The 576,716-nt window shown below is 36.7% G+C and overlaps 4 protein-coding genes and 13 pseudogenes across 18 annotated transcripts, besides 9 other annotated features; 8 read left to right on the top strand and 9 right to left on the bottom strand.

Annotated features, from left to right (window-relative positions):
• Positions 211–3,432, top strand: CDONP2 (CDON pseudogene 2; annotated as a pseudogene).
• Positions 22,173–30,222, top strand: TRIM64B (tripartite motif containing 64B). 2 transcript variants are annotated; one of them, NM_001164397.3, is made up of 7 exons: positions 22,173–22,288; positions 24,639–25,050; positions 25,587–25,682; positions 26,381–26,611; positions 27,370–27,392; positions 28,348–28,445; positions 29,546–30,222. In NM_001164397.3, the coding sequence occupies exons 2-7, from the start codon at positions 24,643–24,645 to the stop codon at positions 30,037–30,039; spliced, it is 1,350 nt and encodes a 449-aa protein (NP_001157869.1). In that variant the 5' UTR covers positions 22,173–22,288; positions 24,639–24,642; the 3' UTR covers positions 30,040–30,222. The 2 variants fall into 2 exon arrangements, with proteins under 2 accessions (NP_001157869.1, XP_011541257.1); XM_011542955.3 differs by lacking the exons at positions 22,173–22,288; positions 24,639–25,050 and adding an exon at positions 25,261–25,336.
• On the top strand, positions 34,932–36,811 carry ANKRD33BP8 (ANKRD33B pseudogene 8; annotated as a pseudogene).
• On the bottom strand, positions 37,589–47,820 carry TRIM51BP (tripartite motif-containing 51B, pseudogene; annotated as a pseudogene).
• Positions 38,994–39,989: an enhancer, noted in NCBI's record as "NANOG-H3K27ac-H3K4me1 hESC enhancer chr11:89593839-89594834 (GRCh37/hg19 assembly coordinates)". NCBI's record gives its function as "activates a minimal SCP1, AML or CMV promoter by ChIP-STARR-seq in primed H9 embryonic stem cells {active_cell/tissue: H9 hESC(primed)}" and the evidence as "EXISTENCE:reporter gene assay evidence [ECO:0000049][PMID:30033119]".
• Positions 39,990–40,985: an enhancer, noted in NCBI's record as "H3K27ac-H3K4me1 hESC enhancer chr11:89592843-89593838 (GRCh37/hg19 assembly coordinates)". NCBI's record gives its function as "activates a minimal SCP1, AML or CMV promoter by ChIP-STARR-seq in primed H9 embryonic stem cells {active_cell/tissue: H9 hESC(primed)}" and the evidence as "EXISTENCE:reporter gene assay evidence [ECO:0000049][PMID:30033119]".
• On the bottom strand, positions 49,396–58,667 carry TRIM53BP (tripartite motif containing 53B, pseudogene; annotated as a pseudogene).
• On the bottom strand, positions 74,161–80,335 carry TRIM64GP (tripartite motif containing 64G, pseudogene; annotated as a pseudogene). Its single transcript, NR_169306.1, has 6 exons — positions 80,168–80,335; positions 79,634–79,729; positions 78,718–78,858; positions 77,998–78,020; positions 75,327–75,424; positions 74,161–74,219 (listed from the first exon to the last, which is right to left on the bottom strand). The product of NR_169306.1 is annotated as a tripartite motif containing 64G, pseudogene (transcript).
• An 11,749-nt stretch (positions 80,336–92,084) lies between these two features.
• Positions 92,085–134,209, top strand: TRIM49 (tripartite motif containing 49). Of its 3 annotated transcripts, NM_020358.2 has the most exons (8): positions 92,085–92,223; positions 93,376–93,561; positions 96,187–96,601; positions 96,867–96,962; positions 98,728–98,958; positions 99,672–99,694; positions 100,847–100,944; positions 102,031–103,005. In NM_020358.2, the coding sequence occupies exons 3-8, from the start codon at positions 96,191–96,193 to the stop codon at positions 102,528–102,530; spliced, it is 1,359 nt and encodes a 452-aa protein (NP_065091.1). In that variant the 5' UTR covers positions 92,085–92,223; positions 93,376–93,561; positions 96,187–96,190; the 3' UTR covers positions 102,531–103,005. The 3 variants fall into 3 exon arrangements, with proteins under 3 accessions (NP_065091.1, XP_016873516.1, XP_024304385.1); XM_024448617.2 differs by lacking the exons at positions 92,085–92,223; positions 93,376–93,561; positions 99,672–99,694; positions 100,847–100,944; positions 102,031–103,005 and adding exons at positions 131,824–131,846; positions 132,374–132,471; positions 133,587–134,209 and having other exon boundaries at positions 96,191–96,601; XM_017018027.3 differs by lacking the exons at positions 92,085–92,223; positions 93,376–93,561; positions 98,728–98,958.
• ANKRD33BP7 (ANKRD33B pseudogene 7) lies at positions 113,290–113,812 on the bottom strand (annotated as a pseudogene).
• On the bottom strand, positions 118,249–123,679 carry TRIM64DP (tripartite motif containing 64D, pseudogene; annotated as a pseudogene).
• On the top strand, positions 146,680–147,648 carry UBTFL2 (UBTF like 2 (pseudogene); annotated as a pseudogene).
• Positions 156,263–156,818: an enhancer, noted in NCBI's record as "H3K27ac-H3K4me1 hESC enhancer chr11:89477010-89477565 (GRCh37/hg19 assembly coordinates)". NCBI's record gives its function as "activates a minimal SCP1, AML or CMV promoter by ChIP-STARR-seq in primed H9 embryonic stem cells {active_cell/tissue: H9 hESC(primed)}" and the evidence as "EXISTENCE:reporter gene assay evidence [ECO:0000049][PMID:30033119]".
• On the bottom strand, positions 165,677–169,707 carry CDONP1 (CDON pseudogene 1; annotated as a pseudogene).
• Positions 182,788–190,361, bottom strand: TRIM77 (tripartite motif containing 77). 2 transcript variants are annotated; one of them, NM_001146162.1, is made up of 6 exons: positions 189,951–190,361; positions 189,155–189,250; positions 186,238–186,468; positions 185,480–185,502; positions 184,673–184,770; positions 182,788–183,281 (listed from the first exon to the last, which is right to left on the bottom strand). In NM_001146162.1, exons 1-6 carry the CDS (start codon positions 190,359–190,361, stop codon positions 182,788–182,790), a joined length of 1,353 nt encoding a protein of 450 aa, NP_001139634.1. The 2 variants fall into 2 exon arrangements, with proteins under 2 accessions (NP_001139634.1, NP_001258871.1); NM_001271942.1 differs by lacking the exon at positions 186,238–186,468.
• On the bottom strand, positions 199,335–199,896 carry UBTFL10 (UBTF like 10 (pseudogene); annotated as a pseudogene).
• On the bottom strand, positions 201,942–241,392 carry FOLH1B (folate hydrolase 1B (pseudogene); annotated as a pseudogene). Its single transcript, NR_175944.1, has 14 exons — positions 240,936–241,392; positions 238,417–238,510; positions 231,157–231,255; positions 230,185–230,270; positions 228,654–228,773; positions 226,491–226,573; positions 224,492–224,555; positions 219,984–220,051; positions 213,222–213,313; positions 211,986–212,076; positions 209,514–209,778; positions 209,132–209,213; positions 203,935–204,027; positions 201,942–202,250 (listed from the first exon to the last, which is right to left on the bottom strand). The product of NR_175944.1 is annotated as a folate hydrolase 1B (pseudogene) (transcript).
• Positions 241,393–276,551: 35,159 nt separating this feature from the next.
• Positions 276,552–276,693, top strand: LOC124902843 (uncharacterized; annotated as a pseudogene).
• Positions 285,825–286,119: a silencer, noted in NCBI's record as "tiled region #15382; HepG2 Repressive non-DNase unmatched - State 13:Ctcf". NCBI's record gives its function as "represses a minimal TATA promoter and a strong SV40 promoter by Sharpr-MPRA in HepG2 cells {active_cell/tissue: HepG2}" and the evidence as "EXISTENCE:reporter gene assay evidence [ECO:0000049][PMID:27701403]".
• NOX4 (NADPH oxidase 4) lies at positions 311,103–576,307 on the top strand. Of its 9 annotated transcripts, NM_001143837.2 has the most exons (21): positions 311,103–311,220; positions 353,965–354,023; positions 402,473–402,663; positions 408,441–408,539; positions 410,107–410,202; positions 448,765–448,875; positions 451,136–451,220; positions 456,428–456,525; positions 459,945–459,972; positions 467,804–467,876; positions 478,678–478,758; positions 498,118–498,334; positions 500,281–500,445; positions 500,581–500,643; positions 527,168–527,228; positions 545,617–545,698; positions 558,467–558,586; positions 560,489–560,597; positions 563,145–563,213; positions 564,715–564,815; positions 573,784–576,307. In NM_001143837.2, the coding sequence occupies exons 5-21, from the start codon at positions 410,122–410,124 to the stop codon at positions 573,902–573,904; spliced, it is 1,665 nt and encodes a 554-aa protein (NP_001137309.2). In that variant the 5' UTR covers positions 311,103–311,220; positions 353,965–354,023; positions 402,473–402,663; positions 408,441–408,539; positions 410,107–410,121; the 3' UTR covers positions 573,905–576,307.
• Positions 328,824–329,642: an enhancer, noted in NCBI's record as "OCT4-NANOG-H3K27ac-H3K4me1 hESC enhancer chr11:89304186-89305004 (GRCh37/hg19 assembly coordinates)". NCBI's record gives its function as "activates a minimal SCP1, AML or CMV promoter by ChIP-STARR-seq in naive H9 embryonic stem cells {active_cell/tissue: H9 hESC(naive)}" and the evidence as "EXISTENCE:reporter gene assay evidence [ECO:0000049][PMID:30033119]".
• On the top strand, positions 401,462–401,912 carry H3P34 (H3 histone pseudogene 34; annotated as a pseudogene).
• Positions 408,327–409,033: an enhancer, noted in NCBI's record as "H3K27ac-H3K4me1 hESC enhancer chr11:89224795-89225501 (GRCh37/hg19 assembly coordinates)". NCBI's record gives its function as "activates a minimal SCP1, AML or CMV promoter by ChIP-STARR-seq in naive H9 embryonic stem cells {active_cell/tissue: H9 hESC(naive)}" and the evidence as "EXISTENCE:reporter gene assay evidence [ECO:0000049][PMID:30033119]".
• Positions 409,034–409,740: an enhancer, noted in NCBI's record as "H3K27ac-H3K4me1 hESC enhancer chr11:89224088-89224794 (GRCh37/hg19 assembly coordinates)". NCBI's record gives its function as "activates a minimal SCP1, AML or CMV promoter by ChIP-STARR-seq in naive H9 embryonic stem cells {active_cell/tissue: H9 hESC(naive)}" and the evidence as "EXISTENCE:reporter gene assay evidence [ECO:0000049][PMID:30033119]".
• Positions 443,407–443,907: an enhancer, noted in NCBI's record as "H3K27ac hESC enhancer chr11:89189921-89190421 (GRCh37/hg19 assembly coordinates)". NCBI's record gives its function as "activates a minimal SCP1, AML or CMV promoter by ChIP-STARR-seq in naive H9 embryonic stem cells {active_cell/tissue: H9 hESC(naive)}" and the evidence as "EXISTENCE:reporter gene assay evidence [ECO:0000049][PMID:30033119]".
• Positions 457,505–457,799: a silencer, noted in NCBI's record as "tiled region #6977; HepG2 Repressive non-DNase unmatched - State 24:Quies". NCBI's record gives its function as "represses a minimal TATA promoter and a strong SV40 promoter by Sharpr-MPRA in HepG2 cells {active_cell/tissue: HepG2}" and the evidence as "EXISTENCE:reporter gene assay evidence [ECO:0000049][PMID:27701403]".
• Positions 576,308–576,716: the final 409 nt, after the last annotated feature.

Raw genomic sequence — 576,716 nt, 5'->3', positions numbered from 1 at the left:
GATGTAAGTCAGCTGTTACTCTCATTTTGGGAGACATCCTGTGGACAGCATGAAGACCGTCCCTGATCAAAGTCTTTAGTAAGCAGGAAGGAGTCAAGGTCAAAGAATGTGTTTGCTTACTCTGGACTACAGTATTTTGGAAAACGAACCAAGGCTTGGGTTTTGCTCTGGAAGCCTGTCCTGCCTGCTTCTGTAATCTGGCGCTCTCACCATCCAGATCTTGGCCCGTTATGGACACCACCGTCTGTTACTCTTACGATTCTCTGCTCTTTTGGGAGTTCAGACATGGCACCTTATTTCACTTTTGAGCTACCCTCTGCCGTCCAGAAACTTAGTGGACCTGTAGAACTATATTGTTCTGCTAAACCTGTGACCACTCACATCTCAAGGTCGCATAATGGAAAAAATAGAATAGAAACATGGAATATATTAAGATTCATCAGGGGACTTTGACAATTTTTTTCTCTTAACTCCTCCCTTTTGGGTTACTACCAGTGCATTCTCAACAATAGGTCGGTGTTGTTGTAAGTGGCCCTGTAACAGTATCCACAGCAGTTCTTGGTGATTTTGATTCATCCACAAAGCATTTTATTACAGCAAAATAATAAAGGTGCTGGTTTCATTGGCTGCAGGGTACCAGAGAGTAACCCCAAAGCTGAGGTGTGCGCTAAAATCCAGGGGAAGTGGCTGAAGCATTCCACAAAGAATTACTTAATCCCTCCACAAGAACATCTTTAGATTTTGAATGTATCCTCAGAGGACAAGGGATCACACAAATGTGCAGCTTATAATCCGGCCACACATGAATTAAGAGTTGAACCCATTGGCCAAAAGCTCCTTGTGAGTCACCTTTCTTCAGATGATTTTGGCATTCTTCCCCTGCTCGTTCACAGGTATTAGCTGTTCATTCACATAGCCCTGTAACTTTGGAGTGTGTGTTTAGTGGGGTCCTGGCTCCTCAAGTGTGTTGGCTGAAGAACAGGCAGGATATTGCCCTGGGAAGCAACTGGAGAAGGTTGTGTTCTCATCTTGCCATAGATAGCATTGACCCAGTGGACTCTGGAAACAATTCCAGCATGGTGGGAAACAACTCTGGAGATGTAAAATATGTGGCATACATGGTTAATGTACTTGAACACGCTCCTACTCTAAGGGACTACAGGATCAGATAGTGTCTCTATTTTCCACAGTACACTTTATCTCTGATGTTTGTAGGAACCCAGCTGCCAACCATAACTGGTTTCATAATTCACAGCCTAATCATCCTTCCTCAAGACATCGAACTGCAGGAAATTGACTGAAATTCAGTGGGGTTATTATGCAAGATACTAGGCTACATCAGTGTTTAGCAGATAACGAGGCTGGATTTATGCAGTCTACTGGAAGACTTGAAATAGAAAAAGGCAATGGATTCAAGCGAGTTATAATTATGGCACCAGCAAGCATAAAAGTGGTAGATGGAGACTTTGTTTACTCTGTCCTACAATGCTACCAGGCTGCTGGGTCCGGTCATTTGTTGGTATGACATCCACGGATTGATAACCAGCCATCTGTCTTAAGTCCTTAGATCTAAATCCCAAAAGTCACACTTATCAAGACCTGGAATCTTGGACCTAGACCCTGCCTATTTCATCATGTCCCAAGCTGGCTTGAGCTCTCTCCATACTCAGGCTGTGATGCAGGAGCATGTGGAGAAATACATCTGCGAAGCTACAAAAGAACATGGTACCATGCAGGCAGAACCACCTCTCATGGTTGTTCCTTTTGAAACAAACAAAAGCAGAAACAGTCGCACTTTTTGATGTTACTCAGAATAATGAAAAAAATAAGAGATGGTTCAGAAAGTGGATTATTCAGCTCATTTCCAGAGAAAGTACACCTCAGTGCAGTGGAATCACCATCAGAGAAAAATGCTGGTGGCATCTCTGTTCCTGAGGTCCCCATCAAATTGAAACCCTACAGACCCCCATAGCAGATACATACAACCTTGTGTGGAGGGCAGGCAAGGAAAGTGGACTGCCCATCAATGCCTATTTTGTGAAGTATCAAAATCTGGAGTATGAAGTTGGTGTGGTGGGAAGTTGGCACAGGGTTTGAATCCCAGGAGGTGAAAGTGAGCTTCATTTAGCTGAAATAGAGCCATCTAGTCTTTATGAACTCTTGATGGTAGCAAGAAGTGCTGCAGGTGAAAACCCACCTGCCATGCTTACCTTCTGAACCAGCAAAGAAAAAACAACATCATCAAAAAACACCCAGGCATCCTCTCAACCCACAAGCACCCCCGAGTATCCTGTTGTTTCAGAAGCTTCAAACAACAATTTTGGAGTGGTGCTTACAGATTCATCTAGGCACAGTGGTGCTCCAGAGGCACCAGATCACCTGATTATCTCCACTGCATCAGAGAGGTTGGTCTATGTCACTTGAATTCCTTGGGCAGATGGGAATTCTTCAATCCCTGCCTTCGAGGTCAAATATAAATGGATGAGGACCAGTGACTGGCTGGTGGCAGCTGAAGATATCCTTCCTTCCAAAATTTCTGTGGAAGTTTGTAGTATAGAACCAGGTTCAACATACAAATTTAGGGTCGTTGCTATCAACCATTATGAAGAGAGTTTTCAGAGTTCAGCGTCTCATCCTTACCTGGTGACTGGGTTCCCCAAACTTTTTTCCAACTGTCCAATAATGGACCTCACATTGTGTACACGGAGGCTGTCAGCATTACTCAGATTGTGCTAAAGTGGACATACATTCCGTGAAATAATAACGCTTCCATTCTTTTATATCTATTACCGACCCACAGATAATGACAATGACAATGTTTATAAGAGGGATGTTACAGAAGGTTCAAAGGAGTGGCACATGATTGGCCATCTGCTGTCAGAAACTTCCTATGGCATTAAAATGCAATGCTTCAGTGAAGGAGAAGAAAGTGAGTTTAGCAGTATGATGATCTGCGAGACTAAAGTAAAATGCGTTCCTGGAGCTTCTGAGTATCCGAAAGACTTGAGTACCCGTCTGAATTCCTCAGGAAGTGAAGGAAATGTGAGGCCAGCAACCAGCCCTGACAGAAGCAGTGACCTGTTCTATCTGATCCTTGGCTGTATGCTGGGTGTCTTGGGCCTCATTCTTATGGTTTTCATTGAAATGTGCCTGCGGAGGAATCGCCAGCAGAATATCATACAGAAATATGACCCTCCAGGATACCTCTATCAAGGATCAGATATTAATGGGCAGATGATGTAATACACCACTCTCTCAGGAGCAAATGAGATAAATGGAAGTGTTCATGGAGGTTTACTGAGCCATGTCGGTCTCAGCAGTGGCTGTTCCCACCTTCACCATAAGGTTCTCAATGGAGTCAGTGTAATTGTGAATGGGAGCTTAAATGAAGGACTTTACTCTGGGCACACCAACTCTCTTACAGCAATGGGAATGGAGCTGGAGGTTGTAATCCTAAGCAAATTAATGCAGGATCAGAAAATTAAATGCTGTTATGTTCTCACTTATAATTGGGAGCTAAGCATTGAACACACAGAGACATCAGTATGGGCAAAATAGACTCTGTGGTCTACTTGTGAGTGGAGGGAGAGGGATGGGTTTAAAAAACTACTTATGGGAGGCGGCCTCTACAGCTGGCCTCGCTTGTCTCTCACAGGATCCCTCCTCTTGCTCCTGGCATGCTCCGGGCAGCCCTGAACCCGCCCAGTTACATGTCCACTCCCCTCCGCCTGGAGGAGCGCTGCCGCGGGGGCGCGCCCCAGGTCCCCTATCCAGAGCCCTGATGCCCGGATCCAGAGTCAAGGTGCCAGAAGAACCAGGACCCAGCGCCCGCCTGACCTACCCAGCGCCTGCGTCCTGGCCTGCAAGACACCGCGCGCCCTCCTCTGCCCTGCGTAGTGCATGGAGGGGCCCCTTCGGATCGCAGCCGCTGCCACCATAGCCGCTTCCATAGTAGCCACCGTGGCGTCGGAGGGAAGGACCTGAGGGTGGCTTTCCCAGCCGGCTGCCCCACAGGAACTCCGGATGCTTAGCCTGCTCGGCCGAGAGACCTAAAATCAAGGCATGACTTAACAGCTTATCTTGTAGGAGAACAGCTCAACCCAAAGGCAGATTGCTAGTCTGGACTTTATTACAAGCAGGGCTGCGGTGACGTTTATAGCACTGAAGTGAACTCCGTTGTAAGTACAGAAAGTGGCTTCTCTGCTTTCCCCCCGAAGCACAATCATATACACCTTGCAGACTTGAATCACTGAAGATGTAAGCCAACTGTTACTCTGAGTTTTGGAGACTCCCTATGGACAGCATGAAGACTGATCAAAGTCTTTAGTAAGCAGGAAGGAGTCAATGTTAAGGAATGCGTCTGATTACCCTGAATTGTAGTACCTTGGAAAGTGAACCAAGGCCTGGGTTTTGCTCTGGAAGCCTGCCTTGCCTGCTTCTGTAATCTGGCACTCTGCATGTGAATCTTGGACCCATATGGACACTGCTGTATGTTACTGTCATGATTCTCTGCTCTTCCATGAGTTCAGACTTGGCGCCTTATTTTACTTCTGAGCCACTCTCTACCGTCCAGAAACATGGTGGACCTGCAGAACTACATTGTTCTGCCAAACCTGTGACCACTCATAGCTCATGGTTGCATAATGTAAAAAAGTAGGATAGAAACATGGAACATATACAGATTCATCAGGGGACTTTGACAATTCTTTCTCTTAACTCCTCTCTTTTGGGTTTCTACCAATCCCTTGCCAACAATAGCGTTGGTATTATTTTGAGTGGCCCTGTAACAGTATCCGTGGCAGTTTTTGGTGATCTTGGTTCATCCACAAAGTGTGTTATTACAGAGGAGGAAAAAAGTGCTGTCAGGATAATAGAAACGATGTCAGCTGTGATCGCACAGAAAATCCAGAAGAGTTCAGCAGAGGAGACAGCTGTGTCTATTCAGAAACAGACAGCAACAATTTACATTGGAATCCTCTTATTTTGCCACCTATCTCAGAGGACGGTGCTGAAAAGACAACATGGCCTCCGCCTGGTGTTCCTTTGGACAGCCCCTCAGGGGTCCTCCAGCAGCCCCAGGAAACTGGAGGATGTGCAAACAACCAGTCATCTTCTGACTTCAAGCCTGTAACCAACTGCACAAAACAGGCCTGGGAGTGAACTGTGTGAAGGATCTTAACTCAAATCAGAGAAAATCATTCTTTATTTTTTTTGCAGTATAATGTCATGTGAATGTATCCTAAAAATGTGTGCCCTTTTGTATTATTTATGCCTTAAAAGTTTTCTTACCCATTGCTTCCTTGCGCTCAGTAAGAAACAACCTTGTTTTGCATAGCTTTCAATCACCTGGAGGGCAGAGGGATCATTCCATATTTTCTAACAACTGTAGTGGCAGTAAGAACTCCTCATGCAAACGATTCCATCTCTTGGCTGCTTCAGCTCAGAGGAAATGCAGGGGCCAATTGAAGGTTGACAGCAGTCAGGTTTTCAGATGGAAAACTGTCTTTTAATAGTGTATTATCAAACTTTCTGAGAACACTTTGAAGTCAACCACGGTTTTGACCCAGTGTTTATAATAGCAGACCTGGCTGATGAATTTTAAAAGAGTGCCTTCCACTAAAGTGGTAATGTGACCAGACAACATTCTCCCTATCTGCACGCAGGCACAAATGATGTTCAGTCTTCTAGTCACTAGTCATAAGCAGTGTCGTGGACATGGTAGAGTGTAAGATGTAGTTGAATGGTTGCAGTATGCAGAAAAGGAACCAAGGCCGGAGAGACAAATAATGCTTTACTATCCCTCTGCATTAAAATTACATTGATTCATAAAATGGCCGGTACGGTATGGGGCTCTTTTTGACTGTTTCTAAGAGTAGGAACAAAATAAGACTTTAAGTCGTGGCTTGAAAAGAAAGACACACATTTTCAGAAGAAAAAAGGGGAGGGCTGCAGGGAGCCTCTCTTGGAGGGAGCTCTTCCGTCTGCTCCATTAGCCTAGGAGCATGCTCATGGTGTCACACTGCCAGAAACTAGTCATTCTCTCACTTCCAACAGGGGCAACAGCCTGAAGGTGTGAGTGTCAGAAAATACTTATTCTGGAAGAAAAGGTGTTTGTTGTTCTTGTTGTTTATTTTATGAAGTTTCCTGACTTTTTTCTCCAGAATGTCTTCCTTTTAAACAGGCACCAAAAGCATTGGTCAGCAGAGCTCCTGACCACTGCTGCCTCTGTGTGACAAGGACATTGGAGCTGTCTTTGGAAGGATCTCCTCCACATTAATAAATGATTATGATATATTTTTTAAAAACTACCTATTGGGTACTATGCTGACTACTAAGGTGACAGGATCCGTATTCCAAAGACAAGGGTAATGGAAACATAACAATTCTATAGTCATTTATATTTCAATAGCATTATACTCTTTTAACCATCCTCATCTTGTATATAATCTCATTGTATATTAGAATACAGCTATTAGAGCAATAACGAAGAATGGATAAATACAGTCAGCTTTTTGTTTTTGTTTTGTTTAGTTTTGTTTTTGAGACAGGCTCTCACTCTGTCGCCCAGGTTGGAGTGCAGTGGTAAGATCACGCCTCACTGCAGGGTCGACCTCCCCAGATCAAACAGTCCTCCAACCTCAGCCTCCCAAATAGCTGGATAGAGGCTGAACTGCCATGCCTGAGTAATTTTGTTGTTGCTGTTGTTGGAGAGAGAGGGTCTCACCCTATTGCCCAGGCTTCTCTCCAACTCCTGGCTCAAGTGATCGTCCCACCTCAGCCTCTAAAAGTGCTAGGACTATATATATATATATATATATATATATATGAAAAATAGTGCTTGGAAAATTAGCTTACTGATTGAAAAATATACATATGAATGACTGCTTTGAAATATATATGTATATTATATATATGCACACACATATATACGTATATATATATGCAACCTTCATCTGAGGGTAGGTATGCTTTTGGCTTCTGAGATGAACATATTCATGATGATAAATGTTTACCATGAATTCAGCTAAACATGAAACTCAGCAATCTTTGTATCTATTTATCTCTATTTCTACCCAAATCTGTATTTCGAAAGTTGTGGCTAAGCCTTCCTAGTTAGTTAGATTTTTATCCTTTACCATTCAATGTGTGTGTGGCGTGGAGACTGTTTTCACAGATCAAGAAGTTGACAATTATGTCCCACATTCAGTGGACTAACAGCTCAGAGATCCTCTCTCTGGTTACTGCTATGACAGTGCATGGTCAATCTTCCAGATCACCGGAGATGATTGTGATTTTATTTTTAAGTCTAGCTTCTAGGAATCACTCCCTGGAACAGAATAATTTATTGTTCACCCAGTGTTCACTCAGAATTTGTGCTTTAGCTCTTCAGCCAGTAGGGCTAAAGGCTCTTTATTGATGAATCAGTGGTTAGCTTGGGGAGCGCTTACAAATTTGTCCGCATTCCGCCTTGATGCTCTTGAGTGGGTGCAGTCTAGCACAGATACACAGCCTTCCAGATTTCCAGAAATTAGAGATCCTAAGACACTTTTTCTTGGCTTTCTCTTTGCCTGGTTTTCTCTGGTAAACTTCTGGCTGGCTGTCAGAAGTTTATTTCTTGCTACAAAGCATGCTAAAGATTCCAAGCTCCTCTTTAATGTTCCCAACCAAGGTCTCCATTGTTTTTGACAACGCCCTTGGGAATGTACCTCTTCATGACCGATTCAAAATCAATCATTACTGTGAGGCATTGAGCAAAGCTCTCAGTTTTTACAGCCTGTCAGTCCTCCTAGATGAATCTCTGCATCACTGCAAAGGAGTTGACAGGGGCTTCTCCAGCACTCACACACGCTCTACAAGTCTGTGCTGGGGTAGGTAGGGGGATGGTGTCTCCCGGTGTTTTGTCTTATCCCTTGAGGGATGGAAGATACAGCCAGTGGGAAACTTGGGCATAGCAACCCTAGACCTGCTGTTCCGGGGTGGAGATTCTACCCTATCAGTGGAGGTTGTATGTGCATTATCTCATCCAGTCCTCACAATTAGAAGAGAAACATATTTCTCTCAAAAACTTATAAGAACAGCCAATTAAACTGAAGTTTACATTATTGGCCATATTTATGCCAGGCATGGTGGCTCATGCCTATAATTCCCAGTACTTTGAGAGGCTGAGGTTGGAGGATCACTTTCTCTTACAATTGTAGGACAGAATAAGATAATTCACTTAAAATTTGATTATCCACTTCCTGTATCTAGTATTCCTTCTATTAATTCAAGTCATTCTCTATGAAGGAATTTTCATATTTTTGTGAATTATTCTTAAACATTAAGAACTATTCTTATGAAGGGGCAATCATAAAGTAATTCACGTTCAAGAACACATTTTAAGACACAGATTATTCTTATAATGAAAGAGAGTGAAACACAAATAATTTAAACTTCAGTTGAATTGGCTGTATTTAGGCCTGGCATAGTGGCTTATGCCTATAGTCCCAGCACTGTTAGAGGCTGAGGTGGGAGGATGACTTGAGCTAGGAGCTTGAGAGAAGCCTGGGCAACAGGGTGAGACCCTGTCTCTCCAACAACAGCAACAACAAAATTACTTGGGCATGACAGTTCAGCCTGTAGTCCAGCTATTTGGGAGGCTGAGGTTGGAGGATTGCTTGATCTGGGGAGGTCGAGGCTGCAGTGAGCCGTGATCTCACCAGTGCACTACAACCTGGGTGACAGAGTGAGAGCCTGTCTCAAAAACAAAACAAAACAAAAGCAAAAAGCTGACCGTATTTATCCATTCTTCTTTACTGCTCTAATAGTAGTATTCTAATATACAATGAGATTATATGCAAGATGAGGATGGTTAAAACAGTATAATGCTATTAAAATATAAATGACTACAGAACTGTATGTTTGCATTACTCCTATCATTGAAATAACCCATTATGCAACCCATCTGTCATTAAACTTTTGGATCAGAGTTAATCCTTATAAATGGAGTCAGCCTTTTTTAGACTTTGTTCTCAGCAACCCTCATTAAAGGAGGCATTCCCTGATTGCTTTAAATAAATTCAAAAAACACATATCAGAAACTTTTGATATGTTTGTGGTGTGCCATATTGCCAGTAATTAAATTAAATACTAGAAAATACACCATTAAATATGATATTTGATATACAGTTGGACCTCCATATAAATGGGTTCTGCACCCATGGATTCAACTCATCATGGATTAAAAAATTTCAGGAAAAAAAATTGAATGATTACATTTTCACTGAACATGTGCAGACTTTTTTTGCTTGTCGTTATTCCCTAAATAATACAGTGTAACAACTACTTACACTTAATGCATTTACATTGCATTAAGTATTTTAAGTAATCTAGAGATAATTAAAGTACATGGGAGGATGTGCTTAGACTACATGTAAATACTTCCCCATCTTATGTAAGGACATCTGAGGATTATTAGCATCTAAGGATTTTAGTATCTGCGGGGAGTCCTGGAACCAATTTCCAGTCGATACTTAAGGAAAGGCTTCATACAAAATTAACATGATCAAAATATAGGTATTTCTGATAATAAGGATATTTTACTGCACATGTATTTTAAAAACTTCAAAGACCTAAATAAATTTGGAGTTTTATTAAAATGTAATGAGGCTTCTGAGTATTCTGTATTTTCTGAAGCAAAAAGTGAGTCTTACTTTCTATTCTGGTAATGACATGTTCCCAGGTAACTGTCTGCAGGATGCCATCGGTGAAATTACTAAAGTCTTACAGGTTTTCAGTCTTTTTATCTGTATCATTTTCACTCTCTTAAGATCTGTGTCCATCGATAGTTTGTTCTTGAGCTAAAGAAAATTGACTGAACCTATCAATTTGATAAGCAGTCCAATTTATAACTTTATTAAATAATATTTCTCAGTATCCCTGTTGATTTTGGTTACATTCAGTTGCCAAAATCAATAGGAATACAGGGGTAAATTTGGTAGCCTTTTAAACAGTTGCATCATATGTTTTTATCAATTATTTTGTGCATTTATTCTTTTATTCAAACAGACAATTAATGAATATCAGTTATATTTTAAGCATTGTGTACTTTCGTGGAATATACCTGTGTGTAGTACAAACACAATCCTTTTCTTGTAATTTGAGAAGCAGAAAAGATGCCTACTATTACACCGTGAGTTTTACAAAGAAAAGTATAAGGCTTTCTGAGTCTTTAAAACAAATAGCCTAATCTAGTCCAGGAGCTAAAGAAAGAATTCCCTGAAGAAATGTTGGAACTTACACTTGATGAAATGGGACTTAGCAGATGTGGAACAGAGAAAAGAAAATTCCAGTTCAGGGGGAAGAAACCTGTGCTCTTGCATTAACCCATCAGTTTGGATAAACACACTCAGGTATTCATATACCTGGGCTGGCTTGGAAATCAAGGGAAAGAAAAGATACAGCATATAAGAGAAGACATGCGCAGTATTCTAAGAGAGAGTAGTAGTTTAATGAAAATCAAAACAAATGTATACCTCCACACTTTTAAAAATGGTACAAAGTTTCATAGAAAAAGATAAAGAATGTCAAGTAGTCAGTAGTTAGCATTCTCAGAAGTTGGTGTTTCTGATACCTTTAGTCACGTTACTGACCTCTCTCTGATTCTGTGAGTGCAAAGCAAAGCAAAACAAAGCAAAGTTGTAAGAGGGTAAGGGAAAGAACCAGAGAGGCTACAGATGAGAAAACTGTTGGCCACATTAACAAAGCTTACCATGCCACATTCATAATCTAGAAACACCCCCATCTGGCCTAGAGGCCTTTCTGTATACTGAGATAATAGTGGGGAAGAGGTCTTGAGATGACACCAGTAGCCTTCTTGACACAAAAAAGTAGAAAAAATTTCTTGGAGTTAACCAGCATGTCATTTCTCATTGTCCAAGAATCATTGCAAAATCCAACAGCCCAGTTCCAGCACTGCCCAACGTCCACCTCTCAGTAATATCTTCCAAAAGTGAATGGCAGGGCTCGCCATCAAGAAAACACTTAGATTTTGTTGGAGTTGGGGCAATGTTGAGATAATCAGAACCAAAGAGTAGCTGTCTCAGAACTTCAAACAAGGGGAATGTACCAAGTGGTTATTTTATTATCCCAGGAAATATGCACTGCAGGAACAAGAAAACAGTCACACGAAAACATAGTGTTATAAACTTCTAATGGATGTGGGCTTTACATAGTGTCTACGTATGCCAGGTTATCCCTGGAAATATGGGTCAGGACAGCAGGCACATAAAAGAAGAAATATATCCTTAGATTTAACCATTGTGCTATTCTTCCTTATCCAGGAGTCCTTACAGACTCCCAGAGCCCAGTCCCAAGAGTTCTCCACATCCAGCTCCCAGTAGTGTTTGCCAGAGGAGAAGACCCAGTCTCCCCATGCAGCAAAATAGTCAGATCTGTCAGAACGCAAAGATTCACGTCTCAACATCAAACTTCTCGCATCCTCAAACAGCCTGATATTGTAATTGGTTACTTCCCAAGTGAAGGAAATTTCCACTGTAGAAAAAAGAGAATGATCCATTGAAAAGCAGTTTATAAATTCTTATGTTCAGATAAGAAAGAGATTCTCACTAGAAAACACAGGTCAAGATTAGAAAGAAACTTCTGTCTGGAAAAATGTTGGAATCAAAGGGTGTTAGGATATCTGCACAAGTAAATGGCTCAACTTCAATGATCACAATTTCCATAAACTCAAAAATTATAAAGGGGAGGAAGGTCATGTCTATGTCTAGTTAGTGACCTTTCATAACAACTGAAAAACTGGCACCTCTTGCACTGCAGCCAAGTCCACAGCAATAAAATTAACCTTCATTGTCTCTTCTCTGTCAGGGCAGAGCAGGAGGCTGCGGACAGGAGATGAGGTGGGGAGCCATCCTTAGACCCAAATAAAAAAGTTATCACTTTGCCAGAAATATTATAATCTGCCACTTAAACTAGTCATTTCATACTTAAAGAGAAAATCTGAATCTGCCTTCTGAAAAGTGCAGCTTCCTTGCAAGAATTATCTGACTTTCATGCCAGATTCAGGCACAGACTTCTTTTATCTGCTGGATTTATCATGATCTATCCTGGAGTTCTATCTAAGGCCTCATCAACCACCAAATCACGTTCCTATTTTTCACAGATTCTCAGTGTTTGCATTGTTATATAAGTTACTCGTGTATGCTTTAGTTGATTAAAATGCACATGATTAAAATTATAAATGCTGTGAAACTTCACCTGAAATGTATTTAAAAAAACACTGTCACTCAAATCAGTCATTAACTGCACTGAATTTGAAATTGAAATGTCCTGGATTAATTCAGTTCTGTATACTTCATGTAATAATTGTATACATGAAATTGTATCACGGTTGAAGCATACATGAATGGTTCTACATCCTAAAGAGCCCTTCTGCATGTTTTACTTTTCTAATACATTTGCTATATGGCTGATTCCACCATCTTTTATTTAGTTTTGTCTGTTTGATGATAGTGAAACTATAAATATAAATACCTATTCACAGACTATTCTCTTCTTCTAGATGAAAGATCGTTACACTGGGAAGGCTGCCCATAGAAAACCATAATTGAAGGCATTGCATGTTGATCCCACCAAGAGGGCCACACTCACCTTGGAAGTGGTTGAGCCTGTCCACCGGTCCTGTGATGCGCCCTGTAGTGAGCTCTGGATTCACAGGCTGGGGCATGTGCAGCAGCACGGACTCACTCCTGCAAGGAAGTAGGTTGAGTTGGTTAAGTTTCTGATGTCTGTGTTTAAGAAATAGATTCCAACAGAAAATGTTTCATTCAAACCCACTTCTGATATTGTAATGTACCTCCACAATCCTAGGATGGGTTTGTGGCTCTTAGGGAATCTTTCTAACTATTCACTCCGTTTCTAACCTACTGCCACTGAAAGATAAATGCCTCTCTCCCTATCTGCCACCAAATAGTTGATCTCTAATTATGATTCTGAATCCTAAAAAGAGGCAATTGTATTCTAGCAACTTGTGCATTGAACTCTTCAAAACATAACCCCCTGAGTCACTTGGAAAAGTAAGAAAAGGTTAATGTCTGATAAAAGGCATAGGTAACATTCAACATAAAACACAAACACATGAGTACACACACAATCACACTGACACATTATGGTGTTAGTAACTTATGTTTTCACTTTGTTGGAAGCAGCTTGATGTTTTTCATAGCATGCCTTGTGCTCCAGCTTGCACTGATGGCCGATAACATACCTTGCCACCATGTCTCCCAAATCCTGTAGCGAGAGAGAGAGAAAAAATTGACTTCTTTAGAAAGTTGTTATTCTTGTTGGGTGAGGTGGCTCACACCTGTAATCCCACCACTTTGGGAGGCCAAGGTGGGTGGATCACCTGAGGTCAGGAGTTCCAGACTAGCCTGGACAACATGGCAAAGAAATTCCATGTCTTAAGAAAACATAATAAAATACATTACTGAAGGAAAGAACCCCATGTATATAGAGGGCCAACTTTTTATTTTTAAAGATGGTAAACTTTATTTTGCCAAACTATTTTTTTCAAACTTATCTTTTTAAATATTAGTATTGCATACAGAAAATGATTTTGTTAAAAATATCACAAAGTAGGAAGGACGTAAATCCAGAAAAAAGGCTTTTAAGTGAGTAAATTTATTTCTATGGAACAAACCTCAACAATTATTTTTCCTTTAGCTTTGATATGTTAGAACTTTTTTCACAGAATGATACTCATTACATGAGCTTGACTCTGAGCACCTCAGATGTGGCCAATAAAGAACTAATGAAAAATGTAAAGTAAGAAAATTATTAATGTTTTTCCAGAAAACAAAACAAAATAAAGCAAAACTGTTACATCCCACTGGGACTCTTAGCCATGTTTTTCAGAAATATTTTGTTTTCTATTATTGCCTACTTCATTGTCTTAACAATATGAAGACCAGGATGTCAAAGGGCATTAAGCATGTGGTGAGTTATATTATGGCCAGTTAACCCAAGGGAGGTCAGATGTGGCTTCAGATTCCACGTAGGCAGCTACCTTTCCTCACCGAGGCAGAGCAAGGTAATCCAGAAAGTCTTTTCAGACTCTGAGAATGCTGTACTTACATTATGAGGAAAATCACTTGAAAAGATGAAATATTAAATAATTTCTACTAAAATCTGGATTATTATTCTGATAAATCAATTTGATTTGTTTAGTGGTTTTTTCCACATTCAGCTTGTTAATTCCACAGAAGAGGGGTCCTGCTTTTCATGTATACGTGTCTTTTCTGCAGGACTTGAGTGTGCACAAATTTTGATATCTATCAGTGTCCTGGAACCAGTCCCCAGAGCTGACTGATTAAGTTCAGTTTTGTTCTGAAATTTTTGTTTTGTGTATAGAAATACATTTTCATGAAGTTATAACTATATTCATTTTATTTCTCATTCCAGTATTATTGAGAATCATGAATAATCAACCAATGTTTCTGTAATGAGCATTTATTGATCCTTAGGGTTACCAGATAGATGTTTTTATAGGTAGGAAAAGAAAAAATGATTCCCTGTTATAATATCACTTTTTCCTTTTTTTTTTTTTTTGTACTGTGGAAAAATATCATAGTTGATTTCTTGCAAGCCAATAGAAAATTTCAAGATATATGTAGTAAATGATAAATGTAATATTCTCTCATACGATGTAATATAATTTTTGCATATCTTTATTTTCAGTATCTTTTTGTTTCTTATTTTAAAATAATGTTTATTTTAGAAACTGTAAAGATCAAGAAAGCCATGGCAGAAAATAAACATCTGCCTAATTCCATCAGAAAAATATAAAATCATGGTTATATTCTTGTGTGTGTAATTCTAGCCCCTTTCCTATTTTAAATGTATTTTTGTTTACATATACACAAAACCCAGTAAATCTCTCTATATGTAAGGTATATAATAAACACATACTTATTTGTTCTTTTTCATATTTTTGATATTTAGAGGTTTTTTAATTCCTAAATCTTGACTATTGCCAAACATTGACTATCCCCAGGTTGATCTTATATGTATTGAAAGGGGTTAGGTCATTGGACAGCCAGAAATGGCTCCATCTTTCTGTCCAGCGATTATCAAATTGTCTGGCTTGGGAGTAAGAGCATGTTTTAAACAGCTCGATTTGTTGGCCAATGGCAGCATATTTTTAACTTACCCATCGCCCCAGCTTATTTTGTTGTTGTTCTTAAGAGACGGGTTCTCACACTGTCTCCCAAGCTGGAGTTCAGTGTGCAGTCTTAGCTCACTGCAGCCTCAAACTCCTGGGCTTGATCAATCTTTCCACCTCAGCCTCTGAAATAGCTAGGACTACAGTTACGTGCCACAATGCCCAGCTCATATTTGTACTTTTATTTGTTGAGACAGGGTGTAACCTATGTTGCCTAGGATGGTCTCAAACTCCTGGCCTCAAGCAATTCTCCCACTTAAGCCTCCCAAATTTATGGAATTACAGTAATGAGCCACCGCTCCTGGCCTTATTTATCACTTCAGAGTTTGTCCTTCCTTTCTAGGTCTATGACATGAAATGTCTTTGCCCGTTCTATAAAACATTCATCTGTCGTGGTCATATGAAGCATTACAAAATTGTTTTTGATATTTCTTCATGTTTTATGTTAAGTACTCCAACATGGTAGTGTGGCTTTTTTAAAAAGGACAAAAAAAAAAAAAAAACACAACAGATGGTTGACTAATCACAAACAGGACTTTAACGATCACAGTAGTGCTATCATTTATTATGATATATTAAAAAATCAGCACTTACTTGTAATGTGCCTTGAGACAAATCATTTAGCAACTTGATTTCTCAGACCTCAGTTTCCTCCTCTGGGAAATACTAATATCAATTGCGTGTAGTCTATCTTGAAGAATTAGAAAAATTGTAAGTAAATACTTTATTACCAAGCATGATTGCTGTGGTTACTTAATCGTTGTTACTGTTGTAGCATCGAACCACTTACCTCTTAGGTTATTTGTTCGAAGTCAAATATTATTAATTAATACATATTTCATAAACTAGTCTTTTCCATTTTATTTATTTATTTATTTTTTAAAGGATGGAGCCTTGCTTTGTATCCCAGCCTGGATTGCAGGGCGTGGCACGATCTCAGCTCACTGTGACCTCTGCCTGCCGGGTTCAAGCAATTCTCCTGCCTCAGCCTCCTGAGCACCTGGGACAACAGACACGTGCCACCATGCCCGGCTAATTTTTTGTATTTTTAGTAGAGACGGGGTTTAACCATGCTTTCCAGGCTAGTCTCGAACTCCTAACCTCGTGATCCGCCAACCTTGGCCTCCCAAAATGCTGGGGTTACAGGCTTGAGCCACTGCGCCTGGCCATACTAGTCTTTAGAGTTGATTGAATGTGGAAGTTTAGTTGACAAGTGGCTGGTTCAAATTGTTAAATTAGAAATATTCAATGTTAGAATTGTAGAGTGCCCTTGTGTTTCTCTTCCATATCATTTGGGCAACTAGTAAACAGTATACTGTTTTATCAACAGGTATGTCATTTATGCTCCAAGCAGCCACAGCAAGTATTCAGGGGAGTCATTTCCAGGAGTTTCTAACGCTCTGTTTGATATTGAAAGGAAAGTGGACCCATGCGAGGCTAAGGGAGAAGTGAAGAGAAAGCTTTGTTGCAACCTTCACTGTGCAGGCAGCTTCAGAGGCTTTGAAACAAGAAGCCTAAGAGGATTCCTTAGAGAACCTATATTGAATTTGTGTGGTATGTCACTCAGAAAGAGTCATGATGGGTATATTGATGTATTTTAAAATTAGTATATTAGAAATAAAGATGGATAGTATATACAGTTATGTGAGTGTTCATATATTTGTCTGTGTATATATTTTTTCTTTTATTTTCTCGTTGTGGATTAAAAATAAAAAATCAAAATTTATAATTATACAAGGTTATTCTGAAGTGGAAGAATCAAAGTCAGTATTAAATCCAAGGGGAATGGACAAATATCGTAAAACTCTCATCTGGCATTTTCGGGGAATCAAGTCTAATGTGTTCATGTCGCTTCACACATGGGAAATCATCAGTTTGTCATAGAGCACACTGCAGAATATGCGCAACTGCTCCAAGCCAGAGGTCTCACGCCCTACCTGGCCTTCCAAGGCTGAGAGGATCACTATCTCAGCGCACTAGTTGGGACACTGATTAAATTACACTTTTAGTATATGTAATCACTCTATAGTATAAGAAATCATTATTTTTTATTAAAATATTTTATTTATGTAAAAGACTATAATATAACACACAAGTATAGAGAAAAATAGTAATGAAATGAACATTTGTGAACCTACTAGCCATGTTAAGAAAATAACATTTCCAATATCATTGGGTTCCCCATGCACTAATGACAGTTGTGCTTTTTCACTTTCTTGAATTTTGTGTTTATCTTTATTTCCTCTGTTACTCTTTATAATTTTATCACACATGGCTATATTATTTACATGTTTTATGGTTTGGCTTTAGGTAGTTTTGAACTTTTTTAAGTAAAATCATACCATGTGTAGTTTTATGGTACTTGATTTTTTTCCACTGGTCCTTAAGTGTTCAGATAGATAGATAGGTAAGTAGATAGATAGATAGATGGATAGCATTTATTCAAATGAAAGGAAGATTCAGGGTCCGTCAAGACAGAGAAAACATATAATAATGTGAATAGGGAAAGTTAATATAAAGAATGATTAATTATAACAACATTTGAGCAAGGAAATATTGTCTAGTAGAATGTAAGGAGAAGTCTAAATAATACGTGATGAGCACATAAAAGGAATTGCCATTGTTTCCAGGGTGAAGTTGGAGTCGCCAGTGAAGAGTCCCCTCACCCCTTGGCCTCACTAAATGTTAAGAAGTTGTTGTGCTGTTGCGCTTGAAAAACTTGCTTTAAATCCACACTTTAGAGCTCCCCAGAAACTTGGCTTCTGGGCCACTTGTAAAGCTGTTTACGAAGAAATGTCACGCCAGACAGGCTCCACTGCAAATTTGGCAAAGGGCAGTGATCAGGAGAAGCTCGTGGCTGCTGAGTTCTCCTGGCCACCATGAACTTCAGGAAGTGGGTGCTATAGCAGCTGCCTGAACTACACAATCTGGGCTTTGGTGTATCCCTGTATGCCCTCCGGGCCAGACACTGGAGGTGTCATTTCCAAAGCAAATTGGAAGCGCTTTTTTGGAATTTCTCTCCAATGCTTTCTACTCACAAAGACTGACATCTTAACACGTGGCAAAGAAAAAAATATTTAAAGGGTCCAGATCTATTTATGTAAACAATCAAGAGTGAGTTTGTAGTGGAAAACCCAAAGTTGGATAAATGGTGCATAATAAAATATATTTGTTCATTTTCTGCTGTTGTACATTTGGAATGATTTTTGTATTTTGATTTTGTGAACATGTCTCCTAATGTAAATAGCCAATAGATTCTCTTTTCGGACAGTATCTTCTGACAGCTGGAATGTCTGGGTTATAAAATTTGTGATCGTCAATTCTACTGGGCACTGCCACAGTGCTTCAAAGTAATTTTATTTATTTATATTTCCACTGACAAGGTAATCATGTTATACAAAATGGTAGAAGTATGGATGATTGTGGCAAGTTAAAGAAATACAAGGAACTCACCCTTACTAGAAACCAAGGCATTTGTGGGAAGAACAATTCATACATTGAGCATCAAATACATCAAGTACGTTTTGGAAGACATCGAGAGGAGTGTAACTACTTTCTTGTAGTTTATCAAAATCCCATAATAAGGTAAAGCAGGTAGGGATATAGGCACATTTCCATTTCAGAAAGCATTCTGGTCTAGATAGAATAGAAGGATATCAACCCAGGAAGAGAACAGAACTAATATTTTGTGTGTGTGTGTGTGTGTGAGACAGGGTCTCACTCTGTCACCCAGACTAGAGTCAGTGGCACAATCCCTGCTCAATGCAAACTCTGCCTCCTGGGCTGAGGCAATCGTCCAGCCTAAGACTTAGCTGAGATTACAGGTGTGCACCCTCATGCCTGTCTAATTTTTGTATTTTTTGTGGAGATGGAGTTTCACCATGTTGCCTAGCCTGGTGTCGAACTTCTCAGCTTGACCGGTCAAGCCACCTAGGCCTCCCAAAGTGCTGGGATTACAGGCATGAGCCACCATGCCAGGCCCCAAAATCTTTTCTCATGACAACTGCTGTCACTTAGACTTTACTATCAGAAAAGATAAGACTACCCGCATCCTTTGGGTTTCAGCTTAGGTGTCATTTCTCTTAGGAAGACTTTTAGGATGACTGTCCCTTCCTTTGTATCAACTGCTAGACCATGAGCTCCTTAAGGACTTAGTCTTGGTTTTTTTTACACTTTTTTTAAACATTTTACTTTAATTTTTGGGATACATGTGCAGAACGTGCAGGTTTGTTACAATTTTGGCTCCAATCTCTACCAGTAAGGAGAGTCCATAGCAGACACTTGTTTTGTGAGTGATCAGAGTAGCGCACATAAGAGACCCTCTGAGACATTCTGTGCTTTGAAAAGAAGAGCTGCGCTGCACACTAGGATTTCCACCAATGCCTTTGTTATGGGGTTTGGCTGAGCATGCTCACAGGCTTTTTGTGATGTCATTGATAGAGAGTTGGACAGTATGGTAGATGTAGGACAGTGTACATATTACTATTCAAAAAAGTGGACCAAAACCTGCACAATACTTGAAAGCTTTGTCAACGTTCAATCAATTCGGCCAGCATGCAAGAAGCATCCCCCCAAAATATTGTATGTAATTTGGTGGCTTAGGAACATACTTTGGCAACATATTTAACGTCACTGAAAGGAAGACAGTTTTCAGAGACAGACTGCCTGGTTTCAAACCCTAGTTCTCCTACTTAATTAGAGTATGCCTATGGGCAAATTATTAAAGCTTCCTGTTCTTACGTTTCTTAATCTTTAAATGAGTATAAAATATTATTTATCTTATGGGGTTGCTGTAACAATTAAGTAAGCTAGAACATGTGAAGCACTTAGAACAGTTTTTAGCATAGAATTGGTAATCAATAAATGTCTGATATTTTCACTTGAATGACAGAGTATTTTTTAGTTAGGTAAGGAAATACTACTTTTTCTCTCTTACCTATCCTGCATGATAACACAGTTGTAGTAAAATAGATAATAACTTTTTCAGCTTCCAGCACTAAAATTTGCAACTATTTTTTATTCTTTTATATGCATCTCATAAGTTGCTTATTGTTTGTTTCTGTCTAATACGGGGCAGTCTACAAAATGTAGAATTGAATTTTTACTGAGAAGTGAGAATACCAGAAAGTCTTTCTTCTCTACACTTAGTAGATAATATGCAACATTTTAAGAAGTGTTTGAATCTGTTTTCAAAGAATAACGTTTGTGGAAAAGTCTGCATATATATATATATCTATGATTACCTTTTCTTATCTTTATTGGATATATTTTTTGAAGCATAATGCTGATCAAATGACACTTCAGAAAACATACTAATTTGCAATGCCATGGACTGATTAAAAAGACAGCCACTTCATCTTTTTCTAGGATATGCTGGCTTTTATGAATTTTATAATTTTTTAAATGTCTATTAATCTGCAAATGGTGACTTTATATAGATTTTTACTTTTTCAACTTCTAGCAAGGTTTGTTAATTTTAAGTTTACAGAAATGACCTAACTCCCCAAACATTAGATAATTTATGAATACAACTATGTATAAACATTGGTGATTTATTAAATCATGGTAAACGACAACAAAATCGGTTAGTATGGCAACCATGTTAAAAATAACTTTCAGGCACCATTAAAGATAATTATGCACATAATTATTGTATAAATAGCAGCCAGGTGCCATGGCTCATGCCTGTAATCCCAGCACTTTGGGAGGCCAAGATGGGCGGATCACCTGAGGTCAGGAGTTCGAGACCAGCCTGGCCAACTTGGTGAAACATTATCTCTACTAAAAATACCAAAATCAGCCGGTCACGGTGGCAGACACCTGTAATCCCAGCTACTCGGGAGGCTGAGGCAGGAGAATCACTTGAACCTGGGAGGCAGAGGTTGCAGTGAGCCGAGATCGTGCCATTGCACTCCAGCCTGGGTGACAGAGGGAGACTGCATGTCAAAAAAAAAGTAACAATAATTATTATTATTGTGTAAATAATTATTATATAATTTTAAAAATATGAATACGTAACATTGTTATAGATAGTTATGTACATATATATGTAAAGTTTCAGTTTTAAAATTATTGAAAAGGGTGGATAAATAAAAAACAGATTTTATTTTCATATAAATCCATCATTAGGAAATAGTCATAAAATAGTAAAAATAAGTTAAACAGGCCGATACAGCTAATTATATCAACCATTATATATACAATTTTGTGAAACACAATTGAGTTCCTTGTTATACTTTTTTAAACAAGAGAGTGACACAGCACAGATATGTTGGTAATCCCAGTTAATGTTTTATCTTTGAACATATTCAGACAAATAACGGCTAGGCACTTAAGCAATTATAATTTTAAAACAGAGTGAGAAACAAAATTTTAAAGTTAGCATGTGGCCCGGTGCAGTGGCTCACGCTTGTAATCCCAGCACTTTGGGAGGCCGAGGTGGGCAGATTACCTGACATCAGGAGTTTGAGACCAGCCTGAGCAACATGGTGAAACCCCGTCTCTACTAAAAATACAAAAATTAGTTGGGGGTAGTGGCGGGCGACTGTAATCCCAGCTACTTGGGAGGCTGAGGCAGGAGAATCGCTTGAACTCCAGAGGCAGAGGTTGCAGTGAGCTGAGACCGAGCCATTGCACTCCAGCCTTGGCGACAGAGCGAGATACCGTCTCAAAAAAAAAAAAAAAAAAAAAAAAAAAAAAATAGCATGTGATAATATGTAGTGAAATAATTGTTATACTTAAAATATTTCTTTGAATAAACAGTGTTAAGTCAACTTTCTTGCATCTCATTCCAAACTTGTCTGTTGAGCTTTGAGCCCTCAAGTCTGGTTTTCAATACTTTATAAACCTAATCAGCCAATTTACCCCTTTCTACGCAATCTAATCAACCTCAGGAAGTGGGTGTGGTCTTTCGTGGGCCCATACACTTTAAAAGGATGCTTGTCCAGAGATTTCTCTCTCCTTCAGTGAGGACCCACTGGATTTGTGGCTGCTGGGCTTTGAAGAGCCAGGAGTGACTTCTAATCTGGATATCTACAGAGTTTCTAGACTGAGACCATTCATAGTAGCCTTGTGAGTATACAGTGTGCAGCAAAACCATCATGCTCACTTTTACTCTTAAACATGCTTTAAATTTACCTGGCAGCATGCTTGGGTCTTTTCTAAGCAAACAAATGACTGTCTTAGTGATTTTACAGAAAATCAATATAAAGTATCTTCAATTTGTAAGATATGGTTTGTGTTCCCTTGCTATTTGACTATGCGACTGTTTTCTGTATTGTTAGATTTTTCTTAAGTGTGAAAAGATATATTTCCATAGTTTCATGCAATGATAGAACCCATAAAATACCTAAAATGTTCACCAGAATGTGGGCATGTAGTAGTGGTTATAACGTAAGCCAAAGCGAACGTTAAAAATGTTGAATTACTTTGAAAATTCTTGTTGCAAAGGTCTTATTTGCTGTCTCTTCAAAATTTGCAATTTGCAGACTAGATCTGAAAGCTGTTGAAAATAGATTTAATCGGCTGGGCATGATGGCTCATGTTTGCAGCCTAGCACTTTGAGAGGCCAAGGCAGGCAGATCGCTTGAGGTCTAGAGTTAGACACCAGCCTGGCCAACATGGTGAAACCTGGTCCCTACTAAAAATCCAAAAAAATCATCCTGGCGTGGTGGTGGGCACCTGTAATACCAGCTACTCAGGAGGCTGCGGCAGGAGAATTGTTTGAACCTGGGAGGTGGAGCTTGCAGTAAGCTGAGATCGTGCCACTGCACTCCAGCCTGCGTAACAGAGTGAGACTGCATCTCAACAACAGCAACAAAAAAAAAAAAAAAAGAAAAAGAAAAAGAAAGAAAGAAAATAGATCAATAGATCTAACCAACTGGCAAGGGCTCCCAAGAAGCTGCAACTTCCAAGTCACTAAGCGAAAGGTGAATTGGCGGCCATGCTTCCATTAACTGCATTTCTGGATTTTCTAGTGTAGAGTGGAAAACCTAATACATATCTTCACTTTTTTTTTGTTATTTTAGAAGATAATTAGTTGTTGATTAATTCTTGTTAATTATAGTTGAAATATTGGCTATTTCAGAATGTGAAAGTGTTCTCTCTAATCATCAGAATTGACAATGGGAAAAAACTTTCCTAATTAAAAATAATAGATATTATTTACATTTAATGTATTGAAAGGAAGAGTTTTGATATTAAAGTTAAAAGGACAAATTTAATGGTTGATAATTTTAGGAGTTGACAGTCCACTGTGATTACTCAATCTTAGATAAAAGCTACTTTATTTATAATTGTCTGAGCAAACTTCATAGGTGAGTTTGGAGGCAGGGAGTATAGAATAATACCATAGATACTAAGTGTCTTTCATATATTATCATCATGGAATTATTGAGAGAGATAGAATGACAGAAACAGGATGACATTCAGAATGTGCTTCTTCGTTAATTAGCTTACATAAGTGACTCAGAAATCATCCCAGCTTTTACCCTCCACCCAGGCTTTAAGCTTGTCTAGGTAACTGGGAATGACTGAGAGCACGGCTTGTTTAACAAAAATGCCATGAGGACTGTTGTCTCATTTTCTCATTTGCATCACGGTTGTTCGTTGTTCATATTCGTAAGTTTCATACCCGTGGATTCAACTAATCTCAGATAAAAAATATTTACAGGGAGAAAAAAGCAGCTGTACTGAATATGTACTTTTTTTTTTTTTTTTTTTGAGACAGAGTCTCACTCCATTACCCATGCTGGAGTGCAGTGGTGCGATCTCGGCTCACTGCAACCTCCGCCTCCTGGGTTCAAGCGATTCTCCTGCCTCAGCCTCCCGAATAGCTGGGACTACAGGCACGTACCACCACGCCCTGCTAATTTTTTGTATTTTTAGTAGAAACGGGGTTTCACCGTGTTAGTCAGGATGGTCTCGATCTCCTGACCTCGTGATCCGCCCGCCTCGGCCTCCCGAAGTGCTGGGATTACAGGCATGAGTACCGCGCCCTGCCAAACATGTACATATTTTTAATCTTCTTGCTGTTCCTAAACAGTATGGCATTACAAGTATTTATACAGCATTTACATTGTATTAGGCATTCAAAGTAATCTAGACATAAAGTATTCAGGAGGATAGGTTTAGGTTACATACAAATTCACACCATTTACTAATAAGAGACTTGAACATCTTAGGATCTTGGTTCTCAGGGAGTCCTTGACCGAATCTTCGATGGCTATTGAGGGAAAACTTTATAAATCCAGCATGTATGAATTTACTATGTCTCAGTTTGTGCTGGAGCTAACTTATTAGACATGCTGGACAGAGCTCAAGTAGACAAGGAAAATTGTCCACCGGCCTTTCTTTCCTTTTCATCGGGGTAAATAAAAATAAGAGAAAGAAATTCTCACTTTTTTTTTTTTTTAATTTCCAGAAACATGGATTCAGACGACCTGCAAGTCTTCCAGAATGAGCTCATTTGCTGCATTTGCGTGAACTACTTCATAGATCCGGTCACCATTGACTGTGGGCACAGCTTTTGCAGGCCCTGCCTCTGCCTCTGCTCAGAAGAAGGCAGAGCACCAATGCGCTGCCCTTCGTGCAGAAAAACCTCAGAGAAGCCCAACTTCAACACCAATCTGGTACTCAAAAAGCTGTCTTCCCTAGCCAGACAGACCAGACCTCAGAACATCAACAGCTCAGACAATATCTGTGTGCTCCATGAGGAGACTAAGGAGCTCTTCTGTGAGGCTGACAAGAGATTGCTCTGTGGGCCCTGCTCTGAGTCACCAGAGCACATGGCTCACAGCCACAGCCCAATAGGATGGGCTGCTGAGGAATGCAGGGTACGTGATGCCTCTAAGGCAGTTTGAATTATACAGAATCCCAAATAAGAATGATGAGGGCCTGTGATAATGATGGTGATGAGAATGCAGATGGTGGAGGTGGTGATTATTCCATGTCAATCATAACACATGAATGTGTCCTTTCAATGTTGCTGGCTAATTTGGCACTCTAATCATAGCTGTGTTGAGACTTCACTAAAGGAGGTCTCCTTAGAAACATTGTTCAAACGTGTAGAATGGAGCTGTGGAGCTGGTGGCCAGCACCAAGAACACTTTTCAAAGTCAGGTTATCTGAAAGCCAGTTTCTCAGAATATTGATGATATTATCTGAAGGGTCCCTTAAAACTCTCTATTATGTTTCTATCACTTTTCACATCCAAATTATTAGAACCAAATGTGTTTAACTTGGAAAAATCTGACCACTTCACTCCAACTTAATTTATGTTTCTTTCAATTACAGCCTTTTTTTTTAAGATAAGGGTATGAAATCTACTATACTGTCTTCATTATTGCTAAGCTTCTTGCTTCTTTTGCAGGAGAAACTTATAAAGGAAATGGACTATTTATGGGAAATCAATCAAGAGACAAGAAACAATCTAAATCAGGAAACTAGCACATTTCATTCGTTAAAGGTAAGAATGAAAATGTTTTCTTTGTTTTTATGCAAATAAACACAATGTTAGCTTATACTTTTTAGCTAAATTCAAACTACCCGTTGCAAGATAGTGATTTCATCCCAAGAAAATGTAGTGATTTCAATTGATGTAATAGGAGTTGCAAACAGAGAAGCCCACACAAGCTAGCCAAATGAATTCTAGTATATTGGATAAACGGCATGATGTGTATTCTAGTTCAAATTTGAAGGTTGGTATAAACCTTTTCAGACACTGCAGATGAGACAACATTTCACTAAGTTTGGGTGTGAGGAAGACGAAAGAAATAGAATAGTATATAGAGTAAAAATATGGTAAAAGTAAAAAAAAACTGCATAATATGGTGTATGGCTAAATGTTTTTTAGCATGCAGGCAAAGCAGACATGGAAAAATCCTAAAAGAGAGATTAGTAGAGGAAACAATTGACTCAGTAACAACTGTGAAGAAGCATCACAGTGACAGAAACCAGGAGTCTTTATATAGGTTTGATTTAAAGAGGGAGAGAGAATAGGAACATTGAAAAAGATGGACAGAAGAAGATAGCAAATATTCAAGACTCCTTGCAAGAGTGAGGCAGAAAGTTTATAAGTTGCTTGATTACACCCAGCATATAATTATTTGAAGTTTTCTATTGAGAGTGAGAACATGTAATCCTTTTAACCAAACATCTCTGCAGGACTATGTGTCAGTAAGGAAGAGGATAATCACTATTCAATATCAAAAGATGCCTATATTTCTCGATGAGGAGGAGCAACGGCATCTGCAGGCACTGGAAAGAGAAGCAGAAGAGCTTTTCCAACAACTACAAGACAGTCAAGTGAGAATGACCCAACATTTAGAAAGGATGAAAGACATGTACAGAGAGCTGTGGGAGACATGCCACATGCCTGACGTGGTGCTGCTCCAGGTGAGGAGGGAGGGTCCATCCTCAGAGACAGGAAGCCTTTGCTGGACAGTGCTGCCAGGACATGCAAATATCACCTGCGTATGTCACTGCTCTAAGCTAAGTGACACATGCTGTCTGACTTCCACCATTACACTTCTCCATTCACGTATTACTGCATACTTTGGTAATCTTTGGGAAATTTTTGCCATTTTAGCAGATAACATATAACAAAGTTCTCTTCAATATAATTTGGAGTACTATCCACACAGAGAGATCATCTAAAATCGTTAGAACTCTAGGCCAGGGGAAGGTTAGTAATACTCCATTTATATGCCCCAGTTCCTCCTCTCTCTGATGTCCCACACAGCAGTGATTTGCTGAAGACATTGAGGGGTTTCCCCTTGCCTGGGCAAGGTTTGTCAAAGCTGCTCATCAATGTCCATGTACTCTGTTTCTCATATGGTTCTCTGTTTTGTTTTAATCGTTGTCATGTGTGGTCAGACCTTTCCTTGGAAGTAAGATTAGGAAATTAATGACACTGGAAACCTAGATATCTTTGCTTTACTCCACTGTCTCTTGCTGAGCTCCTTTCTTCTTAATGCCCACTGATGAAGCTTTTTATTGTTTAGTTGAGGTTCTATTATTAATGTAGTCTTGAATGATTCCTTAGCAGGAAATAAAAAGATATACATTATTAAAACAGAAAGAAACAAGAGTATGAGAAAAGATGCAGAAGGAAAAATCTCTCATAATTAACATTATCTTTCATTTTTTTGCAGGATGTGAGAAATGTATCAGCAAGGTGAGTTTACACTAAAAAAATGCTATTTCTGAAAAGTTTGTTCTCTTGCGAATGAAGGGGATGTATCATTTTGAGTACTAACATCGTTGTCGGTGGCTATTTCCAATTTTGTTTCAAAAGAGGGCCTGAGGTCTTCTTCTCTTTGGTCTGGAAAGTTTTCATCTTAAAATTTGTATGAATTAAAACATACATAAAAACAATTTGCCATTCGGAAGTTTGTTCTTCCCAGTCCATCCGTCCTGACCAACCATACCCCACAGATCTTAATGCAAAATTACTCTGAGGAATCATAGAGGCATCTTCTACTCTAGAGGGGTGGGAGGTTAAAAAAAAAAAAAAAAAAAAGACAGAGGGAGGAGAGAGATTCCCTAAGGATGGGCTGAGGAGGGATGTTTTGCTCCTAAAAGCATCAATGACCCGGGCCTGCTCCATCACCATACACCCAGTTCTAGGAAAGACCTCAGGGAAATGGTTGCCTCGGGCCCCTCAGCAGCAGGGTTCTCAGGCTGGAATTAGACTCCTTTGTTTTGCACAAAAGATTAAAGCCTTTTGCCTCAGTGAACATTCTCTGTTAGACACTGACTAGCATTAGTGACAACTGCAGGCTGAGGTCCCAAAGGTTTTTGTCTGAGTTTTCTGCTCTCTGAAATATTTCCAGGATTTCTGCATACCCTCAAGGGGTGTGATGGGCAGAGGGAGGCAATGACTTTTAATGACTTTAGAAGTTGTATAATGTCTGAGAATAACGTATCTGGGGAAATTGGGTTTTTATGGAAGCAAAGTTTAGAAAAAGTAACATCCTTATTGCCCCTAGAGTGTGGAATAAAATGTACACCCAGTTAACCAAAACTGGCAGAATTGTGAGGAAACATCTTATATGAAAATGTGATATCTTTGTATGACTGTGTGATTAGCTCTGGGCCTGGAAATATAACTGAGGCCATTTTTTTTGCAGGACTGATTTGGCACAGATGCAAAAGCCCCAGCCAGTGAACCCAGAGCTCACTTCATGGTGCATAACTGGAGTCCTAGACATGCTCAACAACTTCAGAGGTAAGAGCCAGCTGCTTGGCATTCCAGCCTCAAATTATTTCCTTATTGGGTCCCTTGGTTGAGGATTTTCCCATTTAAGTTTTATTAGTTTTGACATGTAGGTAATACATAGTTTTCCGAAACATGTGCATCTTCCCTACCTGCATAGTAATATTACAATGATCAAAACTCAATTTCCTGACTTACAGTTTGACGAAAATGTAAAGCAAGATACATACTTTATCTGCAGAATAAGAGGACAAAATATTCAGATCATGTAGTTATGAAGACTCTAGTTCTCATGGCGGCATCAGTATTTCATGTTTATTCAATTTAATTCAATTTTGAAGGCTTAGATTTGGCATAATGGTTTTTAATTGTTTCTATTCTATGTGCATTTACATGCATTCTACAAGTAACCTTTATTATTTACAAAATCAGAACATTTTGATCAACAAAGAAAATGACTAAAATATCCATAATCAGGACAATTCTAATGCCATCAGATACATCTAGTAACAAGTGAAAGGTGAGGGATCTGTGAACACGGCTTAACCATGTTAGGCCCATTCTAGAGAGCAGGTCTGGGTAGCAGAGGGCAGGAACCCAGAGTAGATTGAATCAGGAGCTAAACAGATAATGTAAAGCCAGAATATTCTTTTCAGAAACTTATAAATTTTACATGTGTTAATTTCTACCAAATTTTTGATGTTTGAGACTATAACAGGCATAACTTACATTCCAATAAATACTCACATCACAGCAAATTGATGTCTACCTGTTGATGATCTTAAAAACAAATAATACAAGGAGAGTTTTCTATTGAAGAAAAAAAAACATTTTGCATATGCCCTGAAACCAACTATGCAGATGTAGACATTAAATCATTATTTCCCCTGTGGTATGGTCACGTTTTTTCTCTATTACTTAAGGAATAATACATAATTGTATGTGCTGTAGAGGTGTAATAACATTTCATCTTCATGGATGCATGGGGCTGACCCCTCTTGGCTTCCTTTTTTCTGTATTTTCTTGGAAGAAGAGCAAATGAAGTGAATAATTGGGCCACAGAGCCTCTGTCCCTCATAACACTCACTAATATAATATTTTTTTCTTGTCAGTGGATAGTGCTCTGAGCACGGAAATGATTCCTTGCTATATAAGCCTTTCTGAGGATGTGAGATATGTGATATTTGGAGATGACCATCTCAGTGCTCCCACGGATCCCCAGGGAGTGGACAGCTTTGCTGTGTGGGGAGCGCAAGCATTCACCTCCGGCAAGCATTACTGGGAGGTGGATGTGACCCTCTCCTCCAACTGGATTCTGGGAGTCTGTCGAGATTCCAGGACTGCAGATGCCAATTTCGTTATTGATTCTGATGAAAGATTTTTTTTAATTTCCTCAAAGAGGAGCAATCACTATAGTCTCTCCACCAACTCTCCACCTTTAATTCAGTATGTGCAAAGGCCTCTGGGTCGAGTTGGGGTGTTTCTGGATTATGATAATGGATCTGTGAGTTTTTTTGATGTTTCTAAAGGTTCTCTTATCTATGGTTTTCCTCCTTCCTCCTTCTCTTCCCCTCTGAGGCCTTTCTTTTGCTTTGGTTGTACATGAAAAGTTGGTTTCACGATGATTTATTGTGACCTCCCACATATGAGGCAAATACTGTCCTAAGACACTATGTGCGAGAGCCTGTGAGCTCATTGTAACTTCATGGAATGTAATTACTATGTGGTTATGAATGGGATAACCACCTTGAATGTGTACTTTTGTTAATTAAATTATTTTAATTAATAAGTTATTGTGGAATCTTTACTAGAACATCAATAATGGTTTTTTTGTACTAGTTTTGTTGAGATTCATTCATTTACTGTAAAAGTCATGTTCTAATGTATTTAATTCAGATATTGTTAGTATATCACACTTGAGCAGCCATCAGAGCTCTCTACTACCTGTGAACTTTTATCACTTCCAGAAGAATCCCAATACACATTAACATTAATTCTCCTTTTACCCTCCCCCATTCCTTGACAGCACTTAATCTACTTTTTATGTTTTTGCATTCAGGTAAATAAAATCATACAATGTAAGTTCTTTTTTTAATCTGATTTCTTTTTCAGAGAGTATGTTTTCAGTTTGTACACACTGTAAACCATTTGTCTTAGTCGTATATTTCAACCAGGCTGGGGTAGAATAATGAAGTGGTGGATATCTCATCTTACAAAGAATAAAAAGAGTGCTTTTTTTCTTTTTAAGTCTGAGCAAGTTAGGTTGACCTCACAGACTTTATTATGTCTCAACAACCTAGTTATTAATCACATTTCAGCTCATACAACAGTTTTTCAGTGCTGGGTTGCTCTGCTATTACATCTTCTCTGAATATATTATATCAGGTTATAATATTAAGAAAACTCTTATACTTATTACTACCAGATTGAAAAGTCCAAGGGGGCAATGGCAGTATTTGTCTTCTTTGCTAATATATTACAATTATTCAATGCAATTTTTAGAATAGATTACACAGTAAATAAGATGAGTAAATGGATAAGTAGAGGAGTTAACATGTATAAATACTATTCTAACATTAAGAAACTTTTCCAAAATATAAGTAACAAAATAGGACAGAACATACTAATGAATATCTATCAAAAGATAAGAAATAAATTGATTTTCAGATTCATATCAAAGATAACACTATTATGTTGGGGTTTAAAATAATTGTAGCATAATTTTTACAGGGTTGATTTCAATTGTCTTAGGTTTTTTCATATAAACTATGGAAAGAGGAAGGTTCCTATATAAGATGATGGGGAACAGGAACAGGACTTAGAATAATGGAGGCTGTCCTTATTTAAACTGACATATAATTACTTGCTAAGCATAAAGTGGTATAAACCTTCTTATGCAGTAGAAAGAACAAACTTTGGTTACATTTCAAATAAGAATCCAGATGATAGAGAATGGAAAATTCTATAATAGAATGTAATAGCTACATCTCCTAGCGCACCGGCTTATGTGCTCTAACAAAGACCACGAATTTGAAATGATTCAGAAGGTGCATTTCTCTCACATGTTTGTACCAACATAGGAGTTGGTCAAGAAGAAGACTGACATCTTCAGCAAGTGAATTTTATCTCTGTGTGCAGGAAACTCCCATTTATTGCCATGTCCCATGCAGCAGGAAAGCCGGAAGAAAAGTAGGAGGGACAAGAGTATTTGGCTTTAAGGAAAGCACCTGGTGTTCCTCACAATGCTTTTGTTCCCGTCCTATAGCTACAAAATTAGGCAGATGGGACACCAAGTTGTAATGTATCTGGGAATGCTGTTTACACTCTAAACCATATTTATTCTTATCATTTGATTCAGAAAACAAATTAAATGACTGGCACAACTGAAAATAACCCAAGAGATTTGTTCAATGAAACAAAGCTGAACCTCAACCAAATAGATAAGCTGCTGCCTAAGGTTAGCACCAGTTCTTAGTTATTCAAGAGTGAGTAAACCCTGCTTTTTACCACTGTCGGGGTGTCCAGTGTTGTCCTTTTTAGAGCCTGGCTAGCTGAGGGTTATGTGGCAAGAAACATCTTATTTGTATTTTAGTCCCTTAAATGAATGATTTGGATAGGAATGATTCTCCAAATTTTGAAAATACTTATCAGAAATATTCTCTTATTCCTTCACTCTATACCATGTAGACTATAATAAACTGTCTCTCTTCTGCCTCCACATATTTCATGCAGAACATTAGGGGTTAGCAGAGAGAAAGCTTATCCCCAGCTTCTTTTGGACTCGCTGCTTTTTTCCAAGTGATCTGAGATGATAAAATTACTCACCTTAGGGCTCCAACCCAGCACTCCTTTTGGATTTTCACCTATGTTTTGTGAGCTTTTCTGTTGATGCTAAAACTCTATGCAACAGTCAAAGCCTCATAATTTAATTACATTATTTGTTGCTAGATTTCGAGGAAAAATTATTCCTGACATTCTTCTAATTTAGCTCAGATTCACTTTGGCAGAAAGACAGAATTAGCTACTTTACGATCACTTAGTATTTGACTCTGATTTTGGAAGATGAAACAGTTTTTGTGTCTATTTACCATATTTTCTTAGCCATTTAACCAAGATAATCTTATTGTATTGATTCTCCTAGAGATACTTACTTTATTTATTCTCTTCACCTGTCAGAATTTATGTTAGAATATCACCAAGAATTACTTACAATTGAAATAAATCAAAGAGAGACCACTAAGAACATCGTCAATCATTAATACATAAATCTTGAACTTCCTGAGATTTTTATCCCTAAAGGAAGTTATTTATCAATAGCCTGGTTACAGTTTCTTTAATACAAGAATTTTCACTCTTCTATAATACAAAAAGTAAAAATTGATAAAGAGGATAACTTGGAAAAAAATTAATCTAACAAAACGGAGACACATTCTTGACTAGCACTTTATTTCTGTACTAAATTTAGGAGACATGTAAATGGTAGGTTTCCTAAGTGAAATAAGACAGACACACAGAGAAAAATACTTCATGGTCCCACTCATATTTGAAATCTATTTTTATAAGTTTAATACATTAAAAAAGGTGGTTACATTGGTGGGAAGAAAATAGGTAAATGAAGGGCAAAAGTTGTAAAGGTGCAGTAATGTAGAATAAATGAATCTGATGTACAACCTGTAGGTATAATAGATAATCTTGTATTGTTTTTGGGAAATATTCTGAGGGACTAGATTTTTGATGTTCTTATCATAAAAAAGAAGCAGAGCTAAGTGATATGATCGATTTGTTAATTTTCTTCATTATAGTAATCATTTCCTTATGCACATGTATCTCAAAACAACATATTGTGCACCTTGAAAATATAAAATAAAACAAATTAAAAAATAAAGGTAATTTTGTTCCTGCATGTAAGCTGAAAATAAGTGAAGACTGGGTCAGTAATAACATTGCTTTGCTGGATTAAGAGAATTCTAATAACATATTTTTAATTGGGAAGGTATCTGTATTAAATAAAATTGATCTAAAGCTGGTTACAGTGGCCATACTTATAATCCCAGTGCTTTGGCAAGCCAAGGCAGAAAAATACTGGAGGCCAGGAGTTTGGGATCAGCCTGGGCAATATAGTAAGACCTTATCTCTACCAAAAAATAAACAGAAAATTAGCCTTGAGTGGTGGTGTGCACCTGTTGTCCCAGCTTCTCAGGGGCTGAGTTGGGAGGATTGCTTGAGTCCAGGACTATAAAACTGCAGTGAGTTCTGATTGTGCCATTGCACTCCAGCATGGGTGACAGAGTGAGAACTTGTCTCAAAAACAGCAACTAATTATTTTTTGTAGCCATTTTACCTGAAAGGTATAATTCTTTCTTCTACAATTAATGAATCTGCGTATGTCTAGGCCAGCTAGATCAGGTAGAGCTTGTCCTCTAGTGCTTATATCTATAAAACAAGTAAGACAATTATAAGGAGGCTCTAAGCAAAACAATTTTTTCTCATTCTGGACTTTGAGGTCTTAATTCTTTAGACTAATTTTCTGTCTCAATAGTGGATATCACCCTGAAACTTAATTTGTCCAAGCACCTCACATAACCTGAGATTTTACAAAACATACAGTTCATAGGATCAGTACGTTCTTAAGCCTTAAAAGTCTCCAGGCATTCAAGGATACCACTATGTGGAAACTCAGGCCTTCTACTGCATTATTGAAGGAGCACATTTGAGACTCACAGCTCTGGTTCCAGGAGTCTGTTAACAGGTCTGGACAATGAGTAATGTCAGTCCAGATAATTCTGAGGAAGGCTTTCTGCCTTGTTATGAGGAGGATAATCAGTGGAGACTCTAGACAAGTTCCCAGTCATCATTCCAGCATTTAGTTGCTGTTTTTGTAATCCCAGCATTTTGGGAGGCCGAGGCAGGTGGCTCACTTGAGGTCAAGAGTTCAAGACTGGCCTGTTCAACATGGTAAAACTTTGTCTTTACTTAAAATACACAATTAGCAGGGGGCGGGGGGTGGGGAATATGCATTAGAAGGGAAGGAGAACATACTTAACATGCCATTGGAAGGTGAAATTCCTAATACTTGAGAATATTTTTGAGAACTATGTTTAATTCTCACTATAGAAAGATGTACCCTTTGAATGACATTAAAAATTCGCTAGAAGAGTGAAGAATAATAGTTAAAATGTCACATAAGTAACAAGAGTCTCAAAACATAAAGTGTTCTAAAAGGTTAAAGTACGTATTTGAGATAGAGAGAATAAATAATAGTTAATTACTTAGACTTTATTATGTGAAAAGACTTTCCTAAAATTCTTCCCTAATAATTGAAGATATAAATTACAATAATTAAAATACACAAAAAATAAAAGTATTAAAATAGTGACAAATTTTTAAAAGGGTAAACTTGAAAATTATTTAATTTTTAATCTCAAAAATCTGAAAGTGATTTTATCAATGTCCTAAAAAATTGAAATAAAAACAAACTTAATAATGTAAAAGAAGGGAGGTTTCCACCGGGCTGGGGGCGGGAGCTAGGGCTTCCCTGGGGACGCAGAAGCAAGAAGCAGGGACCTTGGCGCGCACCAGGCTTTCCGGGACAGAGCCTCGGCCTCCCGCCCACGCCTCCGGCCGCCGGCGTGGTGCTGCTGGCTGGGACCCAGCCGCAGGGTGGCGGGGCGCGCTGCATGACCCCGCCACCGCCGTCCCCACTCCTAGGCACACAGGTCGAGGAGGACCGCGCTGACTACAAAGAGTTCCAGGACTTCTCCAGTCTGCCCGACACCCGCAGCATCGCCTGGGACGACTCTTTCTACCCTTTCCAGGAGGAGGAGGAGCACGGCGTCGAGGGCGTGGAGAGCGTCCTGGAGGAGGGCGTCCTGGAGGAGGGCGTCCTGGAGGCGTGGGGCTGCTGCAGACGTTGGTGCGGCGGGGGGTGAGCGTTGAGAAGGCTCAGGAGACTGACCACAATGGCCAGAGCGGCCTTAATGTCGCCTGCTACCACGGCTTTGTGGATATACCGTGGTGGCCTTAGCTGAGTGCCCCCACATTGAAGTCAACTGGCAGGACAGGGAGGGGAACGCAACCCTAATCATAGCTGCACAGGCAGGAGCTGCCCCTGGCCCCATGGGCACAGTTGCCTTAGACGCTGGCTCTCAGCCTTGCGCTTCCTGCGTCAGCATCACCTGGGCTGGTTCATTTGAGCTTTAACACAGATCTGGTGGAAACACAGGCTGCCAAGCCCTGCCCTGGAGTCTTTCTTTGAATAGGCCTGGGGTGGGGCCCAAGAATGAGCAGAAGAACAGGTTTCCTGGTGAGGCTGATGCCGCTGGCCCAGGGATCCCACGTTGAGGAAGGAGGGCTTTGAGGTTTTCATGCCTGATGATGGCCAGGAACCCTTCTCAGTAGGCATTGAAGACCAGCAGAGTCCCAGACCCCAGGAGAGATGTCGTCAGACGGACACAGAGGCATCACGGAATTAAAGTGAAAATGAAGAAAGGAGCTGAGCATCTGTTTCATGACTTTCCTGCGCTGTTTTACTAAAGAGGCTGTTCTGGCCCAGTCAGGGCACGCTATCATCACCAACTGCTTGCTGAACTATGTCCTGGGTCTTGACCTTGAAGGATGGACGCGTTCGGGTTGAAAGCCGCCATGCAGGGTCGAACCGATCGCATCCGAGCCCTGAGCTAGCAGGGGCGGGTGTCCACGCGAGGGCCCCCGCCGTGGGAGGTCGCCAGAGGAGTGGCCACTTACACGTCCGTCTCATGCAGAGGCTCCTGGAGCGCCCCTGCCAGGAGCGGCTGGGGAAAAAGTACCAGCTTGAGCTGCCTCCGCTCCACGAGAGGGTGCGGAAGCCCGAGGGCTCGAAGAACTGCCTGCAGAGGGTCAGGGACTGCGAGCTGTCCACGCTGACGCCGCGCTCCGTGCGTGGCCCGGAGGACCGGGGCGCCCTGGACCACATGGTCAGGATGACCACCAGCCTCTAACAGCCCCGCCGTGGCCCTCGCGTGCCAGACCGTGTGCCCCCAGAGCTCCCTGTGCGTGGGGAAGAGGCGGCTGGCGGTGCAGGAAATCCTGGCGGCTCAGGAAATTCTGGCGGCGCGGCTGGGGGTGGGGAGGCAGGCGCAGGAGGCGGGCGAAGCGGAGAGCGCAGAGCAGCACAAGCCGCCCTGCCCAGAGGCCGCGGGCTCCCGGGAGGGCTCCCTAAGAGCCGGCCTCCCACCTGCCCCGCTGCCAGGGTCCTGGGGCTCTGGCGACCCCGCCCCGCGGAAGGCCAGCCTCCTGCCCCTGCAGCGCCTGCAGCGGAGCAGCTTGCGGCCCGGCGTGGTGGTGCCCCGGGTCCGCCTCAGCAAGGCGCCCGTGCCCACCTTCCAGCCCCAGAGGCCGGCTGTTCAAATATTTTCCCAAGTTTATATTGGGTTCATTTTCTTTTGTTTATTACATTCATTAATCACATGTATTGTATTTTATTGCATATATGTTGGGATAAATATGTTTCTCCACTCTTGGTTTGCATTTTAATTCTTGGATGGTGTATTTTGAAACACAGAAGTCATCATTTTTGATACAAACTAACTAAATTTTTCTTCTTAATTGTTACTTTTTTGTCCTGGTTAGGAAATCTTTCTGTGTGAGAATATTTTATTGTGTTCCCTTCACCTTCAGAACATGAATCCATGTGGAAATGCACTGTGTATGGTTTGAGGTAGGGGTCAGTATTCAGTTATGTCCATTTGAATATTTAATTGATCCAGCATTGTCCTGATCCCCTTGTAAATTTCACTGTAGAACAGCACTCTAATAATGCATGAGCATTTTGTATGTAAGATGAGATTTACAAAGATAAGCACAGCATAGGAGGTCAAATAAGATTACCTCAAAGTATAGGTTCATAAATAAAACACATGGATAAGTATAATATTGTTAGATGAAGAGAAAGAAAATATTTCCAGGTTACCATTGAGTCTTTTTACTCCAAGTTTTTTCATGAAGCCCAAGATCTCTACTTTCTTCCATTGATTTTAACTTCATTTAGACAACTCTGTCATCTATTATTTCACTTTGTGACATTCAGAAATAATTAAAAACCAGAGAATATATTCTATGCCATACATCATGGGTAATGATTTTCCAAAAATGATTTAAAAAGGAACCAATACACATGGTTTTAGTGTTTTCACCATATTTAATAGAAACACTATAAATGAGTTTTGATGACATTAGAATGCAACTAAAGACATTAAATGTAACTTATTTGTCCCGTTTGATGAGGTGCGAAAAAGAGGGCTTTCTGGGATAAACAGGTTCCCAGAGCATATAGACACATTTCTGACTTTTCTCTGGTCAGAAGTGACTACAGCAAAAGATAGGCCTGAGAGGAGGTGAGAAGGAGCAATTAGGGATGGTGTATATCAGGGAACTTTGATCAACACCAACAAAGCTCATGGTTCTACCTTCACAATCCAGGAATAATCCTACTGTGCTGGTAGGTCTTGGAACATATTGCACCACAAGTGGGGAGGTGGTAAAGAGACTGCAGTGAGTGTCCTCCTTAACACATCCAAGAAGAAAGAGTCCCTCCTCTCCATCTATCTTGTCATTCTGTCTCTTCTCTTTCCGATAATTGTTACAGACACCAAAAGCCCAATTCCAAGAGTCCCCCACGTGAACCTCCCAATAATATTTGCCAGATGTGAAAGCCGGAGCCCCCCATACAAGAAAACATTCAGATTTTGCAGTGATATCGGGATCATCTTGAGGGTCACATCCAACATTCATGCTTCTCAAATCTCCATACAGGAAGATATGACTATTGGTTCTTTCAGGCTGCAGAGTAAAATCAACTGCAAAAATAATTTTTAAAAAATATAGATACATGTAATTAATAGAAATTAGAATTCTTGAGGGAAAAGTTGTTCTACCAAGAGTTTACTTTACCAAGAAATTTGAAGTTACAAGGACAGGAGAATTGTGACTACAACATTTAATAAAGTATAAGGATGATTAATATTCTCTATAGGAAGAACAAAACCCTAAAAACAGACATTGAAAATTTATTGAAAACTTAAAAATTGAGAGTCGAATATGAGACCAGCCTGTTTTAATCCAGTCTCCAATGTAAAAGTGAAATATTTTATGCCCTGAATGCCCTTTAGCTATCAAGGTCATTATTATTAAAATATTTCTTGTTCTTAAATACTAGTGATATAATTTTGGCAAGAATGGGAAGATTTTAGCTTCCTCAAGCACCGCTCTAGATAACTGGATAAAAGTCCATATATTCAAATTATAAGTGGTAATTTAAGGCAGATTTTTGCAAAATCTTTTACCAGTCACTTTGTGGACATCCCTGCCAGCTCTAGACTGAAACCGAATTTTAGATTTTACACGTAGCTCTTCATGTTGTAACTAAACTGAAATTATCATTTCCATTTTTACTTCCTATTTACGTAATAATTCTTCTTTCTTTTTACATGTTAAATCAAAATTTTACATTATATCAATAATATATATTTATTGTAAGAAAGTACAAATACTCCAACAAACTGCAGTGAACTCTATTCTCTAATGAAATGTGTTTAACAATTCAAATGAAATACAGTAAAGAAATGTAAAATTTTTTTTTTATTGATTTATTGATTTATTGATCATTCTTGGGTGTTTCTCGCAGAGGGGGATTTGGCAGGGTCATAGGACAATAGTGGAGGGAAGGTCAGCAGATAAACAAGTGAACAAAGGTCTCTGGTTTTCCTAGGCAGAGGACCCTGCGACCTTCCGCAGTGTTTGTGTCCCTGGGTACTTAAGATTAGGGAGTGGTGATGACTCTTAACGAGCATGCTGCCTTCAAGCATCTGTTTAACAAAGCACATCTTGCACCGCCCTTAATCCATTTAACCCTGAGTGGACACAGCACATGTTTCAGAGAGCACAGGGTGGGGGGTAAGGTCACAGATCAACAGGATCCCAAGGCAGAATAATTTTTCTTAGTACAGAACAAAACGAAAAGTCTCCCATGTCTACTTCTTTCTACACAGACACAGCAACCATCCGATTTCTCAATCTTTTCCCCACCTTCCCCCCTCTCTATTCCACAAAACCGCCATTGTCATCATGGCCCGTTCTCAATGAGCTGTTGGGTACACCTCCCAGACGGGGTGGTGGCCGGGCAGAGGGGCTCCTCACTTCCCAGTAGGGGCGGCCGGGCAGAGGCGCCCCTCACCTCCGGGACGGGGCGGCTGGCCGGGCGGGGGGCTGACCCCCCCACCTCCCTCCCGGGCGGGGCGGCTGGCCTGGCGGGGGCTGACCCCCACCTCCCTCCCGGATGGGGTGGCTGCCGGGCGGAGACGCTCCTCACTTCCCAGACAGGGTGGCTGCCGGACGGCGGGGCTCCTCACTTCTCAGACGGGGCGGCTGCCGGGCGGAGGGACTCCTGACTTCTCAGACGGGGCGGTTGCCAGGCAGAGGGTCTCCTCACTTCTCAGATGGGGCGGCCGGGCAGAGACGCTCCTCACCTCCCAGACTGGGTCGCGGCTGGGCAGAGACGCTCCTCACATCCCAGACGGGGCGGCGGGGCAGAGGCGCTCCCCACATCTCAGAGGATGGGCGGCCGGGCAGAGACGCTCCTCACTTCCTAGATGGGATGGCGGCGGGGAAGAGGCGCTCCTCACTTCCTAGATGGGATGGCGGCCGGGCAGAGACGCTCCTCACTTTCCAGACTGGGCAGCCAGGCAGAGGGGCTCCTCACATCCCAGATGATGGGCGGCCAGGCAGAGACACTCCTCACTTCCCAGATGGGGTGGCGGCCTGGCAGAGACTGCAATCTCGGCTCTTTGGGAGGCCAAGGCAGGCGGCTGGGAGGTGGTTGTAGCGAGCCGAGATCACGCCACTGCACTCCAGCCTGGGCACCATTGAGCACTGAGTGAACGAGGCTCCTTCTGCAATCCCGGCACCTCGGGAGGCCGAGGCTGGCGGATCACTCGCGGTTAGGAGCTGGAGACCAGCCCGGCCAACACAGCGAAACCCCGTCTCCACCAAAAAAATACGAAAACCAGTCAGGCGTGGCGGCGCGCGCCTGCAATCGCAGGCACTCGGCAGGCTGAGGCAGGAAAATCAGGCAGGGGGGTTGCAGTGAGCCGAGATGGCAGCAGTACAGTCCAGCTTCGGCTAGGGATCAGAGGGAGACCGTGGAAAGAGAGGGAGAGGGAGACCGTGGGGAGAGGGAGAGGGAGAGGGAGAGGGAGAGCTGTAAAATATTTAAAGAAATTTATTCTGAGCCAAATATGAGTGACCATGGTCTGTGACACAGCCCTCAGGAGATCCTGAGAACATGTGCCAAAATTTTTATGTAACCTTGGATTATTACGCTTCCTTCTGAGCATTGTTCCATTTATTCAATTTTTTATTTCTTATGTCATTCCATTTACCCAATATATAACTCTATACATGTGATCCCAGAACATATTTGTTTTTCACTATGTTTTACTCTTCATGTTATAAATTGGTCTATAAATAGAAACACAGATATAAAAGGGTTGCATAGTCATATGGTTCACTTCCTGCTGAAATGAAATAAAGATTTGATGAAGGGTAAAATATTACCCCCATGATTCTAACAAGAAGTAATACACTGTGGGAATTCTGCCAATGGGCTGACGCTCACCTCTGAATCCACTGAGCCTGTCCAGCAGTCCAGTGATGGGCCCTGCACTGAGCTCTGGATTCACAGGCTCAGACACTTGCAGCAGCGGGGACTCATACCTGCAAGGAGAAAGATACAGTTACCACATCTACATCCAAAAAAAATACATAAAAATCACCACTTTTATTTAAAAGACATTTCATGAGAATCCCTTTAACCCACACATTTGCTAATTCCAAAATTATCATTTTATTTTTCAAATCCATTCTTATTCACAGTTCCTGATTTTCAAGCACGATGGAAAAGTCTATCTGACTGAGAATTCATTCGGATCTTTCTTCGTATTGCTCCAAATTAGTAAGGATCATTAGTCTTAAGACTGGGAGAATATTGAAAAATGAAATTCTGGGTTCCAGACCTCACCAGAAATTCCTGAAATCACTGTCTGGAAAAGTGGGGTTATTTTTAAGACTGCTGCATCTGTTGCTTCCTTCTCAAGGCCAGGGTGTTGAAACTTGCTCCAGGCAGGGAGATCTGCCTTTTATAGTTGAGGTTCTCTGGAGGCCTACACGGTTCAAACATTCCAAATAGTTTGTTTCATCCATTTTTCAGAATTATATATTTAAATATAAACTAGAAATCATCAACACTTTTCACTGCTAAGATACTTTCCCCTCTTCTCTCTGGCTTCCCCTGGTTGACTTTGTAGCCATGTAGTAAATGTAATATTTTCTCTTTCAAATATGAAGGCTTTTGAGCAATAAAAAGGAAATTAGGAATAGAGATGCTCACTTCCTTGATTTTTCTTTCATTTATTTATTTTTTGTTTTATTTATTTATTTATTTATTTATTTATTTGGTTTTGCAGAACTTTCATTGAGCTGCTTAATAAAGTCACTGAGTATGGCAACAAAATAGATGACTACATGGGGGTGGGGGATGGAGAAAGTACAACCAGCACAAGGCAGTGTCACTATCTGAATCCATTATACCTTCAATATCAAAGTTCCTGCTTGATATTTGTGGAAACTGAAAGCATCTGCTAAAATCTTGGTATGCACTCCCCTGTGTAATATGTCTCCAAAAGCCTGTAAAAAAAAAAAAAATAGAAAGGCTTAGTGCTTTCCACAAGACGCATCTTCCACTAAGTTCAGTGTGAGATTTGGAGACAGTTTCTGAAGATATTTTCCTACAATGTTCCCTCCTGGAAAGCATTCTCTGTTTCTTTTCTCATGAAAATCCCAGTCTATCATATGTCATGAATTAATGTCCTGATAAAGTCTAAGTCTTGAAGACATTCTCTTTACAAGTGAAGGGAGAGGAGGGAGGCCCACAGAGTCTATGCTCTGTGGTAACCATAAAGAAGCTACTCAGTCATCTTCCCTAAGCCCTGTTACCAAAATGAGTGGACCCCAAAATAATATTAGTGTGATCCTAGATTCCCCAACTTCTCCATCATGCCATGTCTCCAAATTAGCCTAAATGCCAATGAATCACTTCTCATTTTATCCACTTTCAAAAATCCTAAATAAATCACTGACTTTTGATGGGAAATATTTCTTGGGGCTGTCTGTTACCTTAGCCATTCTACAAAGTTTTGTTGCTGGTGGATAAGGTAGGAGGGACCTTCGGTCTAGTAGAATCACTAGGAGAGGCTATACCTTCCCAACCAAGTAGCATTAGTTATCGAATCATGTTTTTGGAAACAAATAATGGAAGTGAAGGGGGAGACGGATTTCAGGAGAGAGGAAAAACACCCATGTATGTGAATGTTCAACATCATGATACCCCATGGTCAGTCCGTACCAGGAGTAGCTCCACATCTGCTTTATGGTACATTTGCTTCAGATCCTCATACATTCCTCTTAAAAGCTCCCTGGGATGTTCCATTCTGGCTTGGCTTTCATTGAGTTGCTGAAAAATGTCCTCGCCCTCCTTTCGCAGCCTCTCCAAGTGATGTTGCTCTTCTTCATGGAGAAATGCAGGCATCTTCTGATATTCAGCTCTGATTGCTTCTGTCCTTAAACTCACATAATCCTGCAGTGACAATTAGTCAAAATAGAAATGTTTTATCCATCTTCTCTTGAATTTCACTGATTCCTCTTAGCATTCTGAACACCCAATATTTTAATCCTCAATCTTGTCAAGTCTCAGATTCCACAAAATTTTATTCCTTTCCTTTTTTTTCTGTACTAATATCAACATAGTTGTTTCTGCCCAGTTACATTTACTTGATTAATGATAAAATGCTTTCTAAGATAGTTATATAAAAATGGATTTCTCTCTTCCACACCACATTTATAGAAAGAAAACACAGTTCTTGCTTAAGAATCAAACTATCGAGTTATATTGACTAGGTAAGAAACCATTATTTCTATTTTGGAGAATTGGGGCAAGTTATGTAAAACCATTATACGACAAATGATGACATGACCCAGACTAGCATTGTCAACTCAATGCATTTCACCCAGCATAACATATTCTAATAAGGTTTCATTTATTCTCTTCCAAACTCACACTAATCAGCAACATGGACTTTTTTGTGGTTCCTCAAACCCCCAAATAAATGCAAATTAAATATTACTGCACATGCTGTTTTCTATACCTAGAATTATTTTCATATATACATATATATATATATTTCTCATATATGTACTCATATATATATTTCTCAAATATAGGTATATATGGATATATGAGGAATATATACGTGTATCTGTGTGTGTGTATATATATATTCCTCAAATATATCCATATATATATATATATATACCAACACCCAGATACACATACATATTCATATATTTATGAAGAAGAGGAAGGCAAACAGGAGGATATGTATATTTCCTCCTGATCAAGATTTTGTTTCAGTGTGAATTTTTCCATGAGCCTTTTTTCTGACCACCCTATTTAAAACTCAAACCCTCAGCCCCAGTCCCTGGCCTCTGTGCTCCTTTTCTACTTTCCTGCTTGATTATTCTCCAAAGACACTACTACACTCTAACACATCATGTACTTCACATATCTGCATGGTGACCATTTGCTTTTCTCATTTCCATTGCAAGATTTGTGTGTTTTCTTTCTTCTTTAATCCTTAATTTTCTAAGTTGATATTTGACATAGACTAGGTACTCATAAAATATCTTTCAATGAATTAATATTAGAATAAATTAATGAATTAATATTAGATATCATACCCTCAATATAAACATCCACAAAGAGAAAATCATTTCTAGAATTCTTCTCAAGTCCTTAGAGTTCTCCTTATATTAAATACTAGTTCCCATATTTCTCACATATTTATGTCTTCATCAAGACACAAGTCTACATTTCTCACCACTTTTCCCATTATGTGTTATGACTTACTCAATATTAATTAGCGCTGATATTTAATTTCATGCTTTCCCTAAGGTTGTGCTCTTGCTCCTTCTGCCTGAAATTTAGCTCACATTTCAATATAGGTGCCCACCAGGATTCAAATTCATACTGACTCAGCCTTAGAAGGGTCACCTGAAATTTCCATGACTGACAAATAACACTTGTATCCAGAATTTATCCAGGCAGCCCATTGGGAACAGTGTGAAATGGCCCAGTTTCTTGTATTTGTTGGGGGTATTGCTATAGGTTTGTATGGAAACAGATGAGCATGCTTGGGTAACATCTGTGGTCTGATTAGACATCCTACCAAAGAGTCACACTAACTTATATAAAAAATTAGGGTGTTTTTTTCTCAAGTGTTTTTTCCTTGTTTATTGAATTCCAGAAACATTATGGGTTGAGATCAAGTTCCTGTTTTAAGAGTCACCCATTTGTTCACTATAAGTTCCTGCAGAAGGTAGAGTAATACGGTACTAACCTTCCAGCATCTGGTTCTGGTGGTTTCTGTGTTCAGGTTTCTGAGATTTTCACAAGCTTTTTGCCATAAAGACTGCATTTTTTTTAGGAGCTCCTCCTGCAAAAGAGCCATGAATTGAAGCACAAGTGAGGACAATAAAGTATCACTCACACTCTGATATACGAAGGACCCAAAATGAGAGACAAATTAGCCCACAGAAAATAGAGTTTGCTTTGTTTCTCCTCATGTTTGTCAAATCTGAGAGGTGTGAAGTCAAGGAAGCTCATAACAGACATGCTTAAGGGGACACAGAGATGGCATCATCCAATCTCCAAGGAAATAGACTTACAAGAATTTCATGTGTCCTGTATAGAAATAGATCTTCAGAGGCATCACTTACCCGGCGTTCCTCAGCAGCCCACTCAATGGGACAGTGTCTGTGATTCCGGTGCTCCTGAGAGTTGGAGCACAGCCAACAGAGCCGGCTCTTGTTCACTTCACAGAACATCTTCTTTGTCTCTCTGTGCATCCCACATATTTGCTCCTCAGAGCTAAGGAATTGCCAGAGGCTGGCTTTTCTGGCAGTGGAAGCCATGTTCTTCAAACAAATGTCAGTTTTGAGGTTTCTCTGCTGTATTGTCTTCTTGCATTTAGAGCACTGAGCAAGAACTGCCATGTCTCGCCAGTTGAGGTAGAAACAGGGCCGGCAAAAGTTGTGCCCACAGTCTATGGTGACTGGGTCTATGAAGTAGTTCATGCAGATGGGACAGGTGAGTGCCCTCTGGAAGACTTGCAAGATTCCAGAATTCATGTTTCTGATGAAGAAGAGAGAGCAGCATGTCATTTTGGGGTCTGGGTTGGTGAAAATCTGTGAACATGTGGTGATATGTGGTAGCTATATTTTCTTCTTGACAGTGCTCATTAAAGCGGAACAAACTATTTCCTCTGTAACAAAAATGAAAAATTCATACACAAAGAGAGTCCTTAGGCTTTTTAGCAGGCACTACTGACTAGATGACTCGCAACCTCTTCTACTCGTAGTTCCTGCCCGCAACATAATGCAAATCTGTTCAAAAACCTATTCCCTGGATGTCGATATGAAACTCGGGTTTTAATCTTAAGTGGTCTAGAATAAAACATGCTTGTCCCTATTTCTCTTTCAAATAACTACTGAATGACTATGGGAGAGCAGTAGAAAACCTACATTGGGTAACAAAACATGAGAAGATGGTCAGAGGGCGCTATGACATATTTTTAGAGAGAGGGACCCAGAAGCCGGCTCTTTAAAACAAAAACAACCCCAGAACAAACCAACCGACCAGATAAACAAAAACACAGCAATTAAACCAGTCTAGGATCACTAGGAGATAAAATAAATAATGAAAAATATTGGGTTTATTTTTCTTATGGCTTAAATTAACTTCTTCTTTGGGCTACTCCAACTATGAACTGACATATAGTCAGTTTTTTAAAAACTGAAATATATATAATTATGTTACTATGGTATTATGGTTAATTTTAGGTGTTGACTTGACTAGATCAAATAATACATGGAGAATTGGTAAAGCATTATTTCTGGGTGAGTCTGTGAAGGTGTTTCCAGAGAGACATGTAAGTTGGTGAGCTGAGTGGGGAACAGCAGCCCTCAATGTGGGTGGACACTATCCAATCAGCTGGTAGCTCAGACTGAAGATAAAGGGCAGAGAGAAGGCAGTTTCCTCTCTTTCTCCTGAAGCTTATTCTAACTCAGCCAGGATATTGGTATCTCCAGGATACTACCTTAATGACAGCCTATGTTCAACTTCTCAGACTCCATAATCAAGGGAACAAATTTCCCTAGTGGACTTCCTCTCCTGTACAGTGTCATGTGTAGAGTGAGGACAGATATATGATCTGAGGGACGCATTAGACAGTCTCCTTATTGTTTGAACATCATAGGGTACACTTACACAAACCTAGATGGTATAGCCTACTACACACCTATGGTATACAGTATAGCATATTGTTCCTAGGCTACAAACCTGTATGGTATACGATAGGCAATTGTACCACAATTGTAAGTATTTTTGGTATATATATATAGTTATGTACACATCCTATGGTTCTGTCTCTCTGGAGAACCCTGACCAATACAAACTGTAATCTTTGCCTTGGCCGTTTGAAGTCCTTTACCTTACTCTCTTTTACTAAACACTGTTGAATTTAAGTGCCAACAGTGAAAATTTAAGACTTGCAAATATTTTTCAGAGGTCTTCTGAGCCATTTCAAGGAATTTTTCATAGTTTCATCTGAGGTAAGCCTCAATTAAAATGACAACTAGTATCAAGTATCAAATCATTCCTTATACAGTTATCTGCTAAACAATTGTGTTTTGATTTCTAAGCTAGGGCATTTTGGAGAGCATTCTTATTTCCTTTAGTATCACCATTTTTAACTCACCATTGCCTCAGTAACTTAAAATCATGTCTAAAAGCTTAAGGTTATGAAAGCACAACATTTACAGTATTCAATAATTATCCTTTTTTACTTAATTAAGTGTACCAATATTAGTACATGCAGTACACATATATATGTTTTAATGTGAATTCCATATATTCATGATGCATACAAATCTATTGCAGCAAACACTAGATATCTAAAATTTTTCAAAAATATATTAAACACTTTTGGAACACACAAAATGACAACAATTAATAACCTCATGTCATAAAATGAATAGCAATACTATGAGTTACAAATAAGATCATTAAGTAAGTTTAGTCAGATATTTTTATCACTGTAATTTACTATTTTAAAGGAAGAGAGAAATAATTTTCTCCATATAAGTTGCACTCACCCCAAGGTTCTATGAATGTTTCCTGCAGTAATTCTTCCAAGAAAAAGTTCTTTTAAGTACTCCCCAAGATCAGGAGCTCATTCCTTGCAGAGTTGACTTTCAGAGGTCACCTGAATGCAACTAACTCGAAGTGCTGTCCTCCTCTGGAGAAATATGAGCTTGTCTCTTCTACTTCCTTTTATGTGAATCTTTGAAGACCACACCCACCTCTTTAGTGATATTTAGGGTATTAAGAAAGGTGGAGACAGCAGAGATGATTAGGTTTATGCAATATTTAGTACACGCCTTTTCATCACTGATTAAATTAGCATCACACTATCATTGTAAAAACCACTGCCTGAATGAGGCATATCTATCATCAATCTTATCAGAGTAAATATGCTAGAAATTAACTAAAATTGATTAATACTGTTTCCTGAGTTTCTTCCCAAGGCACAAGCATTCCTCTAAGTGCACATTTATTTATTTATACCAAAGAAAGTTTCACCCTCTGGAATGCAGTGGCACAATCTTAGCTCACCACAGCCTTGAATTCCAGGGCTCAAGTAATCCTCCCACTTCAGCTTTCAAAGTAAAAAAGACTAGAGGTTTATGCCATTGCACCTAGCTAATTTTTCATTTATTCATCAAAAATATTTTTAAAATTATTAGGTGATTACATGTGTTACAGTGACCAGCTGGATTAGAATTAGATTAGGTTTAAAGCGATGGAAAGAATCTGGGAGAGGGGGCAGAGTGTTGGTTGTTAATTAGCACATGGATCAAAGGAGATTACTGATGTGTTTAGAAGCCACAACATTGACAGGATAAAAGCCGGAACTAACAATCCAATTGTAAATCTCTTCACTGTGGTATTTTCTGCCATTTCTGCTCCATAAGACACACCTTAACCACTTTGTCATGGTATCTGCAGTATTCTATTTTAGTCTAAATAGCATTTTCTCTCAAATGCATTCTGTTTCTCTCTCCTTCATCTTCCCTCCCTTCTTCCTTCCAGCTGTATTTTTTCACTAGAGAACACTAGTAGAATGTTCTTCCAAATTTCAGATTTCAGATACGCATCTGTAAAATAATCTTATGGAGACACATTTTAGTTGCTACTGAATAATTGGTTGTTTTCATAGGTTCACAGCATTACTACTGTCCTCCAAAAAACGGTTTCCCATTTCCACAGCTAATCTCATCATTGACTCTGCCATCCAAGTTTATTCTATGCCACTCTGGAAGAATCTGGAAAAATACTTAAAATACATTTTAAGTATTCATCATGCACATGTATTGTATTTCATTTTATATAGTTCGGGTGAATCTCTTTCTCCACTAATTGTTTGCATCTCAATTCTTGTATCATGTTTTTTGAAACACAGAAGTCGTTATTAATATAAACCGACTAATTTTTTTAATTGTTAATTTTTGTCCTGGTTAAGAAATCCTTATGAGAATATTGTATCAGGACTTGAATCTTCAGGACTTGAATCTATTTGGAAATGACTGTGTGTGTTTTGAGGTAGGAGTCAATATTTAGTTGTTTTTTAAAATTCAATTAATCCAGCATTGTTCTGACCACCTTGTGTATTTCAATGTAGAAGAGCACACTAATGCAGGATTGTTTATCTATGTGGTGAGAATTCCGAAATGAAGCCCAGCATGGAAGATCAAATAATATTAACTCAAAGGATAGATTAGTAAAATGAAATGTGATGGATAAGTGCAATATAGTTAGGTAAAGAGAAAGAAAAACATTTCCCAGCTATCAAGACTTCACTCCAAGCTTTTGCATGAAGCAAAAGATCCCGACTCTCTTCCATTGATTTTAACTCCATTCAGACATGTCTGTCATCTATTATTTCACTCAGTGGCAGTCAGAAATAAAGAAAAAAAAAAAAACAGAATATACTGTATGCCATGATCACGAATAATGATTTCTCAAAAATTAATAAAGAACCAATACATATACTTTTAGTGTTTTTACCATTTTTAATAGTAACACAATAAATGAGTTTTAATAACATTAGGAGGCAATTCAAGACATAAAACAGAACCTATTTGTCCTGTTTGATAAGGCACAAGGAAGAGGGCTTCCTGGAATAAAGGGATTCTCACAGCAGATGAACACATTTCTGATTTATCTCTGGTCAGAGGTGAATACACCGAAAGATAGGCCTGAGAGGAGGTGAGAAGGAGCAATTAGGGATGGTGTATATAAGGCAGCTTTGGTTAACATCAACGAAGCTCAGTTCTAGCTTCACAATCCAGGAATAATCCTATGTGGCTGGTAGTTCTTGGGATATATTGCAGTGTAAGTGGGGAGGTGGTAAAGAGACTGCACTGAATGTCATTCTTGACACATCCAAGACTAAAGAGTCCCTCCCCTCCATATATATTGTCATTCTGATTCTTCCCTTTCCAATACTTATTACAGACACCAAAGGCCCAATTCCAAGAGTCCCCCACATGGACCTCCCAGTAATATTTGCCAGAGGTGAAAGTCTGAGCACCCCATGCAAGAAAACTTGTAGGTGTTGCAGTGATATGGGGCACATTTTGACGGTCACATCCAATACACATGCTTCTCAAATCTCCACATCGGAAGATATGACTGTTGGCTTCATTATGAGGCAGAGTAATATCCACTGCAAAATAAATAAATAAATAAATAAAAGAGAAAGAAACAAAACATGCATAGACATGTGTCAATAAGCAAAAATTGTTCTATCAAGAAGTTAATTTACCAGGAAATGTAGAGTCACAAGGACACTTTTGCTTCTAACTTCTAATAAAGCATAGAGATGATTAACTACAAGACAAACAAAACACTAACCACAGGTATTAAAAATGTTTTGAAAACTTACTTATTGAGAGCCAAATGTAAGACCAACTTCTTTCAATCCAATTTTCAAAGCAAAATTTGCACATTATATGCCCTAAATGCTATGCTATTATCAAGATCATTATTTAGAAATGTTTCTTATTCTTAAAAACTAGTGCTATCATTTTGGAAAGAATGTGAAGATTTTCAGTTACTCAAGAACTGCTCTTGATGACTGGATAAAAATCCGTAAGTACATGTCGTAAGTGACAATTTAAAGCAGATTTCTGTAAAATCTTTTACCAGTCTCTCTGTGGTCCTCCATGCTAGCTTGGGGCTGAAGCTGGATTTTAAACTTATCATGTAGCTCTTCATATTGCAATTAAACTGAAGTTCTTCTTGTTTGTAATTTTACTTGTATTCACAAAATGGTTTCTTCTTTTTATGTTTACCCATTAACTATTTTTTTTTGCAATACATGATACATATCCATTTAAAAAATTAAAAACCCTCAGCAATCCCCAGTAAACCATAATCCCAAAAAAAGTTCTTAGCTGTTCAAATGAATACACTAAGGAAATGTAAAATTTTGTATTTAACATTAAATAACTCACCTTCATTCTGAGCATTGTTCCATTTGCTCCTTTTTTAAATTTGCTACACTACTCTTTTTTCCCATTACATTACTCAGTACATATGAGGCCAAAATGTATTTGTTTTTCACTATCTTTCAAACTTAATGCTATAAATCTGACTATACAGACACAGATACAAAAGGGTTGCATGATTATGTTGTTCACTTATGTCTATAAAGAAGTAAAATATTTGATAAATGGTGAAGTATTACCCATGTGGTCCTAACAATAATAATATTTAGATAGTGGGAGTGCTGCCTGTGGGTGGAGACTTACCTCAGAATTGGATGAGCCTGTCCCTCAGTCCAGTGATGGGCCCTGCACTGAGCTCTAGATTCAGAGGCTGGGGCATGTGCAGCAGCACGGACTCACTCCTGGAAGGAAAAACCTGCAGTTACAACATCTACAGCCATAAAATAAACAAAAACCACTATTTCTATTTAAAAGACAGTTCATGAGAATCCTTTGAATCCACAAATTTGATTACTCAAAAATTATTCCTTCCTTTTTGGAATTAATTTCTATTTACAGTTTCCAAATTTTAAAGCATAGTGGGAGAGTCTGAGTCAGAATTCAGTCTGATCCTTCTTTTTTTTCTGCCCCACATGTGTAAGGTTCCTTAGCCTTATGGCCTTGAGAATATTTGGAAATGAAATTCTGAGTTCCACTTCTTGGCAGACTCCCCTGACATCTTTGTCTGAAATAGCGGGGTTCTGGGGAGACTGCTGCATCTGCTGCTTCCTTTTCAAGATAAAGAATGTGAAACTTGTTCTAGGCAGCTAGATCTGCCTTTTAGAAACAAGCCTCCCTAGAGACTTATACAGTTCTAATACTCCACAGTTTTTTCAACCTATTTTTCAGGACTGTTAACTGATATGTATGTAGGTATGAACAACAAATCATCAACTTTTTCACTGCTGAAATACTTCCCCCACTTCTCTCCTGCTTCCTCTGGTGACTTTCTCACCATCCACAAAACAAAACTTTATCTTTCACCTATGCAGGCTTTTAAGCAATAAAACAAAATCAGGAATAAACATTTTTTTTTATTTCACTATTTATTTATTTATTTATTTAGTGTTCTTGTCTTTTCTGGTGTGAGAGTGAAAGCAGATGCAAAAAAAAGGTAGAATCAATATCTTAATCATTTATGCCATGACTTTGGTAGAGCCTGCTTTGATATTCATGGAAACTGAAAGAATATATACTAAAATCTAGGTAAACACTCACCTGTGTAATATGTCTCCGAAACCCTGTAAAAAAAAATAGAAATATGTAGGACATTTCACAAGATGCACCTTTCACTAAGTTCAGTGTGAAATTTCGAGTCAGTATCTAAAGATATTATTTCCCTACCATCTGGAAAGCATTTTCTGTTTCTTCTGTAATGAAAATCCCAGTTAGTCGTTTTGTCATTAATTAATGTCCTGGTAAAGTCTGAGTCTTGAAGACATTCTCTCCAGAAGTGAAGGGAGAAGAGGCCCAGAGAGTCTATGCTCTGTGATAACTTCAAATAACCTACCCAGTCATCTTTCCCAGAACCTATTACCCAAATGAGTGGACCTCAAAATAATATTGATGTGAGCCTAGATTCCCAAAACTTCTGATCTTGCCATGTCCTCAAATTAACCTAAATGTAAATGAATCACTCACTATTTTATACATGTTAAACAACCCAAAATATATTATTGACTTAGATGGGGAATAGTTATTGGGGCTGTCAGCTTGACCATTCCACAAAGTTTTGTGGCTGGTGGATAAAGTAGGAGGGACCTTTGGCCTGGTAGAATCCCTTGGCGGGGCTATACTCTCCCAACAAAGTAGCATTAGTTATGCGAATGTGTTTTTGGAAACACATCATGGAAATAAAGGTAGGGAGATGGATTTCAGCCATGAGGAATATACTTACACATGTGAATATTCAAAAACCTGAAACCACATTGTGAGTTTGTACCTGAAGTAGCTCCACATCTGGTTTATGGCACATTTCCTTCAGCTCCTCATACATTCCTCTTAAAATCTCCCTCCTATGAGCCATTTTGGCTTTACTTAAATGAAGTTGATGAAAAATATCTTTCCCCTTCTTTTTCAGCATCTCCAAATTATGTTTTTCTTCTTCATGGTGAAATGCAGCCATCTTCTGATACTCAGCTCTCATAGCTTCTAGCCTTAAATTCACATAATCCTGCAGTGATAATGGGTTAGTCAAAAGAGAAATGTATATATCCATCTCCTACTAAATCTCACTGATTCTGTTTGTCACTCGAACATCCAATAATTTAAACCTCAGTCTTGCTGGTTCTTAGAATCCACAAAATTTTGTTCATTTCCTTTCTTTCTGTATAAAAATCAACATAGATGTATCTGACCAATTACATTAAATTTATTCAAGATAATGTGTTTTCTCAGATAGTTGGAAATAAAAAAACACAATTTGAATTTCGCTATTCCAGCCAATATTTATGGAAAAGTAAGAACAGTTCATGCTTAAGAGTTGGAGTATAGAGCTATAGTTACTAGAAAGGAAATAATTATTTCTATTTCTGAGATACGTAACAAGTTGCTTAAACTCATTATATGTGAAATGACCTTAGACTAGCATGTCCAGCTAAATGCATTTCACCCAGCAAAACCTATCTTAATAAGGCTGCATTTATGATTTGGCCATCTTTGTCTCTCTGAATTCATTTCCTTCCATTCTTTTTCTAAGTTATCCCATTCTGAAACATAGACTTCTTTGTGGTTCCTCAGGCCTCCAAATATACACAAACTCAAAATTACTGCATATGCTGTTCTCTCCAACTAGAATTTCACACACACACACACACACACACACACACACACACATATACATATATACACGTTCATGGTCCACATATATGTATATACATACACACATTCGTGTTCCCTCTCCTCTTCAAAATTTCGTTCAAATTGAATTTTTCAGTGAGTCTTTTTTCTGACCACCCTATTTAAAAATCAGACACTAATCTCCAGTTTCTGGCCTCTATTGTCCTTTTCTACTTCCCTGCTTGATTATTCTCCAACAAAGAACCTACCACACTCGAACACATCATGTATTGCACATATTTGCATGTTGACCATTTTTGCCTCTCTCATTTGGATTGTACGATTTGTGAGGACAAAGATGCTTTCTTTCTTCTATACTGTCAAATTTTCTAATTTAATATTCAACATAGACTAGGTTCTTATGAAATACTTTTCAAAACACTAATATTAGCTATCATACCCTCAAAGTATACATCCACAAAGAGAAAATCATTTTTAATATTTCTCTGAAGTCCTTAGAGTTTTCCTTATATTTAGATACTAGTTCCCATATTTTGAGCATGTTTGCGTGTCTCCCTCAAGACACAAATCCATATTTCTCACCACTTTTCTCATCATATGTTATGTAGTATTCAATATTAATTAGTTGAGATTCTTAATTTCATGGTTGCCCTAGATTTCCCCTGTCACTCTTTCTGCCTCAAATTTTCCATACAATTCCAAATACTACTTGTCCACCAGCATTCAGATTAATGCTGACCCAGGCTCAGAAGGTTCACTTGAGCTTTCCATGACTGCCAAATGAATCTTGTGCCCAGCATTTATCCAACCAGCACATATAGAATGCTGTGAGATGGCCCAGTTTCTGGTATCTGTTGGTGTATAGCTACAGGTTTGTATGAAAACAAACCAGCATGCTTTGGGTGACTTCAGTAGTTTTCTTAGAAATCCTTTCTAACAGTCATACTATTCTATATAAGAAATGAGGTCACTTTTTCTCAGTGTTTTCTTTTTTTTTTTTTATTGACTCCCAGAAACATTAGAGTTTGATAACAAGTTCCTATTTTAAGAGTCACCCATTTGCCCACCATAAGTTCCTGGAGAAGGTAGAAGGTAGAGTAGTACAGAACTAACCTTCCAGTGGCTGATTCTGGTGGTTTCCACATTCAGGTTTCTCTGATTTTCACAAGCTTTTTCCCATAAAGACTGCATTTTCTTTAAAAGCTTCTCCTGCAAAAGAGCCATAAATTGAATCACCAGTGAAAACAATAAAGTAACATGCAGACCGTTTCATAGGGAGCGGGCTGAGAATGAGAGACAAGTAAGTCCCTAGGAAATGGCATTTCTTCTATTTCCCTTCTTCTTCGTCAAATCTCAGAGGTTTGAAGCTAAGAAAGCCCAAAAGTGAGCTGCTTAAAGGGACTCAGGTTTGGCTTTACCCAATCTCCAGGAAAATAGACCCACAGGAATTTCATGTGTCATTTATAGAAATAGATCTTCAGAGGCATCACTTACCCGGTGTTCCTCAGCAGCCCACTCAATGGGACGGTGTCTGTGATACCGGTGCTCCTGAGAGCTGGAGCACAGCAAACAGAGCAGGCTCCTGTCCACTTCACAGAATATCTTCTTTGTCTCCCTGTGAGTGCCACACATTTGCTCCTCAGAGCTCAGGAATAGCCAGAGACTGGCTTTTCTGGCAAGGGAAGCCATCTGCTTCAAATGAATGTTAGTTTTCAGGTTTCTCTGCCATGTTGTCTTCATGCATTCAAAGCACTGAGTAAGAATTGGGATGTCTTGCCAGTTGAAGTAGAAACAGGGCCTGCAAAAGCTGTGCCCACAGTCTATGGTGACTGGGTCTATGAAGTAATTCATGCAGATGGGGCAGGTAATTTCCATCTGGAAGTCTTGCGAGATTCCAGAATTCATGTTTCTGAGGAAGAAAGAGCAACATGTCATTTTGGGGTCTGGGTCGATGAAAAGTTTCGGAACATGTGGAGATACCTGATAGCCCTATTTTCTTCTCTTGACAGTATTCATTAAAACACAGCACACTATTTATTCTGTAACAAAAATAAAAATCTCACACAGAGAGAGTCTCTCGGCTTTACAGTAGATATTACTGACTAGATGACTCACAACCCTTTATACTTTTATTTCCTGTCTGTAACACAATACCAATCTATTCAATTTCCCGTTTTCTGAATGTTGATCTGGAAATTGGGTTTGATTCTAAGTGGCCTAGAATAAATTGTAGTTGTTCCTATTCTTCTTTCATGTAACTGCTGAGTATGAAAGACTGGGAAAAACTGCCTTGGCCAAGGAAATATGAGAAGATGGCTAGAGGGTCCTATGGCATATTTTTAGAGACACAACAGTGGGGCAGCAAACCACCATGGCACATGTTTACCTGTGTAACAAGCCTGCATGTCCTGCACATTTATCTTAGGACTTAAAATAATATGAAATTAAAGTAAAATAAAAAACCAAACCAAAACAAAATAGAAAAACCAATCAACCAACCAAATAAACAAAAAAACAGCAATTAAACCAATTTTGGTTTAATAGAAGAGAAAAACATAATTAAAGATATGGGGCCTTTTTATTTTCTCGTGGATTATATTAACTTCTCCTAGGGATACCCAAACTCTGAACTAACATATAGTAGGATTTTTGTTAAACTCAGAGAGGTGTAATTACATCTCTATGGTGTGATGGCGAATTTTAGGTATCAGTGTGACTGGATTAACCAATACCTAGGGAACTGGTGCAGCATTGTTTCTGGGTGAGTCTGTGAAGGTGTTTCCAGAGGAGAGAGACATGTGAGTTGGTGAGCTGAGTGGGACCATCATCCCTCAATGTGAGTGGGCACCATTCAATCAGCTGGTAGCTCAGATAGAAGGAAAAAGCCAGAGAAAAGGCAATTTCCTCTTTCTTTCTCCTGAAGCTGGTTCTGAGGCTTTCAGCCTTGAGCTCAGTCAAGATACCGGTATCCTCAGGACATCAGCTTAAAGACAGCCTATATTAGAACTGCTCAGACTCTATAATCAAGCAAACGAATTTTCCTGATGAATTCCCTCTCAGGTAGAGTCATGTGTAGCTTGATGACAGATATATGTTCTGAGAAATGTGTAAGGAGGTTTTATTTATTTACTTTTTGAGATGGAGTCTCACTCTATCATCCAGGCTGGAGTGCAGTGGTGCAATCTCGGCTCACTGCAATCTCCGCCTCCAGGGTCAAAGCGAGTCTCCTGCCTTAGCCCCCTGAGTACCTGGGATTACCGGAACACCTCACTACACCTGGTAAATTTTTTCATTTTTTTTTCCTTTTTTTAGTAGAGATGAGGTTTCATCATATTGCCCAGGCTGGACCTGAACACCCGGCCTCAAGTGATGTGCCTGCCACAGCCTCCCAAAGTGCTGGGATTACAGGCATGAGCCACTGTGCCCAGCCAGGCGGTTTTATTGTTTTGACATTATAGACTATACTTACACAAACCTAGATGGTATAGCCTGCTACACACCTATGGTATACAGTACAGCCTGTTGCTCCTAGGCTACAAAACTGTACAGCATGTTCTGTACGGTATACTGTAGGCAATTGTAACACAGTGGTAATTATTTAGTATGTAAACATATTTAAATACAGAAAAGGTACAGTAAACACACTGGTATTATAATCTTATGTGACCACCATGTGTGGTTTATGGTTGACTGAATTGGCTCATGAATGTATCTCTACATGTATACATATACATCCTATCATTCTGTCTGTCTGGAGAGCCCTGACTAATATATAAACTATGGTCTTTGGCAATTTTAAGTCCTTTTCTTTACTCTCCTTTATTTGATAACACTGCTGAATTTTAGTGAAAGAAATGAAAAATCTTAGAATTGTAAATATTCTCCAGAGGTCATCTAAGTCATTTTAAGGAATTTTTCATAGTTTAATAAGATTAAGACTCAAGTGAGATGGCAACCACCATCACGTATCAAATTATATCTTATAAATTTATTTGGTCAAAAAACTGTTTTGATTTCCAAACCAGGATGTTTTGGGGAGCTTTCTCATTTTTTTCAGTTTCACTGTTTTGCATCTCTCATCATTACCTTGCTAATTTAAAGTTATGTCTAAAAGCTGAATGAATGAATTAACATTCATTAATGTCTTCTCAATTCAATTGTTTAATATTAATGCACTCATTACACATATATTTACACACACTTATGTGCACATATATGTATTAATATCAACTCCATATGTTCATTATGCATACATATCTGTTGCAGCAAACACTAGATATTTCCATTTTTTCAAAACTATATTGAAGATAGAAAATGCAAAATAACAACAATTAGTATCCTCATAATTCATAAAATCTATAGTAAGAATATGAATTACAATGGTATCATTGTGTAGATTTAAGATAATGAGATATTTTTAACACTCTAATTTATTATTTTATAAAGGAAAGAAGATATAATTTTATCAATATAAGTTTCACTCACCGCTGGGTTCTTTGAATGGTTCCCACAGTGATTCTTCCAGAAATAATTCTGTTAAGTACTCCTCAAGTTCTGGAGCTCATTCACCGCAGTACTGACTTTTAGAGGTCACCAAAATACAGCTCCCTCTAAGTGTGCTCCTTCTCCTTTGGAGAAAACTGAGCTTGTCTCTTCTATGTCCTTTTATAAGAATCTGTGAAGACCACACCCACCTCTTTAACAGGGTGGAGTATTGAGAAAGGTAGAGGATAAGACGATTAGGTTTATGCAGTATTTAGAACACACCTTTGCACCGCTGATTAAATTATCATCACTCCTTCATTCCAAAAAACCGTGACTGAAGTGAATCATATGTAACATAAATCCTATGAGATTACACATACACTAGAAATTAACTAAGATGCATTTTATACTGTTTATTGAGTTTCATCCAAGATGCAGGCATTCCTCTAAGGGCATATTTATTTATTCTAGAGAAACTGTCTCCTTGTGGAGTGCAGTGGTACAATCATAGCTCACTGCAGCCTTGAATTCCAAGGCTCAGGGGATCCTCTTGCTTCAGCCTCCCAAGTAGCTAGGACTACAGTCTCACACCATCCCACTTGGCTAATGTTTTTTAAAACTTTTCATAGAGTCAGGGTATGGCTCTGTAGCCCAGGCTGTTCTCCAATTCCTGTCTTCAAATGATCCTCTGGTCTTGGACTTCCAAAGTGCTTGGGAGTACAGGCATAAACCACCTCTTCCAACCCTAAATGCTGCTTTAGTACATTTATAGGCTATTCCCAGAGAAGTCCAACAGGAAGATAAAACTTTTTTTATTTTCCACCACTCTAAGAGAAATCACTGATTAACCAAATAACCCCACTAATTTGAGGTCTCTTATTGAATTTACAAAACTTTGCCAATCTCATGGGTGAAATATAAATTATTATTTTAATGCTTTTCTCCACATAGTGCATGATGTTGTATGATGACTAGAAATGCAATGTAATAATTTGGGGATTATAAACAACTTTTAGGACGTAGGCTAATTCACAAATACAGAATCCAAATGATAGGGATGGATTATATTTTTCTTTCTATAACAAATATTTTTGTTGTCATGTGACAATTAAAAAAAGAAGAGATTTCAGAAGCGGCTACTCAAACATTTTCTGACAGAGGAATTCTTTGCCAATAGCCCCCACAAGACTTATAGTCAAGAGTGCTTATGTATTTTCTCAGCTTATTTTATGTTTAACCACATACAAATCATGGAGAAAATGTATCTATGGTTATGTGCAATAGTCCCCCTTATCCACATTTTTTCTTTTTTCTTTTATATATATAATATATAAAATATTATATATAATATATAAAATATTATATATAATATATTATATATAATATATAAAATATTATATATAATATATTATATATAATATATAAAATATTATATATAATATATTATATATAATATATAAAATATTATATATAAAATATAAAATATTATATATAATATATTATATATAATATATAAAATATTATATATAAAATATTATATATAATATATAAAATATTATATATAAAATATAAAATATTATATATAAAATATAAAAAAAAATATATATATATAATTGTACTTAAAGTTCTAGGGTGCATGTGCAATGAGAACACAGTTTTTCTTTCTGAGGTTTGAGTTACCAGGGATCAAAACCTGGCCAAAAAATATTAAATTAAAAAAATCTACAAATAAACAGTTTCTAAGTTTTAAGTTCCCTGCTGTTCTGAATATCATGATGAAATCTTTTTCAGTCCTACTTTGTCCCACCTAGGACATGATTTATACCAGCACAATCATCAGTAACCTCTCAGATATCAATTTATTCAACTGCTATGGTATGGCAGTGCTTGTGTTGAAGTAATTCATTTCTTACTCAATAATGTCCCCAAATCACACAAGTAGTGATGCTGGTCATTCAAATATGCTAAAGAGAAGCCATAATAAAGTGCTTCTTTTAAATGAAAAGGTAAAAGTTTTCTACTCAAAAAGAAATGAAAAAAAATATGCTGAGGTTGTGGGTTGAATCTTTTACTCATAAAATTGTGAAGGAAGAAAAACAAATCCAAACAAGTTTTGCATTGCATTTCAAACAGCAGACGTTACAGCCGCAGTGTATAATAAGTGCTTATTTAAGATTATAAAAACGGTCGTTAAATGTATGTAGAAAGCATGAACAAGAAATGTGTTCCAATGGATGGCAACATGTTTCCCCAGAAAGCATTGAACCTATATGAAGATTTTAGCAAAAGATCCCCTAAAACAAGTGACACTAAGCCATTTACTGCAAGTAAGGACAGTAACACAGATTCATGAAAACAGAAGGTCAATAGTAGCCTAAAGCTCATGTCAGTGCCTACATCATTCACCTCATTTCAATTCATCATGTAGTTAACGTATCATCTCACATCATCATCAGCTGTATATTCCATAATCATTTACATTCAACATGTTGCGTTTTATCTCTTCATTTATTCCATATCTCAAAACCTGAGGAACAAGGTCATCTGTCTGGGATTTAAGTTACAGTATAGGAGATCACCTTAAATAATTATTTATTCTTGTCTATAAGAAAATATTTCCATAATCATGTTTTTCTTGATTTACAAATCTTTCATGATTTTTTTTGACTATTACTTTATTTTTATTTTCTATGCTCTCATCTGGATTTCTACAATAGGTATCTAAATGTCTTTCTGCCTTCAGAATAGCGTCTTTCCAACAAGCACTCTAACATTCTCAGTCCCATGGGGAGACCACGAGGTCACATTCCTTTGATCCAATTTTACCCAGTTTCTGGCAATTCCTCCAATGCACTTCATGTTCTATCCTTTCTCATCAATTGGACCTGTGAGTCTTTGCCTGAAAAGCTCCCCCCGTCTGGGCTCAATAGAGTGTCTTTTAAGTATAACCCATGGAATGTCTGCCTTGGGGCCCGTGATTGACCTAGCAGCACTTCCTCTGGGCTTCTCTAGTCCCTGTGTATTAACAATTTATTTTCTTGGCTAGTTATAGAAAAGTTTACTTGAACCATTCCTATGATACTTGAATTGGACCCTCATTGTAGTTTATGAGTGGCAAAGAAGGGTCTGAGTATTCCAGCAAAGAAGTATGTAAGGAACAAATTATGAGAAAACATTTAGGAATAGGGAAAAAGGGCTAGGTGCGCTGGCTCACGCCTGTAATCCCAGCACTTTGGGAGGTCCAGGGAGGCGGATCTTCTAAGGTCAGGAGTTCGAGACTAGCCTGGCCAACATGGTGAAACCCCTCTCTGCTAAAAATACAAAAAATTAGCTGGGCATGGTGGCGGGCGCCTGTAACTCCAGCTACTCAGGAGGCTGAGGCAGGAGAAGTGCTTGAACCTGGGAGGCGGAGGTTGCAGTGAGCCGAGATTGTACCATTCCACTCCAGCCTGGGTGACAGAGCAAGATTCCATCTCAGTAAATAAATAAATAAATAAATAAATAAATAGGAATATGGAAAAGAGGCAGATGAAGATTCATAAACCAGGAGCATACTGAAACTGTTCTGATGTATTTGCATATGCTGGAATGATGATTGTGAGCTTGTCTAGAGACTTCAATGATTACTCTCCTTATAACAAAGCAGAAAGCCTTCCTTAGAATTATCTGGGCTGACATCATTCCTTGTCCAGACCTGTTAACAGACGTCTGCAACCCAGTGCTGTGAGTCTCAGTCCCAACAATGCAGAAGGCCTGAGATCCTACAGAAATTATCCCTGAATTTCTGAAGACTTTTAAGGCACAATAATTCATGGATCCTATGAATTTCATGTTTTTTAAAATATCAGATTATGTGAGGTTTTTGAACAAATTAACTTCCAGGATGATATCCACCACCGAGACAGAAAATCAGTCTAAAGAATTATAATCTCAAAGTCCAGAATGATGAAAAAAAATGTTTTTCTTAGAGCTTCCTTCTAAGTGTCTTCCATTTTTCTTGAGATATAAGTAGTAGAGAACAATCTCTGTCTGATACATCTGGCCTAGTCATATGTAAATTTATTAATTGTAGAAGAAAGAATTATACTTCTAAAATAAAACGGCTACTTAAAGCTTTTTGTTGTTTTTGAGGCAAAGTCTCACTCCGTCACCCAAGCTGAAGAGCAGCATTGCAATTGTAGCCCATTGCAGTCTCAAACTCCTGGAATAAAGTGATTCTTCCACCTTAGCCTCCAAAGTAGCTAGGACAACAGGGGTACATCACCAGGCATGGCTAATTTTCTTTTTCTTTTTTGTAGAGATGGTGTTTTACTATGTCTCCCAGGCTGGTCTCGAACTCCTGGCATAAAGGGATTCTTTACACCTGTTGTTTACGTTAGCATACAACGTGAACTGCAATTCTGAATTTACTTTTATAGCAGGTACTAACATAGCTTATACCATACTATAGTTGAATAATCTTTCCCCATCAATTTTTGCTGTATTCTTTGTTACTAATACTTGCTTATATATCACTGAACCTATTTCTGGGTCATCTACTCTTATCTTTCTATGTATCCTTACATCAGCTCCCAGGATTTGATATTTATATAATGATATTCTATTTAATACACAGATGTTTACCCTCAAAATTCTACTTTAAAGAAATTACCTTAGTATTCTCACCAAGTATTTTTTTTCCTTCCATCTTAAAATGTTGTTCAAATTGTGTTCTACTTTTTTGATTTTACACAGAATTAAGCATAAATTAATCACAAATGTTTAACATTTTCAAAATTAATGGCCTCATAATATTGTTATTCTGGATAAACAGAGTTTTGCCAGATGAAAGTGGAAATAAGGAACTCTATGTAAAGGTAATGACAATACAAAGGTAGAAAGAAATCAGACTTTGAAAATTCAGTTGTTTGGCTGAATATGATACATAGATACTAAAAACAACATGAAATAAAACTAGAAAAAGCCAGGGTCACAGAGTGGAGGGCTTTCAGTGTTAAGCAGAGTATGTTGTAATTAATCAGTTGGTAGTAGGGATGCACTGACATTTCTGAGCAGCACAAATCCAACTTATTATGTCAAAAATAGGTCTTTTGAGATAGGGCAGCCCTGCATAGGATGCACTAGAATGGAGAGGCAGATGTCAGAGTTCAGAGACTGATCACAGCAAGAACTTCCCAAGTCTCTTTCAGCAACACTGATGTGAGTTAACATTTCTTTTTAATTATATCTATTATAGGTATATGAAGAAAACATTTTTCAGATAATTTGAATGTAAATTTTGTCCTTAATAATATAAATTATTTGTACTGTTTAAATAAATAATCCCAGATTACTGAGATATTTATTTTCCCTTCCTTGCTTGTGAGGATACAACCAATGCTGAAAAGATGCTTTTTTTACTGGAGTACCAAAAATATTTGTTAACTATATGATATTCAGAAAAAGCATAAAGACAAGATGATGAGGGCACAGAATTATCAGAATTACTTTTCACTATTCTCTCTATTACAAGTTGAGCATTCGTCATTTAAAAATCCAAAACGTGTATTAAAACATCTCATGCACCCCACAAATGTATACACCTACTATGTGCCCACAAAAATAAAAAATTAAGAAATTTTTTACAAAAGGGTCAAAATCTAAAAGTTTTTGAGCAGCAACGTGACATTAAAAGAAAATGTTAATTGGAGCATTAATTTAAGCAAATAATTCTAGCATATCCTAAAAGACGGGATATTTTGGGATATGTATTAGGATATGTACTAGGGATGTTAAACCAATAAGTATACTGCAAATATTCCAAAATTTGAAAAAATCAAAAATCCAAAACTTTTCCAGTCTCAAGCATTTTATATAAGTGATAATCAACCTTATAATCTGTTGAATTGTATCATATGTATAGATTACATATTCTAAAGAGACATCATGTTTTGATGTCTTGCAGATTTAATTTTGAGACACACAGTAGTATTTTATTTATGAACCCAAGTAATGCTTTTCCTTTATCAGCTTTTAGAGCATTTTGAAAGTTAATCTTTAACATAATGGTTGAAAGACGATGCTCTTTTATTTTCAAAACAATCCCACATTGAATTCAGTGGGGAATTGTATTTGATTCTTTACCTAGACATGCCAGTGAACTCCGGGGAAGGACTTTTTTTTAGTTAAGTTTTCATAAGGAGATTTACCTTCAAAGCTTTCACTGGGGCTTTGCAGCTACACAATTTAAAAGGAAAAAGAGAACACATAGAAATCAGATATATTAAATGTCCATTAAACAGAAGTAAATAACTAAACCATAATTTGGCAAAAACAAGGAATGATATCTGCACATTAGTAACTGTTAAGAATTATAATAATGAGTTTCTGACAATATGGAAAAATACTGATGTTGTTATGTATAGGTGCAACTATATTATTAAAATAAATGCATAAACCACGTAGAATAAAAAGTCTGCAACTAAATAGTACCAAGACATTGTCTTTAGATGAATGGTTCTATCATATTATTTTTTGGTCCATTTTGCTAAATTGAAAGGGACAGCTCTCAAAAATATTTACCTTTCTCTTACAAAAAAAGAAAATAAAAAGTAGCAAACTAGTTAAGGTAAAGAAGAAGAGAGAAGAAAGAGAAGGAGCCTGAGCTTCTAGGATGCCTCGCTTTGTACATAGGTAATCTGGATGATTCCACCAAAACGTATCTATTTGTTTGCTGGACTTCATTGAAATCTGGGAGTTTTCCAGAATTAATCCATTCAGAGATAAGACAGAAGGCAGAGACTAAAAACAAACAATCTCTGTAATATCCAAGTGATCATGTACCTGGATGCATAAGCATAGTGGAGGCAGAGGGATAAATAATCTTTTGGAGTCCTCAAGTCGCAGAAATCTCCTAATTCTTCAACACCAGTAGATAGAGCCATCCAAAAGCAGGTGAAGAAGCCAAGTAAAATCTGGAAGAAGGAATGTTAGAGAGTAGAAGTTGCAAGGACAAGCTTTTACTGCTCACTGGACAGAGCAAACTCTTAGCTTCAGAAAGAAGGAGTGAAGGTAGACAGAGTGGCCCTTGCTCTGGGACCAACACAATAGAGCACTTCCTAATGGCCCTTCCAAAATTGCCCAATCTAACCCTGCTGGAGGAGAAGGCTGTGAGGTTTTCTGGCTCCTAGAGTTCCTCTTGGAATTCTAAATCCCAAATTCCCTGTCTGAACGAGGAGCTTCTTACCTTTTTCTTCCCAGTTTTTCCAGAGCAGATGAGCCAATATTGCTCCATGCTGAGGTCTTGAAACCATCCTTTTAAACGCCATAAAATTAATCAGGGAAGAAGAGATTGGGGGAAATAAAAATAAACCAAGCTTGCAACATTTTTAGAATAAATTATTAGGTGAGCTAGATCTCTGAACTGCTTTCTCCTAGTCATTTATTGCCTATTTCCTAGAATCAGGTAGACCCCAGTTTATAGTTCTCTGCGACTGTTCTATCCTGCATCCCAATTAAACTACAGACTCTGTGGTGCTGACAGTCCCCAGAAGCAACTGACTCACCAAATAATGCAGTGTCCACATCCTGATAATTTCATACCCCCTTGCAGCGACCAATCAAGCAGAATTTTCCAGCCCCTCACCTTCCACAATCCCCTTAAAAATTCCAGCCCAGAACTCCTTGGAAAGATGGATTTGAGGGTCTCCTCCAATGTTCTCACTCAGAACACTGTGATCATTAAAGTTATTATCTGCTGCAAATCTCCTGTCTTAGTGTGGTTGGCATGTTACTGCACAGTAGGCTGTTACTGTACAACCTGTTGGTCCTACAACAATCTGGCAGTTCTAAACTCCAGCACAGCCTTCTGTGTTATGAGGAAGTCATATACTGTTTTTTAAAGAAAAAGGATGCAAAATATTTATTGACAGATTGTTAGCTACAGTTATACATTTTAAACATTTGGACATTTGTATGTGGGCCTCTATTTATTTCCTGGTAGTGGTTTACAAGTATGAGAAGATGTCTGCAAAAAAGTTATTACCAAAAGTTTAACAGTCAAAAGGATGAGCTGTGTGGAAAGAATACTGGTAATTAAGTGAAGCCATGTTTTGACATGCACATTTTTCTAGGCCGTTGACTCTTCCCAAGTCATCTACTTTGATTATTGCTTATTTCCTCATTTTAATATTTAGTTTACAAAATTTTGTAAATAGTATTCAAACAAAAAAGGCAAAAACGTGGGAAAATAATAAAGAGTAATTTTAAATGAAAAACTCACTTCCCAACTCTACCAAAACTGAATAATGAAATCTGGATGCCTTCCTATTCTGAAGTGTTTCTTACCTAGAAACAGCTCTAGCCATGAAGAGTTTTTGGAAGAAATGCCTTTCTAAGCTTTCCACAATATGAGTGTATATATTCCAGGTAGACCCTATTAAGGTGCTGTTAATTTTTTACCACTGTGCTTTTTAAAAACGAGCTTAGATTCTAAAACGCAACTAATCTCTCCTGTGGCAAATGATTTCAAAAACATTAACAAGATTTCTTTTATCAGTTTTTAGCAGCATAGTATCCTCAGTAAAGTGCATAAATGTGTGCTTATTAATAATACACATTACCCAAAATTATTTATAACTATTCTCTAGGATGATGGGTAGAGTAGGCAGAAAATACTTGGCACAGCAGTAGGAAATAAATGTGTCCAGATAGATCCTTTTTCAACCTTGTTCCAGACTAGGCTAACAAACTCTCAAAGAGAGATCCAAAAGGATCAAATTATTTCCAAAAAACTCAACAGTGCTCACAAATAGCACTCAAAAATATTTTTAAAAATACATTTGCAGTAAAAAAATTCACTATGTCTGTAATACAGTAAAAAATTACCAACAGAGTAAAGAAGTACAAAAAAATGCCCATAAAGAGAAAAAAATAATCAATACAAATTAAAACAGGATTGACAGAGATGCTAGAATTAGCAGATCAGGACATTACAACATTTGAAATAACTATATTTTTTATATTCAAATAAAGTATGTAGAGATATGGTAGATGTAAAAAGAGAAATTTGTGTAAGAGACATACAATCTACAACTTCTTAAATGAGAACAACATTGACAGGGATTACAGGCTGATTAGATTTGCATCGTATTAGATTACAAAGTGTGAAGAAAAGGAAGGGGAAAAAAGTTAAACTAGAGCTATAGCAATATTCATCATAATCTATTAGGTTGGTGCAAAAAGTAATTGCGGTTTTGCCATTACTTTTTTTTTTCTTTTTTTTCTTTTTTTTTTGAGACAGAGTCTCACTCTCTCGCCCAGGCTGGTGTGCAGTGGCGTGATCTCCACTCACCGCAACCTTCACCTCCTGGGTTCAAGCGATTTTTCCTGCCACAGCCTCCCAAGTAGCTGGGACTGCAGGCACCCACCACCATGCCCGGCTAATTTTTGTATTTTTAGTAGAGATGGGTTTTTGCGGTATCAGCCAATCTGGTCTCGAACTCCTGACCTTAGGTAGTCCACCTGCTTCAGCCTCCCGAAGTGCTTGAATTAGAGGCGTGAGCCACCGTGCATGGCCTGCCTTTACTTTCAACGGTAAAAACCACAATTACTTATGCCCCACTCTAATAATTGCTTAAAATCAGTGACAAAAAATGAAAGAATAAAATAAAGGAAGGAAAAAGGAAGAAAGGGACCGAGGGAGGGAGGGTGGGAGGTAAAGGAAAACAGACATAATGTTCAGAAAAAAAGAAAAAAATGTCAATTAATTTTTTGTCAGGTATAGTGCAAGTGACTAGGAATGGAAAACATCCTTGAAGTAACAATAAAGAAAAATATTGTCAATCTGAGTTCTATACCGAAGGAAAATCTTTCCAAAACAATACATTTATTCAAAGAAAAATAAAGTCCTTATTCAGACGCAAAAAAGCTGAAAAAAATCAGACTCACATTGCAATACATACACACGAACACACAAGCACACACACACACACACACACACACACTGAAGAGCACCAGAAATTGTAATTGCATAGATAAATATGTAAGATTTTTAATTCACGCAACACTTTTTAAAACTAAGCCTTAGTTTCTAAGTCTTTGATTACCATTCATAGCATCCAAACTGCCCATAAAGTTCTGTGAACCTTTATCCTCTTCCTACTAGTAAGTGTAAAGAATAAAGTTTGTTTCTATTTGTGTCTATGTGCAACACTTCTTCCATTGCACAATATCAAAGATAAATAATATTAATATCCTGTGTCACTGCAAGTAGATTATGCAGATATACAAATAAGTAAGTATAACAATATAAGTTTTCTGTCTTAATATAGAAATATCCAAGACATTTCTGAGGGAGGTTATCTGGAGGAAGTCACTGAAACCCGGATCTTTTATATTGTCACTGTTTTGCTGGAAAAGGTCACTTGAATTGGTTACTATGGGATGCAATTAAATAACTAACTTTTGACAATCTAATGCATATTTACGGTAATGTACTCTTTGATTTTCCATCTTCTGAAATACTAATCAATTTAAGCATTTTCTCCAACGTTTAATGGTTCTCTTTACTTCCTCTTTAATAGAATAAATAGAATAAATAATCTGTTCATTCCTTGGACCATTTAAAATAGAATAATTTACATTTATGTTACTGAGGGGCAGGATTATTGAATGCATAGTTTTTGTATTTTATATAATAACATTATACAAAACACACATTTTGGCAATGCCTTCAAAAATATTTTCTGAAATAGAGGGGGTCTTGTGCCATGAGATTTAAAAAATATTCTTTCCTTACACTAGAGATGAATGCATCAGGTCACGTACCATTTTATAAATACAGAACCGATTGATTTGATTCCTTCTAATTGATTTGTTATAGAGACATTCCTGGAGAGAAAATGCATCTGATAATTATTCCATGATTAATTATATCTTTCAATTATCAACTATGTAGTATTGCTAATTTTAAAATGACATTGTGGACACAAATTTCCAACTCTGAACCTGACTCATATATTTTTACATTTATTCTTATGTTATCTTGCAGGTCAAACCATTTTTTGTGTTTGATTACCCATTAAAAGAATATTAGAAAAATAAGCTATCACTGTACAGAGGATATCAAGGAATCAGTACTTAAAATTTTATTTTTAATAGACACATAATTTTACATATTTGTAGGGTAGATAGTGATGTTTTGATACATATGATGCATAGTAATCAGATCAGAGTATTTAGCACATTGTCTCAAACATTTACCATTTCTTTTTTTTTAGGGAACCTGCAATATCCTCATTCTAGCTATTTGAAAGTATATATTACTGTTAATTATAATCATCTTGCAATGCTATAGACCGTTACAACTTATACCTCCCATCTACCTATAATTTTGTATTTTTAAATTGTATTTATTTTCTCTTTTAGTATTCATTATATTTAATTATATTTAATTTTGTACCTCTCCCTATACCCTCTGCCTTCTACCGTTCCTAGCCACTAGTATCCTCTGTTTTACTTTTTAATTCCATGAGATCACTTTTTTTTAGTTAAGCAAGTGGCTGGTTATGAGTATATGCAGATGTTGTTCATATTTATAGAGAGTACAATAGATTACGCAGTGTTTTGTTGAACTATATTCTCTCCCTTGTTATATTGAAAATATTGCCACAATATACGTAATATATATATATCCTTGTGCATTTTTATGGAAATTTCCATACTAATGATATTATAGGTTTAAAATATATGTACACTTAAAAATTGATAAGTACCTCTAAATGTTCCTCTCAAATAGTTTCTTTCTAAGGATAACTAATAGTCACTAACTGGCCAACAAATATCTTTGAAATTCTGAGATGATTGCATTAATTAGAATGAGTATCTGAATTAGGATTAGGTGGGATCTTAATGATAAAAATGTGGGAGTGTCTGTTATTAATTAGCACACGGATTTATTGAGGGATGTTGTTATTCACACCTTCAGAAGTCACATCCTTGACATATTGAAAGCAAGACCCACCAATTTCTTCAAACTCCAAAGTTAATGTCGCTTTACGATAATTTTCCCCTGCATTTTCCCCCCTACATATCAAATACCTAAGCCAATTTGTCTTGGAATCTGTAGGGTTTTTGTTTGCTTCTTTGCTTGTGTTTTACTTTTTTTTTTTTTTAATTATACTTTAAGTTCTGGGATACATGTGCAGAAAGTGCAGGTTTGTTGCATAGGTATACATGTGCCTTGGTGGTTTGCTGCACCCATCAACCTGTCATCTACATTAGGTATTTCACCTAACGCTATTCCTCCCCTATCCCCCAACCCCCAGATAGGCCCTGGTGTGTGATGTTCCCCTCCCTGTGACCATGTGTTCTCGTTGTTCAACCCCCACTTATGAGTGAGAACATGCGATGTTTGTTTTCCTGTTCTTGTGTTAGTTTGCTGAGAATGATGGTTTCAAGCTTCATCCATGTCTCTGCAAAGGACATGAACTCATCCTTTTTTTTTTTTTTTTTTTTTTGAAGGAGTCTGACTCTGTCGCCCAGGCTAGAGTGCAGTGGTGCAATCTTGGCTCACTGAAAACCCCGCCCCCGGGTTCACGACATTCTCCTGCCTCAGCCTCCCAAGTAGCTGGGACTACAGGTGACAGCCACCATGCCCAGCTAATTTTTTATTTTTTTGTATTTTTAGTAGAGACAGGGTTTCACCGTGTTAGCCAGGATGGTTTCCATTTCCTGACCTCGTGATCCACCTGCCTCGGCCTCCCAAAGTGCTGGGATTACAGGCGTGAGCCTGGCACCCAGCCAAACTCATCCTTTTTCATGGCTGCATAGTATTCCATGGTGTATATGTGCCACATTTTCCTTATCCAGCCTATCATTGATGGACATTTTGGTTGGTTCCAAGTCTTTGCTATGGTGAACAGTGCTGCAATAAACCTAAGTGTGCATGTGTCTTTATAGTAGAATGATTTATTGTCCTTTGAGTATATACCCAGTAGTGGGATTGCTGGGTCAAATGGTATTTCTGGTTCTAGATCCTTGAGGAATTGCCACAATTGTTTCCTGACTTTTTCATGATTGCCATCCTAACTGGCATGAGATGGTATCTCATTGTGGCTTTGATTTGCATCTACTGATCAATGATTATGACCTTTTTTTCATATGTTTGATGGCTGCATAAATGTCTTCCTTTGAGAAATGTATGGAATCTGTAATTTTTGCTTTTGTTTTCATTATTTTTTAATCTGTCTGGCATGCCAGTTCACATTCTCTGCTCCCTTCATCCCTCCTTCCTTCCCTCACTATGGCCTCTATTTCTTTCCTAATACCACCAACAGGTCATTCTTCAAAGTTTCACTTTTCAGGGAGAGTCCTGTAAAATAGTCTATTTACAAACTTTTAACCTGGGATGTATGACCTTGGTTCAATATTGTCTTTTGGAAATTCACAACAAATACCACTATTCTCCAAGTACAAGTTTCTGTATCCACAGCTAATTTCAACACCTACCACTCTATCCCAGCTTGCTCTGTCCAAACCTGGTAAAGTTCTTAATTTTCTGACCCCTCTTTTCTATCCAAATGAAAACAGATTCCGAAACTTTTGTAATAGGGGACTGAGGGATCTGGAGACTGCAAGACTGAAGGACCACAGATGTGCTGGAATCACCGCTGGCGTCGGGCTTCAAGAGAAGCACAAGGCTCATGCCTAGTCTCCAGAGGTTTTTATGTTTTCTGCCTGGCTTTCTTCTGAGCCTCCTGTCTCCTATGCTGCTGTGACCCTTCAATTTGGCTGTAGCCTTTACCACCACCTCTGGCTTTGGTTCCATCTTTTTTTCTAAAATTACGTTGATGCAAGAAGTTTTAAAGGATGGTTTTCACAGACTTTTTAAGAAAAGGGAAATTCGTTGAAAGCATTAAAGATTTACCTGCCTGCAGACTCTTAACAACACTTAGGAGTACACTATTTCTAGAGCCATATGAGTTAGCTTCCCAATAAGAGGGAAATATCCCAGAGGCAAGGATGGCTTCAGACAATTTAAACACAGCGTCTCTACTTATTTGCTTACGGAATCTGAAGGTTTCATTAACTCCAGATCTGACTCACAAGCTGTTTATCCTTTGCAAAGAATGGCACATAGTCAGGATGGACCAAATTTATCATGAAAGACAATGCACAATTACTGATCTTTTATTACCAAGACTCCCAATTTGAAGTTAACATTGAAGAAAACATAGATGATAATAAAATGACTTTGATAAACCAGTGGTTTTTCTGAATCCAGCATTTATGAGAATATTGAAGATAAGAATCAGCCGCGTTTGGTGGCTCACATTTGTCATGCCAGCACTTTGGGAGGCCGAGGCGGGCATATCACTTGAGATCAGGAGTTTGGGACCAGCCTGGCCAACATGGTGAAATCCTGTGGTCTCGATTAAAAATACAAAAATTAGCCAGGGGTTGCTGTAATCCCAGCAACTCAGGAGGCTGAGAATCGCTTGAACCCGGGAGGCGGAGGTTGCAGTGAGCCCATGTCAGGCATCTGTATTTCCAGCCTGGGGGATAGAGGGAGTCACCGTCTCAAAAAAATAAAATAAAATAAATAAATAAATAATCTATGCTAGAAGCAAAAAAAAAAAAAGAAGAAGAATTTGTTCAGCTAAAAATTATTTGCATCAAAACAAACTTCTTCAAAGCTTTTCCAGTCTAAGTTTACATTTTATGATGCTACTTTGGAAAGCATGCAAGGGCCATTGAAACGAAGAACTATAATTAAGCATATATGTCAGTAAGACAGTACAGTTTACTCTTATAACTAATATATTTTGCACATTTACAAAAATCTGCAATTTTTAGTAACTGATGATCCAGACCATATTTTGTATTATTTGCTTTGCATAAAGTGTCTACAATACACAAATCCACAAAGATCTAAAGTACAAAAGGGATTGTGAGTCGAGTGGGTGGGGAAGGCGCAATGAATAGAGAGTAATGATAAAGAGTTTTGGGTTTCATTTTGGGGTATATAAAATGTCCAGGAATCAGACAGTTATGGTTTTTCACAACTCTTTATTAAAGTAAAATTTAGGAAACAGATGTATAATGTCAATGTGGTTATCCCATTTCATACCCAGATAATAATTTTGTTTCCTCAAGTTACAGTGAGCTCAAAGATGCTCACACATTGTCCTATTGTCTCACATGAGAAGGTCTCGAGATTAGAAGATTTTTCAGGCAAGAGAGCTCACTAGGAAATCATAATGAAACCTGACTTTCATGGGGAACCAAAACAAAAGAAAGGTGTCAAAAGGGAAGACAAAGAGGAAGGGAAAAAGCTGTATATGAGGGAACCTTTTGAAACATCATAAAAGCTCACAACTGTGTTGTCATAATCCAGAAACATCCCAACCCGACCCAAAGGTCTTTGCACATAGTGAGTTAAGGGAAGAAAGATGTTGGAGAGGCTATAAAGGCTGTTTCTCTTTGAAGAAAATTGAAAAAATGCTTCCTCAAAAGCAGGAACATGATTTGTGTTTGCTGTCCTGGAATCTTTACAGACTCCTAGAATCCAGCTGGAGGACTGGGTTACATCCACTTCCCAGTAATGCCTGCCAGAGGAGAAGGCCTGAGCTCCCCATGCTGCAAAGTTCTCTGCTCTCTGGGACTCCCCGGGTGCACCATCATGGTCATCTCCAAATACCACATTTCTCACATCCTCAGAAAGGCTCATATAGTGACTCGTCTTTTCCTTACTCAGAGGATCATCCACTGCAAGAAGAACAAAAATCAGATCAAGGAGTTACGTGGGGGTCAGATGTTATCTGCCCAGGTACTGGCTTTATTTGTACCTCCTGTAAGTGACAGACAGAATACATGGAGCAAAAAGACTTTGGAGACTGTCATCTACGAAGATCAAGGGTTATTATGACTTCTACAGCACAGGAGAATCCTTAAAATCACACAGAAAAACAAATAAACAAACATATCATTAATTGTGTGAATCAATGATTTAATGTCTGGCTTTGCACGATTCGTTTCAAGAGATATGTAACATTCTTTATTTATTTAGTAGAAAATGCCACTTGCATTGTTTGTATTCAATATAATTAACAAATAGACTTCACTCTGCTATGATGCTCTTGTCTAGTGGGATATAAAATGTGCCTGTTACTTTTGTTTTGTTTTGTTTTGAGACAGAGTCTCACTCTGCTGCCCAGGCTGGAGTGCAGTGGTGCGATCTCGGCTCACTGCAGCCTCCTGGGTTCAAGCGATTCTGCTTCCTCAGCCTCCCGAGTAGCTGGGATTACAGGCATGTGCCACCATGCCCAGATCATTTTTGTATTTTTAGTATAGATGGGGTTTTGCCATGTTGGCCAGGCTGGTTTCCAGCCGTTGACCTCAGGTGATATGCCCGCCTCAGCCTTGGAGGATTACAGGCATGAGCCACTGTGCCCGGCCTCACCTCCTCCATGTTTAAACATCAGAATTTGATGGACTTCCATACATGTGCAGTTTAGAAGTTTCTGAAAATAATGATCATGTTCTGCTTTTACGTGACCTGGTCAGCCACTGCTTCATTCAGTCTAATCCCGGTTTTAGCCCTCTGTTGTCTAATGGCTGCCTTACATGTTTGGGCCATTTTCACAGAACCCTCAGCTTCCAGTTGTTGTGAAATGTATCTTACAGCAGTAAAGTTGTTCTGTTTATGGAAGTTTTAGTTATTTGGTTGGTCAACGCTTTCTAATTTTTATGATAAATATTATTTCTACAATATATGATAAATTCACAGAAATTAAAACTAAAATGGGAAACGGCTCAACCAAGGAATCCACTAAACAGAAGTTGAGGCTGTACTGCCAAGCAGCTGGCTCTTACCTCTGAATTTGTTGAGCATATCTAGCACTCCGGTGATGTGCCAGGAAGTGAGTTCTGGGTTCACTGGCTGGGGCTTTTCCATTTGCACCAAATCTGTCCTGCAAAGAACAACCTCAGTTACACTTTTAGGCCCAGGGATAATCACACAGTCATACAAATGTTTCAGATTTTCATCCAAGATATTTCTGGAGAAATCTCCCTTTTTTGTTAAATTCAGTATACATTTTATTCAACTGTATTGAGGATATAGCAATGTTACTTTTATCTAAATTTAACATGTTAAAGTCCAATTTCTCTATTCTCTCATACATGATCCTAATTTAAAATTACTGAGTGTCATTTCCTCCCTCTCCCCCTCCGGCCTCTTCAAAGTATACAGATATCCTGGGATTCTTGCTGAGAGAAGAAAACTCAGCCAAAGCCTTTGGGACCTCAGTCGGTAGTTGTCACCAGTGATGCAGTCAGGGTCTTACAGGGAATGCCCACTGACACTAAAGGTTTTGAACTTTTGTTCAAACCAAAGGAGTCTATTTTCAGCCTGTCAGCTCTGGCGCTGAGGATCCTGAGGCAGCCATTCCCCTCTTAGATTCTACCTACAACAGGGCAGTGCAGAGATGGAGCAGGGCCTGGCTATTGATATCCCTGGGAACAAATCCTCCCTCCCTTTCCTGTCCTTAGGGCATTTCCCTCTCTTTTTCACCTCTCGCCTCTGCCTCTCCAGAATAGGAGACTCCTTTGTGATAACTCAGAGTAATCTTCTTAAGATTTGCTGGGTTGAACTAGTTTACAGTCCTACCAACAGTGTAAAAGTGTTCCTGTTTCTCCACATCCTCTCCAGCACCTGTTGTTTCCTGACTTTTTAATGATTGCCATTCCAACTGGTGTGAGATGGTATCTCATTGTGGTTTTGATTTGCATTTCTCTGATGGCCAGTGATGATGAGCATTTTTTCATGTGTTTTTTGGCTGCATAAATGTCTTCTTTTGAGAAGTGTCTGTTCATGTCCTTTGCCCACTTTTTGATGGGGTTGTTTGTTTTTTTCTTGTAAATTTGTTTGAGTTCATTGTAGATTCTGGATATTAGCCCTTTGTCAGATGAGTAGGTTGCAAAAATTTTCTCCCATTTTGTAGGTTGCCTGTTCACTCTGATGGTAGTTTCTTTTGCTGTGCAGAAGCTCTTTAGTTTAATTAGATCCCATTTGTCAATTTTGGCTTTTGTTGCCATTGCTTTTGGTGGTTTAGACATGAAGTCCTTGCCCATGCCTATGTCCTGAATGGTAATGCCTAGGTTTTCTTCTAGGGTTTTTATGGTTTTAGGTCTAACGTTTAAGTCTTTAGTCCATCTTGAATTGATTTTTGTATAAGATGTAAGGAAGGGATCCAGTTTCAGCTTTCTACATATGGCTAGCCAGTTTTCCCAGCACCATTTATTAAACAGGGAATCCTTTCCCCATTGCTTGTTTTTCTCAGGTTTGTCAAAGATCAGATAGTTGTAGACATGCGGCGATATTTCTGAGGGCTCTGTTCTGTTCCATTGATCTATATCTCTGTTTTGGTACCAGTACCATGCTGCTTTGGTTACTGTAGCCTTGTAGTATAGTTTGAAGTCAGGTAGTGTGATGCCTCCAAAAACCAAACACCGCATATTCTCACTCATAGGTGGGAATTGAACAATGAGATCACATGGACACAGGAAGGGGAATATCACACTCTGGGGACTGTGGTGGGGTGGGGGGAGGGGGGAGGGATAGCATTGGGAGATATACCTAATGCTAGATGACGAGTTAGTGGGTGCAGTGCACCAGCATGGCACATGTATACATATGTAACTAACCTGCACAATGTGCACATGTGCCCTAAAACTTAAAGTATAATAAAAAAAAATAGAAAAAAAAAAAAAAGATTTGCTGGGGCAGGGCTGGAGAAGATGGGGTGGGTGGGTAGAAGAAAATCCAGAATGGCACACTGTTTTTCGATACATATTCATTCAGCCAGATAAGAAGGAAACTTCTGAGACAAAGAAGCTTAAGTTCTCAGGTTCTCCTTTGAAACCAAAATGGAACATAGCCACAGATTAATGCTAAATACCTCAAAACATGTAGTTGACCCTTAAGCGACAAGGGTTTGAAATTTGGGGGTCCACTTATAAGTGGATTTTTTTCAATGAAAGTTTCACCTAGCTTGCCTGCCTCTCCTGCCTCCCACTCCATTTCTTTTATTTCTGCCTCTGCCACTGCTGAGACACTGTCTTCTCTTCCTCCTCCTCTTCAGCCTACTCAATGTGAAGACAATGAAGATGAAGACCCTTATGGTGATCAACTTCTTAATGAGTAATAAATTTATTTTCTCTTCCTTACAATTTTCTCAATTATATTTTTTCTCCAGCTTACTTTATTGTTAGGATACAGCATATAATACGTATAACATACAATATATGTTAATTGACTGTTTATGGTATCAACAGGCTTCCAGTCAATAAGAGGTCATTCGTAGTTTGGTTTTGGAAAAGTCAGAAGTTATACTTGGGTTTTCAACTATGTGGAATTGCATGAAGGTGGTTAGTGAACCTAATCCCCACCTTTTTCAATGGTACATTGACTTTCAAGGGTACATTGACTTTATCAATAAGGGAATGACTTTCTCAGCAATCAAAGTCCATTAGTGTAACTCACCATTCCAGTATGTTTTCCAAGTCCTGCAAAGAAAAACACAAGTACTTAATCATGAGAATTCTGTCCTACTTTCCCTAGTATTCTTTGTTGTTTTTCTGGGTTAACAAGGTAGGTTTATTGATACATCTCTAAGGCACCATCCAAGGCTGTGTTAATAACAGAACCTCAGCTGAACCATGGTGGTCTTCCTCAGTGGGCATTAGGAATGAAGGAGCTGAGAATAAGACTGTGGAGTGATGTACACAGCTATCTAGTTCTCAGTGTCACTCATCTCCCAGGCTTAATCCCAAGAAGTGAGGACGTACTAGGGAACTTAAATTGAGTTTTATTAACAAAGCTAATATTCTCCTGGCCTAGCATTTGGTTGATTTTGGATAACATTTCTTTGTGGCTAGTACTTCTGATTATACTGAAGAGGATTTTGTCCTATGTGATCTACCAAAATGGCAAAAATCTCCCAAAGATTACCAGAATATGCAAAAATAAGTCACTGGACAAACGTAATGACAGAGTCAAGGAGCATGTGTCACTTTCTAAGAGTAGTTACATTTGCAGGTAGCATATGAATGTCCTGGCAGCATTGCCCAACAAAGTCTTCCTGACTCTGGATGATGGACCCTCCCTCCTCATCTGGAGCAGCTTCACATCCGGCATGTGGCGCATCTCCCACAGCTCTCTGTACATGCCTTTCGTCTTTTTTATATGTTGGGTTATTCTTACTTCACCGTCTTGGAGTTGTCGAACAATCTCTTCTGCTTCTCTGTCCATTGTCTCCAGATGGCGTTGCTCCTCCTCCAGGAGAAATTGGCGCAACTTCTGATATTGTTATCTGATCATCCCTTTCCTGGGGGCCACATAGTCCTGCAGAGATACTCAGTTAAAAGAATTGCATCTCCTCACTCTCAACAAAACACTTAACACTTCAACTGTTATTCTCCTAGGATATGCAAGCAGTAAACTCCTAAGCTCTGTGTCTCATACTTGAAAAGGTTCTTGAAGATTTGCTAGTCTCCTCTACCCATCCTTTCTTCATGTTCCTCCTAGTCTCCCTTCCTGTATAAATCAGTACCTCAAAAGGACTCAAGATCCCTGCCTGTGATGCTTCTACAGGATTCTTACTTCATTAATTATTGTCTTTTTTACCTGGTTCTTCTTAATTTTCTCTTGTTCCTTTGCCTGATTCTTCTAAACATTTTTAAATATTTCAGTATACGCTCTACCACTGAGTTTTTAAAGAAATTACTTCAGGTTTTGTTTTCCCCACTAATTTCTCTATTTCTCTCCTCACCTTCACAGCAAAACTTTAAACTACTTGATGTGAATACAACGCTTTAAACAGTTCAATGCTATCCCATTCTCAGTGCCTTGGAAGTTTTATCTAAACCCTCAAGGTTACATCAGGAATAACTATCATGCCCTGTTTATTTCATATACATGTACATACTAGTATTTTTTGCACCAGCTCCTGTTGGCCTGTATAATGATAATTGCTGATATATCATTTGAAACCACTGTTTTGTTTTTTTCTGGGAAGAGGACACTACTATTTTTTAACTGGTAAGCAGAATTCAGCTAAGAAGTCTAAGTTAGCATTGTGCCAATCTACATTAAAAATATAAAACCTTTTTATCCCTACCGTTAATGAATGGATTTTGCTAATTTCCTGATTTAGATTGTTTTGCATTTCTTGAGTGCTCCTCCATAAATGATCCATTTTCTTCAGAAGTTTCTCCTGCAAAATAGACATGACCTTTAGTAGCAGATACGACGTTACTGGATATGTTATTCCCTTTTTATGAGAAAAGCCTGTTGTTGAGAGAATGGTAAATTTGAGTCCCCCTGAAGTGGTCAGAGTTTTTACAAGTTAACCTAATTTGATTTTAATATTTGGAATATAAGAGGTAACAGAAACATATAATAGAGAGTTTGAGGAGACCCAACAGCTAATCAATTTTTTAAGAAATTGGATTTCATATATCCTGGCTCTGGGGAAGTCAAGCTTGCAGCAAAAACAAACCGTGTTCCTAGGACACATTTATATCTAGAGATTTATATTGAAAATTCAGAACCTCACCATCTCCATTCTCTCCACCTTTATTATCATAAGCTCTCATTTTCTCTCTCATTTAGGATCATGTGGATTCCCGGTTGCATTGGAGGTGTCACTTACCCTGCACTCCTCAGCAGCCCATCCTATTGGGCTGTGGCCATAAGCCTCATGCTCTTGTGACTCAGAGCAGGGCCCACAGAGGAGTCTCTCCTCTGCCTCACAGAAGAGCCCCTTTTCCTCTTCATGTAGCACACAGATCTGCTTCTCTGAGCTGTTGATGTTGTGAGGTCTGCGCTGCCTTGCAAGAGAAGCCAACTTCTTGAGAACAATATTGGTGTTGAAGTCAGTCTTCTGGGGGATTTTCCCACACACAGGACAGCCCTTTGGAGCTTGGCCTTCCTCCCAGCGCAGACAAAGGCAGGGCCTGCAAAAGCTATGCCCACAGTCAATGGTGACTGTGTCCGTTAAGTAGTTCCTGCAGATAAAGCAACAGAGCTCCCTCTGGAAGGTTTGCAGTGTGTCTGAATCCATGTTTCTGGAAATTTAAAACAGAAAAATTTAAGTGAGAAAATTATTTTTTGACCACATGGAGGGGGAAGGGCCTGTAGCTAGTTCTTCTTGTCTGCTTCAGCTCTGTTCAATCTACCCGTTAACTTAAGCCCAGTACAGACCTAGATGTGGTAAATACAGGCAAGCTAGGTTTATACTATAACACAAGTGGAAAAATGAGACAAGCATCATTTTAGTTTAAAACAAACAATGTTCTCAATTATAAGTTATTTGGGCAAGCTTAATATTGGGGTAGAGGGGAACAATTAGGATAACTTCACAGTTACTTCTATTAGCTGATTGTTCCAGAAACCCATATAAACCCATCTCTCTCTCTCTCTCTTTCTTTTCCTCCATGACCCCTTGAGTGGAACTTATACAGGGATACTTAGTCTCACTCTCTGGCACCCAAGTAGCAGATGTACTTTTCTAAAGACAATTAAAATTTGGTTAAGTTTAATCTAAGTGTCTTTAGTTTAATCATTGTGGGCTTCAACACTCAACTCCTGTAACTATAAACAGCTGAACTTATGCTTCTAATTTTAATCCCAAAATTCAACCTTTACATAAATACAACGAAAAATTGTTATTTCTTATTCAAGACAATGTTTTTGCTCAGAATGAGTTCAGACCATCAGAGTATCTTCATATTTTGAAATGGTGACTACGCAAGCTATGAAAGTACTCAGCAACAATTAATCAATTTTTACTTAAACCAAAAAAGAAAGTAAACACTCGAATTTTTTCTTTAAAGAATCCAGAGATGTAGTTAATGGAAGCATGACCACCAATTTATCTTTATTCCCTGTGTTTCTCCACAGTGATCAAAGTCCCTACTTCCTGGGAGTCTTTACCAGTTGATGGGATCTATTTGAACACTTTTCAAATCCAGTCTGCTCATTGAAGATTTGAAAAGGACTACAAACATGACCTTTACAACAAGGGTTTTCCAATTAATCCTACACATTTAACACTTACACTGATGACATGTAGTATACTACAAAGCTACAGTAAGCAAAGCAGCATGGTACTGGTGTCAAAATAGACAAGTAAACCAGCGGAACAGATCAGAGAACCCAGAAACTGTTACACCTCTCTACAGCCAACTGAATTTTGACAAAGGTAGCAACAGTATTTACCGGGGAAAGGACAGTCTTTTCAATCAACACTGCTGGCAAAACGGGATATTTACATGCAGGGAATAAAATTATACCCTCACCTCTCATCCTATGCCAAAATCAACTCAAAATAGATTGAAAACTTTAATGTAAAACCTGAAAGAACAAATCTACTGGAAGAAAACATAGGAGAAATGCTCCAGAACATTAATCAGAGAAAAAATTGTATGAATAAAATCACAAAAGCCTAGTCCACAAAACCAAAAATCAACAACTGGAATTATATTAAACTGCAAAGCTTCTGCACAGCAAAGGAAACAATCAATGGAGTGAAAAGACAACTGACAGAATGAGAAAAAATATTTACCAACTATTCACTGGACAGGAGATTGATACCCTGACTATACAAGGAAATCAAATAACTCAATAACAAATTAAAAAGAAAAAAAAACCCAAACAACCCAATTAAAAAATGGGCAAATGATCTGAACAGACAATTAACATATGCCAATTTACAAAATAAAATTGAAGTGGAAAAAGACTATTCCGTATATGTAACATATTGAAAATTGTAAGCTCTTTTTGGATTCCATAATTACACAAATAAGGTGGAAATATAGCTGCTAAGACATAACATGCCAAATAATGCATAAGGTAATATAATACAAAATGGGGGCTAGGCATAGCCTAGCCTCTAGGCTCTAATCCTGGCATTGAGGAGGCCAAGGTATGAGGATGGATTCAGGTCAGCAGTTCTAGACCAGCCTGCGCATCTTATTGACATCTTATCTCTACCAAAAATTCTTTTAAAAATAATGCTGGCGTGACGGCACATGCTTGTAGTCTCAGCTACTCAGGAGACTGTGGCGGCAGGATTGCTTGAGCCCAGGAGGTCCAAGATGCAGTGAGCCATGATAGTGCCATTTCAGTCCAGCCTAGGTGACAGAGTGAGACCCTATCACAAAAAAAAAAAAAAACCCAGTCAAATAACTTGATATAACACAAACCAGTATATTATAAATGCTCTAATTACAGATATTTTAAATAATGATGTTACTTCAAATAACTGGGTAAGCTACTTGTTTGCTTAGACAAGATGTAAATGTCCTGGCCGGTGAGTTTAAAGTATTTTTATCAGAAAAATTAAGCATGAAGGGCTTCACTACAAATGTCATACACACCAGAATCTGCGATGTATTGTCTCAAGTCTAGAAGATTCGTGGATATCCAGGTCAGCAGCAACACTGAGCTCACCAAAGCCCAGCCTCCACGAATTCAGTCTGACTTCTCTGGAGAAGTCTTCCCTGGACAACTCTGCTTTTTAAGTGATTAGACTCACCTAAGAACACTCTCACTTCCTGGGATTGGCTACTGTCTGGAGAAAGAAGTGGAAATGGAAGATTAGGTTACACAGAAGGGTGTAACATTGGGGAAGGGTGTAACATGGGGTGATCAGATTTATAAAGTACAGACAATCATGCCTAGGGGATTATAGCCCAACAGAAGGTAGAGGATTTTGGAGTGAGATGCAAGAATCTTAACCTGACATAGGTTGTTCACAGACATTACAACTGAAACAATTATTTCATTAAGTAATGTTTTGTTTCACAAACAATGCCCTCACAATTAAAAACAATTGCTTTATTATTTTAAACTGAAATGTATCATCTATATTTCCATTAAAGATTTTTTATTTATTCTTCAACAAGCATATACTAATGACAATAAACTAGGTATTAGAAATAAATTATATTAAACTATAATAGACAATTTCAGTCCTGCTAGAACATCCAGACTAGTGAATGAGATGTATCATAATTAAAGAATCACACAAGTAAATATACAATTAGAACTATAAGCTCAATAAATGAGCAGTACATGTTTTCAGGGTCAGTAGTAGGAGGGAGGTGCTGAATGCCAGCTTATGCCAGGCTTTTATGAAGATATGAAAGCATTGAGATTTGAGGAATAGGAATACATTAACTTGGCAAAGAGAGATAGAGAGAAACTTTCTTTGCAGTGACAGCAGCAGACGCAAAAGCTTCCTGGATGGAGGAAGCCTGGTACAGTTGAGCTCCAGGCCACTGGAGCTAGAGTGACAAGAATGAGAGTGGTCTGATGGGAGATGAGGCTGCAGAGGCAGGTACGGGCATCAGAACATGGAAAAGATGAGTTTGCTATCTAGAAATTATGGGAAGCCAGTGAAGTGTCAGTCTAGTTTTAAAATATATCATTGTTAAATAAGTCTCCAGTCATTATTTATCTGAATATGTACAACTCTAAAATATTAAATGAAATAACTAACCCATCTATGGAGCTCTCATAAAAAAGTGCACCTAGGCACTTAGTTGTATTTTAAATACTATGACTCTATATACAACAGTTGGTGAATTTACTTGTCTAATTTTTTTGTTGTCTTCCCTATTTTATGACTATTTTCAAAGGTGAATTTATGCAAAAATAAAATGTGTTTTTTTGATTTTACGCCATGGTGAATAATTTTAAATTAGATACTTTACATCAGTATATATGTATGGACATGTAGAAGATGTACAGCATGTATATTTATATCAAAATATGATGCAATGTCATAAATAATTATTTAAACAATAATTATGTGTATAATTATCTTTAACAAAGTACATACAGAAAACTAATTTTGAATAGAGTTCAGTGACTCCTGTCTGTAATTCCAGCTAGTTGGACAGCTGGGCAAAAGGGTCACTTGACTCTAGGAATTCCAGGTTTCCCCAGGCAACATAGGGTGACACCTGTCTCTAAAAATAAATGTTTTTACCCAGGCCTGGAAGCAAGCACATGTAGTTCCAGCTAATCAGGAGGACCAGGCAGGAGGATCACTTGAGCCTAGGTGTTTGAGGCTGCAATGAGCTATGATCATGCACTGCACTTTGGTCTGAGTGACAGAGGGAGAACTTGTCTAAATAAAGGAAAGAAAAAAATGAAAGAAAAACAAAGTTATAAGTTAGAAAGTGTTGCTTTTTCTTTGTTCTCTAGAAGAATTTGTCTAAAAGTGTGTTATTTCTTTCTAAAATGCTTTGAAAATTTCGCTGAAAGAGATCACTGGAGTTTTCTTTGTGAGTTTTGTTTTTTAAATAATACACGGAATTTTAAGAATCCAAATCATATCTTTCATTTTTCTATGTTCTCCTCCGTCTGTTTTAGTCAGCTGTGTTTTTCAAGAAATTTTCTCATGTCATCAAAATTGTCAGATGTATAGGTATAAATTGTTCCTAAAATATTCATGCTGGCTTATTGATATCTGGATGACCATGAGTTTGCCTGTTTATTCTTGATTTGAACTCCCCCTCTCCATTGTTTAAATGAATCTCATTGGGAATTTATTAATTTAATTTATCTATTTAAGGAGCCTACTTTTGAATTTGTTGATTTATCTTTTGCATGCTTTTTAATCAATTTTCTGCAATTTCTCTAATTTTTTTTTAGTTTTTTAATGGGAATTTGCTTTAATTTTCTGGCTGTTTGCGACAGACCTTTCTTTGTTAATAACAGATGCATTTAATGATATACATTGTTTTGTAAGCATTGTCTTAAATACATTTCAAAAGTTTTTTTGTTTTGTATTTTGAATATTATTTAATAAAACATACTTTCTTCGTTTTTCTTTAGTGCATGTATTTTCAGGGAAACTATAACGGAGAGGGGAGGGAATGCATTTTTCTAATGATATCTGAAACAATTAGAAACCATTGAAATTAATTTTAATAAAACATTATAACCCAATATATCCAAAATGTTTTCAACATAATAAACATTACAAATATTAGTGAGATATTTTATATATATTTTTTTTGAGACAGGGTCTGGCTTTGTCACCCAGGCTGGAGTGCAGTTGCTGGATCCTGTCTAGCTGCAGTGTCAACCCCCCTGGCTATAGCAATCTTCCCACCTCAGCTTCCCCAGTACCAGGGACTACAGGTTCATCCCACCATGCTCCGCTAATTTTAATTTTTTTGGAGAGACGAGTTTTCGCAATGTTGCCTAGGCTTTTCTCAAACTCCTTTCCTGTGTCCACCTCTCAATGTGATGCGATGACACGCTTGAACAACAATGTTCATACATTTTAGGAAGAAAGTCCTAAGCCTACTTAAGTTCTTTTAGAAAGGATGGATTGGAATTTACTTTCTCTAAACTCAATAGTTTCTAGAACTATAAATTAGAGTCAAGTATTAAAGGCCCCAGGAAGACAATTTTAGAAGAAAAGTTTTCAAAGTGAGCCAGGCTAGATGCTTTATAATTGAGCATTCACTGGATATGTCTTGGCATCCTAATGGCCAACGCTGAGGTTTTTTATTTTTTTTAATAATGTGGAAGACTGAACTTTGTTACATGTACATTGTGTAGAATTTCCAAAGTTAGAAACTTTTCTTAAAACACTTCACTACATTCCTTTTATTTACGTATTTTTTAAAAAATTTACACTATGCATGGATACATCCTTAATAGAAGATTAGGATTCTGCAGTTTCAAAGGCAAAACCTAATCCTTTCGATTGGCTCTATTTAATTGTATAATTGCTTTATCGATTAAAATTTTAAAAAAACTTCTACAAATACATTCCAATGTTAGATAACTAAATCAGTTGTCTGATGTCATTATACAATGTCACTCCCAGACGGGAGTGAAGTGGCAGGATCTCGGCTCACTGCAACCTCCACCCCAGGGGTTCAAGCAAATCTTCTGCTGGGATTACAGGTGCCTGCCACCATGCCCAGCTAATTTTTGTATTTTTAGTAGAGAGGGCTGGTCTCGAACTCCTGACCTCAGATAATCCACCCGCCTTGGCCTCCCAAAGTGCTGGGATTACAGGCATGAGCTGCCACAGCGGCCTGATGTTACCTTTTTAAGTCCACATAAAGTGACTTTATAATTATCTTTTAATGACTCCTTATTAAAACCTAAAATATATGAAGAACTATTTTGTTTTCTGCTTTTATCTACAATACTAGATTTTCCATGATTTTTAAAGAGTAGAAGACTTTATTTATTTATTTATTTATTTATTTATTTATTTTGAAATGTAGTCTCACTCTGTTGCCCAGGCTGAATCGCAGTGGCACTGTCTAAGTTCACTGCATCCTCTGCCTCCCTGGTTCGGGTGATTCTCCTGCCACAGCCTCCTGAGTAGCTGGGACTACAGGTCCGTGCAACTATGCCAGCCTAATTTTTGTATTTTTATTAGATATAGGGTTTTGCCATGTTGATCAGACTTGTCTTGAACTCCTGACCTCAAGGGATCCACCCACCTCGGCTTCCCAGAGTGTTGGGACTGAGCCACCACGCCCAGGCTGGATTGGTTTTTAAGAACTTGATTTATACATGTTTAGTTTTAAAGAATGGCTTTTTGTGTTTTTAAACTTTTTAAAGTTAAAAACATTTCACAAGAAACTGGTGAACTTAAATGACATTGAAGATAATTTACTATCACTTAACAGAGGGGTCACCTTTGGAGAATGGGTTATGTACGGGTATAAAATTGAAAAATAGATTTGTATCCTGAGATTAATATTCTGAAGCTCTATCTCTGGTGACTTAGAGAAATTCTCAAATCACCAAACACAATAAATAAACGAATATAAAATATAGTGGCTCTTTCACTTCTCTAAAGCATTTTCTAAACTCCCAGAATTATGAAAAACATGGAAGATTCAAATATTTTGCTGAAATGGGTCAGAATGGGAGGTATCCACTTAGCCTATAGGTGCTTTCAACTCTGACTCAGCAAATTATAGGTATTAACTTTCTCTGTGGCCTACTCCTCACACCCTCCTAACCCATTCTTGCTCAATATTCTTCTTAAATCTGCATCTAGGTTTGCTATCATATTACCATCCAAATAATAATTGATTTGGATGTATTTACATAATGCAAAGTTCTTTAAGTAACTAATAACATTTACTTAGCATTAATTGGTCCCTTTCTATGTATGAAGCAGTGTTCTACTTGCTGATACCTACAATATTTTTCATAGACTTTAAAATACATCGGCATACACAGTGTGAAATCATTTTTGTGTGTGCTTGTTATTTAGGTCACAATATAAAATACATACTGCTAGAATTCTAATAAAAACATACTGCACAGGAATGGTGAGGTAGCATTTAAATCGGGAAAGTTCAGCTTGACAGGGTCCTATTACCAGTGCATCCTGTTAGACTAACAACATTCAACATCATAAGTAACACATCAGTAACAAGCTCTTAACTGAGACAAGGTTAGAAATGTGTATTTTTATTTTATAAATAATCTCTGAAAAAGACAGCCTTCTTAAGCACAAATATCATTTATTATGGTATGTTCAGTCCTTTTCAATTTTTTACTTTCAAACAATATTCTCAAATATATTTAGAAAAAGGTTTTAAGGTATAGTATTTCATTAATGCTCATCGTTTGGAAAAAAAACCCAACTGGAATACAAGCACATGAATTTGTGTTTATTTTTTTAACTGTGGATTATCATGGTATTTAATCTACTTATTACAAACAATTTTTGAAAATAGTAATTGATATAACTTGAGACTTTTCATCAAAATTTGAAGACATCTAACAATATGCATAATGAATTTGAGTTGGAAAAAATGTGTAATACAAGTAAAAACAAAAATGCATTTTCCATTCCTACCTGGAGAAAAAAAAGATGAAATAACATACAGGTTGAGCACCACTAATCAAAATATCTAAAAATCCAAAATACTCCAAAATCTCAAATGTTTTGAGCTGTGAAATGTCACCAAAAGTGAAATATCCCACACGTGACCTCATATGAGAAGTTACAGTCAAAACATATTCTCAGTGAACAAAAGACTCTCCCAGCCCCTTCAGTTGCAATATATCTTTCTGTGTCCACCTAGATGCCCCCGAGCAAGAGCACTCACAAAGGGTAATAAAATGGCATGTGTACACAAACTTTGCTTCATGAATAAAGTTATTTAAAATATTGTCTAAAATTATCTTTAGCCTATCTGTATAAGGTGTATATGAAACATAAATTTTGTGTTTACACTTGGGTTGATACACAAGATATCTTATTATGTCTATGCAAATATTCTGTAATCCACAAATATCCAAAACCTGAAATTCTTCTGGCCCTAACATTGTGAATAACAAACAGTCAACTTGTATTACATGGTTTTATAATGGATTTATTTGAAAATGTGACTGAAATCTGTGGATGAAATTTTACAAACATCAGTTTAAGCCAAATAGTATTATTTTGTATAGCAGAAGGGGATACACTGGGTTTATTTCTCCACAGCATCCAAGTAGAATGTGACAGGGGTAAGGAGGAAAGATTTCTGTATGTAGTACTCATGATCCTTTGGGCTTAGGGGAGGTAAAAACACAAGATATGCTAACCTTACATTCTGCTCTGTTCCTTGGAAATTTTATAAACAACACTTACTGTTGTTTATAAACAAGAATGGATTCCAGTGAAGGGAAATGGCTAAGTCCATGAGCACCATTAGAACTGGCAGGGTTCAGGAAAGAATGTGAAAACTCTACTCCACAGTACTCGTTTTTCTATACTGTGCTAGGAAAGATGAATGGAAAACAAATTTGGCAATGTAATGTCTGCGAACAGGATACACAGCCAGATATGGGAAGAATAAAATATAAGAATCTTGTGTCTACTGAATCTAGAGAAGAAAATGTTCTGTTAACTCTTTGCTATGAAAATGCTTCGAGGCTGGGAACCGTGGCTCACGCCTGTAATCCCAGTGCCTTGGAAGGTCGAAGCAGGAGGATTGAGTCCAGGAGTTTGAGACCAGCCAGAACAGCATAAGAAGACCATATCTCCACAAACAATTTAAAAACTAACCTGAAGTGCGGGTGTCTGCCTGTAGTCAGAGCTACTCAGGAGGCCGAGGTTGAGGATCACTTGAGCCTAGGAGGTTGAAGCTGCAGTAGCTATGATCCAGCAACTGCTCTATAGTCTGGATGACAGAGTGAGACCCTGTCTCTAAGAAAAGAAAAAAGAATAGAAAAGGAAAAACATGATTGAAATCTAAAACCTAGAGTGCTGTTTGTAACTGTTGCCTCCATTATTTTCTCAAGGAAGGAAACCTATTTGATTCTGATTTTTACAGCCTAATGATAATGTAGCTATATTCAAGAACTCAATGTTTCATTCATCAGAGGAAGAAACTTCAGAATGTAGGCTGAACCTCACCTGAACACACAAGCACAGAAGGAATCATATGTGTTTCTGTGGCTCTAAGTGAGAAAATACGTTGAGAGATTTGAGGATTTATGGAGTTGACGACATGTAATTGATCCCTGAATCCATCCCATACAGGAAACAGGACCATAAAAAGATTGCTTACGACCGGGCGCGGTGGCTCACGTCTGTAATCCCAGCACTTTGGGAGGCTGAGGCGGGCGGATCACGAGGTCAGGAGATTGAGACCATCCTGGCTAACACAGTGTAATCCCGTCTCTACTAAAAGTACAAAAAAATTAGCCGGGCATGGTGGCGGGCGCCTGTAGTCCCAGCTACTCGGGAGGCTGAGGCAGGAGAATGGAGTGAACCCGGCAGGTGGAACTTGCAGTGAGCCAAGATCACGCCGCCACTGCACTCCAGCCTGGGCGACAGAGTGAGACTCGGACTCAACAACAACAACGAAAAGCTTACCTTTTATGTGCTCATATGTAAAGTTGGGACAATGCTACACATATTGCATGTTTTCTGTGGAGATTAGGAACAATGTGTGCATGGAGACAGCACAGTAACTGGTACATCATAGCCCATGTATCACATTGTCCCCTTCCTTTTTCTAACATATTTCTCTCCACTCAAATAGATAAGAGGTTTCAAGAGAAAATGACTGGGGTTTGTAGAAAAATAGACAATAAACGGGTAAAACAATTGAGAAGAAATGCCAAAAAAAAAAAAAGCGTTAAAGAAAAGATAGCCCTGGACATTCAGGATCCACAAAGCAAAATATAAATTTGTGGAAAATTAATAAATTTTGTTAGCATGGGAAAAAATATGCAGAATTCTCTCCATGTGCGCAAATAAAACAAACAAAATGTCAAAGTAGTTATAATACCTAGGTTTTAAATGGTATTTATCATAGAATGGCATTTTTATAAAAATTTAAAAATTTCCAGAATTAAATAAAGTCAGATTTCTACATATGTTAAGGAACGAGAAATAGATCACCAACTTTCATACAAAGATTTTCCAATGAGTTTTAGAACCCAGATGAACAAAAGAGTCTATTACCAGATTCTCAAAAATAGATGTGTAATTCAACAGAAAACTTTGTGGTAGAGGTAGGTTTCAGATGCTAGAATGGAAACAGTCTCATGTACAAAAAAGTATCTTTTTTATTAAAAGGAGAAGCACTGGGAAATAAGGAAATATTCCAAATTGGCTGGAGTGTCCTTTATCCACATCACGGATTGTTCTTGCCTATACCCACCTCTACTCTCTCTTCTGGATTGGGTAGGACTTTTGGAACCTACAAAATGCCAACTCTAAAGAGAATTACTTTCTTATATTTGTTTCATGGTCTGAGACTCAAGTAGGAAAATAGGTTGTTTCCTTGATAATGCCACAGTAGACAGAGGTAGGTCTGTAATTGAAAGCTCCTAATTTCCAGTGCTCTAGGCTTCAACTGCCTAAAGCTGAGTGTTTGAATAAGTGAATGATGTGGTGCAAAAAGTGGTTGAAATAAAATCAGAAGCTACCTACCTTCCTTTCTCTCCTTGCCCTAATTCCTTCCTGATACACAGCATCATCAGACCTTGTAATGGAGTACCAGGGCCCCGCCACGGAGCTCCAGAATTTAAGCAGAGAATGTCCACAGGATCAAGTCCATGACCCAGGGTTTCACAAGTTTCCCACTCTGGAGTCCAGGACTGAGCCAAGAGGGCCCCCACACACAACCAGCGCAGATCTTACTTCTGTGTGGACACTTTGGTTAATTACTTAGATTTATTGAGGTACAGAATGTGCATACAGGGTGGTCAGTCAGTTGGTGGTCTTGGATAGTAAACTGACAATAGAACAAGAAAATCTATTGTTCAATTCCTTGTATTTAATTAAATATAAACTCTGGATGATTTTATGATGTGTCAACTTGAGTACATGTATGTACAAAGAGGGAAATGAGGGCAGTAGCCATTTTGTGGCATAGACATACCTTATTATTCTTCAATGAAACACTTACTTAGGACCTGCTGGAAAGGCATTTTGCAGATGCGAGCAAAGGTCCTAATCCTGTAACTAGGAAGTGTACCCAAGTAAGCCTGACTTCATCAGTGAAAGTCCTTTAAAGAAACACATAGGCATTCCTTGAACAACATTTTAAATGGCAAATGGGACTCTAATCTTCCAGTTGCCCCCTATTGACTTTAAACCAAAGCTTTGATTCATGACCACTGGGATCCAGCCAGCGGGGGATTTCTTTTCCTGATGGACTGTACCCAGGATCTCACATTTGCTTAAGCAGCTCCCACAATTGGGTAAGTCAAGTCTTTGCACTTAATTCATATGTGAATCTCCCTAACTATACATATATCTTATGGGTTCTGCTTTTGTCTTTGAACCTGGACAGACCTGGGTCTGATAGATTTGTCTTCACTGTTTTGACAGTCTTGACCATAAGTCTTCTGGACCATTGGCAAAGAATTCCTCTATCAGAAGATATTTGAGTAGTCCCTTCTGAAATCTCTTTTTTAAAAAAAATAATTTTCATATAACAACAAAAAGACTTGGCATAGAAAGAAAAATATAGTCCATCTCTATCATTTGGATTCTGTATTTGTGAATTTGCCTATATGCTAAAAGTTATGTGTAATCCCCAAAATAATTCCCGTGGTGCACTCCTAGTCATTGTAGGACATCATGCACTATATGGAGAAAAACGTTAAAATCATAACTCATCTTTCACCCATGAGACTGGTGAAGTTTTGTAAATTCAATGAGAGACCCCAGGTTAGTGGGTTTATTTGGTTAATCAGTGATTTCTCTTAGAGTGGTAGAAAACAGAAAACAAAAAGGAAAGTTTTATCTTCCATTGGACTTCTCTGGAAATATCCTATAAATGTACTAAAGCAGCATTTAAGCTGGATGAGGTGGTTTATACCTGTACTCTTAGCACTTTGGAAGGCCGAGACCAGAGGACCACTTGAAGCCAGGAGTTGGAGAACAGCATGGGCTACAGAGTCATACACTGACTTTACCAAAAATTTCAACAAAAAAAATTAGCCAGGTGATATAGTGTGAGCCTAAAGTCGTAGCTACTTGGAAGGCTGAAGCAGGAGGATTACTTGGAATTCAAGGCTGCAGGGAGCTATGATTATGCTACTGCACTCCAGAAGGAGACCCTTTCTCTAGAATAAATAAATGTGCACTTAGAGGAATGCCTGTATCATGGAAGAAACTCAATAAACAGTATAAAATGCATCTTAGTTAATTTCTAGCCTATGTATGCTCTGACAGGATTTATGTTACATATGATTCATTCAGGCACTGGTGTTCAGAATGAAAGTGTGATGATAATTTAATCAGAGCTGCAAAGGTGTGTTCTAAATACTGCATAAACCTAATCATCTTTGTCTCCACCTTTCTGAATGCTCTAAATACCCATAAAGAGGTGGGTGTGGTCTTCACAGGTTCTTATAAAAGGACACGGAAGAGACAAGCTCAGTTTTCTCTGAAGGAGAAGGACTGCACTTAGAACTGCATTTTGGCGACCTCTGAAATTCAGTACTGCAGTGAATGAGCTTCTGATCTTGAGGTGAACTTAACAAAATTATTTTTGGAAAAATCGTTGTGGGAACCATTAAAAGAACTCCAGGGTGAGTGAAACATATTGATAAAATTATATCATCTTTCCTTTACACAATAATAAATTAGAGTGTTAAAAATATCTCATTATCTGAAATCTACACAATGATACCATTTGTAACTCATGTTCTTACTATAGATTTTATGAATTATAAGGATACTAATTGTTGTTATTTTGTGCTTTCTATGATTGTTTAATATAGTTCTGAAAAACTTAAAATATCTAGTGTTTGCTGCAACAGATATGTATTCATAATGAATATATGGAGTTGATACATATATGTACACATAGGTGTGTGTGTATATGTATGTAATGAGTGTATTAATATTGTCAAATTGAATTGAGAAGACATTAATGAATGATGAAGTTATTTGCTTTCATAACATTCAGGTTTTAGACATGACTTTAAATTAGTAAGGTAATGATGAGCGATGCAAAATAGTGAAACTAAAACAATGAGAAAGCTCCCCAAAATATCCTACTTTAGAAATCAAAACACAATTTTTCGAACAAGTAAATTTATAAGACCTAATATGGTATGTGATTGTGATTGTCATCTCACTTGAGTCTCAATCTTATTAAACTGTGAAAAATTTCTTAAAATGTCTTAGATGAGTTCTGGAAAATATTTGCAATTCTAAGATTTTTCACTGCTTTCACTTAAATTCAGAAGTGATATAAAACTAGCAGCTTTATGCTGCTTTATGCTAAAGGATTTAAAATTGCCAAAACAAAGATTATAGTTTTTATATTAGTCAGGGTTCTCCAGACAGAACCATAGGATGTATACATATATGTGTGCAGATACATTCATGGGCCATTTGAGTCAGCCACAAACCACATATGGGGGTCCCATAAGATTATAATACCAATATGTTTACTGTACCTTTTCTGTATTCAATTATGTTTAGATACACAAATAGTTATCATTGTGTTACAGTTGCCTACAGTATGCAGTACAGAACATACTGTACAGGTTTGTAGCCTATTGTAGGAACAATAGGCTATAGTGTATACCATAGGTGTAGTAGGCTATACCATCTAGATTTGTGTGGTATATTCTATCATATTAAAACAATGAAACCGCCGGGCTGGGCACTGTGGCGCGTGCCTAGAATCCCAGCACTTTGCAAAGCCAAGGCAGGCAGATCACTTGAGGCCAGAAGTTCAAGTGCAGCCTGGCCAAGATGGCAAAACCCCATCTCTACTAAAAAAATACAAAAATTAGCCAGGCCTAGTGTCACGTTCCTGTAATCCCAGGTACTTGGGAACCTGATGCAGGAGAATCGCTCTGAACCTGGAGGCGGAGGTTACAGTGAGCCGAGATCACGCCACTGCATTTCAGCCTGCGTGACAGAAGGATACTCTGTCTCAAAAAAAAAAAACAAAAAAAAACTAAAAACACCTGACACATTTCTCAGAACATACATCTGTCCACAAGCTATACATGATTCTACATGGGACAGAATTCATCAGGAAAATTAATTTGCTTGATTATGGAGTCTAGAGAGTTCCAATATAGGCTGTCTCTAAGCTGGTGTCCTGAGAATACCGGTATCCTGGCTAAGCTCAAGTCTGAAAGGTTCAGAACAAGTTTCAGGAGAGAGACGGAGGAAGTTGCCTTTTTTCTGCCTTTTTCTTTATATCTGAGGTGTCAGCTGATTGGATGGTGCCCACACACATTGAGAGATGAGGCTCCCACTCAGCTCACCAGCTCACATGTCTCTCTCCTCTAGAAACACCTTCACAGACTCACCCACAAACAATGCTTCACTAGTTCCCTAGGTGTTGGTTAATCCAGTCAGACTGATACCTAAAATTCACCATCACACTATGGAAATATAATTACACCTCTCTGAGTTTAACAAAAACCTCCTATATGTTAGTTCAGAGCTTGCACAGCCCTAGGGGAAGTTAATTTAATCCGCAAGAAAATAAAAAGACCCAATATCTTTAATAATTTTTCTTTTCCCTACTAGTGAAACTTGATTAGTTTAATTGCAGTCTTTTTCTTTGTTTATTTGGTTGGTTGGCTTTTTTTTAAATTTTGTTTTGATTTGGGTCTTTGTTTTTAATTTAATTTAATTTTAAGTCCTGGGATAACTGCAGGACTTGCAGGCTTGTTATGTAGGTAAACTTGTGCCATGGTGGTTTGCTGCCCGGCTTTTGTGACTCTCTATAAAAATATGTCATAGAACCATCTTCTCATATTTCTTTGGCCATCTTCTCATATTTCTTTGGCCCGGGTAGTTTTTTCCCTCCCACTCTTTCACAGTCATTCATCAGTTATTGAAAGAAGAATAGGGACAACTATGATTTATTCTGACCACTTAGAATCAAAACCCAATTTCCAGATCTATGTTCAGAAAATGGGTAGTTGAATAGGTTTGTATTATGCTACAGACAGGAACTAGGAGTAGAAGGGACTGTGAGTCCTCTGGTTAGTAATATCTGTTAGAAAGCCAGGAGACTCCCTCTAAGTGTAAATTTTTAAGTTTGTAACAGAAGAAATAGTTTGTTGTACTTTAATGAACACTGTCAAGAGAAGAAAATATAACTATCACATATCTCCACATGTTTAGAAGGTTTTCATCAACCCAGGCCCCAAAATGACATGTTTCTCTTTGTTCCTCAGAAACATGAATTCTGGAATCTTACAGGTCTTTCAGGGGGAACTCATCTGCCCCCTGTGCATGAACTACTTCATAGACCCGGTCACCATAGACTGTGGGCACAGCTTTTGCAGGCCTTGTTTCTACCTCAACTGGCAAGACATCCCATTTCTTGTCCAGTGCTCTGAATGCACAAAGTCAACCGAGCAGATAAACCTCAAAACCAACATTCATTTGAAGAAGATGGCTTCTCTTGCCAGAAAAGTCAGTCTCTGGCTATTCCTGAGCTCTGAGGAGCAAATGTGTGGCACTCACAGGGAGACAAAGAAGATATTCTGTGAAGTGGACAGGAGCCTGCTCTGTTTGCTGTGCTCCAGCTCTCAGGAGCACCGGTATCACAGACACCGTCCCATTGAGTGGGCTGCTGAGGAACACCGGGTAAGTGATGGCTCTGAAGATCGATTTCTGTAAAGGAAGCATAAAATTCCTGTGGGTCTATTTTCTTGGAGATTGGATAAAGCCAACTCTGAGTCCCTTTAAGCAGCTCTGTTTGGGCTTTCTTAGCTTCCAACCTCTGGGCTTTGACAAACATGAAGGGAAACAAAGGAAATGCCATTTACTAGGGGCTTATTTGTCTCTCATTCTGGGCCCCCTCCCTATGTCATGGTCTGCACTGGTGCTTCAATTTATGGCTCTTTTGCAGGAGAAGCTTTTACAGAAAATGCAGTCTTTGTGGGAAAAAGCTTGTGAAAATCACAGAAACCTGAATGTGGAAACCACCAGAACCAGATGCTGGAAGGTTAGTCCTGTACTACTCTACCTTCTCCAGGAACTTATGGTGGGCAAATGGGTGACTCTTAAAATAGGAACTTGATATCAAACTGTAATGTTTCTGGGATACAGTAAAAAAAAAAAGGCGAGAGAAAACACTGAGAAAAAGTGGCCTCATTTTTATATAGAATAGTATGCCTGTTAGGTAGGATTTCTAAGAAAACTACTGATGTCACCCAAAGCATGCTGGTTTGTTTCATACAAACCTATAGTTATACACCAACAGATCCAAGAAACTGGGCCATCTCAAAGCATTCTATATTTGCTGGTTGGATAAATGCTAGGCAAAAGGGTTATTTGGCAGTCATGGAATGCTCAACTGAAACTTCTGAGTGTCGGTCAGCATTAATCTGAATGCTAGTGTGCAAGTAGTATTTGGAATTGCATGGAAAATTTGAGGCAGAAAAAGTGACAGGGCAAATCTAGGGAAACCATGAAATTAAGAATCTCAACTAATTAATATTGAATAATACATAACATACGATGAGAAAAGCGGTGAGAAATACGGATTTGTGTCTTGAGGGAGACATGTAAACATGCCAGAAATATGGGAACTAGTATCTAAACATAAGGAGAACTCTGAGGACTTCAGAAAAACATTAAAATAATTTTCTCTTCGTGGATGTATATTTTGAGGGTATGATAGCTAAGATTAGTTTGTTGAAAAGTATTTCATGAGAACCTAGTCTATGTTGAATATTAAATTAGAAAATATACTAGTAAAGAAGAAAGGAAGCACCTTTGTCCTCACAAATCATACAATCCAAATAAGAGAGTCAAATTGTCAATACACAAATATATGCAATACATGATGTATTTGAGTGTGGTAGGTTTTTGTTGGAGAATAATCAAGCAGGGAAGTAGAAAAGGACAATAGAGGCCAGAAACTGGAGATTAGTGTTTGAGTTTTAAATAGGGTGGTCAGAAAAAAGACTCACTGAAAAATTCAAATTGAAACAAAGTTTTGAAGAGGAGGGGGAACACAAATGTGTGTGTGGATATATATGTGGACCATGAGTGTGTATATGTATGTATGTGTGTGTGGTTGTGTGTATATATGTATGTATGTATGTATGTATGTATGTGTGTGTGTTTGTATACATATATATGTAATTCTAGTTGGAGAGAACAGCATATGCAGTAATTTTGAGTTTGTGTATATTTGGAGGCCGGAAGAACCACAAAGAAGTCTATGTTTCAGACTGGGATGACTTAGAAAAAGAATAGAAGGAAATGAATTCAGGGAGACAAAGATGGCCAAATCATAAATGCAGCCTTATTAGGATAGGTTTTGCTGAGCGAAATGCACTTAGCTGGACATGCTAGTCTAAGGTCATTTTCATATAATGAGTTTAAGCAACTTGGTGCATATCTCAGAAATAGAAAGAATTGTTTCCTTTCTAGTAACTATAGCCCTATACTCCAACTCTCAAGCATGAACTGTTCTTACTTTGCCATAAATATGGGTTGGAATAGAGAAATTCAAATTGTGTTTTTTTGTTTTCAACTATCTTAGAAAACACATTATCTTGAATAAATTTAACGTAATTGGTCAGATACAGCTATGTTGATCTTTATGCAGAAAAAAGGAAAGGAACAAAATTTGTAGATTCTAAGAACTGGCAAGACAGAAGTTTGAACTATTGGACGTTCGAGAGACAAAAGGAATCAGTGAGATTTAATAGGAGATGGATATATACATTTCTCTTTTGACTAACCCATTATCACTGCAGGATTATGTGAATTTAAGGCTAGAAGCAATTAGAGCTGAGTATCAGAAGATGCCTGCATTTCATCATGAAGAAGAAAAACATAATTTGGAGATGCTGAAAAAGAAGGGGAAAGAAATTTTTCATCGACTTCATTTAAGTAAAGCCAAAATGGCTCATAGGATGGAGATTTTAAGAGGAATGTATGAGGAGCTGAACGAAATGTGCCATAAACCAGATGTGGAGCTACTTCAGGTAAAAACTCGCCATGTGGTTTCAGGTTTTTGAATATTCACATGTATAAGTATTTTCCTCATGGCTGAAATCCATCTCCCTACTTTTATTTCCATGATGTGTTTCCAAAAACACATTCACATAACTAATGCTACTTTGTTGGGAGAGTATAGCCCCACTAAGGGATTCTACCAGGCCAAAGGTCCCTCCTACTTTATCCACCAGCCACAAAACTTTGTGGAATGGTCAAGGTAACAGCCCCAAGAAATATTCCCCATCTAATTCAATAATATACTTTGGGTTGTTAAACATGTATAGAATAGTGAGTGATTCATTTACATTTAGGTTAATTTGTAAACATGGCAAGATCAGAAGTTTTGGGAATCTAGGTTTGCATTAACATTATTTTGGGGTCCACTCATTTGGGTAACAGGTTCAGTTAAAGATGACTGAGTAGGTTTTTCATGGTTACCACAGACCATAGACCTTCTGGGCCTCTTCTCCCTTCACTTCTTTAGAGAATGTCTTCAAGACTCAGACTTTCCCAGGACGTTAATTAATAACAATACAACTGACTGGGTTTTTCTTTACAGAAGAAACAGAAAATACTTTCCAGAAGAGAAGATGGTAGGGAAATAATATCTTCAGAAACTGAGTACAAATCTCACACTGAACTTAGTGAAAGATGCATCTTGTGAAATGCACTAAATCTTTCTTCTTTTTTTTTTTTTCAGGCTTTTGGAGACATATTACACAGGTGAGTGTGTACCTAGATTTTAGCATATGTTCTTTAAGATTCCACGACTATCAAAGCAGGCTCTATTAAAGTCATGGCATAAATAATTAAGATATTGATACCACTTTTTTTTGCATCTACTTTCGTTCCCACACCTTAAAAGACAAGGCCACGAAGTAAATAAATGAATAAAAGAAGAGTGAACTAAAACAAACAATTTGATTCCTGCTTTTGTTTTTTTTTTGAGACGGTGTCTGGCTCTGTCGCCCAGGCTGGAGTGCAATGGCGCCATCTCGGCTCACTGAAAGCTCCGCCTCCCGGGTTCACACCATTCCCCTGCCTCAGCCTCCCGAGTACCCGGGACTACAGGCGCCCGCCACCACACCCGGCTAATTTTTTGTATTTTTAGTAGAGACTGGGTTTCACCATGTTAGCCAGGATGGTCTCTATCTCCTGACCCCGTGATCCGCCCGCCTCGGCCTCCCAAAGTGCTGGGATTACAGGCGTGAACCACCGCGCCCGGCCCCTGATTTTGTTTTATTGCTTGAAAGCCTGCACAGGAGAAAGATAAGTTTTTTTTTGTGAATGGTGAGAAAGTCACCAGAGGAAGCAGGAGAGAAGAGGAGGAAGTATTTTAGCAGTGAAAAAGTGTTGATGTTTTGTTTTTTATACATATATACATATCAGTTAACAGTTCTGAAAAATAGATTGAAAAAAACTGTGGAGTGTTAGAACTGTGTAAGTCTCTAGGGAAGTTCTTTGCTAAAAGGGGAGAGAACAAGTTTCCATTCTTTATCTTGAGAAGGAAGCAGTGGATGCATCAGTCTCCCCAGAACCCCGCTATTTCAGACAAAGATGTCAGGGGAGTCTGCCAAGAAGTGGAACTCAGAATTTCGTTTCTAAATATTCTCAAGGCCATAAAGCTAAGGAACCTTACACATTTGGAGCAAAAAAAAAAAAAAGAAGGATCAGATTGGATTCTGGCTTAGATTCTTCCATCATGCTTTAAAATTTAGAAACTGTAAAGAATTAATTTGCAAAAGGAAGGATTAATTTTTGAATTATCAAATGTGTAGATTCAAAGGATTCTCTTGAAATGTCTTTTATATACAAATAGTGATTTTTATTTATTTTATGGCTGTAGATGTTGTAACTGCAGGTTTTTCCTTGCAGGAGTGAGTCCGTGCTGCTGCACATGCCCCAGCCTCTGAATCCAGAGCTCAGTGCAGGGCCCATCACTGGACTGAGGGACAGGCTCAACCAATTCCGAGGTAAGTCTCCACCCACAGGCAGCACTCCCACTATCTAAATATTATTATTGTTAGGATCACATAGGTAATATTTCATATTTTATCAAATATTTTACTTCTTTTAAGACATAAGTGAACAATATAACCATGCAACCCTTTGGTATCCGTGTCTGTATTTACAGTCAGATTTATAGCATTAAGTTTGAAAGATAGTGAAAAAGAAATACTTTCTGGCATAATATGTACTGAGTTATATAACGGGAAAAAGGAGTAGTGTAGAAAATTTTAAAAAGGAGCAAATGAAATAATGCTCAGAATGGTGAATTATTTAATGTTAAATACAAAATTGTGCATTTCTTTAGTGTATTCATTTGAACTGCTAAGAACTGTTCTTTAGGGGAATATAGTTTTCTGGAGATTCTTGGGGGTTTTGTATTTTTTTAATGTGTATATATTATTCATATATTGCAAACATTTGAATTAATAGGTAAAGCTAAAAGGAAGAAATCATTTTGTGGATATAAGTAAAATTACAAATGAAAATAAGTTCAGTTTAATTGCAATATGAAGAGCTACATGTTAAGTCTAAAATCCAGCTTCAGCCCAGAGCTAGCATGGAGGACCTCAGAGAGACTGGTCAAAGATTTTGCAGAGATCTGCTTTAAATTATCACTTATAACATGTACATATGGATTTTTATCCAGATATCTAGAGCAGTTCTTAAGTGAAAATCTTCACATTCACATTCTTTCCAAAATGATAGCACTAGTTTTTAAGAATAAGAAACATTTCTAAATAATGATCTTGATAACAGCATTGCATTTAGGGCATATAATGTGTAAATTTTACTTTGAAAATTGGATTGAAAGAAGTTGGTCTCACATTTGGCTCTCAATATGTAAGTTTTCAAAAAAAAAACATAATATCTGTGGTTAGGGTTTTGTTTGTCTTGTATATAATATTAACCATCTCTATACTTTACTAGAAGTTACAAGCAAAACATTTTATGACTTTACATTTGCTGGTAAAGTAACTTCTTGATAGAACAATTATTTTTTTCTTATTTACACATGTCTATGCATGTTTTCTTTTTTTTTTTTTTTGCAGTGCATATTACTCTGCATCATGAAGAAGCCAACAATGATATCTTTCTGTATGAAATTTTGAGAAGCATGTGTATTGGATGTGACCATCAAGATGTACCCTATTTCACTGCAACACCTAGAAGTTTTCTTGCATGGGGTGTTCAGACTTTCACCTCGGGCAAATATTACTGGGAGGTCCATGTAGGGGACTCCTGGAATTGGGCTTTTGGTGTCTGTAATATGTATCGGAAAGAGAAGAATCAGAATGAGAAGATAGATGGAAAGGCGGGACTCTTTCTTCTTGGGTGTGTTAAGAATGACATTCAATGCAGTCTCTTTACCACCTCCCCACTTATGCTGCAATATATCCCAAAACCTACCAGCCGAGTAGGATTATTCCTGGATTGTGAGGCTAAGACTGTGAGCTTTGTTGATGTTAATCAAAGCTCCCTAATATACACCATCCCTAATTGCTCTTTCTCACCTCCTCTCAGGCCTATCTTTTGCTGTATTCACTTCTGACCAGAGACAAATCAGAAATGTGTTCACATGCTGTGGGAACCCCTTTATCCCAGGAAGTCCTCTTCCTTGTGCCTTAACATACAGGACAAATAGGCTCTATTTTATGTCTTGAATTGCCTTCTAATGTTATCAAAACTCATTTATTGTGTTACTATTAAATATGCTGAAAACGCTAAAAGTATACGTATTGGTTCTTTATTAAATAATTTTTGAAAAATCATTATTCATGATCATGGCATACAGTATATTCTCTTTTTTTTCTTTATTTATGACTGTCACTGAGTGAAATAATAGATGACAGACATGTCTGAATGAAGTAAAAATCAATGGAAGACAGTCGGGATCTTTTGCTTCATGCAAAAAACTTGGAGTGAAGTCTCAATGATAACTGGGAAATGTTTTTCTTCCTCTTTATCTAACTATATTACACTTATCCATCAGGTTTCATTGTATTAATCTATCCTTTGAGGTAATACTATTTGACCTTCTATGCTGGGCTTTATTTTGCAATTCTCACCACAGATATAAATAATCCTTCATTATTAGTGTGCTCGTCTACATTGAAATACACAATGTGATCAGACCAATGCTGGATTAATTGAAATTTTTTTTAAAAAGTAACTAAATATTGACTCCTACCTCAAAACACACACAGTCATTTCCAGATAGATTGAAGTCCTGAAAGGAAGGGGAACCTGATACAATATTCTCATAAGGATTTCTTAACCAGGGCACAAATTAATAATTAAAACAATTAGTTCATTTATATTGATAATGATGACTTCTGTGTTTCAAAAAACATTATGCAAACTAGTAGTGGAGAAAGATATTCACCCCAACATACATAAAGTAAAATATAATACATGTATATGATGAATACTTAAATTGTAATAAATAAAAGACAGTGAACTCAACAGAAGATTGGCTAAAATATCTGAACAGACACTTTACAGAATTGGATACATAAATAACTAGCCAAATATAAAAAAGTGCTCACTTTCATTAGTCTTACAAAAGTAAGAATTAATCCACCAGTTGTACCACAGGCCCTCATAAAAAAATACCAAAATTTAAAGACACACAATATTGTGTGTTGTCAAAGATACAGAATAAATGAAATTTATTCATGGCTGGAGAGATGTAAATGGAAATCCCTTTTGGGAAACTGACTATTAGCATTTCTTATGGGCTAGATATTCTAATTCTAAAATATAGTCAACTGATTGCCTACATATACTTCAACATACACAATATTGTTCACTGCATCAATTTTTATAGTAGCTCCAAATTAGACCCAAAATATTCTTCAACCGTAGAATAGCTAAATAAATTTGGTGTATTTATGCAAAATAATCCTATAAAACAATAAATAACTCACTGAATGCAACAAAGCTGATGAATCTCAGAAACAAGTTAATAAACATATGCCAATTTAAACGATAAAATTGAAGTTAAGAAAAGACTTTTCCATGTATATAATATATTGGTAATTGTAAGCTCTTTATGGGTTCCATAATTACATGAACGCTGTGGAATTATAACTTTTAAGACCCAAAATGTCAAATAATGCATAAGGTAGTAGAATAAAATAGGAGCCCAGGCATGGTGGCACACACCTCCAATCCCACCACTTGGGGAGACCAAGGTGTGAGAACGTCTTGTGGCCAGGAGTTCCAGACCAGTGGAGGCAACATAGTCAGACCTCATGTCTACTAAACATTCCTTTAGAAATCAGCCTGGCATGATGGCACATGCTATAGTCCCAGCTACTCAGGGGGCTGATGCAGCACGATGGCTCGTGCCCAGAAGGTCCAGGCTGCAGTGAGCCATGGTGGTGCCCTGCAGTCCAGCCTGTGACAGAATGACAGTCTGTCTCATAATAAAACAAACTATAATTACTTGATATAACACAAACCAATATATTATAAATGCGCTAATTATAGGTATTTTAAATATTGATTTATTTAAAATAACTGAGAAAGCTGGGATAGCTACATGTTTGCTTAGACCAGACAAAAGTGCCTTGGGAAGTAAGTTTAAAGTATTTTTATTAGAGTAAGTGAGGATGAAGTGCTTTATTACCAATGTGATACACACCAGAATCTGCTATGAATAGTCTCATGTCTAGAGGATTTGCGGATATCTAGGTAAGCAGTAATTATTGGGTGCCTGAAGCCTAGCAGATGCATATTCAGTGTGTCTTCTCTGGAGATGTCTTCTCTGGAAAGTTTGATTTTTTTTTTCATTATACTTTAAGTTCTAGGGTACATGTGCACAACGTGCAGATTTGTTACATATGTATACATGTGCCATGTTGGTGTGCTGCACCCATTAACTCCTCATTTACATTAGGTATATCTCCCAATGCTATCCCTCCCCCTCCCCCCACCCCATAACAGGCCCCTATGTGTGATGTTCCCCTTCCTGTGTCCAAGTGATCTCACTGTTCAATTCCCACCTATGAGTGAGAATATGCACTGTTCGTTTTTTCGTCCTTGTGATAGTTTGCTGAGAATGATGGTTTCCAGCTTCATCCATGTCCCTACAAAGGACACGAGCTCATCCTTTTTTATAGCTGCATAGTATTCCATGTTGTATATGTGCCACATTTTCTTAATCCAGTCTCTTATTTTTGGACATTTCGGTTGGTTCCAAGTCTTTGCTATTGTGAATAGTGCCACAATAAACATACGTGTGCATGTGTTTTTATAGCAGCATGATTCATAATCCTTTGGGTATATACCCAGTAATGAGATGGCTGGATCAAATGGTATTTCTAGTTCTAGATCTTTGAGGAATCGCCACACTGTCTTCTACAATGGTTGAACTAGTTTACAGTCCCACCAACGTGTAAAAGTGTTCCTACTTCTCCACATCCTCTCCAGCACCTGTTGTTTCCTGACTTTTTAATGATCGCCAATCTAACTGGTGTGAGATGGTATCTCATTGTGGTTTTGATTTGCATTTCTCTGATGGCCAGTGTTGAAGAACATTTTTTCATGTGTCTGTTGGCTGCATAAATGTCATCTTTTGAGAAGTGTCTTTTCATCTCCTTCACCCACTTTTTGATGGGGTTGTTTGTTTTTTCTTGTAAATTTGTTCGAGTTCTTTGTAGATTCTGGATATTAGCCCTTTGTCAGATGAGTAGATTGCAAAAATTTTCTCCCATTCTGTAGGTTGCCTGTTCACTCTGATGATAGTTGCTTTTGCTGTGCAGGAGCTCTTTAGTTTAATTAGATCCCATTGGTCAATTTTGGTTTTTATTGCCATTGCTTTTGGTGTTTTAGACATGAAGTTCTTGCCCATGCCTATGTCCTCAATGGTATTGCCTAGGTTTAATTCTAGGGTTTTTATGGTTTTAGGTCTAACATTTAAGTCTTTGATCCATCTTGAATTAATTTTTGTATAAGATGTAAGGAAGGGATCCAGTTTCAGCTTTCTACATATGGCTAGCCAGTTTTCCCAGCACCATTTATTAAATAGGGAATCCTTTCCCCATTGCTTGTTTTTGTCAGATTTGTCAAAGATCAGATGGTTGTAGATATGTGGCATTATTTCTGAGGGCTCTGTTCTATTCCATTGGTCTATGTCTCTGTTTCGGCACGAGTCCGATGCTGTTTTGGTTACTGTAGCCTTGCAGTATAGTTTGAAGTCAAGTAGTGTGATGCCTCCAGCTTTGTTCTTTTGGCTTAGGATTGACTTGGCTGTGAGGGCTCTTTTTTGGTTCCACATGAACTTTAAAGTAGTTTTTTCCAATTCTGTGAAGAAAGTCATTGGTAGCTTGATGGGGATGGCATTGAATCTATAAATTACCTTGGGCAGTATAGCCATTTTCATGATATTGATTCTTCCTATCCCTGAGCATGGTGTGTTCTTCCATTTGTTTGTATCCTCTTTTATTTCATTGAGCAGTGGTTTGTAGTTCTCCTTGAAGAGGTCCTTCACGTCTCTTTAAGTTGGATTCCTAGGTATTTTATTCTCTTTGAAGCAATTGTGAATGGAAGTTCACTCATGATTTGGCTCTCTGTTTCTCTGTTACTGGTGTATAAGAATGCTTGTGATTTTTGCACATTGATTTTGTACCCTGTGACTTTGCTGAAGTTGCTTATCAGCTTAAGGAGATTTTGGGCTGAGACGATGGGGTTTTCTAAACATACAATCGTGTCATCTGCAAACAGGGACAATTTGACTTCCTCTTTTCCTAATTGAATACCCTTTATTTCTTTCTCTTGCCTGATTGCCCTGGCCAGAACTTCCAAAACTGTGTTGGATAGTAGAGGTGAGAAAGAGTATCCCTGTCTTGCACCACTTTTCTAAGGGCATGCTTCCAGTTTTTGCCCACTCAGTATGATATTTATTGGCTGTGGGATTGTCATAAATAGCTCTTATTATTTTGAGATACGTCCCATCAATACCCAATTTATTGAGAGGTTTTAGCATGAGGGGCTGTTGAATTTTGTCAAAGGCCTTTTCTGCATCTATTGAGATAATCATGTGGTTTTTGTCTTTGGTTCTGTTTATGTGCTGGATTACATTTATTGATTTGCGTATGTTGAACCAGCCTTGGATCCCAGGGATGAAGCCCACTTGCTCTTGGCGGATAAGCTTTTTGATGTGCTGCTGGATTCTGTTTGTCAGTATTTTATTGAGAATTTTTGCATCGATGTTCATCAGAGATATTGGTCTAAAATTCTCTTTTTTTGTTGTGTCTCTGCCTAGCTTTGGTATCAGGATGATGCTGGCCTCATAAAATGAGTTAGGGAGGATTCCCTCTTTTTCTATTGATTGGAATAGTTTCAGAAGGAATGGTACCAGCTCCTCCTTGTACCTCTAGTAGAAGTCAGCTGTGAATCCATCCGGACCCGGACTTTATTTGGTTTGTAGGCTCATAATTATTGCCTTAATTTCAGAGCCTGTTATTGATCTATTCAGGGATTCAACTTCTTCCTGGTTTAGTCTTGGGAGAGTGTATGTGTCCATTTCTTCTAGATTTTCTAGTTTATTTGCATAGAGGTGTTTATAGTATTCACTGATGGTAGTTTGTATTTCTGTGGGATCGGTGGTGATATCCCCTTTATCATTTTTTATTGCATCTATTTGATTCTTCTCTCTTTTCTTCTTTATTAGTCTTGCTAGCAGTCTATCAATTTTGTTGATCTTTTCAAAAAACCAGCTCCTGGATTCACTGATCTTTTGAAGGTTTCATTGTGTCTCTATCTCCTTCAGTTCTGCTCTGATCGTAGTTATTTCTTGCCTTCTGCTAGCTTTTGAATGTGTTTGCTCTTGCTTCTCTAGTTCTTTTAGTTGTGATGTTAGGGTGTCAATTTTGGATCTTTCCTGCTTTCTCTTGTGGGCATTTAGTGCTATAAATTTCCCTCCACACACTGCTTTAAATGTGTCCCAGAGATTCCAGTATGTTGTGTCTTTGTTCTCGTTGGTTTCAAAGAACATCTTTATTTCTGCCTTCATTTCGTTATGTACCCGGTAGTCATTCAGGAGCAGGTTGTTCAGTTTCCATGTAGTTGAGCGGTTTTGAGTGAGTTTCTTAATCCTGAGTTCTAGTTTGATTGCGCTGTGGTCTGAGAGACAGTTTGTTATAATTTCTGTTCTTTTACATTTGCTGAGGAGTGCTTTACTTCCAACTATGTGGTCAATTTTGGAATAAGTGCGATGTGGTGCTGAGAAGAATGTATATTCTGTTGATTTGGGGTGGAGAGTTCTGTAGATGTCTATTAGGTCTGCTTGGTGCAGAGCTGAGTTCAATTCCTGGATATCCTTGTTAATTTTCTGTCTCATTGATCAGTCTAATGTTAACAGTGGGTTGTTAAAGTCTCCCATTATTACTGTGTGGGAGTCTAAGTCTCTTTGTAGGTCACTCAGGACTTGCTTTATGAATCTGAGTGCTCCTGTATTGGGTGCATATATATTTAAGATAGTTAGCTCCTCTTGTTGAATTGATCCCTTTAGCATTACGTAATGGCCTTCTTTGTCTCTTTTGATCTTTGTTGGTTTAAAGTCTGTTTTATCAGAGACTAGGATTGCAACCCCTGCCTTTTTTTGTTTTCCATTTGCTTGATAGATCTTCCTCCATCCTTTTATTTTGAGCCTATGTGTGTCTCTGCACGTGAGATGGGTTTCCTGAATACAGCACACTGATGGGTCTTGACTCTTTATCCAATTTGCCAGTCTGTGTCTTTTAATTGGAGCATTTAGCCCATTTACATTTAAGGTTAATATTGTTATGTGTGAATTTGATCCTGTCATTATGATGTTAGCTGGTTATTTTGCTCATTAGTTGATGCAGTTTCTTCCTAGCATCGATGGTCTTTACAATTTGGCATGTTTTTGCAGTGGCTGGTGCTGGTTCTTCCTTTCCATGTTTAGTGCTTCCTTTAGGAGCTCTTTTAGGGCAGGCCTGGTGGTGACAAAATCTCTCAGCATTTGCTTGTCTATACAGGAGTTTATTTCTCCTTCACTTATGAAGCTTAGTTTGGCTGGATATGATATTCTGGGTTGAAAATTCTTCTCTGTAAGAATGTTGAATATTGGCCCCCACTCACTTCTGGCTTGTAGAGTTTCTGCCGAGAGCTCTGCTGTTAGTCTGATGGGCTTCCCTTTGTGGGTAACCTGACCTTTCTGTCTGGTTGCCTGTAACATTTTTTCCTTCATTTCAACTTTGGTGAATCTGACAATTATGTGTTTGGGAGTTGCTCTTCTTGAGGAGTATCTTTGTGGTATTCTCTATATTTCCTGAATTTGAATGTTGGCCTGCCTTGCTAGGTTGGGGAAGTTCTCCTGGATAATATCCTGCAGAGTGTTTTCCAACTCGTATCCATACTCCCCATCACTTTCATCACCAATCAGACACAGATTTGGTCTTTTCACATTGTCCCATATTTCTTGGAGGCTTTGTTCACTTCTTTTTACTCTTTTCTCTCTAAACTTCTCTTCTCACTTCATTTCATTCATTTGTTCTTCAATCACTGATACCCTTTCTTCCAGTTGATCGAATCAGCTACTGAAGATTGTGCATTCATCACGTAGTTCTCCTGCCATGGTTTTCACCTCCATCAGGTCATTTAAGGACTTCTCTACATTGGTTCTAGTTAGCCATTCATCTAATCTTTTTTCAAGGTTTTTAGCTTCTTTGCAATGGATTCGAACTTCCTCCTTTAGCTTGGAGAAGTTTGATCGTCTGAAGACTTCTTCTCTCAACTTGTCAAAATCATTCTCCATCCAGCTTCGTTCCATTGCTGGTGAGGATCTGCATTCCTTTGGAGGGGGAGAGGTGCTCTGATTTTTAGAATTTTCAGTTTTTCTGCTCTGTTTTTTCCCCATCTTTGTGGTTTTATCTACCTTTGGGCTTTGATGCTGGTGACGTACAGATGGGGTTTTGGTGTGGATGTCCTTTCTGTTTGTTAGTTTTCCTTCTAACAGTCAGGACCCTCAGCTGCAGGTCTGTTGGAGTTTTCTGGAGGTCCACTCCAGACACTGTTTGCCTGGGTATCAGCAGCAGAGGCTGCAGAACAGTGAATATTGCTGAACAGCAAATGTTGCTGCCTGATCGTTCCTCTAGAAGCTTCGTCTCAGAGGAGTAAGTGGCCGTGTGAGGTGTCAGTCTGCCCCTACTGGGGGGTGCCTCCTGGTTAGGCTACTCAGGGACCAACTTGAGGAGGCAGTCTGTCCGTTCTCAGATCTCAAACTCTGTGCTGGGAGAACCACTACTCTCTTCAAAGCTGTCAGACAGGGACATTTAAGTCTGCAGCGGTTTCTGCTGCCTTTTGTTCAGCTATGCCCTGCCCCCACAGGTGGAGTCTACAGAGGCAGGCAGGCCTCCTTGAGCTGCAGTGGGCTCCACCCAGTTTAAGCTTCCAGGCCACTTTGTTTACATACTCAAGCCTCAGAAATGGCAGGCGCCCCTCCCCCAGCCTCACTGCTGCCTTGCAGTTTGATCTCAGACTGCTGTGCTAGCAATGAGTGAGGCTCTGTTGGCGTGGGACCCTCTGAACCAGACGCAGGATATAATCTCCTGGTGTGCCGTTTGCTAAGACCATTGGAAAAATGCAGTATTAGGGTGGGAGTGACCCAATTTTCCAGGTGCCATCTTTCACAGCTTCCCTTGGCTAGGAAAGGGAATTCCCTGACCCCTCGAACTTCCTGGGTGAGGCGATGCCTCATCCTCCTTCAGCTCATGCTAGGTGGGCTGCACCCACTGTCCTGCACCCACTGTCTGACAAGCCCCAGTGAGATGAATCCAGTACCTCTGTTGGAAACGTAGTAATCACCCATCTTCTGCATCGCTCACGCTGGGAGCTGTAGACTGGAGCTGTTCCTATTCGGCCACCTTGGAACCCAAGTTTGATTTTTAAATGATTTTTAACTTCCCATGGCGGAAACAGGAAGGAATGCCTGGCAACCCAACAAGGGTCAGATGCCACATCAACCCGAGCAGAAGCTGCCTAACCCTGGCTATTCCAACGGCAATTAGACGTTCTTGGGAAGGTGGAGCCCTTTGTGGGAGCTCCACAAAGTGGCCACTTAAAGGTGACCGAGGCCTCTCAAAATCCCTGTGTTAGAGCTGCAGCTCTCCATGTGGGCTGCAGTGCAGTCACCAATGGAGCTTTAGGACAGGCCCAGAGCTCATCTCCCTGGACCAGTGCCTTGAGAATTTTCGCAGCAGGGATAGCCAGCTTGGAGAAGTGTGCCTGGGAGACCATGTGGCACTGCCTGGCTGGGTCCTCAGCTGACAGAGGTGAGGGTAGGGCTCATGGTGACTTGGTAACGCTGTGAATTAGGTACGTGTAGCAGGAAGGTGCCACAATGCCAAGGCCCCATGTTTTGGAAATTCCATGAGGTCCACATGAGGTTGAACTAAACACCAAGTGCAGTCCTCAAAGGAAAAATAAAATAAATACCCACATAAGGGACTCTTTGGAACTGAGTCTGGAAGAGAGGGCTGCCTGGTCCACTCCAGGAGAATTTGCCTAAAACAAGTTTGCTTCCCACTGCATTCTCTTTGCTTGTTGTAAACATCACCTCCTCCCCATTCCTTTATTTTGCATCATTCTGGGCTCCTTACTCTTGTTGCATCCTTTATTACATTTTAAGGATGCCTGGATTCGATTTACTTGAGTGCATATATGGCTTAATTTTGTATTTCTGTTAATCATTTATTATATTTCCCCCATTTTATCGAATGACACGTTTGTCTCATATCTTTTTTTAATATGTTAAAGATTTTGTATCCAGTTTATCTAAAACTCCTTGCTTAAAGTGAGTTTAATTCTAGCAATACCTACATGCTTATCTTTGCATTGTTTTATAATTTGACGATAAAAGTTTTTCCCCAATATACGACTGTATGGATAACACTTTTTAAAAAGATACAATAAAATCTGATCTCTCTGTCTCACTTGATCATGTGGCTGAACGAGTCAATCCCTCCAACAAATAGAAATATCCAGCATCACTTAATCTAATTAATAAAAACATCCAGTGTGCACGTGCACCCATGATGAGAAGAAAAGACAAAGCAAACAGCCCAAAAGGAGAGAATCCCATGATTTCTGTGTAAACTCCTACAGATATCATAAATATTTATTGCTAGGAACAGTATTTTAAATAAAAGGTCTTCAGGCAATTGTATTAAAACTGCCTTGGATACAAGAGGTCCTATAACTTGTAAAAATTGGCAAATTGGATAACGATTAAAAATACAAAATTACACAGAAAATACCCTTTAATAAATTGATTTTTTTAAATTGAGACAGAGTTTGGCTCTCGTTGCCCAGGCCGGAGTGCAATGGTGCGATCTTGGCTGCCTGCCACCTCTGCCTCCAGGGTTCAAGCGATTCTCCGGCCTCAGCCTCCCGAGTAGTTGTGCCACCATGCTCGGCTGATTTTGTATTTTTAGTAGAGACGGGGTTTCTCCATGTTGGTCACGCTAGTCTCAGACTCCCAACCTCAGGAGATCCGCCTGCCTTGGCCTCCCAAAGTGCTGGGATTACAGGCATGAGCCACCGCGCCCGGCCTAATAAATTGATCTTTAAAAACATCTTAACGGAGGTTCTCTAAAGGGAGCCTTTTAGGCAACATGCCCGCTAGGTGTACTGATTGCTAGGGTGGCTGGTGTCAGGCGAATCGATGTGGCTCCCCCAGCCCCTTCCTGGGAGCATCCTAGAGAGACAGCGCGGAAATACACGCGGCCCGGTGGTCCCGGGAGCTGCCACGGTGCCCAGCCCCGCGGCCTTGCCCTGCCCTCAAACCCCGTGTCAAGCACCCGCGGACTCTCACGTCCTCTTCTTCCAGGGCAGCGGGCGCTTCTCCTGCACCTTGGCCTGGCGCTTCTTCTCGGCCTCCTCCGCCTCGGGTTTCTCCTCCTTGGCCACCTTGTTATGCCACTTGGGTATCCGCAGGTGGCCGCTGTCCTTGGTGCTGCCCTTCCGCGCTGCCCTCTTGGGCTGGAAGGTGGGCGCGGGTGCCTTGCTGAGGCGGACCCGGGGCACCACCATGCCTGGCCACAAGCTGCTCCGCCGCAGGCGCTGCAGGGGCAGGAGGCTGGCCTTCCGCGGGGAGGGGTCGGCAGAGCCCCAGGACCCCGGCAGCGGGGCAGGTGGGAGGCCGGCTCTTGGGGATTCCTCACGGGAGCCCGCCGCCTCTAGGCCAGGCCGCTTGTGCTGCTCTGCGCCCTCCGTTTCGCCCGCCACCTGCGCCTGCCGCCCCCACCGACCCCACGCCGCGCCGCCAGAATTTCCTGAGTCGCCAGGATTTCCTGCACCGCCAGCCGCCTCTTCCCCACGCACAGGGTCCTCTCGGGGCACACGGTCTGGCACGCGAAGGCCACGGCGGGGCTGTTAGAGGCTCGTGGTCATCCTGACTATGTGGTCCAGGGCGCCCCGGTCCTCTGGGCCACGCACGGCGCCCGGCGTCAGCGCGGACAGCTCGCAGTCCCTGACCCTCTGCAGGCAGTTTTTGGAGCCCTCGGGCTTCTGCGCCCTCTCGTGGAGCGGAGGCAGCTCAAGCTGGTACTTTTCCCCCAACCGCTCCCGGCAGGGGCGCTCCAGGAGCCTCTGCATGAGGCGGACGTGTAAGTGGCCACTCCTCTGGCGACATCCCACGGCAGGGACCCTCGTGTGGACACCCGCCCCTACTAGCTCAGGGCTCCGATGTGATCGGTTCGACCCTGCATGGCGGCTTTCAACCCAAACGCATCCCTCCTTCAAGGTCAAGACCCAGGACATAGTTCACAAGTAGTTGGTGATGATAGCGTGCCCTGACTGGGCCTGAACAGCCTCTTTAGTAAAACAGCGCAGGAAAGTCATGAAACAGATGCTCAGCTCCTTTCTTCATTTTCACTTTAATTCCGTGATGCCTCTGTGTCCGTCTGACGACATCTCTCCTGGGGTCTGGGACTCTGCTGGTCTTCAATGCCTACTGAGAAGGGTTCCTGGCCATTATCAGGCATGAAAACCTCAAAGCCCTCCGTCCTCAACGTGGGATCCCTGGGCCAGCGGCATCAGCCTCACCAGGAAACCTGTTCTTCTGCTCATTCTTGGGCCCCACCCCAGGCCTATTCAAAGAAAGACTCCAGGGGCAGGGCCTGGCAGCCTGTTTCCACCAGATCTGTGTTAAAGCTCAAATGAACCAGCCCAGGTGATGCTGACGCAGGAAGGGCAAGGCTGAGAGCCAGTGTCTAAGGCAACAGTGCCCATGGGGCCAGGGGCAGTTCCTGCCTGTGCAGCTATGATTAGGGCTGCGTTCCCCTCCCTGTCCTGCCAGTTGACATCAATGTGGGGGTACTCAGCTAAGGCCACCACGGTATATCCACAAAGTCGTGGTATCAGGCGACATTAAGGCCGGTCCAGCCATTGTGGTCAGTCTCCCGCGCCTTCTTAAAGCTCACCCCACACCGCACCAGCGTCCGCCTCTGCCCCGCGCCTCCAGGACGCCCTCCTCCGGTACGCTCTCCACGCCCTCGACGCCGTGCTCCTCCTCGTCCTGGAAAGGGGTACAAAGAGTCGTCAGAGGCGACGCTGCGAGTGTCGGGCAGACTGGAGAAGTCCTGGAACTCTTTGAATTCAGTGCGGTCCTCCTCGACCTGTGCGCCTAGGAGTGGGGATGGCGGTGGCGGGATCATGCAGCGCGCCCCGCCACCCTGCGGCCGAGTCCCAGCCAGCAGCACCATGCCGGAGGCGTGGGCGGGGGATCGCGGCACCGTCCGGGAAAGCCTAGTGCCCGCCAAGGTCCCTGCCTCTCACTACTGAGACCCCAGAGAAGCCCTAGCTCCCGCCCCAAGCCCGGCGGAAACCTCCCTTCTTTTACATTATTAAGTTTGTTTTTATTTTAATTTTCTTAGGACATTGATAAAATCACTTTCGGATTATTGGGATTAAAAATTAAATAATTTTCAACTTTACTCTTTTTTAAAATTCTCACAATTTATTTTAATGCTTTTATTCTTTTGTAAATTTTAATTATTGTAATTTATATCTTCAATTATTATGGAAGAATTTTAGAAAAGTCTTTTCACATAATAAAGTCTAATTAATGAACTATTATTTATTCTCTCCTCTATCTCAAATACGGACTTTAAACTTTTAGAACACTTTATGTTTTGAGACTCTTGTTACTTATGTGACATTTTAACTATTATTCTTCACTCTTCTAGTGAATTTTTAATGTCATTCAAAGGGTACATCTTTCTATAGTGAGAATTAAACATAGTTCTCAAAAATATTCTCAGATATTTAGAATTTCATCTTCCACTGGCATGTTAAGTATGTTCTCCTTCCCTTCTAATGCATATTTTTCCCCCAAGTCCTGGTGTTATACTCCTTTTTCGCCCTCCATTCAAGAGGTGATTTTATTTATTTATTTATTTATTTATTTATTTATTTATTTATTCACTGAGGCAGAGTCTCACTCAGTCTGTCACCGAGGCTAGAGTGCAGTGGCATGATCTCCATTCATTGCTATCTTTGCCTCCTCGGTTCAAGTGATTATCCTGCCTCAGCCTCCATAAAAAATCTGTAACCAGGCTATTGATAAATAACTTCTTTTAGGGATAAAAACCTCAGAAAGTTCAAGATTTCTGGATTAATGATTGACAATGTTCTTAGTGATCTCTCTGATTTATTTCAATTGTAAGTAATTCTTGGTGATATTCTAACATAAATTCTGACAGATGAAGATAATAAATGAATTAAGTATCTCTAGGAGAATCAATACAATAAGATTATCTTGGTTAAATGGTTGAGAAAACATGGTAAATAGACACAAAAACTTTTTCATCTTCCAAAATCAGAGTCAAATACTAAATGATCATAAAGTAGCTAATACTGTCTTTCTGCAAAGTGAATCTGAGCTAAATTAAAAGAATGTCAGGAATAAATTTTTCCTTGAAAACTAGGAACAAATAATGTAATTACATTATGAGGCATTGACTGCTGCATAGAGTTCTAGCATCAACAGAAAAGCTCACAAAACATAGGAGAAAATCAAAAAAAGGAGTGCTGGGTTGGAGCCCTAAGGTGAATAATTTTATCATCTCAGATCGCTTGGAAAAAAGCAGCAAGTCCAAAAGAAGCTGGTGATAAGCTTTCTCTCTGCTAACCCCTAATGTTCTGCATGAAATGTGTGAAGGCAGAAGAGAGACAGTTTATTATAGTCTACATGGTATAGAGTGAAGGAATAAGAGAACATTTCTGATAAGTGTTTTCAAAATTTGGAGAATCATTCCTATCTAAATCATTCATTTAAGGGACTAAAATACAAGTATGATGTTTCTTGCCATCTAACCCTCAGCTAGCCAGGCTCTAAAAAGGACAACACTGGACACCTCGACAGTGGTAAAAAGCAGGGTTTACTCACTCTTGAATACTAAGAAATGGTGCTAACCTTAGGCAGCAGCTTATCTATTTGGTTGAGGTTCAGCTTTGTTTCATTGAACAAATCTCTTGGGTTATTTTCAGTTGTGCCAGTCATTTAATTTGTTTTCTGAATCAAATGTTAAGAATAAATATGGTTTTGAGTGTAAACAGCATTCCCAGATATATCTTACAACTTGGTGTGCCATCTGCCTAATTTTGAACCTATAGGATGGGAATAAATGCATTGTGAAAAACACCAGGTGATTTCCTTAAAGCCAAATACTCTTGTCCCTCCTACTTTTCTCCCGGCTTTCCTGCTGCATGGGACATGGCAATAAATGGGAGTTTCCTGCACACAGAGGTAAAATTCACTGGTTGAAGATGTCAGTTTTCTTCTTGACCAACTCCTATATTGGTACAAACATGTGAGAGAAATGCATCTTCTGAATCATTTCAAATTTGTGGTCTTTGTTAGAGCAGGTAAGCCGGTGCCCTAGGAGATGTAGCTATTACATTCTATTATAGAATTTTCCATTCTCTATCATCTGGATTCTTATTTAAAGTGTAAACTAATTTTGTTCTTTCTACTGCATAGGAAGGTTTATACCACTTTATGCTTAGCAAGTAATTAAATTTATATGTCAGTTTAAGGCCAGTCTCCACTATTCTAAGTCCTGCTCCTCTACCCCATCATCTTATATAGGAACCTTCATCTTTCAAAGGTTTATATTAAAAAACCTAAGACAATTGAAATCAACCCTATAAAAATTATGCTACAATTATTTTAAACCCTAACATAATAGTATTATCTTTGATATCAATCTGAAAATCAATTTATGTCTTATCTTTTGATAGATATTCATTAGTATGTTCTATCCTATTTTGTTACGTACATTTTGGAAAAGTTTCTCAATGTTAGAATAATATTTATACATACTAACTCCTCTACTTAATCCATTTATTCATCTTATTTATTGTATAATCTATTCTAAAAATCGCATTCGATAATGGTAATATATTAGCAAAGAAGACAAATACTGCCATTGCCCCCTTGGACTTTTCAATCTGGTAGTAATAAGTATAAGAGTTTTCTGAATGTTATAATCTGATATAATATACTTGAGAAGATGTAATAGCAGAGCAACCCAGCACTGAAAAACTTTTGTATGAGCTGAAATGCGATTAATAACTAGGATGTTGAGAAATAATAAAGTCTGTGAGGTCAACTTAACTTGGTCAGACTTAGAAAGAAAATAAGCACACTTCTTTATTCTTTGTAAGATGAGATATCCACCACTTCATTTTTCTACCCCAGCCTGGTTCAAATATACAAGTAAGACAAATGGTTTACAGTGTGCACAAACTGAAAACATACTCTCTGAAAAATAAATCAGATTAAAAAAAGAACTTATGTTGTATGATTTTATTTACCCGAATGCAAAAACATAAAAAGTAGATTAAGTGTTCTGAAGGAATGGGGGAGGGTGAATGCAGAATAAATGTTAAGGGGTATTGGGATTCTTCTGGAAGTGATAAAAGTGCCCAGGCAGAAGAGAGCTCTGATGGCTGCTCAAGTGTGATATACTAACAATCTCTGAATTAAATACATTAGAACATGACTTTCACAGTAAGTGAATGAATCTCAAAAAACTTGTACAAAAAAAGCCATTATTGATGTTCTAGTAAAGATTCCACAATAATTTATTAATTAAAATAACTTAATTAATGAATGTATACATTCAAGGTGGTTATCCCATTTATAACCATAAAGTAATTACATTCCATGAAGTTACAGTGCGCTCACAGGCTCTCACACATAGTGTCTTAGGACAGTATTTGCCTTATATATGGGAGGTCACAATAAATCATCATGAAACCAACTTTTCATGTACAACCAAAGCAAAAGAAAGGCCTCAGAGGGGACGAGAAGGAGGAAGGAGGAAAACCATAGATAAGAGAACCTTTAGAAACATCAAAAAAACTCACAGATCCATTATCATAATCCAGAAACACCCCAACCCGACCCAGAGGCCTTTGCACATACTGAATTAAAGGTGGAGAGTTGGTGGAGAGACTATAGTGATTGCTCCTCTTTGAGGAAATTAAAAAAAATCTTTCATCAGAATCAATAACGATATTGGTATCTGCTGTTCTGGAATCTCGACAGACTCCCAGAATCCAGTTGGAGGAGAGGGTCACATCCACCTCCCAGTAATGCTTGCCGGAGGTGAATGCTTGTGCTCCCCACACAGCAAAGCTGTCCACTCCCTGGGGATCCGTGGGAGCACTGAGATGGTCATCTCCAAATATCACATATCTCACATCCTCAGAAAGGCTTATATAGCAAGGAGTCATTTCCGTACTCAGAGCATTATCCACTGACAAGGAAAAAAATATTATATTAGTGAGTGTTATGAGGGACAGAGGCTCTGTGGCCCAATTATTCACTTCATTTGCTCTTCTTCCAAGAAAATACAGAAAAAAGGAAGCCAAGAGAGTTCAGCCCCATGCATCCATGAAGATGAAATGTTATTACACCTCTACAGCATATACAATTATGTATTATTCTTTTAATAATAGAGAAAAAATGTGACCATATCACTGGGCAAAGTAATGATTTAATGTCTATCTCTGCACAGTTTGTTTCAGAACATATCTAAAATGTATTTTTTTCTTCAATAGAAAAATCTTCTTGTATTATTTGTCTTTAAGATCATCAACAGGTAGACATCACTTTGCTGTGATGTGAGTATTTATTGGAATGTAAGTTATGCCTGCTATAGTCTCAAACATCAAAAATTTGGTAGAAATTAACACATGTAAAGTTTATAAGTTTCTGAAAAGAATATTCTGGCTTTACATTATCTGTTTAGCCCCTGATTCAATCTACTCTGGGTTCCTGCTCTCTGCTACCTAGATCTGCTCTCTAGAATGGGCCTAGCATGGTTAGGTCATGTTCACAGATCCCTCACCTTCTGCTTGTTACGAGATGTTTCTGATGGCATTAGAATTGTCTGGATTATGGATATTTTAGTCATTTTCTTTGTTGATCAAAATGTTCTGATTTTGTAAATAATAAAAATTACTTATAGAATGCATGTAAATGCACATAGAATAGAAATAATTAAAAACCATTATGCCAAATCTAAGCCTTCAAAATTGAATTAAATTGAATAAACACGAAATACCGATGCCGCCATGAGAACTAGTGTCTTCATAACTACATGACCTGAATATTCTTTGTCCTCTTATTCTGCAGATAAAGTATGTATCTTGCTTTACATTTTCGTCAAACTGTAAGTCAGGAAATTGAGTTTTGATCATTGTAATATTACTATGCAGGTAGGGAAGATGCACATGTTTCGGAAAACTATGTATTACCTACATGTCAAAACTAACAAAACTTAAATGGGAAAAGCCTCAACCAAGGGAACCAATAAGGAAATAATTTGAGGCTGGAATGCCAAGCAGCTGGCTCTTACCTCTGAAGTTGTTGAGCATGTCTAGGACTCCAGTTATGCACCATGAAGTGAGCTCTGGGTTCACTGGCTGGGGCTTTTGCATCTGTGCCAAATCAGTCCTGCAAAAAAAATGGCCTCAGTTATATTTCCAGGCCCAGAGCTAATCACACAGTCATACAAAGATATCACATTTTCATATAAGATGTTTCCTCAGAATTCTGCCAGTTTTGGTTAACTGGGTATACACTTTATTCCACACTCTAGGGGCAATAAGGATGTTACTTTTTCTAAATTTTACTTGCATAAAAACCCAGTTTCCCCAGATATGTTATTCTCAGACATTATACAACTTCTAAAGTCATTAAAAGTCATTGCCTCCCTCTGCCCATCACACCCCTTGAGGGTATGCAGAAATCCTGGAAATATTTCAGAGAGCAGAAAACTCAGACAAAAACCTTTGGGACCTCAGCCTGCAGTTGTCACTAATGCTAGTCAGTGTCTAACAGAGAATGTTCACTGAGGCAAAAGTCTTTAATCTTTTGTGCAAAACAAAGGAGTCTAATTCCAGCCTGAGAACCTTGCTGCTGAGGGGCCCGAGGTAACCATTTTCCTGAGGTCTTTCCTAGAACTGGGTGTATGGTGATGGAGGAGGCCCGGGTCATTGATGCTTTTAGGAGCAAAATATCCCTCCTCAGCCCTTCCTTAGGGAATCTCTCTCCTCCCTCTGTCTTTTTTTTTTTTTTTAACCTCCCACCCCTCTAGAGTAGAAGACACCTCTATGATTCCTCAGAGTAATTTTGTATTAAGATCTGTGGGGTATGGTTGGTCAGGATGGATGGATTGGGAAACCAAACTTCCGAATGGCAAATTGTTTCTATGTATATTTTAATTCATACAAATTGTAAGATGGAAACTTTCCAGACCAAAGAGAAGAAGACCTCAGGCCCTCTTTTGAAACAAAATCGGAAATAGGCACTGAGAATGATGTCAGTACCTCAAAATGTATACATCCCCTTCATTCACAAGAGAACAAATTTTTCAGAAATAGCATTTTTTTTTAGTGTAAACTCACCTTGCCGATACATTTCCCACATGCTGCAAAAAAATATATATATAATGTTAATTATGAGAGATTTTTCCTTCTGCATCTTTTCTCATACTCTTGTTTCTTTCTGTTTTAGTGTTTTAATAATGTATATCTTTTTATTTCCCTCTAAGGAATCATTCAAGGCTATGTTAATAACAGAACCTCAACTGAACAATGAAAAGCTTCATCAGTGGGCATTAAGAAGAAAGGAGCTCAGCAAGAGAAGATGGAGTAAAGCAAAGATATCTAGGTTTCCAGTGTCATTAATTTCCTAACCTTATTTCCAAGGAAAGCTCTGACCACACATGACAACTATTAAAACAGAGAACCATATGAGAAACAGAGTACATGGACATTGATGAGCAGCTTTGACAAACCTTGCCCAGGCAAGGGGAAACCCCTCAATGTCTTCAGCAAATCACTGCTGTGTGGGACATTAGAGAGTGAGGAGGAACTAGGGCATATACATGGATATTACTAACCTTCCCCTGGCCTAGAGTTCTAATGATCTTAGATGATCTCTCTTGTGGATAGTACTCCAAATTATATTGAAGAGAACTGTGTTATATGTTATCTACTAAATTGGCAAAAATTTCCCAAAGATTACTAAAGTATGCAGTAATAAATGACTGGAAAAATGTAATGGTGGAAGTCAGACAGCATGTGTCACTTAGCTTAGAGCAGTGACATACGCAGGTGATATTTGCATGTCCTGGCAGCGTTGTTCAGCAAAGGCTTCCTGTCTCTGAGGATGGACCCTCCCTCCTCACCTGGAGCAGCTCCACGTCAGGCATGTGGCATGTCTCCCACAGCTCTCTGTACATGTCTTTCATCCTTTCTAAATGTTGGGTCATTCTCACTTGACTGTCTTGTAGTTGTTGGAAAAGCTCTTTTGCTTCTCTTTCCAGTGCCTGCAGATGCAGTTGCTCCTCCTCATTGAGAAATAGATGCATCTTTTGATACTGAATAGTGATTATCCTCTTCCTTAATGACACATAGTCCTGCAGAGATGTTTGGTTAAAAGGATTACATATTCTCACTCTCAATAGAAAACTTCAAATAATTATATGCAGCGTGTAATTAAGCAATTTATAAACTTTCTGCCTCACTCTTGCAAAGAGTCTTGAATATTTGCTATCTTTTTCTGTCCATCTTTTTCAATGTTCCTATTCTCTCTCCCTTTTTAAATCAAACCTATATAAAGACTCCTGGTTTCCGTCACTGTGACGCTTCTTCACAGTTCTTACTGGGTCAATTGTTTCCTCTATTAATCTCTCTTTTAGGATTTTTCCATGTCTGCTTCGCCTACATGTTAAAAAACATTTAGCCATACACCATATTATGCAGTTTTTTTTTACTTTTACTATATTTTTACTCTATATACTATTCTATTTCTTTCATCTTCCTCACACCCAATCTTAGTGAAATGTTGTCTCATCTGCAGTGTCTGAAAAGGTTTATGCCAACCTTCAAATTTGAACTAGAATACACATCATGCCGTTTATCCAATACACTAGAATTAATTTGGCTAGCTTGTGTGGGCTTCTCTGTTTGCAATTCCTGTTATATCAATTGAAATCACTACATTTTCTTGAGATGAAATCACTATCTTTTAACTGGTAGTTTGAATTTAGCTAAAAAGTATAAGCCAACTTTGTGTTTATTTGCGTAAAAACAAAGGAAACATTTTCATTCTTACCACTAATGAACAAAATTTGCTAGTTTCCTGATTTAGATTGTTTCGTGTCTCTTGATTGATTTTCCATAAATAGTCCATTTCCTTTATAAGTTTCTCCTGCAAAAGAAGCAAGAAGCTTAGCAATGATGAAGACAGTAGATTTCATCCCCTTATCAATAAAAAAAAAGGCTGTAATTGAAAGAAACATAAATTAAGTTAGAGTGAAGCGGTCAGATTTTTCCAAGTTAAACGAATATGATTCTAATAATTTGGATGTGAAAAGTGATAGAAACATAATAGAGAGTTTTAAGGGACCCTTCAGATAATATCATCAATTTTCTGAGAAACTGGCTTTTACATAACCTGACTTTGAAAAGTGTTCTTGGTGCTGGCCACCAGCTCCACAGCTCCATTCTATATGTTTGAACAATGTTTTTAAGGAAACCTCCTTTAGCGAAGTCTCAACACAGCTATGATTAGAGTGCCAAATTAGCCAGCAACATTGAAAGGACACATTCATGTGTTATGATTGACATGGAATAATCACCACCTCCATCATCTGCATTCTCATCACCATCATTATCACAGGCCCTCATCATTCTTATTTGGGATTCTGTATAATTCAAACTGCCTTAGAGGCATCACGTACCCTGCATTCCTCAGCAGCCCATCCTATTGGGTGTGGCTGTGAGCCATGTGCTCTGGTGACTCAGAGCAGGGCCCACAGAGCAATCTCTTGTCAGCCTCACAGAAGAGCTCCTTAGTCTCCGCATGGAGCACACAGATATTGTCTGAGCTGTTGATGTTCTGAGGTCTGGTCTGTCTGGCTAGGGAAGACAGCTTTTTGAGTACCACATTGGTGTTGAAGTTGGGCTTCTCTGAGGTTTTTCTGCACGAAGGGCAGCGCATTGGTGCTCTGCCTTCTTCTGAGCAGAGGCAGAGGCAGGGCCTGCAAAAGCTGTGCCCACAGTCAATGGTGACCGGTCTATGAAGTAGTTCACGCAAATGCAGCAAATGAGCTCATTCTGGAAGACTCGCAGGGCATCAGAATCCATGTTTCTGAAAATTAAAAAAAAAAAAGTGAGAATTTCTTTCTCTTATTTTTATTTGCCCCGATGAAAAGGAAAAAAAGGCCGGTGGACAATTTTCTTTGTCTACTTGAGCTCTGTCCAACATGTCGAATAAGTTAGCTCCAGTACAAACTGAGACATAGTAAATGCAAACATGCTGGATTTATAAAGTTTTCGCTCAATAGCCATTGAAGATTTGGTTCAGGACTCCCTGACATACCAAGATCCTAAGATGTTCAAGTCTCTTATTAGTAAACGGTGTGGGATTTGCATGTAACGTAAACCTATCCTCCTGAATACTTTATCTCTAGATTACTTTGAATGCCTAATACAATGTAAATGTTGTATAAATACTTGTAATGCCACACTGTTTAGGAACAGCAAGAAGATTAAAAATATGTACAAGTTTGGCAGAGTGCGTTCACTCATGCCTGTAATTCCAGCACTTCGGGAGGCCGAGGCAGGCGGATCATGAGGTCAGGAGATCAAGATCATCCTGGCTAATACGGTGAAATCTCGTTTCTACTAAAAATACAAAAAATTAGCAGGGCGTGGTGGCACGTGCCTGTAGTCCCAGCTATTTGGGAGGCTGAGGCAGGATAATCACTTGAGCCCAGGAGGTGGAGGTTGCACTGAGCTGAGATCGTGCCACTGCACTCCAGCATGGGTAATAGAGTGAGACTCTGTCTCAAAAAAAAGTACATGTTCAGTATACCTGCTTTTTTCTTCCTGTAAATATTTTTTTATCTGAGATTAGTTGAATCCACGGGTATGAAACATGGATATGAACAACCATGATTCAAATGATAAAATGAGACGAGAGTCCTCATGGCATTTTTGTTAAACAAGCCGTGCTCTCAGTCATTCCCAGTTACCTAGACAAGCTTAAAGCCTGGGCGGAGGGTAAAAGCTGGGATGATTTCTGAGTCACTTATATAAGCTAATTGATGAAGAAGCACATTCTGAATGTCATCCTGTCTCTGTCATTCTATCTCTCTCAATAATTCCATGATGATAATATATGAAAGACACTTAGTATCTATGGTATTATTCTATACTCCCTGCCTCCAAACTCACCTGTGAAGTTTGCTCAGACAATTATAAATAAAGTAGCTTTTATCTAAGATTGAGTAATCAGAGTGGACCGTCAACTCCTAAAATTATCAACCATTAAATTTGTCCTTTTAACTTTAATATCAAAACTCTTCCTTTCAATACATTAAATGTAATTAATATCTATTATTTTTAATTTAGGAAAGTTTTTTCCCATTGCCAATTCAGATGATTAGAGAGAACACTTTCACATTCTGAAATAGCCAATATTTCAACTATAATAATTAACAAGAATTAATCAACTGTTAATTATCTTCTAAAATAACAACAAAAAAAGTGAAGATATGTATTAGGTTTTCCACTCTACACTAGAAAATCCAGAAATACAGTTAATGGAAGCATGGCCACCAATTCACCTTTCCCCTTAGTGACTTGGAAGTTGTAGCCTCTGGGAAGCCCTTGCCAGTTGGTTAGGTCTATTGATCTATTTTCTTTCTTTCTATCTTTTTTTTTTTTTTGGTTGTTGTTGTTGTTGAGATGCAGTCTTGCTCTGACTTCAGGCTGGAGTGCAGTGGCACGATTTCAGCTTACTGCAACCTCAGCCTCCCAGGTTCGAGCAACTCTCCTGCCGAGGCCTCCCAAGTAGCTGGTATTACAGGCACCCACCACCACGCCAGGATGATTTTTTTGTATTTTTAGTAGAGACCGGGTTTCACCATGTTGGCCAGGCTGGTGTCTAACTCTAGACCTCAAGCGATCTGCCTGCCTTGGCCTCTCAAAGTGCTAGGCTGCAAACATAAGCCATCATGCCCAGCCGATTAAATCTATTTTCAACAGCTTTCACATCTAGTCTGCAAACTGCAAATTTTGAAGAGACAGCAAATAAGACCTTTGCAACAAGAATTTTCAAAGTAATTCAACATTTTTAACATTTCCTTTGGCGTACGTTACAACCATTACTACATGCCCACATTCTAGTGAACATTTTAGGTATTTTATGGGTTCTATCATTGCATGAAACTATGGAAATATATCTTTTCACACTTAAGAAAAATCTAACAATACAGAAAACAGTCACATCAAAGGAATCAAATAGCAAGGGAACACAAACCATACCTTACAAATTGAAGATACTTTATATTGATTTTCTGTAAAATCACTAAGACAGTTACTTGTTTGCTTAGAAAAGACCCAAGCATGCTGCCAGGTAAATTTAAAGTATTTTGAAGAGAAAAAGTGAGCATGATGGGTTTACTGCAAATTTTATACTCACAAGGCTACTATGAATGGTCTCAGTCTAGAAGCTCTGTAGATATCCAGATTAGAAGTCACTCCTGGCTCTTCAAAGCCCAGCAGTCACAAATCCAGTGGGTCCTCACTGAAGGAGGGAGAAATCTCTGGACAAGCATCCTTTTAAAGTGTATGGGCCCACGGAAGACCACACCCACTTCCTGAGATGGATTGGATTGCATAGAAAGGGATAAATTGGCTGATTAGGTTTATAAAGTATTGAAAACCAGACTTGAGGGCTCAAAGCTCAACAGACAAGTTTGGAATGAGACGCAAGAAAGTTGACTTAACACAGTTTATTCAAAGCAATATTTTAAGTAGCTGGGCAAGGAAGGTGGCTCATGCCTGTAATCCCAGCACTGTGGGAGGCCCACGAGGGTGGATCACGAGGTCAGGAGTTCAAGACCAGCCTGGCCAAGATAGTGAAACTCCATCTGTACTAAAAATACAAAAAATTAGCCGAGTTCGGTGGCAGGCACTTGTAATCCTAGCTACTTGGGAGGCTGAGGCATGAGAATCACTTGAACCTGGGAGGCAGAGGTTACACTGAGCCGAGATAGCACCACTGCACTCCAGCCTGGGTGACAGAGCGAGACTCTGTCTCAAAAGAAAAAAAAAAAAGAAATATTTTAAATACAACAATTATTTCATTAAATATTATCACTTGCTAACTTTTTTTTTCTTTTGAGACGGTATCTTGCTCTGTCGCCCAGGCTGGAGTGCCAGGGCTTGGTCTTAGCTCACTGCAACCTCTGCATCTCCAGTTCAAGTGATTCTCCTGCCCCAGCTCCCAAGTAGCTGGGATTACAGGCACCTGCCACTAAGCCCAGCTAAGTTTGTATTTTTACTAGAGACAGGGTTTCACCATGTTGCTTAAGCTGGTCTCGAACTCCTCACTTCAGGTGATCTGCCCACCTCGGCCTCCCAAAGTGCTGGGATTACAAGCGTGAGCCACTGCACCGGGCCACATGCTAACTTTAAATTTTTGTTTCTCACTCTGTTTTAAAATTATAGTTGCTTATGTGCCTAGCCGTTATTTGTCTGAATATGTTCAAAGATAAAACATTAACTGGGATTACCAACACATCCGTGCTGTGTAACTCTGTTGTTTAAAAAAGTATAGCAAGGAACTCAATTGTGTTTCACATAATTGTATATATAATGGTTGATAGAATTAGTTGTATCAGCCTGATTTTCTTATAGTCTATTTTATGGCTATTTTATGTCTTATAGTCTATTTTATGACTATTTCCTAATGATTGTTTTGTATGAAACTAAAATCTATTTTTTATTCATCCACCTTTTTGAATAATTTTAAAAGTGATACTTTACATATATATGTACATAACTATAACAATGTTATGTATTCATATTTTAAAAATTATATAATAATTATTTACACAATAATAATAATTATTATTACTTTTTTTTTGAGACGCAGTCTCCCTCTGTCACCCAGGCTGGAGTGCAATGGCATGATCTCAGCTCACTGCAACCTCTGCCTCCGAGGTTCAAGTGATTCTCCTGCCTCAGCCTCCCGAGTAGCTGGGATTACAGGTGTCTGCCACCATGACTGGCTAATTTTGGTATTTTTAGTAGAGATAAGGTTTCACTGAGTTGGCCAGGCTGGACTCGAACTCCTGACCTCAGGTGATCTGCTATTATCATTTTAGACTTCAAGTCTTTTTCAAACCAGTTTTTCTGTTCCAAATTGGAGACTTTTTCTTAAGAAATAATTCAAGAAATGAAAATACTATGACAAAATATAGAACTTTGTGACAGTTCTTGGACACTTTAGCAATATATAGCTATTACTTTCAAAAAGATTAATAGAATTCACAATATTATCAGAAATCCATGGAGAGCGTATGCTTCAGTGTACCAGATAGAGCAATGGGCACAACCAAGGTGTCAATTGTTATGCTACTGTGAGCAGCAGAACAATAGCACAAGGGTTCCATCTAATCATTTCAACATGGAAGCAAACTTCTTATTAGGATTTCTTGCTAATATCAAAATATTCAGCTAAAAAAATTTTATTTCCTGGGAAATGATATAAAATATCAATAAGCATGGTAAAATACACTATCACTATGGAATGCCATAATTAGTGCATAAGATAAACACAGGGTTTCACAGAAAGATAAAGTCTTTGAATGTTCACAAAGAGATTCTCAGATTATTTGAATAATATTTAATAAACCTAGAGTTGACCCTTGAACACCATGGTGGTTGGGGTGTCAAGATCCCATGTAGTCAGAAATCAGCATATAATGTTTGTCTTCCTCAAAACTTAGCTATCAATAGCCTACTGTTGACTAGAAGCCTTAATGATAATATTCACAGTTGATTAACGCATATTTTATATGTTATGTGTATACAGTATTTTTACAATAAAGTTAGCTAAAGGAAAGAAAATATTAAGAAAATAAAAAGAAAATATATTTAATATTCATTAATGGAAAACTAAATATAATTAGTGGAAGTGGATCATTATAAGGGTTTTCATCCTCATCATTTTCATGTTGAGTAATCAGAGAAGGAGGAGAAAGAGGAGGGGTTGGTCTTGCTGTCCCAGGGGTGTCAGAAGCAGAAGAAACTCCAATTATAAGTGACTCACAGAGTTCCAACCAGTGTTATTCAAGGGTCAACAGTAAATATAGGTCAAAAGCTTTAAAACTATATTCTCCGATTTTCTAAATAAAATTAAACTACATTACATAAAAAAATTTAATAGGAAATTTCTTGGAATTTCAGGCAGGTAAATTGGGGCGGGGGTGCTGGAAACTATATACTAGATAAACCATTGTACTATTGGATTTCCACATAATTCACATATGTGATTAACACTTCCATAATGAGAGAGGCAGTGCTTAGAGATGTAGCAGAAAAGGTAGCATAGGGTAGTTCAAGATGGGACCTACATGCATGGCTGAAGAATCTGTATGGATCATTTACTGATTCAAACATAAAATGAATACTATGAAGAGAAGAGATGAAATGAAATTACATATACATTCTGAAAGAAGTAAAGATTTCCTGATGGAAAAGTAAAACAAATAATATTAAAGACACTCCTAAGCACTAAGAAAGAAATTGGCTCTGTGTGAAAGAAAGAGATATCATGAGCTTAATTATTGATAAGTCATTTTGATTCTTTAAAGGTGATATCCTTAAGGATAGTACTTACAATACTTTTTTCTTCAAAATATCAAGTGCCTACTGTGTCTTAAGAAACATTCTAAGCCAATGCAGAAATGAACAAATGAGACGGATTTTCTTGCACCTAAAGAGCTAATGAGGTTGCAGGGTGAGAAACACAAGACAACAAGTCAAAATACAACATTGAAAAAGTGAAGCTGGCACAGTGGCTGTGGCCTGTAATACCAGCACTTCAGGATTCTGAAGTAGGAGGATCACTTGTGCTTAGCAGTTCAAGACCAGCCTCACCAACAAAGTGAGAGCTCTTTTCTCTAAGAAAAGAAACAAAATTAGCTTGGGTTGTGGCATGTCCCTGTATTCTCAGACACTGGCTTAGGTGAGAGGATTGCTTGAACCTGGGAAGTCAAGGTTGCATTGAGCTGGTATTGCACCACGCTTAAGCCTGGATGACAGAACAAGACCCTGTTTCGAAAAGAAAAAAAAAATTGATAGAGTGACGCATTGTGATAAGTGCTTTAGAGAAAAATACAGCAGGAAAGGAAAATAAAGAATCATAGACAAAAATTGATTTTTGTTTTGTTTTGTTTTTGTTTTTGAGACAGAGTCTCGCTCTGTCACCCAGGCTGGAGTGCAGTGGCGCAATCTTGGCTCACTGCAAGCTCCGCCTCCCGGGTTCACGCCATTCTCCTGCCTCAGCCTCCCAAGTAGCTGGGACTACAGGCGCTCGCCACCACGCCCAGCTAATTTTTTTTTTTTTGTATTATTAGTAGAGACAGGGTTTCACCGTGTTAGCCAGGATGGTCTCAATCTCCTGACGTCGTGATCCGCCCACCTCGACCTCCCAAAGTGCTGGGATTACAGGCGTGAGCCACCGTGCCTGGCCCAAAATTGAATTTTTAATACTATGGTCAGAAAAGACATAGTATAGAATATATTTGGGCAGATACCTAAAGGAGGCTAGAAACGAAGGTGCGTGGCTATTTCATCTATTTCAGCTTTTTCCTAGCTTTTTAGGAAGTGATAACTACATTAAAAATATCTAAATATAAACTGATTATTTCTCCACACCATATTTGCCCCCATTGTCTATTATGAAGCTTCTGATATAAAGGAGAAAGAATGAGAATACAGAAAATTGAAGCCAGATCTCAAGGTTGAGAGTAACTTATTTATGATCAATAAAGTCTCACAATATGTACGGTAATTTAAGCATGGTAGGTGAGTGTTATTCCGTGTGAAATGAATCAAAATCTTACTCAGAATACTGAAGGTAAATATGTCAAGTGTATATGGAGACCAGAGACAAGTGCTCTGCTGCCTTTGGCACAGAGCACAAGCAACACTTTTAAGCTTCATTACTTGTTTCTCAGTATCAGAGGAGGGGAGAATGTCTGCCTATTGACCTCGACGGCATCCTCCTGCAACTAATCATCCCTCATTCTCCTTGTCCCTGAACTCCCTTGACCCACCCCTCCTTCATTTGATTGGCTCTGTGTACTTGTTAGAATCAGAAGATCTGGGGGAACTGTGGCTTCTAAACATGTACACTGGACTCTACCCATATCCAGCCCTGTGACCCTACAAACGTGCTCAACTGAATTTTCCTCCCATAGAGACACTCTTCCTGCTGAGTTTCTCTCCTGTGCTCCTAGAGCCAAATGGCATCTCGTGTCCTGTCCCTGGATGGCTTAACCCAGGAAAACTCCTGGATCCAAGAGGAGTCAGACAAAGGAATGGTGGCCTTGTGCGTGCTGATATTCTCACAGATGTAAAGGGGATATCCTGAAATCTAGGGTTTCTTCCTTCCCTTTTCCCTCCCTTACAGCTTCTGCTGCTCCTGGGACCTTTGCTCTATCTCTCATCCAGCTCAGACTGTTGCTGGGCCTGAGAGTCTTTGCATAGCCAAGGTGGTTCTCGAAGAACTCTTGTCTGCACGAGGTCTGAATTGCTTCTCCAGAATCTGTAGCATGGGTTTCCATAACTGCAGGAAGATCTAGAGCTACTGGTAACTAGGCAGAGAATGTTCTCATGTGTCTAACATGGCATGACACTCCTCTCCATGAACGGTAGAATAAATGCATTCAGATGAAGCCCTGCCATCATTACTTTGTCAGAAATAGATTCTGTCAATAGGTCTTACTGGTATAAGTGTAAGAGATGAGAATACATTTTAAAAGTGTTGCAGTGATAGTATGTGGTAATTCTAAAGTTTTCAAAACCTAAAGAGCAGATGCGCAGAATAACAACTTGTTGGTTTCTTTGATTCTTTGTTTGTTTGTTTTGAGACAGAGTCTTCTGTCAACCAGGCTGAAGTCCAGTGGCCCAATCTCAGCTCACTGCAACTTCTGCCTCCTTAGTTCAAGCTATTCTCCTGCCTCATCCTCCCTAGTAGCTGGGACTAAAAGCATGCACCACCACACCTGGCTAATTTTTTTGCATTTTTTAGTAGGGATGGGGATTTGCCATGTTGTCCAGGCTAGTCTGGAAATCCTGACCTCAGGTGATCCACCCACCTTGGCCTCCCAAAGTGGTGGGATTACAGGTGTGAGCCACCTCACCCAACAAGAATAACAACTTTCTAAAGGAGTCGTTTTCTCTCTCTCTCTCTCTCTCTCTCTCTCCAGGATTTGGGAGACATGGTGGCAAGGTATGTTAATGGCCATCAATGCAAGCTGGAGCACAAGGCGTGCTGTGAAAAACATCAAGTTGTTTCCAACAAAGGGAAAACATAATTTACTAACACCATAATGTGTCAATGTGATTGTGTGTGTAAGTGTGTGTACTTATGTGTTTGTGTGGTATGTTGAATGTTACCTATGCCTCTTATCAGACATTAAACTTTTCTTACTTTTCCAAGTGACTCAGGGGTTTCTGTTTTGAAGAGTTCAATGCAGAAGTTGCTAGAATACAATTGCCTCTTTTTAGGATTCAGAATCATAATTAGAGATCAACTATTTGGTGGCAAATAGGGAGAGAGGCATTTATCTTTCAGTGGCAGTAGGTTAGAAACGGAGTGAAGAGTTAGAAAGATTCCCTAAGGGCCACAAACCCATCCTAGGATTGTGGAGGTACATTACAATATCAGAAGTGGTTTGAATGAAGCATTTTCTGTTGGAATCTATTTCTTAAACACAAACATCAGAAACTTAACCAACTCAACCTACTTCCTTGCAGGAGTGAGTCCGTGCTGCTGCACATGCCCCAGCCTGTGAATCCAGAGTTCCCTACAGGGCCCATCACAGGACCGGTGGACAGGCTCAACCACTTCCGAGGTGAGTGTGGCCCTCTTGGTGGGATCAACATGCAATGCCTTCAGTTATGGTTTTCTATGGGCAGCCTTCCCAGTGTAACGATTTTTCATCTAGAACAAGAGAATAGTCTGTGAATAGGTATTTATATTTATAGTTTCACTATCCTCAAACAGACAAAACTAAATAAAAGATGGTGGAATCAGCCATATAACAAATTTCTTGGAAAAGTAAAACACGCAGAAGGGCTTTTTAGGACGTAGAACCATTCATGTATGGTTCAATCGTGATACAATTTCATGTATACAATTATTACATGAAGTATACAGAACTGAATTAATTCAGGACGTTTCAATTTCAAATTCAGTGCAGTTAATGACTGATTTGAGTGACAGTGTTTTTTTAAATACATTTCAGGTGAAGTTTCATAGCATTTATAATTTTAATCACGTGCATTTTAATCAACTAAAGCATACATGAGTAACTTATATAACAATGCAAACACTGAGAATCTGTGAACAATAAGAAAGTGATTTGGTGGTTGATGAGGCCTTAGATAGAACTCCAGGATAGATCATGATAAATCCAGCAGATAAAAGAAGTCTGTGCCTGAATCTGGCATGAAAGTCAGATAATTCTGGCAAGGAATCTGCACTTTTCAGAAGGCAGATTCAGATTTTCTCTTTAAGTATGAATTTTCTAGTTTAAGTGGCAGATTATAATATTTCTGGAAAGCGATAACTTTTTTATTTGGGTCTAAGAATGGCTCCCCACCTCATCTCCTGTCCCCAGCCTCCTGCTCTGCCCTGACAGAGAAGAGGCAATGGAGGTTAATTTTATTGCTATGGACTTGGCTGCAGTGCAAGAGGTTCCAGTTTTTCAGTTGTTATGAAAGGTCGCTAACTAGACATAGACATGACCTTCCTCCCCTTTATGCTTTTTGAGTTTATAGAAATTGCGATCATTGAAGTTGAGCCATTTACTTGTGCAGATATCCTAACACCCTTTGATTCCAACATTTTTCCAGGCAGAAGTTACTTTGTAATCTTGACCTGTGTTTTCTAGTGAGAATCTCTTTCTTATCTGAACATAAGAATTTATAAACTGCTTTTCACTGGAACGTTCTCTTTTTTCTACAGTGGAAATTTCCTTCACTTGGGAAGGAACCAATTACAATATCGGGCTGTTTGAGGATGTGAGAAGTTTGATGTTTAGACGTGGATCTTTGAATTCTGACAGATCTGACTATTTTGCTGCATGGGGAGCCTGGGTCTTCTCCTCTGGCAAACACTACTGGGAGCTGGATGTGGACAACTCTTGGGACTGGGCTCTGGGAGTCTGTAAGGACTCCTGGATAAGGAAGAATAGCACAATGTTTAAATCTAAGGACATATTTCTTCTTTTATGTGTGAAGGTGGATAATCATTTCAGTCTCTTGACCACCTCCCCAATGTTTCCTCACTATGTAGAGAAACCTCTGGGCCGAGTTGGTGTGTTTCTTGATTTTGAAAGTGGAAGTGTGAGTTTTTTGAATGTCACCAAGAATTCCCTCATATGGAATTACCCAGCTGGCTCCTTAAATTTTCCTGTCAGGTCTTTCTTTTACACTGGCCACAGATGACAAGGATTAAGAAACCTGACTGTTCGGGAACTCCATATACAGGGGAGCCAGCCCTTCACTGTTGATACAAAGAAATCATACTTTTCAGGCTTTTTTCTACTTTAGTGTCACTTCATTTTATTGCTATTAAGTAGAAGATATGTAAAATGCAAAACATTTTTGTACATTTTCTTACAATTAAAATAATCTCTTATGGCCCATTACCTAAAATATGTATTGTGATTTTCAAGTGTTTGTGAATTTATTGGATGGAATTCTGGAAATATGTGGGTGTGTGATTCCCACTTAATTATCCCATGCAGGAACAAAATTTGCACATCATGGACAGACAGGATTTTGTACAATGCACTTGTAAGTGTGAGTGCTCTCTCCTATTAATACGGTAAATTCTACACCTCATTGCTTTAGGTGGAAAAATTTATTTTACACAGAAGTTTTCACTGAATCTTTGGGCCAGAATAGGAATTTAACAGTCGTGCATCCTATGGCAACAAAAACACATTCTGAGAAATGCATTACTAGGCGATTTTATCATTGTGTGAACATTAGAACACACATAAAAACCTAGATAGAATATCCATCTACAGATATAAGCTAAATGGTACAGCCTATTGCTTCTCTGAGAAGTTGCTAGCAATGTCTCAGCAGGAACCAAAAGGGTTTAACCCACATTGAATTCTGTAGCTGTTTAATAAAGCAAACAGCATCATCCAGGGAAAAATAAACAGATGAGCAGACTGTCTACTTTAAAATGTGTTTATGCTTCCCATTCACACGGATTGTGAATTCTCATTGTTAACCTAGAGTCCCAGCTAGTCAGGAGGCTGAGGCAGGAGAAAAGTGTGAACCTGGGAGGCAGAGGCTGCAGTGAGCTGAGATCGTGCCACTGCACTCCAGTCTGGTGACACGATGAGACTCCATCTCAAAAAAAAAAAAAAAAAAAAAAAAAAAATTAACTTCAAATTCCAAAACACTTAATGTTGCACCCTCCTTGAACAATAACTAAAAAAACTCGTTTCCACTCTGTGAAAATACAATCTTTGAGCTTATAACTGGTATCAGCAGATCAATATAAAAAATACAGTACCAAGCTACACTGGTATATTTCCATTTTAAGAACTCCACAATATCCTCATTGCTGAGAGCATAGTCCTTGCATTAGTTTTCAGTATGCTATGAACAATTATCTGCTGCATGTAAACATGTCTAAATAACTATAGATAAAATACATCAATCATAAATTTCTGTAAAAGATAATAAAATATCTTCTTTAAAAAACAAAACAATAAGCTATTACTGCATTATTTCCAATTTTATGAAAATGGAACAAATATATGGTTGTTGCTAGTCTTGAGTTCATTGCAATAAAAATGGCCCTAGTTCCTGGTTAAAGTCAGCAATCAATCTATTTTCTTCAATAGATGTCTTCTAGTTGTGTAGGCAAGAATTTGTTTTACATGCTATTCTGTCAGTTTATAAAATTATACACCAGAAACTGACCAGTACCACAGTACTCTGTTGCAAACAGTTTTCCATCAGGAGTGGGATCTGAGAAAGCAATTTCTTCTTTACTCAAATATGAGATATATATAAAGTTACTCCTTAGGCATTCAATCATGCGAGAAGCAATTTTCTTCCAACACATCATGCTGAATACCCATATTCGACTGATCCCACAGATTGCAGGCTCTGGTAACGTTGAGCAGCAAGATTCCAATTTTAAATAAATGGGAGGCTATGTTTTTCTCACCTACTTATACAAATTGAGGAGGTAATCAAAACGAAGATTGACACTTTCATCAACTGGATTTCCTCTGTACGTGCAAGAAAGTGCAATCTGTTGCCATCTCCTGTTCAGTGAGAAAGCTGAAAAAACATCCTGAGCAAGAGGACCTGAATGTAAGGAAATGACCTGGTGTTTTCCTCAGTACTTCTGTTCCCATCCTATTGCTTCAAGTTTAGGTATACAGCACACTGAACTGCAAGATGTATCCGGAAGTGCTGAATACACACTAAAATGTTTATTTTTATTTCCTTTATTTTATTTTATTTTTATTTCTTTTGCTAGAGACAAGGTCTCGCTATATTGCCCATGGTGGTCTCGAACTCCTGACCTCAAGCAACTCTCCCGCCTGAACTGCCCAAAGCACTAGGATTAGAGGCATGTGCCACTGTGTCTGGTCTTTTCTTTTTTTGGTCTCAAACTCCTGACCTCAAGCAACCCACCCTCCTCAACTGCCCAAAGCACTGGGATTAGAGGCATGTGCCACCGGTGTCTGGCCTTTTCTTTCTTTTTCTTTTTTTCTTTGATTTAGAAGAGAAAGAAAATTAAATGACAGCACAGCAGAAGAAATGCCCAAGAGCTTGTGTTCAATGAAAATCAGGTGATCCTTTACTGAAGAGTTGCTTTTAGTTAGAACTGGGAATGGGTATTCAGGAATAAGTAAACTCTGCTTTTCACCACTGTCGAAGTGTCCAGTGTTTCCCCATTCAGCAACTGGCTAATTAAGGGTCATATGGCAAGAAGGATCTTATGTGTCTTTTAATCTCTTAAACTGATCACTAACTCAAGGTGATTATACAAATTATGAAAATGCTTATTAGCAATGCTTCCTTATTCTTTCTGTCTGTACTACCTACACTCCTTAGTTAACTTTCTCTCTTCTCCTCCCACACACTTATTTGCAGCACTTTCCTAGGTAACAGGAAAAGTCTATCACCTTCTGATGATTTGTGTCTCTCCAACTGATCTCAGATTATAGAATTTTGCCTTCTGGGCTTTCAACCCAATTCTCCTTTTTATTTCCACCTAAAGTTTCTGAGCTTTCTCTACTGACACTAAAAATTTCCATAAGCAACAGCTATTACACTCTCAATATTACCTTGTTACCAATTTTGTTTGTCACTTATTCAAAGAAAATTTTATAGCTAATCATATTTAGCTTAGATTTACTTGTACATACAGTTGGTATTAGCTACTGTAGACATTTAAGATATTACTTTAATTTTGGAAGAGGGGAAAGTGCGTATTAGTTTGGTAAATTTTCTTAGCCATTAAACCAAAAACTTGTTACATTCCTCTGTTTTGATAACTTCTATTAGAATTATTATCATCTGGGACATTCCTAAAATTGAGAAATAAAATTAAGGTGCAACTACTGGGAACCTTGCCACTTATATCAGAAATCTAGGACTCCTCACCTCCTGAAGAGGTTATTGATCCATTTGCCTTGTCGCATTTTGGGGGACACAAGTTAAATTCTTCACAGAAATAAAATTCAAAGTTAAAAACTGATGTGGAGACATAGTATGTGTGTAGTTCAAACCAGAGAGATGAGATGAAATTGTAAAAGGAAGAGTATACAAAATGAGAAGAGATCATGTTCTGTGATGAAATTGTGGGAAAGCAATAGCATAAAGGTATCACTGAGGAACTTGAGACCAGGAAGAAACTAAGATGTGTTTACCCATGTAGTTAAAAAAAGAAAATTACATGTTGGGAGGCTGAGGCGGGCAGATAACTTGAGGTCAGGAGTTTAAGACAAGCCTGGCCAACATGGTGAAAGCCTGTCTCTACCAAAATTACAAAAATTATCCAGACATGGTGATGGGCACCTGTAATCCCAGCTAGTTGAGACACTGAGGCAGGAGACTTGCTTGAACCCAGAAGGTGCAGGCTGCAGTGAGCTGAGATTGTGCTACTGCACTTCACCCTGGGTGACAGAGTGAGACTCCATCTCAAAAAAAAAAAGAGAGTGCCAGACATGGTCACTTATGCCTGTAATCCCAGCACTTTGGGAGGCCGAGGTGGGCGATTCATGAGGTCAGGAGTTTGAGACCAGCCTGACCAAGATGATGAAAGCCCGTCTCTACTAAAAATACAAAAATTAGCTGGGCATGGTGCATGCCTGTAATCCCAGCCACTCGGGAGGCTGAGGCAGGAGAATTGCTTGAACCCGGGAGGCAGAGGTTGCAGTGAGCTGAGATCGCGCCACTGCACTCCAGCCTGGGTGACAGAGCAAGAGTATGTCTCAAAAAAAAAAAAAAAAAAAAAAAAAAAAAAAAAAAAGAAAAGAAAAAGAAAGAAAGAAAAGAAAAAAATTGTGTGTGGCAAAATAAAGCTAGTAAGAGTTATTTGTTCTAAAGAAAAGCAGCAGGAGTATCTCAGATTAGTATTGAAAAGCAAGGATACCATAAGGAAGAGTTTAGACTATGATAGGAGCTTCACTCGAATGCTGAGTTATAAAAACTGGTCAGGTAGTGGTGTGCAAGATGTTCTATAGGCAGAAAGAGGCAACAGCTAAGAGATTAAAATAATTTCCATCGAAAGGAGCCTTGACTGTCAGTATAGGATACAAGTAACAGAGAGATAGAAGTAAAAACAGTATAAAGAACATCTCTAGCCAAATATTTCAGGTATTACCATCTAATCCCTCAAAAATACTTATCTAGGCCGGGCGTGGCAGCTCACGCCTGTAATCCCAGCACTTTGAGAGGTTGAGAGCAGTGGATCACCTGAGGTCAGCAGTAAGACCAGCCTGGCCAACATAGCGAAACCCCATCTCTACTAAAAACACAAACGTTAGCCTGTAATCCCAGCTACTCGGGAGGCTGAGGCAGGAGAATCACTTGAATCCGGGAGGCAGAGGTTGCAGTGAGCTGAGGTTGAGCCAGTGCACTCCAGCCTGGCAACAGAGTGAGACTCCACCTCAAAAAAAAAAAAAAAAATCTAATGTGTCTAATGTGTTCCCATTTTCTCTAAGCCACAGTTTTCTGAGGTGTGGAAAAAGAAACATGACTAAAATTCCACATGGAATTGTCTTCATTGAGTAAAATTCCTTGGCATATTTAGTTTTGAAGCTGTACATTTGAGTAGGTGACTATGAAGTAATGACAACAGTAACAACAAGTTGATAGTATTCCTACATACAGGAAGCAGCATTTTGCCTTTGTGGAAATAGAAGAAGAGGCATTTGCACAGAGAAGGGCCAAGCACCATCTGATGAGAGATGGGCACCAAGATTGGAAATGGTTAGGGGGAAAGATATGAATAGCAATAGATAATAATCACATTTAATTTAATTTATTTACCAACCCCACCCAATTCAGTGAGGTGTACTTGTATGCAAGATATTGTTTTGTGATTCTTATTGTTGAAATCAAAGAAAGTGAATGATTTTGTATGTGAATTTATGAGAACTGGAGCAGTTGCAGCTAACTTGAGTTTGTAAAAATATCCAGAAGCTGAACTGATTCTGCTAAAGCATGAGGTCATATTGGAGAGGTCCCTAGACTCTGTATACAATCTGGATGGATGCTTTTGAACCACATTTTGTATTTCTTGAAAAGCAGAGTTGCCTTAATTAACATCAGAGGATCTGAAGATATCTGTTCTGCTTTTTGTCCTGTGTGAGATACTGTGGAGTGAAGTGAAGCAAGGAACAGAGAAAGACCACAGCCATCAGCTACCATGATAAGTAGCAGACCTGAAAACAAAATTCTCATGTATACAGGGCACAGGGCTGGTACTCAACAATGAAATACTAGCTAATACTGAGTGCCTAATTTGCAAGAAGAAGATCAACACACAAAGAAAGAGCCTTTTTACTAAGCATTAGAAGTTATGACAGAAATAAAATATTTTTCTAGAAATGATGAGACAGAAGCTTATCACCAAAATTACTCATGCAGGGTATATTGCCATAATAACTAACTAATGCATCTTTTACCTGTTGGGAAGAGTTTTCTTAGGACTTCTTAATTTTCTTAGGACTAGCGCCAGAATAAAGCAAAAACATCTGGATGAGATTGAATAAAAATTCCTTTCAAGGCCAAGCATAGAGCCTTATGCCTTTAATCTCAGCACTTTGGGAGGCTGGGCGGGAGGAATGCTTGAATCCAGGAGTTCAAGATGAGCCTGGACAACATTGAGATAAGCTATTTCTTTTCTTTTCTTTTTCTTTTTTTTTTTTTTTTTTTTTGAGACGGAGTCTTGCTCTGTCGCACAGGCTGGAGTGCAGTGGCAAGATCTGGGCTCACTTCAACCTCTGCCTCCAGGGTTCAAGCAATTCTCATGCCTCAGCCTTTTGAGCAGCTGGAATTAAAGGCACGTGCTAAGATGCCCAGCTACTTTTTTTTTTTTCCATATTTTTAGTAGAGATGGTGTTTCACCATGTTGCCCAGGTTGGTCTCAAACTCCAGGCCTCAAGTGATCCACCTGCCTCAGCCTCCCAAAGTGCTGGGATTACAGGCATGAGCCACTGGGTCTGGCCCCAGATACTCTATTTCTATAAAACTAATTTTTCAAAAAATTAGCAGCATCATGGCACACGTCTATGGTTGCAGCTACTTGGGAGGCTGAGGTGGGATGATCACTTGAACCTTGGATTTTGAAGCTGCAGTGAGCCATGACTGTTCCACTGCATCCCATTCTGGGCAACAGAACTAGAGCTTTTCTCAAAACAAACAAACAAAAAGGTATTTTATTTCACCACAATGTTTTATTTGCATATATTTGCTTGTGCACATATATGTGTGTGTTGTGGTGTAGAGTAGAAGACGAGTTTAAAGTCACGACATGGGTGACAGTTTGAGCTTATATCCTCAAACTCTAGCATGTGTCAGAATTATCCACAGGGCTTATTATTATAGATATTCCTAAACCCCACCATATAAAACTAATTGTAACTACAATGTCTAAATAATTATTTATGTGAGTAATATAAGAGATACATGTCTGAGAGTATATTCTTACAGGAGTAAAGGTTTCTTTTTCAGTAGAAGTTTACTCTCATTAACAACCATAAAATATAAAGAAAAAGATGATAATTTTTAAAAATAATATCAGCAAGTTTTTACCATTAAAATCACCAAGGAGTTTAGTCCTTCTAATATTTTTCTATACTTGTTTTTGTCTATATCCATCTTTGTCTATAATTTTTAAAAATTTTTTCAAAATAAGTTATATTTATTGTATTTTAAAGCTAAAAATGTATTTAAACATTTTATTAATTTAGGCTTTTTCAAATAATATCTTGTTATTTGATACGTTCAGTTAATTACTAGTTGGTAACTTTAGATATAAAATGTTTGAAAGGCAGAAACCTGTTTTATAAATTATGAAGCCTCATATTGTCAAACCCTAATTTGATCAATGCACAATTTATACATGTATCAAAATACTATATTGTACCTTATAAAAATATGTGCAATTTTTATATATTGATTAAAAATAAAAATTTTAAAATTTGTTCAAATAAGTTGTCATTTAAATAAAGGTATCTTTTTGATTAGTTTGAATTTGATCAAAAACAAAATTATCTGAATTTTTTTGAGAGGCAGTACCTATTTCATTTCCCTAAATTTAAAATTAAATCAGCCAGAGATGCCAGACACCGAGCTTCTACTTCTCTTTTTCCAAAACCACCCACCATCATCATTAGCATTTTGATCTCCAAGTCTAAAGGCTGGTAGGAATTGATCAGTACTGAAGGGAATTACATGTCCAGGAGGAAGGTGAGATGGTAGCAGATCCCAGATTTCAGTGAAGAAAGGGCAGAAATTATCAAAGAATGGAATGGTGTATATTCAAATATCATATAAAAATACTGTCAGATGTGGGAACAGAAATGAAAGTAGACTCGTTGCCCCAGAAAAATCAGACATGAATTTTCCACCTGGGTGTTATTTAAAAATCAATGACAATATAAACCAGCACTAGAGGGTGTTTGTAGAGGGTTATTTACAGAGATTAGAAATGGAATTAATTTAATCAACGGTTGAAAGGTAAATCCTTTTATTGATACTTTGTACTGCAGACATCTAATCAGGGAGGGGCTTTAAGGATCCTATAACACACTGGCATCCAAAAAGCAAGTCTAATTATTTTAGAGGCATTTGGAATTTGCTAGACTGTGGAAACCTCAGAAAATAACATCTGTTGTCCAGAAAGCCCAGAGGACACAGAACTCCTGAGCCAAATGCATGAACTTTCCTGCAAGCACTGTTCAGACCAGTTATAGAATATTCAGGTGAGTATTTCCTTTAATTTTTTGTTCCTTGTTTATACAAATTGTGAACTTCTGGAGGGAAAGTCCTAGATATTATACAGTTTTATCTATAGCATGATATCTAGAATTTAATTGGAAACCTTTATTGTAGAATATGAAAAGTTCCATGTTGTCTTTAACTTCAGGTTGAATGCAGCCTTGGTCGTCTGCAAAGTTTTTAAGTGCTCAAAGGCACTTTTTTATTTTCCTAATATTCCACTGAAGTTTTTATTTCTGTAATGGTATTTTTATTTTACAAATCTATGTTGTTGTTTGAATCCTCTTTTTAAAGCCTCTTGTTATTTTTTGATATTTTTATTATATTTAATATAGTTTGATAATAAATATCATACATATGACTTTGTGAAGCTACTATATAAATGTTTATTTTATTTTATTTTATTTTTATTTTCCTTTTTTGAGATGCAGTCTCACTCTGTCACCAGGCTGGAATGCAGTGGCGTGATCTCGGCTCACTGCAACCTCTGCCTCCCAGGTTCAAGCGATTCTCCTGCCTCAGCCTCCCGAGTAGCTGGGACTACAGGGGTGCACCACCATGCCCAGCTAATTTTTGTATTTTTAGTAGAGATGGGGTTTCACCATGTCAGCCAGGATGGTCTTGATCTTTTGACCTCGTGATCTGCCTGCCTCAGCCTCCAAAGTGCTGGGATTACAGGCGTGAGGCTCTGCGCCTGGCCAAATATTTATCTTTTATGTTACAAAAATTTAAAAAATTAACAATTCATACAGCTTCATAAAGTCACAGGAGTTCATACATTTTGTTTAAGATCAAAACTTACTCTCAAATGGTTCAGGAATAAAATGTCTTAAACTTCTAAGTATTTCGTAAGTGATTGTGATAAAAAATGAAAAATAAAAATTAGATGGATTATGACACAGAAAAGGGAAAATCACACAACATTGACAAGGTCAATTTTTTTGAGACAGAGAGTCTCACTCTGTTGCCTAGTCTGAAGTGCAGTGATACAATCAAGGCTCACTGAAGTCTTGACCTCCTGTGCTCAAGCCATCCTCTCACCTCAGCCTCCAGAGTAGTTGGGACTACAGGCACTACAAGTGTGGGCCTGGCTAAATTTTTGTTTTTGTAGACATGGGGTCTCTCCATGTTGCCCAGGCTGGTCTGGAACTCCTGAACTCAAGCAATCTTCCTGCTTCAGCCTCCAAAAATGTTCAAATTACAGGCATGAGCCACTGTGCCTGGCCCTATATAAATTCTTAGTTTTCCCAGTTTCTTTTCTTTCTTTCTTTCTTTCTTTCTTTCTTTCTTTCTTTCTTTCTTTCTTTCTTTCTTTCTTTCTTCCTTCCTTCCTTCCTTCCTTCCTTCCTTCCTTCCTTCCTTCCTTTCTTTTTCTTTCTTTCTTTCTTTCTTTCTTTCTTTCTTTCTTTCTTTCTTTCTCTTTCATTCTTTTTCTTTCTTTCTTTATTTTTCTTTCTTTCTGTCTTTCTTTCTTGTTTTTGTTTTTTGTTTTTTTTTTGACAGGGGTCTCTCACTTTGTTGCCCAGGCTTGTCTCAAACTCCTGAGTTCAAACGACCCTCCTTTTGGATCTTAGGCTCCAAAAGTGCTGGGATTACAGGCATGAGTCACCATGCCTGGTCACAGTTTCATCATATATGTAACGGAACAGCAAGCATAAAATGAGCTCACAGAGTTTTAAGGAGAAAAATAAGATATTAATAATAAATGTAAAACATTTGCATATTAGGTTCCTGGGGCTGCTGTAATAAACTATCACAGATAAAACAATAATTTGCTCTCTCACATTTCTGAATGCCTAACATTTAAAATCAACATGTTGATAGAGTGGTTCCCTTTGGAAATTCTGAGGGGAAATCCACCTCCTGCCTCTCTGCTAGCTTCTGGTGGGTGATGGGAATCCTTGGCTTTCATTGGCTTGTGGCAGCATAGCTCTAGTGAGCTCTGTCTCTGCCTCTGTCTCCACGTGGCTGTCTATGTGTCTCAGATCTTCCTTTTATTTTTTCTCTAAGGATACCAGTCATTGGACTTAGGTCCCACCCTAAACCCAGACTAATCTTGTTGGGAGATTACCAAGGTAGTTACATCTGCAAAGATCCTATTTTCAAAAGTCCATATTCACAGGTTTCAGTGGTTAGGACTTAGACATATATTTCGGGGGGCCACTCTTTAACTGGCAATTTGAAAAAAATGCCTGGCTCAGAAAACAGCCCCATAACAACAAAAACACAACTGTATTTTTATTTCCACTGCTTTACGCACATCACCCTAACTTTTACAATTGGGAAGATGGTACTTCTTTTTTCCTAAATTCAGATTCTGAATATTTCACACCTCTTTTCTAATGTCAATTCTATGTTTTTTCCCTTTTTTCTGAGTTAGAATACATCTTGTATTTATTTATTTTTATTATTTATAATCACCACAATATATTTGGGAGTCTGACATTTTTTATTTCTGAACCATTTGAGACTATGTTCTGATCTTAAACACAAAGTATGGAATCCATTATTTTTTCTTTTTTTTAACTTTCATTTGTGAAAGTTACTTTTTTCTTAATTACTCTTTTTATTTGTTACATTACTAAGTTTGTTTTATTTTAATTTTCAAAGGACATTGATGAAATGACTTTTTTATGATTTTTGAGATGAAAAATTTAATAACTTTAAATTTTACATTCTTTTAAGTTTTTCACAGTTTATTTTAATGCTTTTTTTTGTAAATTTTAATTATAGTTATTTATATCTTCATTTATTATGGAACAACTTCCCAAAAGTCTTTTTCACATAATAAATTTAATATAATATATAAGCTATTATTTATTTTCTCTTCTGTCTCAAATATGGACTTTAATTATATTCCAATATTTCAGAACATTTTAATCTATGTTTTGAGACATTTGTGACTTACGTGATATTATGACTATTATTCTTTACACTTCTAGTGAATTTTTAATGTCATTCAAAGGCTACATCCTTCTATACTCTACTGAGAATTAAAAATAGTTCTCAAAAATATTATTCTCAGATATTCAGAACTCATTCTCAGAATTTCAACTTCCACCAGTATCTTAACTCTGTTCTCTTTCCCTTCTAATGCACATTTTCCCCCTCAAGGCCCATTGTTACACTCCTTATTCACCCTCCATTTAAGATTCGGTTTTATTTAATGTTGTATGTATTTGTACACAATTTTATTTATGTGAGGCTTAGTCTTAGAATAGAAGATTATCCTAAAAAGACTAGTGAAAGAGTTATGAGAATTTCAAGAGTGAATCCAGAAATCACGTACCAGAAGAATTACTTCAGGCAAGACAAAATTGCTAAAAAAAAAAAAAAAAAAGGAGTAGTCATCAGATCTGCCACATTTTCAAGTTCTGTAATGGAAAATGGTAGGTATTCTGGAGGGAGTTTCTGGAGGAAGCCAAACTTTCACTGAGGCTTAAATATGATGAACAATTAACCAAATAAAGTTGAAATGTTTTATAATTGTCATTAAATCCTTGATATTTAAAAGGAGAAGCAGTATGGTTCTTAGAAAGCATTCATTCCCGGCCCAGGAGTGGTGGCTCACGCCTGTAATCCTAGCGCTCTGGGAAGCCGAGGCAGGCGGATCACCTGAGGTTGGGAATTCGAGACCAGCCTGGCCAACATGGTGAAACCCCATCTCTACTAAAAAATACAGAAAAATTAGCCAGTCGTGGTGGCACATGCCTGTAATCTCAGCTGCTTGGGAGGCTGAGGCAGGAGAATCACTTGAAGCCGAAAAACAGAGGTTGCAGTGAGCCCAGATTGCCCCACTGCACTCTAACCCGGGCGACAAGAGTGAAACTCTGTCTCAATTAAAAAAAAAAAAAAAAAGAAATAAAAGAAAGAAAGCAAGAAAGCATTAATTCCCATGCACTGGTCCTGGAGAATCTATAATTCAGTCTTTTATCACAGGTTCACATTCCCTTATAAAAAGGTAACAGTTGGATGCATGTCTGGAGGAGCTCTTGGGCTTGTCCTATTGTATCTTTAACTTCTCATCTGCACCTTTAGCTATGGCTATTTGGGCTGTGCTTAGATAATGGCCATACTCAGGGCACTGTAGAATGAACAGTCCTTCCTGTTTAGGCATTTCTCCTTCCACTTTAACTTCTGACTCTGTCTTCAGGGCATATCTGTTATATTAAGCTTCTTAAGTGATGAGCGGTCTGGTGTTTGTGTTATGCAACTCAATTTAAGATAGGTTCATGTGAGATCTGGCAGAAAGCAGGCTGGGGTGGGGTGTGGAGATACTGAATATTGTGCATGTAGCATATGAAAGGCAAACATACATTTAATTCAGAAACAGGCAATGTTTATTTATAGTTAAGGGTCAAATGAATTATACAAGGGACATATGACAAATAGGATGTAATTTGCTTCATTAATCCAAATGAAGGAGAGTAACTTTCTTTCTCCTCAGAAATACAGAATCACATATACTGCAATACTTCCAGAAATAAATCATCCACTGAGTCTTAAAAGTAAAGAACTCTGTGTTCTTGCTCTGGTGTCTACATAACCGGGATCTTATAAGTAAGCCAAAGACATCTAAATGGCTTTGCCTAGAAGCCAAGGCCATTGGTCCAACAAAGACATCTTGAGGTTACTGGAATGCATGGAGAATAATCGCCCATCTGATGACAACAGCACGTTTAGCTCAACTCAGTCATACATGGACTGGGGAAAAGTAGCTTTTAAAAACTTTTCTGGTGAAATGTGCAGACTCAAATGGTTAGAGATTTCTTGCAACTTGAGAAAATTCGGCACTTTGAAAGAATTAGTCCTGGAAGCTAAGAAATGTGTTAAAAAGATGAACAAAAGCCAAAAATACAGGAACTGTCCAGACTTTCCAAAAAGGCCCCTTACTGCTTATAATCGCTTCTTCAAGGAGAGTTGGCCCCAGTACTCCCAAATGTACCCTGGGATGAGAAGCCAGGAACTGACCAAAATCCTGTCAAAGAAATACAGGGAACTCCCAGAGCAGATGAAACAGAAATATATTCAGGATTTCCAGAAGGAAAAGCAAGAATTTGAGGAAAAACTTGCTCGATTCAGGGAAGAACACCCTGATTTAGTCCAGAAGGCCAAGAAATCTAGTGTCTCCAAGAGGACTCAAAACAAAGTGCAAAAGAAGTTTCAGAAAAATATTGAAGAAGTGAGGTCTCTTCCAAAAACGGATCGATTTTTCAAGAAGGTAAAATTTCATGGAGAGCCTCAGAAACCCCCCATGAATGGATACCACAAGTTTCACCAAGATTCCTGGTCAAGTAAAGAGCTGCAACATTTGTCAGTGAGGGAGCGCATGGTAGAGATTGGCAGACGCTGGCAGCGCATCCCGCAGAGCCAGAAGGATCATTTTAAGAGCCAGGCTGAGGAACTGCAGAAGCAATACAAGGTGAAATTGGATCTCTGGCTCAAGACTTTGTCACCTGAAAATTATGCTGCATACAAAGAATCGACCTATGCTAAGGGTAAGAATATGGCCATGACAGGAGGCCCGGACCCCAGGTTGAAACAAGCAGATCCACAGTCCTCATCAGCAAAGGGTCTGCAAGAAGGGTTTGGGGAGGGGCAAGGGCTCCAGGCTGCAGGAACAGATTCATCACAGACTATTTGGGTAAACTGTCATGTCTCCATGGAACCAGAAGAGAACAGGAAGAAAGATAGAGAAAAGGAAGAAAGCAGTAACTCTTCAGACTGCAGCAGTGGAGAAGAAATAGAAGTTGATGTCTGAGGGCAGTGGCTCTAGTGCAGCTTCCTTGTTTTTTTTTTTTTGTTTGTTTGTTTTCTTTTCTTCCTTCCTCCCGCAAAGTAGGACAGGTTGGGAAGAAAGAAGCAACTTGGTGCAGCACTCTCCTACATCAAGATTATGAACCTGGGAGGAACTCTTTGGGAAGAATAAATATAAGTTTGAGCCACTACTGGCCTTATCCTTAAAAAAACAAACAAACAAATATCATCCCTTTCCCGAGGAACTTTATGCAATTAAGACTTCTGAAATGAAGAGATGATTACGTTGTGGGGTACACACTGTATTAGACTGAATATTTCTGAAGCAAGAAGCTTTGCTTTACTCATTTTTGTCCTGCCAAAGGTGGTAGGGGGATACCCATAAGCCTGGGACCCAAACTTCCCTTTGGAAATGTTTTTCAGGACTCCTGCACCAAATCTAAGGTCGGGGATATTTGATGAAAGGTGGGGTAGGTGTCTTAAGAGAATTGTCCCACTCTTGATATCTCTCTCCTCCCCTCCCTGAAGTAAGGAGTTGGCCATTCCCATGCCTGGGAGTAGGGAGTAATATTTCTACATGTATATCTGACTCAGTTCTCAATTAGACTTTTCTTGCTTATTTCAAAAAAAAATGAAAATACAAAATAAAAAGTTACTGATTTAATCTGAAAGAGCTCCTCCACAGAATCATTTGTGACACTGGGTGCAGCTTCTCTAAGTTATATCTTCATTTATTCTTGAAGCTCCAAATTTTTCCTGCTGCTTCAGATGCAAGTGAATCTCACCTTTAGCATTCAGGATTGATACAAAGATGTAGAGAAAGACAGATATAGATGAGTACACTATCCTGTTTCACTATCTGCTCTGTCTAAGAATTCATGCACCAGTGTCACATTGTTTTAATTTTTTGGTTTACTAATATGTTTGAAAATCTACCTAAAGTTAGTGCCTTCTCAGTATACCTTTATTCTATTAAACATTTCTGGCTATTTTCATACTTTGTTCTCATGAATATTAGCATCACAGAACTAGTTGTATTCTTTTTGTATAAAAACCATTGAATAATGAGTGTTTATTTTGTCCCTAGATATCTTAGGAAAATTTTACTTATAAGTTTTTTCTAAATAAATAATAAGTTTCAGAGAATAATGGCAATGTTTACCATTTTTATACCTCTAATTTCTAAATGTGTTGGATTAAAATATCCAGAAGAATGTTAAGTAACAACAATAATCTGTTCTTGGCTTGCTTCTGACTTTTAACCTAATGCTTACAGAATTTAAAATCATGAAAATTATGCTGATGTGTACATTTGAAATAAATTATTAAAAATAAGAAAATTGCTATTTACTTTTATTATTATTTGCTTTTAATTTTTAATGCATATCGATTTTTAACAAATTTATTTTATCATATATTTATGTAATTTTTTCTTACTGTATTAGTCATCATCCTGCAGAGAAACAGAACCACCAACATAGATAGAGAAACAAAGTGACAGAGAGAGTAATAGAATAGTAGAGAGGAGAGAGACAAAGAGACTAATTTTATTATGAAGAATTGGCTCACAAAATTGTGGAGGCAAAAAATATCATGATCTGCAATCTGCAAGCTGGACACTTAGGAAAGCCAGAGGTGTAATTCAATCTGAGTCTGAAGGCCTGGGAAGCAGGGCAGCCAATGGTGTAAACCCTAATTCAAGTGTAGGTGAAGATAAGATGAGATATACTAGTTAAGCAGTGAGACAGGACAGAAAGGGTCACACTCCTCTATCATCTGCCCTTTGTTCTATGCAGGCCTTAAATGGGTTGGAAAATGCACATCCCATATTGGGGAGGGAAGCCTACTTTACAGAGACCAGTTCAAGCTGACACATACAATTTACCATCATACTTTCATTTTCTTACAGATTCTGGAGATTTAGGTATTTTTATATGAATTCTAGATGGCTGATGGGTTGAATTTTTTTTTTTTTTTTGAGACAGAGTCTGGCTCTGTTGCCCAGGCTAGAGTGCAGTGGAGAGATCTCGGCTCACTGCAAGCTCCACCTCCCGGGTTCACGCCATTCTCCTGCCTCAGCCTCCCGAGTAGCTGGGACTACAGGCTCCCGCCACCATGCCTGACTAATTTTTTTTGTATTTTTATTAGAGACGGGGTTTCACCATTAGCCAGGATGGTCTCGATCTCCTGACCTTGTGATCCACCCGTCTTGGCGCTGGGATTACAGGCGTGAGCCACCGAGTCCAGCCAATGGGTTGAACTTATTTAGAAAATGTGTTTGCATATTATGTCCTTTGTTTCTCTTAACATCAAGTTTGCAAAATTAACTTTAAAGATCTGATTCTTTTTATTTCCAATTCAGGAGATAATGTAAGTCACATTTGCCACTAACTAGTAGTAAGGCCCATAGCCCAGGCTAGATGGTGAGATGTACAAATTCAATTGGGGCTTTAGTAGTGATTTTAAATGAAATGTTTTTAAGTTTATTCAGCACCTACTCTTTTTAAGACTTGCCCTCCTTGTGTGGGATACAGAGATTAAAGGTACAATTCTTTTTTGTTTGTTTGTTTTTTGTTTTTATTTAATTATACTTTAAGTTTTAGGGTACATGTGCACAATGTGCAGGTTAGTTACATATGTATACATGTGCCATGCTGGTGCACTGCACCCAGTAACTCGTCATCTAGCATTAGGTATATCTCCCAATGCTATCCCTCCCCCTCCCCCCACCCCACAACAGTCCCCAGAGTGTGATATTCCCCTTCCTGTGTCCATGTGATCTCATTGTTCAATTCCCACCTATGAGTGAGAATATGTGGTGTTTGGTTTTTTGTTCTTGCGATAGTTTACTGAGAATGATGTTTTCCAATTTCATCCATGTCCCTACAAAGGACATGAACTCATCATTTTTTATGGCTGCATAGTATTCCATGGTGTATATGTGCCACATTTTCTTAATCCAGTCTATCATTGTTGGACATTTGGCTTGGTTCCAAGTCTTTGCTATTGTGAATAATGCCGCAATAAACATACGTGTGCATGTATCTTTATAGCAGCATGATTTATAGTCCTTTGGGTATATACCCAGTAATGGGATGGCTGGGTCAAATGGTATTTCTAGTTCTAGATCCCTGAGGAATCGCCACACTGACTTCCACAATGGTTGAACTAGTTTACAGTCCCACCAACAGTGTAAAAGTGTTCCTATTTCTCCACATCCTCTCCAGCACCTGTTGTTTCCTGACTTTTTAATGATGGCCATTCTAACTGGTGTGAGATGGTATCTCATTGTGGTTTTGATTTGCATTTCTCTGATGGCCAGTGATGATGAGCATTTTTTCATGTGTTTTTTGGCTGCATAAATGTCTTCTTTTGAGAAGTGTCTGTTCATGTCCTTGGCCCACTTTTTGATAGGGTTGTTTGTTTTTTTCTTGTAAATTTGTTTGAGTTCATTGTAGATTCTGGATATTAGCCCTTTGTCAGATGAGTAGGTTGTGAAAATTTTCTCCCATTTTGTAGGTTGCCTGTTCACTCTGATGGTAGTTTCTTTTGCTGTGCAGAAGCTCTTTAGTTTAATTAGATCCCATTTGTCAATTTTGTCTTTTGTTGCCATTGCTTTTGGTGTTTTAGACATGAAGTCCTTGCCCATGCCTATGTCCTGAATGGTAATGCCTAGGTTTTCTTCCAGGGTTTTTATGGTTTTAGGTCTAACGTTTAAGTCTTTAGTCCATCTTGAATTGATTTTTGTATAAGGTGTAAGGAAGGGATCCAGTTTCAGCTTCCTACATATGGCTAGCCAGTTTTCCCAGCACCATTTATTAAATAGGGAATCCTTTCCCCATTGCTTGTTTTTCTCAGGTTTGTCAAAGATCAGATAGTTGTAGACATGCGGCGCTATTTCTGAGGGCTCTGTTCTGTTCCATTGATCTATATCTCTGTTTTGGTACCAGTACCATGCTGCTTTGGTTACTGTAGCCTTGTAGTATAGTTTGAAGTCAGGTAGTGTGAAGCCTCCAGCTTTGTTCTTTTGGCTTAGGATTGACTGGACGATGCGGGCTCTTTTTTGGTTCCATATGAACTTTAAAGTAGTTTTTTCCAATTCTGTGAAGAAAGGCATTGGTAGCTTGATGGGGATGGCAGTGAATCTGTAAATTACCTTGGGCAGTATGGCCATTTTCATGATATTGATTCTTCCTACCCATGAGCATGGAATGTTCTTCCATTTGTTTGTATCCTCTTTTATTTCCTTGAGCAGTGGTTTGTAGTTCTCCTTGAAGAGGTCCTTCACATCCCTTGTAAGTTGGATTCCTAGGTATTTTATTCTCTTTGAAGCAATTGTGAATGGGAGTTCACTCATGATTTGGCTCTCTGTTTGTCTGTCATTGGTGTATAAGAATGCTTGTGACTTTTGTACATTGATTTTGTATCCTGAGACTTTGCTGAAGTTGCTTATCAGCTTAAGGAGATTTTGGGCTGAGATGATGGGGTTTTCTAGATATACAATCATGTCGTCTGCAAACAGGGACAATTTGACTCCCTCTTTTCCTAATTGAATACCCTTTATTTCCTTCTCCTGCCTAATTGCCCTGGCCAGAACTTCCAACACTATGTTGAATAGGAGTGGTGAGAGAGGACATCCCTGTCTTGTGCCAGTTTTCAAAGGGAATGCTTCCAGTTTTTGCCCATTCAGTATGATATTGGCTGTGGGTTTGTCATAGATAGCTCTTATTATTTTGAAATATGTCCCATCAATACCTAATTTATTGAGAGTTTTTAGCATGAAGGGTTGTTGAATTTTGTCAAAGGCTTTTTCTGCATCTATTGAGATAATCATGTGGTTTTTGTCTTTGGCTCTGTTTATATGCTGGATTACATTTATTGATTTGCGTATATTGAACCAGCCTTGTATCCCAGGGATGAAGCCCACTTGATCATGGTGGATAAGCTTTTTGATGTGCTGCTGGATTCGTTTTGCCAGTATTTTATTGAGGATTTTTGCATCAATATTCATCAAGGATATTGGTCTAAAATTCTCTTTTTTGATTGTGTCTCTGCCTGGCTTTGGTATCAGAATGATGCTGGCCTCATAAAATGAGTTAGGGAGGAGTCCCTCTTTTTCTATTGATTGGAATACTTTCAGAAGGAATGGTACCAGTTCCTCCTTGTACCTCTGGTAGAATTCAGCTGTGAATCCATCTGGTCCTGGACTCTTTTTGGTTGGTAAGCTATTGATTATTGCCACAATTTCAGATCCTGTTATTGGTCTATTCAGAGATTCAACTTCTTCCTGGTTTAGTCTTGGGAGAGTGTATGTGTCGAGGAATTTATCCATTTCTTCTAGATTTTCTAGTTTATTTGCGTAGAGGTGTTTGTAGTATTCTCTGATGGTAGTTTGTATTTCTGTGGGATCGGTGGTGATATCCCCTTTATCATTTTTTATTTCATCTATTAGATTCTTGTCTCTTTTTTTCTTTATTAGTCTTGCTAGTGGTCTATCAATTTTGTTGACCCTTTCAAAAAACCAGCTCCTGGATTCATTAATTTTTTGAAGGGTTTTTTGTGTCTCTATTTCCTTCAATTCTGCTCTGATTTTAGTTATTTCTTGCCTTCTGCTAGCTTTTGAATGTGTTTGCTCTTGCTTTTCTAGTTCTTTTAATTGTGATGTTAGGGTGCCAATTTTGGATCTTTCCTGCTTTCTCTTGTGGGCATTTAGTGCTATAAATTTCCCTCCACACACTGCTTTGAATGCGTCCCAGAGATTCTGGTATGTTGTGTCTTTGTTCTCATTGGTTTCAAAGAACATCTTTATTTCTGCCTTCATTTCGTTATGTACCCAGTAGTCATTCAGGAGCAGGTTGTTCAGTTTCCATGAAGTTGAGCGGTTTTGAGTGAGATTCTTAATCCTGAGTTCTAGTTTGATTGCACTGTGGTCTGAGAGATGGTTTGTTATAATTTCTGTTCTTTTACATTTGCTGAGGAGAGCTTTATTTCCAAGTATGTGGTCAATTTTGGAATAGGTGTGGTGTGGTGCTGAAAAAAATGTATATTCTGTTGATTTGGGGTGGAGAGTTCTGTAGATGTCTATTAGGTCTGCTTGGTGAAGAGCTGAGTTCAATTCCTGGGTATCCTTGTTGACTTCCTGTCTCGTTGATCTGTCTAATGTTGACAGTGGGGTGTTAAAGTCTCCCATTATTAATGTGTGGGAGTCTAAGTCTCTTTGTAGGTTACTCAGGACTTGCTTTATGAATCTGAGTGCTCCTGTATTGGGTGCATATATATTTAGGATAGTTAGCTCTTCTTGTTGAATTGATCCCTTTACCATTATGTAATGGCCTTCTTTGTCTCTTTTGATCTTTGTTGGTTTAAAGTCTGTTTTATCAGAGACTAGGATTGCAACCCCAGCCATTTTTTGTTTTCCATTTGCTTGGTAGATCTTCCTCTATCCTTTTATTTTGAGCCTATGTGTGTCTCTGCATGTGAGATGGGTTTCCTGAATATAGCACACTGATGGGTCTTGACTCTTTATCCAATTTGCCAGTCTGTGTCTTTTAATTGGAGCATTTAGTCCATTTACATTTAAAGTTAATATTGTTATGTGTGAATTTGATCCTGTCATTATGATGTTAGCTGGTTATTTTGCTCGTTAGTTGATGCAGTTTCTTCCTAGTCTTGATGATCTTTACATTTTGGCATTTATTTTGCAGTGGCTGGTACCGGTTGTTCCTTTCCATGTTTAGCGCTTCCTTCAGGAGCTCTTTTAGGGCAGGCCTGGTGGTGACAAAATCTCTCAGCATTTGCTTGTCTGTAAAGGATTTTATTTCTCCTTCGCTTATGAAGCTTAGTTTGGCTGGATATGAAATTCTGGGTTGAAAATTCTTTTCTTTAAGAATGTTGAATATTGGCCCCCACTCTCTTCTGGCTTGTAGAGTTTCTGCCAAGAGATCCGCTGTTAGTCTGATGGGCTTCCCTTTGAGGGTAACCCGACCTTTCTCTCTGGCTGCCCTTAACATTTTTTCCTTCATTTCAACTTTGGTGAATCTGACAATTATGTGTCTTGGAGTTGCTCTTCTCGAGGATTATCTTTGTGGCGTTCTCTGTATTTCCTGAATCTGAATGTTGGCCTGCCTTGTTAGATTGGGGAAGTTCTCCTGGATAATATCCTGCAGAGTGTTTTCCAACTTGGTTCCATTCTCCCCATCACTTTCAGGTACACCAATCAGACGTAGATTTGGTCTTTTCACATAGTCCCATATTTCTTGGAGGCTTTGCTCATTTCTTTTTATTCTTTTTTCTCTAAACTTCCCTTCTCGCTTCATTTCATTCATTTCATCTTCCATCGCTGATACCCTTTCTTCTAGTTGATCGCATCGGCTCCTGAGGCTTCTGCATTCTTCACGTAGTTCTCGAGCCTTGGTTTTCAGCTCCATCAGCTCCTTTAAGCACTTCTCTGTATTGGTTATTCTAGTTATACATTCTTCTAAATTTTTTTCAAAGTTTTCAACTTCTTTGCCTTTGGTTTGAATGACCTCCCGTAGCTCAGAGTAATTTGATCGTCTGAAGCCTTCTTCTCTCAGCTCGTCAAAGTCATTCTCCATCCAGCTTTGTTCCGTTGCTGGTGAGGAACTGCGTTCCTTTGGAGGAGGAGAGGCGCTCTGCTTTTTAGAGTTTCCAGTTTTTCTGTTCTGTTTTTTCCCCATCTTTGTGGTTTTATCTACTTTTGGTCTTTGATGATGGTGATGTACAGATGGGTTTTTGGTGTGGATGTCCTTTCTGTTTGTTAGTTTTCCTTCTAACAGACAGGACCCTCAGCTGCAGGTCTGTTGGAATACCCTGCAGTTTGAGGTGTCAGTGTGCCCCTGCTGGGGGGTGCCTCCCAGTTAGGCTGCTCAGGGGTCAGGGGTCAGGGACCCACTTGAGGAGGCAGTCTGCCCGTTCTCAGATCTCCAGCTGCGTGCTGGGAGAACCACTGCTCTCTTCAAAGCTGTCAGACAGGGACATTTAAGTCTGCAGAGGTTACTGCTGTCTTTTTGTTTGTCTGTGCCCTGCCCCCAGAGGTGGAGCCTACAGAGGCAGGCAGGCCTCCTTGAGCTGCGGTGGGCTCCGCCCAGTTCGAGCTTCCCAGCTGCTTTGTTTACCTAATCAAGCCTGGGCAATGGCGGGCGCCCCTCCCCCAGCCTAACTGCTGCCTTGCAGTTTGATCTCAGACTGCTGTGCTAGCAATCAGGAGACTCCGTGGGCGTAGGACCCTCCAAGCCAGGTGCCGGATATAATCTCGCGGTGCGCCATTTTTTAAGCCCGTCGGAAAAGCGCAGTATTTGGGTGGGAGTGACCCGATTTTCCAGGTGCCATCCGTCACCCCTTTCTTTGACTCGGAAAGGGAACTCCGTGACCCCTTGCGCTTCCCAAGTGAGGCAATGCCTCGCCCTGCTTCGGCTCGCGCTCGGTGCGCGCACCCACTGACCTGCGCCCACTGTCTGGCACTACCTAGTGAGATGAACCCGGTACCTCAGATGGAAATGCAGAAATCACCGTCTTCTGCGTCGCTCATGCTGGGAGCTGTAGACCGGAGCTGTTTGTATTCGGCCATCTTGGCTCCTCCCCACAAAGGTACAATTCTTGACAGCATGACACTCAGAGTTAAAGATGGTATTATTTGGCTTAAAAACCACAAATACTGACAAATATAAACTAAACTTATGAGTTTGCTATTTTAGTAAAATATCATTGGTTAAAATACTGATCTCTTTGCTTCTCTGTTACCTCATCTATACATTCATGAACTGGAAATAAAATTATGGTTAGATTAGGCCAGGTGTGGTGCCTCATGCCTATAATCCCAGCATTTTGGGAGGCTGAGTAGGCCAGATCACTTGAGGTCAGGAGTTCAAGACCAGCCTGGCCAACATGGTGAAACCCCATCTCTACTAAAAATACAAAAATTATCCAGATGTAGTGGTACATGCCTGTAATCCCAGCTACTCAAGAGGCTGAGGCAGGATAATTGCTTGAACCTGGGAGGCAGAGGTTGCAGTGAGCCCTGATTATACCAGTGCACTCCAGCCTAAGTGACAGAGCAAGACTCCATCTCACAAAACAAAACAAAACAAAAAAATTACAATGAGATTAGATATAGGTAAATGTTAGACTTAATGCTTATAAAGTACCTAGCTCACAGTAGATTTATAGAAAATGTTAGGCTGCCACCTTTTTTTCTTCTTTGTTTCTTTCATCATCCATATTTCTCCTTTACTTAATTCCGATGAAAACCTTTAATGCATATTATGTAACAATATATATTACATTAAATAAATTAAAATGCAATTAATGATATTTATCTGCAATGCACATAAAGACCTACTACCTTGCTAGAATTTGGTCCCAAATTTGACCCAAGTATACCAGAAATGTTTTAAAATAGTGTTGTGGATTGTGTCTGTGTATGTGTGTATGTATGTGTGTGTGTGTTTGCGTGTATACATATATATATACACACTATATATTTGTACATAATAATGAGAGAGCGTTGAATGCAATGGCAATTGATAGAAAGTGCAGTACAATTTTTAAAATGTAAAAATGTTTCTGAAAGGAAATTAAATCAAAATTTGTCCTTGATATAACAAGTATTAATTCAAAAAGGAAGTATTGGAAGTGGAAGTGATGTCCAGACAGAGGAAACAGCATACCCAAACATTCAAAGTGAAGAAGGCCATGATGCTTGTGGAGAATCTACTTCTACATTTCTTTGTTCCAGTCTTCTGTTACACACAGCTCATGGAAACTGCTAAACACACTGAGATCCAGTTTAGAGGCATTTCTTGTTTACACATTTTTAAAAATTTCACCTTAAAATTCTGAAAATATAGAGAGGTACAGTGTGCTTTCAGACTATTTCCAAACTTCTAAAGAAAAACAGAGAAAAACTAGGTTAACAAAATTAAAATTCATGAACAATATTTACAACAACACAGGGTAACAATGTGCCCTACAAAAAATCCCCAGTGTAAATAGTGACAGACAAATCAGGAAGACCTGCAATATCCATGAGGAATCAGAATCCTTTCAAGATGAAGCAGAGGGTGAACACAATATATTATGGATTTGAGAACCCCCAAGTCAGCAACAAGGATTTATTAGAAAGTGGGCAAGGCAATTAAAAAACAGCTACGGAAACTAAGTAGGGTGGGAGTTTGCACACATCAATAAGCAAGAGTCCAGGATGAGATAAAAAAGAGGCTGGGACCATATGGCTTCTACAACTCTTAAAATAACCAGACCAAATTCTCTTCCAGGATCAAGTTCCGTATTGAGAAGAATTTACTGTAAGTAAACTACATATTAAACAAGGCTGACACAATAGGGCCAAAAAAAGAGAAGGCCTCTAAAAAGTAAGTGGGGACAGAAGCAGAACCAGGACAGAGCAAAAAGTGAAAGGTCTTATTATTGAATATCTTATAAAATCAACAGGAGAGCTCTAGATTCAGGATGCTAGGAAAGCTATCTTGACCGATCTTTACCTTATAAAAGTTCAAGTTTAATTCCATACAAATGGCATCAATACGGCATGCTTTTGTTGTTGTTTGTTTCTTATTTAAGGAGAGTGCAGAGGGAAGAAAGTGCCTTTCCCAAAATAGTATACCTTGATATGACTGTTCATGAAGTAACGTCTAGTGTTTTTAAAAGAACCTTAGTGCCAGGGCTACAGTGAGCTTATATTCTGCAGCTGCAACCTTGAGAGAAGTGCTTCTGGGCAGTCCTCTTTGTTTCCTTCCCAGCAGAACCTCAGCCCCACCTCACTGGATCCAGCTCCATCACTGTGCCTGGCCACCTCAAGTTATTCCTGAAGGTCAATTTCTGGAGTATGTCCTAATCCTCTCCTCCTCCAAGCACCCCTCTTGGTCCCTGCAATATCCCTCCCGAACCCCCACCTAAAAGCCTTTCTGCCTGCCCTTGTCCCATAATACCTCACCCAAGAATGTATTATAAGCCAGCGTGGTGGCTCACACCTACAATCCCAGCACTTTGGGTGGCCTAGGCAGACGGATTGCCTGAGGCAAGAAGTTCGAGACCAGCCTGGCCAACAAGATGAAACCCCCTCTCTACTAAAAATACAAAAATCAGCAGGGTGTGTTGACACATGCCTGTACTCTCAGCTAGTCAGGAGGCGGAGGCATGAGAATAGCTTGAACGTGGGAGGCAGAATTTGCAGTGATAGAGATAGCGGCACTGAACTTCAGCCTGAGCAACAGAGTGATGACACAGTGAGAAAAAAAATGAGAAATAGGAAGAGGCAGAGGTAGGTATCTATCTACATATCGATATATCTATGTATTTAGTTATGTATAATATATATGCATATTATACATGTACATGAATATATGCATTATATGTTGCTTAATATGTAGTTTACTTCCATTATTATATATATAGTACATTATACATGCATATATGAGAGAGAGATCTCAAATTGATAGAATCCCTAATAACAAGCAGCTACCACCCCCATTTTTCACAATGGCTAATTACTTTACTGCGTGATTTACTCTCAGATATGGTACTGAGGACCACGAGGTATATCCAGCAAATTATCTGCAAATTCAAGTGCAAGTTTTTGGCTTTAGAAAATGTTTCAAATCAGTCAGTTACACTTGGGAAATGAGGTTAGGAATATGCACCCAAAGGGTTGATCTTAACTATTCATTATCACTAGTGGGAAAATTCTGGAGATTAAGGGATGTTTGGGGTGGCTGTCTTGCTCTGAGAGGGGTATGGGTGGGGAATGGATTTATCCTCTTTTCCTTTTGTGTTAATAATGGTGGGAGATTTTGGTTACTGTGAATAGTACCTACATGAGCTGGATAAATCATGAGCACTAAAGGTTTTGGGAGGGTAAAGAGAGGGGCTGCAGGGACTGCAGGGAGGAGGGACCGGGGCTTTTTCAGAAAGTTTGCAGAGAGAAAGCAGTCAGCTTCTCTGTCCATCATCCACAGCTCCAGGATTAAAGAAAACTCTGCTTTCTCCCTGCACATTCTCTTTGTATCTGCAAGAGAAAGTAGATGGGTTAAAATTAGTGAACTGAAATTAGTATTTTCCAGAAAGACAATTGAATCACTACCAAGATATGTAAAGGCAACTGGGGCCTTGTGAGGCCACCCAAACCAGCCTCCATCCAGGGTAATGAAAGGGGATCCAGTTGTCCCCAAAGCTGGAGATTTCAGGTAATTAGGAAAGAGCCAAGGAGGCAGTGGAGGGGTCAGGTTAAAATAAAACGCCTTGTGTAATATCTGCATTAATGGGCCAGGCTAGGAAAGAAAAACTGGTAAATATAAGTTGATAGAAGAAAAATAGGAGAGAAAGTTTTATTTTATTTTTTAAAATAACTTTCTGAAACCAACTTTATTTATGTGAGTTTTATGGAAGAAAGGACTAGAATTAATAGGAATAAAAATATGTGTGTTTAGCAAAGGAAGTTGGTGGTCAGATAAAGAATGTAGTTGAAAAGATGGTGGTGGTGAGATGAAGAACATGGTTTCTGTAAACTGTTGGGAATGAAATATTTCACTGACTTCAAAAGAGATGGAAAGTTTCACAAATGAGTACAGAGAACATACTCATGTGGTGAATAAATATGCTTTGTAGCCTGTCAGGTTCTTTCCCTTACACTCTTACACCTTTCTTTTGCTTTGGACTCACGGAATCAGGGATAGGTCAGTAACCTGACTAAAGGTATCAGAAACACCAGCTTCTGAGAATGCTAACATACTGACTACTTGATTTTCTTTATCTATTTCTATGAAACATTTTCTGTACCATTTTTAAAAGTGTAGAGGTAACATTAGTTTTGATTTTCTTTAAATAAAAATATTCTCTCTTAGAATACTGTGCATGTCTTTCCTTTTATGCTATATCTTTTCTTTTCCCTTGATCTCTAAGCCAGTCCAGGTAAATAAATACCTGAGTGTGTTTATCCAAACTGATGGGCTAATGCAAGAGCACAGGTTTCTTCCCCCTGACCTGGAATTTTCCTTTCTCTGTTAGACACCTGCTAAGTCCCAATTCATCAAGTGTAAGTTTCAACATTTCTTCAGGGAATTATTTCTTTAGCTCCTGGACTAGATTAGGTTATTTGTTGTATAGACTCAGAAAATCTTATACCTTTCTTTGTAAAACTCACAATGTAATATTGGGCTTCTTTTCTGGTTTTCAAATTGCAGGAGAAGGATGGTGTTTGTACTACACACAGGTATATTCCAAGAAATTACACAACGCTTAATATATAACATATTCAATAATTGTTTGAATAAAAGAATAAATGCACAAAATAATTGATAAAAACATGTGATACAACTGTTTAAAAGGCAACCAAATTTACCCCTGTATTTCTGTTGATTTTGGCTACTGAATGTAACCAAAATCAATAGGGATACTGAGAAATACTATTTAATAAAGTTGTAAATTGGACTGCTTATCAAATTGATAGGCTCAGCAAATTTTCTTTAGCTCAGTCACAAACTATTGATGAACACAGATCTTAACAGAATGACAATGATACAAATAAAAAGACTGAAAATCTGTAAGATTTTAGTAATTTCACTGATGGCATCCTACACACACAGTTACCTGGGAACATGTCATTAGCAGAATAGAAAATAAGACTCAATTTTGCTTCAGAAAATACAGAATACTCAGAAGCCTCATTGCATTTTAATAAAATTCCAAATTTATTTAGTTCTTAGAAATTTTTAAAATACATGTGCATTAAAATATCCTTATTATCAGAAATACCTATATTTTGATCATGTTAATTTTGTATGAAGCCTTTCCTTAAGTATCGATTGGAAATTGGTTCCAGGACTCCCCAGGGATATCAAAATCCTTGGATGCTAATAATCCTCAGATGTCCTTACATAAGATGGCGAGGTATTTGCATGTAGCCTAAGCACATCCTCCAATGTACTTTAATTATCTCTAGATTACTTAAAATACTTAATGCAATGTAAATGCTATGTAAGTAGTTGTTACACTGAATTATTTAGGGAATAATGACAAGCAAAAAAAATCTGCACATGTTGAGTGCAAATGAAACCATCCGATATTTTTTTCCTGAATATTTTTAATCCATGGTGAGTTGAATACATGGGTGCAGAACCCTATCATATGGAGGTCCAACTGTATACCAAATATCATATATAATGGTGTATTTTCTGATATTTAATTTAATTACTGGCAATATGGCACACAACAAACATATCCAAAGTTTTTGATATGTAGTTTTTTAATTTATTTAAAGCAATCCAACAATGCCTCCTTTAATGAAGATTGCTGACAGCAAAGTCTAAAAAAGACTGACTCCATCTATAAGCAGCAGGCCTAATCCAAAAGTTTAATGACAGATGGGTTGCATAATGGGTTATTTCAATGATAGGAGTAATGCAAACATACAATTCTGTAGTCATTTATATTTTAATTGTATTATACTCTTTTAACCATCCTCATCTTGTGTATTATCTCATTGTGTATTAGAATACAACTATTAGAGCAATAAGGAAGAGTGGATGAATACGGCCAGTTTTTTGTTATTGTTTTGTTTTGTTTTTTTGAGATAGGCTCTCACTCTGTCTCCCAGGTTGGAGTGCAATGGTGAGATCACGGCTCACTGCAGCCTCAACCAACCCAGATCAAGCAATCCTCCAACCTCAGTCTCCCATATAGCTGGCTACAGGCTGCAACATCATGCCTGAGTAATTTTTTTTTTTTTTTTTTTTTTTTTTGAGAAACAGGGTCTCACTCTGTTGCCCAGGCTTGTCTCAAACTCCTGGGCTCAAGAGATCCTCCTACCTTAACCTCTAAAATTGCTGGGACTATAGGCACAAGCCACTATGCCAGGCCTAAATTCAGCCAATTAAACTGAAGTTTAAATTATTTGTGTTTCACTCTCTTTCATTATAAAAAAATCTGTGTCTTAAAATGTGTTCTTGAATATGAATTACTTTATGATTGCACCTTCATAAGACTAGTTCTTAAAGTTTAAGAATAATTCATGAAAATATGAAAATTCATTTATAAAAAATGACTAGCATTAATAGAAGGAATACTAGGTACAGGCAGTGGATAATAAAACTTTAAGTGCATTATATCATTCTGTCCTCACAATTATAAGAGAAAGTGGTCCTCCCACCTCAGCCTCTCAAAGTTCTGGAATTATAGGCATAAGCCACCATGCCTGGCCTAAATATGGCCAATAATTTAAGCTTCAGTTTAATTGGCAGTTCTTATAAGTTTATGAGAGAAATATGTTTTTCTTATAATTGTGAGGACTGGATTAGAAAATGCACATACAACCTCCACTGATAGGGTAGACTCTCCACTCCGGAACAGGAGGTCTAGTGTTGCTATGCCCAAGTTTCCCACTGGCTGTATCTTCCATCCCTCAAGGGATAAGACAAAACACCTGGGGACACCATCCCCCTACCTACCCCAGCGCAGACTTGTAGGGCGTGTGTGAGTGCTAGTGAAGCCACTGTCAACTCCTTTGCAGTGATGTAGAGATTCATCTAGGAGGACTGACAGGCCAGAAAAACTGAGAGCTTTGCTCAATGCCTCACATTAATGACTGATTTTGAATCAGTCATGAAAAGGTACATTCCCAAGGGCATTGTAAAAAACAATGGAGATCTTGGTTAGGAACATTAAAGAGGAGCTTGGAATCTTTAGCATGCTTTGTAGCTACAAATAAACTTCTGGCAGACAGCCTGAATTTTACCAAAGAAAACCAGGCAAGGAGAAAGCCAAGAAAAGGTGTCTTAGGATCACTAATTTCTGGAGATCTGGAAGGCTGTGTATCTGTGCTAGACTGCACCCTCTCAAGAGCAATCAAGGTGGAATGTGGACAAATTTGTAAGCACTCCCCAAACTAACCACTGATTCATCAGCAAAGAGCCTTTAGCCCTCCTGGCTAAAGAGCTAAAGCACAAATTCTGAGTGAACACTGGGTAAACAATAAATTATTCTATTCCAGGGAGTGGCTCCTAGAAGCCAGACTTAAAAACAAAACCACATTCATCTCTGGTGATCTGGAAGCCTGACAATACACTGTCTTAGCAGTAGCCGGAGAGAGGACTTCTGAGCTGTTAGTCCACTGAATGTGGGATGTAATTGTAAACTTCCTGACCAGTGAAAGCTGTCTCCAAGCCACACACATTGAATGATAAAGGATAAAAATCTAACTAGAAGGGTTAGACACAACTTTTGAAATACAGATTTAGGTAGAAATAGAGATAAATAGATATGGATATTGCTGAGTTTAATGTTTAACTGAATTTATGGTAAATATTTATCATCATGAATATGTTCACCTCAGAAGCCAAAAGCATAGCTACTCTCACATGAAGGTTATATATATATATGTGTGTGTGTGTGTGTGTATATGTGTGTGTGTGTATATATGTATATATATGTGTGTGTGTATATATGTGTATATATATGTGTGTGTGTATATATATATTTCAAAGTAGTCATTTATATATTTTTTAATTAGTAAGCTAATTTTGCAAGCACTATTACTTTATCCATGAAGTAAATATATATATATATATGTATTCTAGTGAAGTATAAACTAAGGTGCTTTCTGCATAAGTAACTTGCAGATAATTTTATACATTATATGTATTTTTTAATTTCAACTTTTATTTTAGATGCAGGGGGTACATGTGCATATTTGTTACATGGGAGTATTGCATGATGCTGACATTTGAATACAGATCCTGTCACCTTGGTAGTCAGCATAGTACCCAATAGGTAGTTTTTAAAAAACATATTATTGTTATTTATTAATGTGGAGAAGAGCCTTCCGAAGGCGGCTGCAAATGTCCTTGTCACGCAGAGGCAGCAGTGGTCAGGAGCTCTGCCGACCATTGCTTTAGGTGCCTATTTACAAGGATGACATTCTGAAAAAAATGGCAGGAAACTTCAGAAGAAAAAAAAAAAAACCCTTTTCTTCCAAAGTAGATATGTTCTGACACTCACACCTTCAGGCTGTTGCCCCTGTGGGAAGTGAAAGATGACTGGTTTCTGGCAGTGTGACACCAGGAGCATGCTCCTGGGCTCATGGAACAGACTGAAGAGCTCCCTCCAAGACAAGCTTCCCACAGCCCTTCCCTTTCTTTCCTCTGAAAATCTGTATATTTCTTTTCAAGCCACCACTTAAAATCTTATTTTGTTCCTACTCTTAGAAACAGTAAAAAAGAGCCCCATACTGGCCATTTTATAAATTAATGTAATTTTAAAGCAGTGGGACATTAAGGCATTATTTGTCTCTCTGGCCTTGGTTCCTTTTCTGCATACTGCAATCATTCAGCTACATCTTACACTCTACCATGTCCACGACACTGCTTATGACTAGTGACTAGAAGACTGAACATCACTTGTGCCCACGGGCAGATAGAGAGAAAGTCATCTGGTCACATTACCACTTTGGTGGAAGGCACTCTTATAAAATTCATCAGCCAGGTCTGCTATTATAAACACTGGGTCAAAACTGTAGTTGACTTCGAAGTGTTCTCAGAAAGTCTGATAATACACTATTAAAAGACAATTTTCCATCTGAAAACCTGACTGGTGGCAACCTTCAATTGGCCCCTGCATTTCCTCTGAGCTGAAGCAGCCAAGAGATGGAATCGTTTGCATGAGGAGTTCTTACTGCCACTAAGGTTGTTAGAAAACATGGAATGTTCCTTCTGCCCTCCGGGTGATTGAAAGCTATGCAAAACAAGGTTGTTTCTTTCTGAGAGGAAGGAAGGAATGGGTAAGAAAACTTTTAAGGCATAAATAATATAAAAGGGCACACATTTCAGGATGCATTCATATGACATTATACTACAAAGAAATAAATAATGATTTTCTTTGATTTGAATTAAAGTCCTTCACATAGTCCATTCACAGGCCTGTTTTGTGCAGTTGGTTACAGACTTCAAGTCAGAACATGACTGGTTGTTTGCACATCTTCCAGTTTCCTGGGGCTGCTGTAGGACCTCTGAGGGGCTGTCTAAAGGAACACCAGGCAGAGGCCATGTTGTCTTTTCAGCACAGTCCTCTGAGATAGGTGGCAAAAATAAAAGGATTCCAATGTAAAATGTTGCTGTCCATTTCTGAAGAGACACAGCTGTCTCCTCTGCTGAACTCTTCTGGATCTTCTGTGTGATTAGAGCTGACAATGTTTCTATTATCCTGACAGCAAGTATGCTGAGTAGAGATTGGTTCCACATTGTTCTTGATGCTCTCGTGAGGCAACTGGCCACAATCAGGGATGCAGAAGCCAGGCATACGGGCATCTTCATTTGACTGAGGGGCCTGATTCCCACACCATACTGAGGACAAAGTGCCACCCTAGAGACCACAGGAAAAGGGCTACTGCTGAAAGTGCTGTTGGTTTTGGTGAAACAGCTATTGTTGTTTCAACAATTTTGACAATTAACACATTCCAGAGGGTCAATCTGAGGCACTGCTATGTACATTCCACCACCGTTCACTAGATGATGAGGCTGTTCAAAATTCACATGTCCTGGTTAGAGAGTTAGTGTGCCCAGAGTAAAGTCCTCCATTTAAGCTCCCATTCACAGTTGCATTGACTCCATTGGAGACCTTATGGTGAAGGTGGGAACAGCCACTGCTGAGACCGCCTTGGCTCAGGAAGCCTTCATGAACATTTCCATTTATCTCATTTGCTCCTGAGAGAGTGGTGTGTTCCACCATCTGCCCATTAATATCTGATCCCTGGTAGAGATAACCCAGTGGGTCATATTTCTCTATGATATTCTGCTGGTGATTCTTCCACAGGCACATTGCAATAAAAAGCCACAAAAATAAGGACCATGACACCCAGCATACAGCCAAGGATCAGATATAACATGTCTGCTTCTGGCAGGGCTGGTTGCTGGCCTCACATTTCCTTCACTTTCTGAAGAATTCAGAGGGATACTCAAGCCTTTAGGATACTCAGAATCTCCAGGAACATGTTTTACTTTACTCTCGCAGATCACCACACTGATAAACCCACTTTCTTCTCCTTCACTGAAGCACTGCATTTTAATGCCATAGGAAGTTTCTGACAGGACATGGCCAATCATGTGCCACTCCTTTGAACCTTCTACTACATCCCTCTTGTAATCACTGTCATTGTCACTATCTGATGGTCAGTAATAGTTATAAAAGAATGGAAGTGTTATTGTTACTTCATGGAATGTATGTCCACTTTAGCACTATCTGGGCAACACTGACAGCCTCTGTGTAGGCAATGTGAGTTCCATTATTGGATGGCTGAAAAAATGACTGGGGAACCCAGCCACCTGATAAGGACAAGATTCTGGACTCTTAAAACTCCCTTCCTAATGATTGATAGCAATGACTCTCAATTATTTGTATGTTGAACCCAGTTCTAAACTATGAACTTCCATGGAAATTTTGGAAGCAAGGATATCTTCAGCTGCCACCAGCCAATCACTGGTCCTCATCCTTTCATATTCAACTTTGAAAGCAGTGATTACAGAAACCCAATTTTCCAGAAGAATCTGAGTGACGTAGACCAATGTCTCTGATGCTTTGGAGATAGTAGGGCCATTTGATGCCTCTGGAACTTTGCTGTGCCTTCAAGAATCTGTAAGTACCACTCCAAAATTGTTTGCAGCTTCTGAAACAACAGGATACTTATGGATGCCCATGGGTGGACAGGATGCCTGGGTGTTTTTTGTCAATGCTCTTTTTTCTTTGCTGGTTCAGAAGGTAAGCATGGCAGTTTGTCCTTCACCTGCTCCACTTCTTGCTACTATCAAGACTTTGTAAAGACTAGATGGCCCTAGTTCAGCTAAATGGAGCTCATTTTCACTACCTGGGACTCGAACCATATGCCAAATTCCTACCAAACCAACCCCATTGTTCATCTTCTGATATTTCATAAAATACACATTAATGGATAGCCCACCATTCCTGCCTGCCCTCCACACCAGGTTGTACGTATCTGGTGTGTGGGTCTGTTAGGAGATCAGTAGGATGGGGGCGTCAGGAACAGCGATGCCATTAACATTTTCCTCTGATGCTGATTGTGCACTGCACTGGAATGTACCTTAACTGGACATGAGCTCAATCCAGTTTCTGAACCATCTCTTTTATTTCTTTCATCATTCTGAGTAGCAGAAGAAAGTGTGACTGTTTCCACTTTTGTATTTGTTTCAAAAGGAACAACCATGAGAGATGCTTCTCCCTGCATGGTACTCTGTCCATCTGGAGCTTCCTATATGTGTTTCCCCACATGTTTCTGAGTCACATCCTGAATATGGAGAGAGCTAGAGCCAACTTGGGACATGATGAAGTAGACAGGCTTCAGGTCCAAGATTCCAGGTCTTGATAAGTGTGACTTTGGGGACTTAGATCTAAGGACTTAAGACAGATGGCTGGCTATTAATCCATAGCTGTCATAACCAAGGAATGACTGGAACTGACAGCCCAGTGGCATTGCAGGACACAGTGACAAAGTCTCCACATACCACCTTTGCACTTATTGGTGCCATGATTATAACTGGCTTGAATCCATTGTCTTTTTTCAATTTCAAGTCTTCCAGTAGACTGCATAAATCCAGTCCCATTATCTGTCAAACACTGATACAGCCCAGTATCTTCCATGATAACCCTACTGACTTTCAGTCAATTTCCTGCAGTTAGATGTCATGGGGAAGGATGAATAGGCTGTGCAATATAAAACCAAGTATGGTTGGCGGCTGGGTTTCCATGAATATGACAGGTAAAATGTACTGTGGCACCCAGAGACTGATCCTGTAGTCCTTTATAAATGGGAGCATATTCAAGCACATTAACCATGTATGTCACATATTTTACATCTCCAGTCTTATTTCCCACCATGCAGGAATAGTTTCCAGAGTCTGCTGGGTCAATGCTATCTGTCGCAACATGAGAATATAACCTTCTCCAGTTGCTTCCTGGAGCAATATTCCCTGTCCTTTAGCCAATACACTTGAGGATCCAGGACCCCACTAACCACACACTGCAAGGTTAGAGGAATATGTGAAAAAACAACTAATACCTGTGAACAAGCAGGATGAAGAATGTCAAAATCATCTGAAGAAAGGTGACTCATAAGGAGCTTTTGGCCAATGGGTTCAACTTTTAATTCATGTATGACAGGATTATAAGCCACATATTTGTATGATCCCTTGTCCTCTAAGGATACATGCAAAATGTAAAGATGTCCTGATGGAAGGATTAAGTAATTCTTTATGGAGTGTTTCAGCCACTTCCCATGGATTTTAGCGCACACCTCAGCTTTGGGGTTACTCTCTGGTACCCTGCAGCCAATGAAACCAGCACTTTTTTCTTCTGCTGTAATAACATGCTTTGTGGATGAACCAAAATCACCAAGAAGTGCTGTGGATACTGTTACAGGGCCACTTACAACAACATCAACCTACTGTTGGAAATGCATTGGTAGTAACCCAAAAGGGAGGCTTTAAGAGAAAAAAATTGTCAAAGTCCCCTGATGATTCTTAATATATCCATGTTTCTATCCTATTTTTTTCCATTATGTGACCATGAAATATGAGTGGTCACAGGTTTAGCAGAACAATATAGTTTTACAGGTCCACTGAGTTTCTGGACGGCAGAGTTGCTCAAAAATGAAATAAGGTGCCACGTCTGAACTCACAGAAAGGCAGAGAATCATCAGAGTAACATACAGTAGTGTCCATAAAGGGCCAAGATCTGGATGCAGAGCACCAGATTACAGAAGCAGGCAGGACAGACTTCCATATCCAAACCCAGGCCTTGGTTCATTTTCCATAGTAATGCAGACCAGGGTAATCAAACACATTCTTTAATCTTGACTCCTTAGTGCTCACTAAAGACTCTGATAAGGGACAGTCTTCATGCCGTCCACAGGGGTCTCCCAATATTAAGAGTAACAGCTGCCTTACATCTTCAGTGATTCAAGTCTGCAAGGTGTATAGACTTCTGCTGGGGAGGGAAAGCAGAGAAGCCACTTTCTGTACTTAGCCTGGAACTCACTTCAATGCTGTAAACATCATTGCAGTCCTGCTTGTAATAAAGTCCGGACTAGCAATCTGCCTTTGAGTTGAGCTTTTCTCTTACAAGGTAAATTGTTAAGTCATGCCTTGATTTTAGATCTCTCCACGGAGAGGGCTAAGCATCCAGAGCTCCTGCGTGGCAGCCAGCTGGGAAAGCCACCCCTATGTCATGCTCTCCCGCTGGCGGCAGCAGCTGTGGTGACGGCTGCGATCTGAAGGGGCCCCTCCAGGCCCCGCACAGGGCAGAGGAGGGTGTGGTGCCTCGCACGCCAGGGCAGAAGCACTGGGTAGGACCGGAGGGTGCGGGGTCCCAGGTCTCCTCGCACGGAGCGGCCTAAGCCGGGCACCCGGGCTCAGGGGAGGGTAGCTGGCGGGGCGGAGTGACAGGACGCGCCCCTGCAGCTGCGCTTCTCTGGGCGGAGGCTTGAGGGCAGGTAACCCGGTGGGCACAAGGCCTGCCAGGAGCAGGAGAGCAGCAGGAGGAGCGATTCGGAGAGAGACAGACGGGGCAGGCTGTAGAGATGGCCCTCAATAGGTAGTTTTTTAACCCATCCCTCTCCCTCCACCCTCAAGTAGTCCAGAGTCTATTTTTCCCATATTGATGCCTATATGTGTTCAGTGCTTAGCTCCTGCATATAAGTAAGAATATACAGCATTTGGTTTTCTGATGCTGCATTAATTGGCTTAGGATTACAGCCTCCAGCTCCATCCACATTTCTGTAAAGAACATGATTTCATTCTTTTTTATGGCTGTGTAGTATTCCATGGTGTATAAGTACCACATTTTACTTATACAGTGTGTAATTGATGGACACCTAGGTTGATTATGTCTTTGTTATTGTGAATAGTGCAGCCATGAACATAGGAGTGCATGTGTCGTTTTGGTAGAATAATTTATTTTCTTTTGAGTATATACTCAGTAATGGGATAATTGGATCAAATGGTGCCAGTTACATTTCTGCCTGCTCCAGTCTTTTTTTTATTTGTTTGTTTTCCCAAAACGACTGCCTTATTGATCTCCAACTTGCGTAGTCAGTCTCCATAGTAATATGTCATTATTTTCTTTATTCTCCCTCCTGCCCTCCTACTGGTTCTGCTTCTCCAGTTGAACCCTGACTGATACAAGACTAATAGATTTATTTTCACTATTAAGATAGCATTATATAATTTCTTCATTACTCTGCATATCATTCTTTGGCAGACTAAGCTAATCTTACTAATATAATCAATACCCACACATGGTTAGCTCATGCTTTATATTTGGGAGATTTAACTCTCATAAAGTTAATACATACTAAACATTCTGTTAGCTAAGAGAAAACCCTGGAGATTATAAGAAAGACATATTAGAAACTTTTCAATTAATTCAGGCCAACACTATTGTGAGTTTTCCACCTCAGCTGACTTTACATTTTATGAACTTATTTCAAAAGTCATTTTCTTTAGTCAACTCCAGAGAGTACAGAATAATATAACATAGAAAGTTATAGTCAACAAATTAAAATAAAAACAGGTTATTTTCACTTTACTAAATATTGTTTGAATTCCTTTTTTTTTTCTTATATATGTCCAGATTTTGAGGCAATTTATTCTTTGGACTTCCAAATCCTTATTTCTTGCTCTATTTTCTTTTCCGAGTTGAACATTCATAAAGCCACCTAGATATTACGCAGGCTCTTAATATAAATTACAGCCACTTCAAGTTCCTCACATCCAAAAAAACCCATCAGGTTTTGTTCTTGAAAAGTTATTCTCATCTTGTCTTCCTGGTTTCAGGAATCAGTATGACTACTTACCTCCTTATCCATACTGGAAAACTAAGATTTAGTTTAGATGATGTTTTCTTCCTCAACCTCTACATCCTATCAGGCCCTACACAGTGTTATTAAGTGATTAAACTTTAAATGTCTGTCAGATATATTTTGTCCTTCACATTTCTAATTTCTTCTTTCTTAATTCAAAGTTTCATTATCTCCTGCAAATTTCTTCTAATTTTTGGACTTACTTCCGCCATTAGATTTAGCCTCACTAATTGTTTCTGAAAAACCACTTTCCATGGGCACTAGGTGGCCACCCACTGGATTCTCCTTAGGTGCTTGTGCTTGTGCCTGACACTGAGGGACTTGTAGGTGAACCTGCCCAGTATGGCCCTGCCCATGTTGCCCCAGCTGACCCCAGAGCTGAGGAGGGAGCTGGGAACATTGTGTACTCCACGAATCAGCCCATTGCCTGGGGCTTCTTCTAGTAAACAAGGATCAAGTATAAACCCAGCCATGTTGGTCAAAACCAGCTCTAACACATAAGCACATTTACTGGCTTGTAGGTCGAACCAACCATGTTGGTCAAAACCAGCTCTAACACATAAGCACATTTACTGGCTTGCAGGTCGAACCGCACAGCCCAATAAAAAAAACCTGTAGACAGAAATGCCTAGGGCTGTATGAGAGAAGCTGAAAGACCAACCAAACCCAGCATTCTCTACATCAACTGACCTTTGACAAAGCAAACAAAAATATAAAGTGGGTAAAGGACACCCTATTCAACAAGGGGTCCTCAAACCCTTGGCCTGTTAGGAACCCGGTCGCACAGCAGTAGGTAAGCAGCAGGTGAGCGAGCATTACCGTCTGAGCTCCACCTCCTGTCAGATCAGCAGTGACATTAGATTCTCATAGGAGCTGGAACTCTATTGAGAACTGCGCATGCATTGGATCTAGGTGACGTTCTCCTTATGAGAATCTAACCCGTGATGATCTGAGGTGAAACACTTTCATCCCGAAACCATCCCCCTTCCCGCTTCCCAGGAAACCAGTCCCTGGTGCGAAAAAGGTTAAGGACCGCTGATCTACAGTCATACTAGGAAGGAGGAAAAAGAGAAACAGTGGGGTGGGGGACAGGTGGGGACACAAAAACAAACCAAAAGGAAACTCAATAACATTACAGGAAAATTTAAAAATATCCTATCGGCACAAAAGTAATTACAAAAATTAGAGATGTCTAATCTTGGAAATAGGAGTCCATAATGAACTCCAATCCAGCCAATTTAGATTCAAAACCCATCTCTTAAGGACCAGCTGTCCTACCTCTCCAAAAAGATGGGTTGTAAAGGAGGAATAAGCAATTATTTTTTTCTTCAATAAGCAATTATTTTTTTCTTCAATAAGCAATTATTTTTTTCTTCTTGGTGGCTCATTTAACATGCACTTCATCAAGAATTTATTAAGTAGGGTGGATAATAGCTTTTCTTGGTGCAGAGGAAAAAGGAAATAAGGTTTTATGGATTCTGACAATTGGCAAATAAGCCTGAAGTATAATGGATTTATCTGTGATAAAGCAAGGAAGTATCAGTAAGATTCAATAATAGATGGATAAATTGGTTTATATTCTGGCTAACCCAATACCACTGCAGAATTATATGAATGTAAGGAGAAAATCAGTGTTTAGTTTTAGAAGATGCCTCTATTTCTCCATGAGGACAGACAACATAATTTAGAAAGACTGAAAATAGAGGGCAAGAAGAATTTTTAGTAACTTCATATATATATACATATGAATATATATATGCACACACACATATATATGTGTGTGTATACATATGTGTATATGTGTATGTTTATGTATACACACACACACACACACACACACACACATAAGACCAGAATGTCTCATAACGGGGGATCTTAAAAAGGAAATGCGCCACAAGCCAGATATGGACTTGCTCAGGTGAGAAAGATTTAGGGTGTCAAAGTGCTGAACATTCACATGCATGGAAATTATTTCTCTCAGATGAAATCCACATTCCCTCCCACTTTCATTATTTGTTTCCAAAAACATACTTCTATAACTGTGGCTGGTTTATTGTATGCCCTCAAAAAATTCTCTAGAATTCGTGCAGCTTACTTATACTTTATCCATGAACAAATGAACTTTGCGAATTGGTGAATGTAGAAGACCGAAGGAAAACTGGCCATTTAAATGAATAAAAATTTATTTAGGTTTTTGTAAATCCATAAAATAATATTTAGGTTAATATTTTGGTCATAGAAATATGAGAAAAGCTTGAGATTCTAGCTAACTAACTGCCTTCCTCCTCTATTTTCTCTTTAACTGTTATCACTGGATTTGTATCATGGTCATCTTTGAGTCAGATATACCTAAGAATGAGGCCTTGGGAATTTTTGGACAACTCATTCATGTTTATAACAGAGCACATTGGCTTCCCAGATCTCCTTCCCCCCGACTCACTCTGAGAAGATCCTTAGAAATAAGACTTCTTCAGAGGTTTCCCCTCTGTCAATCTGCTCAATTGGGAGTCTCTATTTTAAAGAAAATAGGCAATGACTTCTCAAGTATGAGGAAACTGAGGAAAGACTATTTTTCAAAATTGTCTCAAGTTCTTAGACAGGACTTAGTGAAAGAGATGTCCTGTGAAGACCACTAAGCCTCCTGTTTTTGCCTTCACTGGCTTTTGAAGACATAATGCACAGTTGAGTCTGTCCCTGATTCCAGCAGATGCACTTTCAGAGTTTTCACAAGAGCTACTGAAATGAGCTCACACATTATTAAAATGTTAACTCAATTTTTTATGAATCTATTTTTCCCTTCCTCTGATACAGAGATGTTTCTGGTGTTCAGTAATTTTATTTGGCATGGTTTAAAAGTTGCAAAAGAAAAAAAAACAGGATCCTAATAATCTGTTCCAGGTTAATTTTTTAGTTCTAAAAATCCTATGCATATGTGAAAGTGCTAAGTTTTTTTAAGTGTAACAGAGGCAATTACTTTAGTGAATGCAGGAATGGTGGATGCCAGAATAGAAAAGGAGAGAAGGAGTCTCCCAGGAGTGAAAAAGCTAGTGAGTTACTCCTGTATGTTACAATTGACAGCTAGAATAGATGAAAGAGACCCTACACGTGTGAGAACAATGTGGTCCCAAGGGCAGCTCTATAAACCAATCTCACAGCCTCCACTTTGGCAAACAAACACACAAACTACTAGCCTTGAAAAAATTCCATTGTTCCACACAGGGAGCATTGCAATGGAGTCTGGTAAAAACTGTATACTAGCATTTTATTACTGAATATTCTCAAGACATAAGAGAGTCAGGGTCTTTAAAAATTACTAGTTATTAGAAGTAAAGAATAGACTTAATTCTGACTGAGAATTTTCATTTGATTTGAAAATTTAGGAGCCACAAATAAGAATTAATCTGGGAAAAACAAAGTGATGATATTGTAGTTTTAAAATTATGGAATAAAATAAGATTTTGTTGAAGCATCTTAAATACATAATACTAGTGATTTTTTTTTGTAGCTATATGAATGTTAACTGCAAATTTTTCCTTATAAAAGTGAGGCAGTATAGCTGCAAGTGCCCTAGGCTGTGAACTCAGAGCTCAGAGCAGGGTTGATTTATAGACTGATTAAAAAGCTTAACTGCTTTCTATGTAAGGGGCAGCCCATTAGCAATACGCTCATAATCTAGTATTTTTTGTGTGTGAAATCATATGGATAATCTTTTTACTTTAATTATTGAATTTATTTTCAGAAATTATTACATCATTTTGACCGTACAGACTTTTTATAATTGCATACATCCTTGTAATCATATTGGCAAGATGCAGAATGAATCAGTATGAAACTTAAATAGATCCAGGCTCACAATTGGTGACTTACATAATAGGCAAACAGAATGACAAAGGGAAAAAAGGAATAAATGGTGCAATGTTCAGAGTTCAGGTAAATTATTCAATGTTATATATAAAATTGTACATTTATTCAGTATATTTAATTTTTATTTGCTAAGAGTAGATTTTTGGGGTTGTCTGTTGTACTGGTGTGCTGTTCTTTATATTATTTTTACAATGGCATATATTATTCATATGATATAAAATTTGAATAAATATTAAAATTGTTTTTAAAAAACTAAAATAAAAACTAAGTAAGGAAGCAAAAAAAATTTAACTTACAGTATGAAGAGCTAATGTTAAATCAGAAAATTCAGGGCAGCCCAGTGTGAATGCAGAGAATCAGACAGACTAGAATTTTAAGAAAATTATTTATAAATAACACTTCTAAAATGTTTATATATATATATTCACTTCGAAAAATAACATGTGTAGACTTCCTTTTGTTTTCTAGGGAAGAACTTGAATAAATGGCAAATTCTCACATCCTTGGCAAATGATGTTGTTATTTAGAACTAAGAAATGTTTTCCTGGAAATTATTATTTAGAACTAACAAATGTTTCCAGCCATCTCTGATAGCTGAAAGGAGTTAATGACAGATAATTTATAGGGCATTTTGTTATGAAAGTTGAACTCAAATATATTAGTCTTATATTTGATTTTTATATATATTTGAATTTTCAGAAAATGGTTAATGTCTGTGGTTAGAGATTTGTTTGTTCTGCAGATGTATTAGTAATCCTCTACTTTATTAAACAGTTTAAACAGAATTGTCATTGGCCTCTTGACCTCATATTGCTCAGTTATATAATATCTTGGGGAGAAATACACTTTATACACTTTTCTGGGGAGATAAGATCCCATTATTCACGTATGTATACGTATGCATGTATCTTTTTTCTTTTTGCAATGAATATTACTCTGTATCCTGACAAAGCTAATAGCCATATCCTCCTACTTGGAGATTTGAGAAGCATGAGTGTTGGACGTGATCCTCAAGATCTACTATGTACAACTCCAAGATCTAAGTGTTTTCTTGAATGAGAACTCAGACTCTCACTTTTGGCAGACTTTACTTGGAGATGAGAGATTCTTGAAATTGGGCTTTTGGTGTCTGTAATATTACTGGAAAGGAAAGAATAGGGATAATGAGATAAATGACATGGAGAGATTCTCTCCTTAGATTGTTAAAGAGAACTTTCACTACAATCTATTTACCACTTCCTCGCTTTTATTTCAATATGTGCCATGGTCTTTCAGTCAAAAGAATTTCTAGTTAATGGAAAGGGAACTGTGAACTTTGTTAATATTGTTCAGTTCCCTTTTATATAGCACTCCTTCTCTTTATCAGGCTTGTCTTTTACTGTAGTCATTTCTGACCAGAAACAAATCAGGAAATTATCTATATATGGAGTAACAGAAGTACCTGAAGGAGCCCTTCTAGTGTGTGTGTCTTCTTAAATAAGATGCATGGGTTATATCTGATTAAGTTCCTTCTAATTTAATGAAAGCGCATTTACTATACTATTGGACATATTTGGACATCTTACATTTTTATTTTATTTTATTGAAACAGAGTCCTGCTCTGTTGGAGGCTGGAGTGCAGTTGCTCAATCTCAGCTCACTGGAACCTCTGCCTTCTGGATTCAAGTGATTATCAGGCCTCAGCCTCCCCAGTAGCTGGGATTACAGGTGAGCACCACCATGCCTGGCTAATTTCTTTTTGTATTTTTAGTAGAGACAGGGTTTCATCATGTTGGCCAGGCTGGTCTCGAACTACTGGCCTCAAGTGATCTGCCTGCCTCGGCCTCCCAAAGTGCTGGGATTACAGGTGTGAGCCACTGCACCTGGCCTATTTATACTTTTCAAAATGTGCTTTTATATATTATTTATTCATTTTATGAAAATCATCACGCATGATGCATAGCATAATGCTATTCTATGTGAAAAAGTGCTTATTAATCATTAGATTAAGGCAAATTAAAATCACAAGATGAACCACTAATTGCCCAGAAGAGCGACCAGAATTTACCGAGAGATTTATTACTATGTGTTGACAAAGATGCAGAACGAATGAAATTCCAGTCATACACGGGGGAACGTAAATTTATACAACCACTTTGAAAACATTTTGGGAAATCTACATAAAGTATTCCTTATGACCCACTAATCCACTCCTAAATATACATCCTACATAAATACATTCTCTTTTTTATTTGTAGAAATGGGGTTCCACTATGTTGCCCAAGCTGGTCTCAAATCCCTGGGCTCAAGCAATCTGCCCGCCTCGGCCTTCCAAAGTAGTGGAATTACAGGCTGCATTCATATATTAATTAAAATATGTATACAACAGTACAACATTCTTCATACCATTACTGTTCATAGTATACCAAAATTTAAGTTAAGAAGTTTATCTCCAGTAGAATGCCTAAATAAGTTGTGATATATTCATGCAAATAAATTTTATGAAGCAAAGAAAAATAATGAACTCTCACTACATGCAACAAAATGAAAGAATATCAAACATCACTTTAAGAAATGAATCTGGACAAAACTTATTCTTAAAGAATATTTAATATGGAATAATATTAAATATTAACAACAGACAAGTTCTATTCTATCTAAAGATTTTTCTTCTTTTACCCCACTTTTTTCTTTACCTCTTTCAATGTATCTAAAGATTATGTCACACACAAAGACCTGGACCTTCCCTGTCTCGTCTTCCCTATCTCCGCAATGTAACAGAAGTCTAAACCACTGCAGGAAGATTGAGAAACATAGCTTCCCTTAAGGTACTGGTAAAAATTTATTCCAGCTCATAGACAGGAACAAGAAATTAAAAGGTGGGAAATAGCATAAATACATGTTAGATTAAGACCTAGAACCGAAGGCAGAGCAAGATCACTGAGAAAGTCCCATTTACAAGTCCCAGAGATACAGTGTCTGCCTATAACAGAGGCTTAATCAGAACTGTTTCTTCTATCTGTGTATATGTTTGTGTAATTATTTAGCCTGATCATAGAAAATACAATTTTTTTAATAATATAGAATATTCTGTAAACCAAATAATCATAAATTAAATCAAAAGGAAAATAGTAGTAAATTCCACAGTGTTAAAATACACACAAGATCTATATTATGATCTTAAAGTCTTTTATATAATATATATGTGTGTTTATGTGTGTGTGTGTATATATATATGTATGTATATAAAGATTCCATATATATATATATGGCTTCCTCATCTATTTGATACTAAAAGTCCTATATAAATATTTTCTATATTGAGTATGTTTCTACCTAGGTTTTCTAGCATCTATTTTAACTTTTAACTTTACAATTTTGGTTCCTGTACATTTGGTACATAGCTATTTATAAGTTTTAATTTTTCATTGCAAATTTTGATAGCATTAAGTTGTCACATTGAAAGTTGTTGATTTAAATTATACTGACTTTCTTATCAGATTCTCAGATCCTTCTTTCTTAATGTCTCCATCTTTCTAGCATAATTTTGTCCTTCTCTTTACTTGCAGTCTTTCTGAATTATTTTGCTTTAGGTGTCTTTTTTTATATACAGGACATAGCTGGGAATTATATTTGAGCTTATAAAAATATTTTTTATCTTTTAATAGGTAAGTTAAGACCTTTCACATTTATTTTATAAATGGTGCATGAATTGAACTTCTCTAATATAACTAATAAGTACAAAAAAGATACTCAACATCATAGTCATTGAGATTATTTTAATTAAAACCACAATTACATGCCACTATAAGCTCAATACAGCAGCTACAATAAAAAACATAGACAATAGTATTTGTTGTTAAGGTTATGGAAAAATGGGAATTTTAATGCATTCTAGGTAAGCATGTAAAATAATACAGCCACTTTGAAAAATAGTTTGTTTTCTTAAAAATAAATAAATAAACATAAATGTACCAGAAAATCCAGGAATCCCTTTCCTAAGTATCTACCTAAAAGAAATAAAAATATTTTTATACAAAGACTTAAACTCATATATACATGATAGCATTATTTATAATAGCTAAAAAGGTAAAACAATCCAAATCTTGATCAACTCTTTAATGAATATCAAAATGTGAACTATTCATACATTGAAATGCTAATCAGAAAAATAATAAATAATGAAATACTGATTTATATTACAATATGGATAAATATTGGAAATATTATGCCAAGTTAAAAGACACACTAAAAACTACATATTGTATAATTCCATATATATGGAACATTCAGAGGCAGAACATTAGAGAGAGGTAATTGATTTCTTGGTACTAGGGTAGATGGTGAAATTAATTGTAAACCAGCACAAGGCATCCTTTTGGAGTAATGATAGTGTTCAAAAACTAAATTATGGTGACAGTTGAGGAACACAATAAATATACTAAAATTCATTGAAAGTTACAAATGGGAGAATGTTACATGGGAGAATTTTATGGTATACAGATTATGTCTCAATAAAGTTGTTGAAAGTACTGAGGAATATAAAAGTTATAAAATTGCCAAAGTACTTTTCAAAAAAGAATAAAATGAGATTTACATTATCTGTATCCAAATGTGCTATAAGTATGTAGGGATCAAGAAAGTATATTAGTGTATGGTGAGATAAATAAATATCTACAACAATGCAACAGAATGAGAGTCCAGAAGTAGATAACACATATATGGTCAATTGATTTTTGACAAAGGTGGTAAGATCATTCAAAAGATTCAAGGATAATCTTTTCCACAAATAGTGTTTAAATTTTTGGAATTTAGGGGCAAAAAATATGAACTTCAAACCCACATTACACTGTACATAAAAATTAACTCAAAATGGATTACTGACCTACCTAAATGTAAGCTGAAATTATAAAACTTCTAGAAGTAGTCATATAAAAAAATTTAATGACCTTGTGTTAGACAAGTATTTCTTAACACGTGGCATCAAAAAAAGAAACATTAAAAAATGACAAACTGGATTTATTAAAATTAAAAATGTTGTTCTTCCAAGGAGACAACAAAATTAAAATATAAGCCATAGACTGGCAGAAATTATATTTGCAAAACGTATATGTGATAAAGGATTTGTATCAAAAAGAACTCTTACAACTCATCAAGTAGACAGACTATCCAATGAAATCATTGTACAATGAGCAGATGATTCACTAAAGAAGATACTTGGCTGGAAACTAATGATAGTAAAAGATGCTCAAGGCCAGGTGCAGTGGCTCATGTCTATAAATACAGCACTTTGGGAGGCCAATACAGGAGGATAACTTGGGGTCAGTAGTTCAAGATCAGCCTGGGCAACATAGAGAGACCACATCTCCGCAGACAATTTTAAAAATTAGCTGGGCAGTGATGTGTGCCTGTAGTCCCAGCTACTTGGAAGGCTGAGGTGGGAGGATACCTTGAGCCCAGGAGTTTGAGGTTACAGTGAGCTATGGTCTTGCCACTGCACTCCAGCCTGGTTGACAGAGAGAGATCCTCCCTCAAAAAAAAAAAAAGTTCAACATCATTAATCACTAGTAATATATAAGCAAATTAACCCACAATAAGCTATTACTATACACTAAAAAATAGAAAAGCTTATGTAATAAAGGTTGAAAATACTAAATGTCAGTGAGGATGTAGAGGAATTAGAACTCTTACCAAGATGCTGGTGGCAATGTAAAATGGTACAGTCACTTTTTAAAGAAGTATTTTGACAGGTTCTTAAATGATTAAAATCCACTAAATAATTCAGTACTTTCACCCCAAGTAACTACCCACAATAAATGAAAGATATGTGGGTTAATTTGAACAGAAATATAAATCACAGTTGCTAAAATTGGGAACAATTAAGATACACATCATCTGGTGTTTGGATAAATAAAACGTGGTGTATACAAGGTATGAAAAACCACTCAGCTAAAAAAGAATGGAAGATGGCCAAACAGATGCAACCGGAAAGCTCCATTCCTGCTGAAAGAGACCAAAATATTGAGTAAACCATATAGCTAACAGACACTATAAAGCAACTATACAATCAACTCTACAAAACAACCAGCTGACAGCATGATGACAGGATCAAAATCTCACATATCAATACAAATCCTAAATGTAAATGATCTAAATTCCACAATTAAAAGGCACAGAGTGGCAAACCGAATAAGAAGACAAGACCCAAGTGTATTTGGTCTTGAGAGATCCATCTCACATATAATGACATCCACAGGCTCAAAGTAAAGGATGGAGAAAGATCTACCATGCAAATAAAAACAAAAAAATGCAGGAGCATCTATTCTTACATAAGATAAAAAAGACTTTAAACCAAAAACAATTAAGAAGAGCATTACAAAATGATAAAGTTTCAATTGAACAAGAAGGCTTAAGTACCATGGTACCATATCTATGTATCCTTTATGTAATGATATTTCTCAGCCTGTTCTGTCTTGCTAATTATGGCTATACTGTAGCATATTTTTGTTGGGTCTATAGCTTTTGATTTTAATAATTTTTACATGTTTATTCATTTAATTATTTACATATTTCTTGAATATCTCTCATATCATCAGACTGTTTCTTATTCCTATAATGAATGAGAAGAACTATCACTGGCATTCCCTTTTTGTAATTTACAAACTTGAAAAAAAGACCCAAGTTCTGTTAGGAGTTTTATAGAGGAAATGTATGAGCCATTCTTGACATCTGAGACCTCGTCTAGTTCAGAAAGGTGGGAACTGGTGAAGGGAAAGGTTTATCCAGATGAAGGCAGGGAATAGAGAATTTTAGGCTGACACTGAGTTTTAAATAAGGGCTATCTGGAAGGCAACTTGTCTGTGCTTTAATTTGACTCAGTTAGCTGGGTTTTCATGCTCATGTATTCTTTCACCTCTAGTACGCTTTGATAACAAGTTAAAAGAACATGCATCCTATACAATATAATAAGAGACGTTACATCTATTCAAATAAAATAGAAATGACAAATGTTCATTATCAACACTTTAAAAAATGATACGATAAATATATATCCAGGAGGTAAAATGAAGTAAAAGGTAATGAGATATGACTGATTTTCCCCATTAAGAAAGTAACCAGAATAGGAGCCTCCTCTGCTATTAGAATTCCCAAGGCCTTGGTCAGGTTTGTGACCTGTCCCTGATTATTTAGATCCGTGGCAAATGAAAGGTCTGAGAGGAAAATAGAAGATGCGTGAGAGGAAACTACAAATGAGGGAACTTTGGGCAACATTAACAAAGCTCACTATCCCACATTCATAATCCAGGAACACCCCTAGCCAGCCTTGGGGCCTTGGAATATAGTGAGGTAACAGTGGGGAGGTAGAGAAGAGACTGAAATGGTCATCCACTTTGAGACACAGGAGTAGAAAGATACCCTCAGAGTCAAGTCGCATGTCATTCCTCTTTGTCCAGGCTTCTCTGCAAAGTCCTATAACCCAATTACAAGAGTCTTTCACATCCACCTCCCAGTAATGTTTGCCAGAGCTGAGGATCTGAGCTCCCCATGAAGAAGTATACTGTGTACTTGTTGGATTACAGGACATGTCTGTATCATCAAGGCTGCACTGCAAATGCCTTAGGTCTTCGAACAGAAGCTTGTGATTACTGCATATCTTACGATCCAAGGTGATATACACTATGGCAAAAGAAAACAGTGAATGCAAAAAAACAGTTTAAAAGTTTGGAGGTACAGGTGCAGAGGCAGTCTGGCAAATGCTTAACAACCAATCCCTGAAAACAAACAAACAAAAGCAACTGGTTTTGTTTATTAGGAATATTTCCACCTCACTAAGGCCAGTTTCAAGCTACCAACAATTTAATAATCAGTCAAAAAATTTCAAAACATTTAACAATTTGCTCTCATGAGTCAGTACTAACTGGGTCCGGCATACCACTCTATCACGAGTGGCATACAGAGTATATCAGAGTAATTATGGAGACAGTTTAGCAACAGCTTCTTGTCCATTTGCAGGGCAAATGAATCTTTAATCAAGCAACTAAGATGAAAGAAAATTTAGAGAAAACAGAGATGTAGGATGTCAAGCTCTGATTTAATTTTTACTAGACTACTAAAAATTTGCCAGCTTATTCATAAGATGCCAAGAAAACATCAAAATGGGCCTTTATTTAAGCCTCCTTATTAACCAATTTTCGCAAAATAAAAAAACATACTAAAAATAATAAAAATATTATTAATTATACTTAAGCTATGACACTGTTATCATTATTAGTCCTAAACAATACCACTTTGCCTAAGATGGGAGGGCTTCACACTTGATCTTAGCCAAAAGGCCAAGAAGTAATGAGGGCTTCACAACTTAAGCAAGCAAAAGTGAAATAAACTGAAAATCTATATGTGCCTTTTTAAAAAGGTGGTTTCTCTCCCAGAATTTCTGGTTTGGACACCATTAAATCAGAATTCTCTTCATCTCATCCCATGGCTGCCTCTCTTCTATATGCCAGACTCACCCTCCATTTCCATTCGTCTGCATAGCCCTCTACACAGTGAAGGGATTTTCTTTCAGACTGCTTTGTGGTTGTACCTATTGTTTACAAACTTGTTTTTCTGCTTTTGAGAATCCTGTGGTTTTTCAAATGTATTCCTTAAAACTTCAATCTTTAGGTAAACATTCGAATAACAACATTAAGATATTTCTAAGAATTGGATCGTGTAAATATAACCAGAGTTGAAATGCTTTGAATGAATATGCAGTTTTATATGCTACACTGAAAAATGAATGCTTTATTTATAGCATTCCTCCAGGTCTTTTTTGAGTGTTTTTTTTTAATCACTTAAAATAATCATGTTACGCACTGTATTTCTTATTTATTTATTCCAGACTTCAGTTAGCTTTTCCTGAAAGTTTATTAACAGTTTTAAAATTGGTTATAAAGGTTTCCATATTTACCTGCTTGTTCACTGAAAATAATAATAGAGACAGAGAAGTGAATATAGACTAAACTGAATATAGGTCACCCATATAAAAATACTTACGTTGGAAACATTAGTGCAGTTCACACTCTTACCTCTGAAGAAGTTAAGCCTTTCTGACACCCCAGTGATGGTCCATGCACTGAGCTGTGGGTTCACAGGCTGAGGCATGGCCAGCCTCAGAAACTCATTCCTGCAAAGAAAAATACCTACTTTTAATTACCAGTCCCAAAGGAATCATTAGCAATCCACTAATAAGATGCTTGATCAGAATCCTCACAATTAGGTTGAAGAGTGTGACTTGAACTCAAGAACTAAGAAATATTGCAATTGTAACTGTATTTTACAATGTGCTCTGCTGCTTTTAATACCTCTATGACAGTAAAGTATGTTATCCCAGTCATAATTATATCAGTTCTCACCTTCACAGCTTCCCTAGGTGAGCCATGCAGAAATACTCATTTAATTTCTGAAATCTGATAGCTGTCAAATTTTTGGAACATGCCACCTGCTACATATGGAGCCTCAGCTCTATACTACATTCCTTCTTGGTGATGTTCCCTTTCTCTTATTTTCACCATCTTTCCATCAGCTGCCTCTCTGAGATTATTTGCCTTTCCCATTGACAACCTGGAATAACCTTCAAATAATTAGGATGTAGAAAATTAGAGGCAGGAAAAATAGTTGCCTTATTGAAACTTCTACATTAGGCCTTGCAATTAAAACTGCTTCCCATCCTTCACTTTCATCTGAAGTAGTCAATATATAAAGCCTGGATGACCTTTGATAAGAAAGGAATAAATACAGACAGAAATTCCTCACTAAAAGTGTGGGTCGATCCCAGCAGAAACAGCCTGATTATTGTCACAATTACCAGGACTTGGATAGAGGGGCAAACTTACCTTTTCATTACGTCTCCCAAATCCTATAAAGAGAGAGAGGATTGCTTAGTTTGCAGCACAACATGGTTCTCTCAATATATCCTAGACATGCAGTCTGAGGATATGGACTGAATTGGAAAACTTAACGTCTTCCACTTTCCTTCTTTGGATAAAGGCATTTTTCATTTTCTTTTTCTTTATAAATATGAAACCCAGTCTGACGTCTACATGTAGTCAATAAAATTATACTCTTGATGAAACATAGTCAGATGGACTGAGGTTGAACAAATGGGAAGAGGAAGGGAAGACATTCTACTGTACAAACATCTGCAACAAGATTGACAGAGGTCCCCACAAAGTTCTTATAAGGATGTGTGGGGCCCAAATTTAGGACTTCAAAACTAAAAGAGTAAATAAATTTCATAAATCTCACACTTTCACATATTGACACATCCTTATACAAAACTGAATCATGTATTCATGAGCTGCTCTGTTGCAACTACTAAGAATCAGTGGGTGTAGTAAGATAATTTTAGAAGAGAATTTTCCTGAATTTGTTACTAGAACTTTTCCAAATAGTTTTCCTTCTCCTCTATGGGACAAGAAAGAGTGAGACCGGGTCTACAGAGGAGTGAAACCTGCCACCATAAGGCCAGGAAAGGCAGAATCTGAATATTTGGAACCGGAAAAGTAATATAGATCAAAAAGGATATAGACTCTAGCAGATACGATTCCCAAGCAGGGTGGTGTTCAGCACCCTGATCTCCTTCAGTTTTTACCTGAGGCAGGTTCACATCTGCTTTACAGCTCATTTCCTTCAGTTTCTCATACATTTCTCTCAGGAGTATACCCATCTTAGCCATTCTAGTTTGACTTCTCTTGAGTTGCTGAAAAATTATCCTGCCTTCTCTTGCCAGGCTCTCTACGTGCTTTTGCTCTTCTTCACGGAGGTATTGACACACCTTAGGATATTCAGCACTGATCATCATGCTCCGCAAATTTATAAAAACCTGTAGTGATAGTTGATTAATTAAATCATGTGTCTAAGTGGTTTTATTCTTTCCTTATCAGCTATTCTGCTTTGTTTCATGTTTTGTGCTATTCTACTAAATATAGTTTAATGCTTTTCCACTTCAAATACAGTATAAATCTTCCTTTCTTCCTCCTTCCCTTCCTCTTCCGTTTCCCTGCATCACTCCATCTACTTTCCCTCAAACCTCCATATTTACATTTTAAAAATAAAGATAATAAAGATAAATTAAGATCAAATTTATGTTGTCTTATATAATGTTCTAACCTCTTCATCATTATACCTAAATTTTATTCCATTTTTCTCAATACTCCTACTCACAACAATTTACTTCCTCAGGAAAATAGAGAACATAAGACATTGCTGCATCTTTCTAAATTACTTCCATTTCCAAAACACTCGGTGCTTTTACCAGTGTTTGGCTATGCTTGCCTATTACCTAAGACTACACATCTCTATCCACCCCTTCTCTAGATTACTTTCTTACAATGTTCATTCTTTCCTTCTGCCTGCGTCTGTCTTCCTGTCTCTGTCCCTATTGTTTGCCTACTCTCTCTTTCTGGCTCCATTTCTCTGTCTCATTCTTTCCCTGGCTTGTCTTTGATTTTCTGTCTCTGTCTTTCTGTCACTGTGTCTTTATTTCCCCCATCTCTCTTTCACTCAATTATATTATTATTATTATTATTATTATTATTATTATTATTATTATTATTATTGAGACAAGGTCTCAGTTTGTCACCCAGGCTGGAGTATGGTGGTGCAATCATGGCTCACTGCAGCCTTGAATTCCTGGGCTCAGGAGATCCTTCCTCCTCAGCCTCTTGAGTAGCTGCGACTTCAGACACATGCCGCCATGCCAGGCTACTCAATTACTTTTTTTTTTTTTTTTTTTTTTTGAGACGGAGTCTCCCTCTGTCACCCAGGCTGGAGTGCAGTGGCATGATCTCAGCTCACTGCAACCTCTGCCTCCCGGGTTCAAGTGATTCTCCTGCCTCAGCCTGCGTCCTAAGTAGCTGGGACTACAGGCGCACACCACCATGCCCAGCTAATTTTTGTATTTTTAGTAGAGACAGGGTTTCACCACATTGGCCAAGATGGTCTCAATCTCTTGACCTCGTGATCCGCCCACCTCGGCCTCCCAAAGTCCTGGGATTACAGGCATGAGCCATCGCGCCGGACCTCAATTACTTTTTCACAGTTTTTCCCTTCTTTCCATACCACCTTTAAATACGTGCAAATTTTGCAAATTACTTTGGAAAAAAAATTAAAATATTCTTGTCCCAATTACTTCATCTAGCTTCTCTTGCTAAAACATTTCTATCCTTATTAAAGCTAAATTAATCAAATGTGATCAAACTTGCTGTGCTCATGTGTGTGATTAAAGACCCCTTTACCTCTATTCCCTACTCTTTCCTGAACCAAACATTACAACTTACCAAGAACTTTTTTCTAAATCCAAATATTATGCTTTAGTCCTAGAAGTCTTCACCTTCCTTCTGCATTTGACACCATTTTCTACTTATTCCTTTTAACCATACCTTGTTTTTCCTGCCACAGAAAAATACATTCTTACAAAGCCACTGATTCATTTCTTCTGCACTTTCTTATCCCTGAAAATGGGTTCTTCTTGGCCAGCATAGATTCTACAAACCTGGATTCTTTGTATCCATTCTCTGCTTTATTTTTCCCTGAAGCACTTCACGAACATTATTTATTATAAAGTTTACATTTTAATTTGTAGATTGAATTCCCCCACTAGATTATAGACTCCTAGGGTAAGCGATCTATTTCTTCTTTTGTTCACTTCTGTATCATTTTGTTGGGCTACAGCAGTAAGCAACACATGATAGGCCCTCACGAGAATGCAGGACTCCTCAGAAAATCCATCTGAAATGATCAACATGATTTTTTTGTTCCCCTTTGGCATTCTCACAGTATCACATATCAATTATTATTATTCTCTACTGGTCCCTGTTTATATGTCCCCTTCAGAAGTGCTTGAGATCTTTGAGAATAAAAATGTTGTTTAATTTACTTATTCAGTTTTAGGTACTTAATTCATATTTGTGAATGGATTATATAATCCTAAATTCTTACCTAAGCATTCACATTCTAGACCTGGCCATAAGTACATTTATAGCCATATCTCTCACCACTGCCTGACTCTTTTTCATGAATTAATCAAGAGGAGTTACTCACATGCCCAAATAATTTTACCGCTTTTCTAACTTTCAGCTTTCTTATTCCTAAAATCTTCCAACATTATCATCGGTAAATTTCTAAATTTTACTAACACATTAGCATCAGATTGATTTTCACCTAGAAGCTATTTTTTTTTAGCATTTCATGTCTGCTAACCTGCTGTAGAACCACATTTTTACCTTCATTCTAGTGATCTTACATGCCACTTTTAGCACATTTCTTGTCACTGCTGATGTATTATTGGTAGATACTGCTTTATTCAGAAAAATCAGGATATTTTTAGTTATATATTGGATTCAACATGAAATCTCACACTAAAGATTAAGTTATATTGTAGAGAAACACATGTAGGTCCTTTTTCTGATCATCCTATTCAGGGGACACATGGTTAACTCAAGTTCTTCTCCCACAAGTCACATTTTCTATTCCAAACTGGTTCTGAGAGAAATGAGCTTACTGCTTACTTCCCATGTTCCGATTATGTTGGTCTCTCTGTTTAGATTTCTTTGATTTTTCTGTTTTTTTTTCCAGATGGACTTCATTTGAATCAGGAGTTTCTTCTGAAAAACAAAACTATAAATCTGAGCACTAGAAAAGAAAATATAGTATATTTCAGATACTACCAAAAGAGGTACAGACATGGGACAAGTAAAGAGTGCAGAATGCAGACATGCAGGGGCTTTTCTTAAGGGCACTGATTGTCAAGTCCGAGAGGTCAATGAAACCAAAGGTAGAATTCCCAAATTTAGAAAACAAGACCCATTATCTTAGAAGTCTGGCACTGAAACTGATACAACCTTGTCAATTTTCAGAAGTAACTCTTATTTTATATTTAATTTTAAAATGCTAGCCCTCAACTTATCTACAGTACTATTGGAGCATACTGACCAGTATTTATTAGAATTTTCTATAATAGATTCATTGCAATCATGACTGTGTTAGCCAATGACTATCATGGAAACTAGTGATTAATATAGAGCTTCTTACACTGAAATACCAGAACCCTAATGCTCATCAACTTTATCATCATTCTTCTCCCTCAGCCCAAGAGAATTTAAATTTCAGGTGAGCAGGGATGTTTGGTTTCTTCAGTGCTTTATCTTAGTGTCTAGAACAGTGTCTAATTTATGGTCATAAGCAATTCTGTTTGTTTATTGCATAAAATTATTAATAACAATAATGATAAGTATATCTTTCCGTATTACCTGTAGGATTCAGGGTTCTTCACATTTCAAAGTGCAATCAGTAGCATTTACTTACCCTATAGTATTCATCAGCCTCCCTTGTCATATAGTGTTTGTGAGTAGCATGCCTTGGGGATTGAGAGCATAGAAAACACAGCAGGCTCCTATCAGTTTCACAGATGAGGTTCTTGATTTCCTGGTGTCTCCTACAGATCAGCATGGCAGAGCTTGATAACTGGCAGGGGACTGATTCTCTTGTAGGAATAACTTGTTTCTCAGCAAAAATAATGCGTTTGAAGTACATTTGCTGTGATATTTCCCTGCACACAGGGCAGCAATTAGGAGTTAGTGTATCTTCCCACAAGAGGCAGAGACAGGGACTACAAAATCTGTGCCCACAACAAATGGTGACAGGGTCTGTCAAATAGTCTGTGCAGATCGAGCAGGTGAGCTCACTGGTAGAACACTGCGTGATAGCAGAAGCCATGTTTCTGAGGAAATAAAAGGAAAGTGTCATTCTTTCCCCCATGGCATATGAAATGAGCTTAAGACCTTTTTTTACTAATTTGTGTATGCATTGTAGCATGACAGGCCATGTTTTCTGAAAGACTAAAATAGGATGGAGAGACACAAACAGTGCAACAGATTGATCACATGTCCTCTTTCTTGACAACCTTGGCCTATAGCACTATTTTCCAGTTCCCTAATAGAAATCCAATATTTTTCATATCTGTTATCTCTCCTACAAAAACATAAAAATTACAAGTCCTGGGCTCATCTGTAGCCACAGGCAGTGGATCATTATTTTGTCCAAAGCTATCAAGATTTCCCCCTTTTTTTCTCTCTCTCTTATTGGTCATCATAAGACACGTACTCCAATTCTGGCCAAGAGAACAAGAAAGTAGACTCGTAGAAGAATTCTGTAAAAGGTGTTCTTGCTACAGAAGAGACACATAGAAGAAACAATTGCTTTTTCTGCCTCTGGACATTATTTGGATGCAATATTTGTTTGTGTAACCACTTTGTGGACTCATAGTGAACTAATCTAAGACCAAAGCCAATACTCTAAGGAAAACAGAAAAGTGGAAAGAAACTGCATCCTTAATAATACAATAGAACACTACGTAATTCTGGAGAGGCCAACTAATGCAATAGAAGGAATGGTGGACAATCATCATTTTACTGATGCCATAAAAATAACTGAATCAGGCAAGAATCATTAATGGATAATAAAATAACTAAGTCATAGATTTTGTGAAAGAGCCTATTTACATATCATCAAAGTTCTACCCCACATGTCAGCTCTATCCACAGTGTTATTGAGGCATAATAGATAAGTGAAAGTGTATAATTTAATGTATACAAACAGAGGTAGATGACTAAGGACACAAAACACCTCTGTAGTATTTTTGCCAAAAACATTTTACCTGCATGTAACCATGGGAGGAAATTAGATAAATGCATTTGAAAAACACTATGCAAAAAATAAAACTGGCCTATTAAAATAATTTTAATTTCTAAGGAGAAAATGTCTGGAAACAGCTATATAGCAAAGATAACTAAAAGAAATAAAAAATCTAACTATGATGTAATTATAGTATCATTGATTTGTACCTGGTTTGAAAAAAGTAACAGCCGATTAGGACATTTTTAGAACGTTCAGGGATATCATAAAACCTAGTAGAGTCTTATGGTTGCAGCTCAGAAATGGAGAAGGTTGAAAATACTATTGCCACCTCCCTGCAAGAAAAAAAGTCCGAGAGAAACTAAAGATTAATGAGGTTTAGTTTGTTTGTTTGCTTTGTAAACCATTAGAGAACAGAGGTAACAAGACAACTCAATCAGTTCTGGATAGAGACAGGTACAGCACTGAGAAAAACAGGACCCATGCATATGTTTATCTGGGGCAGATTCTACCAAAGGCCATAAAAACAGAAAATAAACCAAATGATTTTAATTTACTGCTAAAAATCAAAGCTGGGCTAGAGTGAGTGTGCAAAGACCCTTAGGGTCACAGACATAGAAGAATCCTCACCCAAAGGGAGACTTTTCCAACAGAAATGCCAAGAGGCTCTCACAGGGAAAACCAGGAAGAATCAAGAGAAATTTTCCCTTCTTGTGGTACTGGCCGGAAGAGAAAAATGGCAGCAAACACATGAAATCAACTGAAATATCCATCAATGATAGACCAGGTCAAGAAAATGTGGTACATATACACCATGGAATACTATGCAGCCATGAAAAGGAACGAGACAATGTCCTTCACAGGGACATGGGTGGAGTTGAAAGCCATTATCCTCAGCAAACTGCAGGATACAGAAGACCAAACACCACATGTTCTCACTTATAAGTGGAAGCTGAGTGATGAAAACACATGAATACATGGTGGGGGACAACACACACTGGGGTCTGTCAAGGGTAGGGGTTGGAAGGAGGGAAAGCATCAGGAAGAATAGCTAATAAATGCTGGGCTTAATGCCTCGGTGATGGGATGATCTGTGCAGCAAACCACCATGGCACACGTTTACCTATGTAACAAACCTGCACATCCTGCACATGTACTCCTGAACTTAAACGCTGAAGAAGAAAAAATACATTTTAAAACATCTTTTAATTCCTAGAAGCTTTGCTCACCATGCATTTTCCCCAAGCACTATATTAAACTGAAAGTGATTTCACACCAGATCTCTTTCTTCCAGTCTCTGCCTTTCTCAATACACATAAAAGCACCCTCTGCAGTGAATCTGATGATATTTTGTTTAATTTTCTTAATGTTTCTCCCACTGAAACACAACATTTAAAATAATTTATACCAACTATGTTAACGAATATTAACATAATAGTGACAAAGACTAGTTATGTATCATGTATTAAAATAATTTAATGTAATTTATTTTTATGTTATTTTTCATTTTGAAAGTTTTTTACAAGTAGCAAAAATACATGTGCACAGTTGAATTGGGAGAATAAAAGTAGACAGGTATCTGTATAGTAACCATAGGCTTTTGAATTAACAGTAACAAAACTTTTTAACATAAAAAGTCCAGAACCTGTTAAGGCACTCAGGAGGGGGGTCTCCAGGTGCAGAGAGTGGTTCTCATTCCAGTTCTATTCCTTCAAAAGATTTCTGGATAACCACTGCCACCATCAAGGTGGCCACAAATGGGGCTTTTCCACATTAATATGCTTGCTGAACTCAGCTTCAATTTATTCTGAAACATAGGAAAGAGATGCGACTGGACCTTTGGTTAAAGGCTTTATTAAAGGCTCCGTAAAAACTACGGAGAAAGAAAAGCAAACAGTAACCAGAAGTCAGGTAGCCTAGTTCATGAAGCTCACTTTTCTCACCTTACAGTTGGTGCTTCTCCTCAAGGAACCTACTTTGTCTTATCCTGCCTGCCCCACCACACAGAACTGATGCTTTGTAGCTGCCCGCACTGTCCAGATCCAGGAAGAGGAGGAGACGGGAGAGGGCTAAAGTCTTCATTACCAGCTGTGCTTTGTTTGCTCTCTGAGAAGGGATCGTTCTCAGATTAACAGCGAGGCTAATGAGTTAGCCTAGCTGGTGCATCAGTATCACCTGAAAAGCTTCTGAGGCCACAGATTGCTGGGGATTACCCATGGCTACTCTTCATTCAGTAGGTCTGGGGTGGGGCCAGAGACTTTGAGTGTTAGGCAACTTATAAGAGATTGCTGCTGGTCCCTGAACCATACTTTGTGAACCTCTGATTTAGCCCAATGTTCATAAAAGATGATATGTTTATGTTGTACAAGGATGGACAATTTAAAAAAATCTATTTGGAAAGCACGAAAATAGAAGTCCAGGATGTAAACCTGCCACTGTAGCTTCTTAAGAATGGTAGGAAATGCATCCCCTTTTGCCCATACAACCACAGCACCGTGGGAAGGCTACTGTGCAGGACTCTTGCTTTTCAGGGTCTAGGAGCTCAAGGAACAAGATATAGACCCAATGTGCAGGGTCCCAGGCAGCCCTAGTTTTAGACAGTTCCTTTCCTTACCCCAACCTTACAACCAGTAGGTGATCAGGAAATGGGCCCTTACTACAGAGGTTCACAATGTGTGGCTGTGATTATTTTTAGGGTTCATAAAGTCAAAACTATTTTTATAATAATAATACTATTTAGACATTAATTGCCCTTTGAAATTTTATTATCCCATGAGTATACAGGAGATTTTCCCAGGGGCTACATGACATGAAATATCACAAAAGATTGAATAGAGAAGCAGATGTGAGAATCCAGATGACTTCTACTAAGCCAGACATTAAAGTGATTTGTAAATATGTAATCAAAGCCACTCTTTTATTTATTTTTATGGTTTTGGAAAGTATACTTATTTTTATAGAAATATTACATTACCAGTTATTGTTTTATAATTGTTAAATTATTAATAAATAGATATTTGTTTTTCAGCTTTAATTTCTAATACAGCATATCTTGACATTAAAAAACCCACATCAACAAAAGCTTGTGGAGACTCTTAATTTCATCAGCTTAACTGAGGTATAATTTACATACCATAAAATTTACTTAATGTATAGAGTTTAAAGACGTTAATAAATTGCTGTTAAATTCATTTTATGCATGATCACCATATCCACTTTTAGAACACTTTAATTCTTTCAAAAACATCTCTTCTCCCCCTGCTTTTTTTTTTATACTTAAGTTCTAGGGTACATGTGCACAACATGCAGGTTTGTTACATATGTATACATGTGCCATGTTGGTGTGCTGCACCCGTTAACTCGTCATTTACATTAGGTATATCTCCTAATGCTATCCCTCCCCACTCCCCCTACCCCAGGACAGGCCCTGGTGTGTGATGCTCCCCACCCTGTGACCAAGTGTTCTCATTGTTCACTTCCCACCTATGAGTGAGAACATGTAGTGTTTGGTTTTCTGTCCTTGCGATAGTTTGCTCAGAATGATGGTTTCCAGCTTCATCCATGTCCCTACAAAGGACATGAACTCATCCTTTTTTATGGCTGCATAGTATTCAATGGTGCACACATATGTTTATTGTGGCACTCTTCTCCCCTTTTATAGTCAATCTCTACTCACATCCCTGTCTTCAAGGAACTGCTGCTCTGTTTCTTGTCTGTAAGATTTTTGTTTTTGTTGTTGCTATTTTTGTTGTTGCTTTCTAAAGAAGAGTCTTGCTTTGTTGCCCATGCTGGCATGCAGTGGCACTATCACAGCTCACTGTAGCCTCAACCTCCTGGGCGCAAGCAGTTTTCCCTCATCTTTCTGCATAGTTTGTACTTCAAGCAAACACCACCACACCCAGCTAGTTTTTAATTTCTTGTAGAGACAGGCACTCTGTTTCCCAAGCTGGTCTCACACTCTTGGGCTTAAGTGATCCTCTTGCCTTGGCCTCCCAAACTGCTGGGATTACAGGTGTGAGGCACCCCACCTGACCTGTCTATAGCGTTTTGACTTTTAATAAATATTACACATGTAATCATTCAATATATAATCCTTTGTGTCATTTAATATGTTTTTGAGATTCATCATGATTTTATGTATCTATGATTTGTTCTTTTTTTAACTTTTATATTTTATAATTTCAACTTTTATTTCAGATTCAGGGAGTAAATGTGCACGTTCTTTACATGGGTATATTGTGTGATGCTGAGGTTTGGGGTACGAATGATTCCATCACACAGATAGTGATCAATTTATGTATGTCTGAATCAGTGCCTGGAACTTTAAATAGACTCTTATAAATGTCTGTGGATTATATTATTTAAAACGAGCAGCCGTTAAAAATTCACTTTTACTGAAAACATTTCATGAAATAGCCCCTTTGATAAAATATTTCTAAATTGACCCTTACATTTTCTTACCTTTCCTTCTACAACCAACTCTACAGCCTTCCATCATGTCTACTCCATTTAATTGTTTAAGTCACCATCCACTTCAACGTTGTTACGTACAATACCCTATCTCTAACCTCCTTTTAATCACTCTCTTTTCAATAATACTATTGGTTACTTATTTCTTCTTGATTTCATTTTATTCTTATAACTTCATATTCTGAAAACACTCATTTTTATTAGATTCTCAGACAAAATTTATATTCATCTGACTTCCAGCCTACCTCAGAGAACACCCTTTAGCAGACTTTTTGGAAGTCTCCTTCTTCTCTGTTTCATATCCAACTATTAGACTGTCCAAGTGCTCAGTTTTGCTACCTTTCCCTCCTTGATTATGCTCAAAATTAGTGTCATATGGTGTGATGCTTTAATTAATATCTGATAATGTTACCCAAAGTTATGCTTCACTGATGTATTCATCTATTCAATATTTACTCACTAAATGTGAGTGCAAGGCATTGTTCTAGATTCTAAACTGTTCAGTAAAAATTATAGGGGCCCTTGTTTTGGACCAAGCTCCTGTGCTAGGCCCCAACAGAGCAGGCTAAAAACCAAAATGAAGTTTCCCATACTGAAGTTCTACATCACCAAACCAAAACTAAGTGTTGGTTGTTGGGTTGATTTCTGACTGTCCTATTAATAGAAATCAGAAGATAGAGATTATGTAAATTCCCAAATAGGGTAGTTTCAGTCGGCATGATATTGGGGTTCTCTCTGTTTTAATGTTTACCCCAAAAAGTAACCTGAAGTATTCTGATATTAACCAATCAGTTATTTTTCTGTACTCTTTCTCCCTGTCCCTGCCTTACAAGGAACATAACTTTAACTTTGAGATGATCAGCCAGTTTTCCGTTCATTGTTTTTGCTTTCTTCAGCTCTGTATATAAAACCAAGCTTTTCTCAGCTTATAAGAATACTTACTCTATTTTATGAAATACAGTGTTGCCAACTTCTGGAATCACAGATAAAGCCAATTAGGATCTTTAAATTAATGGTTGTCACTTTGGTTTTTTAACAGAACCAAACAAATGTAATATATATTATGGAGTAGTAAACTATTTTTTTGTTTTGTTTTGTTTTGAGACAGAGTCTCGCTCTGTCGCCCAGGCTAGAGTGCAGTGGCACAAGCTCCGCTCACTGCAAGCTCCGCCTCCCGGGTTCACGCCATTCTCCTGCCTCAGCCTCCTGAGTAGCTGGGACTACAGGCGCCCGCCACCAAGCCTGGCTAATTTTTTGTATTTTTAGTAGAGACGGGATTTCACCACGTTAGCCAAGATGGTCTCGATCTCCTGACCTGGTGATCTGCCCACCTCGGCCTCCCAAAGTGCCAGGATTACAGGCGTGAGCCCCTGCGCTCGGCCATGGAGTAGTAAACTAATATTTGGGCTCCAGATTCTTATATGCACTGGGATAGGTAATGGGCATTTCAAAAATTAGAACTCCCAACTTCCCTGACAAAACCTGCTTACCTTTTTCTAAATGTCAAAATAACTAGGAATGATCTGGATTTCTCTTGTACTTTTACTTTCCATTTCAGGAAATTATCTTGCTTTTACCTCCAAAATATGTGCAAATTGTCCAGTTTCCTTACTTTTTGTGTATTAAGTACCATTACTGAGCACATGAAATAATTTGCTGCCAAGAGAACTTTCTTCTATCTGTCTTCATTTGTCTCCCGTTCTCCCATGAAAGAATCCAATAGAGCAAAAGGCAGAGGAAAGAGGAATTCAACCTTTTTATTTTTCCCTGCCTTACTGGTAAGCTAAGACGTGTCATACCATCTCTTGCCATTGCACTAGGATTTACATTATTAGCTGCCCTGGATTTCAGGCCTTCAGATTCAGACTAAATTACACCATTAGCTTTTTCCAGAGCTTCTTGTTTAGAGATGATAGGATTGTAGAGCCAATTTCTCATTATAAAATCACATTCTCTCTCACACATACACATGCTCACACACACACATGCTCATTCACACACACACACACACACACACAGTCCCCTATTGCTGCTGTTTCTCTGGAGAATTTTGACAAATACCTTAAGGAAAATTTACATTGATACATAATAAAAGAGATTTGACAAAAATGAATACACATTACGGAATAAAACTGATTAATCCAAATCGGCATTTTATTAATATGTTATGATTTCAAATATTAGCATAATTGTTACAGTTGTAAGTGGTGTAACAATTAGCTTAAAAATTAGAAGCAATACAAAAACATATAACTGCTATTATTTAATATTGCTCTGTATTTTCTAAAAGAACACATAAATAAAAAGGGATTTGAAGTATTAAAAATATAAATATTGCCATTATTTTCTGGTACAGTTTACCTAGAACATCACTTATAATTTGCTAAGAAATCTAGGAACAAAAACACTAAAATCAATGGATATAAAATGGATGCCACTTCTTCTATGATGCAAACGTTAATGAGAACATGAAAACAGAGGAAAGTATGAGAGGGCAGTAGCCTTCAACTGACTTTAAAAGATAGCAGTAAACCAAAATAATTAAAGCTATGTGGTACTGGTGAATTCACAGGTGGACCAGGAGAACAGTATAGTGTGCATATCTACTCCTGTATCTTTCTAGGTATCCATGTATATTTCTGTATCTCCTGAATGATAAAAGTGAGATGGACTTGCACCTGAGGCAGCAGGAAGAATCTGGAGCTTCCACCCAGCAGAATAAATACAACAGACACCACTTGGAGAAGCAGTGCCCTGCCCAGTCACAAAACATTGATTCTATGGAGAAGTTTATTCAAGTGAAATAGATAAATTTCCATGTTTAATTTCATGTTTTTGAAATCAGTAAGAAGTCTCTTTGGGAGCTGAATCAGATATACATGTAAAAATATTGCCCCCTACATCATTCTGCCCACACTCAAGCATGGGAATGGCCAAGTCCTTACTTCAGGGAGTGGGGAGAGTGATGGCAGGAGTCTGGCAACGTTCTTAAGGCACCTGCCCTAACTCCCACCAGCTACTCTTCACTCTACATTCAGCACAGGAGTCCTGAGGGACACTTCACAAAGAAGGTGGAGATTACAGACTCAGTGTCCCCCTACCACCTCTTGCTGGCAGAAAATAAGGAAAGAAAAACTTGTTACTTCTGGAATACTCAGTCTAATACCCCATAGCCCAATCATCTCATTGTTTATTCCAAAAACCTCAATTCCATGAACTCTCTCTCTCTGGCTAGTTGTGTATATGGGTGGGGAGGCAATACTGGCTAATACTAATATTTGTTCTCTATGGTTGGTCCCCACTTCCTGGGTTTATGAACCTAATATAGAGAGTAGTGCACTGCATCAAGTTCCTTGTTTATAACCTGTCCCACTTTGTACAGAGGAGGAGGGGGAGAAAGGAGGGAAGGGAAAAGTCAAGGAAGTAAAAAGGAGCAGGAGGAGGGTCCCCTCCCTTTGACATAGATAACACAGATGGACTTTTGGCTTGGAAGGACTGTCCAACCTTTTAGGGTATTAACCAGGCTCAGGTTGAGCCTGAGTCAGAAGTACCCTGAGGAAGCTGAGCTAGAGCTGCTGCCCTCAGACTAGCCATCTTCATCTTCACTCCCACTGCTAGAGTCGGAGTAGTTACTACTTTCATCCTCTTTCCATCTTCCTTCTTGTTTTCCTAATCCCTATGAGTAATTATACTTGACCCAAATGGTTTCTAATGAATTTGTTCCTGGAGCCAGCAGCCTCTGCTCCTCTTCAAATTCTTCTTTCAGACTCCATTCTGATGGGATGGCAGATCTTTCTATCAAACCTGGTGTTTGGGCCTCCTGTGATGCTCGTGTTCTTGTGCTAATTAGAAGTTGACTGTCTATGCAGCATAATTTTTTTGAGACAGACAATTGAGCCAGAGATTCAGGTCTATCTTGCAGTATTTCAGCAACTCCTCAGCCTGGCTCTTATGTTCCTTAAGGCTCTGCAGAATATACTGATGGTATCTGCCAATCTCTGTCATGGTCTTACTCAATGGCACCTGTTGCAGCTTCCTACTCAATCATGAATCTTGATGATACTTTTGGAATCCATTCATGAGGGGCTTCTTGGGCTCTCCATGGAATTGTATCTTTATGGAAGAGTCATAGTTTTCTGGTTGAGATCTCAATTGCACAAATTTCTGAGGCCTTATTGATGCCCTTCTAATCCATCTAGGCCAGAATGCTTTCTGAAATGCAAATATGCTCGTATCCCTATCCTGCTTAACCTTATTACGGGTTTTTGATAAACTACAGGAAAGTACTTACACTCCTCTGGATGTCTTCTACGCCCTATGTGATGTATTTCGTGCTCAATGTATGGATTGTTCTTCCCACAAATCCCTTGGATTCTAGAAACACTGAGTTCTTTGTATTTCTTTAACATGCCACAATCTTCTGTACTTGTTTTTTATCTTGAATAACATGATTACTTTGCCAGTGGGAATACAAATAAATAAAATCACTTTGAAACAGCTTGGCATTGTAAAATTGAAGATGCACAAACTTTACAACACAGACATTCAACCTATAGGTAGATACTGTCTGGAAGGAGAATCTCTTGAATATTTGCATTAGGATACATGTTCACAGAAGCAAAATATAGAAAACATTCCAAATATACACCAGCAGAAAATGAATAAATACATTTTATTATTCACCAGTTATCCAAATTTGGGTTATCCACTCCAAACTCCCACTTGATTGTCTACATAAATAGATCTGGGCCCATTAAATAGATCTTCTTTGTCACGTGTTAATGATGTTAAACTTTGTGAGTAGAAGGCATTGGAGAGATGTTTCAAGAAGGTGCTTTTCAATCTGCTTTCTGTGTGCACCCTTGGCAAACTCTGGCAATGCAAATGACATCTCCAGCATCTGACACGGAGGGCATACAGAGCTACACCAGTGCCCAGATTCTGTAGTTCAGGCTGCTGCTATGGCACCCACTTCCTGAAGTTCATGGTGGCCAGGAGAACCCAGCGGCCAAGAGCTTCTCCTGAAACTGTCCTTTGCCAAATTTGTAGTAGAGCCCCTCTGGCTTGACATTTCTTCATAAACAGCTTTACACAGTGGCCCAGAAGACAAGTTTCTGGGGAGTTCTGAAGTGTCAATTTGAAGCAGATTCTCCAAGGGTAACACTACAGCGACTTCTTAACATTGAGCGAGGCCACAATGTGAGGGGACTCTTCATTGGCTGCTCCAAATTCACCATGGAGACGAGCAATTCCTTATATCTGCTCATCACATATTCTTGAGACTTCTCTTTACATATTACTAGACAATATTTCATTGTTCCAATGCTGTAACAATTAATAATTCTTTATATTAACTTTCCCTATTCACATTACTGTATGTTTTCTCTGTCTTGATGGACCCTGAATCCTACCCTCATGTGAATGAATGCTCTATATCAGCAAAATATGGCAAACTACATCCACAGTGATAATATATTTGAACCCTTAAAAGTCAATGAAAAAAATCAAGTCCCTGAAAATTACACATGGTATGATTGTCTTTATAAAAATTCAAAAATACATAATGCCAAAACATGTAAAGGATACAGCCATGTGTGATAAAATTATAAATAATGACAGAGGAAAGATAAATAAACATAAAATTCAAGAAAATGCAAAAGCGTAACTGTCATTAGTACATGGGGCATCCAAAGATATTAGAAATGTTATTTTCTTCATATGGCTATTAGGTTCACAAATGTTCATTTAATTACTATACATATAAGTTATACGATAGCCTTTTATATAAATAAAAAGAAATTAATTATTTCTTATGCTATAGAGTGATAACATTTACTAAAAGTGTCATTTGATCCATTTCCCAAATAGTGTGCTGAGATAGTGATCCTCTCAGCCCAGGGTGGCCAGGCAGGCCATGAGGCCTCTGGCTTGGGATAATCTTGTGCATATTCCCCAGTGTGCTCTCTGACATACTGATGTTTTCTTCTGTGTGAAGTGACATGAATAGATTAGACTTGATTCGCTGATAATGCCAGATGAGAGTTTTACTATATTAGGCCATTCTCCTTAGATTTAATACTGAGTTAAATGTTTCCACTTCAGAATAACCTCTTATAATTATGAAATTTATTTTTAATCCATAGGGAGAAGATAAACAATATAAACACACACATATATAAACACTCACATAACTATATATAATATTCAACTTTATTTCAAATATACCAATTTTAAAATTTATCAATATACCCATTATTATTCTTTGAGTGACATACCACACAAATTCAATACAGAGTCTCTAAAGAATCCTCTTAGGCTACTTCACTCAAAGTCTCTGCAGCTGCCTGCACTGTGAAGGCTGCAACAGAAATCTGTCTCTTCACATCTCCCCAGGCCTTGGAAGGGTCCACTTTGCTTTCAATATCAAACAGAGCATCATAAATTCCTGGGAATGACTCCCCTGCATACTTGTTGTGGCTGCTTGGAGCATAGATGACATGCCTGTTGATAAAATCGTTTGCTGTTTATTAGGTGCCCAAATGATATACAAGAGAAACCAGAGCACTCTGCAATTCCTGGATTGCATATTCCTATAACAATTTGAACAAGCCACTTGTCAACTGAACTTCCAAGTTCAATCATCTCTGAAGACTATTATATGAAATCTATAGTAATTAATTATATTTTATTTCAAACAAATAAATTAAAGTGGTTCAGTACTACAAAACTAACAATGATGATAGTAACCACAGCAATCATTCTTGGTATTTAGTGTTTACTTACAATTTTTCTGATGTTTAGAAATAAACTCTACACAGTTGATATTAGTATTTCACAGAGGAAGAAACTGAGGTCTGAAAGATAAAGTAACTAAATGATTTGTCTCAAGGCACATGACAAGTAACTGCTGATTTTTTAGTATATCATGCTACCCCCTACATTACAGCACAATTATGATCGTTACAGTCTTGTTTGTGATCAGTAAACCCTCTATTGTATTTTTTTGTCTTTTTTTAAAAAGTCACACTACCATGTTAGAATACTTAATATAGAGTTTGAAGAATCATCAAAAACAATTTCGTAATGTTCCACGTGACCAAGGCAGAAAATGTTTTATAGAATGGGCTAAGACAGTTCATGTAATAGCCCACAGAAGAGAAAGACAAACTCCAAAGTAAAGATGTAAATAAGGCCAGAAGCAGTAGCTCATGCCTGTAATCCCATATATTAGGGAGGCCAAAGTGGGAGGATTGCTTGAGGCCAGGAGTTCTAGACGAGCCTGGGCAACATAGGGACACCCTGTTGCTACAAACGAAAATACAAATATTAGCTGGGCATGGTGGCATGTGACTGTAGTCCTAGCTTCTTGGGAGGCTGCCGCAGGAAGATTGGTTGAGCCCAAAAGTCTGAGGCTGCAGTGAGCTACAATTGCACAACTGAACTCCAGCCTGGGAGACAGAATAGGACCCTATCTCTTAGAAAAAAAAAGGGGGTGGGGGATGGATAAAAATATGCCGCCATTGGTGATCTGATCGAGTCAACCTATTTGGAAGATGTTCTTACTCCCAAGCCCAACCCTTTGATAATCCCTAGAAAGAAAGTTAGGGCCATTTCTGGCTGTCCAGTGATCTGTCACATTCTGCAATATTTAGAAGATCAACCTCGGGACAGTCAATGTTTGACAGAAAAAATCCAACTGTCAGGATTTAGGAGGAAATAAAATATCTAAATATCAACATTAGGGAAAAGAATAAATAAATATATATTTATTATATACATTATATATAGAGAGATGTTTGGGTTGTGTGTATACATAAGTAAAAATATATTTAAGATAGAAAAGGAGCTAAAATTATACACACAAGAATATAACAATGATTTTATATTTTTCTGATAAAATTGGGGAGATTTTTATTTTCTGTCGTGGCTTTCTGGATCTTCTATATTTTCTAAAATAAATTTATATTCTTTTATAATCAGAACAAAGATATTCAAAATAAAGATATGCAAAAATCATATTACATTATATGAAGAAACAATACAACTATCACTTACTACATATATTTTGAAATTTTCTATTTGCTTGCAAGAAGTCAACTTCAATATTTTTTCCACAGTGAAAAAAATAAAAATAATTAGCAGAAAAAGTGATATTACAGAAGGGAGTCATATTTCCTTTTCTTACCTATAAAAAGGTCTGTCTGGTAACCCTAATGGATCAATAAATGCTCTTTCCAGAAACATGAGTTGATCATTCATCATTCTTAACAATATTGGGCTGAGAAAGAAAATGAATACAATTATAACTTCATGAAAATGTTTCTACCCAGAAAATAAAAATGTCAGAACAAAACTGAATTTAGTTATCTCCGGGGATTGGTTCCAGGACCACCCTCTACACCAAAATTTGTGCATACTCAAGTCCTGCAAGGAGGACGCATGTATATGAAAAGTCGGCCCTCCTCCTCTGTGGAATTTTTTTTTATTGTTATACTTTAAGTTCGAGGGTACATGTGCACAACGTGCAGGTTTGTTACATATATATACATGTGCCATGTTGGTGTGCTGCACCCGTTATCTCACTCATAGGTGGGAACTGAACAATGAGAACACTTGGACACAGGGTGGGGAACATCGCACACCGGGGCCTGTCGTGGGGTGGGGTGAGGGGGGAGGGATAGCATTAGGAGATATACCTAATGTAAATGACGAGTCCTCTGTGGAATTAACAGGGTGAAAATGAACAAACTACCAAACAAATTAAATAGATCTCTCGGTATAATGATCTAGATTTAAGTCTAAAAGTTACCTAAAATTATATCATTTCAAGTGATTTTCAGAATGGTTAAAATACAGCATTCTTGGAGCCTGATATGACTTTCTGGATTAACTTGGTCTGCCTCAATGAGGAAATGTAGCTGTGTATGTGGCATCTGAAGCCACATCTGATCTCCCTTGGGTTAGCTGCCCCCAGTATAACTCTTACCACATGCTTAATCCCCCTTTCACATCTTAGTCTTCATATTGTTAAGACAATGAGATAGGCAATTATATAAAATAGAAAATGTTTATGGAACACATGGCTAGTAGTCCAAATGGAATGTAACAGGTTTTTTTTTTAAGTTTCTATAATTCTCTTATTTTATATTTTTCATTAGTTTCTCATTAGCTACATCTGAGGTTCTCAGATTCAAGCTTGTAGAGTGAGCATCATTCTGTGATAAATGTTCTAATATATCAAAGCTAAAAGAAAGATGTTTGTTGAGATGTTTTCCACATAAATGAATTTACTCACTTAAAATACTTTTGTTCTAGATTTATGTCCATCCTACTTTTAGATGTTTTTAATGAAATCATTTTCTGCATGCAATGCTAATATTTTCAAATGTAAGCTTGAAAATAAAAGATTTAATTTGGCAAAATAAAAAGTTTTCCATATTTAAAAATAACAAGAATAGTCGGCCCTCCATACATATGGGTTTTAGTCCTTCAATACTGTATTTTATTTTGTTTTCTTAAGAGATTTTCTTGCTCTGTTGCCCAGCCTGGAGTGCAGTGGCTTAATCATAGCTCAGTATAGCCTCAAACACCTGAGCTCAAGCAATCCCTCTGCCTCAGCTTCCTGAGTACCTGGGATTACAGTGAATAATACTGAATTTTCCATCTGCGTTTGCTTGCTAATATGAAATCTATGGATAGAGAGGGCTCACTGTATTAATTGAAAAAAATTCATATGTAAGTGGACCTGTGCAGTTCAAATCACTGTTGTTCAAATGTCAATTGTAAATTTTAACATTCTGTAATATGCAAATTAAGAACAATAACATACATAGCTATGACATCTTTAAAATCTTATAAAATACTATACTGCTCAGGCTTATAAAAGCACAGAAACAGTTGTATGTGCAAATGGAAAAAATAACAGTGATTTTTATTTACATTGGCATAATTAACTGATCAACCCAGATATACAAATATAGGCAAGATTTTCTTCACCTTAGGTATCCTAGCAATCTACTCACTGAAGTAATATCAATATTAAAATAAGATGACTTGCTAATGTTTAGTAAGATGCCTGGCAAATTATAAATATTTACCAAGCGATAACTAACAATATTCCTTTTATTTTTAAAGCTAAACCTATTATGAACACAAGAGATGGTGATTACTTAAGTCTTTCAACAATATTTGGATACCTCCTATTTATCAAACACTCCCTGCTTTTACAGAACTTACATTCTAAAAGGAGTGTTGGGGTTGTTATTATAATAAGAATGTTTCAATATAATTGAAAGTTTATCAGCAAGCTCTGAATACTTCAACAATGAGTTACTGAATTTAATATACCAATTATTTCACAATTTAATTAACTGAGAAAAATCATTACAATAAGAAAGCATGAATCATCTTATTCATTAATTTACTTCTTGCTTTTCATAATTTGGTTTTACTAAAAGTTAGCATTTAGTGATCATTTCCTATATGCCAATTACTGTTCTGAATGTTTATACAAAATGTGATTTTTAATTTTCAGAGCAATTCTGCAAGTTGGGTAGGGTAACAGCCTCATTTTGTAGATGAGATAACAAAGGATCATGAGTTAAATAACTTGCCTAAATTCACACTAGGAAGTTTTAGAGTGAAATAGGAGATTGATATTGTTCTTTCGACTGCACCTTGCCAACAAAAGGAAAATAGGAACAACTTAAACTCCCATAATTTGGATTTGAGCTATTTTTAACATTTATGTATTTGGCATCATGAATTCAGATTCTGTGATATTATAAAGGTAAATGAAACACAGACTACCTGTTAGCAACTCCGATAAACAGTTGAGACAATTGAATGAAGGATAATTTCAATAAGATGCTATGGGTTTTGGAATCAAATTCACAAAGCATTGCTACAAGTACAAAAACTCATGTGGCTACACACATGTAAATGTGTGCGCGCGCGCACACACACACACACACGCACTTCTCTTTCTCTGTATCCTGTGTTAACGTCTTATATTCTTTGATGAGGCAAGAAGTGATACAAGAAAAGCAGGATAAAGACATATCTCTTCCTTAGATTTCAAAGTTTTGGTTGAGAAATTCAACATTCAGTTTAATTTACTTAGTCAGAATTTACTATTATTATGGGCAAAGCACTACTCAGGTGTTTCAGAATTTGTAAATATCATATAGGGAACAGAGTGGATCTTTACTATCACTTAGAGAAAATAAAAGAAATATAGAAATACTAAAGGAAGGGGAAGCTGAGTGTGCTAAACAATAAGTGTCCTAAACAAACCACAATTCAAACCATGAGGTATTTTGTCAGAGGGAGAAAACATTTTTTCTTTTAAATACAAAAAGAAAACCAGTTTTATAGAATACATGGTGTTTGGGATCTCCTTAAAATGTATTTCTTATTGTTGACTTTTTTACCCATATATAAAAATTATAAAGAATTGAAAAGAATAGGAAAACAATTCTTCCAATATTCCCTGAGGATAGCACAATTATTATAATAATTCATTAATTCCCTTTAAGTTTTTCCTGTATTTGTTAAATAAAAATTAATCAAATTATATTTACAATTTTACAACCTTCTTGCTTACTACATATTTTATTCTAAGTATCTTCTATTATGTTGTATTTCTAATAATCCATTGTAAGGATTATAAAATGTTCAAATTGGTGAATATCAAATTTTTTAGTAATTTCTCTTCTCTTAGGCATTAGGTTATTTTGAATTACTTGCTATTATAATTTTATACTTCAAGTCTTTCTCCAGGCAGCCTTTCTTTTCCAAAATTGAGACTTTTTCCTAAGAAATAATCCAAGAAATGGAAATACTATGTCAAAGCACAGGACTCTGTGACAGCTCTTGAACACATTAGCAATATGTATCTATCTTTTTCAAAAAGGCTAAAATAATTCATAATGCTATCAGAAAAGCATGGAGAGCATATGCTTCAGTGTACCAGCTACAGCATGGGCACAACCAAGGTTTAAATTGTTATTAATGTGTTATAAAAATAACATCACATTACTTTCATTTGTATTTCTGAATTATGCATTAGTGAACTGCAATATTTTGCTATGTTTCCTTACAGGTGTATATTGTCTTGTTTCTTACCAATATTTTCAGCTGGTTCTTTTGGACTGTTTAAATTAATTTTCAAAAAATATTTTTAGAATGTATATATTACTCTCCATTTTTGCTAGAAAATAAGTTTTCAACTTTCTTAATTTTTCTTGTGAATATTAATTTTCGTATTCTGAACCATTTCAAATGGTCTCAAGTCTGATTGCATCATTTCCCCATTGCTTCTAAACTTGGCATCTTTCAAGAAATTTCCATTTTTACTAAATAATTCTTTACACCTGTTGTTTATGTTAGCATACAATGTGAAGTGCGATTCTGAATTTACTTTTATAGCAGGTACTAACATAGTTTATATATTATTATGGTTGAGTAATCTTTCCCCATTAATTTTTGCTGTATCGTTTATTACTAATACTTCCTTATAGATCACTGAGCCTATTTCTACATCATCTACTGTAATGTTTTTATGTGTCCTTACATCAGCTCCTGGGGATTTGATATTTATATCATGATACTATATTTAATACACAGATCTGTGCCCTCAAAATTATACTTTAAAAAAATTACCTTAGTATTCTCACCAAGTATTTTTCCTTCCATCTTAAAATTTTGTTCAAATTGTGTTGTACTTGTGTAATCTTACACAGAATTAATCCTAAATGTTTAACATTTCCAAAATTAATGGCTTCACAATATTTGCTATTCTGGATAAACAGAATTTTGCCAGATGGAAGTGGAAATAAGGAGCTCTATGTGGAGGTAATGACAAAAACAAAAGAGGTAGAAAGAAATCATGCTTTGAAAAATAAATAGTCTGGCTGAGTTATGATGTACAGATACTGAAAAAGCAAGAAATAAAACTGGAAACAGCTGGGGTCACACAGTAGAGGACCTTCAATGTTAAGCAGAGTATTTTGTAACTGATCAAATGGCAGGAGGGAGGGACTGACATTTCTGAGCAGCACAATTGCCACTCAGAATGTTGAAAGTAGGTCTTTTGAGATACGGCAGCCCTACATAGGATGTGCTAGAGTGGAAAGACAGAAAACAGCAGGAAACGACACTTGTATACCTATGTAACAAACCTGCACGTTCTGCCCATGCATCCCGGAACTTAAAGTAAAACAAATTTAAAAAAAAGAAAACAGCAAGAAATTCCCAAAGCTAGTTCAGCAACAGTGATGTTAGTTTACTTTTAAATATATATATATATATATATATATATATATATATATATATATACACACACACACATATACACATATGTACATATATGTAGAACATACTTGCTTTTGTCAAAGTCCTGGAGTCTCTCGCTGAACTTGGAAGCAATTTCTGTAAAATTTTTTACTGCAGAAAAAAGTGAATCTGAAATAGAAATTGGGATCATCAAATGCTTAAAGAACATAATTTCTAATGGCATTGCTCTATAGTTCAAGAAAAGGAACAATACAGAAGCTATCATCTTTTGTGTTTTATAAGGTATTTATATTTTTATATTATAAGATGTGAGCATTCATAAAATGGAAAATACATTTATAGACATAAACAGAATATTGGATCACTTGAAATAGCAATAAATAATAAATGACCTAAGATAGTCCATTATATTTAGGAGATTAATAGAACCATACAGATGAGGAATTTGAAAAAGGAAGGGTAACATACCAAATGATAAACTGTATGTCTTCATTTCCTGTGGATGTTTCATAGAAATATTGTAGATTTTGTCAGCATACTTTCTTAAAACTACAGCATAATCTCGACAATCAAAAGGGAGCACTATGGAATTGGCTAGCTCAAACACCATCCCTCCTCGAACCTGGGCCACAGTGAGGTGATATTTAAACATTGGATCATAAAACTTTTCCACCAACTCATATGTTTCATAGACACTGTGATACAGTGGATAGCCGCTGAATTTGTTTGTTTCCTACAGAAAAAATAACAAAACATATCTCTTATAGGATAGCTTACAAAAAAATGATTAGCACCATATTTACTATTAGTATTAGTAAGATTGGCCAGTGATGGATCAAGGAAAGTACTTAAGCATCTCAATAAGCTACATCCTAAACGGGTAATATTATGATACGTAAACACACTCCAGGCTTGTATCAATTAAAATATGTGTATATGATATAACAAATATTATTTAAAAATTATTTGAAAGGGACCAAACTGGCTTGCCTCTAAGAATGCAGAAGATTGCATTCTTAGATTCATGTTTTAAGAATCTGAAAAAAAAGACAAGACATCTTGCATTTGGATAAAAATAAGAAGATGAATTGTTAAAGGCAAGTACATAAGTATTACACAATATTATATAGGAGAAGACACTAAATTGTTTAATCACTAAAATTCCATGGGTAAATGATTGTCTGACAAGTAGTGTGCTGAAGGCTGGAGAGTCTGAGTGGTGAGGGGTGCAGTAGTGGATCCAAAATCTCGCTAAGGAGAGAGAAGGGAGGCCCAGACAGGTGTCAGGAAAACCAAAAGTATAGGTAGAAGGAAGGACTTTTCAAACTGTGAATTGCTGGTTTATCACTTTTGATCATCTTAAGATGCTTATTTTTTATTATTAATATAAAAGGACATTTTATGTACTGATGTGTTGAAGAGACTGGGATTCTGTAATTACCCTGCCAGGGTTTGAATCTAGGCTTCAGGACTTACTACCAAAAACTTTAGGTGGTCATTTGACTTTTCTTTGTTGTAATTTTTTCGTAGTAAAATGTAGACAATATTAATATTTATCCTCACTATCACCTCCTACATAACTCTGCCTAACTTCCTACCTCACAAACAGGAGATTGAAGATTTTCCGTCTGGGAAGAACAGCCCATGAGGAAAGGCTTACAGAAACTTAATGTCAACTCTAAATCACCAAATGTCTTTTCTGTATTTGGAGTTGAGCTCGATCTCTTATTATTGCAATATTCTTATTGGAATAGTTTTGAATGAACTCTTCCTTGCCATTTTTATAACTGTGAGAATGATTTTTCTTTGTAACATAAAATTTAAAATTGAAGAAGTATCAGGATTAAAATATTACTTATAAATATGGATGTATCATAAAAGTTGACAAAGGTTTCATCTGATGAACAGAAATCAGGGGTGGTATGAATATGAAATGGAAATAAGAAACAACTGTTTTTAATTATAAACCAGTGTTCTTATAAAACTACTTGACATTTTATAAACTATGTACCCAATTTACTTTGAAGAAAATGAAAACCATATATATATATATGTAATCAACAACAAAAGAAAGGGAATCATGACTTTTACACGTACACAGTGTATTATACTGATATGATTTGACTCTGTGTCCCCACCCAAATCTCACCTTGAATTATGATAATCCCCACGTGTCATGGGAGAGACCTTGTAGGAGGTAATTGAATCATGGGGGACGAGTTTTCCTGCACTGCTCTCGTGATAGTGAATAAGTCTCATGTGAGCTGATGGTTTTATAAAGGGAAGTTCCCCTGCATATGCTCTCTTGCCTGCTGCCATGCAAGATGTAACTTTGCTCCTCATTCACCTTCAGCCGTGATTGTGAGGCCTCCCCAGCCATAGGAAACTGTGAGTCAATTAAACATATTTCCTTTGTAAATGACCCAGTCTCGGGTATGTCTTTATTAGGAGCAGGAAAACAGACTAATATATATAACATTTTTCATTTGTTTAATGACTTGTTATTTGTTTAATAATTGGAGATACAGTAAGAGATGGAAATCCAAATACACTCATTAATTTTGAATGACAATGGGGAGATACTGACTAATTTTGAATAAGGAGGAGGGTGAAATCAAAGACAATTCCTACATTTCCAACTTAAATGACTGAGTGAATGCAATGCCACCAAATGAAACAGAAAATATGTTTAAAGGAGTACACGGAAGTTCACATTTGCAGACATGAGTATTGATACCAACTGACACTTGAATTTAGGGTTGGAATACCAGATACAGGAGTTATCCTACGTAGTAGTGATACTGTCAACCATTGAGACTTCTCCCTCTGCTTTCAAATTTCTCTATTCCTCTAATGCTTGAGTCACTTTTTGGAGTCAGAATTATTTGTTTAGTTAAAACATATTCATAAATAATCTTGGATAATTTGAGATTCACTTACCCAATTTTTAGTATACCGTGCTCTGCCTGAAGCAATTCCAAGTCGTTGGAAGAACACCTCAAAATCATTTCCAGATCCCAATTTGCTTATCCTTTTAGAGATAAAACAACAGAATTATTTCAAAGTAATTTGTTCATTAAGCACAGATTACATGTCCATTAAAATAAACCCCATTCTTACTATTATAAATGTAATTTTAAACATACAGCTTTAGACATGCAGCAAAAACATAAAAAGAATATTAATTTTGATCACAAAATATCTCCTTCTATGAGACTATTTCGTGTAGGAATGACTATTTTATGCCACATTTTGTTAAAGGTTTCTGAAGTTGGAAAACATTTTCCTTAAGATTATTTCATTCCATTTATCATCTGTATTTGTTGTACATAATAGAGTGAAAAGCAAATATTTTTCAGATAATTTGGACATAAATTTTGCCCTTAATAATATAAATAGTGCTGTTGACATCGATAAACTCAGAGCACTGAGATATTTATTCTTCTTCCCTTGCTTGTGAAGATACAACCAATGTTGAAATGATGCTTGCATTTTTATTGCAATAAGCAAAATATTTGTTAACTATATGATATTCAGAAAAAGGATAATTACAAGGTGATGAGGTGGCAGAAAAATGAGGAAAATTACTTTTCATCATTATCTCTATCATGGGTTGAGTATCCCTAATCCAAAAATCCAAAATCTGTATCAAAACATTTCATGCACCCCAAAAATAAATACACCTACTACGTACTCATAAAAATTAAAGATTAGAACATTTTTAAAAATGCTGCAAAATCCAAAAGTTTTTAAGCACCTACATGACACTGAAAGGAAATGCTAACTGAAGCATTTCAGATTATGAATTTTCAGATTAGGGATGTTCAACCAGTAAGTATAATGCAAATATTCCAAAATCTTAAAATAATCCAAAGTCCAAAACACTTCTCATCCCACGCATTTCATATAAGAAATGACCAATCTTTATAATCTGTTGAAATGTTCCATATGTATATATTATATATTCTAAAGAGAAATCACGTTTTGATATCCTGCAGATTTAACTACAAAACACACAGTAATATTTTATTTGTGAACCAAAGTAATGCTTTTCCTTTATCAGATTTTAGACCATTTTGAAACTTAATTTTTCACTTAATGATTGAAAGAAAATATGCTTTTATTTTCAAAACGATCCCACACTGAATTTAGTGGAAACTTCATTCATTTATTTACCTGGGCATGCCACTGAACTCTGGGGAAGGACTTTTTTTAGTCCAACTTTCATAAAGAGATTTGCCTTCAAAGCCTTCATCAGGGCTTTTCAGCTACACAAATTAAAAGAAAAAAAGAGAATACTTACAAATCAGATATATTAAAAACTAGATGTCCATTAACGAGAAGTGAGTAACTAAGCCACAATTCAGCAAAAACAAGGGATGCTATCCATACATTAGCAGTCATCAAGAATTATAAGTTTCTGACAAGTGGGAAAATACTCATGTGGTTATATATAGGTGAACTATATTATAAAAATAAATGTATGAAGTGCATAGCATAAACAGGCTACACCAAATTCATACCAAGCCATTGTCTTTAGATGAATGGCATAGTGTATGATCTTTTTGTCTATTTTTCTGAATTAAAAGATACTACAATCAAAACTATTTCTCTTCTCACAACAAAGAAAATAAAAAGAAGCAAACTGGTTAAGGGGAAGGATTCAATTTAATATTGTTTCTTGCCAGTAGGGTTACCAAAGTCATTCAATAACATACAATAAACTGCAATGTCTGTTCTTGTACCAGTATCATGCTGTTTTGGTTACTGTAGCCTCATAGTATAGTTTGATGTCTCCAGCTTTGTTCTTTTTGCTTAGGATTGCCTTGGTTATATGGGCTCTTTTATGGATCCATATGAATTTTAAAACAGATTTTTCAAATTCTGTGAAGAATGCCAATAATAGTTTAATAGGAATAGCACTGAATCTATAAATTACTTTGGGCAATATGGCCATTTTAATGATATTGATTCTTCCTATGAGCATGGAATGTTTTTCCATTTGAATATGTCATCTCTGATTTCTTAGGGCAGTGGTTTGTAGTTCTCCTTGTAGAGATCTTTCACCTCCTGAGTTAGCTGTATTCATAGGTATTTTATTCATTTTGTGGTAATTGTGAATGAGTGTTAATTTGTGACTTGGCTCTTGGCTTGTCTGTTGTTGGTGTATAGGAATGCTAGCAATTTTTGCACATTGATTTTGTATCCTGAGACTGATAAAGTTGCTTATCAGCTTAAGGAGCTTTTGGGCTTTGACAATGGAATTTCCTAGATATAGAATCATGTCATCTGCAAACAGGGATAGTTTGACCTCCTCTCTTTTTATTTGAATGAGCTTTATTTTTTTTGTCTTGCCTGATTACTCTGGCCAGCACTTCCAATACTATGTTGAATAGGAGTGATTAGAGAAGAATCCTTATTTTGTGTCGGTTTTGAAAAGGACTGGTTATAGCTTTGGCCCATTCAGTACAATGTTGGCTGTGGGTTTGTCATATATGGCTCTTATTATTTTGAGGTTTGCTCCTTCAATACCTAGTTTATTGATAGCTTTTAACATGAAGAGATATTCAATGTTATTGAAAGCTTTTTTCTGCATTTATTGAGATAATCATGTGGTTTTTGTTTCTAGTTCTGCCTATGTGATTAACTGCATTTATTGATTTGCATATGTTGAATCAAACTTGCATCCCTGGGATGAAGCCTACTTGATTGTGGTGGATAAACTTTCTAATGTGCTGCTGGATTCTGTTTGCCAGTATTTTATTGAGGATTTTTGCATCATTGTTCATCATAGATACTGGCCTGAATTTTTGTTGCTGTTGTATCTCTGCCAAGTTTTGGTATTGGGATGATGCTGGACTCATAGAATTAGTTAGGGAGGAGTCTCTCCTCCTAATTATTTGGAAATAGTTTCAATAGAAATAGTACCAGCCCTTCTTTGTACCTCTGGTAGAATTAAGCTGTGAATCCATTTGGTCCTCGGCTTTTTTTTGGTTGGTAAGCTATTTATTACTGCCTCAGTTTCAGAACTTATGATTGGCCTGTTCAGGGATTCAATTTCTTTCTGGTTCAGCCTTCGGAAGGTGTATGTTTCCAGGAATTTATCCTTTTTTCTCTTTTTCCTTTTCTTTTTTTTTTTTTCTGTTTTTGTTTTGTTTTTTGATGAAGTCTTGCACTGTCGCCTGGGCTAGAGGGCAATTGTGCCATCTCTGCTCACTGCAACCTCGTTCACGCAATTATCCTGCTTCAGCCTCCCGAGTAGCTGGGATTACAGGCACCTGCCACCACACCCAGCTAATTTCCATTTCTTCTAGATTCTTTAGTTTATGTGCATAGAGGTGTTTACAATGTTCTCTGATGTTTGTATTTCTGTGGGGTCAGTGGGAATATTCCCCCTTATCATTTCTGACAGTGTTTATTTGAATCTTATCACTTTTCTTCTTTATTAGTCTAGCTAGCACTCTATTTTTTTTTTTTTCCAAAAAATCAGCTCCTGGATTCATTAATATTTTGAAGGGTTTTTCATGTCTCCAACACCTTCAGTTCAGCTGTGGTCTTGGTTATTTTGTGTCTTCTGCTAGCTTTGGGGTTTGTTTACTTTTGTTCTCTAGTATATTTAGTTTTGACACTAGGTTGTTAACTTGAGATCTTTCTAACTTTTTTTTTTTTTTTTTGAGACGGAGTCTCTCTCTGTTGTCCAGGCTGGAGTGCCGTGACGTGATCTCAGCTCACTGCAACCTCCACCTCCTGGGTTCAAGCGATTCTCCTGCCTCAGCCTCCCGAGTAGCTGGGACTACAGGCACCCGCCACCACATCTGGCTAATTTTTTGTAATTTTAGTAGAGATGGGGTTTCACTGTGTTTGCCAGGATGGTCTCAATCTCCTGACCTTGTGATCTGCCCTCCTCGGCCTCCCAAAGTGCTGGGATTACAGGAGTGAGCCACCACACCTGGCCAGATATTTCTAACTTTTAATGTGGGCATTTAGTGCTATAAATTTCCCTTTTAATTCTGCCTTAGCTGTGTCCCAGAGATTCTGGTGTGTCATATCTTTGTTCTCATTAGTTTCAAAGAACTTCTTGATTCCTGCTTTTATCTCATTATATACCCACAAGTCATTCAGGAGCAGGTTATTCAATTTCCATGGAATTGAATAGTTTTGAGTGAATTTCTTTCTCTTGATTTTGAATTTGCATGGCAGTACAAGAGACGTTTTTAATTTCATTTCTCTTGCTTTTGCTGAGGAGTGTTTTACTTCCAATTATGTGATCAATTTTAGAGTAAGTGCCATGAGCTGATGACAAGAATGTCTATTCTGTTGTTTCTGGGTGGAGAATTTTGTAGATATCTATCAGGTCCATTTGATCCAGTACTCAGTTTAGGCCATGAATATCTTTGTTATTTTATGTCTTGAAAATTAATTAATATTTTCAATAGGCTGTTAAAGTCTACCATTATTATTGTGTGGGAGTCTAAGTCTCTTTGAAGGTCTCTGAGAACTTGCCTTATGAATCTGGGTGCTCCTGTGTTATGTGCATATATATTTAGGACAGTAAGCTCTTCTTGTTGAATTGAATCCTTTACTGTTATGTGATGCCCTTCTTTGTCTTTTTTTTAATCTTTGTTGGTTTAAAGTCTGTTTTGTCAGAAACTAGAATTGCAACTCCTGCATTTTTCTGTTTTCTATTTGCTTGATAGACTTTCCTTCATCTATTTATTTTGACTTATGTGTGTCATTGCATATGAGAAGGGTCTCTTGAAGACAGGATACCAATAGGTCCTGGTTCTTTATCCAGCTTGCCACTCTATGTATTTTAATTGGTGTATTTAGCCCATTTGCATATAAGATTAGAATTGAAATGTGTGGATTTGATCCTGTCATCATGATGTTAGCTGGTTATTCTGCAGACTTATGTGATTGCTTTATAGTATCACTGGTCTGTGTACTTCAGTGTGTTTTTGTTGTGGCTGGTGACAGTCTTTCCTGCCCATATTTAGTACTTCTGTCAATAACTCTTGTTAAGACAGGTCTGGTGGTAACAAATTCCCTCAGCATTTGCTTGTCTTGAAAGAATCTTATTTCTCCTTCACGTATAAAGCTCAATGTGGTCGGATATGAAATTCTGAATTGGAATTTCTTTTTTCTAAGAATGTTGAACATTGGCCCCTAATCTCTTCTGGCTTGCAGGGTTTCAGCTGAGAGGTCCACTGTTAGGCTGATGGGCTTCCCTTTGTAGGTAACCTGGCCTTTCCCTCTAGCTGCCTTTAACATTTTGTCTCTCATTTTGTCCTTGGAGAATCTGATGAGTATGTGTCTTGGGGATGATCTTCTCAAGTAGTATCTTACTGAGGTTCTCTGCATTTCCTGAATTTGAATGTTGGCCTATCTAGCTATGTTGGGAAAGTTCTCATGGATTATATCCTGGAATATGTTTTCCAAGCTGGTTCCATTCTTCCCATCTCTTTCAAGTACACCAATCAGTCATAGATTCAGTCTCTTTACATAATCACATATTTCTTGGAGGTTTTGTTCATTCCTTTTTCTCTATTCTTGTCTGCCTGTATTATTTCAGAAAGACAGTCTTCAAGCTCTAATATTCTTTCCTTCACTTGGTCTATACTGCTATTAATACTTGTGATTGCATTGTGAAGTTGCTGTAGTATTTTTCAACTCTATTCTTCTCTAAACTGGCTTATTTTACTGTCAGTTCCTGCAATGTTTTAACATGATTTTTAGCTTCCTAGAATTGGGTTACAACAAGCTCCTTTAGTTCAGTAAACTTTGTCCCTATCCATATTATGAATTCTACTTCTGTCATTTCAGGCATCTCAGCCTCAACCCGGTTCTGAACCCTTGCTGGAGAAGTGATGCAGTCATTTGGAGGAAAGAGGGCACTGTGGCATTTTGAGTTTTCAGTGTTCTTGTACTGATCCTTTCTCATCTTTGTGGGCTTATCTGCCTTCAGTCTTTGAGGTTGGTGACCTTTGAGTGGAGCTTGTTCTTTTCTTTTCTTTTCTTTTCTTTTTTTTAAACAGTCTAGCCACTTTTCTGCAGGGCTGCTGTGTTGTGCTGGGGGCTCGACTCCAATCACTAGTTGCCTCAGATTTTACAGTACCTGGAGGAATCATCGGTGATGGCTGTGAAACAGTAAAGAATGCAGCCTGCTTCTTACTGTGGGACCTCCATCCAAGGGAGTTATAGACATGTTGCCAGCCTGAACAGACCTGTAGGAGGTGGCTGGAGACCCCACTGGGAGGTCTTACCCAGACAGGAGGAAAAGGATCAGGGACCCAGTTTAAAAAGTAGTCTGGCCACGTTTTTGTAGAGCAACTGTGCTGTGGTGAGGGTCCACTTCAGCCCTTGGTTGTCTTGGACACTCCGAAGTCTGAAACCTGGGATGGCTAAGTCACCCAAACAGCAAAGATGGTGGTCTGCCCCTCCTCCTGGCAGCTCCATCCCAGGGTGTCCTAAAACCTCTGTTAGCCAGAGAACACCAGTGGGGGTAGCCAGAAACCCTAGTTGGGAGGCTCCACCCATTGATGAGGAACGCAGTTGGGGATCTGCTTTATAAGGAAGTCTGGCCACGTTTTTGTGGGGCCACTGTGCTGTGCTGGGGTGCTGCTTCCACCCCCCCCCCAAGTCATCTTGGGCTCTCCAAAGCCTAAAGGTGGGAATGGCTAAGCCACTCAAACAGCAAAGATGGCAGCCCACCCTTCCACCCCCACCTCCCTGCCCCCCACCACCCCCCAAGAGCTCTTTCCCAGATAGGCACAACACTGCTACCAGTGGCTGGCTGGAAATCCAAGCCAGTGGGTCTTATCCTGTGAGGTGCTGTGGAAGTGGGGCCTGCAGGCCATCACTGCTCAGGCCCTTGAATTCGGCCTCTTTTTTATGGGTATGTATGGGGGTCTAACCTCCTGCTGTGCTGGAGTTGCAGTTACTTTTGCCATGAAGCCTGGAAAGCTGGTGTATCTAAAGCTCCTGTGTCTCCATGCATGCCTGAGTGGCTGTTCTGCTAAGACTCCATGCAGCTGTGTATCAGACTGAAGGCCCTGGTGGAGTGGGTTCACGAGGGTATCTGCTGACCTAAGGGTTGCAAAGATCCATGGAAAAAGCATCGTTTCCTGGGGTTGCACATTCGCTCATCATTTTCCTGGGTGGGGGAAGTTCTCTTGACTCTGTGTCATTCCCAGGTGGGCCGTCGTCCTGCCTTGCTTTTCTCCATTCTCCTTGGGTTGGGTTGTTTCCTTGATTAGTCCCAATGTGAGTATCTGTTCATTTCAGTTGAAGGTGCTGTATTTACTTGCCCCTTCAATTTCTCTTTGTGAGAGCCACACACCATAGTTGCTTCTAGTCAGTCATCTTGGTCACTCCTCCATTCCATTCTTTTGCAACCAAAGCTTAATGGCATTTAAATTTTATTTATAATCCCTATCTGAAAAAATGTAATTGTGATCTCATCTAGCCTCTGTCCCTGGAAGCCAGCACCTGGTATTCTTATGAATATTCTTTCTCAGTCAATTGGATCATTTAATGATTCCTGTGTTCTGAATTAATTGGTATCACTATACTGAAGAGTATAAACAAGTTTTTTAATTAAGGAGTTGAGCCATAGGACCAAGTCTTGGTTCGGCTACCGTACAAGTTGTGTGTGACTTTGGTGGCCAATGTTCTTTGAGCTCAGTTTCACTGTTTTAAGAATGGAGATGGTAGACATGATGCTACTAACGGGCTACCTCACAGTGGTGTGGTGAGAAATGAGGCAATCTGTGTAAACAGTTTACTAGATGTGATGGTCTGTGAAGATGTGATGTCATATATGTTATATGAAAAGAAGACAAGAAGTTATAAAACAACACCAATGTTTAACATAATAATACCTCAAGAAAACGTCATTTGTAGAACTTGGGTTTTCCTAAATTATATGTAATTGTATACCTCTTTTGTTAGGTTGTATACCAAGCTGTACATCAGTGGTGTACAATCAACTCTCAGAGTGTAGTTTCCTGAAAAATAAGAAAAGAATAGATTTTAAAATTTAATTTCTTTCTGTTATTATTTTCTTCAAAGACCACTGCTAAATTCCTACCAGAATGATTGTTTTAAAACCTGATTTCAACTGTAACTCTCCAATGGCTTCCCAACTAACTCTGTAAAGTCCATCATCCTCACCATGGCCCACACTGCCATGTATGAAACCCCAGCTCACCTCTCAAAAATCTGCATTTTACATTCTGCCCAAGAATACTCCCTCAGCATCTTTGCACACACTGTCCTTCCAGCCTGGAACAGTATTCTGCATTATATCTGCATGACTTACTCCTCCTCCTCTGGTCTAATATCATGTTTTTCTGAGAGATTTCCCCTGATCACCCTACCTAAAATAGCACTCTCTTACCCCCTAATTTTAGCCACTCTCTCTTTTAACCTTGGCTCATGTTTCTCCATATTACTCATCTATTTAACATAAAACATATTAAGTACTTGTCTTTTTATTATTGGCCCTCCCACTAGAAGATAAGTCCCCTGGGGTAAGGTGCACTCTCTTGTTTGCTGCCATACCCCAGTGCTTAGAACAATCCTAGAATTTGGTATTTAACCAATCAATATTTGTTGTGACAATGAATTTGTGAACCAGATGCTCTTCTTAGAGTTTCAGTCCCCATTCCTCAGGAGGGGGCTGGTGGTTGCGACAATCAAGTGAAGCACCCAGGAGAGGTGTTCTTGGGAAGCCAAGACAGCACAGGGAGGGGCTGCTGACTCAGGAGGAGTTTTGGGGGAGGGAAGTCAAGACAACTTCACAAACTTGGAGAGGGGACTCTTGAACTGGGTTTTCTAGAATCAGGACGCAGTTGGGGGGAAAAATGGTATTTGCAGCTAAAGGCATAGACTGTGCAAATGCCCAGAAATGTAAAAGCACATGAAACACTCAGAGGATGGCAACTAGCTTTTATCCCAAAGCCCCAGATCCATGTTTGAGAACAGCAAAAGTTGAGGCTTTTAAAACAGTGACACCACAACAGAATTGTTTATGGAACTTAAAGATTTGATTTTAGATTCTAAAATTTATCTGGAAGAATAAATATGTACAAACAGCCAATGTAATTTTTAAAACAGAAGTGTTTATAGGAGTGGAAATTGGGGAGGGGAGTAGTTTGGCAGCATTTATTACAATTTAATTGCCCACATCCTAAGACCAAATAAATATACTTGTAGCTCTCTACCCTCTCCTCACATTATACCAAAAAAGCATGCAAATAAAATAATATTAACCACAACAAACTGAAGCAATCTGTCCAGCAGCTAGAAAATTGATACAGAATTTGTCCTATTGATTATAGTGTAGATTTTTGTTGTCTGGTGGTAGTGTTTGTTTTTTAAGTGAAACAGAGATATGTGCTGATATGGAAAGTTTTTCATAATGTGTTGCTGAATGAAAAAGGCAAGCTGTAGAACCATTTAGCTGTAATATGATACCAAATACCTGTTTAAGGTGGTGAGAGACAATAGAGTGTAGTGGTTAGAAGGGTAAAGTTGGAACAGACTAGTCTGATTTGAGTCTAAGCTCAACCCTTCACTAGCTGTGTGGCCTTGGGAAAGTTACTTAACCTCTCTGAGTGTCAGTTTCTTCTTTTATACAAAAGAGATAATAAAAATATTTACCTACTTATCTCAGAGGGTTATTGTGAGTACTGAATAATTTTTTTACGTGTAAAGCACCTGAGATAGCACCCACTATGCTTTTGGTGCTTTGTGAAGCTAAATTCTATATATTAATGCCAACATGATGGGAACACCCAAAACTGAGGACAGTAATACCTTTGGAGAGAGGACTAAGTTTGAGAGTAGTTTGCATTGAGGAGTTTTGCTTTATTTGTAAATTTTACATTTTAACATTAGAAATTTCAGAATCTATGATTATTTGTATTATTTGAGAAAGAAAAATTAATACAATGTAAAAATATAAAACAAGTGAGATGAATGGTGTCCCAATCATATAGTACCTCCTGTCCTTTGTTCTCGATTTTGAAAATTATAGAGACACAATGAAGCAATTTCAAGCCAGGGATGACATAAGTAGCAAAGCTTAATGAGTTTTTAAAATACATTAAAATATCAAATCTTAAAAAACTATGGCCAAGTATTGTGCCACACACCTGTTTTCCCAGCTACTTGGGAGGCTGACGGGGGAGGTTCAGTTGAGCTCAGGAGTTTGAAACTATCCTGGACAATACTACAAGATCTCATTTCAAAACAACAATAACAACAACAACAACAACAACAAAAAAAAACAGAAAAAAACTATCAATAAAGAGAACGTTATTCTACATTTCAAGAAAATATATTTGGAGTATTTATTCTGGGTGGGCATATAATATACATATATATATATACACATATATATATTTCACCTTATTATGTGTTTTAAGTAGGTGTAATGATCCTAATCAAAGTTAACTTTTTTTGACATTTACTCTGTGCAAGGCACAGGTCTGGGAGATTTGCAAATGTAACTTTTTTTGCCCTTACAGGAGCCTTTGAGATAGGGGCTCTTAGAAGTTATATTTAGATGTGAGAAAACTGAGGCACAGAAAGTAAATAGCTTGGGTCACACAAATGGGAAGTTGCAGGGCCAGGAATGAATCCAGGCATCTGACGCCAAAGGTCAAGCTCTTAGCCACTACCCTAAGAGAAGGAGAAAAGAATAACCAAATGCACTGTGTAAACTAACTTTCAGAACAGTGTAGCTCAGAGGCATTGACAAAGAAGAAAAGGAAGGTTGGGAGCTGTGGCTCAGACCCGTTATCCTAGCATTTTGGGAGAACAATGTGGATAGACAGCTTGAGCCCAGGAGTTTGAGACCAACCTGGGTAATATGGTCAAACGTCATCTCCACTAAAAATACAAAAATTAGCTGGACGTCTAGCGTTTGCCTGTAGTCCCAGCTACCAAGGAGTCTGAGGTTGGTGGATCACTTGAGCCTGGGAAATCAAGACTAGTGAGCCATGATCACTCCATGCACTCCAACCTGGGCTGCGGAGTGAGACCCTGACTCAAAACAAACAAGCAGACAAACAAAAGAAGAAGAACGGAAACAGAAAAAACAAACAAACAAACAAAAAACAGAAAAAGAACAGAAACAAAAAAAGACACAAAAAAAAAACAGAAAAAGAAAAAGAAAATGCCAACGTGACTCCATCAAGGTCTCATGTTCCGAGTGTTGACATGGCAAATTTACTAATACACTAAAGAAAATATTCTAAAAAATTCCCCCTTCATTCATTTAGTCCTTTTTTTTTTTTTTGCAACCGTACCACAGATATTTATTTAATAAGACATTAGGAATCTAGGAGTGAATAAGCAAGATACTGTCTGTTCCTTGTTAAAGAATACAGTCTATTACTTGTAAAACAAATAATTACTTAATAATGACAGTGATGAATGCCATGAAGACATGTCTTCCCTGAAAAAGTAACATTTCAACGGAGGGTCTAAGGATAAGGATTAAACACATAAAGAGGTGTTGAAGAGCAATCTGAGTGTAGAGAACAGGAGTGCAATGACTGGGATGTTGCATATGGTCAAGATATAGATATATTAGTGGAGCTGGATTGTAGTGACAATGGACTCTTTCATTTTCATGAAAATCAATCTGAGATTTCCTTTAGTTTGGTCCTTTGCTTATTAAACGTATTTCCATTCTTCAAAGTCAGCCTCAAATGCCTATCCCCTTTCTCAAGCCTTTCCTGAAGTTTCTATTATTCTTTCCTCTGAACTCCCAGAGTGGTTTTATCCTACCCTTTCTAAAGTACCTGCATACATTATAATTCAAGATTGATTTAGCATATTATCTATACTGAGTGCGCCACCACGCCCGGCTAATTTTTGCATTTGTAATAGCTATGGGGTTTCACCATGTTGGCCAGGCTGGTTTCGAAATCCTGACCTGAAGTGATCCACCCGCTTCAGCCTCCCAAAGTGCTGCGACTACAGGCGTGAGCCACCGCACCCCACAAATGATACTTTTTTTCTACACCATTCTAAATTATAGAACTCTTTAGGTCCCTGAGTTAATCATTCAACAGATACTTACTAAATTCCTGCTGTATATAAAAAGAAATCTGCCAGATGAAGCTAATCAAAGAATGCTGCTTTTCTGAATTAGTACTCTATGCTGCAAAGCAAAGAAAAAAAAAAAGTAAGAAAAGAAAGAAAAGAAAAGAGAAAAGAAAACAAAAGGAAAGGAAAGAAGAAAAGAAAAACCTGCTCACCTAGGGCTCACCCAACTCTCAACTAGGGTTCACACACTGCTTCCTGTCAGAGGTTGCAGTAGATTCCCTAACCACACGTTAATACATAGCCTTCCTTGTTAGTGCATAATTTATTAGCTAGACTGCTGCTCCTAGTTTAATCACATCTTTTCTTATGAGACCAACGATATTCACCTTCTATAGATGAGTCAGCATTAATATAAGCCACGCCACGCTCTTGAAGGAGTCTTGAATTATCCTACAATAAAAAGGAAAACTATAAATATAAAGTTATAACCCCCTCCCCCTCCCCCACAAAATGCACATCTACATTTAATGTATGTAGATTTCTAATTGAGCTGACCCATATTAATGACAAATTTGACATAAGAAATTCTCATAAAAGAGCTGCTTTGAAAGAATTTCAATAAAGATTACTGGTAGGAAACAACAAGCAAAACTTGTTAAAAGCTAATATTTAAGATGAAATTGTCCATATACTTATGGTAAGTGGAAAAAGAGTTAATTTCTTAACCATACTGTAGTTTATCCTTCAAAAAATTGTCTTAGCAAACATGAATGACCTAAGAGACTTTTCAGTGAAAATCTTCCTATAAACATCTCATTATTTAAGCAGAGAATCTTGTCTGATTCATATGGAATGAAGGTATTTTAAGTGTATGAAATTTCAAGTTAAATTTCATATTATGAAAAATAAGTGAACTTAAATCATCTCCTGACCATGAAGTCAGGCTCTCCTGTAGGATGGTACCATCTCCTGGTCAATATTGATAATTGCACACTTTTAGAACAAAGCGTAGCAAAGTTTTTTTGAGATATCAGTGTGAATTCTGAGTCTCTAAAATACGTAATTTCCTAAGCATTCTGACTATAAGATAAAAAATGAAAAAAATGCAACTGTAAGTGAAAAAAATAATTTGAAAGACACAAATTACATCATCAAAATATTAGGTTCTTCCAGATAGTGGCAAAATTCTTTCTTATAAAACTTTGACTAAGTCTACAGGAGCACCATTTTTTTTTCAAAGAAAATTAAAGTCCACAGGGTTTCACATAATATCTGGAGTATGAAAGGAGCCAATAAATATTTACAGCGTGACTGGAAATTAATGGAATAAACATTGACTTTGCATATATTTACTTTATAGCTAACATTTCTGTTATATAAAGCCAACAATACATGCAGGTAAAATTACTTTTCAAATGGCTTAGTAAATATTCTGTGGTGGAAATTTTTGCCTTACTTTTAGCATAATTTAACATAGAGCAGGTCATTATGAATTAAGAAAGATAAATGAAAAGTATACCTTACGGCCAGGCGTGGTGACGCACGCCTGTATTCCTAGCACTCCGGGAGGCCGAGGCAGGCATATCACTTAAGCTCAGGAGTTTGAGGCCAGCCTGGCCAACACAGCAAAACCCTGTCTCTATTAAATATAAAAAAATTAGCCAGGTGTGGTGGCACATGCCTGTAATCCCAGCTACTCAGGAGCCTAGGGCAGGAGAATTGCTTGAACCCGGGATGCTGACACTGCAATGCGCAGAAATCACGTCACTGTACTCCAGCCTGGGCAACAGAGCGAGACTCTGTATAGTTAGCTTTAGGAGATATTTTGGAAAGCGTAATAGAATCGTGATAGAAATCAAACATGATACAGGAAAATTTGGCTTCATGGTCAGGAAATAGAGACAATTTAACTTCATATTTTTCATAAATTTGAAATAGCTTAATTCCCTTTGAATCAGACAAGATTCTCCATTTAAATGACATGTTTATGGGAAGATATTCACTGAAAAGTCTGTTAGGTCGTTCATGTTTGCTAAGACAATATTTTGAAGAATAAACTACAATATGATTAAGAAACTAACTCCTTGTTTTGATGTTTGGTTTCTAGCATATCTACTTATTTACTCTCATACTCCCAGGAAATAAAGATCAATTAATTTTGACAATTGACATTAAGTGGCTCTAAAAGGTTCAAACAAAACTTAGTTCTTTAGCAACAGAGATTTTTATTGCTGATTTTTGAACAAGAATATGTTACTCAGATTTTGGGGAAAAAACTTTGAATACTTTCTCATTATATTCACTTCTTATTTTTACATGCTTGGCAAATAATTCCTGGCTACTTCATTTTATAAAAATTTATATTATAGCAAATTACCAACTAACCTCTGCCCACTCAGTAGAACCAAGAAGACCAAATTCTTCTGCATCCCAGCTTGCAAACAAAATTGTTCTTCTAGGTCTCCACCCTAAAATGTATGTGTATATATAAATGATAGAAAAAAAATTCATAATATACCCAGGACACTACCAAGCCCAGATTGGGGAAAAAAAAAAAAGTCATTGATGGTTTGGGAAGGGCAAATTGTAGTAAAAAATCTTTACTTACATAACTTTCTTTGGTAAGATTTTAAAGTTGTCAATACAAAATAGCACAATTACATAGAAAAGGGGGGAAATGTGACAGTAAAAATCTTGCAAGATCATAAAACATTCTAATAGGTTTATAATGATTCGCTATGCATAGGAAGTCATTGGTGGTCTGCAACTGCCTAGAACAAAGAAAGAAATTTCTAGATGCATTTGGTATTCTGAAAGCAGATATAACTGAAAGAAAATCCTTTAGAACTCTTTCCTGTTGTTCTGACATCAAATGAACAATTGTTCAATATCAGCTGGTCCGTATGATTTCACTCCATTCTCTGCCAGAATTAATCAACAAGGGCTCAGTTAGCAACAGCAATGTTTGCTGTTGCTGAAAACCACATAATTCAATAGAGGGGTGATGTGTCTCGGAGGTTATAAACACTGACCTTGGAATTAAGGCAAGATCTTGTTTCAAACCCTGGTTCTCTCACTAGCAGCATGACTGAGGGAAAGTTATTCAAACCTACTAAACTTCCATTTCTTCATCTGTATACAAGGAACAAGAGAGTAAAGATGAAGACACCACTTGATTGTGGGAGGATTAGATGGAATAATGTTTAGAAAGCACTGAGTAGATGCCCCCAAAATTGCGAGTAGTCACCATCTTAGTAAATACTCATGTGTGCTTAAGAATGTGTATAGTATAGCTGTTAACTCGAGTCTTTTGTTTTTGTCAATAGTATTATTCAAATTTCCTATTATTATTTATCAACATTCCACTTATTTGGCATATTCTATAATTGTCACAGTGATGTTTTGTATAGTTACCACAGGAATTTCCTAGAAAAATCATGAAACATTTTTGTAATAAAATTAAACACTACCTACTTCATGAATTATGTAAATTTAGGTCTCCATTGTTTGTTTTCTTCAAATATAAGATAGCTGTGTAGAAAAAAGAACTAAGTGCCTTTACATTTTATTTTAAATAGAGACATCATGGTTTTGAGGACTGGTAGTCAGAAATTTCAGTTTGAGCCCTGATTCTCTTATTCTGCCACATGCTAGCTACATAATCCTGGGGAAATTACTTGATTCTCTAAACCTTGGTTAACTTATCTGTAACATGAGAAGATAAGTAAATATGTCTTCTCCCTAGTTGCTATGACTTCAAAGAAGATAGGACATATAAAAACAGTTTCTCAAAAAAAAAGTAAATACTATGCAAACAACATACATTATTGTTTTTATTGTTGATAAAAATATATAGATTACATTTTACAGCCCCAGACACCTTGTTTGCAGGGTCAATAAAGAGAATGAACTTCCTGCTCTCAATGTGTAATTATTATTTTAAAAAGCAAACATTTGAACTAAATTTTACTTTGGCTTTCATATGAAGATTCTAAAATGGCTAAAGTGGTGATGTTACGAGTGTAAACCTAATTTTTGCGAGAGCACACCAGGGCTCAGGATGTGAGAACACAGATTCCAAACTTTTGACAGAATCCCATTAGACCTAAGACCAGTATTTCTCCGAATAGAGCATCTATCTCCTTAATTACTCTGCACACGTAATCTGAGGTCTGGGGTTAGAAGAGACGGAGGAACGTCTGCTTACAGTCTCTGACTAGGAAGCTTTGGCTTATAATCTAATTTCAGTGTGTTTTCTCTAGTGATGTAATAACCCATCTTCATCTTCTTAGTTGCCAAGAACAACCATTAACAGTATAATTCCTTTATTTCAGATTATCACTTAATACATAAATATCAATAATATATGTGTTATATAAATAAATGCAAAAATAAATAAACAATATAATTAACCAACCAACATTAAAAATTGTATTGGTATTTTTACCAAACACATGTAATGGTTGAGGTAGTATTTTTATACTCCCTTTACAGAAGACTAAACTGAGACTCAGATAGGTTGGTTTTTTTGCTGTTTGTTTGTATTACCTTCCTTTTTCAGTGTTCCAAAGCTCCTCACAGTTTCATGAACAACAGCTGCTCCACTCTGAGGGTCAATACCACCAAACACCCATGAGTCCCGGTGACCTCCCAGAATGACATATCTGTCTAGAAAGCATAGATACAAGATTATTTGTCATTTCAGGTCAATAAAAGAGAACATTGCAAACAACTCAGTAGCATCTAAATACAAAGCACTCATGACTCAAAAAAAAAAAAAAGGCTAGGTTCCCCAAGATTTGTGAAAATATGTTATTTCTGATTTTAATATGTATTTCTTCTATCTGAGAAAGCATACATGTGATAAAGCAAATATATATTGAAATGTATTACCATAATTATAAGTACTACATTAAGTAATTAAGAAAGTTTAACGTTATCCTTATTCACATTTTTTGTGTGAATAAGAGAATACTCCTCTCTTACCTAACTTACCACTTTCGAATATATTCAAAATAAGAGAACATAGTGGCCACATAGGAAGTTCTCCAATTCCTATTCTTTCTTTTCAGTTTTTAAGGTACAGCTCAAATATTTTCTCCCTCTATTCAGTTTTTAGGGTACAGCTCAAATATTTTCTCCCTCTATGCAGTTTTTAAGGTACAGCTCAAGTATTTTCTATAGAAGAGGGAATTTCTTTGCCTACCCAGCTATCAGGAGTGATAAAGCATTGATCACCCTTAAGCATATGGCTCCCTTCACAAACTGTCAGCTCTTTGCCTCGGGTCTGTGTCTTCTTTTATCTCCCCATTTCCAATGCTTATCACAGAGCTGGCACAAAATAGGTACTCAGTATTATTCAATAGTAGCCACTTATATATTGTTTAGTACTCTTTAGAATATGCAAACAACAAGGATATCAATATTCTTGATCTAAAATAAATCATTAGCTGCTTGTAAGAAACATGCAATTAATATGTTTAATATGCATTTAATAGTATCTGTTTTGGTAAGAAATACAGAACCAAATAGTTCATAAGAAACTGAGCCTTCACGAACTAAGACTATGCATAAAATGTATTAATCAGTAGATCATCTGAACTTCTATGGAAATCATATGTCCATATATTTTATCAGTGGCTTTAGTGGTAGAAAATAAAACTATGCAAAGGATTATCTTAATTTTCTAAGAGCGTGATATTTTATATAGACGTTCATAGTTATCATGAAGATATTTCTCTGTGCAAAAATATGGTAAAAAAAAATTCAGAAAACTCAGAAGAAAACAAATCTTTCCCTACTCTGCTTCCCTTCATCCTTTAATTGAGGCCTGCACAATTGATCATTCACCTTGGTCATTTGCCCAGCCTAGCACCAAATGTTCACTTCACCACCTGTACCACAATACAAAATTATTTCATATTTATTTCTTTTGTTTTTAGGTGAGTTCCACTGATTTTCTTCGTTTGTTTGTTTGTTTGTTTGTTTGTTTTGATTCACTTTGCACTCCCAGAGCTTGGTAGTATCCAGCACATAACAGTTACTTGATCAATATTTGCTAAGCAAACGATTCCTTTACCTGGTTCCACTGCTCCTCTGAGAGTACCTATCACATTGTAAATTCTCGTCACTTCATTGGTAGAGTGGATGTGCATCTTGACTTTTCTAATGCAAAAATAAAAGACATTCTTTGAAAAAAAACAAAACAAAACTGGTTAACAGATTAACACTATAAGGGTTAAGGGAATTTTCCCCTCTGCCTTTGAAGGTTCAAGTCTGGTAAAACAAACTGAAAATTGATTAACAGGGGAAAAGGCGTACAAACTTACTAACACACCAGTGTATACAGGAGCCAAACAAAATGTGAGACTCAAAGGCCAAATGGCTGAAGTTTAACTAGCACCCTCTTCATAGAGGAGGGAGAAGTGGGGGAGTGCAGGTGGTTTTGAGGGGTGGTAAATGGTTTTCAAGAGAGTTAAATGGGCCCAAAGAGCAGGCAATAGTTTATAAATAATTCTCTTTGGAACTTGAATGGAACTAGAGAACAGTCAACAGCTTGTGACAAAGCCTGTGCAGATAAAGTGATATGCCTCAGTCTTCCTTCCCACTATATGAGTTCAATCTTCCCTGGTTAATAAAATTTCAGGGAGGGGAAGGAAAGTCATTGTCTTCCTTCTGCAGGAGCTTCAGATAAGGGAACTTCAGAGACAAACTTACACTCTGCTCTTGTGGGGTGAAGTAAGAGGTCAGAATTATTGATTCTGAAGCTGCATCTAAGGACTTTTATCCTTTAGTTCAAAGTGCTCAGCATGCCAAAACACCATACTTTGGGTTATTCATTTTCTGAGTTCCAACAACACTCATAATATTTAAATCTTCAATCTTGTTTAAAGATTTCTAATTGTTCACAGGCAAAAATTACACTGGTTCTAACTTGCAGTTTTGTTTCCTGCTGGTATTACATAAATTTTACTTTTTCTGTCATCCTCTATAGTATTTTTTTCTTTAAGTCTCCCCCTTAAAAGAGTTAAAATTAAAATAGTCTCTTAACTGTGTAGAAAAGTTTCCAGTAAAGCCAGGTCCAACATTGTAGGACACTTTGAGACTTCCTCTCCAGCTGCTATCTGGTGGTGCTGAGCCACCCATTTTTCTGTTGGACACAAAACAACATTATTAGCCACAAAAAAACCTTGAAGTAACACATTAAAATGTTAATGGATTCACTTTATTGAGCATCTGCTCATAATATCTTTAATGAGTGCAAAGTGCTTTGAATATAATGCGTCATTTAAACCTTACCACAATTCTGAGGAATTGCTACCTCCACTTCACAGATGGGGCACAGGAGGCTTAGATAACATGCCCAAAGTCATGCAACTAGTAAATGGTATAATTAAGATTCAAATTATTGATAAGAATTTGACCTGCCTTACCAGTATCTAGTAGTAAATCTAAAAGTGCTTTCCAGACCATGTGCTGAAGAAAGAGCTTGATGTCTAACTCTCTGAAATTTTCCATTCTTATTTGTCTCACTGGTATATAGTTATTTTTTACAAAGTACTTTCATACACACCTACTAAGAAGACAGGAGGATCAAAAGAAAGGATTTCATTTCAGAAGCCCCTAAAAGCTTCATGCTATTTTTTAAAATTCAGAAATAAAGATTCAGGCAGACCACCCAGTATATGCCATGGTCCCTGGTTATCTTTCAGCAGGTGATTGAGAAAGAAAACATGGTAATGTTTATGAAATGGTGGGGTTCTTGTAGTTTCACTTCAACATATCTGCCTTTACTGCATTAAGATGATGGATTAACTTATTCTTGATATGGGCATGTAAAACAATATACTTTTACTAAACAGCTACAGAGAGACAAATGTGTTTCCAGACAAACTTAAGAGACTGAGTGTTCAAACTGAATAATCTCGACCTTAATTGTAACTATATTTTTATGAAAATCCAGCTGTAAGGCAAAAACAGACTTCTTTGGGTCTACCACAGGCATTTTGTTCCTGTTAAATGAATATTCCAAATCTTAAACCCAGCTCCACTTAAATAATGGCCTGGAAAAATAAATGTCATTATCTGATATTATACTGAGATGTTTAGTTATGAAATCAAAAGTGGAGAATTTCAATCTGTCCTGTAAGGCTTTCTCTGTGGTCGCGCACCCTCATGCACTCCAGGCTGTGCGGTGGAGCATGCTCTGTCGTGTCCTGTTTTCTTCTGTGCCTGTACACGGGTGCTTGTTCCCTGTCTACCTGTTTGAGGAAATATGAATAGCTCAACATAACCTAGAATCTACTGCACATGCAATAAGGAAACAGTCAGTAAGATCACTTTCTCATGGAAAATTCATTAGAATTAACATCTCGTTTTAAAATGCTCTATCAAAGTGTAAATAATTCCTCTCTTTTTTCCCTTTTTCACTAAGGAGTTTGCATATTAAACAGAATTTCAAGTAATGTATTATAAAATTTATTTAAACTATTTACAATAAAATGCCACGTATAAAGCATCAAGCAACATGAAGAGGCATTTTACATTGGTAGAAAGCATAATACATAGTCAAAACAGCAGAGTATTAAATAAACAGAAAATTTGCAAAAGGCAAGTAAAGAATATACATATACTTAATTATACATAAAATATTGATACAGGAGGTAGAAAGAAATTTAGTAAGCAGATAATGGGGGCAACAGAGTCCTCAGCAGAGCTTCCCTTCTAACAAAAAGCAGCCCAAGAAATTTTTTTTTTTTTCTAACAAAAAACAGCCTGAAAAATCGAGCTGCAAACATAGATTAGCAAGCTGAAAGTGCGGGGGAATGCTGGCAGCTGTGCCAATAGAAAAGGGCTACCTGGAGCCGGGCGCGGTGGCTCACGCCTGTAATCCCAGCACTTTGGGAGGGCGAGGCAAGCGGATCACCTGAGGTCGGGAGTTCGAGATCAGCCCGACCAACATGGAGAAACCCCGTCTCTACTAAAAAAAAAAAAAAACGCAAAAAATGAGCCGGGCATGGTGGCACATGCCTGTAATCCCAGCTATTTGGGAGGCTGAGGCAGGAGAATCACTTGAACCTGGGAGGTAGAGATTGCGGTGAGGCGAGATCACGTCATTGCACTCCAGCCTGGGCAAAAAGAGCAAAACTCAGTCTGAAAAAAAAAGCAAAAGAAAAAAAAAGGCTACCCGGGGGCCAGGCATGTACACATGGAGGGTCCATCTTCCCTGTTTTTGTTATCACATGCACAGTAACAGAGAAATGAGCAATATGGCGCAGCTCAGGCAGAGAACTCACCTGAATAATAAAAGATTAGGGTGGGGCCACTAGAAATTCACACCCTATGCAAAAGGCACACCTGGCCTAACCAGTTTGTCCATGACTTATATAAATCAGACACTACCTCTTCACCAGCTCATCTATAAAACCCTCTGCATTTTGCAGTGGACCAGCAACACACTTTTTCCAGGACCTCTCTCTGCAGCAGAGAACTATGCTAATACACTATAAACTAATAACGTCAGTTGCTTTGGGGTGTAAATGGATGAGAGGAAAACTTTACTATAAATCCCTTTAAACTTTGAACTTTGTAAATGTATTTCCTTTTCAGAATAAAAATTAATAGTCCATATTTCCATAAAACAATACAATATAAAGCCACGATTGTAGTGTCCCCACAAGGACAGGTGAACAAATGACTAGAAGAGAACATAATAATAGTTATATATAAGAATCTAATATACCAATGAAAAAAATAATGCACATACATGGAGAAGTTTCAGTTGAAAAATGTTACTGAGGTATAAATCTCTTTAGGTCATTTTCTCACTTTATAAATAAAAAATAAATTCCACAAATATTTAAAAGTTGAATATTAAAATTTAAAACCACAAAAATATTAGGAAGTACAAATAAATGTTGGAAAATGTCTCTGAACGTATTTGGTAGATGGTAGATGTACAGTAATTAATGTATAGACAGTATTGAGTTTATAATTCTGTATCTTGTAGCATATTAATTTTGATTTGACCATTTGGAGAAGATTTGTTGTCTACTATGTTTAAGGCACTGTGTTTTATTCACTAAAAAATATAAATATTTACAAGACTCAGTCTTTCCACCAAAGAGTTTATAAATCACTCAGAAGAAAATACATATAAAACCAATCATAATATAAAACAGAATATGACAGAGCAAAGGTAAAGTTCTAAAAAATTTGGACAAAAGAAAGCTTGAATCAGCTTGTGAGATCAGGAATTACTTTCTAAAGAAGGTTTCACTTGATCTGGATTTTAAAGATGAATAAGGGCCGGGCATGGAAAAATGAGGGCAAAGAGCCTTCCAGGCACAGAGGCAGGCAAGCATAGAGCAAGTGTAAGGCATGATGATTATTCTGGCTGGGATATAAAATGAATAAGATTCCTTGAGAAAGAAATTGAAAAATAGTGTAACTCAAGTGCACATGGAGCATTTTTCATAATAAATCATGTCTGTAAAACAAGTCTGGATAAATTTAAAAGGTTGAAATTATACAATCATTTTATTACTCATATACTTCTTTTACTAATCCAACCACAATAAAAGGAATTTAGCAATCAATAACAAAAGTAAATTTAGGAAATTCACAAATATATGGAAATTAAACAACTAACTCCTAAATAACCAACGGGTCAAAGAAGAACTTGCAAATACAATTTAAAAATGCTTTGAGATGAATGAAAATGAAGATGCAACATACCAATATTTATGAGATGCAGCAAAAGCAGTGCTTAAAGGAAAATACATAGCTGCAAACACCTATATAGAAAGAATCTCAAATCATTAAGCTAAGCTTTCACCTTAAGAAACTGGACAAAGAAAACTAAACTAAACTCATAAAGCATAAGAAAAGAAATTAAAAAGATTGAAAGAGAAATAATAAAATAAATAGAGAAAATCAGTGAAACCAAGGGTGATTCTTTAGAAAGATCAACAAAATCAGCAAACCATTAGTTAAACTGACCAAGTTTAAAAAGTAATTACTAAAATCAAGAATACAAGATAGGACGTTACTACTGACTTTACCTAATTCCTACTTCTACCACAGTGCCTGAAATATAAAAGTCATTCTATAAATGTTTCTTGAGTGAGTGGGCTGTGAGAAGCCATTAAAGGTCTCCCAAGCAGAGGCATAAGAATGAGACAACACCATAATCAATAGAGGTGGCTACTAAATGCTTGCGTCGTTGAGTAGAGAGTAAGTAGTGTTTACCAAAGTGTCTTTTGCATCAGACATGAATTTGGGCCCTGGCTCTCTCACTTACTCTCTGAACATTGGTTAAAATGAGTATCACAATACTAACTCATATTGTTGTTTTATAGGTTAATTGAGGAGATGTACGTAAAGCATTTAGCACAACAGTAATTGCTAAAGCGTAATTAGCACTCCATGCAGGATACATGCTATTACTGTTACTGTTGGCACTATAGTTATTGTCCTAGAAGTTACTGTAGAAGGCAAATTAAAACCACATAATCACACTGTGTTCAGTATACATGTAAAGAAAAATAGGAAACAATATATATGGTGTCCCCTTTCTCTCACACTCAAGTCAACATTGAAGTTTTTACCATCACTCACATTTCATCAACTTTTTATTTAAGTTCTCAGCATTCTTGGGCCATTATATGACTTTATATCTCTCCTCATTTACTCACACATTTATTAATAAACTTTTATTTCATGATATATTCCATTTGTAAAACACTGTCTTTTCTAATTAGTGCACAATGCTAAACTGCTAACCACTTGAGAGAACCTGAGAATTGAGTATCTTGGCACACTCCCAAGGTACCTGTGCCAAGAGAGTAAATTTTCACAGTGAAATTCATAAACAAACCATATGTTCTTTTAAACAATTTTTTGAAACTAAATGCCACTTATATGGACTGTTTCATTATGGCTTAGAAAGTATGGGTGGATAAATAGAAAGTGTCTATTTTTAATTATGAAATTTTGAATGTAGAATGCACTTTTCCATGAAAGTTATGTTATTAACGGTGATTGTATTTGTAAAATGGCTTACAGAGGCTGACACAGTAATGTCAGATGAATTGTGTTTGTTATTTTTCAGTCAATCAGATAATTCCATTACACAATCAGAGCACAGCTGATATTGACCTAGTAAACCAGACCAAATCTTAGACGTCTAAATAAATCTCACATCTAATTCCATGACATTACGCATCCCTCTTTTCTAATTACAAAGATAATACAGGTTCATGTTTTACATTTTTTTTTTTTTTTTTTTTGAGACGGAGTCTCACTCTGTCGCCCAGGCTGGAGTGCAGTGGCGCGATCTCGGCTCACTGCAACCTCTGCCTCCCTGGTTGAAGTAATTATCCTGCCTCAGCCTCCCACATAGCTGGGACTACAGGCATGTACCACCATGCCCCGCTAATTTTTGTATTTTTAGTACAGACGGGGTTTCACTCACCATGTTGGCCAGGATGGTCTCCATCTCTTGACCTCATGATCTGCTCACCTCGGCCTCCCAAAGTGCTGAGATTAGAAGCGTGAGCCACTGCGCCCAGCCCCATGTTTTAATTTTTTATATAACTGAGATAATACTATATATATATAGTTTTGAAATTTGCTTTTCTTCACTTAATAGTATATCATAAGCATTTTTCTACATTATTAATTATTCTGGTACAACATATAATATCTTTTAATCACTTCATTTACTATCATAGTCATTAATGTATTATTTGAGTACATATAAATTGTTCAACAATTTATTGTCTACAGTTTTCCACTATTACAAGTAATGCCAAAATCACTTTTATCTTTTAAATATCATGAATACTTAGTCTTTATTTATACATATTTTTAGGCAAATGCATAGTCTATGGTGCTATTAAAAGTTGTGCCCGGTCCTGAATCTTAGCCAATGCAGTAAATCTTATAGCCCCAAGGAAGAAAGACCAGGGTACTTTCTTAATCTGCCCTTAAACAGATGTGTCCTACTCCCCAGATGTCAGCCTCCTCACCTCTAAAAATGAGTGCCTTGCCCTTGGTCAAAAAGTGCTTCCTCATAGATACTGGAATAAAATGATTAAGAAAGGCTTGAACTTAAAGAAGAAAAGGGACTACCTGGCCAGACGCTTTGGTCTCTATCAATTTCACTTTTAGAAAAGCCAGTGTTCTCTCACCTCTAAAGAATAATGGTGGCTGGGCGCGGTGACACATGCCTGTAATCCCAGCACTTTGGGAGGCCAAGGCGGGCGGATCACCTGAGGTCAGGAGTTCGAGACCAGCCTGATCAGCATGGTGAAACCCCATCTCTACTAAAAATACAAAAATCAGCTGGGCATAGTGGTGGGCACCTGTAATCCCAGCTACTCAGGAGGCTGAGGCAGGAGAATCACTTGAACCCGGGAGGCGGGGTTTGCAGTGAGCCGAGATTACACCATTGCACTCCAGCCTGGGCAACAGAGTGAGACTCTGTCTCAAAAAAAAAAAAAAAAAAAAAGGACATGGCGATGGGAGAAAGCAGCACAGGGAAGAGGAAACAGTTCCAATGCCAGGTTAAGCAGAACAAATCTGGGAAAGTTTCAATAATGAAAGCAGAAAGTTTCAATAATGAAAGCAGAAGGGGAAGAAGAATAGAGATAAAAACAAAATGGAAGTTGCTCTCACAGTGTGTTATTCTGGGTCCTCCCAGACGTAGACAGTAAGAGGAATACATGAGTAAGAGATTTACTAGGGAAAAGCACGTGTGGAAAATGAGCAGAGAGCTAGGAAACCCTGAGAAAGTCCTTAGACTGCAAGGTGGGTCTAATATTGAATAAAGGAAAAAGGGAGAAGGAAAAGAAAGAGGAGTGTTGGGTGTAGCATCTATTTAAGCCAGGCTATCAGGGAGTCCCTGGGCCAAAGTTTTGCATCAGAGGAGTCCAGTGCCTTCCAGAAACAGGCTTGTAGTAGTATCCTTGCCACACTGAGTCATTGCCCGAGAACACCTACAGAAAGCATAGTCTTGACACAAATATAGTGGGGTTTCAAAGCACAGTGTCTGGAGCAATTGATCAATTAGGCTCCCTGCAGTTAAATATCTGAAAGGCTCATTTTCATGGCTGTCATACACTAGACACTCATGTATATACTAAATTCCAGAACAGAACCACTCTTCTATTTTATAGTGATAAAATTACAAGCAGCACCCATGTTGGAAAATTTAAGTACTAAAAAATGGAGATAAAAGCCTAACATTTGAAAACTGTCATTAATGAAAATTACCCAAATAGCCATCCATTGTTTCTTACAAACTTACTCTAGGAGCTTCTGTGCATCATAGTATCCAACTGGATGAACAGGAATACTTGGAAGACCAACAGCCTCTGCAATTCCATGCCTATAAGCGTATTCTGAAAAAAAAAAATTGCCATATTTCCAGTAAAAGCTCAGTTTCATTCAAACGGTTCTCTATAAATCACATTAAATAAATTCTAATTTCACATTTGCTAGAATTGTTAAAGTAAAACAGATTAACAATTCAAATGTTAGCGAGAATGTGGAGCAACTGAAATCCTCATACATTGCTTGTGAGAATCTAGTCTAAAATTATACAATCACTTAAGGTAACTCTTTGAAAAGCAATGTCAGGCAGAAATGTGCACTATGGCACAGCAATTCCACTCCTGGGTACTCTAGAAAGATGAGCACATGCCCACAAGAAGACGTGTACAAAATTGTTCATAACAGCCACATTTATATTAGCCAAATATTAGACAAAGTCCAGGTTTCTAACAACAGAAGAATGAATAAACAATCCATAGTATAATCCCACAATGGAATGCTACTCAATCATTGAAAGAAAAAAACTAATACATACAATATGATGGAAAATCTCAAATTAGTACATTGAAATAAGCAAGGCTTTAAAAAAAATCTACTGTTTGATTCCACTTACTTGAAGTTCAGACTCAGGCAAGTGAATACACGATGCTAGATATTAGAAAGTGATTGCTTCTAGGGGACACAGAGAAAATTGACCAGAAAGGGGTATAAAAGAACTTTCCAGAGTGATGGAAATGCCCTTACATTCTATTTTAAGTGACATAAACACATGCGATTTGCAAAATTTATTGAACTGAAATCTTGAGATCTATGTATTTTATTGCATGTAAGCTCTACCTCAAAATAAGCACACACATCCTATCATTTCTTCAGATTTAAGAAAAATCAGAGCTGTTTTTCCATTTTTTTTCTCTTTTTAAAACTATCTAATAAGAAACTTAGGTAACTTCAAATCCTTGTTTTTATGGGTAAAATGACATAATGACATGTTGTGTGGGATTTGTTTTCAAATTCTCTAGAATAATAGCAAAAAAAATTGGAGTGATAAACAAATAAAAAAAGATTGACAACATGTTGACAACTGTCTCTACTTTCGTATATGTTAGAATTATGCCATAATAAAAAGTAAAATTAGAAGGAAAATAAAAATGTATAGGGCACAAAAAATGATTCAATAAACATTAGCCCCATAGAAATAACATAATTTTCCCCCTAAAATACCATCATTCAAATTTGAAGAAAATCAACAGAAGCATTTCAGTTAATCTCATTTTATTTTCATTATTTTGACTTTGCATAACTAATAAAGCTTAGGCTAAGCCGCATTTTTTAAAACTTGGAAATAAAAAGGTGGAGCAAATAAAGTTCAGGTAGATTTATATAATTTTACTATAGGGTAATATGTATCATTTTTTAAAAAAGAAAAAAATTTCTGACAATGTATTATGTTCTAAGAAGATTTACAAAGCCAAAAAAAATTACATAATCTTTACAGGAGTCTACAATTTAAGAGTAAAACCAGATGAAGACATAAATGTCATAGATAACTTGGCAAATTATTTTATACAAGTTTTAAAAATTTAGTTAGCTTTAAACCACACAAACTTAATGATCACAGATTTTTGTAAACATCATCAAATAGTTGAGCACATTCAAAATAAATTAGCTCCCTTTGTTAATGTTTTACAGGGGAGCCTTTCAGCATAAGACTAGTATGTGGACTCTGTGAGCCAGACTGCCTGAATTTGAATCCAACTGCTCATTCAGAGGAGGGGTGATCTTGGGCTGACCTCTAGTCTCACTTTCCTCCCTGTCAAATAAGAGATAATAACACCCCCTAGCTTTAGGGTTGTTAATGCAAGTAAATTGCTGGCATTTAGGAAACACTCTTTGAAAGTTATCTCCATTATCTTACAGAAATGAAGCAATATGCATTTCCTGGGCTCTATATCCTAAATGGGCCATTTAAAAAGTTTATGGAACTTCTGCTCTCCTGTCCCTTACCCACACTGTGAAATCTGTAAATCTGGGGGGAATTTATTCAACAGCAAAACCTGATCTGACCTGAACTAATTTGAAAGCAAAATTTGACTTGAGTAGACATAAGTCTGTTTATATTCCTTATTCCCCGCCCCCCACTTACTATTTAGCGTAAGTATTCATACACTCTGCAGCAAAAATATTTATATGCTTTTTCCCCATATTCTGTCCCAGCCCCCTATGTCACTGTTATGCAAGTTATGGTATATGTGTAACACCATAATGTTTTTTAAATAGCTGAAAAGTCTAAATTTGAAAGCCCACCAGGCCCAAGTTTCAAAATAAGGGGGTAAGAGGCCTGAACCAATCACTTTAGAGTTCAAAATTCTTTCATTCTTAAATGCAAAGAGAATAAAAAAAGACATGCTTAGTCCATTGTGCCAAAGGAAATTCTTTAATAAAGTCTCTTTTAAATGTTAAGTTTCCTGTGATATTCAAGGATTGATCACTCACCATTTGCTGGGTAACCTGGTGTGAGAGGGTCTCCTGCACCATTCAGATTTAGGATATTTCCACGCTGGACACCACCTCCAGGAAGATTCCAACCGTCTGGATAGGACTTCACCCCAGGAGCAAAGTAGTCAGCAGGGTCTGAGTAGAGAATGACTCCTTTGGCCCCTGCCAGCTGGGCATTTTTAACCTAGAAAACACAGTGTCTTTCTTTCCTTATTTTAAATTGGTTGTTCCAGATTTGGTAATATCAATTTTCAATATTACACTTAAATGAGTACTAGAACTTTATCTTCAACCTTTTGTCATTAGGCCTACAAAAAAGGACATCTCAGAGAGAATTTCCCTTTTCTTTTTGCTACTATAAGCTCTAAAAATCCTCAGAACATCAGATTTGGAAATGTTCTTATTTGTGGTAGTGAGTATTTGCTATTTCCTTCCACTAGCTTAGAAATATAATAAGCAAGTAGACCCCACAGGCCAAATTCCTATTTGTTCTACAGTCTAAAGGGCATTTTTCAAAATTTAATTTCCCACTAAAGAGAAAAATATATTTATTAACAAATCAAATGACAGTAATTTTTAAATTGGCTATGTGTAAATTGTTTTCACTCATTATTTATAACAATTCATACTACAATTTAATTTAGTAAACATTTTTGTAGAAAATATTTAAAACAAAGATACTGAAAGTTAATAATAAACCCAGTGCATGCTTCTTTGTAGGCCACAGCCATAACCTGTAAGCACAGAAAAATTTGTTCTGTTCACTCTAAACATCTACACTGTCCAAATTCCAATGCTCAAATTTAACCCTGGGATATAACCTAGTAAATGTGTCCTCTCTGTAAGGTGGGCATGTCACAGAATACAAGAAAATAATGGTATTCATAAAGTTTTAAGAAAATGATTCTACACATGTAAAACCCACTATAACTTTTTATATTGGGGGAGAGAAAAAAAAGAGATAATTTTTACCTTACCTTATTTCCTCTGAAAACTTTCCTATATCTGGCAATTACAATTTTCCCAGAGCAATTGATTTTCATGTCCCGTTCCAATTTAAAGAAGTCTTCAGTTCGTGCATAGTTAACATGCACTAGATCACCCTGTTGAGATCAGGAATGACTTAATATGAATCAGATATAAAACAAGGAGGTTTTTCTGCATGGGGACTGTTGGGCATTTTTGAAAGAGGGAAGAGGTCAGAGCACACAGGAGGGTCAGAAATGCATGAGCTCCAAAGAAGAGATTCAAGGGAAAAATGAATTGAAATTGAGAATGGAATTAGTTGGGCTAGAAGCACATGAATAAAGTAATATTTGTTTGTATTTGTCCCATATTTAGTGGCTATGAAGCTGAAGCTACAGAAGCATCCCCCCACAGAAAAGCATATACATATACACATTGCTGCACGCAACTTGAAGGGGTCCAGATACCCTAGGCTAAGAAGCCCTTAATGAGACCTTTTCTCTCTTCAGTGTGTGTTCACAGGGAGTAGCTTAATGGTTCTTAACAACTACCAAGTAAAGAAAAAAGCACAGGTAACATCACTGCTTTACAGGTCTGATTTCAATCATTAATGTGATTATGTGCAAATCTTATAACATATTTGAGTCTCAATATTCTCATTGGCTCAATGATCTGCTAGATTAAATCAGTGATCTTCCAACCTTTTTTGCTCACCTATTCCCTAAATTAATTTTGACAATGTACCCCTTCATCTAAAATTTAAAATTTTTTATCATACCTTTAAGTAGCTGCAAAGCATGCAATATCTAGCTTACTATAAATATTAACATTTTTAGAAGAAATTGTATACAACTTTTATATTGATCCAAAGCAATTTAAATACTGTATTTATTTACTATTCAACATCATCAATTTTAAAAATTACATGAACATGCTCTTCTTTACAGTCAAAATTTTGTCATCTCTTTTTTTTTCTTGAACTTGTATATTGTCCATCTTCCCCCACAGAATTTTACTCTAAAGTAAAATGTATTTGTGCTGGGCACCAGATGAGCTGTCCAGATTCATGGTCAACGAAGGACTTTTTGCTCCAGCTGCAGGGGAGGCTCTCTGCAGACAATCTTCATCTGTCAGCCCCTTCAAGGATTGCCTCAGCTGTAGACAGCCCCCTTTCTCAAGGTCATGTCCCTTCCTAGAATGCTACACATTCAGTGACTGATTGATGTGAGGGTACAGAGACCTGGACATCTCAGTCTAACGTAGGAAAATTCTGAGAAACTATTCCAGACCTCCTTATAGGCTTAACCAAGGTTATCCTTCAGCTGGCATTGCAGGGTGACTTCTCCCTCTGCCCAATCCAGCTCTGCTTTTCACAGATGTTGATCCCAAGAGAGCACTCCATAATTATCAACTAGCATTCTAAATTTCAATTCAGAATCTATTACCTTAAATATGGGTATGCTTGAAAGTCTTTTATTAATCACTGTCAAATTTCCTTGAATCAGTATATCTATAGAAGTCAATTTTTTAAAAAAAATTATTTTTGTGACAGATTGTGTTAAGAAACAGCTTCAAGAGTAAGTTATAATTATAGGCCAGGCATGGTGGCTCATGCCTGTAATCCCAGCACTTTGGGAGGCTGGAGTGCGCGGATCACTTGAGGTTGGGAGTTCAAGACCAGCCTGGCCAACATAGTGAAAACCCATCTCTACTAAAAACACAAAAATCAGCTGGGCGTGGTGGCACCTGCCTGTAATCCCAGCTACTCGGGGGCTGAGGCACGAGAATTGCTTGAACACGGGAGGTGGAGGTTGCAGTGAGCCAAGATCATACCACTGCACTCCAGCCTGGGCGACAGAGTAAGACTTGGTCTCAAAAAAAAAAAAAAAGATAGATTAAGTTATAATTATAATTACTAGCAGTATCAAATTAAGTCTAACAACATCATTGCAATTCTTATAAATAATGTATAACCATAAAATTTGATTAGAAATATATCTTTTAATGCAATGAGTGGGACAGTGAAGTGTTATCTTAACACATTTGTTCAGTGGGTGAACAAATTATTGCTAGAATGAGACAGGGATCAGCAACAACAGTTCAATTTACATTTCTTGTTTTTACAGTAAGTTCTGAGAAAACTTGGATAGGAACGAAAGATTTGTTATGGAATTGTCACTAACTTATTTAAACTTCTTTCAAGTTATAATCTGAAAATCACAAATTAGTCTATCATACAAGTGTCTTTTAATGATATTAGCTGGAAACTCAATTGGGTTTACCCTTAATTTTGCTCAATTGTAAACTATTTGAATTGCTAAGAATTTGTTACCCAGCTATGAGAACCATTCACTATCTTAACGTTGAAAACAATATTTCTAATTGTCTCTTTTTTTGAAGCCCCAGAGATTTTTACAACACAGATATATGCTTCATATTGACTTAGAATGGGTAGGAGATGTTTTTCATTTATAAAATGAGATGAAAATGCTTGTAAATAGGGAGCAGGACCTCACGACAGGCTAGCTTTCAATACCATGAAAAAGTGCACAGGGTGATTGATGATCTGGAAACTGATCTCTTTAAAACCACGTCATGCTTGCCTTTGGAAAGTCTTTACACACCCTAGTTTGAAACCCCTGTCCCAGATGATTTCCAATATCCTATTATTTTATTTTGGTTATTGTTTTCCTTTTTGACTACATTTTTCATAGCATGTACATGACAAATATATATAAGATATTAAAATAGAATTGTTTCCAAGTTGATTCTAGGATTCATTTGACAAATTGGTGAAGATCCATTATGTGTTAAGCAGTGCCCTATGTTAATACAACAAATCTCTGCCCTTGAAGCAACTTACACTGCAGGTCCTCCTTCAGTCACAATGGGATTAAGTCTTATTAAACTCACCTAAGTTGAAAATAATTATACATCTAAAGTGTGTTTTTGACTTAGGATATTTTCAATTTATAATGGGTTTATCCAGACATAACCTCATGGTAAGTTGAGAAGTGTATTGAATGAGTATGGCTATTGCACCATCATAAAGTCAAAAAAATTTAAGTAGCCATCTTAGATTGGGGGTTTCCTGTAATGTCGATGGGGTAATACAATAATGAGCATTAAATTTAATAACTAAGCAAAGCATACATTATATTAAAAGGTGATAAGTAGTACAGAAAAAATTAAAAAGCATTTAAATAGAGTATACAAATGGTGAACTAGAGCTTAAGTGGGTGTAATATTAAAGAAAATGAGGAAAGTCTAATTGGGAAACTGACATTTGAATCTTTGCCTCTGTAAAAGGATTACATTTAGCTCTTGTATTTCTTCCTAAGACCAATGTAATATTAATGCACTATTAATCATAACACTATATGTCTGATTTATCATTGTTAGCCCTCTCTGGAGCACACTTATTCTATTTTAACTGTGGCTACAAAGTCATTAACCAATGTGATTTCAGCAAAATAATTTTTTTAGTTAAGTATCCTACTTTCTTTACCCTTAATATAAGTAACTTTGAGGAGATTGTACCTTTAAATGTCTCTAAATGTGGCTGTCTTTTGATATATCAGCAATCCTCACAAAACAAACTGTGAGGGAGAGAAAACTGAAAAACATATTAGCTTAAAAATGAGAGTAAACTTTGAAAATGAAAACAAGTGTGACAGATATTCCCTCTCAGCACTTCTAAAATACAAGTTGTCACTGTTAGTTAGAAAAGAGCTTTATTTTTAGACAAAGATCTTCTTATACAACTTACACTGTACCATCCATTGTTCTATGACTGTGAATAAATAGAATCTTGCACTCTTAGCCCGGAATTTTCTTTGTTTCCTTAAGCTTCCATCTCCCTAACTCTTATTTATAGAGATAGAATTGGGAGGCAAAACCAGTAATTCTCAAAGATGGTCCTTGAACCCTCAGAAACAATATCACGCTTGTTACAAATACAAACTCTCAGGCTCCACCCCATTAAACTTAGGAAGTGGAAACTAGAATCTGTGTTTTACAAGCCATCCAGATTATTGTGACAGACACAAAAGCTTGAGAACCACTAGATAGACTATATTTTATGAACATCGCAAATTGCTAATTTTAAATAGCATAAAGCAGAGTCCCATATTTCATATTCCACAGGATTCAGACGTAAATTCAAAGATTACTGATCGTGAATTTTTGTTTTGTTTTGTTTTTTGAGACGGAGTCTAGCTCTGTCGCCCAGGCTGAAGTGCATAAATTTAATTTAAAATAGCTAAAAAATATAAAATATACTTTAAAAATCTTAAATGAATGTGATCTATTGAAGAAGTTGAAGTGTGAAGTGTGAAATTGAAGAACACTGAAATGTATTGAGCAGTGAAAAGATTATGTATACAAAAACAGGTTGGCCGGGTGCGGAGGCAGGCAGATCACCTGAGGTCAGGAGGCACGATCTCGGCTCACTGCAAGCTCCAACTCCCCAGTTCATGCCATTCTCCTGCCTCAGCCTCCCGAGTAGCTGGGACTACAGGCGCCCGCCACCACTCCCGGCTAATTTTTTTGTATTTTTAGCGGAGACGGGGTTTCACCCTGTTAACCAGGATGGTCTCGATCTCCTGACCTCTTGATCCGCCCTCCTCGGCCTCCCAGAGTGCTGGGAATACAGGCGTGAGCCACCGCGCCTGGCCCGTGAAATGTTTTAAACACACATACGGACATACATAGTTTTGAAAGAATTAACACTCCCCTGGCTGGGTTACAGATGATCCAGTGAGGAACACCGATCAGCAAACTCACCTGATATTTAAACATAAACAGCAAACCCATACAACATGTGTGCTCTTTGTATTTAGCCATTGATCTGGAAGAGTTTAAGTCTATTTGAAGGAAATAAGAGACAACGCTCTTTAAAACTCTTTCTTACGATTAATAGTAATGTCAAAGTCCAAAAATTATTTGGAAGATTATAATTGGGCATGTAGTAAACCTACAAACTAATCTAGGTGTAATTTTCTCCTTATAATATGATGTCTTCTCATCCAGAAACATAAACGGTTTAACTGTTTTTTGTTTTGTTTTGTTTTAGTTTTCTGAGATGGAGTCTCGCTCTGTCACCTAGGCTGGAGGGCAGTGGCTCAATCTCAGCTCACTGCAAGCTCCACCTCCCGGGTTCACGCCATTCTCCTGCCTCAGCCTCCTGAATAGCTGGGACTACAGGTGTGTGTCACCGCATCTGGCTAATTATTTTGTATTTTTAATAGGGATGGGGTTTCCCCATGTTGGCCAGTCTGATCTCGAACTCCTGACCTCAGGTGATCTGCCTGCCTCCACAACCGGCCAACCTGTTTTTTTATACATAGTCTTTTCACTGCTCAACACATTTTAGTGTTCTTCAATTTCACACTTCACACTTCAACTTCTTCAGTAGATCACATTCATTTAAGATTTTTAAAGTATATTTTATACTGTTTAGCTATTTTAAATTAAATTTATTCATTATACTTTCTGCTATCATATACTATTTGGTCATTTATGTTTAGCTTCAATCTGATAATATTAATACTATTTTTAAAGAAAACTGTATTGTTAATTTTTGGTATACATAAGTCATGCAGTTATATCACTGTAAATAATAAAGAAGGAGAATATTAATAAAGAAGGCCCAAAGTGCAAAAACATAAGGAAAATAATTTGACAATATCAAAATTAAGAATCTCTTTTCAACAAAGGAAAACACAGAGTGAACAAAAAAGATGAAAAATTAGAATAGGCAAAACTAATTTATGGTGGCAAAAATGTCAAAGAAACATATCCTCTGGGGTATGTAGAGTTGATTAAGAAGAAGCATAAGGGAACTTTCAGAAGTGAAGGTAATATTCTGTACATTGATGGCATTTCGATCACCCGGATGTAGGCATTTGTCAAAAATCAATAAATGTGCATTCGGGATTTGTGCATCTCATTGCAGTAAATTGTATCTTTAAAAATACCATTAATAAAATATAATCAATATTCCTTCTTCTTACTAAGACATTCTCATTACTTAAATGTGGAAAAAATGAATTGGATTACATCAAAAGTCCCTTTATGACCCTTTAATTATTGGCTGAACATATGAAGAGAAGGAAGGCTTCTTTTTGTCATTTTTATTTGTTGCACTGTGTTTTTACCTCTGGCATTCCTTGAGGAGAGAAAGCACTGAAAGATGGTACAATATCCGAAACATTTTCATATCCTGGAGGAGGTGGTTCAAATAATGATGTGTTGAAAATCTAGAGAAACAAAATATTATAATCAAAATAAATCAGTTAAAGTTTGATTATTATAATCAAACACAAAAAAATGAATATTATATTTTATGTCAGTAGAGGGTGAATGAATCCTTCAGGATTTTGATGATAGTATCAGATACCCAGCACTATGCTAGAAGTTGTGAAGAATTCATGAGATGAATAAATCACAGATTCTGTCCTCAAAATGGTAAGATCTATTCAAGGAAACAAAGCTAAAAAACCCCACCAATAACTAAAAATCAACCAAACAAAAAACAACAACCATAAAATAAGTACTATAGAAAGAAAAGCTCAGAGGAGGTAAAAAGATACTCTTCCAAAAGGAATACTGTGTACTGTAAACTGTGTACTGATAGAAGGAAGAATTAGAAATTGATTTTTTTGTAAGTGGCATACATACTAAGCTAGTGTAAATAAAAGCCTAAATATGTAGTTGCTTCACAGAAGGTTAGAAGTAAATTAACCTCATGAATTTCTTGAGAGAACTTGTAAGGACTAGCTTTTGATTTTGGAGAAAGATTTTAATTACCAAATAAAAAGTACCTTTGTTTGGTAATCTCAATCATTATAATAGTGCTTAGATAATTACCTAGGAACAAATTAAATATTAAATTTACTTAAAAAAAAAGTATATGATTGGGGAATCCACAACTGACCATATCTAGATTCTCTGAACAACATATGCACTGAAAAGAATGAAAAACACTGAACCAAATATATGTCTTTTTAAGTTTATAATTAAATTGGAAAAAAATAGTAAGGAATGTTCAGAAGCAAAAAAATAAAATGAAAGCAAGAATCCTCAGAGGTAGCACGAAAGTTGGCTTTGCCTTAGATGGATCTATCAAAGCCTATGGCCCCATGAAAAGGATTCAGGAGTTGGTTTAAAGCTGGTTCACATAATGGAATCTAGCAGAAGACTGTGCATAAAGCTGGTCTAAGAACAACAATATCCTGGCCAGGCGCCGTGGCTCAAGCCTGTAATCCCAGCACTTTGGGAGCCCAAGGTGGGTGGATCACGCGGTCAGGAGTTTGAGACCAGCCTGACCAACATGGTGAAACCCCGTCTCTACTAAAAATACAAAAATTAGCTGGGCCCACGTGCTTATAATCCGTTACTCAGGAGGCTGAGACAGGAGAATCACTTGAACCCGGCAGGCAAGCTTGCAGTGAGTGGAGATCGTGCCACTGCATTCCAGCCTGGGTGACAAAAAAAAAAAGAACAACAATATCTTTCAGGGTTAAGGATAAATTCAAAATAAACTTGCTCCATGGAAAGTAATGGTTTAGCGTAAAGCAGGAAAAAAGGGTTCCAGATAATTCATAACCCTACAAATTTCCATTCACTGTTTATATAGTATGCCTCAAGCTAAAATATTTATTTTAAAGCAGTGCCAGGTTTGTAGTGCTCCCTGGCGCCTAAGAGAAATGATCAGGAGGAATCAGCCTTCAAATTAGCCTTAAAGAATTCCCAAATTCTTATTACTATCATATTAATAAACATATTTATCAAGTTTATGAAACAAGACTGAATTAAAATTATGCATATAAATTGGTAATATATAACAAAAGTGAAAGTGTTCTAAGGTTTCTGTATTGTAGAAATATTGATTGAATTATGACACCAAAGCTATAGGGGAAAAAAGGAAGAGTAAAATTCACACTAGAGGAAGGTAAAAGTGACCTAAATATTGTATATTAGAATTATAAAAAATGAAAATGGAAAAAAGAATAATTAAAAAGCGTAGCATGTCTAAATAAAATCAGCTGTGTACCAATTGACAAGCAGTGACATAAACCTACTGAAAAAGAAATACCAAACAAATATTAATTTAAAAAAAATTTTAGGACAAAGTCAAATAACATTATGACGAGATAAAAAAGGCTACTACATAAGTATAAGTCTGTCATTTCATCAACTATTCTAATTTTGTTTGTATATGTTAATAGGTCTCCAAATTATACATAACACAAATTTATGGAATTATAAATTTTATACATATAGTATGAAGCAGACATTACTATAGTGAGGTGAGATAATTTAACATTTATCTCTAATTAATAAAGGAAGCAGACAAAATGAGAGAGCACATTAAGGATAATGGAGATTTCAGCCAAATAATAAGCAAACTCAAACTAATGTACAAATATAAAATATTAAACCAAACAACCATCAAATACATGTTTTTCCCAAAGAAACACAGAACATTTATAAAAATTGAGCACATATTAGGTTCCAAAGGAAGCCTCAACAATTGTCAAAGGATTAGTGTCCTACAAACCACATTATCTGATCTCAATATGTTCAATTTAGAGATCAGATCAAACAAATAATAATAACAATCTTTACATTCAGGATTTTAAAAAATCTTGTAAACAGTTCCAGGATCAAAGAAGAAAATACAGAAATTAAAAAATATTTACATACTAATGATAATTAAACTACTCCTAATCCAAATTTGTGAGATGTAGTTGAAGTGGAAAGGGAAGTTAAAGGGGAAATTTATGGCTCTAAATGCTCATAGTAGAAATGAAGAAAGACTGAATGTCAATAAGTTAAGCATTCTACTGAGGATTTTACAAAGAACAGCAAAGTAAACACAAAGAAGATAAAAGAGGCAATTATAAAACAAGAACAGAATTAATAAAATATAAAGCAAAGATAGATGAGAAAAGATTGCCAAAGCCAAAGTTTATTCTTTGGATACACTAGTAAATTCGACATATACCTCTCAAGAGCAATAAGAAAAAAAATATAGCAAAAGCACAAATAAATAATATTAATTATCAAAAAGAGGCACATCTGCAGATGCTGAACAGATTTAAAAAGATAAGAAAATACTAGGAACAACTATACTATAAATTTGAAAGCTTACATGAAATGGAAAATGCATTTTAAATAAAACTTATGAAAACTGACATAAGAATACATTTTTTAAAAAATCGGCCACACACAATGGCTCACGCCTGTAATCCCAGCACTTTGGCAGGCCGAGGCGGGTGGATTACGAGTTCAGGAGTTCGAGACCAGCCTGGCCAACATAGTGGAACCAGGTCTCTACTAAAAATACAAAAATTAGCCGGGTGCGGTGGCACGTGCCTGTAGTCCCAGCTACTTGGGAGGCTGAGGCGGGAGAATTGCTTGAACCTGGGAGGCGGAGGTTGCAGTGAGCTGAGACCATGCCATTACACTCCAGCCTGGGTGACAGAGTAAGACTTGGTCAAAAACAACAAAAAAATCTAGTTGTATAGCCATATAACAATAAAGTCATATATCAAACAATAAAAATTGTTCTATGACATAAAATTATCATATGACAAACAATAAAGTCATTTAACAAACAATAAAAATTGTTATATGACATAAAATAGTCATATAACAACCAATAAAGAAATTAAACCAGTAGTTTAAAATTTTCCACAAACAGAGTCAAGGCCAACTGGTTTTCCTTGAGTTTGAAAGGTTAAAGGAAAAAATAATTTAATTACAACAAAACCAATTTCAGAAAATATTAAAAACCCAACTCATTTTAGAAGGCAAGTAGGATATTGAAATTATAACCCAACAAATAGATTTCAAAAATACAGACTAAACATGCTATGAGGATAAACATAATATATATCAATATATGAATTTAAAACCCTAATGCTAATATTACAAGTTCAAAAAATGTAAGATTATTCTAACATTAGAATATCACTGAATGTCATCTTCAGATCAAGAAAGAAAAATCTCCTGCTCATCTCAAAAGAAAAATGTGTTTAATATAAATCCATATAGCAAAAAATTTTAGTATATGTGGAAAGGATGTACTTTAAGATAACCAGAAAAAGAAAACAGTAAATATCATAATTAATGGTGAGAAAGAATTAAAGGTATTTCCTTCAAGACCAGAAGAAAGTTAAGGATATCTGCTATCAAAACTTCTTTTCAACATTATATTGTATAGGTCTTGGCCAGAGCAGTAATACAAATGGGAGGGATTTGGAGATGAGGAGGGTATCTGGGCAGATCTTACATTGTACTGACTAGAGCAGTAGTTATTTCCCTTTTCTGACACTGATAGAAGCTAAAATGAAACCAAATCAACTACGACTTGCCACATCCCCACATATTCCAAATTTCCCATATTTTTTTCTGTGATTCACATAAGAAATGAACTCATCTGAATCACTAGGTAAGATTAAAAGAAAAATTATGCTGAGGTGCAATAAAAATCAATAAAGGAAGAAAGTCATTATATAAGCATGTCTTTCAGGCAAGGGAATATTCAAACTTGTCTCACTTGATTTGCCTTTATGGTAATCAATTTCGCAGCACCACTATGCCACACTGAATTTTACAGCAAGTTTATGAGCTATTCTAACAAGTAAGAAAAGTTTTTAATGTCAAGGAAATGCCTTTTTCGTTGACTTTATCAAAGTTAGATTAAATTTCAGTCTTAGAGTATTTTTTACTTTCCAAAATATTAGTTTACAATTTCTGTTTACATTTTGTGACATAAAAAAGTCAATATATAGTTAAACCTTTATGGGATGTTATTTCTGCATAATCAAAGGTGAAACAATGTCTCTATATACATTAAAAATATTTCTCATAGGATCCACAAAATACTAATCATATTTGTTGCCTAAGGGATGGAGAACTTGTCTGTTTTGTGCAGGGGTATAAACGGAATCATAGTTTACCACATAGCTCAGCTGTGAACTGTTATTCATAACAATTAAATTGTACTGGGAGATGGGAGGTAGTAAGAAAAGATGGTGGTTGGGGCCAAGGGATGAACAGGGAGCTGACTTGTCACAATGTCAATAGATAATGCCTGCATCTGAAATAAAAGCCATATAAGCATGTAATTTATAGAAATAGATGTAAATACCAAAAGAATGAACTTATAGTTGAATCATGGTTGCCTCTGGAAAGAGGAAAATAGAGAAAAAGCAAGGCACTCAGGAGAATTATGTGATTATGTACATATATAACATGGATAAAAAGAAAAAAGAACTAATGATATAAATTTAAAAAATTAAGAAACTACGTATGTAACACTATTCAGGAAAATCTCCCAAGTGAAACTTTTACGTGATTCATTTTGTATTATGTAACAGGCTTTGGTAACATTATGAATGCTTGTAATACAAAAGTAAATAATGAAATAAAATAAGCAATGGTATAGTCAAAACTGGGAAGTGAGGAGGAAGGAAAAAAGAAGAAAAAACGACAACACAGCAAGACCCCATCTTAAAAAAAAACTAACCAGCACTTTGGGAGGCCGAGGCGGGTGGATCACGAGGTCAGGAGATCGAGACCATCCTGGCTAAAACGGTGAAACCCCGTCTCCACTAAAAATACAAAAAAATTAGCCTGGCGTCGTGGTGGGAGCCCGTAGTCCCAGCTACTCGGGAGGCTGAGACAGGAGAATGGTGTGAACCCGGGAGGCGGAGCTTGCAGTGAGCGGAGATCCCGCCACTGCACTCCAGCCTGGGCGACAAAGCGAGACTCCGTCTCAAAAAAAAAAAAAAAAAAAAAACAAGAAACTAAAATATATTATATGTCTGCTCTTTTCCACATTGTACCTAGACAATTCTCAAATTTGATAGATCAAAAGAGACGTTTAAGCATATGTATACATTTTAACATTGTCAATATTTTATTTCTTTAAATTTTCTGAACATGTTTTAAAGACCCCTTGGTATTTAACTGTATAGATATGCCACCACTTATTTAACAAACATTCTGAGACTATACGACGTGTAGTGGTATTGCCTTTTCAATATAATATATTTTAGGCTTTTTTAGTTTGTTTTTCTTTTTTTTTTTTCTTTTAAGGTGGAGTCTTGCTATGTTGTTCAAGCTGGTCTGCAACTCCTGGCTCCAGCAATCATCCTATCTCAGCCTCCCAAGTAGCTGAGATTAGGGGAACATGCCACCACGCCTGGCTTAATAATATTTTTTAAAGTTATATTGTTAACTACTATGATTGAGAACAGTAGTTAATATGAAAAGCTCCAATCACATTAGGAAATTTAGTATGGAATTATATCACTGACTGTAAAACATAACAACATATTAATCATTAAGAAGAGACTGATTCATTAGTCAATAAAAGGAGGTTATTGACCTACTATGAAAAAAATTATATATGTACTTAAATCACATGACATTTTCAGTTCACTGATCAAACTGGACATATTTCAAGCTACATGTAATTAAGAGTGCCCAGTAATAAAAGGACTAAAGGAACTTACCTAAATAGAAATGGACTCTTCTACATACGGTAGCTGTAAAACTGAGGTATGTTAAGTAAGGATGAATGTATGTTATATTTTGTGATCTTTCATATTGAACATACATCATAATAAATATATCAATTTATCTGGATTGTCTTCTCTTTCTCAAGTATATGCCCCAACTTGCAAACAAGATTGCAAATTCTTTAAATACCATGCTAAAGACCTTGCCTCCAAACTTGTCCTCTCCAAATGTCCACACACAAATTCTTCGCACAGAGCTCAACCTGATCAGTTGAGACATAATCATTAAGTACCAATAAAAACTTGCTGGGTCAAACTGCATACTGGATCCGTGCATTTCCCAGCAACTCCAAATCTGTGCAGTGTCTTTAAAAATTAAACCTATCAAAAATGTATCTCTTGGTCAGGCGCAGTGCCTCATGCATGTAATTCTACAACTTTGGGAGGCTGAGGTGGGTGGATCACCTGAGGTCAGGAGTTCGAGACTAGCCTGGCCAACATGGCGAAACCCGGTCTCTACTAAAAATACAAAAATTAGCTGGGTGTGATGGTGCACACCTGTAATCCCAGCTACTCAGGAGGCTGAGGAAGGAGAATCCCTTGAACATGGGAGGTGGAGGTTGCAGTGAGCCGAGATGGCACCACTGCACTCCAGCCTGCCTGACAGGAGTGAAACTCCATCTGGAAAAAAAAAAAAAAGAAAAAAAGAATCTCTTTTATAAAGTATCTCTTTTTATGCTTGGAGGTTTACAAGTATATCATATTTGATATTGGTGTGTAGTACTAAAAACTAAAAAATAGCAGCTGTTATCAAGCATTAATTTCTCAGAATCTTTCTAAAACACAGTAAACTCAAACATCATAGGAAAGTAGTTGACAGGAATAATGAGATATTAAAGGTATTCACAAGATCCAATAATACTGATTTCTATTAATATTTAGAGATGGGATAGAACATTATTTCATAGAAGGTATTTGAAAAAGAATAAATGGGGGGAATGTTTCTTTTATTTATTTATTTATTTTTTACCTCATTTCCATCTTCATTAATTATTGAGATGTAGTTGGGATGTGTCTTATTTGGGTAGGACAACAGGACATCATAATGAGCTAGCTCAGCAGAATCCAGGCCAAATTCTTTCCACTGGGATTGAATTTGCTTTGCAAGCTGAAAGTTTTGTTCTGTTCCTGCTAAATGTGGTATCTGTGTAAAATTACTGGTGAGCAAAAATTGAAAGTGGTTAGATATGAATGTTTAATCAACTTTTATTCCAAATCAACAAAGAAAAGCAGAGTTACACAAAAGTACTTTGAAGTGTGATACGTTAAAAAATTAAAGTGGTACTATTATTGCATGAAATAGATTTTCAAAGTCTGCTTTGAAATTTTTATGCTCTAATTTGTACTAAATCAAGAGAAAAATTGGAGAAACTGATTTTTGTACCATTATGTGTAATCCTATTACTATAACCTCGTATGGTAGATTATCATATTCTTTCTTAAGACCTGTACTTCTTGCAACTTACATGGAATTATCTGTTTATATCACTGTGTAAAATATTGAAACAGACGAAAATGTTTTATCCAAAAGACCAAGGTGTGACATGGCAAGAATTACTAATAATTACATTTATTTAAATACTGAGAGTTATAGACAAGTGATAAGCTTTTTGATTAGCAACCATTTATAAAGTATCTTCATCAAAGAATAATCTGAACATACCGATACAAGTTCAGAATGAATCTCTTGCACTCCATCTATCATACAGAGTAACACCCTTAAAATCAATGACAATAATTAGTCTGAAGAGGAATATCTTTAACAAAGAAATTATGTGGCCAAAATTTGGCTACCAGAAATATTTTCAGGAGAAGACTAATTTCTCATTTAATTTATTTAGATTCTGGGGCTTTTGATTGTTTTAAATTTCTCCCTTCTGGGAAATTTCTTGTTTCCCTGAAGAGCTCATTGGTAAGTATTTTTAACTTAAGCCCTTAAATATATGACAAGATATTATGTAGCATGAAAAGATAAATATATATATATATTTCATAAACTTTTGGAACTTCATACTTTCCTAGTTTTAAATATGTAGTTTTATAAAATCAACATAATTCCATCCTTATGGTGATTTAAAAAAAACTAATAACCAACGTGACTATGATAATTACAGTTTCAGGCTTCATTCTACCATGTATTTTAATTTTTTTTCATTTGGTGAATCAATAATGAATTAAAGTAACTCGATTTTTTAAAATTGGAATTTCCTGTAACTTGTTTACTTTAATAATTATATTAAAGTTATTTAAATTGTATTTATAAAAATAGTATTAAAATCCTCATTTGGTAAATGTTTAGGGGCAAAATATCTTACACAGAATTTCTAATATGGAAAATATTGTAACAAAAAGGGCACAAACATAAGAGGCAGCTAAGGAGTCTCTATCCTTTATCAGTGAGCACCTGCAGGGAAAACAGAAAAACAGCCAACATATCGCTATTTTCTTGAATATTACGAAGATCACAAACTGCTATGTAACTAATGTAGGATGCAGATATCCTGAAGTGCCAGCTATGCCTCTGTCCCTATAAGCAAAAGGAATTACTATGGGGAATCTTGAACCTACTCACAAAAAAGCGGGAGAAAATCATTATAAGGCTTTGCTACTATTAAGTGAATTTTCTTGTAATAGTCTTGTCACTACCAACTAGGAAACAACATTTTGCTATTATCAGGGTTGGGACTCACTCATTTGAACAAAACACATCCTGGAAAAGATTAGTAGGAGAAAAAAAGATCCATTGCAAATACTAAATAAATTAATTAGCATAAATCATGTATGTGGTATAATACAGGTGTTGTCATTAACTCAGTATGTAACCCTAGCTGTGTCTTGAGTTTCTCATCTGTATATGGGGAGAACATCACTGTCTCACTACTTCACAAAGACTTGAGGCTCAGTTAGATTGCGTATTAAATAGCACTTCTCAATGATTTTAATCATTTGAGATGTGTGTTACAAGTTGTTGAACCTACCAGAATATCAAATTTTGTAAAAAATAAATAAGAATAAAAATATGAATTTACAAATTTTCCCAAATAGCCAAATTCTGTTTATATATCACTGTAGGGATGCTTTAAATGTGTTTCTAGTATTGTCACATTATTTCTTTTTTTTTTTTTTTTATAAGAGACAGAGTCTCATTGTGTTGCCAGGCTGGAATACAGTGGTGCAATCATAGCTCACTAAAACCTGGAACTCCAGCCTCCTGAGTAGATAGGACTACAGGCACATGCCACCATGCCCAGATAATTTAAAAAAATATTTTGTAGAGACAGAGTCTCACTCAAGGCATCTGCCTGCCTTGTCCTCCCAAAGGGCTGGGATTACATGGGTGAGCCACTATGCCCGAATACATTATCTCAGTCCTTTAAGAGAGCTACTGTTATTTCTGTTTTAGTACATTTCATCTTGTTTGCAAATAATTTGGCAGTGTTTCCAAGACTTCAAGATGACGAAGGTATTCAGTAAAAGGTGGAATTAGTTGGGCACGGTGGCATGTGCCTGTAGTACTACCTACTGGAGAGGCTGGAGCTCCAAGCTGCAGTGAGCTATGATTGTGCCACTGCACTCCAGCCTGGCAGCAGAGTGAAACCCTGTCTAAAAATAATAATAATAATAATAATAATAATAATAATAATAATAATAATAATAATTATTGAGATAAAGTGACAAGACAATACTTGGAATATATTTAAACCAGTCTGACAGAGATCTATGAATGGATTTTTGCTATTCTGGAAAGTGTGTCAATTCTTATTCTTACCTTTTTTTTTAATAAAATTTGATATACTAGTATCAACAAATTACTTGTGACACACATCTCAAGTGATTAATAGATTAAGAAGTGTAGTTTAATATGTGATTTCATTGGGCCTATATATTCAAATACAGACCTATGTATTCAAATACAGACCAGTAAAATTCTGAGACCAAAAGTCTAAAACACCTTTTAAAACGATCTTATCCGGCAAAACAATGTGGAAAAGGAAGAATCCCTCTAGAGAGATGCAAAATGGTAAACAGATCTGTGAATTCAACTGGGTGTTTTCAAAGAAGAGAAAACACAGACAACCCTGTACCCCAAGGCAGAGTGAAAAAAAGCTGCTCCTAATTAATCTTCCCATTCACTACTGAGGCAGACATTTCAGAGGCAGTGGGGGCTTTTAAAAGCAGAACTAAAGATTTTAAAGGGGGACCAGATGGAAGGTCAGAGGTTTTAATAGTCCCTGACCCATGGGTATATTTCAATTGAAAGCTCTCTGATGGACAAATGGCAAATTGAAAATCTGGAGAGTTTAGGAGGCTTCTGGAGATTCTGTGGTCCTTGGAGGAGTGAGAGGGAATTCTTTCAATTTCTTTCTTTTGTGTGTTTATGCTGAATATCCCCCTGAGTTCTGGTTAGAGGAGCTTGGTTAGGGACATGGAGAATAAACAAGAAGCTGACTGCTTAATCTTGCTGAGGGTCCAAAAAGAGAAATAAAGAAAGGCATTTATTTTTCTTCTTTGTTGGTCAATCTATGTCACAAGTTAATGTTACAGGTAGTTAGACAGGAGCAAGGCAGGAGGGGGCTCTCCCGCCACCCTCTAGAATGTCAGGTGATGGTTCGGTTCAGCAATGATCGCATTGCCTCTCTAAAAATAATTTAGCAGTGCCAGGGAGAGGCCAGCTCTTGATGGTCCACACCTGTTAACACCAAAATGTTAACTGAATGCAGACTCCAGGGAGAAGCAACTTCCTGGGCCTGTGTGTTAGAGACAAAAATGGTATAGTATAATCTTCCAGGTACACTCCACCAGAAAAAGGAAGAGAGACTCAGATGGGCCTGTGTATACTTCCCTAAACACATTGCGGGTGCTCATTTCCGAAGGGTCAGGAGGGCTGGGCAGCCCACCCTAAGAGAAGAATCATGGGAAAGAGGCAAGCCTAAAAAAGTCCTACGATCACAGTTAAGTGGGGCACTTGGCCTTCTCTCACCTTCATGTGCCTGCTTGGCTCTCTTCCAAGCACACCTTCCTTTCTTTCCTTTTGAAATAAACTTCCATTCCTGCTCTGGAACTTGCCTTGGTCTCTTTTTCTGCTTTTGCCCCCAATTGAATTCTTTCTTCTGAAGAGGCAAGGACTGAAGTTGCTGCTGACCTTATGGATAGGCTGCTGATAACCTGGAGTAACTTGGATCTCTTCCACCACTAATATTGGGAAAGGAAGAAAGCTGGAACAGCAGCTCTGTCCAGGAGTAAAGACCATACCTTGCCAGACCTCCACTTCTATTATACCTACTATACATTATTATAGTGGAATAAGCACAACCGGCAGAGGAGGGGTTTCCACAAAGATAAAGAAGTTCGAGCTTCAGAGTCTCACATTTAAAACGGCCCTTCCAAAGACCTGAGAGGTATCCTATCAATTTTTACTTATACTTTTAATTCCGTTGTAATTAATACAAACATATATGTGTTTGTATGATTATATGTGTACACATCTATGCATACCTATGTGTGTGTGTGTGTGTGTAATGGTCTTTTAATTTAGAATTACAACCTTTATTCACCAGGGAATCCTGCAATCATTAGAGGGACTTCAAGTATTTTTGGACACATGAGCTAACTCAATTTGTAAAAATTCACAAAAGGATCTCACGCTTAAAAAAAAAAAGCAAGTATTCTGGGCTGGGTGTGGGGGCTTACACCGGTAATCCCAGTACTTTGGGAAGCCGAGGCGGCCAGATCACCTGAGGTCAGGAATTTGAGACCAGCTTGACCAACATGGAGAAACCCTGTCTCTATTAAAAATACAAAATTAGCTGGGTGTGGTGGTGCACGCCTGTAATCCCAGCTACTCAGGAGGCTGAGGCATGAGAATCGCTTGTACCCGGGAGGCAGAGGTTACAGTGAGCTGAGATCACGCCATTGCACTCCAACCTGGGCAACAAGAATGAAACTCCATCTCAAAAAAAAAAAAGAAAGAAAAGAAAAGAAAAAAAAAACAAGTATTCTAATCAATTATATATAGTAATTCTATATAAGTATTTTCTTTTTGGTTGCTTTTTAAATTTACTTATTTATCTCTTTTGTCCTACACTGGAAATAGCTATTTCAGGAAGTAGAGAGCTAGTTTTTAAAATATGCCAAGTATATGCTAAATATACGCTCTTGGACTTCATCCATATCATAATAAGATCATTATTCCCATTTTACAGATGTGGAAAAGAGAGCTCAGAAAGATTAAGTATTCATCCAAAGTATTAATAGGCAAAGATGGAATTCAAACTCAATTCTAACTCAAAGTCCATTTTTGTTTAACTAAAATGCAATATCTTTCTCTAAAGCATTAATCAGCAAACTAGGTTCCACTGGCCAAATCTGGACCACTAACTGTTTCTGTACAGTCCACAAGCTAAGAATGGTTTTTATATTTTAAATTGGTTTTAAAAATAATATTTTTGAACATCGATTATATGAAATCCAAATTTCAGTGCCCATAAGGAAAGTTTTATCAGAACTGACTGTTTATGTATTTTCTATGACTTCTTTTGTGCTGCAATAGCAGAGCTGACTAGATGTGACACAGATCAGCTGGCCTAAAAAGGCTGGTCCTTTTACAGAAAAAGTTTGCTGACTCCTGCTCTAAACCTCTGTAATGACAAAATTTAGCTGAAAGTATAGTCCTCCTCAGATGAAATGTGATCCAAGATCTTCAATAAATAAAATTTTAAGAAAAAAGGCCAGTTCCTATATATAAAATATTGGACCAAAACAGAATGATAAATTTTTCTAACAACTTGTCCATATAAACTTTCAAGAATGTGCTTACTATAAGAACTTCTTGATGTTCTCAGCTTTCAATTCATCCAAAAATGCTTTCATATTATGCTTTGGAGTAATGTTAGTAGCTTCATTGGAGGATTTTATAAACCACCCTGAAAAATACATCCAAAAATAGGCATGAGATATGAGCCTATAGATAGGACTTATTTTTCATTATTGTTGTATGTATCATTTGTAAAACACAAATTATCAATATTACCTCTGACATTAGGTGAGATATTTCTGAATTTTAATTTCTCTTGCCTACTTTCACTGAAAAAGAGTCATGCAAACAGATTTTTAAGTTGCAAACCAATTGCAAAATATTTTTTATCCAACTTCAATGATAGGTATTGCTGTTACTCTAAGAAATGTTTTATGAGATAATCAGGACGAAAATAAAATGACATTGATGTTTCAACTAATGGGTATACATGAGATGTTCTGAAAATGAAGGCAAAAAGGAGATCCACCTTCTACTTTCATAAAGTTTCTATCTTCCTCTGCTGACTCAGAATAAGCATTTAATACATTTTTATAATGAATTAATTATGAATATATTTCAAATACATAAATTATTTCCAAGTGTTGAAGGAAATTCAGACTTCTAATTTGCTCTGATTCTGAAACTAAAACAAAATGCTGTGAGAGTTTGTGTTTCCAGTGAAGTAGGCTTGAGAAATCCAAGTTCAGACAGCTACAATGAAACTACAATTTACCCAGCCTCTCTGCCAGACACCCAGTGCACGCATAGGCGGCCAGAAACAATGGATAGCTAGATCCTGCAGTCACTAGACCTTGCAGTTGGCTTTTAACCTGAAGGAGATAAGGCAAGATTCCAGGGTTTATTTAGAGAAATTACAGGATCTGGGAATAAAATAGTTACAAAATTAGTGCCCAACCAGCTTTCATGGAGCTTTCCAATTATTAATTATTCTAGTTCTTAATCGCATGCATACAAATGCATATACATATATCCATGCATATTAAAATACATGATTGGACGCAAATGGAAATAAGATTCCACCTGTGCGTAAAACAGAAAGACTTGGATTAGAGTGAGGGATCAGGAAACACCACACTGAGGATGAGATGCTTTAACTGAGATCTGAAAAATGAACAGGATGAAGAGGATGGAGGCCTGTAGGGGGAGGGGAGAGCAGAGAATCCTAAGGGGTAGGGGGCGGACATCAAGAAAGAACTCTTCTGTGTCAGCCACTGAGCACGGAATACAGGGATGAGAGTGAGGGCAATACGAGGAAGAATAAAATCCTTTTAAGAGATGAAGATTGTTATGAGCACAGTGTGTGGTTCAAAAATCTTTTAACAACCCCAAGGTGAAGCTAGTTGAAGATACTGAATTTGTTTAAACCCATCTGGTCCATGCCCTGTTCTTCTAAATCCCGAAAGAGGGTCAAGAATTCCAAGCAGGAGTGGACTACCTGGTGATACCTTAGACTAGTCCTGTGTATTAAAGTCCAATGAGGAGCATCTTGGTAAAAGAAGAAATGAAGTGGCGAAAATCCCAGTACTGTGCTAGATTTACATGATATATTATTTACTATTACCAATAATTTGCAGATAATATTATCCTCATCATAAAATAGGGTAACTAACGCTGAGAGGGACTCGGTAACTTGTTCAAGGCCACTAAGAAGTGGCAAAGTCAAAACTGGAATTTAATAAAAGAGTCTGAGCTTGCCTGTGTGGTTCTGCTTTTCTTAGAAAGTTGGATCAAGTCTGCAAATCAGTACCCAGGAAAAACAGCAAAAGACCTGCTGGTAAAGACCTGTCCAGATTGCTGACCTGGTTCACACAGTTCCCAAGCTTGCCTCTGTTACTTCCAAGGAAGAAAGAATGCACAGAGAGGAAAAAAACAAACAAACAAACGAAAAAAGAAAACAACACTGGAGCCTGGTAACAGAGTGAGACTCTGTCAAGAAAGGAAGGGAAAGGAAGGGAAGGCGAGGGAAGGGGAGGGGAAAGGAGGGGAAGGAAGGGGAGGGGAGGGGAGGAAAGAAAAGAATACTGGAACTTGTTGAAGGCAGAGACTTTATTTTCATATCCCGGCTATGTCTGGCTACTGTCTTACCTAATAGATATAAAATCAGTCTTGGTTGGATTAACCAGAAGAATCATCATACAAAATTATATCCCTGCTATAAATTCTTAATAATAATAGTGATATTTCGAGGGAGAGAATAGCTACATGCTTTATAAAATAAACTGTGTTCTTATAATCCATGAGAGAGGCCGTGCATTTACTAGGAGTACTTTATGGAAGCACTGCTTTTAACAGAACCATAAGGTACAGGTAGGATTTGACCCAGTGGAGATGAGAAGAAACATTAGGGGCCATGGGCCAGCTGAGTAGGCAAAGGCAGAAAACTCAGAGTGTATTCAAGGAATAGCAAACAGTTTGCTTTGAGAAAAGGAGAGCACAGTATGAGTTAAGTGGAGAAAGATGGGCTAGATTGTACAGTCTTGGGTGCTTCGATGAAGACTTTCTGCGCAAAGTGAAAAATTTGGGAAAATTAATTTGTCAGCAATGAACCATGACAACTCCTAGATGACCTAGGGCAGGAAGGAAGGGAATTTCTTCATCTCTTTCTAACAAAATCCTGAATGTACTATATCTTTCCTAATGTTCCTGTTGTCAAATCTAATCAGAGATGGCTAATAATAGTGACTAATATTTAAAGAGCACTTATTATGAGTGATGCATTTTATGTACGTCACCTCATTTAATCACCATTGGGACCCTTCAAGGTTTGTTCTTATTACTCTTCCCGATTTACACATGGTAAAACTGAAATTTAGCTAGATTGGGTAAGTCATTCAAAGTCACAAAGCTAAGACTTAATATAATGTCTGTCTGTCTTTGTACCACTCTACAGTCTCTATTCAGCACAGGATACCTTTATGGAGTTTGCTTGTGGCACTGGAGGGAGCACTGAGTTTGGAGTCAGAAGACTCTTAATAATCTTTGGACCTGGTCCTGTCCAAGCTGTGTACCCTTGGGTGCTAAGTATTCAGCTTACCAGAATATATCTTCTCATTTGTAAAACGTGGGATCACCCAGTAACATTACGCAGTACAGTTGGTTAATGTGTTTTCTTTGAAGGTTAGATGTGATTATAAGTGAGCAAATTTCAGTTAAATATAAAAGTGATTTTTGAACAATAGAATTTATTCAATTAATAATTGAATTAATAAGTCGCTATGGTGAAGAGGATGTATTTGAAGAATTCAGACAACGAATGAACATCTGTCACATATTGTAAGCCTTGTGGAACTTACAGTTTAGTGGAGAAGATAAACGTTCAACAAGTAGTTAATAACCAATATACTGAGCATTTTCTATATGGAGGACACTACACTATGTGCTTTATATGCATTATTTCATTTAATTCTCGTGACTTATCCTGAAATAATTTAAAATCTCTAAGAGGTGATGATGTAAACCACACTAGATTTTTCTGTTGCACCCTGTATTATTATTTACCTTTTACAGATAAGAAAACTGAGGTTTAGAGAAATTGATTAAGTTTTGCGGAGCGCTAAGGAGTTAAAAGAAAAATGAAAAATGGGCTTAGCTGGCAGGAACAGAAACAGGGGCAGAGGGGAATGAATGTTCCAAGAATAGGGTCAACTGCAAATGGCTCACTTAACACCCAAGCATCCTCTTACAAGCACCCAGCTCATAGCCCATCTGTAACCAAGCATCCTGTCTGCAAGCATTCAGCCTAAGGAGCACCCTTATAAAACTCCACTCGAGTCCCTGCCTCTTTGCAGACAGCCTTCCCTCTGCTGTCTGGCCAGTTGCTCCCTTTCAATGTGTCTCCCCTTTTCTCTAAATAAATACGCCTTTCTAAACTCATTACTGTCTTGGTATTAAGGTAAATTCTTTTACTACCTGCACGCCAGCCTCACACAGTTGTTGACCATGACAACTTTCTCAAGAAAACAATTGGCAGATGTTTGTTTTCTGAATCCCACCAATAAGCATTAGGCCATACTATACTTCCTTCTTTAACTATTGGAAAAAGATTGAAGATGACTCTTCATGTCAGAATTTATAGAAACAAACATGAACTAAATCAGAGTATTATACTCATCTATGAGGTGTGTTCTAGAAAAAAATTAAAATATTTTTAATTCCTCTTATTTCCAGACTTTTACCCATATTTGCCTTTGAAAAATACTTAGTCAAGAAAAATCACCGGTTGCTTTATTTATTTATTTATTTATTGTCAAAGTCTGGCTTTGTCACCTCAAACTGCTGGGCTCAAGCCATCCTCCCACCTCAGCCTGCCAAGTAGCAGAAGCTACAAACACCAGCCACCATGCCTTACTCATTTTAAAAAAATTTTTGGAGAGACAGGGTCTTGCCATGTTGCCCAGGCTGATCGTGAACTGGCCACAAGCAATCCTCTTGTCTCAGCCTCCCAAAGCCCTGGGAATAAATACATGAGCCACTATGCCCAGCCTCCTTGGCTACTTCTTAATCTGTAAACATAGCATTCTTGGACTCTAAACTGCATGCTAAATAACATAGCTCTAGAAGATAAAAATTCTAACTTATTTCTCCAAGTAATTTGATTTTTTTAAATTTCAGTATTTTTAAATTGGGGGTGGTTACATAGGCATTTATATTTGTTGAATTCCTTTTGTCATATGTTAAAAATATGTGCACTTTATTGTATTTAAAGTATAAAGTTTAAAACTGATATAAACAAAAAGATATGGCCATAGATAAATAAGAATTTTCCCTAATGGTTCATCTGAATTCCATTGTTTCAAAGTAATTAATTCTCATTCTCCTTATGCTAACTTTACCTAAAGTAGGGGAACATTTGCAGAGGGAACTTTGTAGACAGATTTCTTTGCTTCGGAATTTTGAAAAATAGAAAATGTGGTAATACTGTTTCCAATGTAATGATGAAATGGAGTAGTAAATGAACATATTTTAGGAAAAAAATGCTTGTAATATTTAAATAAAATATATATTTTTTCCTCTGTTAATTTTTATTACTAAAATAAAATGCTTTTTTTTTTTTTTGAGATGGAGTCTTGCTCTGTTGCCCAGGCTGGAGTGCAGTGGCACGATCTCGGCTCACTGCAACCTCCACCTCCCCGGTTCAAGATATTGTGCTGCCTAGCCTCCTGAGTAGCAGGGACTACAGGTGTGTGCCACCATGCCCAGCTAATTTTTGTATTTTTAGTAGAGGCAGGGTTTCACGTTACCCAGGATGGTCTCGATCTCTTGACCTCCTTATCTGCCTGTCTTGGCCTCCCAAAGTGCTGGAATAACAGGCGTGAGCCACCGCGCCTGGCCAAAATGCTTATTTTTTGATGTATACAGAAGTATAAAAAGTAAGAAGCTTAAGTACCATTTTATAACCCTCTGTCCTTTCCCTTAACATATCACCATCCAGAGATGAATACCATCAACATTTTGGTAGTAATTATTTGAGACATTTTTCTTCAAATACACACAATAGTTCAAATGAAAAATGAAATCATGCTATGCCTTTACTTTTAAGAAAACTTTTAATTAACATATACATACATAAAATGTACAAGTCTTAAGTGTACAGCTTGATGAGTTTTTACAAAATGAACACACTGGTCATTCAGCATCAAGATCAAGAGACAGGGTATCAACACAACTCCACAAGCCCTCATCACATCCCCTTTACATCAGTATCTTTCATGCTGACAGATATCCACTATTCTCCTATTCTAAATTCTAAATACTGTTTAGTTTTGCTCTTTTGAAATTTCTGTAATTGGAACCATGTAGTACTTGTATGTTTGTGTTTGGCTTGTTTCCCTAGGAACTATGCTTGTGAAATACATTAGTAGTGTGCTAGTAAATCAGCTCTAAAGAAGGGAAAAAGCCTTGGTTTGCAGCATTTACTGATTTCTGTGATGCAAATATTCCCACCATGGCAGATTTCAAGGAAACAGCAAGAAGTTACTGAATGTGCAGTCTCAAAGGGAAGGCCACAATTGCCTTTTGTAAGCTGGCAGAAGCAGGCTGCAGCACACCACTGGACACTCGCTGTCTTTCCATGTAGCAATAGTTCATTCATTTTCAGTGTTGTGGATTTATCAATTGTATAAATGTTTTGCAATTTATTTATCTATTCTCTCCTTGATAGATTTTTAGATTTTCTCCAGTTCTTGGCTATTAGAAATTGTACTTCAGTGAACTTTCTTGTGCATATCTTTTGGAGGTCTTATGTATTTATTTTTGTGGGTATTTATCTAGAAGTCATAGCTATGTATATGTTCAGCTTTCGTAGAAAATTTTAGGGTTTTCTAAGGCTTTTATGTACTACTCATACCAGAAGAATATGTGGAATTCCAGTTTCTCTCTGTTCTTGCCAACCAACTGGTATTTTACTGATGACAACTAAAATGGAGCAGCTTTTCATGTGGTTGTTTCTAATTTGTACTCTTCTTTTTTTGCACTGACCAAGTGTTTTGTCCCATTTTCTCTTGGGTATTCTGCCTTTTTCTTTTTTATTTGTAGGAGTTTTTGTATATATTATGACTACAATTTTATAATTTATTTTATTCAATAATGCAGAGTTTTACATGAGCATATAAAAGATCTATCTTATCATTTTGTCACTTTATAGTATTTATAAAATATTATATTTATAATATTTTAAAGAATAGACATAAAATGGGGTATTTCATTTTTATTCATATCAAAATTCTTATCAAATAAGTGATTTGCAAACATTTCATTTGACATTCTAGTTGTCTTTTCACTTTCTTGGTAATATCACATGAGTACTTAAAACAAATTTTTTTACGTGTACCTGATTCACATGAGAATTTAATAGATGCTCCCTGACTTACAATGATTTGGCTTAGGATTTTTCAACTTTATGATGCTGCATAAGTGATATACATTCAGCAAAAACCATACTTCAAGTACTCATACAATCATTTTGCTTTTCACTTTTTGAACAGTATTCAATATATTACATGAGATACTCAACACTTTATAACAAAATAGGCTTTGTATTAGATGATTTTTTTCAGCTGTTGGCTAATGTAAGTGTTCTGGGATGTTTAACTTAGGCGAGGCTAAGTTATAATGTTCAATAGGTTAGTATATGAATCATACATACCTGATTTTAAATTTATCTCAGTCAGTAACTCACATATGCAAATATGGGCAAATTGTTCAATTTTGCCTCATTCGTAATGTTTACCATTCCCAGAAAAGGTTCTTCTCAAAGTTACCAATGGTCTACGTCTTTTCAAAGGCAGTGATCAGTTCTTTGATTCTGGTGTGTGTGTGTGTGTGTGTGTGTGTGTGTGTCAGTGGAATAACTGAACCATGTGACGTGGTATAGCCATAAGAATTCTTTAGACCCATAAGAACATCTGTTCTTACCAAACAGGAAAAACATGACAAAGGTGTAGGTTTCCATCAAGATCAGAAGTATTTTGACCTATGTAAGAAGATATTTTAAATAATATAAAAGCCAAAGAAAATTAAATCCAGTGATATGACCCTGGGTGGGTTTGCAGAGTTCTGTGGGAAAAAAATATTACAGGTGAAATCCAAACTGAAGCATGTAATGTACCTGAGCTATAAGATCTGCAAGACCATTTAGTGAGTTGATATTGTGACTACAGATAAGAATGAGTATGTTCTATCACAGTAACAGATATCAGAGTCCCTGGTCAATATCTTAGGCGAATATGCATATTCCAACCATCTAGGGGAGTATCCTCAAAGACTCTGTGATAACACTGTTGTTTCCTTTGTGGGAAAGCCTACTTTTACCCTTAAAATATTTAAAGTAAACATAGAAATATTTAGGTAATTAAACCCATTAGTTACAATAAGTTTAAGCATATTTAGTATTTCAAAAATGTGATGTGTACTGTACAGAAGAATATTGACTATTCAATGAAACTTGTTTCCAATGTAAGCTGTATAAATTGAGTAGTTGAGCTCACCTTTTGACTTTTAAATTCAAAGTACTTACTGTATTTATATGCACTGTGACTGGAATATGGAAAAGAAGTTAAAATCGGGCCAGGCACAATGGCTCACTCCTACAATCCTAGCACTTTGGGAGGCTGAGGTGGGCAGATTGCTTGAGCTCAGGAGTTCCAGACCAGCCTGGGCAGCATGGTGAAACCCTATCTCTACAAAAAAATGGAAACATTATCTGGGTGTGGTGGCTTGCACCTATAGTCCCAGCTACTGGGGAGGCTGAGGTGAGAGGATAGCTCACACCTGGGAGGTTGGAGCTGCAGTAAGCCTGAGTGCAAGCCACCGCACTCCAGCCTGGGTGACAGAGTGAGACCCTGTCTCAAAAAAAAAAAAAGAAAAGAAAAAAGAAGTTAAGATTACTCATAATTGTGAATTAAATATATTAGACTTACAAGAATTAATTTTAAGTACTTAGAAATGTTTGTTGGACAGACCATTGAAGTACCTAAAATATTAATAGAATACATTTATAAACGTTATTTAAAATGCTTAACAGTATTTAATTAACTATGTAAAATAAGATGAAGACTATGAGATATCCTGTAAGTTACTGTTAAAATTTATTAGATTTCTAAATAGAGTAAGATATGCCGAGACCAGCTCGGTCTGGGAGACCCTAACCCAGCGGCACTAGAGGAATTAAAGATACACACACAGAAACATAGAGGTGTGAAGTGGGAAATCAGGGGTCTCACAGCCTTCAGAGCTCAAAGCCCTGAACAGAGATTTACCCACGTATCTATTAACAGCAAGCCAGTCATTAGCATTGTTTCTATATATATTCAATTAACTAAAAGTATCCCTTACGGGAAATGAAGGGATGGGCCAAATTAAAGGAATAGGTTGGGCTAGTTAACTGCAGCAGGAGCATATTCTTAAGGCACAGATTGCTCATGCTGTTGTTTGTGGCTTAAGAATGACTTTAAGTGGTTTTCCACCCTGGGCAGGCCAGGTGCTCCTTGCCATCATTCCTGTAAACCTACAACCTTCCAGCTTGGGAGTTAGGGCCATTATGAATATGTTACAGTGCTGCAGAGATTTTGTTTATGGCCAGTTTTGGGGCCAGTTTATGGCCAGATTTTGGGGGACCTGCTCCCAACAAAGATATATATATATATATATATATATATATATATATATATATATATATATATATATATATAATATCAAGAAGCTAAAGAACAGGGTTTTTTTTTTTTTTAAATGTAGCTTCAATCAGTTAAATATTGATTATAAAAATTAAAGTAAAACTATGAAGAGTTTTCTGTATATAAACCTGTCCTCAAGGATATAAAAAAACAGTCAGTGCAGACACTCAGAGAGTTTAACAAAGTTAATTGCTAATTCCTTCATTAACACTTTCCTTCTAGACTGTATGACACCATCGTCCTCTGAAACTGACTGGCGTCCCTTCTCAGTTTCCTTTGCCAGCCCTGCCTTTTTTTACCAGACCTTTAAATGCTGGAGTGTTCCAGGGCTCTCCCTTTGGCCCTGCTCTTTTCATTCTATAGTGTCTCTTGAGGTGATTTCAAACTCCAAGTACCATCTATATCTGGCCACAACTGGCTAGAGGTTCACCAAACACATTTCCCTATTGTTCTGGGAATACAGCTAGGCCACATGTCTCAGTCTCCCTTAAAGGTAGGGGTGTCCTCATTATTGTGTGAGAGCTAATAACATCTGAGAGGAAGTGATGTATGCCCCTTCCAAGCTTATCCCCTCTCCAAAAACCTCCTATACAATTTTCCCCTCTCTTTATTTACCCTAATGGTTTCTGAAACACACAGAGGCTCTAGCAGAGGATTCAGAGGCCCTGGAGAATGATACAGCCACAGACAGAAAGAGCCTAGATTACCGAACCATTGCTAGGAGCAATCAATAATACCCAAATAAACTTTATAGCAATAAAAGAATAAATTATTTTTTTAACTGAATGGATTGATTTGGTACAGAAGCTGGTGCACTAAACACTTCTGATCTTGATTGAGATCAGCATTTTTTTTCGTATTTGTTGTCCACTTAGACTTCTCCCTTGAGATTCAGCATTAAATATGTAATTACTTAATTGAGGTCTCCAACTGGAAGTCTATTAGCTCAAACTTCACATAGTGAAAGATAAGTTGCTCTACAACCCACTGCCCAACAAATTTACTTTGTGCCTCCCCAATACCAACCCAACCTATTGCCAGACTTCCCTCCCTGTCGTACCTGAATAAATGATGACACCACTCTTCACAGCAGTTGAGGCTAAAATCCGGTCACTCTTGTCTATTTTACTCATAACCAGCAACTACCTCTACTTAGTCCTAAAAGGGAAAAAAAGTCATCTTTTCCTTGTAAACCTTTGCCTTTACTCTATTTTTCTCTGCAAAACAAAGTTTAAACTTTTTATCAAGATGTACAAATCTTTGCAAAATCTCATACAAATCTAGTCTTGTGAGGAACTTCTACCTTGAAAACCTCATGCCCCTGGTCACAGTGAAATAGATGAAGAGTAGATATATGACTCAGCTTTGGAGAATATTTTTGCTAAGGTGTTGAATTCAAGTTTAAAGTGACTGGAAGCATTACATGAGTGGCTAGCTAGCTTCTACCTCACATATGAATTGAATAACGAAGAAAGCAGGATTAACTAGAAAGCAGAATAAAGCAAGTGCCCAGAGAGGAGCAGAAACAATATTAGAAATGGAGCACTCCTTCAATTTATAATCTCCAAGATCTTGATTCCTGCATTTCCTGAGACCCATTGTCATTTTTAGATTTGGCTTCTGTGAGACATTCTTGTGTCTTTATAATAAGCCCCTACCACCATTACTCCCTCTCTTTTTTGCTTAAGCTAACTGGAATTGGTTTATTTTATCTACCGTATAGAATCCTGAATAATTAAGCTTTCCAGCCTCATCTCTAATTCACTAGTACTCCCCGCTTCCCTCCTGCCATCACATATGAAAACTGGATACATTGAACTTCAAATGGTTTCTAGAATATTGTTGGCTATTTTGTGATATTAGGATTTTTAAAAAATCTGTCTCATTTGCCTGTGATATTCACTGCCACTTAGCTTTCTGGAAATGTTTTAGTCATGCATTAGGGCTCGTCTCAAATATCACCCTTGCATTGGACTTATTTGGACCTTCTGCAGGAAGATATTTTTTTTCTATCTTTTGTGCCGTCATAGTACTCTATCTACCCATCTGTAATGACATGAAGGACATGAAATCATTATTGAAAGATTTTCTTCCTCATTAGACTGACGCAAAGGCAGGAATGATGCCCAATTAATTCTGAATGCCTCAAGTATACCACACGATTTGACACACAGTTGTATGTCTATTTGTCAAATGAAGGAAGAAATACATGAAAGAAGAAACTGTGCTAGCCCTGCCAATTATTATTTTAGCAGATGATATCTTATTTTAATTGTTTAAGTTTCAAATGATCTTTGTGGTATACTGGCTTATTTGTTTAGGTTATTTCTCAGCACATTCTTTGCATATTTTATTACCCATCAGCAATAAAAGTCAAGAAGGGAAAGAAGGAATTGTAATAATCAGCTCTTCACACCCTTATTTCTCTTCCCTAGTATTTCCCCAAGTTTTTATTTTGTTCTCACAATTAAGTCTATACTACTTAGAAAATAAGATCAAATCTTCTATGCTCCTTTGGTTAGAAATTTTTCTGGGATGGATTTAAAGTTGAACATCTATTGCAACTTAAAATTTTTGTTAAAGTTGCTCTTTCTAATGGCAATTATTTTGGGCTAGAGGATAAATAGTTGGAGATAATGGAATTTTCTCTTAGTGTTATTGCTGCCTCCCTTCTTCTATATCTTTTAATGGACTCTTTGGAAATTATAATAATAATGAATACTAACTTAATATTTATCAACCACAGAGCCAGGGGCTGAGCCAAGTGTTTTTATATACATTGTCTTATTTACTCCTTTTCTCAGCACTGTGACTGTAGTACTTTCATAATATGTATAACTTTAGAGGTATTTTGAGTTACTAAGAAATAACATGAAAACAAGCTTTTTGCACCTGTAAGATTACTAGCTAGGACGGCTTTGTAAGAGAAAGACCTCTTTACCCTTCAGGAGTAGCAGGAAAAGTATGCTATTCAACAGGATTGGCTTATCCACCTGACTCTGACATAATCATATATGAAATGATACTGACATCAGCTTTCTTTCTCCAATTGTTGATAATTTGGTTCCTTATTTCTTGTCCTTCCTCTTGAGTAATTTGATCTGTCCTCTTCCTGTTCTTCCCTTCCAGAGCAGGAAAGTCAAAGGAAAGGAGGAAGTTGTGTAGAAGAAAACAGTTTCAAGGGGCATTCTCCAGAAAGACTGAAACATTATGCTAGCCGGTCAAAACATAGTTTGAGAAGTTAAATTTGGATTAGAAGTCTCTTTCTATAAATGTTTTTTTTTCAATTTTTAAAAATTTTCATCTTTAAAAAATGTGTTTGCCAAATTTTATCAAAAAGCTCCATCTTTGTCCTAGCTGAACTCACAGGAAAAGGAATGTTTTCAGATCTCAGATCTGAATAAGTAGGGGAACAGCTTATCTCTGAGGGGGCAAGCTGGTAAAGAGGGCTCCATTTGAAAAACTTGGAAACAAGAAAGGATTTTAAGTGGGAACCAGGAGTTTCTCTTCAAAATAATCCTTTACTCTCTGTTCATTAAAAATATATTTTAATTATTATATATTTAAATATAAATTTATTTATTTAAATATATATTAATTTAAATATTATATATTTAAATATATATTAATTTAAATATTATATATTTAAATATATATTATATATAAAGATATGTATTTTAAATATTATATATATAAATTTAAAAAGTAGTCCTTTCAGAAGGTCTAAGGATTTCTCAACTGCTGATAATCACAAGGGAACAAACTGAGTCTCTAGATAGGGAGAAAGTGAGAGTTGCAACATAGTTCCAGACTCCAGAAGAAAAGGGTTCACGTGCCACAGATTGCCAAGATATCCTGTGATAACTTAGCTTCTGCTTAGAGTGCTTAGGCCTAGATCGCCTATCTACTATTTTCTCTATTTCTTGGGAAAGCTGTCTGATTCCATCTGTGTTTCTATCTGGATATTTAGCACTTATCGCCATTTTATTATATTATCATATATTATTCAACTGGATTATGTGGTTTAATAGAATGTTGGGCTAGGTATCAGACCAGTGGTTTAATGCACTGAAAACACATAATAATGTTATAATAACTAACAGTTATTGCTCATTTGCTCTGTGTTGGAACTGTGCTTAATGCTTTACATGGTATGTTGAGAATTACTGAAGAGTTCAGTGAGCAACAGACTATATGATAAAAATTTAGTTTGGTAACAGAATAAAACATGTAAAATGAAGTTATCTGTGGTGTATGTGGGATTTGTCCTTAGACATAAGTGTAGGAGGGGGCATTTCAGATGAATGTTGCTATTTCTACAAGTCAAGCCAAGTAACTTAATAGAATAAAAATTTGCCATTATTAATTATTATTACTATTAATTTAGTCAGGCCTGGGCAGCTATATGTCATACCTTCAGTAAAAAGGAATACCCATAGCCTAGACATTGAAACTAGTATATTTATTGTTCCAGATACTTAACACAGCTGAGTGATGTCCTTCATTCAGGAGCTCCTGGGGAACACGGTGCTATGTAATAGAGTGAAATGGGAATCAGTGAGAGGAGGAAAAATAACTTCATCAGGAATGTGAATGCAAGATTCTTAAAAGGGCAGAGTACTTTTCTCATTCGTTGTTTCCCTTTTACCTCCATTCAATTAAAGAGACTTGGGGTCATCGATGTTTCTTTTCTCTTCCATTTCATTTTTGACTTAATACACAAATGGAGTACGTTATTGACAGAGGGGCCCCCTTGTGGTCCAGCGTAAACTCCCTCATTCAGTCAAAACTGCACACCGAAAACCTATATGATTTCATAAGCAAGTGGCATAGGTGTTTGCGCTAGGTCATATTTCAACAGGTAGCATACCTCCAACTTATTTGTTTATTTTTCAGTTGCTTACTTTGTATTTGCATTTTCTGGGCACTAGATTCTTGGCAAGAATCAGGTAAGGCTATCATAGCCCAATATATGGAGCTCTGTAACTGAGCACTTTAAAGAAAATAGTCCTCAGGACTTTAAAAAAGTTTTTAAAAACGTTTTTAAAAAGCTTTTAAAAGGCGAATTAAATAATTATTTGTTTTTTAAAAAATATTTGTACCTTTAAAATGCTATTAATTTAAACATGATTATGGACAATAGATTGCTAGTGATAAATGATGGGGTTCTGGACGAGCCAGACATTGTACAGCTTCCCTTGGGGCAAGCATGGTGATCAATGTGGGTTTCGCAAGCTGGAGTCATTCAACTTGGTGTTCTAGTCTTGTATATATATTTAATTTCATATTTAAATTGTACAATTATGTTATTTTGACTATAGTCAACCTGTTGTGCTATTAAATACTAGATATTATTTATTCTTTCTAACTATTTTTTGTACCCAATAACCATCCCCACCTCACCCTCAAAGCCTACACTACCCTTTGCAGCCTTTGGTAACTATCCTTCTGCTGTCTACCTCCATACGTTCTATTGTTTTGATTTTTACATCCCACAAATAAATGAGAACATGCAATGTTTGTCTTTCTGTGCCTGGATTATTTCACCTAAAATAAAATGTTTGTCTTTCACCTAAAATAATAAAATGCTTGTTTTTCTGTGCCTGGATTATTTCTCCTCAAATAATGATCTCCAGTTCCATTCATGTTGTTGCAAATTTTTTTCATGTGTCTTTACCTTCTGTTCTGGTACCATACCCATCTGTGTTCAATTTTTTTTGTACTGAAAAGAATATATATATCTCCAATTCCCTGTGATACCGAGGAAAGACAGCATACACACACACACACACACACACACACATACACATACACACATATATGTATATGTATATATATACATATGCATATACAGCTACTGAGTGACAAGTGGTATGGTATAATATCACCTGTCACTCAGTAGCTATCATATATATATATATATATATATGTGTGTATATATATATATATATATACACACACATATATATATATAAAACAAGGAATTGTTTCCAGGAACTCCAAAGATACTGAAATCTGAGGATGCTCAGCTCAAGTCCCTTATGTAAAATGGCATAGTTATATTGTTTCTCTGACTTTTGGCTAAGATGAAGTTTAGTATCTGTTCTTATCAGTTTAAAGTGGCATAGTATTTGCATATAGCCTATGCATCCTCTGGTATACATTAAGTAATCTCTAGATTTATACTACTTAATACAACATACATGCTATGTAAACAGTTGTTACACTATATTTTTTATTTGTATTATTTTTATTGTTGTATTGTTATATTTTAATGTTTGTTATTTCCAAATGTTTTTAATTCATGGTTGGTTGAATCTGTGAATGCAAAATCCATGGATATGGAGGGCTGAATGTACACACACACACACACACACATTCATAATTTTCAAAGTCCACAGTAAGTATCAAGCAGTGTGTGTTTACCTGCATGTGTATGTGAATTAACTCTGTTCCTGAGGCAGTTTTATTTCCCTCCAATGGATTCTACTTTATTTCTTAATGTCAAGAAATGGCTTATCTCTATCTGAGTACCTGTACTTCCTTTCTCTGTCTCTCTCTGCTGTCTCTGTCTCTGTCTCTGTCTCTCTCTATCTTAGTGTTTGTGTGGGTGAGAGATCGCCATTCTGCCTGCACCACTCAAAATGCAGCTCTCCTAACTAAAAGACTGTATTATTCACGGAGGTCTCAAACGAAAATGTTTCTCCCATTGGACAGAAATGAGAATGCCCTGGCACTTCTCATATAACACCACTTAATATATTCTTTCAATTGCAACAGTTTAGAATTATTATTGATAAATAATTCTAATACCATTTAGTGTCCAATAACATATTAGGGAAACATGATAATTTACCACATCCTCTCTGTATTCTTGTTCATTTATTTTTCATTCTGTCGTACTCTGTACCTTTTTATAGGCCACTTCAATTTGTTTTTTACTAGAGCTGGAAACATGTTACTTCTCCTATGAACCAGCCAAGTTTTTATGTGCTTATTATGGATTCAACATACCCCTCTTCTCAATTCACAACAAATGGCTCCTCTCTATCTGAGATAGAGCAAGTTGAAGTCCTATCCCTCCAGTACTGTACTTTACAGTGTGAAGGCTTGGGACAGATTCTCTTCCACAGCCCCCAGAAGGAACCAATCCCACTGACACCTTAATTTTATACTTCTAACATCTATAACTGTGAGACAATAAATTTTTGTTGTTTTCAGCCACTAAGTTTGAGGTGATTTGTTCTGGCAGTCCTAGGAAACTAATACAGTGCCTCTATTAAAACAATTCATCTTGTTTACTCCAGTTTTGTTTTTTTTTGGCATATCTGTTTCAGACTGGACTATGTACTTATCAAGAGAAATGACCTTATCTGTCATATACTTCACTCTGTGGTATTTATGTGAGGGACATAAAATGTAAGATATGATATGCTATGTAAGATATGATACCTGCCTTAAAATCCAGTGTTTATTCATCAAATTTTTATTGAGTGCCTGATGTAATTATGTAACAGCCACTCCTCAGGATACTGGTCATACAACGGTGAGCACAGAGATGATGGTCTCCTCTCTCGTGGAGCAAACAGTCTGGAAAATTGTGGGGTGGGGGGGACATTAAAAACACAATCAAAAGGAAAATAATTGCACAAAAATAATTGTCAAGCAGGAGAAAAACATCTGTATGTAAAGAAGAGGAAGCAGCGATCGTTCTTGGCCATGGGATGATCTGGAAAGGCTTCTAAAAGGGGCAGTAGATTTTAATAAACAGCACACAGAGAGAGAATATTTCCTTGTGAAGAAGAGAATGGGGAAGGACCCCTGGGTCATTAGTAGTTCATTTGCCTGGAGCATAGAGAAATAGAGTAAGTAGAGTAATCATGGCAATAGTTTTTTGGGTGTTTTTAAATTGCTTACTAAGTATCAGCCTTACATTATCTCATTTACCTTCACATTTTTTTGACGTAGGCTGTTGTCATCCCAATTTACAGATAAGGTTGTTGAGTTTTCCTTAACCATAGCTTTATACTTATTATTATACTATACTACCTGTCACTCAGATTTATTCCTAGGGATAACTATAATTTGAAATGAGATCTCTGACTCCACAGGCTCTGTTTTTTTTTTCATTCCACAACAGAGAATTATTCCCTAAAATGCAGAGTCAGAAAGATAGGTTGCAGGCAGATTTTAGAATACTTCTATTACAAAGGCTATAAAAATATACTTTACAGTAAACAAAGGGGAAAATCAAATGTCTGCAAAGTAGTAACATGATACATGCTAAAACATTGAAATAGGAAAAAATATTGGGGGAAGTAGGATTCCTTAGCACTTACTAAAGGAAAGATCCAGATAAGAAATGTAAATGTACCAGGCTTGGTGTCTCACACCTGTAATCCCTGCACTTTGGGAGGCCGCAGCTGGTAGATCACTTGAGGCCACGAATTTGACACCAGCAGGGCCAACATGGTGAAATCCCATCTGTATTAAAAATATAAAAATTAGCCAGGCCTAGTTGCATGCACCTGTAATCCCAGCTACTCAGGAGGCTGAGGCAGGAGAATCGTTTGAACCCGGGAGGTGGAGGTTGCAGTGAGCCGAGATTGTGCCACTGCACTTCAGCCTAGTCGACAAAGTAAGACTCTGTCTCAAAAACACACACACAAAAAAAACAACAAGTTATGTAAATCCATCGTCAGAATGACTTAGTGTGAACAAGAAGCATCTCAGTTGTCTGCTAAAAATTCCTGCTTCTTCGCAATGAGAATATTGAAAAATCTCTCTTCAAGGTGGTGGATAAATTACCTCAATTTGATCATTACACAATGCACCCATTTAAACACATATCGAAACATCAGATTGTACCCTATAAGTATGCACAATTATTATGTGTCAATTATATTTTTGTTTAAATTCTACTTCCAGTCACCACCCCAGAGGACTGCTGACGTGAGGAGGTTTTAGACAATATTCTGTTCTGGCCTAGCCAAGGGATTAGGGAGGCAATGTAAGCCAAACTTCCTTTTTCACAGCAAGCTCTTGGACTGCAGGGATCACATTTCATTCATCTTTTTATTCCCTTTTCCCCTAAGTCCCAGACCCTTGCTCATAATAAGCATGTGGATGACTTGAACTGAATTGTAAGAGTGAAAGACTCTTGTGAAAGAAGAATCATTAAGACTGTGTGAATTTAAAAAGAGAACGAATTCAAGAGAACATGCTTTGTAAGTCTGGGAAAGAGAACGTGCAGGGTACAAGGGCGGTAACATGTGACCAAGAAGAGAAGAGTAAAATGAACTCACTAGCCAATTACATTCCAGTGATCTGCTACTTAGAATGCATGACTGAACTCCTGGGTGGTCTTATAGCCACTGGGTACTTTTTTTCTGCCAGACTTTGAAAGCACTTTGAAGACAGGGTGTCATCTAAAGGTTGGTGATTTGTATTGAGTTCCCCCACCCTAGAACTGGCAGGCACCATTCTCTTTGATAAATATCATAGGAAGAAATCAGAGAATTGTATTTTCCATTGAAATAGTTGGAAGATATATAGAGAAGCCTAATGTGGTTTTCTGAGTTGGAAATTTGCTAGGACATAGGGATGTGAATGCCCATCTTCTCAAAAGACATCCTGTAGATGCCAATAGATCTGAGCAGCAGGATGGAATGTATCAAAATAAATGGCAGGATTATCCAGTGCTGGAGCCCTTATTTAAGAAGCCCATATTAATTGAACTGAACATAGTTGGCATTCCAACAAATATATGCTGAAAGAAAAATAGCAAAAACAACTTAGGGGATATGTTCTCTCAAGTGGTTTATAATTTGTTTCCTAACCTTCTGTCACTGAACCTGGCTGGATATGGAAAGGTCCATTCTACTTTCATTCTACTTCAGCTACTCAGATCTTAGTTGTACCCTAGAACTTTTCATGATGGATAATTGTACCCTTCTATACTTTTCATTTAAACCATGTCACTCACCAATAATCACCTACATTTTCAGCTAATTGCCTCTAGTGCCTTGGCTCCAAACATTCTTTGACCCCACTGTATTTACACTTTTCCTCATTCCTTTATACCACTAAAATTTGCAGTCCCCTTCTTACTTAGCTAATATTTTACAATCTCTCCCACAAACACCCTCAAATAGCCTTGCATCTCTCTTCTTCATTGTGTTACTTTTGTAAAATCCAGGCCCTATTTAAATACAATGTTCCATGTATTCTGTGCCTGAACCTATGCAGCTGATGTAGCTGAAGCAAAGCAGGGGTATTGGCTGGCCTCACTTTAAATTCTTCATCCTTAATTGGAAATGTATCTTCATACTCCCTGGTAATTCTACTTTACATATTTTTACACCTATTACTTTTCCTGAACTTCCAATACTGCCTCGCTCCTCTTCATTTTGGTTTATGAACCTGGCTTCCTATTTCACTGGGGAAATAGAAGTAATCAGTAATAACTCGCATGTCTTTTCACCACCACATCGACCAGCCCATCCTATCTGTACATGTTTATTGTCTCTTTCTTCCTGTTCTTACTTGAGCTGTACATGCTCCTATCTGATCACACTTATGCACAGGGTCTCATTCATTCTCTTTCACTTCAGCAATTAGACTCTTCCTTAAAAAATAATTTTCTGTCTCAACTTGATTATTCCCACAATAGTGCAAACATGTTGTAATACCTTTTTTCTTTAAAATAACCCATTTTCTTTAAAATAATTTCCAACTATCAACTGATTCCTCTGTTTCTCTCTATATAAAATTCCTTAAAAGAGATTTCTTATGTTGCTTCTCTCCCTTTTCTCTCTTCCCATTCTCATTTGAATCTACTTCAAAAGGTTTACCATACTAAGAAAAAAAGCTCTTCTCAAGATTACCTATGGTTTCCATAGTGCTAAATTCAGTGATAAATTTAGTCTTTGTCTTAATCAGCCTCTCAGTATCTTTGATTCAGCGGGTAATTATCTCCTTCTTAAAATACTTTCTTCACTTGACTTCTGGGAGCTACTCTCAGTTTTCCTATTCACTTTAGATGTTCCCCTAAGCTCTGTTTACTCATTTATCTCATCCCTCCACTGGAGTTCACTGGAGTTCAGTCCTTAGATCCTTTCTCTATCAGCATTCACTCACAAGGTGATATCACATAGCCTTTGAATAGTATCTGAATATTGATGATGGTCAAATGTTATTTCCCCTGAACTCGAGATTCTATTCAACTCCTACTAGACATCCTTACCTGCACAATTAATAGACACATCAAATTTAATATATCCTAAGTTGGACTCTTGATGTCCTGCTCCTCCAAACCTGGTCCTCTTGCACATTTTCTATCTCATTAAATGTCTATTTCTTCCCATTGCCTAAGCAATTCAGAGTCACTCTCGAAGTGACTTTTCTCATTTCCCCATGCATATTCGATCCATCAGTTGTGTTAATTATGCCTTTTAAATGTGTCAAGAATCTAATTACTCCTCTTCCACTGCTAACTTTTGTTGAAATGACCATCAGCTGTCTCTTGGATAAATACAATCCTTTACTTTTGGTATTTCTGATTCAGCATTTGCTTCCTTATTATCCGTTCTGAACATAGCATCTGGGTCAGAGGTCTTGTCACCCTCTGTGTCCCAAAGTCTACAGTGATTCCCACCACCCTCCTTATCAAGGCTAACAAGGCCCTACATGATCTGGTCCCCACTTCTTTTCAGACCTAATTTCTTCTACTTTTTTCAGGCTTCACTCATTAGCCACACTGTCCTCCTTGGTGTGCTTCCACTCTTAGCACATTCCCAGCAAAGGCCTTTTGTTCTGATTGTCCCTCTTCTTGGAGCTCTCTTCCTTAAATATCTGCAAAATATCTGCTTATCTTCTTCCATCACATCCTTCAGGCCTTTCCTCAAATGCCAATTTCTCAGGAAGGTTTTCCCTGGCAACCGTATCTAAGATTACGCTTTCCTACCCCAGCACTATCTAACCCCATCCCTGCACAGTTCTCTTCCTATTTACAGCCATCTAACCTACTACATATGTGACATATCTATGTATTGACTGTTTTCCCCTCTAGAATATATGTACAATGAGGGCATGGATTTTGTTCACTGTTTCATTTCCAGCACCATAAAGAGAACCTGATATATAGAAGACCCTATATAAGTAACAATTGAATACTTAAAGGCAGGCAACTCTGGGGTTTCTTCCCCAGACCTCTGTACCAGAAATTGAAATAGGAAATAGAAGATATTGAGGATACTAGGTATTCTCTACCTGTGTTATTGACCAGAAACAGCAACATATAATTTTTCTTTACAGGGACTAAGCTAATCAATAATGAAGCAATGTCACTGACAATCACACTCATAGAATGAATTTTAATAAAAATATATTTTTATTTTGGATGCTTTTTGTTGCATTTGAGAGAATGAATTGAGAATTTTTGTTTTTTTAAGTCAGGTGGACTCCTAATAACTTTTAAAGGCTAAGTTAAAAAGGTCTCATTTTCTCTAAGGCATTTATGACTTACCAGTCAGTCAGTCACTCTTTCCTCAGCATATTTTATGTATATCTTAACTCTAGCTCTTATCACATTATTTCATAGTTTGCTGTATTGGGTTAATTCCACAACTAGGCTTTGTGTCCCCAGGAGCTACAACTGCTTCTGTCACATAGTAGGTTCTCATAAATCTTTGTTGAATAGCTTATGTAGACTCAGATGCCACAAGATTGGCAATAATTCACTGTTATTACAAAAAGAGAATTAATATAAAACATCACCTTGTTTGTAGACATATTAAAGAAGAAGGGAACCATGAAACACAATCTTTAGGAATTACAATGTGTCCTCTAAGTTTTGGATTTAATTGTCCTACCTAAATCTTAACAAACAAAAGCACATTGATACTTTATTTGTCTTCTTCTTATGTTTTGTATTACCCTGACTTAGTCACCAGATGTCACTATGAGACTGTTGTCCAGGTCACTCTTTCTTTAAACAAGAAGGAAACAAAGACCTCACATGAGGCATGGAGCAAAACCTATGTCCTTGTGGAAACACCTTATAAATGTTAAGGCTAGTAGATTTAGGGTTTTATTTTAGAGTGGATTTTGGCATGGCTTAGTGTGTAAGAAAGAGCACTGGACTGGGAATCGAGAATCCTGGATTTTAGCCCCAGTTCTGTCATTTTAGAATAATTGACCACCTGGTAGATTTCTTTACTTTTCTGGCCTGTGAAAGATATCCTCATCTGAAAATAAGGGTGGCAAAAGAACCTCAAAATCTTCAAGCTCTAACATCCAGTGATTCTATTCCCTTCTTTTGCTAATTTCTTGGAAAGTAGCCAGAGGTCTTTACTACCAGGGATGATTTGGAAAGTCAGCATAAGTGAGAATAATGAGTACCTATTGCATACTCTATTTTATTCTAAACACAGTCTCTGCTAGGTTTTGACCTACCATGAAGTGGGGAAACCTTTATGGTCACTCTCACTTCTACACAGTCTCTGTATATTGGTGGTACACATTGTGTGAAATACCTTTTCCATCTAGAGATTGCTTCATTTTTTTATTATAAAAACATTACACAAAATTTGTTTAAGGTGTCATGTAAATATACTTTTAGTGACTGTCATTTTTGGGTTTCACTCTCAGAGGAAAATGAATTATTTATATTAGGTATTTCTGAATACCTAATCTGAATATTCTTGCTTTTTTTTAAAACCAGTTCTCTGCAATGTTCACCCATCCACCTACCTAAAATATGCACCACTTAATCTTTTATTCATGCTGCTCCACAGCGTCCTGTAATCATAACCCACTTGTGGTAGACTCAGACACTGTTGTTGTATGAATGCCTCATTTATCTCTTTCTGTGCATATTTATGTTTCAGTTAGCTATTTTCATTGCATGTAGTTCCTTCCATAGTGTGGGTTCTCGTATTCTCAGCCATTTTCTTTGTCATTATTTTACTCAGAGTCGAACCACAGAGTAAATATTTTTGAGAACAGTCTGAATTACATGGAGCCTTTAACACTTACAGGCACTATCCTAATACCCAAATTATTATATAGAACAAGTTGACACAGGCTTTTATAGAATTATCTAATCCTGAAACATATCTTGAGTATTTACTAAATGCTCCACACTGTTGATGTTCTGGGATTGAAACAGCAGATAACACAGTATGGCACAGAGAGAGCAGGAACAAGCATTTACACAGCAAAGTGGTGACCGTTACAGTGGAGTTGTGTGCAACACACTGTGAGAGGCTAGAGGATGGTATAGACTTACCCTTGAGCTGACCTTCAAAAATAGTCAGGAGGGTTTGCATGGGAGGTTGGGAGTCTATTCCAGGCAGAGGGGACAGCAGAGGCAAAGAAAAAGAGGTTTGAGACTACATATTAGACTGGAGAAGTGCATATGGTCTGTACTTACTGCTTAGCAACAGAGTAGAATGATTTGCTGGGAGGTGAGACTGAATTAACATTAATCTATTGATTTCTCTTTGAAATTTACAAAATTTTCTCCTCTCCCCTTCCTTCTTTATGTATTTTGGTTCTACTGGAGTCAGTTCAGGTGTTTCTTAGGAAATTGTTCTTTATGATCTCTGTGAGTTGACATTAAAATATACATTATGTATGTTCTGTGACACATTGTTACTCTTACATGTTAGTTGTTTAACACCTACATGGGCTCTTGCCTCAGCTAAACAGTGAGTTCTCAAAGATCACATTCATGATTAGCAGCCACACTGAATTATTATTACATGGAAGAATGGAAGGCAGGAATGAAGAAAGGAATGGTGGGAGGGAGGAAAGAAGGTAGGAAGGAAAAAGAAAGAAGGGGCGGAATAAGCACTTGTAGTGGAAGATGGAATTAATGTTTTTCAAGAGTATCTTAGTTTCTAAGATGCTCAAATACAATGAGAAATATATTTGAGCATCCTGAATTGTGTGAAAGTTTTAAAATAATATTTGTCAATGTTCAGGAGAAAAATCCTTCTGAGCATGTGAAACAAGAGGAAGACCGAAGGTAGATATGCATAGAACCCTATCCACAGTTACTGAGTATGTTTAGTAGTGTAGAAATTGAGAAAAACTGCCTTATAGAGAGCTCAGCTCCAAAATGACTGGCATGAGATTTAAACTCAGCATGTATAGGTCACATAAAATAATATCACACTCCAATCTTAGATATCATAGACCCTAAAAGGGCAATAGTGCAAGGTCTTTCATTGCACTGTCTTGATATTTCTAAGTCAAACTGCTTTTTGTTTCAAGGAAACACAACCTCTTGAGGAAGAAACTTCTGAGATGGCAGCTGCCAGAGATATACAAGCTGCCCAAGTGAGGGGATAGGAAAAGCTGAAGACAGGCAGACATGACTGTGGGTCCAGGCTCTACCTCTTGGTAGCTATGTGACCATCGTCAAGGTGCTGTGTTTCTTCTACCCAAGCTTCAGTTTCCTTGCTTATTAAATACAATGAGTTTTTTTTTTCTTTCTGACAGAGGGGGCAGCAAAGACAAAAAATTGATTACAAGAAAGGGAGTATCTGAAAAACTCGGCATCGTGCCTGACACGTAGTTAAGTGCTCGGAAAATAATAGCCATAATTATTGTTGACAAGTCTGGAGCAGGAAAACAAACAAGCATACAGAACACAAGATTAGACTGTAGGTTAAAAAATACAAGGTCTAGTTCTGGCTCTGTCATTTATTTGCTACATAACCTCAGTCACATGTGTTGTTTTCCCTCATCTATACAATTGGAGAATTCTACCTATTGTACCTACTTGGCAGCATCATATGAGATTATATAGATATAGATATATATAGCACTATATGGTCTAAGGGATCATTTTTATTACAGACTTGATTTGAAAAATGCAGAGTTCCACTCCCTCAAGATGAAGCACCCGTGCCTTGTTCTGCCTGACAGCCTAGGACTGATGCTACTTGCAGAATTTTAGTGCTCTGGTTACTGAAAACAGTATCACATGGCACCGTGCAAAGTACAGTGCCCATTTTATGGTCTTATGAAGCACACATGCCAAAGTTGAGAGTTTAATTGAAAACCTAGCAGTTTTTCATGATGGCTCACAGTACTTTACATTTTTAAAGAAACTCTTAATAGGTTAGCAACATGGTGTTTTGTTGTCATGGTTATCATAAACATCCAAGTCACTATCGAGTGTTATTCATTTGTAGGTTATTTAGTCAATCATTCTACTCACTATTCTTAGAGATTGATATGATTTAAAGATACTATTGTTCTTTTCAATTCTTGTTTCTGCAATTAAGATATACTACAACATTTTCTTACATTAATGCCAAATCTTTTTAAAAATGTCAGCTTTCTTCCAAATAGTCTCCTCAAATAATACGTTAAGGACTTCCAGAAAACATGGGGACTACCAAACCAATACTCACTCTTTATAGCTAAGGAAAACTGAGCTGCAGAGAGTTTTAGAGATTTATACAAACTTCTATGGTGTTAGTTGAAGAATATTAGTTGTTCTTGCCTATATGTTTTCAAAGGCAGATCATGTCATCCTTGAAGGTAAAGTCATATTTTGTTTTGTTTTGTTTTAATTCAGTTTACTTCATAGCATTTGTATTTAATATAATTAATTCAGCAAATGTCACTTGTTTCTTTATATTGTTACATTTTGTTTTATGTTATCCCTGGTAAGTCATTATAAACTTAGTTTTCAAAATAATTTCCACACGAACAATTTTGTTATATCTTAGCCATATCCCTTTGAAGAACATAGTATAGTTATCACTCTATTATAAATTTTACTTGCCAAATGATGATATTGAAGTTCAAAGAATTTATGGCCTTGCTCAATGTCTCATGGCTAGTAAAAGAAGATGTCAGAACTTAAATACAAGTCTCTGACACCAAGCTTTCTCTAATCCACAGAAAGTGTTATTTAAATGAAAATATTAATTGCTTAGAGAAAGTAAACTTGAAGAAATAAGGAAGTCAGTTTTGCTTGGAATTAGAGGTGATAATTTTCATTCTCTTCAGAGCTCTGGTTGCATGTGAAACTAAACTGGATTGGAATCCCATTATGTAATTTGAAGTATCGTTAGTCCTTAAGACACTAGACATTGACATGTTTAAGCATAATTTTGTAAACTCCATTCAGAGTAAGATATAATGTAATTGTTTTTGAATTCCCCATACTAATGCCTTTCTTCACCAGAGAAGTTAATGGTGCCTTCTATATGTGACTTATATGTGCACTTCCTCAAATTATCAACAAACAACTGAACTTGGCTTCCTCAGTGTGAAAATATCTTATTGCTTTCAAAACATTGCAATATTACAACTCCAAAAAAATGTAATTTTGATCATATGCATTTTACTAAGAAATAATGGTTATTATTATATTTGGTTTTATTTATTCTGTATTACAGTTAAATACCATATAGTAAATATTTATTCATATGCTGCTTCCTCTTAAACAGGCTTTGAGATAGGTTCACATGTGCAATAGATTAATAAAATATAAGTACACATGAAAAATTGACAATGGTTGAAGAATGATGGATAATGCTTGAATAAAAGAGGAAAGAATGAATTTTCTCTAAATTCAGCCATTATTTATGTATTTTATAATCATAGAATTTTAGAACAAGAAGAAATCTTAAAGTTTTTATTATTGAATATCTTTTTTTATAGCTGAAAAAATTATAGACCTAAGCGTTTTGCCAAATATCACACAGTCAATTGGTACCAGCACCAGGACCAGGACATAAGTTATTTTTTAACTTTGTGCCAGAACATCCCCAACCTGACACATCTGACTTCCTTAATAACGCATTACTTAATAATTTGACTCTACTTTCACTTTTCCTTTGTAATCCCCAAAGTGAATTACATGACCAGAAAGCAGAAGTTCAGAAAGAATATATTTATGATCAAACTTTGTCTTCCCTTTTCAAATATATTTTTCTTATTATTTGCTTAAGCGAGCACATTGAGTGAAGAATAGCATCTAGCAGTTTGCTCATTCAATGTGCATTGCCGATAGCTACCATAAATATTGTAAACCACTGATACAACTTTTTCTTTTCTCATTCCAAAAAAGGACATAGGCAGGGGGAGCCGTGTGAATATCCCATCACACCATGGCTGGATTATTGGCTAGTACAACTCTGAGTCCTTCTATCTGCTCCCAATCAATTCCAGCCACAAATTTTATGCTCATTGAATCCATGAACAAGAACATCATCTTAAAATATTGACTTATCAGAACAAAATAATCAATGACTCATTTAAAATTATTAAATCTAAACTTCTTTAACAAAGCTCTACAAAATCAAACCCTATGAACTAGTATTGTAATGAGGGAGGGAAGGTATGCATAGGGCAAGTTTTAGATTTTAAATTGGAGAAGTAAGTGCTATTTGAGGGAGATTCAGGGAAGGATCCAATCCTAATATCAAAGTCAGAGGCATACTCCGTCATGACAAAGGGGGACAAGAAGCAATGGAGGCAGGATGCAGTATTGTCCTCAGAAAAGAAGCTTGAACCCATAGAATGACTCCCATAGAAGAAAAAGGCACAGGTGGAACTTCCCAAGGACTCTCTTCTCTACATTGGCAGGCCACCTGGCAGTTTCTGGGGACTGAGACCCAGGTGCTTTAGCCAGATGGGGTTGCCTCTGGGAAAATGCACACAGAACTGATCTTACTCTGCCTTCCTTTCTAATCTCCAGGGTTTCCTGAACAAGTTTCACTGAATTTTTGATCAGAAGCAGCTTTGGGCTGTTTGAAAAAAAAAATCTGTTGATCTGCATAGTTCTTTATGCACCATTAAATAGAAGGCACCTCAGTTCAGTCTTTTACCATGAAACCAAACATACCCTTTTTAGGTCCATGTTGGAATAGTTCTTTGACCAAATAAAAAAGAAAGGATTATATATCAGGTTATGAACAAAGAGCATGTGTGATATGATAGAGACAGATTGGTCAGAAAGTACACGCTGGCATTCTGAACTGGATTTAGGAAGACTGCTGTTCCAAAATCACTTTAGAGACTATATAAGCAAAACAATAAATTACAATGTAAAATAAAAATATTAACACTTCTATTTTTATATAAGATAATTATCATTTAATGTAGTATAATATTTAATATAATAGATTAACACATATTCATTATTCATGTATCAGAAATACATTTTCCAAAATTTTCTCTGATGGGTGAAGCATCAAAGAAGTTTGGAGACTGCCACTCTGGACCTTCTCTTCATAGGCTCATGAATCTTGCAGAACTATTCACTTCAACATTTTAGAAAGACATGAGCAGATTACAGATGAATCTGCTTAGCCTTCTGGAATAACTACGGATATGGTTGTGAAGCCAATGTGAGTTTACAGTAACTAGTCAAACTGAGGGGCCAGAAAGAGGATGTGAAAATGCCTTGCTTTTCTTCTAGAATATAGACATTCAATGGATAAGAAAAAAATAATAAAAACAGGAAAACTGAGACCCAGAGAGATATATTTAAATGTCTAAGATAACAAACCTCATAACAAGTGCGTGAGCATTTGAATTCAGTTCAATTTTTTATCAAGGCCTGTGTCTTGCTGCTACAACTTGAAGCATTTGTTCTTTTGTTTATATTATTTACATGACATAATAGCCTCTTTTCTGTCCTTTCCTTTACTGAGTCCTTTCCTTCCTTCAAAACTCAGTCCCTCTTTTCCATGAAGCCCTACTGATGATTCCAGCACTTATTATTCAGTGTCTTTTTCCAAACTCCAGACATGAACTTTGTTTATTGAGAGTTTACTCCATGCCAGCCACATAGGCATTTCACATCTCCTCACATAACTCTGTAAGTTGTTGTGGTAGGCAGAATAATGGCTCCCAAAGATGTTCACACCCTAATCCCTGAAACCTATAGATACGTAACATGACAAAAAATTTACAAATTAAGGCGATGTACATTAAAACACACAGCTTATCCTGGGTTATCTGAGTGGGTCCAATCTATTCACATGAGCCCTTAAAAGTGGAAGAGTAAACTAGAACAGTTCATCTGAGATGTGACAGAAGAAGATGCAGGAGAGATCCAAAGCACGAGAAGGTCAGGACCCACTGTAACTGACTTTGATGACGAATAAAGGGGCAATAAGCAAAGGAATGTAGGTGGCCTCTAGAAGCTGGGATTGGCCCTCAAATGACAGCCAGCAAAGAAATGGGGAGCTCAATCCTACAACTGTAAGAAACTGAATTCTGTCAATATCCCAAATGAGCAAGGAATTGGATTCTCCTCTAGAGCCTCCAGATAGGAATACAGCCATGATGACACTTTGATTTCAGCCTTAGGGGCCCCAAAGCAAACAAGCCAAGACTTTTGATCTATGGATCTAAACTGTGAGATAATAAATTTGTGGGTCTTTTGGGCTTTTTTTTTTTTTGAGACAGAGTTTCGCTCTTGTTGCCCAAGCTGGAGTGCAATGGCACAATCTCAGCTCACTGAAACCTCTGCCTCCTGGGTTCAAGTGATTCTCTTGCCTCAGCCTCCCGAGTAGCTGGGATTACAGGCATGCATTACCTTGCCCAGCTAATTTTTTTGTATCTTTAGTAGAAACGGGGTTTCATTATGTTAGCCAGGCTGGTCTCCATCTCCTGACCTCAGGTGATCTGCCTGCCTCAGCCTCCCAAAGAGCTGGGATTTCAGGCGTGAGCCACTGCACCCGGCCAAATTTGTGTTTTTTAAGCTGCTCAATTTGTAGTAACTTGTTACAGCAGAAGTAGAAAACCAATAAAGTTTCTATTTCTGGGATAAATCCCACTTGGTCATGATGAATTATCTCTTTTATGTGTTGTTGAATTCAATTTGCTAGTATTTTACTGAAGAATTTTGCATCAATATTTATCAGACATACTGGTCTGTAGTTTTCTTTTTTATATTTTGATGTATCTTTAACAAAAAACTGGCTATAGAAGGGACATACCTCAATATAATAAAAGCCATATACAGCAGAACCTTAGCTAGTTGCATACTGAATGGGGAAAGCCTGAAAGCCTTTTCTCTGAGATCTGGAACATGACAAGGATGTTCACTTTCACCACTGTTATCAAACATAGTTCTGAAAGTCCTAGCTAAGGAATCAGTAAAAAGAAAGAAAGAAAGAGCATCAAAATTGGAAAGCGGGAAGTCAAATTATCCTTGTTGGCAGATAATACAATCTTATAGTTGGACTCCACCAAAAAACTATTAGAAACTATTAGAATTGATAAATAAATTTAGTAAAGGTGTTATCTATAACTTTCAAACAAAAATTGGAGCCATACAAGAGTTAAGCTCACACAACTTGCAATTGTCAGAATTGATGCTATTAAATATGCTCTACTTTGAATGTGTGTGACACATGGTTTCTCTTTCTCTTTCACTTGAGAGAGATAACTGTATCTTAGATACATTACTTATCTATCTTCTCCATATTATCTGGTGTAGTCCTGGACACACAGACATCCCAGGGGGTGGACACTTGATGTGCTTCCCAGATCCTCCAACAATGAAGGACTTGGTGCTCTAAGAGGTGAGAATGTTGTCAGCCCCTTCAGAGACTGCCCCAGCTACAGAGCGGCCATAACCAACCACACACCCTCCAGAGGGTTGCCTGGATAAAATGACCGCTCCATATAGAAGGCCTGGCCAAGTTGGCCCGAGTCTGGACAACAATGAAGGGCTCTGATAGCTTCAGAGCTCCCCATAGGGTTGGTGGAGGCTGCTATTGAGATTACTTTGCCCATCAACTTCTCCCTGCTGCTTCCTGCTTCCTTCCCCTTCCTTCAACAGATGTGGACTCCATGGACACTCCTTAATAAACATCTTGCAAGCTAAACTGCTTCTCAGAATCTGCTTCCCAGAGAACTAATCCTGTATAATCCCACTGATACGTTTGGTTACATATGTACATATTGAATAAAGTTTATTTTACCTAGTAATTTGGGTAAAATATTAGCTCCTTGTCACAAATTTCCAAAGTGCAGAGACGGACTATTTTAATTGTGCTTGCAACTTTTATCTCATATTGTATGACTTTGAAAGTTGTTGAGAGCATATTTTATAAATAATCTCGCTTTGGGTGTTTTAGTAGTGTATGTGTAGCGCATAAATTAGGCAGCATTCTCATACAACACATATAACAGGTACTACAGGGACAGAGGAAGATCAGCATGTATCAACAAAAACCACACATTTTATGATTAACACAGAGGATGATATGGAAAGTTGAGTATACCCTCCCCTAATTTTTTCCCCGACTCTACAACCGTGCTGTGATGTTCCTGGCTTTGCGTGAGTTAACTTACTTGGGAGTACCAGAAAAGAAAAGAGGCTTTTCAGCGTAGGATTGTTTGTTTATTTGTTTGTTTGTTTAAGAGATAAGATCTCACTCTGTTGCCCAGGCTTGAGTGCAGTGACGCAATCATAGTTCACTGCAGCCTTGAACTCCTGGGCACAAGCAATCCAATTCTCCCATCTCGGCCTCCTGAGTAGCTGGAACTAAAGGCATGTGCCACCATGCCCGTCATGTTGTTTTTCCTTGTTAAAACCACTGAAGCCATCTTCCTGGTACCCATGATGAGATCACTCCTCTACTTGTCTTCTTGTTGCTTATTCTATCATCTCTGCACCTCCTGCTTTCCAAGAATTCACTGGCTACTAGATAGCCTTCTGCTATTTTCTAGTATCCTTATGTGCTCTCAAAATATGTGATACATAAGCAAAACACTGTTAACCATCACGAGAGGTTAGATTAACAGCTTCTTTCTTTTTTGTAGTTGCAATCTTTCCTCTCTCCTTCTACCATTTTTTTATTTGTTTTTAATGAAAAGAGGCTTCTAAGCATTTATTTTCACTACCTCTTCAAGAGCCACAAAAATCAAAAGTACTAAGAGTAATATTTTTAACTTTAGGAGCCCCAGGCAACCTTTCAAATAGATGACAAGCTTACAGTCAATAAAGAGGAATTTTAACCACATATCTCATGGATACAATGATGAACACTTGTCCCTTTTTACAGTCAGGAAGTAGAATCATCAGACCTCAAGTCAAAGTCCACATTTAAATCCCAAACACTCAGCTTCCTATGACGCATGCAGACATCCTTGCCCTTTGAACATACTACATCCCATAATAGTTGTTTTGCAGTGAATGCGCATTTCCTGGAGAATTGAGGTTGCCTCCTGGCCTTCCAATGTCCTGTGCTTCACTTCTATAATAGGTACATATGCATGGGCAAAGCTGTTGCCTTTGAGTTTTCACTGCCCAAGCTCAGGCAGGAACATAAGTTATCAGGATAGCATCCTAAAAGCACCTCTATTTCTTCCTGTTGGCAGTACATGCCAGAAAACTAAATTTTATGTTGTTTCATCTTATTTTTGGCAAGTTCATTCTGCAAAAGATATATCTTAACAGTAGCCAAGCACAAGCAATCAAACTCAGACTTATTATTTTCTTAATCCCGCATCACCCCTCAATATGGCCATTTTGGCCAGATTAACCCTGTGATTACATGTCTACTTGCGTTCTGTTTATTGGTTATTGTCTCAGTACATCTGCAATTTTAAGATTCATTACATTATCTTTTGCTTGTCTCTCCTATTCACCTGTCCGCAGTCTGTGTTTCACCTTTGCCCTCACCTGTCATCAGCCTGTCTCCCAAAAAAGGCCCCACCATTGTTCTGTTGCAAAATTCTATTTGGTCAGCTGCCTCATTACCTCTATTCAGGTCTTTTTCCTCTCCCCATATGCTCCAGTTCTCTGTTCCTGGATATGCTGGGTATAACTGGCACTCACTACTGAGTACAGGTACCCCTTATATGTGAGAGTCCTGGAGGCACCCAACCAATCTCACTATGGTCCTCAGTCAATGACTGAAATTGAGCTGCATTTCTTCATGGAGAAGTGGGAAGAATACCTCTTTCCCAATTTTAGCATGGCTGTATTCCACACAAGCATAAGACATTTATGTTTGTGTCTCAATCATTTACAAAGTTTATAGTGAAGTAGCTCTTTTAGGTTATAACTTACACTGCTTACTTTCCCCACCACCTATTAGCAAAAGAATGAGCCCATGGGACATTTGAATAGGAGACCAATCTGAGTGAAACTATTTACATGCAGATAGGTAACACCCAAAATTCTTCTTGGTAAAGCCAAATGCTGATGAACAGTGGCCAAACTCATTAGTTTAGCTCTCTTCCCCCCTACCCAGCTTTAATGAGGTATAACTGACAGTAAAAATTATATATATTTAAGATGTACAACATGATAATTTGATATATATACATGGTAAAATGGTGACCACAATCAAGTTAATTAACATATCCGTCACCTCACATAGTTACCATTTTTTTCTTTGTGGTACAAACACTGAAGATCTACTCTCTTAGCAAATATAAAGTATACAATACAGTATTAACAACTACAGTCTCTATGTTGTCCATTACATCCCCAGAACTTATTCATCTAATAACTGAAAGTTTATACCGTATGATCTTAGCTCTTTCTTTTATGGTAAGTCTCAGACTAGGCCTACTCCTGCGGGAGACTAGAGGAAATTCCTGAGCAGAAAGTGGAGTAGAGCAGGTAGATCTGAATAGAAAGTTAGCATGAAAGAAGTCATAGGGGCCTAAGAAGAAGGAGCATTGGGGAAGGGGACATGGTATGAGGACAGAAGCAGAATTATCATCAAGAGACTGCAAAGCACATATCAGTCATAACTGCCACAGAATAAGGCTCGTAGTCCTATTGTGGCTATTTACATAGGCATTTCTGCACATAACCTCTGTCAAGGGTACATGTTGGCTGTTCTCAGCACCATCGGACAGAACAAACCATTACCACTTGCCTCTCCATGTGTGAGGACCTCCCAGCAGAAATACTGCTTACCTGTGCCATGAGATTTGTTTAGTACCCCGGTGCTGTCTGGGTACCTTTCTCTAAGCTTCCCAGGAAATTCCTAAGGTCTGGAAACACAGGATAGTGTTCTTGACCAGTAGTGGTTTCGAAGAGAATTTTCATTCCACTTCCAGCCTCTGCATTTGGGTAGAACAAGACCACAATAAAATGAATTCCATTACACAAATATTACTTACAAATTCTGATCCTTCCTGAAGTGACTGGGAATATTGTATTTCTCTTTTGATTTGGAAAGAGTTGATATTTCTTCTCACCAACCTGCACTAAGTTCTGTTTGAACTGAGAATCTTTTACATTGGCTTTTTTTTTTCCCCAAAATCTGAAGTAGTGGTTCTTTTGACCTTACCGTTAACTGAAAGGAGAACAATTGGCTATAAAAGTAAGTGCAGCGTCTCTAAGAAATCCAAGTGTTTAGCAAATCAAATACAACATAAGGCACTTTAAGGTTTTATTAAAATCTCATTTATTGGCAAGAGTTGCTTCTTTCTGAAGAGTTCTAGTCTGCCTCTCAAGACTTAATCTGATGTTTTCCATTTGTTTTATAGTATGTTTTTTACCCTTTTCCTCACACAGTTCTCATACCTTTATGAAACTTTTCCCTTATGACTCTACTTCAGTGTCGTCTTCCCAGAGAACCCAACCAGTGACATCCTGAAAGCATACGCTGTGAGCTTTGTGAGAGCTGGGACTTAACGGCAGTTTTGTTCAGGGCTCTGTTTCCAGTGTCGTGCTCTGCAGATGACATAAAGCAGGCACTGGATAGGAATGTTGAATGTTGAATGAATGAACAGCATCCATGCTTATGGTCAACAAACCTAGTGGCCTCTGAGTATCATGATAAAGAGCACTTGCTCTGGAATCTGACCATGTGAGTTCAGTTTGGCTCATTTGCTTCCCAGGTTGTAACATTGGATGAGTTCATTAACTTTTCTACTCTTTTATTTTTTCATGTGTAAAATTGGAACCATAGTTGTATCCACAAGATAGTTTTTCTTAAATTTGTATTGTTTTATCTTGTTTTTGAAGATTAAATGAATTGTGAAGCACTTAGGAGAACACTGAGCAGATAGATGTTCTGAATTAAAGTCAATGATACTACACAGTATGAATGTTTATGGTGGCAGAGTGCTCATTATCTGATTAGGTGATTCTTACTAGTTTTAGAAGTTTTCATTTCTAGAATGACCTTTCTGCCCTCTCCATCAATATACTTTATTATAGAAGTCTGCTCATTCTCTTTAAAACACTTAATGGTCTCTGAAATAAACTTGCTTTACAAAATCAATATGGAGGGAACTTTTCCATCTTGTTTAGTGTTATATGCCCACTTTAAGAAGAATAGTTAACATCTAATAGTTGTTTAATAAATATTTATTTAAAGAATGCATTGAGTAAATTGTTTAAGTTTTATTTTTATGTTATGGCAAATTTGACCTCATAATTGTATCTATCAGTTCTATCTCAGCTCTGTGGAGCAAAAGATAATGGCTTTAATGCCTTTTATTTTCTTTTTAGCTATTCACATTTTTATTTGTTATTTTTAAAAATTATTCTCAATTTTTTGGTGTACATAGTAGATGTATATATCCTTATGGGGAACATGTGATATTTTGATACAGGCTTTAATGCCTTTTCTATATGACAATTTATTGGACATTTGAAGAAATGATCTTTCCTTTATTTCTCTATTCTTTATGTTTTCCTTATGATTGTGTGTGTGGTGGGTGGGGGTAGGTAATGGAAGATAATATGAATATAGAAAAAGACATAGAGAATTCCTAAGATGGGGCAGGCGTGGCGGCCCATGCCTGTAATCCCAGCAATTTGGGAGGCTGAGGCAGGCAGATCACATGAGGCTAGGAATTCAAGACTAGCCTGGCCAACATGGCGGAAACCTGTCTTGACTAAAAACACAAAAATTAGCTGGGCATGGTGGCACACACCTGTAATCCCAGTTACTTGGGAGGCTGAGGCAGGAGGATCACCTGAGCCAGGGAAGCAGAAGTTGCAGTGAGCTGAGACCACACCACTGCACTCCAGCCTGGGTGACAGAGTGAGACTCTTTAAAAGAGAGAGAGAGAGAGAGAGAGAGAGAGAGAGAGAGAGAGAGAAAATTCCCAAGAGTGAATTTCCAACTCCAAGAGCTTTAAAGTGTCATGTGAAGTCACTGAAGGAAGAAGACTTTGGAGAGTGGTGTTCCAGTAATAATATCCGGCCCTTAGAATAGTCTCCTAAACCACAGAAAAATATATGCCAGAAGAGTATCTAATTCAAGAAAGAGGAAGATATGTAACCCAAAAAATGCAGTCAGGTCTGCCATACGGAAGCAAATAGATGGCATCCATATGGCAGACCTGGAGAGGACAGAGGGTCTCAGGGGGGAAGATGTACTAGTCATTTACCTATGGGTCCTTGGCTCCAGATCCATATTCCTGTACTCAACTTTGTGATGCTTAGGTTAGGACTGTACAAATTGTATTTCAGAGACCTATTTTTCAGCACTAGAGAAATATTAGGAGGTAAAAGAAGGGGAGCTGGGCCTTCCTATTTATTGCTATTTCTGTCAATATCAATCTACAGTGGCAATTCGTTTCCACATTTGGCAGCTGAATAAACACTATTGGGTAAAAATATACACCTGCTTTTTAAAAGTCATTATTAGTTAAGTTCTCCCTATCCATCCGAATAGCACACTGTTCAAAGCTCATACACCATTGCAAAGATAATTCTAAAATTTGTTTGGAACCACAGAAGCACCTGAATAGCCAAAGCAATTTTGACAAAGAAGAAAAAACATGAAATCATACTTCTTGATTTAGAATTATACTACAAAGCTATAGTGATCAAAACAGTATGGTATGGGCATAAAAACAGACACATAGACCAATGAAACATACTAGAAAGCCTGAATATCAACCCAAGCACAAACAGTTAACTAATTTTTCACAAAGTCACAAGAAAAACAAAATAAGACAAGGATAGTCACTTCAATAAATGGTGTCGGGAAAATTAGATACCCACTTGTAAAAGGATAAAATTGAATCCTTATCTAACACTAAACCTAAAAACTACTCAAAGTGGATTAAAGGCTTAAACATAAGACTTGAAACTATAAAATTCCTAGAAGAAAATATAGGAAAAAAAACTCCGTGACATTGGCCTTGCCAGTGATTTATTTGATATGGCAGCAAGATCTCAGGCAATAAAAGCAAAAATAAGCAAGAGGGACATCAAACTAAAAAGTTTCTGTATAGTAAAGGAAACAGTCAACAAAAAAAGACAACTTATTGACTAGGAAAAAACATTTGCAAACTATGTATTTTATAATGGATTAATATCAGAAAATATAAGAAACTCATACAATGGCAAAAAACAAACATGCAAACAAACAAAACCAAACAAAAAAACACACCTGATTTAAAAGTGGGCAAATGACCTGAATAGACATTTTCCAAAAAAGGCATATAAATAACAGGTATATGAAAAAGCACTCAACATCACAAATCATTAGGGAAGTGCAAAACAAAACACAGTGAGGTCACCTTACAGTTGTTAAGATAGTTATTATCAAAAAGATTAGTATTGGCAAGGATGTGGAGAAAAGGCAACCCTTGTATACTGCTGGTGGGAATGTAAATTGGTATAGTCACCATGAACAACAGTATGTATGTTCCTTAAAACATCGTAAGTAGACCTACCATAGGATCCATCTGGGCATATGCCCAAAGCTTATGAACTCAGTATGTCAAAGAAATATGTGCACTCCCACATTCATTCCAGTATTACTCACAATGGCCAAGACATGGAAGCAACTAAAGTGTCCACTGATGATTAATGGATAAAGAAATTGTGGTATATATACATATAAATACACACATACACACAAATGTTATTAAGCCTTCAAAGAAGGGTGATCTTGTTATTTATGACAACATGGATAAACCTGGAGGACATTATGCCAATTGAAATAAGCCAGACACAGAAAGAAAAATACTGCACCATCTCATGTACCTGTGGAATCTAAAAAATGAGTAAATAGAAGCAGGGTAAAGTGGTTACACCAGGGCCGAGGAGGTGGGGGAAATGGGAATATTCTGGTCAAAGACTGAATAAGTCTAGAAATCTAATGTACAGCATGATGGCTGAAGTTAATAATACTGTATTATATACTGGAAATTTGCTGAGAGTAGATTTCAGGTGCCCTAACAACACAACACACAAAAAGGCAACTATGTGAAGACATTAATATGTACATTACTTGACTGTAAAAATCATATATATATATACACACGCACATATATGTATATATATATATACACACACCATGACTGTATACAATTTTTATTAAAAAATAAAGTAGCAATATGTGGGGGAGAAAGGCTCATCTGCTACTAGACAAGCCTTCCTTACAAACATATAGGAAAATAAAACAAGAGCTTAGCATATTTAGAAACTTTATGTTCTGCATGCATGTAAGTATATATGTATTTATTTATTTCCTTGTATTTTGATTCTAAATAATCTGAGTTGGCACCAAATTTGAGAGTTTAACTTCATAAAACATTTTATTTAAAAAACAGAGTCCATATTGACACAAATTATTTAAAAAACAAATTAATGATGGAGAGTAGACAACTCTCCCCTGCAGAAGAATTCTAAATAATTTATGTAGGTATTCCACCCTTAAAAAGGTAGAGAATAACTGTCATCTTAAGTGTGGACTGTTCATAGTGACATTTTCTCAGGGAGCACAGTATGGAAAGAGGTGGAAAAGATTAACTTTATAATAGTATGACAAACAGTATTTCAGTGAAGAGATTAAGGTAAAGATAAACGGTTATTAGTCATCTTGATCATGTGTATCCTTGATATACTGTGATGAAAATGGCACTTCATGCCTTTGGTCATTCTTCCAAAATACCATAATTTTATTCTAATTATGACTTTTTTAAAAATCAGTAAAACCTCAGTTGAGGGACATTATACAAATACCTGACGAGTATATCACCAAACAGTCAAGGTTATCAAAAATAAGAAAAAAACAAGAAAAAAAAGTTTTACTTATTTATTTTAACTTTTATGTTTAAGTTCAGGGGTACAAGTGCAGCTTTGTTACACAAGAAAAATAACTTAAAAAACAAGGTCATCAAAAATAAGAAAAATCTGAAAAAATTGTCATAACCTAAAGGAGCCTAAGGAGACATAATGACTAAATATATGATATCCTAGATAAGATCCTGGTCATGGGGAACAGACAATGGGTAAAATCTAAGGATATCTCAATAAACTATGGAATAGAAAGTTTAATCAAAAATAAGTTGAAGTCCCCAAAAATGTTTTTAACAAGAATATTCTTGCATTTGTATTTTTGTCCTTGTTACTGTTTATAATTCCCCTTTCCATGATCTTTTGTTAATTGATACATAATAATTGTACATGTTTATAGGGTGTATGTGCTATTTTGATACATGCATAGCATGTGTAATGCTTAAATCAGGGTAATTAGAATATTCATACCTCAAACATTGATTACTTCTTAGTGTTGGAAACATATAAAATCTTCTTTTCTAGCTATTTTTAAATATACAATAAGTGATTGTTAACTGTAGTTATTTACCCTAGTGTGCTATCGAACACTAGAATTCATTTCTTCTGTTTTGCTTTAACCAACCTCTCTTGTTTTCCCTTCTCTCTCTCTCTATATATATATATGTGTGTGTGTGTATATATATATATGTGTGTATATGTATATATATATATATATATATATATATATATATATATATCTCACATTTAAAGATAATTTGTTTATGCATTGGTAGACACTTAGGCTGATTCCACATCTTTGTTATTATGAATAGTGCTCAACCAACATCGGCATGCAGATTTCTCCTCAATATACTAATTTCCTTTTGTTTGTATTTATATACCCAGCAGTGAGATTACTGGGTCACATGGTAGATTTATATTAGTTTTCTGAGGAACCTCCATACCGTTTTCTATAGTGGCTGTACTAATTTACATTTCCACTGGTAGGATACTGGAGTTCCCCTTTCTCCACATCCTCATCAGCATTTGTTATTTTTTTCTCTTTTTGTTAATAGCCATTTTAACTGCAGTAAATGATATCTTATTGTGTGTTTCATTTGCATTTTCCTAATGATTAGTGAGGTTGAGTATTTTTTCATATGCCAGTTGGCTATATGTGTGTCTTCTTTTGAGAAATGTCTACTCGGATTATTTACTAATTTTGTAATTGGATTTTTTTTTTTTTTTTTGCTATTGAGTGTTGGAGTTCCTTATATATTTTTGTTATTAATCCCTTGTTGGATGGATCGTTTGCAAGTATTTTCTTCCATTCTATAGGTTGTTTCTTCACTCTGTTGATTGTTTTCTTTTTTCTTGCACAGAAGCTTTTCAGCTTAATGTAATAGCATTTGTCTATTTGTCTATTTTTGTTTTTGTTGCCTGTGCTTTTGAAGACTTTTCTAAAAAACTTTTGCCCAGGTCAATGACATGAAGTGTTTCCCCAATATTTCCTTCTAGTAGTTTCAGAGTATCAGGTCTTCATTGAAATCAAGTCTGTAATTCATCTTGATTTTATTTTTATATACAGTGAGACATAAGAGGTCTAGCTGATCATCTCAATAGACGCAAAAAAGCATTTGAAAAAATTCAACATCACTTCATGATAAAAACCCTCAACAAACTAGGTATAGAAGGAGTGTGCCTCAATATAGTAAAAGCCACATATAGCAAACCAGTGGCTAGTATTATACCAAATGGGGAAAAGCTGAAAGATTTTTACCAAAGAACTGGAATAAGACAAGAATGCTCACTCTAACCACTCTTATTCAACATAGTACTGGAAGTCCTCGCCAGGACAATTAGTCAAGAGAAATAAATAATGAGCATCCAAACTGGAAAGGAGGAAGTCAGATTATCCCTTTTTGCAGAAAACACAATACTTTTATATTGAAAATCCTAAAAGCCCCACCAAAAAAACTTTTAGAACTAATAAACAAACTCAGTAAAGTTGCAGGATACAAAATTAACATACAAAATTGGTAATATACCAACCACAAAGAAGCAGAAAAAGAAATTAAGAAAGGAATTCTATTTATAGAAGCTACAAAATAATAGCTTCTATTTATTTATTATTCTAGGTATAAATATTTCTAGGTATATTTATACCTAGATATATCTAGGTATATTTATTTCTAGGTATATTTACACCTAGAAATAAATTTAACTAAGTCGGTGAAAGACCTTTATATGAAAAACCATAAAATGCTGATGAAAGAAATTGAAGAGATCATAAAAAATGGAAGATATCTTGTGGATTGAAAGAAATAATATTGTGAAAATGACCATACTACCAAAATCGATCTACAGATTAAACGAAATTTCTATTAAAATACCAATGATATTCTTCAAAGAAATAGGAAAAAAAATCATAAAATGTAAATGGAACTAAGAAAGATAGCAAATAACCAAAACAATTTTGAGGGAAAAAAAAAAGAAGTTCATGAATGCCTTTTGTATGGTAGATGAGTGTGTTTCCTTTCCTATTGACTTGCCACATGACTTGTCTTGACTAATGGAATTGAGAAGAGTTTGTGTGCATGATGTAGCTTAGCCCCATTAGAACCACCATTAAAACAGAGAATATATTTTAGGTCTCTATGCCTCTATGTCTCTATGCCTTTCCTCCCTTATGGGGAGAAAACTAATCTAAAATGAAAGAACAGATACAAGGGATCAAAATAATCCTGGCAGTATTTGAATCCCTAAGGCCAGGTCTTTCTAAAGACAGCTACATTCCTATCCACAAATCAATCAATCAGTAAGACGTAAGCAAATAAATAGCAAAAAACAACAAAAAAGCTATCTATGGAGTGTGATGGATATGTCAATTTGCTTGACTGTAATAATAATTTCACTTTGTCTGTATATATCCCAGATATTGGTTATTCCTCTTGCCTGCATTCCAGAGTGAGAAAACAAGTGGAGCTGAACTGAGCCAAGTCTAGCCAAGCATCATTGAACTCATTGGAGCTACAGCCATATCGTAGCCTTCATGTAATATGAGTAAGAAATAAATGTTTGCTCTTATAAAACACTGAGATAATAGGAACATTTATTATTGCGACAAAAGAAGATTAACACACTTGTTGATAACTTTTCAAAAACATTTAGTTCTTGTACCGTCTCCTTCATAAAACTTCCTCTAAGTGTTTCTGTGACTCATCTATAGTTTCCATATTTAGCAAATAAAAATGGAGGACTCAAAGCTGGCATTTAAAAATATGTATAGCTCAACTTCCTAACTTGATTATAAGCTCTTTAAAGTAGGATCCAATCTTATTCATAACATCCAGCAATATATATTGGACTTCTACTGTTCCAAGCATTTTTATTAGACATTGGAGATGTAATGGCATGTGAAAATAAACAGAAGTTTTATACTCTTTAAGCTTTTAAACTACTGGAGGAAACAGAAATTAAGCAAATAATCAACAAAATAAATGTCAAAGTGTAGTTCTAACCAATGTTATTTAAAGATACCAGGTGCATGGTCCTCTGAGAAACTGTGTATGGGAGACCTGATCAAGTCAGGAAGGTAAGGAAAGGCTTCCCTAAAGGAGTGAGGTGATTTCTCAAGTTAAGAGGCAGAAAGGTCAGACAGAATAGTCCAGCCTCTGCAAATTCCATAGATGGAAGTTAGCAATGTGTCTGAAGAAGAAAGACTAAAGTTGCTATGAGATGAGATTGAAGAAGTAAATAAGGACAGCCATGGTATCTCCCTAATGATAAACGCAGTCCCACATGCTTAGTGTGTGTCCAACAAATAATCATGACCATATATGGCTTGACTTAGGTATATTGAATGCCTGTGGCTGATAGGATTACAGACAGAAAAAACACATAGTCGCTATCTTCAAGGACTCTCTCTCTCTCATACTCTATCTGCTAGAAGCTATAATAGTTCAGCAACCATCAGTCATAGTTGAGTTCTAAGTGACAAAAAGCCAGCTGTCACTGATTTATTCAAAAGAAGAAAATCACTTTATTGACTAATGGAATACAAATAAATATTAAACAACCAAGCTACAGGAAGGATAGGAGTGTGGCTGTCTTTAGAAAGACCTGGCCTTAGGGATTCAAATACAGCCAGGATTATTTTGATACCTTGTATCTATTCTTTCATTTTAGATTAGTTTTCTCCGCATAAGGGAGGAAAGGTATAGAGACATAAAAGTTAAAATTGAGAGATAAGTATGAACACTCCAGTGGAAAAGAGGTAGAAAATCTGAAGACGAGTGAAATTATGGGGTCTGAAAAGCCAAAATACATTTATTGTTTGAGGAGTGTATTTAAGAGAGTATAGTAGGTGAACTTAGAGATAATCTAGAGTTACATCATGATAAACATTATTACCTGACTAAAGGAAGTTAAACTTGATGCCAAAGGTATCTAGTCTTCATCATTAGTTTTCTTAATTTTTCTGGGCTAAGGTATTCTCATTTGCACAATGAAAGATGTATTGGACATACTTTGCTCAGTGCTGCTTTACTTGAAGAATTAATCTTTCCCTACATCATGTGGTGATGGTGCAACTGTGAAATATCACCACTCCATCACCCAACTACAGGTATAACCACATGGCTCAGGGGGGACAATCAAAGTGCTTCATCCCTTTAGCCATAGAGACTTTTCAGAGATAAGAAACTAATCTGAGCAAGGCCATTCAGAGACATATTATGAGATTTGATATGAGCATGTCAGAGAAAAGGGATTTTCTAACTTTTTGAGGGAAGCTGTAAGATAGGCTAATGGCTGCTTCAGTGGCCAAGGAAGAATAAACATGAAGCCAAAACACAAAAGAAAGCACTGTAAAGGGAAGGAAAGAGAGTTATATCTAAGTCCTTGGATCTGTCCATGCCTGAAGCAATAGCCACTGGTGGACTTCCTAGCTGTATGAGCTAATTATTTTCCCTTTTTTCTTAAATAGTATGAGTTAAGTTTCTTAAAATTAAAATATTTTTGATTAAAATGGAGGTAATTCTTTCTGCTCACAGGGTTATTGTAAAGATCAGATTTATAAGAATCTGGCAAGGCTGGTGGCCCATACCTGTAGTCCCAGCTACTCTGGAGGCTGGGGCAAGAGGATCGTTTGAGCCCAGGAGTTTGAGCCTGCAGTGAGCTATGATCATCCCACTGTACTTCAGCCTGGGTGACACAGTGAGACCCTGTCTCAAAAAAAAAAAAAAAAAAAAAAAAAAGAAGGAAAGAAAAGAAAAAGAAGAATAAATATATAATTCATTGTAAGCTGTAAAGAGCACCTGAGTCATTATTTGACTTTTAACAAATTCCTTTGGCCACAGAGAAAATAATAAAAACAATTATTCTCATGAAATAGTGGTAAGTTATACTTTTCATGAAATAAACTACAGTAATAGATTTTTGCATATGCTGTGATTTGGAATCATAAATGATCCTAATTGCCTCTGTGTTGGGCTTTGTCTAAATACTATACTTTGTTTTTACTGGTATTTGAAGCCAGCAAGTAATATGTTTATTCAAACACTTGTGGCCAAATATCCTTAATTACTTTCTGAAACAGTTTCTGAATAGGGAGACTGGTCAATTATTTTTCTTTAATATGATTATTATAATAAAGCTATGGACATGTTTTTGCAGTCAAGCTTCCTCAGAGATGTTTATAATGATTCAATCACAAACTAAATCTCTATGTTTCCTGCTTTGTTGTTGTTGTTGTTAGGGAATTAGGGGATTCCCTGGTATAGCAGTGTCTTTGTTACATCCACTTCCTATCTTACCTCTTTTCTGAAATATTTCAAGTTCTCCCTGCCAGTGCACCAGGAGTAAAAAGTCCTATTTATATTGTTCCTCACTGTGTATGTCATTGCTTCTATCATATTCTGGAACGCTTATGGTACCATACTTAGATTCAGGATGGCCAGCATTTCCAGCCATTGATGACATTATTAAGAAACAGAATGATAAACTATGGCTGAATCATTTACAATGCTAGGTGTTCCTGGCAATAAATCTCTTATGACAATGTATCTGAGGCTGGGCACGATGTCTCACACCTGTAATCCCAGCATTTTGGGAGGCCCAGGCAGGTGGATCACTTGAGGTCAGGAGTTCGAGACCAGCCACACCAACATGGTGAAACCTCATCTCTACTAAAAATACAAATTAGCTGGGTGTGGTGGCACATGCCTGTAATACCGGTTACTTGGGCGGCTACGTCAGGAGAATCGCTTGAACCCGGGAGGCGGAGGTTGCAGTTAGCCGAGATCACACCATTGCACTCCAGCCTGGGCAACAAGAGTGAAACTCTGTCTCAAAAAAAAGAAAAAAAAGAAAATATATCTGATATATTCCAGAAATGAAAACTACCCTCAATCTGTCTGTATCCGATGTGTTTTTCCCTGGTATTTCCTTAGTAAGCTGCCTGGATGGAATGCGTAAAACAATAACAGCATTGCTTTTTCACGTAAAAGTTTGAAATCTTCCCTTCAAATACAAAAATATTTTTCACAGTCTTTTTTATTAGAAAGTCACCACTGCAGTGAGGCGAAAACATACATTCTGAGAAGTTACAGTAGAAATGACAATTTACAAAACAAACTGTGCTATGATTTGCATAATGTGTAAACTATACTAAACCATGGCATGCAACACAAACTATTTAAGCTCAAAATGTTTTAATGTCATCTTATTCAGACCCACACTTTCCAAGATAAAACCATAGATAAGTGGCTATACCCTCAGTCTGAACTCATGTGTTTCAGAGAAAAGACTATTACCTGTTCTACTAATTTCCCTGTTTATCGATTCTGAACAACACCTGCCCAGACCATGCTCACTAACTTTATTCTAAAACCACTTTGTCTGCCTTCTCCCGACCAAAAAACCTAGCAGTACCTTTCCCTAAATTTTCCCCATGAGAACTATGGGTACTCTGGTAAATGTTCTGTTTTCCCTTGTTCAGTCAACTTAATAAACTAAGTTTTGTGTGGTTAGCAGATCCCTGATGATCTTTTCATGGAAGCTTGTGTCATTCACACATGATGACATTGCTTTCTTCATCATCCATCATGGTACCCACACTGTGTTCTTTGCTCCTAGAACTTAAATACTTGGCCCTAGGGATATATTTGTCTCCTGTTAGATGTTGAACAGGTATCTGAGAAGAGATAAAGACTAGGTACTTATTCTTGTTCAAACTCAGTATTTATTGGCTGACTTTATATCTATCTAAGGACAGTCAAAACCGGGTGGTAGCCAACCACTTTGCTTTTGAGTGATGACTCTGGTTCTGCAGAATCTATGAAATTGAGTCACAAAAGACAATGATGTGCTTATATTCTCAATCACTAGACTCTGGTTTTTCTTTTTCTTATATGATGCTACCAATGCCAGAGGCTGAAACAAGGACAAATGTGCAGAGGTTGCATATCGCCACACAGCTGGAAAATGGCTTTGACAAGCACACAAAGTATTCTTGCTGTGGATAATTTCCTTTCAACATAAGTAATATGTGTCCTCCATCATGACCTGTGTGAGGTTGGACTACATGATTGTTAGGTCTCTTCAAACCCAAGACTACTTTATGTTATAAAAATTTCAAAGTAGGTAAACTTTGGCCTTAGTCATTATTCAGCCCATCTTTTTTCCCTGCTCTTCTGACATTGCTTCTGTTTGCTACCTTTCACTAGTGTTCATTGATGGTTTTAGTGTATTCATGTTGTCCTCATTTACCCAAGATCTTTATTTTAGGCCTGTTGCCAAGAGCCAAACTTCATTCTCACACATGTGATTTTATTTCCTGTGTTAGAACCAAAACAATCAGAATTCAGTTTTTAATAGATGAAAGTTACAACTCCAAAAGAAATTTGACTTCATCAGGACCTTCCTGAAAGAAATAATCACTGAACCAAAAAATGGATGTCCATGTATCATTTATATAGCAGTTGCCTACCTTACATATACAGTATATCAGGTTAGAGCTGTGCAATAGTATTTTATAATTTACATTATGAGCATGGATCAATGGTAGAGTCAACAATCCTACCTTTCAATCTGTTGCCTCACAGGCATTTGTTGGACACATTTAAAAACTAGCTGACTTATATTAAACATAATTGTGTGCTAAACTATATATTTGGCCTTCTTATCTCATTGAATTGAATGAGATAAATCTAGAAAGAAAGATTTTATAACTCCCATTTTGTAGGTTTTAAGAAGTTAAGTAACTTACTCTATATCACATATTTGGTAAATGTTAGACTTTGCTCTCAAGCTTTCAATTTGGCTGAGTAAATAACAATATTCACGGAACAGTTATAAAATAACATGAAAACACAAAGCAAGTCACAAGGCACTATTAATTGCACCCACGTAATTTGGGAACTCTATTATCAATTTTCTGAATTAAAATAAAGGAGGTATTATTGTGAGATGGACTGTATTTAGAAAGCTTCCTAAAAGAGATGGATAATTACACTGGGTTGTGAAATATGTACAATGGCAGAATGTTTGTCGAAGGGAGGAATTTCAGAGAACACAGGAACAATACATTATTGGAAAGAGAAACTAGTAGGAGCACTGACAGATTATCAAATTACCGAGAAAATTTTCAATGGCTAGTGAGGCCTTGAATGAGGGATAGGGGAGGGAGAAATCAAAACTAAATAGCTATTAGTGTTGAGGGAGCTGTGAGGTGGAATTTGTGGCCACACTCCCCTTTCCCTCCATGAGCCACTTGGTCTATAAAAAGACTGGCAACTAAGGTTTATTCAAGCGGAATTCATTGGTATCCACACTAAGAGTTTTAAAAGCCACATTGTGACATACAGAGAATTTGGATGGATGGCCTGACAACAGGCAAACATCAAGGAAATTTATTTGTTTATTAGTTGGTCAGTTAGTTTGTTTGTTTGAAAGTTGCCTTTCTCTGTCTTTTGACAGATAAAAAGATGGGAACATATATAACTGAGAGTAAGAGAAAGAAAAAATTAAAATTCGCCTACAATGTGGATGTGGTAAATGAGAAGGAAACTGATATGTTTTAAGTACCTAATGTGAGCCAGAAACTGTACTATTTTTTTTTTTTACACATTGATTCACTTAATCCCCATAACAACCATAAGAAGTAGATGTTACTTAAAGAGGGGGCACTAAAATTTAAGGGATTTTTTTTTTTTTTTTTTTTTTAGTTATACTTCAAGTTGAAGAAAGAATTTACAGAAGTTTAATACCTGGCCTAAAGTCATATAGTTAATAAAAAATAAAGTATTTAAACCAGTTCTCACTGATATCAAAGTCCATTGTCTCTCATTAAATGAATCTCATATTTAAAAAAAAAAAACCTTAATAATTTACTGAGATGAAGCATTCTTAGGAAATTTAATAAGCAAAATATTCAGATAAAAATTAGTATTTAAGTCAAGCATTTCTGTGCAACACATCAACCCAATAAAGTGGTTTAAAACAACAAATTTTCTTTTTTTTTCTTTTTTTTTTCTTGAAATGAGGTCTTATTTTGTCTCCCAGGCTGGAGTGCAGTGGCTCTATTACCAGAAAGGGGTCCTGAGCCAGACCCCAAGAGAGGGTTCTTGGATCTCACACACTCTATGACTCCATAGAGTAAAGTGAAAGCAAGTTTATTAGGAAAGTAAAGGAAGAGAGAGGGGCTACTCCATAGGCTAGGCAGCAGCATAGGCTGCTCAGCTGCTTATACTTACTGTTACTTTTTGACATATGCTAAACTAGCAGTGGATTATTTATGAGTTTTCCAGGAAAGGGGTGGGCAATTCCCAGAACTGAGGGTTCCACCCCTTTTTAGACCATACAGGGTGACTTCCTCATGTTGCCATGGCATTTATAAACTGTTATGGTGCTAGTGGGAGTGTCTTTTAGCACGCTAATGCATTATAATTAGCACATAATGAGGAGTGAGGACAACCAGAGGTCACATTTGTTGCCCTCGTGATTTTGGCTGGCTTGGGCTGGCTTCTTTACAATATGCTGTTTCATCAGCAAGGTCTTTGTGCTCTGTACCGTGTGCGGACCTCCTAACTCATCTGCAACTAAGAATACCTTAACCTCCTGGGAACGCAGCTGGCTTCAGCCCTATTTTACCCATCCCCTATTCAAGATAGAGTAGCTTTGGTTTGATCGCCTCTGACAGCATGATTTTGGCTCATTGCAGCTTTGACTTCTCCCCGGCTCAAGTGATCCTCCTGCCTCAGCCCCCCAAGCAGTTGGGACAATAGGCACATGCCACCACACCCAGCTAATTTTTGTATTCTTCTTGTGTGTAGAGATGGGGTTTGCCACATTGCCCAGGCTGGTCTTGAACTCCTGGGCACAAGCTATCTGCCTGCCTCGGCCTCCCAAAGTGCTGGATTACTCGTGTCAGTCACAGTGCCCTGCCCAACAACTTTTAATTATCTCTCATGCTTCTCTATCAATTAGGTCCTCAGCTGAGTCGTTCTGCTATATTGCATCAGATGTCAGCTGGTTCTGCAGTCATCTGGAGGCTCTGCTGGTAGAACTCCCAGCACACTTCACTCAAATGGCTGGCTGCAGCTGGTGCTAGTTATGGTCTGGGATCTCAGATGAGGCTGCTAAGCCGAATGTGTTGTTACTCCTTTACATCGTCTCTCCACATGGCTTGAACTTCTCACAGCATGCCTGCTGGATTCGAAGAGATGGCATTCAAGTGCTTAAAAATGTAAGCAAATCTCTTAATATTCAGTCTTAGTATTACATAGGGCTTCTACTGCCATATTCTCTGGTTGAAAACAATCATTGGATCAGCCCAAACTAAAGGGGTAGAGAAAGAAATTCCACTTCTCAAGGAAGGAATGACAAGTTTTGGGCCCTTTTTAATCAACATCCAAGTAAGCTGCTTGTGATGAAAGTGAAGGTGGGGAACGGAAAAAGTGGGAAGGTAAAGATCAAAGCAAAATGCTCCAGAGTCCTTAAAAAGCTAACCGTGTAAGCTTGGATTCCAAGAGAGAGACTCCAGATGGAGCTAGGAATAGAAAGATTTCCTAGTAATTGGGAGCAAGGTAGATGAACATTTACAGTTTCTCCTAATTTCTGTAGTCAGGCTTCAGGTACAAACTTAGGCTAATATGTTGTCTGTTAATTATATGTATTTCTTAATCATATATTGGCTGAGGAGATACCTTGGGAGGGTTGAGAGGGAAGATAACTGAGAGATGGTGATATTGCTAATACTACCGATATACGGGACCCCTCTGCAATTACATCTTTTAGTTAATTTCATGTGTATATATTCAGCCATTGACAGTATAATCTGTATCCTCTGTGGGTAGGAGCCACAGCACTGTATTTATTTCGCATTCTCAATCACGCCTACAGATTCAGTTCATTCAGACTGTTGTAAAAATAAATGCGGCTCAAAAATGCAGCTCCCCCATGTAACCTCCTAGGCAAAAAGAGACAGAATAAAATCAGCCAACCATTTTTTCACAAAGATTGCTGCCTAGTAATTTCAGGGAATAAACTTTTAGTTAATACCGTAAGTGCAGAGGCCTGCAGCATACACCCAGGTGAAAAGTTTCACCCCACATTGACCTGTCTTAGGGAGAGGCAAGCACTTGCTGAAGAAGCAAGTTCTCATTACTAATTAGTAATTCATTATTGCATGGTTTCAAGGGAAACTTATGACCTGTTAAGACTAAAAATGAACACAATCATTAATGTTTCCATCACTTTGGAATAGGAAACAATTTCAGTCTAAAGTGCATGATTTCTGGAATGTATTTCTCGATGCTTCTGTTTTTTGTTATAATATTTCTTGAAAGCCTGGTTAAAAAAATAAAAATAGCTATGTTTAGCCTAAAATGATTACTTTTCTCTGCCATTGACAATGAGGTAGCATTTACTACAAAATTGGCATTACATGTTCTTTGCTATGAACATAACTTTATTTGAATCAAAAAAGTCAAGCAACAAAAGTTTAAACTCATTTCTTTGAATTTTGACAAGGGTGTAAAACTGGGATAATTTTCATTAAATGTGTTATACATTTAGCAGAGTAAAAGCAAATAAGTATTTATTCACTACTGAGAAAATTACAAATTATAATCATGTGGGATCCTAACACCGGAATAGAAAACAAGAGAATAGATTATAAGAAATAATAAGAAAAACAATTGGGATTTTTTCCCCCAGAAATCTGGGGGCAAGTGTTGCAATGAGAAAACATAAAGTTACTGATTATTGTATTTTATTGTCAAATATCATCTTAAGTCATATTGAAAATGTGGCCATCTGTTCTCCAGTGTCTTCAAAATCTAAGAATAGCCCAATCCCAATCCTTTCAAAAACATTCTAAAAACAAAGGATGAAAATTATTTATATTGGTAGAGATAGATATTTTAATTGAAATCAGTTTATAAATATATAACATTTGATAAATCTGAACACATAAACCATTTTTAACTATTATAAAATTATTGATTTCTGCCTCCAAAATTCCAGTGAAATTGTCCCTAAGCCACTAATCCCATGGTTCTATTGGTTTATGGCCTGTTTGAGACATTTTGCTTCTCTTTTCCACTCCCTCTTACAATTTTTTATTCCCTTGGCTTTGTGGGCACCTCTATGCCCTGGTAGTTTTCCTCCCCTCTGATTGCGTTCATCTGGAACGCAATCCTTTCCCTCTCCCACCTTTGTTCCACATGTCTGTTTCAAATCACCCATTCCTATTAATAAACTCATTATAACTTTTGAATCTCAGAATCTCCATCCCTGGACTATCTGAAACTCGCCATTTTAAAATTCAGTACATTATCTTCTTACAAAAAATGTTTTCCATCTCCTTAATTAATGTACCTATATAGCGGCATCACCATTTTAATAGTCTCCTTGGAAAGAAATCTAAGCCATCGAGGTGCCTCTATCCTCTCCCTTCTATGTTACTGCATCCAATATATTAAACTCTCACAATTCAGTTTCTGGCATTTGTCTTGAATTCATTCTTTCTTCTCTGACCCCATAGGGTGCCAGCCCTCCATTCAGTCTTTTTCCTCAACAATTCTGATTATTTTTTCTGTGTCTTTGCTCCCAAAAGTTGCCTTTTTTATCATCTTGGGAGCTTCCTCTTTATAATATGTACACTAGGACATAAAACTAAATAAAATCTCTCCATTTTCTAAGAAAAAACATACAGATTCCATAGAATCCGTGCAATAGCTATCAGTCACCTAATTGCTAGTTTCCTCTCCTAACACTCCCAGTCCTTTCACCTTTGTTATCTAACATTAGAGGACCATGCCAACTGAAGCCTATCTCCATGTCAATGTACATGATTTTTCTTCCTCCTGAAATATTCTAAAATTTTCCCACCTGGTAAATTTCAGATTACTCTTTAAGACCCAGGTGAAGTGTTGTTTTATCTGCAAAGAGTCTCTTAAGGAAGTTCATTCTCTCCTATTTGCTATAATATTAATTTGAACATTTCTTTATTATTACCTGATGTTGCATTGTATTTATGAAGGATGATTGTATGCATGAAGGATTATACCACTAAACTTCAGCTTCTTGAAGAAGTAGTCCATTTCTTCTTGATCTTTATATTACCAGTGCCACAAATAAGCACTAAGAATACTTAAATGAGTTACTTGCATTATTTTGCATAATGCACTTTAGTGTTTGGCAGGCCTATACTCAAAGCTCACTCTGACACTTAGTTGGGTGATTCAATTACCTAATTTCTCAAAATCACATTTGCCTCATCTGAAGACATTGGTACCTACCTCACAGAGTTGTTGTGAGAACTAACATTATATAATGCATGTGAAATACTTAGCATAGTGTCTGACACTTAATAAGTACTCAATAAATTCTGACTGCTACTATTATAAGGCTTCAGTTGAATAGAAAAGGAAGTAGAGACAGATGAAATAGAATGGTTTGGGATAAAATTGAGAAGTCAAAGGAATGAAAGCTTAATTAATTTGAGTGATCATTTTGGTAGAGATAAAGGAATGAGAATAACTGGAATAAAAGGAGGTTGTAGTGAGAGAGTGTTATAAATTATTATATTCTGTCAGCAGTTTAATGTTCTGCTCTAGAGCACTGCATTTTGATGACATGATCCAAAATACTGTCATAAGTAAGGGTAGACAAGATGGATTGTAAGATAATCAGAGTTGAGGTGAACAAGAAATTAAATGTTGTGAAATATTATTGTTGAATTTGGAAATGTTTATATTCAGTGATTGTCATAGAAATTTCAGATAGTAGATAGGCCTTGGGTTAAGAGGAATAGTGTGAATCAGTCAGCAGATTCTTTAAAATATGTTCAGGAGTGACCAAGAAATTGGTAAAGAACAGTGATGTGAATGGGTTAAAGGATGACTTATACAAGGATGGGAGTACAATGAACTGGAAAGTTAGATTTGTGACTCAATCGTTTGCTTTTGTGAAACAAGGCATACGGGAGGATGGACACTCTCTACTGTAAAGCAGGGGCTGATCACCAAGGCCCTTAAATCTGGCCTGCTGCTTGTTTTGTAAATGAAGTTTCATTGAAACACAGCAACACTCATTAATTTATACATTGTCTGTGGCTGTTTTTGTGCTGCAGTGTCAGAGTTGATTAATTGCAGCAAAAACCATATGGCCCATGAAGCCTAAAATATTTACTATGTGGCCTTTTATAGGGAAAGCTTGCTTAACCATGTTCTAGAAGTTTGCAGCCAAATCAGTGTCTTCTAATATATGCTAGGGTATAATTAATGCAAGGAATTAGAAAAGAATTTTGTGTCTAGTTGAGAACATGAAGAGGAGTTTACCACAAACAGTGGATTTCAGAAGGTCTGGTGAATTTTAAGAGAGGTAAGAAAGGAAGCAGGAGAAATTGAATGTGTCCAGGAGGAGCAGCATTGAGCAATATGAGAGTGGCTCCTAGAAGGTGGTCAAACTGAAAAGCTTATCTTTGGGGCAGTGACTAAGAATTTCTAAGCATAACTAAAGAGGCCTAATGACACCTAAAGAATCATGGTGTCAGGTTCTATAAGCGCCGGTGTAAGCTAATGCCTCAGGTGATGCCAGATACCTGACAATACAAAATTCGCCCACCCAATAATGGTGAGGCCCTGGTTGGGATCCTAAGCCTGGGGACATTACTGCATAAATAGAAGTAATTATACCAAAAACAACTTAACACCCCTAGGCTACAAGTCCTTGTATATCCCAAGGATTGCTAGACCACAAACCAAAAATGAAGACAATCATTGTATATGAGCAATCTATCATTTCATTTCACAGTATAGCATCTAGATAGATAGATGAGTGATAGAATGATCTCTCTCTACATGCAGAAATATATATCAATATATGTATATACATTATCTTATCTATCTTTAGTCATTCTTTTTCAGGTAGAGAATTCTAGATGGGGGAATTTCAATGCTCAATTCTTGAACTACACATTTTTACTTAGGACAAAGGAAAATAGGCTGTACTTTTTAGAATATAAAATATTCATCATTTCCCAATAAGCATTATAGTTACCACAGCCTGCTTAAAGTTGTTCATTGTTAACTGACATTCAAACTGTTTGGATTTCAAGTGAATTAAACTGTCAAAGCTCAGCAGTATATTTATCATCTGTGCTACACACACAAATTTATTTACCACACACTTCAAACATCTGTTACTACATTTTAATAGTAGTTGTTGACATGACAGAGTAAAAAAGTAAAATGAGTCCATTTAAAAGGTTGATTATGGTGCAAAACTGGTAAAAATGTCATGCATGTGTATATCCTTCAAAGATATCTATGAGCACAGGGAATGTGATCGGGGCAGCAAATTTAAATCCAGAGGTACAGAAACACAGTGAGCAACCTTCGGTGATATATAAAGACTCATATTTAGTTTTCATTTAAGGCCTAGATAATTCCTGAGGAGAAAATGACAATACAATGTAATTCTCTTATTGCAAAGTAATAAGAGAAATGAATATAAAGTTCTGCCTGAGGGAATGAGAAATACTTCACAAAGAATCAAATTTTTATCCTAAGAAGAATGAGTAGGAATTCACTACCCAAGAGGAGAGACTGTGTTTGGCTTGCCTTACTGTTACGATAGTAACAGAAGGAAAGTAAGAATGTGAAAGTCAGGTAATTTTTCAAAGGCATCATTGATTTTAACCATTACTCAATTTCAGATATACATTCAGTTGTGTGTTGATACAAATAATTATTTACCTATCTTTTATTGGTTGCATTCATTTATCCATTCCTTTTAAAAAATATTTATTGAACCACTGCCATGTGCGAAGTGCAGTAGTAGTCCTGGGTAAACAAAGATGTGAACCTTGGAACGTTTACTCAGGTAAAAAGACAGACCTTAGAGGGATCAGTGCAATTCCTGGAGTAATGTTACCACAGAGATGTGGTAATGTTGTAATGTGTAATGTTATCACAGGGATAGTAATGACAGAAGTTTTTCCCATTGCTAGGTGGGAAAGTCTTAATTAAGGGGATAACTTATTATAGCAAATCCACAAAAGTATAATTTTTGTAAGAAAATTTTTTATGCTCTTTTTAGGATAAATCTTTGATAGTAACCAGGCTGACAGACAAGGCAAGGAAAACTTTCTGTTTGTTGCCACTGGAATGGAAGCAATAAAGATTTTTCAAATATGTTGCATAGCATTTCAATGTGGAAAGGGAATTAGTTTAGCTAATCCATTTTACTTTTAAAGAGTTATAAGATTACTGCACTTATCCCATTCAAGAAAGAAATTATTGCTGACCTCTAAAGTCTCTTCCAACACTGACAGTCTGTTAGTTAATAACCATTGGAAATGTTAAAAATAAACAATATTAAGTTTCACCTGAGTTTATGCAGTGCTGAGGACAACGCTTTTTTTTTTCTCAGACATCAGAATGGGTTGTGGCAGAAATTCCTCTCTTATTTCTCCAAGACATCTTATCATATTTGTAAAAGTAATTAACTTCAAGTACATATTTTCTGATCATTTTGGCCATTGTTTGTAATGTAAAAAGATAAATTATACTGCTATGCTATATAAAAGAATAAAAGAAGTGGTGTTATTTTGATTGTGTATTTTTAATTTTAAAATGTAGATTATTTTAATGTTATATTCAGTAATATTTTTGAAGTTGCTTGTATGTGATTCAGTTATTTATAGCAGGCTAGGACCAGACCTAGAACAAAATCTTCCTGTATAGGAGGAACAGGCGCTGCTTATAGAAACTGAATAGCAGATGCTGAGGGGAAGGACAGTCTGAAGGACAGAATGCAGTATTCAGAGCAGTGTCCTGATAAGGAGGTTTGAGGAGGGCATAGAGACAAATTCCAACAGCAGCATTCAGGATTCCAGGAGAAACGCCTGAAGGACACCTGTCAGCAGGTAGCTCACTGGATTGCAGGCACTGGCCTGAGTTTCAACGTTAAACTTTAAGCAGGGAACCTGGAGAAGCAAAATAAGCCACAGTCTTAGAGAAGCTGGGGTCACAGACATGTCACAAAGACTTTTTAGGCACAAGAAACAATCTAAATATCCAGTTACCAGGTCTAGTATATTGGGAGGACAGTGAGTTCAAAGAAAAGCAGTAGTTCAAAGACAAGTTTTGTGGGGAATAGGGAATCCTTGTACACTCTTGGTGGGAATGTAAATTAGTGCAGCTATGATGGAAAACAGTATGGAGATTCCTCAGAAAGTTAAAAATAGAATTATTTGATCCAACAATCCCACTTCTGGGTATATATTCAATGAAATTGAAGTCAGGATCTTGGAGAGATATCTGTACTTTCATGTTCATTGTAGCATTATTCACAATAGCCACAATATGGAAAAAACCTAAATATCCCTCAACAGATGAATGGATAAAGAAAATATGGAATATATAGTGTGTGTTTACATGTATATATATATAAAATGGAATATTACTCAGCCTTAAAAAGAAAGGAAATTTGCTATTTGTGACAACATGTTTGAATCTAGAGGACATTCTAAGTGAAATAAGCCAGGATGAACACTGAATGACCCCAACTTTTATGAGGAATCTAAAATAGTCAACCTAATAGAACAAGAGACTAGAATAGCAGCTGACAGGAGCTGGAGGGAGGGAGAAATGGGGAAGTATTGGTCAAAGGGTACAAAATTGTTTTAGTCATGCAAGATGAATAAGTTTTGGATATCTACTGTACAGTGTATGGCCTGTGGTTAACAATGCTGTATTGTATACTTAAAAGTTTGCTTTCATGGATAGATCTTATGTCAAGTACTCCTGCAAAAGAAATAAAAAATAAATAAAGGAAACTTATGGAGATGATAGATAAGTTTATGGCATAGATTGTGGTCATGATTTTATGGGTGTATAGTTACCTCCAAACTTATCAAGTTATATGCATTAAATATGTACAGCATTTTGTATGTAGATTATACCTCAATAATGTGGGTATTTTTTAAAAAAAGCAGTAATATATTTATTAGGGGCTTAGTCTCTTTGAACCATGACATTTTAATTCCTTCCCTTGTCCCTTCCCTATCAACACCAGATGTCTGACGTGGAGTCCAATCAGAGGTAGTAAGTCAGTGGTTATTAGAATTGACTCAGATTCGAGTATTTTCAAACCAATATTTCTAAGTTCTCAAAATTATATTAAAAGTGTTTAAGAAAAAGGAAATTCAATTATTCATTAATAAGCATTTATAGTTCTTACACTGTGTACCAGTTATATATTAAGTGCTGAAAATAACAAGATGAATAAAACATGACATCTGTCCTTGAGAATCTCACAGTCTAGAGGACAAAAGGACCTGATAAAGTGTAATGCAGTAAGGTAAGTTCTGTTATCACAAACCTGAAGAATAACCTTGAGTTTTTTAAGGGATAGCTCTTGCTCAGAAACTCTTAATCGTTTTAATATCTCCCCATCTATTGCTAACTGAAAAAGGACTATGCTTTATCTTGCTGTCAATCCAGCACATGCCTTACCCACATCTACCATTTCCATAAGAATTCTCCCCTCCACTTCATACTCAGATTCTTGTGATCTAACCAAATTACTGGCTTACCTGTCAACCCTCAGACACAATTTATTATTTTCTGCACTTTTATTTGTGCTTAAGGAATTTCTTTCAACCTAAAATTTTCATCTTTTCCTCTCCATTTTTCAAATCCACTGAAGGTCATCAAAAATATTGTTTTCTCCTTGGAGTGTTTACTGAATTCTCCAGACAAGGCAATTTCTCCTTCCTTTAGACTGGCATAATAAATTCCATGTTTCACAGGAACTGTTCATAGACATTGAGCAGTGACTAGAGTTACACTTCAATTATTTCCATTCAAACCCTATCATAGAATCATAATTTAGGGACTCTGTGCAGGAACCATATCTTGGTGATTATTTTGTATCTGCCTTACAATACCTAACCCAGAGCCTAATATATGATAAGCACTTAAAAAATACCATGAATGCTTCAATATAATATAATTCCCCAAATAGAGTGAGCCTCCATATTCCCAATGAGAATTTTACTAATTAAATGATTTTGCCCAAGAATAATATACATTCACTTATCAGTTTAATGTTTATGAGGTTATCTAATAACTAGTTTTAATTCTTAGTTTATTAAATTAGTTACATTTACATATTTAAACCGCATATTTTAGGCTGAGCTCAGTAGCTCACTCATGCAATACTTGCACTTCAGGAAGTCTAGGGAGGAGGATCACTTGCATGCACAAGTTCGAGACTAGCCTGGGCAACATAGTGAGACCTCATCTCTACAAAAAATAAAATTAGCAAGGTGTGGTGGTGCGCACCTGTAGTCCCAGCTCTTTAGGACGATGAGGTAGGAGGATCACTTGAGCCCAGGAGGTCAAGGCTTCAGTGAGCTATAATCATGCCACTGCACTCAGTCTGGGTGACAGAGTGAGACCCTATCTCAAAACTGCAAAAATAAATAAATAGTATATCTTTTCAAATAACAAAATTATTAAGAAATGGCATGTTTTTTCATCTCACTCTTAATACATGATACAACTTACTCAAGCTCTTACACAAAACCCGCTCATCAAGATCTTTATCTTCTCTAGAGCTACATTTAAAGTCCTCGTGATCATTTCCCAGGATGCAATCTAAGCGTTTTTTGAATATGTGATTCTTATAGTCTTTGGAAATTTTATTTCACAGACATAATCAATTTACATATCTTCTAAATGGTCTTTTTTTTTTTCATTTGACCTTGGAGCATTTACTGAATTCTCCAGACAAAGGCAATTTCTATAGGTGTATACTCATAATATCAACATCATATACATCTACTTCATTTTTGAATTAATTGGTTTTATTTCTTAAAGCAGCTTTTGTTTTACAGAAAAAGCGAGTAGGAAGTACAAAGTTCCCTATAACCCCTCACTCCCTACAGTTTCCCCTATTATTAATCTCTTACATTAGTATGATAAATTTGTTACAGTTGATAAACCAATTTTATATATTATTATTAACTAAGGTCCTTAGTTTACAGGTAGGTTCACTCTATATGTTGTATATTCTATGGCTATTTTACAGGTAGATTCACTCTTTATGTTGTATATTCTATGGCTATTTTACAGGTAGATTCACTCTTTATGTTGTATATTCTATGGCTATTTTGTTCTTTAAATAGACTTTTTTTTTTAAAGCAGTTTTAGGTTCATAGCAAAATTGAGCAGAAGGTACAGAGATTTCCCACACACTCTCTGTCCCCACACATGCATAACCTCCCCAATTATCAACATCCCCCACCAGAGTGGTACATTCACTACAATTGATGAACATACACAGACACACCATTATCACCCAAAGCCCATAGTTTACATCAGGATTTACTCTTGGTGTTGTGCATTCTATGAGTTTTTGATAAATGAATAATGGCATGTATTCATCACAGTATCCTACAAAATAATTTTACCATCCTAAAACTTCCCTGTGCTCCACCTACTCCTCCATCCCTTTCTTCCATGAACTCTAGAAAACCAATTATCTTTTTAGTATCTCCATTGTTTGGTCTTTCCCAGAATGTCATACAGTTGTAATCATATGGTATGCAGCTTTTTCAGATTGGCTTCTTTCACTTAAAAATATGAAAGTAAGGTTCTGTGTCTTTTCATGGCTGGATAGTTCATTTGTTTTATTGCTAAATAATATTTCATTGCAGGTAAGTGCTGCAATTTGTTTATCCATTCACCCATTGAAGTGAACACTCTTGACTGTTTCTAAGTCTTGGCAATCAGGAATAAAGCTCCTAAAGATACTCATGTGAAATTCCTTGTATGGGCATAGTTTTTCAAAGAAATACATTTCATATTACAATGTAATATATACAATTGCTAGATTGTACCCACAGGAATAGTTATGAAATCTGATTTAATGTGTTTGCATCTTTTTTACACATTTTTCCTGTTGACCTCAATATATCTTTGAATTCAACATTAATTGAGGTTGTTTGTGGCTATGGAATCTTCACCTTGGAGTCAGAAAGTTTGTCTTATTAACTGATTGTACCATTTACAAGCTATATTATCTCATGTAGAATAATCTTTCCATATATTAGTTTATCTATATGTAAAGTGACTATATTTTAGGGTTGTTGAGAGTATTAATGGTAAATTGTAGCTATATCTATTAGAAATGATTTAAATAGGCCAGGTGCAGTGGTTCATGCCTGTAATCCGAGGGAGGCCTCCTTAGAGAGGCTGAGGCAGGAGGATCACGAGGTCAAGAGATAGGGACCATCCTGGCCAACATGGTGAAATCATTTCTCTACTAAAACTACAAAAATTAGCTGGGCGTGGTGGCATGCACCTGTAGTCCCGGCTACTCAGGAAGCTGAGGCAGGTGAATTGCTTGAACCCGGGAGGCAGAGGTTGCAGTAAGCCGTGATCACGCCACGGCACTCCAGCCTGGCAACAGAGCGAGACTCTGTTTCAAAAAAAAAAAAAAAGATTTAAATAATAACTTGGAAAATGATGCACATGTAAAAATTCCAAGCATATACTTCCAAAAGAGCAAGCTTGGATTGTCTAACTCAAAAAAATTGACATGAGCCACAAAAACTCACCTCCTAGGGCCCTAAGAAAACATACGGTATTGGATACCTAAAAAATCCAAACCTCACCATGCAGAGTTCCACAAAATTGACAGATGTGCATTAATATATAATTTTAAACTTTGCCTTAGAAATATGCAATGTACTAATTACAAAATCATACACACTCCTCAATTCTCAGAGTATTGTAAAATCTTTGGAAAAGTAAAATTTACTGGATTTGTTTTTATATACTTTATTAATATATAAATTAATTTATGTACATATGAATTCTTTCATTAATTATTTCACTCATGTACTCCAAAAGAAATTATAAACTAATTGCAGAGGATAAGACATAGCTGGTGACGTCTAGAGAAGCAGTTCTGTGTTGCAGAATAGAAAAAAGTTTTTCTCTGTAGCCATAATGAGCTGGAGAGGAGCTGAATCCCAGGTCAGTGATTAACTAGCTATATAAATTTGGCACATGATTTAATCTTTCTAATCTCAATTTCCTTCTGTGTGAAGTTGAGATAATATTTCTTATCTTTCTGGGTTATTTGTCAAATGGCAAGCAATATTTGTAAAGTTCCTGATTCATAATAAAAGATCTTCAAATAGTAACTCTTGTTTGGATTTCCTTACCTAAATCCTTTATCTGAGCCCTTTCCAGCATTCTATTTTTCAGCAAGATATGTAAATGGCTTAAGAAAATTGGCTCATACATTAGATATTTTTAAATCAAGTTTTCCTGTGTATCCTGTGACTTAATCTTCTAGATCTATCTTATATATCATCATTGAGAATGAAATATATAAGAATAGATTATCAAAACTACAGAATTGTTTTTATATTATTGAAATTTAAAATATTTGGGTAATTCTCTATGCTAGTAAAAAATTAATAATATAAATCTTCCATCATATCCCACTGCTGCTTGAGCTCTTTTACAAAAAGTTTTTGAAGGAGATAAGGTGATATTATTAATACCACCTTGCAGAAGAAAAGAAATTGGGACCCTTAACAGGTAAAAGGATTTAATCTAAGTTACATAATCAGTACTGGATGTGCTGACAAGACATCTCAGCCTCTGGCATTCTTCACATGTTATATAAATGGCATAGTATTGGGTCTCTAACTTTTAAATTTACCAATAGCATAATTTTGTGTATATATGAAGTTAAAGAATTTGTTTTGAAACAAATTACTGGTGTTACTGTGATTGCAGAGTTGCTACTTTTTAATCATATATAGCTCCATTACATAACCAAATGTTCAGGAAATATTTGTAAAACTAAAAAAAAATTCTTACTCTGTATATTAATAGAAATGAATATGAGATTATATGAATGTGACATTAAAGATTGAAGGAATGTCCTATAAGCCAAAAGCTTTTTGAGAAATACTCACCATTTGCCTGGAAATTGAATAATGTCACACTAAAGACAAAGCTGGATTGTGTCCCCTTGGCATTAACTATATGGCGTTAATGGCAGATAGCATGTGAAAATGTGAGCAGACAGTTATCATAAGGGATATAAAAATATAAGAAGAAGCTAGATTTAAATAACATTTCTCAAGAAAAATATAGCCACGATTAAAATATAGCTTTTTTATCGTATGATTTTTAAGATTTCTCAAGTTTAAAGACACAGAAATACAATTTAAATGATCTCAGGGAAAAAAGTAATTTATTGGAAGGATTCTAGGTCATGTTATGGAAACCAAACCAGAAAAAAGAGAGGGCTATATTTGTACCCCAGGGACACTGGATCTAGTGACAGGTAGTGAACACTAGAACTCACATGACATCAGGGACTTGGGCTTTCATCTCTGCTGCTTCTTGAATGCTCACATTGTTTTTCCCTTCCTTTTCAAACTTTCTCAACTTAGCAGTAAAGTTGACTACAAGCAGTTTTAAAGTTGTACACCTTTCAATTTAACCTCCAAAGAGAAAACATTACTAACTGCTGCTATCTCTGGTTCCAAGTCCAAAAACTGCAGAGAAGGTAATCATTTGTTCAGCTTGGATCATGTGCCCAAAACTGGACAAACAGTTGTGGCCAGAGAAATACAGTCTTGTTAGCAACATGGAGCATTCATAGACTTATGGACTGTTATAACTAGGAGACACATTAAACATCACTTTTCTAATAATTTTGTTTTAGATATTAATGAACTGTGACAACAAATGTTCAGAGACTTGACCAAGTGACAAAACTTGAATTTGAATAAGTATCTAGTGTTTTTGTAATGCTTAAAGTTATTAAAAGGAAAATAAAAATAAATGAAGTAGGAAGAGAAGGAAATGAAGTAGAAGAAAGAAGAAGGAGGAAGAGAGGGAGAAGGAAAAAGAAGGAAAGAAGGAAGGAAGGTTGAAATGGAGAAAGAAAGTAAAAGGGAAAGAAAGGAAGTAAAAAACAGAAACAAAAAGGGGCAGCTCCTACTGTAATTTTATTGATGGAGTGAGTGGGAGAAGAGGTTATATTATAAAGTGGCTGGAAAACAATGCCATACTTGCCCATTATAGTCTATGAACCATGACTTACGTAGTATATATAGCAAGTAGAATAAATCAATGATTATATTTGGCTTAAATTGTCAGATTATTTTACTCAATTTCTCTCATTTTGCAATAGATGTGCTTTCCCATTTTGATTTTTCACTCATCTTCCCTTTTATCTACAGATCTGTAGGCTGTTTCTTATAAAACAGATTCCTGGGTGAAAAAATTTCTTGGCATCATCACACAAAAAAATAATTATTTGGTTCTGCCTAGTTTAAAATATCAGTGTAAAATTAAACACTTACTACAATGTACCTCCATTTCTTAATAGGCACTAAGCTTCATTAGAAATGTAAATTGAGCTTTTACAAGCAATATCTTTTTTTTTTTTTTAGATGGAGTTCTGCTCTTGCTGCTCAGTCGGGAGTGCAAAGGCACAATCTTGGCTCACTGCAACCTCTGACTCCTGGGTTTAAGCAATTCTCCTGCCTCAGCCTCCAGAGTAGTGGGGATTACAGGCACGTGCCACCACGGTTGGCTAATCTTTGTATTTTTAGTAGAGACGGGGTTTTACCATGTTGGTCAGGCTGGTCCCAAACTCCTGACCTTAAGTGATCATCCACCTCTGCCTCCCAAAGTGCTGGGATTATGGGCGTGAGCCACCGCGCCTGGCCTCACTAGCAATATCTTTAATGACGCCTTGGTATACTAGGTAACTACATAAATTATTAAAACACAGCCATAGGAAAATGTGTCTGTCTTCATCCAGATTCATCTCTAAATGTATGAATGTTTGAGATAGCACTATTGATGTATTGTAGTATTTTCTTTGGGGCTATCTGAGTAAAGTGAATAATTTGTTTAACAATGTTGACTATTTGCCTACTAAGTGCCACGCAGGTACTTAGAAGTGGAACAGAAAATAAGATAATTCTTAGAGATCTAGTCCAGTTGAGAGAAAAAGCCTTGTAAAAGGTCATTATAGACTTCTGGTAATGGCAAACTGAATATTTTGAACCAGACTTCCTGAAGAGCATAACAAAGAGCTAAACAAAATATATGAATCATTTTCCTTATGTCATCTTATAACTAATAAAGTAGGAAATAATTATGGCTTCAATACCTGGAAGAAACCAGAAATCTAGAGAGAAGAGCCTGCTTTTTGGAATCCTTCTGCTCTGTAGGCATTGGCAGCCCAGAATAGGTATCCGACAGATTGGGCAGTACTTTGGGAAGATTCCTGGGTCCATGGAAAATTGCCTTGGAAATAAATGTCACCAAATAGTGTGGCTCTGGTAAATCCCTTGAGAATGGGTTGGAATCAGACAAGCGTACTCTAGGTCTGTTACAGGTAGTTAGACAGGCATGAGCATGGCAGGAGAGGGCTGTTCACCCCTACCCACTAGCAATGTCAAGTGATGGTTTGACAATTATCACACTGCCTCTCTAAAAATGATAATTTGGCAGCCTGTGCCAGGGCATCAGGGAGAGACAACCTCCTTACCATCCAAAGCTATTAACATTAAAGTGTTAAAATTATGCAGCAGCCAGGAAGAAGCAACTTCCCAGGCATATGCATTAAGAGGCAAAATATCAGAGTATGACCTTCTGGGGCGACTCCACCGGAAAAGGGAAGGAATCCTCAGATGGGCATGTGTACCACTTCCTAAAGACAGTGCACGTGCTCACTTCCCAAGCGTAAAGAGGGCACTGCGCATGAGGGCAGCTCCCCCTAAGGGAAGAATCACAAAAAGGGGCATAAGATGCCAGCCTACAAAGTCCTAGGATGACAGCTGAATGCGACACTTGTTCTTCAAGTCGCCCACTTGGATCTCTTCCAAGTGATCTTTCCTTTTTTTCCTGTTCTAAAGCCTTTTTAATAAACTTCCACTCCTGCTCTGAAACTTCCTCTTTTTCTGCCTTATGCCCCTAAATTGAATTCTTTCTTCTGAGGAGGTAAGAATTCAGGTTGCTGCAGACCCGTACAGATTCGCAGCTGGTAACTCAGATATCTGCCACCAGTAACAGGTCTAAGAGTGCATCAGAAGCAAAACAGCTATTAAAAGTTTGAGTCATGTGGGCGATCTCGGCTCACTGCAAGCTCCGCCTCCCGGGTTTGCACCACTCTCCTGCCTCAGCCTCCTGAGTAGCAGAGACTACAGGCGTCCGCCACCACGCCTGGCTAATTTTTTGTACTTTTTTTAGTAGAGACAGGGTTTCACTGTGTTAGCTAGGATGGTCTCGATCTCCTGAGCTTGTGATCTGCTGCCTCAGCCTCCCAAAGTGCTGGGATTACAGGCATGAGCCACCATGCCCAGCCAAAAGCATCAGTTCTTAAAGTTGGGTTAAAGCAAAATAAATGATAAAATATGCAGGTAAATTTAAATGAATACCGACTGCAAAAAATAATAATATATTGTCTCAGGGGTCTTATAATATGTACATAATTAAAATAAATTTTAAAATGCATATACTTTGAAGGAAAAGGTGTTCTGCAGTGCTTGCATTGTCTGGGAAGAGAGTATCAATTAATTCTAGTACATGTTTCTCAGGAAAACCAGTGAACTATAGTAAAAGAGGAATAAATGCTGAGTTAATTTGGGGGAAAAGAGAAAAGAATTTTAATATGAAAGAAGGCAAGAAAAGAGATTATAAAGTATAAGACTACATAAGACAAATAGAAAATGTAGAGCAAGATTGTAGATTTAAAGCCAAATACTAAAAATATTTAATGTAAATAAAGACAGTTGTTATCTGCCTAGACAAAAAACGAAACTCGATTTTACACTATTTAAGAGATATATGTAAAAAGAAAATACAGAAAGGTTGGAAAGAAAAAAGATAAGAAAGAAGATGGGGAAAAAGACGGGAAAAAAGATGCTCCTGTAGTCCCAGCTACTTGGGAGGTTGAGGCAGGAGAATGGCGTGAACCCGGGAGGTGGAGCTTGCAGTGAGCCTAGATTGTGCCACTGCACTCCAGCCTGGGCGACAGAGTGAGACTCCGTCTCAAAAAAACAGAAAAACAAAACAAACAAACAAACAAACAAAAAAACATATAATTCTGCAGAATGCACATCATTTTTATTGTCTCAAGAAGAACTTAATAGCAATTAGCCAAACACTAGTCATAATGTATATTCATAAAATTCAAAGGACTGAAATCATACAGAATGTTTCTTGACCACAATTTAGTTGAGCTAGAGGTCGATAGCAAAAACGAGCCAAAATAAGAAAAAATAAAATTAAAACTGAAAAATGCTCATGTATATACAGAAATCATTTCCAGGTGGATTGCAGATCTGAATATGAGGTTGTAAACCAAAAGGTATTTGAGACAGGTCTCAATCAATTTAGAAAGTTTATTTTGCCAAGGTTAAGGACATGGCCCCTGACAGAGCCTCAGGAGGTCCTGAAGACATGTGCCCAAGGTGGTCAGGGTTCAAGTGTGCTTTTATACATTTTAGGGAGACATGAGACATCAATTAATATGTGTAACATTGCCTTAGGTACAGTAAATCAGGACTACTTGAGGGGGGCGGAGGCAAAAGACTGTATTCTTTTGAGTCCTTGATCAGCCTTCCACTGAATACACCAATACACAATTTGGTCTGGCTCAGTGAATCTACATTTTTACATAAACAATGCAGTGGAGAAAGCAATCAGACATGCATTTGTCTCAGGTGAGCCTCAGAGGGATGACTTTGAGTTCCGTCTGTCCTTTGTCCACAAGGAAATTCCCTGTGGGGGAGGTATGTAGCTTTTTATCTTTGTAGCTACCTTATTTAGGAATACAATGGAAGGCAGGTTTGGGTGACATAGTTCCCAGCTTGAATTTTCCCTTGGCTTAGTAATTTGGGGGTCCTGAGGTTTATTTTTTTTTTTTTCACAAAAGTAAACAATGCATGTTTTACAAAGAAAACATAACAAAACATCTTATTGCTCTTAGAGTAGGCAGTAATTTTGCTTATTTAAAAAGGTATAGCCTGGGTGCGGTAGCTCACGCCTGTAATCCCAGCACTTTGGGAGGCCCAGGCGGGCAGATCACGAGGTCAGGAGTTTGAGGCCAGCCTGGCCAATGTGGTGAAATGCCGTCTCTACTACAAATACAAAAACCAGCCAGGCATGGTGGTGTGCGCCTGTAGTCCCAGTTACTCAGGAAGCTGAGGCAGAAGAATCACTTGAACCCAGGAGGCGGAGGTTGGAGTGAGTCGACATCATGCCACTGCACTCCAGCCAAGTAAGACTCCGTCTCGAAAAAAAAAAAAAGTATAAATCAGAGAAGAAAAAATAATAAATCAGACTATTTTAAAATGTAGAACTACTGTTTATCAAAAATATGCCATCAAGAGAGTAAAAATGCTGCCAATAAAGTGGGAAAATATCCAATTACTTAGATCAAGAGCACGTAAGAAATGATGCTTAACATCCTTAGTCACTGTGGAAATGTAAATTAAAGCCACTATGCCAGAATGGCTAAACTGAATACTCTTCAGAAATGAGAATAAACAATGTACAGTTACAAGTAAAAATATGGATTAATTTCATGAACGTAACTGAGCAAAAGAAGTTACATTAAAAAGTATACATATTCTATGATTAAATTGCATAAAGTATAAAATTAAGTGAACCTAATCTATGGTTTTGGAGGTCAAGATAGAGATTAATTCTCCTTCCCATAGGGTGTGGCATGTTGACAAGATAAAGTATTGAGCCATACACAATAAACCATACTATTTGTTTGTTTAATTTTGAGATAGGGTCTTGCTGTCTTTCCCAGGCTGCAGTGCAATGGCATAATCATGGCTCACTGCAGGACCAACCTCCTAGGCTCCAGTGATCCTCCACTTCAGCCTCCTCTCTGCAACTACAGGTATGCACCACCACACCTGATGAATTTCTTGTCTTTCATAGAGACAAGGTCTCCCTATGTTGCCCAGGGTGGCCTTGAACTCTGGGGTCAAGTGATCCTTTCACCTTAGCCTCTCAAAGTGTTGGGATTAGTCATAAGCCACAGTATTTGGCCTTTTAAAAATACATACATATATATTGAAAATCACTTTTTTTTCTTTCCAACTTTTTTTAGGTTCGAGGGGTACATATACAGGTTTGTTACATGGGTAAATTGCATGTTGCAGGGGTTTCTTACACAGATTATTTCATCACCCAGGTAATAAACACAGTACCTGAGAGGTGGTTTTTCACACCTCACTCTCCTTCAACCCTCCACCCTCAAGTAGGCCCTAGTGTCCATTATTTATAACCATGTATACTCAATATTTAGCTCCCACTTATAAGTGAGAACATGTGGTGTTTGGTTTTCTTTTCTTGCATTAACTAATTTAGGATAATGGCCTCCAATTCCACATGTGTTGCTGCAAAGGACATGACTTCGTTCTTTTTTATGACTGCGTAATATTCCATGGTACATGTCTACCACATTTCCTTTATCCAGTTCAGCACTGATGAGTGTCTACCTTGATTCCACATCTTTGCTATTGTGCTTTAATAAACATATGCATTAATGTGTCTTTCTGGCAGAACAGTTATATTCTTTTTTCTTTTTTTTTTTTTTTTGAGACAGAGTCTCGCTCTGTCGCCCATGCTGGAGTGCAGTGGCATGATCTTGGCTCGCTGCAAGCTCCGCCTCCCAGGTTCGTGCCATTCTCCTGCCTCAGCCTCCCGAGTAGCTGGAATTACAGGCGCCCGCCACCACGCCTGGCTGATTTTTTGTATTTTTAATAGAGGCGGGTTTCACCATGTTAGCCAAGATGGTCTCGATCTCCTGACCTTGTGATCCGCCCGCCTCAGCCTCCCAAAGTACTGGGATTACAGGTGTGAGCCACTGCACCCGGCCAGAACATTTGTATCTTTTAGATATATACCCAGAAATGGAATTCCTGGGATGACCGATAATTCCATTTTAAGTTCTTTGAGAAATCTCCAAACTGCTTTCCTCAGGGGCTGAACTAATTTACATTCCTGCTAGCAGTGTATAAGCATTCCATTTTCTCCTTAATCTCATCAGCATCAACTTTTTAATAAGCTATTCTAACTGGTATGAGATAGTATCTCATTGTGGTTCTGATTTGCCTTTCTCTAATGATTAGTGATGTTGAGCATTTTTTCATATGCTTGTTGGCTGAGTGTATATCTTTTCTTGAGAAACGCCTATTCATATCCTTTGCCCATTTTTTTAATAGGGTTATTTTGGTTTTGTTTGTTTGTTTAAGTTCCTTATAGATTCTGGATATTAGACCTCTGTCAGATGCATAGTTTGCAAATATTTTTTCTTTCAATTTAGGTTTCTTTCAATTTACTCTGTGGATAGCTTCTTCTGCTGTGTATAAATTCTTTAATTAGATCCTACTTGTCCATTTTTGTTTTTTTTTTTTCAATTTTGGAATCTTTGTCATGAAATCTTTGACAGGACCTATGTCCAGAATGTTTATTCCTAGGTGTTATTCTAGGGTTTTATAGTTAAAAGTTTTACATTTAAGTCTTTAGCCCTCAAGATGAGTTACATTTTACATTTTTCATTTAACTCATTAAGTCTTTAACCCATCCTGACTTTTGTTTATAGTAAAGAGAAGGGGTCCAGCTTCAATCCTCTGCATATGGCTAGCCAGTTACCCAGCACCATTCATTAAATAGGGAGTCCATTTACCATTGCTTGTTTTTGTTAACTTTGTCAAAAGTTGTTTGTTGTAGGTGTGTGACCTTATTCCTGGGTTCTCTATCCTGTTGCATTGGTCTATGTGTCTGTTTTTATACTTGTACCATGCTGCTTTGGTTACTGTTGCCTTGTAGTAGAGTGTGATGCCTCTGGCTTAGTTCTTTTTGCTTAGGATTGTTTTGGCTATTCAGACTATATTTTGGTTCCCTATAAATTTTGGAATATATTTTTCTAATTCTGTGGAAAATGTTTTTGATAGTTTGATAGGAACAGCATTGTATCTATAAATTGCTTTGGGCAGTATGACCATTTGAACAATATTGATTCTTCCTACAGATGACCATGGATTATTTTTCCATGTTTGCTTAATCTCTGATTACTTTCAATAGTGTTTCATAATTCTTATTGTAGAGATCTTTCCCTTCTCTGGTTAGCTGTCTTCCTAGGTATTTTTGTATGTGTGTGGCTATTGTGGATGGGATTGTGTTTTAATTTGCCTCTCAGCTTGGATGTTGTTGGTAAATTGTGTTTATTTCGATCTTCAGTTTTCTTTATTACTCCAACTTGTGGTCTATCAATCTTATTCTTTCAAAGAACCCACTTTTTGTTTCGTTAATCTATTGTATTTATTTTAATCTCAATTTCATTCAGTTCAGCTCGGATTTTAGTATTTCTTTTCTTCTGCTAGTTTTCCGGTTGATTTGCTGTAAGTTGGGTTCAGCTGAGTGGCTTTGTTTCTGGATGATTTCACGGGGGGCCAGGCTCAGCTGAGCACTCTTGAGCTGCATGCTCTATCCATAAGGTGTGGTGTCCAGGCCCATAACTTCGTTCTCTGTCCCCGTGAGGTTAAGCAGCTGCTGTGCTGGAGGTGCTAGAGATGTTCCCAGTCCACAAGCACCAGTACTCTGATAAGGGGTGCTGGAAAAAGCACTTCATCAGGATAGTGGCATCAGGGTCCACACATGCACACACACTGACAACAGTGTGATGGCAGTGTGATGGAGTCTGTGTACACATGCTCATGCTAGTGATGGTGGAGTGGCTGGGTCTCCATGCACATAGGCACCAGCAGGGGCTGGGTTATGGTGGTGAGTTCCACATGCATGCATCTGTGGTACTGGGTGATATGTTTTGGCTGTGTCCCCACCCAAATCTCATATTGAATTATAATCCCCACTGGTTGGGGGAGGGACCTCATGGGAGGTGATTAGATCATGGGAGTGGTTCCCCCATGCTGTTCTTGTGATAGTGAGTGAGTTCTCATGAGATCTGATGGTTTTATAAGAGGCTTCCCCCTTCCCTCTGCACTCATTCTCTCTTCTGCCACCATGTGAAGAAAGATATGTTTGCTTCTTCTTCCATCATGATTGTAAGTTTCCTGAGGCCTCCCCAGCCATTCAAAACTGTGAGTCAACTAAACCTCTTTTCTTTATAATTTACCCAGTCTCAGGTATGTCCTTATAGTAGCGTGAGAATGAACGAATAGACTGGGGTTGTGAGAGGTTCACAGAGTGCACACCATAGCATAGTAGTAGGAAGAGGCCATAGGCAGGTGCTTGGGGGCAAAGCAGTGGTAGGAGGCTGCTGGCAGGTGCATGTCATCCGGGCCTGTCTGCTAAAGCTCTCCGATGGTTAGGTAGAGTCCACACCAAGTAGCTATGGTGGCAGCTGCTGCAAAATGCCTCTGTTGGGGATCTCAGGCTGCAGTGCAAATGGGTGTGGCCGGGGAGGTGCCCCAGAGAAGGACCAGCAAACAGGGGTGTGTTCAGATCAGACTGGCCCCGTCCCATGGACCAGATAGCTCTGCTCTGTTCAGGTCTGATAGTCAACAAAGGCCAAAGCCACCTAGGGGAGTGTGGTAAGCCTTGGAGGATGTGCATCCCTGGCTATGCTCTACTGTAGTCATGCTGTGCCAACACCCCCCAGTTCCCAGCCCCAAAGGCTGACACTTCTCCAAGCAGCTCTCCATGCCAGCTCGGATGTATATGGAGGTCACGGGGATTCCTACGGTTAATACTCTAGAGGTCCATGGTAAGTCCATGGGCCACTTCTCACCTATTTAACTCACTCCTTCCAAGGAGTCACTGGGGGCTGGGAACAAGTCCTGGTGCTTGGCAGTCTCATGCAGGGTTCCCAGCTTCCTCCCCCTTCAGCCCAGTGTCTGCATGCTCCCTTTTTCCACTCTTAATGATTTCCTTCTAAAGATCTCCTTAGAGTATACTGGACTTCATGATGGTCTGTTTTCACCATGGGAGATGCTTTTCCTTGCTGTTTCTAGCTAGCCATCTTGGCTCCTCTCGCTTTTTTGCATGTGTATTTTTATGTATATGTCTTCTACAGAGAAAGCACCAAATTTAGATGACTTCACTGATAAGTCCTACCAAATATTCAAGAAAGAAATCCTAAACTAATAAATCCTACCAAATATTCAAGAGAACTATTATATAAAACCTCCTAGAGAATAGAAAAACTTAGAAATATTTTCAATTTATTTTATAAGAGCAGCATAAACATAATGCTAAAAGCAAACAAGTATATTATGTGGAAAGAAAGTATTAATAGGCTGGGCATGGTGGCTCACACCTGTAATCCCAGCACTTTGGGAGGCAAAGGGCGGGGAGCACAAGGTCAGGAGATCAAGACCATCCTGGCCAACATGGTGAAACCCAGTCTCTACTAAAAAATACAGAAAATTAGCTGGGCGTTGTGGCTGGCGCCTGTAGTCCCAGCTACTCAGGAGGCTGAGGCAGGAGAATGGCGTGAACCCGGTAGGCAGAGCTTGCAGTGAGCCGAGATTGCACCACTACACTCCAGCCTAGGCGACAGAGCGCAACTCTGTCTCAAAAAAAAAAAAAAAAAGAAAAAAAGAATTAGTAATAAGTTAATTTCATTTATATACAGAGATGCAGCTGTCTTAAATCATTAGTGCACAAATCCAGCAATACATAAAAAGTACAGTATTATCACAACCATGCAAGATCTATTCCAGAAGTGGAAGGTTGGCTTAATAATGAAAAATCAATTAATGTAATTTACTTTTATATTAAAGCAGAAAAAATCATGTACAGAAAAGGCTATTGATAATAAAAATCAAAAGCTAGTGATAAAATGCAATAATCATTTATGGTACAGTATTTAGCAAAGTAGGAATAGATGAAATTTTTCTTTTTTTTTTTATTATACTTTAAGTTTTAGGGTACATGCGCACATTGTGCAGGTTAGTTACATATGTATACATGTGCCATGCTGGTGCAAAAATTTTTCTTATCTAATAGAAGGATTTTGCAAAAACTTGTAGCAAATGTTATTATGAATTGTTAAAATATTATCCAATGAGATTAGAAATTAGAAAAAAAGTTCCTAATATTATTTCCCTTTCAAATTATACTGTACATTCTTGTCAAAACAGGAAGGCAAGAGGAAAAAAGTTATAAGGTTGAAAGAAAGCAATAAAATGCTCATTAGCTGCAAAATACATGATTATGTATCTATAATATCCAATGAATGTACAGATGAGTTATCTGGATTATTAAGAAGTTTAGCAAGGATGTTGGTGCAAGGTAATACATCAAAACTTTATGTATAAACCAGTGGTAAACAATTGAAAGTAAAATTTAAAACATAATATTATAATATTATTGATATATCATATATCAAAAAATAGTCCTGCAAGAATCTTAACAGAGGAAACTGTAAATCATTATTGAGAAATCTTTTATACATGTTCATAGTTAAGGAAGAGTTAAATAAAGAGAAGAGAATATATGTTCATGAATAGGAAGACTCAATATTTTAAGATGTAAATTCTCCTCAAATTGAGCTATATGTTCACTGGCTAAATCCCAGTCAAAATCCCAGCAGGTATTTTTAGATATCAGTAAGCAGACTTTTAAGTTATCCTGCTTTTATTTCAGAATATGGCCAAGAAAACTGAGGGAAAAATTTTCACTTCACACAACTGAGCCAAGTTACAGGATATTTCCATGACTGGATCTTCCAAGTTCCAGAACAGAAATATTAAGCTGCAATTGTAAGATCTGGTTCTAGATGAGTGGCTATTAATGCTGGTTGAAGAATCTGCAAAACTGCTACAAAGGGAAGAATGAGCCCACTATGCACATTGGGATGGGAAACTATTAAAAAAAAAACAAAAAACAAACAACAACAACAACAACAAAAAACTCCTCCAAAATTAGAAAACCAAAATTCCCATTTCCCTGAAGAAATGTAATGTTGATCTTTTGGCAAGTGTGTCAAGTTCTGTGTTGCAAACAAACAAGCTCCACCTTATTTTTATGAAAAGGCTACCCAGTTACCCACTTTGTCACTACTCTTAGATTCAAGGTTCATGATGTGGTTTGGATTTGTGTCCCTGCCCAAATCTCATGTTTAATTATAATCTCCCATGTTGAAGGAGGGGCCTGCTAGGAGCTGATTGAACCCTGGGGCCGAATTTTCCCCCTTGCTGTTCTTGTGATAGTGCATGAGATGGGAAGACAGTATCTGAGTGTTTAAAAATGTATAGCACCTTCCCCTTTGCTCTCTTCCTCCTGCTCCTGTCATGTAAGACATGCCTGCTTTCACTTCACCCCTCCATCGTGATTGTAATTTTCCTGAGGCCTCCCCAGCCACGCTCCTTGTATAGCCTGCAGAACTGCAAGCCAATCAAACCCCTTTTCTTTATAAATTACCCAGTTTCAGGTAGTTCTTTATAGCATTGTGAGAATGGACTAATACAGTTCAGGATTTGCAATTTAAGGAAACATGCGGTGCATTCTATCATATTCTCTATTATTAGTAGATCTTTTATAATACGGTACATTTCAAATGTGTTCCTCCCCAACCACAAAGCCATTTATTTATCTAAACGGCCTTGCCATGTCAAAGGCAAGGCTACTGTTCAGTAAACCCCTCTAAATCAGAATGTCATTAGAAGAAATTTAAATTATATGTAAAGGAATAAAAGCTGAAAATTGAAGGCTTTTGTTTTGAAAAGTTGAACTTACAAATTTGCAAGTGTCATTTTCTGTATTTCCGAAATACTGTAAAATTTATTTATCATAAAGTTTAATATTAGAAATAAAAGCTTATTACTAAAAAAAGTAATGTTAAGAAAGACAAATAATATAGCAAACACTCAAAATTGTAATTTCACTCATATAAATTCATTTTCTACAATAATCAGAGGAAAATTAAAATTACATGTTCAAAATTTGGAGGTGAAAGCAGGGATCAACTGTCTATTAAAGTTACTAAATTTGTCATAAAAAATTTAAAGACTCTGGAAGATTTGGTTTCATTTAATGAGTTCAGGGAATTAAAAAAACATGTTTTTCTGTATTTTTTTGCAAGTTCTTGTCAGAAAGCATTTGGAAAGGCAAAAATATATAGCAGAGAGATCAAATACGGTTGGAGTTGAGATTCAGAGGCAGAGATAAGTGATATGGTTGGAGTATATCAATCTCCCAAGGAGCCACTTCCCAGGTTCGGAATGTAGAAACCAAGCCAGAAGTAAGAGTGGCATAAAATCATCTCCCTACCACCTGCAAACTACCTCTCCCATCTATCTAAACAGTGGAAATTTCTGGTAATTTAACAAAAAGTATTTATGAGTTGTTAACAAAGATATGAAAAGCTAAACCATTGTTTCAGGTACCATGCAAATTGACAATGAAGTGTTGAAAATGAAACATAGGGCCTCTTTTCTGAATATTATTATGTATTAGTCCATTCTCACACTGCTACAAAGATACTACCTGAGACTTGGTAATTTATAAACAAAAGAGGTTAAATTGACTTACAGTTCTGCATGGCTGGAGAGGCCTCAGGAAACTTACAATCATGGCAGAAGGTGAAGGGGAAGCAGGCACCTTTTTCACAAGGCAGCAGGAGAGACAGAAAGAGCGTGAGCGGAGGGGAAGTGCCCACTTTCAAACCATCAGATCTCATGAGAACTCACTCACTATCAGGAGAACAGCATGGGGGAAAATCCCCTCAATAATCCAATTACCTCCCACCAGGTCCCTCCCTCAACATGTGGGGATTACAATTCAAGATAAGATTTGGTTGGAGACACAGAGCCAAATGGTATCATATGATCTAATTGTTAGACAGAATCATAAATACACAAAGCATAGGTGAAAAGTCTCATAATAGCATTAACACCATAAAATTATGAAAGAAGGAGGAGCCCATTCTTCAAGGAATGTCAGGAACAGTTTCAGAAAAGAATCTTTGAGCTAGGTCTTGACAGATGACAAATACATAGTCTCATATGGTTAACTCTTGAGCCTTATGAGGATGAAAAACCAGTATCAGAAATAAAGACCAAGTTTTGATTTATCTTATGTGCCATGTTAAGTACTTTAGGCTGAAGGCAGTAGGAATAAATCAGCTGATTTTTAAACAGGAGAGAGAGATACGGGCAGGTTACTTATATCGGAATCAGTGGGTGGGATAGATTGGATAAAAGGGGCGGGGAGGAGAAGAAGGGGCAGAGAAGGGAAGGGAGAGGAGAGGATAAACCATAGTTTTATTATCTAACAAAAAGCTTCCAGGGAATTTAGGCAGACGATAGTTTTTCTTAAGGCTCCTTTTTTTCATTGACTCCTTTCTAATTCCCCCAAGTCTCAATTCTGTTTTCTCATTTTTAATTTCTATATCTCATGTGAACTTACATCTGCATTGATATGATTTTCATTAGATATTATAAAGAAGAATATTTATAATTAATCTAATGTTAGGAATATTTAGCATGCAACAAGTGAATATAGGTGCTTACTAATTAATGCCTTGGATTACAGTGTCCTAATGCCTGGAGGTTTTTGGAAGTAACTCTGATCTCAGTAACACTTACCCTATTGCTGTTTATCTAACAAAACAGGCATTGCCTCAGCTCACAGCATTTGTACTTGCTGTTCCCTTTCCCTGGGATGTACTTTCCTCAAACATCTACAGGGCATATTCATGTATGATCTCTGAAATCACCTTGCTTCTGACTGCAGTATATAACATAGCAAAGGCCGCTGCTCAATTTCCCACCACCTCCAATTCTGTTTTTCCAATTCTGCTCCCCTTTTTTCCACAGTATTTATTGCCATCTGACATTCTATGGATTTGCTTGTTTGCGGCCAGCCTCCCCCACGAGAAAGGAAGCTCCTCAAGAGCAAGAATTTTGTTTTGTTCACTGTTGTATGTCCCCGGCACCAACAACAGTGTCTGGCACAGTGTAGATGCCTAGGTGATATTTGTTGAATGAATTAGTAAATAATATTCCTATAAAATGTGGTGAAAAGAATTCCACATGAGGAAATTAAAGTCTAGAGAAATACAACAACTTGCTGAATATAACTTAACATTAGCAATTATTATCACTGTCATTTTAGTACTATTTTTACAAACCTATGCTTTGACATATAAATTAGCTCCAGTCATCACAGCAGCGCTGTAAGATAGATGTTGCAGACAGTTGTATAGATTGTTCAAGGTCAGCTAGCTAATGGATAGAAGAATAATTTTCTGACCAAATGGTGATTTGTTATATTTGGATGGAATCTATGTTTCCTAGCAATTTACCTGCTGGGTTGCACTTCATCTGCCTTATATCCCTTAGCTTTCTTCCACCTTCTGCTTACATATTGAAGAATTACAGGCTTATCATTATATATTTGCCTACTGATTAAATGTATTGTAATCCTTTATGGAATTACCATAAGAGATACTATGGATAGGCTAGAACAAACTTTGAAAGAGAGGTGGTGTATTCGTTTCCTAGAGCTGCTGTGTTAGGGTTCTTCAGGGAGATAGAACTGATAGGATATATATATATATATATATATATATATATATATATGTATGATATATGTGTATGTGTGTGTGTATGTATATATATATATATATATATATAGAGAGAGAGAGAGAGAGAGAGAGAGAGAGAGAGACGAGATGAGATGGGAATTTTTTAGGGGAATTAGCTCCCATGACAGGCTTTCTGCAACCTGAAAACACTGAAATGCTGATAGCATCGCTTAGTCCAACTCTGAAAACCTCAGAACAAGGTAAACAAATGGTGTAACTCAATCTGAGGCTAAAGGCCTGAGAACTCAGGGAGTTGCTGGTGTAAGTTCTGGAGTCCAAAGGCCAGAGAGCTTAGAGTTCTGATGTCCAAAGGCAGGAGAAGAAGGGTGTCCCAGCTCCAGAAGAGAGAGAGAAAGAAGGAGAGCAAATTTGCCTTTCTTCTCGCTTTTTGTTCTACCTGGGTCCACAGCCATTTGGATGTTAACCACACACATTGAGGGCAGATCTTTCCCCATTCAGTCAACCAACTCACAATTCATGAACCAATCTCCTCAGAAACACCCTCACAGACATACCTCATGGAAATAATGCTTTATCAGTTCTCTAAGTACTCCTTAATCCAGTCAAGTTGACATCTAAAATTAACCATCACAATTGCTGTCACAAAATACCACAAAACTACAGACATAAAACTCACGTAAAACTACAGAATTTTTGTTTGTTTCACAGTTCTGGGGGCTAAAAAATCAAAGGTGCCAGAATCAAAGGCCCAAAATCAAGATATTGGGAGGGCCATGCTCCCTGTGAAACCTGTAGGAGAAAATCTTCCTTGTCTCTTCCTAGCTTCTGACGGAGGTCATTGATCCTTGGCATTCCTTGGGTTACAAATGCATCGCTCCAATCTCTGTCTCTGTCATCACATGGCATTCTCCCTGTGTGTTTTTATCTTCATGTGTTCATCTTTTATGTACGTGTGTGTGTGTGTCTGTGTCCAAATTTCTCTTTTCTTATGAAGACAACAGTCATACTGGATTTGAGCAATCCCTAACTGACCTCATCTTAACTCGATTATACCTGCAAAGACCCAACTTCCAAATGAGGTCGCATTCATAGATGCCAGGGTATAGGACTTCAACATATATTTCTGCAGGACACAATGCAACCCATAGCAGATGGAGAGCATCAGCATGATGGGATTGCTAATAATGGGTTTAACGTATCAAGCTTTTTCTCAATTCAGAGACTTCTCATGTATTGTCTCCTCTGTCTGCATTACTTTTCTGCCCACTCTTTGCTCAAGTTCTGGTGTTGTACTGGAGCCATCTCACACCAGCTCCTGAGGGTCAATTGTTAAATTATCAGAAGCCAGTTGCCAAACACAGCAATTATTAAAAATTAAATATATAAACATAATTAATTACATTTAAAGCAATGGTAATACATTCTAAAAACTCATCCATTTCTAGCTATTTTGCTACATTTGATTATTATCTATCTATACTCTTTAGATTATTTGCATCTATTATATTTACATAGCAGAAATATAAAATACTTGTATTCATATGTCTCCCTAAATACATATTCAGTGACCTCACCTTGGTAGTTTGAAATTGGCCACAGAGTGGATATATTTATAATACAGAAATCAGCTACCAGTACAAATCAGGTCTTTTTTTATCCTTGGAAAAGCAGCTGTTAAATATTTACCAGATATACTGGTTAATTCTCGTACTTCCTTTAGGCCTCATCTTCATCTCCTCAGACCAGCTTTCCATAGCATCCATTTAAAATAGACTCCTTCCTCTCATTATTCTCTTTCTGAATTCCTTTTTCTATTCTTCTTGAAACTCTTTTTTGTAATTGTGCAGTTATACATGCATTTATTGAATATCTGTTTTTCTCACTAAATTAAGTTTCTTGAGAGCAGGACCCATGATTTTTTTATTTCTGCTTATTTCTAGCACAGAAATACAGCATTTAGCATATGACAGGCACTTAATAAATATTTGTTAAATATTTATGATGCATTTGAGGATCAAATGGAAAATCAAAATTATGAGATAGTATGTTAAGTTTGGTGATCAGGCAAAGTTAAAGCATGGCCAAAAGGCACTGAGTTTCCAGTTACCTGCTAAGATGTGTAATTAAATTTAGGTGAAAATTGAGAGTGTTAATTCCTTGGTATCTATTTTTCCTGCCTCTTTGCACTTATGATTTGTGATGGTAAACATTAATAATCAGATGCATGGGACAACTGAAGTAAAGAGAGATGTGTATGGCGTATACCCAGTGAGAGGTTCCTAGAATGTAGTAAATTTATTCTGATAAAAGAATCTGACAATTGAAGAAAGGAATGCAAACTGGCCTATGGCATAGTTACCGACTTACCATTTGTGCCAACGAATCCTTGGGTGACCTCACTGTAAGGAGCTACATGAGATAAAGATGGGCTCAATGTAGAAATGAAAATAATAAATGCCTTCAATGGGAGGATAGGTCAACATATTTGAAGTATTCTGGGGTACTACTAAGCCTGGGAAATAATCTAGGGACAGAAGAGGTGGGCACTAGTCTTGGCTTCCAGGCTTTAATTAAACACCTATATATGGGCAGCATCAGCTGTAGTTAGGAAGCAGTTCATTCCATCCAGAGACTTGGTTACCGAAGGCCCAGACTTATCAAGCATGGCCAAATGGTAAGAGTAAGAGTCTTGAAAGTAGACATACTGAGATATTAAAATTAACTCTTAGTTTATTAAATGACTTTCAGTAATGTAATTAATCTTTCTGCAGTTGGTTTCTTTATGTCTTAAATTGGGGTAACAGTACAAACATGTTGGAGAAAGGAGACCACCACTAAAGTTTAAGGAAGTTTTGCATGAATTAGTAAAGGGCATCGACTCTGAGCTAATGCAGTCCCTCTAGCTAATGGCTTGGCAAGAAAATGACTCTTTTGCATAAGTAAAAAGATAGTTTCTTGTTTCTGGTGCTCATACTCAGGGTACAAGACTACTGGCCTCCAAATGCAGGAAGCAAGAGATCTGTACAATCATTCTGGGTCCTGGGGCTGAGGTAAAGATTAAACAAGATCTTATATTAAAACACTGAGCTGTATTTGAAAACTTAACCCTGTCACAAATGTCAGTTTCCTTCCCAAAAATCTCTCCTCCTTTTCTTCTCTTTCCTGTCTCCCTGACACCACTATCAAGTTGGATTTCCTTGCCCTTGGAGACAAGTTAGTTCAACTTTAATTTTCTACAAGTATCTTTGTTTCAGACCCTGAATAGATAACAGAGAGTCATTTACCCTGTTCTCATTGCTCTACCCCATGTAACCCCCATCCCATGTAATTAATCGTAAAGTATATTTTGTTTTATGAGGTATCCTGAGTAAGTGCTAATGGAGACTAAGTTTAGGGAGCATGAAATACTGCTACCTTTCTCCATGTGCCAATAAACCTGCTCAGTCTCAGCTGTAAAAAAACAAACAAGTAAAACCTGTTTTTCTCTTGTTCCTTAAATTATGTCAGTACCTGGCAGTTGTTTATGTTTAAAAAGTCAACAGAAGGCAGTCAAGGGACCAGGAACATGATAAGTGTTTAAAGGGTGTGATTTACTACTCAGCAGTGTGCCAGTGATGTGGCATGAATTAAAAACAAGAAGTCTTCCAGGAGAAAAGATTTCTTTAGAGATGTAATTAATTGACCTGGCTTGGGTCCCTCCTTTCCCGGAGGAAAAACTTCTCCTTTTCCGGAGTAGTTGTCAGTGAAGTGTTTCAAATACTGCCCTGGTTGTAATTATTGTTCAAGTTCATGCTGCAAAATCATCTTCACTTAATAATTCTAGCATTCACCACCCAAAAACTCATAAGCAAGGCTTTTGTATTGCCACACAGTTTGGGATTTTTTTTCTCAGAATTAGGAAGCAAATGTAGCCAGCAATTATTTTAGATATTGCTTTCAGAAATGAATTTTTCCCATATCTGTCAGATTTGGCTCAGAGTTCTTTTTCAATTTAATCATTGTTAGCAGCATGAAAAACTGTTAAGTTAAATGTTCAGGCATAAGCAAGTCATTACTCCATATTTGAACTCTAGAGAGCTACTGGTTGTCATGGTAATATGACTGCACGTGTGAAGTTAGCATTGGCAACATCACATTTTCATTAAAACATCATGCATATTTGCATGAACTTCTGCCCAGACCATTGTTGCAGGATTGGCTCCTCCACCCCATCTCATAATGGTGCCAAGAGATTTCATATTTCAGATCCAAACTTGTTAGAGTTTACAGCATTCATTATTCATCCCTCAGAGATAGAAGTTGACCTGTATTCAAGGCTTAACATATATGAATAGAGAGCTCACTATATATCTCTATGGTTAATCCTACTAATTACCGTTCCCCTGAATTGAGGTAACCCTCCCATTTCTTTTAGTGAATAGTTTTAATTACTTTCTTTGACTTGCCTCTTCCCAAATTAGGGTATGTTTCTTCAAATAACTCCCCATGGATTTGTAGTGTTGCTATTACTCCTGAAGATGTAGGTTTCCCCCTCCCCTCCCCTCCCTTCCCCTCCCTTCCCCTTGATGGAGTTTCACCCTTTCACCCAGGCTGGAATGAAGTGGTGTGATCTCAGTTCACTGCAATCTCTGCCTCCCAGGTTCAAGCCATTCTCCTGCCTAAGCCTCCTGAGTAGCTGAGATTACAGGCACATGCCACCATGCCCAGCTAATTTTTGTATTTTTAGTAGAGATGAGGTTTCGCCATGTTGGCCAGGCTGGTCTCGAACTCCTGAGTTCAGGTAATCCACTCGCCTTGTGCTAGAATTTTTTTTCTCCTTATGCCTTCTTCCCAGAACCTCTATTATGTTTCCTTTGGTTTAGGGCTGTGATTATACTTATTTGCCCATATGATCATTTATTTATTCAATTAATAAATATTTATTATGGTTTACTATGTTGTAGGGTAGATGTTAGATCCCAAGTAAGCCAGGGCAACAATTAGTTGATTAGAGATGTAAGCTCTTGCTGTCTACCCTGTTCTTGGCCAAATTGTCTGTATTTCAATGCAGCAGATATCTTCACAAAGGTTTTTTTAGCACACAAACTGTTTGTTAAGTCCTATAAATTAGCAAACAATGCTAGTTTACTTTTTGTTTCCATGTCATTGTTTAAACATTCTTTTGTTGAGCTAAAGGTTTGAATGAATAAACCAACAATGAGGAAGTGCCAGAACAGTTCCTGTATATACCCTGCATATATTTATTTGCAGATTTTACTAGCTATTAAATATCATATAATACATATCGGCTCTCTCCTTTCTCTGCTTACACATACATGGTTCCTGATTGATCAATAATTTAAGTGTTGCATTTGGAGATTACTATAGGAGTTTCAAATGGTGTCCATGGTACTTCTGTTTGTGCCTCTGTTCATATTGCTCCTTACACTTAGCCTGCCTTTCCCGTCCCAAATTCCCACTGAAGACCTGGAGAAGGCCTCATCTTTCAAAATTCAATTCAAGTATCATTTCGTTTATGAAGTGTTATATAACAATAAGAGGATAAATTAATAACAGGATAAATAAAGAATAAGAAAGCACACTAAAAACTCTTTTTTTTTTGAAACAAATTCTTACTCTGTTGTCCAGGTAGAGTGTAGTGGTGCAATCATGGTTCATTGCAGCCTCAACATCCCGGGTTCAAGTGATCTTCCTGCTTTGGCCTGCCAATAACTGAGACTATAGGTGTTCACTACCACACCTGTCTAATTTTTGTGTGTGTGTGTGGAGATGAGGTCTTGCCATGTTGCCTAGGCTGGTCCTCAAATTCCTAGGCTCAAGCAATCCTCCTGCCTTGGCCTTCCAAAGTGTTAGGATTTACAATCCAGAGTCACTGCTCCCAGACTAAAAGCATTTTTTTTTTAACAACTCTGGAAGTGAATTCCAGCAGAACCAGCAAAAAGAATGGAATTAATTACCTCTGGGGAAAGTGCCTAAGGGTAAGGAGAACTGGGGCAGGAAACTATTATAAGTCTTGTACCACTATTAAGCTTCTAAAATCATGTACATGCCATTTTAATTTTTAAAAAGATAAATTTTTAAAACTCTATATGCTTACATTAAAAGTATACTAGTTATTCTGTAGTATTTCTCATCAAATTATTTTAATTTGGATTTTTTTTTCACTAAATTTAAATGGACAGCAGACCCAGATGAATAATAAAGCATAAAGTTTGATTTCAGTAAATTGATAACTTGATAACTTTGATCATTTGTGTATTTATGCCTTCTAATTACAGCCCTCTAAAAATACATCAGATTGGTTTTTAAAAATGTAATCTGTAAAAGCCTTTCTACCGATTGCTAACTAAATGTCAACATCTACCATGTACTCTTAGGAATCATTAAGAATACAACTGAGGGTCATAGATTTAGAAAGATATTTAATCCACCCTAAAGATGAGATACCGAATTAGGTAATATCTAGAAGTCTCTTGCATGCCTCCTTCCAAGATATTTATAACTATACCTGAATATCTATTTAGATACAGATATCTAAAATTCTGGGGATTGTTGGATCTAGGCAAGTTGCTTTTAAATGAATTATGTGAAAATAAAAGATCTCAGAATATCTGGGAATCTTCAGTAAGAGAAGAATAATGAGAAAGAATAGCATTCTAAAATATTAAAGCATATTATGCAGCTGAAATTTAAAAAATATTATTGGTTTATCAATGAATTTGATAGAGCTAGGATGGAATATAAAACTCAAAAATACATATGTGAAGGTAGTTTATGATAAATGTGGAATTTCAGATCATGGTGAAAAGAATTTTTCAATAGTGGTAGGACCACAGTTTTACAGCCATTTAGAAAAATAAATAAAATGCAATTTTAAAACGCTAGATCCATGTTTTATGAAAATAAGAGATTCCCCTCCCCCCCTTTTATTTTGAGCATTTACTTTAGAAAACTTGTAATTATACATACTTGATACTATTTCTGAAAAAAAAAATACATCCTTTTGAAACCTAGGAAAGACTTTTTTCAGCTTAATCATCCAGGAATATCTTTCTCAAGGACCTGGAAGCTGTCTCTTTGAAATGTAAACATCAAAGGAGTTAGTACCCTGCCTGCCAGTTTCCGTGAGCGGATAGGAGTCTAACTTGGGTAGGCACTTCCCTCCAAGTGGCAAAACTACCTCTTGTCATTAAAAAAAAAAAAAAAAAGATGTTTGTTTCTCTTCTAAGTAAAGCCAATTCCAGTTAGCTAAAATAAATGGTCACCCCAGTTATCTGGTAAAGATAAAATGGTGCTGTCAAGCCCTCTTACTCGAAGACTAGTTATTATTTATCTTGATAATATGTGTGTAATGGGCTGTATCTGCTTGGCTATATAAAATTTCTTTCTGTCTTTGCAATCTCTTTGTGGATTGCCTGTGATATGCTCACATTCTAGATTAATTCTTATTCAATAATGAATTTTTTTTTGTCTCTCTACTACTTTTATAGGAAAGATTTCTAGATTGAGAGATTATTTTATCACCAATATTGCTAATGCAGATTTCCTCTGCTGTAAATAGCCTTTGTATTAGTTTGTTTTCACACTGCTATAAAGAATACCTGAAACTGGGTAATTTATAAAGAAAAGAGGTTTAATTGACTCACAGTTCCACATGGCTGGGAAGGCCTCAGGAAACTTACGATAATAGCAGAAGGGGAAGCAAGACAGCAGGAGAGAGAGTGAGGCAGGGGAAACTGCCAGAAACTTATCAAACAACCAGATCCTGTGAGAAATCACTCACCATCATGAGAATGGCATGGGGAAACTGTCCCCACGATCCAATCACCTCCCACCAGGACAACCCCTACCCTGCCCTTGACATGTAGGGATTACAATTTGGATTACAGCTGGAGATGAGATTTGGGTGGGGACACAGCCAAACCATATCAGCCCTGTTTTTATATTGGTTCTCTTGTCTGTGTTGGAATTCTGACTAGGACCCTGTGTGGGGTAAAACACTGTGGGATAGAGATGGGGCAGGTTAACTAGCCTGGTTTTCTCTGGGGTGAGTGGCAGGAGGTATCTTTCAGCTGGGATTAAAACCAAGCACATTGCTTCAAGAATTTCTTACTGCTTGACTTGAATGAAAATGTTATTACTGATGATAATTTTGGGGCATAATCTCATGCCTAACTGGTATTGGAATAATAGTAAGATGTGTAATAAACACATGTGAGTCTTGAGAATTCCGCTCTGATTTTGACTCACAGTAAGTTACTTGATAAAGTTTGTCCTACAGTCTCACTACTTCTCAGCAAAATTCTTACTGTGTGATCAGATACTAAATTTCTTTCAGTTTATTCCCAGTAAATCTGATGGAATGTCTAGATTCTGCAGACTTTGATCCAAAGACTGAACTAAATCCAATGAACTCAAGAGAACAACTTTTAAGTAGTTATTAAGCTGATATTCTGTGTTCAGACCTGTGCCTGGGACTGAAAGAACATAAATAAATGTAACTGAGGAAGTGTTCTTTCTCTTTGATCTAGATGGTAACTTACCTAGGGGACAAATGGGAGTGGGCAGATCTGAAGAAAGGAAGAATCTGTTGTAATAGTCTAAATGTGAGGCAATGAATTATAAGGTTTCCATAATAGAGATGAAAAGAGACAGAAAGATAAACTACCAAAAGAATTAAAGGAGCTTGATAAGTTCCTCTGCAAAGGCTAAATTAAAATGAGACGTAAATGATCAATGATTGACACAAGATAGTACAGCAGATAAAAATATGGATTTCGGTGTCTATGAGAACTGAATTCAAGTCCCAGATCTGACATTGGAATTCAACAGTTACATGATTCTTCTCAGTTTCAGTTTCCTTTTGTGTAAAATATAACAAACAGTACTTCCTTCAGAAATGTATTATAAAGTTAGTGTTTTTAAAACTACAGGTTATGCCTTTTTCTTGAGAAATTAACTTTACAGTTTAATGAGGAACAGATAACATTTTAATAAGAAAGATCTGGAAAAGAAAAGTAGAATGCGTTACTCATGGTAAAAATAAGTATTTTTGTAACACTTTTTTATAGTGATTGTATATATGTGTGTGAGTGTGTGTGTGTAAGAGAATCATTGGATTAAAAATTAAAATAAAAATAATAGCTATTTATGACAAATCCACAGCCAATATCATACTGAATGGGCAAAAGCTGGAAGCATTCCTTTTGAAAATCATCACAAGACAAGGATGCCCTCTCTTACCACTTCTATTCAACATAGTATTGAAAGTTCTGGCCAGGGCAATCAGGCAAGAGAAAAAAAAATGGTATTCAAACAGGAAGAGAGGAAATCAAATTGTCTCTGTTTGCAGATGACATGATTGTATATTTAGAAAACCCCATCATCTCAGCCCCAAAACTCCTTAAGCTGATAAGCAACTTCAGCAAAGTCTCAGGACACAAATCAATGTGCAAAAATCACAAGCATTCTTATACACCAATGATAGAGAGCCAAATCATGTGTGAACTCCCATTCACAATTGCTACAAAGAGAACAAAATACCTAGGAATCCAACCTACAAGGGATGTGAAGGACCTCTTCAAGGAGAACTACAAACCACTGCTCAAGGAAATAAGAGAGGACACAAACAAATGGAAAAACATTTCATGCTCATGGATAGGAAGAATCAGTACTGTGAAAATGGCCATACTGCCCAAAGTAATTTATAGATTCAATGCTATCCCCATCAAGCTACCATTGACTTTCTTCACAGAATGAGAAAAAAACTACTTTAAATTTCATATGGAATCAAAAAAGAGCCCATATAGCCAAGACAATCCTAAGCAAAAAGAATGAAGTTGGAGGCATCACGCTACCTGTCTTCAAACTATACTACAAGGCTATAACTAAACTATACTACAAGTCACCAAAACAGAATGGTATGGGTACCAAAACAAATATATAGACCAATGGAACAGAAAGGAGGCCTCAGAAATAACACCACACATCTACAACCATCTGATCTTTGACAAACCTGACACCAACAAGCAATGGGGAAAGGATTCCCTATTTAATAAATGACTTTGGGAAAACTGGCTAGCCATATGCAGAAAACTGAAACTGGAGCCCTTCTTTATACCTTATACAAAAATTAACTCAAGATGGATTAAATACATAAACATAAGACCTAAAACCATAAAACCTGTAGAAGAGAACCTAGGCAATACCATGGGCATGGGCAAAGTCTTCATGACTAAAACACCAAAAGCAATGGCAACAAAAGCCAAAACTGACAAATGGGATCTAATTAAACTAAAGAGCTTCTGCACAGCAAAAGAAACTATCATCAGAGTGAACAGGCAACCCACAGATTGGGAGAAAAATTTTGCAATCTCTCCATCTGACAAAGGGTTAATATACACAGTCTACAAAGAACTTAAACAAATTTACAAGAAAAAAACAACCCCATCAAAAAGTGAGTGAAGGATATGAACACACACTTCTCAAAAGAAGACATTTATGTGGCCAAGAAACATATGAAAAAAAGCTCATCATCACTGGTAATTAGGGAAGTGCACATCAAAACCACAATGAGATAGGATCTCATGCCAGTTAGAATAGGTACCATTATGGCTTACACCTGTAATCCCAGCATTATGGGAAGCCAGGGTTGGCAGATCACCTGAGGTCAGGAGTTCAAGACCAACCTGGCCAACATGGTGAAAACCCATCTCTAATAAAAATACATAAATTAGCTGGACGTGGTGGCTGGTGCCTGTAATCCCAGCTACTCGAGAGGCTGAGGCAGGAGAATTGCTTGAACCCAGGAGGCAGAGGTTGCAGTGAGCCAAGATCATGCCACTGCACTACAGCCTGGGCAACAGAGCAAGACTCTGTCTCAAAAAAAAAAAAGACTAGCTATCATTAAAAAATCAGGAAACAACCGATACTGGCGAGGCTGTGGAGAAATAGGGACACTTTTACACTGTTGGTGGGAGTGTAAATTAGTTCCAGCATTGTGAAAGATGGTGTGGCGATTCCTCAAGGATCTAGAAAAAGAAATATCATTTGACCCAGCAATCCCATTACCGGGCATATACCCAAAGGATTATAAATCATTCTACTAAAAAGACACATACACACATATGTTTATTGCAGCACTATTCACAACAGCAAAGACTTGGAATGAATCCAAATGCCCATCAATGATAGACTGGATAAAGAAAATGTGGCACATATACACCATGGAATACTATGCAGCCGTAAAAAAGAATGAGTTCATGAGTTCATGTCTTTTGCAGGGGCATGGATGAAGCTGGAAACCATCAGTCTCTGCAAACTAACCCAGGAACAGAAAACCAAACACTGCATGTTCTGACTCATAAGTAGGAGTTGAATAGTGAGAACACATAGACACAGGGAGGGGAACATCACACACTGGGGCCTGTTTGGGGATGTGGGAAAAGGGGAGGGATAGTATTAAGAGAAATACCTACTGTAGATGACGGGTTGATGGGTGCAGCAAACCACCATGGCACATGTATACCTATGTAACAAACCTGCATGCCCTGCACATGTATCCCAGAACATAAAGTATAATAAAAAAATTAAAATGTACTTATTGTTATGGATTGTCTTTAAACAAGTTTGAAAAAGCAGCACTCTATAATACATAAAAAGTGTTTTATGTGATACTAACACATTTGAAGGAAACAAGACGTGTCACAAAAATCAAGGGAGGAGAGCTTCAAGGATGGGCTGATTAATGCTGTTAAATATAGTAGAGAACAAGGGGGATAAAATCTGAGAAAAGGTTGGTTTTAAGAATAATTAGCTTATAGAAAATTAAACGTGAATTTAGTCTGCAACTATTAGTAATAACACACAGTGACATTTTTTATAATGCTAAATGATAGTAAATAATCTAAAAAATCTAGTGAAAGAAAGAAATATGCAAGATGATTTCCACACAAGAATTACAATAAATAATGAAAAGCAGTTCTGGGCCTTTTGGTTTGCTCCCTGGAAGGAGATAAAATAGTTAATTAAAGTTTTATTGCTTTTGAAACATTCTCCAATTTAAGAAAAGGTTTGAGATTTGTTATATATGGTGCTTACATGGAACACATGAAACCTTTATGAGACTTTTTTCCCTGTTTGATAGGGAATGAAACTTTGGTTGAATTTCCAGTGGGATGGGGTGAGTCTGGAGATAAGCTTTATGGTTTCTCCTGCTGGTGTCTCCAGATAGCAAACACAGCAGCGGCTTCCAGTCTGTGGTGCAAAGAAAGAAATACTATTCTCTAGTGCAGATACCATTTCACCTATCTTTTTATAAAATACCAGATTTTGGTGAAGGTTCTTAAGATATTCAAATAATTATCTCCAAGTATCTGCTGGGTGGCATGGCAGGTGAAAGCAAGGAGAATTGAGACAAATAGATAGACAGGAAGTCAAATATCTCACTTCTTTTTACCCCATTAGAGGAAAGGCCTCACTGTCTAGGCCTCATTTTGAGGGTCCCAGTACACCTTCCTCATTCTCCAAGTTTCTGATCCCTTCTCCATACCCTGCAGTCTTTAGATCTTTTTTTGCTATCAAATGTCCACATGTCTCAGTCAGTCTAGATTACTACAACAAAGTATCATTGACTTAGTGTGTTGTAAATGATAGAAATTTATTTCTCACAGTTCTGGAAGTGGCAGTCCCATCAGGCTGCCAGCATTGCTGGCTTCTGGTGAGGGTTCTCATTCAGTTTGCAGATGACCAACTTCTCATGTATCCTCATGTGGTCGAAGCAGAGCTAGTTAGCATTCTGGTCTTTTCCTATAAAGACACTAATTCCATTAATGAGGGCTCAACTCTTATTACCTAATTACTTTCCAAAGACACCTCCTCCTAAATGCCATCGCACTGGGAGTAGGGCTTCCACATATGAATTTTAAGAAGACACAAACGTTCAGTCCATTGCACTGTATGTTTTCATTTTCTCTAGATCAGTCACTTTTTTCCTACAAAATTTATACATATTTAGTCTTCCTCCATCTCATCTAGTATCTCCTAAAATTATCAATTTTAATTAAATTTCCAAGGTTTTTCTTTTTTCTTTTTAGTTACTGTTGCTCTGCAGAAGAGTGGCCATGTCTCTTTGTTCATAACTCCTGTCATGTGGGGATAGAATGTGGTGAGAGGGTCCATAAATTATTGGGTCTATGCATAAAGTGCTCTAGGGAAATACTGGGGTTCTATTGCTGCATGATATAGCTATACGTTCCCAGCGCTGATTCTCAACCACAGCTATACTTTAGAATTACCTGAAAAGCTTTAAACAATACCTATCCTTAAACTCTTCTCAATTAAAGTAGAGCCTCTGAGTTTGGATCCTGAAAATCGTGTGTGTTGTGTTTATGAGCTGCTCAATTGATTCTACTGTGTGGCCAAGTTTGGCAACCACTGTCCCAGACAGTATTTCTTCTCAATCTTTAATGTTGTATTAATCACTTGAATATCATGTTAAAATGCAGATTAAATTCAGTAGATTTAGGGTGAGACATGAAATTGTGATTTCTAATAAGCCTCTATGAGAAGTAGATATTGTAGTTTCAGGGACTACACTTTGAAGAGCAAGGTCCTAGAATATTTAAAATTAATTATATCTCACCAGTTTATTGTCTTCTGAAATATGCTCTTTCCTACTCAAGCTTCAAGAAGGAGAAATTATTATTCCATGAGTATATTCTAGTTTTAGATGCTGACAAAGAGCATCTTGCCATGTCCGAAAATTTACTGTACCTCATTAATCTTTGCTTACTGTTGTTTATCAAGTAACTGATTCAATTAACTAAATTAATGGTATCAATTGTCCCCCCCCATGTGATTCTATGGCAATATATAGGGCATGAGGGACTCTGTATGTTAATTCTACAAGTAATTTGGTATAGTCAGTAGTAGGGGTCATTTGGGGAAAGGATGAGAGGAAAGGCTGCAGAGAGAAGGACAAGTTCATTAAATGACAATAATGTTGAACATTCATTGCACACTTACTGTTTTTCAGACACTTTGTTATGTGCTTTATATACATTATTTAATTTAATCCCCACACCAAGTCTACAAGAAGAAAATACTTATTAAAATGACAAATGAGCTTAGAAACTGCTATGGTTTGAACGTTTCCTCCAAAGTTTGTGTGTTGGAAACAATTCATTATGCAACTATGTTGAGAGGTGAGACCTTGAATAGGTGATTAGTTCATGAGGTCTCTGCCCTTGTAATTGGGTGAATGCTGTTATCATGGGAGTGGGTTAGTTGGCACAGGAGTGGGTTCCTTACAAAAAAATTACTTCCGCCTCTTTCCTCTCTCATGTGCATGCTTTGTTGCCTTTCTGCCTTCTGCCATGAGATGTTGCAGCAAGAAGACCCTCACCAGGTGCCAGCGTCTAGACATTGGATTTTCCAGCCTCCAGAACTGTGAGAAATTATTTTTTTCTTTATAAACTACCCAGTGCGTGGTATTATGTTATAGCAATGCAAAACAGACTAAGACAGAAACCATAAGAAACTGAAAAGTTTATATAAATGGATTCAGATCACATAGCTAATAAGTGGTAAGAGCCAAGCCTCTATCTCTCTCCTGAGTCCCAGCTCTTATCCTGCAACAAGCTTAAATGGGAAGTCAAAGACAGCTTTTAAACACAAAAGAAAGATGATCCAGCAGCATGAAGGATATAGGCAGGGTAAGAATGGAGGCTTAGATCCCACTTAGGATTCCTCCTCTAAGAGGCTGAAATTTCATAAGCTTATCAATATAATTTAAGAACTGGAAACATGTCTTTTTTTAATTACTATCACCAAACACAGTGCCTGGAATATAGTAGTTATAAATAGTTATTAAGTGAATAAATGATTGCTATTATAATTATGCAGAAGAGTAATTTTGAGAGCCTGAACTAAGGCAGTGACAGTGGGAACAGTGGTTGAAATGAAATAAAGAACTAGTTGAAAAGAAATTTTCAGTAGGTTAATAACTAATGTTACTTTTAACAGCCACAATGCTTAAAATGCAGAGAAATTTTTAAATATTTTTCAACTCAATGGACTAACTCTAATATTTACCACAGGAAGACCAAAAATGAAGTAATAGGCGTACAGGGGCTGATGGGTGTGCCATAAGTCATACAATGCAGGCAGACTCATTTTCCATATCAGACAGGTGCTGTACAGACTAAGGAATGTGGGGTCAAACTCCGAAGTCAGAGGACTGTCGTCAAGTCTCTTTTTCAGTAGTAGGTATATGACATTGGTTAAATCTGACACTCTGCTTTTTCATCATGACAATGGAATAATGCTGCAGGAAAGAGAGAAAATAATGATGGTGAGAGCTTTTTTTTTTTTTTTTTAAGCAGTACTTCTGCTATCCAAATTTGAGTATTTATCCAACTATTTTCAGTTCAGGGGCTACAATGCCTCAACCATATTTACATTTGAGGTATCTAAATGTAATTCTGGTGATGTATTGTCATCTGTAAATTTCTCTATTGTGACATTATTAATACTTACATTGAAGGTTATTAAAAACTTACTAAAGGTGTATTTGTAAAACCACTGAAAATTTACTTATATTTTTTGTGTATTGTAAGTTTTTTACAATGATCATATATTATTTTTATAATCTGCAGAGGTTAGAAATGTTATTTCGAAGGATTTTTATTTAGGAGTCATGGCCGAGAAAAAGGTTTCTAAATTAAAAACCAGAAAAGTCATTTTTACTGTTTTAACAGGTAGATTGTCAAGTTTAGACTCATAACACAGTCTTTCAAAGGTTTCTACTGGACAGAAACAGCCTCATTTTCACAATCGTAGTCAAAGCAGAAAAACATACACAGAACTAAATGCCTAGCATCTGATAAGATGACCTTTTGCTGAAAAATCATTTGGAACAGCACTTGTTCTGCAGTAACTGTCATGGTAAGTACAGACAGAAATGGGACAAAAAATGAAAGCTATTTTGGTTTCCTTCTATTCAACTTACAGACCACAACAGCAAGAGCACAAATTACTAGCTAATCTAAATATAAAAGTTCATGAGACTTTGCTAAATAAGTATCCTGTTACTCAAAGGAGACTGAGCATCTGGACTTGGTTATGGCTGCTACCGAGTTTTTTGTTTGTTTGTTTGTTGTTTGGTACATTCAGTAATTGGGTCGGGTCATAGGATATATATTTTCTTTAAGGGCAAATTTTAGGGTGTTATAAAATAATATGAGTTTTAAAAGTTTAAGGGCAATGTGGCTTTGAAATAAGGTACATGTGAATTGAAAATAAGACTGTAAATTTTTTTTGCTGTATGACATACAGCAAATTACTGAGCCACTCTCAGCCCAGCATGACCTTACTACAAAATTGGAAAAGTTACACGTAACTAACCGTGTTGTAAAGATGAAGAAAGACTCTAAGATTCATCTTTTCTAAAACTTCTTAGGTATTCAGTATACATTGCTTCAGTGCAGGAATCCTTAAAAGATGTCCATCTAGACTATGTTATTATTGTCAGTATGTTAAGATACAATGCTGCCTATACCACTTTTAAATGCCTCTTTTACTTCATGACTTTCACCTTCTTTTGCTAAAGCACTCTGAATCTCTGAGTCACTCGCCAGTGTTCAGTTCTGCCTTTATTTGATGCTGCACTTCAGAAGATGATTTAATTCTATTGTGGAGCAGGATAAAACTAAATAAAAGTGGTGGTACCTACCTTTACAGAGCTTAAAGTCTAGGAGGGAATGCAGGCAATAAATAAACACGTAAAATGGGAACAGAGATTAGGAAAATATAACCTAAACTAAAAAGCTAGAAATAGCCTCTTGGAGGAAAAAAACATTTAAGCAGAGATTTCAAGAAGAATGGAATAGGCTTAGCAGAGTAGAAACTTAACAAATATTGGTTGAAATGTATTGAGATAAATCAGACCAAATCATTGCCCATGCCTGAGCCTGAAATTTTACCAACACAGGGTTTAATATTATGAGTCTACAGTATTAGAAAAATGGCTTCTATTACTTCTATTTTTTCAGAATAATATATTTATATAGTTACAAAAAAGAGCACAGGATTACATAAATGAAAAGGAACAGGTTCCCCTTTTCTTTTCTTCCCCACTTTTACTCCCCAGCAATATACTTATAAGCATATCTAATTTTATTTCTTTCAGTGGTCACCTCGACTATTAATAAAATGTGTATAATTCTATTTCTTGATCTATCAAATTCAGACAATATCTATTTACTTTCCACAATGATCTATCAAATTCAGACAATATCTATTTACTTTCCACAATGACAATTGAGGAGTTAATGTTAGTTGACTTACACTATCTGTCATCCTCATACTTTTGCTGGTTTTGATGATTCTATTAGAACTATACTTCTTATATAAATTTATAATATACTAAATTTTTTGTTGCATCAATTTTAGACAGCGTCCTCGACTCCCTATTATGTAAAATGAAGATATTTGCATATTTATCATTCTATCACTTTTCCTCCTCACACCCTCCTTTAAAATTGTCAGGAATATATATTGCTTTTTTGTTTTGAGGGTAGAGAATACTTACATTTTTCTGTAGCTAAAATCCAGTCTTCTCTAATTCGTAGCCATGTTAAATCTGTAAATGAAAAACTGATAAATATAATCAACATGTTGTTTATTGAGGAACCAATTAATATGTAGAACAATAGGGGAAATTGTAACATATATGTGATTCTATATCACCAAATCCTTTCCATTTGAACAACAACTTCTAACTGTCAAGATTGATCACATAAAATGTCTTTCTTCCATCTTGTCAATTCTTGACAAGCAGATTCACTAATTTGCTTATTTATTTTTTCTTTAAAAATTTTTTTATATAGATTTAGGCAGTACAAGTGAAGTTTTGTTACATGGGTATATTGTGTAGCGGTGATGTCTAGGTTTTTAGTGTAGCCGTCACCCAAATAATGTACATTGCTTTCATCCTATCACATAGCTTTCCTATCTTATTTATAGTGTTGAAATTATGGAATCTATTTTCTACATGATGGCATTTCTAAAGAGCTTTAATTTTCTACATAAGGGCATTTCTGTAGAGCTCCTACTTCAGTGAAGGTCTGCTCCTCCAACAGAATTTCAATATACTTCCCTACCACAAAGTTAGCTGTTAGCATTCTTAAATCCCCTATCTTCCTTGAATTATTTTTCCTATTTTGTTGGAGTGCGTCTCTTGCTATTTTTCTCAGGAGTATGAGAGAAGAAAAAATTTTCAGTCTTAAATTGAAAATGCTTTTATTTTGCCTCAACACTTTAATTAGAAACCTGAGTTCCTGCCCCCAGGATGCGATGCTCATTGCATGGAGCAAGGTGATGATGTCCTTGTTCCAGGCAGTGAAGAAAGGGATAAAAAGGGAGAGAACAAAGAACACCACTAAAAGCTGCCCTATGAAACATGGACTAGTTCTTATTCTCATGGCCACATCCAGCTTTAGGGCATGCTGGGGAACAGGATTTGTATTCCGGACAGAATCTGCCTGGCTTAATATTTTATTACTTTGCAACTAAGAAGAATGCATATTGGCTCACAATCAACAAGGTTTGCCATAGCCTTAATTAATAAAGCCTAAAAAAAATCACATAACTTCTAACTTTAAACAGGGTAAATTCTAAGTAGGTTATAGTAAATTAGTTGAGCAGAGTGCCCTGAGGTATCTGAATGATTGACCAGTTATATAGAACTGTTGGCTAAAAGCCAGACAAATATTAGAAGACATATAATAGATATAATATTTTCGTTTTATAATTATTTTGAATCATTCTTAGACAATAATTAGGAAGCAGAATCAATCTTCAGTTGTGCACAAACTCAATGTATTACAAAAACATTGTGTTTTCAGTAAAAAGAGAAATATTTACCCTTCTTTTAGTAGATGAAGAGCAACCATGAGGTGTTAAACAGTAGTTTGGCCCAAGTGTGGTGGCTCATGCCTGTAATCCCAGCCCTCTGGGAGGCTGAGGCAGGAGGATTGCATGCATCCAGGAGTTAGAGACCAGCCTGGAAAACATGGTGAGACTCTGTATCTACAAAAAAAAAACTACAAAAATTAGCTGGGTATGGTGGTGTGCACCTCTACTCCCTGCTACTTGGGAGGCTGAGGTGGGAGGATTGCTTGAGGCTGCAGTGAGTCTTGATTGCACTACTGCATTCTAGCCTGGGTGACATAGTGAGAACTTATCTTAATAATAAAGAAATAAATGAATAGTATAATTTGAAGACTCTTGCTACAGAGATTTTTGTCTTTTATCAAATGACGTTTACTTATTCTTTTTCTGGTTTAGAAACATGCTTTTATTTTATAGTGAAAACTTCTCAAGAAATTTTTTAAAGTGCATTTTCTGTACATTTAATAAAAATTTGATATTAAATGTTCATTTCTGAATAAAGCTAATGATGAGTATATCACTTATAACTAATAAAATATTTGTCTGCATTCAGCATCAACTATGCTGAAAACCAGAAGATACATATCTTCTGAAAAAAAAATCAGTATATGGTTTAAAAGTTATTTGTTAACTTAAAAAGAATCTAATACCTGGTAGTGTATTGCTGCTATAATTAAAATCTAAAACATATGTTGGCATTGAGACCTGGTTGTTGGAAGAGACTGAAAGGACTTTGAGGAAGTAGTTGGTAAAACTTGAAGGAAAGTGAGAAAAATATTATTGGAGGCTGGGGAAAAAAACTCTTCTTAGGGAGTGGTGGAAATTTCGACAGCACTGTTGTCTGAGATAAGGTAGAAAATAGGAAATGTACCCACTAAGTCAAGGATCTAGCTATAGACAATTCCAGGCAGAATTTTAAAAGTTTTAACTGCTTCTTCTAACTTTCTATAATAAAATATAATATGGAGAAATGAACTACAGAAGAATAAACTATTAGTTTTCAAAGAGAATTTAAGAGGATTTTGAGGGCCTAAGGCAGAGTTTCCAGTCAACAAAAGTTTCTCTAAGTAAAACACTGCCTCGGGGTAAAGATGGAGTAAACAACTATAAAACACCTTGGTAAGTCCTCAGAAAAATGTAAAGTACTTTGTTGACTCTTCAAGTAAAAGGCTGTTATTAGTGTCTTAAGAGTTTACCTTTTGGATTCTGTTTGTTAAACAATAGAACTCCTCAGAAAGGACCTCAGGTAGAGAGGGATCTATCTTAGAAAGAAACATGGTCTTGGTGGGCCAAGCTTTCAATTTTTTTTTTTTTTTTTTTTTTTTTTTTTTTTTTTTTTTTTTTTTTAGACGGAGTCTTGCTCTGTCGCCCAGGCTGGAGTGCAGTGTCGCGATCTCGGCTCACTGCAAGCTGCGCCTCCCGCGTTCACACCATTCTCCTGCCTCAGCCTCCCGAGTAGCTGGGACTACAGGTGCCCGCCACCATGCCCGGCTAATTTTTTTGTATTTTTAGTAGAGACGGGATTTCACCGTGTTAGCCAGGATGGTCTGGATCTCCTGACCTCGTGGTCCACCCATCTCGGTCTCCCAAAGTACTGGGATTACAGGCGTGAGCCACTGTGCCCGGCCGAAGCTTTCAAAATTTTTAAAGAAATTAGGATCATGGCACAAAAAGGGGCAGCAAGAGTTCAAAATGAAAAAAAAATGGCTTTTGAACACCTAATATATGAGCAATAAACATGCTGAAAAACTACTTAGCTGTAAGTACAGGCAATTTCTTATAGAAATGGAAGAATGACTCGGAGGATGAAAGAAGTACCCAGCTGGCAAAGCTAAGAGACATGAAGAATCATTCCCAGGGAACAAAACCATAGCCTAATAAAAGAACTGATAACATGTACTAGCTAGGTTTCAGAATTGTTCTGGACTAAGTATTTCTATATGGCTTCTTTTTCTCTTTTTTGAATAGGAGCATTTACTGTGGATTTCCCATGATTGTCTTGGCATTTTATGTTGCATGTATGAGGACACGGGTATTACGTTCCTTTAGTTCACAAATTTTCACAGTGAGAAGAATGACAATTGAGGTGCCTAATCTGTTCTTAGGCTAGATTTAAACGATGAGATCTTGAAACTCAAGCCTGAGTCTGCTTCCATAATTAGTTGAGAATCTGGGGAGACTTGGGAGGGAGAGGGTATATTCTGCAGGAGAAGATGTAAGTAATTTATGACCAGAGGGTAGATTAAGGTGAATTAAAATGGCTGAAAATTCTTTGACGCTCTTCCAATGGGGAGATTGGGTACATGACTGCTCCCCTTGTCCTGGGTGGGATCTATGGCTGTTTTGACCAAAAGAATACTCCAGAATACTACTATGCCAGTTCTGGTATCAGGACTTAGGAGTCTATCAGCCTCTATTTCCTGTCTCTTAAAAGACTCTTGGAGCCCTGAGTCACCTTGTAAAACATGAAACTTAAGGCACTCATTCTCTAAGAAAGTTAGAGAAAGAAAGAGAAAGAGGGTGGGTGAGGAAGAAGGGAAAGAGAGAGAGGGGAAGGCAAAAAAGGAGAGAGAAAGGGACACAGAGCCAATGGGAAAAGAGAAATGTCTGTCAGTCAGTTTGGTCTGCCATAACAAAAATCCCATAAACTTGGTGGCTTAAACAACAACAGTTTATTTATTTATTATATTAATTTTTTTTTTGAGACAGAGTCTTGCTCTGTTGCCCAAGCTGGAGTGCAGTGGTGTAATCTCAGCTCACTGCAACCTCCTACTCCTGGGTTCAGGCGATTTTCCTGCCTCAGCCTCCCAAGTAGCTGGGACTACAGGTGCATGCCACCACGCCTGGATAATTTTGTATTTTTTAGTAGGGATGGGTTTTCATCGTGTTAGCCAGGATCGTCTCGATCTCCTGACCTCATGATCTGCCCGTCTTGGCCTCCCAAAGTGCTGGGATTACAGGCGTGAGCCACCGCATCCTGCCCAAAAATTTATTATTTTTTTTATTTGTGACTGCTGGGAAGTCCAAGATCAATGTGTCAGGCGCTTTAGTTTCTGGTGAGAGCTCTCTTCTTGGCCTGCAGAAGGCAGTCTTCTTGCTGTATTTTCAAGTGTTGGGGTTGGGAGTTGGGGAAAAGAGAGAGTGCAAGCTCTCTGGCCTCTTATAGAGCACTTGTGTCATCAGGTTGACCTCATCCCCAGCATGACATCATCTAACTCTAATTTCTCCCAGAGGTCCAACCTCATAACACCATCACATTGGGAGTTAGGGTGTCAGTATATGAAATTGAGGGGGACACAAACATTGAGTCCATAACATCTGGCCCCCATATATCATGGAGCAGAGATAAGCTCTCCCTGCTACACTTTATTCTTAACTTATGATCTAGGAAATTGTGAAATAAAAAAAAAAAATAGTGGGGTGTTTTAAGCCACTAAGCACTGAGTTTTGGAGAAATTTATTACTTAGTAATACATAATGAAACCCCAAACAGAAGATGTAGAAAGGTCATTTCCATATCATTCTGTGAAGCATCCTTTTCTATTTAGATCAAATAAGTGTTCCAAATTCATTTAATTCTATTTCAATTCCAAGTTTTGCTGGGCATGTATGAAAAGTGAAGGTCTAGCTGTTAACATGTTGCCTCCATTATCAGAAGCAGAATTTCAAAAACAATTTTATATCAGTGTTACCAGATGCTTCAAATAAATAATTATTAAGGTAATTCAATTTTAAATTTTAAAGAAGATTGTCAGAAATTTGATTTTTAAAAAGTGAAAATTAAAACCATATTGTGGAGATTTCTATTCAGGACACGAACAATAGCTCTTATCAGATTAACCTGCTTATAGATGAAAGTTTTAAATTCTATACAAAATATTGAAATAAACAACTACATGTAGGCTGTGAAGAGCAAACAAATGCAGCCAGGTTTTGGAAGTTGTTTGGCACATAGATGAATGGAACTGCAGTTGGGTGCATTTCCCCATGTTGATGGTTTTCAGCATGAAGACAGATTCCAGTCCATGCTAAGAGACATGTTAACTTGTTAAAACAAAACAAGACACCAGAAAAATAGAACAAAATGAAAAACAGCAGAGAGCCAGGGACTGGAGAAATAGGGCAAAAAAGCACTAGTTGTTCCAACCATATTCTGGTTTAAGATTGGATGAGGAAAGTAAAAGAGAGGTTATCAAAGTAGGTGGTTGGTGTAGGAAAACTCAAAAGGAAGACGGAGTAGAGATTTGAGTTAGAGCTGGAGATGAAAAACAGACATGCTACAGCCATCTTTTATGTCGTATGTGCTTGCTTGCCTGGAATTAGTGTTAAAAATCTGGACAAAGTGTGAGTCTAGCAGAGAACATCATAGTGTTGTACAAAGTCAACTCCAGGATTGAGAACTGGCCTTCAAATGGAAGAGTTAATATGTGATCGATTTTTTTTCAATTCGATAGTACAGGTAAACATTAGATAAGTGACATTACTAGATCTAAAAATAAGCAGTTTAGCCTCGGGGGGGCCCTGAGTGTCTATGCTTTGCTTTTTCTTAATACTTGCATTTTGAAATTTAACTATCTTATGATAAACTTGAGCAGAACAAATGAAATATGTCTGTTTTTAGTACAATTTTTATATACCATATATAAAAGGGTGTTTACAAGCACTGTATAATAACTATATGAGAGATACTTATGTATAACTATACATATTATATAATATGTATATATAACTATACATAAAACTGTAGATATGTATAACTATTGAGAGAGATTATAAAAAGATATAAATATGCTTTTTAAATTAAAACACCTTATTATATATTTTAATGACCAATATGAAAAAATCAAATAATATACTCAGTAGGTCATAATGTTTGCTTAACATCATTTTAGAACATTATAAAAATAAAGCAATTCCTAGTTTTGACTAAGGACGTTGGCTGACATTTTACTTCCAACATGTTACATTCTGTCTTTATATTTTTAAACAATGGCAAAAACTCAAAATATGAAGAGCCAAGCTGCTCTCCTTGGCTCTGGATATGCCTTGCTTTTTGGATTTCAGTCAAAAATTTCACACCAGTGCAGCTTACTTTTAGATTGTTACTTTCAGAAGTGGGCATAATCCCATTTGTGTAGTTCAGATGTACAACCTGAAGTTCTCCAATAACTATGTAGTTGTTTTTGAAATGAATATTCACACAACACACACTTCTCATTGGAAATGATTCTGGTATGGAAGAAAGAGTGGAAGTTTTGAATCAGTGTGGACTTGAATTTTGGCTTCATACATTGGGCAATTGACTTAACCTCTCCAAATCTTATTTTCTTGAGTAAAAAGTGGGAATGGTAATGTTCACCTTACGCCAGACATAGTATCTAGCTGTTCATAATCATAACCATAACCATAGCCATAATCATAATAATGAGGAGGAGGAGAAAAAGGAGTAGCCACAGCAAAAGAAGAAGTAGTAATAATAGTGCTACTGGCAATGGAAGTAGTGTTAATAATATTTACAGTAATATTTATTGAGTCACTCCTGATGAACCAGCACTATTTGAAGTATAAGAACATATAAATCAATTTAATTCTTGCAGCGGCTCTACAACACTTTAGATAACTAAAGTAGAACTTGGAAAAGGAAGCAGAAGGATCATATGGAACTGCAGAGGTAGAAAAGGACCAGATCGCTGGGCAAGGTGGCTCACGCCTGTAATCCCAGCACTTTGGGAGACTGAGGCGGGCGGATCACGAAGTCAGGAGATCGAGACCATCCTGGCTAACATGGTGAAACCCCATCTCTGCTAAAAATACAAGAAATTACCCGGGCATGGTGGCGGGCGCCTATAGTCCCAGCTACTCGGAAGACTGAGGCAGGAGAATGGCGTGAACCCGGGAGGCGGAGCTTGCAGTGAGCCGAGATCGCGCCACTGCACACCAGCCTGAGCAACAGAGCGAGACTCCGTCTCAAAAAAAAAAAAAAAAAAAAAAAAAAGAAAAGGACCAGATCAAGAAAGATTGCTGAGAACCCTGAGCTTTACTGAATAGGTGACAGGGATCTACCAAAGGTAATTAAATAAAAAAACTAACATGATCAGAAAGAAAACCCCGGGAGCATATTGAAGGCAGCGGTTAGTAAAGTTTTCCGGGTAAGAAAAAGTGCAGGACTGAACTAAAGCAGAGACCGTGGGATTTCCTTTTTACTCAGTGCTTCTATCTTTGGAAATTTACCTTTCTCCATGGCTGAAATAAATAGACTGCTTTATTTTCAATTGCTTTTTAAATTAGGTTTTAGGAGAATAATTAATCTGTAATATATTATGACAGTGTGGCTATAATTAATTTTTATATTTGTTATCTAATTTCAAAAAGTTTATAATTATTAATTTGGAATCTGTATATATGCTACACTCTTTAGTTAAAAGTTTGTATACAGTCCTTTTTTTTTAAACTCTGTATCCCAGAGCACAGTGCCTATGTCTGGAAGATGAGAGACACAGAGGAAGACAGAGAAAAAGAGTAGAGAAAGGAAAGGAGAGAGAGACAGAAGAGGGAAAGCAAAAAGCAGAAAGGAGGAGAGGCTGATCAAAATAAATTACATGATGCAGAGTTTTGCTACAACATCTGGCGTTCTTTGGATTATTTTTTGAGGGAGGTAGAAAATTCCTTTAGTGTGTAAATTAATGCTGTTTCTTGGACAGTTATTTGGCCTTGGATGCCACTGAAAAATCAGTGAGAGTCCCATAGGGAACACGTTTACGTGTCTCTTGACTGAAACGTTAGAGTGAAAGTCAGTTAAAGAGCATAGTCAAATAACTAAACACCAAATGGGGTTGGATGATTAGTTAAAATTATATTTAAGAAGAATATTAAGTGTAATCACAAATATGTCTGTAACACATATTCATAAAAAGTGACTGGAGGACAGTAGAAAAATGCTAACTTTTTTTTATCTTAGGGGACTGAGATTTAATGGTTCTTTTATATTCTTCCTTTTTTTCCTTGTAATGTGTTTGTATTACTCTGATAAGAAAAAAATGTAACAAGAACAAAAAATTTAAAAATTCTCAGATTGCGGAGACAGATTAACCTCTTGTAATGAATAAAGCTCTATTTTAAGTTGCTTTTCAGTTTTATGAAATTAAGCTTCAAATTCAAGGCTTTAAAATTGCGGGAAAAAAGTTCAGGCTTTTAGAGAATTCTTCCTCAGAATCGATAGTTATCCACTACTAGACACAAGCAGTCACAATGTAAACAGCCCTATGTGCAAACTATTGTGGATATGAACAGTAAAACCAAAAGACTGAAATGAGAATCCAGTACGACAGCCAAGCTTGCCAAAGCATCACATCCCAGTAGTTCATCAAGGTCAGGTATGGTTTCAGGCAAGACTCCAGGGCAGTCCAGTCTACTGGGTAAGGACATCTGATAGAGGAGAATCTGGCAGAACTCTGAGACCATTCTAAGCTGATTTTCTTTGCTGACAGCACTCTCACTCACTTAGAGAAGTGGACTCAGTCCCCGGGATAAGGCCCTGGCAAGAGCTGTACAGAAGAACCTGAACCTTGCCCAGTGGGATGTGATATGGGACAAAACACGATTCTGTGGGAAATTCAACTATTATGAGAATGAATCATGTTAGTTATGATATGTGGTGAGCAGGTAATGTATATTGAAGAGGAGGAGAGGTGGAGAGAGAAGATGTGGAGTAAAGACAAGGGTCAAGCCTATAGATCATGCCAACCAGGTAGAGAGAAAAAATATTGTGACTCAGAAATGTCTACAAGGATATTCAGGGTTTATCCTTGGCATACAACATCTGGATAAATCTCTTGTTTCTGACATTACCTGAGGCCAGCTCATAAACTTCAGGTGTGACCTGTCAAGGCCAATCTCAAAGTATCAGGAAGCACAAAGGCAGGAACACAAAGTCTGTGCTTATCCGCACAACAAAAGCCATTCTTCAGAATGTCTAGGCATCTTCCTGCCTTGTCTAATCACAGAACGGTGCCACTGAGAGTGAGCATGACTGATGCCCCAATGGAGAATAAGGAGAAGGATTAAAACAGAAATTTGAGACTTGGAGTAAGTGGGAAAGGAATTAAAGCTATCCTTTTGTAATAGGAACTTTGTTCTATTTGACCTTTCAACATATTTATGTATTAGACAAGACAGAGGCTTGAGACAAGCCTGAGACAAGCTTAAGACAATGCTCTACTTCAAAGCATCATCACCATAGTCGTCTGTTTCAGGGGAAGGATGTGGGTAGTGGTGAGCAGAGACAACCTGGGATAGATGCAGAAGAAAAAATTCAGGACAAGCTGTGTAGAATCAACAGTCTTTACAGAAAACAATAGGCAGAGGTCTGTGCAGGAAAATGTTCCTGAGTCTACTGCAGATAGCCGTAGCCTGGGGTCTTTTGTTCAGAGATGGGGCTCTAGTTCTTGGGATCTAAGTTATTTGACATAATTACTTTAGCTGTTATCTATAACAAAGAACTCACAAATCTTAAAGGCTTAACAGAAAAGAATTTTAGTTCTCACTCAAAATGCATGTGAAGCAAATTTAGCAGCCCTCTAGAGCAGCTTTTTTTCAAGCAGCAACACAGGGAACTATGGCACAAGTAATTTCTTCTGAACCTGCAGTCCAAGTTAGATGACCTTATGTCATGTAACCCTAAACTGTCCTCTATTATTACATCTGGCTTGTGCTGTTGTATTGCTGTGAGATTTCTCCCACTAGACTGTGAACTTCTAAAGGCAGCAACTATATCTTTAGTTTGTGTTAGAGGTAGTCAAAAATGTTTGAGGCAGGAACAAAAATGGAAGGAAGACTGATATAAAGGAAGAATATATAAAACACCAATTTAGGAAATTCAAGTGCATGAGCATGTCACTTGTTAACAATAGGAAAACAAGGCCAAAATTGTAGCAAATAAAATATACCTCATATAAGTGCCTACTATATGTCACACACTGTGCTAGACACTTTATATAGTTTGATTCCAATACATACATTCATAATTTGAGACACATAGTATTATCTCTGTTTTTTAAAATTGTCTGTATTAGTTCATTTTCACATTGCTATGAAGAAGTACCTGAGACTCGGTAATTCATAAAGGAAAGAGGTTTAATTGACTCACTGATCCGCATGTCTGGGGAGGCCTCAGGAAACTTGAAATCATGGCAGAAGTTGAAGGGGAAGCAAGATGCATCTTACATGATGACAGGAGAGAGGAAGAGTGAGCAGGGAAATGCCACACACTTTTAAACCATCAGATCGCATGAGAACTCAGTATCATGAGAACGTCATGGAAGAGACCACTTCCATGATCCTATTGTAGCCCACCAGGTCCATCCGTCAACATGTGGGGATTACTATTCAAGATGAGATTTGGGTAGGGACACAGAACAAAATCATATCATTCTGCCCCTGGCCCCTCCCAAATCTCATGTCCTTCTGAAATTTTAAAACACAATTGTGTCTTCCCTACAGTGCCCTGAAGTCTTAACTCATTCCAGCGTTAACCCAAAAGTCCAAGTCCAAAGTCTCATCTGAGACAAGGGAAGTCCCTTCTGCCTATGAACCTGTAAAATCAAAAGCAAGTTAGTTACTTCCTAGATAAAATGGAGGTACAGGCCTTGAATAAGTGCTCCCATTCCAAATGGGAGAATTGGCCAAAACAAAGGGACTACAGAAATTCCAAAACCCAACAGGGCAGTCGTTAAATCTTAAAGCTCCAAAATAGTCTCCTTTGACTCCATGTCTCACATCCAGGGCATGCTGCTGCAAGGGGTGGGCTCCCAAGGCCTTGGGTAGCTCTGCCTCTGTGGCTCTGTAGGGTAGAGCTTCCATAGCTACTTTCACAGGCTGGTGTTGAGTGCCTGCAGTTTTTCCAGGTGCACAGTGTAAACTGTCAGTAAATCTATCATTCTGGTGTATGGAGGACAGTGGCCCTCTTTTCACAGCTCCACTAGGCAGTGCCCCAGTGGGGACTTTTGTGTGGGAGCTCAAACCCCACATTTCCACTCTGCATTGTCCTAGCAGAGGTTCTCCATATGGCCTGGACATCCAGGCATTTCCATGTATCCTCTGAAATCTAGGTGGAAACTCCCGAAGCCCAACTCTTTTATCTTTGCACACCCACAGGCCCCACACCACACGGAAGCTGCCAAGGCTTGGGGCTTGCACTCTCTGAAGCAATGGCCTGAGCTGTACCTTGGCCCCTTTTAGCCATGGTTGGAGCTGGAGTGCCTGGGCCACAGGGCATCCTGTCCCCAGGCTGCACAAAACAGCAGGGCCCTGGGTCTGGCCCAGAAAACTGTTTTTCCCTCCTCGGCCTCTGGGCCTGTGATGGGAGGGGCTGCTGTGAATATCTCTGAAATGCTTTGGAGATGTTTTTGCAGAAGGTGAAGAGGAAGCAAGGCATGTCTTGCTTGATGACAGTAGAGAGAGTGAGCGGGGAACTGCCATAAACTTTTAAACCATCAGATCTCTTGAGAACTCACTCACTGTCATGAGAACAGCATGGGGAAAACTGCCCCCATGACCCAGTCACTCTCACCAGGACCCTCCCTTGACATTTGGGAATTACAATTTGAGATGAGATTTGGCTGGGTACACAAAGCCAAACCATATCAATGTCACTTAGTGAAACTAAGTGACTACCAAGTTCACTCAGGCAGCTAGCATTTGGTATTCAAATTCAGGACTGTTGACCTAAAGCTTCTGTGTGTCTTAATGTTGACTAATTTGAGCTGGTAATCTAGGTGTCTTAAAATCACTGTTGCTTAGAAAGAGGTTCAGTCTTCAGGTTGTGGGTGAAGTTGAATGTGTTGGTGAGAGTTCAATGGCCTCAGGGGGCCTCATAGAAAGAAATGCAGGGTTAGAGACCTACCCAGAGCTATGTTGATCTTTATAAGAAAAAACATAAGCCTCTGGGGTCAACTTGATCTTTGAGATTGGAGAAATTTTGTGCATTTATCCTCTTGATGAAAATAAATCCTGGCATATTTGGTGTTAGAACTCTTAGATTGCAAGTAAAGAAAGCCAGCTGGAGCTAACTTAAGCAAAACAGGACAGCAAATTATAATGTAACAAGGGAGCGTCACAGAGTCCAATGAGAAGATTGCAGCTGGGTCACTGGAAGGATTGGAATTATATTCTGGGAATAGAAATAATCAATAACTCAGGAGGAAATCTCTCTTCACCTTCACTCTTCTCTGTACCTACGTTTCTTATTTTCTCTACGGTTTAGCTTCCTCTGCTCCCCTGTCTACAGAGCCACATGTATTTCCCTTACTTTTATTTATTTCTCATTAATTTTAAATACCAAGAGAAAAGACTCCAATTAGCTCAGCTTGTATCAGGAACCTACCCCTAGATCAATTAACTCTGGCCAGGAAGGAGAGAAATGGTGTACTTCAGGTAATGAAGTGAATCATATCCTAAAAAATAGACAACTAATCCAGGTGAGGTGGCTCACACCTGTAATCTCAACACTTTGGGAGGCCGAGGTGGGTGGAGGTTTAGGCAGGCAACCTGAGGTCAGGAGTTCAAGACCAGCCTGACCAACATAGTGCAACCCCATGTCTACTAAAAATACAAAAAAAAAAAAAAAAGTAGACAGATGTGGTGGCACATGCCTGTAATTCCAGCTACTCGGGAGGCTGAGGCAGGAGAATCACTTGAATCCAGGAGGTGGAGGTTGCAGTGAGCCAAGATCATGCCATTGCACTCCAGCCTAGGTGATAGATTGAGACTCCATCTCAAAAAAAAAAAAAAAAGAATAGACATCTAGAACAAGTGAAGATCAACTAAGAATGTGGTATTATGGAGAGAGTGAGGGAAAGGAAATTATGGGAGCCCTGTGAGTTAGATAGATACTCTGAAGACATCTAGTATGTTGACAGTACTTACAGCCTACAGCTGGAAAGAACATGGGATTTGGAGCCAAGAAAATCTGGATTTGGATATTGTTTAACCTTGCACAGATCATTTAAGCTCAATTTAACATAAACGCAGATCTGTTTTTTATTTGTAATATTGTAGTATAATTTTTACTTTTAATAACTACTGTGATGTTTAACAATAAAATATGTAAGGTAGCTAGGACACAGTGAGTGCTAAAAACTGATATTTGCCATTACAGTTCTTTTCTTGTGTTTTTGTTTCTTCTAATTGTTTTATCTATGTGTAAAGCAATAACTTCAAAATTGAGTGAAATGGGAGCCATTATCCTATGACTATTACCCACATAATTTCTTCATTATGTCCAATCTTTGTACATTGTGTCCAGTTTGATAAACAGCTCTGATTTATTTTCCTGTCTTGAATATATTTACCAGTGAAAGCTTTCCAGTGTGTCACTGAAGAATGAAAGCATTAAACTGTCTGGAGACAGAACTTAAGAATTTGTGTATCTCCTTTGGCCACAGTTTATCTTGTTTTAAAAGTGATTGTTGGTTGATATTTCGTCTTCTGTTCTTTTGCTAGCTTCTTCAAGAATCTTTAGTTTATAAACATCTCAGGATATACCTGGAGTAAAAATCAAGTAAACTATCCAAACATCATATGTATGTCTTTTTAACAAGTAACCTTGGCTTTAGGGCTGTCTAGGATCTGTTCCCAGGTATTTAACTACTTAAATATCTTCCAGTATTATTGCTTATATGGTACAGTGAAGGTCTGTGTAATCAGGCTACTTCACTGAGTTTCTCAATGCATTCCTTTCTTTGCTTACTCCAACATCCAGTTTGGTTTTAGTTAACTAGATTACGATTATAAATTGAACACATTTATATTTCCTTTTTTCTTCCTTAAAGCTAGTCTTATTACAAAGTCATATTAAAAATAAACACAAATATACCTGCAAAAACCCCTGAAAAGGAATGTAAATGTTTACTGAGGTTGTCTTGAGGACACTGAGAGAGGGATTAGATGCAACATCAGACACAGAATTTTCTATCAATCCCAGTTATCTATTCATTACTACCCCTCAAAAGTCAAATTTATGACAGCCACACACATTTCTTCCTCGTCTTTTTTTTTAATTCTTTCTCTTTCTACACTTTCTGGGGATTTGATTTCTTCTGTTTGTATTCTTATCTTCTACCTGTTCACAAAACAGAAGTTGTCTTTATTGGATACCACTCTTCATAGAAAAGGAGGGAGAAGGGACTTGTGAGAATTGTTGCTTAATATTTTGTCCTATCACATAATAATAGTATCCAGCATAATTCAAGTTATAGTGATAAAGATAGATAGATAAATTGATTGATTTGTCAGTCAGTCAATAGGTAGATATATTGGCTGGCAGATAGATAGATTATATTAGTCCAATTTCATCCTGCTATAAAGAACTGCTCAAGACTGAGTAATTTATAAAGGAAAAAATTTAATTGACTCACAGTTCGGCATGGCTGGTGAGGCCTCAGGAAATTTACAATCATGGCAGAAGGCAAGGAGGAAGCGAGGTACCTTCTTCACAAGGCAGCAAGAAGAAGTGCTGAGTAAAGAGGGGAAGTGTCCCTTATAAAACCATCAGATCTCATAAGAACTCACTTACTATTATGAGAACAGCATGGGAGAAATCATCCCCATGATTCAATTACCTCCACCTAGTCTCTCCTTTGAAACATGGGGATTGTGAGAATTACAATTCAAGATGAGATTTGGGTGGGGACACAAATCTGAACCATATTATTCTGCTCCTGGCCCCTCCTAAATCTCATGTTCATTTCACATTTCAGAACCAATCATGCCTTCCCAGTAGTCCCTCAAAGTCTTAATTCATTCCAGAAGTAACCTAAAAGTCCAAGTCCAAAGTCCTGCCTGAGACATGGCAAGCTGCTTTCACCTAGGAGCCTGTAAAATAAAAAGCAAGGTAGTTACTTCCTAGATACAAGGGGTGTACAGGCATTGGGTAAATACCCCCGTTCCAAATGGAAGAAATTGGCCAAAACGAAGTGGCTACAGGCCCCATGGAAGTCCGAAATCCAGTGGGGCATTAAAATCTTAAAGCTCTGAAATGATGTCCTTTGACTCCATGTCTCACATCCAGTTCACACTGATGCAAGAGGTGAGTTCCCATGGTCTTGGGCAGCTTCATCCCTGTGGCTTTGCAGGGTACAGCCCCTCTCCCAGATGCTTTCACAGGCTGCCATTGAGTGCCTGCAGCTTTTCCAGGTGGACAGTGCAAGCTGTTGGTGGATCTACCATTCTGGGTTATGGAGGATGATGGTCCTCTTCTCAGAGCTCCACTAGGCAGTGTCCCAGTGTGGACTCTGTGTGGGTGCTCTTACCCTCCCTTTCCCTTCCACACTGCCCTAGCAGAGGTTCTTCATGAGGGCTCCATCCCTGCAGCAAATTTCTGCCTAGACATCTAGGCACTTCCATACATCCTCTGAAATCTAGGCACAGGTTCCCAAACATCAATTCTTGACTTCTGTGCACCCTCAGGCCCAAAACCAAATGTAAGCTGCCAAGGCTTGGGGCTTTCAGTCTCTGAAGCAACAGCCTGAGCTATATGTTGGCCCCTTTTAGCCATATCTGGGACACAGGGCATCAATTCCCAAGACTGAACAAAGAAGCAAGGCCCTGTGCCCAGCCCACAAAACCAGTTTTCCCTCCTAGGCCTCTGGGTCTGTGATGTGGGGGCTGCTATAAAGACCCTTGACATGCCCTGGAGACATTATTTCTGTTGTCTTGCTGATTAGCATTTGACTCTTCATTACTTATGCACATTTCTGCAGCAGGCTTGAATTTCTCCTCAGAAAATGGGATTTTCTTTTCTATTGCATTGCTAGGTGGCAAATTTTCTGAACTTTTATGCTCTGCCTCCCTTTTAAAAATAAGTTTCAGTTCCAAACTATCTTTATGTGAATGCATAAAACTGAATGCTTGTAAGAGCACCCAAATCATCTCTTGAATGTTTTGCTGCTTAGAAGTTTCTTCCACCAGATACCCTAAATCATCTCTCTCAAGTTCTAAGTTCCACATATTTCTAGCGTAGGGGCAAAATTTCACCAGTCTCTTTGTTAAAGCATAGTAAGAGTCACCTTTATTCCAATTCCCAAAAAGTTCCTCATCTCCATCTGAGATCACCTCAGTCTGGACATCATTGTCATATTACTATCAGCATTTTGGTCAAAGCCATTCAACAAGTCTCTAGGAAGTTGCAAACTTTCCCACATCTTTCTGTCTTCTGTTCCAACCTCTGCCTGTTACACACTTCCAAAGTCACTTCCACATTTTTGGGCATCTTTATAGCAACACCCCACTCTCTCCAGTCCCAATTTACTTCTATAAAGAACTGCCTGGGACTGGGTAATTTATAGAGGAAAAAGGTTTAATTGACTCACAGTTCAGCATGGCTCGGGAGGCCTCAGGAAACTTACAATCATGGTGGAAGGCAAATGGGAAGCAAGGCACTTCTTTACAAGGCAGCAGGAAAGAGAAGTGCCAGGGAAGAGCCCCTTAAAAAACCGTCAGCTCTCATGAGAACTCACCCACTATCATGAGAACAGCATAAGGGACACTGATTCTATGATTCAATTACCTCCAGCTGCTCTCTCCCTCAACACGTGGGGATTATGAGGATTATGATGATTACAATTCAAGATGATATTTGGGTGGGAACAGAAAGCCTAACCATATCGTAGATATTCCTTATATAAGACTTGAAAATTGATATTTTCATCTCTGTTTTATAAAGAAGGAGATCAAAGTTCAGGGAAACATGTTCAGTATTAGGAAGTAGCAATGCTTGTGGTGATGTTTATCCCAGTTATCCAGGTTTGATCATTACTCATTAAATGCTTGCATCAAAATATATCAGATGTACCCCATAAATGTGTACAACTATTATGTACATATAAAATTTTAAAAGTTTAAATGCAGTATGTTTTTAATTAATTGACAGATTCTAAAATGTATATGAATGTTCAAATGACCCACATTAGTCAAAAAAATTTTAAAAAGAAAAGCAAAGCTGCAGAACTTATACAAGCTGCTTTCAAGACCTACTATAAGGCTGTATTAGTTATGACAATGTGTTATTGACATAAAGATTCATGGGAAGAATAGGTGGCATCTGAAATAGACTCACGTATATATGGTTAATTTTGGAAAAAGGTATAAATGTAACTGAATGGAGAAAGAGAATCTTTTCAACAAATATTTATATAAAACTGAATATTGATATGGGAAAAAGATGAACATCAATCTTGACCTCATACAATACAGAAAATATTAAATTGGAATAGATTATAGACATGAATATAAAATCTAAACATAGAATTTATAGAAGAAAATGTAAGACAAATTCTTGAAACCTTCAGGTGGTAAATATTGCTCATCTAGCACACAAAGATTATAATCCTCCATAACGGATAAATTTAACTTTTAAAACAATTAAAACTTTGGCTCTACAATGGACATCATTAAGAAAATAAAAAGACAAGTTACAAAATGGGAGAAAAGATTTATAAAACATATATATCTGTCAAATAACCTTTATCCACAATACATAAAGAACAGTTATAACACAATAAGAAGAGAAACAACCCAAAACAAAAATGAGCAAAACATTTTAAGAAACATTATAAAAGAAAATAAACCAATGGCCAATGAGCACAGAAAAAGTGCTCAACTTCAGTGAAATGCAAATGAGATACATTGCATTACACATTACAAATGAGGTACATTACATATCCATTAGAATGGCCAAATTAAAAAAATAATAATACCAAATATTGACTAGAAGATAGAACAACTGGAACTCTTATTCACTACTCCTGAAATTTAAAATGGTACAACCACTTTAGAAAACTCTTTGGCAGTTTCTTATAACGTTAAACATACATCTACAATATGATCAAGCTATTCCACATCTAGGCAGCTATTCCACACCTAGGAATTTAAAGAAAAGAATAAAAAGAGATGTTCACTTAGAGATTTGTATACAAATGTTCATAACAGCTTTATTTGTAATAATTCCAAACTGGAAAGTGGGATGAATCTAAATATCACTCCCTAGGTGATTGAAATTTTAATCATGCATTATATTCATATAATGGATAACTACTCAACAATTAAAAAGCAGAAATTTTAATCTGCATAACAGTTTGTATTAATCTTGAAATCATTAAGCTGAATGAAAGAAGCTATACACATAAAATATGATTCTACTCATAAAAATGCAGAAAATGGAAACTATTTTATAATCAAAGAAAACAAACTAGTTACTGACTAGGACCAGGGTGGGAACAATTAATTGGAAATAGCACAGGGAAATGTTGTGTGGTGTTCTCACCACAAAAATGTTAATGTGAGGTAATGCATTTGGTAATTAGTCAGATTAAACCATTTCACGATGTATTTATATATCAAAACATGTACATGCAATGAATACACATAATTATATCTGTCAATTAAAAAATAATACTTTTTTTTTAAAAAAGAAAATGTTCTGTATCTTCCTTGTAATGGTGGTTGCATTAGTGAATAAATTTATTAACTCTTCTTGGAATGTGCCCTTAAAGTGGGTGAATTTTACTTTATGTGAACCTCAATATGATAATTCAAATCTTACATAGGAGTATGAATCAATGGTCTGATATGGTTTGAAAGCCAGAGAAAATTAGGTAAACTTTCTGAGCCTTGATGTTTCTCACTTACAATGTGGATTAATTTACAACTGTCATATTGAAATTAATGATATAACCAAAGTATTATACCTAGAAGGTACTCAGTACTTGTTAGTTCCTTTTTCCTTACATTATTTTAACTAATTACATAGTTTTCCTTTGATAGGCCTTAAATTAAAAGAATCATTTCCAAAACTATTCCAGAAAGGATGCTAACTTAAACCTACTTGACATTTGTAGTAAGCAGGCATTAAACAGTGCTCTATATTGTATTTAAGGTTAATACATTTTCAGAAACAACTTGTTTTATAATGGACTTTCTTGAGGGTAGAACTTATGGAGAATAAACAGCATCTACTTAAAGTGTGCATTAGAAAGATTTTGACAGATTTGTATATCCATAAACCACCACAGCTAACAAATACAGAACATTTGCATCCCACCATCTTTCCCATTTCCAAAAGTTTCCATGACCTCAGTGCAGTTCATTCTCCTCTGGCCCCAGGGAGCTGCTGATCTGTTTTGTTTTGTTTTATTTTTAAATCGCTATGGATTAGCTTGTATTTTTAAATTTTTATGTAAATAAAATCATGCTATACATATGTTTGTGTGTCTACTTTCTTTTATCCATATAATGATTTTGAGATTATTCATCCATGCTGCTGAATGTACTAGTAGTTAGTTCCTTTTAAATGATGAATAGGTTTCCTTGCATGAGTATAGCATGTTTTGTTTATCTCTTCACTCATTGATGGAGTATTGAATTGCTTCTAATTTGAGGCTACTGAGAAGAAAGCCACCATGAACAGTCATGTGTAATTTTTTAGTGTGGACATGTTTTCATTTTCTCTCCATTAAATACCTAGGATTGGAATGTGTGATAAGAATCTCTTTTAATTCAATTTCTACAGAGAAGAAAAACAGAGTAGGTCCAAATAATGAACAGTTAAATAACAAAGCCTGGTTATGTATCTTCTACACAGTAAAATATGGTCATTTAGATGGCAGCTTTTAATCCATCTGTTTCTGTACCAGCCTTTCACCCTCAGACTACTTTACGTTTATATATTCTCATTTATTTTTATTCTCTCATTGCTGAGCTTACTTTTGCCCTTCCTTGAAGTTATCAGTATACCTGCTATTAAGAGTTCTGTGCTTTCCAGCCAGGCACCATAGCTCACGCCTGTAATCCCAGCATTTTGGGAGGCTGAGGCGGGAGGATTACGAGGTCAAGAGATCAAGATCATCCTGGCCAACATGGTGAAATCCTGTGTCTACTAAAAATACAAAAATTAGCCAGGTTTGGTGACACGTGCCTGTAGTCCCAGCTAATCGGGAGGCTGAGGCAGGAGAATCACTTGAACCCGGAGGTGGGGGTTACAGTGATCCAAAATCGCGCCACTGCATTTCAGCCTGGCGACAGAGCAAGACTGTCTCAAAAAAGAAAAAAAAGAAAAGAAAAAAAAAGCGTTCTGTACTTTCCCACTTATTGGGTCTAATCAGTTATCCTGGGAGTTTGTATAGCTAAGTGAGTTAAGTTTGTTGTAAGTGATGGTGAAACACCGAATGAGACCTCTCTACCGTGAGTCCTAGGAATACTTAGTTTGATTTATTAAAGGGCTTTGTTTCCCTTTTGCCTTCTGAATAACTGTGGTTGCCTGGGAAGTACTCTGCAATAAAATGTAGATAAACTCCTAAGGACTAATTCTACTTTCCTTGGTAGATACAATTTTTATATTGAAAACAATTAAGTTTACTTTTATTTTATGAATAACCTTATAAAATCATCTGAATCAACCTCAAATATTTCTCAAATTATTTTATTTTATTTTAAACTTTTATTTTGGATTCAGGGGATATATGTGCAGGTATGTTATCAGGGTGTATTGTATGATGTTGAGTTTTGGGGTACAAATGATCCCATAAACCCAGTTACTATGTGTAGTATTCAATAGTTGGTTTTTCAAACCTTGGCACTCCCAGTAAACCCCAGTTTCTACTGCTACCATTTATGTTCATGAGTACCTAATGTTTAGCTCCCATCTATAAGTAAGAACATGTGGTATTTGGTTTTCTGTTCCTGTTAATTTGCTTAAGATAATGGCCTCCAGCTGCATTCTTGTTGCTACAAGGGACATAATTTCTTTTTATGGCTGCATAGTATTTGATGGTGTATCTGTGTCACATTTTCTCTACCAAATCTACCTACATTGATTCCATGTCTTTGCTATTATAAACAGTGCTGCAGTGAACCTGCAAGTGCATGTTTCTTTTTGGTAGAACAATTTGTTTTCTTTTGGATATATACCTAGCAAAGAGATTGCTGGGTCAAATGGTAGTTCTGTCCTAAGTTCTTTGTGAAATCTCCAAACTGCTTTCCAGAGTGGCTGAACAAATTGACATTCCCTCCAGCAGTGTATAAGCTTTCCCTTTTCTTGACAGCCTTGCCAGCATCTGCTGTTTTTTCTTTCTAACAGTAACCATTTTGACTGGTGTGAGGTGGTATCTCATTGTGGTTTTGATTTGCATTTCTCCAATGATCAGTGATGTTGAGCATTTTTCGTTTGTTGGCTACTTATATGTCTTCTTTTGAGAAGTGCCTGTTCATATTTTTTGCCTGTTTTTTAATGGGGTTATTTGTTTTTTGCTTGTTCAGTTGTTTAAGTACCTTATAGATCCTGGATATTAGACTTTTGTTGGATGCATAGTTTGTGATTATCTTCTCCCATTCTGTAGGTTGTCTGTTTACTCTATCAGTTGTTTCTTTCGCTTTGCAGAAACTCTTTTGTTTAATTAGGTGGCACTGGACAATTTTTGTTTTTGTAGCAATTGCTTTTGAGGACTTAATCATATTTTTTTTTTCCAAGGCTGATGTCCTGAATGGTGTTTCCTAGGTTTTCTTCTAGGATTCTTATAGTTTGAAGTCATTATTTAAATCTTTAGTCCATCTTGAATTAATTTTGTATGTGGTAAAATGTGGGGACCCGGTTTCATTCTTCTGCATATGACTAACCAGTTATTCCAGCACCATTTATTGAATATGGAGCCCTTTCCCTGTTGCTTATTTTTGTTGACTTTGTCTAAGATCAAATGGCTATAGGTGGGTGGCTTTATTTTAGTGTTCTCTATTCCGGTCCAGTGGTTTATGTGTCTGTTTTTCTACTGGTACTATGCCATTTTGGTTATTGCAGCCTTACACCGTAGTTTGAAGTTGGATATTGTGATGCCTTTGGCTTTGTTCTTTTTGCTTAGTATTGCTTTGGCTATTCAGGGTCATTTTTTGTTTCATATGAATTTAAGAGTAGATTTTTCTAATTCTGTGAAAAACAATATTAAGAGTTTGATGTGAATAGCATTGAAACTGTTGGACAATATGGCCATTCTAACAATACTGATTTTTGCAATCTATGGGCATGAAATGTTTTTCCATTTGTTTGTGTCATCTATTATTTCTTTTAGTAATGTTTCATAGTTCTTTTTGTAGTGATCTTTCACTTCCTTACTTAGACGTATTCCTAGGTATTTTATGTGTGTGGCTATTGCAAATGGAATTGTGTTCTTGATTTGGCTGTCAGCTTGAATGTTATTGGTGAATAGAAATGCCACTGATTTTTGTACATTGATTTTGTATCCTGAAACTTTACTAAAGCCATTTATCAGTTCCAGGAGCCTTTTGGCATAGCCTTTAGAGTTTTCTAGGGATAGAATCATATCATCAGTGAAGAGAGATAGTTTGTTCCTTTTCCTATTTGGATGATTTTATTTCGTTCTCTTGCCTGATTGCTCTAGCTAGCACTTCCGTCCTATGTTGAACAGCAGTAGTAAGAGTGGGAATCCTTGTATTGTTTCAGTTCTCCAGGGGAATGCTTCCAGTTTTTGCCCATTCAGTGTGGGGTGTTGGTTGTTGGTTTGTCATAAATGGCTCTTATTATTTTGAATTTCAAGCATTTTTAAAGATCCACATTCAAAAGTTCTAATAACTTTTTATTTCTTAGCTTTTTTAAACATCTTCATACTACATTTTATTTAGAGAATTCAAACTATTCTTTTGCTCCTTGAATGTGTGTTTGTGTTTGCTGATAGAGTGAGGGATATATGCTTTGAAGTATAATTCCTAATATTTTGTTTTGGCAAGGTTGTGCAAAGAAACATTATGGAATCTGGAAATTAGTGGGAATCATTAGTATATTTCTTATAAATTCCGTAAAAATGACATGACATTATACATCTTTACATATAGCAGAGGAGGAAATAAGACATTTTACCTTTTTTTTAGCCTCTTCAGGGCAATAACTGTAGCGCATGTCTCATTGTGTACCCAATATCCCTCTTCCATATTGGGGAGCTACGCCTTCCCCAACCCTTTTCAGTTCTAATGGGACTATCAAGCACTGTTTGCTCCCTGATCATAATGGTACAAACTCATTCCTAGTCAAGCAGCCTACCTCATTTTACACTTCATAGTAATTGGTCCAAGTAATGAACATAGAAATGGTAGGGTACTTTATTATATCCAATATATAAATATTATGAGAGAAAGAGAGAGAGAGAATGATGCTTTCTTATCTGTGTTGTTAAGGTTTAAAGATGTTGCCTTGGTTCTGCCTGTAGCAGAAAAGAGTTAGGTCAACATTCACAGAGGGCAGAGATAATGAAAGTCAAGAAATGTAAAGAGAATCAGACAGACCTGATATTGGTGAGACTCTGAATATAAATGTTATATATTTGAAATACACACTCTTGTACTGCTTATATATGTTAGCTAAGATAGTTCCGTTCTTCACTGCAGGATTTTAACGACTTTATTGGCTGCTCCCTAGCTCTTGAAACTTTGGCTTCATTGATCTCTTCTTTCTGAACTGCTTCTTCTTACCCGATGAATACCAACTTATATACTGATAGTCTCCTTACAGATACCCTTAATTTATTTTGTTGGAAAAAATGTTCACCTCTTTTAAGATGATAAAAATTCTCATAGATCTTACAAAATAATTTTAGATACATCAATACATTACTTCTTATATGTTTTTAAACTTTTTATTCAGTACCTCATTTACCTGCATTTTATCTTCTGTTCAAAACTATAATCACCTTAAAACCTAGGGTTGTTTGGTTACATCTGAAAATTTCTCTACAGTATACAGCACAATTTCATATTCATAGGAAGCACTCAGTAAATGGAGTCAAAAATAAATAAATTAAAATTTAAAAATACAAGATATTTTCTACATGAACAACTTTCCCTAACTCCCTGAAAACCATGTGAAGTGACTTTCTTTTATGCTCTCAGATTACTTTTCATTTGCTTCAAACATAGCACTTCTCACATGGTTTAGAATTTTTCTGTTGACTCATCTTCCTTATTTCTTTATAATGTAATTGAAGACTTTACAGGTGGTGTTTATTATTTGATACCAACAACCTAACACAGTATCTAAGAACATAATGAACACTGAGTAAGTACTTTTTGACTTATGAATAAATGCAATGTAATGCAGTCCTATGTAAGGACTACAAAATATTCTTTACCATCTAATTTTTTACATTAACTCTATTGCTCATCTTTTCAGTGATTTTTTTATCATAATCACAGATAGATCTTTAAATGGAAAATTATTAAATTAGAAATTAAGAAATTTTTAAAAATAGAGTATATTTTAGGTGTCGTCCTTAGAGCACTGTGGATCAGAGGTCTGGTGAATTACTCCACGTCACATGGTTCATTAAGGACCAACCTTATTTCCTTTCCATTATTCTTTTATTATACCATACAACTTTTCTATCAGTATTGGATTATCCAATTTGGCAAAAGTGTAGAGCAGTGATTTTTCACATATTTTTCCTTAAGGGAGGAGGACGTGCTGTGGATTCAGGTTTTAGTTACCAGAATGTCAAAGGAATAGAGTTCACCCAGACCAAATGCTCCTGACATGCTCTTGCAAAGAACATGCAGATGACTATTGCAGATCATTTTTAAAAATAGGAATTACTACGATAGAATCCCTAAATAATCATATTATTTTAGTCTGAATAGATACTAATTCTGATCATGTTTTTCTTGATTTTATTGTTTTTTTTTATAAGCAAGTAGCATCTTTGTCCCCCCCCCAAGACTTTCTGCAGTCATTGTAAGAACTTTGATAATTGAATTCCTGTGGTCATTTTTTATAGCTGTCCATAAACCTTTTCCAAATTTTGGTTGGTATGAATTAAGGTCTGTTCCTGTTAAAGTACAAGCAGTTTGTTTGGATTGAATGCTTGTCTCTTCCAAAAATAGGTTTAATTTTTCTTTTTATTTCTATTCTTTACTTGTTACTAACTACAAATTCTTAAGTGTGTTTCAACTTTTATGTCAATGTTTTTCAAAGTTGAAAAACCCTAGCTCTGTTTAGCCAATTTATTTAATCTTCATTATTTTGGGATTTAGTTTGTGTGTTTGTTTTCCGAAGAGATTTAATGTAAAAGTGTCTATACTAACAATGCTTTTTTGAAATTGCTTTATTAAGGCTAGATATAGAGTTTTTAAGTTAATTAAGTCTAGTTAATATAGAATTTTACAAATATTCCTCCATAGATTTCACTTTATTTATTCAGTAAACATTTATTAAGTACTTGTTGTTTTCCAGGCTACACACTGGGTGCTGGCCTTACAGTGGTACACAAGATCAACATAATCCTTATTTAATGGTGTTTATTTCCTCATGAGAAAAGTATATATTAAAGAAATCACCCAGCATTTTGGCAGGCTGAGGTGGGAGGATTGCTTGAGGCCATGAGTTTGAGACCAGCATGGGTAACATAGTGAAACTTTGTTTCTACAAAAATGTTTTTAAAATTGAAAAAAAAAAAATTAGCCAGTTGTGGTGTCATATACCTAGCTACTCAGAAAACAGATGGGAGAATCACTTGAGCCCAATAATTCAAGACTGAAGTGAGCTATGATCATGCCTCTGTGCCTCTGTACTCCAGCCTGGATGACACAGCAAGACCCTGTCTCTAAAAATGAATAAATAAATAAATAATAAAGGAAATAAGCATTAACAAAGGGTACAGGGTGCTTTTGAAGCACATAGAAAAAGTAAAGGAAGGATTGCTTGGTCAAGTAATGTTTAACCAGATATCAATATATTGATGAGCGGTCAACCAAATAACTTAAAAACTTGATGAACTTAAAAACTCGATAATCCAGACCTTAAGAAATATAGCAGGACATTTTACATTACTTTTAATAATCCTGGCCAATGAAATAAAAAGTTTTTAGAAAAAGGTCCTTGTTAGAAACACATTTTTAAATATGTCTGACATATACTCTTAGATATAATACAGTTATGACTTGAATAACATCAAAGTGACATAAGTGAGAGTATTTCTGGTAATGGTGGAGAGTGGTCATTTAAGCCCTTTGCATATTTCAATTACGCATTGAACCGAATATTAAAAATAATTATTCAACATCTTAGAAAACAAGAAGAATGAGGAGAAGAGCAGGAGGAGGAGGAGGAGGAGGAAGAGAGGAGGAAACTGCAGCCATCACTGCCATTGAGTTTGTTTTCGAAAAACTGTAGCTGAAAGGGCAAGCATTGCATGTTTAAGGCTTTCTGGCAGAAAGAACTCCCCAAATACCCACGATGCTATCAGGCAAGAACAGCAGACACCCCTAGACTTACTGGCTCAAAGTACCAAAGAATTGTGTTTATGACTGAAATAACAGCTGGAAGTTCAAAGGGGAAAAATCCGGCATTGAAAGAATTTCAGGAGTAAGACCCAAAATATGACTATAAACCCTGCACAAATACCACTTTGACAGCCAGACTTTACATGCAGATAAGACCCTCAAGGATCCTAGTAAGAAATGCAGTCAGAGATCAGATAGGAGCCTACACTTGAAAAATAGTGCTGAACCAGGTAAGATATGAGTTTGCTACTTTTTAACTGAGTGAATTCCTCAGCAGTATGGAGTTCAGAAAGCTGAAGGCATCTTATCTTGAGATTTAAAAAAAAGCCTGAGATTGTCAGAGCAGCTGAAATTTAGAGAGGAATCTAGAATCAGGAAACCATAGTTAGTCTGATGATAGTATACCTTGACAGTGTTTTTCTTTGTGTTCATTTGATTAGGGCTTGTGAAGCATATCGAGTCTCTAATTTCTATTGATCTATATTCAATTTTACTAAATTTCTTACCTCTTTGAATTTCTCTTAAAAGATATAGGACTGTTTAAAACCAAAACTGTAACATTGTATTTTGAGGTTTATAATGTATGTAGATGCAATACATGTGATAGCACAGTACTAACAGGGAAGTGAGTGGAAATGTATTGCTGAAAGATTCTGATTTTTTTTTAAGGATGAAGAGAAATGACATCATATGGCAACTCAGATCTAAAGAAATTAATAAAGAACATTAGAGATGCCAAATAAAAAGTGAATATATAATACATAAGAAATATCACTGTAGAAATTAAAGGAGAACAAACAAAAAGCCAATGCAAATTGTTAGGTGTAACAACAAATTTATTGGATGAACTTAACAGTGGAATGGAGGTGGAAGAAGATGTAGTTAATGCAATAAATGTTTTTCAAGAAATTTGGGACATTTTCAGGTAATTTTTTTGCAACAGAATAAAAAGCCTAGGAATAGCCGCACATGTATATGGTCAACTGATTTTCAACAAATTACTTTTAAGCAAATATTGCTAGAACAACAGGATTCTATCTGGAAGAAAATGAATATCTATTAATCGTCCCATGCCATACATAAAAATAGATTTGACATGAATCATAGACCTAAGTATATATGCTAAAATTATAGAATTTCTAGAATAAAAAAGATTTTTACAATCCTGGTATAGGCAAATATTTCTTAAATAGAACAGAGAAACATAACTATTAAATATATTAATTAATTGGGATTTACAAACATTACACTCTTTTAAAAAGACATCATTAGGAAAATGAAAAAACAAGACACAGAATGTGAAAAAAATTTGTTATGCATGTATTTGAAAAAAAAAACTTGAATCCAAAATATATAAATGTAAAACAGACACACTGCAATAAGAAGATTTTTTAACCAAAGCAATAAAGAGGAGAAAAATTTGAACAGATATTTTACAAAAGAAGCTATATAAGTGACATAGCCATAAACATATGAAAAAGATGTTCAGCATTATAAATACTTATTAGAACTGCTAAAAAAAACTCACGCTAAAAAAATTGGCAAGGTTGTAGAGCAAATGGAACTCTCATACACTTCTGGTGAAGATTTTAAAGGGTACAACTACTTTGAAATAGAATTTATCAGTGTCTTATTGAAGTAAATTTTTATGAACCAAATGGCTTAGCAATTGCACTCCTGGATATTTACCCAAGATAAATGAAGATAACTGTTCACACAAAGGCTTGCACATGCATATTCATAAAAATTGTATTTATTCTAGCCAAAACTTAGAAGCAAATTAAATGTCTATTAACAAGTGAATGGATGAACAGATGTCATGTCATTTTCATTCCATGGAATAATACTCAGCAATAAAAACAAATGAGCTATTGATATATGCAGGAGCATGCATGAGTTTGAAAAATATTATGCTGACCTAAAGAACAGAAACAAAAGAGAACATATAAAATGATTAAATGTATACAACACTCAAGAATAGGCAAAATTAACATATACATTTCATCCAAGGAATGCAAGGTTAGTTTAACACACAAAAATCAATGTAATGCATCATCATAATAGAACAAAAAACATGATCATCATAGGAGACACAGAAAAAGCATTTTATAAAATTCAATACCCCTTCATGATAAAACAAACAAACAAACAAACAAACCCTCAACTTAAGGGCACCTATGAAAAACCCAGAGCTAACATCATAAGAAGTACTCAATGCTCTTCCCCTATGATCAGGACAAGGTTATCTGTTCTTGCTAATTTTAATAAACATTTTACTAGAGTTTGTAGTCAGAAAAACTAGTTATGAAGATAAAATAAAAATTATAAAGAAATACAAATTATAAAGATAGAAGAAAACTATCTTTTTTGTATATTAGTTGATTACATATATTGAAAATCCTAAGGCATCTGTGAAAAACTGTTAGAGTTAAATAAATTCAGAATTTTTAGAATAAAATATCACTTTACAAAAATTAACTGTAATTCTATACACTAGTAATGTCAATATGAAAATGAAATTAAGAACACAATTCCATTTACAACAGCATTCAAAAGAAAAAACTACTTTAGAAATAAATTTTATTTAAAAAGTGTGATATTCATGAGCTAAAACTACATAAGAATCTTGAAAAGTTAAATAAAATTTAAATAATTGAAAACCCACCCCATGATCATGAAGCAAAAGAATTAATATTGTTAAAATGACAATATTCTCTGTCTTATTTCGTTCTGTGCTGCTTTAATAGAATATCATATACTGGGTAATTTATAATGAATAGAAATTTATTTACCTTGTGGTTCTAGAGGCTGGGAAGTTCAACATCAAGTGGCCGCATCTGGTGAAGGCTTTCTTGTTGGGTCATAACGTGGTAAAATGGGTAAAGCTTATTAAACATAAATTGTAACCCCATAAATATTATTTTTAAAAATGATATTAGTAACAGGAAAAAATTGAGTAGTAGAAAGAGACATGGATTTATGTTATGGTTTCCTTGCACATTCATTCAGTGATCTTCAGCAGATTACTCATCCATCTCAAACTTGTATTCTCCTCTATAAAAATAAAGATAAAAATATATACATCACAGGTTTGTTCTGAGGATTAAATAAAATATAATTTTTTCAAATGCCATATTTATGTCAAATAGGAGTGTATTAGTCAGGGTTCTCTAGAGGCACAGAACTAATACGATGGATTAAAAACAGGAGTTTTTAATCTGCATTTCTTCTGGAGGCTATTTTTTTGTTTGACTCAATTGTATTGCAAAGATTATTTTGCTTATGTTTGAAAAATTATATTATAAATAAATACCTTAATTTCTATTGCATATCATTGCACATTCTCTATAGCTAGAGATTTTTTCATTGCTTTGGATTTTTGTTATTTGGTTTTCAGTGAGATTTAAAGTCAAGTATTCCATAGGATCTAGTGAGTTAAGACAAAGCTCTGTTGGAATTCCTTCTATGAATGTGATTTTTTTTTTTTTAGACGGAGTTTCATTCTTGTTGCCCAGGCTGGAGTACAATGGCAGGATCTTGGCTCACTGCAACCTCCACCTCCCAGGTTCAAGCAGTTCTCCTGCCTCAGCTTCCTGAGTAGCTGGGATTACAGGCATGCACCACCACACACAGCTAATTTTGTATTTTTAGTAGGGATGAGGTTTCACCATGTTGGTCAGGTTGGTCTGGAACTCCTGACTTCTGGTCATCTGCCCGCCTCAGCCTCCCAAATTGCTGGGATTACAGGAGTGAGCCACTGCACCCAGCCGAATGTGAAAATATTATAGTTTCAGAGAGTTTCACAAATATTCCTCCAAAGATTTCAGTTAAATAGCTTACTTCCTCAACATATTTTCAGAACTGAGTATGTTCTCAGAACTCTGCTAGATGCTACTCATACAGTGGTGCACAAGTCAAGATAGAATCCTACTCTGAAGTTCTTTCCCTATCTGTGTTGCTACATACAGACCAGTAACTGCAAGTATAATCAGTGGGCAAGAACCACAGGATGTTTTAGAAGTGTATGGCAAAGGTGGGGGAAGAATTTAATGGTCAAGTGATGTTTAACCTAAGATTAAGATTAATCGCAGCATTATTTACAACAGCCAAGATATGGAAACAACCTAAATGACCATAGACAGAAGAATGGAGTTAAAATATGGTAAATACATACAATGTAATATTACTCAGCCTAAAAGAAGGAAATTCTGCCATTTGTGACAACCTGGATAAGCCTAGAGTATGTTATGCTTAGTGAAATAAATCAGTCACAGAAGGATGAATACAGCATGATTCTACTTACATGAGTTACCTAAGAAGGTGAAACTCATAGAATCAGAGAATAGAATGGTAATTATCAGGGTCTAGAGTGAGGGAGGGGAAATGGGGAGTTGGTTAAATGGTATAAAGTTTCAGTTGTGCAATATAAGCATATTCCAGAGATCTGCTGTAAAACATAGCACTTACAGTTAATAATATTGTATTGTACACTTGACAATTATTAAGAGAGTAGACCTATATCAAGTGTTTTATTATAAAAAAGGAAAAGGAAAAGGACACAGCAAATTTTGGCAATGATGGATATGTCTATTACCTTGATTGTGGTTCGTAGTTCCATGGGCGTTTGCATATGTCCAAACTCTTTAAAATGTACACATTAAATATCAGTAACACTTTAATAAATGTGTTAAAAAAGATTAATGTATTGGCTTCATTAAGAGGAAACGATGCAATATATAAGGCAAGCTGATAACATATCAGGTAAAAAATTCAAATAAAAATTTTCTATTGAGCTCAGAGCCAAATTCAGCAATATAAACACCTACTAATTACATCTGTAATCTGCAAACAGAGAAGATTGATGGTCAAAGTGAGAAGTGTGTTTCTTCAATATGTTTATTATTTCAGTAAATTGTCCTCGTCTTAAAAGACGTAGGCCTTTTTGTAAACAAGTATTGTGTGAGGTATGTGTGGACTCCAAGAGAAATCTGGAGAGTGGCTCTTCTCTTTGGAAAACTTTACTTTGTTCAGGTAAAGGAAAGCTCCTGAAAACAAGAAACCTGAAAAATAATTTAAGTGATTCTAAACCCTTAAATACACTCCAAAGAAGCAATTTTAGGAAGCTTCCACTTTGGCTTCAAGAGTTGGCCAAATCTGATATTATTTAAAAGAGGAAATAGACTATTTCTGACGCACAGATATTTGTAATCAGGATTCTATTTTTGTCATCGGAATTTCTGTTAGCAATTAGACGGTCCATTGCCTTCAACAATAACCCCTAGTTATGTAATACCCCACCAGTAAAACCATCCCCAGTACTATGCATTAATATGTGGAATCTAAAGATGTTAATCTCATAGAAACAGGGAGTGGAAAGGTGGTTACCAGAGGATAGGGGGAAGAGTAAGGGATGAAAAAAAGAGAAACGTTGACAAAAGGGTATAAAATTTTAATTAGACTGGAATAATCAGTTTTAGTCATCTATTGCTGTAATGCCCACAGTTAATAATAATGTATTGTATGTCCCAAAATTGCGAAAAGAATAGATTTTTAATGTTCTCACCAAAAAAAATGATGAGTTCATGAGGTGATGAAAATGTGAATTAGTTGATTGAATCTTTTAATGATGTATGCATAGATCAAAACATCACATTGTACTCCATAAATGTAATATTAATAATGATTATTTGTCAATTAAATAAATTTTTAAAATTCGTAAGAACTCCAAAGAAACAATGGTAGCATACCTACATATAGCACGACACAAAGAATTATGTTTAGAAAAAATAATGCAATTACAAATATTTCAGAAAATGTTTATCTGGGACTTTTGAAGCAGGAGGAAAAGAGATTGTGTTAAAATTAGGAGAAAATACATTATCTGTCCTTAGATACTGAGGAGGATGTACTACAAGACCAGAGGTAGGCAGTCTTATGTAGATTTGTTTTAGGAATGGACACAGCTGAAATGCTAGAATGTAATTTTATAAATTAAGCAATTCCTGGATCCAAACCGATATTTCTCAAGTAATATGCATAGGTACCATGTAAGCCAGAAGCATGTTGCTGCTAAAATGGAAACATAATCCTATTTCAAAAAAATTTATCAAACATTTTAAGTTTATAAAAAGTTCTTGCTTTTTTGTTTTCTCTGAATTTTTCTTAAACTATGGGTGTCTGCTATTATTTATCTATTCTACACTCAAGTATAGAGTGTCTTCTGATTCTGTAAAAATTACATAATTTGTTAGTAATTAAAAATACAGTATTCCACATTCTTTTGCAAGAGTTTCTGTGACTTTATGTTACTGTCCCATCTGAGCAATATTGAGAACCATTGATTTGGAACTGTAGTAATCTCACTCTATCATATTCGTAGTTAAGCCAGAGAAGATCTCAGAAATATGGAAGAGTATTTTGTAAGTTTCATATTTTTGCCTAGGGTGTGTTCACCTATCTCAGCTAAGGCAAATAGAAGCTATGTCTTGGGGCATCTTTTAATCTCTAAATAGAAAATATAAGCTTCTTTGCTCTGCATGATTTATGAGGAATTTTCTTCATCTTCTTAATAAGTAACTCAGGCTGTCACTCTGTAAGATCTGAATGAGCAGGGTACCTTCTAGGTTACGCTTGAAAGTGCTATCACTTTGGAAAGCCTGACCATCTCCTTCCTGCCTAGATGTCTAACAGGTGCATTGCACAGTAGCCTTTTTATGCCTTATAATACAACCAATATCTAACTTTTTCGAAAGAATCCACAGATTCCAAAGAAGAAAGCAGGAAGTCATCTATTTACCACTCCGTAGGTTCAAATTACCTCCATTAATGGAGGCTGTGTATATTCCTACTACCCATCATTACCCGGTCATTTCTTTGTCTTGCAATACCTAGCAGTGCCTGGCATAGAGGAGGTAGAGAAGTTTGAGTGGACATTTTTCATCTTTATGTAGAGTGCTATCAGAGCCCTTGAGTTGATTACAATCAGTGGACACGGACACATCGTGTTTTAGTTTTCCTTCCAACCCCTGATTGTTGTGTGTTATAAGGCAGGTCATTGCACCTTGCTAAATCTAAATGGTTTACTTTCTGCCCTTGTGGTTCTTTTTTCTGTGCTTTCAAGGCTGATTAATTTCTTCTCTGATATACTCTTTCATCAGATGTTTGGCAAAATTTAGTTTAAATTCATTAACAAATACCATTCTAAAGGTCATGATGGCTTTCCTAAATCTTTATGTATTTATCTTACAATCACTACTCATTTTCCTAGTGTGTAACTTGTTGATGGCTCCCAACTTTTATCTCTATCTAAAGTAAGTTGAGTCTTAGAGATAGGCAGGGGCAGCACTGGACTGAAGAATTTGTCTTCTTTGTAATTTCAGACAATTGCTGCCCCTACAAGTACCATTATAAATGGCAATTAGAGCTGGGCAGGACAGGGAGACAGAGAGACCCCTGACAGTATATGACATTGCCCTTTTGTTCCAATGAAGTCAATTCATATTCCAGATTGAGACTATTTTCAATTAATCGTGCTGGTTAATGTCTAAGAGACACTATTATATTAGTAATCAAGATATATTGTTTCTTTTGAACTTCCAATATATTTTGGCCATGCAATTCTGTTGGAAGAAAAATGGTAATTAGGTTTGCTCAGAATGATTTATTATTTACAAGTATATTGGTATATTGTGCTTATTGTTTCTGATTCAATTTTTTTGAGGAACAGAATTATGATATTCATTATTTAAAAAATAAAAACATTTTAAGAGTCATATGTTCATAAAGTTCTCAGTGACATCATGATTTGAATTGAGAACTAAATTATGTTTCCTGAATAATAGGAAAACACCATTTTTAAAAAAAATCTCTGTGCTGAGTCTTTCTGACTGGACAACTGTGTGCAATGGAAACTTTGCAGCTTTACAAACCTGGATTTAAATAACAACTCCGTCACTTTGTTGCTTTGTGAACTTGACAAGTGGCTTCACCTTTCAGATCCTCAGTTTTTCAGTCTGCAAAATGGGGTTAATTATAGCTACCTGAGAAAGTGTTTTGAGCACTACGTAACACAGCATTGAGAACAGGCCTGGCCTGGTGCCGGGGAGATTGTAGGCGCAGAGTTAATGTTAGTTTCTTTTTTACTCCCATCCTCTCTCCATGACTTCTTCCTCATATCCGTCCTCTCCAAAAAATGTCCCTGTTTGGGCAGTCTCTCAACATATCAAAAAATATGAAAAGTTATGACATGTCATTTGTCACATGATTATGTTCTATCTCATTGCTTAGAAGCTGGCACGTTCAAAACACCATAAATAGTTTTTAAAGATATAACTGTCTTTATTTTCTCAACACGAGTAATCTTAGAAAGGCTCAAGAAAAGAAATATTTCAGAGTTACTGGTGATTAAAATTACCATCAAGTGTACTGGCAAGCTCTGAACAAAAGTACACTTGTGACCTGGGCTGTCTGGCCACAGGTCAGTCAAAGAGTGACACTTGTCAGAGAGCTGGCGCTCATTTACAAGACATCACACCTGTAGTACAGACATCCTGAGTGCGGTGCTTTGGGAACTTCACTTTTGAGGATGTTTGTTTTTCTACCTAATGCAAGTATGAATTAGGTAGCCTATAAACCAGTATGATATTAAGATTCTCATAGCTAACAGTATCTTGGAGGGTTACAAGAAAGTCAGTTTACATACCAATAGTTTTTGCATTATATTATTTTTAAAAGCATGTTTATTTATTTGATCTTCCTGGTTGTATATATTACCAATGAATGGGCGCTTCGTATAAAAATAAATCTCCTTCTATATAAACTATGAGGGCAAATATAACTTTTGAATGTGTTTAGCTGAGAGAGTATTTGGCTATTTGGATTTTAATTCCTATTTGTTTAGATGCTTTGACCTTTAAATGAAACTTTGACTTTTCTAAGAAATTCTTACGTTTTTAAAGGCCCATCACTGCTATTCTTGGTGGTAAATAGTAATTCCCTTTAGAAGCTTACCTATCCTGAACTCAACTTTGAATTATCTAATATTTACCATGTGCAAACTACTAGGCTGGGTACTGCAGAAACATAAGAGTAAAAGAGTCAATGAAAATAACCATAATGAAGCAGAATGTTATACAAGAGATATTCTAAAGTGGAATAACCACATTCGTTTTGGATACTGAATTGCCCCATGGGATAGATTTGAGAATAGCTTTTAGCAAAAAGTCATTTATATACCTATATACACACACATAGTTTTAATCTTCATTCAATATATATGTATATATTGCAATATATATTATGTAAGTCTGTGTGTATATGTGTATTACATTGTTATATATTATATGACATATGCATTGTATATTATGTGTATTGTGTATTATTATATATGGTATGTATTACCTATTATGTGTATTATTATATATTATATATAGCATATCTATACATGGACATATACACACACGTAACTTTACTGAGTCATAGTTAACATTAAAACATCTCACAAACTGCATTTATGTAAAAGGTACAATTGGGTAAGTTTTGACATATGGATACACCCATGAAACCATCACCACAATCAAGATAATGCACGTATCCATCCCTACTAAACGATTCCTCAATCTTTTTTGTAATCCCTCTATAACATCCGTTGCTATCCCAGCCCACCCCAGCCACAGAAAATCTTCATCTACTTTCTATAAATATAGAATATAGTTTTTATTCCCTAGGCATTTGTGAAAAATGGAATCATGCAGTACATATTTTTATGTCTGATTTCTTTCACCCAGAATAATTACTTTGAGATTCATACATGTTGTAGTATGTATCGAGAGTTCATTCCTTTTATTGGTGAATAGTATTGCATTGTATGAGTATACCAGTTTCCCTGACACCATTTAAAGCCTTTTTAATCTTAGCCATTCTGATAGGTATGTAGTGCTATCACATTGTAGTTTTAATTTACTTGTTCTTAATAACTAATGGTGTTTAGTTATGTTTGCCTATGCTTATTTGCAATCCATATATCTTCTTTGGTGAGGTATCTGTATTTTTCATTGGACTATTTGTTTTCTTATCATTAAGTCGTAAAGGTCTTTTATGTACTTTAGATACAAGTTCTTATCAGACATATGAGTTACAGATATTTTATTCATGTCTGTGGCTTCTGTTTTTATTCTCTTAACAGTAACTTTTGAAGAACAGAAGTTATATACTTTAATGACCTCTAACATCAATTTTTCCTTTTATAGATCATGATTTTGGTGTCATATTTTAGAATTTTTTGACTAATTCAAGGTTACAAAAATTTTCTCCTATATTTATTTCTAGGTATTTTATAGTTGTAGGCTTTACATTTAGGTCTATGATCCATTTTGAGTTAATATTTGTGCATGGTGTAAGATATGGATGAAAATATTTTTCTTCCTTTATTTTTTCCTTTGTTCCTTTCTTCCTTCGTTCTTTTTCTTCCTTTCCTTTCCTTTTTTCTCTTTCTTTCTTTCTCTCTCTTTCTTTCTTTCTTTCTTCCTTTCTTTTTCTTTCTTTCTCTTTCTTTTTTTCTTTCTCTCTCTCTCTTTCTTTCTTTCTCTCTTTCTTTCTTTCTACAAATGGACATCCAAATGTTTCAAAACTGTTATTAGGAAGACTACAGTTTCTCCACTGAATTGACATTAAACATTGTCACAAATCAGTTTCCATATGTGTGTGGATCTATTTATGCAGTCTTTAATCAGTTTCATTGGTTTGTTTATCTATACTTATTTTTATATCTATGTTTATCAATACCATAAATATACATACTGCCTCAACATAGAAACTCTCTCAAGACAGTAGCAGGGACAATCATAAACCTCACCCTACTTGTTTTCCATTTTTCAGGGATCACTATTCTTCATCACTTCATGTCCAATGTCTTGAAAGCCATTGTTTTACATATTTTGTCTGTTTTTATAGTTAATTTAGGAGGAAGACTAAATATATTTCTGGCTTTACTATTTTATCTGGAAGCAAAAGTCCAATTAATGGTACCATAATATTTTATAGTAATTACAAATAATGTACTTATTTCATCGAACTGATATCAGTCAAGTTTCTTTTACACTAGCAAATTATCCAGCTCTAAGATTCCTGTTTTCTCCTCACATTACACTCCCATCAAATACCACAAGATGTTTTTAGTCTCTTTGCCGCACATTTCCTCCAGTTGTCCCCTCAGTAACTGCACTCTAGCCATATCAGCATACTAAATTTCAGAGACCTCTCCCATACTAACTACTCCTCTGAGTAGTATCTGAGACTCCTCTGAGTCTCAGCTTACATATCAGGTCCTTAGAAAGGCCTTTCCTGGTCCTCACACTCTCATTAAAGTTACGCTTACTTTTAATGGCAAAAACTGCAATAACTTTTGCACCGATTAATGTTATTATTTATACTGTTTCTAATTATATGTTAATTTATTTACTCATTTAACAACTTATCGGGCTCATTAGAACATGATCTCCTCATAGACAGTGACTTAGCTTGTCTTTCCCCACTGCAGACCAAATTCTCTTAATGTATTTTGTGTCTAGCAGGGAAGACAGACATTAATGATTTCTAACTTAAAAAGTGCTATAAAGGAAAAAGTTAATGATATTTAAGAGTTTATAATGAGGGGACCTAATATTCCTGTGTTAGGGTTCTCTGGGAAAATAGTCCTTCCTCTGAGACTTAAAAGGTAAGTAATAGCTAACAAAGAGTGATTAAGGCAAGAAAGCAGAAATTCCTACACTTAGCTTATAGAAAAGACGCTTGGTAAGAGAGAAAGATGGGGCTAGAAGGCAAGGTGGCAACCAAAACCCAGCTTGACATGTTTGAAATGTTGCCATACCAAAGAAGAACTAATCATATTCTGTATTGCTTTGGGGATCGGAGGTGAGACAAGGGAATTAGAACAACAATTAAAGTCAAGGAATTTTGGCACAGTATCAAGAAGATCTTTCTAACATTCAGAATTGTCCAAAAACCAATTGTCTTCTTTAAAATGCAATAAATCCTCCGAAACTGGAGGTGCTCAAAGTTTGTATGATCATTGCTTAAAGATGCAGTGAAACAGATGTCTGTATTAATTCACAAAATAATATTCTACTTACAAATATCCTGATGTATAATTCACAATGGAACTTAGACTAGCAGTTGAATACGGAATCATCTTTGATTCATCACAATTTTGGTAGACCCTAGTTTCCAAATATGTAAAAAATCTATCCATTTCTTTCCATTGTAACTATAACAACTCTGATAAAGTCATTGTCTCTTATCACCTATCTACTTCAGTAGCCTTTGTTCTATTTTTCCCACACCCTCTATTGCCACATCCTGTCTATTCATCCATGACAGAGTGATGTTTTTAAAAGAAAACTGATAACATTGCATCCCTACTTAAAACATGTCTATTTTGTCCCATATATTATATTTTTGTATGGAGTGCAAAATGTATATTGGATTATAAAGCTCCAAGTGAAGTGACGCTGTCTGTCTCCCCAGTGTCATTTTATGCCACTTTTTCTGTCACCCTGTGTGTTCCAGCAACACTAGCTTGCTTTCAGCAACTTAATTGGGCCAAGAGTTCTCTTCCACCACAATGAATTTGCTCATGCTATTTCCTCTGTCTGGACATCCCTTCTGCTACCACTCCTCCTTGTCTGGCTATTGTCCTTCAGATCTCATCTTAAAAATTTGTTAATCAGATATGATTCCATAGCACTCAAGACTACGAAGATTTTGTTATTTTGTACCCCACAGCATTGCATACCCTTTGTGTAGAACTTTCCTCAAATACAATTAAGTGTTTTGTGTTGTAATTATTACCATAGGCTATGTCTTTCCACTTGATAGTAAGTTCCAGAAGGATAGAAGGATAGGGATCATGTCTATGGTGGCCATTCATCTCAGCTTTGATCTAGTATGATGTCTAACCCAAAGTGTATTGCTCAATTAATATATGTTGCATGAGATTTCAATGTTATAGGATGGATTGGGAAATTTGTAGAATCACAAAACTCTAGAACCAGAAAATACCTTAGATATTGTCTAGCCTGTCCCATTAATCTTATACATTCAGAATTTGAAGCTTAAAAGTATTAAATTACTTGTCTAAAGTTAATAAAAAGATTAATGGCAGAGCCAGGGTTCAGTGGAAGTCAGGAATTCCAACTCCGAATTCACTGCCCTGTCCAATATATCAGAATACCTCTCTAACATGGCATTTTCAATCTCACAACCTGATTTTTTTACTTATTGAGTAAAACAACAGCATGTCCAGTATTAATGAGCTGAAAAGAGGAAATGTAATTTGATCATCAATAGTAGAACGAATGGCAGTTTTTTTAACATTGTGTTGAATATTATACTACAGTTATATTATTCCAATGTTCCCCATGCATATTTCCTGTTTATATTCTGCTAGAGACCTTATTAATGAGTATCATCACTCAGATAATTACCATAAATAGAATTGGACTCTTTTGTTGTTTAAATTAGTCTGTATGGGAGAGTCTAGTTGAGGACTTATCTCTCTGTGACCTCATGATATTTGGGAGTAATATCAGTAGTATAGCATTTGCAACTGAAAATTTGGCTATGGGATTCCAAATATATAAAAAGGAATTTTAACATATTTTGCTAACAAGTGCCTGTCCACATTTATCGAACACTTACTCTACTGTTGTTCTTCCAAATTTGCTGTTAAAATAAATGATTTAAATAGTCTAGGACAAAGAAATAAAGATAAAGGGTATTTTTCATTTATATAGGCCAGATATGATGAGTAATAATTCAACTCTTGAGGAGAAGGTACAAAGCTAGACCCTAAGGTGACAACTACAATTAATAGTACAGGGAAAAGAATTGTGTTCATTTTTGAAGTGTTTGAATCATACAACCATTCTTATTTTGCTATTTTCATTTTGTGAATTATTTGACTAATTAATGAAAGAAATATGGATTCATTACAAAGTCAGTTAAGTCTAGGAATATGAATATTACGATATATTCCCTGAATTATCAATAACTTGTGATGCAAACATTTAGCATGTTAATATGGCTGTGTTTCTCAACATCAAAAATATTCTTCTGTCATCAATTCATATTGTTGTAATTCAATTATAGCATTTAGAGTATTGACTAAGTTACTGTAACACGAAAATTCCAAAAATGATGGTGGATTCATCAAAATGATAGTTTTATTCTCCCTCATGTAAGAGTCAATCCATTCTTGGCTAACAGGGACCTTTGCTCCAGGAGGTCATTTAGCAATCCAGTTTCTTATTGAGTTGCTCAACTATCTCCTAGAGCATAGTCTTATTTGATCAAAGAGAGTTCATCAGCACATTTGTGTTCCAATCTCATGAATGGGGAAACAGAGAAAATGAAATATAAGCAATTTTCTCTTTAACCGATAAGACTAGAAAGTTTAACCCATTACTCCTACTAATGTAGTCTCATGCCCACACCTACCTGAGTAGGTTGCAAAATGTTGCATCTAGCTGAGCAGTTCTGTGTTCCGATAAGACTCGTGGGGTTCTATTAGTAAGTGGACTAGGGGATAATTAATAACAATGGATAGGTATCAGTCTGTCAGTTTGCCCTTCTAACAACCCAGGTGTCCATGCACCCTCATCTTTCTTCATAAATACACTCAAATCCTCTTCAAGGGGGCCCACATAAAATCTTATTCAGTTACTGCTGCAGCTGAAAATCCAGGACTGGAGTGAAATATAGTCTTCTCTTTCAGGTCTGGAAGTGGCTCCTTGTGCTCTGGCATCAACTTACAAACTTACAAGTTACATATCTTCCTTTGTCCTGATATATAATGGTGGAGTAGGGACAGGATAACTGCAACAAAAACTCCCATTCAGAAACATAAAAACTGAAAAGCACCCAGCTGTTTCTGGCTCACAGTAAATCTCAAATTCTCCTGGGTAGAAATGGTGAATACTCTCCATCCTGCTGATGTATTAGTTGTTTGGGTTAACCAGCCTCTTGTTCTGCTCTCAGTGAGTATTTTCTTCGTCCATTGCCCCCTGCAGCTTTGACTTTACATATTTGGGAGGTTCTTCTTCATCCACTGTCCACATCAGAAGGTGGCAAGAGTGAGTGTTCTCTCCTTGGTTCGGCTTGGAAGGACAGAGGATTGTGTTAGAGAGCTAACAACAAAGGTCGTTGTATACCAGCCTTGTGGTTCTTATGATAATAAAATTCTTTCAGACCCTTAGTAGTATTCTTGCTTATTTGCTTCCAATCACTTCCATGTGGAGTAACCACAGCAAAAACAATCTTTTGAGCAATGTCTATAGAGTCTATAGATGCTCCCCTTTTTATTATCTTCTCTTCTCTGCTCATCTTTCCTTCCCTTAACTTAATATAAGCGACCTTAATACCACCCAAAACTACCGCTCTTTACCTCTGAGCTGACTCTGAGGGACAATCTAATATCATGCTCGTTCATGCTCATTGGGATATGGAAACAGTTAGCTTTTCTACACTCTGAAGTCTCAAATTAGGGGAATTTTAATCTATTAAATTGCAGATCACAGGCAGAGAGATTTTCCATTAGCAGAGCTTTCTTTTCTTTTCCATTTGCAAATGGGCCACTTCTTGCCTAACTTTATTTCATGTCTCTTGTAACATTTTGCTGAAAGTTCCAAGTAGCAGCCAAAACATACCAAAAATACGACATTAAAAAAAATCCTGTTCTCCTAGGGCTACAGCTTGGTAATAATGCAGTATATTTCCAAGTTGGCATATGTTTTGTAATGGCATATCAAAGGACATCACTTTCTAGCCTGCAGGTCCTTTCTACCTGCCCCCTAATGTGCTAAACTAATGTCATGTATTTTGTTTTTTATTATGACAATGCCCCACTTGCAGGAACCAATTTCTATAATAACAGGCTATAATAAGTTAAGCAGCTGTAACCTAAAATACGGTGCCTTGAATAAAGCAGTTTATTTCTCATAACATTAAAGAAGTGAACCATATAAGTGGGTAGCTACAACTCATTTACAAGGTCATCTAAATTTTTAATATCTTATTTCTTCATTATTCTTCAGATAATATCTTTCATTATCCTTCATTGTCCTTAAATTCATGCTTAAAGCATATTTCCAGCCTGTGAAATAGGAGAAAAAGGAAAATGTGGAAGAAATTTCCTTTGTAAAAGGACATACACATCTCTTCTGCTCACATCTCATTTGTAGAAACATGGTCAATGTCTAATCTTGACAGAAAGAGAGGCTAAAACAAGTAATGACTAGTTCACAGCTATAATCCAGCTGAAACTTAGGGGGTTTTGTTGCTAAATGAAAGAAGAGCAGAATGATGGAGAACTTGCAGGCTATGTGCTCCTCCAGTGAAATTCCACTGATATGAAGACATTTGGTTGACAAATAATTGCATCACCATATAATAATTGAACACATACAAATTTTAAGAAAGGACTATGAAAGACCACAGGAAGCATAATGCTGCCTTCTGTAGGAGACTGAATCAAAAGGGTCTCCAGGCAAAAAATTGACAGAACTGACAGAAATGGTAAAAAGGAATAAGGTACAAAACTTTCTTCTTAACCAAAAATTTCAATAGTAGAAAAGAATGCAGAACCCTAAGATGCAAGATTATTCTCCTTTTAAACATTTGATCTTACACAATAATCTTTCAAAGATGTTGAATAGTCCTGATATGCTAGGCAACACATAATAGAATACATTACTTAGGGGAGTGAATTCTTAGGAGGAATAGTAATGAAATATGACAGGCATAACATCTGAAGTACAGATGTTACATTCTATGCCATGTAGGTAATTTACCTTTCTAATAGAATCTTATTCCTGTAATAGTTTTTCTCTCAATGTAACACAGTATTGAAGTCCAAGGTTAGAATGATAAATAATAATGAGAGGTGCTCAAGCATTATTTTTAAAAAATTAAATATCCACTGATTAAATAATGAACCAGGCATTGTGCTAGGCCCTGGGATTACAAAGATTAATTCCACAGTTTCTTTGACTGGCAGTTGTCTGATTCCCATGGGGAAGACAGATAAACCAACGTATTATACAGTGTGGTATGCACTAACATTAGAGACATTTAAGCTATTAAATCGATATAAGTAAGAGTGATCCAATTGTGAGAATGGAAACAAAAACAAAAAATACTGTGAAATTCCCAGCCTTAAATTTTTGGAGAGTAGGAAAGTTTGGCTGAAGGCTAAATATCATGCCAGATTGTTGAGGAAGAAGACAAGACAATTGTCAAGTTTATTTGTTTATTTATTTATTTCTCTTATTCCTGAACTTCTTCTGTAACAAGTTCTAACCTAAAACCTTTGCCACACTGTTGGCAATTAGAATATTTGGTGAATGCTGAGTTTTCATTTTGAAAATAACCTAAACTGGTTTCACATGTTAGACATTAATTTATTTATTCATTTGTTCATTAAATATATTTTGAGCACTTACTATGTGCCAGGATTTATGTAATGAAGAAAAATTTCTTGCTCTAACACCAGTGCAGCCTCTAGTTCACTGAGCTGCAGCCAAAGGACAAGGGGTGTAAGTAAGGAAATCTCTATTCCATGGCTCCTACAAAGTGGACTGCTTGCAAATGACCCATAGTAAACTGCCCAGGAAGCAACTAGCTAAAAATAACTAGCTACAAATGCCTCTTGCGAGTGCACCCTCTACCGGAGGGGTAAAGAAACCTCACCGAATGCTACAAATGCCGCTTGCAAGTGCACCCTCTACTGGAGGGGTGAAGAAACCTCACCGCAAGCCTTATACTGTAGTGCTTCATGAAATTAGATATTATGAAAAGCCCATTGAACTTCTGATTCAAAAACTTCTTTCTAGCATCTGGTGTGAAAAATTTCTCAAGACTTCAAAATAGGTCTGGGCTTCCAGAGTGCAGCTATTGGTGCTTTGCAAGAGGCAAGTGAAGACCTATCTAGTTAACCTTTTTGAAGGCACAATCCTGTGTGTTATCCATGCCAAAAGTGTGACAATTATGCCAAAGTGCATTCAACTAGCATGCCACAAACATAGCAAATATGCTTAAGAATCCCCTGTGATGGGAAACATTTCATATCCCTCGGCCCTCCTGCCGAATTCTTTTCTTCCTATTATTAGTCATTCTGAACGTTATTTTTTTCCCATGGGATCCAAAGGTACCCAAATATATGCTTGCAAGTGGAAAAATAGGGTACAGAAATCAGTTATTTGCAGTTTTTCTATTTTCATTCGTATGTGAATTTTTAATATAAACGGGATGTGAAGCATTAACGCAAGTCAACATACTTCGGTGAACAAGTTTCAGCAATTCAACTTTATAGCAATTATAAATAAACCTGTTAAGTTATTCTGGACATTTGGATTGACGTTGGGTTGGCAAGTAAATTTTTTACTGACAGCAACTAAATGATGTTTATATAATTTTTATCATATAATAGATTCTATCTTTTTACTATACTTTTCTAAGTTGTCCCACATGCAAATACATGTTTTTAATGTTATCTATCTTCTGTGCTGTGCCTATAAGTTTGTTATTAAAATACATTAAACAACAACATAAACTTCTTTTCCTCAAAGTACTTCTAGTCTAGTTGGAGAAACAACCTAGAAAATGCACCAACAAATGGGGCACAATAACTACTCTGAGAGAGAGTGGCACACAGTGGACGCAAAGAAGAGGTTCCTGATGCAGCTGGGAAGAGTCTACATGGGCCTCTAGCAGGAGAAGATACTGGTCTTGAGTTTGGAGACTAAGTAAGCATCTCCAGGTAAGGTGTGCCATGAAACAAGTAAAGCATACACATAAATGGAAATGTGAGAAAACAGGATATGTTTGGGAAATAGAAAGAATTAAAGAAGTACAGAATATCATATTAGTGTAAAAAAGAAACTGTCAGTGTGAAATAATTATTGGAAGAGAAGTCAGGAAATTTAGATTCTCCTACTGTCTTTCATTTCTTTCATTAAAACCATTACTGAGACCCTACTGATGTTCCAAGCCCAGTGTGTGGCTCTGGGAAAACAAGAATGAACAAAACAGACATGGGATTTGCCTTTGGGAATTTCACAATTTAGTCAGATATAGACAGATATAGTCATTAATCAAACAAGCTCATCAATAAATGTATAAATAAATACCCTCTAAGTGTGCAAAGACGCAGTAGCATGAAGGTGCTCGGTGAGCTCAATGAGCTGAGAAAAAGGCTTTAATTTCCTTTCTGTAACTAAAAGTTATGATGCTTTCCAAAGCCTCTTCCAATTCCAATGTTTTTATGACTGTAAAACTCATATTATTTAATGTGGATTCTAATAGTTTGAGTTTAAGATTTTCTTAATATATTCAGAAAGTGAGTGAGACTATAGAAGTCCAATCATATTTCCTCAATACTTTAAAGCTGTTTGAAGATGCAACCAGAAAACATGGATTCGGGTATTAAGAATATTTTTTCAGACACTTCTGTTTAAAACTTTAAGAACAGTAACATTTCACACACATACAGGAATTACTGTGTTAATAGATGTGTTCAGGAAATGCCATGCAAGATAAAGCACAAATGATATCATAAACAATAGACACAACAGTCTTTGGAGAGTGTGCACTGTCTTGGCAACACAAAGGCCTGCTGGTAAATCTCTACACACCTGGGATGACTGGGGAAAGCTGCCAACCACAACTGCATTTGTGGCCTTAAGCATTAGAACTAAGAACAGGTAGAAGTCCTGGTTCAACAATGACTACATGAAGTAGAGGAAGGAGCAGGTGTATTCGCTCTTGGAAATCTACTACTTAATATCATGGTTACTTTGGGCAAGGTAGTTCAAGTTAGTTACTGTGCATATGCCTCAGTTCTGTCATGTATAAAATTAGAATGAAGAAAATAATGGCCTTACCTACCTTCCTACCTTATAGATTTAAGGAACAAATAAAGAAAAACAATAAGAGGGTTGCTGTGAAATGACAGAGAGAAACATAAAGAGAGGAGAGAGAGAGCTTCTTTGGAAGCTGAAGGCAGTCAGTATTTCTTACATTTATTTTGTAAAAAATGAATTTTCTTTAATAAACACAGAAGTGAATGTATTTCTGTGACTGTTGTTTTCAGTTTGCATTTTAAAAATTGCCCTAATTGCAGCAAAATTTGACTAGTCTGTGTTGGTTTGTATTTATTTTTTCTCTTTTTTTTTTTACAGCTCTATTGATCTATCATTGGCATATAAAATTTTATATATTTAAGGTGTACAATTTGATGTTCTCATATACATATACACTGTGAAATGATTACCATGTTTTTTCTTCTTGAAATTTTATTGGTCTATGAAATCTAGAAGTTTGGAAAAGTGTTTAATGTAGGGCAATTCTAAATAAAAATTCATTATTATTCAGTTTTATTCAACAAGCTTTCATTGAACATCTTCATTTTGAAGTTCTTAAATTGCCTTCACATTTGTAAGCCTTATTTTCCAACAAAGTATCTGGTCCTTAAGGGCATAAGGACCTCTCCAATGTCTTCAGAATTTCTCAAGGAGCTAACCCAGCCATGTGGGTGCACGGTAGACATTCCTAAATGACTGAATCAGATGATGGTCTACACTTGTTTTTGTGTAGAAATGAGAATGAGTCACTGTCTGGAACTTGTCCCCCGACTTGGGAATGTTAAGCCTTTGGACCACTTTTCCCTGGCTCCCTGGTGGGCCTTTCATCCTTGCAAGGGCCTCAGGGACATGATGGAGTTTCCTTTTCTCTTTAATGTCCCTTTCGGTTACTCAAACCTCTAGGATTCTTTTACCCACTCTACCAGTTTATGCTGCATACTGGGATGGAGCTTTCCTAGGTTCCTCTTTTCTCTTCCTGAAAAAACACACAGGCTCTTTTTACATTGAATTTTAATACTAATCCCTCCTGGTAATTAGACATGAAATAACAAAAATGGTAAACTATATCAAATTACAATGGTTAAGAAATCTTACTGAATTCTATCAGGCATGTTTCCTGGTCTATAATTTTTGACTTCTTGAGGGAAATGCTAACTAGGAGTCCCAAACATTTATTCTTTAAGGTAAATTTCTCCAGAAGTCTTATTCTAAGGCTAGCATATCCAATCAGAGAAAGAAAATTAATATGATCTAGGTTAATTAGGTGCTATCCTAGGCTAAATAATAGCCACCTAAAGATAACATATCCTAATCTCAGGAACTTGTAAAGTTACTTTATAAGGAAAAAGGGACTTTGCAGAAGTGATTAAATTTAAGTATCCTGCATAGGGATATTATCCTGGATTATCTGGGTGAGCCCTGAATACAATCAAAAGTGTCCTGGTAAGAGAGAGGCAGAGGGTGATTTGACACACACACAGATTGAAGAGGAGGAGGCAATGTGACCACCGAGGCAGAGATTAGAGTGATACAGCCACAAATCAAAGAATGTCAGCAGCCACTGGAATCTGGAAGAGACAAGGAACAGATTCTCTTTAGCACATCAGAAAAGATGGTGCATTAGTTGCAGTGGCTCATGCATGTAATCCCAGGACTTTGGGAGGCTGAGTCTGGTGGATCACTTGAACCCAGGAGTTTGATACCAGCCTGGGCAAAATGGCAAAATCTCGTCTCTACAAAAACAAAAAACAAAACCAAACAAACAAAAAGCAAACTAACTAAAAATGAACCAGGCGTGGTGGTGTGCACCTGTAGTCCCAGCTACACTGGAGGCTAAGGAGAGAAGATCACCTGAGCTTGGGTGGTCAAGGCTGCAGTGAGCCATGATTGCACCACTCCACTCCAGCTTGGGTGACACAGCGAGATCCTGTCTCAAAAGAAGAAAAGAAAATATTGTGATCTGGTGAACACCTTGATTTTGAACCAATAATACTGATTTCAGACTTCTGACATTCAGAACTGTGAGACGATAAATTTCTGTTGTTTTAGCCCATGACATCTGTAGTGATTTGTTAGCACAGCCATAGGAAACTAACAGAAGGGCCCACTTGTCTTAAATTCCTATCGTTTAACCTGTGGGGTTGGTAACATCCATTTTAAGGGGTTCTTGCCCCGTTTCTTTACCTTTTCTGGTCATTAATTGTCAAGCTGAGCAGAAACTATTTTTATATTACTGGAGAGTTATGCTTGAGAAATTGGGATTTGAGAAAGGCACGGAAAGAAAGATGATATACTTAACCACTATTCCTTCATCTAATAAACGTTGTGTAAATTCCTACTATGTGTCAAGCTATGTGCTAAGTCCTAGAATAAAAATGGAGTAAGACAGGATTTTTGTCCTTAAGAAGTTCAGTTGAGTAGGAGAATTAGACACACACATACGTATAATTAAATTAATTTGTGGAAAATGCAGTAATGATTATGTAGAAAGAGTATTGTATTTCCCCAGTGCATTTCATATTTTGAAAAACACTGTCTACAAAAAAGTTTCTGTGTTTAAGTAATATATAATAGGTTAAGAACAGTTCTAACTGCCAATAGGTTTTATAATTAACATAGGAAGATCAGTGTTATACTACTAGCTTACCATTATTTCAGCCAAAAATCAAAGGTATCTGTCATTTGAGTTTTTATTGTAAAGTCTGTTCCTGGAGAAAGTGTGAATTTTCTTATAATATTTAAAATACTGATGTAGCTACAGAACTCTCTCCCCATTACTTTCAAGAATGGCCTTTCCTAGTTTGGGAAATACAGCAACTATGTCATTAAACAATCTGGTTGGCCAGGCACGGTGGCTCACGCCTGTAATCCCAGCAGTTAGGGAGGCCGAGGCTGGTGGATCACCTGAGGTCAGGAGTTCAAAAGCAGCCTGGCCAATGTGGTGAAACCCCGTCTCTACTAAAAATACACAAATTAGCTGGGCGGGTTGGCACATGCCTGTGATCCCAGCTACTCTACTTGGGAGGCTGAGGTGAGAGAATTGCTTGAACCCAGGAGGTGGAGGTTACAGTCAGCCGAGATTACGACATTGCACTCCAGCCTGGGCAACAAGAGCAAAACTCCATCTAAAATAATAATAATAATAATAATAATAATAATAATAATAATAATAAAACAATCTGGCTTAGAGAAAATTGTATTGCAAACAATCTCATTAATGAGAGTTCCTGCGTAACAGGACACTAGCTCTGTCCCTTGGGGATGGCTTGGAGTACTGTTTCCTGGTAAAGCAACATAAACAGATCTCAGTCCCCTCTTACAGAGTTATGAAATAATAGCCATAAGTAATAACCAACATTTATATAAGCATTCCATCATTTTACAAAATAATTTTACAAAAGTAACTGATTATAGGTTGTTTTAATTGGAAGCAAACCCAGTTTCATTACCTCAAGCAAATTTCTTCATCTCTTTTAGCTTCCGTTTCTCATCTCTTTTTTTTTTTTGAGATAGAGTCTTGCTCTGTCGCACAGGCTGGGTTGGGTGCAGTGGTGCGATCTTGGCTCACCGCAACCTCTGCCTCCCAGGTTCAAGCAATTCTTCTGCCTCAGCCTCCTGAATAGCTGGGACTACAGGCGCCTGCCACCACGCCCGGCTAATTTTTGTATTTTTAGTAGAGACGGGGTTTCACCATGTTGGCCAGGATGGCCTCCATCTCCTGACTCCGTGATCCACCCGCCTCGGCCTCCCAAAGTGTTGGGATTACAGGCGTGAGCCACCGCGCCCGGCAGTCCGTTTCTCATCTTTAAAGTGAGAGTGCTAACACGCACATGGAGGGCTACTATGAGAATGGAGTGAGATTTTGTATATGAAGTAGCAAAGACAGAGCCTGGGACTTAGTAGGTACATTATTAAGAGTTGGAGCCATTTTTTAAACCTTTTGTCTTTTTGTTATTTTTGCTGTTCTGAAAGTCTCTAAGCTTTTAAAAATGGTCTCTTATTTTACTATTCTTGAATTGTTTCACGCTTCTCAACTCATGACAAGAACCTATTCTGCCAATGAACCTCCTGCCCCCATCTATTGAAATTAAAGCTTAGGAGCACCAGTGCATCCCAGAATTTGACTTCCTTCCAGTGGAGAGACCCCTTGGGTTTTTCGTGTGCTCTTTCCCTGATCCTTTAGGTGTCACATGGTCAGAAAGAACATAGTATTATTTATAAACAATATGCTCTCTAACTTCAGAAAGATTTAGGACAGCTTTCTGGATTTGGTCATGCATGAAACAGGAAAAACAGGCTATTAGAAAATTGTGTGAAGTCTAACAGGGACTTGATATGAATTCATTTTGATTTTTAAAACTGAGGACTGCAATCATTAATCAGTTCATTAAATTAATTGGAATAAGTATATTGCATGTAGTGAGAGTAGTAGTATTTTTTGAAATTTTAGTTTTAATTATATCCTATGGCCTGTGTTGTAAGATTTTTTATTTTAAGAGTTTAAAAGCCATTCGATTAAGCAACTAGTAGTAAACTTTTCTGTCTCTCATTAGTTGTTAAATCTAGAAAAGTTATTGGTTTAACAAACCTTTATTGGATATCTATTTTGCATCAGATTTTTTTCTACATGAATGACATTTTTTTCTCTCTCTTTTCTAATACTGATTTGTTGCAGTGTCGAATAGGTACCTGGGTCAACTCCACACACTTCTCACTCTTCACTGGACCTCTGGTACAAGATTGAGAGGATTCCTATTACTTACAAACAGACTAGGTATTAAAACAAAAAGATTCCCGAATAGAGTGAACCTAACCTAGAGCCCCTAAGAATTACATCAGCTTTAACCATTAATTCCCTGGGTTCTTCTTATTCAGTAATGTCTTAAAACCTTTTTATCAGTATGGGATGGGCGGGCAAGGGGATAAAGAAACTGGCGGCTGGTGGGAAGCCTTAGGTAAGGCTGTCAGGGGGGCTTTAGTTTGGGAGTGGGATAATTTGCTGAGGAAGGGTGGGAGAAACGTGAACTAGCACACAAAAGGCTGTTTCCGGCTCAAATTTCGTTACCAAGGCTCTTTGAGATGAACTTTTTTGGGGGAAAACAATCAGTCTAAAAGAGCTGTGTCTTCTTGTGTGTGTGTGTGTGTGTGTGTGTGTGTGTGTGTGTGTACAAGGGGGCGGCGAGGGTCCCCACTTTTAGTATGAGTAGCATTGTTCACATGTTTGCCAGTATTTTGGAGCCTGGCAGGCCTGGGTAGAGGCTGCGGGGGACGCCTCCAAGTTCCCACCCGGGACATCCTGAACAGCAGCAGCCACAACAACAGGCTCGCCCCTAGACAAAGGGGCCGGCGCGGCGGAGCAGACTGGTGCAGCCTGGGCCGCGCGCTCAGAGCGCTGGGCGTCTGGGCAGCTGAGTGGGCAGAGCTGACCCGGTGCGGGTGGGAGTCAGGGCGCCCGGAAAACCCGGCTCTGGGTAGCAGACCCCGCCCGGGCTGGCTCGGCGCCGGGCCTTCGGGCTTCCACTCAGTCTTTGACCCTCGGTCCTCGCTCAGCGGCCCGGCAGGCCGCACAACTGTAACCGCTGCCCCGGCCGCCGCCCGCTCCTTCTCGGTCCGGCGGGCACAGAGCGCAGCGCGGCGGGGCCGGCGGCATGGCTGTGTCCTGGAGGAGCTGGCTCGCCAACGAAGGGGTTAAACACCTCTGCCTGGTAGGATGGCGGGCTAGGCTCTCCTTGCGTTCTCTCTGTCCTGCAGTGATTTTGATTCATTCTCTGAGCGTGCACGGGTGGGAAGCTGGAAGTGGAAGTTTTGTCTTAATTCGAACATTCTCAACTTACAAAACTTTATGCTGGAGATAACAATGAACACTCCCCCTCCCACCCCCTCGCCTGTCCCCCAAATGCATGAGAATTTTTCTGCACATTGATGGGAGAGATGTGGAGGAAGAGGGAAGAGGTCATTTTCCGTGAATACAGCTTTTCTTTTTACCCTTTAAACATTTTTGCTCCCTTTGTTCTTTTCCCAGATTACTTCTGTTTGCTTGGGGTATGGTGATGTCATTAATTTCTTAATCTCATTTTGTACGGCAGGGGATAGCTGTAAATCATTTAGGAAACCTATTTGCAACCCAAATGCTTAGTCTCAGGTGAAAGGGCTGGGTAAAGTCAGATTTGTTTTCCTCTGAGTGGTTTTCAGCTTGCTGGTTAATTGAAAATGCTTTCTGCAGTTACTGATTTAGGTTCCATTGAAAGCACTGTGTCGAAGAATTTACCTGTGGTTTCTATTCATCAGGTAATAATTATTTTCAATTTTTGTTTTCTGTCTCTCATGTCTGATTGGTTTAGTTCATCTGGCTCTCCATGAATGTCCTGCTTTTCTGGAAAACCTTCTTGCTGTATAACCAAGGGCCAGAGTATCACTACCTCCACCAGATGTTGGGGGTAAGTAAGGTGAACTTGGATAATCTGGTGGAATGGGTTTAACACTGGCAGACATTGCTACAGGTTTGGTCAGTTCCATTCATTAAAGAAATGTGCACTCTTCACTTTGAAAACCTTTGTTGTTCTCTAAAGTGGTCACATTTTCCTGATTTATCATTTACACTTGTACAAGTTAAAAAGATTGACTCTCTCAAGAACCAAAGGTAATATCTGCTGAAGTGAAACGAATGAACCTGCCAGACCAGGTTATTGGTGCCTTAAAAAAATTGCTACTTATTGCCAGCTGCTAAGTACCCTGAAGGATCTGATTCACTAGGAGGATCAACCAATAACAAGCTTTTAGTATATACTTATCAGTGCTTTTAGCCTGCTCATGAGCTTATCCAGAGGATTTCTGCACTGTTTGTTTTTACTGACAACTCTCACAAAATATGGGTCTAATGGGGTTATTCATTTCTGGGCAGTTCTCAGTGCTTGCTTTGGGTTAGTGGCTGATGATATTCCAGTATTCTACTATAATATGAGAAAGATACTGGGCAAAACTTTTTTCTGATTTATTTTATGTTAATATTTTTCTTTCTTTTCTATGATGTTTCTGATTTCATTCTTCTGTTCCATCTCCTTCTTATTTGACTGCTTAACAGAAGATAGTGTCACTGAAGGCATATTACTTTGCACAAGGAGATTGCGTTTTCTTTTTCTTTCTTTCTTTCTTTCTTTTTTTTTTTTTGAGACAGAGTCTTGCTGCGATGCCCAGGCTGGAGTGCAGTGGAGTGATCTCAGCTCACTGCAACCTCTGATTGCCTGGTTCAAGCAATTCTCCTGCCTCAGCCTTCTGAGTAGCTGGGACTACAGGCACGCACCAGCACACCTGGCTAATTTTTGTATTTTTAGTAGACACAAGGTTTCACCATGTTGGTCAGGCTGGTCTAGAACTCCTGACCTCAAGTGATCCGCCTGCCTCAGCCTCCCACAGTGCTGAAATTACAGGCGTGAGCCACCATGCCCGGCTGAGATTGCATTTTCTAAGCAACAAGCAAAAAGTGTAAAACCCTGCAAAAACTTAGGGAACCTGAAAAAATAGATTTTGCATTTTGGTGAGTGGGGGGGTGCAGAAAAAAACACATTTTGCTTTTTTATTTTTTTTCATGGTTTAATGACTACTTAAAATTAAGACGAGCTCAGACAAATTCAGTGGAACCAGCTCTCCCTTCTATGTTTTACATGGAGAGATCTTATTTATCTGTAATTCTCAGTACCCAGACTAGTGATTGGCACATATTAAGCCTGCAACAAGTTGCAGTTGAATTAATTAATTAATTTTTTATACAACAAAGTAATATCATAATCTGTTGATCACACACTTTATAAAGTTTAACTTCTAGGTTTTAAGCCAATGGGTTGAAAAAAATAGTCTGTAAAGCTAAACCCATTTCATTTATTTCTTTCATCCATCCAATCCAGGAACTGTCTTGAAACCTATACATTTCAGATGGGCACCCAGAGAGTAAGACCTCACCTCGCCCCTCAAGTTGCTTACAATATAATGGAAAAACCAACAAATAAATAATTATAATTCAATAAACAAGAAAAGGTTTCTTCTAATAAACACATGAGGTCTGATAACTTTTTGGTTTTGTTTTCTAGTATTTCCCCATTAGGTGTAACTTAATGAATAGGACGTTTTTCAGTGGAAGCTTTATCTCATCTATTACATAACTTGATGAACAACTTGGAGAAAACTCTTTAGATATAGAATGGTAAAATTTGCTCTGGATCACGAGGTATTTGTATTAATATAAAAATCTAAGAACTGGAAATTTATTGCAATAACCTAGAAAGCCATAACTGAACTTTGGATTTTAGCTTTGTGAGATAGTATAAGCTAAAATAACATCTTATTTCTTAAAAAAATAATTATTTGGAAACCAACTCATTAATTTTCATGAACTTGGATACTGTATAACTGAATTTCAAATTTAATTTGGTGGTAAGTCAGATATGATTAAGATCACATATGCACAGAAACATAAACCAACAAATTTGGAAAACATTTAAACTATGTTTCACCTCTCTACTTCCATCCCACTTCACTGCTTCTGCTTGAATAACAGACAGGGTAATGAGCTTCAAGGACTGCTGACACATAGGGCTCAATAAATATTGATCAAGGGAATGAAGAAAAAAAATGATAAAAGGACCAAATGGAAGACTAGGAGCATAAAGGATAAGAAACAGATTCAAGAAAGGAGAGGTTGTTATAAATTAGTTTTTAAGAACACACAAGTATAATTATAGTGAGTTGATATTTGAGCTATCTGGTAAGTATTCTCCATTTTACCAAGAGTCACTGTGGACAGGAATGGTCTTTCTACATGCTGAGAGATAAAATATGACTTATAAACTTCTCAGTAATTATCTGTTATGAATTTTCCAGTCATTAATTTATCTAAGCTATTTTGGAATAGGTATTTTCAGTCTGTATATTACCTTTTATTGGAAAAGAAACTCCTTCTACAGTTTTACTATCTATGAAGTAGTGTTTAATTTTATGTCCTAGGCTTATCTTTTCTAATCTTATAATAAGTGTTGCATTATTTCATAGAGTAACAATTTGCAGGCACTTTTCAAATTGCAAAGAAATGCAGTATAACAAAGAGATAGAATTAATTTTTAAATAAATATTGCTGGTTCTGATGTTTTACATTTTTAAGAACTATATGTTATTAACTTAGCATCTTAGAGTGATGCATCTTAGAACTTAGCAAACACTTGGTCCCACTGGTATACGCATGTGGGATTCCTGAAGAGAGTCAAGGTATATTATAAGTCTCTTTTAGGTGGATTTTAGGTTTGTAAAAATCATGATGTTATTTCTGGAAATGTATTTCATTGTACCATTTAAAATGCAAATAGAAACAATACTTTCATGGCTGAACATTTTGATAATAGCTTTGAGTATAAAGTTGCTGTCATTCGTCTGTGAAATGTAAGGTAATAACAAAGTTGTACTAGTACAGGAAGGACCCACAGAATATGGTCCATTTATTGGAAGACACAGACAATGAGAAACAGTTAATTCTTAGTAATTGCTTGAAAATCTCTATTTTCTATTGAAGAATGACTTTTTATTCAAATGTTTACTTATACCTGTGATATGCCAGGAATTTTACAAATGTTTTGTTTAAGCTGGGAAACTGTTCTCTCTGTTTTACATACAAGGAAATATGGGCTGAGGAAGCTGTATGACTCGCTGAAATACCTTTTAATGGTCAGTGTCAGAGCTAGGATTTGAATACAGCCCTGTCTGACCTCTGCTTTTTCATCATACTACGTAGCTTTTCTAAACGACTTCACTGGTCCATGTCAGATACTTATACTACTGGTTAGTATTAATTTTTACCAGTGCTGCCCAACAGAAACATAAAGCAAGTCATATATATAATTTAAAGTTTTCTAGTAGCACATTAAAAAAAGGAAAAAGAAACCAGTGACATTTATTTAATAATATGTGGCCAACTAACCAGGCTGTAAAAGAGACATCAGGACATGGGTAGTCCTCTTGCTCCTCCTCTACTAAGCAGGAATTGTCAAAGGATGGGAAGTTGTGGAACTACAAAAATTATTGGTTTGGGAGGCCAAGGTGGGAGCATTGCTTGAAGCCAGGAGTTTGAGACTAGCCAGAGCAACAAAGTGAGACCCCATCTTTACAAAAATAAAAAAAATATACATATATATACACATATATACACACATATATGTATATATACACATATATACACACATATATATGTATATATACACATATATACACACATATATATGTATATATACACATATATACACACATATATATGTATATATACACATATATACACACATATATATGTATATATACACATATATACACACATATATGTATATATACACATATATATGTATGTGTATATATGTGTATATATGCACACAAACACACACACACACACACACACATATATTAGCTGGGCGTGGTGGCACATGCATGTAATTGCAGCTACTTGGAAGGCTGAGGCAGGAGGATTGCTTGAGCCCAGGAGTTTGGAGGCAGCAGTGAGCTATGATTGGGCCACTGCATTCCAGCCTGGGTGACACAGCTAAATAAATAAATAAATATTTAAATAAATAAATTTATTTATTTATTTATTTAAATAAATAAATAAAATTGGTATAGAACTATAAAAATCTCCCTGACTTCTGTCTCATCTTCTGAGTTTTCTGAAGGTGGGAATCTTTGAGAATGAAGGTGAAAGTATTTACTTCTCAGAACTAGAGTATCCACTTTTATTTCTGGGTTATTATTCTCGTAATAAAATTAAAGAGTAAAAAAAATACATACGAATTGATAGAAAAAATAAGATCTTAATTGCTAGAAGATAAAATATAACATTGGGATTAATATGTTTTATTGGGGGTTCTCATCATGATTATCCTTCCCCAGACTGGTCTGATCCAGAGTGGAGGCAACGTGGTCATGGCTGGTTTATGCCTGAGTTAATGTGCTAATCAGACTGTGCACTTCCTAGGAGATGTTTAATTGTGACATGTCATGAGTTTTGGAATCTTAAAATTAGCTAAGAGGAAAAAAAAATCTATTGAGAGAAGCCAAAATGAACACCGAAACAAGCAAACCAACAAACCAAACAATAGCCTGCTCCACTCCCCCATGGCAACCTTTTAAATAAGTCACTTCATTGATTGCTTAAGATTAAATCCATTTTCATTTATTTATTTTCAAGAATGGAAAATGTAGTTGCCTGAACTTTATAGAAATTAGTAACAGGTTGTGTTCAACTCTCAGAAATGTAGTTTTCTTTTCTTTTTTTGGAAATATTGGAGCAGTTTAACTCAAAACACCATTTATAGGAGCTCTTGAATTCATGTTTACCTGTTTTGAGTTGCGTTTTTTACATTTTAATAATTAAAGAATATCATGTAATTCCCATAAACATTTTAACTTGAAAAGAGAATGATTTTATGATATCAGATTCAATGTGTCTTAGTTATATATATATATTCAATGTGTCTTAGTTATATATATTATATTTTTCCCTCCAAACTATTCAATTTCAAACTAGTTATTCACATGGTGTCAGGATAAGATTTTAATTTTTATTTTGCTTTTATTCACAAATATTGTTTTAGATCTGCTGCATGATCTTGAAGCTTTTTTTAAACTTTTATTGAAATATCTATGCTCTTGAGCATTCAGATTCTTTCTAGTGAAACACTGGGATTATCTTTCTTTAGTCAATCATTATCCATTAGAAACATTAACTAATTTACCCTCTCAAGAGTCCTAGAAGTTATATCATAACATTTTACAGAGACAGAAATCTGATGTCATGTGAATTTCTTAAGGTCAGAGACTGGAGTCTCTGGACAAATGGATCTAGGATTTTAAGTCAATGTTAGTTTCACAGCTGGCCTGGGCAGCTTTAATTCTGCTGAGAATGAATATATGATCCCTGTTACTTTCAGAAGAGATTTGGTCATTAAATCCTAATTATACAGACTGTAAAATCACTAGCTAGAGTTGCTCAGGCACATGTTATGATAACAATTCAGGGGACATTTTTAGATGAGTGTTATTTTGCTTATTTGTTTTTATTCTTAACATTCTGTTATTTAGACACAATTTTCTTGTTTATTGATGGGTGAAATGGGTTATATTTCTTTGATGAAATTATATTCTTTATCTATTTACAATAGACACTGATTCATAGAGTTTTAGACTTGGAAGGAAACTTTGATATCTTTACTTAACTTTTCATTTTCCGAAATGGAAAAATGAGATTGAGGTGATTTGTTCACTATCACCTACTGAATTAGTGACTTGGTCACTATTTAGTCTATTGTTCTCCTTAGTCCAATATTAGCCACTATAATGAACAGCTGTATGAACACACGCAAGAACATTTTAAACCCCACACTGTATGGACTACTAGCTTTACATTTTAGGTGAAATGATACTTTAAAATGTCTAGCAATTTAAGAAGCTAGCGAAAATGATTGATTTACTCTCAAAATAAAATATATTTTTAGTATTATAGTTGTTTGAGACTTGCCAATAAATTGTGAAGGAATTATGAGCATTTTTATTTAAATTTATTCTGATTTCACAATACTTTTCAGAATTCTAAGGCTCAATATTTAACCTCGTTGTGATATATAGCTAAATGCTAACTGCATAATTCTCCTTTATCAATATCATCCCAAACAGCATAGAATTGGAAGTTAGAATGAATCTCAAAGATAGTCAAATCTTTATTTTTTAATAAATGATATGAATAATATCAATAACAGATTGTGCTCAGTGATAACTGGCTAATACTAGACTTTAGTCTAAGAGCTTTGCACTGATTAATTTATTTAATTCTCTCATCCATAGTATGGAAGGCATGATTTCAAGTTTTTGTTTTGTAGCTGAGAAACTGAGTTAGAGGGGTTCTATAACTTGCTAGTGAGGGACAGAAGCAGGACTCAAGCCCAAAGATCCTGGTTCCAGAACTTGTATTCTTGTTTTATAAAATTTTAATTGACAAATGCCAATTGTATTTATTGTGTACCACATTATATTTTGAAATATGTGTATATTGTGAAATGGCTAAGTCAAGATAATTACCATGTATATTACCTTACATGCTTATCTTTTTTTGTGATAAAAGCAGAAAATCTACTGTCTTAGCAATTTTCAAGAATAAATTGTTATAAACTATAGTCACCATGTTGTACAATAGATCTCTTGAACTTATTCTTCCTGTCTATCTGAAATTTTGTATCCTTTGAATAACAGCTACCCAACCCCCTCCCACCCCCACCAGCACCTGGTAACTACCATTCTACTCTCTACTTCTGTAAATTCGGTTACATTCTTTCTTAGATGACACATATAAGTAACATTATGTGGTATTTGTCTTCCTGTGCCTGGCTTATTTTACTTAACTTGATGTCCTTCAGGTCTCCTTTCATGTTGTCACAAATGGCAGGATTTCCTTCTTTTTTGTAAAGCTGAGTAGTATCCTATTATGTATACATACCATGTTTTCTTTATGCATTTATCTGTTGACCAAATTTGTATTCTGAGCCATTGTGCTCTGTTGTTTCTTTGCAACATTAATATTAGGTTGAATCATATAGATTGGTAGATCAGAAACAGTCAAAAATCAGCCATTTTATATGGCTCAACCTAATAGCAACTGTTACCATTTATTGATTATATATGACGTGTCAGACACAGTTCTTGGCCCCTTTTATAATCTCATTTAATCCTTATATTTAATTGAATCCTTGTAACAACAGTAGAATATAGGAATTATTGATTTTTACAGAATTAAGAAGCTTAGATTAGGAACTATTTGCTTTTTACAGAATTGAGAAACTGAGATTCTGAGTGGTTCGGTAACTTTCTGAGTAGTTAGGTTACATAGCTGACTAGTAGAGAAGCCCAGGTTGAGCCCACACCTGTCTGAAACTGAACACCATGCTCTCAATCACTCTGCTTTCCAGGTGAGGTTCTGAAACAGATAGTGTTAGAACCTGCAATTCTCTACTGTTGTCTAAGGTCCTTATACATTTTGCCATGGTGGTGCTGAATATACTGTTTGTGTTTCCCTCTGTTTGCTGTTTGCATGTTAGTGTGCTTTTTGTATCTGTTAAGAAGTATTTGATCAGAAGTAAATTCAAGCATATATGCATTATTCTTATATATGAGGTGGACTTGTATAACTAATACCTACTCTGTTAGTTTGCTAGGGCTGCCATAACAAAGTACCACAGACTGGGTGGTTTAAAGGAAAGAAATTTCTTCATAGTTCTAGAAACTAGAAGTCCAAGATGAAGGTGTCAGCAGGGTTGGTTTCTTCTGAGGGCCTCTCTCCTTGACTTATAGAGGGCTTTCTTCTTCCAATGTCTTTGTATGGCCTTCCTTCTGTGTGTATGTCTTAATTTCTTCTTATAAGGGCACCAGTCATATTGGATTAGGGCCCATCCCAATGACCTCATTTAACCTTAATTACCCCTTTAAAGATTGTGTCCAAATATAGTTACATTGTGAGTTAAATTCAACTTGGTACAAATACCAACTTTGTCAGTCTTCCTCTGGAAGCTAAGCATGCATTTTGAGAAATTAATTTGAAGTTAATGTATTTTTTTTTCTCCTTAATTGTAGAAGCCCAGCTGAGCACTAGCATTCCAGAATGACATGGCAAAAGGGTCCTTCCCAGGCCTTTTTAGGAAGGTATTGTAATGTTCCTCCTTAGAGGTTTGTCGAGCTTTATTCTTAGCCCTACCCTACAACTATTTTAAACATGCTCTTACACAACCCTTTATTCCCTCCATTACCTCAAAGAAGAAAATCAGATAAATTAGCACCTCTGAGGAGTAGCATCAATATTTTATTTTGATTTTTTAGATCTTGGCATCAAGAGTATGAATTCAGGGAACTGACTCCCAGAAAAGGAAGTAGGGAATATTGAGGAACTACTTTACCTTGCACACCACTGAGGCCAATAATAGTAGCAGTCGTCGTAGCCCTAGTCCTAGTCATAGTTGTATATACTTTCTTCTGGGCAATGCTCAGCCTGGAGGGAGAGGAGCCTGTAGAACTGTGGACTGTTCTAGTCCATTTACCCTGTTTGATGGATGAATTTCATATAGTTAAATGCTTTCTTTATGGACTCAGTGCAAAGCTGAATGTGGAATGTAGGTCCTCTAACTCCTGGTCAGTGTTTCTTCATGTCTATCATGCTAAGCATTGTGTTTATCATAAAACTGATTTTAAAATTGCCTAAGTAATTCTGGAGAGAAAAATAATTATAATTTCTTACTGAAAAGGTCATGGGCTTTGGAGCCATATGGATATGAATTTCAATTGTGGTTAAGCATTTCTCTCCCTTTGTGATTTTGATATACTATTCTCTCAGCCTAGGTGTAAACCCTACTCATAAAATAGGGCTTAAGCCCTACTCTTAGTTTAGATGGAAGGACAACATGAGAAAATGCAGGTGAAGTGCTTAGCACTTGGTACATAGGCATTCAGCAAATTGATAACTATTACTATAAATATTAAATAATGGTAATTAGTATTAATGGCATCAATATTATGAATAGAACCAAATGGTAATATTGTATTGTGTATATATATATACACACACACATATATATATAACATATATATGTTAAAAAGAATTCAGAGACATAAAGATGGAAGGGATTTGCTGAGCATACAGATGCTGAGCATATGAGATGACACCTAGGACAGAGATTTACCCTTTGATCTATTATTTCAGTGCTCACAAGGGTGCTTAATAAATGGCTGTTTGATGATGAGGTTGTATGTTTGCTCGTCAGTAGGAACATGTTACCTTCAGTCCTTTGGTTGACCTTTGGCTGCCTCCCTGATCCTCTGGAGAGAGGAAGGCTATTTACTGCTATTTGCTATTGGCAAAAAGTTTGTGGCAATTTGGCTATGATTCTTGGGTGGAATTTTAGTTTGAGGTGGAACATATTTCATTCAACAAAACATTACTTAATACTTTTTATTAATCTTCACTGAATCTTGGAATTTCAACAGATAAATAAGATAAATTACCTATCTCAGATTACTATAAATTTTAAAGAAAATTAAAATAAATAATAATAATAGCTAGAGCTAGCTTTCATTGCAATCTTTTCATGGGCCTGACATTGTGCCAAGTTCCTGTTATGTTCTTTGCTGCAGTCTCCACTATTCTACAAGGTAGGTTCTATTCATGAGAGGAAGCTAAAGAACAGAATTTGTAAGCAATTTGCGCATTGATTATAAGCACCTAACATGAAGTCTATTCCATAATAGGAGCTGTAAAAATGTCAGTCGTCTTCTTTCCTCCCTCTGCTCTTATCCTTCACAGCCTCATAAAATAATTCACCTTACTGTTTTATACCCCAGGAAAACATGATGGAAATATTCTACTTATCTCAGAATATTGTGCTGAGCATTATGACTTAATACATAAGAAAGTAGTTTGAAGAATTAAGTTTCACAGATGTGGAAGACTGTTGTTATGTCGTGTTTTTGTCTCCTATCATTTCACAAAGCTTTTAAGGCTCCAGTCATGGTGCCATGACATTGTTCCCCTGGACATCATTAAGGAAAGTTTGAAGAAAGGAATGAGACGTTTGTCTTCATGCCAAAAAAAATGGCAGTCAACCCTTAGCATGCAATATGCTTTACCTTTGCAGTGTGACTGTTGAAGTGGGATCGTGAAAGTCTGTTACATGTTGTACTTAATAGCAAAACAAGTATATACAGTTGACTCTTTAACAGCAAAGATTTGAACTGCGCAGGTCCAGTTACATGCAGATTGTTTTCAACCAAATGTGGATTTGCAGGATATGAAACCCGCATATACTAAGGACCGACTTTTCCTGGAGGCCAATTCCATGGGGCCCACTGGGGCACTTGAATATTCACAGATTTTGTTATATGTGGGGATCCTGGAACCAATCCCCCACATATGCCAAGGGATGACTGAAAGAGCAAATTACACAGGTAGTGAGTGAGTCTATGTGATTCCTAGAATTACATCCTAAAGCAAGTTTGTGATATAATAAAACCCGAGCAATGCGATAAAAAGTTAGTGTCTAGTGAAAAGTAGTTTACTTTCAGTTCTGACAATGAGACTAAAGGAAAAGTAAATAAAGGAAAAGAAGGACTTTGCTCAATCAGTAGAAATTGTGTTCATCTTTAGAAATTAGAAAGTTGAATTTGACAATGGCTCTCATCTCTAAATGGAAACTATCAAAGGTTTTCATGGATATGGGAACCCATGAAAGGATTGTTCAAGGTCTCCAGACACATATCAAGACTTTCAGAGGTCTGATATATTTTAAGGGAAGAAGAGATGAGTGATATAACCAAAGTATAATAATTTTATATAGCTGAGTGTTTTTTTTCTAATGGAGGCATTTTAACAATAGGGTATAATAAAGAAAAGATTATATGGAATGCCTTTCTGACTATATCTCTTTTCTTTATGATCAAATTTTCAAATACCTGATTTCAAATTGCAAATAATCTCATTAATGTGATCATAGAAAGCTAAGGTCCGGTGGGAGGATCTGGAGTGGCAGTGATCCAAACAAGTTTCTTTTATCCCCATGCTATACTTTTGATTCTCTTTGTAAGCTTCCTTTTCTTCCAATATGTCTTCCTTTACGTGCTTTTCCTTTAGCATCTTATACTGAATAAAATCCCTGCTACTCTACCTTATATGGAAGCATAGACTTCAAGGAGGGTGAAGATCTCATAAGATGAGAAAGTTGTAGAACAAGAAAATAACCACCTATTGAGAATACTTAGGAGATAAGGTGATGAGATTACTTTTATTTCTCACTGATTTTCCTTGGCCACATTTCATTTTTTTTTTTTTTAAGATGAAACAAAACAGGATCTCATTATGTTGCCCAGGCTGGAGTGTAGTGGCTATTCACAGGCATGATCATAGTGCACTACAGCCTTAAACTCCTTGGCTCAAGTGATTATTCTCTGGGGTTGCAGATGGGCTTGGACTGTGTAGAACCCATCACTGAACTAACATTTACTATTTTGATTTTGTACATTTTTAAAAAACATAAGAGTGAAAGAATGAGTCAAACGTAAATCTTGGAAGAGTTTAGTTTATGGGCTGAGAATGGATCTACAGGGTTTCTTTAACTTTGATCTACTTGAAGAAAATTGGTCTTAGACTTGTACTGGGTTTAAATGAGTGTGTCATGCTTGAAGAAAATACATTTTGTTCAGTGCACAAATTTTAGGTATATGAAAGTTAATTCGTTAAAGTCCTTTATGACCGTCATTCTGATTCTTGATAAAATCAAGTGTCTGCTATCACCTTTTCCTGAGCACATAGTGTCTATCAGCTCAAATATCAACTATGGTAATATTTGTGAAAAGTCGACAATATCAGTGAGAGTGGCATGATGTCATGAAAAGAACATGGATTTTGTGGAAAATTGATTTAAGTTGAAATCTCAACTTCACCTCTTAACAAATATACCTGTAAATGATTTATTAAAATTTTGAAAGCCTTAGTTTTCTCAGTTTTCAGTTGAGATTTATATTATTAATTGAGCTACATGAAAATTTCAATATAGAAACATTTTGACTTACAAAAATGACAATTTAGGTTAACCTGTGTTTAGTTTAACCTAATATATCGCTTATAAGATTTTTTTTTGTCAGGGGACAGGGGCAGGGAAAGAGAGGAAAAGATTAACCAAGGTGAGGAAGAAATGAGTGTAAGACTCTCAAAAAGTGTTAATTCCCTTCATCCTAACGGCAAGTTATAGTAGACAAATTTATGACAATGCTAAGACTTATCTATTTCAGAAAACATCTTTGGAATTAAGAATGTTTTGAAGTTGAAATTTATTTATAAACATTTGTTAATGATTATAAAAATTTCCAACAGTTAAGAGAAAATACCTTCTAGTTTAGAGCAAAGCATGCATTTTGAAGTGATATGAAAAAATATTTTGCCAATGACAGTATATATTATTTTCTTAGTTAGAATTTCAAAAATATTTAAGCTCACAGTTAATTGTTTTCCAATTGGCTGTGGTTTCCACATTTTAGCTCCCAAATTCTTGGCCTTTATAAAACCTTCGTCAAGCAGCTCATAAATTGATATACACATGAAAAAGACCCATTTTATAGGAGAGTAACAGTGAATTATTTCCATAAAAACAAAAAAGTTTTAAAAACTTTTTTGATATCAAGTACAGGATATTTAATTAAACATATACCTCAGTTCATAACACACTATCCTCATGGGTCTGTGCCAGACTTCCTTTTACTTTCTTCTTCATTCATTCATTAATTTATCAATTTAATCATTCTCCATTATCCAATCCCACTCTTTCAGCGGTCCCCAGTCCCCAAGCCACAGACAGAGACCAGTTCGTGGCCTGTTAGGAACCGGGCCACACAGCAGGAGGTGAGCAGCTGGCAGGCAAGCAAAACTTCATCTGTATTTACGGCGGCTCCCCATTGCTTGTATTACCACCTGAGCTCCACCTGCTGTCAGATCAGCTGCAGCATTAGATTCTCTTAAGAGCATGAACCTTATTGTGAACTGCGCAGGAGGGATCTAGGTTGCAAGCTCCTTATGAACATCTAATGCCTGATGATCTGTCACTGTCTCCTGTCACCCCCCAGATAGGACCATTTAGTTTCAGGCAAACAGGCTCAGGGCAATCACTGATTCTCCATTGTGGTGAGTTGTATAATTATTTCATTATATATTACAATGTAATAATACTAGAAATGAAGTGCACAATAAATGTAATGCAGTTGAATCATCCCAAAACCACCACTGCCCCCTCCACCAATCTGGAAAAATTGTCTTCCCCAAAACCAGTCCCTGGTGCCAAAAAGGTTGAGGACCACTGCATTCTCCCCCTTACAATAGCAGTCTTTCTAATGTGCTTGATGTTTATCCTTTTTTCGGTGTTTTATGTATATGTATCTTCTAATTCACAAAAATGGCATTGGATCATAGGACTTATTTAGTTTCCTAATTTTTCTCATCTGTTATTATATTTTTGAAGTCTATTTATGTGGCCGTGTGCTTCTTTTGTTTCTTGCTACCAACTGCTACATGGTATTCCATTGTTTGCATCTACCACTTTTTATATATCCATTCTTCCAGGCATGTAAACTCAGATTACCTCTAATATCCTGCTGCTTCAAATAGCATCATCATGAATATAAAGGATACTGTTGTAATATAATTATTATATGGTATTTTGTTGGATCTGCCTACTAGGTTTTCTTTTAAAAAGGAGCACAAATAAGTTGTTCATTTTGTTTAAAAAATAGCATTTTTTTAGTTACTTGTTATAGGAGTTGGATTTAGTCAGATTAGGATAAATGTGAAAATAATATCACCATGTGGAATGAGTTTACAAATATTAATATATTTGATTTTAATAACTAGTTTTCAGCAAGAAAACTAAAGTATATTGTGTGATGTAGGGAATGAATGTAGTGAGTATTTTAAGTATGATTTAACTTCTATATATCTTTCTTATGAACTGCGCATAATAGTAACCATTTAACCAAAAAAAGCTACATATATATAGTTACAGTAAAAACAACAAGCCTGACAAATGTAACATCAAGCTTGGGAGTACTAGGCAATGGAATAAAAAATATAAAAGAGAACATTAAAAGGATAGGTGCAAATAGTGGAATGGATTTTCTTAAAAGACAGGTAAATAAAAAAGTAGAAAACAACTCACCCTAACTTCCTGAACTGCAAAGTACAGTATAGTAGATAGCTTGTACCAACCCTAATGAGCAATCGTAGGTTAGGAAGGTTGTGAGATGGAATATGAGTGGAGATGTTTTGTTTTGTACATGGCAGGATATTAGGATTTTCTTTATTAAAATTGTAGTATGTGTTAAAATACTTTTTCCAAAATTGTTTGCTAAATGTCTTAACAGCACACAAGAAAAGCAAACCATAAGAAATATAGTATGGAAATATGATATCACCAGCGAACCAGAGGTTGGATAATACTTAATGTTTGGGGCCAGTTAGTAGTGTTAAAGGGTCAGGAATTTTTGTCCATTGTGCCCTCCCAGTGCCTCAATATTTCTTCCCTATATTACTTGGAACCCCTCTTATTTCTTAGATTGCTATAGTATAATATCAATTATTATAATTTTATCTCTTCCCTGTTCCTATTCTATTGTATTCTGTCCTGTCCTGTCCTATCCCGTTCCATCTCATCCTAACCTATTCTGTTGAAGCCTGCGCTTTACGTTAATATATCCTCAGTTATCAAAAGTCTAGAAGAAAAGGGATCAGCAGCTTAATACCCTTCTGAAAGATTCCATCCTAAGCCATTAAATATTTTCAAGGTAATTTTTAGAAGTTTATCATGCATTTTCCAGTATGAACATAATGCATACCATTAGGGAATAATGAAAAATGCACAAAAGTAGAAATGGAAAGTTTTTAAATATTATCAATATTTGAAGACAATATTATTCTTCAAATTGTATTTTTAAGACTTGCCCTACCTTATTTTCTTAAGAAAAATAATTTTTCTTATAACTGTTTTATATTTACTAATTGTTTTCCTATTTATTATAGAAAATAGGGGAAAATTAAAAAATGTTATATATATCATCACTCACACATAACCACCATTAACATTTTGGTGCATGTCCTCAGTACAAGTTTTTTATTTTTTTAAGTAGCAGTGTGATCATTCAGAATCAACAGTTTTGTTTCCTACTGTAAAATGTAGCATAAATATCACATTAGATTTATCTCTGTTATCACAAACTCCTTAAGCATATGTTGTTTATTTTTAATATTTCACTGAATAAATAAAACACAAAACTTAAACACTCCCATATTTCTGCAAATGCAGTTGGCTTCTGTTATTTACTGACTTATAAACTGCAATGAAAAACATCATTGTGTAGAATACCCCCTCTGTTTTCATATGTCCTTTGGACATGTTATTAGATTTTCAAAGTATATTAACCCATTTAATTTCTTTTATTGTGACTTTGTACGGCTTATTTATCCATTGAATTCTTGGTACTTAATTATTAAAATATATTAAATGTCAAAAGAAATACCTGATTCTGTATATTAAACACTGATGATACAATAGAAAAAAATAGAAACTTCCCTCTACATCTTAGAAGTAACCACCTGAATCGCTTTCATTTATGTTTATGTCTATATATCAATGACTGTACATGTAGATACACATATATACATGTGCATATTATTCAGTAATCTGGATGGATATTACTATTTCATTTCTATTATGTGAGGCTAATTAATTTTATCTTTAATGACTACATAGTGCACCATAATGCCATAATGTACACCATAATTTATTTTGCATTTCTCAATTGTTGGACAACTTTAATTCCTTTTTTTTTTTTTTTTTTTTGGTATTATAGATCATACGGCAGTGAATATCCTTGTAGAAATTTACTTGTACAATTAGAAAAGTGTTTCTGTATGTCATTTTACTTTTTAAAGAAATTCCAAGATGTGATGTATTGGTCTTACTCAATATTAGTTTTTAGAGAAAAAAAAGATTAAATTTGAATTGCATTTCCTTTGTCTTTGTAAAAATGTGGCACTGATGCTGTAAACCTTTTTTTGTAACATTTGGAAACTATGCAGTGATTGTCAATTGGAGAAAAGAGGACTACAAATACATCATCTTATGTTTGATTTAATTTAATAGGTTGGCGCAAAAGTAATTGTGGTTTTTGCCATGGAAAGTAAAAACCGCAATTAATTTTGCACCAAACTAAACGTTATTTTCCCAACAACTGCACTAGTGTGGTCCACTGCATGTTGGCCAATTGAACTCTGTGAAGAGTTTGTCAGAAGAATCTAATGCTTTAACATGTATATATCAGGAAATTTAGGAAAATAGTCTGTACCAAATTATCCATTCATTTAGTCCCTCTTAACTGAGTACCTACTGTGTTAGGCATTTTGGCTCTTTCTTTGCATACAGAGTTCTTTCTCTTTGAATTGATAGCTTATTTTGGAGGCAGTGTTTTGTTTTTTTTCCCCAAGGAAAGACTGGAAGAGAGTCGACTTCATTCAAAAGTTGAAAGTCATAGTTAAAAGACATGCCGAGTTAGCTAAGATTGCTAGTATTTTGAGGACAGAGATAGAATTTAAAAACAATTTTATAGATTCAATTAGTAAAAGTTAATAAGAAATAGGATTGAGTTCAGGAGGAGTAAAATAGACAATATGTTTAAGTAGGCTATGCTTAGGAGACATGAGAAAAAGATCTTTATATTGAATATCCTATATTCACTATATGAGTTTTAATATATATCATTATGGATAGTCTGATTAAAATTCCAATAAATGAAGAGGTATCATTGTCATGTGCGTTTTCTCTCATTTTTTTTTTTGTTTATTCAGGCCACCAGTATATCTTTTTGGCTTCTAATTTTCAGAGGAATGTTGAAAAATTAAAAATGGTTTAAAGATAAAGAGGAATGAGGCAACATTTTGGAATGATTGTTTTTGATGAGGAGTAGATGAGAGGTAACTAAACGCTCAGTAATTGTGATCGGATGTGCTGAACCCATGATGTAGGAGACACAAGGCCTGTTTCAGTTATCTAGTCAACCATGCTCTCTGCAAAACACTTTCAACTTCTCCATGCCTTCTCCTGTGCACAGATAATTTCTGTAGAGGGAGGAAAATGTAAGAGTGACATAAAATCAAATGCTCTGTAAGTTTTGAAACCTTGTTGAGACTTAGAAAGATGTCTAGAATAAGGGATGGGTATAAATATTGATAGGAATTTAATAGATGAACCAAAAAATATTTCCACTTCAATAATGTTTTTCAGCCAAAGAGGTCAAACCTTTTTCACTTGATACATTTCTATAAGGAAAAGTGAAGGCAGTGTTTACTGTTGTTCAAATTCTTCAATTCTAGGTTCTGGAGACAAGTGGCCTTGGTAGAGGTCACAGGTATTAATTGTGATTAAAATTTCATAATCATTTACACCTGGTGAACTGTTCACTAGACAATATTGTCTTTAGAAACCCCTGGCTGTGTTCATATGCAACTCTGAATGCCATTTATGTTGAAGTTTAACTTTGCCAGACAGGCACAGAGTCTAGAAGTGAATGTTTTCTGCCCTCTGTGCTTTTGGCACTGGAAAGACAAGGTAGACAAAATTGGGACAAAAATATGTTATAATACTGCTTTCTTCTCTCTCTGTAATAGCTATGTGTCCTTCTGACTTTTAATAGCTTTTCTAGGGAAAAACCACATTCCCACTGAAAATGGAAGAATGTCATTTTTAGAAAGCGTAGATAAAAAAATGATGACATAAAACAAATAGAAAAGATTTGAGTTAAGCATAAGGAAATCTGAATATAAAGTCATTATGAACTGTATATTTTTGGTAGCCCCTTTAGTTTTATGAAAAAAAAATTACACCTTTTTTTTCTTTAGAATTGATAGCTTCTTTTGGAGACAGTATTAAGGAAAAAAAAGCAGATTATAGATGAGAAGATAGGTCAACTTGAGTCAAAAATTACATCATAGTTAAAAGTCTCCAGGGAAGCTAGTTAACAGAAATGAGCTGGGATCATTTGGAATGAATTATGGTTTATTATGGCATTAAGGTACATACATGAGCTTTTGGTTATACCCCAAGAACACTGAATTGGTAGTTTATTTTCAGAATTTTTTTTAAAAGAAATGATTGCTTCAATTATTGTTCATCATTTTCTGGTTACTCATGACATGTTCTTCATCATTGTTTTCATATGAAACCTTATCAAAATAACCTTATCAAAACAGTTAGGTAATAAAGGCCAGGTGCAGTAGCTCATGCCTGTAAACCCAGAACTTAGGGAGGCCAAGGTGGGAAGATCACTTGAGGCCAGAAGTTCAAGGCCAGCCTCACCAACTGGTGAAACCCTGTTTCTGCTAAAAACACAAGAAATTAGCAGGGTGTGGTGCTATGCACCTGTAATCCAAGTTACTCAGTAGGCTGAGGCAGAAGAATAGCTTGAACCCAGGAGGCGGAGGTTGCAGTGAGCTGAGATTGCACCATTGCACTCCAGTCTGGGTGACAGAGAGAGACTGTCTCAAAAACCCAAACAAACAAACAAACAAACAAACAAAAACAATCAAAAAAGTTAGGTAATCAGCTTTTTAATCAGTCCTTCACTGAAATGTCATTTTTTATTCTTAAGTGCAGTCTTGTTCCCATGGAATGCCTACTATATTCAAAATTTTTATTCCCATTATAATTTATTAATGATATGAACCTAGTGATATTAATTAGGACTACAGTTTTGACTTATAGGCATAGGAAAAATAAATTTTTTCCAATTTTCTGCCATAGACCTTTTTGATTACTATATAGACCATAAAAATATGCTTACCATAGCTTTGAAAAATTGTACAGCTTACTTTATGTGGTTTCTCTTTTTGTTCATGTATCTGTCTCGTGACTATTTTTTGTTGACTTTCGTTGCTCAGAACATATTTTCCCCAAAGAGTACTTATTAGAAACAATTTTATTTATTAATAACCATGCATTTTTGAGGTCCTCAAAGGTAAGAGGCAGTTTGGGCTTTTCCACTTGCCTGTGCAGCCCCTTGCTAGCTTTATATGGGAGACAAGGAGATAAATACGTAAACCATTATAATAGAAAGAATTAAGTGCTCTAGGAGAGATATGGTGAAAGGCAAAAAGGAAACACGGAGAAAGATGCTCCAGATTTGTCTAAATATATGTAAAAGGGAAATTTGGAGAGTTATAAGTGAGGGTGGAGATAGGGATATGGGCCCTAGCAAGCCCTTACAGAGAAAGTGACACTCGGACACTTTCTTCACTTTCTTTGTGACTGAAAGATTAATAAAGAGTCCATCTGGTAGTTATCCTGGGGGTTGGAACAGGTACAATGCCAATACAAATAGAAGGGATAGCAGCAGTCTGAGCTGTGGATCTGTAGTGTCAACTGAGATAGGTAGTAACAACTTGGGTTAGCTAATCTTCATAATGCATCTGGGAGCTAAACTGAGGCATATAATATAAAAGTATATGTAGCCAAGTAGCCTAATGGTATCATCAGTTAGGCCTGTTTACTGACTTGGAATATAAGTTGGGACCAAAAAAAAGGAGGTTGGACTAGATCATCTACGCAGTCTCATAGAAAAGCTATAGTGGCTTTGAAACTTTTCTTTAATTGGGTGCTGTTCCAGAGGCAATCCCAGCCTCTGAAGTGGTGGAATAGAGAGAGAGTGGAGGGTGGAGGCAGAGCTGCTGAGCCTGAGCAAGAGGATGGAAAGTGTATGTCCTGAGTTCTGATTCCAGATCTTAACTGGATTTCCTGGGTAATCACTTTTGGTATTCTCTTTTTCTAAAATAAGGGCATTGAAGGATCATCTCTTAGCCTCATTCATTCATTCATTCATTCATCCACCATATATTTATAGAACACATAGTTGCCTAGAACTTTCTTTGAATTCTTTAGATCATATGAGTGAAATAAAGCTCAGTTTATACAACTACAATGAGAATGTCACTTTCCAAAGCTGTGGCTGGAAAGGCAGCCTGGAGATTTGTAGGAAGCCATGCCATAAGTTCATTTAAATTCTGAAACTAGTTTAAATGTGTGGATGACAAGGGACACTAGGATGATGATAATAACTTCTGTTGACTTCTTACTATATGTCAAGCACTGCATTAAATACTATATATGCTCACTTAATATATACAATAACCCTTTGGGGTAGGTATCTTATTATTATTATTATTATTATTATTTTCATTTTGCAGATGAGGAAAATGAGACTGAGATAAAGTCACATAGTTACCTAAGACCACACAGCTAGTTAAGGGGCTTCATATTCAGGTTTATGTGACTTCAAATTGTCCTCTAAATCAATGAGTGCTGATCCTGGCTCAGAACTCCACCCGAGACCTAAGGAATAACAACTTCAGAAGTTTGGTAGTAGAAAGTGGTTTATTTTAAAATAGCCCATCAGGTAATAACTATGTACAGTCCAATATGAGAAGCCTTTGTCAAGATTTACATAAAATGAGAGGAAAATTTGTTGATTGGGTAACAGTATAAGCAACTGAAAGAGTAAGAAAGTGTAAAAATACGGAAAGAGCATTAGGCAAGGTGTCCGAATTTGCAACTCTGTTCTGGGGAGTGATGCATTGCAAGGGAAGTGACACAGACCATGAAGAGGAGACTTGGGTTCCCATTCTTGCAGCTTTATGAACTAGCAGTGTAAACAGGGCAAAAAGAAGGTTGAACTGGATGGTTTGTAAGGCGCCATGAAAGAACTACAGATTTTTTATTCTAAAGCACTAAAGAATTAGGCTTTGTATGGGCATCATTTGGTTTGATTAAAATTTTCCTTGGGATAGAAGAGTCAATAAAATTGATCACAATGAGCACAAATTTACATATTTTTAGACAAACACCAATGCCAAATCAGAATTTTAAAATATTTTATCACTTTAAGTTTTCGTTATTTTTAATTTTGTTTTCCTAATTGTTGACTCACCAAGAAGCACCCAGAAAAATGACCAATTATTCAAACTAACCTCTCTGGCTTTTTCAACTCCCTTTGAACAATAGTTTAGTGTACATATTTACATGTAGAATATCATCTTATGTTCCCTTAATTTGTTGAGAAAATTTCCAGTTGAGAACAAAATGTTCATTTGAAAGTTAATTTGCCAAAACAGGTAGTTTGTAAGTCCTCTCTAGAGTCAGCTATTTCATAGGATTTGGTACATTTTAATAGCTTTGCCAAAAATTTGGATGAAGATGTGAAAAACATAAATGTAAAGCTTTCAGGCCTTGTGTGGTGGCTCACTCCTGTAATACTAGCACTTTGGGAGGCTGAGGCTGGAGGATCACTTGAGGCCAGGAGTTTAAGATCAGCCTAGGCAAAATAGACAAAAATAAAAGTAATTAGACAGGTGTGGTAGCATGCACCTGTAGTCCCAGCTACTCTAGAGGCTGAGGTGGGAGAATCAGCTAAGCCCAGGAGCTCCAGGCTGCAGTGAGCTGTGATTACACCATTGGACTCCAGCCTGAGTGACAGAATGAGACTGTCTCTAAAAATAAACAAATAAATGAAAATCAAAATTTCTAGCTGAGGCAAAGATGAGAGGGAAAAATATAAGAATACAGAATTCACAACCAATATAATAGAATAGGTTAATTCTTGCATTTATGTACCTTCTCTCACCCGCTCCCATTTTTTTCTTTTGAGTATAGGATAAAGGGATCATTGTTTAATAGGAAATTCATGTGAAGAAAACCTATATGTTGGAAACTCAAGATGAGCCTTTATGTGACATAATTTCCATAAAAGATAACACAATCTTAAAATTAGCAGATAGCATCCGTAGTAACAGAGACGATAGTCTTCAGCACTGCTCTGGGCAATGACCTTTTGTCAAGAATGTACTGAATATTGGTGCACAAAGATGATGGAGTCTTAAAATTATATCAACAATTGTAGAAGCAACTAATTGTATTTAGCATGGAGAAAGCAAGATTGATTTAGGAAATTATACCACTTTTATCTTCAGTTTTTGAATGTCTGTCTTAGGAAAATTATTATGCAGAGTAGCTCTGTGGGTGGAAGTTACAGAGACACAGATTTCATCCTAGTGTAAGAAAACAAAATAGAACAGTGGAACAGCCTGTTATGTGGAAGAATTCAAACAGAGTGTAGGTTACCTTTGGTTGGGGACTGTCAGAGAAGGGGTTTAGACAGTGGGTGGGAGGTACAGTATGAGCTAGGCCCTTTCAGATTTCCAGTTTTAGAATTATATGTTTTAGTATTTAGCAAAATAAATTTACTGATAAGTAAAATATTTAGTCACAACAGAATCCCTCCTATATGTAACACACATAATTAACTTGAAATGTAGTCCTTGTCACTAACAAAATTTTACTGATGCGATGATTAACTATACAAAGTAATGTAATTGCCAAAATTACTTCCTTAACATCTGTTGTCCACACTTCATTGAGAATAATCATCGCCAAATACTAATCTCTTCATGCCACTTCCTGGCTTAAAACACAATCATTCTGTGCTATGGACTGAATATTTGTGTCCCCCCAAAATTCATATGTTGAAATCCTCACCCTTAAGGCAATAGTGTTGGGAAGTGGAGCCTTTGGGTGACTTGGTGATTAGGTGATGAAGGTAAAGCCCTCATGACTGGCATTAGTGCCTTTATGAAAGAGGCTTCAGAGCACTAGTTAGTGACCATGTGAGGATGCTAGCAGAAGGCACTGTCTATGAGGAAGTGGGCCCTAACCAGACACTGAATCTGCCTTGACCTTGAACTTGTAGACTCCGGAATGGAGAGAAATAAATGTTTGTTGTTTATAAGCCACACAGTTTATGGTATTTTCTTAAAGCATCCAGAGCAGACTGAGAGAGATGCTCTGCACTAATAAAATAAAATAAAAAGATAAAGACAAATTTTTTTTTTTTTTTTTTTTTTTTTTTTGTGACGAGTTTGGCTCTGTCGCCCAGGCTGGAGTGCAATGGTGCGATCTGGCCTCACTGCAAGCTCCACCTCCCGGGTTCACACCATTCTCCTGCCTCAGCCTCCCTAGTAGCTGGGACTACAGGCGCCCGCCACTAGGCCCAGCTAATTTTTTTGTATTTTTTTAGTAGAGATGGGGTTTCACTGTGTTAGCCAGCATGGTCTCGATCTCCTGATCTCGTGATCCGCCTGCCTTGGCCTCCCAAAGTGCTGGGATTACAGGTGTGAGCCACCGTGCCCGGCCGATAAAGACATTCTTAATGTAACCTACAAAGTCCAGCGAGCTCCCCCCAATTAGCTTCTCCAGCTTTATGTTCCATTACCCTTCATTTCCAAATGAAACATATTGGCCTACTATTTATTTATTACATATACACCATGTTTTCATTTGCTACACATCATTTCTCATGCTGCTTTTTTCCCTGCATGGATGTCCCTCTTATTTCTAGCTGACTTCTAGTTTTATTCTTCAGATCTCAGTTTCCTTTATACTTTTCATTAATCAAGGAAGGCTTGCTGATCTTCCCATTTAGATCTGATTTCCTGTTACATGTATTCATACTCTGTTTCTCATTTATCACTGTTACAAATTGTATTTGCTTATCAAGTTATTTGATTAATGTATTTCCTCTACTAAAACATAAGCAGCCTAAGGGAAAGGGAATTTTATGTTTTTAGTTCACTATTGAACTCCTAGTGTCCCAAAATATGTGCCGATTACAATAAATATGTGTTCGATTAATAATATAAGTGGAACAGATAGCACTTACTTTAAAAGTACAGACCAATGTTTAGTGAAAGGATGTGATCCAGTGACCCTATGGCAATAAGTTAACTCTATATACTGCCTGCATTTTTTAGACTGTGTTTACTTTTCACAAAAGCCCTAACAGCTAGGATTATTATGTTATATTTGTTTTATAGGTAAGGAAATTGTATCCCTCTCAATTAACTATTTCAAAATTAATATTTATTAAGTAGGATATTTAAGATAAGAAACTGTTTGAGATTTTAAGAAAATAACCATGTGCTTGGTATACCTAGATATTATGTTCTTCAATAACTTACTTTAAATGGCATTTAAAATATTTTTCTATAGGATTGTCTTGGTTCAGGCTGGTATAACTAAATATCATAGACTAGGCAGCTTAAACAACAAACATTTTTCTGTTGCTTGGGAAGTGCAAGACTACAGTGTCAATAGATTTAGGGTTTGATGAGGGCCCTCTTCCTTGTTGACAGATGGCTGCCTTTTTGCTGTATCCTAACCTGGTGAGAGAAGGAGAGGAGGTATTCTGGTGTCCTCCTCTTCTTATAAAGGCATTAATCCTTTTGCTGTGCAGAAGTTCTTTAGTTTAATCAGATCCCATCAGAGTGAACAGGCAACCTACAGAATGGGAGAAAATTTTTGCAGTCTATCCATCTGACAAAGGGCTAATATCCAGAATCTACAAAGAACTTAAACAAATTTACAAGAAAAAAAAAACCCCATCATAAAGTGAGCAAAGGATATGAACAGACACTTCTTAAAAGAAGACATTTATGCAGCCAACAGACACATGAAAAAATGCTCATCATTGCTGGTCATCACAGAAATGCAAATCAAAACCACAATGAGATACCATCTCACACCAGTTAGAATGTCAATCATTAAAAAGTCAGGAAACAACAGATGCTGGAGAAGATGTGGAGAAATAGAATGCTTTTAGACTGTTGGTGAGAGTGTAAATTAGTTCAACCATTGTGGAAGACAGTGTGGCAATTCCTCAAGGATCTAGAATAGAAATACCATTTGACCCAGCAATCACATTACTAGGCATATACCCAAAGGGTTATAAATCATTCTATAAAGACACATGCACATGTATGTTTATTGCAGCAGTGTTAACAATAGCAAAGACTTGGAATCAACCCAAATGCCCATCAATGATAGACTGGGTAAAGAAAATATGGCACAAATACAGCATGGAATACTATGCAGCCATAAAAAAGGGTGAGTTCATGTCCTTTGCAGGGACATGGATGACGCTGGAAACCATCATTCACAGCAAACTAACACAACAGCAGAAAACCAAACACTGCATGTTATCACTCATAGATGGGAGTTGAACAATGAGAACACATGGACATAGGAGGGCACACAAACTGGGGCTTGTTGGGTGGTGGGGGGCTAGGGGAGGGATAGCATTAGGAGAAATACCTAATGTAGTTGATGGGTTCATGGGTGCAGCAAACCACCATGGTACGTGTATACCTATGTAAAAAACCTACACGTTCTGCACATGTAGCCCAGAACTTAAAGTATAACAAAAATGTTTTTTAAAAATAAAGGCACTAATCCTATCATGGGGACTCCATTCTCATGACTTCATCTACATCTAATTTTGTATCAAAGGCCTTAACTCCAAATACCATCACATTGGTGACTAGGGCTTCAACAAATGAATTTTGGAGAGAAACGGCATTTAGTTCATAACAAAAACTAATCTTTGTTTTGTTTATACTTCCTCATTTTAAATCTATTTGTAGTTTTAAAAATTACATATGGAATCCTCAGTTGATTATGTATCTTAGATACCTTGACAGGTGGGACTTGTAACTTGAAAATAACACTTCCATCTAGTGACAACTAACCTGATTAAATTAAAAAACTCTGGAGTAGCTGGGAAGGGTAAAACAAATCATTCACATAGAATGGACTGGACACATAACTTAGAGCAGTCATTTTTTAAAAATAAACACCTGAAGTAACTGATGCTTGTGAAGCTTATGGATTAATAATGATCAAACAAAACAATCTGTTTAGCTAATAGAATATTGCTCATGTAGTAACTAGATAAAATGTTTTCTTATAATCTTGCCACTTAAAAATGGGTCCGTCTCCATTTTCCTCACTCCACTGCTTCTGAATGAGAACCTTTTGTACTCTGAAAACCTAGTAAAAAGTTTTCTTCTTAGTTTAAAAAACTAACTATATTCAGGAACAAACATGTATGAGAAAGTGGGTTCTTGGTAAAATTTCCAGTTGGGTTTTGCAGAATCGTAAAGAAGTTGATGTTAAAATAAGCTCTATTTATCCCAAGGGGACACTTAAATCCACTTTGAATTAAATTACTGTGGGATTTAATATAAACACAATAATAAAACACTTCCAGACATGCAATACATAGTTAGACAATGAAGATATATAAAAATTTTCTTTAAAGCATTGAATCTCAAAGGAAATATGGATGATTTATTTGTATCTCTTAATTCCTGAATTTATGTTATAGATTTTAGGTGATATATTTTAAATTAACTATTCAGCTACATTAAAACTACAAATACAATTGTCATATACAATCCTTTGAGCTAAAATGTTCTTATCATATGCAAATGCCAGATCAAAAGAGATAATTATTCTATTTCTCTGGAAGCCTATATAAACAAGAAAAACCTATCACTCTCAAATGATAATTATTTCACTGATTGAGATAGAAAATCATGTTTAATCTTTTTTAGATAGTCCAGAAGGTATTATATCTATTTGTCCACTTACTGGTATATCCATTAAACTGTATCCCTAAGGTGTTCCAACTTAAGATGTAGAAATAACCTAACTGGACATATTAATTGCTTTTTATATCAGTCAATGAAAATTACTGCTTTCCTGAAAACACTATTTATTATCCTGTCTCCCTTTCAGGAACTATATTTCATATGCTGACAATAAACACAAAGTTGACATTTTGCCAACAGTTAAGTTGGAAATATCAAGCACGTGAACAAATTCAAGATAAGAAAAGCATCTGTCTTACACATATTCTTAGTCAGTGTCATTAAAATAGAGTTGTTTTGTGGCCTACTTCAGGAAAAATATACAGATATGACCCCATCTCTTGTTATATTTGTATACACTATTCATATAAAAAGTGTGGATTGTACCAGACAACAACAGATGACAAGTTATGATTCAAACTTGTTGCCAAAAAATATTGCATCAATACCAAAGGGAACTGATTCTTTGAAAATTATGTTGTGTCATGTGATTGTAATTAGCTTGTATGAAGCACAGCTGATCTAGGATGTAGAATTCAGTGGTAATCCAGAGAATAGTGTTCCTATTATTATTAATAGGAATTATTGCTATATGACAGGCATTCAATTAAACGATTTACATACATAATTATTTTTGTTTTTATTAAATGGACAGAATCTGATTACTAATATTCCTCAGTTCCTATCCCAATTTGTTAATTTAAACATGATCCTCCTTTATTTATTTTATACAAATTACTTATGATATAATGAATATCCATACATACACCTAGAATTAGAACATTGTGAGTAATTTACATCTATGTATTTGGTTATCTTATCATATATCTATCTTTTTCTTCTCTCTTCCTGCAAAAGATTACCACTATTGTGAATTTTGAGTTTCTCCTTTCTTTAACATTGAAAAAAATAGTTTTATTTTGCCTGTATATTTAATATATTACTTGTTTTGATTCATTTCTAACTTTTTATGTCTTGAGAAATCCATACCTACGCTAATGTCCAAAAGATTAATATATTATGTTCTATTAAAAGTTTTGAATTTTGATTTTGATATTTAAGTTCTTAACTATTCAGGAACTAATGTTTTGGGGTGGTTTGAAACAAGGATGTTACGTGATTTTGTTTGCATATGATAACCAATGTTTTTCTTCATCGAATAGACTCTTCTTTTCCCATTAATCTGACATGCCATCTATATATGTATAATTGATACTTATATAGTTGTTTATGGGTCTTTGTTTTGCTCCGTTGGTCAGTTTATCTATCTATACACAAGAAACACATTCTGAATTACTGTAACTTTATAGTAAGTTCTATTATGTGAAGGCCAAATTATTTCTCCTTTTCTTTTAGTGTTTTACTTTGTTTCTGCTGTTTTGCATTTCTGCATACATTTGAAAGTCGGCTTGTCAAGTTTTATGAAGAAAACCTATTGGAGTTTGACTGGAGTTACATCGAGTTTGTAAATCAATTTTGAGAGATTGACATCTTTACAATATTAAATCTCCCTACATGAAACATGGTGTATTAATTATCTACTTAGCCCTTCTCTTACGTTCCTTTAGTTCCTTGTTTTTACATGTGTCTTGTGGTTTGTTTTTTTGTTAAGTTTTTTACTAGACAATTTACATTTTTTATTACTTTTATAAAATAAAATCTTTAAAATATGTTTTTAAAAATATCTGTCGCCATTTTATAGTAATGCAGTTAGCTAGCTTTCTTTCATGCTTCTTACCCTCCCTTGCTTCCTTTCTTCCTTTTTTTTTTCTTCTTTCTTCCCAAAAGTAGCAGAATAAAACAAAAGTTTACTAAGGATTGCATTTATTGAATAGAAAACATTTTAGAGTCCTGTTACAAGTAGCTTGTGGCTGAATTTCCTCACATAGTGGTATTATGTTCTCTCTTGGCAGATGGGTAACGCAAACATTAGAAAATTCAAATAATTTTTCCATAACTTGAAAGAGGTAATAGTGGGATTTTACTGGTCAATTTTACTTTAAGACCTGTGACTTATAAGATGTTCTGTAATGAGATTTTGTTCCCCTCATTCCACTTTCTTCTGCTGCATAATGTTAATATTGGATTTAAATATTTTCTTCTCTTATTTATTTATTTATTTATTTTTTGAGATGGAGTCTTGCTCTTTTGCCCAGGTCGGAGTGCAGTGGCGCGATCTCGGCTCACTGCAAGCTCTGCCTTCCGGGTTCATGCCATTGTCTTGCCTCAGCCTCCCGAGTAGCTGGGACTACGTGTGCCCATCACCACACCCGGTCAATTTTTTTGTATTTTTAGTAGAGACGGAGTTTCACTGTCTTAGCCAGGATGGTCTCGATCTCCTGACCTCATGATCCGCCAGCCTTAGCCTCCCAAAGTGCTGGGATTACAGGCGTAACCCACCGCACCTGGCCTTATTTATTTATTTTTTAATTAATTTATTTTTTTGTTTCATATTCTTTTTTTTAATTATACTTTAAGTTTTAGGGTACATGTACACAACGTGCAGGTTTGTTACATATGTGTACATGTGCCATGTTGGTGTGCTGCACCCATTAACTCGTCATTTAACATTAGGTATATCTCCTAATGCTATCCCTCCCGGCTCCCCCCACCCCACAACAGGCCCCGGATTGTGATGTTCCCCTTCCTGTGTCCATGTGTTCTCATTGTTCAATTCCCACCTATGAGTGAGAACATGCGGTGTTTGGTTTTTTGTCCTTGCAACAGTTTGCTGAGAATGATGATTTCCAATTTCACCCATGTCCCTACAAAGGACATGAACTCATCATCTTTTATGGCTGCATAGTATTCCGTGGTGTATATGTGCCACATTTTCTTAATCCAGTCTATCATTGTTGGACATTTGGGTTGGTTCCAAGTCTTTGCTATTGTGGATAGTGGCACAATAAACATACGTGTGCATGTGTCTTTACAGCAGCATGATTCATAATCCTCTGGGTATATACCCAGTAATGGGATTGCTGGGTCAAATGGTATTTCTAGTTCTAGATCCCTGAGGAATCACCACACTGACTTCCACAATGGTTGAACTAGTTTACAGTCCCACCAACAGTGTAAAAGTGTTCCTGTTTCTCCACATCCTCTCCAGCACCTGTTGTTTCCTGACTTTTTAATGATCACCATTCTAACTGGTGTGAGATGGTATCTCATTGTGGTTTTGATTTGCATTTCTCTGATGGCCAGTGATGATGAACATTTTTTCATGTGTCTTTTGGCTGCATAAATGTCTTCTTTTGAGAAGTGTCTGTTCATATCCTTCGCCCACTTTTTGATGGGGTTGTTTTTTTCTTGTAAATTTGTTTGAGTTCATCGTAGATTCTGGATATTAGCCCTTTGTCAGATAGGTAGAATGCAAAAATTTTCTCCCATTCCGTAGGTTGCCTGTTCACTCTGATGGTAGTTTCTTTTGCTGTGCAGAAGCTCTTTAGTTTAATTAGATCCCATTTGTCAATTGTGGCTTTTGTTGCCATTGCTTTTGGTGTTTTAGACATGAAGTCCTTGCTCATGTGTATGTCCTGAATGGTATTGCCTAGGTTTTCTTCTAGGGTTTTTTTGATTTTAGGTCTGACATTTAAGTCTTTAATCCATCTTGAATTAATTTTTGTATAAGGTGTAAGGAAGGGATCCAGTTTCAGCTTTCTACATATGGCTAGCTAGTTTTCCCAACACCATTTATTAAATAGGCAATCCTTTCCCCATTTCTTGTTTTTGTCAGGTTTGTCAAAGATCAGATGGTTGTAGATGTGTGGTATTATTTCTGAGGGCTCTGTTCTGTTCCATTGGTCTATATCTCTGTTTTGGTAGCAGTACCGTGCTGTTTTGGTTACTGTAGCCTTGTAGTATAGTTTGAAGTCAAGTAGTGTGATGCCTCCAGCTTTGTTCTTTTGGCTTAGGATTGACTTGGAATTGTGGGCTCTTTTTTGGTTCCATATGAACTTTAAAGTAGTTTTTTTCCAATTCTGTGAAGAAAGTCATTGGTAACTTGATGGGGATGGCAGTGAATCTGTAAATTACCTTGGGCAGTATGGCCATTTTCACGATATTGATTCTTCCTACCCATGAGCATGGAATGTTCTTCCATTTGTTTGTATCCTCTTTTATTTCATTGAGCAGTGGTTTGTAGTTCTCCTTGAAGAGGTCCTTCACATCCCTTGTAAGTTGGATTCCTAGGTATTTTATTCTCTTTGAAGCAATTGTGAATGGGAGTTCACTCATGATTTGGCTCTCTGTTTGTCGTTATTGGTGTATAAGAATGCTTGTCATTTTTACACATTGATTTTGTATCCTGAGTTTTTTTTAAAGTTTTATTTTAGGATCAGTGGTACATGTGCAGGTTTACTATAGGGATAAATTGTGTTTCATGGGGATTTAGTGTACAGATTATTTTTTTCACCCAAGTAATAAGCATAGTACCACATAGTTTGTTGAATGTCACGCTCCTCCCACCCTCTACCCTCAAGTAGACCCCTGTGTCTGTTGTTCCATTCTTTACGTTCCTGTTTACTCAGTGTTTAGCTCTCAATTTTTAAGTGAGAACATGTTCTCGGTATTTGGTTTTCTGTTTTAGGATAATCATCTCCAGGCCATTCATATTTCTTGCAAAGGACATGATCTTGTTTCTTTTTATGGCTGTGCAGTATTCCATGGTATATGTATACACCATATTTTCTTTTTCCAGTCTGTCATTAATGAGCATTTAGGTTGATTCCATGTCTTTGCTCTTGTGAATAGTGCTGTGATGAATGTATGTGTGCATGTGTCTTTATGGTAGAATGATTTATATCCCTTTGGGTATATATTCAATCATGGGATTGCTGGATCAAATGAAAGTTTGGTTTTAATTTCGTTGAGAAATTGCAAAACTATTTTCCACAGGGGCTGATCTAATTCACATTCCCATGAACAGCATGTAAGTGTTCCCTTTTCTCTGCAACCTTCCCGGAATCTGTTATTTTTTAACTTTTTAATTATAGCCATTCTGACTGGTGTGAGATGGTATTTCATTGTGGTTTTGATTTGCATTTCTCTAATAATTAGTGATGTTGAATATTGTTTTCATATGCTTGTTGGCCAGCTGTATGTCTTCTTTGGAAAAGTGTCTTTTGATGTTCTTACCCCACTTTTTAATGAGATTGTTTGTTTTTTGCTTGTTAATTTGTTTAAGTTTCTCACAGAATCTGTGTACTAGGTCTTTGTCATATGCATGGTTTTCAAATATTTTCATCCATTCTGTAGGTTGTCTGTTGTAGTTTCTTTTGTTGTACAGAAGCTACTTAGTTTAATTAGATCTTATTTGTCCATTTTTGGTTTTGTTTTAATTGCTTTTGTTGTCTTCATCATGAAATCTTTGCCAAGGTCTATGTCCTGAATGGTATTTTTACCAGGTTATCTTCCAGGCTTTTTGTAGTTTTAGGTTTTACATTAAGTCTTTCATTCATCTTGAATTAATTTTTATATTGCTTTATATTTAAGTCTTTCATTCATCTTGAGTTGATTTTTATATTGCTTTAAGGAAGGGGTCCAGATTAAATCTTTTGCAAATGGCTAGCCAGTTTTCCTAGCACCATTTATATTGTTATTGTAGTCTTGTAGTATAATTCGAAGTCAGGTAATGTGAGGCCTCCAGCTTTGTTCTTTTTGCTTGGTATAGCTTTGGCTATTTGGGTTCTTTTTTGGTTCCATATGAATTTAAAATAGTTTTTTTTCTAATTCTGTGATGACTGGCATTGGTAGTTTGATAGGAATGGTATTGAATCTGTAAATTGCTTTGGCCAGTATGGCCATTTTAACTATAATGATTCTTCCCATTTATGAACATGGAATTTTTTTTTCATTTGTTTGTGTTATTTCTGATTTCTTTCAGCAGTGTTTTGTAATTCTCTTACAGAGGTGTTTTATTTACCTGGTTATTTGTATTTCTAGGTATTTTATTATTGTTGTGGATATTGTGAATGGGATTATGATCTGGATTTGGCTCTCAGCTTGAACACTGTTGGTGGGCTGATGTTCCTTTAGTCTTTGAAGTTACTGTTCTTTGGATGGAGTTTTTTACAATTTTATTTTCTTTGATGCCTTTGGAAGTTTGGTTGTGGTTTGAGGTAGGTTCAGTAGACTGACTTTATTTCTGGAAGGTTTTAGGGGGCCAAGGATCAGCTTAGCACTCCTGGACTGCCTGTTAACTCTGGATGGCTGTACTAGGCCCTCAGCTGCAGTCTCTGGCCCTTTGAGGTTAGGAATCTGATTCACTCGGGGGGCTGAGGTGTCCCAGTCTACTGGCCACAACTCTACAAAGCTGGTGCTGGCAGGGTTTACTCCTGTTGGCTTGGGTGGCACACTGGTGGGAGTGAGCCTGAAGTGGTCCTGTGTATGCTCATGCCTATGGCAGTGGCAGTGTGGCTGGTGCAGGGCGGTGGCAGAGGCAGAGTTGCCAGCGTCCATGTACACATTTGTGCTGTTGGTGGAAGGGTAACAGGGCACTCCTGCATCAGCAAGGGTTTGGACAGTTAGCTCTGTTTGCATCATCTGTGGTGACACAGTGGGATGCATTCACACACACGTACTGGCTGGGTAAGGGAGGTGAGGTCTGCCCACATGGGGAGAGGGAGACTGTAGTGGGTCAAGGCTGCAGGTTGGCTAGTGTGCATCGTCAGGGGCTGGTCTACTGGAGCTCTTCAACAAACAGACACAGTCTTCCAGTGAAGGAGCTATGATGATAACCCCTGGGAAGCAACTTGGTTGGCCATCAGAGGCTGTGCTTCAAGCAGGTACATATAGCCAGGCTGTACCCAGGAGAGGCCAGCAGACAGAGGATGTGCAATTTGGACTGGTCCCATCCCATTTGCAACACCACCATGTTCTGTCCAGGTCCAACAGTCTCTCAAAGGCTGACGTCACTTAGAAGGCCATGGAGAGTCTTTGGGGATGGGCACCCTAGCCATACTCCACTGCAGCTGTTCCTGTCCCAAACCCTGTGGGCTCTGCACAGGCTGGAATCCTGTTTCTTCCATCTCTCTGCCAACTCTCTGCCAGCTCAAGTGTCCGTGGGAGTCATGGGCTGTCTTGTTGCCAGGATTTTTGGGGATTCCTGGTGAGGACAGAGCACTCCTCACCTGTTTAGCTCATTCCGCAGGAGTTGCTGGGGTCCAGGAGCGAGCCCCAGTGCTCAGCAGCCCCCTACAGGGCTCCCAGCTTCCTCCTCAAGTTCAGCCCACTGTCTGTGTCCTAACTGCATCCACTCTCAATGCTTTCCTGCTGAAGATCTGCTCAGAGTTTGCTAGTCTTCCCCATGTCCCTGTCTCTCAGTGTGAGATGTTCCTCCTGGCTGTATCTAGTCGGCCATCTTGGGTCTTGTCCTACTTTCTTTTCAGACTAAATCTTTAGTCTTTTCAAAATCTGTTAATAGAAATATTTGTGCATTTATATTTGTCAAAATATATGTATTCTAAATGTACTTATTATTTATTTCTATTCATCCATTCATTTATTCACACAAGACTTCTTTTTGAAGCTTGCTTAGATTTACCTTCTTAAACAATTTTAATTTTTAATTATTATAGTAATTGTATATATGTATAAAATACACATGATATTTTGATACAAACATGCAATATGTCATAAGAGTAGCTGGGATATCTATCACCTCAACCATTTATCATTTCTTTATGTTGGAAAAATTGTAATTCCACTCTTTTAGTTATTTTGGAATATACAGTAAATTATTGTTAACTATAGTTGCCTTATTGTGCTATCAAACAATAGATATTATTCCTTTTAATGGGTACTGTGTTCATGTACCTGTTAACCATTGCCTCTTCATCTCCCCACTTCCCACTACTCTTCTCAGCCTATTCTCTGTCTCCATGAGTTCAATTTCTTTTTTTTAGCTCCCATATGTGTATTCACTCAAGATTTATTGATTACCAAATTTGATGGATAGAGTTGCCTACAGATTGTGGGAGTAAGAATAATGTAACTAGGAATTTTCTTGAAGTGCCTGCTTTTTGTTTCATATATATATATATATATATATATATGACTTCATCTTCTTGATAACAGTGGGGAGTTTTCAGTGACCACTTCATAATATTTTCCATGATACTGCAAGCTGTGCAATTTAAAGTTATTGGTGGACATACAAGCTTTGTGAATAAAATAACCACAAAGATTGTAAATATTTGAACAAACTTGAGAGTTGTAACCAAATAAAATGCTTATCAGAGCATGGTACCTGTGTTTAAAAATTCAGCTCAATTCAACAAAGATTTACTGAAAACTACCACTGTGTTAGGGCTGAGGATACATAGCTGTAAAAAATGGATCCTGCTTTTGAAAAACTTACTACCTGGGTGCAGGAAAAGAGTAGAAAGGAGGAGTAAGCCAGATCCTAGAGTTGAGAGGAAGTTATAAGGAGAAATGAGGTACCTTTGGGGCTTCTGCTTCTCCATGGAATGTCCTTGTGATAATATATAAGAATCAAGGTAATGCATAGAAAGTCAGAAAAGTTTGAGGTATTATGACACAAACACATTAATTCATATACCAACTAAAGAGGAAATGGTGCTGGCTAGGACTATAGGGGTAACTCATGAGTAAGTAATAAACTAAAGTAGTCATGCTTGATGGAAGATGAAACGCAAGACCTGTGTTTAACTAACATACTTTACTGGCAACTAAGCATAATGTATATGGCCTATAGGAGCTATTGGAGTAGGCTTTTCTCATGTCTCTCAATTTAATATTTATCCTTCCGTATCCTTCAGTACATTTTTTGCCTTAGTTTTAACCCTGAGATGAAAAGAGTCATAGATTCCAGGGTACAGAATTCCTTTTCAACTAGTTTGACTTTTGACAAGGTAAACAGCTTCTAAGATCTTTATACAAGTCATCTGTAAATTGAGTATAATAGTTCTTACTTTACAAGGTTTTTGAAAATATTTTCAGTGATTCATTAAAAACGCTTAGCCTGGCGACTGTTCTGTATTGGATGATAAAGAGATGGTAAACCTGTTAGTTGTACCTTACTATGTCAGCTTTCTGTAGATGAGATCTTTGTTGTTCCTGCTTTGCTTTTTATTTATGCCCAGACTATTTACTTTTGTATTTTTAATATAAAAATGCTATTTTTAAAGCTACATTTGGCCAGTAAGTTTGGAAATATGCAATTACACTTTCTTATTATAATTTAATGGTTGTCATTGTTTCATAACTTGTAAACAGTACAGTTGGCTAAATAGTCTTAGGTAGTGGTGTTCAACCCAGGTGGCATATTAGAATCATCTGGAAAGCTTTCAAAAATGCCAATGTTCAGACACTACCCAAAGTCATTGAATTCAGGATTTCTTGTGGACCTAATTATTATTATTTTGTAACAGCTCTTCATCTCCAACATGGCAATAATAACATCTACTCAGCTTGTCAGAGTAGATCTGATGATTACATTAAAAATATATTCAAAAGTGATTGATAAACAGATAATTAAAATAAAAATGTAGGGTAATATTAAAACATTTTAGAAATATTTACCCTGGTCTTGAGGGGTTTAACATTTACTTAGAGAAAAAGGTTAAAACATAAAAAATTCAAGGTAACATGTCACACACTAAATGGAAGTAACAGAATAATTATGCTAGGAATCCCATCCTAATCACACTGTGTAGGCAATCCTTAATGTATATGAGGCTGTGACCTTGTCTAGTACTTCTCAAATATTTATACCTGGGCTTTCTTTAATGATAAAAGAACAAGAACAATAACCTTTTTGGGGCTGGAGAGGGTTACTAGGAGGGAAGTCTTATCTAGGGTGGTTGTCTAAAACCACTTACCTCAAATGTTTGTTCATTCATCAAGTCATTCAACAAAATGTTTATTACCTAATATGTGCCTTCTGGACATTTTCTTTTTAAAGGCAATTTAGCAGCATGATAAAGTGGGGGTTAATAGTATAAATGCTGGAGCCAGAATATCTGGGTTTGAATTCTGGCTCCACAACTTTCTGATTATCTTATGTTGGGTAAATTCTTAACTTCACTGTGACTCAATATTCTTTATTTTTTAAGAAGGAAGACAATATCGTTAATTACTTCCTAGGGTTGCAGAAAGAGGTTTAATGTATTAATAAGTGTAAATTGATCCAAACTATGTGTGGCTAATAGTAAGAGATAGGTGTGCTTTTGCTAACATCTCTGCATTTTTATTCCGTTATGTTCTTCATTTGTTTTAGTATGAACATAATGTTTTCAGTGTGAACATATGAAGATAATGCTTTAAGTTAGCTATCACCAAATGAAAATGGTTCTCAAAAGAATGGATATATCCTCCTCCTAAGACAGAGTCAAATATATGAATCTCAGTTTTTCAAGGCACTATCTTATTTAAGATTGGTCATTTTCAACAACATGGATTATCTAGAGGATGTTATGCTAAGTGAAATAAGCCAGGCACAGAAAGACAAATACTGTATGATCTCACTTACATTTTGAATCTAAAAGAGTTGAAATCATAGAAGTAGAGAGTAGAATGCTGCTGGTTACCAGAGCATGGGGATGGGAGTGGACAGAGTGTACAAAGTTTCGGTTAGAAGAAATAGGCCTAGTAATAGGCCTGGAAATAGGCCTGTTTTTGCACAACAGGGTGACTATAGTTAATAATAGTGTGTATTGTATTTTTCAAAATAGCTAAGAGTGTATTTTAATTTTAATTTTTTATTTTTTGAGACAGAGTCTCGCCCTTTCACCCAGGCTGTACTCCAGTGGCATGAACATGACTCACTGCAGCCTCAAGCTCCTGGGTTCAAGCAATTCTCCTGTGCCAGTCTTCAGAGTAACTGGAACTGCGGGTGCATTACACCATGCCTGACTAAACGTGGATTTTAAATATTCTCACCACATGGCATGCATCTGTAGTCCTAGCTACTCAGAAGGCTGAGGCAGGAGGATAGCTTGAACCTAGGAGGAAGGGGCTGCAGTGAGCCCTGATGGTACCACTGCACTCAGCCTGGGAGAAAAAGTGAGACCCTGCCTCAAAAAAATTAAAAAATAAATATAAATAAATATATTTACCACAAAGAAATGATAAGTGTTTTGGGGGATGGATATGTAAAATAGCTTGATTTGGTCATTTCATGATGCATACATGTATTAAAACATCATATTGTACCCATACATATATACAATTATTATTTGTCAATTAAAAATAAAATAAAAATTTTAAAAAAACATTAGAAAGGAGGTTAGAGACATAATCAGGGAAGTACAGAAAGCAATGAATGCTTGTATACCAGTGGGTTCTCTCCTAGTTTCCGATCAGGGAAGAAGTCTAGAAGAGTCGTGCTTACTATGTGACCAGAAAGATGAGTAGAGTTAGTGATAAGCAGAGCTTGCAGAAAAGCTGTGGTGTGTAAATGGGTGGGTTGTGTGGAGACTGAGAGTGTTCCAGAGAGAGAGAACACATGAGAAAAATGTCATTTAAAACTGTGACCTTATCAGTGAATAAAGGGTCCAACACCACATAAATGTGGAGGTGCAGTATATACAGAAACTCTTAAGGCTCTTAACAGCCAGAACAATGGGGTAGGGGCAGAACAAGAAATGGAGTTTCTTTGGAAACAGTGTTTTCAGGTGATTGTAACATTAGCATTAATGAGAGGAGTACTAAGTTTTGTGGCAGTGCAGAACAGAAAGAAGTCGTTCAAAGGGGGTTTTAGTGAGAGGAAAAGGGAAGACTATTCAAGGCTTTTGAAGGAGCTGGTATTTGGCATGATTCTTAAAAGAGCAATAGGGTGAGACCTCTAGCTTCTAGAGCCAGGACAGGGCTTTACTACTGTCCTTAACTGTGTGCTGACCTTGCCTTATTTGTTCAGCTAGGATTGTGTCTAAGCAGAGCCTCAGCATCTGTTCTTAACCTCAACTGCAGCCTTATCCTTTTACCCATGTGCCGAACACTCTTGGCTTACCTCCGAGGATCACAGAAGGTAAGAAAAAACAGTCCTACTTTCAAATTCCAGCATAAAAATCAAGTGTAACAGTCGCATGTTAGTTTGTTTACTTTTCATAGTCTGACTTTTGACTGGAGTGATTTCTTGTAAGATGATGGTAAAAGACATGTCACCTGCCAAGATGATCTGTGAGTTATTCTGCAATACCAGATAAGGGCAGAGGATAATAGTAATATTATTAACAGGGATTTCCAGCACTATGCTTAGTGTTTCACATACATGCTGGACAATTCTTACAGGGATTCTACAATCAGGTATTGTTAGTTTCATTTCACACACAAGAAACCTCAGGCATAGAGGCTTTGAGTAACTTCGAGACTAGGGAATGACAGAGCTAAGGTCAATCCTAATTTGAGTTCTTTCCATTATGTCTTGTCTCATTGAGATTCTGTATTTTCACTTAGCTAAATCCAGGTGAGCAAACTAGAGTCCTTTAGATTCTGAGCAATACATGAAATGATTGCTGGTGTTGGCAACAACTTATCTCTGCTTAACACATATACTCATTTTGAAGTGTGTAATAGGCTTGAGAAACATGTCTTTTTTTATTATACTTTAAGTTCTAGGGTACATGTGCACAACATGCAGGCTTGTTACATATGTATACATGTGCCATGTTGGTGTGCTGTACCCATTAACTCGTCATTTAACATTAGGTATATCTCCTAATGCTATCCCTCCCCCCTCCCCCCACCCCACAACAGGCCCTGGTGTGTGATGTTCCCCATCCTGTGTCCAAGTGTTCTCATTGTTCATTTCCCACCTATGAGTGAGGACATGTGGTGTTTGGTTTTCTGTCCTTGTGATAGTTTGCTAAGAATGATGGTTTCCAGCTTCATCCATGTCCCTACAAAGGACATGAACTCATCCTTTTTATGGCTGCATAGTATTCCACATATATGTGCCACATTTTCTTAATCCAGTCTATCATTGTTGGACATTTGGGTTGGTTCCAAGTCTTTACTATTGTGAATAGTGCCACAATAAACATACGTGTGCAGAGAAATATGTCTTGATTAAATAGTGATGTCAGGGGGAGGGGGGAGGGATGGCATTAGGAGATATACCTAATGCTAAATGACGAGTTAACGGGTGCAGCACACCAGCATGGCACATGTATACATATGTAACTAACCTGCACATTGTGCACATGTACCCTAAAACTTAAAGTATAATAATAATAATAATAAATAGTGATGTCATGTATTATATGCAGTGTTGTAAAATGAAGTATGTAAGAAAACAAAAACAGTCATTCTGCTAATCAACAAAAATTCTTTTTTGTCTTTGACTAATTTTGTGTATATGTGTGACTGTGTGTGTGCGTGTTGATTCTTCTTCCCTAAGATTCACTAAGCAAAGCACCGCTGGATAGATATTGATATTTTAAAAGGAGTTGTTAACTTGAGATCACTTTGATGTTCTATGAATTTAATGTGTGCAGATTTACTCTAGGAAAACTTCTCAACCCTTTCTACATAATTATATTTAGAAACTCTTTCCTTTTAATGCAGTAATCTGTGAAAATAACTCTCTCTAGGTTGCCTACCATTTAAACTGCTAGGTTTTGATCCCTGTGGTTGGCTATTGGTTTGGCTTGGAGAAAGAGAAGATAAGTGGCAGGGAATAAAAAGTTCCCACCTAAGTCTCTCAGTATTTAATCATTCTTAAAGATTTGCCCCGAGTGTGAAACAGTGATTCAGAGGTGCTTGACATTTTATTTTGTTATAAGATCAAACAGGCATTTCAAACTATAGATGAGATTGCTTCATTTTAAAATAATCTTATTTTTTGACTGTAAAAGGAAATCATATATATTTTAAAACTTAAACATTCCAGAAATATGCAAAATGATCAGAGAAAGTTTACCCTAATCTTATTCTGCCAGAACAACCACTGATGACAATTTGTGGTAAGTGCCTGCAGATACGTTAACATCTAATGCCATTAGTGTTGATCAATATAAGATCACAGTGCAGTTTTTTTGTAACTTTTTTTTTAACCTAACAATGTGTCTTGAACATCTTTCTATATCAATAATATGGACTTCTCACATATATTTTTTAATGGTTTAGGTGTCCCATTAACTAGATAGATCATAATTCATCTCACCAATTTTTGATTAATAGGCTTCCGCCATATTTTAAAAATTTTGACATAATGAACAATGCTATACTGAAAAACTTTTATCACATTTGTTGCATTATTTTTACCATATTAAATGATTTTTGTTTAGGTTCCAAGCAGGAGAACCAGGAGATTGTTGGATAAAAGCAGAACATTCCATATTACCTGTGGTGTTACTATCTGTATTTTCTCAGGTGAGAAAGCCACAAGATATTAAATAATTTGTTAGAATTACACATTTAAATGTAAACATTCCAGACATACACAGAATGATCAGAGAAAGTTTTCCCTAATCTTATTCTTCCAGAACAACCACTGATGACAATTTGGGGTAATTGCCTGCAGATATATTAACATATAATGTCATTAATGGTGAACAATGTAAGATTGTCGTGTGGTTTGTGTTTTAAACCACACGTAAAATTACACATGGAAAATGTGTGATTTTATTGTTCTGTACATTATCTGCTGTCAGCAACTTAGGATTTTCTTATTAAATAGCTTAGTAGTTCTTTTCCATGTTTTTGAAAAGGGTTGTCTACAGGGAATTACAGAAAATGGATGTGTCTTGTGATTTTTACATTATGATATCCAAAAGTTGGCCCCCAAGCTGATAATGACTATTTCCTGAAAGTAAGTAATTTCATTCCAGTAAGAAATACTGGAAGAAACAGACTAAAAGTTTTCAAGCTCTGAAAGTGATGATGTGATATGAGTTTAAATGCATGAACATTTTATTTTTTATTTTTTTGAAACAGGGCCTGGCACTGTTGCCCAGGCTGGAGTACAGCGGTACAATCTTGGCTAACTGCAACCTCTACTTCCCAGGCTTAAGCCATCCTCCCACCTCAGCCTCCCAAGTAGCTGGGACTACAGGCATGTGCCACCATGCCTGGCTAGTTTTTGTATTTTTTTGTAGAGACGGGCTTTCACCATGTTGCCCAGGCTGATCTCGAACTTCTGAGCTCAAGCAATTTGCTTGCCTCAGCCTCCCAAAGCTCTGTGATTATAGGCGGGTGCCACTGTACCTGGCCAAATGAATGAAAATTACAATGTGAAATACTCATTAGTAGATTAGGATTCCATCCCGAATTATATGTGATCAATATTTCTTTGATATTAATATTTGGTAGAAAAACCAATGTCAAAATTTCTGAAGCTTTATCTTGCTCTTTTCCAAATTAAGAAATAAAGCAATGATCTTTGTGCTATTATAAGCCTTTTTAAAATACATTTTGATCCTGAGCTTTTAGATGATACTTTTCAAATTTTTGGAACAGAAAGTAAGAAACATAGTGATGAAGGACATGGATTCCGAGGAGTCCATGCGTAGGTTCTATCCTCAGTTGCCCTTCTGTTTTAATGTGTGATGTTACCTCTCTGATCCTCAATTTGCTGTTGTTGTTGTTGTTGTTTTTAACTGTAAAATGGATTGACAGCAGGACTTACCTCATAGATTTAAGACTAAAATGAGAAAATGAATAGAAATTTTTAGGATAGAATTAGTAATTGTAATTTACAGTTGCAAGGGTTAATTATTCCAGTGGCATAGCACCTGGTATTTTCACCTGGCCATTATTTGATGACATAGCTGTTTTGATAGCAGGGCCATTTTGACTAATGAATGTTTTGATACAGCTATTGCCAAGAAATTATTTTACTTTTAACTTGGTAAAAAATTGCCAAGCATTGTTGAAATGGGTAACTTCATTGTTTTATCTCTGAATGTCTTCCAATTGGTAGTCCCACCTCTGCAGGTGTTAGATGGGGAGAGGCTCAGGGATAGGATTAGCAGTTCAGTGAGGATGAGATAAGGACCAAGGGTGTAGTAAGGGTTAGAGATAGATTAGGGAGAGGGAGAGTGAAAGGTCAGAAATGGAGGAGGATCAGGAAACCAGCATATTCGTGACTCAATTTGTTCTAAACTATAATCATGTCCAAGTATTCTGGTTCAACTGGAGAGCAACCAAGCAACTGAGCTAGCATGAGCTTGTGTTCCAGAGGGTTTGCATTCTGCCAGTCACTAGTCGTCTGACTTTGGCTACATTACCCTTCTTTAACTTCAGTTTTCTTGTCTGTAAAATAGGGATGACTCTATCTACCACATTGCTTTGTTTTGAGAATCAAATGAGAAAATCTATGTAAAGTGCTTGGTTGAGCTGCTTCCTTGCTGCCTAAAATTAGAAGCCCTGAATTCTTTTGACCTAAGAGGTCCTTTAAAAAGGTGAATATATCCCTTAATTATGTATTTTCTATAGCTGTTACCTACAAATTTTTTTTCAGAGAAATTCAGAAAGAATAGTAATTCTTCTATAGATGACTTTGCATTTTTTAGCCATAGAGTATGTAGTTAATATATAAGCTTTTAATTTAATATGAAAGGATTATTTTACTATACATTTGGGTATTGATGAAGCTATATGACACAGAGAGTTTTGTGTAAATAGTATTTTATACCTGTGCCATAGTTGTGTCACACTTAGACCCCCTTTGTTTTACTACTTTGGAAACTTGTCCTTGCTTGTTATTTAACTCATGTTAGCTTCCTGTCCATTTTTTTTCCTCTTAAAAATTTTTAAAGACTATTTTTCTGTAGGGCAGATTTATGTTCACAGCAAAATTGAGAGGAAGATATAGAGAGTTTTTGTATATCATTTGTCCTCATGCATGTATAGCCTCCCCCATTATCAACATCCCCTGCCAGAGTGGTACAATTTTTTACAATTGATAAATTTACATTAATTGACATATCATTATAACCTAAAGTCCATGCTTTACATCAGGGTTCACACTTGATGCTATACATTCTATGGGTTTGCACAAATGTGTAATGACCTGTACCCACCATTACTGTACCATGCAGAATAGTTCATTGCCCTAAAAATCCTCTGTGCTCTGCCTATTTATCTTTCCTTTCCCACTAACGCCAGACCACCACTGGTTAGTGTTTACAGTCTCCATAATTCTGCCTTTTCTAGAATGCAATATAGTTGGAATCATGCTATATGTAGTCTTTTCAGATTGGCTTCTTTCACTTAGTAATATGAATTTAAGTTTCCTTTGTGTCTTTTCATGGCTTGAGAGTTCATCTTTTTATAGTGGTAAATAATATTCCCTTATCTGGATGTACCACAGTTTTTTTTTTATCTATTCACCTATTGAAAGACATGTTGGTTGCTTCCAGATTTCGACAATAATGAATAAAGCTGCTGTAAACATTAATGTGCCTGTTTTTGTGTGGGCATACATTTTTAGTTCCTTTGGGTAAATATCCAAGAGTATGAGTGCGAGATCATGTGGTAAGAGTATGTGTAGTTTTTAAGAAACCACCAAACTCACTTCCAATATGGCTGTACCATTTTTTGCATCCCCCACCTGCAATGAATGACAGTTTCTGTTGCTGTGCAATCTCACCAATATTTGGTGTTGTCAGTATTCTGGATTTTGGTCATTCTAATAGGTACGTAGTGGTAACTTGTCATTTTAATTTGCATTTCTCTGATGTTATATAATGTGGATCATCTTTTCGTGCTTGTTTGCCATCTGTATATCTTCTTTGGTGAGGTATCTATTGAGATGTTTGGCACATTTTTTTAATTGGGTTGTTTGTTTTCTTGTTATTGAATTTTAAGTGTTCTTTGTATATTTTGATAATAATCCTTTATCGATATGTCTTTTGCAAATGCTTTTTCCCAGTCTGTGGCTTATCTTCTCATGGTGTTCAAAACGTCTTTTGCAGAGCTGAAATTTTAATTTTAATGAAGGCCAGCTTATTAATTCTTTCTTTCATGGATCATGTCTCTGACATTGTATCTAAAAAGCCAACACCAAACCCAAGCTCATATAGACTTTTTCCCGTGTATCCTTTGAGGAGTTTTATGGTTTTGCATTTTACATTTGGGTCTCTGATTCATTTTCAGTTAATTTTTGTGAAGGGTGTAAAGTCTATGACTAGATTTATTTATTTAAATGTGAATGCTTCCTTGTTTCAGGTCCATTTGTGACAAACGCATTTTCTTCTTTGTATTGCTTTTGCTCTTTTGCCAAAGATCAATTGACTGTATTAATGTGGGCGTATTTCTGGGCTCTCTATTCTGTTCCATTAATCTATTTGTCTTTTCTTTTGCTAATACCATACATTCTTGATTACTGTAACTTCATAGTAAGTCCTGACTCTTCCCCTACTTCTAATTTGATTACTTGAAGGACCTTATAAATCTTTTAAATAACTTTCAGGCATTTTAGCATTCTAATCCTCTCTCACTTTCATTATTTTTGTGTGTGTGTGTGTGTGAGTACCTTAGAACTCTAAGCCCTCTACATTTTACATTATGGGTTGTGGGAAATTATAGAGTTTTCTAGATTCCAGGCTATGTCTTCTTTTGAACCATTGCACTACACATATTGTGAACTATAATGGTTTACTAAGCAATTTCAGATCACTTATCTCATTAAGCCTTTTGTTTCTGTCACCATCATTTTACAGAGAAGTAAATTAAGGCCCCTGAAAGGCAAATAATATGGCCAAGATCACAAATTTTCCAGCGAGTTACCTGTTGTATTTTCAATACATTAAAATGTGGTGTTAATTCACACCTTATTTTGCCTACAAGCAAAGCTTGAGCAAGGGGGAAGGTGTGATGGGCCCGTGCACATCTCAATTTCTCCTTCCTTACCCAACCTCCTCAAAATAATTTTTATTACCCTAGCTTTGCCAAAATGAGTTCATCTTCACATCTCTAGTAATTTCCTAACACTGCTATTATTTATGTGAGCTCTAAGTCAGTCGAGCCCTTTGTTTATTGTGATTATTGTTTTCCTGAATTTTGTCCCATGAAGTGATTCCCAACACTTTTTCTGTTGGGTTAAGAATATTATGATTTAAATCTGTGGATTGTGAAAAATTTCTACTAGTTGAAAGTCTTTCAGTGGCCTATAATTTACCTTATGGGGTAGGGAAGTATGCAAGATATGTATTAATAGCAGATTTGGAACTATGGAAGAGGTGAAAGATGTGGAATACCTAAAATATCAGGGAGGTGCTCAAGTAAATAAATACTCATATCATTAGATGCATATTTATGTGTGTGTGTGTGTGTGTGTGTGTGTATGTGTGTTAGGGGGAGGATGTGTGTGTGTATGTGTGTGTGTGTGTGTGTGTGTGTGTTTCTCTTATCCCTGACTTACTAGGGTTGTTTCATTACAGCCTTTGAAAATTTGGTAAACTGTCTATAGTTCAGTTTTTTGTGTCTTTAAAACTTCACCTTTCAATGTAATATTTCATTGTCCACATAGCTGTCAAAGTTTGGCCCTGTATTTACTTAGGGAGAGGAAGAACTGAGTCCTTGACATAGAGCATATATGCAAATCCCACTAACTTACCCCTGGTGTAATTCTGTAGGCGTGCATGTGGCTGCCCATCTGGTGAATGCCCTCAACTTCTCAGTGAATTACAGTGAAGACTTTGTTGAACTGAATGCAGCAAGATACCGAGATGAGGTGGGTGGTCTCTGTCTTCCCATTTTTCTTTCACTTGTCATGAGATGACTAATGAGGGTCTGTGATTTTTCCCTGAAAATTTGTACCTTACTGCTCCTTTTGAGTGCTTTTAAAATGCAGTTGTCAAGTTGAGCTTTATTCCTTTTCAGTAGAAAATATAAGTAATTACTATTTCATAGTGTCTCCTGCTGAAAGTGAGAGTTGGTAGAATGTCTACTTTTTATATTGCAATGTTCAGATGGTTGCCACTCAGGTCTGCCTCTGACTCCCAGCAGCTTTTGTCTAATTCCTATCATTCAGCTGAGAGTGTTGACAGTGCCGTTACAGGGTAAAAATACTTTATAATTCACATACTGGGTTTTGGGGAAAAGGGAAGAAAAGTAGGTTGATTTTTTGTGAATCCTGGACAAATCAATTTATTTGACTTAAAAAATGTTAGTGAGTTTTCATGATTCATTCATTTAAAAACATTCCTCGAATTAAGTGATGTTGAATTCAATTCTGTAGCAGGCAATATCTGACGTAGAGTGCTTTTCTCCATGTGAAGCCATCCATGAAATGAAATTATATTTGCAAGGTGCAGCCCAGAGCCTGATGAACAGCACATGCTCAGCCAGTTAGGTCTCTGTTGGTTGATGCTTTCATACAGTCCTCAGGCTGCCTTTGCTTCACAATGCCAAGACTACATCAAAAACAAACTGTTCTGTCCCATTTAAATCAGCATCCCCCCCCCTTATTTTCCTGTTCTGCAGACTAAGTTTGGTAGTGACTTATTAACTTTTTTCCCCACCTTCCCCACTCCTTTTTCCCCTCCACATATCACCAGAGTTTTCTAGGTTTAATACTGTTGTGTTCATGTGTTTGACCTCCATCTCAAAACAAAACAGAGGAAAAAGTAACAACAAATTCAGAAACAAATCACAAAACCAAAATAGCCAGCAACTTTTGATATAGCCCTTGTCTCTATTGGTATTTTAAAAAATACCAACATGATCTAATTAGTCTTGGATGGGAGGCAGGCATTGATAATTTGTAAAAATTTACCAGGCTTGTAGAGTGCATCCAGCACTGAGAACCACTGAAAAATTCCCGCTCCTTAGCAGGCCAGTGACAGCGCTTCACATGTAATTTCAGACCCAGCCTCCACTTCTGCCCATCTCACTTCCACCTGCTTCCCTTTCTCCTGCTGCCCTCTGCTCAAATCACTAGCTACTTGTTTCCTGCCCCTGTTCCAACATTTCCTTTGTTTCTCTTTTCCTTCTTTTCTTCTCTTTTCAGAATTCATGTCTTTAATAACTTTAATGGTTTTCTCATTTTAATGGAATAAACTTTTGCTTAAGTTCCAATATTTTTAGTGATTTCAAAATTTTCAGTTATTAAATTTATTTTCTTTGAAAAGTTATACATGCTCAATATAAAATATTTTAAAACTCTCAAGTAAATGAAGTTAAAAGTGAAAGCTTCTCCTCCAAAACAAGCCACAGTTTATTATGTTTTTTTCTGATATTTTGAGTCGCATTTTATGGTATATATTCCTTGGCGATTTACTTGTTTGCATAAATATACTTTTATAGCTTATTGTATCAACATATCTTAATCTATCTCATTCTCTCCATATGACTATGCCATAATTTATTTTTAGTCTTTTTCTTATTCAGACATTTAGATTGATTCTAGGGTTTTGTTCTGAACCACACTCCAGTGAATGTATTTCTTTGTCCTCTTCTACACAGATCTGTAGTTGTAGAATTTTGGTTTAAAAGGTTGTACATTTTTAGTTTTGATGGACAGTGCCAAATTCCTTTTTAAAAAGTCTTCTCCTGTTTTCACACTTCTAACTAATATTAGAATGCCTATTTCTACAACTCATCTCTGTTTTTTTTTCCCAATCTAAGGGATGAAAATGGCAACTCAACGTTTTAAGTTAGTATTTCCCCTGCCTTTATTTCTTCTTGTATTCCTTCTTTCATGTCTCTCTTTATGCTTTTTTCTCTCTTTTTAATAAATATGTATTTAGCATCTAATAGGTACAAGGCCATGCATTAGATGTAGATGAAAATAAGTGTATATATACTTATGTATTTAAATATTATGTAAATAAATATATGGCATATCTATTATATATAGATTATATTTTATATATTGATATATTTATATATTGATTATATATATATATATATATATATAGTCAACACATATGTTATTTTGTGAAGCACTTTTGAAAAAGATGGTTTTGTGCCAATATACCCTATTGTTCTTCTTTTATGCTTTTACTCTGCATGCAAGGACTCACCCTCCACCTTGTGACTGCTGCACTTCCTTGATAGCCCGGCTAAATCTGCCTCATCTTGCCACTGTGAAAACATCTCTCACTCTCATGTTTCATTTTCTTTCTCTAGCAATATTAATTGTTCCATCTTCTGGGTTTTCTTAGGTATTTATTCACATTTCTATTCTTACCACTTTGTTCAGCCCATATGATATTTTTATGGGTTGTTTATATATTCAGTTTTCTTAGATCACCCTATAGCCATGTTTCTAATAGTTGGAATAGAAGTCAATTGAATTAAGCCAGGTGAGGAGCTATTCCTAAGCAAGTGGTCCTTATTCAAAGACCCCCAGATGACACTATATCAATCGTTTCCTTCTTAGTACATAGTCTGGCCTGACCCCAGATTCAATGGAGGCACACAGAAAGAAATTCAAAAGCTTGTGAAATATTAAGCACCACGGGGATAAAAAATAAATCCACAAATCTAGTGGCGATTGGTTTTCCAGAAGGTAGAAGGGTGCTGACTATAACCATTAGAGCATAAGAGATGTAGTTTAAAGGAAATCATACAATATTTTAGCAATATTAATGTTTCATATTTCTAAGTAGCAGAAACTGGTTTTTATTTGAGTATCCTCACCACTTTTCACTATATTTGAAACACAGAAAGCTCTCAATTAGTCTTCTTCGTACTGAGCTTACAATGCGCAAATCCCCTACATATTTTATTGGTTTTTAATTCTGTCTTCACATCTTGTGATGCAGTTTCACGGTTTTGGTAGACAGAGTATATAATAATAGTTTAACATCATGGCTAAGATATTGAGTTTCAAAATGGTCAAAGATGGGCTTAAAACCAGTGCCACCAGCTTGTAGGTAACCATTAAGAATAATTTCTGGGCCTTTTGAGTCATCCAGTATTTTGCCTCAGATGGATAGATTTCTCTGAATTGGGTTTTTACTTGTTGTAATCTCCTCTAGCATTGTGAAAATGTTATGAAACTTAATCGAGTCTTTCTCACTTCCGTTGGATGAACAGTATTTTACATGACAAGTATGTGGTTTGTAGATCCTGCATACTCTTTATAGAATTATATATCATCAGTGCTTTAGTTTTTAATCATTTATTTTTTTTTCTTTTTCTCAGGATCCTAGAAAACTTCTCTTCACAACTGGTAAGTTGTTATTCTTAGCCTTTTCTTTAGGTTTAGGAACATCTTTAAAAGTAGGCATTATCGGACTGGGCGCAGTGGCTCATGCCTGTATTCCCAGCACTTTGGGAGGCTGAGGCGGGCGGATCACCTGAGGTCAGGAACTCGAAACCAGCCTGATCAACATGATGAAACCCCATCTCTACTAAAAACACAAAAAATTAGCCGGGCATGGTGGGTGGCAAGTGCCTGTAATCCCAGCTACTTAGGAGGCTGAGGCAGGAGAATCACTTGAACCCAGGAGGCAGAAATTGCACTGAGCTGAGATCGCGCCACTGCACTCCAGCCTGGGCGTGACAGAGTAAGACTCCGTCTAAAAAATAAAAATAAAAATAAATAAAATAAAACTAAGCATTATCAAATTACACAACAATTAGATATATGTTACAAATATAACATATGGACAATTTGCATGTAAGAATAAATATTTGGAGTTAAAGGATAAGGTTGCAATGAGAACAGAGACAATGCAAACATTGGGGTGTGAATAAATGGAGAGTAAAAATAAGCAAATACATTTCACTGTCGTATATTCTTCCAATCAAAACAATGCAACCGCATTCTTATTGAGGGCCTGCTTTGTGCCTGCTGCTGTGGCAAGTGCTGTAGGAGATAATGCATGTTTAACAGGCTCCTGCCCTCAATGTATTGGAAAGGAACACCAAGCACTGTGGGTATCCATGGAGTTCTTATAATTCAGTAATTTAGTGCAACTTTTTTTAATCTTAAAATTTACAACAAAGAGGAGAAACAGTCATTAAAATAAGTTATTTCTTTGAAATGTGTCTCCTATTTCATTTGTAATTTATTTTTCCTTTTCAAGCTTATTGTCCATGAAATCTCAGTCTAGACTATTAATTTGTTAAAGCACGTTTGAACATCTCAAAATTTCCCCTGATGTTAAACAATTTTTGCTAAAAGTCTTCTTTTTCCCAACCTTAGATTTATAAAGATGAAAGAATAAAGATGCATTTGGGGAATTTTTAGCACATATTTCAGGGACAAGGATGATTGCATAGTTGAGATGCTCTATCATAAATTGTTGGGTGTAATACCCAATTAAGTATTGGAATTGCACATGGGACTGAGGCACATTACCCTGGCAAATGCATTATTTTTCTTTTGAATCAATTTTATGATGAAACGTCACAATAATTCTAGTGCTTTCCCCATCCATGTCACAGCTATATATTTAGATTTATAAGATACATTTTACTTTTGTCTATAGATTTATAATACTTGCCACTTGCAAAGTATTTCACAGTTTTCTCTTTAGGAACACAATTTAGTTTTGCTTTCAACTTTGCTCATTGAAAACATGTTTTCATTTAGGCCTGAAGAATTGGGTGAGAACAAAAAGTACAGAAAAAGAAAACTTTACGTATCAACCAATGTATTTTTTGGTTTACAGTGAATTCATTTAAGAGAGAGAAACAAAAGCTTTGTTTAATATTATTTTCTAAAACATAAAGTTTAATTGAAGCCTTGGAACCTTTAAAATGCTTTGAAAAGTTTAGTTTACAAAGACACAAAGAGATTTGTTATGTGACTAAGCTATCACATTAAGGCACTAATATTATTATACTATTAGTAGTATTATTATTAGTATTGTTACTATTAGCACTATTATGATTATACTAATATTACTAATATTATATTAATAATATAATATATAATTATATATTATATATTATTATATATAAAATAATATATATTATATTATTATATATATTTTATATTATATATTATATATATAATATATAATATATTATATATTATATATATAATATATAATATATTATATAATATATATAATATATAAGATATTATATAATATATATAATATATAATATATTATACACTATATATTATTATATTATTATATTATATTATATTATATATAGTATTATATATAGTATATATGATATAATAATATAATAATATATAGTATATTATATATTATTTATAGTATATATAGTATATAATATATAGTATATATTATATAGAGTATTATATATAGTATATAATATATACTATATATTATATATAGTATTATATATAGTATATAATATATAGTATATATTATATTATATATAGTATATTATTATATATAGTGTGTAATATATAGTATATATAGTATATAATATATATGCTGTATATTATATAGTATATATAGTATATAATATATATGCTGTATATTATATAATATACATAGTATATATTATATTATAATTATATATTATATATTATTTATATTATAATTATATATTATATATTATATATATTATATAATATATAGTATATATAGTATATAATGATATATACTATATATAAGCAAGTTTAACATCTCAAAATATTTTATATGTAGTATATATATTATTATATATTATATATAATAATAATATATTACTATGTTATACTAATATACTAATAATACTAATATTATTATACTAATAACTAATACTTCTTATAAGCAGGTAATCTCACTACCTAGCATGCAACCCTATCATCCTATGTCCTTTCCCAGAGGTCCCCATGAGTGGTGTTGGACTTAGTAGAGAAGACACTTAATACAAATTTCCTGGGTCTACCTTAGTGTGTGTCTGGGAAAGACTTGGCAAAGTGTTTTACTAACCTTCCCAGGTACTTTGGGAGCTGCTGTCCTGTCACTACTGAACATCTCATCATACTCTTGAGCATACCGTCTCGCTACTGCCTGCCTTTTGTATTAGGTATTTATTGTAAGTAACCGAGAGATAATTTAAAGTATGTGAGAGGATGTGCACATGTTATGTATAAATACTTGAGCATTCTCAAACTTGGTATCTGTGAGGGGTCCTGGAACCAATCGCATGGATATTGAAGGATGACTGTAAAAATACTGTGTTGTAGAATAGTTTATTTCCTTACATGTACTGTCTTTTCCACTTGTAGGTGAGCTTCTCTTGGGTTGGGAAGGGCTGCTTCTAGAGTATGCAGGGTCCTAGGTAAACATTTTTTTATGGCCTCTGGCAATAAAAACAATTTGACTCACCCAATTCAGCAAATTAGCACCATTTTGGTGGCCCATTCTCACATAATTTCAAGAAAAGAAGTACTATGCTGGCCAGCAGGAGGCATCCACTTCCCAGGTCATCAGTCTGGAACTGGGCTCAGACACAGGGCTCCCTAAGCGTGAGTCTGGAGCTCCTAAGGCATCTGTTTGTCCCCACTGAAGACTAGCAGGTGACAGTGCAAAGTAGAGTCTAAGGATGGTAATGGCATGAAAGACACCTTTTTCTATCAATGAACTGAATCCAACTTTATATCACTAATGTTGACTAAAACTATTCCACAGCCATCTCTGAATGTTCTCAGGCACAGCATCTAGGAAACATTGCCTCAGCCTCCCAAGTAACTGGGATTACAGGTGCCCGTCACCATGCCCGGCTAAGTTTTTTGTATTTTTTTTTTAGTAGAGATGGAGTTTCACTATGTTGGCCAGGCTGGTCTTGAACTCTTGACCTCATGATCTGCTTGCCTCAGCCTCCCAAAGTGCTCAGATTACAGGCGTGAGCCACTGCGCCCAGCTGATAAAGAGTATTTTTATTAGTTAATAGATTTCATGGATTTTTGTTTGTTTAATATTACATAGAGTCTTCTATCTCTGTGTGTTGGAATTTTTTTCAATGGAATCTAGTATTGACAAATTAAGATTGTCTTGTAAAAAATAAAGTCTTTGGTTATACAAGTGACATAAAATATAGTGGCTAAACTTACTACATAAGAAATGTTATAAACATTCCAATTAAGGATTTCTAAGGTAAGATTAATAGATTGAATTATTTAAATGTTCATTTAAAAATGCTTACTATATATCTCCAAATTTGGTAGTAGCTTTTATGGTGAGAATAAAATGGATAATATCTAACTTTAATTTTAAAAACCCTCAGAAACAAATATAATTATGTTTCCAATTATGTTAGTAAAATAGGATAATGAATAGATAATGGTATATTTCTGACCACATCTGGGTATGGATGAAAACAATCTCTCAGGTTCATCTAGAAATTACAATGTCATGCAATTATTCATTTTAAAAGCTACTAATTAATAAATTTAATATGCATAAATATAAAGCCATAAGAATAAACATGTAAACATGTATTTTGCTAAGGAAACAAGTATAGGTTTGGCTTCCTAACTTGAAGGACTAAAAAAATTCACAGGAGAATCAAGGTACTTCACTTGGACAAGCAACTTTGCCCGGTGAGATTAGACTAGCCCAGTGATTTCCAGCCGGTGTTTTCAGACTCTTGGAATGTGTTGTAATAAGGCTAATATATTGGGATTTAGCTGAGCTGTCAACCAAGGCTAGCTTAGGGTGCCCTTTGATGTGCCCTGAAAGCACTCAGTGCTTAGCTCTCTTTACAGCACTTAATGCCGTGTGTTGCAATTTCCTGCTTAACTTGTCTGTCTCCACCAGTGGACTGGGAATTTTTGTAGAGCAGAATTTATTTTATCTCTAGCATTTAACATCTAACAGTACACTGTATATGCCTACAAACTGTTCACTGAATGAATAAAAGTCATTTGTTTAACTCTTTTATTTGATGCATAGATCTTCTTGTAATATCCCAGATAACAGTTACCCCTGACTTTTTGATCACTCTGATTATAGTATGCTTTTCTGCCCTTGCTAATTGTAAGTTCTTCTTCATTGATCTGAAATCTATTACTTTATTAATTGTACACTTTGGTCTTTTTTACTTTTGAGAAATAAGAAGGAAAAACAAATTCTTTAGATAAAAGAGATAACTTTATAAATCTGAAGGAACATGGAAAATCTTCAGATTTATTCTCCTTAGTTTGCAGATGAGATTCAGTGAGATTGGAGTTTTGTGTAAGGGACAGTAACAAGAGTATAATCCCAGACCATATACATCATTGGCTGGGTCGTCTGGCCCTTCTATTTTATCCTCAAATGACTGAAGTAAACTATTTTACTTCCTCTAAGTCTTTCCAATATGTTTTCATGTTCTGACCTAAAAGCAATACTCTGATCTAATAAGTTTAAGAAAATATTTAAGTTTAATCAGGTTTCTTGAATTTAATACTTCTCAGAGACTTTTATACATTAATGTACCCTGTGACTTTTTAAGGAATGGTTATAGTATTTTTAGTAATAGAAACTAATATTTCAAGGAATTAATTTTCAAATAATACACTTTGGAAATTGTGGCTCTATTCTAAACATACTCCATTTTTCCAGGTGTTCTTTCGATGAAGTAATTTGCAGACATCCCATGACTAATTTTGGCATGTTCAAAACTATATAGGAAAGTGTATGCAGACATAGAAGAACACTAATAAAGGCCCAATAAAATATTGGAAAGGCCCCTCTAACTATAATTTCACACTATGTAGCCATCTGGGATTCTATCATTTAGTTATTCATGTGGACAAATAAAGGTTTTCTTTTTTAACACTTGAAAACAGTGAGACTGACCTCTTCTTTTTTCTCTCAAATTTATGAAATTATAATTGAAGTACACTAATTATACACATGTATACAATTTGATTGGTTTTGATACATACATATATACACATACATACACAATAGTGGAACCATCATCAAAAGTTAGATGATAAATATTTTTATTATCACAGAATATTTTTGTGCTCTTTTATAACGCATCTTGCCCTCTACCCCTCCTAGCAACTGATCTGCTTTCTATCACTGAAGAATAGTGTGAATTTTCTGGAATGTTATATACAAGGAATCATAGAATTTGTACTTTTTCAGGACTGGAGTGGTTTAGCTTCTTTTATTCAGTCTAACAATTTTGTGATTCATGTATATTGTTGCTTATCTATCAACACTTTATTTTTTTTTTATTGCTGATTAATTTTCCAGGTACAGATAAGTACCACAATTGTTTATCCATTAATCTGTTGATGAATATCAGAGTCGTTTATAGACTTTGACTGTTAAAAATAAGTAGCTATGAACATTCTTAAACAAGTCTTTGCATGGATATATGTTTGTTTCTTTTGGGTAAACACTTGGAAGTGCAATGGCTGGGTTACTTTGCAGGCATGCTATTTTTCCAAAATAGTGTATTTTTCATGCTGCTAGTTCTTTAGAGTGAACTAGACTAGTTATCTTACCCATCTCTTACAACTGGGAAGTAAGCACTCACTGTAGGAAATGGAAAAATCATGAAAAAGGAAGTACTTTTCCTCTAGGAAGGAAGCGTAAAGAAGAAATGATTTGGATTAGGTACATTAGGGAAGGGCACCTTTTGTTAGGCTTCTAAAACTGTCTACTGGGAAAGTGAGGAGGTGCGAGTACTCAAGTGCTGAGAACCCATAGACTAATTCTCTTATTTTTCATGTGGTGCTTTATAAGTGAAATTTGTTTCTACTGTACTGAGATTTCGAATGCTGTTATTTTCCAGTGATTCTAACTCTGGAATCCTAATGATACACACCTGTGTTGCTCTTACATTGTACACAAGGTGTCTGCTTCTGCTGGTGGCTCATAGTCTATGACAGACCTTCTATTTCATAGTAGTTTTCTTGACAAGGAAAGAAGCAGAGGAATGTCACTTTTCCAGATGGAATTGTCCCAATAGCTTTTCTTTGTAGTCTGATTTAAGATTATCTCAGATGGGATATTCAGGACTTACTGTTGCTTGTGAGAGTAAACAAATGTAACTTATTGACAGGATATTTAATTTTGTAATAATACAATACTAAAGGAGACCATTGACACTTTAGCTGTTTAGGATATTGTTTTTCAGTTAGCTATTCATTTTGGACATGCTATATGTGCTAATGTTGGATTTGTAGCAATCTATCCTGCCATTATAATTTTGACAATATATTTGCACATTTTATTATTTTAAAAAAACAAATGTTATGCCATATCTGAAGCACTTGATTTCAACATATTTTTCATACTAAGGAGAAATATGTCTGCAAGTATTTTTAAAACATCAACATTGTAGTTTATTCTAGAAACCTCCAATTTTTGTTCTGTGTTTTGTGATTTTTGAAAACACTTTAGGCTTTATTTTTTGTTTAAAATTATTCTAGTTAGTGAAGCCTAAAAGCAGTTAATTGAAATTGAAACTGAAGGCACTGCTTAGTTTCATAAGAGGAAGGAGAGCATGAGGGAGATTTAGTACTATGGTGTTTAAAACCAAAACAGAAAGAGTGCTGAAAGTTAACCCTGTCCTGTTGCATTAATTACTGATGTTTAGTGTATACTTTTAGAAGTAAGTACCTATTTGCCATTCTGAGTAGAATATTTGGGAATTAAAAAAAATGGAATATTCTGTAAAATAGATAAAAGATCCTGATTGGTCTAAACGACTTTGAAACTGTACTGATTTTAATAAGTTCTGGTGTTCTGTACCACTGTAGAATGACTATAGTAAGCAATAATGTATTATATGCTTTCAAATAGCTAGAAGAAGGATATTGAATGTTCCCAACACAAAGTAATAATAAATGTTTGAGATGATGGATGGATATGCTAATTACTCTGATCTGATCACTTTTACTTTATATGTATGGAAACATCACTATGTACTCCATAGCTATGTATAATTATTATCTGTCAATCAAAAATTAATTTAAAAAATTAAAAAGTAAAGGGCTTGTTTGAGGGAGAACATACATGTAGATGTGGGATTTGAATTAGGCTTCCCACAGAACAGCACAGTATTTCGGATTCTAATATAATCATTTTTTGTATTTTTTTCTCACTATGATTTAAGTAAAAACCTACTTGTATACATTTTTATAGTTCCTGGCCTGACAGGGGTCTGCATGGTGGTGGTGCTATTCCTCATGATCACAGCCTCTACATATGCAATAAGGTAAGTGTCAGAATCAATTATTTTGATGTGTATCTGTCAGGTTATTTAGAAAAAGTCTTGAGTAATCAAAATGTTTAACCATTGTAGTGTCCTGGTTAATGGACTATTCTGGGTAAGTAAGAGTGAAGTATAGCTGTTTCTATACATGACTTCTTGTTTCTGAAAGTTCTCTTGTATTAGCAAATTTTCTGGATTGGTAAGAAATTGTGTATGGAGACTGCATTTGATGATCAAAAGAATTAGAGTTCTTCAGAATTTGAGTATCTTTTGAAGGATAGTGTATCTCTATGGGACACGGGATTGAAATCAATGTGTACATATGGGGACCTTAGAAATTCCTAGGAATATGTGACTTAAAATTATTTTATTTTATTATTTCATTATTTTTAAGATTTAACATTGTGATTTTATTTTATTTTATTTATTTTTTTATTATTATACTTTAAGTTCTAGGGTACATGTGCATAATGTGCAGGTTTGTTACATATGTATACATGTGCCATGTTGGTGTGCCGCACCCATTAACTCATCATTTACATTAGGTATATCTCCTAATGCTGTCCCTCCCCCTCTCCCAACCCCACAACAGGCCCCGGTGTGTGATGTTCCCCTTCCTGTGTCCAAGTGTTCTCATTGTTCAGTTCTCACCTATGAGTGAGAACATGTGGTGTATAGTTTTTTGTCCTTGCGATAGTTTGCTGAGAATGTTGGTTTCCAGCTTCATCCATGTCCCTAAAAAGGACATGAACTCATCCTTTTTTATGGCTGCATAGTAATCCATGGTGTATATGTGCCACATATTCTTAATCCAGTCTATCATTGATGGACATTTGGGTTGGTTCCAAGTCTTTGCTATTGTGAATAGTGCCGCAATAAACATACGTGTGCCTGTGTCTTTATAGCAGCATGATTTATAATCCTTTGGGTATATACCCAGTAATGGGATGGCTGGGTCAAATGGTATTTCTAGTTCTAGATCCCTGAGGAATCGCCACACTGTCTTCCACAATGATTGAATTAGTTTACAGTCCCACCAACAGTGTAAAAGTGTTCCTGTTTCTCCACATCCTCTCCAGCACCTGTTGTTTCCTGACTTTTTAATGATCACCATTCTAACTGGTGTGAAATGGTATCTCATTGTGGTTTTGATTTGCATTTCTCTGATGGCCAGTGATGATGAGCATTTTTTCATGTGTCTTTTGGCTGCATAAATGTCTTCTTTTGAGAGGTGTCTGTTCATATCCTTTGCCTACTTTTTGATGGGGTTGTTTGTTTTTTTCTTGTAAGTTTGAGTTTTTTGTAGATTCTGGATATTAGCCCTTTGTCAGATAGGTAGACTGCAAAAATTTTCTCCCATTCTGTAGGTTGCCTGTTCACTCTGATGGTAGTTTCTTTTGCTGTGCAGAAGCTCTTTAGTTTAATTAGATCCCATTTTCAATTTTGGCTTTTGTTGCCATTGCTTTTGGTGTTTTAGACATGAAGTCCTTGCTCATGTGTATGTCCTGAATGGTATTGCCTAGGTTTTCTTCTAGGGTTTTGATGGTTTTAGGTCTAACATTTAAGTCTTTAATCCATCTTGAATTAATTTTTGTATAAGGTGTAAGGAAGGGATCCAGTTTCAGCTTTCTACATACAACTAGCCAGTTTTCCCAGCACCATTTATTAAATAGGGAATTCTTTCCCCATTTCTTGTTTTTGTCAGGTTTGTCAAAGATCAGATGATTGTAGATGTGTGGTATTATTTCTGAGGGCTCTGTTCTGTTCCATTGGTCTATATCTCTGTTTTGGTAGCAGTACCATGCTGCTTTGGTTACTGCAGCCTTGTAGTATTGTTTGAAGTCAGGTAGCGTGATGCCTCCAGCTTTGTTCTTTTGGCTTAGGATTGTCTTGGCAATGCAGGCTCTTTTTTGGTTCCATATGAACTTTAAAGTAGTTTTTTCCAATTCTGTGAAGAAAGTCATTGGTAGCTTGATGAGGATGCAACTGAATCTATAAATTACCTTGGGCAGTATGGCCATTTTCACGATATTGATTCTTCCTATCCCTGAGCATGGAATGTTCTTCCATTTGTTTGTGTCCTCTTTTATTTCGTTGAGCAGTGGTATGTAGTTCTCCTTGAAGAAGTCCTTCACATCCCTTGTAAGTTGGATTCCTAGGTATTTTATTCTCTTTGAAGCAATTGTGAATGGGAGTTCACTCATGATTTGGCTCTCTGTTTGTCTGTTATTGGTGTATAAGAATGCTTGTGATTTTTGCACATTGATTTTGTATCCTGAGACTTTGCTGAAGTTGCTTATCACCTTAAGGAGATTTTGGGCTGAGATGATAGGGTTTTCTAAATGTACAATCCTTTCATCTGCAAACAGGGACGATTTGACTTCCTTTTTTCCTAATTGAATATCCTTTATTTCTTTCTCCTGCCTGATTGCCCTGGCCAGAACTTCCAACACTATGTTGAATAGGAGGGGTGAGAGAGGACATCCCTGTCTTGTGCCAGTTTTCAAAGGGAATGCTTCCAGTTTTTGCCCATTCAGCATGATATTGGCTGTGGGTTTGTCATAAATAGCTCTTATTATTTTGACATATGTCCCATCAATCCCTAATTTATTGAGAGTTTTTAGCATGAAGGGTTGTTGAATTTTGTCAAAGGCCTTTTCTGCATCTATGGAGATAATCATGTGGTTTTTGTCTTTGGTTCTGTTTATATGCTGGATTACATGCATTGATTGCATGTGTTGAACCAGCTTTGCATCCCAGGGATGAAGCCCACTTCATCATGTTGGATAAGCTTTTTGATGTGCTGCTGGATTCGGTTTGCCAGTATTTTATTGAGGATTTTTCCATCGATGTTCATCAAGGATATTGGTCTAAAATTCTCTTTTTTTGTTGTGTCTCTGCCAGGCTTTGGTATTAGGATGATGCTGGCCTTATAAAATGAGTTAGGGAGGATTCCCTCTTTTTCTATTGATTGGAATAGTTTCAGAAGGAATGGTATGAGCTCCTCCTTGTACCTCTGGTAGAATTCGGCTGTGAATCCATCTGGTCCTTTTTTGGTTGGTAGGCTATTAATTATTGCCTCAATTTCAGAGCCTGTTATTGGTCTATTCAGGGATTCATCTTCTTCCTGGTTTAGTCTTGGGAGGGTGTATGTTTCCAGAAGTTTATCCATTTCTTCTAGATTTTCTAGTTTATTTGCGTAGAGGTGTTTATAGTATTCTCTGATGGTAGTTTATATTTCTGTGCGATCGGTGTTGATATCCCCTGTATCATTTTTTATTGCATCTATTTGATTCTTCTCTCTTTTCTTCTTTATTAGTCTTGCTAGCGGTCTATCAATTTTGTTGATCTTTTCAAAAAACCAGCTTCTGCATTCATTGATTTTTTGAAGGGTTTTTTGTGTCTCTGTCTCCTTCAGTTCTTCTCTGATCTTAGTTATTTCTTGCCTTCTGCTAGCTTTTGAATGTGTTTGCTCTTGCTTCTCTAGTTCTTTTAATTGTGATATTAGGGTGTCAATTTTAGATCTTTCCTGCTTTCTCTTGTGGACATTTAGTGCTATAAATTTTCCTCTACACACTGCTTTAAATGTGTCCCAGAGATTCTGGTATGTTGTGTCTTTTTTCTCATTGTTTTCAAAGAATATCTTTATTTCTGCCTTCATTTTGTTATGTACCCAGTAGTCATTCAGGAGCAGGTTGTTCAGTTTCCATGCAGTTGAGCGGTTTTGAGTGAGTTCTTAATCCTGAGTTCTAGTTTGATTGCACTGTAGTGTGAGAGATAGGTATAATTTCTGTTCTTTTACATTTGCTGAGGAGTGCTTTGCTTCCAACTATGTGGTCAATTTTGGAATAAGTGCGATGTGGTTCTGAGAAGAATGTGTATTCTGCTGATTGGAGTGGAGAGTTCTGTAGGTGTCTATTAGGTCCGCTTGGTGCAGAGCTGAGTTCAATTCCTGGATATCCTTGTTAACTTTCTGTCTCGTTGATCTGTCTAATGTTGACAGTGGGGTGTTATAGTCTCCCATTATTATTGTGTGGTTGTCTAAGTCTCTTTGTAGGTCTCTAAGGACTTGCTTTATGAATCTGGGTGCTCCTGTATTGGGTGCATATATATTTAGGATAGTTAGCTCTTCTTGTTGAATTGATCCCTTTACCATTATGTAATGGCCTTCTTTGTCTGTTTTGATCTTTGTTGGTTTAAAGTCTGTTTTATCAGAGACTAGGATTGCAACCCCTGCCTTTTTTTGTTTTCCATTTGCTTGGTAGATCTTCCTCCATCCCTTTATTTTGAGCCTATGTGTGTCTGCATGTGAGATGGGTTTCCTGAATACAGCACACTGATGGGTCTTGACTCTATCCAGTTTGCCAGTCTGTGCATTTTAATTGGAACATTTAGTCTATTTACATTTAAGGTTAATATTGTTATGTGTGAATTTGATCCTGTCATTATGATGTTAGCTGGTTATTTTGCTCATTAGTTGATGCAGTTTCTTCTAGCATCGATGGTCTTTACAATTTGGTGTGTTTCTGCTGTGGCTGGTACCGGTTGTTCCTTTCCATGTTTAGTGCTTCCTTCAGGAGCTCTTTTAGGGGAGGCCTGGTGGTGCCAAAATCTCTCAGCATTTGCTTGTCTGTAAAGGATTTTGTTTCTCCTTCACTTATGAAGCTTAGTTTGGTTGGATATGAAATTCTGGGTTGAAAATTCTTTTCTTTAAGAATGTTGAATGTTGGCCCTCACTCTCTTCTGGCTTGTAGAGTTTCTGCTGAGAGATCAGCTGTTAGTCTGATGGGCTTCCGTTTGTGGGCAACCCCACCTTTCTCTCTGGCTGCCCTTAACATTTTTTCCTTTATTTCAACTTTGGTGAATCTGACAATTATGTGTCTTTGAGTTGGTCTTCTCGAGGAGTATCTTTGTGGCGTTCTCTGTATTTCCTGAATTTGAATATTGGCCTGCCTTACTAGGTTGGGGAAGTTCTCCTGGATAATATCTTGCATGGTGTTTTCCAACTTGGTTCCATTCTCGCCGTCACTTTCAGGTACGCCAATCAGACGTAGTTTTGGTCTTCTCACATAGTCCCATAATTCTTGGAGGCTTTGTTCATTTCTTTTTACTCTTTTCTCTCTAAACTCTTCTCACTTCATTTCATTCATTTGATCTTCAATCACTGATACCCTTTCTTCCAGTTGATTGAATCGGCTACTGAAGCTTGTCATTCGTCACGTAGTTCTCGTGCCATGGTTTTCAGCTCCATCAGGTCATTTAAGGACTTCTCTACACTGGTTATTCTAGTTAGCCATTCGTCTAATTTTTTTTCAAGGTTTTTAGCTTCTTTGCAATGGGTTCGAACTTCCTCCTTTAGCTCAGAGAAGTTTGATCATCTGAAGCCTTCTTCTCTCAACTCGTCAAAATCATTCTTTGTGCAGCTTTGTTCCATTGCTAGTGAGGAGCTGCGTTCCTTTGGAGGGGGAGAGGCGCTCTGATTTTTAGAATTTTCAGCTTTTCTGCTCTGTTTTTTTCCCCATCTTTGTGGTTTTATCTGTCTTTGGTCTTTGATGATGGTGACATGCGAATGAGGTTTTGGTGTGGATGTCTTTTCTGTTTGTTAGTTTTCCTTCTAACAGTCAGGACCCTCAGCTGCAGGTCTGTTGGAGTTTGCTGGAGGTCCACTCCAGATGCTGTTTGCCTGGGTATCAGCAGTGCAGGCTGCAGAACAGTGAATATTGCTGAATAGCAAATGTTGCTGCCTGATCATTCCTCTGGAAGCTTTGTCTCAGAGGGGTACTCGGCCCTGTGGGGTGTCAGTCTGCCCCTACTGGGGAGTGCCTCCTAGTTAGGCTACTCGGGGGTCAGGGACCTACTTGAGGAGGCAGTCTGTCCGTTCTCAGATCTCAAATTCCATGCTGGGAGAACCACTACTCTCTTCAAAGCTGTCAGACAGGGATATTTAAGTCTGCAGAGGTTTCTGCTGCCTTTTGTTCGGCTATGCCCTGCCCCCCGAGGTGGAGTCTACAGAGGCAGGCAGTCCTCATTGAGCTGTGGTGGGCTCCACCCAGTTTGAGCATCCAGGCCACTTTGTTTACCTACTCAAGCTTCAGCAATGGTGGGCGCCCCTCCCCAAGCCTTGCTGCTGCCTTGCATTTCGATCTCAGACTGCTGTGCTAGCAACGAGTGAGGTTCTGAGGGTGTGGGACCCTCTGAGACATGCGTGGGATATAATCTCCTGGTGTGCCGTTTGCTAAGACCATTGGAAAAGCACAGTATTAGGGTAGGAGTGACCCAATTTTCCAGGTGCCATCTGTCACAGCTTCCCTTGGCTAGCCAAGGGAATTCCTTGACCCCTTGCGCTTCCCAGGTGAGGCGATGCCTCACCCTGCTTCAGCTCATGCTCGGTGGGCTGTACCCACTGTCCTGTACCCACTGTCTGACAAGCCCTAGTGAGATGAACCCAGTACCTCAGTTGGAAATGCAGAAATCACCCTTCTCTGCGTTGCTCACACTGAGAGCTGTAGACTGGAGCTGTTCCTATTTGGCCATTTTGGAACCTTTGTTAAAATTATTTTAAAGCTATTTTCCTGATATGAGTTTGTCTTGCTGTAAATTAACATGATGTTCTATACAAAACTTTGGAGAAATTGTTTGTTTGCATCTGCTAAAATAACAAATTATCTGCATTCATATTGATTCTTATAGTTAAGAGATTTTGAGCAAAATCAGATACACATTATCAGGAGCACTTTCACATGTCCTTTCTAATGGACACATTCAGTTTTTCAGAATATTTATAGTGTTGATGCTTCTGAACAAACTTTTTAGTTAAAGAAAGCAAAAAAAGGAATATAAGATATATTTCCTCTAATCTTCAAGAATCTCCAATTGTTCTACTTGTTCAGATGTGAAATTTAACAGAAACACAGATATATATATATGTATATATGCTTTGAAAGTAATTGCCAAATAATATACTTAAATGAAACTGTCTTTATAGTTTTTAACCTTTGTGCACACACATACATACACCCTAAAATTTCACAAGTCTACTCACTACCCAAAGATTAATACTGTACATATGTAGTGTATTTTTATAGATTAAATCCTTCTTGCTCTTCTTCACTAATTCCCCTCCTCCTACCCCCAAATCATTTTTTCTCTCTTATATACATATGTATTTTACCAAAATAGGACCATATTAGAGTATTACTTTTAATTTACTTTTTGCCTAAATTTATATTATGAACATTTTTACGTTAATAAATATTCTGTTATTATTCTCTTTACTGATGGCACAGCACATCGCAATATAGGTTTTTATACATTATTTTCCCAGACCCATATTACTAAATGTTTTGGGTAGATTTTGTTTTGTTTTTTTTTTTTTTTGGTATTTCAATTTTGAAACAAACACCCCCATCCATATGTCTTTGCATGCTTTTTCAATGATGTCCTAAGGAAAAATTCTTAGATGTAGAATAGCTGAGTCAAATTGTAAGAACACTTTTAAAGCTTTTCATAAGAATGAAAAATTGGTGTACAGAAAGGCAACTCACTAACATCAGTACATGAGGGTGCCAATTTTGTGGGGAGCAATTTTATTTTATTTAGATAGAGGAATCATTAAAAAACCTCACTTTTTCAATTTTAGGAATTCTTGAAGGAAAATTAGAGCATCTGACATACTTATTTTAAAATCCTTGAGGTATAGTTTTGTCAAATGGAATAAAAAGATCAGCTTCAATCCTGAGCTTTTATATTTGCTCTCATAAACAATTTAAGCCCTTCCTAATCTTCAGTGTTTTTTATGCTTTGTTTAAAATTTGTTTAAACAAGATTATAACACCTAGTTTGCTTTTCTGTTTTATTGTTAGAATCATGAAATTCTTAAATGAATCATGGAGACAGATATCTCTTTTATTTTACCTTTTCTTTTTACCAGTAAGAAACTAAAGCACTAGACAAATCAAGTGAATGAATAAGTCCCCAGTGTTTGATTTCTGATAGTGAAATGTAGCCTCCTAATTCAAGGAGAGTTCAATATGGGTCAATCTGTTAAAATAATTAATGTATCCCGTTATTAGATGACAGGAATAAATTTTCTCATCTCAATTGATTTTAAAATGGCACTTACTAATATGAACTCAAATTTTGACTTAAAATAATCAGAGTAAATAAGCTAAAAATTAAAATTATTTACATTGTAGAATTAAAAAATATAAAAGCCAGTATTGGGGTTATACTCAAGAGTGAAACACTAGATGTATTCCTAAGAAAATCAGGAAAAAAGCAAAAGTATTTTTAATTCTATCAATATTTACATATAGTAAAAAATGAAACATTTGGAATTATTAGAAAAAGTGCAACAATAAAATACCATTATTTCCAGAAAAAGTAGATATATCTACTTTTTCTGGAAATAATGGTAATTATTAGGTTTCTAAGAGAATCCAAGAGAATTACGGAAAAATTTGGTGTTAACACCAAGTAAAAGAGTTGAAAAGGTAATTGGATATAAATCAAATATAAAAATAATCCTTTTATTAACTATAATTAGTTTGAAAAATTGAATAAAATAAAAATATACCACTTACGATTGCAGCAAAACATATAATATCTGGAGACAAAAGATATATGTTCACTAAGAGAAATATGTAGAGATTTGAATAAAGACTGTGTACTATAAAGATATAGTTCTTCCTTAATTATTATATATATATTTTTTTGAGACAGGGTCTTTCTCTCTCATCCAGGCTGGAATACAGTGATAAGATTACAGCTCAATGCAGCCGCAACCTTGACCTCCCAGGCTCAAGTGATCCTCCCACTTCAGCCTCCCTAGTAGCTAGGATCACGAACACACACCACCATGCCTAATTTTATTTTTTTTAATTGTATTTATTTTTTCGTAAGGTCAAGGTTTCAATATGTTTTCCAGGCTGGTCTCAGACTCCTGGGCTCAAGTACTCCTTCCACCTCTGCCTTTCAAAGTGTTGGATTACAGGCATTAGCCACCATGCCTGACCCCTCAATATATATATATATTTTTAAGGAGTGTTGCAATTTCAACAACGTTCTCAGACAGGTTATTTTGTTTGTTTTTTTTAATTTAGCAAAGTGATTCCAAAGTTTGTCTGGGGTACATCCAAGTACATATTTCAAAAGAGGAGTAAAAGGAGGGATGTGCCTTACTAAACATTAAAATAATTAAACTTCAGTAACTTAAAAGAGAATGGGACTTACTTGCAAAAATGACTAACACATTGAACCAAGGGACAAAGTCAGTAAAAAGCCCTGTAAATGACCTTGCAATATATAAGAACCTGCAGATAATAAAGGTGGCATTACAAGCTTATGAGGAAAGTAAAGTTTAAGCAAATGTAGGTCTATCTAAATTACACATATGAATTAAAAATACTCTATAGAAATGGGTAATGATTATAAACAGAAAGGTCACAGAAGAATTAAAAGTAACAGACATATGAAATAATACCCCATCCTACTTATAAAAAATAATGAAAATTTACAAAATTTAGTCTGAGTTTTTGGGAAACAGGCACTCCTAGCCTACAGTTGGGTTTGTAATTAATAAATACATTTTTAGAGGGCAATTGGCAGCGTGTATTAAAAGCATTAAAAAGGTGTATCCCTTAATTTTGCAGTTCAAATTCTAATGGTTTTGATTTAAAGAAGGATCAGAGGGCCAAGCATGGTGGCTCACACCTGTAATCCCAGCACTTTGGGAGACTGACGCAGGTGGATCACGAGGTCAGGAGTTCGAGACCAGCCTGGCCAACATGGTGAAACCCCATCTCTACCAAGAATGCAAATATTAGCTGGTCATGGTGGCGAGTGCCTGTAATCCCAGCTGCTCAGGAGGCTGAGGCAGGAGAATCACTTGAAACTGGAAGGTGGAGGTTGCAGTGAGCTGAGATTGCACCACTGCACTCCAGCCTAGGCGACAGAGCAAGACTGCATCTCAAAAAAAAAAAAAAAAAAAAAATCAGAACTTTGTATATGTTACAAGGGATGGTAATGATACTGTTTATGATACCAAATACTATGAGTGGAGTAAATGTAAAGCAATTGCTTGCTGCTTAAGTAAGGGTTTCTCTAAGAGTCTATGGGAAGCATCAGATTCATCTAGGAAGCTTTTGTAAATATCTGCCCTCTAATTCCAATATTCTAATATATAAAATCCACCCAGGATATATGAAATAAAATAACTGTTTCTCTTTTACTTCTCTCAAACATTCTGTAGATTATGCTTATCATTCTCTGTCTTTTCAGTGTCTTTGTCCTCCCCCAGAGCAATAACATTGAGGTATCATTCTTGTTACACTGTCCAGGAAAAAATATAACACTTTGGTCGTCATCTATTTCATTTATCTCTTTTTGAGTTTCCCTTGAACTACTCTCAAAATATGTATTGAAAGAGGAGCTTTGGTTGTTTTGGAAATTATTTGAAAACTGAGAATATTGATAAAATAATAGCCAAAGTACATATTAGCAGACTACTATCTGCTTCTTAGCCTTATATCATAATAACTTGAAAATAAACAACTTATTTTTATTATTTCCATGTGTCTTTATTTGAAATACAAAGAACTTACAAAATGATAAAATCTTACTCATAATTTTTGTCATTTCTCTCTATATACTGTGTTAATACTTTGGTATTAGTAGATTAATATGATGTACTCATGTTTTAGCTTTTTTAAATTGTGAGATGTTTGAAATGATACATGGTATTTTTGATATTTTTAGTAAGATGGAATGTAAAGTAGCATTAAAATGAGTGTATTTGTTTTTGCAGAGTTTCTAACTATGATATCTTCTGGTATACTCATAACCTCTTCTTTGTCTTCTACATGCTGCTGACGTTGCATGTTTCAGGGTAAGTTTACAAATGTATGTATTTAAAACCATTTGTGCCCCAAAATGGGGTAATGAAAGAAAACTCTATAGGAAATTTCATAGGAGGTGGTAAAAGTGTCAAGAGTGAAAGAAATAGTTTCTCTACTATTGAGGATAACGTCAAGAATGGAAGAAATAGTTTTATTTTTAGCATAGCATATTGTAATGAAACCAGTATAAAGTATACTAAATTTAAAAGCTAGAATTACCTCTCCAACAACCTTTCAGTTTCTAAATCTTCCTATGGATATATCCTAATATCTTCTAAATGAAAAAATTTAAGAATGAAGAACATCAGGAATATATTTTAGTATTTGTATTTCCTGAAACTGTCCTGCTAAAGCAAGATTTATAATAATGGAATTTCCAGTTTTTCATTTTAAAAGTTCTACAGGAAGTAATACTTGCAGAGAGAGCCAAAGATTTAAAATAACCAAAGAAAAGGATCTGTCAAAATCACCAAGGAAAAAAAACATAAAGTGAAAAAATAATGTATCCTAAGCTTATTACAAAGAGTATACCTAAAGTATTCCAAAAATATGTGTACCCAAGCAGTATACTCAAAAACATGGTGCTTAAAACAATACATGAAGATAGATGAAGAAAATAATGTATTTTTGTACATGCATATGTCTGTATGGCCACCGGCAGTGAACTTGATGGCTTTGGCGTGACATTCACACCTGCATGACATAATAAGTCTGGCAGCAGTTTTACTTGGTTTGGCAAGATACAGGGCAGGACACACAGAATGTCAACAGGATAATGTCAGGTGCTTATTAAGTAGAAATCCCTATATTTGCTCAGAAGCATTTACCCCCACTCCTTCATGTAGCAACTCTAAGATAAGAAACCCATGTGGGTAAGCATGGTCTACCTTGCATTGGGTAAGGCTCATTCGTACTCCACAGGAACCTGTATCTTGGGAACAGCATAGGTCCCCTCAAGGGATGCCCTTGGGATCAAGAACACACTGTACACAAGGAGGCTGAGGTCTGTGAGGTCCAAAATGATTTCATAGTTCAATCACAGTCCTTTCTGTCCAGATGCATTTCACCGATAATAAACAATGTTGCTGGTAACACAGCTGACAATCCCTATTTTTCTTAACCTGAAATATTTCCAGGGAAACAGTTTGAAGAAAGGTTCAGACCTTTGTTTAGTTCTTTCTTCAGAATGTTTTATAATGTAATTTATCAGTACAGTGGGTCATTTACATTGATCATATATTTATTTCAGGGTACATATTCAAACTGTTGCTTTGGCTTTTTTCCACCTGATTTTAGAGACTGCTGATTAAGACAGCAGTATCAAATATCCCATATGTCCTGGTTAGCTTTGTTCAGTACCAAGGTTCCAGAACACATAGTTGTAGAGCACTGGAAACATGGCCACACATTATAACTAATTCTCTGGAGCCTCAGGGCACCGAGAAAGCCCTTGGTAGATAAAAGACTGCTTTACATTCTGCTCTTTAAATGGGATTGGTTACCTGTCCAGGGCTATGCTCCTGAAGAGGACTATGAATAACCAGATACAACTAATGATAATAACAGTAATCTAAAATAGTTACATAATGCTTACTCTATGCTAAGTATAAATTCAAAATGCTTCACATACTTTATGTTATTAAATGCTCAGAATGTTATGAGAATAAATAATATTGTTAAACCTCTTTCAGAAGTGGGAACACTGATGTTTAGAAAGATTAAGCAGCTTGTTGAAGTTTACTTAACTGATGGATCCTAGATTCAAACCTAGGCATTCTGATTCAGAAACTCCTAAGTTTTTACTACAAGGCTTTATTTTTTTGGAGAGGTCTGTACTTCTGAGAATTTGATGTTAGTATTTGTTTAAATGCCTTTATCTTTACTGCTTTGAGATTGTGATCTGTCTATTCATCTATGTCCCTATATCAGATAGATATAGAAAATAAAAATGCAATCATTTATTAGTATAATTATATATTATTTTGCCTTTATGTTTTACTAAATTAAAACTCTGAAAAAAAACTATTTCTTTGTAAATCAAAATAGTGTCAATTTTTTGTTAAAGGATCAGCATTTCAAACAGACTTCTTTTTAAAGAGGAGGATTACATTGAGAGTTCTTTACTTTTTTGGAAGTAAAAGGAATGCATATTTAAATTTTGATTTTTACTTTTATAGAACAAGTGTCATAGAAAGTGACTTTAATTTATACAGAGAAATAGTAGGCATCTATAGGATGAATTATATATAATCAATCAATTATTAAACTAAATTAATATGTATTTATTCATTATAGGTAGAAATGAAGAAAGCAATTATTCTAATTTTGAAATATGTCATGCAACCCATACATAATACAATAAGCATTCTACAGTGCACATTTTTTCCAGGAAATTTAATAGATATGCTTCTGGTATGAGAAATGTTACTACTGATAACATTTTACCATTTTCTCAAAATTAAAAAAAAACTATACTGATGAAGGATTGGCTTATAATTAAGTCTATTTATTTGTGCAAATGTTGGAAACAGACATATTTTAACTTCTGAAATACCTAGATAACTTTGTTCTTCAACTTTTGGTTATACAAATAAAGTACAATTGTTCAAAGTAAATTTCTTGGATTTATATTGAAATTTCTGTTCAACAGTATGCTTTAGGTCTGAACAGAAAATCACTATTTGCTTAGCATTAGCTTCTCTGTCCATCAATGTGGTAAGTACCATAAGGTAAAGAAGAGCAATATATTGCATGATGTCTAGTCATCCAGCATTGATCATTGATTTGGAATTTTGAAAAATCAATTGGAAAAGCTAGACATATTATAAAACTGCATATTTTTAAAATGTAAACATTCATGTGTTATTTACATGAATGCTAGCAATTCAGAGAATTATCAGTGTGGGCTAGAAATTCTAGAAAATATTAGGCTTCAAAGATGAGGTGATGAGACATTGTTGACTGGTTTTTCTACCTAAGCAGACTTTTACAGTAAGAGCATTTGCTTCATATGATTTTCTAAGGTCATTTTTTTCATAGAATCTTAAATTTTAAAGGAAGCTGAAAAGATATCTTGATCAAGCCTCTTTTAAGCTCCTCTGCAATTTATCTACTAAGTCAATGCCTAATTTTGAAGATGTCCATTCTGTCTTAGGGGAAGTTCTAATTCTCACAATGTTCTTTCGTTTTTGGTTGGAATTATTTTACTGTAATTTCTGTCTAGCTATTTAAAAGTCTGTGATTCTGGAGGCCATGGAAGTTAAGTCGCCCACTTTTCTAAATTCTATTCATCTGTTTCTCACGTTGTGATATTTCAGATCTCAATTTTCTGAACTGTCTCTTCGAATATATTAACAATTAATATTAATTGAATGCTTCTCTTTTACTAACATTTGCTCTCATTAAATCCTCCTAACAACCCTGTAAATTTATTATTATTATTATTATTATTATTATTATTATTATTATTCTCAATGTTCAGCTGAGAGAATAGGAGCAGTGAGAGATAAGTTGCTGAGGGCCATGGCTAGTAAGTAGATTTCCAGTTTGAACCCAGGTATCAGGTACCAAAATTAACATTCTTAACCACTAAGTTATGCTGGCCCCCATTTGGCAACACTTCTCTGTATCCCTTTTAAAACTTACACCAAACTAAATGTTCTTGGAGTATGTGATCTGATTTTGGCAGAGTGAAAGTCTCACTTTCTTCACTACAAACATTGCAATCGGTATTATTTAGGACCCAAATTTTTTGTTCTATGATTATCTGTGCCCTTGGCTTAACCTGGTTTTCATTCTTGTTGTATATTTTAGCGATTTTCTTCATTTTTTATAAATAAATCTGTTGCATGCCACCCTAAAAAGATGACATTTCATGTACACTAAACTAGATGTTTCTTTTTAGTGTTAAAATACATCTTTAAAATACATTAATTTTCTTCTCCAAGATGTTAGTATATTATAGAAGTTAAAAGATACATCACTTAATACCCGTATGAACTTGGCAGATAATTTGTCCTTGCTTTTTGTTAGCAATTAAATGGGATTAATAAAATCACTTATATCATAGTGTTGTCTTGGGTTTAAAGTAATGCAGCAAAGTAGGCAGAATATAGACATACTTAATAAATGTTAGTAAGAACAAATTATACTAGTACCAATACTTATAGCTTTGTAAGAATGACACTCCACATTTAACTTTGAAAAATCAGGTTTTTTGATAAAGACACAACACTTTTGAAAAACCCAGATTTTCTTATCAACAAAGTAATTTGATGAACATAGTGAAAACTACTTAGCAGCTCAAAGGAATATTCCTTGATATGGCAACAATTATAATATTCTAAGATCTCTAACATTCTATTGATTTTTAGCAATAAAGGTTTATCTTTGCAAAACAAGCCTTCCTCCTGAGGAATTTTTTGTTTTGATTTTTAATATACCTTTTTGGGAGGTTGCTATTGGTGTGCTTAGGAATTTAAAGGTATTCAATTCCTAAGATACCTGGTGAAAACAAAACAAAACAAAACCATTTCCTCTTTCCAAACATGTATAGAACTGGATATCTCTTTCCTCATTTTCTTTTGAAAAACTCAGAAGGAGATGCATACTGCTATTCTCACTTACTGATAAAAAGAGTATTGGAGGGAAAATAAATTACGAATGTCACAGTCTCTGCTTAAGAGCCCAACCCAGCTCCTTTCGAAGAAATGTGGAGGGAATGCATTGTAAATGAGATTTGGCACCTTAGCTTCTGCAGTCTTACCATAGTCAACACTCCCACTGGCTTTAGCTTGGAGAGTGCTGTGTGGGTGGTGATTGTATTTTATGTCTTTATTTAACTGAGTGAGAGAGACTATAATGTGATAATTCTGGAAATGATAGAGGGGAAGGTCCTCCTCAAATGTTTGGATGACAATGACAGCACATTAAAAGTGTAAATATTTTTTTGTGCTAGCTCTGCTGCACTTCTCAGATCTTTTTATTATATGAATGATACCTGAATTATTCTTTTAAGCAGAACTCTTTGCCATTTGGCACTACTTGTTAGCAAGAGTTAATCATAGAGCATGATTTATATTCTACTTGAATCATTTTTTTTCTAGGAAATCTAAAAGGAGTATTTTTATGTGCATGTTTTTAAAAACATTTATTCTTTATGCCAGGGGAGCACAGTGGGCAGGCTTTGTCAACAGTGACATTAATGAACCCCCGGCAGTGTCATAGGCGGATAGTTTAACAGGGAGCATCACAGGAGTTTAGACTCAAGATGTTAACCAGGGTTAGACAGATATTGTGGGGGTCGGCTTATTGTGCTGACTGGAAAATAACCTCCCTCTATTATGGCCTCGGGCCTCAGGAGGAGGACATTAAGGATATACTGTTAGAGGATAGAGATATTTGTGCAATATAGTGAAGTGTTAAGGACTGCTGATACCCAAGTATCTTCCCTTTTAGAAGCCACTTTCGTGGAAGTCTTCCTTCACCCACACTGATGTGGCAGAGGGAAAAGCTTGGTCATCTTGCTACTGGTGGGAGGCACTTGCTCCTCTTAGAAAGTCAAATTGCATTTTGAATGGAAGGCCCACAAGTTGTATTTTAAACAATCCTATTCTAGTACTGAGGGAGAAAATTTTTACTTTCCTCTATGTTCTTTTCAGTTTCCCATTTCTTGCCTGTACATTTGCAGTGACTTTGTAATTTATTGTCCAAACCAGATACTTTTGAGAATGAATGGGGATGCTATTGATAATTCAGCAGTGGCTATAGAAAAACCAGGTCATACAGGTATTCTACCTACTCCTAGGCAGTGGGGAAAGTTTTAAGAGAGGCTAATGCACTGTTTTAATGTAGACTTTGAGCTAGAGCCACAAAAGGAGTCCTTACCTTGAATAGGGGCTCTGTGTGTGTATTTGAGAAACAGAACCTTCAAATAATACACACTGTAGGTTTGCCTAGCTTTGTCTCACTTTAGAGATTGTAATTAGATGTCCACTACCATGGTCATTAGAAGGCTGAGGATTTGGTTGTTCATGACAGTGGGTAAAATCTTTTATAAACTCTCTGTCACTGATATAGATGACCTGTTCTAATACTTCCTAGATGCCTAGTTTCTAATGAGTCTGGCATACTCGTTATCAGTTTGGTGCCCATTACTTCTATCACAAAATTCTACTTCTCTTTCCATAGGATAGGGGTTTTTAACATGGCTCCATAATCCCTAGGACTAATTGAATGGATTCAGGGATTCATTAATTCCTGAAATACATACACACACGTATCTGCATATTTATGTATAAGTTTAATTTTGAGACACATATGTATATTTTTGTATAAAACAAGTTTCTCAACTTTCATTAGATACCGTAAAGTTTGTGTGGTCAAAAACGTTTCAAAAAATATGGAACTGAAGTTTTTAAAGCTAGATTTTAACCAAAGAGCTGTAATATCTAATATCACATTGACACATTTTATATAGCCTACTTCAGTTTTATTTAGAGTTAGAATCACTGCATTGTGGGAAAAATAAAAGCCACTGGGGCATTTTTTTTCTTCCATGAAGGCTACTGGAAAAAGAACTTGACAAATATAATGAACAACTTAACAACTGCATTATCATTTTAGAGGATAATAATTATACTGTTCATAATAATTCTCTAGTTTTAGATAATGTTGACTATGTGACAGGGACTATTCTTAGCACTTTACACACACACACACATTAATTTTTTGTTTGTTTTTAATATGCACAGTACTATAAGTTCTTCTATCATTTCTATTTTACAGATGGGGAATTGAAGCATGAAAGATTAAATTAAGTAACTGTCTAAAGTCACACAGCTAATAACTGAAAAAACTAAGATTGAGCCCATGAAGTTTGACCCCTGAATTTAACTTCTACCCTTTTCTTGAATTATTGAATTATTTATTTGTCATTTAGAAAGTACTCTTGCTTATGAATGAAAAATATTTATGTATTGTAAAAATCTAGGATATATTTTTCTATTCGTCCATGTAAGTTGGTGAGTATATATACATATATGTTTGCCTGTTTTGAATCAGAAGTTCAATTTTGATTCAGGGTACATAGAGTTCAAGGTTTTGAAGGTGAAATCTAACTAGCTCCCAGAAAATGGAGTAAGAAGAAAATGGCTTCTTTATGGTGCTGCCTGATAAATGTTTCCTAAAATGTTTGACCTTGTTAAGATACATAATAATATGATAACTCTATAATATAATGTAATCATTTTATAATAAATCTAATAATAAAATAAAAAAAATGTGATACTTTACTTGCCAGAATTCTTCCATGTAACCTGAAAATAACAATGAAGAAGACTAGGATTTAGACTGGAGCAGATAAAAATGCTGTGGAAGAGATATTCTTATCAGTATTTTATTGCCAGTGTGTCTTTATAAAAGGATTAAGTCAAAACATAGCAAAGAAAGCAATGGGGAAAATATATTATTCATCATATAGAAAAATCAATTAAGTCCACAGATTTCCAAAACCCATACCTTTTAGAATTTTGCTATGAATTTTCTCTAAATATTAGATTACCCATCCAGTTATTATTCAAATGTGTGGGATGAATTTGATAATGGAATTCCAAAGTAAATACATAAACGAACCCAAGTAAGCATGCAATTTGTGAATTACCATAGTTTTGCTATCCCACACATTTTGGTATTTTGACTTTAAAAATAGTGAAACAAATGCCCTGGGTTATAATAGTGAAGAAAGAGGATTGATTCCTAGAAGATCACTAATCTTAGACAAATCAGTTTTTTATAGAGCTTCCTGATTTGTGCAATAAAGAAAAATAATTGTATCTCCCAGACCTATTAGAAGAGAAATATTAGCTATCATACATAAAATTGACACTATACACACACATATACATATATACACATATATTTTTATTGTTGTCTATGTAATGTTCTCCATTTAAAAAACTTTTCTATTTTTAATTTTTATGAATACATAGTAGGCATATATGTTTATGGGATACATGAGATATTTTGATACAGGCATACAATGTGTAATGATCACATTTGCATAAATGAGATATTCATAATCTCAAATATTTATCTTTTCTTTGTGTTACATACAAATTGTACTGTTTTCATTATTTTTTAATGTACATTATTGTTGACTCTAGTCATCTAATTATATTTTTATAACCAATACTCATCCCCACTTCTCCCCCTCTCATTCGCAGCCTCTGGTAATCGTCATTCTACTCTCTATCTTCACGAGTTCAGTTTTCATTTTTAGCTCCCACAAATAAGTGAGAACGTGTGAAATTTGTCTTTCTGTGCCTTGCTTATTTCACTTAACACAATGACCTCAGTTCCACCCACGTCGTTGAAAATGAGAGGATCTCCTTTTTGTGGCTGAATAGTACACCGTTGTTATATGTAGCACATTTTCTTTATCCATTCATCTGTTGATGGACACTTAGGTTGCTTCAAAATCTTGGCTATTGTGAATAGTGCTACAATAAACATGCAAGTGCAGGTATCTCTTCAATATACTGATTTCTTTTCTTTTGGGTATATACCTACCAATAGGATTGCTGGGTCATATGGTAGTTCTGTTTTTAGTCTTTTGAGGAACCTCCAAACTTTTCTCCCATAAGGGTTATGCTAACTTACATTCCCACCAACAGTGTATATGAGGGTTCCCTTTTCTCCACATTCTCACCAGTATTGGTTGTTGCCTGTGTTTTCAATATAAGCCATTTTAACTGTGGTGAGATAATATCGCATTGTAGTTTTACTTTGCATTTATCTGATGATGTGATGTTGAGCACCTTTTCATATACCTGTTTGCTATTTGTATGTCTTTTGAGATATGTCAATTTAGATATTGTGCCCATTTTTAAATCTGATTATTAGATTTTTTTCTTACATAACTATTTGAGTTATTTATATATTTTGGTTACTAATCTCTTGTCAGATGGATAGTTTGCAAATATTTTCCCCCATTCTTTGGGTTAGATCTTTACTTTGTTGATGTATGCTTTGCTGTGCAGAAGCTCTTTAATTTGATGTAATTCCATTTGTCTATTTTTGCTTTGATTGTCTTTGCTTGTGGGATATTACTCAAGAAATCTTTGCCCAGTCCAATGTCCTGGAGAGTTTCCCCAGTGTTTTCTTTTAGAGGTTTCATAGTTTCAGGTCTTAGATTAAGTCTTCAATCAATTTTGATTTTTTTAATTTAGGAAGAGATAGAGATCTAGTTTTATTCTTCTGGCATGTTGTATTTCCATTATCATGCATTTCAAAAAGTTTTAAAATTTCCTCAATAATTTCATCATTGACTCACTGGTTATCAGGAGTATATTGTAAAATTTCTGTGTATTTGTATAGTTTCCAAAATTCCTCTTATTGATTTCTAGTTCTGTTCCATTGTGGTCAGGAAAGGTGCTTGATATTATTTCAAGTTTTTGAATGTTTTGAGACTTTTTTGTTACCTAACATATGATCCTTGAGAATGACCCATGTGCTGAGGAGAAGAATCTGTGTTCTGCAGCCATTGGATAAAATGTTCTGTAAATATTTATTAGGTCCATTTGGTCTATAGTGCAGATTAAGTCTGATGTTTATTTCTTGATTTTCTGTCTGAAAGATCGGTCCAATGCTAAAAGTGGAATGTTGAAATCTCCAACTATTGTTGTATTTAAGTCTTTCTCTCTCTTTAGCCCTAATAATATTTGCTTTACGTTTTTGTGTGCTGCAGTTTTGGGTGTATATATATTTACAATTGTTATCTCATCTTGCTGAATTGACCCCTTTATCACATTATGATTTTTTTGGTCTCTTCTTATGGTTTTTGTCTTGAAATCTATTTTGTCTGATATTAAGTATAGCTTCTCCTCTTCCTTTTTGGTTTCCATTGGCATGGAATATGTTTTTCCATCTGTTTATTTTCAGTCTGTGTGTATCTTCATAGGTGAAGTGTGTTTCTTGTAACCAGCAGATCATTGGGTCTTTTTGTTTCTCCATTCAACCACTGTAAGTCTTTTGATTGGACAGTTTATTTCATTGACATTCTATGTTATTGCTGATAAGTATGGCCTTTCTTGTACCATTTTCTTATTTGCTTTCTGATTGTTTTGTGGTCTTCTCTTTCTTCTTTCCTTCCATCCTGTCTTCCTTTTGGTGAAGGTGATTTTCTCTGGGGTTATGTTTTAATTTCTTCTTTTTCTATTTTTTATGTATCTGTTGTATGTTTTCTGATTTGTGGTTACAATGAGGCTTGCAACCAATATAACCCACCTCAGGCCCACAGTGAGGTACTGCGTAGCTACTGCCTATGTTCATTCAAGGCCCAAGGACTCCTCAGTCAGCTTGTAGTGAATGCTTCCAGGCTTGGGACTTTTACTTCAGGATAATGCATTCCCCTCTGGCCCAGGGAGTGTCAAGAAATGTCATCTGAGAGCCAGTGCCTGGAATCAGGGAACCTTGCTTGGTGCTCTACCCCACTGTGGCTGAATTGGTATGTAACCTGCAAGACAAAGTCCCATTCACTCTTCCCTTTCCTTTTCTTACGCAGAAGGAGTCCCTCTCCATAACAACCACAGTTGGGAATTTGCTGGGTCACACCTAAAGCCAGTACATCTCTCAGTCTCACCCAAGGCCCATGGCGAGTACTGCGTGGGTACCACTGCTGGTTATTCAAGGGCCAATGGCTCTTTAGTCAGAAGATGATTAATCTTGCCAGGACTGGGTCCTTCTCTTCAAGGCAGCAAGTTTCTTGCTTGCCCAGGGTGTGTCTAGAAATGTCATTTGACAGTTAGTGCCTGGAATCAGGGCCTCAGGCCTCTGCCCAGGGCCCTATCCTACTGTGGCTGAGCTGGCATCCCAGAGGCAGGACAAAGTCCTCTTTATTCATCCCTCTCCTCTCTTCAAGCAGAAGGAAGAGGTCTCTCCCAGAACTGTGAGCTGTGTTGCCTGAGCTTGGTAGAGAGGTGGTGCAAGCACTCTCTTGGCTGCTCTGGCTAGTGTCTCACTGGGGCGTGTGCCACCCACATCACTGGCTGTGAGCCCTGCACAGCACCAGGACTTGCAGGGAATTTCAGTCCTTTAAACCTAGACTGCCTTTCAAGTTTATTTACAATCCCAGAGCACTTTAGCCCAAAATGGCAAGGCTTGCTGAGACTTAGGTTTTGACTGCTAGAATGGGCAATTCCTTTTTGGCTAGTACTGGGTCTAAATGCTCCCTCTGTGGGCTCTGGCTGAGTTCCTCCTGGTGTTGCTTTTCATTGTGACAGGGCAACACTGAGTTCTCTTCTCCCTAACCTCCTTATGTATCTGCGAGTTCCAACCCAAAAAAGAAAAATAAAATAGAACATTGTGCCATATTCTAGGTAAACTATAGTGGTTCTGGGGATAGGAGTGTTTATTTCCCATCTTTATGCAGGGAATCCCTTTCACATATCACTCACTCAGTATTTACTGGATGAAGCTGAATTGCATTAATTAGTTTAAGCTAGGAATGTGTTGTCCTTCTAGGCTCTTCCAATTTTCCTCAAGTATCAAGGCATTACAGATGACAATAAAGGATAATCTCTAAATTTGTTTAACTATAACTTGGACTGTCATTTTGTAACTATCATTTATATTTAGTCTTATCTAGGTAATTAGTTATTATGGCAACTAGTATATTGATTCCCACGCCAAAGGAATTAGCTTTTAAATCTTAACTATTTTGATTATATTGTAGACTGGCACATTTTTGTTCGGGGTCTTTATGCATTTCTGTGGCTAAAAAATCTGAAAGAAAAGAAAACCCATGCCTCTTATTTTATTTTATTTTATTTTATTTTTTGAGACATGGTCTTTCTGTGTTGCTCAGGCTGGTCTCAAAAGTCTGGCCTCAAGTAATCCTCCCAGCTCAGCCCCTAAGTGCTGGGTTTACAGGCATGATCCAGCATGCTCAGACCCAGCTCTCCTGATTTGTTTTATTTCACTTTTTAGTTCTTCAATTTTTCACTTAAATATATGGGGTGAAAAATATTATTGAATAATTAGATCTCTCTTAGATGGAATCCAAATTCTTCTCCTCCATAATATTTACATATTTTCAATATGTTAATAAATACAATGTCCTATATAACTATGATCTTTAAGATATAAAGTTTTTTTAACTTTATATCTTTTGTTTGCCAACTTCCAATTTTGTTTGCCAACTTCCAACTTTTTATTCATTGGATTTTTAAATTTTATGTAAAAAGTAGTATTTCTCTATAGTAATTATGGACTAAGATCTTATGGTTTATTCACATTTGTTGATATTTTATGCTGTAAGCCAGTTGGCAGTAGGGATTGAGGTCATGTGATATTTACCCCATTAACGATGCCTTACATTTCTATAGCTTGTATGTATATATGTCTGCTTATATACATATAGTATATACAGAACATTTTTATGTACATGAAGTCATTTATGCTGTAAGTTGTATATATTAATGGATTTTCTTAAACTTCCAAACTGCGAGTTTATTTTTTCCCCAGTTTTGGAGATAGACCAAATACTTTTTCACATAATTTTTATCTCAGTTTTTCTGCAGGGAACTTTTTTATATTAGCCAGTGTTCACAGCTGGTATTACAAGATGAGAAAGTTGGGGGAAAGGAGGAGGAAAAAGCACTGTATTTATTTAAGAAACATTTTCAGTATAGTACTTTCTGAAACATGAAATAAATATTTTATCCTCCACTGTCATTTTAGTGAAGCATGAAAGCTGAGGAAATACTAAGAAGTAATGGATGCTTACCTTTTTTTTTCTTTGCAAGGGGTCAAAGCTCTTCCCTTTTTATACCCGTGAAGTACAGAGGAACAGGTACTATTTCTCTTTTTCAGTTAAGGAAACTTAGGGAAATGACCTATTTTACTTCAGGTACTCAAGGAAGTTGTAAATGTTGATCCTAAGCCCTTAAGACCCTAGGCTATACATTAGTCAGCTGCACAGAGATTGTGGCAGAATCAGCTACCTAATTTGCAGGGCCCACTGCAAAATGAAATGTGGGATTCTTTGATCAAAAAATTATTAAGCGTTTGGAGATAATGACAACAGAGCAGTAAACCAATAGCAGGGTCTTTCTAAAGAGCAAGGTCCGGTGCACCTGCACAGATTACAAACACATGATGTTATTCCTATCTTGTAAGCTTGGACCACCCCACCAGTAAGAGCTAGACACAATTCCTGCTGTGGTTAAGCTGCAGATGACAGTACTCTTAGCTATCAAAGGCAAGAGCCAGGAAAGAATGCAGAGGCAAGAACTCTGTTAGGCCAGAAAAACAAAGTAGGGGTGGGAGTAAAAGCTTTGGTAGGGTGGGTACCCAGATACTTAGGATTTCCTGAGGCACACTGGATCTGTAGTTTAGGAAAGCACTCTACTTCTAAATGCACCTAGCAAGTAGACTTTACTCTCTTGATAACTGTCTGTTACTTAATGTTACTGTCTGTTACTTAATAACTGTCATGTTACTACATGCCATTTGCTAAAATATAGACCTCCTTTTTGAAGGTTGAAAATGAGGTCGAATATCTGTTAAAACCAGATGACTCCCCAGTCAAGTGTTTCAACAACAATCACAACAAAAGTTGTTTATATACTTCTGGTCACTAAGTTAATCAATGAATATTTATTGAGCACTTATTATAAGTCATAAGCACTATTTTAGGCAGTAGAAAAATAGCAGTGGAGCAGGATAAACCCTTGACTTTAAGAAGTGCACATTCTGGTGGATTCTACAGAAGTTAGAGAACTGCAATAAATTTTAAAATACACAATTTGGTTTTATTGTTTGAATTAAACTCTTTTTCTTTGTACTTGAAGCAAAATAAAAATAACTGTCAGAATCAAGATATATTTTTACCATAAAGAAAAAAAATCATATTATAAAATATTAGGAAAAAAAGTAGGTTCCTAAGGGATAAGAATTTTTTTCTCCTCCTTCAAGATAGATTAAAATACCACAAATATAAAGGTCACATAAGTGACACTCATTTGTGGGATATTTTTAACATGAAATTAAAGTAGGGATGATTCTGGCATTGTCCTTTTGTCAGGTGTGGTATTTTGTAATATTTATCTTTTGCCATAAAATCATGTTTTGATTACCATAAAATCCTGTTATTACTTAGTAGGATTCATTTAATGTATTATATTATTTTATAAGACTTTGTCACAGCCGGGTATTAAAAAGAAAGAAACAAACAGAAAGCAAAACAAACAACAAAAACACCAAGATAGTATAATTATAATGCCTCTTGAGGGAAACAAGGGAAAAAAAAGAAACCTACAACTTTGAAACATGGTTGAAAGTTTGATAGCACATGTTAAGATCCTTTTGAATGCAGAAACAATTTTGAAACTCCATAAAATCCTTTATTTCTCATGATAGGAGAACACTAGACATTCCACAGATACTTCAAAATTTCTCCTTGGAACATCATATAATGAAACTTAAAACATTAATAATAAACACTTATATTTCCACATAGTCTGTGCACCTCCTTTCCTCATCCCTCACCATGTCATTATAACTTGGCAAGACTCTCTGTTTACCATTCACTAATGTCTTTTTCCCTTCTTGTTTTTTGCTTTAAAATTATTTAGCATTTGTTTATGAAAGCTACAACAATACATACAAGAATGCTGTCTTTTTGATTCCTACATGATTTGCTATATTAAAACAAATTATGTGTTTATTGTTTGCTTTTAAAATCAATTCACTAGAAATGCATTAGAGATCTATTATGTGCAAGAAAAGTATTAGAGGGATGCAGAGGTTTGGCAGTGAGTATGAATGTATAAGGGATAAATGCATAAGACATGATCCCTTCTACTTATTCAGGAATAAACCAAGTACCTTTGTGCATATGGCTTCCTCATATTGGAATGCCATTCTCCTATTCTCTAACCCCTGGAATCTCTACATCCTTCAGCTGCCTTCTTCTCTGTGAAGCCTTTCTGGAATTTTATAATCAAAGTTCATTACCCATCTCTACTCTCAAGAGGTTATCATATGTTTATATGGCATTAATAATTTTGCCCTTTTTAATTATCATTTTTGGTTCTATGTTTGATTTGACCCATTATATCTGTGCTGTGGCTATTCAATTTAAATTAAAGTGAAATAGTATTAAGAATTCAGTTCTTCACCTGTACTAGCCAAATTTAATTGCTCAATAGCCACTTTTCTCTAATAGTTACTATGTTGGTCATCAGAGACTTAGACCATTTCCACTATCACAGAAAGCTCTATTGGACAGTGCTGCTCTAGACTGTGCATGCCTTTGAAGGCAGTGACCATAATATTGAAACTAATAAGATTCCAAAATTAATAAAATAATATGTCTAAATGAGGTATATCACAGTGGCGGTGTGGGGCAAGAAGCAGGGGCAGTATTGTTTGGCAAATAGACACAGAGCTTTGTGTTATCTTAAGTGGGTTCTGTTACATTTGAGAAGATTTCATTCTACTTTAAAGAAAGGCATGCATCTAAAATAAATAAAGGTACCAGGAATTTAAAACACCATAAAAATCATATAGAACATGTGCCTCAAATTTTAATAAATGTGGCCACAGTGAAGTAAATGGATTAGGGAGATAATATCAGATTTTGTCTATCAATCCAAATATCCTTAATATCTAGTCTACATTCCTTTTCAATATTCTTTAGAAAAAGATTGTTATAATGGCCTTCAAATATAAGAATTCTAAGAAATTCTGCACTAATACCAAAGAAATGAGCACTTTTACTCTTTACTCATACAATGAAAAAGTAAGTTATTGCATTCAATTGAGCTTGAAAAATAACACATAAAAGTATTGGTTTGATAAAACATGCTCCCTCCGTTTCTAAGTCTATAGCCATATAAAGCCATCAAATTTTGCTCAATGTATACATTGGTCTTCAATTTAAAGATTGTCCATAAAGTAGTGTGGATATTTTGCAAGGGGAATAGGCCTGGTACAGAGGAAGGAGCACAGACTTTGGAATCAGACTAACTGGGCTTTCAGTCCCAGCTCTGCAGACTGACATTATTGTGTTGGGAGATACTTAAGTACTCCCAATCTAAGGCCACTAATCTTTACCATGCAAGTTTTTTTTTTTTTTTCTTTTTTAACCAGTAGGTGGCCTTTCAATACTGAGTTAAAAACCTGCCTTCCAGTGAACTTTCAGTACCTTCACCACCTAATTACAGCCAAATGACCTGGGATGTCATACTTGAGTTTTTTTTTTTTTGATGAATGATTTTATCATTGTCTGTCTTTAGATCTTATCCATATTTCTTTGGTGGCAAGAGTTACAACTAAGACAAAGTAATCTGAGCTCTCTATTCTGTTTGTTTTTTGTGTTTTTAGGCATATACCATATTGTTTTTATTACTATAGTCTTGAAATAAAGCTTGAAATCTGAAAGTAAAAAAAGAAGACAAAGTAAGGACAGTTTTAATGGGGTTTTAGGACAGAGATGGCCTATGCTATTTAGCTTGAGTGTAGCTGAACATAATACAAAGCTCTCAAAATTAAAAGGAATTTTAGAATAATACGTGCCACTTTATGTGCCAAGAACAGCACAAATGTTTGATTGGGCTGGCCTGAAGAACTTTACTGTATAGTAACAACATTCACTACTCTAAGGACCTAGAGCATGGTAGAGTTATGTCCACTTGAATGTTATGACAGGAGAAGGGATTAACGACATTTATTTGCCTGGTATTAAGACCCTAAATTATAAGCAGCCCCATTCCAACACACACACACACACACACACACACACACACACAATCTGACTTTTGTTTATTTTGAACCCCTTTTACAATGCCTACCTATTTAACCATCTGATTTGCTTTGCGTGACATAGGGGCATAGAGTGAGCTAGGTAGGTTTCTGAACCCTATGCTTTGACTATACTTAGTTAATCTCTTACCTGAATGAAAGCCTTAGGTTTCTCATCTGTGTAATATAAATAAAAACACTTACCTTGTATGATTATTTTGTTTTGAAGTTTAAATGAGAAATAGATGTTCTAAAAATTACTGATATGATACTTTCTTAGCAAGCATTAATCTTCCCCCTTCCTTACATTTCTCAGAGTTATGTTGTGAGGATTCAGTGAACTAATGTGATATATCATGAGAGGTGAAGAGCATAGAATTTGAATCAGATCTGAATTCAAATCTTGGCCCTGCTACTTATCAACTGTGTGACACTGGGGTATTATTTCATCTTTTAAAATATTTTTGTTTTTAAATTTTAAAATGGGAATAATGATCCTAGTTCATGCAGTTTTTGTGAGGATAATGTAAAATGCATATACATTTCCCTGGGCTAGACCTGGTGTTTTCCATACATTACTAAGCTATTATTAAAACACTACCCCAGTTACTATCTGTAGTCTGATTTATGTTCAGCTTCTTTGAAGATATCTTCCAAACTAGATCATGAGTTTCTGGAGTGTTAGGAGGCGGATTTGACTCTGTTGAAGTCTGAAGAACCATTGGAGTAGTGCTAAGTGCATTATGCTCATGTCTGTTCAACTTTTGGCCAGTAGAATAAATGCTTGGGGTTTTCTACCTACTTAGCTATCAGTCACTATCCTTCCGATGGCCAATAGGAGCAAAAGGTTTGGGTAAATTATTAATGTAAAGAAAGCTGAATCAAATTCCTAGGTTGTCTAAGTATAATATCCCAGCAATTGTATTGGGTGACTAGAAACTTATAAATGATTAGTGACAAAAATTTGGCTCAATTTTGTATAATATTTATCAATTTATCTCATACATAGGCTATATCTACTGTATTACTTTAAAAAAAATGTATGTTTGTGTGTGGTCTACTATGATGTCATGTAATGCATGCCCCTGACATGTACTGAATGCTCCCTAATGACTTCATGATGACTAGTTTTAAGGAAGAAAATAAAATTTAAAAAAGGAAGTGAGCATAAGCAAAGAGGGAAGAAAGGAAAGTGATCAGGATGAGGAGATGGTGAATACAACCAGAGACTGGCCTGGTCATTGCTTTCCTAACCTTCATATATGGATCTCTTAGTATCATTATACAGTTTTGTTTAAAAATATTATTTTTGTAAAAGCATCATAGCTGTTATTTATTTATTTTTGAGACGGAGTTTCGCTCTTATTGTCCAGGCTGGAGTGCAATGGTGTGATCTCAGGGTCACCGCAACCTCCGCCTCCCGGGTTCAAGCAATTCTCCTGCCTCAGCCTCCCAAGTAGCTGGGATTACAGGCATGCACCACCACACCTGGCTAATTTTGTATGTTTTTTAGTAGAGACGGGGCTTCTCCCTGTTGGTCAGGCTGGTCTCGAACTCCTGACCTCAGGCAATTAAACTACTAAAATTAAGTATTTGAGAGCATGAAAGATAATTTAAAAAGCATGTACTGTAAACCAACCAAAAACAGATAATCTTGGAAATAAATTTTTCCTTAGTATTCTTTAAAATAATAAAATATACTGCAAAATTTTCAAGCATTTCCAAATCTTACTTTGTCATGCAATACTTGCTTATGCAGCAGTGACCTTGTTGATGCTATGTACAATCTGTCATTTTATGGATTATCCCTACTAGGTAGATGTTAACCACTTCTTGACAAGAAAGGCAGGACACAGAAAGTTGAATGGTTTGTCTTGGTTTCTCACAAAATAAGAAATAATCAGAATGAGATTTTTATGGTGTGGGCTCTCCTGCCTGATTTATTATTTTGAACTTTTTATGTGGTTCTGTCTATGGAGAAATTGAAAAGTAAACAGATTTAGGGACTGATTGCTGTATATACATTGTTTTCAGACCATAGGAGAGACAAACTTCCAGTTCCAGTTATTTCTGTTTAACATTTCTCTGCAAATCAGCAAGGCTTGTTTTATCCAGGCTTGGCCAAGTTAAATATATTCCCTGTATTTTTCCCTTATGTTTGGATATCTAGCAAAATATTCCTCATTATACTGTTTATTGAAGTGAAAACTTGTATGTGATTGTATGAATGCCTAATAGTCTTGAAGTAAAGGCCATCAAATTCAATAATGCCTGGAGAGATTGCATGTATTCTTCTCTACCACATATTTATAGCATTTGTTTGGAGTGCCAAAATTTTTGTTTTAGTTCTATAGATAAGAATTTCTCAAAATTTTTTAAGATTTTTCAATTTCTCCTAAACATAATACATAAGGAACACTTTTTGGATAAATGCTGTGTAAAGTTAGCAAACAAAAACAAAAACAAAAACATTATTTTCTTTTACCGTGTCCCCTGATCTCAAATCTTTTCATTTCTCTGTTTGTTTGTTTTAAATGTAATTTTAGAGGGCTGCTGAAGTATCAAACTAATTTAGATACCCACCCTCCCGGCTGCATCAGTCTTAACCGAACCAGCTCTCAGAATATTTCCTTACCAGAGTATTTCTCAGAACATTTTCATGAACCTTTCCCTGAAGGATTTTCAAAACCGGCAGAGTTTACCCAGCACAAATTTGTGAAGATTTGTATGGAAGAGCCCAGATTCCAAGCTAATTTTCCACAGGTCAGATTAATTTTGTGTTTGATCTCCACAAAGTTTGTTTCCATTTGACTGATCAACATCACATATAAATGTGTTTTTCAAGCTATATATTCATGCATAATAGGATATTTCAGGATGTTTCAACAGTAAGTTAGTACCTATTATTCCATTACAGGTACCTGAGAGTTCAATGCAAAAGGTCTATGATATTAGAGGATATATAACATTTCTACTTAACTGACCATATGACCTTTGCATACAACAGCATTGGTGCTTGCAGCCAAGAGATGACAAATATTTTTTCCCATCATTTGAGAAAAGCTGATTGAATAATAAAAATAGTAGTTAAAAAAACCTACCACCAATACCACAAATTATTATTTTATTGTATTATATTATTATGTATAATATTGTAAATAGTAAATAGCAAAATCAATTTATTGAATGCTTAATATTATCTGCCAGGCATTGTGCTAAAATGTCCTGTATGCCTAATACAGAACACTTATTAGACATACAGAATGTTTCTTGCAATATTCGCAATGACTATTTGAAGTAATTAATATCACCCTCGATTTTCTGATAAAGAAATTGTACTTACCTTGATCAAAATCTCCAAACCAGTAAGTGGCAGAGGAAGCATGTAAACCCAGGTCTTTGACTAATATGCTTGCTCCTGGTAAACGTCCATAAGTATTCAGCGATTAGTTCAATAAGGGCCCTTATCTTCCTCTGTGCCTGTGAGAACTGCCCCCGTGCAAATTACACCTTTTATTCCTCACCTATAAAAAGTGGAAGTAGGAAATAGTGATGTCAAATGTCTCTATTGGAAGAGAAGAAAGAGAAGTCAAAAGCTAGAATGAATTTGTAGATGACTTTGGAATAGTGTATTAGTCGTGTTTATTATTATTAATAATAATCCTCTAGATCCCTATTAGCCTCTATAATTTTCAGAACTTTTCTGAGTTTCACATAATATTCACAAATATTAGGGCAGGTATGGCGACTCCCATTTTGCTCATGTGGGACCTGACACTCAAAGAGTAAGTGATTGTCTCAAAGGTGCAAGGCTGCTACATTGCAGACCTTGTCTTGTAGTGCTACTCATAACACAGTGTGGGGCTAAATGTTATTATATGCAGAAGAGGCATGGTCTGTCTGCATGAAAGAAGGAAGATTTGAAACAACTAAAGTGAGGCTTTAAAAAGTGACCATTAAGACAAGTTTTAGTTGGAGGCCTCAAAGGGATGTGAAAGATAAAGTGTGTAATTTTAGGAGAACAGTAAGCCACATAGGCTTCTGCACTTCCCAAAGTTTGCATGTGTCCTGGGATCAGGGCTAACCATGCAACACATATTCAAAACTGTCATGGTTTCCAAATTATAAATATTATTTTATGTTCTTATTATATTATATAAAAGTAAGTGGTAAACAACATGCCTAGCATATTGCATCTTTAAACATATGTGCTATACATATTTAACATATATATATATACATATTATATGTATGTATATTATGCATATACATTATGTACATTAAAAATCTAGGGTTTTCTTATTTAATAAACATTAGACTGTTACCTTATTTCTAAAATTATCCCCAGATTTATCGGAGATTGTTAACTCCCCTTTATTCTTTTATTAAATATATTGTGTATATACATTACATATCTGTAGGCATAGAAAGGTGTATGAAAGAATATATACTTGTTTGCTCATGGATAGTTACACCCAGGGCATGAGATTGAGGGTAGGGTCTTGATATTACTTTCTGTTTTATTTTATACTTTTGTTTGTTTGAATGATAGTGAGCATCTATTATTTTTTACTCATTTGTTATGTTTTCTTATTTAAAATACAAATTAAAATACTATTACTGTAATGTATGCAATAAGCAATTGGGCAGGGTGTAGATTTCTACAATATGAGTATTTCTTGAAGTATATTTTCAAAAATTTGTCTTAGACTTGGCTTTGGATTTCTGGACCTTTGTGCCTGTACTGTGCCGAAAGACTTTACAGGTATATCCGGAGCAATAAGCCAGTCACCATCATTTCGGTCATGAGTCATCCCTCAGATGTCATGGAAATCCGAATGGTCAAAGAAAATTTTAAAGCAAGACCTGGTCAGGTGAGTCAGTGGTCAGCAACTTTTTAAATAGCCTTTATCCTTATGTAATTTTTGGAATTTAGCAAACATAGCATCATTGAAATAGTTGAAATTCTTAATTGGTCATTTAAAACTTATCTGTTTGTTGCTTTTTAGTATATTACTCTACATTGTCCCAGTGTATCTGCATTAGAAAATCATCCATTTACCCTCACAATGGTAAGAAACATATCTCTTGCTTTTTCACATTTGTAGGGTGCTATGCATATTTTTCTTTTTTTGTGTCCTGTCTCATTCTAAAAGGTATTCAAGGCTATCATAGTACTCTTGATGTTTAAGTAAGCTATCTTTTTACAAGGAAAATAGTTATCTGCTCAAGAACTGTGTAACTACACTTTATTATTTTTTGACACCTTGCAATTCAGGAAGTAATGAATTAAAACGTATTAAAGCTTGTTGATTCAAAATATAGGCCAAGCACAGTGACTCAGGCCTGTAATCCCAGCACTTTTGGAGGTCAAGGTAGGAAGACCACTTGAGCCCCGGATTTCAAGATCAGCCTGAGAAACATAAGGAGACACTGTTTCTACAGTAAATAAAAAAAAAAAGCCAGATGTGGTGGTACACATCTGTAGTCCCAGCTACTAGGAAGGCTGAGGCAGGAGGATTGCTTGAGCCCCAGTGTTTGAAGTTTCATTGAGCCTTGATCCCACCACTGCTCTCCAGCCTGAGCAAGAGAGTGAGACCTTGTCTCAAAAAACAAATATATATATATATATATATATATATATATATATATATATTTAATTTCTTGAATATTTACTTTTCTCCTTTTATGGAGTATTTTAATGTATATGGAAATCTTATATATGCACAATTTTCTTTGGAGATGGAATTTAGGGGAAATACGGATACTCTGGGTTGAGGTGGAAACATTAAACAAAACAGGCAGTGTTTAGAAAAGGTAAAATCCAGTGTAATGGGAGAGAGAATGGAAATAAAATTAGAAAAATCAAATGGAGTAAATAATGGCATGGGAGGGCATCTAGCTAAATAATGGACACCATCAAATATGATTAGCTAGTCAGCATATCATTTAATATTATTATAATTATAAAAATAGCATGAGTTCATTATAAACATTTAGACAATTCACAGATATAAAATAAAATACAAACTTAAAAAAATTTTTCCCCACTTTCCAATCCTTTTCTCTACTGTTTGACATATGTCTTTCCAGATATTTTCCCATATGCTTCTGCATACATGAGTTTCTAACATTTATTTGCTGGATCATATTGTTTTGTAACTGGCTCCTTTCACTCAACTACATGTGATGGACATCTTTCCATATTACTGTATGTGCCTCATTCATGTTAATGACCATATAATATTTCACAGTAGGAAAGTACTGTAATTTATTTAATATTCTCATTGAAGTTGGATATTTGGACTTTATTCATTTTCTAAGAAAGATAATTGAGAACAGAGACCACATGTTTAAATGTATACTTAAGAAAGATAGCAAAACTATTTTATATATATGGTATGTATACATGCAGACAGATGGGAACATGTTGTAAAGCATGTTGTAAAACATGTTCCCATCTGTCTGCATCTATACATCCCATATACATGAAATTGGTAACATGAAAATAGAAGGGAATAATTGAAAAGGGAGAAAATACACAAGTAAGTTTGTCTTTACTTAAATAACTTAAGAAGTTTTGCCTAATCCTGAGTTCATAAGAAATTTACTTCAGATTGCCCTGGCCAGAACTTCCAACACTATGGTGAATAGGAGCGGTGAGAGAGGGCATCACTGTCTTGTGCCAGTTTTCAAAGGGAATGCTTCCAGTTTTTGCCCATTCAGTATGATATTGGCTGTGGGTTTGTTATAAATAGCTCTTATTATTTTGAGATACGTTCCATCAATATCTAGTTTATTGAGAATTTTTAGCATGAAGGGCTGCTGAATTTTGTTGAAGGCCTTTTCTGCATCTATTGAGATAATCAAGTGGTTTTTGTCTTTGGTTCTGTTTATGTGATGGATTACATTTGTTGATTTGCATATGTTGAACCAGCCTTGCATCCCAGGGATTAAGCCAACTTGATCTCGGTGGATAAGTTTTTTGATGTGCTGTTGGATTCGGTTTGCCAGTATTTTATTGAGGATATTTGCATCAATGTTCATCAGGGATATTGGTCTACAATTCTCTTTATTTGTTGTGTCTCTACCGGGCTTTGGTATCAGGATGGTGCTGGCCTCATAAAATGAGTTAGGGAGGATTCCCTCTTTTTCTATTGATTGGAATAGTTTCAGAAGGAATGGTACCAGCTCCTCTTTGTACCTCTGGTAGAATTTGGCTGTGAATCTGTCTGATCCTAGACTTTTTTTTGGTTGGGAAGCTGTTAATTACTGCCTCAATTTCAGAGCCTGTTATTGGTCTTTTCAGGGATTCAACTTCTTCCTGGTTTAGTCTCGGGAGGGTGTATGTGTCGAGGAATTTATCTATTTCTTCTAGATTTTCTAGTTTATTTGTGTAGAGGTGTTTATAGCATTCTTTGATGGTAGTTTGTATTTCTGTGGGATCAGTGGTCATATCCCTTTTATTATTTTTATTACATCTATTTGATTCTTCTCTCTTTTCTTCATTATTCTTGCTAGCAGTCTATCAATTTTGTTGATCTTTTCAAAAAACCAGCTTCTGCATTCATTGATTTTTTGAAGTGTTTTTTGTGTCTCTCTCTGCTTCAGTTCAGCTCTGATCTTAGTTATTTCTTGCCTTCTGCTAGCTTTTGTATTCGTTTGCTCTTGCTTCTCTAGTTCATTTAATTGTGATATTAGGGTGCCAATTTTAGACCTTTCCTCCTTTCTCTTGTGGGCATTTAGTGCTATAAAGTTCTCTCTACACACTGCTTTAAATGTGTCCCAGAGATTCTGGTATATTGTGTCTTTGTTCTCATTGGTTTCAAAGAACATCTTTATTTCTGCCTTCATTTCATTATTTACCCAGTAGTCATTCAGGAGCAGTTTGTTCAGTTTCCATGTAGTTGAGCAGTTTTGAGTGAGTTTCTTAATCCTGAGTTCTAACTTGATTGCACTGTGGTCTGAGAGACAGTTTGTTGTGATTTCTCTTCTTATACATTTCCTGAGGAGTGCTTTACTTCCAGCTATGTGGTCAATTTTGGAATAAGTGTAATGTGGTGCTGAGAAGAATGTATATGCTGTTGAATTGGGGTGGAGAGTTCGTAGATATCTATTAGGTCCGCTTGGGGCAGAGCTGAGTTCAAGTCAAGGATATCCTTGTTAACCTTCTGTCTCATTGATCTGTCTAATATTGAAAGTGGGGTGTTAAAGTCTCCCACTATTATTGAGTGGGAGTCTAAGTCTCTTTGTAGGTTTCTAAGGACTTGCTTTATGAATCTGGGTGCTCCTGTATTGGATGCATGTATATTTAGGATAGTTAGCTCTTCTTGCTGAATTGATCCCTTTACCATTATGTAATGGCCTTCTTTGTCTCTTTTGATCTTTGTTGGTTTAAAGTCTGTTTTATCAGAGACTAGGATTGCAATCCCTGCTTTTTTTTGTTTTCCATTTGCTTGGTAGATCTTCCTCCCTCCCTTTATTTTGAGCCTATGTGCATCTCTGCACGTGAGATGGGTTTCCTGAATACAGCACACAGATAGGTCTTGACTCTTTATCCAATTTGCCAGTCTGTGTCTCTTAATTGGGGCACTTAAAGGGTATTCAGTTAGGAAAAGAGGAAGTCAAATTTTCCCTGTTTGCAGATAACATGATTGTATATTTAGAAAACCCCATCGTCTCAGCCCAAAATCTCCTTAAGCTGATAAGCAACTTCAGCGAAGTCTCAGGATACAAAATCAATGTGCAAAAATCATAAACATTCCTATACACCAATAACAGACAAACAGAGAGCCAAATCATGAGTGAACTCCCATTCACAATTGCTTCAAAGAGAATAAAATACCTAGGAATCCAACTTACAAGGGATCTGAAGGACCTCTTCAAGGAGAACTACAAACCACTGCTCAACAAAATAAAAGAGGACACAAACAAATGGAAGAACATTTCATGCTCATGGACAGGAAGAATCAATATCATGAAAATAGCCACACTTCCCATGGTAATTTATAGATTCAATGCCATCCCCATCAAGCTACCTATGACTTTCTTCACAGAATTGGAAAAAACTACTTTAAAGTTCCTATGGAACCATAAAAGAGCCTGTATTGCCAAGACAATCCTAAGCCAAAAGAACAAAGCTGGAGGCCTCATGCTACCTGACTTCAAACTATGCTACAAGGCTACAGTAACCAAAACAGCATGGTACTGCTACCAAAACAGAGATATAGACCAATGGAACAGAACAGAGCCCTCAGAAATAACACCGCACATCTACAACCATGTGATCTTTGGCAAACTTGACAAAAACAAGCAATGGGGAAAGGATTCCCTATTTAATAAATGGAGCTGGGAAAATTGGCTAGTTGTATGTAGAAAGCTGAAACTGGATCCCTTCCTTACACCTTATACAAAAATTAATTCAAGATGTATTGAAGACTTAAATGTTAGACCTAAAACCATAAAATCCCTAGAAGAAAACCTAGGCAATACCATTCAGGACATAGGCATGGGCAAGGACTTCATGACTAAAACAGCAAAAGCCAAAGCAAAAAAAGCCAAAATAGGCAAATGGGATCTAATTAAACTAAAGAGCTTCTGCACAGCAAAAGAAACTACCATCAGAGTGAACAGGCAACCTACAGAATGGGAGAAAATTTTTGCAATCTACCAATCTGGCAAAGAGCTAATATCCAGAATCTACAAAGAACTTAGACACATTTACAAGAAAAAAGCAAACAACCCCATCATAAAGTGGGCAAAGAATATGAACAGACACTTCTCAAAAGAAGACATTTATGCAGCCAACAGACACATGAAAAAATGCTCATTATTACTGGCCATCACAGAAATGCAAATCAAAACCACAATGAGATACCATCTCACACCAGTTAGAATGATGATCATTAAAAAGTCAGGAAACAACAGATGCTGGAGAGGATGTGGAGAAATAGGAATGCTTTTACAGTGCTGCTGGAAGTGTAAACTAGTTCAACCATTGTGGGAGACAGTGTGGCGATTCCTCAGAGATCTAGAACTAGAAACACCATTTGACCCTGTGATCCCATTACTGGGTATATACCCAAAGGATTACAAATCATGCTACTATAAAGACACATGCACACGTATGTTTATTGCGGCACTATTCACAATAGCAAAGACTTGGAACCAACCCAAATGTCCATCAATGATAGAGTGGATTAAGAATATGTGGCACATATACACCATGGAATGCTATGCAGCCATAAAAACAGATGAGTTCATGTCCTTTGTAGGGCCATGGATGAAGCTGGAAACCATCATTCTGAGCAAACTATCACAAGGACAGAGAAGCAAACACCACATGTTCTCACTCATAGGTGGGAATTGAAGAATGAGAACACTTGTACACAGGGCGGGGAACATCACAAACCAGGGCCTGTCATGGGGTGGGGGGCTAGGGGAGGGATAGCGTTAGGAGAAATACCTAATGTAAATGACGAGTTTATGGGTGCAGCAAACCAACGTGGCACATGTATACATATGTAACAAACCTGCACGTTGTGCACGTGTACCCTAGAACTTAAAATATAATAATAATAAAAAAATTACTTCAGAAATTAACCTTCCCTTGTGTTGGCAACTTTATTTTGAAAATCATTTCTTCACCATAACATTAAATAGGAAATATGGAATAAGAAAAGAAATCAGTTGCTGAGTGTCAAGTACAGAGCAGCAAGAGTTTTTTTTTTGTTGTTTTTTAAACTATTTTTCAACATAAACAAAAGTAGAGAGAATAGTATAATGAATCCTTGTATTCATAAAAAATATAGAGGTTAGTTTACTTTTTAGTATATACTCAATCACTGAAAACTTTTTTACTTTCTTAAAACAGTGTATCAAAGAATTTTTCACCTATGTTCACACTGAAGAGAGGCTTCTAGATCAATTTCTTTCAGCAGGCCTAGGCCCTTTTCACAAGGCAAAGGGAAAACACAAAAGAAGTAGTGTGTAGAGCTGGAAGGGCTTTAAGTAAGTCCCTTCTATGGCCTGGCCTGCTTCTTAAGATGTGATTATGGTAACAGATGTGATAGCCCTGTGGCCAGCTTGAGGCAAAGATGGGAAGAAAAGGAAGAGGAGAGAAGTGAATGTAGGTACAGACAGAAGAAAAGGAACTGGAGGTAGAAGACGACTGAGAAAGGAAAATTGAATTATATGTGAAATAAAATAGTAGTAACTATTCAGACAAAGGGCAAGGATTTTAGAACTCAATTCCAGATCCCTCACTTGTTACTTCTGTGTCTGTGAATGTATCTCTCAACCTTGCTAAGGCTCAGTTTCATCATCTGCAAAACAGTGCTAGTGATACTTACCTGGAAGGGCATCTTTGATATTGTCAATATTAGTTTATAAAATAATGTGTATAAAACCCTTGGCACATCATTAGTGGTCAATACTTGGTAATACAGATATTATTATTACTTTCATAATCTTAAAATACCTGGTTTTAACTTGGATTATTGCTTTCATTTCTGAAATTATGCTTTTTTTGAGAAGCAAGTACAAGACATGAGCATGTGGCTTTTCAACTTGAAAATGAGAAACGGGAATATGAAAGTAGTCTCAGGTACTGAAAATCTGTCGTGTGGGTGAAAGATTTGATTTTTTTTTTCCTTTGGGATCCCAATAGGCAGAAAGTTTTAGGAAAATACATTTTTATTTAACATAATAAAGACATTTCTAACAATGAGACCAGTCTAGAAATTACAAAGAGCTATCTCACAGAAGTGTTTGCAAGGATTATTGCACTAGATCAGGATTTTTCAATCATGGCAGTATTGACATATTGGATCAGACAATTCTTCGATAGGATGTGTTGTTCTGTGTATTATAGGATGTTTTGCAGCATCTTTAGCCCTGACCCACTAGAAGCCAATAGTATCCCCCACTGTGACTTCCAAAAGTGTCTCCAAATGTAGCCAGATGCCTTTTGAGGGGCAAAATCACCTACAGTTGACAACCACCGCATTAGATCGATAGTTGTCCAACATAGCTTCCAGTGCTAAAGGTCTTCAGCACTTTAGAGGCCACTGTGAGAAAGGAGAATTTAAGCACAATAGAGAATTTGAGGGATGGGAGTGCTTATCTTTTGTTCTGGGGACACCGATCATGTCAGTGAGAACAGCTCACTTCCAAATGGTCTCTGTTATGAGGATTCTGCTAAAGTACTCATATAAACATCATCATCTAAAAACATATTTTGCTTACTCAACTTGAATCCTTTTTGGAATTCCATGAAAATTATTTTGGTTACCATGAGCTCCTGAATACTTTCATGTCATGTAGACCTTTGAAAGAGAATTTGATTACTTTTAAAATTCAGAATTCTTTTTTTTCATATTCACTGTCATCAATGCCCAAATAACAGTTTGGATATGAATCAAAAGGAAAAGTGGGATAGCAGTATAAAACTCTAACACGTTCATCAATAATTAAAATGACATGAGGATAGCCTCATGTACTTGATATTTTTGTCATATAAATGAAAGGTTTGTTCTTTCCCCCTGTGGAATCTCGAAGTGTGGAAATAAGAACAGTACATTGTTCTTGGAGAACAAATACTGGTTTAGTGACCACTTTGGGAAATAATGTGTTTGGGTTGGTGAAAAAAGACAAGAGAGCTTTTCCTCACCTCACGGAAGCTCCATTAGTTATATGAGGCTCTGGAGCCTCCCTATGGGTTGCCTCCTACAGCAAAGGACATCTCACCCCGGGCCTTCACTCTTGAGGTGGCCCAGGGAGCCCTCAGTATGAAGGCTCTGAGTCCATTGCAGGCTTGTTTCAGAAGATTCAGGTTCAGAAGTGCAAGAGATGAAGATAAAGAGGTTGGGTGTGTACAGTCTATATCCATCATAGTTTTTCTTTTCTTACTTTTTCATTTAAGAAAAAAAATTGTCTTATTTCTTCTGGTTCTGTAAGAATATTTTACCAAAATGACAGAGAGGAGAAAAAAGGATAATTGTAGTAAAGCAGGTTATTGGAGACCACTTCTTCCATTCTTTTAAAGAAAGATTGTTCTCTGGAAATTATCCCAGGTCGGGAGAGGGGGCACAGGAGGAAGGAAGGAAGGAAAGAAGGAAGGAAGGAAGGAAGGAAGGAGAAGGGGAAGGGGAAGGGGAAGGGGAAGGGAAAAGGAAAAAGGAAGGAGAGAATGAAATAAAATACATTTTTCAATGGCCTAGTTTGGAAAATGCTGATTAATATGTATTTTAAAGTGCATAGTGCCTACTAATGTATTAATGGTTTTGAGGAGTTCTTTAATATATAATCTCATTAATTTTTTTTCTTTCTTTCTTTTTTTTTTTTTTTTTGAGACAAGGTCTGCCTCTGTCACCCAGGCTGGGCAGCAGTGGTGTGATCATGGCTCACTCCAACTTGGACACCTGGGTTTAGCCTCCTGAGTAGTTGGGACTACAGGCACATGGCACCATGCCTGGCTAAACTTTTTAAAAAATTGTGTAGAGATAGGGCCTCGCTATGTTGCCCAGGCTAATCTCAACCTCCTAGCCTCAAACAATACTCCTGCCTCAGCCTCCCAAAGTGCTGGGATTACAGGCATGAGCCACCCCATGCCGCCAATCCCATTAAATTTTGTTCACTCATTTAGTTAATGCTTTCTCATTTTCCCACTTTTGGGTCTCACCCTGGGAAACAACCTCATTTTCTTCCATGTATTCACACCTTAAACTCCACCCATTCTCTTTGTCTGGGAACTCTTACTCATCCTTCACATCTCATCTTCATATCACTTCTGCTGAGGAGCCTTCACTGACCCTTCCCTATTAGATTAAGTTTCCTGACCTTTCCTTTTATGAGCATCCCATGTACACTCTTCAACACCAGTCATTAAATTATTTGTTTAATTAATATCTGTTCTCCTCATAGACCATAAGCTCCATGAGCCCTTTGAAAGATGAATTCATAGCACAGTATGTGGTGCATAATCAATGCATATCTGTTGAAAGAGTAAAAACCACCTAATATATAGAGTTCAGGACCTAGCTTGAGAAATGCTTTGTAGACAGAGCCTCCTTCCCCCATCTCTTTATAGCACAGTCTTCCTTAGAGGGTGCAACTACAGAAAAGGAAATGTTGGAGGGATAAAGAAGAAAGGAGAAATATTTATTTCCAAAGTGGCTCTCATTTGGAGTAGACTGAGTCAGAATAGAGTATTTAATTAAAGTCTAATATTTGAGATCATGGTGCTTATTTCTCTCTAACAAAAGAGGAGGGGAAAATGTACCTATGGCAAAGGTCTTTAGAAAGAACCACCAAAGACAAATAGACGCAATTTGTGGATTATATCTGGTCTATGATGAAGTCATTTTTCACCTCACCTCCCTTATTCTCAGCACAAATAATAACAGAAAATTACTTGCTCCTAATTCTGTGCTTATCTGACAAATGCCGTCAATATTTCTTGGATTCATCTAGCACCTTGTAGGCTGAAGTAGAACTTGACTCTACAAGGTTAGGTTTTGCATTCACATTCATTCATATTTTAAACATCAGTTTCTGTATGTTTTACTTATGCTTTATTAAATCTCAATTATAAATACTAACTGTTTTCTTAAAACCACTCTATCTCATAGATATTTTAAATTGTTACAATAGTTGGCTTTAAATAAAATTTTAAGGCAAAGAAATTATTTTTATCAGACCATCTGTTTATCATGTAGGCTTAGGAAGTGGTTTATAGCTTCCCCAGATTTGGGGGGTTACAAGCTCGCTCATTTGTACTATCCCCCAAGGGAGTTTTTGTTTTCATAAGTGGAAAATAGGCAAACTTGCTGCTACCTAGAAATGAATTTGAGTAGGGCAAATATTTCTAAGCTAAATTTTACATTATGCTATTATGCTAATTTACAGTCTCTTCCTGCCATTTCCTTCTCTGTCCAATTACTTCTATTTGGCACTTAGAAATGTAAAATGCATGCTTTCAAACATTTTCACTGCATAGTTGTCTTAAGAGTTCCCTTGAAGTAAAACAAAGCAATTTCCCATATGGTGATTCCCACTAAACAGTGAGTATCACATCTTTGTCAAAGATAATAGTACCTACTAATTAAGTGCCTAAGAGGTTCTTTCATAGCTTTTGCAAATATTATATTATTTAATTCTTATTATATTCCTATGAGACACGTATTGTTAACTCGGTGACACAGAAAAGAATGTGGCTCAGAGAGACTAAATAGCATGCCCAAAGTCACACATTTAGTTGAGGTAGAGGTGAGATACAAACACAGACCTGTCTGGCTGAAGGCATGTTATTAACTGTTCTGCACTGTCTCTCTCCTGCCACACTATCCTTCCATGCTGAGGGCTTTCATATTGCTAACACTGCTCTTACTTTTGGACATCTATGTTGCTGGAGTCAGAAAACAAAAATAAGTAAAATTACCATTTCGAACTGAGGTTTATTGAAAGCACAAATATGTGTTTTCTATAGTAATGTGAAAGCTTTCGATTGTCCATACTACTAAGCTCTTCTAATATTGTGAAGTGGTGAAATTTGAATAAATCCCCCTGTTTTTAAAAAGTCTAATACTTATTTTCATATACTGTGCCAGTTAGAAACAATCAAATCAATAATATATACAGCTATTACAAATTCAGTAGTTTGAGTTTTAGCTCACTTTTTAAGATGGAGATTAAGCTTTTCATACTGAAAGTATAACTTCAAAGTACAAAAGACAGGGCACAGAAATACTATTTTGGTCAAGGTAAAGCTAAGCTTTAAGCACGAATTTATTAGGAGGGCAAAGGTTGGAGTTTTGATTATTTAAAATGCTTCACTATTTTTCATACATGTCATTGACTTCCCTACACAAGAAGGATATCCTGATTTGATGGGTTTTCCAAGGAAATTGTGATTGTTTCTTGCTGTGGTACACCTATATTTTCTCATGGTAAAATCTCACACACATGTTTGCTGACAAGATTGATGGAAATTATAGGACCTTATGTAGTATCAGATCATGGATTTTGGAATACCACAGCTTGGGATGGAGACCTGTATGCTCTACTTCCTAGTATTATGACTGTGGACATGAAAATTAACATAATCTTTTGTTTACTTCTTTATAAAAGTGCAGTTAATGATAGCAACTTCTCCATGGAGTTACTCTGAATATTAATCCAAAACATATAATTAAGTGGTATGTGTGGTGCTTGGAATATAGTAAACTCTCCATAAGTGGATTTAGTTATGGTTGTTTCAGATAGTGACTAAGGGACCAAAGACATGGATTAAATTAAGATTTTTTGCCTCGTTCTTCAGTATGTAGTAACTGACTAAGCTTTGGCCACAGATTGGTGTAGAAACAGTCATTTGAGGGGAACTGATGACTTATTTGCCTTTTATGGTCTTCTAGCCTTAAGGATGAATGACGTTTTAGGTTAGGTTTCCTTGAAAACAGGCTGGCAGGCATATTGCATGCAGCAGATTTGTTGGGAAGGATGCTTAGGACAACAGTCAATAACGATTGACTAAAAAGGCAAGGCAGAACTTGAACTATGTGATACAGGTCCATAGAGGTCTCAGAAGATCTGACAGGAGCTCTGCAGATGAAATGATAGCTTATAGTGTCCTGTCTTGAAGTCAGGGGGCCAAATCTTTGTAACCCCCAACTGACCAGTCATTGGATTTGAGATACCTCCATGGTGAGGCACTTAGACATAGGCAAGGAAGCTTTGTTCTGTGGATTCCTGGGGCAGGTCTCAGTGGTGAGCCCTCCCAGGCAACCTTTTCAGAAGCTGGAAGAATGGTGAATGAGTGTGTTGATCCTGGAAGTTGGGCAGAGGTTGGGAAGGGAAAGGGTCTGAGCAGTGCAGCACAGTGTCCATTAAGTAGCTTTTAAAAACATAGATCGTTTATGAGATAATTCTCCATTTTTAAAACTAGAAATTAAATTTGAGGTACATATAAACTCTAGTTTATCTATACTAATTGAACTTTAAAAATCTGTTGTCCAAACTACAAATTTATTTACATTTGAGAAGTCTAAAGCATAGACTGTTGAAGTGACCAAAGTAATCAAAATAATACAATCAATAGCTGGAACCCATTTGTTGACTCTTCTCCTGCTTTACACCTTTATTGATTTAAAACCTGTGTAGAATGTAACGTTTTGTTCTTCAAGTATGTAATGGATGTCTGCAAGTATTTTCCAGCTGTGCTCTGTGATTACCAAATTTAAGACTTTCTACCAAATCAAATCCTTTATTAAGGTGTGCTCTCACCTAATTTACCTGTATAAATTAGAGATGATTGGAAAAAGCCCTAACGTAAGAGAGCAAGAAACCTAGTGCTTCCTACAAAATGTAGCATCTTTTCATATTTAGCTGAGGTAGACATTATTTTCATACTAATTTCATGGATTCTCAATTATGGAAATAATGCAGAATCTGCCTTTTAAATAGAAGTAATGAATCGATGTTTACATGAATACCTCTTTATTCTTCTGTTATTATTTTTATTCAGGAACAAACTGTCACATGCGTCCCTGTGAAGAGACCACCAAACAGGCTTTGTGTGAGCAATAAAGCTTTTTAATCACCTGGGTACAGGCAGGCTGAGTCTGAAAAGAGAGTCAGTGAAGGGAGACAGGGATGGGGCCATTTTATAGGATTTGTGTAGGTAATGGAAAATTACAGTCAAAGGTGGTTGTTCTCTGGCGGGCAGGGATGGGGGTCACAAGGTGCTCAGTGGGGGAGCTTCTGAGCCAGGAGAAGGAATTTCACAAGGTAATATCATCAGTTAAAGCAGGAACCGGCCATTTTCACTTAGTCTGTGACTCTTCAGTTACTTCAGGCCATCTGGATGTATACATGCAGTCTTGGGCTGAGAGGCCTGACATTCCTGTCTTCTTATATTAATAAGAAAAATAAAACAAAATAGTGGTAAAGTGTTGGGGTGGCGAAAATTTTTGGGGGTGGTATGGAGAGATAATCGGCGATGTTTCTCAGGGCTGCTTCAAGCAGGATTAGGGGTGGCATGGGAATCTAGAGTGGGAGAGATTAAGCTGAAAGAAGATTTTGTGGTAAGGGGTGATATTGTGGGATTGTTAGAAGAAACATTTGTCGTATAAAATGATTGGTGAGGGCCTGGATATGGTTTTGTATTAATTGAGAAACTAAACAGAAGACACAAGGTCCAAATAAGAGAAGGAGAAAAACAAGTATTAAAGGACTAAGAATTGGGAGGACCCAGGACATCCAATTAGAGAGTGTCCAAGGGGGTTCAGCATAATTACTTGCTTGGTTGGAGAGTTTTTGGGGCTCTATCCTTGAGTTTTTTTATGTTGTCATACAGCAGGCCAGATTGATTTAGGTAAAAACAACACTCTTCATTTAAAAATAGAGTCCTCTTTTTTTAGCAGTGAGTAAGTCGAGGCCTCCACGATTTTGGAGGAAAGAGAAATGCAAAGCCAGCAATTGTTTAAGAAGGATTAGAAATGGCTAGGAGAGAGTGAGGGAGATTGATGGTGTGGTGGGGATAGTTGGGGAGAGGTAGAGTGTGGCATAAGAATGGGAACAAGAATAACAGTGCGTATAAAAGTAAAGAATAGGACTTCATCAGGGTGAAAGTTTTGGAGGGTACCCTGTCAGCAAAGATCATCTATCCTCTTTAAGAGAGAATTAAGGGTGGCAGTTTGAGGTAAAACCAGGAGATATCAGTTATGATGGTTTGAAGGAAAAGTGTAAACTGGCAGTGTAAACAAGGGCAGGATATTTATGAGTAGTTGAGAATGATGAATAGGAGTTTGACTAGACAGAAGATAGTAGGGATGACAAATTTTTGGGGTGTGGTTCAAGTTGGGCTGGTGTCTAGAATGAGACTGGGGCCTAATAAAAAGGAGCATCCATACAGGAGCTCAAATAGGCTATACCCTGTAGCATCCTGAGGACAGGCCAGAATTCTGAGAAGGGCAAGTGGTAAAAGTATTGTCCATTCCTTTTTAAGTTGGAGGCTGAGCTTGATGATTTGTGTTTTTAAAAGACCATTAGTCCATTTTACCTTTCCTGAAGATTGAGGACAGTAAGGGGTATGAAGGTTCCACTGAATACCAAGAGCCTGAGAAACTGCTTGGGTGATTTGACTAATAAAGGCCGGTCCATTATTGGACTATGTAGAGGTGGGAAGGCCAAACCAAGGAATTATGTCTGACGGAAGGGAAGAAATGACCATGGTTACCTTCTCAGACCCTGTGGGAAAGGCCTCTATCCATCCAATGAAAGTGTCTACCCAGACCAAGAGGTATTTTAGTTTCCTGACTCGGGTCATGTGAGTAAAGTCAATTTGCCAGTCCTGGTCAGGGGCAAATTCTCGAGCTTGACTTGTAGGGAAGGGAGGGGGCCTGAAAAATCCCTGAGGAGTAGTGGAATAGCAGATGGAACACTAAGAATTGATTTCCTTGAGGATAGATTTCCATGGTGGAAAGAAAATGAGAGGTTTTAAGAGGCAGGCTACCAGCTTGTAACCTACATGAAAGACGTTATGAAATGACAACAGAATAGAATGAGCCTATGAGGCTGGAAGGAGATCCTTGGTCCAAGAACAATTTGCCTTGTTTGGGAAGAGATTGATAGTTGGAAGTTTCAGTGGGGGAGTAGGTGGGAGTGACTGATGAGAAGGAGAAAAACTTCCATGAGGAACAGAAGTTGGAATGCTAGCTGCTTTTTTAGCTACCTTAACAGCATAAGCATTACCCTGAGGGATGGGATCTGATGCCTTTTGATGACCCTTGCAGTGAATGACTCCAGCTTCCTTTGGAAGTAAAGTGGCCTTGAGAAGTGTTTTTATTAAAGAGGCATTAATGATGGAGGAACCTTGCATAGTGAGGAAACTTATTTCTGCCCATATAACAGCATGGTGGTGCAGGATATGGAAGGCATATTTAGAGTCAGTATAAATATTGATGCATAGTCACTTTGCAAGAGTGAGGGCTCCAGTTAAGGTAATGAGTTTGGCTTGCTGAGAGGTAGTGGAGGGGACAGAGCGGTAGCCTCAAGGATAGATGTGGAAGATACTATAGCATAGCCTGCCTTTGCTAATGAGTGGCAATTAGGCCTGGTGGAACTGCCATCGATAAACCAAGTGTGATCAGCGTGAGGAAGAGGAAAGAAGAAAATATGGGGAAATGGAGTGAATGTCAGGTGGATCAGAGAGATACAGTCATGGGGGTCAGGTGTGGTATCTGAAATAATGCGGGGGCCAGCCTAAAACAGTAAGGTCAAGTTGTTTGGACAGAAAGGCTACAGGGTGCGGTCCCAGCTCTTGTGTAAGAATTCTGACTGCACAGCCCTGTACTTTGGCTGTGTGTAATGAAAAATGGTTGGGATGAGTTAGGGAGAGCTAGTGTGGGAGCAGCTTTAGGGATGTTTTTTAAGGAATGGAAAGGGGAGTGGAGAAAGGATTTAGGATCTATGGGGTCACCTAGATTTGCTTTGGTGAGTTTATATAATGGTTTAGTCAGGATGGTAAAAGTAGGTATCCAAAGGCAGAAGTAGCCAACCATGCCTAGGAAGGAAAGGAGTTGTTGTTTTGTAGAAGTGGTTGGGGTTTGGGAGATTAGCCAGACATGATCAGCTGGGAGAGCATGTGTGTTTTCATGAAGAATTATGCTGAGATAGGTAATGGATGAGGAAGAAATTTAGGCTTGACGGAAGTAATGGGGGCTGTCCGTGAAGCCTTGTGGCAGTACAGCCCAGGTAATTTGCTGAGCCTGATGGGTGTCAGGGTCAGTCCAAGTGAAAACGAAGAGAGGCTGGGATGAAGGGTGCAAAGGAATAGTAAAGAAAGCATGTTTGAGATCCAAAACAGAATAATGGGTTGTAGAGGGGTTGTGGAGGGAGGTATTGCAGATAGGAGAGTATATGGGTTTGGCACCATGGGGTGGATAGGCAAAACAATTTGGTTGATAACGCACAGATCCTGAACTAACTTGTAAGACTTGTCTGGTTTTTGGACAGGTAAAATGGGGAATTGTAAGGAGAGTTTATAGGCTTTAAAAGGCCATGCTGTAACAGGCGAGTGATTACAGGCCTTAATCCTTTTAAAGCCTGCTGTGGGATGGGATATTGGTGTTGAGTGGGTTAAAGGTGATTAGGTTTTAATGGGATGGTAAGGGGTGCATGATCAGTCCCCAAGGAGGGAGTAGAGTTATCCTATACTTGTGGATTAAGGTGGAGAGATACAAGGGGAGGATGTAAAGGAGGCTTTGAACTGGAGAAAAGGGTGGCAGTGAGGTGTGGCTATAGCCTAGGAATAGTCAGGGAAGCAGATAATTTAGTAAAAATGTCTCATCCTAATAAGGGAGCTGGGCAGGTGGGGATAACTTAAAAGGAGTGCATAAAAGAATGTTGTCCAAGTTGGCATCAGAGTTGGGGAGTTTTAAGAGGTTTCGAAGCCTGGCTGTCAATACCCACAACAGTTATGGAGGCAAGGGAAACATGCCCTTGAAAAGAAGGTAATGTGGAGTGGGTAGCCTCCGTATTGATTAAGAAGGGGATGGACTTACTTTCCACTGTAAGAGTTACCCAAAGTGTCTGTGATGGTCCAGGAGGCTTCAGAGGCGATCGGGCAGCATTAGTCTTCAGTCACTAAGCCGAGAAGACCTGGGAAGGAGTCAGTCAGAGGGCCTTGGGCCAGAGTTCCAGGGGCTCTGGGAGTAGCTGCTGGGCAAGTTGGACAGTTTGATTTCCAACGGGGTCCCGCATAGATGGGACATGGCTTAGGAGGAATCCTGGGCTGCAGGCATTCCTTGGCCCAGTGGCCAGATTTCTGGCACTTGAAGCAAGATCCTGAGGGAGGAGGTCCTTAAGGAATCCCAGACCGCTGTGGCTTAGGCGTTTTGAAGTTCTTGTGTGCTGCAAATGTGGCTGGGGTTTCTCTTACAGCACAGGCAAGTAATTGCAACTCCTCTGTTATTGAACATCTTGAAGGCGAGGTTGATTAATTCCTGTTGTGGGGTTTCAGGGCCCGATTCTAATTTTTGAAGCTTTTTTTTAATGTTAGGAGCTGACTGGGTGATAAAATGCATATTGAGAATAAGATGACCTTCTGGCCCCTCTGGGTCTAGGGCGGTAAAGGGTCTAAGAATTGTGGCCAAATGGGCCATGAACTGGGCTGGGTTTTTATATTTGATGAAAAAGAGCCTAAATGCTAACTGATTTGGGAGAGGTTGGATAAAGAAAAAGGAGCATTAACCTTGACTATGCCTTTAGCTCCAGCCACCTTTTTAAGAGGAAATTATTGGGCAGGTGGGGGAGGGCTAGTCACAGAACAAAACTGTAAGCCAGACTGGGTGTGAACAGGGGAGGTGACAGAAGAATTATAGGGTGGGGGAGTGGAGTCTGAGGAAGATTTGGAGCCTGATTCAGCCTGGCAGGGAGTGACCTGAGGAGGAGCAGTCTTGGGAGGAGGGGAGAAGTCAGATGGGTCGGTAGAAAAGGAAGATTGAAAAGACTCAGCAACACTTGGGGTTGGGACTGAGGGGACAGGTGGGAGGGAAGGAAGGATTTGGGATGAGTCGCATTGGGAACAGAGACTAGGGAGGGACCAATGTGTAAAAGAATGCCTGGATGTCAGGCACCTCAGACCATTTGCCCATTTTACGACAAAAATTATCTAGATCTTGTACAATGGAGAAATTGAGAGTGTTTTCTGGCTATTTGGAACTATTGTCGAGTTTGTATTGGGGTCAAGTGGCATTGCAGAAGAAAATAAGGCATTTAGGTTTTAGGTCAGGTGTGAGTTGAAGAGGCTTTAAGTTCTTGGAACACAGGCCAAGGGAGAAGAAGGAGGAATGAAGGGTGGAAGGTTGCCCATAGTGAAGAAGGCAAGCCCAGAGAAAAGAAAGGGTAGGGACACGGAGAGAAGGGGTGGGGGGTACCTGCCCTCCCCCCTCAGGAAAGTGGTACTTGCCACTAAGGTGAAGGATCAAGGCAGGAGTCCCTGCGGTGATCAGACACCTCTGAAACGTGGGTGAATAATCAGACAGGTGTCCCCACAGTGATTAAACACCAAGGGAAAACTGTCTTGCCGAGTCCGTGACTGGTGCCGGAGTTTTGGGTTCACGGATAAAATGCATCTCTTCTGTCTCTACCAGAAAAGGAAAGGAACAGAAATTAAGAGAAGAGAGAGACCCAAGGGTGGCACCAAGATTGAAAGGAGAAAGAGGTTGAAGGATAGTGAGAGAGGCTGGAGAAGAGTAAAAAGAGCCTGCTTACCCGATTTAAAATTGGTGATGTTCCTTGGGCTGGTTGGTCTGAGGACCAGAGGTTGTAGGTGGATCTTTCTCATGGAGCAAAGAGCAGGAGGACAGGGGATTGATCTCCCAAGGGAGGTCCCCCCGATCCAAATCACAGCACCAAATTTCACTCATGTCAGCGTGAAAAGACCACCAAACAGGCTTTGCTTAAGCTAAGCAATAAAGCTTTTTAATCACCTGGGTGCAGATGGGCTGAGTCTGAAAAGAGAGCCAAGGTAGGGAGATAGGTTTGGGTCCATTTTATAGGATTTGTGTAGGTAATGGAAAATTACAGTTAAAGGGGGTTGTTCTCTGGCAGGCAGGGATGGGGGTCACAAAGTGCTCAGTGGGGGAGCTTTTGGGCCAGGAGAAGGAATTTCACAAGGTAATGTCATCAAAGGCAGGAACCGGCCATTTTCTCTTCTTTTGTGACTCTTCAGTTACTTCAGGCCATCTGGATGTATACGTGCAGGCTTGGGCTCGGAGGCCTGACACAAACATGCTTTCCTGACATCTGTATTCTAACTTGTGTGATTCATTGTTTTTAAGCTTGAATAACCTGATTTCACATATTTTTCCATGAGTCAGAGGCATGTCTAGCTGTTAGTTTGTTATTGTCTGTACTTTTACATAGCATGCCTGCACTAGCCATCATTTTTCTACTTTGTGTTTTTAATCTTTTAACCAGTCACTTTGGGAAGAGTTTTTCCAGGAATAGTTTTTCCCGTTTTCAAAGAAAACCAGGCAAGAATGGCTATGGATCTCACAAAGACTGGCAACATTTTGTTGCTATTGTTTATTTAATTTAGTGGGTTTAAATGAAACCAGGACATCTGCAGCAGTTTTGATCTCTGGTCTTGCTCTCAACTATTTAAATCTTAAAAATTGTTTTGCTCTATGTTTTCATAATTTTATTGCTTGTCAAAAATCAGCTGGGATACATGATAGGTTAGCATGGTGACAATGTTATCTTAACCATAGATGAAGCAAAGTGGTGAAAATTTCCTGAGAAGATGATTAATGTTCATGAAAAATTAATAGGACATCTGAGTTTCTTGAGATGTAAACATCATCTAACTGCTCTAGTTTGGCTTTTTTCCAAGGGAAATAAAAATATTCCCTTAGTGTCTAATAAGAGTCTACATGATAAGTATGAACTTTAGAAGGTTAGTGTATTTAGGGTAAATCTATTGAATATTGAGCTTAATTTATTCAATCCTTATTTTTGGGTGCCTGTTTTTACCTAAGTACCAAAAGGAAATGATCAATGAAAGTTTCTTTCCTGACTCACATCCCTTCTAGCTACTGCTCCCTCTCTCAGCAATCCAGTTCCTTTCCTCTCATTCTCTTAAATCAACCATCTTTTGATTGTTGATTTAAGCACACTACTAAAAATGTCCAGGTTCAGCAGTGACCATGTTATTGTTCAGTTCTCACTCTTCAATGGGTTTGACCAATAAGCAGCTCTTAATACAGCTGATCATTCACTTTACTGAAACACTTTTTTCCACTTACCTGTTTTTCTCCACATTTTCTGGCTATTTTTACTCAGTCTATTTTTGTTGTTCCTTATCATCCCCACAAGCTCTAAGTATTACAACATACCAGTGTTCATTTCTTCAACCTCTCTTTCTCTCTAGCTGTACACATTTCTCTGGTAGTCTCTCTCATCTTGTTGATACATCCATATGCTTCATGTCCCAAGTTTATATTCCTAGCCCAGATTTTAACTCTGTAATTCAGGCTCATATATCCAGAACATTTAGGCCTTTGGCTTTTACTTTGATTGATAAAGGAGTTGTGGGAGAGTGTGAATGGAGAAATGACATGATATGGCTTACTTTTCAACAGGATCACTCTGGCTGCTGTGTTAAGAGTAGATGAGGGGAAGCAAGTGCAGAAACAGGGGGTCCAGTTAGGAGCTGTTGCAGTCATCTAGTCGAAGTATGATGATGATTTTGACCAGGGTGGTGATAGTGGAAATGGTGAGAAGTGGTCATATTCTGAATATATTTTAAAGTTAGAGTTAACAAAATGTATTCCATGGATTGTATATAATGTGAAAGGAAGTGAAGTCAAGGCTGACCCCAGAGTTTTTGGTCCGAGCAACTGGAATTTCATTAACTGAGATAGGGAAGGTTGGGGTTGGAGAGGAGGTTCTGATGGAAATTTGTGCAACTCCACTTAGGAAGTGTTATTTTGAGATGACACTTAGAGTGCTTTCATTAAATATTTATTGAGCAAATGACTGGCATCTCAGCCCTGCCTTCCACGACCAGTTATTTCTATACATAGAGGCTTTGTGTTTCACGTCTCCTTGTCTTTGGGTTTGTGGAGTAGTAGTTACATGGCTGGTGATCAGAGCAAAGTGAATCTGGGGATAAAATTACCCCATATACAGACACAAACAGATTTTTTTTTTTTTAATGATGAGCCCCAACTCTAACTTCCTCCTATTACACTGAGACCTGGGTTTTTCCAGTGTTGTGATCAAAAGATGGGCTTACTTCTCAAGGTAATCTCTGTTTGAAGGCAATGAGACTTTGGTTTCATATGTTTTGTTTAGTCAGTTCCTAAATGGCTACCTCATCCACTTGTCACTTTTCAAAAATGTGTTGACATCTCTTTATTATTCTTATCACTCCCCATGTTATTTTTGCCATTGTGGCATCTATTTTTATATCTCTAAATTGTTATTTTAGTATTCTGTTTGCCTAAGGGACCTGAGATAAATGCACACGTTCAATCCAAGTTAATAAAAATTCCACTTGCATATTCTTCCAGAATCTTTCTTTTTAATATTGAATATATTTTTCATTCAAATATACAATTAAACACTTTTTTCTTTCATACAAATGCAAAAGCATTAAAGTTTTAATTTGTCAAAATGTTTACTGTCATGATGTTGCATTAATTGTGGGAGATTCGGTGCTCCGCGTGATCTCCTCTCAGACATTTAGAGCAATCTTCACTTGTGAAATTGCATGAGCTCCTAGCATAATAGTCTCTGGAGTATTTTGGACACTAAATAAATATTTCTTGAGTGAATAAATAAATTCTCGAAGAGCTGCCCACCTTTGACGTTTTTATTCTCCTATATTTTTATAGGAGGTTAATTCTCCCATATTTTTCTTCCTATATTTTTCTCCTATATTTTTCTTCCAGTATTTACTATTCCATTGATATTATAATATTTATTCAACTGATACCTTCTATGTGTAAGGTGCTGTGGAATATATAATACTGATTTAGAAATAGTTCTTGATCTCAAGACATTTACAGTTTATTAATATAGAAAAATCATGTAAAAATAAAGGGCTAGACTGTAATAAGGAGCATAAGAGTCGTACTAATAATTTAAGGGTTCAGGGGAGTGAGAATTTTCTTGGCAAGAAAAATTAGGATATCTTTATGAAATGATGGCTTTAAGATAAGCCTTGAACAGTTACTGGGATTCAACCTAAGAAATGGAAAGGAAGTCACTCTAAATGAGTAGGCTAGCATGTGTGAAGATGAAGGGACGAGAAAATGTATTGGTTGATAAGTATTCGTTTAGCTCAATTAGAGTAAAAAAAGGAGAAACATGGAATATAAAGCCAGAAAGAATTTGAAACAGATGTGCTTGGCCATAGGCAATAGGACAGAAAGAATATGGGTGGTTTTTCACAGGGTGACACAAAAGGTTAATCCATAGGAGATTGCTGTGATCAGACATTTTCTTTGGGAAGCCTGTTGGAAAGAAATGAAAGGTGATTGAATGCTGGCAAGAGAAATAAGTGGTATCAGAGAGATTTGAGTCTCTGAGAAGGATGTAGGTTCTATTTCCAGATATATGGGAATTAGGAGAAGATAGTTTTGGAAGTATTAATAGGATAATAGTAATTTTAGATATAGTAAATTTAGAGTGAATTTCAGGTATAAATGTCTAACATGCAGTAGAAAATATGAAACTAAGAACTTGGGAAGAAAGGGTTAAAATAAAGACAACAAAAATGATTAAAGAACATCATATTATGTGATCACTTTCTCAGGTTTAACACATTTAGTTTTTGAAAAGTTGCTATTTTGGAATCATTTTTGATTTTTATTAAAAGGCGCTTCTTTACAAACAAAAAATGCAGCTTGTAATTTTTTATATTGAATAAATTCATATTTATTTAAAAATAATGTGCAGTTACATCATTTTTACATTTAATTCCCAAACATATGACAAGTTACAAATATCTTTTTATATTTTGTGGGACTGTTATAAAATTATTAGTCATTTGTGCACATTAAAAACCCAATGCCATATTGAAGAAATAATTGGAAGGTAAAGGTTATATTTTCTCCAGGATATTAAAATACGTATTTCTCCAGATCTGTTGTTACAGTCAGATTGTCACTTTTTATTTTTCTTATCCTTAGACTTAGGTGAATGTGTATTCTAGAATTTATATTAAGGTCGACATGATCCAAACTTTATGTCAAAGGAACTAGATAGATTCAGCAACATTTTCATGTTTACAGTTAAATTAAAATTTCAAAATACTTAAAATTATTATCATAGCAAAGGCTTGTGATAAATTTTAAAGCATAGATGTGTATGAAATGATTGTAAGAGTTCTTGTTTTCTCTGTCTTCAATTATACTTCCCAAGTTAGTATTCCTAAAATTTGATTATATAAATCTCTTCAATGAGAAAAAAAGCACAAATATCTGTCTTTTTATTTTTTATGCGTGTATTTATTTATTTATTTTGAGACAGAATCTCACTGTGTCGCCCAGGCTGGACTGCAGTGGTGCGATCTCAGCTCACTGCAACCTCTGCCGCCTGAATTCAAGTGATTCTCCTGCCTCAGCTTCCCAAGTAGCTGGGATTACAGGCACCTGCCATCATGCCCAGCTAATTTTTGAATTTTTTATTTTTATTTTTTGAGATGGAGTCTCGCTCTGTCACCCAGGCTGGAGTGCAGTGGCGTGATCTCAGCTCACTGCAACCTCCACCTCCTGGGTTCACACCATTCTCCTGCCTCAGCCTCCCGAGTATCTGGGACCACAGGCACCTACCACCATGCCTGGCTAATTTTTTGTATTTTTAGTAGAGACAGGGTTTCACCATCTTGGTCAGGCTGGTCTTGAACTCATGACCTTGTGATCCACCTGCCCCGGCCTCCCAAAGTGCTAGGATTACAGGCGTGAGCCACTGCGGCCAGCCATGTTTTTATTTTAATATTAATATGTGCTTAACTACACATATTATACTGTAACTTTTTAACTGAAAAATTGCCATAAGCATATCTTTTAATTCATGTTTTAGGAGAACGATAGAGCTGTAGATATCAATACTTGTATTATTTCTTCCCTTTGAGATGTTTTCTAAAACAAAAAGACAGTGAGAAAACAATGAATCACCACAATGTGATCTAGGCAATATTAGTGAATCTGGATATTTTTTATGCAAAGATACTAAAATGTGATTCTAAGATCTTCATTCACGTTTTCAAACCACATATACTGAATTCATTCTTTATGTTATTCTGTGAAGCCTCCTTGCAAATATGAGGTTACATGCTTAAAGACTGTTAAAGTCTGTCTTAGTTTGGAGAAGTATCAGTGACTTATAAAGACTTCATTTCCAAGAGGTTGAGAGAAACAATATTTTGTTTTATCCGTTCAAAACCAGATTAGCATTCGAAGATATATTGATACCTTGGACTGGTACTTAGAAGGGAGAAGTTTACAGTTTCCTATGAGACCCAGTGAGATATTAAACATTGTGTGTAATTACCTTTTACAGTATCTGCTTTGAAATAATTGAATAGAGATATGAATATTTGGCAAAATATGTATTTTATTTTAGAATGCATTATGAGATTAACTCAAGCCACATTTGCCCTCAGGCACACAAGGACAAACATTCTTTGCCTTCCATTCTGATATCTTCTTGGCTATAGGTCATCTTTTCATAACCTGAGATCTAGTTCACAGTGAAGGACATCCAGTGACATGTGGACAATCGGATTGGTAGCTCAGATCTCTGTTGGGTATCTTGCGTTCTGAGAGCTACAACTTTTATTATACAGAGACTCTGGTCAGCCTTCAGTAGTATATAGTTAAATCGTGGGTGGTTTTTGCAGATAATATTTTATTTGGAGATTTACTGATGACAAAACTGTTTGCTTTCAGAGTTATTAAAAATCACAGTGTGGGCTGGGTGTGGTAGCTCATGCCTGTAATCTCAGCAGTTTGGGAGGTTGAGGTGGATGGATAATATGAGGCCAAGAGTTTCAGATCAGCCTGGGCAACACTGTGAAACCCAAACTCTACTAAAAACACAAGAAAAATAGCTGGGCATGGTGGCACATGCCTGTAATCCCAGCTGCTTGGGAAGCTGAAGCAGGAGAATCGCTTGAACCTGGGAGGCAGAGGTTGCATTGAGCCGAGATCGTGCCACTGCACTCCAGCCTGGGTGACAGAGTAAGACTCAACTATCAACAACAACAACAACAAAAGTTACAATGTAAATAAAACAATTAAGTACAGAATCACACTTATAAATAAAATAATTTTAATAATACAAATATTTAAACAATGTTATTTAAAAATATTTCAATTTTAATATTTTATACTACTGTTAGCAGTAAAAATCCTATAAGAAACACTGATTGTAAAGTAGTAGCTTGGACATTCCATGGTACATTAATTCCAAACCTTGGACATAGATTATGTGCTTTCAGTTTGTTCATAATTTATTATGAATCAATGACAAATACCTACCTTTATATTTAGTGTTTTCACTGATTTTTCAGGCTACCGTTCCTTTTTGCCTAATGAGTTGTTAACATAAGATATGGTACTTTTATCTTCATTTATTTCTCTCCTTATAGCATCCCTACAAGACCTACATTAACTAGTCAGCACAGTGAGCTCTGAAGTCTTGGACTTGCTTTATGTAACCCAATCGCTAATCACAGGGCCCTTCCACTGCCATTTTCTTTCACCTGTGCCATAACTTCAGCCCTTATTTCCTTTTAATTCATATTGTGGCATACCAATTCTACTAATGATCAACACATGCCTTTTTTCCTCCTATTTCGTTTGATTTCTTATGCAACTCTCACCCATTTTATGTATCTTTACTTTAATAGAGACAGTGACCTGCAATAATTAAGAATTAAGAGACCTGGATCCAAATTTTGTCTTGTCTTTTTATTGGGCAAGTCAATATTTTAAGCCTTAATTACTCAATTTTCTTATCTATAAAAGACAACTCTGTAAAGTTATTGTAGATTTTGAAAATAAATCACTTAACACTTCCCGTGACACATGGTACTTGATAAAAGCTGGGTAGTCGCAGGCAGATGGTCCCTTACCCATAGCCCTTAGTTTAGATGCATTTTTAGAATTCAGAATTTATGGACTTTAAAAGGTATGCATATTTCATATCGTACTTAATATATCCAACAGGATGTTAGTCAGCATCTCAAACAAGTGGATAATTCTGTAGGACAATGCTTATGTGTGAATTTTTACACAGAAATATTAGCCTCCCATTAATTAAAGTCAGGTATTGTTACCAAATGAGTTATGAAAAAACCATTATTCAAATTTTGGAATCGAGGGTAAGTGAGTAGGAATCCAGAAAACAAGAAGAAATTTTTCATTTTTCTTATTGTAAACTAAATTTTGTTCTTTCATTTTGACTACCTGGATGTTTTCTAGGTTTCCTAAATATGGGACCATAAAGCACTTTTTTTACCTACACTTCCACAACTCATCCCTCTCCCCAGCTACCCTCACCACTCCAGATGTCTTCTGAGAATTAAGGGAGGGAATGAAATAGAGTTATTTCTGTAGGAGCATAATTGTTGGGCATGGAAAATTAATGTCACATTAAGAATTTTTTTCTCCCTGGAATTTGTTAGGGTAAGTATATATTATCTAGGGAGAAAATGACACAAAAAAGCATTAGTTTTTGTTTCTTCCTTTGTGATTTAAAACTGGCTTTTCTTATATATATTTTAACTTAGAAGATGTTTTAGCAAGATTTGTAGTTAAATGAAATACACTAGCAATTTTAACGTGTGTAATTTATTGTTTTACATAAGTATTTTTGGGTTTTAGAGAAATGTAGATTGTCTTACTGACCTGTTGACATTGATTTTTTTTTCTTCCACTAATAAGGATCTGTATAGATTTTAGTCTGTTCCTTCCTGTTATCTATTGATATGGGGGACTTGCTATCAGGATAAAAGTTGTAATTGAATTATAATTTCATATTATGTAATTATTAATCACAATTGATTCTAGTATTTTTTTTTAGTGTCCAACTGAAACCAAAGCAACATTTGGGGTTCATCTTAAAATAGTAGGAGACTGGACAGGTATGTAGAACATACAGTTTTAAGATACATTCTTTGAAAATAGTGGAATGTAATAATTTGAATGTGTTTTAATATAACTACCAGCATGTATAGAGATGTGTATGTGTTTCAAGCTGTTCTGGGTTTTTTTTTGTTTTTTTTTTTTTTTTTTTTTGCTTGTACAGTTTTGACATCTGTGTTTTCTCTTTTAAGATGCATTTTTGCAATCAGAATACCTTTGATATCAGTAATTATTAATAATATATTGTTCAGTGTGCTTGCAAATCATAAGTTTCTACCTACTTGTCAGGTGTGCTGGCAATAGTGGGAATGCTGAAATGTGTTTCTTAGAAAACATGAGTCAAAATAATCAACACCTGATATTGAGATCACACAAATCTTCCAGTTCTTGCATGACATTTTTTGTGGTGTTCCAGTATATAGGGCAACTTCACAGTAACTTTGGAATAGATATTTTTCACAGCAGGCCTGTTGGTGATACTTTACTTGTCTTCAGTAAATACTTTTTATTACCTGAGAGATGCATTGTAGTAAGAGCTTTGAGTAAATAAAAGAAACATTATTCTCTCTTATATTAATATTTCCTTGACCCGCCAGAGTAACTGACAAGTGAGTACTCAGTAAATGTTGGCTTGTTAGTTGGTTGGTTATGTTATTGTTACAGGAAAGAATGCAGATATAAACATGAATGCAAAAGTAAATTTAAATATTCTTATACTTAGGTGCTAAACGAGGAGTTGGTAAGTAAAATCTGTAGGGAACCAGAAAAGTGTAGATTAAATGTGGTCTAGGGCTGTAAGAGAAGCTTCACAGAAAAGACAGAATTTGAACTGAAGCTTAGGAGTCAGGCAAATGAAGAAAGATGTAGGTAATTTAAGTGAAAGTCACAGTGTTGTCAAAAATCAGGAAAGGCAATGATTAACTCTCTTTGGAAAGGATGAATCCAATCAGTCTTTAATCAATTAAACAAAAGCAAAGTCAATCAAACAAAATGAAACAAAGACAAAGTCAATCAAACAAAAGCAAAGATTTTGTTCTGGGTAGTAGCACAGAAAAGCCATTTAGGGCCAGCTTGGTGAAGATTATGAATGCCTCAGCAAAATATTAGAGTAACCAAGGGACTTTAGGGAATTTTTGAAGCATTTGAAGCACTATGATGAAAATGGTATTAATTAAGTTGCTAGTTGGACAGATTAAAATCAAGGGAAGACTTGAAGGTACTTAAAGGCAGAGGGGAAGGAGGCAGTGGAGGGGTGGGGATGGAAATTGGAAGTAATGGATTTGTGAATACAAGTTAAGAAGGTAGCATTAGAAGGAAGAACCTAATATCTCTAAAAACCAGGGAAGGATAAGATGTTGGATAATAAGAAAGATGTGTTTTGAAATGAGGAGAACAATAGTTTATATAAGGAGGTTATTTCATAGAGTTAAAAAAAATAATATTGGTATGTATAAAATGTAATGTCTTTAGAAAGGGTAGCCAGCTTGGAATTGGAGACTTAAAAAAAAGGAAGGAAATCTGCAACATAGGATTTAATGGGCAAACATCTAAGTGAATTAAAAAGATCTTTGAGCAGTAATAACTCATTCAGAGTCATGAAAAACCAGGCTTACATGGATAATTTTCAGATGGTAGCATTCAAAAGAGATCATGGTCGTCCTCTGATAGGTATACACTGGTGGAGTATGAACATATGAATAATCACAATATGCCCAATATAAGTTGATATTATCACAGTGTTTTTTTTTTCTACTGTTTTGGAAATAAAAAATAAGGAAAGTTCTTTTCTGGTGAGAATCCCAATATAGTAGGAATTAAATTCAGTCATGAATGGTAAATTGATAGAATTCTATATCTGAAAGAAAACATGCAATGAAAACATAATTTAATTCATAAGATTAAGCAGAAACTCCTGATGGTTTATTATTAGCTATTGTTACTGAGTTTTTTCACAAAGTTATTTTTTATTACCAGTAGCTCATTAAAATAAATGATGTCTTACTATTTTAATCATCTCTATTAGGAACACTTAATAGTGTTAATTTTATTCTCCCTTTTTAATGTATTATGTCACTGAGAGAAACAAGATCATTCTATTCAGAGTTCAGTTCTAGTCAGATGCTTTTCAATTAATAGACCTTCTTTGTTGTTGACTTGAAATATTTGTTGACTTGGAAAAAAATATAAGCAGTCATGCAGAGAACACCTAAATAGTCATGTCATTATCTGACACTTTAGTTCAAAGAGATTTAGCTGCCTTACAACAATGAGATTACAACTATTGAAGGAAAAGTAGGAGCATTACCTTCAAAATCAAGAATCATTGGTTTTTATTCTAAAAGAATTGATTAAAACTCGGTATTAAGAGCAGTAGGTATAGGAAATACCAAAGAGATACCTAAGAGGTTGAATATCAAAGGTTTATTTTTTTAAAACTGACTTAGAGATATTTAATATGACTTTTTATTTGCTGAAATATGTTCTGCATTGGCAGCATACAGGGACTAAAGAGCAGGTTTAAAATAGCTCCAGAAATGATCTCTCCAAGACTAATCAACTATACCTAGCTATAGAGTGCTGGAGGAGCAAGGGAAGCAGCTATGCGGCACAAGACAAAGAAGCACCAAGTCTCATATTTGTTGTCTAGATTTTCATTTTCACCAGACCTCTAATTGCATCTCCTAGATACGTGGAAGACCTGTTAAAGTTTAGAAGACCCTTAAAACATTTTAGACATGATTCAGTGTTTTTTCTTGAAATGATGCTAGTACAGTAGATGGAGTGGATTACCCAAGTAGATTTCTCTTTTAATTGAATGAATACCTTATTGCTCTTCTAGAAGCAGCCATTCTTTCCAGTTTCAAACATATGGTCAGAGATTATTGACTTGATTATCATTTTAAGTGTACAAAAATGTTTTGTTAATTTCTTCGTTACATATGATTAGTATTGATTAATGTCTGAGATAATGCTATACCCTTGCTTATTTTGGTGGTCTAAATAGCCACTTATTCCACAGGTGTTTGTGTTGTGCTACAACAGAATTAAATACATAACATCCACATGTAATTAATGTAAACTTTCTGCCATTGATCCCTTCAGCAGTTAATGAATTAGCAATAATTGTGAGTAAATATTCAATAAAGGACTTGTAGCATGTATCACATGATGTTTCTATGAATCTTGGGTATAAATTCCCATGTTGTCTACTGGAAAAGTTTTCTACAGTGAGAAGATATGGTTATCTTTTAGGATTAAAAATGAGAAGACAGGGCCATATATTATTGTGGATTTGCCTCAGTCACATAATATATTGACTTCTCACAGTGCAAGTAATCTTAAATATAGGTTTAGTTAAGGACTGGGCCACAAAAGAGTTGATAACTCTCTTATTTGTTTCTATATCACTGTAGGAGCCAGTCGTGTTATAGGCTTTATTCAGATTTTTCATGAAAAGATTTAAACAGAACATGTGTTACGTGTTTAAAGTATTTTTTTTTTCATTTTTGGAAACTCCTTGTAAGTCAGATTATAACCACACTAATTTATATTAATGTTATTACTTTATTATGACAACATATTTTAGGCCAATTACATCAACCACCTTGCACTAGATATCACTGTGAATGGCTTTTGGTTGCTGCAAGAAGCCAATAAATAAATAAACAAACAAACAAACAAACAAATAAATAAATAAATCATATTTGGATATATGGAATCTCACAGATTTTACATAATTCATATTCATACAATGTAAACTTTAAGCTTATAACAAATATTCATTATCAACTGCTATATACCCAAAGGAGTGCCTGGAAGTACTCTTTTTGTTGTTGCTGTTGCCATGACTAGTGAATTACAACGATTAGTCATTTGTGGAAGATAATATTTAAACTATTAACTTTGGCTAATAATCAAATGTATGTTAAACAGCTACTGTGTTCCAGACTGTTTATTAGTCACTGGAGATACAGCATTGAGCAAAAGTGACAAAGTCTCCGCTCTTATAGAGATTGTGTTTTGGTCCATGGGGAGTTTATCATTTTTTTTGGAGATGTTTTGGTGTGACTCTATCTCCTGCCACTTAGCCATGGTTTATAGATTGTAGTAGCCTCACCTATACCCTATGTCCTCCCAGCCCCTGTGGATGGTAGTAATTTTCTTCCACTCTTTGTATTTTTTCACCATCCTCAATTTGGCTTCTCACTTCTTCCCTCACCTGAGTCATTAGTTCCCTCTAATGAACTTCTTCCACTTAACTTATGCAGTCATGTTTCTGCCTGGATCTGCACTGTTACACAAGGTTAGAAAAGCTCTCTGAACAGAGCCCTGAATAAAGAGGAGAAATATATAGGGGAATTGCATTTGCAGCATACAAGGACTAAAGAACAGGTTTAAAATAGCTCCATAAATGAGTTATTTTAAAAATATATATCTTAAAAAAGTTTAAGAGATAATAAAAGTAAGAGAGTATTTTATATCTATAAAAATATATCTTTAAAAAGTTTAAGAGGCAATAAAGTAAGAGAGGATGTGGAGTTGTTAAGTATAGACCAGTCTGGCAGTATGCTTGGGTTACCTCCTAGGGCTTGAGAGAAGTGCTTCTCTTCCCACCTCCATAGTCAGTGAAGTCATGTCTGATAGCTTCCCATCACTCACAGTGATAGTAGTTATTCCACAGAAATTGACCAACATCATTCCCATGGTGTGAATGTGTCCCCTGTAATTCGTATATTGAAATTTAATCACCAATATGATAATATTAAGAGGTAGGACTTTTAGGTGATGATTAAATCATGAGAATAAAGCCCTCATGGATTAGATTAGTGCCTTATGAAAGGGATTGAGGGAGTTGATTGACTCTCTTCTGCTCTTCTACCATGTGTGTTCCTCCCCCTTTGCTCTTTTGCTCTTCTGTTATGTAAGGACACAGCAGTAAGGCACCAGCTTAGAAGCGGAGAGCAGACTTTACCAGGCATCAAAGCTGCTGGTGCCTTGATCTTGTACTTCCCAGCCTTTAGAACTGTGATAAATAAATTTCTGTGGTTTATAAATTAACTAATTTGTGGTATTTTGTTATAGCAGCTCTCTAACAAAGACAACCATAAAGTAGGTCTTATGTATTTATCTATCATTAGACCTGGCTATTAAACATTTGCCAGAATACCACTGGACAAATTCTAAGAAGTTTGTATGTAAAGTGAAATAAAGAAATAAGTCAGCAGCTGAAAGGAGGAAATAAGGACGAAGAAGATATAAGTTAAAGATATATGATTATTTTATAATAATTATAACAATATACTAATTATGTTATAATATATTTATACACTTATTTGAATGATGAGAATGAAGTGGAGACAGGAAGTTTTATATTGCTGGAGAGATTTAGGATATAGTTCCAGGAGCAAATGGAAGATGTACAAGTTTCTGGGAAGAAAACTTGGGAGGCTTTCTGGGTCAAACTGAGTGTTAGAGATATATAGAACTTGCCTAGAGTGGGGGATTATTCCACGGAGAAAAAATAGCTTGAATGGCTCAGAAGGGTGAACTAGCTTGGAATGTCAGGAAAATGTCATGCTATTGGGAGGCCTGGCTGGGGTGGCATCCAAATATTAGGCCAAGGAAGAGCTTGTAGATCTTGCTATGAAACTTGGTCGTTTCCCAAAAGATGCTGGTGAAATATTGAGGAGTTTTAAACAGGAACTGAAATCAAATTTGCCCTTTATATGGGTCACCCTGCCAATGTTATATCAAATAGAAAGGAAGAAGACTAGGCTGGAGGCAAACACATCACATTAAAGATTTTTTAGTGTCAAGCAAATGGAAGACTTTATCTTTTGAGTTTTGAGAAAGGAGTGATCTATGATTGCTGCAAAAAGCCAATAAATAAATAAATAAATAAGACTGAGCAATATCACTGTTAGCCTCATAAAAATCATGTCATTAGGAAGATGCAAAGGAAAGGTCTGGCGATGGTACATATTGCTGCGAATTACTGAGGGCATTGGAGACCAGTAAGTGGAGAGAGTTAGTGTACAAAAAGAGGCACATAGCAAATGGGCCTATTGCTAAATTCTTCCTGTTTCTACATTTCCCCAGAACTATGAGAATGATTGATTTTTATACTGATCTGGCTTGTGATTAGCAGCAGAAGATGAATGGCAAATACAGATGTAACTACCTGTGTATATATCTAGATGGATCTGTGTCAGGATGAGGATTAACCTATTGTATCTTAAAGTATATATGCTTTGTATAATGAAACACTGTAGTTCTGGCCTCTTGTGAGTCTATGTGGAAATCATTTAGGATAATGATGAAACTTAACATGGCTTATTTACTATCACAATATAATAAATCATTCAATGAATGTGAACTGGGCATAAATTCTACAGCCTCAGAAATCAAGGAAATTTTTTTATCAGGAAAATGAGAGGCACATTATATGTGTACTACAATTTAAGTGCCCATCCATTCTCAGGAAAGAAGATAAATTGTTTTTCCCTTGGTTTCTCATTTTATGAACGTTAAATATATGCTGTCATGTTTTTTAGTAGGTTACAGCTCACTTAAAATACTACAGAAATATAAAAATTGCTTAGTAAATAAAGAATTCACCAGTCATTAAGTTTTATTCGTTCCAGCCATTTCACAAACCCAAACATAGGAGTAAATACCAAATTTTTGTTTTCTATCCAATTTTCACAATGTTCTTTTTTTTTTTTTTTTTCTTTTCAGTTTTTAGAGACAGGTCTTGCTGTGTCTCCCAGGCTAGAGTGCAGTGATATGGTCATGGCTCACTGCAGCCTTGACCTTCCAGGATCTATGGAAGGATCTATGGATCCTCACATGTCAGCCTCCTGAGTAACTGGGACCACAGGCTCAGACCACCATGCCTGGCTAATTTTTATATTTTTTGTAGAGGCAGGGTTTTGCCATGTTGCTCAGGCTAATCAAACTCCTGGGCTCGAGCGATCAGCCCACCTCGGCCTCCCAAAGTGCTGTGACTACAGGAGTGATCTACTGTGCCTGGCCAAAATGTTACTTTTTAGTTTTGAAAATAAACAAATCATACAATTACTGGACCTGGAAGTAGAGTTATTGTGGTGAAGTGGTTTCTTTTTATGGATTGTTATATTTTTATTAGAATTGTTCTGTTCCTAAAAGTTGCTTAGAGTCTCTGTTATCCAGTATTTTCTACTTGATTTTACTATGTAACATGGAAGAAAATAAGAATTATGAGGGATTTTCTTGGTAACATAATTTATTAATCAATGTCAAAAACACCACATAATGTACTGAATGGCTAAGAAGGCATATGTCAGTTTGCCAAATGAGCCTAGCGTTAATGGACTAAGTAATTTCAAAGGAAGCAAAAGGACAAGGGTTTTGTGCCATTATCATTATTATCAGGAACATTTTTAAGTACTCATTTTCTTGATACACTTGCTAATCATTTTATGTATTTGCTTGTTGTTTTTCCCTGATCCATAGTCTTGGTCTTCGGCCAAGACATCTTCTATTTAAGAACAGAGAAGACTCACTACATGGCTGTTTTCTATTGGCTTTAAAGGCCCATATATTGCATGGCATTGATTTTATTTGCTCGGTTCTTTAGATTTGAACTTCATAAAACATAAAAGAAAATCTCCTGTTTTTTTTTTTTTTTTTTTTTTTGTGGGCGTGGTCTTGGTCTTGGATAAAATGGCCTGTTTTTTCTTGAATACACATCTAAGATATATTCAGTTTCTGCAGAAGCCAGGAACTGAATTAGTATGGAGCTGAGTCTTGATCAGTCTGAGGTGTTTCTTTTGATGAAAGCCAACATTGTTAAAAAAAAATGCATTTGATGTGACAAATGAAAATATAACATTTTTCTTAAAAGGTGGATTGTAGAAAGCTTAGTAGCAATAATGTGTTTACCCAACAATGTCTGTTATTTGCCTTCACTTTCTTTGAAACTGTTTTTTTTTTTCCCACCCTCTTTCATTTTTTGTTATAGTTTAGCCTCTGTGGCAATAAACGCCAATTTATATTTTATAAGAAATCCAGTTCTAGGCATTGATTCATTGATGTATTTAGGGGCCAAGAAGTCTGTCTGTAGTTCTTTCAAAAACTGCTTTTGATTTTTTTAAAATAAAGTGTTAAACAAATAAGAAGCAAAATAATGAGTATCACAGAAATAGACTTTTATCACTCTGCTCCCCCTGGAAATAAAAGGATCCATTAAATATTCTTCCTTTGTGTAATACTGCATTGTCTACCTTCAGACCTTACAGTATTTAAAAGTACCAGATGTTGAGGCATGCAGATGGCATATGACCCTGCTAAGCTTTCTCTTATCCTGTAATCCTTAGGCAAGAAGAAAGTAAAAGGAGGGAGGGGAGAAAAGGGAGTACTGTATATTCTCGGGAGAGAATAAGGCAGTATGACGGCAGTGGAAAGAACCCTGGACTGTGAGTGTTTTTGTTTTGTTTTTGTCTTTTCTTTAAGTATCTTTGCCTCTTTCTAGCCATGTGACCTTGAGACAATCAGCCAGCTGGTTGGTTTTTAGTTTCCTTGTCTACAGCATACCAAATTGAGGGAGTTGTTTCCTAATTTCTCAGTTCATTATTGCTGTAAAGTGGTATAATTATTTTGAAAGAAATAAATTCTAAGATACAGATAATTCAATTCCACATAATGTGTGAATGATAGTAGATAAATTTTGGTATAGTTCAGAAAATATTACAGGAATACTATGGAGAATACATGTCAAGTAGAGGATTTTTATGTTGCTTATTTTGTTTTCCTATTAGTGTTCTTATTCATTCATTAGCTCTGGTTGTACATACATCTCATCTTCTGAAAATTACATGTATGGGTTTAGGGATTTTTTTCCCCTTATGTAAGACAGTATAAAGTTCTGTTTTTTATATTGCTTTGACATGGCCTTAATATTTGCAAAAAAGATAGTTTTATATAACCAGAGCATGCGAGTGATAGGGTTTTTTCTTCTGGAATTGTAAATCATTTTATTTTCTTCTAGAATTATAAATCATTTTCATTTGAATCCTAGAATCTTATGACACAAGATTTGTCTACATATGTAATATATATAGGCAAATATATATGTGTGTGTATATATGTATGTGTGTATGTAAACATATATATACACACAAACAGAGAGAGAGAAAGAGAGAGAGAGACAGGGTCTCACTCTGTCACCTAGGCTGGTGTGCAGTAGCATAATCATAGCTCACTGCAGCCTCAAAATCCTGGGCTTGAGCAATCCTCTTGTCTCAGCTTCCCAAGTAGTGAGGACTACAGGTGTATACCACCACATCTGGCTAATTTTTTAAACTTTGTTGAAGAGCAAGGGTCTTGCTGTGTTGCCCAGGCTGGTCTCAAATCCCTGGCCTCAAGCTTTCAAATATTGGGAATGTAGCCATGAGCCACCACACCTGGCCTGCCTATATCTTTAATAAGTTGCAACTTGATTTCCTGGTTTATGTAAAGTAGTACTAATTTGAGAGCCTCTCATGTTTATCTGAAACCAATAGTTTAAATAGCAACATTGTTACTATTATATTGTTACTATTCAGTTACCATGTATTACTATGCATTACCATGTATTATTATTGAGTTACCATGGTAATAAAGGACATTCGCTTGATTTAAACAAACTTTTCAGTAGGGAGATGTATGCTCCATATCTTTCTAGTTGGTATGGATATACTCTAAGTTTGCCCTTTAATTCTTCTTTTTAGAAGGAATTTGTTTTTCTAAGATTAATATGCATACTTCTAAGGAAAATAAATACCAAATTTTGACAAACCATTAATTTCTTTAAATCCCTAGAAATAATGTGCTTCTTTCCCTTTTTAAATAATTTTGTAATTACATTCTAAATTCTTTTCAAGTAGCTATAATGGCATTGAAGTTCTTTTGTTGTCCTGGCATTTTTTGTGTGTGCTTAATAAACAGAGCTGCCTTGGTGATAATAATTTGTTTTGTTCACAGTATGTGACAAATGATAGGTACTCAATAAAAGTTTGTTAGATGAGTGAAAAAGTGAATAAAACATGCTTTAACTGATGAAATTCTGATTATCCAAAATATTGATTTTATTTTCAATTCTAAATTTTCTATCATTATAGATTATTGATATATATGTAACAGAGCAAAAATATTCACCTTATCTAGTACCACGGCTCAAAAGGACTTCCTTTGTTGGTTTGTTTTATTTTTTATAAAACCTCTCCGCTTCTTTTGCTTTTTGTTACCAGCATATCCAGGCTAAGTTGACTGTTCTATTCCAAACTCTCAGAGCATACCTTTAGCACTTATTTACTTGTAGCGTTTGTATCTTTTGATAAATAATTTAGAATGCAATTACAAAATTATTTAAAAAAGGAAAGAAGCACATTATTTAGACCTCTTCTCTGCTAGACCTTTAGCCCATGAAGAACCTCAGTTGGTGCCTGACTTACAGTGCATGCTCAGAAATGTTACTGAGAAATTACTTATTTTAGGTGTTCACATTTTGTGTCTACATATTTAAATAGTAATTCCTACATGTTGTGAGAAAACTCATTTGTACCTTCTATTTCAAGCATCATGTGTGTGTGTTTGTGTGTATTGTGTGTCTGCATTGGTGTGGTGTTTTCCTTGGTAGGTGGAGGAGGGGATAATACTCCAAGATCTATAATATGGGGAGTATGAATGAATGACAACTACTCTTGAAGATATGTTCATGTGTGGTAGTGTGCACATCCATGCCCTACATCTACTCTTTAAATATATATCTATATATACACACACACACGTATAGATAGATGATTGATAGATTACTTTTAGATAAATACTGAAAACTAAAATTCAAACAAATCTAAAGATTAAAAATTCAAACAAGATATAGATAAAATAAAAAGCTATTATATATGATCAGGAGCCAACAGGCAATACTTAACTGATAGAGTCAAGGTGGGCATGATCAAGATACTGGACAGCATGGCTGGAAGAGTAATCAAAATGGATTGACAGTGACCGCCTGCACATGCCACAGAGGTGTTATTTATGTAACATCTGGAAGGTTCTGGAAAAAGAGAAATGATTTATTGCTGATCTTTATTCTACTTAAACACATGCACATGCATCACACCCCACAGTAGCCGAGAACTTGGTAGAAGTTCTCAGTACAAAGTGGAGATCTATGAAGCACCTGTGTTTCAGGTTGGATTAGCTAGAAGGTGTGTGTGTGTGTGTGTGTGTGTGTCTGTGTCTGTGTGTAATGTAAAATGCTTATTAGGGATCAATACCCATGACAGGAAAGAGAACAAAGAGGGTTTGGGGGAAGGAAGAATTTGAAACAAGGCAGGTTCAACAAAGCCCAGCCAAATTGGTGGGAAGAACTAGAGCAAATATTGCCCATCAGAGTTGCCTGTGTAGTGCTGAAATATCCTTGCCTTGTTCAGTCAATGGATGTGAGCTGCTCTGTGAGAGGTATTTGCTTTGCATCTGAGGCCGACCCTGATGGAAGTGACAGATGGAGATTGCCTGCCAACTGCGCTCTCCACAGCTGGGCAACAAGTTCTTCACTGAAGAGGCACTTGGGGGATACTTCTCTGTATCAACTACATGACCCCTAGCTTATTTTCTTATTAATATTTAATTAAAAATAAAATCTCATGTGAATATGAAATGGAGCAGGATGCTAGGACAGCAGGAATAAACCAGAATAGTCTCAGTCAAACAAAGACATGTGGCCCCACTCCCTTTCAGTGACTTTAATTAAGATTTCTTTTCATTCCTTAAGCAAATATTCTTTTTTGTTTTGTTTTGTTTCAATAGTTTTTGGGGTACAGGTAGATTTTGGTTCCATGTATAAATTCTTTAGTGGTGATTTTTGAGATTTTAGTGCACCCATCACCCAAGCAATGTACACTGTACCCAATATGTAGTTTTTTATCCCTCACCCGACTTCTAACATTCCCGCTCCAGAGTTCTTAAAATTCATTATATCTTTCTTATGTCTTTGAGTCCTCAAAGGTTAGCTTAGCTCTCACTTATAAGTGAGAACACAGGATATTTAGTTTTCCATTCCTGAGTTACTTCACTTACAATAATGGCCTCCAGCTCCATCCAAGTTGCTGCAAAAGACATTATTTTGTTCCTTTTTATGGCTGAGTAGTATTCCATGTTGTATGTATACCACATTTTCTTTATCTACTTGTTAGTTGATGGGTGCTTAGGTTGGTTCCATATCTTTATTGTTGTGAATTGTGCTGCTGTAAACATGCATGTGCCTGTGTCTTTTTCATGTAATGACTTCTTTTCCTTTGGGTAGATACCTAGTAGTGAGATTGCTGGACTGAATGGTTGTTTTACTTTAAGTTCTTTAAGGAATCTCCATGTATTGTACATAGTCATTTGCACTAATTTACATTCCCATCAGCAGTGTAAAAGTGTTCCCTTTTTACCACATCCATACCAACATCTATTGTTTTTAGACTTTTTAATTGTGGCCATTCTTGCAGTAGTAAGGTAGCATCTCATCGTGATTTTAATTTGCATTTCCCTGATGATTAGTGATGTTGGCCATTTTTTCATGTTTGTTAGCTGTTGTATGTCTTCTTTTGAGAAATGTCTGCTCAAGTCCTTTGTCCACTTTTTGATGGGATTATTTGTTTTTTTCTTGTTGATTTGTTTTAATTCCTTGTAGATTCTGGAAACTAGTCCTTTGTCAGATGCAAAGTTTGAGAATATAAGCAAATATTTTTTAAGCAACTCAAAGTTAAAAGGTGGCTTAAAGATCACTGAACTCATCTGACTCAGTTGTGAGTTCAGAAAAGGAATTAAGAATAGAGGCAGACTAAGGTCAAGAACTCAGGCTCTCTGACAACCAGTTGAGTGTTGTTTCTTTTATTTTTTCTTTTTCCAAGAGAATTTCTTTTCTGCTTTATTTAGGTATAATTGACAAGTAAAATTATGTATTTTCAGGGAGTACATATCTCTGGTATACATATGCATTGTGAAGTGATTACCACACTCAAGCTAATTAACGTATTTATCACCTCAAATAGTTACCTTTGTTGTGTGTGGTAAGAATACTTAAGATCTACTTGGCAACGGTGTCTTTTCTCTTATGACCTGTTGCTGCTAAATACTGCAGACTGTATGAGTGAAGAAAGATTTGTCCTTTGGTATCTCCTTTCTCATGTATACTCTCTGATAATATTTCCTGCATTAAGAAGTAATCCTCAGCCTATATTGCCAAAACAATGTGAAATAATATCGATATTATGGTGCATTCATCTTATTGACCCTTTTTGGGGTATGAAGTACTGTCTGATTCCTTGCAATATAACTTCTAATACTATTAATAGGTTACAATATACTAGGTGTTCTTAAAACTAAGGTAAAGACTTTAATAGAGTCTTAATCTTTAATGTCCCTTAAGGATTTCGTTTTGATGCCATTTAAAAAAAATTAAAACTGGCAAATTAGTATAATGTGAGCATTAACAGAAAGATAAAAAAATTAACCTATTAATAAAAATGCAAAGAACTTCTGTTCAAGTACCTTTTGTTTAGGGAAATACTGTCTCTCTTAGAAATATTTTATATGACTTCTTTTATTACCCTGAAAAATCTAATACTCAAAACAGTTAAAATATTCATTTTTATAGAGGAGGTTATAGAGAGGCAGTTAGGGAAGGGGGATTACCTGAAGGAAAACAATGATTTGGAATTGGCAAAACCTGTCTGGGTCTCTCTAGCAAACAATAGGTCTTTCTTAGGTTGCTGTTAAAAAAACTAATTATGTGACAGTGATCACATCTCTAGATGCAAAGGATCTTTAGGTTATACAAGAATAGCATTAATCATTGTTACTTTTGTTTTTTATATATTTTTTTCTTTCTTTTTTTTGTAGTGGTAAGAGGTTTTATTTTCTTCTCATCCCAGGAATAGGTTTGCATACTGCTAAGTTGCAGTGAGCTGAGATCATGCCACTGCACTCCATCCAGGGTGACAGAGCAAGACTCCATCTCAAAAAAAAAAAAAAAAAAATGCCTACTGCTTTTTATTGTTATGTAAATCCTTATTGCATTTGGTATATTCTGCATATTGGGGTGGATTAGAGATTGGTCATTTTCTGCAAAGGAGAAAATGAAACATCTTGGTCACAAAAAGATGTAGAAAAAGTTTCAATTAGAAATTGAAAGAGGATTTTAATTTTCTCATCTTTGTTTTCAAATAATTAAGTATATTGTGTCACAGTTGATTAACCAGAGAATGCAAATTAATATAATTGTGTGCAGTATGTCATCCAGGTCTAAGGGCCTCATAATCTTTTTGTTGATTGAATGGGAGAAAGAAAGAGTGGATGAAGGTCTACAAAAGCTTGTGTTAATTAAGATATATCTCCTACTGGTAGAAAATCACGTTCAGACATTATCACATCGTTAGTCAGCTCATCACGGTATCACTTCGCAGAAAATCCTGTTTTTTTTTTTCCAGTGGCTTTAATGAATTTCTTCTAAGAAGTCCTGTGAAAGGACTGAGCTGTAGTATTTGGATAACTGTGCCATTTTCTTAAGAAACAGTTTGAGCCTGCTGAGAAAGTAGGTCATCTGGTTTGACATTTTCCTGCAAAAGAAGTAGCATTAATATATCTTTTTTTTTTTTTACTTAACAAATAAAACATCAAATTATTTTGGCCTTTTCCTCATAATCAAATAGACAACAGGATGCTAATTAAATAACTGATAGGCAAAAATCTGTGAGACTAAAGAACTAAATAATTATAAATAATTTTTCCATTTACTTGAACTTTTCTAAGGATAATTGTTATCATTTATCTATTTTTATAAAGAAATAAATGAATAATCAGTATGCCTTTATAAGATAAAATTAATTGTTCACATTTAAGAATTTATTAATATAATGATAAAAATAAAATTTTTTTAAAAGACATGCTTTTAAAGTTCTGTGTTTACTTTCTGTTTATGTATATATGAACCCTTTCTTTTCTTTTCTTTTCTTTTTTTTTTTTTTTTTTTTGAGATTAAGTTATACTCTTCTTGCCCAGGCTGGAGTGTAATGGCATGATCTCAGCTCACTGCAACCTCTGCCTCCTGGGTTCAAGTGATTCTCCTGCCTCAGCCTCCTGAGTAGCTGGGATTACAGGCACCCACCACTATGCCCGACTAATTTTTTGTATTTTTAGTAGAGACAGGGTTTCACCATGTTGGTCAGGCTGGTCTCAAACTCCTGAACTCAGGTGATCCACATGCCTCAGCCTCCCAAAGTGCTGGGATTATGGGTGTGAGCCACCATGCCCTGCCTATGAACCTTTTTGACAACCACGATAGCTATTCAAGATGTTTGCTTGGTATTCTTTGTATTTCTGATAATCTGATTAAAGGATGTTCCAAATATAGGAACATTAGTTATAGGTTTCCTTATAGCTTTATAAGTGATGTCTTTTTTGCTGCTTTTGCTGTATGTGTGTGTGTGTGTATGCACACACACGTGTGCATCTGTGTATGTGTTTTTAGTCCTGTCAATATGTCATCTGCAGAGATTCTTTTCTCTGGAATTATTGTCATATGTCCTTTATGGTTATGTAAAAAGAGAAACACTTATTGCTGCGAAAAGGATGTATTATATTATAGTTGTGTGCATTAAGAATTCCGAATTTTGTTTGCTTTTAACAAGTTTGGGAGAAATTCACTAAACTTTAATTTATACTATTACCTTTCAAGGAATATCATAACACATATAGCTGTTTGATTTAACGGTTCTTTACCTGATATGTAAAGTTCTTGTTTGCTGTTGGGTTTTGGCTTGATTTTTCAAGACTCATTTTAGGAAAAGGCTAAGTGGGAAAAAAATTGAAAAGATAGAGCATTACACATTACTCATTTAATGAGTACTGCATAAATTGGCAAGTAGACTGAAAACCAAGGGTTATTTATCATCAGAAAGTTTACTAGTCATTTGATTGAAAGAAATGTTAATTTTGTAAATTAAACAGAGTAATATCAGCCCAAATATCAGCCAATAATATAATATTTAAAAATGTGAACTAAAAGAGTATAATTCGAGAAAAACACAGAGTATTTTTTTGGATTTCTAGACTTCAGAGTGTAAGCACATCTGTGTTTGGATCTCATTAGTTCCTCCTCATCTATGTTGTAAGAAATGTCAGAATTTTGAGAGAAAAAAAAACAGTAGAAGCCAGTTATGTATCTCTGATTCAGTATGTTTTAATAAATATGAAGATAAAATATACATTCTGCTTCTCAGGAAGCACTGGCCACTTTGTGACTGCCGTATTCCAAATAATTTAACATCTAGTTATTCATAAACTAGGAAATGGCAATTGTCATCAAGTGTATATTTTCATCATTTTGTGGAAATGCTCACCTTCAGTTAGTGAAGGATTTACTGCAGCTGGGGAGTGTTAGCTTTGCATACTATCTAAGCCTGACTGTGCGACCGTATCAAGACAGGAGTATGGGTCCACTTGCTGTTCATGGTTGATATATGACCGTTTGGTCTCTGCTGGGAGTTATTATGATTAACCTTAACAAACAGTTTTCTCCAGTAAAAATAGATGTTGGAAATATTTCTTCAACAAATATTTATCCAGCACCTTAATTATGTATCAGATAATGTTCTGTATCTTGGTGGCACAATACTCATCTACTAGAAGAAGAAAGAGGGATAGAGAGATAAATACATATAACAATAAAACATAGTGTGATAAACTCTGTGAAGGTGGAAGCACAAGTTGTACTGGGAGTGTACAGTAGGTCCAGCCTATTCCAAATTGGGCAGGAGGAGAGAACAAAAAAGTAATGGAGGGATCAAGGAAGCCTTTCCATAGGTATGACTCTAGAGGTAATGCATACCTATTCCTGAAAATGTGCATACTCTATGCCATGCAGATAGCTATGCAACGTAAGTATTTCCAAGGTAACATCTAGGATTTTTTCCTTTGTCCTTTTTTTTTCCCCCTTCCTCTTCCCCTCCCCCTCCTATTTTCTCTCTTTTCTTCATTATGAATTCATATGCACTGAAGTTTACTAAATCAATTCTTAGCTCATGATATGCAGTCATTATTGGTCTTTTCCTGGCCGTCATTCACTTATTTATTTATTCATTTATGATATTACAATTAATACATATGAAACACCAACAATTACTTACATTTACCCTTTTGCTTCTCTCCTATTTCATCCCCCTACCTTTCCTAAAAGATAGTCATTATTCTGAATTGTGCATGTCCTTCCTTTTTAATTGGTTTGCTTTATTTCATATATATCATACTTAAATAATACATTGCTTAGTTTTTTAACTCAATAAAAATTATGTTCTGTTACATGCAATCTGCGGAGATTTTATTTCACTCAACATTATATTAATATGATTCATTAGGTTTTTATTTATAAATAAAATCATTCAGTTTCACTTCAGTTAGTACTTCATTTTGTTTGCGAATAAGCACAAATGTCCATTCTCTCATGTCAATGAGCAACTGAGCTGCTTCCATTTATGTTGTTCTATGAGTGGTGCTACTGTGAACATGCTCATACTTGCTGTCTAAGACACATGTGAAAGTTTCTGCAGGGTGTGTCCCTGAGAATGGAAATATTGGGCCACAGACTTTGCAAAAGTAAAACTTAAATGATAATGCCAAATTGTCTTCAATAGCTATTGTACCAATTTGGACTCCCACCAGCAGTACATAAGAGCTTAGGTTGATCAACATCCTCTCCAACACTTGGTCTTGGGAGACTAATTTCTGTCAATTGAATGCTACATGATGTAAATGCTAGTTAATGGTGTCTGGTTTTGATTCACATTGCATGGGTTACTAAAGAGACTGTGCATCTCTTAGTATGTTTATTGGTCATGTATATTTTCTCTAACCTTTCAATGATAAGATTTGATCATAAAGATATATGTTACCATTAAGGAAAAAAAATATATTTTTATATTTATATATGAGAAATATCTATATGTAGAAATGTATATATTATGTATATTTATAGGATAAATATAACTATTTCAAATATTAATCCAGGCTTAATTTTATATATTTAAAATATATATATGAATATATATTATTTATATATTTATACCTATTTATCCTTAATGGCTACATATATATTTATGATTAAAATATTATAATCCATCTATATATATATACACACACACACATACATACACTATGTATATATTAGTAATACATAAAATGGTGGGTAAATTTCTAATAAAGGATGGATATACAGTCAAAATGTCTAACAAAATAAACCAATAGGAAATACTTCCATTTTGAAATTATTTTCATGACTTTTATCTTTTCACAGCTTGATGTTTATTTTTCTTTTGACAGAACGATTTCGAGATTTACTACTGCCTCCATCTAGTCAAGACTCCGAAATTCTGCCCTTCATTCAATCTAGAAATTATCCCAAGTAAGCAAAAGGAGTTCACTGGGTTTTGATGAGGCAATGGGCATAGTGCTGGGAGAGATTTGGGCAGGCAAAAACAAAATGTAATCTTTCTTAAGATTTCTGAAAATCTTGAATAACTTACCCTAACTAACTAAGACATCTTCTGCAATATAATGTCTCAGGCTCCTTGCAGCTGGGTCATAGAAGAAATACTTACTTGTAATTGCAACCCAGCTTTGACTGAGGAGCTGCCGCACAGTGCAGACAACATGCTGTGTGCATCTGTGTCTGGTTCTTTTTGCTTGATGTCATATCAACAGGGACAGTATTTTGTCAGTGATGCCTCATCTGGTTTTCTATTTACTGTCCTTTAAATGCAAGGATTCATTTATATTGTAGCAAGTCATTTTCAAAATAGCCGTGGGCTAGATATGATTTTTGACAATCTCTACATATTCTTATGATTTTTGACAATCTCTACATATTCTTATTTATCGTATTGAAAACAGGGGAAATGAAATCTTCTGACGCTTTGTTATGTGAAGCAGACCTTTCCTTCTCATAGATGCCCCAAGCGTATGTCCTTGTTGAAGGAATATGCCTTCATCTTCCCGAAGGTTAAGGAAATACCACGACTCTTATAACACATCTCCTTCCCTAAAGACTGACGCATGCTGAATCTTGATCATTCCTGTGGCATCTTGGGGCCTCCTCTATGAGTGTTTAACTCTCTTTAATTGTTAGTGTGCAACAGGCTAAAGAATAAATAAACTAATATCTAAAATAGAAAAGAAAGGCCATCAACTTAAAGGAATAGAATTTGGTTTATACATATTTCATCTAATCACTATGCCAAATTCTTTCATCGCTTTGAGAGTTTTTTCAAGTATTCATAAACTTTGCTTTCCGGGGAAATTATTTTCCCTCTAATACTTAGCTTTGATAATACTCACTTAATTATGATCACAAAAATAAATGCAGAATCCTAATTATACTGCTTGTGCATTGTTTCAAATTTTAATCCAGGCTTAATTTTTAGCAATAAACTTGCAATCCCCTGATAACACACACAAAGACATACATGTGCCTATACAGCCTTGAATGCATACTTTGCTCTATACGTACATGTTGACCAGGAGCATGAATGTGCCTAAAAGGATTGGTGCACGCCTATTTGTATTTTTACTTACAGTGGCTGTTGGCAGAGGCTGATGATGCCTGCTTTTCTGCCTCTTAGGCTTACAGTTTGCCTAATGCCTTTGCTTGAAGAGGGTAGTCATAGTAGTTTCTCAGGTGGTTATCTATTTGCAGCTACAGGAATACCTCAGAGATATTGTGGGTTTGATTCTAGGCCACTGCAATAAAGTCAATACTGCAATAAAGCTGTCACACTTTTTTTTAAGTTTCTCACTGCATATAAAAGTAATTTTAACAGTATTCTGTAGTCTTTTAAGTGTGCAGTAGCCTAGATATGTCTAGAAATACTATGTACATCCCTTAATTAAAATATACTTTATTGTTAAAAATGCTAACAATCATCTAAGCCTTCAGCAAGTCATAAACTTTTTGCTGGTAGAGGATCTTTCCTCGATGTTGATGGTTGCTGACTGATTAGGAAGGTGGTTGTTAAAGGTAGGGGCACCTGCGGCAATTTCTTAGCATAAAACCATGAAGTTTGCTGCATCAGTTGGCTCTTCCTTTTACAAAAGATTTCTCTGTAGCATGTGATGCTGTTTGATAGCATTTTACCCACAGCTTAACTTCTCTAAAAATTGTACTCAATCCTCTCAAACCCTGCTGTTGCTTTATCAAGTAAATTGTCATTTCAGCATTTTCATAGCTTCTTTACCAGGAGTAGATTTTATCTCAAAAAAACTACTTTCTTCCTGTAATCCCAGCACTTTGGGAAGCCGAGGCAGGTGGATCGCCTGAGGGCAGGAGTTTGAGACCAGCTTGGCCAACATGGTGAAACCCATCTCTACTAAAAATACAAAAATTAGCCAGCTGTGGTGGCACACGCCTGTATTTCCAGCTACTTGGGAGGCTGAGGCAGGAGAATTGCTTGAACCGAGGAGGTGGAGGTTGCAGTGAGCTGAGATTGTGCCACTGCGCTCCAGCCTGGGCAACAGAGTGAAACTCGATCTCCAAAAACAAAACAAAACAAAAAATGACAAACAGACAACAAAACCAAAACTACTTTACTTGCTCATCCATAGTAAGCAACTTTTCATTTATTAACATTATATCATGAGATTGCAGCAGTTCAATCATATATTCAGGCTCCACTTGTAATTCTAGTTCTCTATTTATACTATGTTTGTAGTTACTTCCTCCTCTGAAGTCATGGACGCCTGAAAGTTATCCATGAGGGCTCAAATCACTTCTTCCAAACTCCTATTAATGTTGATATTATGACTTCCTCCCATGAATCATGAATGTTCTTAATAGCATCTAGAAGGTGAATAATTTTCAGGATGTTTTTAAATTTACATTGCCCAGATCTACCAGAAGCATCACTGTCTATGGTAGCTATAGCCTTATGAAAAGTATTTCTTAAATAATAACAATTGAAAGTCAGAATTTCTCTTTGATCCATGGATTGCAAAATGGATGTAATGTTAGCAGGCCTGCAAACAACATTCATCTCCTTGTACATCTACATCATAGCTGTTGGTTGACTAGGTGCATTGTCAATGAGCAGTAATTTTAAAAATTTATTTGTATAAATTTTTGTGGTACGTATGTAATTTTGATACATGGATAGATTGTGTAGTAGCCAAGTCAGGGCTTTTAGGGTATCCATCACCAGAATAACATACATTGTATGCAATAAGTAATTTCTCATTATTCACCCACTTCCTAGCCCCCCTGCAACCTTTCAAGTCTCCACTGTCTATCATTCCATACTCTACATCCATGTGTACACATCATCTAGCTCCCACTTTTAAGTGAGAACATGAAGTATTTAACTTTCTGTGTCTGAGTTATTTCATTCAGGGTAATGGTCTCCAGTTTTATCCATATTGCTGCAAAAGTCATTATTTTGTTCTTTTTTGTTCCTGAACAGTATTTGATTATGTGTATATGCAGTATTTTCTTTATCCAGTCATCCATTGATGGACACTTAGGTTGAATCCATTTCATTGTTATTGTTCTGGTGTGAGCTTTGCTTACTGCCTATGTGAGTAGTAACACTTTGGATAGAATCTTCTTTTTTTTTCTCTGGTGGGCTTAAAATATTCAGTAAACCATGCTATCTATAAACAGATGTGTTTTCGTCTGGACTTTGTTCTTTTATTTATAGAGTGAAAACAGAGTAGATTTAGCATAATTCTTACGGGCCTTAAGTTTTTCAGAATGGTAAATGAGCATTGGCTTCAACTTAAAGTGACCAGCTACATTAGTCCATAGACAAGAGTTAGTCTATCCTTTGAAGCTTTGAAGACAGGCATTGACTGCTCTTTTCCAGCTGTGAATACCGTAGATGGCGTCTACCACTTGATGGCTGTCTTGTCTACATTGAAAATCTGTTGTTTAGTGTAGTCACCTTCATCTATTATGTCAGCTAGATCTTCTGGATAATATACTGCAGCTTCTCCATCAGCACTTGCTGCTTTGCTTTGAACTTTTATATTATAGAGATGGCTTCTTTTCTTAAACCTCATGAACCACTTCTTCTAGCTTCAGACTTTTCTTCTGCAGCTTCCACATCTCTGTCAGCCTTCATGGAATAGAAGAGAGTTAAGGCCTTGTTCTGGATTAGTCTTTGGCTGAAGAGAATGTTGTGTTGTGGCTGGTTTAATCATCCAGACCACTAAAACTTTCTCCATATCAGCAATAAGGCTGTTTTGCTTTCTTATTATTCATATGTTCACTGAAGTAGCACTTTAAATTTTCTTCAGAAACTTTTTCCCTTGCATTAGCAATTTGGCTCACTGTTTGGCGCAAGAAGCCTAACTTTATGCCTATCTCAGCTTTCAACATGCCTTCCTCACTAAGTTTAATCGTGTCCAATTTTTGATTGAAGTAAGAGACATGCAACTCTCCTTTCACTTGAAACTTAGAGGCCATTTTAGAGTTGTTAATTGGCCTAAATTCAATATTGTTTTGTCTCAGGGAAGAGGATGGTCCCAGGTAAGGGAATAAGAAGGAGAAATGGTTGGTAGTTGCAGTCAGAACACACACATTTATTCATCATTGCAGATAACTGAAAGTCAAAGAATTTGTAGCTTTGTAACATAAAAAAAATTCTGTAAAGTTGAAAGGTGAGTCAAACAATTAGAATGTATTTCATTCACAACCACTGCTGTATGTATCTACATTGATATTTTTTCCTCATTTTTCTGATTGAAATATGTTTTAAGACCTAAAATATGGGTTACAAAGCAACTTCCTTGCCCTATAAAGTTATACCATATCACAGAGTATTTACAGATCATTGCATAACCAACATAGATCATAACATCACTAACATGGACTCATTGTGCACTGGTTAGTGTGAGCTGTGGTAGTTTGGATTTGGACTTGGGTTTCTATTTAGTCAACATAGTGTCCCTATAATCTTTAACTTCCTGTTACCAAGAGACATCTAACAAATAATGAAATATGGAAATGTATGTCCTTTATATAGGTGAAAAATATTCATGAAGAGAACTGACTAGTTCTGAAATGTATATGTGTATGTATGTATATGTTTAAAGGAAAGGCATTTAAAAAATAACTCCTGCAATGGTGCTTGGGAACACTCTTCTAAAATACAAGAATGTTCATTAATCAATTTTTACATTTGTGAGCTCTTATTTGACCCACTGCCAAAGCCAGGGCATCCATTCTCATCAGGATGTAATTGTAGACATTGCTCCATGAAAATTCTCAGAACATGAATAGGTGTGACAGTTGTCAGAAAGAGACAGATGAGTGGAAAGGAATAAAAAAAGAATGTGCATCTAATACAAAATGCATATTGTTGATTTATAGGTTGGAGGAAACAAATGGAGATAAAAAACAAGTTTTATTGCTAATAAACTCTGAAGGATTTAGGTTCATAACATGTAGACTAGAGAGTAGTTATAATATATTTTTATCCTTGTAAATACAGCTTGGACATGTAAAATGGTTAAGTACATCTGGTATAATTTTATCCACAAATTACTTGCAACCATTTTGGCAATTAAACCAGCAAAACATGACCCATTGGCTCTGGAAGTTTTAACCACAATGTAGGTAAAAATATTGTGAAAATACAAGAATAAACTGTTTCTACTTGGTTCTCATAAAGATCAAGTTCTCTGAGCTTCCTAATATCGGAACTGTTTAGAGAGAGGAATATCATTTATGACAAATTTTAGAGCTGTTCTTTTTTGACTTGGTTTGCTGCCAAAGAACAACCTTGATTGTTTGGACAATAAAAGCAATGTCCTACCTCAATCTCATTTCTAATGGGCTACGTAAAAATGACTTCAAATGGTGATTTTGGGTAATACCCTTAAACTGCAAAGCCTCAGATGACCTTTCCATAGTCTGTTCTCCAGCTTATCCTCCTTTCTCTTTCCTAGCCAAGTTTTGAGTTCTTCTTCAAGATATCATCTATCTTTAATAATTTCTGTTCAATCTGCATGTCTGTAATGTACTTGTCATCTGATCCTGAGCCAAGTTATTTTATTTTATTTTATTTTATTTTATTTTATTTTATTTTTTAGACAGAGTCTCGCTCTGTTGCCTAGGCTGGCGTGCAGTGGTGCAATTTCGGCTCACTGCAAGCTCTGCCTCCCGGGTTCAAGCAATTCTTCTGCCTCAGCCTCCTGAGTAGAAGGGTTTACAGGTGCTCGCCACCATGCCGGGCTAATTTTTGTATTTTTAATAGAGACAAAGTTTCACCATAGTGACCAGGCTGGTCTCAAACTCCTGACCTGGTGATCTACCCGTCTTGGTCTCCCAAAATGCTGGGATTACAGGTGTGAGCCACTGTACCTGGCCCAAGTTATTTTTGTTTATAATAGTAACACATAATGAGCACTACACATCCAGGAATTGTGCTTTATATGCATTATTAATTTAATTCTTACTATTCCTCTATAAGTTAGGTAGTACTGTTTCCCTAATTTTACAGATAAGAGGACTGAGATTCAAAGAGGTAAATGCCCTACCCAAAGTCACATGGCAGAGCTGGGTCTCCAATCCAGATTTGTTTGGCCCCTCAAATTATACTTAACTTAGAAGTGGTGGGTCATTGAGGGATTACTCCCAGGTGGCTGAAAACTGTGTATGTGTGGAGCACGTGTGTGCATGCATGTGCAAGCACACATACACTTGGAGTCGAGGTATAAGGAGAAATGTGGACAGGGCCTAGAATACCCTTTGTCTTCTGAGGCAAGGTCTCACTCTGTCACCCACGCTGTAGTGCAGTGGTGCCAGCACAGCCCACTGCAGCCTCAACATCTTGGGCTTAAGTGAACCTCCTGCCTTGGCCTCCAGTGTAGCTGGGACCACAGGTGTGTGCCACCAGGCCTGGCATATATATATATATATAGTTTTTTTTTTAGAGACATAGGTTTTTTTTTGTTTTTTTGAGATGGAGTCTTACTCTGTTACCCAGGTTGGAGTGCAATGGTACAATCTCTGCTCACTGCAGCTTCTGCCTCCCAGATTCAAGAAGTTTTCGTGCCTCAGCCTCCCAAGTAGCTGGGCTTACAGGCATGTGCTACCATGCCCAGCTAATTTTTGCGTTTTTAGTAGAGACAAGGTTTCACCATATTGGCCAGGCTAGTCTTGAACTCCTGATTCTGGTGATCCGCCTGCCTTGACCTCCCAAAGTGGGGATTACAGGCATGAGCCACCACACCTGACCAGAGACATAGGTCTTATCACTTTGTTATCACAGGCCTGGTCTTTGTTGCACAGGCTGCTCTTGAACTCCTAGCCTCGAGCAATCATCCCACCTCAGCCTCCCAAAATATTGGGATTACAGATATGAGCCACTGCATCTGGCCTGGACTGCCACTTAAATGACCTTGGACTTTGTTGTAAAGACAATGAAGACCCATGAAAGGATTTTAAGCCAAGGAGAAAGATAATTAGACTTACATTTTTATAGATTTCTCATGAAACTAGAGAGGTACATGAGCTACCGCATGGGGCCAGCACACTAGCTACTTGGCAATTTCATATTCAGGCAAGAAATGATAATGGTTTGTACTGTGGTAATAGTAATATGGAAGATCAGATAGATGTCTAAGGGTGTTCGGAGGCATAATTAACAGAATGTGATGACTATTATGCAAGAAGGAGAGGAGGAGAGAGAGGGAGAAGGAAAGAGCTTTGGGTGGCTTCAAGCTTTTTCCCTTGAGTCACATTCTGGTTTAAGTCCTCATGATTGAGGGAGAGTGGCAATCTGAGCATCTTTATGTTGACTTTTTGTTCTGTATTACAAATGATGATAATGGAGATACCTTCCTTCTAATGTTGCTTTGAGGAATGCCCAATGCATGACACAATTCTTTCTTGTAAGTCTTTGTGATATTTAAATAAAATTATAAAAAGCACCTGGCCTCTTGCAAAAGTGAATTCTCATCACCATTCTCGTTGTCAGCTCTGTTCTGCCATTTCTCAAAGCAATTGCTTGCCTCAGGGCAGGGGGAAAGGCTCTGCCATGTGGGCTGCTTTTATATCTTCAATCCATTCTAAATCCTGTCAGAAGAGATACATTGTCCTGTCTGGTAGAGGTGGCTCTGGGTGATATGCTCTGCTTAGATTAGTCAGGAAGGAGCCCTTTCCCTTGTGTGTCTGCATATTTGTGGTAGTGGTTATTCCGGTACAGTTTCTACAAGCACAGTAATTCATAAGATTTTCCACAGTATACATAATGTCTTTCATTAAAGAATTACTGTCTTTCATCTTCTAATCCTTAAATTTAGGCTTTCTTTTATATAGTATGTGAAATTCGAATACCTGGATGGCAAGAGATCTAAAAGGTAGTATTCTGACTAGAGTGTGGAATGTAGTTATAAGAATGCCTAATGCTACTGATGTTTGCAAAACTACGCAAGTAGGATGTCTGAAGGACGCTGGTCTATCAGCAGGTAGTGGATCCCAACCCCTGGGCTGGGATTCACAAGGCTAAACCCTGTCATCAGGACTGTAAAACTGAGGCACTGCTTAAATTGTAAAGATTTTGGCTCAGAGATCTAAGTCAAGAAGCTGTGTTAGCGCAAGACTAATGAGCAAGCAATAAACAAGCCTTAGTGCTGACTGAGAGCACAACTCATTCCCGACTCAGATAAGAATTGGTTGAAGGATAGGGCCAAGCCGAGTCTATAGCTGGAGGTTAGGTGGCTAAAATTTCAGAACAAGTTGGGGATGTAGCCACTTTCTGGAGATAGATTAAGCACAGGTAATTCTCCATCTTTCTTTCTTTGTTACCCCATCCTGCATTCAGCTGCCATACATCTTTTCAGACTCTTTAGTTTTTATGTTTGAGGGATTTTTGTTGTTTATTTGGGGTTTTTTTTTTTATTTTTAGGCAGAAATTGTCAGTCGACAAAGTAGCCTAAAGTCCTTCCTTTCTTAAAAATCTTATATTAAATGTATCCATTCATAATGGTTATTGGAGCATAATTTTGTTAGCATGATTATTTTATGGGGACTCCTTGCCAAAGAACTTTTATCCTTACAGACTTTAAATTAATTAATTTGTAAGGCCTTGACTGAATCATTCAGAATTCCAAGAGATAAACATCAAATTGGTTTTTTTTCAAACCATGTTCCTTTTAACATGAGATTGCATTAGATAATAATTACAAATTATTGTAAGTGGGCTTGAGTTCTTGATTTCGCTCTCAGCTTGAACATTACTGGTACATGGAAATGCTGCTGATTTTTGTGCATTGACTTTGTATACTGAAACTACTGAAGTCATTTATCAGTTCTCTTGGCAGAGTGGGTTTTTCTAGGTATAGAAGCAAATCATCAGCAAAGAGAGATAGTATGACTTTGTTTCTTATTTGGATGCCTTTCCTTTCTTTCTCCTACTTGATTGCTCTGGCTAGGACTTCCAGTGCTATGTTGAATAAGAGTGGTGAGAGTGGGCATCCTTGTCTTGTTCTGGTTCTCAAAGGAAACACATCCACCTTTTGCCAATTCAGGATCATGTTGGTTGTGGGTTTGTCATAGATGGCTCTTATTATTTTGAGGTATGTTCCTTATATGTGTAGTTTATTGAGGGTTTTTACCATAAAGGGATGTTGGATTTTATCAAAAACTTTTTCTGCATCTATTGAGATGAAAATAGGTTATTTGTTTTTATTTATGTTTACATGCAAAAACAGAAAACTAAACATTGGGTACACGTAGACATGAAGATGGAAACAATAGACACTGGGGAATACAAGATGTGGGAGGGAAAGGTGCAGGGATTGAAAAAATTACCTACCTGTATTGAATGCTGCTGTACACTGTAGAGTACAGTATTGGTTGTTTAAGCTCATGGTCATGTGTCTGGCTGGAAGCTGTGGCAGCTGCCCAGCATCATGAGAGAATATTGTACCAAATACTACTGGTACAGGAAAAGGTCAAAAATCAAAATTTTAAGTACAGTCTCTATTGAATACATATTGCTTTCACTCCATCATAAAGTCAAAAACATTTAAATTGAACCATCCTAAGTTGGGGACCCTCTGTAAAATCACCACCTGTACCAGCTCACTCCTGATCCTCCTTACCTGCTCTATCAGCAACATCAGTAGCTCCTGGGGGAATGGTGAAAACTACAAATGCTCAGACTTCTGAGTCAGCAAGTCTTGGGGTAGGGCCTAGCATTCTGTGTTTTAAGAAGCCCTACAGGAAATTCTGATACACAGTAAAATTTGAAAGCTATCAAGGGAGAACCATCATGGGCTTTTTAAACTCATTCCTTTTGTTTATTGTTTCTATTGATATGATTATCTCCTGAGACTAGAATGGTCTAAAACTGCCATACCATCCTCTCCTGAGGAATAGTTTATCACACTCACTTTTTTCCTACATGAAGAGAGAATTGTTAGATGATAATTGTCCTGGAAGCTTTTTTTGTTTTTACCTTTATATAATACCCCTCACCAAAATAACTGGTAATTGTAAAGATTATTATCTGATTATTAACAAACTAAGCTTTGGAGTTAGACTCAGAATGAATTTAGTAAAAGTCATCCCCCCTTAATATAAGTGTGACCTTAAGAAAATTATTTAACCTTTCTGAGTTTTAGTTCCCAATGCAACAAAATGGGCATTATACTTTCCTATGAAAGTTGTTGTGTGGATTAACAGTGAAGGTATACATAGAACATTCAGTACCAACCTTGGATTAAATGTTCGGTGAAGAGTATCCATTGTTAATATAGCTTATTTTAGGTTTCTGAGGTAAGAGTCTCAGGCATGTCTTGAAAAAGAAAAAATTTTTGGACACTGAGTTTTACTCTGTCACCCAGGCAGGAGTGCAGTGGTGTGATCATAGCTCACTGCAGTCTCAACCTCCTGGACTCAAGCCATCCTCCTGCCTCAGCCTCCCTAGTACCTGGGATTACAAGCATGTGCCACCGTGCCCAGCTAATACTTAAGACAAGGGTCTCATTTTGTTGCTCAGGCTGGGCCCAAAATTCTGGCCCTAAGCCATCCTCCTGCCTCAGCCTCCCTAAGTGCTGGGATTACAGGTGTGAGCCACTGCACCAGACCCTTGAAATTTTTTATTAATTAAAAGAACTGTTTAAAGTGACAGATGATCAGAGAAGATTTTAAAAGGCAAATATTTTTCAAAAATTTACACTTATATGAACATTAAATGTTGTAAATTACAAACCTTTACTTTTAATAATAATATAATATTTATTATATTATTCTTAAATATCTAATATTTATCAGGTTCTTACTATGTTCAGGCACCATGTTAAAAGCTTTAACAAGTATATTCACATTCAGCCACATAAAACAGAAATGTAGCTTGAAACTCATTAACCTTAATAAAAGATTTAAATCAGTTTTTTTAAATGTAAATAAATTCTACTTTCAAAGGAAAAACTTAAATGTCAAAAAATGTTTATATACTTTTGAGTGGGTCAGGGAGGAAGATATCTCTTATTCTTAGAATTATCTTAGATACACAATCCTTCATAAAGGATCTTTTCATTAGTTATCAACAGAAATTTAAAAATATATGAAGTTGATTTCATCTCTACTATGTTATAGCAAGACTTTAAAGAGTTGCCTTTAATTTCTACAATCTGGTTACATATATTATGATAATAGCAACATAACATTCTTTTAAAGAACATGTACTATGATAGGGAGAAAGTCACTGCTCATAAGTGAAACGCAGTGTATTTCACACATATTAATCAGATTAAATATGTAAAAAAAGTGGTTTAAGTAGTTTCCGTTTCCATCTCCCTCAAAAAAGTAGATGTCATGAAGTAATCAAATACTAGTAATTTTATCTTCTTATTTTTTCCAAGAAAAGCAAAATTTTCTCTCTCCTGGTACAAAAAAAAAAAAATCAAATGAAAAACAACTGATTCTCTAAGGGCCTTGAAATCAAATTCCCACCTACATTTCCCAGCTCATACTGGACTTAGCCCATTTCTTGCATCAATACTGGGCCTCCCAGAAGGCCTGTCAGTATACTGTAGGCACTCATTGATACCGTTAATAAAATGTATTTCTGATATTTGTGTGGCCCTCTACAATTCTTAGCACACTTTTTTTCTGTAGCATCCCAACTTATTGACCCTTTTATAGATGAAAGAAATCCAGTTTAGAGAGGAAAAGTTATTTGTCTGGAATCCCAGCCTTAGTAAATGACTAGAACGCTGAGTTCTAGTCGTCCTGTCCAAAGTTATTTCAAAACACCAAAGAGTAGCTTTGTGGGGAGTGGGGAGGGTGTGTGTGTGGGTGTGTAGCTCAGAAAGCAGACAAGTAGGAAGGAGGGGGCAGTGGCCAAAATATAGTCACACAGCCAAAACAGATGCAGGGAGTCTGAGAAATGTAGTATTTTGGCTGGACTTTTTGCTTCCCTGAATAAAATTAATTGTCTGTTACTAAGAAAGAATGGGAGGATGAATATTATATGAACAATTAGCATTTCTATTGCAGTTAAGAAGGATTTCTCTATGCTCTCTCTCTCTCTCTGTCTCACACACACACACTTGAATATATAAACATGAGCAGAGTAATTAGAGCTGCAGAGCTTCCTTTGTGATTGTCCTTTACAGCTAAAGAACTATCAGTTTGTAAGTAAAGTTTTATACTTATGAACAACCAGGGCAAGAGGAGGGACAGTGTTAGATTCTTTTCCTTACTCCTGCTATTTTTCTGTTCACATAGTAAATGTTTAAATAAGTATTTCCAGTACTGATCTAGCCATTGAAAAAATGTTTATTGAATTTAGACACAGTAAAGCAATTGTTACTTTAATTTAGTCATATATAGTCTAATATATGACTATATTAGACATATAGTCTAATATGATCAGAGCTTTAACTTGTCCTTAGCTACCTGGCATGATCATATTTACATTACCCTATACTTTTAATTAATGGTTTCCTCAAAAAAGACACACTTAGAAACAGACGTATTTATTTTAATCTTGACACTTCATAAGCAACATTTGCTACTCCTTTAGGCTAATCACTATGAGAAACCATGAAATAAGGCCTGACCCATCACAAAATCTAGAGATTGCATTCAGCATGTTTGCTATATGGTACAGAAAATTAATTTCACTTATTTTCATTTTTTTCCCACCTTTTTCTGACTGCTCTACAGGCTGTATATTGATGGTCCTTTTGGAAGTCCATTTGAGGAATCACTGAACTATGAGGTCAGCCTCTGCGTGGCTGGAGGCATTGGAGTAACTCCATTTGCATCAATACTCAACACCCTGTTGTATGTCATTTTGATCTATTTTGTTAATCCAAATAGAGAACTGCCAATATTTCTGATATCTCTCTTTTTAGTATAAAATAATTCCTTATTGAATTATTCTACTTGTTGATCAAGGACCTCCATTTCCTGATTGGTGAGGGGAATAATTCAGTGATTCTCAACATGTGGTCTGTGGCTGCTAGCATATTCTCTTGTAGAAAGATGTCATATCACAGTTATGCACTCCTCTGTCCTTTTCCTCTGTTAAAAGTCATTCGCCTCCATCCTTCATTTTCTATGTCCTCATCAGCGGTAAGTGGTTCTACTCATTCATTCAGTCAACAAATATTTTTGAACACCCATGTGCCAATAGGTCTTACAGGTATTGGGAAGACAGCAATGAATGAAAACAGAGTCCCTGCCCTTAAAAAACTTACATTCAAATGGGGCAAGTAAAAAAGAAAGCAATGAGAAATGTAAATAAAATTATTTCAGAAAATATTAGAATTATGACAAAAGGTAGACATTAATGGATATGGAAATAAAGGGCTGGGTTTATTGTTGAAGTATGGTCAGGCTTTTCTGAGATGACAACTGAACACATCATTCCTTCATTTATTACTTAGCAAATTTACAACAGACTAAAGAAAGTAACTTCAAAGGTGAAATTGTGGCCGGGCACATTGGCTCACACCTGTAATCCCAGCACTGTGGGAGGCCGAGGTGGGTGGATCGCTTGAGGCCAGGAGTTCAAGACCAGCCTGGCCAACATGGTGAAACCCTGTCTCTACTAACAATATAAAAATCAACCAGGCGTGGTTTTGCATGCCTGTAATCCCAGCTACTCCAGAGGCTGAGGCATGAGAATCTCTTGAACCTGGGAGGTGGGGGTTGCAGTGAGGGGAGATGGCGCCACTGCACTCCAGTCTCGGTGACAGAGCGAGACTCTGCCAAAAAAAAAAAAAAAAAAGGTGAAATTGTCTGACCAGGAAATACTAAACTAAAACTTATTTTAGTTTCAGGATTATAAGCAAAAGTTAATTGATTGATATTCTTATGAAAACACAAAGCAAAATGAAAGTAGAAAGTTATTCTCAAATCTATTCCATTTACTATTTTTTTTGCAGAACCAAAAAAGCAATAATAAATTTAAGTGATGTGTTTGAATGATATTTTATTTCAGTTTTAAATACTAGATGTAAATTTGGTACTTTCTGGCGGTTCTTACAAAAATGATCATGCTCTAAGCCAGAAATAGTTTGTTTCTGACAACACATTACAAGTTATTTGGACACCTAATGTTATGAAAAAGGAAGAAAATTTTCTTAACCTCAAGCCTACTTTATAAATGGGGATCCAGACTTGGAATTATGAGTTGCTGGAATGCATTACATCATACATGATTGTGAAATCTCTTTCTTTAATGATTTTTAAGAGGGGATAAACAACCAAGTTTCTGGAATGGTTTTGGCTCATTTTGCCAAAAAGCCAGGGCAAGACTGAATGACCTTTGGAGCCCTACTCAGTCTGTGATAGAATTCACTGAAAGTTGAAAACTTGTTTTTTTTCTGAGATGCAGAGCCCAATATTATTCTGGTCCAGTTCAGTTATGGCCTTCAACTGGAAATGGATGATATGCATACTTGTGAATATTATTCACACTTAAATTCATTTAACATTTAACACTTAAACACCTAAATTCATGAAGTATGTCGTATCCTTGAGTCAGTATATTGCATATTAAATTCATTTAGGTCTCGTGCTATCAGACGCTAGAATGTAAATGACTGATTTTTCTGTTGGTTTCTATTGGATATTTCTATTGGTTGCTTACTAATGAAAAGGAAACTTTAAAAAATATACGAATTCTTTAATATTTGTGTTTGCCATCCTAATCACTATCATGTTATTTTCATTTTAAAGGGATGACTGGAAACCATACAAGCTTAGAAGACTATACTTTATTTGGGTATGCAGAGATATCCAGTCCTTCCGTTGGTTTGCAGATTTACTCTGTATGTTGCATAACAAGGTAACATTAGGGTTGGTTCTAGTTTTGCAATTTTTCAAATTAAAAATGTTATAGCTTTTATATTACAAAAGCAATAAATGCTTGCCATAGAATAAACCATAGAAATTATGCAGATAAGTAGCAAGGAAAGAAATAAGTCTCTTAAACATAAAAAATCAGAGATAATATCTGTTAGCAATTAGACACACATCTTTTCAGATATGGATATTTGTGAGTATGCATATATATCTAATATATTTTAACATGGAAACATTCATTTCTATGTTTTAACATAGGGTGTTTCACATAGAAATGTATGCATATGGCTAAAGGTGATGAGGGAAGACAATGGAGGGAAATACCAGAAGGCTCCTGCTGTAACACCTTCCATCCTCTGTTCTGATAGCACTTACCCTTGATTGCCATCTTTAATACTGCAAATCACCAGACTTTTTGGTATACTATACAAATCTCAACAATCCCAAATTTTGTGTTTTATTTTTTGCAGAGATAAAGCAGGAATCTTTTCCTATCCTACGTGTAACATTTGACCTATTTATCTTTATTCACACTATACAAGTGATACACATATGTATCCTTGCTACAAATATTTCAAACAATTCTGATAAAGTAAAATCCTCTCTTACTACCTTCCCTACCTAATCTATGTAAACAGAGGTAACTCTTAAGTGTTCTATAAATTATATCATACTATTTATATTGTTTATGCAAATTCCTTTATTAATTGATTACTGTGTCTTGACTATTTTTTGGTATTAGTGCATCTAGAACTACTTCACTGTTTTTCCCTGTGCCAACAGTTAGAGATGATAGACCCACCAGATTCTTTTAGAGTATTTCATTGTATAGATTTATCTAGTTTACTGAACAATTCTCTAATGTTAGATACTTTTTTATTACAAAGAATGCTGAAATGGATATCATTATATATACCTCTTTGTGCATGCATTCACTCATTCAGTCAGTCATTCTATCATTCAGTGTATATTTATTAACTGCTTACTATCAATCTGAAACTATTCTAGGATCTGAAAACTCATCAGGTGGCAAAATAAAACCAAGTTTCTGATCTCATGTGGTTTACATTCTAAGGGGGCAAGATAGACAACAACCAATAAATACATCCAGCATCAGGTTCTGAGATTCAGGTTAGGACAAAGAAGGAAGGGAAAGTAGGAGTAAAGCAGCGTAAACAGTAGAGAGTGTGTTAATTTATATTGCATGTTCAAGAACAACCATCAAACAAAATGCTATAATGCCATTTGAGCAGACTTGACTGAAGTGAATGAGCAGACTAGACACATATTTTGGAGAAAAAAAATCAAGGTAGAGAAACCTAACTTCATAGGCAAGGGCTCTGAGGCAGCAGTATGCTTGGTGTCCTGAAAGAAGAGAAAGGAGATCTGTGTGGATGAAGCAGAGTAAGCAAGAGAAAGAATAGTAGGACAGGCAATTAGAGAGGTAGTGTCTGTGCTTTTCTGGGAAGAGGTGGATTACGTAAGTCCTCCAGACTTTATGCAAAATAAGTAAATAAAAATAAATGAAAACATTGGTTCTAGGTATGTACCTAGAAGAATTAAAAGCAGGCAATTGGACAGATATTTGTATGCCAATGCCCATAGAAGCATTATTCACAATAGCCAAAGGATGGAAACAACCCAAATATTCATCAATAGTTGAATGAACAAATTATGATATACACATACAATGCATAACTATTCAGCCTTAAAAAGGAAGGAAATTATGACACATAGTACATGGATGAACTTTGAAGATATAATGCTAAATAAATATGCCAGACACGAAAGCAAAAATATATTATGCTGTCACTTATAGGAGGTCCCTAGAGTAGTTTCATTTGCAGAGGCAGGAAGTAGAATAGTCTCTACATATGCATCCTTGCTAAAAATATTTCAAACAATTCAGATACAGTAAAATCCTCTCAGGTTGCCAAAGCCTTCGGGGAGGGGGAAGTGAGGGGTTGTTGTTCCATATTTTTTTCTAGACTATTTATTTTTGCAGGTATATTTTTGCCTCGTGCATTTTTGTACAAGAGAAACCAGAGCCCATTATTGAATAAGCGGAAGGAAGGAACAGGAAAAAGTGTCTATTTGTTTTGTTTTATATTTGCTAGCATGCATAAATTAAATCACTATTGTCTTTTTTTCTCAAGAAAATCATGTTCTTGATGAGTAAACTGGTACAATTTTGAGACTCTTAAGGAATAAAATAAGGAGTATTTCAGAAGGACTAATATTTGTACAGCATTCAGCATGCTAAATTTTGTATCTATAAAGATAACAGAAAATTATTCCCTACCACTACCACCATCAGAACTAATTAATACCAAGAGGCCAGATTATTAACGTTAGAATCTGTTATATATATTTCTGTGTATGTATGTGTGTGTGTATTCATTTTCTTATAGATATTGACTATGATAAGCTAGGTTGTGTTAAATTCTAGAATCAAGTATGTTAGAATAGGAGAAAATCTGAGTATACCCACAGAATTGTAATAAGTCTATTCCTTTTTCTGTCCTCTCAGTTTTGGCAAGAGAACAGACCTGACTATGTCAACATCCAGCTGTACCTCAGTCAAACAGATGGGATACAGGTATGTGGTTGATGTTATCGTAAATTAAACAAGCCTCTTGATAATAGATTTACTGTAGGAGCTGTGGTGGAAGAAAATTCCTGCAGGTGGTTCGAACAGAAGTTTCCTAGAGGAAAGCCTCCTTTGGAATATGTCCAGGAAAGTCATAGCTTGTCCTTGAAGTCAACCACATTATGCCTTCCATTTGTCCTTCTCACAGGGAGCTTTTGAGTCTGCCCCTCCCCTCTTCACTATCGCCTCAAGTTCTTCTAAAATTCAGACTACACATGAACAGCCTTATGATTTCTTTTTATTGAGGGAATGTTTTATGTGGAGAGAGAAGATGAGTTCGTATACAGTTAAGCTTATTTCTAGACAAAGAAAACTAAAAAATAATGATAGCCATCATGCATTATTTATTTACTGTTCTAGGAACTATGCTAATAATTTCACATATATTAGTTTATGTAATTAAAACAGAGTCAAGCAGTAAATGTTATTCCCATTTTGCAAGTGATGAAACTAATATTTGAAGACAACATTGAAGAGCTGGACTGGTGTATAAATCTAGGCATGAATGCATTCACAAATTTTATTTTAGTACTTTTTGTCATACATTTTCACAATACTTGGAATACAACATTTGAATGTTTTCAGTTACCTCAAAACTAATCTAACTCTAAGTTTTCCAGTCGTATTTCTACCCTACTTGGTATGTAAATAGTATTTCATTTTACCAGTCTCACGAAGTAAGTCAATATCACTTTTCCTCCTGGTATTGCGATAATTAAGGTATGAAGCATAATTTGCATCTGGTTCTCAGTTTGCCTGCCTGGGACTCAGATACTTCCTCCTTTCTCCGCAGTTCACTCTGACTCTTCACATTGATTTAGATCTAATGCTCTGTTAATTGCAAACAGGAGCCTGTTCACAGCCATTTGTTGATAGACCCAATTTTGGAGTTTTGCTGTCTTGAGCTGTCTTGTCTAGGATTATTTCCCCAAATTTACGATGACAATTTGTAGTATTTTACTTATATAATGAGCCAAATATGACAACTGTATTTGTGGTGCCAAAATACTTCAATGTTGAAGTCTATGTGCTGAGCCTTTTTGAGATTGACCAATTAGAATTCATTCTTTGTCTTACACTGCAGTTCTTTAAAGATGAAACAACTAACTGAAGTCTAAGAAAATTAGCCATTTGTCAGAATGGCATTCAAGGAGATTAGTTCTAACAATTGATTCATTTAAAAATCAAATTTTTCTACCTTTTTACCAGAATAGATTTTGTTTGTTTGTTTAAAAACAAACAAATGGAATTCAAGGAGATAATGAATTTTAAAAGAAAGAAGAAAGGAAATGATATTTTGAAATAATTGTACGTGATAGGTTGCCATTTGATACTTACATTCTTTATATCACAGCAATTTGGTGGGAAGCCGCAGCACCAGCAGAAATGATGTTAGAGAACTGGTTTACTTAACTAAATATCGAATAATGTAGTGCTTTCTTTTTGGCAGAAGATAATTGGAGAAAAATATCATGCACTGAATTCAAGACTGTTTATAGGACGTCCTCGGTGGAAACTTTTGTTTGATGAAATAGCAAAATATAACAGAGGGTAAGTACTATACCTCAAAAATTTGATATGTGGCTAATAAAATAATTAAAATATTTTCAAATAATTACATGAAGTTTGAAAATGAATTGGCAATGAGTTTACCAATGACAAATTCACTGAAACACTCTTTCACTATCAAAGGAAGAAGTAAGGCAGGTATCGTCCTACATTTTTGTAATTCCAAATAATTAAAGTTTGGCTTAGAAATAGTCTACAGTGTATTTATGAGCTAAACTCTCCTATCTGATTATAAATTTGTATAGGCCTATATTAAAAATGGGTATTCGCTCCCACAGCATATATCAGGTGATCCTAGGAAAAGTTTTCAAAATCATGTTTCCAAACAAAGAATTTTACAATTAGTTCTAACAATGAATTCATTTAAAAATCACATTTTTTGTACCTTTTTTTACCAGAATGAATGTTTTTTGTTTGTTTTTCAAAAAACTCTCTGCATTGTAATATGCAGTCTTTAAACCTAGAATATTTCCAAAAATATTATTTAGAAACTATAATTTTATAAAGAATCTTGTTCTTATGGACTACGTGTCTATGATCTGAAGAAATTACTAAGAAGGAAAGCTTCCATTTCAGGGCACAGACCAGCCAGCCCATTTGTCTTTTGTAAATTTATCATAGTGCAGAGCACTGATCTATAAGAATTCTAAGAAGATTTTGAAAACTATATAACCACTCACGTATTTTTAGGTTTACATCTAAATAGTTTCATCATAAGTTTACACAGTTGTAAAAGATGTGATTTCTAACATATTGCAGATATTGACATTTTGTAATTAACATAATTTCTTTAAACATATCCACTGGAATATAAATACAGCTAGATGATACTGTCATTTATTACAAAAATACATAAACTCTTCTTTTAGCAGTTGGATGTTTTACATCATTCTTTTTCTTTCATTTAAGTTGTATTTCTGTCCCATTAACCCATATAATTTTATTAAAATTCAATTTATTTTTACATTTGAACTAATCATATTTTTATTGCTAACCTAATCCTAATCATACTTCTGCAAAAAGAATGAACATAAATTAAATATTTCATTTTAAAATTGCCTGTAATCATAAGACTCTAGTGTTAATTTTTACTTCTGGCTTGAGTTATCATTTCAATTACTTTATATAGTTGAACACTTCATAATTTTTAAAATATATTTTTATAAACATCAAAAGGATATTTGATTATAAATGTACAGGCCAGCTTATTAAATGGATATTTTTTAAAAAATCCAATTTAGGAAATCATGGATGAATATTATTTATTGAAGAAATCACTGATTCAAGATGATCCCTATCTCTACCTTCAAAGATTTTGTTTTAGAAGTTACAGAATGGAGGCTGGGAAGCAAAATTTATGAAGGAATAACGTTACCCATGTGATTCAGATTACAGTCATGTTTAAAACACTTTTGTAGTATTACCCTTCCCTTGATGAAGTAGTTTTGGGATGAAGATGTAAGCATGATTTACAAAGCAGAACTTTTTTGTAATATTCAGAGTTGAAATTTAGAAAAAAATGATTTCAACCCACTTTTGGCTATCTTCCTTTCCCATCTTTCTCCAGTATCACCCATCTTAGATGTGATAATCTTGTCATACTCATCTGTCTCTTGCTATGCATTGCAGACATGTTCCTCTTTAGTGCCATTTACTGACTTCTGACAAGAATTTTTTTGTTGATTTTCACTGTATATTGCTGAAAACTGATAGTTCTTTGGCTGAATTCAGAAACCAAATCCCTAAAGAGCAGATTATTTACAGGGAAATAGATTGAGGCTGTTGGTTCCTACAGTTAGTTCTCAAGAAGTCTCATTTGTTAGGCTGTTTGTGTTTTAGAGCGATTTGTGTGTGTGTGTATATATTTGGTAGTTTGTTCTTTTTCTGGAAACAATGGAAAACTGGTTTAAGAAGAGCAAATGTGCACCATCTGCTGTTGACATTTTGTACAACACTTTGACTTTGTGTATTGGTTCTCAGGCAGGTGCCTGAAATGTGTTTACATTTTCTGAAGGATTTTTATGTAGCATACTTAGGAAAAGAATGGATCAACATTCTTCAGGTCTCATTAACTGGACAAAGGCACTGTGTAAATGGATGGTTTCATTTACAATGTAGCATTTTGATTAACCTCATGCACACAAATTGCTGAAAACATATAGAGATAACAGTAGGGAAGACAGGCATATAAGTTAAGATTTTAAAATATCATGGGTTGGGCAACAGTTTTTATCTTTCAGAAAGTGATTACTTATTAAACCAGTAGGCATTAGGTTAGTATACTATGTAGAATACAAATTTAAATTGCATTAAACCCTTCTGGCCCAGAGGTAATGACTGGTAACTCTTCGTTATGTATTCTTACAGAAGCTTTTGTAAGTTTGTGTGAGAGTGTGTATGTGTACTTATGAAAGTATATGTAAACATATGTTTGTATGTGTGTGTGTGTGATATATATTTAAAATCAAAACCTTAGTTTTTTAACAAAAATTGAATCTATGACAAGTAATTCTTCAGCTTACTTTGTTGTTTTTGTTGTTTTATTTTTTTCTTGGCTTTGCTAGGAAGAACGAGCTAACTTTTTAATGATGTGCTTCTTTTGATCATGGACAATTTCTGTATAATTGTACCTCAAAGTATTCTAGAGTATGAATAACATGACTCCTACTACCCTAATTCTTTATATTTAGATAACTTATATTTCTTTACAGTTAAAAATAGTGCTGTGGTAATTATCTTTGTACATACTTTCTCATGTGAGAGTATTGCAGTAGATTAAGATCTTTGAGTTGGAATTGCTGGCTCAACAGGTATACACATTTAGGTACTGCTCTACAAAAACTAAAAGTCAGAATTAATTTACTTTCCACATGTGTGTGACAGTCATTCCTTTCTTTTGTTGCTTTTTTTAAATTCAGAAATTGAATTATATGATGGTATTATATGATCATGGAAAGTGAAGGAGCTTTGGGAGTCAACCTGCCTTCATTTTTATTTTACAAATGAAGAAGCTAGGACCTCAAAATATAATGATTTATCAAAAGCCATGGTTAATGAGCCAGAATGCAGATATGAACACAAGTCTCCTGACTGCAAGTTCATTGTGCTTTACAGCAGGGCATAGTCAGCTTGTCACAGATAAAGAGTGGCAATCTTATTTTACCATGTTCCCCTTAGATGGGAGGTAGGGAGGTGCTGCAAGAAATTCCCATGTTTACTATGAATGCTGTAGCAGAATGTTAACTGTAACACTAAAAGAATTAATAACTAATTATTTTGAAATAGAGATATTCTAAATATTACATTGTAAACCATTTAGTATTTAATAAACTATTAGAAAATTATTTATTATATCTAACCCAAACTTGGTTTCCTATTGTTTGTAATTAAAATGTATATCCTGTTTTGAGCTGTGAAGTTTATTCATGATGCAAAGAGAGAAAGAAAATTTGAACTTTGTTTGGCTTTTTGAGTAGAGAATTACTACTCTGGGATTGGGTGAAATCTTTGAGATTATATCTTTATTTTACTGCCTTGTAGTGTTTTCAAACAATACAATTTAAGAATAACTAGGTTTAGTCTCTCACATTTACTCCTGTGACCCTGAGTCAAGTGACTTCTCCTGGATCTGTAATACAACGAGTGAATAAGCTCTCCGGGGTGATTAAGTTCTCATTATGTAAGATCCTGCGTTTACAAATCTACATGAAAAAGCAAGTATGAACATTTATAGAACTAGTTTCTAATGTCTACCCCCAAACCACATTTTCTTAGTACCCGAATCTACCTCCACTCATTCCATCAAAGGTCTAGTAGACAGGTCTCCAGATAATTGTTGGATTGCAGCATTCTAATGCAAATTTAGTACAAATGAATTGCAAAGATTCCTTGTAGAATTCGAAAAAGAAAAAAAAAAAAGTAAGATTTCATTAAGTTAGTGAGAGTGACATTAGGGAATCCTCAAATCGCACACACACGGAGAGGATATCAGAGAGTTAAGCTAGTTAATAATTGCAAAAGAAAATGTTAAAGAAACACAAAAATCATAACATCCTGTGTGATTTAAAAATAATGATTTTTATTATTATTTATTTTATAATTAATACTTGATTTTATTATCAAGTATTTAACAAGGGCCTTTAGGAAATCTGAAAGACTTGCCAAACTAACTCTATAATTGCCCTGTCAAAGCCAAGCAAGAAAATAATGGTATCTTATTGCCATCATATGGCGTTGACAGAAAGTTTATACAAAGAAATAAAATGACTCAATTCTCTTTTCATTTTAATGGAAGCTACATTATGTTTCAATAGTAATTTAAATTTTATTAAGTATAACATCATTTATTTTCATATATTTTTATTTCTTTTGCTCACTTTGGGTTTAATTAGCTTTTTTTAATTTTTACTAGTTTCTTAAAATGGAAACATAGGTCATTGATTTCAGACTGTTTTTCTTAATAAAAGTGTTTAATGCTATACATTTTCCTCTAAACACCACTTTTGCTAAAACTTATACATTTTGATTTGTTTTCATTTTCATCTCGTTCAAATATTTTTTATTTTTTATGTTTTTTCTTTGACCCATGGGTTATTTTAAAATGTTGTCTAATTTCCAAAAATGAGGAAATTTTCCAGATATCTTTTTGTTCTTAATTTCTAGTTCAATTGGGATTTGATCTAAAAATGAACTCCTTGTGATTCTAATCCCTTAAAATGTATTGACACCTGTTTTATTGCCCAGGATATGTTCAATCTTGGTGAATGTTCCATATGCACTTAAAAAGAATTTGTATTCCATTATTGTTAGATAGAACATTCTACAAATGCCAATTAGTTCCAATAGGTTGATAGTGATGTTCAAGTTTTCAATATGCTTACTGAATTTCTGTCTGCTTGTATTAATTACTCAGAGTATTGAAATAATTAACTATAATTATGAATTTATCTGTCTTTACAGTTCCATCAGTGTTTGCTTTATGTTGAAGCTTTTTATTTTCAGTGTTTAAATCATTTACATTTAATTTAATGAAAATACAGTTGGCTTTAAATCTAGCAGTTCACCATTGCTTTGTACTTATCTATTTGTTCTTTCTTTGTTTTATTTTCTTTTTTTACCTTGATTTGGGTTGAATTTTTTTTTATAATTCCACTTTTTTCTCTAATGTTAGCCATGCCTCTGTATTTTTTTTTTTTTTTCTTTTTAGTAATTGCTTTAGGTTGTTGGTTCCTGAACTGGATTCCTTGGACCAGCATCAATTGGAATCTTGTTAGAAAAGCAAATTCTTGAGCCCTATCCAAGATCTGCCAAATCAGAAACTAGGGATGGGGAGACCTAGCTATTTGTGTTCTATGAAGTCTCTAAAATGATTCTGATGAAGCCAAAATTAAAGAAACATTGTTCTAAGTTTACAGTATACATCATTAGCTTATCACAGCCTATTTTATTTTTTATGTTTATGTTTATGTTTATTTTTTAGAGACAGAGTATTGCTCTGTTGCTCAGGCCAGAGTGCAGTGACATGATCTAGACTCACTGCAACCTTGAATTCCTGGGCTCAAGAGCTCTTCCCACCTCAGTTTCCTGAGTAGCTGGAACTACAGTTGCATACCACCATGCTTAGCTAATTTTTAAAATTTTTTGTAGGAATGGGATCTCACTCTGTTGGCCAGGCTGGTACTTTGAATAATATTGTAACACTTCATGTACTTCCATTTCTTCCATCCGTTTTGCTATTTTTGCATTCATCTTACATATACATATGTTATAGTTCTCATTATTAGTATTTTTTGTTTTAGACATCTAGCATATATTAAAAATATTAGAAATTAGACAAAATAAATATTTTATATTTACTGACAGATTTTACTATTTTGGTGTCCTTCTTTCCTTTGGTTGATTCAAATTTCTATCTAATTTTATTTTCCTACTTCTTGAGTAGTTTTCTTTAGTGTCCTTTATAGTGCTGGTTTGCTGACAATTCTTTCAGGTTTTGTTTGTATACAGTTTTTATTCCATCTTCATTTCTGAAAAAATATTTTTGTTTGGCATCAAATTTGCTTGTTATATAATAGTTGATGTCTTGATTTATATTTTAGTACTTTGAAGATATCACTTCATTGCCTTCTGACTTGCATAGTTTATGACAAAAAGTTCACTTTCATTCTTATATTTCATTCTTATATTTTCTGTTGATGATTTGTAATGTGTCTTTTCTCCCAGTCTGTTTGGTTTTATGTTTTTCTTTTTGTCACTCGTTTTTAGTATTTTATTATCAATTGCCTAGGTATAGTTTCCTTTGTGTTTATTCTCCTTGAGATTTAATGAGATCTTTTATTTTTTTTTTTTCTTCTCCCTTGGTCTTCTCTCATGTTGGACTGCAGTTACATGTATTTTTGACTAGTTGTTTTGACTAGTTGGTATTGTCCCACAGGCCACTTATGCTCTGTTCTTTTTTTTTTTTTTTTTTTCAGTTTTTTTCTCTGTGGGCTTCAATTTGGATAATTTCTAATGCTTTTTCTTCAAGTTTACTTTTTCTTCAGCAATGCCTGTTCTTTTATTAACTCATCTAGTATATTTATCATTTCAAATATTGCATTCCATCTCTAGAATTTATGTTTGGGCCTTAAAAAATATTCCATTTATCATCTCATCATGATTATGCTTTTCTTTAAATATATGAAGCCTGTGTATCATCACTGCTTCAATGACCACGTCTGTCATCTCTATCATTCTGAGCCTGTTTCTGTTGAATGCCCTTTCTCCTTGTATTAGTTTGCTAGGGCTACCATAGCAATATACCACAGACTGGTGGATTAAACAACAGCAATTTATTTTTTCATAGTTCTGGGGGCTGGAAGTTTAAGGTCAAAATGCAGGCAGGACTGGTTTCCTGAGATCTCTCTCCTTGACTTGCAGATGGCTATGTTCTTGATGCCTCTTCAGGTGGCTTTTTCTCTGTGCATGCACTTCCCTGGTGTCTCTTTTTGTGTTCAAATTACTTCTTATAAGTACACCATTCAGATTGGATTAGGGCCTACCCTAGTACCTTCATTTTAACTTAAATTGCCTCCTTTAAAGCCTTATCTCCAAATGCAGTCACATCCTGAAGCACTGAGGATTAGAACTTCAACCTACGGGCTTTGGATGGGCAGACTTCAGCCCATAACACTCTTAGTTATAGTTCATACTTTCTTGCTTTTTGAATTCCTGGTACTTTTTTGTTGATTTCTGTACATTTTAAAGTTTAAATGTTAGTTGCCAAATTTTGATTTATTTATTTTAATAGTGTTGGACTTGTTCTGACATGCAGTTAAGTTACTCGGGTTCAGTTTGATCTTTACAAGTCTCACTTTTAAGATTTGTTAGTGGAGGTCCAGAGCAGCCTTCAGTCCAAGGCTAATTTTACCAATATCCCCTCTACTCCTTGCAAATAAGGTGATACGTTTCTGAGAATACAACCCATTGCCCTGTATTTATAGGACTTTCTATTCTGGTGTGTGTGAATACAAATTATTTGCAGTCCTGTGTAAACTCTGGCAATTATTTGTCCTGTTGATCTCTGATATCTCTTTACTCACATTCATGAAGTTTCTTATCATATATGAACTGATTATTAATCAAAGACTTGAGGATTCTCCTCTACCAATCTCCGAGGCGTCTTTCTGTGGATCTCCCTTCCCTTCCATATTCTGCTCCACAAATTCCAGCTGTTTGGGCCTTAATGTAACTCCGTTCTTTGTCTCCTCAGTGTAGTCACCAATCTTTGCTGGAGTTTCCCCTGTCTGCTGCAGCCAGCAGATTGCCTCCAGGCAATAAGCAAAGAGAGTGACGGTGCTTAGCTTGTTTTCTTCCCTTTTCTCAGGGATCATAGTTCCATGCTACCTATTATTCAGTGTCCGAAAATACTTATTTCATCTATTTTGTTTGCTTTTTTTCTAGATTTTTAATGTAAAAGGGTAGATCTACTCCCTATTACCCCATCATGGCTGCAAGTAAAATTCTATTTTCACAGCTTTTAGTTTCATTTTTCAAGGTAAAAAGTTTTAATAACTTTTTTTCAGTATTTACTATTAATTTTTGGTACCAATTTTAATGGATTCAATGTCTTTTGTTCAGTGCGAGTTATTCTGACATAATTAAGACATACTGGATTTTCCCAAGATATGAGATGAAATATTAATAATTTTGACATCCTAGGAAGAATCAAATACAAATCAAACTTGGGAAGAAGGTCAATTTGAAATATTATTTATTTCCTGGGATTTATTTAGTCTATTTGTTAGAGATACGTATTATTTAACTACTAAAATTTTATATTAGAGAATAATAAAAACTGCTTGAAATTTGTTACCATTATTGCAGTGCATAAATAAAAAAGAACTAGATGAATATGTTTTTTGTTTTACTGTGAATATAAATTAGCCACTTAAAATTATTATTTCAAATTGGTAATATCTTTTTTCTTTCCTTCCTTATTCATCGCTGCTTTTGCAAATCCGTGTAGGAATTTTAGATAACTATGTGTAAAGTGTCTAATAAAAGAAGAATGTACATAGTTCAGTGTGGACTGAACATCTATTCAGAAGTCACCTGTTTAGCAATTGACATCTATCAATTGCTGCTCTTAATGAGGTTGCTGGTTTCACCAATGACAAGTCATGAAAAGACTAAGGCAAACTGATAAATCTCTACCTGATAATAAGCATATTTGTGCTCATAGGTACATTCTTTGAATTATCCTAAATTCTAGAATGAAAAGTATGAGGTAAATAAAATATTTTCCTGGTTGACATTTACATTTGGAAATAATTAGAAAATTGTTTTCAATATGTAAAATAGCAAGAAATCAACTTTGTTAATACTTTAAACCATGCTCATAAAGCATACTTCTTGTCATGTTCTGCCTAATTTTACACCTGATTTTCCATTTTCTCTGCTCTTGTTCTAGAAAAACAGTTGGTGTTTTCTGTTGTGGACCCAATTCACTATCCAAGACTCTTCATAAACTGAGTAACCAGAACAACTCATATGGGACAAGATTTGAATACAATAAAGAGTCTTTCAGCTGAAAACTTTTGCCATGAAGCAGGACTCTAAAGAAGGAATGAGTGCAATTTCTAAGACTTTGAAACTCAGCGGAATCAATCAGCTGTGTTATGCCAAAGAATAGTAAGGTTTTCTTATTTATGATTATTTAAAATGGAAATGTGAGAATGTGGCAAGATGACCGTCACATTACATGTTTAATCTGGAAACCAAAGAGACCCTGAAGAATATTTGATGTGATGATTCACTTTTCAGTTCTCAAATTAAAAGAAAACTGTTAGATGCACACTGTTGATTTTCATGGTGGATTCAAGAACTCCCTAGTGAGGAGCTGAACTTGCTCAATCTAAGGCTGATTGTCGTGTTCCTCTTTAAATTGTTTTTGGTTGAACAAATGCAAGATTGAACAAAATTAAAAATTCATTGAAGCTGAAATTCCATTTTCTGTGTTGTGTATAAACAGAGTAGCTTTAATTTGCAAGCACTCCAGGCAAATATATTAGATGTTTGAAAACACAGCACAAGACTCTGTATTGATACGGGTACTTTGTGTCAATATCTAATCGTCTCCACTACTTATGCTAATACCTCTATTTGATATCTGAAGACTATATGCTAACTGAACCTTCCTCAAATGTTGTTATAGTATCTATTTTTATATATTTTTTTCTTTTTATTCCTCTCTCTAGGGAAATATGCCTTCCCTTAGCATGCATTAGACATAATGATTTAATAGGTCCCTTTCATCTTCATTTAAATCTATCACTATTGCATGGTAATGAAAATATTCCTACTATAAATTATAAAGGGATATATATATATGGATATATATATGTATATACACATATATATATACACACACACACACATATATATATATATATATATATATACACATATACTAATAACTTTTCCCTTTTTTCAGCATTTTTGTCTCTATTATTATTATTGTTTTTTTCCCAGGTAGGGTTTGTCTTAGGCTGTAGCCTCTAAGGATAGTTAGTTAATTTGCACTTTGAGACCAAAGGACATCATGTGTGTCAGTAGGGACTGAATATAAGATTTATCTCCTTTGCCACACATTGGTTTATGATGGAGACATTGAAAGTCTAGTCATATTCCTGAACAGTAAAACCTGTATTTTACCTTTTAAGTAAGAGGAAATATGATATTCTTATTCAAACTTAAGTTTAGAATCCAGAATATTACTGTCGCACTTTTTGGTATCCTGAGTTTCCATAGGGAACTATTGGGTTTAAAGTCACCGTTGGAACTACACTGTGTGATCTTATAAACTTATGTTCCCTGGCTATCATATTCTTGGCTCAGAACAATATTTCCCATTACTATCTTAAGAATTAAGGCATTCATGGCTCACGCCTGTAATCCCGGCACTTTGGGAGGCCAAGGCAGGTGGATCACGAGGTCAGAGTTCAAGACCAGCCTGACCAAGTTGGTGAAACCCCATCGCTACTAAAAATACAAATATTAGGCGGGTGTGGTGGCGGGTGCCTATAATCCCAACTACTCGGGAGACTGAGGCAAAGAATCGCTTGAACCCGGTGGGCGGAGGTTGCAGTGAGCCAAGATTGCACCACTGCACTCCAGCCTGGGTGACAGAGCAAGATTCCATCTCAAAAAAAAAAAAAAAAAAAAAAAAAAAGAATTAAAGCATTCATACAGTTTAGTGATTTTGTTTAGTAGTCGGCTATCAATTGCTATCAAATATAACACTGCTGAAATCAGCAGTGTGACTTACCTTGCCATTGTTAAAATGTTACATAAAACATAACATGATAGATGCTAAGGCCTTTTTTTGCTATAATTCACCAATAGCAATCAAGCATGCTAACCCATACTGAATGATATTTACTTGTAGATATTTCTTCCTTTCCTTGAAATTCTCCTTTCTATGGAAAGAAGATGAACCCAAAAAAGTGATAGGAAATGTGGAATGCTCATGCAGATTTAGCTCTGAAGGCATATTTAATAACTAGTATGTCTTGACAACAGTCTTTAGATTAAAAAGAATTTTCATGGAAACATTTAACAGAAAGAACTAGTAAAAAGACACTTTGAGTTAGTCCAGGCTTAATGTGCAATACTGACTCTATACTGATCATAATTTATTTATGCGATCATATTAATAGACCTAATTTCATTAAAACAGGTAGAAGATTTTTCAAAAGAAAGATGATGTTTCAAAGCTGGTCTGCCATTCTAGATGAGCCTCCTTGCTTATTTAAGTTCCAGTAGGTGTTCAAATGTTAAATGTTAAACATAGGTCATCTTTGCTTCTGCAGGGCTTCATCTTGCATGTTTAAGAGAACTTTGTTTTATTTTGAGGGATTATTTCTCTGGGGATCATTCTTATAATACAAGCCTTAAATCACTAATTTTAGTAGCAATAAATGTTAAAATTGAAATGGTGTCCTTGAAGTTTCTATAAGCTCACTATAACTTTGGAACAAATAAAGCAGCAACATTTGTTCACAAGATGATGCAAGTCTAGGAAACACACTCTGCTTGTCAGGAATTAGCATTTGCACCGGCCGTGGTGGCTCACACCTGTAATCCCAGCACTTTGGGAGGCCGAGGCGGGTAGATCACTTGAGGTCAGGAGTTGAAGACCAACCTGGCCAACATGGTGAAACCCCATCTCTACTAAAAATACAAAAATTAGCCAGACATGGTGGTGGGTGCCTATAGTCCCAGCTACTCGGGAGGCTGAGGCATGAGAATCACTTGAACCGGGGAGGCAAGGCCGAGGTTGCAGTGAGCCGAGATTGCGCCACTGCACTCCAACCCTGCCCTGGAAACAGAGTGAGACTCTGT

Source organism: Homo sapiens, chromosome 11, assembly GCF_000001405.40.
Source record: "Homo sapiens chromosome 11, GRCh38.p14 Primary Assembly".
In the NCBI taxonomy this organism is placed as follows: domain Eukaryota; kingdom Metazoa; phylum Chordata; class Mammalia; order Primates; family Hominidae; genus Homo; species Homo sapiens.
The sequence above is the reverse complement of the archived record's forward strand: the minus strand, read 5'-3'. Positions and strand labels throughout refer to the sequence as shown.

Excerpts from the sequence above, each read along its gene's own strand:
- TRIM64B (NM_001164397.3), top strand. The coding sequence starts at position 24,643 with ATGGATTCAGACGACCTGCAAGTCTTCCAGAATGAGCTCATTTGCTGC. Across the intron at positions 25,683-26,380 it reads GCACATTTCATTCGTTAAAG|GACTATGTGTCAGTAAGGAA; the intron begins GTAAGAATGAAA and ends ACATCTCTGCAG. Across the intron at positions 27,393-28,347 it reads GTGAGAAATGTATCAGCAAG|GACTGATTTGGCACAGATGC; the intron begins GTGAGTTTACAC and ends TTTTTTTTGCAG.
- TRIM49 (NM_020358.2), top strand. The coding sequence starts at position 96,191 with ATGAATTCTGGAATCTTACAGGTCTTTCAGGGGGAACTCATCTGCCCC. Across the intron at positions 96,963-98,727 it reads CCAGAACCAGATGCTGGAAG|GATTATGTGAATTTAAGGCT; the intron begins GTTAGTCCTGTA and ends TTATCACTGCAG. Across the intron at positions 99,695-100,846 it reads TTTGGAGACATATTACACAG|GAGTGAGTCCGTGCTGCTGC; the intron begins GTGAGTGTGTAC and ends TTTTCCTTGCAG.
- TRIM77 (NM_001146162.1), bottom strand. The coding sequence starts at position 190,361 with ATGGCTTCTGCTATCACGCAGTGTTCTACCAGTGAGCTCACCTGCTCG. Across the intron at positions 184,771-185,479 it reads TTGGGAGACGTAATGAAAAG|GAATGAGTTTCTGAGGCTGG; the intron begins GTAAGTTTGCCC and ends TTTTCTTTGCAG. Across the intron at positions 183,282-184,672 it reads AAGGCTTAACTTCTTCAGAG|TGTATATCACCTTGGATCGT; the intron begins GTAAGAGTGTGA and ends CTTTTGCCATAG.
- NOX4 (NM_016931.5), top strand. The coding sequence starts at position 409,414 with ATGGCTGTGTCCTGGAGGAGCTGGCTCGCCAACGAAGGGGTTAAACAC. Across the intron at positions 410,203-448,764 it reads ACCTCCACCAGATGTTGGGG|CTAGGATTGTGTCTAAGCAG; the intron begins GTAAGTAAGGTG and ends TTATTTGTTCAG. Across the intron at positions 564,816-573,783 it reads ATAGCAAAATATAACAGAGG|AAAAACAGTTGGTGTTTTCT; the intron begins GTAAGTACTATA and ends CTCTTGTTCTAG.